At 46.2% G+C, this 576,716-nt stretch overlaps 1 long non-coding RNA gene across 1 annotated transcript; it reads right to left on the bottom strand.

Annotated features, from left to right (window-relative positions):
• Nucleotides 1-20,359: 20,359 nt before the first annotated feature.
• LOC141084504 (uncharacterized) lies at nucleotides 20,360-341,980 on the bottom strand. The gene is made up of 2 exons (XR_012231014.1): nucleotides 341,576-341,980; nucleotides 20,360-24,344 (listed from the first exon to the last, which is right to left on the bottom strand). It is a non-coding gene; the product is annotated as an uncharacterized lncRNA (long non-coding RNA).
• Between the last annotated feature and the right edge of the window lie 234,736 nt (nucleotides 341,981-576,716).

Raw genomic sequence — 576,716 nt, forward strand, 5'->3', positions numbered from 1 at the left:
AACGATTGTGCTTTGAGAATCTCATTTTTCAAGATTTCACATCCTTCCTGGACATTTTTGTCCTTAAGGATATCCAGCCATTGGATCCCCTTGATTCTCTTTCTGAGTCCCTTAAAATCTGCCTTTCTGAAATCTAACCTTGACGTCTGAGTCTTCACAAGTCTTCCTCCTCTAATTATACAAAATTCTAAAATAGCATGGTTGCTACCTCCTAGGGTCCTAGCCACTCTTACCTCCTCATGCCTCCTCACCCATTTCCTCCCTGTTTTTAAGGATTAGATCCAAGGTAGCAGATCCCCTTGTTTTCTCCCCTACCTTTTGGAAGATCAAGTTGTCAGCAAGAGAGAATAAGAATTTCCTTGACCTGTTAGTTTTGCCTGAGATTCCAACAAATGTCTGGATAGTTGAAATCTCCCATGACCACTATGGGTCACCCTCTCACACCCAGGGCAACGGGGTACTCGGTACCGGGCCGGTGTCAAGGTGGGAATGTGTCACAACAGCAGTGACCCGGTCCGTGGCCCTGGGCGCCCAATATCAATGGCGGTGATGTTAATGGTGTAATAGTTTATTTGGATAGTTCGTGATGCCACCCGTGGTGTTTGGCAAGTAAGATGTTGAGCCAATGCTGCATGCAGATCCGCTGGGACTGATTGTGTGGTGCAGCAAAGATGGTGTAGCTCCCCACAGGAGGCGCTGTAGTTCCAGGGCAGTGTAGGTGCAATGGATGAGGAGAGGCACAGAATGGTATAGATGTTGTTACCCAGGTGTAGCGGTGCTGGAATAACTGGAGGACACCAGGGTGTGCGGTTCCTAGGCTTTACTCACTGTTTGCAATTCACACACACGCCTGCCTCCGTACTGTGTTCTCCAGGTCAGGGCTACAGCCAACATCCAGGCCAGATAGGGTTCTCCCTTCCACACTCCGCCAATATGTACCTTCATTGAATGACTCCTCCAATGCGCCTTTAGGTGCGAAGCACTCCAGTATTTAGTTACCCTGGAATGCCTCTCTCTAGGTGTTCCTAGTCTCTACTTGTATGACAGACAGCTGTAGCCTGCTTCGGGGACTCCTCTCTGCATCCCGGCTCTCTATTCAGTTGCTGTTGTGTCCCAAGTCTATGATGGGAGCAAGGCGTTAGTGGCTCACTACTCCTCCGGTGTCTGTTGCCGGACATAAAGATCCAATCAACCTCGGGGACCGGGCCCTGGCCTTTGCGCTCTGGACTGGAAGGGTTCTATATCTTTCTTCAACCAGCTTCCCACCGTCCTTCTATTCTCCTTCGTTCCGATCTGTTCTATCTCTCTTATGGAAGGTTAGGTTATCAATCTTATCAGTCTCTTTCTCTGGTCTTTCTCGTGCCAGCAGCCCAGATCACTGGGACCTGCTGCAGCACATCCTTCAGACACCCATCTTCACTCTTCTCTCTCTCTCCAAATAACCAACTAACTCTCACTCTTCCCACTCTTTTGTATCATCTCACTCCACCCGCCTCCCAGCACATCTCGTGTTACGAAGCAGGGTTCCACGAGGGGTGCTGTGCTAACCCCCAGCCTGAAGCTGTTAGGTGGCCCCACTGAACTATCCTGTGTGTGGAATGCAGGTGTGGCGCATGGTCAGGAGTTCCCACCTTACCTGGATGGTGGGGCACTACACCTTAGGAGAAGGTGCAGTACCTCTGTGGCGACTGAAGCCTCAGGGGCGCCACAACTACTTCATATTTTTTGGAGAACTTAGCCATTTGATGCATAAAGAGTTCATCCATATCCTCAGCTTGCACAGGCGGCCTGTAGTAAATGCCTACAGTGGTGTCCTTTCCATTGTTCTGTCCTTGTATTCTTAACCAAACAGTTTCCACAGAACTCCCAGTCTCTGAAGCTTGGATCTCTGTGCAGATATACACTTTTCTAACAAACAATGCGACACCTCCTCCTCGTTTATCAAGTCTGTTTCTTGCAAATAAGTTGCATCTTTCTAGTCTTGTATTCCAATCATGAGTATCGTCCCACAAAGTTTCAGTGATTCCAATGACATCATATTTCTTTTCCTGCGTTGGTAGTTCCAATTCTCCTTGTTTGTTGCCCATGCTTTGTGCATTCATATAGAAACATTTTAGTTTGTGATAGGTTTCTTTTTGTCCAATATTTTTATTATTTAGATTTTTTTGTCTTTATTCTTCCTTTCCTCTTCTAATAGCAAAGTTCTCAATAGCATTTGTCAGGTGTATAGCTTTTTCTGGCCTTTTGCTTCCCTTCCCACATTGTTCTAGTTTAAAGCTCTCCTGATGAGTGTAGCAAGGCGACTTAAATACTTGTTTTCCAGTCTTCGTAAGGTGCACCCCATCTCTAGCAAGCAGTCCATCATATAGGTAATTTACTCCGTGATCCAGAAATCCAAATCCTTGCACCATCGAGGTAGCCAGTTGTTCACCTGCGGAATCTTATTCCACCTCCTTGTTCCATGGCCATCCACTGAGACGATGGAAGAGAAGACCACCTGCGCTCCCAGTTCTTTCACTTTCCTACCTAAGATTTCAAAGTCTCTGCAGATGGTTTACAGGTCGTTTCTCACGGTGTCATTTGTCCCCACATGTATTAGCAGGAATGGGTAGTCATCTGTAGGTCTGAAGAGTCCTGATATCCATCTTTAATTTTTGCACCTGTATAACTAGCAAACATTACTGCACTGCAGTAAATCTGGGCTGAATCTCCTGACGTGTGTGATGTCACTCCTCTCCTCCCCTTCTGGGTTTTTGCTAAGGGATAAGAGAGGATGACATTTAGGATCACAGTGCGTAGCCATTTTGCTGGTGACTGCAAAGTTATACTGACAAGCAGACTATCACTGAGGATGGCAGCAAGGATTCTGTTAGTTGGTGCTGCTCGCTGTATCATAAACTTTGAAATACACATGTGGGTCGCCCTCCCAGGGCTGTGGGATACTCGGTACCGGGCCAGTCTCTCAGAAGGGAATGTCACAGCGTGGTGACCCGGTCCGTGGCCCTGGGCGCCCATGTAATGGGGGAGATTGAATGGTGGAATGTAATTGATTAAGTGAATAGTTCGTGACGCCACCTGTGGTGTTCGGCAAGTGAGATGTTAAGCCGACGCTGCATGCAGATCCTCTGGGACTGGTGGTGTGTTGCAGCCAAGATGGTGAAGCTCCCCACAGGTGAAGCTGTAGCCCCAGGGCAGTGTAGATGTAGGGGGAGAGGAGAGGCACAAGCGGTGTAGAAGCTGGTGCCAAGATGTAGCGGTACAGGGTGTGTTGGCGGAGGAATAATTGGAGGATACCAGGGCTTGTAGTTCCAAAGCTTTACTGTAGTACACACAGGTGCCTGCCTCTGTGCTGTGTCCTCCGGGTCAGGGACTCAATCAACCTCCAGGTCAGATGGAATGCTCCCTTCCAACGCTCCGCCAACATGTCTTTCTGAACGTCTCCTCTTATAGCGCCTTTGGCGTGAAGTAATCCTAGTACTGAGATACACTGGAGTTCCTCCTGACAGATGTTCCCAAGAACCTTCCTTGTACGGCAGACAGCTGTAGCCTGCTTCGGGGACTCCTTACTCCTGAGTCCTGGCTCACTATCAATGTTGCTGCTGTGCCCCCAAGTCTTAGATGGCAGTAGTGCATTTACAGCCCACTACTCCACCGGTGTCTGCTGTAGGACCCTTAGTATCCATACATCCTTGGGGACCAGGCCCCGGCCTTGCGCTTAGAACTTCTAGGAAGGGTTCTTCTCTAACCCACGTCCTCTCTGTTTCCTTTTACTCCTACATTCCGTACTAGTCTTTCCTTCTCATGGAAGATCAGGTTTCTGTTCAATGTCTTTCTCTTTCTTTCCTTTCCCGTGCCAGCAGACCCAGGTCACTCAGATCTGCTGCAGCACCTCCTTCCTCTCAGGGATCCTCACTCCTCTCTCCTCTCTGACTGACCAACTGACTGACTTACTAAAATACTAAACCTTCCCGCTCTTTTATGTATTCTAAACTCCACCCGCCTCTCAGCACGTTTCGTGTTCCAAGCAGGAAGCCACCAAAGGTGCTCTGCTACACTCCAAGCAGGGAGCCGCAATGTGGCTTTGCTGAACTACTGTGTTGTGTGGGATGCAAGTGTTGGAGCGTGGTTAGGAGCCTCCAACTTACCTGGATGGTGGGGCACCACACCTCAGGAGGAGGTGCAGTACCTCTGTGGCAACTGAACCCTCAGGGGCGCCACACATGCACACTCACACACAGGAAAATACACATGCATCCTCACACACACACATACATGCTCACACACAGGAAGATACACATGCTGACACACATGAAAATACACAATCATGCTCACTCCACACACAGGAAAATACACATGCATGCTCACACACACGTGCACGCTCATTAACAGAAAAAAACTCATGCACACTTACACATAGGAAAATACACATACATGCTCACACAGGAAAATACACATGCACGATCATACAGGAAAATACACATGCATGTTCAAACACACGCACGCTCACATTCACTGACACATACTCATACACTGGGAAATACACATGCACGCTCACACACACATGCACGCTCACACTGTATTTTACGTCCGTAATACGCATAAATGGTCCCTAAATAGTGCTCCGTATGTCATCCGTTGTCAGGGTGTGGCCGCGTATTTTTCTCATGTAAGCATCCGTATGTGATCCGTATACAGTTTTTTCTTGCAACCTTGCAAAATGGACATTTAATGGTTTTGAGGCCTGCACATAATTTAAATCATCAGCACCAACCCTATTTATTGCCTCAACATCAGGTGGTAGCCTCCAATCTGCCCATTTTGGTGCTGTGCTTGTGTGGGTGTCTTGCTGGTTGTTAGCAAACATGTCTGACACACTTCAGTTCACCCCAACTGACCGTGTTCTCTTCAACTGGCTTTTGTCACGCCGCTTTGGCCAGCCATACCCACTGATTGTGGATCCGAGGAGGAGGAGACGCATGTGGGTCCATCCACTTTTGAGGCAACGACTCACAAGAGGTCATTTTCACCGCCTCTATTCTTCTCTGCGGGATCATCCGGAAAAATTTTACAAATACTGTTGCATGAGCCTTGCAACATTTGATCTACTCTTGGAGACAGTGCGCCCTGGGATAACCTTTCAGGACACAAGGATGTGCAAAGCGATATCTGCAGAGGAGCAACTTCGACTCACATTACGGTATGTACTACAAAACCACATTCTCTATGTTCATGATGTGTTGCCCAAAGTATTTTTTTTATTTTGTCCTAAGTTTATTGCCCTCATCTTATTCCAGATATGTTTCAACTTACAGACCAGAATGTTATGTGTAATATGTACTGAATATCACTTAGTAATTGTGCGACCAAATATATGTGTGTTAGTAGATCTGAATCACTAACAAGTTTGGTATGTATGTACCTGATCTTTAGTTAATTTGTGCATTCTAAAATGTTCCATTTCTGTTGTTCTTCAGCTTCCTGTCCACTGGCCTGTCTTATGCCGCCCTCCACCATGAGTTTCTCATTGGAAGATCTACCATATCTCGCATTGTCAGGTCGACATGTAGTCAAATATTGTCAAGACTACATCAACTTGTCATGCCCGAGCCCAGGATGGAAGACTGGTTGAGGATATCAAGGGACTATGAGGAGGAATGCCAGTTTCCTAATTGTATTGGGGCCCTTGATGGCAAACATATCCGGGTGCGTAAGCTGCCCGACTCTGGCTCACAATTCTTCAATTATAAACAATACTTTTCTGTTGTATTGTTGGCTCTGGCCGACCCTCAATACAAGTTTATAATTGTTGACATTGGGGCCTATGGAAGGACGGGAGACTCTCGAGGCTTCAATACTTCCATTATGGGTCGGCGGCTATGCACCAACCAGTTGGATCTACCGCCACCACGCAAGCTACCAGGCTCCACTCAAGAATCAGTCCCTTATGTCCTTGTGGCAGATGAGGCATTTCAGTTAACGCGTAATGTCAGGAGGCCATATCCCCGGCGCAACCTGGACCACCGGCGCTGAATTTGTAACTTGCACCTATCACGTGCTCGGCGACTGGTGGAGTGTTCCTTTAGCATTCATTGGGCCAAATGGCGGGTCCTCCAGTCTGCCATTCAGCTGAGTGAACAAAATGTAAATGAAGTAATTAAAGCATGTGGCGTTGGCCATAACTTCACCAGGATACATGATTGTTCCTCCTCTGCTGGTGTTGTGTGTGGGTCAGACAATGCACGTAGGGCGAGACCACCTATGAACCCTCAACGTAAACCACTCTCTGGGCTGAAAGTGCATGATATTTTCACAAATTACTTTATGTCACCTGAGGGGGAAACTTCTTGGCAAGAGCATGCTGTGTCTATGTTTTAAATGTTTCTTTTTGGCCTTTGGGAAGCTATATATATTACAACCCCTTTTGTCTTTTCTCTGTTTAGAAATCAATGTGTAAGCATATGGCAGCATGTCGTGATGTAAGTGCATCATTGATAAAGACAACAACAATTGAAAGTTAAAACTTTTTATGTATCCTTTTTTTAAAGGCCTTGTGAAGCCTTTTGCTATTTAGCATAATGGCCAGAATTGGCCTTAGAACAAAAACACATTTTTATAATGTTACAATACAGCATTTAACCACAAAAACACACACAAAGTTATAAATTGTAGTATGTCGGGGGGAGAAGGCAGCAGCCCAGCCTGTGTTGCCTGATGGCTAGTGTGGCCACCTTGGCCCTCGGCCTGTGTGGGGGAATACTCTTGCCCATGATGGAGGTAGTGAGCCGGCTCATGGGCTTGAGGTGGATACTGGGCACTATATTGGAGATGACTCTCCTGTTCAGGCTGGTAGGGCCGTGAGTCAAAACCACCAGAATGGCCATGTCGTCCCCAACCAGATTGGGACCAGCCTCCAACTTTGGCTGGGAACAAATGGCCATATTGGTGTGCTGGGTTATACCCTGACATTTGGGAATGATGTTGCCAATGTTGGGTAGGGGGGGGAGGGATGTGAGGTGTAGGCCCACGTGTAGGAGGATCCTCAGACAATGAATGAGCAAGCACTTGGGGGGTGTGGGTTAAGATGCATTAGATTCCTGGGTGACAGCTGTCACCTCTCCAGAAACTCAAACAGCTCAAGGGGTATTGGGGAGTGTGCTTGCGTCAATTAGGATCCGAATGGATCCTCGCACACGTAGCCGCACCTCACGGGGAAGGGAACGAAGGTAATGGGCAATGCTGCGTGAGTACTCCTCCTCCCCATCATCAGTGGCAACTCTGTTACGAGAATTTTCGTCCCCTGTATCCACATTGGTCGTGGTATCAGTGGCAGGGATATGGCGCCTTCGTCTACATCGCCTGGATGGCACAGCAGGCTGGGGGGAGCCCGCTAGCCGAACAGTTAGGCTGCTGCTGTTGCCCTGTTCATCCAGGATGTCGGGTGGTGATGCAGCTGACGGTCCTTGTTGTGGCTCTGTTCCTGGTGGTGGTGTTTTTGGTGGCGGCCCAGGTTCTAGTGCAGGATCAGGTCGAGCTGGAGAAGTGACTTGGGCCTGGCTCCTTGGAAGGTCACAAGATGGGCCAGACACCTCAACCCCTCCACCTACAGTATCGATGATGGCCTCTGATTCAGACCAAGGTGAGTCATTGGGTGTGGTATGTCTTGATTTTTCCAAAGCGTTTGATACCGTGCCACACAAGAGGTTGGTACACAAAATGAGAATGCTGGGTCTGGGGGAAAATGTGTGTAAATGGGTAAGTAACTGGCTTAGTGATAGAAAGCAGAGGGTGGTTATAAATGGTATATTTTCTAACTTGGTCGCTGTGACCAGTGGGGACCGCAGGGGTCGGTGTTGGGACCTATTCTCTTCAGCATATTTATTAACGATCTGGTAGAAGGTTTGCACAGTAAAATATCGATATTTGCAGATGATACAAAACTATGTAAAGCAGTCAATACAATAGAAGATAGTATTCTGCTACAGATGGATCTGGATAAGTTGGGAACTTGGGCCGAAAGGTGGCAGATGCAGTTTAACAATGATAAATGTAAGGTTATACACATGGGAAGAAGGAATCAATATCACCATTACACACTGAACGGTAAACCACTGGGTAAATCTGACATGGAGAAGGACTTGGGGATCCTAGTTAATGATAAACTTACCTGGAGCAGCCAGTGCCAGGCAGCGGCTGCCAAGGTAAACAGGATCATGGGGTGCATTAAGAGAGGTCTGGATACACATGATGAGAGCATTATACTGTCTCTGTACAAATCTCTGGTTAGACGGCACATGGAGTACTGTGTACAGTTTTGGGCACCGGTGCTCAGGAAGGATATAATGGAACTAGAGCGGGTACAAAGGAGAGCAACAAAATTAATAAAGGGGATGGGGGAACTACAATTCCCAGAGAGATTAGCAAAATTAGGATTATTTAGTCTTGAAAAAAGACGACTGAAGGGCGATCTAATAACCATGTATAAGTATATAAGGGGAGAATACAAATATCTCTCCGAGGATCTATTTATACCAAGGAAGGTGACGGTCACAAGGGGGCATTCTCTGCGTCTGGAGGAGGGAAGGTTTTTCCACCAACATAGAAGAGGATTCTTTACTGTTAGGGCAGTGAGAATCTGGAATTCCCTGCCTTAGGAGGTGGTGATGGCGAACTCAGTCGAAGGGTTCAAGAGAGGCCTGGATGTCTTCCTGGAGCGTAACAATATTGTATCTTACAGTTATTGTTAGGCTCTTTAGAAGGACGTAGATCTGGGGATTTATTCTGACTGAATTTTATAGGCTGAACTGGATGGACTAATGTATTTTTTCGGCCTTACTAACTATGTTACTATGTTACTATGACCCTGTCTTCCTTTCAGTGATGTTATACTGAGTTCTGTGATTAACTATAAAATGTAGAAAAAGGAAATTTTTGATAGGGCCCTATAAAGCATTTGTGTCATGTGGTGTTTTTGTTATACTTACGGTCTGAGATCCATAATTGGAGCGAGGAACGAGAGGCGGTCGAAATAAACATATTTCCACTTTGTGTGGGCTCCTGAACCACTTCTTGCCCGCTGCTGGCGCTCACGGTGATACTGGTCACGAATGCTGCGCCAGCGTCTCATCACATCTTTGACTGCAATGTGCAATGAAAGAATGAAAACTTACAATTTGCCGAAAACAAGTTTTTGAACTAGTATCAAAGTCATGTGGCCTACTAGAGTGTGAGTTCTACCCAGGGTGGCATATAGCATTTGTGCAACCAGGCCAGATGCACAGGGTCACAGTAGCTCATGTGGCAATTAGCAACTCTTTAAACTGTTTTTGCTAGGCATTATGAGGAGCTTGGGGACAGGGTAACATTTTCTCAGGGTCAAACAGTGGGTCCAAAAATAGTTTACAAGCCACAAGAGCCCAATATCAGAATCAGAGGATGTGGGGGGCCTACATGTTACATTTTTTTGGGATGGTAGGTAATTTTATATACATAATCTATGTGCACGTACTTATGTGCTGCTGCTCCTCACGTGGCCGATCACCAAAATCAGGGAACATTTTGCGACCTATGCGCCTCCATGCAGCCTCCTTTCTTGCCCGGTCAGCATAATGTGCATCCCGTTGGTCCCATAATTCCTGGCGATCATGCACAAGAACAATTAGCAGCTCCACATTCAGATTCTCGTAGGGTGCCATGATGCTGTGCTCCGTGGAGGCGTGCGTCCTGTATGTCTCGAGCGCTTTTTGAGCTAATTCGCATGTCTAATCTTCCTGATGATGGATTGGCCCATTTCCTGTGACCAGGAAAAGTCTTTCATATTTCTCGCAAGTCACACGGGTGGTCCGTGTGTGATGCGTATTTTTAGCGCACCCATAGATTTGCATTGGCGTACTACGGTCGTAATACGCTGATGTGGTGCCCCTCAGTCGCCACAGAGGTACTGCACCTCCTCCTGAGGTGTGGTATCCCACCATCCAGGTAAGGTGGAGACTCCTGACCACACTCCAACACCTGCACCCCACACCACAAAGTAGTGTAGCAAAGCACCTTCGGCGGCTTCCTGCTTGGAGTATAGCAAAGCACCCATTGGTGGCTCCCTGCTTGGAACACGAAACGTGCTGGGAGTTGGGTGGAGTTAGTTTACATTACAAGGAGCGGGAAGAGTATAGGATTAGAGGTCAGTTGGTTAGGGAGTTGGGAGAAGAAGATCCCCGGAGAGAGGGATAGATGGATGGAAGTGCTGCAGCAGATCCCAGCAGTGACCTGGGTCTGCAGGCACAGGAAAGGAAGAGAGAAAGAGCAACATAGACTGAAAGCCTGACTCTCCATAGAGAGAAAGATTACTACAGAACGTGAGGAGCAAGAGAGAACAGAGGACGTGGGTGAGAAGAGAACCCTTCCTAGAAGTTCTAAGCGCAAGGCCGGGGCCCGGTCTCCAAGGTTGTATGGATACTAATGGTCCTGCAGCAGACACCGGAGGAATAGAAGTAGTGACCACTTTATTCCCACACCAGACTTGGGGGCACAACAGCAACTGGATAGTGAGCCGGGACTTAGTAGCAAGGAGTCCCTGAAGCAGGCTACAGCTGTCTGCTGTTCAAGTAGAGTTCATAAGAACATCAGACAGGAGGCACTCCAGTGTAACTCAGTACTAGGAGTACTTCACTTAAAGGCGCTATAAGAGGAGACGTTCAGAAAGAAACATGTTGGCGGAGTGTTGGAAAGGAGTATTCCATCTGGCCTGGAGGTTGACTGAGTCCCTGACCCGGAGGACATGGCATGGAGGCAAGCACCTGTTTATACAACAGACTGTGAGTAAAGCTTTGGAACTACATGACCTGGTGTCCTCCACTTATTCCCTGCGCCAACTTGTCCAACACTGCTGCCCCCTCTGCGCCTGACACTACACCATCTACGTGTCACTTCACTTACTCTGCCCTGGGACTCCAGCCCTGCCTGTGGAGGGCTATAACATCACTGCTGCACCACACCATCTGTCCCAGAGGATCTGTCTGCAGCGTCGGCTTACATCTTCATTGCCGAACACCACAGGTGGCGTCACAAATCACTTATAAACTTTCATTACCATAAGCACATTGAAACAACCCCTTTTTACAATGGGCGCCCAGGGCCACGGGCCAGGTCACAGCTGCCGGGACATCTCCCATTGAAGCTCATCGGGCCCGGTACCGAGTACCCCACAGGCCTGGGAGTGAGGGCGTCCCACTGACAACCGCAGCATGCTGCGATTGGCAAGGACCGTAGAAAATATGAGAGAAAAATACGGCTGATGGGAGCTACCCCATAGAGAATCAATGGTCCGTGGGCAATGCATTTTTTTATCGCCTCTCACTCGTCCGTATTCCTCTCTAGTGTGACGCTGGCCTTACACACAAAAATGCACACTCATGCTCGCGATCACACTCACACGCTCATATTCACACGCTCACATTCATGCTCACACACACACGTTCACACACGCTCACACTCACATGCTCACACGCTCACGCACTTACATTCTCACACTCATGCTCACACGTTCACACTCACGTTGATGCTCACACTCACACTTACATGCTCACACTCATGCTCACACGCTCACACTCATGCTCACACGCTCACACTCAGATGCTCACACTCATGCTCACACGCTCACACACAAGCTCATGTTCACACTCACGCTCACACTCATACGATCACGCTCAATCACTTGTTCACACTCAGGTGGACACCTTCATTACTAAGCCGAAATCACAAACACACACAAACCTACACATACATGGTGATCAGCCTACAGAACGAATGTACATAGTCTGTAACCATACAACAGCAAGAAATCCGAACAAACGTCCAATAATTAAAATAAAATAAATATTTTATTCACAAAATTAATAACATACACAAAATGGTGGAAAACACATACCAAACGGAAAGGGCAAAAACTAGGAATCCGAATAGCACCACAATATAGCACATAAATGTAATAAATAATTATAATAAAAAAAGATCAATCAATGCAAAATGTGCAAAAATAACTATAAAGTGCTAAAAAATTGGAATATGTACAAAGCAATGAGCAGGTGTATTTTTGGCGCAACATATTCCAGATAGGCGATCAAAGCGGCCATTGTGTCTTTACCCCATATGTCTGTATATGCATTACCTATTGTATTCGTAATGGTACCTTTCCTGCAATTGCGCTTTAGATACTGAGTGTTACATTCCAGCCCCTTTTCTTGTCAGTGACACCTCACAAAATACTGGTATATTCTAATTAATGATTTGTAAACTGTTCCTGCATTTGCACTTTAATTATTGCACTAATATTTTTTGGGAATTGGTTCTTTTTACACCTGGTCATTGCTTTGTACATATTCCAATTTTTTAGCACTTTGGCACTTTATAGTTATATTTGCACATTTTGCATCGATTGATGTTTCTTTGATTGTAATTATTTATTACATTTATGTGCTATATTGTGGTGCTATACGGATTCCTAGTGTTTGCCATTTCTGTTTGGTATGTGTTTTCCACCATTTTTTGTATGTTATTAATTTTGTGAATAAAATACTTATTTTACTTTAATTATTGGACGTTTGTTCGGATTTCTCGCTGTTGTATGATTCAAATCTCTGATTTGTCCTTTTTCTTAGCTTGTCCAATTGTGCATCAATCTGATAGTCTATACTCCACAACATGTATACTTTAAATTGATATGCACATGTGCCTTGAATTTTGGTTGAATTATAGTCTGTAACCAGACAGCAACTGTTAATTTTAAAGATAAAAAAAAGAAAAAAAAATTGTGTGGGCTCCCACATAATTTTAATAAACAGCAGAAGGAAAGCCGACTGAGGGGCCGATGTTTATAGCCTGGGAAGGGGGTAATACCTATGGAGCTTCTCAGGCTATTATCAGATCAGCTCACAGCTGTATACTTAGCTTTTACTGGCTATTAAAATGGGAGACCCTACAAAAAATGACGTGGGGTACCCCTATAAATAATAGCTAGCAAATGCTATGCAGACAGCTGCGGGCTGATATTACTAGCCTAGGAAGGGGCCATGTTATTGCCCCCCCAGGTGAAAAACATCAGCTGTCAGCCGCCCCAGAAATGGCGCATCTCTAAGATGACAGGAGTTGATTAACTCCGGTTAACTCTCATGGCAGCGCAGTGATACACTGCAAGAGCAATTACCTCCTGTCAGTGTATCACTGGCGGCTCAATGTGACTGTTCTACATGTGAAATCACTGTGGGACACTCAGATTACCTGGACTACAGCAGACAGGGAGGAGTATATGGTGGTTTATTATTTCACATTATTTCTAGGAGACAAGGGCGTCGGGGACTGGGTGTTAAGGTGAGTATAATGTTTTTTTTCATTTTTATGTGAATATGTATGTAATTTTACTTTTTTTTTTTAACTGTGAGCACAGGCACCGGCAGATGATATTACTCTCCCATCAGCGGCACCTGCTGTCATTGTTATCAGTGACAGCAGACATAGCCCAATGGGAGCAGCAGTCTCATCGAGCCCACGCATGCTTTTTTAACGCAGGTCACCGCTGTGGGTCACAGTCACTTGTGGGATCACACTGATATCTGACAGCATGACCTCACAGCGCTTTGACCGACAGTACCGGCGGTAATGCTACCGCGTGTGACAGTCACAGCTGCGGGGTCACACTGACAGCATGATCCTGCAGCGCGCTGACCGGGGGTCTTACCGGCAGCTACTGTCATTGCAAGCACTGAGCAGTGTTGTGTGCGATGACAGGGGAAAATAAAGCCCACAGGATACGCTGTGCTCTACAACAAAATGGCCGCGATCTCCTCCCACAGCTGTGTCCTGGACAGTCCAGGGGGGCATGCCCAGGTCACAGCTATGAGGCAGAAGGAGCGGCCTCAATGCAAGAGATGCGGTCAGAGTCTGACCATTGGCTCTTATGCCCATGGCTGCCGTAAGTGAGGTGTGCAAATGTCGTGCCCAGACACTTACGCCCACACTAATGAAACTGGCAGCCCCCAGTGGCTAACATAAAAGTCAATAAATAAAAAAACTATTAAATTAGTTAATTTAATTTTGCATTTAAAATAATTGATTGTGTAATCAATAATTATTATTACAAAAATATGGCACCTTCCCTTTAAGGACACGATACAGCCAAGATCCTTATATTTTTTTGAGATTTTTCCACCAACTCTTTGTAGTTATATGCTCTAGAGGTTCCTAAAAGATTAGTTACCAATAATTTGAATGCTAACCATGCAGCAAGAAACTGCGTAAAAAATTATGGGGTCTATTTTCTACTGCTATTCCTTGTAAAAGTGAAAAAAATGGGGGCTAGAGCAACATTTTAGAGGAAAATTATTTTTCTTTTCATTCCACTTTTGCATTAATTCCTGTGCAGCACTTGAAGGGTTAAAAAAAAAATCCTGACAGCAGTTTTGAAGTAGTTGAGGGGTGCTGTTTTTAAAATGGTATCACTTTTGGGGAGTTTCCAATATATAGGCCCCTCAAAAGTCCATTTAAATATGAATAGGTCTGAATAGGTCCCTAGAAACAGATTTTCTAAATGCCTTGAAAAAATGAGAAATCGCTGCTAAACTTTTAACCCTTGAATGCTAACAAAAAAATCTGCCCCCCCAAAATATTTATAAGGCTAGCTTCACACTAGCATATCTACACGCACTGCATGGCGCCGCTAAGCCCTGCCCCCTGCCGCGCCTCCTCTGGTCATCTTCTCTTACTATCGCACATCGCTGCATGCGATCTGCGCACCCTATCTTTAGCATAGGGTGCGCAGACCGTGCGCTAGTAGGATTTTGCATGCGCTGCGCCCTTTTCACGGTGCGCCGATGTGCGCCGAATGCACCATGTTGCATTTTGGTGCGCTCGGAACACCGTGAAAAGGGCGCAGCGCATGCAAAATCCTACTAGCGCACGGTCTGCGCACCCTATCCTAAAAATTCCCATATGTTACATCCAACCTACATGGAAATTGATAGCAGCAATTTAGGAAGGACATTCAACATGGCATCTAGTCATATGGACTTCTTCCTTCATAAATTGGGCCTCCGGATGAAACTGTGAGCACATTATCAACAACACATCTACTCCTATAGAATGCCTCCTTCATGATGTGGCCTCCTGAAAACTGAAAGTTTGAAAATTGTGAACAGATTTAAATAATTTGGTCTGGTCATTAAGGTTAACCCCTTAGCTGGAGGTATTTTCATTTTTGCGTTATTGTTCTTTGCTCCCCTTCTTTCCAGAGCCATAACTTTTTAATTTTTCAAACAAAATGGTCGTGTGACGGCTTGCTTTTTAAGGGACAAGTTGTACTTTTGAACGACACCATTGGTTTTAACATATCATGTACTGTAAGGCTGTGTGCCCACGATGCGATTTTTAAGCGTTTTTGCCGGGATTTTCGGCGCGAAAACGTTTAAAAATCGTGTACAGAACGCCCCCCATGCATTCCTATGGCATTCCGCACATGCTGTGTTAATGCTGCGCTTTTCTCCGTGGCGGAATTGCATCGCGGAAAAATCGCAGCATGCTCATTCTTTTGTGCGGAATCGCAAAGAATTGCCGCGATTCCGCACCCATAGGAATCCATGAGAATCGCTTACTTCCCGCATGTGGCTATGCCCACCATGCGGGAAGTTAAGCGTCTCATGTGCGGTTGGTACCCACGGTGTGGAGGAGAGGAGACTGTCCTCCAGGCCCTGGGTACCATACCCCTGTAAAAAAAAGAATAAAAAATCGGGGTATATTTACCTTCCAGCGTTACGCGCTGCATTCCCGGCCTAAGCGTTCCCAGTAATGCCTTGTGGCAAGGTCCTGCGATGACGTGGTCTCGCGAGATCGCTATAGTAACGCGAGACCAACGTCATCACAGGTCTCGCAAGGCATTGCTGGGAACGCTGAGGCCCGGGATGGCAGCGCGGAACGTCGGAAGGTAAATATACCCCGATTTTTTATTTTTTTTATCATTTTTAGCATTTTATCTTTTACGATTGAGGCCGCATAGGCGGCCTCAATAGTAAAAAGCTGCTCACACTTGTCAAACACTATGTTTGATGAGTGTGACCAACCTGTCAATCACTTTCCAAGCGATGCTTCAAATCGCTTGGAAAGTGCTTGAGAAAATCGCGGCACAATCGCGAACAGAATCGCGGTTAAATCGCGGTGAAATCGCGTGGAAAAAAACCCGCGATTTCTGGGAAGGAGTCCGGTCTTCATTGTGTGTTTTAAAACGCTACGTGGGCACATAGCCTAAATCAGGAACAAAATTCCAAGTGCGGTGAAATTGCAAAAAGAAGTGCAATTCCACAGTTGTTTTTTTTTTTTTTTTTTAACCATGTTCACTAAATGCTGAAACTGACCTGCCATTATGATTCTCCAGGTCATTGCAAGTTTATAGACGCCAAACATGTCTAGGCTTTTTTTTTATTTAAATGGTGAAAAAAAATTATAATTCTGACATTTTTAGTTTTTTTCTCATTACGTCGTTTAGCAATCAAATTAATTTTTTTATATTGATAGATCAGGCGATTCTGAACCCAGCGATACCAAATATGTGTATATTTGATTTTTTTTATTGTTTTTTTTTTTATAAGGCGAGGGGGGTGATTTGAACTTTTATATTTATTTTTTACATTTTTAAAAACATTTTTTTTTAACTTTTGCCATGCTTTAATAGTCTCAGTGGGAGACTAGAAGCTGCAGTACTTTGTTCGGCTCTGCTACATACAAGATATGATCAGATCGCCTGTATATAGCAGAAATGCTCACACACTCACAACCATAGAGGTCGGCTGGAGAGCTCTGGTTGTCATGCCAACCCATCGGTGACCCGCAATGGGGTCAGCTATGGACGAGATTTCCGGCTCGCTTACCGGAAGCACGAGATTGACAGCGGCATTTAACCGGTTAACAGCCGCAGGTGGATCGCAATTCCACCCACGGCTTTTAGAGCCACATGTCAGCTGTTCAAAACAGCTGACGTGTCAGGAAAGATGTGGGCTCAGTTCCGGAGCCCACACCAAAGGGCGGGATTCCAACGTGGGCGTACTATTACGCTCAATATCAGAAAGGGGTTAAAATTGGCTCCGTCACTAAGAAGTTAAAATACGATGTTCACAGCAGCGATGTCTATATGGAAATGAAGCCAAATGCGGGTACTAATTGATCAAAAATTTAGTAACAATGCCCTTAGAGTGCCCTCTCCAGTAATAATGCTCCTAGTGCTCATGCTAGTAAAGTTCTCCCTCCTGTAATAATGCCCCCAAGTGCTCTCTCCAGTAATAATGCTCTAAAGTACTCCCTTCAGTAATAATGTCCTTTGAGTTATCAGTCCAGTAATAATGCCAACAAGTGTCCCTTCCATTAATTTTGCCCCAAGTGCTCCTTCCAGTAATAGTGTCCTCAGACACAGTGCTCTCTCTCTGGTAATAAGGCCCCCAAGTGCCCTCTCAAGTAATAATGCCCCCGAGTGCTCTCTCCAGTAATAATGCCCCTGAGTGCTCTCTCTGGCAATAATGCCCCTCAATGCTCTCTCTTGTAATAATGCCCCCGAGTGCTTTCTCTAGTAATAATGCCCCCAAGTGTTCTCTCCAGTAATAATGCCCCCGAGTGCTCTCCAGTAACAATGCCCCCGAGTGCTCTCTCCAGTAACAATGCCCCCGAGTGCTCTCTCCAGTAATAATTCCCCCCCGAGTGCTCTCTCCAGTAACAATGCTCCCAAGTGCTCTTTCCAGTAGCAATGGCCCCGAGTGCTCTCTCCGGGAACAATGCCCCCGAGTGCTCTCTCCGGTAACAATGCCCCCGAGTGCTCTCTCTGGTAATAATGCCCCTCAGTACTCTCTCCAGTAATAATGCCCCCGAGTGCTCTCTCTGGTAATAATGCCCCTCAGTACTCTCTTCATAAATAATGCCCCCAAGTGCTCTCTCCAGTAATAATGCCCCCGAGTTCTCTCTCCGGTAATAATGCCCCCGAGTGCTCTCTCTGGTAATAATGCCCCCGAGTGCTCTCGCTGGTAATAATGCCCCCGAGTGCTCTCTCCGGTAATAATGCCCCCGAGTGCTCTCTCTGGTAATAATGCCCCCGAGTGCGCTCTCCAGTAATAATGCCCCTGAGTGCTCTCTTCGGTAAAAATGCCCCGAGTGTACCCCTTCCAAATATTAATGCTCCCTGAGTAACCCTAATGGTAATATTTGATTCATTAGTGCCACCTTTGGTAATAACGCCTCCAGGGTTCCCTGTAGTTAGTAATGCCCCAGAGCGCCCCCTTCAGCAATAATAATTTATAAGTGGCCACCCAGCTCTATTGCCTCCAGAATGCTGCAGTCCTTACTAAAAATAAAGTTTATACTGCCCTAATTTTCTTACCTGATCTTCACAGCCTCCAGTCCTCTTCTGTCCCTGCAGACAGTGGGCCAACACAAGCAGCATAATGCAGTGACATTATTGGGCAATATGTGCTGAGTTGCTGATATGTTTCTTTACTCCTTGTTTCAATTTGTGTTCTTTCCTTTGTGGTTTTTCTGCCGACTGCCTGAATCTACAATGTGCACTTTCCAGTAGGAACAAGGAAAACCACTGGATGAACAGGGGTTTCCAAACTAATGACTGGGACTATATCTATCTAGCCAATGTAACTAATATTTTATCTAAAATCTATCATCTATCTATCTATTTATCTATCTTATCCATCTTGAACTATCCTCCCACCTCTCTTCTTGCTCCCTCCTTGACTACTTGCAATCCAGCTTCCGGCCACACCACTCCACTGAAACTGCCCTAATTAAGGTCACCAATGACCTACTAGCCGCCAAGGCCAAGCGACACTATTCTGTCCTCCTCCTCCTGGACCTGTCCTCTGCCTTTGACACAGTGGACCATTCCCTATTACTACAGACCCTCTCATCTCTTGGTATCACAGACTTGGCCCTATCTTAGATTATGTCATACCTAGCAGACCGGACATTCAGCGTCTCCCATTCGCACACCACCTCCCCGCTCCCCCTATCCGTCGGAGTCCCGCAAGGTTCAGTCCTAGGGCCCCTGCTCTTCTCCGTTTACACCTTCGGCCTCGGACAGCTCATAGAATCTCATGGCTTTCAGTATCATCTCTATGCTGATGACACACAGATCTACATCTCTGGACCAGATATCACCTCCCTACTAAACACAATCCCTCAATGTCTGTCTGCTATTTCATCCTTCTTCTCCGCAAGATTTCTAAAACTTATTATGGACAAAACAGAATTCATCATCTTTCCCCATCTCACGTGAACCCCCCAACAGACCTATCCATTAAAGTAAACGGCTGCCCACTCTGTCCAGTCCCACAAGCTCGCTGCCTCGGGGTTATCCTTGACACTGATCTCTCTTTCAAACCACATATCCAAGCCCTTTCCACTTCCTGCCAACTTAAACTCAAAAATATTTCACGAATCCGTACATTCCTCAACCAAGAATCTGCAAAAACCCTAGTCCATGCCCTCATCATCTCCCGCCTTGACTACTCCAACCTCCTGCTCTGTGGCCTCCCCTCTAACACTCTCGCACCCCTCCAATCTATTCTTAACTCTGCTGCCCGACTAATCCACCTGTCCCCCAACTATTCACCGGCCTCTCCCCTCTGTCAATCCCTGCACTGGCTCCCCATTACACAAAGACTCCAGTTCAAAACCCTAACCATGACATACAAAGTCATCCACAACCTGAGTACATCTGTGACCTAGTCTCCCGGTACTTACCTGCACGAAACCTCCGATCCTCACAAGATCTCCTTCTGTACTCCCCTTATCTCCTCTTCCCACAATCGCATACAAGATTTCTCCAGCGCATCCCCTCTACTCTGGAACTCTCTACAACATATCAGACTCTTGCCTACCATGGAAACCTTCAAAAAGAACTTGAAGACCTACCTCTTCCAACAAGCCTACAACTTGCAGTAACCACCGATCCACCAAACCACTGCACGACCAGCTCTACCCTCGCCTACTGTATTATCACCCATCCTGTTGTAGATTGTGAGCCCTCGCGGGCACCGTCCTCTCTCATCCTGCACCAGTCGTGACTTGTATTGTTTAAGATTACTGTACTTGTATGTATTATGTATACCCCTCCTCACATGTAAAGCGCCAAGGAATAAATGGCGCTATAATAATAAATAATAATAATCTATCTATCCCATATTTTTCAAAAAGTCAGCTTTAATGTTGTGTGATCCTTCTAATGTCTAAAGTGAACATTTTTCATTTTGTATACCAGTCAATGTTTAAAACAAAGGCGCACAGATGGAAGAGAAGAGGAAGCAGAACATCAAACACGGCTAAGAATTCGTCATGTTCAAAAAGTAAACTGTTTTTATTGAAAAATAAGAAAACACAATACACAATAAATAAAAGAAGCTGATTTTCTCCTGGGGGGGATATCCAACAAAGAGTTCATCTCTAGAATTCAATCAGTTGACTCAAGAGGGATTCACCTTTTTAAGGCTCCAGAACTCTCATGATTCACTCTGGAAAATTACAACTTATCAGCCGAGTTATAAAAAAAATATCAATAACGATAAGAATAAAAGTTCCTTCTAACTCTGAAGATAGTGTAAAGGGGATATCTAAGCAGAGACATTGATAACTCAAAGGAGGTTGTCCCTTAAGCAACATGTATCACCTCTTCGCCGCTTAGAGCAGGTATCCCCAAGCTTTTTTTTACCTTGAGAGCCACATTAAATGCTGAGAGATGGTTGTGAACCAGGCTCTATGCAAATAAATCTTATAAGGCTCAAGTGATTATTTGTATAGGTCGTTGATAAAGCACTTATACCTCAAGTGCCCCCTCATCGAGGACTAATGCCCTTGATGCCCTCTTAAAAATTAATAATGACCCGATGCCTATATTGTAAAGTGATACTGCTGTGAGCAGGCTCGGACTGGCACACTGGGGAATGGGTGAATCCTCCGATGGGCCTCACTGACCGAAGTGGAAGGCTCCTCCCCCTCCTACCCTAGCACAGCTATGCGCGGCTTGGCTAATCTGCATTCATAGCAGCATGCTCCCTCCTTCCCTGCTGTGCTGGTGCTAGGTGTCTGAGTCAGATTGTCACCGGGACTGGCGTCACTATACAGATAGCATAAGACCAAATAAAAGACTCTGGTCTGTCCCTTGAAAGCCTTTTAGAGCAAATCAGTGATACTGTTAGGTATAGCGGGTGGCTTCGTACATGTACATGTGCCCCGCGTATGAACAGGTAAAATGTCTATGTATAGTAGCAGTAGGGTGGGCCCTGTGGAATCCATTCCTCCAGTCCGACACTGGCTGTAAATATCCCCTTGAAAATAATAATGCCCTGAGTGCCCCACATATAAATTAGTAATAGTCTGATTGTCCCCAGGTGCCCTTTATCAATTAATAGTGATTTAAGTGTCCCGAATGCCCCCAACAATCAAAAATGTCCCCATGCGGTTGCCAATACAGTTGAGAGTGGCACCCGCATAAGACATGCATTAGGGACTTGTGAGCCACCTGTGACTCATGGGCCACTAGTTTGGTACCTGTTGCTTAGATAATGTATGATTGCAGGGGCTTCAACCAATGCGATCCCCACTGAACATGAGAATGAGGTCACCTGTGTGAAAAGATTGGTAGGGATCATATTCATGGTTGTGGTTGAACATGCTTAGTAGTACTACTCCATTCACACTTTGGGTTCCTGAACCTTATGATTTGTGGAAGTCTCAGGCGCAGGACCCCAAATGACCCTCTATCCTCTGGACAGTTGATAAATGTTGTGTATGAGACAACCCATTCCAGGTGGCCGTTCATTAAACCAAAGTCTGATGAGTCTTAAATCTTTGAGTGATATTCATTTGGTGGATGTTAGAAAGAGGATTGGACATGCTGTATTTCAACATACACTATTGATTGATCCCAAGGGAGATAAGGTGCCTACCAGAGTGTCAGGAAAAGGCTTACTCCTCACTGAGGACACATTCATATATCGGACCAAAACAAGTGTGTTCAGGAGTATTTGGAGGAACAGTTTTTGGCCAAGTGAGCTCATGGTTGACAGTTATTAATAATCAATATCATGTCATGGTGGTCCTCGTGGTCAGTGTCTGATTTCTGTGACCTCCTACTGATAGCTACAACTATTGGACAGTTTAGGATCTCTTTAACTATTGTCAGCTTTTTACGACTTTCTCCAGAAGTTACATGGTCATCATGGTCAACAGACAACCTGATTTCAAAATGGCCAGACACTTTCCAAAGGCTCTGACGTTTCATTCGAGCAACCTGACCACCGTTCATCGAACACTTATGGAATAGCCAAGTCATTTAGAATTATCTTTCCCCTAAGACAAACAGTTTCACCTTCATTGACAATTTATTTAGCTTCCCTTGGACACTTTTTGGTTTACTTTTTTTGGGGCAAAGCTTAAGCATTGTGCAAAGTTCAGACAAAGCACCAACCACAATTGTTACTTAATTTTTCATTTCTATTGTTTTTCATTGTTTGTGTAGAAGATCCGTAAATACATAAATCCATATTCCGTCATGGCACCCATTCGCCAACCAAAACATGATGAACATTGGATATGGCTTCTTCACATTGTACCACAGATCTGACAACCATTATGACTTATGGCTCGTTTTCTGCGTGTTGTATAAGGTGTGCTAAGCAGACTCCACCGGTCATCGGTCCAGCTTGAGATATTAACTATGGTTGCTCTTCACATCAACAAGGGTTGCGTCAGTCAAGAACATTGTTTTTTGACAGTCGTCAAATATGGCTAAAGATGAAAGACCTCAATGTAGAACCGTCTTCTAAATTGATCCCTAGAGGGTCAGAAAGTGACCAATTGTTTAAATCAAGTTTTTGTGTTACGTGTATTTTTTTTATTTTTCGCAGTTTTTACATTATGATTTTCGTTAAAAAAAACAAACAAAATCAAATTATTAATCTTGCAATTTTCACAGTGGCCACAGAGGCAATTATAGACTCATACTTCCTGTGTTTTCGGGAAGAGTTTTCAGCAGTCTCATTATCATCACAGGTAACATTATAATGGCTGATAACACCTTTGTACACAGTTAATAACACAGAATCCACCAAACACAAAAGACAATGTCACAGCTCACCTTTGCACACGCTCATTAAATGCTTCAATAAAAATTAAAGGTTTGAAGTCTGTTCATTGTGGCTAATGTGCATGTGCATTTCCTGAGACTGGAAGTTAAGGCCCAATTCATTATTTCATTTGCATCTATTTTTTGTGCCTTTTTTATTTGCATCAAATTCATCTTGACATTTGCACCTTTTTTTTTAAGTCTATTTTATTTGTTTTCCTGTTTTGTTTTTTTTCGATTTGCCACTGCAGGCGAGGCTTAGAGGTTCCAGAAATTTTCGCTTGATTCATTATTTTGCTATATTTCAAAAAGTCAAAAAATTGGTTGCAAATGTCCTCCAGCCCACCTCACACCTCCCTCCAGAGTGATTTCATGTACGGCATTAGCAATTTTTAAGACACTTTGAAAAACATGCAACTTTTAAACCAAAAAAGTGATTGGAGACAGAATTTTTTTGTTTTTAACTTTGCAGAAAATTCATGAACTGTGTGCACCATTTTGATGAATTTAGTTCAAAAAGCGTCAGCTAATAGCACAAGATGAAAAAAAAAGACTTCGAGAAAACTGCAAATTATGAATCAAGCTCTCAAGAGTCTAAAGAAGCCCCGGTGGTGAGTGCGAAAATTTTTTAAAAAATTTATTTTTATTTTTTAATTTAGATTGTGATATCGGGGAAAAAAATATTTTTTTTCAAAATATATTATTTAACACAAAAACCTGATTTAAACAATAGATCGTTGTCTGATGACACGTTCACTTTAAGACACTTGCTTCCCGCATCAAAATGGGTGAGTGGATATTGGACCGCTTAGGATCTCTATCTGAAAAAGACTGAGCCAGCCGCTTTTAGGTCCACCGGATGGTTGCAACCCATGTTCTTTTAGGTCAGACTCAAGAAGAGTCAACGCCATCGTTCTGCCATGTATGGCTACCAATAAACTTGTAGCCACCTTTAACCGCAGTCATTAGACTTGCTCTTCAGATTTAGATGGGTCAAGTCTTCTCACTGGGACAACCTGTGTTGCCTTACAACATCCGGAACATATGTACTTCAGAAAACAAAGATACGCGCTCCCAGAAATCACCACAGTCACAATAATGATCACTGTAGCACCAAATGCTGGTGAAACCGTGTCCTCTAGAATGGACTGGAGACCACCATTTGTGGTCAGAACTGGTGCTTCCGTGTGGTCATCTGAAAAAAAAAAAAACAACGGAATATCAGAATGGTCCTAGAAGTTGCAACACAGACATTAATTTCATTGCTAGAAATCAGAGACGTCCCATCGATGAAGGTCCCTCCACCGGTTAGTAAAACAAGATAGCACTTGGCACTCGGAAAAACACCGTGTAACTTTTCTCACTCGATGACATAAGGATTACGAAAAACTCAATCAGGGCTAAAGAGGAACATCTCCAATTTTTCAAAGAAAATGATAAAAGGACCATGACACATAAAAACCCAAAAGTATACCACAACATCTTCTTCTTCCATTTATATATCGGTCAATCGATTCAGAATATCTGTATTTTCCTTAATGAAGGACGGTAATGTCTCCACACATTTTTGAAGATAAAAATCAATGAACCTACATATTCCCTCCGATAAACTCCCAATCCCTGACACTATTGGTCGCCCGGGTGGAATACTAGCATTCTTGTGAATTTTTAGCGTTAAATGTAGGGATCACAGGATGGGCAACAGTAAGTCCATCTGACAGTTTTGATGAAGTTACACCTTTGTCTCTACCTGCATTCAAGATGGAATGAAGTTCAGTCATGAACCGCTATGTGTATTGTGATGTCCTGGCTAATTTTTTGAAACCTTTGCACCAATCAGTGGTGTGGGTGGGTTATACAGAGCTCAGCATTCAGAGAACTAATAAACCTGCAGCAGATAAAATCATTTTTTATCAACACTACAGCATCCAGTAAAGTAAGTGGTACATCGCTGGAAGAAATCACAGGTTCCATGCCTCTATATTATGCTGCTACACAGCAAACACCTGGTGAATGATTCCTTATAAGCTGATTGCAGGGTGTCCCATTGCTATATCCTCCAGCAAACATCTGTTGACAGGACTGGCAGCGAGCAATTAATTCTCAAGTGGCGCCACCACAGGAGAAATGCATCATTACAGGGCGGCCATTGAAACGAACAATGCAAGAAACATATTCGTCAAAAATGTCAAATATGTTCTGAAAGCCTATTATGTTGGTGAATGTTCTCACCGCCTTTAGAATGTCCCACCAGATGACTTCTGAAAAATGACTTTGGCAAAGTCAAGGGTTGCGAACCCCAATCTCCCAATATTATAGAGAAGAATAGGTAAATTTTAGGCCTTAAGAATCAGGACGAGCGTTAACAAAGGCGGTAATGGATCATATATGTCATGATCAGTGAAAAGTGATGATTCTCTATTGTCTTTTTTTCTGAGGGAGTGGAAGAACTCAGCATTGTGTTCAGCCTTGCGGAAGAGTAGGGCCTTTCCATGACCTGCCTCTTGTCTTGCTCTAACCTAGAAAACTAAAACACATCCTTGATGTTACGCTAGTCATCTCAGCAGGTGGACTCAGGAACCAAAAGATGTCACATCCTCTCGACCTCCGCTCACAACTTGACGTGAATCTTTTAGACTTGTCTTGACCTTGAAGACTTTTATCATTAGATTCGATTTAGGGCACATCCAATTCCATTTTCAGTTGGGGAGATGTTTTCTAAGGTTGACCGCAGGAGAAAAGTACCTGAAATTGGACTTCAATCTTTTCTATGAATTTATATTTTTAAGAACAAAAACCTATTTTAGTTGGAACTGTATGTTCTTTACAGGATGCATGACCCTTAAATCTAAACTAACAACCTCATCGGACTCCATGCTGGTCTCTTCTTAGACTTCTCACAGACGTTGAACTGCAAAAATGTATTGGGAAAATCGCATTATTCTTCTTCCAAGTGGAAATTCTCCAGTACCTGTATTGTAAGATGTGATTTTTTTTTTATGTGTTAGAAAAAACGTAGATATTTTGACTAACTTAGTATGAGCTTTATTAGATGCATTAACTTGAAAACTAAAGGTCAGACATTCCTCCATGTTGGTCTTCTGGTAGATATCTCATGGACATTGCACTATGAAATTCTTACTAAAATTCTCTTGTATCAGTAAGTCCAGATATGATTTCTTTAGTTGTTTGATTCACATAAAATGACTCCAAACTTTGATCCCTCCCCCTTGTCAAACAAATATGTAGGATTCAATACTTTTTGAATTTTTTTTTTCTGCCAGGCATAAGTGAATTAAATTTTAACAAATGATTTTCCAAATGGTTATATTCCTAGTAGTATGAAGATGTTACAGTTTAGCGCCACAGTGTAAAACCAGCTAGGGACCAGACAAAGCCGGTGAAAGTACAATTTTTGGAAAAACAAAAGTTAAAAAAATTGTAAGAAAAAATTGCAGATATTAGTGCAACCTATACCTACCCCTCCCAATTCTCTGCACTGTGGGAGCATCTATTATTGCTTATACACGTTTTTTCTTTTCTACTTTTAATTGCCTGTTTTCCTTTTGCACCAAATTTTTCTTTAAATTTGAACTTTTTTTAAGCTTATTTTATGTGTGTTCACTCTTTTTTTTCTCCTTTTTTTCCCTATATTTGTCACTGTGCAAACATTTTGCACAAATATACTCCAGTCTTCCCTGTGGAGTGATTTGTATATACACATGGAGTATTTGCTCAAATTTTGTGAAGTTTTAGCCGAGCACGTGGCTTTTTTGGTAAAACGCAATGAAACAGGTTTGAATTTAAAAAAAAAGCAAAATTAATGAACCATCTGCCTAATTTTTAAGAATTTGGCACAAAAAGAATTAACGAATATCACAATTAAACCAAAAATGTTTTACTAAAACAAGCAAATGAATCGTAAATCAAAGCTCCTGGGCTCCAGCACAAAATCTCGAACACGGCCCCCAAATGTAACAGAATTCATCTTCTCATTTGGGTCCTAATGAAACTTTTTTGGCTACATTAGGATCCAGGTCCCAGGTGCGATTGCAACTCCTACACACTATAGTTACTCCACTATCTTGTGTCTACTGCTACAATAAAATATATATACCGTATTTTTCGGATTATAAGACACACTTTTTCCCCAAATAATTGAGAGGAAAAAAGGGGTGCGTCTTATAATTCAAAGGTATCTTACCTGGGGGATGGTGGTGGATCGAGGTCAGAGGAGCCGGGGTCGCTGATTCAGGAGGTTGGAGGTGGTCAGGAGGAGCGGGGCGATGCTGCAGGCCCCGTCCTTACAGAAGATGTCGGTGCCAATGAGGGGAAGTCCCCTCTCCTGCACATATCCCTGATAATGGCCACCGGAGGCTGTGTATGCTCATATTGAAATCTCTGGAGACTCTGACAATATCTTGGCCCCCGAGAACTCAATCTGAACATGTACTGCCTACTGCAGATGACGCGTTCCCAGAGGCCGTGGGATACTCGGTACCGGGCCGGTCGTCTTAAAGGGATGTGTCACAGTGGCAGTGACCCGGTCCATGGCCTCAGGCGGTCATGTAAAAAGGGAGTATTAATTAGGGATAAAGTTTATGTAGTGATTCGTGACGCCAGTTGGAGTGTTCGACTGTAGTATAGCCGGCACTGCAGATAACTTCTGGGGGAGTAGATGGTGATGGCAGTGTAGATGTTTAACCCTCTCCAACCAGGGCTGACCCCCAGATATTGTGATGGAAGTAGAAGGCACGGAGTAACAAGGCAGGAGACAAGGAAAGTCACTTTATCATTTACTGTAGTTCAGGTGCAGTTCAGAGGAGATATTACAACTCTCACCAGGTTACAGTCTGCTCTGAGAATGGGAGTTATCCTTCTCTCTGCTGTGACTCAGTGTAAGCTTCTGGCTATTCTAATCACTTCAGGGACCAAGGCTTCCCAGAGTTTGGAACTTCTGGTATAGCCTCTACTCACTGTGTTTTCCTCCTCTGGCACCTTGCAGCTTAGATCCTGTGTGAAGCTCTTCTTTCACAATCCTTCACTGATTCTAGTTTGCTGCAGTCTTCCCGGGGGAAGCACTCTGCTGGTGGTTGTATAAACTCACACAATCTCTCAGCTTACCACCCTGTTCTGAAAGCATGGATGGCCTAGAGGCTGACTCCCTGATTCTTATTAGCTTTGCTCTTGAAGGGAGCACATGGCATGGCTCCCAGGAGCTTTCTCCATCTTCCTTTCTTCTTCACTGAAACAACAATGTTCGACTCCTCCCCCTCCCATTCAGGGTATGTCTGCAAAGCTCTAAGCTTCAGACAAGTAAGGGAGTGAGGTAAATTGTGTGTGTGTGTTGTGGTCTCTAGCAGAGAAAGCATAACTCCCATTGCTCACAAAACGCATACTAAACAGTACATATTTAACCCTTTTGTGGCAGTAAAGACGCAGGGCGCCACAGAGACATTTTCCCGTAGCCCACCACAGGGATATGTGCAGGAGAGGGGACCTCTGCTCACTGGTGCCGATATCTTCAGAGTGGACGGGTCTGCAGCATCGACCCGCTCCTCCTGCCACCGCCAACCTCCTGAATCAGCGACCCTACCCTCCAGGTAAGCTACCATTAAAACAGATTATAAGGCACACCACAATTTTATTTAAAAATTTTTTTTTTTCCTATTTTCCACCCCAAAACTTTGGGTGCGTCTTATAATCTGGTCAATCAAAATGTCATATGTATTCTAAAAGTCAATTAAAACAGCAGCTTATCACGCAAAAAACAAGACCTCATACAGCTCCATTAATGGAACAATTAAAAACCTCCAGGTCTCAGAATTTAGCAACACAACACCCCCAATTGTTATAAATTTTTAGAATCACTAAAACAGAGGTGAGGAAACTTTTTTTTTCAGCCAAAGACCATTTGGATATTTATACCATCATATGGGGGCAGTACAAAATTATCAACTTGAAAATTACGTGCTATTTTTGGTCAAACAATTTATGAACTCACCCCTAATTTGACGGCTGGAGCTGCTTCTCTTTGGTTCAGCTGTAATATTAAGTGGTATGCATGATGTTGCTACTCGTAATTGCTTTTCCAGATTTGTGTCGGCCTGTAGTGCGTTTCATCTGAATGTGCGTCCACAAACAACCCAAATGACAAAGCTCAGCATAACAAAGTGAGCTTTGTCATCTCAGTTGTCGCTGTCTATGCAGAGTACAGCGGCTGACAAAAAAGTTATCTTGACTGCTGTGCTCTGCATAAGTAGCAACCAAGATGACAGATGATAAGCAGCTGATGAATGAGAGCAGTACTAAATCATGTGCAGATCCACATGACTCAGTACTGTCTTCATTCATTGCTTAGAGTTGCTTTTATATTTTTACACTTTTTCTAACCTTAGCTATGGTTAGGGTAGGGATTGGTTGAGGCAAGAGTTATGCTAGAGCTTAGCGTTAGACTGTGAAGAAAATGGGAGATGTAATTTCATGTCAATCATCTGTAACCTATTTGGTATGGGATTATTACCCCCCCCACACACACACAGCTCAGCAGGGTGGGGTCAAGCCTCAAAAGGCTGTGAGTGACAGATCTCACACCTTGAGCCAGCCAGCTCAGACCAGGAGAAAGCCCTGCTTGCAATATAGAGTCATGCTGAAGAACATAATTCCATAAGGAGTTATGGAGACACTATACGTCCATACATTGTGTACATTCAGGGCCGCACCTATAATGAGGCCATTTGAGCCTGTGGCTCAGGCGGCAGACAGCTGCTGTGCACAGGGGGCGGCATTATGCGCTCTGCTACCCGCAGCACCTACAATATAGCCTGCACGCTGGTGCTGCTGGTAGCGTGCAAAGGCTTGTAATTGAAGAGGTCACTGGAGGGAAGGAGTCAGGGCCCCCGATCATGTGACCCCTGACTCCTCCCCTCCTGTGACCTTTTCACAGGTCCTGTGCTGTGCACATCAGCCCTCTGTCTATCGATCATCTCTGTCCCTGCTCTGCCGCTATGTTCTATTCTCTGCCACAGGACCTGTGATGAGGTCACAGGAGGGGAGGAGACAAAGTCACATGATCAGGGGCCTCAGTGTATGCAAGACTCTGCTGTGCTGGTTGTCATCGTGCTGAATGAGGGAAGTTTATGCGTGGGTCAGGACTCAGGAGGGGTTTACAGGGTGGATGTAGCAGAGCCGCACATGTGCGAGGTGTACGGAGCAGAGCCATGTGTGTGCGAGGTGTACGGAGCGGAGACGTGTGTGTGCGAGGTGTATGGAGCGGAGCCGCACGTGTTGTGAGTTCATTTTCCCCTTCATTACTGAGGCCCGAGGAACTCCCTCTTCTGGTAAAGAAAGGTAGTGAGCCTGATTATCAAACACCTGAGGATGAGGATGATGACTGGCTGAGTGGAGTTACTGACTGGATATAAGGCTGCTGATGCCCTTCTGCCCTGCGGGTGATTTCTCTGTGGGATCCTTGGAGACCAGTCTGAATTCCTGCTCCTCTAAAGCTAAGTTTGCTGCTCGGCCTTTTGCTTTGGTGCTTTGACTTTGTTTTGCTTTGTTTTTCTGGATTTCTGCCATTCCCAGCTGGGGTGTGCTGAATTCATTTAGCTCTGTCTTCTGAAAATACCTGAGTGCTGATTTAGTTTTTGAAGCCTAGCTGCTTCAGGGCCTTTTTCATATCAGCTTGTTGGCTTATGTCTTTGATAGGGTTTTGGCAGATTGCAGACAGCAGCCTTCCTGTCCTTTCCTATCTAGGTAGTTTTGGGCCCCGTCTTTGCTCAGTCTATCTTTCTGTCTGTGTTAGTATTTTCATCTTGCTTCACCGTCATTATATGTTGGGGGCTGCCTATTGCTTTGGGGTCTGCTCTGGGGCAGTTTAGATTTCCCCTTTCTTTCTTTAGGCCTATGTAATTCTCCGGCTGTGATCGAGGGGTCTAGGGCATCGTAGGAACCCCCCACGGCTACTGCTAGTTGTGTTGATAGGTTCAGGGGTCTGCAATCTGATAGTTGCCAACTTCTCTGGTTTTCTGGACTTAGCTTGTATTTCTGCTTTTGCCTCCTATGGTGACTCATTCATAACAGAATCACCCGCCGCATCGCAGATTCTAGGGTACTCAATAGCAGGAAAGAATTGTAAAAAAAAAAAAAAAAGTGTGTATATTTTTTTCTCTATATCTCTGAGGCCGTAGGGGGAATTTTTTTTTCTCTCAATGGAGATAAAGCAATTGTCTGATCGTGTGGAGCAGCTCGCTGCAGAAGTGCGGGGAATTTCCGCCTACCTTGCTTATTCACATGCTGCTGGACCAAAGATTCCTACTCCTGATGTATTTTTTGGGGATCGGTCTAAATTTTTGAATTTCAAAAATAATTGTAAATTATTTTTTGCCTTGAAGCCTAACTCGTCAGGGAGATCCACGCAGCAGGTTAAAATTGTCATCTCTTTGCTGCGTGGCGATCCCCAGGATTGCAAGTTTTCTTTGAAACCAGATGATCCTATTCTGACTAATGTGAACGCATTCTTTCAAGCTTTGGGGTTGTTGTATGACGAACCTAATGCCATTGATCAGGCTGAAAAGACCCTGCTGGCATTGAGCCAGGGTCGTGATTCTGCAGAATTGTACTGACAAAAATTCCGAAAGTGGGCAGTACTTACTACCTGGAATGATAATGCCTTGGCTGCTCTCTTTCGGAAGGGGTTGTCAGAAGCCGTAAAAGATACTATGGTGGGATTTCCTGTTCCCTCTGGTCTTGACGATTCTATGTCATTAGCCATTCAGGTTGATCGGCGTTTGCGCGAACGCAAAGCTGCACGAGAGGTGTTGCCACCTGTTGAACAAATGTCTGAACCTATGCAATGTGATAGAGTTTTTTCCAGAGAGCAGCGTCAGGAGTTCAGAAGGCGTAATAAGTTGTGTTTTTTCTGTGGAGATGCCTCGCATATTATTTCTGTCTGTCCTAAACGAGAGAAACGCTTTGCACACATGTTTTCTGTTGGGGGTGTTCAACCTAAGTTTGTTCTGGCTATTACTCTGATCTGCTCCCTGTCCACATTTTCCGCCACGGCTTTTGTGGATTCGGGAGCAGCCCAAAACCTAATGGACTTGGATTTTGCTAAACGTTGTGGATTTCCGATGACACCTCTGCAGACGCCTATCCCTTTGAGGGGGATTGATGCTACTCCTTTGGCTAAAAATAAACCCCAGTTTTGGACCCAGGTGGTAATGCGGGTCGCCCCAGACCATCAAGAAAATTGCAGATTTTTGGTGTTGCATAATCTGCATGATACTATTGTTCTGGGGTTTCCCTGGTTACAGATTCATAATCCAGTTTTGGATTGGAAATCTGTGTCTGTGGTGAGTTGGGGTTGTCAGTGTGCCTTTAGTGAGGCTCCGGTGTTTTCCACCTCTCCTCAGTCGCATGATGTTCCTGATTATTTGGCGGACTTTTATGATGTATTTAGTGAGAATGAGTCTGCGTCTCTGCCTCCTCATAGGAGTTATGACTGTGCAATTGAACTGAGCCCGGGGTGTAAATTTCCCAAGGGTCGACTCTTCAATTTATCTGTACCCGAGCACGAGGCTATGCGATCCTATATTAAGGAGGCGTTGGAGAAGGGTCATATTAGACCATCCTCGTCACCCTTAGGTGCCGGTTTTTTTTTTGTAGCCAAAAAGGATGGATCATTAAGACCTTGTATTGATTATCGTGCCCTCAACAAAATTACTGTTAAATATCAGTATCCGTTACCCCTGATTTCTGATCTATTCTCCAGAGTTAAAGGTGCTTGCTGGTTTACCAAGCTTGACCTCAGGGGGGCGTATAATCTTATTCGCATTAAGCATGGGGATGAATGGAAGACGGCGTTTAATACTCCGGAGGGACATTTTCAGTACCTGGTGATGCCTTTTGGGCTCACTAATGCCCCTTCTGTCTTCCAGTGCTTCATGAACGATATTTTCCGAGATTTTGTCAATAAATTTTTGATTATCTATCTGGATGATATTTTGATCTTCTCCAAGGATTGGGATTCTCATGTGGAACATATTCGGACTGTGTTCCGGATCTTGAGGGAGAATTCCCTGTATGTCAAAGGATCTAAATGCCTTTTTGAAGTACAGAGAATTTCTTTTTTGGGATTTATTTTGTCCCCGTCAACTATTGAAATGGACCCGGCCAAGGTACAGGCCATTCACGATTGGGTTCAGCCCACTTCTTTGAAGGCCCTCCAATTTTTGGGTTTTGCTAATTTTTATCGGAAATTTATAGCAAAAGTTTCTAGTATTGCCAAGCCATTGACTGATTTGACTAAGAAGGGTGCTGATGTGTTAAATTGGTCTCCGGAGGCTGTTTCTTCCTTTCAGGAGCTGAAGCGAAGATTCACCTCCGCCCCGGTTTTGCGGCAACCTGATGTCTCACTTCCATTCCAGGTAGAGGTGGATGCTTCTGAGATTGGTGCAGGAGCTGTTTTGTCCCAAAAGGATCCTGTAACATCTAAAATGAATCCCTGTGCTTTCTTTTCCCGAAAGTTCTCTCCATCTGAACGTAACTATGATGTGGGGAATAGGGAACTGTTGGCCATGAAATGGGCATTTGAGGAGTGGAGACATTGGTTGGAGGGAGCTAAGCATCAAGTCGTGGTCCTCACTGACCACAAGAATTTGATTTACCTAGAGTCGGCTAAGCGCTTGAACCCTAGACAGGCTAGGTGGGCCTTGTTTTTTACACGTTTTGATTTTGTGGTTTCTTTTCTTCCTGGAACAAAGAATGTCAAGGCAGACGCCCTCTCTAGGAGCTTCTTTGCTGATTCTCCTGTGGTGACCAAGCCTGCTACCATCTTAGGCGAAGGGGTAGTTCTTTCTGCCATCTCGCCCGATTTGAGACGTGCTCTGGAAGAGTTCCAGGAGGACAAACCTGAGCGTTGTCCCAGTGGAAAGTTGTATGTTCCTGACCAGTGGAAGAAGAGAGTGATGTCTGAAGTTCATTGCTCTGCTTTGGCTGGTCATCCAGGTATTTTTGGTACTAGAGATCTGGTGAGTCAGTCTTTTTGGTGGCCTTCCTTGTCTCGTGATGTCAAGAATTTTGTGCAGTCCTGTGGGACGTGCTCCCGGTCTAAATCGTGTTCTCGCTCTAGTGGGTTGTTGATGCCTTTGCCTGTCCCCAAAAGGCCATGGACCCATATTTCAATGGATTTCATCTCTGATATGCCTGTCTCTCAGAGGATGACTGTTATTTGGGTGATTTGTGATAGGTTCTCTAAGATGGTTCATCTTGTACCACTCCCTAAGTTGCTGTCTTCCTCTGAGTTGGTGCCCCTGTTTTTACAACAGGTGGTTCGTTTGCACGGGATTCCTGAGAACATTGTATCTGACAGAGGAGTCCAGTTTGTGTCTAGATTTTGGAGAACTTTCTGTTCCAAGCTGGGAATTCAGTTGTCCTTCTCCTCTGCTTTTCACCCTCAGACCAATGGGCAGACAGAGAGAACAAACCAGACCTTGGAGTCATATTTGAGATGTTTTATTTCTGCTGATCAGGATGATTGGGTTTCATTTTTGCCCTTGGCCGAATTTGCTTTAAATAATAGAGCTAGTCCTGCCACTTTGATGTCACCTTTTTTTTTGTAACTTTGGGTTTCATCCTCGATTTTCTTCAGGGCAGGTGGAGCCCTCTGCCTGCCCAGGTGTTGACACTGTGGTGGAGAGAATGCACCAGATCTGGGACCAAGTGGTGGATAAGTTATCTCTCTCCCAGGAAAAGGCCCAGCGGTTTTCCAACCGACATAGGACCATTGGTCCCCAGTTTAAGGTTGGTGATATGGTGTGGTTATCATCAAAAAATATTGCTATGAAGGTGGCTTCTCCTAAGTTTAAGCCTAGATTTATTGGACCTTACAAGATTGTGGAGATTATTAATCCGGTCTCTTTTCGTTTGGCTCTTCCTGTCACATTTAAAATCCATAATGTGTTCCATAAATCTTTGTTGAAGAGGTTTGTTGAACCTGTTGTTCCGGGGGTGGCACCTCCAGACCCTGTATTGGTTGAAGGTAACATGGAATATGAGGTAGAGAAAGTACTGGATTCCCGTCTGGCTAGACGGAGACTCCAGTATTTGGTTAAGTGGAAGGGTTATGGTCAGGAGGATAATTCCTGGGTCTCTGCCTCTGATATTCATGCCAAAAGATTGGTGCGTGCCTTTCATCGGGCTCACCCTGATCGCCCTGGTGGCGTAGATGAGGGTTCGGTGACCCCTCCTCAAGGGGGAGGTACTGTTGTGAGTTCATTTTCCCCTTCATTACTGAGGCCCGAGGAACTCCCTCTTCTGGTAAAGAAAGGTAGTGAGCCTGATTATCAAACACCTGAGGCTGATGATGATGACTGGCTGAGTGGAGTTACTGACTGGATAAAAGGCTGCCGACGCCCTTCTGCCCTGTGGGTGATTTCTCTGTGGGATCCTTGGAGACCAGTCTGAATTCCTGCTCCTCTAAAGCTAAGTTTGCTGCTAGGCCTTTTGCTTTGGTGCTTTGACTTTGGTTTTCTTTGTTTTTCTGGATTTCTGCCATTCCCTGCTGGGGTGTGCTGAATTCATTTAGCTCTGTCTTCTGAAAATACTTGAGTGCTGATTTAGTTTTTGAAGCCTAGCTGCTTCAGGGCCTTTTTCATATCAGCTTGTTGGCTTATGTCTTTGATAGGGTTTTGGCAGATTGCAGACAGCAGCCTTCCTGTCCTTTCCTATCTAGGTAGTTTTGGGCCCCGTCTTTGCTCAGTCTATCTTTCTGTCTGTGTTAGTATTTTCCTCTTGCTTCACCGTCATTATATGTTGGGGGCTGCCTATTGCTTTGGGGTCTGCTCTGGGGCAGTTTAGATTTCCCCTTTCTTTCTTTAGGCCTATGTAATTCTCCGGCTGTGATCGAGGGGTCTAGGGCATCGTAGGAACCCCCCACGGCTACTGCTAGTTGTGTTGATAGGTTCAGGGGTCTGCAATCTGATAGTTGCCAACTTCTCTGGTTTTCTGGACTTAGCTTGTATTTCTGCTTTTGCCTCCTACGGTGACTCATTCATAACACGCACGTGTGCGAGCTGTACGGAGCAGAGCCATGTGTGAGTGAGGTGTACGGAGCGGTGCCGTGTGTGTGCAAGGTGTACGGAGCAGAGTCATGTGTGCGTGAGGTGTACGAAGTGGAGCCGCACGTGTGCGATGTGTATGGAGCGGAGCAGCACGTGTGCGAGGTGTACGGAGCAGAGCCATGTGTGTGAGGTGTACAGAGTGGAGCTGTGCGTGTACGGGTTGTACGAAGTGGAGCAGTGTGTGTATGGGGCATACAAAATGGAGCCCTGTGTGTGCGAAGTGTAAGAGCTGAGCCGTGTGTGTATGGAGTGGTGTCGCATGTGTATGGAGCGGAGCCTCACGTGTGCGAGGTGTACGTAGCAAAGCCGCATGTGTACAAGGTTTACTGAGTGAAGCCATGTGTGTACAAGGTGTACAGAGCATGGCCACGTGTGTGAAACGTGTACGGAGCAGAGCCGCATGTGTACGAGGTTTACAGAGTGGAGCCGTGTGTACGAGGTGTACAGAGCGGAGCCTCGTCTGTACGGAACTGAGCAGCATGTGTACGGAGTGTACGGAGCGGAGCCGCGTGTGTGCGAGGTGTATGGAGCAAAGCCACATGTGTACAAGGTTTACGGAGTGGAGCGTGTGTACAAGGAGTACAGAGCATGGCCACGTGTGTAAAAGATGTACAGAGCAGAGCCGCATGTGTATGAGGTTTACGGAGTGGAGCCATGTGTGTGCGAGGTGTACAGAGTGGAGCCGCGTGTGTACGAGGTGTACAGAACGGAGCAGCATGTGTACGGGGTGTACGGAGCGGAGCCGCGTGTGTGCGAGGTATGCGGAGCGGAGCTGCGTGTGTATAGGGTGTACGGAGCGGAGTCGCGTGTGTACGGGGTGTACGGAGCGGAGCCGCGAGTGTACAGGGTGTACGGAGCCGAGCCGCGTGTGTACGGGGTGTACGGAGCCGAGCCGCGTGTGTACGGGGTGTACGGAGCAGAGCCGCGTGTGTACGGGGTGTACGGAGCGGAGCCGCGTGTGTAAGGGTTGTACGGAGTGGAACTGTGTGTGTATGGGGTGTACGAAACGGAGCCCTGTGTGTACAAAGTGTACAGAGCTGAGCCGTGTGTGTGCGGAGCAGAGCCATGTGTATGGAGCGAAGCAGAGCCATGTGTGTATGGAGTGGAGCCATGTGTGTATGGAGTGGAACTGCGTGTGTACGAGGTGTATGGAGCAAAGCCGCATGTGTACAAGGTTTACGGAGTGGAGCCATATGTGTACAAGGTGTACAGAGCGTGGCCACGTGTGTAAAAGGTGTACGGAGCAGAGCCACATGTGTTCGAGGTTTGCGGAGTGGAGCCGTGTGTGCGAGGTGTACAGAGCGGAGCCGCGTCTGTGCGGAGCTGAGCAGCATGTGTACGGAGTGTACGGAGCAGAGCCACGTGTGTACGGAGCGGAGCCGTGTGTGTACGGAGTGGAGCCGCGTTTGTATGGAGCGGAGCCACGTGTGTCCGAGGTGTATGGAGCAAAGCTGCATGTGTACAAGGTTTACGGAGTGGAGCCGTGTGTGTACAAGGAGTACAGAGTGTGGTCACGTGTGTAAAAGGTGTACAGAGCAGAGCCGCATGTGTATGAGGTTTACGGAGTGGAGCCATGTGTGTACTGAGTGGAGCCATGTGTGTGTGAGGTGTACGGAGCAGAGCAGCGTGTGTATGGGGTGTACGGAGCGGAACCGCGTGTGTACGGGGTGTACGGAGCGAAGCCGCGTGTGAACGGGGTGTACGGAGTAGAGCCGCGTTTGTAAGGGTTGTACGGAGTGGAGCTGTGTGTGTATGGGGTGTACAAAATGGAGCCCTGTGTATACGAAGTGCGCGGAGCAGAGCCGTGTGTGTATGGAGCGGAGCAGAGCCGTGTGTGTATGGAGTGGAGCCACGTGTGTATGGAGTGGAACCGCGTGTGTACGAGGTGTATGGAGCAAAGCCGCATGTGTACAAGGTGTACAGAGCGTGGCCACGTGTGTAAAAGGTGTACGGAGCAGAGTCGCATGTGTACGAGGTTTACGGAGTGGAGCCGTGTGTGCAAGGTGTACAGAGCGGAGCCGCGTCTGTACGGAGCTGAGCAGCATGTGTACGGAGCGGAGCCGTGTGTGTATGGAGCGGAGTCGTGTATGTACGGAGTGGAGCCGCGTTTGTATGGAGCTGAGCCGCGTGTGTCCGAGGTGTATGGAGCAAAGCCGCATGTGTACAAGGTTTACGGAGTGGAGCCGTGTGTGTACAAGGAGTACAGAGCGTGGCCACGTGTGTAAAAGGTGTACAGAGCAGAGCCGCATGTGTACGAGGTTTACGGAGTGGAGCCATGTGTGTACTGAGTGGAGCCACGTGTGTATGAGGTGTACGGAGCAGAGCAGCGTGTGTACGGGGTGTACGGAGCGGAACCGCGTGAGTACGGGGTGTACGGAGCGGAGCCGCGTGTGTACGTGGTGTACGGAGCGGAGCCGCGTGTGTACGGGGTGTACGGAGCGGAGCCGCATGTGTACGGGGTGTACGGAGTGGAGCCGCGTTTGTAAGGGTTGTACGGAGTGGAGCTGTGTGTGTATGGGGTGTACAAAACGGAGCCCTGTGTGTACGAAGTCTGCAGAGCAGAGCCGTGTGTGTATGGAGCGGAATAAAACGACAACACATGACCATAGTCCTATCAATAACAATGTTTTATTTAATAATACCATAAAAACAAGGTTTAATTGGTAAAAAGGCAAAGCATCAAGTATACATAATCATATAAATAGAAATTAAAGGGTCAACTAACCATATTATTGAAAAGAGGTTACATACGTATGTAGGGTCCCATACCACAGAAAATTATTGAAAAAATATATTATGTGACCGCTGGAAGCAGTGTACCAAAATCATGATATACTCATGATACAATAGTGTTGTATAAAAATGTATATAATAGTGCCATAAAAATAAGTGATTATAACCATGTGTTAACACAACAACATACCAATGAAATAAAGTGCAACATATGTGCAAACAAAAACACAATTTGTGTAATAAATGAACGATAAAGTGCAAAGTAGCAATAATGTCCAGCAGGGGTTGCTACACAGAGATAAGATTATGATCTTGTGACCATGAACGTATACCTCTTAACAAGTGAGAGCATATAGGGGCGCAATTCGGAGATAAGAAACCACCACAAATAGTACTAGAACAATCAGAAAACGGAATGGTTGCTGCCAACAACCAGACTATACTGTTAAATAGTTATACCTGTGGATTTATGAATGCTCCTACACGCCAAAGGTAGCTGCCCTTCCCCAACGCGCGTTTCGGCCAATTGCCTTCGTCAGGGTGTATGGAGCGGAGCAGAGCCATGTGTGTACGGAGTGGAGCCACGTGTTTGGAGTGGAACTGCGTGTGTACGAGGTGTATGGAGCAAAGCCGCATGTGTACAAGGTTTACGGAGTGGAGCCATGTGTGTACAAGGTGTACAGAGCGTGGCCACATGTGTAAAAGGTGTACTCTCTCTCTGTTTCTTTCTTTTCCTCAGTACCAGTCTGTGTGCCCACAGTACTGGTAGAATAAGAGGGGTAGGAAACTAGGTGGCACTGGTCACATTGAGCATTTCATACTTTTTACTGGTGTATAATCATATGTCCTGAGCACCCCCCATAAAGTGGGCCAGCCCCAGACAACAAGGTACAAACAAATCACTATTACTATCAGTCCAAGTGGACAATTATGATGTCCCTGTTCGAAGCAGTGTGGAGGATCAGAATACACTGAGGAGACCAGAGCAGCGGGGTATGGTGAAAAGAATTATATGGGGCCCATTATGCTGTATGAAGTAATATATGGTGCCCATTATACTGTATGAAGTAATATATGGGGCCCATTATGCTGTATGAAGTAATATATGGGGCCCAATATACTATATGGAGCATCATATGGGGCCCATAATACTGTATGCAGTAATATATGGGGCCTATAATACTGTATGGAGCATTATGTGGGGATAGGGGATGACTTTCTGTTTGTTGTGGATCTGACCGCTGGGACCCCCATGACCCTGAGAAACGTAGCTTGGAAGAGCACCATGTAAATAGAGCTGTGGTCAATCATACGCACGGTGGTGTCATTCACATGTGGCTCTTCAAATAACTCCTTTAAGAGAGTGATGAGGGGACGACAAAGTATAGCAAAAATTCACTGATCAGGGCTGAAGAGTGTTATAGTTTGTTGGCTGTTGGGATTTGTGTGGCAGGACTGCATTTTTTGCCCCAGTCCGGCCCTGTGCCAGGCCTACCATTGCCATTAATGACCCTTGTTCTGGATACTTCTGTGTTGCTGTTGTATGTGCGTGTGATGGCGCTGACATCCTTGTGTTTGGACACCTTTTTTTCTATTTATCTAAATCAAAATGTCCACTATTGTACTCAGTTTTACAATATAGATATTAAAATTTACTTTGTGTGTGTGTGTGGGGGGGCGTCATTTTGCTGTTCGCCCCAGGCAGCAGGGAGGCTAGGTTCACCCCTGTGTACATTTTCGAGCTCTCTGGAACGGACCAAACGCCTCTCAGGGTTTCGATCCGTCCTTCTACAACTGGGTAGGGAAATACATAGAAAGGCTAATGGGAATCAGATAGCAAAGATATCTTTAGTCTCAATGCGTAGCAGGGGCCCGGCTGGTCTGATGGCACCAAAACTGCCTCCCTTGGACCGTTCATTAAGGAGTTATGACATATCTTAGTTTTTTTTATTTTTTAGCTACTAGAGACAAGGGGAGTGGATTTAGGTTCAGTCCAGAGGGCAGGAGGCGAGTGAACCAAAGGGGATAAAGACTAGTGTAAGGTCATGTGGTCTCTCTCTTTGTTATGAATGTGGTCCACTTCGAAAGGGGGTCACATCAAGTAACGTGTTGTTTAGGATCTAGGAACCAGCTGGCAGTCCATGCCCCAATGCGGTCCAGGACACACATGGTCAAACATCAACCTGGCAATTGACATGATCGATCTGCTTATATCTTTTGTTCTAGCATTATCTGTATTTTCATATCTGACTATTGCAAATGTGTAACCACTGTGTATTTGGTGTATTGTCTAGTGTGCCCTTAATGCGATTAAATACTGTATAAAATTTTACCTTGGGCTGCTCTTTAATCTCGATCCAAGAATCCACACTTTCGTTGCTCAGCTTAACTTTTCATGCTACAAAGGCTGGTTTCTGGCCCAATATATTCCCTATTAACAGACTGGGTTTATATCTATTGAGGAACTAGTGGCAGTCCCACCGGGCTGACCTGGCACTCTTTCACTGGTGCTAGTGAAAGGGGCCTCTCAGACTGTCAGGGTTGTGAGTGAGTGTGATGCCACATCAGTGACTGCATGGGCCACATTTTCTCACTCTTCGTGCCTCTCTGGGCCTGTGTGGACCGGGGGTGTTTGTGTAAAACTGTACAAAGCTGACCTTATGCATCCCCAAGAGGTGTAGAGCGTTTCATTGGTGAAAGTGGGGAGACCGTAACACGTGGTCCGTCAGACGTAATAGTGACGTCAGGTGGGGTGGCGAGGTGATGGCCACTCACAAGTGGTGGCAGCAGTGGGATTCTGCGTAATCTCTCTGGTGCCATCCTTCACATAGACGATAGAGCTAAAGTTATGCTTAGAGTTAGGGACAGGGCTAAGGTAATAATATTGTTACATAAAAAAAATAGAACATGAATTGTAATAAAAAAAATTAAAAGCATAAAAATGGAAATAGTAATTTTGGCTAATTAAAATGATTACAAAAATTAAATCAGAGGCATGACACGAGAAGGAGCCTACAGCATGTGGTGTGTCAGGCAGAGGCTTCTAAAAGAGGATAATTACTGGTGACTTCAGTCCTTTTCATTTGCCTCCTTGACATTTGCTTATTTATAAAATTATTATTTGGTTGTATTTTGGGACAATTTACACTTCTTATGTTGTAAGTAATGACCCTTGTCAGATACAGTAATAAGCGTCCATATCCACTAAGAGGAACTAACTGTTCTCATCTTATTTACCACAGAAATTAAGAAAGCAGATACTGGAATGCTGGAACAGAAAGTCCAATACACAAAGTCTGAAAGTCCGAAACACCATGAGGTTAAAAATAAAATTAACTCAATGGAACATTTTTCTACATTTCAATATTACATTTAATATAAATATTATCGGCAAACTTGATGAACGGAATCAGTCCATGGCTCATGGAAGCTAAATGTAGGTTAGCGTTAGGCAACATCAAAAAGAACAGACATTTATTCTTTGATATTTAGATTTATTATTTCTATGTATACAGTACCTCTGTCTCAAAAGTACAGGTACTGAAGCCATACATCCCCCTATCCATAATATATCACAATACATACAGATGTGCTCAAAAGTTTACATACCCCGACAGAAATTTTGCTTTCTTGGTCTTTTTTTCAGAGAATATGAATGAAAACACCAAAACTTTTTCTCCACTCATGGTTAGTGGTTGGGTGAAGCCATTTATTGTCAAACTACTGTGTTTTCTCTTTTCAAATCATAATGACAGCCCAAAACATCCAAATGACCCTAATGAAAAGTTCACATACCCCATTTCTTAATACCGTGTATTGCCCCCTCTAACATCAATGACAGCTTGAAGTCTTTTGTGGTAGTTGTGAATGAGGTTCTTTATTTTCTCAGATGGTAAAGCTGCCCACTCTTCTTGGCAAAAAGCCTCCAGTTCCTGTAAATTCCTGAGCTGTCTAGCATGAACTGCGCACGCTTGAGATCTCCCCAGAGTGGCTCAATGATATTGAGGTCAGGAGACTGAGATGGACACTCCAGAACCTTCAACTTGTTCTGCTGTTGACATTGACAGGTCGACTTGGCCTTGTGTTTTGGATCGTTGTCATGTTGGAACATCCAAGTACGTCCCATGCGCAGCTTCCAGGCTGATGATTGCAAATTTGCCTCCAGTATTTGCTGATAATGTGCTGCATTCATCTCTCCTTCAACTTTGACCAAGACTCCTGTGCCTTAATAGCTCACACATCCCAAAAATATCAGCAATCCACCTCTGTGCTTTACAGTAGGAATGGTGTTCCTTTAATCATAGGCCTTGTTGACCTCTCTCCAAGTGTAACATTTATTGTTGTGGCCAAAAAGTTAAATTTTGGTCTCATCACTCCAAATTACCTTGTTCCAGTAGTTTTGAGGCTTGTCTCTGTGCTGTTTTGCATATTTTAGGCGAGATACTTTATGGCATTTGTGCAGTAATGGCTTTCTTCTGGTGACTAGACCATGCAGCCCATTTTTATTCAAGTTCCTCTTTATTGTGCATCTTGAAACAGCCACACCGCTAGTTTTCAGAGAGTCCAGTATTTCAGCTGATGTTATTTGTGAGCTTTTCTTTGCATCCCGACCAATTTTCCTAGCAGTTGTGGGCAAAATTGTTGTTGGTCTACCTGACCATGGTTTTGATTTTACAGAACCCCTGATTTTCTATTTGTTAATCACAATTTGAACGCTGATGACTGGCGTTATCAATTCCTTGGATATCTTTTTGTATCCCTTTCCTGTTTTACACAGTTCAGCTACCTTTTCCCATAGATCCGTTGACAATTCTTTTGCTTTCCCCATGACTCACAATCCAGAAACGTCAGTGGTTGGATGAAAGATGCAAGAGCCTGTCTGGATCCCAGGAACTCACTCGGCTTTTACACAGTAGTTTGACAATAAATGGCTTCACCCAACCACTAACCATGAGTAAAAAAAAGACCAAGAAAGCAAAAATTCTGCTGGGGTATGAACCTTTTGAGCACAACTGTAACTATTGTGCTTTTATCCTGTCCCTTATGAACAAGAATACATGGTAACTACTATAAGGGCAGAGACACACTGCCGTATTTTTCGTCCGAGAATCGCATTGTAAAACACGAACTGGCTGTCTGCTCTCCTGACCTGAGCTTGACAGCTGCATTAGTAATCCACATTCTGTCATGCTCAGGTCAGGAGAGGTGCCGGCCAGTCCGTTCAGTGCGATGCGATTATCGCAGGAGAAAAATGCCAGTGTGTCTCTGCCCTAATACTGCCATTATCTAACAAGAATATAACTTCTATAATAATGCCCCTGTCACAAGTGTGTCATGCCAACCTGGGAGATCTGGGGGTAAAAGATCACTGCACATTATGAATCACAGATCTTCCATTTAGCTGTTGCTATTGAAGATTTGTCTTCCAGGGCTGTGTGCTAAAGCTAAGTAGTTGAAGTTTGGAGTTGGAGCTGTGGGGTTCTTTAGTTTGCTGTTGTACGTGGGTGTTTATATCCTGGTCCCTTTTCCCATTTAGTTTGTTCCTCCTAGTCCCTATCCTCTTTCCTATTGTTGTTTAGTGCTTTTGTGTTATAGATGTTTTCTGTTATCTCTTTTACAGTAGCATAGTAGGTCGGAGACGTGGGCCTCTCTACCTTTAAGAGTACCCCTGGACAAAGATCGTTAGCGACCCAGCTTCAGGGACAGTTTGAGATCCCTCCTCCTTACTGAATATTGTTACAGCATGACAAATACTGTCTCCTATGTACTAAAATATAACTACTATAATACTGCCCCTATGTACAAGAATATAACTACTATAATACTGCCCCTATGTACAAGAATATAACTACTATAATACTGCTCCTATGTACAAGAATATAACTACTATAATACTGCCCCTATGTACAAGAATATAACTACTATAATACTGCCCCTATGTACAAGAATATAACTACTATAATACTGCCCCTATGTATAAGAATATAACTACTATAATACTGCTCCTATGTACAAGAATATAACTACTATAATACTTCCCCTATGTACAAGAACATGACTACTATAATACTGCCCCTATGTACAAGAATATAACTACTATAATACTGCCCCTATGTACAAGAATATAACTGCTATAATACTGCCTCTATGTACAAGAATATAACTACTAAAATACTGCCACTATGTAAAAGAATATAACTACTATAATACTGCCCCTATGTACAAGAATATAACTACTATAATACTGCCCCTATGTACAAGAATATAACTACTATAATACTGCTCCTATGTACAAGAATATAACTACTATAATACTGCCCCTATGTACAAGAATATAGCTACTATAATACTGCCCGTATGTACAAGAATATAACTACTATAATACTGCCCCTATGTACAAGAATATAACTACTATAATACTGCTCCTATGTACAAGAATAAAACTACTATAATACTGCCCCTATGTACAAGAATATAACTACTATAATACTGCCCCCTATGTACAAGAATATAACTACTATAATACTGCTCCTATGTACAGGAATATAACTACTATAATACTGCCCCTATGTACAAGAATATAACTACTATAATACTGCCTCTATGTACAAGAATATAACTACTAAAATATTGCCTCTATGTACAAGAATATAACTACTATAATACTGCCACTATGTACAAGAATATAACTACTATAATACTGTCCCTATGTACAAGAATATAGCTACTATAATACTGCCCCTATGTACAAGAATATAACTACTATAATACTGCCCCTATATACAAGAATATAACTACTATAATACTGCCCCTATATACAAGAATATAACTACTATAATACTGCTCCTATGTACAAGAATCTAACTACTATAATACTGCTCCTATGTACAAGAATATAACTACTATAATACTGCTCCTATATACAAGAATATAACTACTATAATACTGACCCTATGTACAAGAATATAACTACTATAATACTGCCCCCCTATGTACAAGAATATAACCACTATAACACTACCCCTATGTACAAGAATATAGCCACTATAATACTACCCCTATATACAAGTATATAACTACTATAATACTGCCCCCTATGTACAAGAATATAACTACTATAATACTGTGCCCTATGTACAAGAATATAACTACTAAAATACTGCTCCTATGTACAAGAATATAATTACTATAATACTGCCCCTATGTACAAGAATATTACTACTATAATACTACCCCTATGTACAAGAATATAACTACTATAATACTGCCCCTAGGTACAAGAATATAACTACTATAATACTGCCCATATGTACAAGAATATAACTACTATAATACTGCCCCTATGTACAAGAATATAACTACTATAATACTGCTCCGATGTACAAGAATAAAACTACTATAATACTGCTCCTATGTACAAGAATAAAACTACTATAATACTGCCCCTATGTACAAGAATATAACTACTATAATACTGCCCCCTATGTACAAGAATATAACTACTATAATACTGCTCCTATGTACAGGAATATAGCTTCTATAATACTGCTCCTATGTACAAGAATATAACTACTATAATACTGCTCCTATATACAAGAATATAACTACTATAATACTGCCCCCTATGTACAAGAATATAACTACTATAATACTGCCCCCTATGTACAAGACTATAACTACTATAATACTACTCCTATGTACAAGAATATAACTACTATAATACTGCCCCTTATGTACAAGAATATAACTACTGTAATACTGCCCCCATGTACAAGAATATAACTGCTATAATACTGCCCCCTATGTACAAGAATATAACTACTATAATACTGACCCTATGTACAAGAATATAACTACTATAATACTGCCCCCCTATGTACAAGAATATAACCACTATAACACTACCCCTATGTACAAGAATATAACCACTATAATACTGCCCCTATGTACAAGTATATAACTACTATAATACTGCCCCTATGTACAAGAATATAACTACTATAATACTGCGCCCTATGTACAAGAATATAACTACTTTAATACTGCCCCTATGTACAAGAATATAATTACTATAATATTGCCCCTATGTAGAAGAATATAACTACTATAATACTGCCCCTATGTACAAGAATATAACTACTAAAATACTGCTCCTATGTACAAGAATATAACTACTATAATACTGCCCCCTATGTACAAGAATATAATTACTATAATATTGCCCCTATGTACAAGAATATAACTACTATAATACTGCCCCTATGTACAAGAATATAACTAGTAAAATACTGCTCCTATGTACAAGAATATAACTACTATAATACTGCCCCCTATGTACAAGAATATAACTACTATAATACTGCGCCCTATGTACAAGAATATAATTACTTTAATACTGCCCCTATGTACAAGAATATAACTATTATAATACTGCCCTTATGTACAAGAATATAACTACTATAATACTGCCCCTATGTACAAGAATATAACTACTATAATACTGCCCCCTATGTACAAGAATATAATTACTATAATACTGCGCCCTATGTACAAGAATATAACTACTATAATACTGCTCCTATGTACAAGAATATAACTACTATAATACTGCCTCCTATGTACAAGAATATAATTACTATAATACTGCTCCTATGTACAAGAATATAACTATTATAAATGTGGTGCAGTTGTTTTAATATTTTGCCATGCAATCTAAATAGTCAGGGGCATGTCATTTCAGCTAATCAAATAAGTAACAGCAGGTACAGGCTAAAGGGAAGATATTGTAGATAATTTATATTTTTTTTAATAACAAGCGCGAAATTGTGAAGTTTAAAATAAATAAAGCGTATCACATAACACCACCTGTCTCGCTGGCAGCCGCACAGCCCCTGGCATCTGTCGAATAAATACTCTAAAAGACACAAATTTCTTCTATTGACATCTGTTGCATTTTCTTCCTTCCTATTTTTCTGTTCTGCTTTGGAACAAATGTAAAGGTTGTGAAGGAGCCGAGTCCCCAGTGATAGAAGGATTTGCAAAATTCAACATTGCTTTTAACTTTCTGATAGGTGGTGCTTTGAATAGAGCTGTTTATTGGGCTGCATAGACATTGATCTGGGTAAACGTGCCCGACTGAGTCGTTTTGCTTAAAGATCTACCCTTGAGTAGAGTTGAGCGAAACGGGTCGAAAAAATTCAAAAGTCGCCGACTTTTGGCAAAGTCGGGTTTCATGAAACGAAACCCGACCCTAGGATGAGGTCGGCCACGAGGTCGGCGACTTACGCGCCAAAGTCGCGTTTCAAAAGTTTGTTTTGCGCTCTTTTTCAGCCAATCAGGATCCACGGACACTGTGGGCAACGTGATGACATAGGCACGGGTCACCACCATCTTTCAGAAGGGCATGCAAGTGATTGGCTTGCTTTGGTGGGCGTCACAGGGGGTATAAAAGGGGGTGCACGCCGACCGCCATCTTACTTCTGCCGATCTTAGTATAGGGAGAGGTTGCTGCTGATTCTGTAGGGAGAGCGTTAGGCAGGGAAGAAGACAAAAAAACTGCTTCTGCTGCTAGCGATTTGGCCTGCACAACACACCAGTCACTGTGTGTGCAGTGCAAGGGGAGGCTATATAGTGGTGTATCAGTGGTGTTGGTTGTTGGGCTGCCTTTTAAGGCTTCCTGACAGGCTGGCATTGCTGTTTACCCACTGCTCCGCAAACTACTTTTTTAAAAGCAATCCAATCTCCCTTATCCTCTAGTCACTTTTGTCACAGCTGTGCCATCGAGCCTGTCACATAGCGCTCAGATATTCATTGGGCCTCACACAATCCAAAAGTGTCCAGTGTCCAAAAGTGTGTGCAGAAATTCAAAATCTCCCTTATCCTCTAGTCACTTTTGTCACAGCAGTGCCATCGAGCCTGTCACATAGCGCTCAGATATCAGTGGGCCTCACACAATCCAAAAGTGTCCACTGTCCACAAATGTGTGCAGAAATTCAAAATCTCCCTTATCCTCTAGTCACTTTTGTCACAGCTGTGCCATCGAGCCTGTCACATAGCGCTCAGATATCAGTGGGCCTCACACAATCCAAAAGTGTCCAGTGTCCAAAAGTGTGTGCAGATATTCAAAATCTCCCTTATCCTCTAGTCACTTTTGTCACAGCAGTGCCATCGAGCCTGTCACATAGCGCTCAGATATCAGTGGGCCTTACACAATCCAAAAGTGTCCAGTGTCCAAAAGTGTGTGCAGATATTCAAAATCTCCCTTATCCTCTAGTCACTTTTGTCACAGCAGTGCCATCGAGCCTGTCACATAGCGCTCAGATATCAGTGGGCCTCACACAATCCAAAAGTGTCCAGTGTCCAAAAGTGTGTGCAGATATTCAAAATCTCCCTTATCCTCTAGTCACTTTTGTCACAGCAGTGCCATCGAGCCTGTCACATAGCGCTCAGATATCAGTGGGCCTCACACAATCCAAAAGTGTCCAGTGTCCAAAAGTGTGTGCAGATATTCAAAATCTCCCTTATCCTCTAGTCACTTTTGTCACAGCAGTGCCATCGAGCCTGTCACATAGCGCTCAGATATCAGTGGGCCTCACACAATCCAAAAGTGTCCAGTGTCCAAAAGTGTGTGCAGAGATTCAAAATCTCCCTTATCCTCTAGTCACTTTTGTCACAGCATTGCCATCGAGCCAGTCACATAGCGCTCAGATATCAGTGGGCCTCACACAATCCAAAAGTGTCCACTGTCCACAAGTGTGTGCAGAAATTCATCTCCCCTGCCCTATAGACACCTTGTACCTTGTTTTACATTACTATATAGTTTGTTGGATTTTGTCTACATTTCTACCAAAAATGAGGAAGGATGGTGGAAGAGGCCGTGGAATTGGGCGGGGGTTGGCAGCTGGTAATGATGGTGTTGGTGGTGGATCTGATGGTAGTGGCAAGAGCAAAATATGACCGAATGCAGGAGGTGCTGACCCTGCGTCATCGTCTGGCTACATAAGGCCTCGAACGCTTAGTTTTCTAGGAGTTGGCAAACCGCTTTTAAAGCCAGAGCATCAGGAAAAAGTTTTGTCTTACATTGCTGACTCAGCCTCCAGCTCTATCGCCTCCTCTTCTTCAGTTGTAAAAAGTAAAAGCACTGAGTCGTCATTGGAGGCTCATGTTCATGAACCACACCTTTCCTTGTGTCCTTCACCCCGACCAAGATTGAAGGATGACGCAGGCCATACTACTGATTACTCCATGGAGCTGTTTTCACATACCATGCCTGGATTATCAAGTCAAATGGTGAATTACCCAGGCCAAGATGAATCTGACATGGAGTGCACTGATGCACAGCCGCTGATGGATGATTCTGCTGGTACATTCACTCAGAGCACTACATTGTCCTCGCAGTGTACAGAGCCAGATTCTGACCCTGATGAGACTCAGGTGCCCCTTCCCGCACACTATACCACCATACACGGTGACACAGAGGAAGGTGCACATGACATAGAAGAGGAGGTGATGGATGACCCAGTTGTTGACCCAGATTGGCATCCATTGGGGGAAGAGGGTGCTGCTTCCAATAGCTCAGATGAGGAGCATCCACAGCAGACATCTACATCGCAACAGCTGTTATCTGGCAGGCCCGGAGCACTCCAAAGACAGGTTCCAAACATCAAAAGAGTTGCTGGACAGCTTGTCCAGAGGGTCAAAAGATCACAGCGTGCTAGGCCGCAAAATGTCTGCCAAAGTAGGAAGAGTGCAGTGTGGCACTTTTTTGAACAAAATCCTCATGATCAGGCCAAGGTTATCTGTAAGAAGTGCGCAAAGACCTTTAGCCGAGGGAAAAATCTGAAAAATTTGAATACCAGTTGCATGCTTAGACATTTAACCAGCATACACTTGCAAGCATGGACACAACACCAAACCTCAAGTGCCACATGTGCAACAGATCACAACGAAGGTAGTCAGCAACGCTACATTGTTTCCCCCACTGTAAGCCCACCGGTTAGCACAGCAGCAAATGTTGAGGTGTCGTTGCAAGACCACAGCAGTCAGGGAATCCCACTGTTATATCAACGAAATACTGATTCTAGGCCATCAGAAAGAACACCAACTCCATCACCATCATCAACCCTCTCTCAGTCCGCCCTGTCCACCGCTACTTCCACCATATGCAGCTCTCAAGTCCAGCTCACCCTCCAAGACACTATGAGTAGGTCAAGAAAGTACTCAGTCTCTCATCCGCGTACACTGGGTTTGAACGCCCACATTGCCAAACTAATCTCGTTTGAGATGATGCCCTTTCGGTTGGTGGAAAGCACAGCTTTCCGCGAACTCATGGCCTATGCAGTACCACGCTATGACCTACCCAGTCGCCACTTCTTCTCTCGCAAAGCCATCCCAGCCCTCCACCATCATGTGAAAGACCGCATTGTCCATGCACTCAAGCAGTCAGTGAGCGGAAAGGTGCACCTCACAACTGATGCATGGTCCAGTCGGCATGGCCAGGGCCGTTACGTGTCCATCACTGCGCACTGGGTTAATGTGGTGGATGCAGGGTCCACAGGGGACAGCGGTGGTGGGACAGTGCTGCCTAGCCCACGGTATAGGAAACAGTTGGCTGTAGGCGTTCGACCCTCCTCCTCCTCCACCTCCTCTAGAAGCGAAAGCTCGTCCACAGAGCGCAGTCGTACGAGCACTCCATCTGCAGCTGCCACTGTTGCACACGATGTGTCCCCCTATCGAGCAGCTAGTGGAAAGCGTCAGCAGGCTGTGTTGCAGATGATGTGTTTGGGCGACAGACACACCGCCGAGGTGCTGGCCGAGTACTTGAAGCGACAAACTGAGTCATGGCTGGGCAGTGTACATCTTGAGGCAGGCAAGGTAGTTAGTGATAACGGCCGTAATTTTGTGGCAGCCATAGCCCTTTCAAAACTCATCCACATACCTTGCTTGGCTCACACCTTGAACCTGGTGGTGCAGTGCTTCCTCAAAAATTATCCGGAGTTAACAGCCCTGCTCCAGAAGGTGCGAAGACTGTGCGCGCACATCCGCCGGTCGCCTGTACACTCCGTTCGTATGCAGAAGCTGCAGCGATTGCTCCACCTTCCCAACCACCGCCTCATTATCGACATTGCAACAAGGTGGAACTCCACCCTGCACATGGTGGAGCGGCTGTGTGAGCAGAGGCAGGCCATAATGCATTTGTGGGAGGATACACGGCCAGGCACTTTGAGAGCAGACATGGAGTTGACAGGTGTGCAGTGGTCGAAGCTGAAAGACCTTTGTAAAGTCCTTCAGTGTTTTGAGGAATGCACACGGCTGGTAAGCGCAGACGATGCCATCCTAAGCATGAGCATCCCACTTATGCGTCTGCTCATGCAAACTTTGACGCACCTTAAGGAGCAGGCGTCTGCAGCCAATGTTGATGAGGAGGAAGAGGAGGAGGGAATCCTTGATGACATTCAGCCATTGTCTGCTCAGGGACCTCTCCTGGACGAGGTGGAGGAAGAAGAGGAGGAGGAGGAGGATGATGGGGATGATTACTTAGGGGAGGAGGATGCATCTCGTGGGGCAAGTGAAAATGTTGGCGTGGCAAGGTCTGGTAAAGGGTTTGTGCGTGACTGGAGGGATGTGGATTTGCCAGAAAGTGCTCCTCCACCCAGCACTCGCAGTGCATCATTGACACCGGGAACATTGGCCCACATGTCAGATTATGCCTTGCAGATCCTAAAAAGGGACCCACGCATTGCCAAAATGATGAACGATGACGACTACTGGTTGGCCAGCATCCTGGATCCACGCTATAAAGGCAAATTACAAAACATCATGCCACAGGAGAACCTTGACCTAATATTGGCTAATAAACAAGCAACTCTGGTAAATCGGTTGCTTGAGGCATTCCCAGCACACAGCAGCGGTGATGGTTCTCACACGAGCCGTACGGGCCGGGGGCAGCTTGGCAGAGGTGTTCGTGGTGCACACAGCAGAAGTGGCGTTGGAGACAGGGGTTTCATGACAATGTTGTGGACTGATTTTTCAAATACCGCTCACACAACTGGTAATACTGCATCGATGGAAAGTGACAGGAGACAGCAGTTGTCAACTATGGTAACAAACTACTTTTCCTCCCATATCGATGTTCTCCCACACAGGTCATTCCCCTTTGACTATTGGGCCGCTAAACTGGACACCTGGCCTGAATTGGCCCAATATGCCTTACAGGAGCTCGCTTGCCCAGCTGCAAGTGTGCTATCGGAAAGAGTCTTCAGTGCAGCTGGATCAATCCTGACAGAAAAAAGGACCCGTCTGTCAACCCAAAATGTGGATGATCTAACCTTCATTAAAATGAACCACGCATGGGTTTCCAAGGATTTTGTCCCACCTTCCCCTGATGACACATAGGGTGACAGAAAAATGGCTTGCTTTGGTCCACCTCTTCCTGGTACTTCACCTATTTCGCCTTTTGCATCAGCTGAATGTCCAACATCAACATATGCCACTTTCTAAAACTCCCTAACTGTGCTGCCTCCCCCCCCATGGCCGGGGTCACCACCTACCGCACGACACCGTGCGAGTGCCGTTGCCCTGGACAGGTGGGTAGGCCGACTCTTGGGCGCGGGCACTGGCACAGGGTCCCTCATAGTGCAATCAAGTGTCTCTGACGGTGGTGGTGCACACCCGCCGTCAGACACACCGCTGTACTATGAGGGGCCCAGTGCCAGTACCGACGCCCACGAGTGGGCCCCCCTTGCTTGGGCAGGGCCCCAGCATTTGCAATCTTTACCTCTCCCTGCTCCTCCGCTGTGTAATCTGGGCCGTCAAATCCATACTGTGCCTGACACCATCTGAGCCTGCCTCCTGAGACATATATTTTGAATGTGTACGCTATCCATACATGTTATCCAGGGATACGGTACCCTTTCTAACCTTTGTGCAATCACGTGCAATCCATACTGGGCCTAACACCGTCTGAGCCTGCCTCATGCTGTATAGACATATATTTTGAATGTGTACGCTATCCATACATGTTATCCAGGGATACGGTACCCTTTCTAACCTTTGTGCAATCACGTGCAATCCATACTGGGCCTAACACCGTCTGAGCCTGCCTCATGCTGTATAGACATATATTTTGAATGTGTACGCTATCCATACATGTTATCCAGGGATACGGTACCCTTTCTAACCTTTGTGCAATCACGTGCAATCCATACTGGGCCTAACACCGTCTGAGCCTGCCTCATGCTGTATAGACATATATTTTGAATGTGTACGCTATCCATACATGTTATCCGGGGATACGGTACCCTTTCTAACCTTTGTGCAATCACGTGCAATCCATACTGGGCCTAACACTGTCTGAGCCTGCCTCCTGAGACATATATTTTGAATGTGTACGCTATCCATACATGTTATCTGGGGATACGGTACCCTTTCTCACCTTTGTGCAATCACGTGTAATCCATACTGGGCGTGAGAACGGCTGGCGAGCTGTTAAGCAAGCTACAGCACCTGTCCAGACAAGTACAGGGATTCCCTAGTGAGGAGACTTATTTGATTGTTTTCAATGTTGGGACAGCAATTTTTGGGGAGCACTATACTCTGGAGAATGATAGATGGGGCCCACCATACACTGGAACATTCCAAAGGTGGACATCAGACACTGGAGCAGCATTTACAGGGCCCATTATACACTAGAGCATTAGAAATGGGGCCCATTATGATTGGAGCATTATTTGGGCCCATAAGACAGTGGAGCTTCATCCATGGGGACCAACATATACTGTAGCATTATGTGGAGCTCATCATATACTGTTTCAAACATTATATGGGACCAATGATTCTGTATGGAGAAATAGATGGGCCTCGTCATGAGATGTAAAAAGTGAGGTATTTTTCATTGTACTATACCGCTATTTCTCTGCCGTATCGGAGCATGATGAGTTGTGGTATGTGTTAAAGGGGCGCTCTTTCGCCCAGGGCACATGAAAACCTGCAGCCAGCCCTCCCCCCCCACAAATTTAGCCAAATAACCCCCATTTTTCAGTGCGTAACTTGTATTATGAAGTTAATTAAGGTTGACAAGCTTAAGTAAGAAGAATTGATGCTTTTGGCATTCAAATGGGCACTGTAGGTGTGTTTCCTGTCCTCCTCTCACTGCCGACTTTTATTCCCCATTGACTTACATTGGGTTTCGTGTTTCGGGACGACCCCGACTTTTCCCTATAATCGGACGATCTTGCTCGACCCGACTTTTGGAAAAGTCGGGTTTCACGAAACGAAACGCGACCCTAAAAAACCAAAAGTCGCTCAACTCTACCCTTGAGCACTTAACATATAGAAGATGCGGGGCTCCAAGTCCTGCTGAAATAGAGATAAGTGATACATTTTATACTACATTTTGCCACCACTAGAGGGAGCTTAGGAGCTTACTGCATACTGCTAACACATTGAACTTCATAATAGCACAGTATGCAGTAAGCCCATGAGCTCCCTCTGGTGGTGGATACAGAAAGTTCGCTATTATGAAATTTCTTTAATATGTTGAAACATTTACTTTAAGGTCCCCAATCAATATTCTGATGAGCTCTTACATTATTAAGGATCACAATGCTGATCTATTTACACACAGATATTTTTTCTAACATGTTATCAGAAAGTTTAGCTCTGCTATTACTTAAAAAAAAAATAATTCTCATTCTCATCTTATTATTTTCAAAATAGACATTGATCAGACAATGCTTAAAAATTGGACAGACTCCTTGAGTACAGGGAGCATTTACAATCAAACTTGTAGTTCTCCACCTAGTGGCCATAAGGGGTAAAATACCATTAGATATAAGTTAATTTCTAGCAAATTACCTTTTTAATGCTTTTGAAATGGTGATATCTAGCTTTTAATTTTTTTCCACCATAGATTACAGAGGGAACATGCAAAGTCCTGAAATTTAGAAATGGAAAAATGACGCAGACCTTTTTGTCATGGAACGTATGTACGAAAATGTACTTATAATTACGGAGGCAAACTCTCTCCATAAGATCCATCAGGTGCAATAGATAAAATAAACTTCTTTGTTGCAGTTGATAAACACACAATGCGTTTCGGGGAAGATCTGCCGCCTTCATCAGGTAAAAACATCAGTATATATAGAGAGAATACAAGGTATTTGTCGCTATTGGAATTTGCCGCCTTTGTGGGGTTAAGGGTTAATTTGGGGCAGTGTGGTTCTACTTCGGAAACCCATAAGATTATTATTGTTAAAATATATATTATATATTTTGCTTTGATAAACAATAAGTAAGAAATTATTATAATAGGCATATATATATCTAATATATAAAGCTGAATGTGGGTGTGTATGTATGTATGTATGTGTGTACAGTATATATGTGTGTATGTATGTATGTATGTGTGTATGTATGTATGTATGTGTGTATGTCCGGGATTGATATCCACACCGTCACAGCTACAGCTACAACATTTTGCACAGTCACACGTCTGAACCCCGAGAACGTCATAGTCTATGTTGTGAGGTGAAATTTTAACCCCGCGCATTCCAATTCACCAAACAATTTTGCCCCTATCTACATAATGGGGAAAAAGTGAAAGGAAAAGTGTTGGAGGCAAATTGACAGTTGCCAGATGTGAACAAGGGGGACTGAAAGAATGTGAGCGATGGCGCTAAAGAGTATATACCGTACAGTTGCTAAGGTGGGGCCCTGACATGGGATACTCACCACACACGGGGATATGAACACACACACAAAATGCGCCACACACTACCACGTGCTGCAACACATATACCACCCTCTGCACACATTTCACCACACATACACCAATCTCACCACATAAAAGTCGCCACGCAAAACACGCCACGCTGTCCCAGAGCTGTTTAGAAGATGAAAGCTGAGCTGTGATTGGTCGCTATCAGCAACAGTTTTCTTTGTAGACAGTTGTGGTAACTGAGGCCTATTATTCTTATCATTTCGCAGTGTGGGGTACAGCACGCAAGCATCCCATAAGCAAAGCATCACAGAAGATAAGCATCCAGCAAAACGGCAGTTATACATGGCATGGAATTAACATTCATCTTCTCTCTTCACACAGGTAATCAACTGAGCCACCCTGCATGTATTTACTCCATTCACTGCCAGCAAGCAGCCTGAATGATACAACTTCCCACCTCTGCTGCCTCTATTTCTCTGCTGTAATATATCCAAATGGTAATCAACTGAGCCACCCTGCATGTATTTACTCCATTCACTGCCAGCAAGCAGCCTGAATGATACAACTTCCCACCTCTGCTGCCTCTATTTCTCTGCTGTAATATATCCAAATGGTAATCAACTGAGCCACCCTGCATGTATTTACTCCATTCACTGCCAGCAAGCAGCCTGAATGATACAACTTCCCACCTCTGCTGCCTCTATTCTCTGCTGTAATATATCCAAATGGTAATCAACTGAGCCACCCTGCATGTATTTACTCCATTCACTGCCAGCAAGCAGCCTGAATGATACAACTTCCCACCTCTGCTGCCTCTATTTCTCTGCTGTAATATATCCAAATGGTAATCAACTGAGCCACCCTGCATGTATTTACTCCATTCACTGCCAGCAAGCAGCCTGAATGATACAACTTCCCACCTCTGCTGCCTCTATTTCTCTGCTGTAATATATCCAAATGGTAATCAACTGAGCCACCCTGCATGTATTTACTCCATTCACTGCCAGCAAGCAGCCTGAATGATACAACTTCCCACCTCTGCTGCCTCTATTTCTCTGCTGTAATATATCCAAATGGTAATCAACTGAGCCACCCTGCATGTATTTACTCCATTCACTGCCAGCAAGCAGCCTGAATGATACAACTTCCCACCTCTGCTGCCTCTATTTCTCTGCTGTAATATATCCAAATGGTAATCAACTGAGCCACCCTGCATGTATTTACTCCATTCACTGCCAGCAAGCAGCCTGAATGATACAACTTCCCACCTCTGCTGCCTCTATTTCTCTGCTGTAATATATCCAAATGGTAATCAACTGAGCCACCCTGCATGTATTTACTCCATTCACTGCCAGCAAGCAGCCTGAATGATACAACTTCCCACCTCTGCTGCCTCTATTTCTCTGCTGTAATATATCCAAATGGTAATCAACTGAGCCACCCTGCATGTATTTACTCCATTCACTGCCAGCAAGCAGCCTGAATGATACAACTTCCCACCTCTGCTGCCTCTATTTCTCTGCTGTAATATATCCAAATGGTAATCAACTGAGCCACCCTGCATGTATTTACTCCATTCACTGCCAGCAAGCAGCCTGAATGATACAACTTCCCACCTCTGCTGCCTCTATTTCTCTGCTGTAATATATCCAAATGGTAATCAACTGAGCCACCCTGCATGTATTTACTCCATTCACTGCCAGCAAGCAGCCTGAATGATACAACTTCCCACCTCTGCTGCCTCTATTTCTCTGCTGTAATATATCCAAATGGTAATCAACTGAGCCACCCTGCATGTATTTACTCCATTCACTGCCAGCAAGCAGCCTGAATGATACAACTTCCCACCTCTGCTGCCTCTATTTCTCTGCTGTAATATATCCAAATGGTAATCAACTGAGCCACCCTGCATGTATTTACTCCATTCACTGCCAGCAAGCAGCCTGAATGATACAACTTCCCACCTCTGCTGCCTCTATTTCTCTGCTGTAATATATCCAAATGGTAATCAACTGAGCCACCCTGCATGTATTTACTCCATTCACTGCCAGCAAGCAGCCTGAATGATACAACTTCCCACCTCTGCTGCCTCTATTTCTCTGCTGTAATATATCCAAATGGTAATCAACTGAGCCACCCTGCATGTATTTACTCCATTCACTGCCAGCAAGCAGCCTGAATGATACAACTTCCCACCTCTGCTGCCTCTATTTCTCTGCTGTAATATATCCAAATGGTAATCAACTGAGCCACCCTGCATGTATTTACTCCATTCACTGCCAGCAAGCAGCCTGAATGATACAACTTCCCACCTCTGCTGCCTCTATTTCTCTGCTGTAATATATCCAAATGGTAATCAACTGAGCCACCCTGCATGTATTTACTCCATTCACTGCCAGCAAGCAGCCTGAATGATACAACTTCCCACCTCTGCTGCCTCTATTTCTCTGCTGTAATATATCCAAATGTTACAACTCCATACTTCTGCTGCTTGACCATTTTGCTGCATATTTAAATGTGCTTGCTAAAGCTTTGGTATAATTCATTTGTTGCACTGTATGTAATACTTACTGCTTTAGATCTGTGACTGGGGCCTTTCTAGATCTTATCAGGTGGAAGGTGCTATAGCATTTTGCCACATCTTGGTCTAGTGCCTTTGATCATCTAACCATCCCCTGGTGTGCTGGCCCCAGCTGCCAAATTATACCCAACCATCTCCCACAATCCCTCTCTCCTGACCCTGTAGTGTGGCCTATATATGTAGTAGTTGCTAAGGGGAAGCACGCAGTGTGGGGTACAGCACGCAAGCATCCCATAAGCAAAGCATCACAGAAGATAAGCATCCAGCAAAACGGCAGTTATACATGGCAGTTAGTCAGGGCAGGAGTCAGGTAACCCACACCTTGCCTTCCCCTTTAACCATGTGCTTTATTTTTATCCTCCTGTGTTCCCTTGCCATCCACATTCATCACCCTATCCCCCCTCCATCACGACTCATACACATCAGCCCCTCTATACTTCCCTCTCCCATGTACAGCTCCCACACACTCCTCACCTTCCTGAGAAACCTCAGCCCATCTTGCCCAAACACATCGCAGAAAAAAACTACTTACAATTCCAACAACTATTGGCTCTTTATCTTCCTTCTCCTACTGATTTCAGGAGACATCTCCCCCAACCCTGGTCCACCATCCCCCAACCTCGACCCCTACCCTACCTCATATCGAAACCACAATAATCTGATTAACATTACTTGCACTCCCTCATCTCAATCTTTTAATTGTGCCCTCTGGAATCCACGGTCTGCTTGTAACAAGCTTCCTTTCCTACACAACTACTTTCTGAACAACTCTCTTAATCTGTTGGCCCTCACTGAAACCTGGATTCAGGATTCTGACACTGTCTCTCCTGCTGCCATTTCCTACGGTGGCTTACAATTCTCTCACTCCCCGAGACCCACAAACAGACCTGGTGGTGGAGTTGGCATACTCCTGTCCCCACAATGCACTTTCCAGGTCATCCCCCCAGTCCCATCACTCTTATTCCCTTCTTTTGAGGTCCACACCATCAGGCTCTTCCGTCCCCTCTCCCTCAGGGTAGCGGTCATATACCGGCCCCCAGGCTCACCCACCCTCTTCCTTGACCACTTTTCAGCCTGGCTGCCACACTTCATGTCCTCAGAACTACCAACCCTCATCCTGGGAGACTTCAACATCCCCATTAACAGCCCTAATTCCACATCTGCATCCCAGCTTCTATCACTAACCACCTCTCTAGGCCTCTCACAGCTTTCAACCTCTGAGACACATAAGGACGGTAACACCCTTGATCTGGTCTTCTGCCGGCTCTGTTCAATCTCCCACCTAAACAACTCACCGCTTCCACTCTCTGACCACAACATTCTCTCCTTCACGCTCACAAATCCTCGCCCACCCCAGCTCATTCCTACCTACCACACAGTCAGAAATCTACAAGCTATTAACCCTCAGACACTTTCAGATTCCCTACACTCAGCTCTGTCCCCAATCTCCTCTCTTTCCTGTCCTAATCTGGCTGTTCATCACTACAATGACACTCTTAGAAGCACCCTTGACCAAGTAGCTCCCCTCACCCTCAGAACCTCCAAACACAGAGTAAAAGAGCCCTGGCTCACATCGCAAACTCAACTTCTCCAGCGATGCTCCAGGAGTGCTGAACGCCTATGGAGAAAAACCCGCACACCAGAAGACTTCATCCACTTCAAATTTATGTTAAGAACCTATAACGCTGCCCTTCACCTTGCCAAACAGACCTACTTCACCACCCTGATCTCCTCACTAGCCAACAACCCCAAGAAACTTTTTGACACTTTTCACTCCCTCCTCAGGCCAAAAGCACAAGCCCCTATCACAGACATTTGTGCTGATGACCTGGCCTCCCACTTTACAGAAAAAATAGATAATATCCGTCAAGAAATCTGCTCCCAACCACCAAGTGCTGTGACTCCCATCCCTTCCTACATCTCCCCTGGCTCACTCTCCACATTTGATCCCATAACAGAAGAAGAAGTCTCCAGACCTCTCTTCTTCTCGTCCGACTACATGCACTACCGACCCCATTCCCTCACATCTCCTCCAGTCTCTCTCTCCAGTCGTCACAACCCACCTAACTACAATCTTTAATCTCTCCCTCTCCTCGGGCATTTCCCCATCCTCCTTCAAACACGCCATCGTTACTCCACTACTAAAGAAACCTGCTCTCGACCCATCCTGCACAAACAACTACAGACCAGTCTCCAATCTCCCCTTCATCTCTAAACTTTTGGAACGCTTAGTTTACTCCCGCCTTACCCGTTACCTCTCCATTCACTCCCTTCTAGACCCTTCACAGTCCGGCTTCCGCCCCCTACATTCGACTGAAACTGCACTCATCAAAGTGACCAATGACCTTCTGACAGCAAAACGTAACGGTGACCACTCTCTGCTCATTCTTCTTGACCTGTCTGCAGCTTTCGATACTGTTGACCACCATCTCCTACTCTCTAGGCTCCAGTCACTAGGCATTAAGGACACTGCACTCTCCTGGTTCTCTTCCTATCTCTCTGACCGCTCCTTCAGTGTTTTGTTCTCTGGCTCCATGTCATCTCCTCTTCCTCTTGCTGTCGGGGTACCTCAGGGCTCAGTCCTTGGCCCCCTTCTTTTCTCTCTCTACACGGCCCCAATTGGACAGACCATCAGCAGATTTGGCTTTCAGTACCATCTTTATGCTGATGACACACAACTATACACGTCTTCCCCTGACCTTACCCCCGCTGTACTACAGAACGCCAGTGACTGTCTGTCCGCAGTCTCCAATATCATGTCCGCTCTCTATCTGAAACTCAACCTCTCCAAAACTGAACTTCTTCTGCTCCCGCCGTCTACTAACCTCCCTAAATCTGACATTTCCTTCTCCGTGGGTGGTACCACAATAACGCCCCGGCAGCAGGTGCGCTGTCAGGGTGTTATGTTTGACACCAATCTCTCCTTTACATCCCATATACAATCCCTTGCCCGCTCTTGCCGCTTACACCTAAAGAACATCTCTAGAATCCGCCCTTTTCTCACTATGGAAACAACAAAAACCCTCACTGTTGCATTGATCCACTCTCGCCTGGATTACTGCAACGCTCTATTAATTGGCCTCCCCGTCACTCGACTATCCCCTCTCCAATCCATACTCAATGCAGCAGCCAGGATCGTCCATCTGGGTAATCGGTACTCGGACGCGTCCGCTCTTCGCCAGTCCTTACATTGGCTGCCCATTCATTATAGGATCCAATTCAAAGTACTTGTTCTCACCCACAAAGCTCTCCACAGTGCGGCACCCCCTTACATTTCTTCTCTCATTTCTGTCTATCGGCCTAGCCGATCGCTGCGCTCTGCAAACGACTTTCGACTAACCTCTGCACTAATCCGTACCTCCCACTCCCGACTCCAAGACTTCTCCCGTGCTGCTCCTATCCTCTGGAATGCTCTACCCCAAGAAATCAGGACTATCCACAATTTGCATAGTTTTAGGCGCTCCCTCAAAACACACCTGTTCAGAGCGGCCTATCACATTCACTAATCAAAGTCATTTTCTGTGTAAGTGTGCGTGCGTAGCCCATTCACTATCTCCATCCATCCTTCACTCCTGCAAGATGGCTGGACCTTCATTGTAAATACACCATTGTAAATACACACCTGTACTCTGTATCTCCCTCACCTCATTGTAGATTGTACGCTCTCACGAGCAGGGTCGTCTTATTTCGTCTTATTTTGCTTTAATTATTGTATTGTTAGCGTTGTTACTTATGACTTGTGTTTTGAAACTGTTAAACTGTAAAGCGCTGCGGAATATGTTGGCGCTATATAAATAAAGATTATTATTATTATTATTATTATTATTTCTATGGTGTTATCGTCCTTCTGTAAAGCTGGAAATAACACAATTTATTACCGTGCCAACACAGACCACCCTCTGACACAGACTGCAGGGGGAGCCCAGTATCACACAGGATAGGATTAGGTACATGTTTTTTATGTGCAATATAATCTTTATAATTTGTTATAACTAACCACAGTTGGTTACTATGCCCAGGCAATGCCGGGCACTTCAGCTAGTATATATATATATATATATACACATACACACTTGTGCTCAAAAGTTTACATACCCTGGCAGAATTTTTGCTTTCTTGGCCTTTTTTCAGAGAATACGAATGATATTACACCAAAGCTTTTCTCCCCTCATGGTTAGTGGTTGGGCGAAGACATTTAGTGTCAGACTACTGTATTTTCTCTTTTTAAATTATAATGACAACCCAAAACATCCAAATGACCCTGATCAAAAGTTCACATACCCTGGTGATTTTGGCCTGATAACATGCACAGAAGTTGACACAAATGGGTTTGAATGGCTACTAAAGGTAACATCCTCACCTGTGACCGGTTTGCTTGTAATCAATGTGTGCATAAAAGCTGAGTGAGTTTCTGGGATCCAGACAGACTCTGGCATCTTTCTCTGACGTTTCTGGATTGTGAGTCATGGAGAAAGCCAAAGAATTGTCAATGGATCTACGGGAAAAGGTAGATGAACAGTACAAAACAGGAAAGGGATACAAAAGGATATCCAAGGAATTGATAACGCCAGTCAGCAGCGTTCAAACTGTGTGTAACAAATGGAAAATCAGGGGCTCTGTAAAAACAAAACCACGTTCAGGTAGACCAACAAAAATTTCAACCACAACTGCCAGGAAAATTGTTCAGGATGCAGAGAAAAACCCACAATTAACATCAGCTGAAATACTGGACTCTCTGAAAACTAGCGGTGTGGCTGTTTCAAGATGCACAATAAGGAGGCTGTATGGTCGAGTCACCAGAAGAAAGCCATTACTGTGCAAATGCCACAAAGTATCTCGCCTACAACACGCAAAACAGCACAGAGACAAGCCTCAAAACTTCTGGAACAAGGTAATTTGGAAATAGGTGGATGAAGAAACGCCCAGCAATGAAATTAAGAAGGAAAGTTATCTTTGTTGTAAAAAAAAATGAAAAAACTTTTATTCGGTACAGTAGCACATTAAAAAAGACATGGATCCTTGTGACCATAACCTGGGATGAACAACCAACATGTTTCAGCTAAGAGCTTTAATAATGGTATGCCAAACACCCATACCATACCATGATTAAGGCTCTTAGCTGAAACATGTTGGTTGTTCATTTACAAAAAAAGATACATTTCCTTCTTGATTTCATCGCTGGAGTTTTCTTCCCCCACCTTTTTTCATTTCCCCGACGTTCATGACTGAGACGGCTCCGGGCGATGCTACTTCATCCAGCAAGGTGCTGCAACAGATGGTGAACTGACGTTTTTCCCCAATATTTTCCCTCTATTGTTTTCTCAAGATAATGTAGGGTGATGAGACCAAAATTGAACTTTATGGCCACAACCATAAATGATACATTTGGAGAGAGGTCAACAAGGCCTATGATGAAAGGAACACCATTCCTACTGTAAAGCACGGAGGTGGATTGCTGATATTTTGGGGATGTTTAAGCTACATAGGCACGGGAAACTTGGTCAAAGTTACAGTAAAGATGAATGCAGCACATTATCAGCAAATACTGGAGGCAAATTTCCAATCATCAGCCCGGAAGCTGCGCATGGGACGTTCTTGAACGTTCCAAAATGACAACAATCTAAAACACAAAGTCAAGTTGGCCTGTCATTGGCTACAGCAGAACAAAGTGAAGGTTCTGAAGAGGCCATCTCAGTCTCCTGACCTCAATATCATTGAGCCACTCTGGGGAGATCTCAAGCACGCAGTTCATGCTAGACAGACCAGGAATTATTATTTATAATACTATGTTGTGTGGCCTTATTTTATGAAGTGTAAAAATCTTTAGAAACCAGACAAAACTTTTATTTCACTGAGAGATCAGATCGTCAGATTGCAGTTGCTTTCCATAGATGTCTAGGAAGAAAGGAGGAGGAAGAAGCCACAGAAAGACATGCAGTGTGGGTACTGCTGCTTTCTAATAAGTGTATTTCACCTTAGACCTGGATACACAGCTACACTGCTTAGTACTGCTGTAGAGTGTTTTCCATGCTGCTGCTACTTCTGAAGTTGAGCTACATAGATTAGATACAGTGGGGCAAAAAAGTATTTAGTCAGTCAGCAATAGTGCAAGTTCCACCACTTAAAAAGATGAGAGGCATCTGTAATTTACATTATAGGTAGACCTCAACTATGGGAGACAAACTGAGAAAAAAAAATCCAGAAAATCACATTGTCTGTTTTTTTTTCATTTTATTTGCATATTATGGTGGAAAATAAGTATTTGGTCAGAAACAAAATTTCATCTCAATACTTTGTGATATATCCTTTGTTGGCAATGACAGAGGTCAAACGTTTTCTGTAAGTCTTCACAAGGTTGCCACACACTGTTGTTGGTATGTTGGCCCATTCCTCCATGCAGATCTCCTCTAGAGCAGTGATGTTTTTGGCTTTTCGCTTGGCAACACGGACTTTCAACTCCGTCCAAAGGTTTTCTATAGGGTTGAGATCTGGAGACTGGCTAGGCCACTCCAGGACCTTGAAAAGCTTCTTACGAAGCCACTCCTTCGTTGCCCTGGCGGTGTGCTTTGGATCATTGTAATGTTGAAAGACCCAGCCACGTTTCATCTTCAATGCCCTTGCTGATGGAAGGAGGTTTGCACTCAAAATCTCACGATACATGGCCCCATTCATTCTTTCATGTACCCGGATCAGTCGTCCTGGCCCCTTTGCAGAGAAACAGCCCCAAAGCATGATGTTTCCACCACCATGCTTTACAGTAGGTATGGTGTTTGATGGATGCAACTCAGTATTCTTTTTCCTCCAAACACGACAAGTTGTGTTTCTACCAACAGTTCCAGTTTGGTTTCATCAGACCATAGGACATTTTCCCAAAACTCCTCTGGATCATCCAAATGCTCTCTAGCAAACTTCAGACGGGCCCGGACATGTACAGGTTTAAGCAGTGGGACACGTCTGGCACTGCAGGATCTGAGTCCATGGTGGCGTAGTGTATTACTTATGGTAGGCCTTGTTACATTGGTCCCAGCTCTCTGAAGTTCATTCACTAGGTCCCCCAGCGTGGTTCTGGGATTTTTGCTCACCGTTCTTGTGATCATTCTGACCCCACGGGGTGGGATTTTGCGTGGAGCACCAGATCGAGGGAGATTATCAGTGGTCTTCTATGTCTTCCATTTTCTAATTATTGCTCCCACAGTTGATTTCTTCACTCCAAGCTGGTTGGCTATTGCAGATTCAGTCTTCCCAGCCTGGTGCAGGGCTACAATTTTGTTTCTGGTGTCCTTTGACAGCTCTTTGGTCTTCACCATAGTGGAGTTTGGAGTCAGACTGTTTGAGGGTGTGCACAGGTGTCTTTTTATACTGATAACAAGTTTAAACAGGTGCCATTACTACAGGTAATGAGTGGAGGAAAGAGGAGACTCTTAAAGAAGAAGTTACAGGTCTGTGAGAGCCAGAAATCTTGATTGCTTGTTTCTGACCAAATACTTATTTTCCACCATAATATGCAAATAAAATGAAAAAAAAACAGACAATGTGATTTTCTGGATTTTTTTTTCTCAGTTTGTCTCCCATAGTTGAGGTCTACCTATGATGTAAATTACAGACGCCTCTCATCTTTTTAAGTGGTGGAACTTGCACTATTGCTGACTGACTAAATACTTTTTTGCCCCACTGTATGTATAGGTAAGCAGTGTAAGGGAGGCCCGACCGGATGTCACTGAGCCTCTGGTATTGTGTACAGAGGATTCGTTGACTCCTCAACAAGATTACAAATTAATGGAACAGTTAATGTTGCTTTATATGTAAATATACAGTTGTGGCCAAAAGTATTGACACCCCTGCAATTCTGTCAGATAATACTCAGTTTCTTCCTGAAAATGATTGCAAACACAAATTCTTTGGTATTATTATCTTCATTTAATTTGTCTTAAATGAAAAAACACAAAAGAGAATGAGAGAATGAAGCAAAAATCAAAACATTGATCATTTCACACAAAACTCCAAAAATGGGCCAGACAAAAGTATTGGCACCCTCAGCCTAATACTTGGTTGCACAACCTTTAGCCAAAATAACTGTGACCAACCGCTTCTGGTAACCATCAATGAGTTTCTTACAATGCTCTGCTGGAATTTTAGACCATTCTTCTTTGGCAAACTGCTCCAGGTCCCTGATATTTGAAGGGTGCCTTCTTCAAACTGCCATTTTTAGATCTCTCCACAGGTGATCTATGGGATTTAGATCTGGACTCATTGCTGGCCACCTTAGAAGTCTCCAGTGCTTTCTCTCAAACCATTTTCTAGTGCTTTTTGAAGTGTGTTTTGGGTCATTGTCCTGCTGGAAGACCCATGACCTCTGAGGGAGACCCAGCTTTCTCACACTGGGCACTACATTATGCTGCAAAATTTGTTGGTAGTCTTCAGTCTTCATAATGCCATGCACACGGTCAAGCAGTCCAGTGGCAGCAAAGCAACCCCAAAACATCAGGGAACTTCCACCATGTTTGACTGTAGGGACCGCGTTTTTTTCTTTGAATGCCTCTTTTTTTCTCCTGTAAACTCTATGTTGATGCCTTTGCCCAAAAAGCTCTACTTTTGTCTCACCTGACCAGAGAACATTCTTCCAAAACGTTTTAAGCTTTTTCAGGTAAGTTTTGGCAAACTCCAGCCTGGCTTTTTTATGTCTCGGGGTAAGAAGTGGGGTCTTCCTGGGTCTCCTACCATACAGTCCCTTTTCATTCAGACGCCGACGAATAGTACGGGTTGACACTGTTGTACCCTCGGACTGCAGGGCAGCTTGAACTTGTTTGGATGTTAGTCGAGGTTCTTTATCCAGCATCCGCACAATCTTGCGTTGAAATCACTTGTCAATTTTTCTTTTCCGTCCACATCTAGGGAGGTTAGCCACAGTGCCATGGGCTTTAAACTTCTTGATGACACTGCGCACGGTAGACACAGGAACATTCAGGTCTTTGGAGATGGACTTGTAGCCTTGAGATTGCTCATGCTTCCTCACAATTTGGTTTCTCAAGTCCTCAGACAGTTCTTTGGTCTTCTTTCTTTTCTCCATGCTCAATGTGGTACACACAAGGACACAGGACAGAGGTTGAGTCAACTTTAATCCATGTCAACTGGCTGCAAGTGTGATTTAGTTATTGCCAACACCTGTTAGGTGCCACAGGTAAGTTACAAGTGCTGTTAATTACACAAATTAGAGAAGCATCACATGATTTTTCGAACAGTGCCAATACTTTTGTCCACCCTCTTTTTTATGTTTGGTGTGGAATTATATCCAATTTGGCTTTAGGAGAATTATTTTTGTGTTTCTTCATTTAAGACAAATTAAATGAAGATAATAATACCAAAGAATTTGTGTTTGCAATCATTATCAGGAAGAAACTGAGTATTATCTGACAGAATTGCAGGGGTGTCAATACTTTTGGCCACAACTGTACAATATTAAGGCACTCGTACATAGAACAAACTCTCCATTTTCAGTTGGACATGAGCTCTTGTCACCACATGCAACAACTAAGCTTGCAAATCTCTGTTCTTGAGAGTCTCATATTCCTGACCGTCTCACCGATTCCTGTGCCATGCTCACTATCACAATGTTGCACTGAGAATCAAATTTCTCTCCCTGTTCTTGTACTCCATGCTCTCACTCTCTGAAAGTGCACAACCAGATAGAAAACTACTTACAGTGCACATTGACAGGCTTGTAACTTCTTATCATGCGCTCTGACAGGCTCTTCTCATCAGTATCGGTGCGTAAGCGCACTGTCACTATGCATGGAGAAGAATGTTGCACAGTGCCAAGATCCTACTGAGGGTGATAAGTGTCATTAAACTGAAAGTAGGTAAAAAATAAAGCACTTAGAGGGTAGAGAGGGAATGGTTGGACATTTTTAAAAATATACATTTTCAAAGTCTATTAGAAAGTAGATTAGATTAATACATTAAATAGACATTTAGGATTAAATCAGTGTTAGTTTCAGACCACTTCTTTAGGGTCCCGTTACACATAGCGATGCTCCAGCGGTCCCGACAACGATACGATCTGGTAAGGATCACTGGTATGTCCCTACATGGTCGCTAGTAAACTGTCAAACAGACAGATCTACTCAACGGCGCAGCAATGATATGGCGATCCGAATAGCAACCTCGGTGGTCGTTGGGACCTTGTCATACAGCAGCGATTCTGACGACTCAGACCTCGATAGGCGTGCTTCAAAGAGGTCGCTCATCGCTGTTATGGCGTCAAACACAGCGACACATGCTGGCCAGCGGGACACCAACGATCAAAAAATGGCCTAGGACATTCGAGCACGATCAGCGATATCATAGCGGGGGGGAAGGTTGCCGCTATGTGTCACACGTAGCGAGATCGTTGGCGAGGTCGCTGTTGCGTCACAAAACCTGTGACGTTTGAGCAATTTCGCTAACGATCTCGCTATGTGTGAAGTACCCGTTAGCTAGTAATCTACTACAGTGTTATCCTCTGGAATTCAGTGACTCAGCAAGTCTGATTGTCTGCCATCTCTATATCCCCAACCTTCTGTCTCATACTCCATTTCCATAAAGACTGTAATCCTTTGATGGCAGTGTCCTCTCCGCTCTGTACCAGTGTAACATTGATAGTTTGTTCATTATAATTTATATATGTATTTTGTATGTAACTCTTTTTCACACGTAGAACACCATGGAATCAATGATGCTCTAAAAATAAGTAATAATAATAATAATAATTTGGAACCTTCAGATGGTGAAAACTCATCTCTACAGGAAGGCCTACAACCTGCAATGACCCTCATGCCACCTCACCACCTCGCGAGCAGCTCCAAACCCCTGACCCATTATCCTGTAGATTGTGAGCCCAAGAGGGTAGGGTTCTCTCCCCTCTATACCAGTCTGTCAGTTTGTATTCTTCATTTAATTTATGTAACCCTTTACACATGTACAGCTCAATGGAAACAATGTTACTCTAACAATCAGGTAACTGATTGATGGGATATCATTTCTGGTCCCAGCCATGGCTCTGGAGCAAAGGGGAAAATTAGTTCATCCACTGCTGGACAATCTATTTTAAATGACCCTAGTGTGCTAAAAAATAAGAAAAAAACATACGTTGCTACAGGATGTGACAGCGGACGGTATGAGCCCACTGAGCCACGGGCTTGGCTTACCCTGGAGGGGCATAACTAAGTTGCTATCTGGTCTTTACTAAGACCTCTAATGGTGAGGATAGGCTTGGGCCATTAGAGTAGTTACCAGGTGACACTCCAGATCAGTCCCTGGACATGCAGAAGATACGAATCACAGAAAGTGTGAACAGAAATGTGGTCAGAAAGTCCGAGGTCAGCGCAGGCAGCACAGGTTCAGAATACGAAGCCAAGTTTCAGGAGCTGAGAGGTCAGACAAAACGACGAAACAAGCCGAGTTGGTAACAGGAGTGACAAAACTATAATGCACCTTGACAGGATACTATTGATGCACTGTAACTAGGAGCCTAAGTTCAGGCAAAGTGTGGATGAAGGAGCTACCAAATATTACCCCTGCTGGCAGAGGATAGACCAGGGAAGCAAAACTCTGCAGGACACAGCAGGTTACATTTCTGCAGAGTCTAGCCATGACTCAATATAGCCAGGTGGTTTCTAGCCACATGAAGCAGTGCTGCAAAGAGGCAGTTCAGAGCAATGGCCTGACACTGGGAGGAGCAGAGCGGTGAATGCAGTGAGATGGCTCCGAGAAGAAGGCTCTAAGTAGCTCTGATAGGCTGCAGCGCAAGGAGCAAAGGAATGGAAGTGCTCCACGAGGTAAATGTATATTAATCACACTAAGGGCATTCAACAGGCATTTGCAACCCCTTGAAATAACAATTCTTTCTTTTTTTTATTTTTGTTTTTTTCTTTAAACCATTTGCTAACCCATTTATGAAAATTGGTAGAAAACCCCTTTAACTATAGAATGATTAATGCTAATTTGCCTCTCAAACAATGCTACAAACAGACAATAAATGCTCTTCATTCTGTCATTGATTTGTTAAACATTGAAGCTAAGTTGATCTTTAATCTAATTGGAATGATTTTTACTTCTGTGTTTTCCAGTCCAATGCGACATTCATTATGCCTGTGTCCTAAATGACATTTCCTTTAATAGAAAAGAAGCTTAAAATGCAGTAAATGAGAAGGATTTCTCCCATAATAAGGAGGATATTTAAGATAAACGTCCCATTAATGGCTTTTTTTGGCTGACTCGCCTGAAGGTTTGTCGGCTTTCTAAGGCATTAGAGCGTACTCGATAGTGACACTTATTAGAGGAAGGCTTTAGTTATAATGTATGTGATATTTATCAACTATAAGAATAGATTAAAGTGATCTTAGAATGATGTGTGAAAACTTAATCAAAATTAAGCAATTCAAATTAAAGTCATTCATTTCTCATGGGCCTCAAAGCATGCAAGTCATTGGCATTAAATATTTGCTGTAATAGATGCACAAACTGCACAACAAGATTTCCAGAAAACCAGGACTGAAACCAAAACTGTCAGTAAAATACGTTCTAAGGCCGCTACAGTTACATTAGTTAAAAAATATTCACAGTGCTTGTTAAAATATTTCTATACTACCAATGTCCTGTGTAGTGTAGTATAGAGGATCTGTCAGCTCTCCGGTGTGGTGTAGTATATAGAGGATCTGTCAGCTCTCCTGTGTGGTGCAGTATATAAAGGATCTGTCAGCTCTCCTGTGTGTGGTGTAGTATATAGAGGATCTGCCAGCTATCCTGTGTGGTGCAGTATATAGAGGATCTGTCAGCTCTCCTGTGTGGTGCAGTATATAGAGGATCTGTCAGCTCTCGTGTGTGGTGTAGTATATAGAGGATCTGTCAGCTCTCCTGTGTGGTGTAGTATATGGAGGATCTGTCAGCTCTCCTGTGTGGTGTAGCATATAGAGGATCTGTCAGCTCTCCGGTGTGGTGTAGTACATAGAGGATCTGTCAGCTCTCCTGTGTGGTGCAGTATATAAAGGATCTGTCAGCTCTCCTGTGTGTGGTGTAGTATATAGAGGATCTGCCAGCTCTCCTGTGTGGTGCAGTATATAGAGGATCTGTCGTCAGCTCTCCTGTGTGTGGTGTAGTATATAGAGGATCTGCCAGCTCTCCTGTGTGGTGTAGTATATAGAGGATCTGTCAGCTCTCCTGTGTGGTGTAGTACATAGAGGATCTGTCAGCTCTCCTGTGAGGTGTAGTATATAGAGGATCTGTCAGCTATCCTGTGTAGTGTAGTATATAGTGGATCTGTCGGCTCTCTTGTGTGGTGCAGTATATAGAGGATCTGTCAGCTCTCCTGTGTGGTGCAGTATATAGAGGATCTGTCAGCTTTCCTGTGTGTGGTGTAGTATATAGAGGATCTGTCGGCTCTCCTGTGTGGTATAGTATATAGAGGATCTGTTAGCTATCCTGTGTGGTGTAGTATATAGTGGATCTGTCGGCTCTCTTGTGTGGTGCAGTATATAGAGGATCTGTCAGCTCTCCTGTGTGTGGTGTAGTATATAGTGGATCTGTCGGCTCTCTTGTGTGGTGCAGTATATAGAGGATCCGTCAGCTCTCCTGTGTGTGGTGTAGTATATAGAGGATCTGTCAGCTCTCCTGTGTGGAATAGTATATAGAGGATCTGTCAGCTCTCCTGTGTGGTGTAGTATATAGTGGATCTGTCGGCTCTCCTGTGTGGTGTAGTATATAGAGGATCTGTCAGCTCTCTTGAGTGGTGTAGTATATAGAGGATCTGTCACCTCTCCTGTGTGGAATAGTATATAGAGGATCTGTCAGCTCTCCTGTGTGGTGTAGTATATAGTGGATCTGTCGGCTCTCCTGTGTGGTGTAGTATATAGAGGATCTGTCAGCTCTCTTGAGTGGTGTAGTATATAGAGGATCTGTCAGCTCTCCTGTGTGTGGTGTAGTATATAGAGGATCTGTCAGCTCTCCTGTGTAGTGTAGTATATAGAGGATCTGTCAGCTCTCCTGTGTAGTGTAGTATATAGTGGATCTGTCGGCTCTCTTGTGTGGTGCAGTATATAGAGGATCTGTCAGCTCTCCTGTGTGTGGTGTAGTATATAGAGGATCTGTCAGCTCTCCTGTGAGGTGTAGTATATAGAGGATCTGCCAGCTCTCCTGTGTGGTGTAGTATATAGAGGATCTGTCAGCTCTCCTGTGTGGTGTAGTACATAGAGGATCTGTCAGCTCTCCTGTGAGGTGTAGTATATAGAGGATCTGTCAGCTCTCCTGTGTGGTGCAGTATATAGAGGATCTGTCAGCTCTCCTGTGTGTGGTGTAGTATATAGAGGATCTGTCAGCTCTCCTGTGTGTGGTGTAGTATACAGAGGATCTGTCAGCTCTCCGGTGTGGTGTAGTATATAGAGGATCTGTCAGCTCTCCTGTGTGTGGTGTAATATATAGAGGATCTGTCAGCTCTCCTGTGTGGTGTAGTATATAGAGGATCTGTCAGCTGTGCTGTGTGGTATAGTATATAGAGGATCTGTTATCTCTCCTGTGTGGTGTATAGAGGATCTGTCAGCTCTCCTGTGTGGTGTAGTATATAGAGGATCTGTCAGCTGTGCTGTGTGGTATAGTATATAGAGGATCTGTTATCTCTCCTGTGTGGTGTATAGAGGATCTGTCAGCTCTCCTGTGTGGTGTAGTATATAGAGGATCTGTCACCTCTCCTGTGTGGTATAGTATAGAGAGGATCTGTCAGCTCTCCTGTGTTGTGCAGTATATAGAGGATCTCTCAGCTCTCCTGTGTAGTGTAGCATATAGAGGATCTGTCGGCTCTCGTGTGTGGTGTAGTATATAGAGGATCTGTCAGCTCTCCGGTGTGGTGTAGTATATAGAGGATCTGTCAGCTCTCCTGCATGGTGTAGTATATAGAGGATCTGCCAGCTCGCCTGTGTGGTGTAGTATATAGACGATCTATCAGCGCTCCTGTATGGTGTAGTATATAGAGGATCTGTCAGCTCTCCTGTGTGGTGTAGTATATAGAGGATCTGTCAGCTCTCCTGTGTGGTGTATAGAGGATCTGTCAGCTCTCCTGTGTAGTGTAGTATATAGAGGATCTGTCACCTCTTCTGTGTGGTGTAGTATATAGAGGATCTGTCAGCTCTCCTGTGTAGTGTAGTGTAGTATATAGAGGATCTGTCACCTCTCCTGTGTGGTATAGTATAGAGAGGATCTTTCAGCTCTCCTGTGTGGTGCAGTATATAGAGGATCTGTCAGCTCTCCTGTGTGTGGTGTAGTATATAGAGGATCTGTCAGCTCTCCTGTGTGTGGTGTAGTATACAGAGGATCTGTCAGCTCTCCGGTGTGGTGTAGTATATAGAGGATCTGTCAGCTCTCCTGTGTGTGGTGTAATATATAGAGGATCTGTCAGCTCTCCTGTGTGGTGTAGTATATAGAGGATCTGTCAGCTATGCTGTGTGGTGTAGTATATAGAGGATCTGTTATCTCTCCTGTGTGGTTTATAGAGGATCTGTCAGCTCTCCTGCGTGGTGTAGTATATAGAGGATCTGTCAGCTCTCCTGTGTGGAATAGTATATAGAGGATCTGTTATCTCTCCTGTGTGGTGTATAGAGGATCTGTCAGCTCTCCTGTGTAGTGTAGCATATAGAGGATCTGTCGGCTCTCGTGTGTGGTGTAGTATATAGAGGATCTGTCAGCTCTCCGGTGTGGTGTAGTATATAGAGGATCTGTCAGCTCTCCTGCATGGTGTAGTATATAGAGGATCTGCCAGCTCGCCTGTGTGGTGTAGTATATAGACGATCTATCAGCTCTCCTGTATGGTGTAGTATATAGAGGATCTGTCAGCTCTCCTGTGTGGTGTAGTATATAGAGGATCTGTCAGCTCTCCTGTGTGGTGTATAGAGGATCTGTCAGCTCTCCTGTGTAGTGTAGTATATAGAGGATCTGTCACCTCTTCTGTGTGGTGTAGCATATAGAGGATCTGTCAGCTATCCTGTGTGGTGTAGTATATAGAGGATCTGTCGGCCCTTCTGTGTGGTGTAATATATAGAGGATCTGTCAGCTCTCCTGTGTGGTGTAGTATATAGAGGATCTGTCAGTTCTCCTGTGTGGTGTAGTATATAGAGGATCTGTCACTTCTCCTGTGTGGTGTAGTATATAGAGGATCTGTCAGCTCTCCTGTATGGTGTAGCATATAGAGGATCTGTCAGCTATCCTGTGTGGTGTAGTATATAGAGGATGTCAGCTCTCCTGTGTGGTGTAGTGTATATAGGATCTGTTAGCTCTCCTGTGTGGTGTATTATATAGAGTATCTGTCAGCTCTCCTGTGTGGTGTAGTATACGGCAGATCTGTCCTGTGTGTTGTAGTATATAGAGGATCTGCAGCTCTCCTGTGTAGTGTAGTATATAGAGGATCTGTCAGCTATCCTGTGTGGTGTAGTATATAGAGGATCTGTTAGCTCTCCTGTGTGGTGCAGTATATAGAGGATCTGTCGGCTCTCGTGTGTGGTGTAGTATATAGAGGATCTGTCAGCTCTCCTGTGTGGTGTAGTTTATATAGGATCTATCAACTTTTCTGTGTGGTGTAGTATATAGAGGATCTTTCAGCTCTCCAATTTGTAGTATATAGAGGATTTGTCCTGTGCGGTGTGATCAGGGCCGCCAGCAGGGAATTACTGCTGTTATTGCTGTATGGGGCCCAGTGAGCAGAAGGATACAGGGAGTACAGCAAATGGTGATGAAATGAGACTGGGGGATGTGGTTCAGCAAATGATTATAAATTGAGACTGGGGGTGGGGTTCAGCAAAGGGTGATGAATTGAGGGTGGGGGAGAGAAAATGATGAATTGAGGGGGGTCCTGTTACTGTTTAGAGTGGCATTATGTCACTTTTTTCTTCATCAGGCATAGTGCAGATGATGAAAAAGTGGGGTATGTGATCTGGAAGCGGTGCTCTAGATAGCTACAGTATGTGTTACTTTCTGCAGAGATGAGTCCTGGCTGGAGTATTCTATTATAATAATAATAATGATGTTTTCATTTTATATAGCGCCATGTTTCACAGCTCTTTACAGTTTTTGCATACATTATTATCGTTGTCCCCGATGGGGCTCAGAATCTAAATTTCCTGTTAGTATGTCTTTGGAGTGTGGGAGGAAACCCACGCAAACACGGGGAGAACATACAATCTCCTTGCAGAAGTCATCCTTGGTGGGATTTAAACCCAGGACTCCAGCACCGCAAGGCTGCAGTGCTAACCACTGAGCCACCATGGAAGAAGTGATGGCAGTCTGCACTGGATGAAGAAAAGAGAAGATGAAGGACTTCAACTAGAGACGTCACTGGTGAGTCAGTGTGTTATCGGTACACTGTCACTATACACTATATAGTATATACAGAGCTCTTGTATTTACCTGTACTTGATACACGATATACATAGCTTCTGTGCATAATGTCACTGGTGAGTCCCCAAATTATCTACACTAACCCTATATACAGAGTTCCTAGTGTATAATGTCACTGGTGATCACTGTATTACCTGTACACTAACACTATATACAGATCTCCTGTGTATAATGTCAATGGTGATTCCTGTATCACCTGTACACTGACACTATATACAGAGCTCCTGTGTATAATGTCATTGGTGACCTCTGTATTACCTGTACAGTATATACAGAGCTCCAGTGTATAAGGTCACTGGTGATCACTGTGTTACCTGTACTCTGACACTATACATTGTAAACTATGTACAGATCTCCTGTGTATAATGGCACTTATGGAAATATTAGTATTTAGTTCTTTTTATCAATGATCAGTATTGTAGTATTTGTTCACTATGTGGCGGCAATATGTTGTTTGGTCTTGTAGTGGCAGTATTTGTTCCTTGTATTTGGTAATATTCGGTCACTATGTGGTGGTAATATGTGGTCTGGTCATGGTGTGGTGGTATTTGTCCCCTATATGTGGTATTATTCAGTCACTATGTTGTGGTAATATGTGGTTTGGGCATGGTGTCGCGGTACTTATTCCTTGTATGTGGTATTATTTAGTCACTATGTGGTGGTAATATGTGATCTGGTCATGGTGTGATTGTATTTGTCCTTTGTATGTGGTATTATTGATCATTTAAAGAAAAATGTATATGACACATTCACTTAAACAAAAATAAATAAAAGTATACCTAAAAAGAGTATTGTATATTTTAAGAAATGTTTAATAGGTAAGAGTAGAGCAGGGCCTCGCCAAAAGTCTACTTTGCTGTGGAGGCGGCTTAAAAAATCTTTTGGCCAAATCAAAAGCTGATGACTATGTATATGATCTGGTGTTCCATGGGAACTGTTGATATCTGGTGAGGAGGTGGTACCCAAGTGGAGTTTTTACAAGAGTGGGCAGTGGGACTGTGGAAGGTTTGAGGGGTGGAGGCGGACCTGGGGTGCAGCCTAGATAGAGTCTCAGGGAGCCCAAAAATTTTCCAGTATGGAGTCCTGAAATTACTGGTGGCAGCCCTGGGTGTGGTATATAGAGGATTGTAGAATAAAGGTGGAGCACTTTCTTAATTTTGCACAAAAAGTGAGTATATGGAAAATGACAATGACTTTTTAATTCAAATATACTATGACTATGGTGTTGTATGAATTGCATTTTCTCAAAGTCAGAAGTAAAAGCGATTTTCCAAATGACAACACATGAATGGTGGTTGCATTGATGTAGCGTCTCACTTTCAGATGACCCGTGCGTTCAGGTTGAGGAGTGAATACAAAGGTCACATAGACATCGAGCAATGATGTAATGTAATGAATCTCTATTGGCCTGGCCTCTCAAACAATTACTCTTGTATCATTGTGTTGCCATGGGATATTCAAGTGTTCATTCATCTGTGTAACCTACAAAGAATTGTACTGAAAGCCTTGTACTCGCTGATGCTTAATTATAAGTCATTGCTGAAGAATCAAGGCAAGGATCTCATTAATGAAAATAGCCTAATATGTCATTTAGGACTGCAACATAAATACTGAGGAGAATTTTCACCTTTCAGCAGCAATTCATTTTTCACCTTAATGAGTCCAAAATTGTATTTATTATTATTTCTTTATAATGATTGGAGCTGTGTTTGCAAGTATGAATTGTTCCCTATCTAAAATACGGTACATCAGTGTCTCTGGAACATTAGGAAAAGAAAAAGTTTTGCTAGGAAAGTGATTTTTATTTTTTTTATATGTTCAATACTTCTTGTTGGCCATAATCAATGATATGGAAGATACATAGATGATCTCCTCCATATTTGGCAGGTGGATGAGTCATATGTAACATATACAACTATGTTTTTCCTAGAACCCAAATTACAGGGTCTCCTAGGTCATTAATATTATGTCATCTTTTGGAAAACCAATGATAAGAAATACTATTTTGCACCCCATGATCCAAGAGCTCAAACTGTTAGAGTGGTCTCCAATTTATGTGTTTTTTTTTACTCCATTTTGTACATTTTCAGCTATTTACAACAACTTTCTGAAAGATATCAAAGGAAATTTCCTGTAGGCTATATAATAGAGGATAACCTAACTGGCTACTAGTTAGGGCTCGGCACTAGTTGAAAGCCCTTTAATCAGTACAAATAATTGAATTGAAAAAGAACGATGTTAAATAATGAAGATTTACTTTAAAGGGGATATAGCTCTCAGTTAAGTACCCAGTTTTTGCTCTTTTTTTTCTCCTGCAGCTCCCCTGAGTATTCTGCTTTTTGGTCTTTTTTTTTAATCCTATTTACAGTTCCAAAGATAGGGACCTATATATTTCATGCAAATTTTTATGCTCTTTTCCAAGGGGACGGCAGTCAGTGGTCACAAAGCAATTATGCAGAGCAGCCTAAAGACACACTCCCAGAGAATCCTGTGAACCACAGAACCTTGTGGCTTGTAACGTTTTATCATATTTCTATAGAGCTTTGTGAATGCTTAGTTTTATTTTTGCATGTCAAGCTGACATTTTTATTAATACCATTTTGGGGTACATACTGTTTATAGCACTTTTTGTTGCATTTTTTTGTAGAGGTGCAGCAACCAACAAAACAAGAATTCTGGCTTTTAGATTTTCTATGCTTTTCAGAGTTTACAGTAGAGATTAAATAGTTTTATATTTTGATAGATTAGACTTTTATCCGCTTCCCGAACCCCCACTGTACATACAGTGGGTATGGAAAGTATTCAGACCCCTTTACATTTTTCCCTCATTGTTTCCTTGCAGCAATTTGGTAAATTCAAAAAGTTCATTTTTTTTCTCATTAATGTACACTCTGCACCCCATCTTGACGGAAAACAAAACCGAAATGTAGAAATTTTTGCAAATTTATTAAAAAATAAAAAACAAAATATCACATGGTCATAAGTATTCAGACCCTTTGCTCAGACATTCATAGTTAAGTCACATGCTGTCCATTTCTTTGTGATCCTCCTTAAGATGATTCTACGCCTTCATTGGAGTCCAGCTGTGTTTAATTAAACTGATAGAACTTGATTTGTAAAGGCGCACACTTGTCTATATAAGACCTCACAGTGCATGTCAGACCAAATGAGAATCATGAGGTCAAAGGAACTGGCCAAGGAGCTCAGAGACAGAATTGTGGCAAGGCACACATCTGGCCAAGGTTACAAAAGAATTTCTGCAGTACTCAAGGTTCCTAAGAGGACAGTAGCCTCCATAATCCTTAAATGGAAGATGTTTGGGACCACCAGAAGTCTTCCTAGACCAGGCGGATAGGGGGCGCGGTGAGGAGGTGGTGTGTGAATGGGAGACGCTGAATGTCCGGTCTGCTAGTTATGACGCAATCCAAGATAGGGCCAAGTCTGTGATACCAAGAGATGAGAGGGTCTGTAGTAATAAGGAATGGTCCACTGTGTCAAAGGCAGAGGACAGGCCCAGGAGGAGGAGGACAGAGTATTGTCCTCCTAGTGTCTAGATGCCGTGATCGCCGCATTTAGTAGATAGCAGAGGAAGACCACTACTTTACTCACCTCTCCGACGCTTCCTATGAAGAGATCTGATCACATTACGGAGGAACCGAGCATTGTCATGGCAGTCGGAGGTCACGTGATGATCTTTGGATCTGCCAGCTACGGTGGCTTGTTAGAGTCAGCCAATAGTCTAACACAGGATCTGACAGTGTAAAACTGTCAGGTCTCATACGATGCAATACATGCATATTGCAATGCATGAGACCAGTCATCAGAAAAATAAAAATTGAAGTTTCATACACAGACTAATTAAAAAAGTAAAAAAGTTTTAAAACTATTTAAAAAATCACAAAATAAATAAAAAAAGAAAAATATTAAACCAATAAATAGGTATAATATGTAAAAACAAAAAAAGTATTTGGTAACACCACGACCAGAACAATATGATCTATAAAACTGTCACAGTAGCTACCGTAACGCCTTCAGTAAAAAAAAAACGGGGTAAAATGTTTGCTTTTTCATCATGCCGCCAAACAAAAAGTGAAATAAAATGCAATCAGAAAGTCAAATGTGAATAAAAATGGTACCAATGAAAACATCATCTTGTCAAGCAAAAAACAAGCCACCACACAGCTCCGTCAGTGGGAAAATAAAAAAGATATAGCTCTAGTATAAAGCGATTGCAAAAGCAATTATTTTCTCTAGAAAATAGTTTTTATTGTGTAAAAGTGACAAAACATAAAAAATAAATGTGGTATTGTTGTAATCATGTTGACCTGAAGAATAAAGCTGCCTTATCAATTTTACCACATGTGGAAAGGCAATAAAAAAAGCCCCCAAAAAACAATTCCTGAATGGTTTTTGTTCATTCTACTTTCGGAATAGAAAGCGATCAAAAAATGTGCCTGAAAATGGTACCAATAAAAATGTCAACTTATCCCGCAAAAAATAAGCCATCACATGACTAAGTCAGCCGAAATATGGAAAAATTATAGCTATCAAAATATGGCGATGCAAAAACTTGTCTTTTTACAAAAAAAACCTTCTCATAGTATGTGACAGCAGTTAAAAAGAAAAACCTGATATAAATCTGGTATCGCTGTAATCGCACCTACCCAAAGAATAAAGCCACCTAATCACTTATAGCACAGAAAGAACGTCTTAAAAACAAAAAAAATTATTCACCTTCTGTTGATTTGCTCATCCTGCCTCACTAAGATTGCAGTAAGGCTCAGTTCACATTTATCGTGTGCTGTACGTTGAGCGCTTACACCGGGATTACATGTAAATCTTTGAAATACATGATTCAGACGGAACCCTGCAGTGGTATCAGTCTTTTTAGGCGTGCACAAAAATTCCATCGGCCTCAGTTTTGTGCACTTATGGAAAGAAGGACACCACTGAACAGAGGCCAAATGTAGTCCAGAGTAACTCTGCTGCCTCACTATAGTGAATGTATCCATCAGGGGTTTCATCTGTCATGTCACTTGGAGATTTAGATGGAAATCCCAAAGTAAGTGCTCAGTGTACAGCGCAGGATAAATGTGATGCAAAAGGTTATGCAAAATGTTCCCAATAAAAGCTTCAACACAATCCACAAAAAAAGCCCCCACTCACGTCCATCATCTGTTAACGGAAATATAGGGGGCTTCCACGTTACTGGTAGTACAAAGGCTCTGTAAAAGCGCTGTAGCTCCTTGCTCCCCAAAAATAAATCCACGTAATTCTGCGCTCAAAAATCCAAATGCCTCCCTCCCTTATGAGCCCCCAAAATGAGCCTAAACCGCATGTTTGGCATTTCTGTAGCGATGAAAGCTCACCTAATTTACATGTGCATGTTTCCAGAAGCATGAGCTGGACATAATGTGCTCGTCACTGCAACGTACTGGTCACTACAATGTACTGGTCACTACAAAGGCAGTTATTAATTTTCACTAGCAACAACTACTGCTGGATTGGCATTTCTGTAGTGATGAAAGCCCGCCTAATTTACAGATGAATGTCTCTACGAGCAAAAGCTGGTCACTACAATGTACTGGTGACTACAATGTACTGGTCACTACAATAGCAGATTTTCAATTTTCACTCAGAAATATCCACTGCTGCTTGTTTCTGGAAAACACCCATGGAGTCAAAATCATCACTACACATGTAGATAAATTCCCAGAGGGGTGTAATTTCCAAAATGGGGTCATTTGAGGGTGGATTCTGCTCTTCTGCCATTTAGGGGATCTGTATATGGAGTCTGGAAACTATTCTAGAATAATTTATTCTCCAAAAGTCAAATAGCACTTTGTCTCTCTCGAATCGAGCTTCTACACTAAGTACTTGAAACACACCCATTTTTGGGTCAAAATGTTGTATTTTTTATGGCAGAATAAACTTAATCTTTTTAATTCTACGTCCTGGATTGGACACTCTGTACATTTTTTCATTTGCTGCAATATTTCCAAGTTGGTTCCTTGGTCAATATGGACATGTGTCATACACAGTGAGTGCTGCCAGCCACCTTGTTTGATGTTCTCTTTGGTTTCCTTCTCCTGTAGGGATGTGGACTGTCTTTCCCTGTTCATGCCACTGGTGACAACAGATGCACTATGTGAATACCATTGTGCGGTTTTATATGTAAAAGTAACGTGTATCTAATGTAATGTACAGTATAAGGTGTCAATGCATAAAGTGATTATAGCATAAGGATAAGCTTAGGGCAGCACAGGATATAGCATAAGGAATATAGGTTAGCATGTAAGATAGGAAGTGGTCAAAAATAGGATTAACCCAGTAGGTGGGCCAGGTAAAACAAAGGGGGCCTAGTCTTCTGACATCACAAGGTTGGTGGACGTAGAATTACGTGGAGGGCAGGTGGTTGGTCCCGGGTGCACTGCCGGAGTGGACAACAAATCCCTGAGGCTGATGGAGACAGCGGGGTTGGGGATAGTCCAGAATGATCGCAAAACAGAAGAGGAGTTGTGCTAAGGAAGAAGGAAGTCTACATTGCTGTGCCCTATCCCAAATGTACCCACCTGATAAACTTGGACTATTTAGTCAAAGTTTGACTGCTGCAAAGAACTTGGTGTCCCATACATTGTGTGCGGCGACTACTGAGGACAGAAGTCTGGAGGAAGCAGAGGCCTGCAGCCTACAAGTGAGTGTGATTCACCCAACAGCACACTGGGACACCCCTTATCTGTAAAGAGCCAGAGGACAACCGGACAGCAGCTCGGTCGTGATTACCACTGTCGACTGTTTGGCTCACCTTATTGCCCTTCAACAACTGCCTTATAGCTGCCAGATTTTGACTTTCAATACAACTGTCCCTGGTTTGGGGACTACACCACACCTACTTATAGGGAAATGGTCTGCTTCTCTGTGTGCTTTCCCATTGCAGTCATAACACCCAGACATTCTCTGTTACCGTTACTTCAGACAGCACACATTTGTAAGGAGAAGAAGCAAGCCAGGCTTGTCTCATCCGTAACGGGCCCAGAACCATCACGTCTGTCACCTCATTTAGAGGGGTAAGGCTTAAAGTAATAGGATGTTCCTTATGTTCAAGAAAAGGGGGCGTGGCTAAGCAGATCGAAAATGCACACACAGAAATTCAAACTGAGGAGGCGGGAATGCTGAGCACGCGTCAGTTGTGTGAGGTAATTTCAGCTGGTAGGCAAGCAGGCGGAGCTAAGGGGAGACCGAGACGAGAGGATGCGTTGACAGGAGCTGACCGACAGGGTTCCGCTTACAGGCCGCATCTACCGCCGCTGTCCCCGCTAACATTGCTGTCCCCGCCTACATCAAGGTCCTTGACAAGACTGCGAACTCGGCCGACAACGCTGACACAACTGCCCCGGCCAATGATACTGACCAGGGAAGGCAAGGGCAGTGTGAGGAACCGGTGCTCAACAGTACAACTCAGCAGACCAAACAGACCACCATGAACTGTTTCGGAACCGTCTCCCAGGCCTCGATAGTACAATGATTCTCACCGCTGAGGGAAGAATCTACCCCTCCTTCTGCCCTGCATCTGTTGGGGCCAGTGCCCATGCTAGGACCCCGGGCAATCACCGCCAGTGACAGGATTGGAAAGAAGACACCGTCAGGACCACAAGAGGACAATCTCAATGCCAGAAAAGCTTCCCCCATTTTCTACAAGACTGTAACAGATCCCTGTTGTGGCCCATTCTAAGTGGCTCCAGTCAAAGTGAGGGGCACATCTGTGACTGGAGCGCAAAGTAATAAGTGCATAGTTTATATTTTCTTTCCCTATTAGTTAAAACCCCCTTAGAAGTGTTTTTTGTATTAGGGAAGAACTCTCCCTGCGAGGAGTATCCTCCTGTGAATTAAACCCTTTGTTAGCCCTTGGTCTGCCTCTTGTCCGTTACTGCATCCTGCAACCTGCTCACACAATCACCCATTATCTGCAATCTCCTCACAGGGGGATACACTCCATCAGGGTGGTCTCATCATCCTCTTATTCCCTCAGCATACAAAGTCAGGATTATTCCACCACTTATCTGCTAGCCACTACTCGGCAACGTATGTCTTGCTCACTACACACGCCCTCTGTAACTACTGACAGTGAGTGAAGGGACCTCAATGCATAAATAAAATCCATCTGTCACTCACAAACTTCATGCCCACACTTCAAAGCTGCTGCAACAAATACTCACAGGAAAAACAACAGACTAAATGCCTTGCTTGAAATGAACAGATGATTAAACATAGACAAGTTCACTGAAAATGCAGTTAAAGCTCACGGGTCTTTAGCTTCCTTTGGCAGTGTTGTGGTCTGGAAATAAAATAGCATAAAGAAACAAAATGCACAAAAGAAAAATGCTAATGGCATATAGAAACGATCCGGGCAAAAGAAAAATGCTAAATCGAGACTGCAACATGTCCAACAAATTAATACAAGCCTAACTTGAGTCCACCTTTACTCTCTTATACCATCATAAAATGCTATGTAATTGTCCCATATAGTGCATAACACAGTGCACCAACACAACGGTAACAGGGTGCCCCATAAATTGCTGATCACAGTGTATTGCCATTAAATAACAGTCATACAGTGCCCCACATGTATAGAAGGGTGAAATTACGCCAGGAAGAAGGACATTATTATATGAAGGGGGCCAAGACAAGGGACATAATCAGAGATAGGAGCCAGAACAGGGGAACATTATCACAGGAAGGGGCCAGGGTGGAGGACATTACAGGAAGGTGCCAAGATGGGAACATTATCACATGGAAGGTGAATACATATGTTTTTATAGAAACTAGAACGCTACAAAGGCCCATACCGCTGAACAACATGTAGCCCAGGCCCAAATTGTGCCCCAGGGCCCACTGGACTTTAGTTATGCCGCTGATCACATTCGCTCACATGTATCTTTCTCTTCAAGAGAGATTAGAGAGATTATTTATTCACTTTAAATTTTAGCAACTTTTCAAAGGGAGTCTGTCAGATAATTTACTGCAAGCCTTACATCAGGGGTGGGCAACGTCTGGCCCACAGGCCGTATACGGCCCGCCATATCATTTTGTGCGGCCCGCTGACACTTTCCCATTTTTTGGCTGCGGGCCCTTTAAGAGGTGTGCGCGGTATTGTGCCGCGCTTTCCCTCCCCCTATACTCACCTACTCCAGCGGTGCCAGCGCAGCAGCTCTGGTGACCGATATCTGTTCATGTGTGAGCGTGCGGTCACGTGGTACCGCTCATTAAGATCATGAATATGGATGCCACTCCACTCTCATAGGTGTGGCATCCATATTCATGACCTTAATGAGCAGTACCACGTGACGGCATGCTCAAACAAACAGGAAGAACTGATACCCGCGCCGGCGGCGCCAGAGACCAAGCCGACGGCACAGGTGAGGTGAATGAGTGGCGACAACGACGACGACGGCGGCGGGGGGGCAGAATAAGCCAGGGGCAGAATGAGCACTGGGGGGCAGAATGAGCGCTGGGGGGCAGAATGAGCACTAGGGGGGCAAAATGAGCGCTGGGGGCAGAATGAGCGCTGGGGAGGCAGAATGAGCCGGGCGCAGAATGAGCGCTGGGGGGGCAGAATGAGCGCTGGGGGCAGAATGAGCCCTGGGGGGGCAGAATGAGCCGGGGGGCAGAATGAGCCGGGGGCAGAAAGAGTGCTGGGGGGGCAGAATGAGCCAGGGGCAGAATGAGCACTGGGGGCAGAATGAGCCGGGGGGGAAAATAAGTGCTGGGGGGCAGAATGAGCCGGGGGGAGAATGAGCCCTGGGGGGGCAGAATGAGCCAGGGGAGAATGAGTGCTGGGGGGCAGAATGAGCCGGGGGAGAATGAGCACTGGGGGGCAGAATGAGCTGGGGGGCAGAATGAGCCAGGGGGAGAATTAGCGCTGGGGGTGCAGAATGAGTCGGGTGGAGAATGAGCGCTGGGGGGGCAGAATGAGCCGGGGGGAGAATGAGCGCTGGGGGGCAGAATGAGCCGGGGGAGAATGAGAACTGGCGGGGCAGAATGAGCTGGGGGGAGAATGAGCTGGGGGAGAATGAGGGCTGGGGGGGATGAGCGCTGGGGGGGCAATTAGCGCCGGGGGTGTAATGAACGGAGCCTGCACTGGGTAGATGGGTGCACTGGGGAGACATGTGCACTGGAGAGCTGTGTGCACTGGGGAGACGGGTGCATTGGGGAGATGGGTGCACTGAGGAGATGGCTGCACTGGGGAGATGGCTGCACTGGGGAGACGGGTGCAGTGTGCAGGGTAATCATAGTACCTCAGGCCCCATGTACCCCCCATGTGCTGTATACCTCAGGCCCCATGTACCCCCCCATGTACTGTATACCTCAGACTGTATATACCACCCATGTGTTGTATACCTCAGGTCCCAGAAATGGGGTTAATCTGCAGGTTAGTAGCGTTCTGAACCTGCTTGGCTCCTGCATATAAAACCCCACTGCTGGGAGGAAATGAACTCTAATCCTCCCAAAGGTGTTCAGTCACGGCTTTGTAAATCTAGGGCAGCGGCTGTAACTGCGCCCCCCCTTCATGGTTTCCAATGCAGAGCAGCTGTCAGTCAGTGCGGAAGACTGCGGTTACAGCCGCTGCTCTCCATACACAGAGCAGTGACTGAACCCACACCGGCGCCACCTCCATGACGGAGACCATAACGCTGCAGGGAGAATTAAAGTTCAGCGGGGCAGCGGGGTTCAATCTGCAGGCGCCAAGCAGGATTCAAACGCTATTAACCTATATCTGCAGGTTAATAGCGTTTTTACAGGTGATAGGTTCCCTTGAAAACCCGAGCAAAGAGTATACTCGCTCATCATTATTAATAATTTTAAACAGCCCCGAATGCTATTATAAAATTCCAAATGGCCCTCGACAAAAAAAAGGTTCCCCACCCCTGCCTTACATAGTGTCGAGGGATTGGACTTTACGAACATTTGAAAGCATACCTGTATGGCCACCAGTAGACTTAACATTGCAGAGAAAGTCAGCCATGTTCTGCTAAACAAGTAATTTAGTAAGTGCTTCGGATTTTTCGTTAGACCCTGCCTAATACCTCTTCATTCCGAGAACAGATATTTTGCACATGCGCCTTGCATTTCTAGCTAGATGCATGTACAGTACTTTCCCGATTGGCAGATACGGCCTCACTGACATGCTCAGTACATCAGTGAGGTTTTTGCCTACGAAGGTTAAAGTAATGTTCATGTGCAAGGCCAGGAATGCATGGTGCATGCGCCAAGCTAGGAACACACAGCGCATGTACCAGGCTAGGAAGACACAGCGCATGCGCTGGGCCCAGAACAGACAGCACATGCTCACGTTTTTAGTGTCTACCAGAGCCATGAAGTCGTAATTAAATTTGATATTTTTTTTCTGTAATAGCTACAGCCACACATGCATGGCTGAACATCTTTTAAGAAAGAAAGTTTATTAGGACATACTGTAAACCATCTGTGAGATTTTATCTAATGACAGAGAAAATAAATACCCCCCCTCACAAGATTAATATGTAGCTGCTAAAGTTTGCTAGTGTATACACATATATAAGATGTGATCGCATTTTATCATCCCTCAATCATACTTCCATCACGGAATCCCACAGAGATATTTCCCTTCTTTCTCCAGGACGTGGGCTGCTCATGTATAATTAATTCATACAATCACAGGGATAGATAAATCTAACTTATGCTTAGCTGGAGATATCTCCATCCCGGTCATATGATGTATTACAAGAGAGTACGTAATTCAGTCTTGATTGGAATATGCTATGAGTAATGGGAATTCTTCTCTACACGTAAGGAAATAATGAAGGATTGAAATTCTTGGAGCTTCATAAGGTTCTTAATATGCAACTATAGGACAAACAAGGCTTCCCAAAATACCTATTGGCTTAAAACATTAGGCTATGTGCACACGTAGATTTAGGTCCTGCGGATTTTTCCGCGCGGATTTGGAAAAGTCCGCAGGCAAAATCTCAGGTCAAAAGACCTGTGGTTTAGCTGCGGATTAGCCTGCGGTTTAGCCCTGCGGTTTCACACCTCTACAATGGAGAAGGTGTGAAACCGCAGCGGAATCCGCACAAAGACTTGTCATACTGTGGATTTGAACCCGCGGAAAAATCCACAGCATGTGCACTGCGTTTTTCAGATTACCATTGAAAACAATGGTACTGTACAACGCACCTAAATCTGCTGCGGACCTGCAGAGCCTGAAACGCTGCGGATCCGCAGCAGAATCCGCACCGTGTGCACATGGCCTTGGGAACTGTGAAATAGAAAAATTTGACCTGAAGGCAATGAAATTAGTGTGTCCCAAAGAATCCAAGGACATCAATGTTCACAGCACATGTGTTCTACAGCTGTCTATTGAGGGCCCAGTCAGTCATCCAATTTTCATGTATGAGTGTTATCCGTGGATAAAACACGTATCTACGATAGTCTATGGGGCCATTCACATGTATGTGATATTACACGGGACAGAGCATTTTGAAAAAAGTCAAGGATACATGTCCAGTTTTGATTCACGGGTTGATGAAAATTGACAATGCAAGTTTATGGGTCCATGAAAAATCAGACCACCCTTGGATAACATCCAAGATCCAGACCAAATTTTCACGTACTGTCAGGCTAGAGAAGGTGAAACCAAATGTTTTTCTCCTTGTGTGAGGAAAACTGATGACACTCAAACCACACACTGATCAAGCGGTGATCAAAGTCTGATAAAAAAATTGGTCTGTTTTTCTTTAAGTGGAAAAATCAAATGTCTGAATGAGTTCTTGATTTTTCTCACCCCTAACTGATTGATCCAGAGGAAGGTAAAATAGAACACCCAGGCCAATAGTAACAATTTTTTTGTCTTAAATTTTCCTTTTTTTGACCGACACAGTGGTTGGACAATTTCTCAGTTACATACATCCCCTTGCTTTTTGCTGCTAATATCTCTTGGGGCTCATCCTTTTGTTAAAATAAACAGGGGTAAATGAGCTATTTAGTTTTTTTTAGGGTTGTTGAGATATATAGTATATATTTGTACAGTCATTGGAAAAAATGAGCACGCCCTCTTCTCTATCGAGCGCACCATGAAACGGACATCATTTGTGGTGCGGGGCTGGTTTCTTAATTTTCTGATTGCCAGGTAATCTCCGTTACCATGGGCACTGACAGTGCGCTTTCATGTCGGCTTATCACTTCTCATCAGAGTCAGCGAGGGAGTGCACTGTCACTGTGCATGAAAAAGAATATTCCTACTGAGCATGCATAGGAATTGATAACCTACACATGACCAGTACAGCAGGAACTAGCCTAGCCCCTGATATGGACATCACTGATGATGTTTCAGGGTGGGGACAGAGCCTGTGGCAGTGACCTCTTATTTGAGTATCCCACTGTGCGTTGGGTGTTCTCTAACAAAACGTCATCATACAGGAAGTAAGTAAAAAAAAAAAAATGAAGATGTTTGTGTAGTGACGGAACAAAAGGGACTTTTTAATTAAAGTATATTAGAAAAGAGATTAGGTTATGACATTAACTAGATACACATTTAGGATTAAAATAAACGTTTGTTTTAGACCACCTCTTTAGCATTTCTATTTTTTTAAAACATTCTTACTTTGCAGCCATTTTTTCCACGACTGCCTAAAAAATTTGCATAATATATATACGCGTGTGTGTTTGTGTACTTTGCTGGTTGTACTCATGCTGTCATATTTACTCTAGTTTCTCAGATATGATTTGGCCTATTTGAAGTCACAGCTGGCGGTGGGGATTACTCTGGTTGTTTGCGTGACATTACTCACTACAAATGCGGACCTTCATGCTGGGAAACAGGCGGCTAGACCGTTTTCCAACATTAGAGTCTTGCGATTATTTACTTCTTGGTCGTGGGTGGGGGCATCTTTCTGTAAGGACATGGGTTCTCTGTCCTGGCCCACCGTCAGTCATTTCCCGTAGTGCTTTCTATAGGTTTTAGAATACAATAATTGTATTTCATTTGTACTGATCTGTTATGTTTTTATACAGATCTCGTCACTCGTTTTCAAGTGACGGCTTTACTAATGCTGTCGAAAATTCTAAACTAAACTCCGTATTTAAGAAAAGGTCCTAAAAATTATTTATAAAGGTTTAATGTTACTTTTGGATTACAGTTTTTTTTTAAGCACAAGCAGTTGTTTAGCATAAGCCAATGTGAACCCAACGGCGCGACAGTGGGCTGCCAGCAACCAGAGGAAACGGATTATTTTGTACCCCCTAACCCTGGGACCGTTAGCACTCCCTGAGTCTCTTCCACTGGTCCGGTATTCATTTCCTTAACGCCCATGCACATTGTAATTGACAAACAAATTCAGATAATGATGCCCTTTGATCCTCTTGACTCTTTTCTTTCTGCTTTTTGCCCCCCCAAAAAAACAGAAAAAAAATTCTAATGAAAATAAAAAACTTGCTTCTATTTTTTTAACCCCTTCACCAACTTGGGATTTTTCATTTTTTGCTTTTTTGTTATTTTTGCTCTCCTTTTTCCCAGCGCCATAGTTTTATTTATTTTTCCATCACTATCGTTGTTTGAGGGCTTGTTTTTTTGCAAAACAAGTTGAGCTTTTTAAAGACACCATTGACTTTACCATATAATGTTCTGGAAAAAAGGAAAATAAATCTAACTGTGGTGAAATTGCAAAATAACTGTAATTCCACAATTGTTTTTTGGGGTTCTTTTATTACCATGTTTACTAAATGCTAAAACTGACCTGCCATTATGATTCTCCAGGTCATTACGAGTTCACATGTCTAGGTTCTTTTTTAAGTGGTGAAAAAAAATACAAAGTTTGTAAAAGAAAAAAAAAAGACGACATTTTCCGAGGTCTGTAGCGTCTCCATTTTTCGGGATCTGGGGCTGGGTGAGAGCTTATTTTTTTACGCACTGAGATGATGTTTCTTTTGTACCATTTCGGGATGGATATGATCTTTTTACCACCTGTTATTGCATTATATTGCAATGTTGCTGCAACCAAAAAAAAATTTTATTCTGGATTTTTTATTTTTTTCCTTGTTTCGCCAGTTACCGATTGGATTAATTTAGTTTATATTTTGATAGATCGGACATTTCTGAATGCAGCGATGCCAAATATGTGTATTTTTTATTTTTTTAATTGTTTTTTCTTGAATGGGGCAAAAGGGAGTGATTTGTGCTTTTATAGTTTTTAAAAAATTTAAAAGCATTTTTTTTTACTTTTCATTTGCTTCAATAGTCTCCTTAGGAGACTCGAAGCAGCGATCTTCTGGTCACTCTGTGCTACACATAGCAGGGCTTCAGCCCGGAGATCTCCTGCAGACCGCAGGTTGTAGTACCATCTCATTGGCGCCCCGTGATCATGTGACAGGAGTTCTGATGCGCGGGGTTAGTGACGTGCTTCTTGTGCGTGCAGGTTAAATGCCACTCTCAGAGATTGACAGTGGCATTTAGCATGTTATCAGCATCAGGTGGATCACGATTCCACCCACGGCTCTTAGTGGCACATGACAGCTGATCAGGGGGAAGGGGGAGGCGACCTAAGACATACCTATATGTCATAGGTCATAAAGGGGTTAATATAACTATTGTAACACACTAGCTGTAAGCCTATGCCTGGTCATTTTCCTAATCCAAAGCTTACTAGTAGCACAAATACTGAAGTCCTTCTCCTGTTCTGTAACCCAAACTATATTTCCACTTAAGATAGTAATACAATTTCTCACAGTGCTTTACTCTACATTTATCAACAGTAACCTTTATCTGTTATGTGTTTGCTCATGCAGACGTCTTATCCAGGTCGTTTTGTAATATTACGCAGTCAAGCAAAGTTTTTATTATTCTACATAGTTTTGTGTCATCAGCAAAGACTGATGCTATACTCCCAATCCCATCCACAAAATCATTAGGAAGGAAAATAAAAATAAATGTTCCTAACACAGATCCTTGTGGTCCTCACCGCCCTCGATACAGATCCTTGTGGTCCCCACTGCCTCTGATACAGATCCTTGTGGTCCCCACAGCCCCTGATACAGATCCTTGTGTTCCCCATTGCCCCTGATACAGATCCTTGTGGTCCTCACCGCCCTCGATACAGATCCTTGTGGTTCCCACTGCCCCTGATACAGATCCTTGTGTTCCCCATTGCCCCTAATACAGATCCTTGTGGTCCCCACTGCCCCTAATACAGATCCTTGTGGTTCCCACTGCCCCTAATACAGATCCTTGTGGTTCCCACTGCCCCTGATACAGATACTTGTGCTCCCCACTGCCCCTAATACAGATCCTTGTGGTCCTCACTGCCGCCGATACAGATCCTTCTGGTCCCCACTGCCCCTGATACAGGTCCTTGTGGTCCCCACTGCTTCCACTCCCAGTACAAATCCTAGTGGTCCTCACTGTTCCCAGTACAGATCCTTGTGGTTCCCACTGTTCCCAGCACAGATCCATGCGGTTCCCACTGCTCCCAGTACAGATCCTTGTGGTTCCCACTGCTCCCAGTACAGATCCTTGTGATTCCCACTTATCCTTGTGTGTCTCACTTCTCCCATTACAGATGCTTATGGTTCCCACTGCTACCTGTACAGATCCTCGATGTTCCCACTTCTCCCAATACAGATCCTTGTGGTCCCCACTTCTCCTAACACAGATCCTTGTGGTCTCAACTGCTCCTGATGTAGATCCTTGTTGTCACCACTGCTCCCACTACCGGTGTAAGAAGACGAGCCGAGACAGAGTCTGCGGTTTCCGGTGCCCTTTAGGGCTGGAACTATCGAGACTGTCATCACTGTTGCTGGGGGAGGTTTCTTCTGGGAGGGAAGGACCTTCACGCTGGACAGTAGGGGGTGCGGGGAATATAAGGAGGACTGAGCGTGGGAACGGGTCAGACTTGGCGGGAAAGCGACAGAAGGTTGACTCCCTCGTCGCTGCTCCGGCTGACTACTCCACGCCACTCATCCCTCAGAGTACAGACCCTAAGATTGACCTTGACGCTATTAAGTTATCGTCTGACCCTGTTCTTTTGGACAGCCCTGTCCTGCCTTTGGTAACAGATAAGCTGACTTGTGCCATCACTGATGAATCTACACAAAGGACTGTTATTAAGTTCCAGCGCACTCAAGCCAAACAGGACCGGATCCATCAGCATCGTCGGGAGACAGTGCTTCTCGTTCCTCCGTAACAGAGCCAGAGACTTTGTCCACGATTTGCGCTGCTGTCAGATTTTCCAGCCTTTCCCCTGCAAGAACTGCAAGCGATAAATTACCTTGTTTTTGCATATCTTTCTCTCGTGCACTGTGTTTGTGCTCAGCTTCCGTAGTTGCTGTTATTAGTCTTGCCTCCCTGCGTGGAGTATGCCATTACAGTAAATTCTGTTAACCCCTTCTCTGTCTCTGGATCTCCACTGTATCCAACAAACTTCTTTCCTTTACACCAGTATAGATCCTTGTGATCCACACTGCTCGCAACACAGATCCTTGTGGTCCTCACTGCTCCCAGTACTGATCCTTGTGGTCCTAACTTCTCCCAGTACAGATCCTTGAGGTTCTCACTTCCAGTATTGATCCTTGTGTTCCATTGCTCCCAGTGGTGATACTTATGGTTCTCACAGCTGTCATTACTGATCTGTGTGCTCTCAGTACTTAATATGGGGGTCCCCTCTGCTCACAGTACTGATCATTGTAATACCCACTGCTCCCAATAGAGATCCTTGTGGACCTCACTGCTCTCAGTGCAGATCCATGTGTTTCTCACTGCTCCCAGTACTAATCCATGTAGTCCCCACTGCTCCCATTACAGATAGTCGTGATTCTGAGGATTGTATCCTATTTACAGAATGTACCATTTGGCAACAATATCCCCCCATTGTGGCCCAATATAGAAATAATTTCCTTCATTCTTGCTCCAATATAGTAATAATGTCACCAGCCTGAGGGGAGCATCAGTGTTTCGCCGACCCCTGTCAGGCAGCTTAGCCTCATGCCTGAGGTGGCAAAGCAGGTTCGGTCCTGTAGTAAGCCTATGTCTTTATGTTGCCCTAGGGAGTAGGCACCTGGAAAGGGGAGTATTTGGGTATAACAACATTGAAAAGTCCATTTGATTTACAAATTATATGCATAATATTTTAATCACAATGCTGTGTGTCTGACAGGAGGGCTCCCACCGAGGGCTACGGAGATATCTGCAGCAGGTACTAGATATTAAAGCCATCCATGACTTAAGGCATGTGGAAGTCATCAGTGCCCGTCACTCAGCATCTCTGGCTCAAAAGGCAGAAAAAAGAAAGCTAATAAGAGAAGACAAGGAGAGATAACTTTTTCCATCACTTTGAAAATTCTTCTTCCAGCAGCCCCAGAGGCACATGAAAAGATCTTCTGCATATTAAAATACATCTCAGCATCTCGTCTTCTTTGTGCTTAAGGCCATGTGCAATGTTCTACATCATATTTGCTTGTTAGTTTAAATATAAGAAAGTGTTCCGATTAGACTGATATTTGCTTACAAAATTGAAAACGTAATAATCTGCTTCTCCTCGGCGGGATATGAGTTTAGATCTTCTTATTTCCCAATATTTATTAAAGATTATGGCTCATTTTAAAAAATACAGTGCAACTTATGAAGTAAACAAGGGTCTCCAACCCATAACATGCCAATAGGGTTGTAGGTTCCAGAACTACAACCCCCAACATGTTGTCAGGACATGCACCTAATGGCCCTTCTTTTCAGGTGAGCTGCAATGAAAAACTAATACAGCGGCGTGCAAAGGTTTGGGCACCCCTGGTCACTGTGAAAGGTTAAGCAAGCTGAAGATGAAATGATCTCTAAAAGGCCTAAAATTAAAGATACATTTCCTTTGTATTTTAGAATATACACAGTACAGACCAAAAGTTTGGACACACCTTCTCATTCAAAGCGTTTTCTTTATTTTCATGACTATGAAAATTGTAGATTCACTCTGAAAGCATCAAAACTATGAATTACCACATGTGGAATTATATAATTAACAAAAAAGTGTGAAACAACTGAAAATATGTCTTATATTCTAGGTTCTTCAATGTAGCCACCTTTTGATTACTGCTTTGCACACTCTTGGCATTCTATTTATGAGCTTCAAGAGGTAGTCACCGGAAATGGTCTTCCAACAGTCTTGAAGGAGTTCCTAGAGATGCTTAGCACTTGTTGGCCCTTTTGCCTTCACTCTGCGGTCCAGCTCACCCCAAACCATCTCGATTGGGTTCAGTTCTGGTGACTGTGGAGGCCAGGTCATCTGACATAGCACCCCATCACTCTCCTTCTTGGTCATATAGCCCTTACACAGCCTGGAGGTGTGTTTGGGGTCATTGTCCTGTTGAAAAATAAATGATGGACCAACTAAGAGCAAACCGGATGGAATAGCATGCCGCTGCAAGATGCTCTGGTAGCCATGCTGGTTCAGTATGCCTTCAGTTTTGAATAAATCCCCAACAGTGTCACCAGCAAAGCACCCCACAGAATCACACCTCCTCCTCCATGCTTCACGGTGGGAACCAGGCATGTAGAGTCCATGCGTTCACCTTTTCTGCGTCGCACAAAGACACGGTGGTTGGAACCAAAGATCTCAAATTTGGACTTATCAGACCAAAGCACAGATTTCCATTGGTCTAATATCCATTCCTTGTGTTCTTTAGCCCAAACAAGTCTCTTCTGCTTGTTGCCTGTCCTTAGCAGTGGTTTCCTAGCAGCTATTTTACCATGAAGGCCTGCTGCACAAAGTCTCCTCTTAACAGTTGTTGTAGAGATGTGTCTGCTGCTAGAACTCTGTGTGGCATTGACCTGGTCTCTAATCTGAGCTGCTGTTAACCTGCGATTTCTGACACTGGTGACTCGGATGAACTTATCCTCCGCAGCAGAGGCGACTCTTGGTCTTCCTTTCCTGGGGCGGTCTTCATGTGAGCCAGTTTCTTTGTAGCGCTTGATGGTTTTTGCCACTGCACTTGGGGACACTTTCAAAGTACTCTCAATTTTTCGGACAGACTGCCCTTCATTTCTTAAAGTAATGATGGCCACTCGTTTTTCTTTACTTAGGTGCTTTTTTCTTGCCATAATACAAATTCTAACAGTCTATTCAGTAGGACTATTAGCTGTGTATCCACCAGACTTCTGCACAACACAAATGATGGTCCTAACCCCATTTATAAGGCAAGAAATCCCACTTATTAAACCTGACAGGGCACACCTGTGAAGTGAAAACCATTTCCGGTGACTACCTCTTGAAGCTCATCAAGAGAATGCCAAGACTGTGCAAAGCAGTCATCAAAGCAAAAGGTGGCTACTTTGAAGAACCTAGAATATAAGACATATTTTCAGTTGTTTCACACTTTTTTGTTAATTATATAATTCCACATGTGGTAATTCATAGTTTTGATGCCTTCAGAGTGAATCTACAATTTTCATAGTCATGAAAATAAAAAAAACTCTTTGAATGTGAAGGTGTGTCCAAACTTTTGGTCTGTACTGTATATACAGTGGGGCAAAAAAGTATTTAGTCAGTCATCAATAGTGCAAGTTCCACCACTTAAAAAGATGAGAGGCGTCTGTAATTTACATCATAGGTAGACCTCAACTATGGGAGACAAACTGAGAAAAAAAATCCAGAAAATCACATTGTCTGTTTTTTTTTCATTTTATTTGCATATTATGGTGGAAAATAAGTATTTGGTCAGAAACAAAATTTCATCTCAATACTTTGTGATATATCCTTTGTTGGCAATGACAGAGGTCAAACGTTTTCTGTAAGTCTTCACAAGGTTGCCACACACTGTTGTTGGTATGTTGGCCCATTCCTCCATGCAGATCTCCTCTAGAGCAGTGATGTTTTTGGCTTTTCGCTTGGCAACACGGACTTTCAACTCCCTCCAAAGGTTTTCTATAGGGTTGAGATCTGGAGACTGGCTAGGCCACTCCAGGACCTTGAAATGCTTCTTACGAAGCCACTCCTTCGTTGCCCTGGCGGTGTGCTTTGGATCATTGTCATGTTGAAAGACCCAGCCACGTTTCATCTTCAATGCCCTTGCTGATGGAAGGAGGTTTGCACTCAAAATCTCACGATACATGGCCCCATTCATTCTTTCATGTACCCGGATCAGTCGTCCTGGCCCTTTTGCAGAGAAACAGCCCCAAAGCATGATGTTTCCACCACCATGCTTTACAGTAGGTATGGTGTTTGATGGATGCAACTCAGTATTCTTTTTCCTCCAAACACGACAAGTTGTGTTTCTACCAAACAGTTCCAGTTTGGTTTCATCAGACCATAGGACATTCTCCCAAAACTCCTCTGGATCATCCAAATGCTCTCTAGCAAACTTCAGACGGGCCCGGACATGTACAGGTTTAAGCAGTGGGACACGTCTGGCACTGCAGGATCTGAGTCCATGGTGGCGTAGTGTGTTACTTATGGTAGGCCTTGTTACATTGGTCCCAGCTCTCTGCAGTTCATTCACTAGGTCCCCCAGCGTGGTTCTGGGATATTTGCTCACCGTTCTTGTGATCATTCTGACCCCACGGGGTGGGATTTTGCGTGGAGCACCAGATCGAGGGAGATTATCAGTGGTCTTGTATGTCTTCCATTTTCTAATTATTGCTCCCACAGTTGATTTCTTCACTCCAAGCTGGTTGGCTATTGCAGATTCAGTCTTCCCAGCCTGGTGCAGGGCTACAATTTTGTTTCTGGTGTCCTTTGACAGCTCTTTGGTCTTCACCATAGTGGAGTTTGGAGTCAGACTGTTTGAGGGTGTGCACAGGTGTCTTTTTATACTGATAACAAGTTTAAACAGGTGCCATTACTACAGGTAATGAGTGGAGGAAAGAGGAGACTCTTAAAGAAGAAGTTACAGGTCTGTGAGAGCCAGAAATCTTGATTGCTTGTTTCTGACCAAATACTTATTTTCCACCATAATATACAAATAAAATGAAAAAAAAACAGACAATGTGATTTTCTGGATTTTTTTTTCTCAGTTTGTCTCCCATAGTTGAGGTCTACCTATGATGTAAATTACAGACGCCTCTCATCTTTTTAAGTGGTGGAACTTGCACTATTGCTGACTGACTAAATACTTTTTTGCCCCACTGTATATATATATATATATATATATATATATATCTATAATAATAAATGCCCTAAGCAGCTTCCGGTTGTAACAACTTCCGTCCAGTTGTAACCGGTGACGTCACCACACACACGCACATGTTAACCCTCAACACACCACACCACCTCAACACACACTCCTCTCACCTTTCACCTCCACTCACGTCCACTCACTCTTTCACTCCACATACGTTCCTTTCTCCCACTCCGTTTATCATACTCACACCGTCATCGTCGCTGCCCCGACATCTTCCTCCGCCGCCGTGATCCTGGATCCAGACGTTCTCCAGGCCGCCGACATGTTCTTGCGGCGAAGCCATCTTGGATTTCGTGAAATCCCGCGATATTCAAGATGGCGTCGCCGCAAAAACATGTCGCTGGCGTGGACGACTCGGGATCCAAAAAGATGGCGTCGGCGAAATCTCGTGAGATTACGCCGACGCTATTTTGGATCCCGATGTCGTCCACGCCGGCGACATGTTCTTGCGGCGACGCCATTTTGGATTGGCGAAATCCCGCGATAGTCAAGATGGTGTCGCCACTAGAACATGTCGCCGGCGAGGACGATGTCGGGATCCAAAATGGCGTTGGCGAAAACTCGCGAGATTTCGCCGACGCCATTTTGGATCTCGATGTCGTCCACGCCGGCGACATGTTCTTCTGGCGACGCCATCTTGACTATCGCGGGATTTCACGATACTCAAGATGGCGTCGCCGCAAGAACATGTCGCCGGCGTGGACAACGTCTGGATCCAGGATGGCGCTGGCGGAAGAAGATGTCGGGGATCGTGAAGCAGCGGCGATGACGGCGTGAGTATGAGAGACGGAGTGAGAGAAGGGGTCGTATGTGGAGTGAAAGAGTGAGTGGAGATGGTGAAAGGTGAGAGGAGTGTGTGTTGAGGAGTGTGTGTGTTGAGGGTTAACATGGCAAGAGGTGTGATGCTATCGCATCCTCCCGATGCGATAGCATCGGGCCATAATCTAGTATATATATATAGTGCTAAAACTTCTGTGCTCATGGATTAGAAGAATAAAAATTTAAAACTTTCTTCATCCCAGATTAAAAGTAGGTAGAAAACATCTCCAGCGCTGACCATAAAACGATGGAGGATTTTTGCAGTGTATTAATACTGTAAGTTGGATGTGGCCCTTTAACACGTTCACAATCTGACGCCTCAGCTCTGAGGTTCCCGGACGTGGTTGTCGGTTGAGGTTGTCAGGCTATACTTTGGAAGGTTGGTAGTGGGGGGGCGTGGCCTAGGCGCAGATGATGTAAGTCGCACTGCACACGTGCTCCTGAGGTAACCCTCTACAGCTACTTACTACGCAACTATATTTCTAAATTTTCGCTCTCATTCATACTTACTTTTATTCAGCAAGTTGTTTGGTGTTTTTTGTCAAAATCGGATATACCTAGGACATTTTATCCTGTGGTGAAGACTTTGGCCTGTTAAGATGGCGACGGTTGATGGCCTGTCCCTGTGAGAGACTCTCTGTCTGAGGTAAAAAAGACTTCAAGACTACCATTTTTTCCTTTTAAGTATTTTATTTTTCATTATTAATTACATTTCTGTGGATTTATTACATTTTTACACAATTTCTGGCTTTTGGTGGTTTTGCCAAGTTTTGCCTGATACCTGTGTGGTTCCTGTGGCTATAATAACCTCCTATATTGTTCTGCTGTGGACATTGTGATATTTTTTATTAATAACACCCATTAAGATTTTTTGGGGGTTTGTCTCTCGCAATTTGGAGGATTTTTGCCTTATTTTGATTGAAACTGCTTCAGACATATCTTCGGTGCAGCCCCTGTCACCGACAGTTACAAGCGCTGGGGCCCTGCCATTTGTCTTCAGTGACATCATCACTATTTTGGTACTGTGACATTTTATTGTAAAATACCCCCCTAGACCTTCCTTAGGTGTGCCCCTGTCCATCTGGGGTGTTTTTTTCCCACTATTAACTGTGTTAACCCTTGGCACACCGGGGGTGAAGATCCTGTCAGTGACTGCTCTGGGTGCCATCTTCCTCCCCTCAGTGACGTCACCGCTATTTGGGAGACTTATCAAATTGCACCAAAACACCTCCTGGGGTCTTCTCTAGGTGTGCCCCTACCCCAACCGGGGGGTTTTCACCTCCATTTAACTTTATTTAGACTGGGCACTGCGGCGGTGAAGATTGCTGCAGGGACCGCTCCAAGCTCCGGCTCCCACCCTGTTGGTGACATCACCACTATTAGCGGTTCTATACAGGAGCTCAAAAAAATTTGAAATTGCTTCAGGCCCCTTCTTTGTGGTTGCCCCTTGTTGACCGGGGGGTCTGGAATCCCTTTTGAGTTTGTTTTCACTGGGCACATAGCCCGAGGAGTTCTTCTGAACACCCACTGTGTTCTCCTCCTCCTGTGACGTCATCGTTGGACCGGGACCATCTTCTGGAGGGGGTGGAGATCTCCAGTGACATTGCTCTGCTGTGCTTTACTGTGACAGGCACCGGTCACTGTGTCTTCCTGCTCCCTGGGCCTCTCTGCACCTGCCTGTGGCATCGTCGTTGACTGCAACCTTCCTGGAGGCTGAGGGGGACTGCAATTGCCGCCTATGGTGGCGGGCATTTTCTTGGTGGATCTAGTGTCGCAGCTGCTGGTGGCGGCCATTTTCCTTGGTGGGTTTGGTAGATATGTGATTCTGATCTACTTAATGTCATTAAATTGAGAATTGTAAACATATAATTCATCAAACTAATTGGTATAGGTAATTGCTATTCAACTTTTCATTGGGCATACTGCACTGTAATCCCTGGATACTGCAGGGCTCTACTGTATAGCTATTCTGTCATTGATTAGTTGAGTATACCTACACTGTGGAACACGTAAGTCTACTGCTTACTTCTTACTTCTATAGTTTATTGAAAGCTGGTTCTGGTTAATATATACTAAACAAATATAAAAATAACAAATATACTATATAATGAATAGTAGTTATTTAAAACTTATAACAAGTTTATAGGGTATAATTATAGTATATAATATATACATTGGAGGAAGAGGAGAAAAAAGAAACAGAAAGAACAAATAATAAAATAAAATAATATTAGAAATAATAAATAAAAGATAATACAATACATAAAAAAATTTTTTTTTAGTAAAAAATTGACGTTGGGAGGAGGTGGTACCTTGCTGGTCACCTCAGAATAACATAACCCTGCACACTTCTGTGACATTAACTACCAGGTTACCTTAATTGATATAAAGTCACTATTCTACTCTTTCTCAGTTCTTAGTTATATTACTTGGCAAGATGAGTCATTTCAACTCACAATTACCTATAGCTAAAAATACAGTTGTCTCTAGAGGACAAAAGCAAAATAAAGAACCCAAGTCTACTGGTGGTTCTTCCAGGGATGCGGTTAATCTATTGAGTCCGCTTAAGTCTCGTTCTCCCATTGACAGAGACTGCTCACAGTCTTCTACCAACAATGTGTCCCTCTCGTTGTCCACACATGGTGCTTGTTTGACAACGTTGAGTAGGGATCCTCCTTCCTCAGTTTCTCATTCTGAGATCATGGATCTTTCTTCCTCTTCAAAGAGGAAGGGTCCCTCGGGTGGGGGGAGTGCGCGGTATTCCAGTGCCAATTCCTCAGGAGAGGATTATAGTTCTTCATCCCCAACCCTACACCAAAAAAATCCAGGCCAAAGCCTGAGGAGATGTCTGGTGCCTTCCCTGGTGCTACATCCCTTGAGGCATATATGAACACCTTAGTTGAAAAACTTAGTGCCAGGATGTGTATCGACATGGCTAACCAAACAAAACTTTTTCAAGACACTCTTGAGCACTTTACTGCTCGATTGGACAACCATGAGACTAGGTTGTGGGAGTTGGAAAAATCACATACGATATCTCTAAAACATCACTCGGAGTCCAAGTCTGAGATACACCAGTTGCGACTTAAATTGGCGGATCTGGAGGACCGCTCCCGCCCTCCCGCCACAACAATATCAAGATCAGGGGTATATCAGAAGATATTTCACCCATCAAGCTTCCTGACTATGTTAGGGGTATTTTTAGGAGGATGATTCCAAATGTATCGGATACTGATCTTATTATTGATCGTATACATCGCCTCCCTAAACCTCCTTCCATCCCTTGGGACCTACCCAGAGATGTGATTATGAAAATTCATTTCTACCACATAAAAGAGAAAATTCAGAATTTTGTCAGAATTAAGGGAGGCTTCCCGGAACCATATCACCATCTAAAGTTGTTTTCTGATCTATCTAAAGCAACTATAGAAGGTCGGAAACACTTCCGTTCACTGACCTCCGTTTTAAGGGAAAGAGGCCTTCCTTATAAGTGGGGTTTTCCTCTACGCCTCATTTTCAATTACAAAGGGAAGAATACAACTTTTCTTTCACCTGAACAGGGGTTCCTATTTTTGAAATCTAAGGGTGTCATTTCCCCTGTTCCTAAAGTTTCTTACGCAGGTCCAGGACATGTCACTTGACTCTATTGTAATTTGTGTCTTTGGATTGTCTGATATTACATAATTGATATTATGCTTTTCTTATACATTTGTTTTCTTTTATATATTTGTTATATATAATGAGGTTTCCTGAGCCTTGCGCTGTACAAACGTTCCCCAGCGCAAGAAGGAGAACCACTTTTTGTTTTTTGTTTTTGGTTTATTGTTCTTTCTTTAAGTGTTGGTTCATTTTTATTTTTGTTTAACACTACTACTTTTATCAGTAACTGCTTTGTTCTTGTCATATACCATCGGGGTCACGTTCTCTCGCAATGAAAATCAAATTGGCCACGTATAATGTCAGGGGTCTTAATAGCCCTAGGAAACTTTTTTCCATTCGCCATGAAATCAATAGAGCCCACCTTGACGTTGCATCTCTCCAAGAGACAAAATTCAAATCCAAATCTCACCCTACCTTTATAGATAAAAAATTATCCACATTTTGTTGAATCCTCTGGGCCCAAGAAAAAGGCTGGAGTGTTCACTCTAATCAGAAATTCCCTTTCATTTGAGTTCATAGAAGAAGTTACAGATGAGAAAGGTCATTACCATATTCTAATTTGTAAGATAAACAATTCTGATTATACTATTGTCAATACTTATGTTCCCCTAAAGGGGCAAATCAAATTTTTAAACAAATTGGTTAAAAAAATTAACTCAGTAAGGAAAGGTTCATTGTTATTTTCCGGGGATTTTAACATGGTTCCCAATGGTTCTTTGTAGAGTTGAGCGACTTTTGGTTTTTTAGGGTCGCGTTTCGTTTCGTGAAACCCGACTTTTCCAAAAGTCGGGTCGAGCAAGATCGTCCGATTATAGGGAAAAGTCGGGGTCGTCCCGAAACACGAAACCCAATGTAAGTCAATGGGGAATAAAAGTCGGCAGTGAGAGGAGGACAGGAAACACACCTACAGAGCCCATTTGAATGCCAAAAGCATCAATTCTTCTTACTTAAGCTTGTCAACCTTAATTAACTTCATAATACAAGTTACGCACTGAAAAATGGGGGTTATTTGGCTAAAGTTGTGGGGGGGGAGGGCTGGCTGCAGGTTTTCATGTGCCCTGGGCGAAAGAGCGCCCCTTTAACACATACCACAACTCATCATGCTCCGATACGGCAGAGAAATAGCGGTATAGTACAATGAAAAATACCTCACTTTTTACATCTCATGACGAGGCCCATCTATTTCTCCATACAGAATCATTGGTCCCATATAATGTTTGAAACAGTATATGATGAGCTCCACATAATGCTACAGTATATGTTGGTCCCCATGGATGAAGCTCCACTGTCTTATGGGCCCAAATAATGCTCCAAACATAATGGGCCCCATTTCTAATGCTCTAGTGTATAATGGGCCCTGTAAATGCTGCTCCAGTGTCTGATGTCCACCTTTGGAATGTTCCAGTGTATGTTGGGCCCCATCTATCATTCTCCAGAGTATAGTGCTCCCCAAAAATTGCTGTCCCAACATTGAAAACAATCAAATAAGTCTCCTCGCTAGGGAATCCCTGTACTTGTCTGGACAGGTGCTGTAGCTTGCTTAACAGCTCGCCAGCCGTTCTCACGCCCAGTATGGATTACACGTGATTGCACAAAGGTGAGAAAGGGTACCGTATCCCCAGATAACATGTATGGATAGCGTACACATTCAAAATATATGTCTCAGGAGGCAGGCTCAGACGGTGTTAGGCCCAGTATGGATTGCACGTGATTGCACAAAGGTTAGAAAGGGTACCGTATCCCTGGATAACATGTATGGATAGCGTACACATTCAAAATATATGTCTCAGGAGGCAGGCTCAGACGGTGTTAGGCCCAGTATGGATTGCACGTGATTGCACAAAGGTTAGAAAGGGTACCGTATCCCTGGATAACATGTATGGATAGCGTACACATTCAAAATATATGTCTCAGGAGGCAGGCTCAGACGGTGTTAGGCCCAGTATGGATTGCACGTGATTGCACAAAGGTTAGAAAGGGTACCGTATCCCTGATAACATGTATGGATAGCGTACACATTCAAAATATATGTCTCAGGAGGCAGGCTCAGACGGTGTTAGGCCCAGTATGGATTGCACGTGATTGCAAAAAGGTTAGAAAAGGTACCGTATCCCTGGATAACATGTATGGATAGCGTACACATTCAAAATATATGTCTCAGGAGGCAGGCTCAGACGGTGTTAGGCCCAGTATGGATTGCACGTGATTGCACAAAGGTTAGAAAGGGTACCGTATCCCTGGATAACATGTATGGATAGCGTACACATTCAAAATATACAGTGGGGAAAAAAAGTATTTAGTCAGTCAGCAATAGTGCAAGTTCCACCACTTAAAAAGATGAGAGGCGTCTGTAATTTACATCATAGGTAGACCTCAACTATGGGAGACAAACTGAGAAAAAAAAATCCAGAAAATCACATTGTCTGTTTTGTTTTCATTTTATTTGCATATTATGGTGGAAAATAAGTATTTGGTCAGAAACAAAATTTCATCTCAATACTTTGTGATATATCCTTTGTTGGCAATGACAGAGGTCAAACGTTTTCTGTAAGTCTTCACAAGGTTGCCACACACTGTTGTTGGTATGTTGGCCCATTCCTCCATGCAGATCTCCTCTAGAGCAGTGATGTTTTTGGCTTTTCGCTTGGCAACACGGACTTTCAACTCCCTCCAAAGGTTTTCTATAGGGTTGAGATCTGGAGACTGGCTAGGCCACTCCAGGACCTTGAAATGCTTCTTACGAAGCCACTCCTTCGTTGCCCTGGCGGTGTGCTTTGGATCATTGTCATGTTGAAAGACCCAGCCACGTTTCATCTTCAATGCCCTTGCTGATGGAAGGAGGTTTGCACTCAAAATCTCACGATACATGGCCCCATTCATTCTTTCATGTACCCGGATCAGTCGTCCTGGCCCCTTTGCAGAGAAACAGCCCCAAAGCATGATGTTTCCACCACCATGCTTTACAGTAGGTATGGTGTTTGATGGATGCAACTCAGTATTCTTTTTCCTCCAAACACGACAAGTTGTGTTTCTACCAAACAGTTCCAGTTTGGTTTCTTCAGACCATAGGACATTCTCCCAAAACTCCTCTGGATCATCCAAATGCTCTCTAGCAAACTTCAGACGGGCCCGGACATGTACAGGCTTAAGCAGTGGGACACGTCTGGCACTGCAGGATCTGAGTCCATGGTGGCGTAGTGTGTTACTTATGGTAGGCCTTGTTACATTGGTCCCAGCTCTCTGCAGTTCATTCACTAGGTCCCCCCGCGTGGTTCTGGGATTTTTGCTCACCGTTCTTGTGATCATTCTGACCCCACGGGGTGGGATTTTGCGTGGAGCACCAGATCGAGGGAGATTATCAGTGGTCTTGTATGTCTTCCATTTTCTAATTATTGCTCCCACAGTTGATTTCTTCACTCCAAGCTGGTTGGCTATTGCAGATTCAGTCTTCCCAGCCTGGTGCAGGGCTACAATTTTGTTTCTGGTGTCCTTTGACAGCTCTTTGGTCTTCACCATAGTGGAGTTTGGAGTCAGACTGTTTGAGGGTGTGCACAGGTGTCTTTTTATACTGATAACAAGTTTAAACAGGTGCCATTACTACAGGTAATGAGTGGAGGAAAGAGGAGACTCTTAAAGAAGAAGTTACAGGTCTGTGAGAGCCAGAAATCTTGATTGCTTGTTTCTGACCAAATACTTATTTTCCACCATAATATGCAAATAAAATGAAAACAAAACAGACAATGTGATTTTCTGGATTTTTTTTTCTCAGTTTGTCTCCCATAGTTGAGGTCTACCTATGATGTAAATTACAGACGCCTCTCATCTTTTTAAGTGGTGGAACTTGCACTATTGCTGACTGACTAAATACTTTTTTTCCCCACTGTATGTCTATACAGCATGAGGCAGGCTCAGACGGTGTTAGGCCCAGTATGGATTGCACGTGATTGCACAAAGGTTAGAAAGGGTACCGTATCCCCGGATAACATGTATGGATAGCGTACACATTCAAAATATATGTCTCAGGAGGCAGGCTCAGACGGTGTCAGGCACAGTATGGATTTGACGGCCCAGATTACACAGCGGAGGAGCAGGGAGAGGTAAAGATTGCAAATGCTGGGGCCCTGCCCAAGCAAGGGGGGCCCACTCGTGGGCGTCGGTACTGGCACTGGGCCCCTCATAGTACAGCGGTGTGTCTGACGGCGGGTGTGCACCACCACCGTCAGAGACACTTGATTGTACTATGAGGGACCCTGTGCCAGTGCCCGCGCCCAAGAATCGGCCTACCCACCTGTCCAGGGCAACGGCACTCGCACGGTGCCGTGCGGTAGGTGGTGACCCCGGCCATGGGGGGGGAGGCAGCACAGTTAGGGAGTTTTAGAAAGTGGCATATGTTGATGTTGGACATTCAGCTGATGCAAAAGGCGAAATAGGTGAAGTACCAGGAAGAGGTGGACCAAAGCAAGCCATTATTCTGTCACCCTATGTGTCATCAGGGGAAGGTGGGACAAAATCCTTGGAAACCCATGCGTGGTTCATTTTAATGAAGGTTAGATCATCCACATTTTGGGTTGACAGACGGGTCCTTTTTTCTGTCAGGATTGATCCTGCTGCACTGAAGACTCTTTCCGATAGCACACTTGCAGCTGGGCAAGCGAGCTCCTGTAAGGCATATTGGGCCAATTCAGGCCAGGTGTCCAGTTTAGCGGCCCAATAGTCAAAGGGGAATGACCTGTGTGGGAGAAAATCGATATGGGAGGAAAAGTAGTTTGTAACCATAGTTGACAACTGCTGTCTCCTGTCACTTTCCATCGATGCAGTATTACCAGTTGTGTGAGCGGTATTTGAAAAATCAGTCCACAACATTGTCATGAAACCCCTGTCTCCAACGCCACTTCTGCTGTGTGCACCACGAACACCTCTGCCAAGCTGCCCCCGGCCCGTACGGCTCGTGTGAGAACCATCACCGCTGCTGTGTGCTGGGAATGCCTCAAGCAACCGATTTACCAGAGTTGCTTGTTTATTAGCCAATATTAGGTCAAGGTTCTCCTGTGGCATGATGTTTTGTAATTTGCCTTTATAGCGTGGATCCAGGATGCTGGCCAACCAGTAGTCGTCATCGTTCATCATTTTGGCAATGCGGGGGTCCCTTTTTAGGATCCGCAAGGCATAATCTGACATGTGGGCCAATGTTCCCGGTGTCAATGATGCACTGCGAGTGCTGGGTGGAGGAGCACTTTCTGGCAAATCCACATCCCTCCAGTCACGCACAAACCCTGTACCAGACCTTGCCACGCCAACATTTTCACTTGCCCCACGAGATGCATCCTCCTCCCCTAATTAATCATCCCCATCATCCTCCTCCTCCTCCTCTTCTTCCTCCACCTCGTCCAGGAGAGGTCCTTGAGCAGACAATGGCTGAATGTCATCAAGGATTCCCTCCTCTTCCTCCTCATCAACATTGGCTGCAGACGCCTGCTCCTTAAGGTGCGTCAAAGTTTGCATGAGCAGACGCATAAGTGGGATGCTCATGCTTAGGATGGCGTCGTCTGCGCTTACCAGCCGTGTGCATTCTTCAAAACACTGAAGGACTTTACAAAGGTCTTTCAGCTTCGACCACTGCACACCTGTCAACTCCATGTCTGCTCTCAAAGTGCCTGGCCGTGTATCCTCCCACAAATGCATTATGGCCTGCCTCTGCTCGCACAGCCGCTCCACCATGTGCAGGGTGGAGTTCCACCTTGTTGCAATGTCGATAATGAGGCGGTGGTTGGGAAGGTGGAGCAATCGCTGCAGCTTCTGCATACGAACGGAGTGGACAGGCGACCGGCGGATGTGCGCGCACAGTCTTCGCACCTTCTGGAGCAGGGATGTTAACTCCGGATAATTTTTGAGGAAGCACTGCACCACCAGGTTCAAGGTGTGAGCCAAGCAAGGTATGTAGCTGAGTTTTGAAAGGGCTATGGCTGCCACAAAATTACGGCCGTTATCACTAACTACCTTGCCTGCCTCAAGATGTACACTGCCCAGCCATGACTCAGTTTGTCGCTTCAAGTACTCGGCCAGCACCTCGGCGGTGTGTCTGTCGCCCAAACACATCATCTGCAACACAGCCTGCTGACGCTTTCCACTAGCTGCTCGATAGGGGGACACATCGTGTGCAACAGTGGCAGCTGCAGATGGAGTGCTCGTACGACTGCGCTCTGTGGACGAGCTTTCGCTTCTGGAGGAGGAGGAGGAGGAGGAGGGTCGAACGCCTACAGCCAACTGTTTCCTATACCGTGGGCTAGGCAGCACTGTCCCACCACCGCTGTCCCCTGTGGACCCTGCATCCACCACATTAACCCAGTGCGCAGTGATGGACACGTAACGGCCCTGGCCATGCCGACTGGACCATGCATCAGTTGTGAGGTGCACCTTTCCGCTCACTGACTGCTTGAGTGCATGGACAATGCGGTCTTTCACATGATGGTGGAGGGCTGGGATGGCTTTGCGAGAGAAGAAGTGGCGACTGGGTAGGTCATAGCGTGGTACTGCATAGGCCATGAGTTCGCGGAAAGCTGTGCTTTCCACCAACCGAAAGGGCATCATCTCAAACGAGATTAGTTTGGCAATGTGGGCGTTCAAACCCAGTGTACGCGGATGAGAGACTGAGTACTTTCTTGACCTACTCATAGTGTCTGGGAGGGTGAGCTGGACTTGAGAGCTGCATATGGTGGAAGTAGCGGTGGACAGGGCGGACTGAGAGAGGGTTGATGATGGTGATGGAGTTGGTGTTCTTTCTGATGGCCTAGAATCAGTCTTTCGTTGATATAACAGTGGGATTCCCTGACTGCTGTGGTCTTGCAACGACACCTCAACATTTGCTGCTGTGTTAACCGGTGGGCTTACAGTGGGGGAAACAATGTAGCGTTGCTGACTACCTTCGTTGTGATCAGTTGCACATGTGGCACTTGAGGTTTGGTGTTGTGTCCACGCTTGCAAGTGCATGCTGGTTAAATGTCTAAGCATGCAACTGGTATTCAAATTTTTCAGATTTTTCCCTCGGCTAAAGGTCTTTGCGCACTTCTTACAGATAACCTTGGCCTGATCATGAGGATTTTGTTCAAAAAAGTGCCACACTGCACTCTTCCTACTTTGGCAGACATTTTGCGGCCTAGCACGCTGTGATCTTTTGACCCTCTGGACAAGCTGTCCAGCAACTCTTTTGATGTTTGGAACCTGTCTTTGGAGTGCTCCGGGCCTGCCAGATAACAGCTGTTGCGATGTCGATGTCTGCTGTGGATGCTCCTCATCTGAGCTATTGGAAGCAGCACCCTCTTCCCCCAATGGATGCCAATCTGGGTCAACAACTGGGTCATCCATCACCTCCTCTTCTATGTCATGTGCACCTTCCTCTGTGTCACCGTGTATGGTGGTATAGTGTGCGGGAAGGGGCACCTGAGTCTCATCAGGGTCAGAATCTGGCTCTGTACACTGCGAGGACAATGTAGTGCTCTGAGTGAATGTACCAGCAGAATCATCCATCAGCGGCTGTGCATCAGTGCACTCCATGTCAGATTCATCTTGGCCTGGGTAATTCACCATTTGACTTGATAATCCAGGCATGGTATGTGAAAACAGCTCCATGGAGTAATCAGTAGTATGGCCTGCGTCATCCTTCAATCTTGGTTGGGGTGAAGGACACAAGGAAAGGTGTGGTTCATGAACATGAGCCTCCAATGACGACTCAGTGCTTTTACTTTTTACAACTGAGGAGGCGATAGAGCTGGAGGCTGAGTCAGCAATGTAAGACAAAACTTTTTCCTGATGCTCTGGCTTTAAAAGCGGTTTGCCAACTCCTAGAAAACTAAGCGTTCGAGGCCTTATGTAGCCAGACGATGACGCAGGGTCAGCACCTCCTGCATTCGGTCCTATTTTGCTCTTGCCACTACCATCAGATCCACCACCAACACCATCATTATCAGCTGCCAACCCCCGCCCAATTCCACGGCCTCTTCCACCAGCCTTCCTCATTTTTGGTAGAAATGTAGACAAAATCCAACAAACTATATAGTAATGTAAAACAAGGTACAAGGTGTCTATAGTACAGGGGAGATTTTGAATTTCTGCACACACTTTTGGACACTGGACACTTTTGGATTGTGTGAGGCCCAATGAATATCTGAGCGCTATGTGACAGGCTCGATGGCACAGCTGTGACAAAAGTGACTAGAGGATAAGGGAGATTTTGAATCTCTGCACACACTTTTGGACACTGGACACTTTTGGATTGTGTGAGGCCCACTGATATCTGAGCGCTATGTGACAGGCTCGATGGCACAGCTGTGACAAAAGTGACTAGAGGATAAGGGAGATTTTGAATCTCTGCACACACTTTTGGACACTGGACACTTTTGGATTGTGTGAGGCCCAATGAATATCTGAGTGCTATGTGACAGGCTCGATGGCACAGCTGTGACAAAAGTGACTAGAGGATAAGGGAGATTTTGAATCTCTGCACACACTTTTGGACACTGGACACTTTTGGATTGTGTGAGGCCCACTGATATCTGAGCGCTATGTGACAGGCTCGATGGCACAGCTGTGACAAAAGTGACTAGAGGATAAGGGAGATTTTGAATCTCTGCACACACTTTTGGACACTGGACACTTTTGGATTGTGTGAGGCCCACTGATATCTGAGCGCTATGTGACAGGCTCGATGGCACAGCTGTGACAAATGTGACTAGAGGATAAGGGAGATTTTGAATTTCTGCACACACTTGTGGACAGTGGACACTTTTGGATTGTGTGAGGCCCACTGATATCTGAGCGCTATGTGACAGGCTCGATGGCACAGCTGTGACAAAAGTGACTAGAGGATAAGGGAGATTTTGAATTTCTGCACACACTTGTGGACAGTGGACACTTTTGGATTGTGTGAGGCCCACTGATATCTGAGCGCTATGTGACAGGCTCGATGGCACAGCTGTGACAAAAGTGACTAGAGGATAAGGGAGATTTTGAATTTCTGCACACACTTGTGGACAGTGGACACTTTTGGATTGTGTGAGGCCCACTGATATCTGAGCGCTATGTGACAGGCTCGATGGCACAGCTGTGACAAAAGTGACTAGAGGATAAGGGAGATTTTGAATCTCTGCACACACTTTTGGACACTGGACACTTTTGGATTGTGTGAGGCCCACTGATATCTGAGCGCTATGTGACAGGCTCGATGGCACAGCTGTGACAAATGTGACTAGAGGATAAGGGAGATTTTGAATTTCTGCACACACTTGTGGACAGTGGACACTTTTGGATTGTGTGAGGCCCACTGATATCTGAGCGCTATGTGACAGGCTCGATGGCACAGCTGTGACAAAAGTGACTAGAGGATAAGGGAGATTTTGAATTTCTGCACACACTTGTGGACAGTGGACACTTTTGGATTGTGTGAGGCCCACTGATATCTGAGCGCTATGTGACAGGCTCGATGGCACAGCTGTGACAAAAGTGACTAGAGGATAAGGGAGATTTTGAATTTCTGCACACACTTGTGGACAGTGGACACTTTTGGATTGTGTGAGGCCCACTGATATCTGAGCGCTATGTGACAGGCTCGATGGCACAGCTGTGACAAACGTGACTAGAGGATAAGGGAGATTTTGAATCTCTGCACACACTTTTGGACACTGGACACTTTTGGATTGTGTGAGGCCCACTGATATCTGAGCGCTATGTGACAGGCTCGATGGCACAGCTGTGACAAAAGTGACTAGAGGATAAGGGAGATTTTGAATTTCTGCACACACTTGTGGACAGTGGACACTTTTGGATTGTGTGAGGCCCACTGATATCTGAGCGCTATGTGACAGGCTCGATGGCACAGCTGTGACAAAAGTGACTAGAGGATAAGGGAGATTTTGAATTTCTGCACACACTTGTGGACAGTGGACACTTTTGGATTGTGTGAGGCCCACTGATATCTGAGCGCTATGTGACAGGCTCGATGGCACAGCTGTGACAAAAGTGACTAGAGGATAAGGGAGATTTTGAATCTCTGCACACACTTTTGGACACTGGACACTTTTGGATTGTGTGAGGCCCAATGAATATCTGAGCGCTATGTGACAGGCTCGATGGCACAGCTGTGACAAAAGTGACTAGAGGATAAGGGAGATTGGATTGCTTTTAAAAAAGCAGTTTGCGGAGCAGTGGGTAAACAGCAATGCCAGCCTGTCAGGAAGCCTTAAAAGGCAGCCCAACAACCAACACCACTGATACACCACTATATAGCCTCCCCTTGCACTGCACACACAGTGACTGGTGTGTTGTGCAGGCCAAATTGCTAGCAGCAGAAGCAGTTTTTTTTTCTTCTCAGCAGGACAAAAAAAAAAATTGGGATTGCTTTTAAAAAAGCAGTTTGCGGAGCAGTGGGTAAACAGCAATGCAGGAATGTCAGGAAGCCTTAGAAGGCAGCCCAACAACCAACACCACTGATACACCACTATATAGCCTCCCCTTGCACTGCACACACAGTGACTGGTGTGTTGTGCAGGCCAAATCGCTAGCAGCAGAAGCAGTTTTTTTGTCTTCTTCCCTGCCTAACGCTCTCCCTACAGAATCAGCAGCAACCTCTCCCTATACTAAGATCGGCAGAAGTAAGATGGCGGTCGGCGTGCACGCCCTTTTATACCCCCTGTGACGCCCACCAAAGCAAGCCAATCACTTGCATGCCCTTCTGAAAGATGGTGGTGACCCGTGCCTATGTCATCACGTTGCCCACAGTGTCCGTGGATCCTGATTGGCTGAAAAAGAGCGCAAAACAAACTTTTGAAACGCGACTTTGGCGTGTAAGTCGCCGACCTCGTGGCCGACCTCATCCTAGGGTCGGGTTTCGTTTCATGAAACCCGACTTTGCCAAACGTCGGCGACTTTTGAATTTTTTCGACCCGTTTCGCTCAACTCTAGTTCTTTGGACTCCTCTGCCCCAAATAGGCATATGACGGAATCTCTCAATACTTGGCTATATGGGAACGAACTTTTTGACACCTTTAGATGCCTAAACTCCACTTCTATAGAGTTTAGCCATTTCTCTGATCCCCATAATTCGGCTTCCAGGATAGATCTGATCCTAACTGATATCTTCTCACTCCCCAAATTATCAGTCAGTTAATATTTTCCCTAAATCGATCTCAGATCATGCCCCTGTCGTTGCCGAGTTCTTGGATGGTCCGGCCATCAATAGACAATTCCTCTGGAAGTGTAATTCCACTCTTCTTCGTGTCCCAAATATAAATTCCGAAATATCCACAGCCATATCTAATTATTTTAGAGAAAATGACTCAGGTCTCACTAATCCCTATTCTTGTTGGAATGCCTATAAGGCAGTTCTGAGAGGATTGCTTATAAAAATTTCCTCTAGATTAAAAAAAACTAACAGAAATAAAATAATGAATTTACAAACACTCATTAAAGACAAGGAGTCTTCTCTTGCCACCAATTCCTCCCCCTGCCCCATTCTAAAAGTGGAACTCTCCAAACTCAGACAAGATCTCAGATCTCTGATCTTCTCATTTTACGATTCGGCACTTAAAACTTCTAAATCAAGCAATATTCCAACCTTAATCGTTCCTCTCGGTATATGACAAATAGGCTTAAAAAGTTAAGATGTAGGAATAGAATCGATGCCATCTCTTCCCCCAAAGGAATACTCTTATTTCACCCCCAAGAAATAGCTAATTCATTTGCCAAATTTTTCCATGATCTATATAATATTAATCAAAATTCCCCTCAGCTCCGGCCAAGTCAATTAGATGTCCACTCTTTTTTATCATCAGTAAACATTCCCAAATTAGATGATACAGATATAGACTTCCTTTCTTCACCATTTTCTGAAAAAGAAATCATAGACACCATAAAACAGTTAAAAACTTTCAAAGCCCCTGGTCCAGACGGCCTTACCAAGGACTACTATAAAACTTTTGGTCCACTTTTAGCTCCCGCCTCACAAAAATCTTTATTTCTGCCTCTGAATCAGGTAATTTCCCAAATGAAATGCTTGAAGTCACAATAATCATCATACCCAAATCTTACTCAGACCATACCCAAATGAAAAATTTCCGTCCCATCTCCCTGATAAATACTGATGTTAAAATATTTTCTAAAATATTAGCAAACAGATTAAGTCAGTTTCTTCCAAAGCTCATAGCAAACGATCAGATGGGTTTTATTCTTAATAGGCAGTCAGTTGACGGCACGAGAAGATTAATAAATCTAATTAAATTAATAAATTCCAGCAGGACTGGGGCCACTATGATATCTCTCGATGCTGAAAAGGCCTTTGACCACCTCAATTGGAACGACTTGATCGCTACGCTACACAAATTCGGTTTTACTTCAAAAATTCTCTCAATCATCTCTGCTCTATACTCTAATCCTACAGCAAAAGTCTACATTAATAATCATTTATCCTCTTCTTTCAAAATAACCAATGGCATGAGGCAGGGTTGCCCCCTTTTGCCTCTCCTCTTTGTTCTGGCAATGGAGCCTTTGGCCCAAATGATAAGAGTAGACCCGGACATCCAAGGTATTAAAGCCGGGCTTAGAGACTTCCGAATCAGCTTATTTGCTGATGATATTGTAATGACAGTCTCGAATCCACTCACTTCAATTACTAAACTTCAACTTTTACTCTTAGAATTCTCAAAAATCTCATACTTCAAGGTAAATGAATCTAAATCTAAAATATTGCCTTTAAACCTAACTAATGCTCAAATAGAGGAAATCCAGCATATTTCCCCATGGAGTTGGTCATATAATCATATTACTTACCTAGGTTTAAAATTTTCTAACAATATCAACTCATTAATACCCCGTTCATTCTATTTCCAAAGACATGGCATCATATAACGACAGGGAACTCTCCTGGTGGGGTAGGATCTCCACCTTTAAATCATACATTTTACCCAAAATTCAATATGTTTTTCGCTCCCTTCCCCTACCAATATCCACACGATATCTTACAAGCTTACAAACCCGAGCCCATAACTTTATATGGGGAGATAAAAAAGCGAGGACGTCATCAAATATTTTATCCAAACCTAAGCGTTTTGGCGGAGTCGGGCTACCTAACATTTCAGCTTACTATTGCACTTTTCTGATCAAACAAAGTCTTGCTTGGTGGCCACAATCCAATCCTCCTGCCTGGTATGATCTGGAATACTTCTTTAATAATAACGTCCCACCCTTTCATCTAATCTTAAACTGTCTTCTTCTCAAGAAAGATCCCCCCTCTCGCATCCCATTTTTCAGGCCACAATAGAGGCCTGGAAGATTTTATTTAGACCCAAAAGAGGACAGAATAGATTTGACTTTATTAAAAGTTTGTCTCTTTGTACTATCTGCTCACTTTTTCAGCAGGATATTAATCCTTTGTGGGCGGATTTAGGTGTCACTAAACTCAAGGACCTTTATTCTGATTCAATTCGTATCCCCTTTAGCCAAATTAGAGAAAAGTTCAAAATCCCCTTTTCATCATTCTGCCACTATAGAATTCTCAAAGACCTCATTGATCGCTTTTTACAGGCAAAACCCAGAATCTCTGAACCGGTGGCTAATCTTTTTATAAATATTAATCATAGTATATTTTGGTCTTCCAACTATCTATATAATTGCCTGAATAAAAGTTTTGAATTTGTACAAACACACAACATTCTGAAATGGGAACATGCTTGTGAAATTTCTTACGCCTCCTCCATCTCAATGTCTTTGGAGGAGACACATCATAAAATTCTGTCGAGATGGTACTATACACCTGCTAGGCTCTCCAAGATCAATCTCGAATTCTCCCCAGATTGCTGGAGGGGTTTTGGTCACTATGGTACTATATCTCATATATTTTGGTATTGCCCCCTTATTAAGCCCCTCTGGAAAGATATATCAAACCTTATTAATTGGTTGCTCATCAAACCTATCTCCATCACTCCCCAACTAGCTCTCCTTTCTCTCAATTCAGATATTATAGAGCACCCAGCAATCCCCCTAATTATTCACATACTGCTAGTTACAAAAAACTCAATTGCTTTTCATTGGAAACGGCCCGATCCACCCAAATTTCAGTATATCAAGGATATGTTAACCCTCCATAAATCATTTGAACATAAGATAGCTACAATCAATAATCTCACTAAATTCACCAAAAAGTGGTCATGATGGGCAGAGTTGTTTCCCTAGGGAGCAATTCATTTACTTTGCTTTTTATTGTAATTCTGGTCAAATGGGTATTCACTGTAGTTACTGTTCACTTTGTTATATGTTACAAGTGTTTTATATGACTTGTTATCTTTGGTCTATTTTGACATTTGGGACCACCTTGTCCTTATCCCTATTTCCTTCCTTCCCCCTCCCCCCTCTCTCCTTTCCCTTCCCTTATATTGTTAAAACCCAAATAAAACGTTTGGAAAAGGAAGGTTGGTAGTGACGTGTTGGGCTTCACACACTGGGGTGCAATTTCTTCATTGCTTTCAGTGCCAAATCATTACTTCGTTGCCCTCTTATGTGCCAGTATTGTTATGTGTTGAACAGGTCCATGCTCACCAGTATCTCTCTGTGCCAAACTACTCCAAGCCCCTGACCTTCTTTGTGCCAGACCACTATATTTCCTATGTGTCAGATTGTTCAATACCCAGTATCACGCTGTGCGAGCCACTCCTTCCCCTGGTTTCTAATGTGTCTGACCATTTCTTTCCCAGTGCTCCAGTGTTCAAGTCCAATCCTGTCACGGGGGGCTTAGTTCAACTAAGGCTGAAATACCCGGGGCCCCTGTGGTGTCCCTTTTACTAGGGGAAACCCTGTCTGACCCTCAACCCAGGGTTTTTGCTGAAGGTGCAAATGCCTGAGCCTCCGACCTTTCCTTATCTCCTGCTCAGCCCTGCACTTAACCCTCCACCCTCCACCCAGTGAGGAGTCACACCACCAAAGCTCCCACACAAATAATGACAGACAGGGAGAACTTAAACTGCACTGCGCCGCACACACACAGGAATAAACAGTAAAGTGAACAGGGCACAACTAAACACAAATATGGGAAGGAGAAAGGATAACGACGGATCATACGACACCAGATATGAATCTCTCTCTCTTGAACACCTCCACTCCAGACCGGAACCACTTGGTATGAAACACAAGCTATAATCGGCGACGCCCATATGCCAGTATGACTATTTAAAGACCGTGGGCGTGACTAACCTTCCAACCTGGTCTCCAGCAGGATTAACCCCCGAGAGCCTGAAGATCAAACCGGCGCCACTGAGGCTATAGTGGCTGGAGGTGGAACTACCTCTGCCTGCCGGATGCTGTGGTGTGAACAGCGTCCGACATGACAGTACCCCGTCTTCTACGAGGGACCCCAGGGCCCTCAAGACTCATAGGACCCGGCTTGTCCGGATGACGACGGTGAAAAGAACTGACCAGCCGATCCGCATGTATGTCTGAGGCTGGAATCCAAGACCTCTCCTCTGGACCATACCCCCGCCAGTGCACCAAATACTGAAGAGTACGGCGTACTACTCGAGAGTCCACCACCTTGGCGACCTCGAACTCTAACTCGCCATCCACCATGACTGGAGGTGGCATCGGCGTCGTGTCCACCAAGCCTACCACCTTTTTCAATAAAGCCCTGTGAAAAACGTTATGTATTCTGTACACCGCAGGAAGTTCCAACCGATAAGCCACTGGGTTAATGATGGCAGAAATCCTAAAAGGCCCAATAAACCTTGGACCCAGTTTTAAAGATGGGATTTTGAGTTTTATGTTCTTCGTAGCTAACCACACCCATTCACCCACACACAGGTCCGGACCTGGCACGCGTCTACTGTCAGCCACCCGTTTGTACCTGGCACTCATGCTCAACAAACGCTGTTTCACCCGCCTCCAGACTGATGACAATTGGGCTCCTAGCTGATCCTCCTCCGGGACACCCCTGGAGTCACCCTGACGTAAGGTACAAAACTGAGGATGTTGACCGTACACACAAAAGAATGGAGACTCTCCTGATGACTCTTGGCGGTGATTATTTAATGCGAATTCGGCCAGAGGAAGGAAAGTAGACCACTCCTCCTGGTTGTCGGACACAAAGCATCGTAAATACTGTTCTAGATTTTGGTTCATGCGCTCAGTTTGTCCATTAGACTGTGGATGAAATGCCGATGAATGTGACAACTTGATCCCCAACCTAGAGCAAAAAGCTTTCCAAAACCTCGCCACAAATTGCGTACCCCTATCAGATACTATGTCAGACGGTACTCCGTGGAGTCTGACCACCTCCTTCACAAATACCTGAGCCAACGTCTTAGCATTGGGCAAAGAGGACAACGCCACAAAATGCGCCATCTTTGAAAAACGGTCAACCACCACCAGGATGACCGTGTTCCCTGCCGAGGCTGGCAAGTCAGTGATAAAATCCATGGAGATTTCTGTCCATGGCCTATTGGGTACCCCCAGAGGCTGTAGCGTGCCAGCAGGACGGGTTCGGGGTGACTTAGCCCTAGCGCACGTGATGCAAGCTGCCACGTACGAGACCACGTCCTGCCAGATTTTGGGCCACCAGAAACGACGCGATACCAGCTCTAAGGTGCCCTTCACCCCTGGGTGACCAGCCAGTACCGAATCGTGGTGTTCCTTCAACACCTTAGGCCGAAGATGCAGGGGTACAAATGATTTGTTGGCGGGAAGTCCTGGTGGTACCTCCTCTTGGGCCTCGGCAATCTCCGCCTCTACCTCAGTCGTGAGAGCCGAGACCACTACCCCTTTCTGGAGGATGGGTACCGGCTCTTCCCGAGGTTCTCCCCCCGGAAAACACCTAGACAAAGCATCCGCCTTGGTGTTTTTAGCCCCGGGATGGTATGTCACAAGAAAATTGAAACGAGTAAAAAACAATGCCCAGCGAGCCTGCCTAGGAGACAGACGCTTGGCCGACTCCAGGTAGAGCAGATTCTTATGGTCGGTGATAACTGTGACCTGGTGAGCCGCCCCCTCCAAGAAGTGTCGCCATTCCTCAAAAGCCAGTTTGATGGCCAACAACTCCCTGTTGCCGATATCATAATTCCGTTCGGCCGGCGACAGCTTCTTGGAGAAGTAGGCGCATGGATGCATCTCGCTCAAGGACGAGCCTTGAGACAGTACTGCCCCCACTCCCACCTCCGACGCATCAACCTCTACCACAAAAGGTTTAGACACGTCTGGTTGCACCAGAATGGGGGCTGAAGCAAAACTATTCTTCAGACGCTCAAATGCACGTATAGCCACCTCAGGCCAGTTCGCCAGATCGGCACCCTTCTTTGTCATGTCCGTGAGCGGTTTGGCGACAGTCGAAAAGTGTTTTATAAATTTCCTATAATAATTCGCAAACCCAAGGAACCGCTGGAGTGCTTTCAGACTCTCCGGCCTCTCCCATTGCAACACCGCTTGCACCTTAGCGGTGTCCATTTTAAAACCGGCTGCGGACACAATATATCCCAAAAAGGGCAACTCCTGGACAAAAAATAAACATTTTTCCAGCTTAGCATAGAGCTGGTTCTCCCGGAGCAACTGTAACACCTGCCTAACATGCTCCAAATGAGTGTCCCGATCGCTAGAATAAATGAGGATATCATCCAGGTATACAATCACAAATCTCCCCAGGACATGAGCAAATACATCATTAATAAAATGTTGGAAAACGGCAGGCGCGGTGGTCAACCCAAACGGCATAACCAGACTCTCAAAATGACCCTCAGGAGTGTTAAACGCCGTCTTCCACTCATCCCCCTGACGGACCCTTATAAGGTTATACGCCCCCCTGAGGTCCAGCTTGGAAAACCATTTCGCCCCCGCTACCTGGTTGAACAAATCCGGGATCAACGGCATTGGGTAGGGATCACGGATAGTAATCTGGTTTAACTCTCGGAAATCCAGACACGGGCGTAACCCCCCATCTTTCTTCTTAATGAAGAAAAACCCCGCGGCTACAGGCGAGGACGAAGGCCGGATGTGACCTTTGCTCAGACTCTCCGCGATGTAGTCTTTCAGAGCTTGTCTCTCAGGACCAGAAATATTAAACATCCTGGCCTTAGGTAATTTGGCCCCGGGTTTTAACCTAATAGCACAGTCATAGGCTCTATGTGGAGGCAGTTCTGAGCAACCCTTCTCAGAGAAAACATCCGCGAAATCCTGCAAAGCCTCCGGCAGGCTGGGCGTCACGGCGGACACACATATGGCCAAGCAATTGTCTTGGCAGAAACCACTCCATTGTACTATGTCCTGAGTTTTCCAATCAATTACCGGGTTGTGCCTGTACAGCCATGGAAAACCCAGGACCATTTGAGCTGGGAGATTACGGAGGACCCTACATGTAACCGACTCAGAATGTAGGACCCCAATGTGGAGTTTCACCTCTGCCACAAACTCAGTAATCTCCCCTTGAGGGAGGGGAACAGCATTAATGGTCACCACCTGTATGGGGTGAGGAAGTTTTTCGATCTTAAACCCGGCGGTGTGTGCAAACTCCTCATCTATGAGATTGGTGGCGGAACCGCTATCCACAAACACTGATATAGGTAGCTCTCTGCCGGCGATAATAACCTTGGCAGGGAGCATACATTGAGATACCATCATGGAGGATATGCATACGCTCAGTTGGGTCTCCTCCATACCCTCTGAGCTTAACAGTTTTCCGCCGGTGTGACCCTCTTAGGTAGTACCGGGCAAACGTTAACATAATGACCTCCTTTACCACAGTAGAAACATGCTCCGGGCTTCCGGAATCCCGGAGCGCGAGGCTGAACCTGTGCCACGCCAGCAATCTGCATAGGTTCAGGGGACTCATCTACTTCAACCACACCTGCACCTCTGTTTTCCCCCAGAGGTAGCGTCTCCTGTGCCCCCTGACGAAAACGGCGATCAATACGTATCACCAAACTCATGGCAGACTCCAATGATGCCGGAGTCTCATACATCAGGAGGGCTTGTTTCACCCTCCCTGATACCCCATGAATAAACTGGCTCCGCAGTGCTGGGTCATTCCACTGTGTGTCTACAGCCCAGCGGCGAAATTCCGAACAATAGTCTTCTGCCAAGCGCTCCCCCTGGCGGAGGGCGCGGATTTTAGATTCCGCTAGAGCCAGTCAGTCAGGGTCATCGTAAATGTGCCCGAGGGCAGAAAAAACATTATCGACCGAATGAAATGTAGCAGAGTCAGCTGGTAAGGAAAATGCCCATGCTTGGGGGTCACCACTCAGTAATGACAACACCAGCCCTACTCGCTGGGCCTCATTACCTGAGGATATTGGCCGCATGCGGAAGTATAATTTGCAGGCCTCCCGAAATACGATAAATTTGCTGCGATCGCCTGAAAATCGTTCTGGCAGCGGAAACTTCGGCTCTGCACCGATACCTGCAGATGCCGTTTGCACCTTTGCTACTACCAGGCCCTGCTGCTGAACTGCCCCTTTCAACTCGGAGACCTGTATGGACAGCGCCGCCAACTGGCGGGTTATGGAATCTAATGGATCCATGGACTCCTGAAAAAATGTGGGCCGATTATAATGTCACGGGGGCTTAGTTCAACTAAGGCTGAAATACCCGGGGCCCCTGTGGTGTCCCTTTTACTAGGGGAAACCCTGTCTGACCCTCAACCCAGGGTTTTTGCTGAAGGTGCAAATGCCTGAGCCTCCGACCTTTCCTTATCTCCTGCTCAGCCCTGCACTTAACCCTCCACCCTCCACCCAGTGAGAAGTCACCACCAAAGCTCCCACACAAATAATGACAGACAGGGAGAACTTAAACTGCACTGCGCCGCACACACACAGGAATAAACAGTAAAGTGAACAGGGCACAACTAAACACAAATATGGGAAGGAGAAAGGATAACGACGGATCATACGACACCAGATATGAATCTCTCTCTCTTGAACACCTCCACTCCAGACCGGAACCACTTGGTATGAAACACAAGCTATAATCGGCGACGCCCATATGCCAGTATGACTATTTAAAGACCGTGGGCGTGACTAACCTTCCAACCTGGTCTCCAGCAGGATTAACCCCCGAGAGCCTGAAGATCAAACCGGCGCCACTGAGGCTATAGTGGCTGGAGGTGGAACTACCTCTGCCTGCCGGATGCTGTGGTGTGAACAGCATCCGACATGACAAATCCCTTCTTAGTGCTCTTATGAACCAGGCCACTCCTTCACCAATGTTCTAGTGTGTCAGGCCATTTCATCCCCCGTATTTCTATGTGCCAAACCATTACTTATCTACTAACAATTTGTCACAGAACATTTTCCTCTTTACCCATGTTTCCTAAACTACTTTCCTCAGTCCTACCTCTGTGCCAAACCACACCTTCCCCATTACCCCCACTGTTCCAGACCAAATCTTCCCCATTACCCCCACTGTTCCAGACCAAATCTTCCCCATTACCCCCACTGTTCCAAACCATACCTTCCCCATTACCCCCACTGTTCCAGACCAAATCTTCCCCATTACACCGCTGTTCCAGACCACACCTTCCCCATTACCCTTCTGTACCAGACCCCATCTTGACCATTAACCATTTGTGCTGGACACACCTTACCCATTACCCATCTGTGCCAGATCACACGTACCCCTTTACTCGTCTGTGCAAGACCACACCTTCCCATTACCTATCTGTGCCAGACCACACCTTCCCCATTACCCCTCTGTACCAAACCCCATCGTGACAATTAACCATTTGTGCCGGACACACCTTACCCATTACCCATCTGTGCCAGATCACACATACCCCTGTACTTGTCTTTGCCAGACCACACCTTTCCCATTACTCATCTGTGCAAGACCACACCTTCCCCATTACCTATCTGTGCCAGACCACACCTTCCCCATTACCCATCTTTGCCAGACCACACCTTCCCCATTAGCCGTCTTTGCCAGACCACACTTTTCCCTTTAGCGGTCTGTGCAGACTACACCTTCCCTATTACCCCTATGTGCCAGATCACTCCTATGCCAGTGACACTGTGCAAGACCACATCTTCCCCATTACCCCTCCGTGCCAGACCACACCCTCCCCATTACCCCTCTGTGTCAGACCACTCCTTTGCCATTGCCCCCGGTGTCAGGATATATGTTACCCAGTCCTTCGAAACGCCAGTCCATTCCTTCCTCACATCTTTTATATAGCGCGTGCAGCCCTTCCTGGGTATGATGTTCATATTTCCCTAATTATGAATTTGTCTTAATTAAACTGCACAGAAAACATTTTTAGAACGTAACTTATTTCTTGTAAAGTTCTTGCTAAGTGCTAACCAGTAACCTCCCCACGCCTACAGCTCTGACTGATCTGTAAAAAACTATTAATTAAAAAGTGAAATTCTGTTTCGCTTTATTCGTTAGCAGATGTTGCCAGTTGATATATTTGCTCTCCTAGATCATATCAAAATAGGAATTTAAGTAGCAAAGTTATTAGTGAAAAGAAAAACAGATGTAGCAGATGCTGGAGATGAGAAGTTAAAGTTTTCAGAAATGTCTCTCAAGTTAACAAAGGCCAATAACAACTTGTATATAGTCACCACACCTGAATAATGAAGACTTAGCACCTGTATATTCTCATATAGGCAATTCAGATCTCCTGCTTTGCACTGAGGAGGGGCAAAAGTCAGAAACATGTGTTTGCAAATTGAGATTCTGGTTTGGCTTGTATCCTAAGTCACATGGCAAGGCTCTTTAAGGGTCGACATTGAATTATAAGATTGCTATTTCCAATAGGTGGTACTAGAGTTCAAAACCTCTTCTACTCTGAAGAGGTAATTTGTATATTGTATTTCACATCTAGTGTATGGACAGGCTATGCATCTGATGTATGAACAGGCATTGCTTGCTCTGGTACCGTTTCTCCAACCAAATGGGAAACATGGTACCCCCTTTCAGTTGGCATTGTATAGTTTGGTTCCCCAATGATGCAAATTTAAAACCCCATCCATGTAACTCATGGGAACACCCACAAAAAGTCAGGAATGACCAGAAAATATGCTTTTAGGCTTAGTTTTGCTATAACCCCTCCTTTTATGATCCAGTCTACGGGACTTTCCCATCTGGACTGTTGGCAAGTAGTGATGAGCGAGTATGCTCACTACAAACAAACAGGCAATCCCCACATGTATTCAGGCTGTCTAGCAGCTGCAAATCATGCATCTGAGACGACACAAAATAAATCTCCGAGCACGCCTAAACTACTCAGAGATCACCTGAGCATGCTCGGAATTCTCTAGTAACAAGCATACTCGCTCATCACTACTGGCAAGTATGCCCTAAAGTGAATTCTTTTTGAATTTGTGTCTGTTTTTTGTCAAGTTTTTGCTGTTTTGGCCTGCTTTTCATTTTTCCTTTTTTAATTTTCGCCTTTTTTTGTCTTTTCTCATTGTTTTACTTGTTGGCTTTTTTATGTTCTTCAAAGAGGGCTGAGTTTAGGGCTTTTAGGTGTTGTTGCCAGATTCATTATTTCTAACTTTTCAAAGATTCACAAAATTTGTCAGAAGTGTACTCCAATCTCCCACCGGAATGATTTTATGTATAGCAAGACATTTTTGTTCAATTTTAGTGACTGATGCAAAAAAGTTAAAGGCAAAAGTAAAAATTATTTTTGTATTTTGCGCAAAATTCATAAGTCCCATGCGTCATTTTGAAGAATGTGAAATATAGAGGTGCAGATTAAGTATGGTAAATGCACATTGAGTTTTTCAGGGAGTTTTTGGAGCACAAACTGAGCGGATACTGAGCGGAAACGCTCCAAATCTGCCTCCAATTCTCAAAGCTCCTTAAAACTTGGATTTTCCGCTCAGTTTCTGCATCGAAAACTCAGAAAAAAAGACTCCACATGCACACAGTCTAAGGCTACTTTCACACATCAGGTTTTCGCCGTCATGCGCGTTCCGGCTTCCTGCCGGAGCGCCGGATCCGGCAAATGTTTTGTAAAACCTGATGTGACGGATCCGGTTTTCTGCCGGATCCGTCTTGCGCATGACAGCCAAAACCGGATCCGTCTCATCCGGTTCATCCGGTTTTCGATCCGTTTTTTGACGGATTGCGCCAGATCTGGTTTTTAAAAAGGCCCCTTGTGGCCTTCCGAACGGGATTGGCTACTGAAAAACTATATATACCGTGTTCCTACAGCCCTTCTTTGACAGGTTGTAGAGGAGAAAGTGCAGGTTGGAGAGAAGAGCAAGTGACTGGCGAAGATGGATGTTGTGATTGGAAATATTTTGAAGAATTTGGCAGATTTTACAGCAGAGGCGAATCGTTTGAGGGTGATTGTTCTGGAGAAGGAGAGAGCGAGACAGCAGCGCATCAGGCATCGTAGACGACGTTTGTGGATCCACCCCATCACAGCCAAGAGAATGACGCGTGGGGTCTATTCTACACTCTGCATGGACCTTAGACGAAACCCGGAGAAATTTTTTGGATATGTTCGGATGAAAATGGAGAATTTTGATTACTTGGTGGAGCGCATTGCACACCTCATAAGAAAATCGGACACCTATTGCCGCTTCTCTGTTTCACCCGCAGAGCGTCTGATGGTGATTTTAAGGTAAGCCACATTAATTGGATATGCTCGCATCAGAGCACACTTTCACTGCAATCTTGTTGGTGGTAGCTGAGTTTTGGTATGTAATGCTGTTATTTTAAACTAATTGATTGTTTTTTAATTCCCCACAGATTTCTTGCAAATGGAGAATCCCTTTCGTCACTGCATTTCCAGTAGAGCCTCGGGATTTCCACCATATCTGGAATAGTGAAGTACACATGCCGTGCACTGTGGGACTCCTTAGTTGAAGAGTTTTTACCAGAGCCCACAACAGAGAGGTGGATTGAAATTTCTGAAAAGTTTCTACAGATATGTCAGTTTCCGAACTGCTTGGGCGCTGTGGATGTTAAACATATCCGCATTGTAAAGCCAGCTGGATCGGGATCGGAATATTTCAATTACAAGAAATATTTTTCAATTGTCCTCATGGCCATCGCTGACACGGAATACAAATTTATTGCTGTTGATATTAGGGCCTATGGTCGCTCAAATGACTCTCAAGTTTTCAAACTGTCTGCCATGGGGCGTAAACTGTATGGAAACACCTTCCAGTTCCCATCCCCTAGACCGCTGCCGCAAACATCTGGTCCACCTATGCCATTTGTCTGTGTAGGGGATGAAGCCTTCCAGCTGTCAGAACACCTTTTGAAACCGTACGGTAGCAGAGGATTGTCAAGAACAAAACGCATTTTTAATTACCGCCTCACAAGAGCAAGAAGAATGGTTGAATGTACCTTTGGTATTCAGTCTTATTGACTGCGATCAACCTCAAGACAGAAACTGTGGACGAGGTGATCAAAGCTTGCGTGGTACTCCACAATTTTGTTATCTGCAAGGAACCCATTTCCATTGAGGACACCTCTGAAGAAACCACCTTGCAAGATTACCAGGACATTACCACTAGAAGTTCTGTGACGGTTTCAGTAATGAGGGACAATTTTGCACAATACTTTATGTCACCTCAAGGCAGAGTACACTGGCAGGATGACAGAGTGTGAAAGATTTGTGCCCTAACCAAACTTGTGTACCTTCTGTACCAACAGTATATACCTTTGCCAACCAAAGTTGGCTATCTTGTCCTGGTTTAACTATTTTTACCTTTAGGCCACAGGTGTGTACCTGGTTGTGTTTTATGCAAAGTATTTCACCTTTTAACAAAAGTTGTGTACATTGTTAGGAAATCACCAACAAGATACACAACTTTTTTGGTGAAATAGTTTGCTTCAAACACAACCAGGAACACAACTGTGGCAAAAAGGTAAAATTTATCTACCTTTTACCTACAGTTATATACCTGGTTTTGAGAACCTTTTACCTTTTAAATACCCTGTATTTAACTTTTTTTTACCATATTTCACCGCAGAAAGAAATGACAGACAACCAGTGTAAAACAATAATTAAACTTTTATTGAAAATTTTTTTTTTAGAATACTTTTTTGAAATTTAAAAACTTTTTGAATAAAACTTTTAAACCACAAAATTGTTCATTTATTTAAAAACACACATTCTTATAAATTTGTGTAGTGTGGGGTGGAAATACTGCTGGAGGGGCTGCGGGACACTTCGACACAGGGAGTGTGGAGAGAGGACTGGGATCGTGGTGGGGAAGGAACAGTTAGAGGTGAAGGTGTGGAAAAAGCTAGAGAATGGGTGGACATGTGGGAGGCAGAAGAGGTGGTGTGTGGTGGAGTGGAGGGTTGGGCAGGGACTGTAGGAGCAGATAATGTGGATGGAAAGTGGTATGGGGAAGGAGTTTGGTACGGGGAAGGAGTTTGGTACGGGGCAGGTTGCTGGAAGTGAGGAGATGTCTGGTAATGGGGAGGTTTCTGGTACTGGGGAGGTGGCTGGTATGTAATAGGAGGGGGAGGATGGAAAGTGGCTGGTGGCGGTGCAGGTGGAGGAACTGCTGGGGTGGGAGGAGGAGGTTGGGAGGTAATGTGCTGGAGAGCACCGTGGCACAAATGCATTACATGCATCTGCTGACTAGGAGAGAGCGTTTCCATGCGCTTCACAACAGACCTGAAAAAGGTGTGGTTTGGCGAAGATCTTGCTTCTGAATGCATGGTTTGCAGAAGTGTCTTCACCTCCAGAATGCTGGAGTTGATCTGCTGAAAGCCTGCAGAGATTTGCTCTGACAAGACTTTTAGACAGTTCTGGAAAGATGCATTCAGATGCAAGAACTCTGGCGCATAAGTCTTTTCCTGACCCCTCTGCCGCTGCCGCTGTTGTGAGTTCATTTTCCCCTTCACCGTCGATGTCTGATGAACTCCCTCTTCTGGTGAAGGAAGGTAGTGAGGCTGATTACCAAACACCTGATCTGGTAGATGATGACTGGGTAACAGGAAATTCTGACTGGATATAAGGCAGCCGACGCCCTTCTGAGTCGCTGGTGATTTCTCTGCTGAATTCTTGGAAACCAGTCTGATTCCTGCTTCCCAAAGATAAGTTTTTGCTCTGCTATTGAACTTATTAGTTTTGTTTTGTTTACCTTGTTTTTTGGAGTTCAGCCATCCCCGGTCGGGGGTGGGCTGAGTTCCATTTTTGTCTCTGATCAGTTTGTCTCTTTGCTCTGTCTTCAGAATTTACCTGAGTGCTGATATAATCTTTTTGAAGTCCTAGCGACTTTAGAGCCTGTTTTTCCTATCAGACGGTTGTGACATTTTTTGGTAGGGTTTTTGGCGGATTGCAGACAGCAGCTTTTCTATCCTGTCCTTTTTAGTTAGCTTGGGCCCCATCGTTTGCTCAACCTATCTTTCTGTCTGTGTTAGTGTTTTCATCTTGCTTCACCGTCATTATATGTTGGGGGCTGCCTATTGCTTTGGGGTCTGCTCTGGGGCAGTTTAGATTTCCCCTTTCTATCTTTAGGCCTATTTAGTTCTCCGGCTGTGATCGAGGGGTCTAGGGCATCGTAGGAACCCCCCACGGCTACTGTTAGTTGTTGTGGATAGGATCAGGGTCTGCAATCCGATAGCTACCAACCTCTCCGGTTTTCTGGACTTAGCTTGTATTTTTGTTTTTTCCTCCTTCGGTGACTCATTCATAACATGCTGCCCAGTACCCGCAGGTGTACTAGAGGTGGCAGGGGCAGAAGGGTGGGGTAAAGGGAAAGCGATCTCCTCACCAGCAGCTCCATGTTATGTTGTCGGCCACGATGCTCCTGCGCTGGTGGATGGGACAGATGGGTCTAATGTGTGGGAAGGCTGGGAAGGTGCAGATGTACCGGGGCGGTCGAAGTGTCCCTCGGTGCCGGTCTCCTCAGGGATCGCCTCACAAGGGTCCAACCGTGCAGGCTCCCGAGTGCTGCTCACCGTGCTGTGGAATAAAGAGAAAAAAAAACAATTAAAATAGTGACATGGTATGGCCCTGGCTGAAAAAAATGTTTTTACATCTAAACATTTTTTTTTTTACATGTGGTGTGTAATATTTACCTTCTGGTGACCATTGTATCCCGGAGGAACGACAGGGCTCGTGCGTACTTGTACTTGCTCCTGCGTCCTCCAGATCCACTCGGGGCCCGCATCTCTTTATTGAACTCCTTCTTGAAACGATCCCTCACAGACCGCCACCGCTTCACAATTCTCTCCCCTGAAACGAGTAAGGACAAAGTGGTTAGTATACAACATCAGTGTTTCCCAAACTCCAGTCCTCATGGTCATGTTTTCAGGATTTCCATAGTAAATAGAAATCCTGAACACATGATCCGTGGGGACCACAAGGACTGGAGTTCGGGAAACACTGGTTTACATCAAGCAACCGGTACTGTATATACTTACGCTCTTTAATCTGGGCCCGAGCATCGAGGTCCTCCCAGCGGTCCACAAGGAGCGAACAGATTTCCTCCCAGAGCCGTCGGGTAACTATCAGGTCAGCATGGCGGCGGTCAGCCATATTCCATAGCGGCTCCCTTTCTCTGACGAGATCGATGAGGTGGTCCACATCTATTCCTCCATCCTCACCATCAGAGTCGGGAGCACGCTGTGAAGGCTGTTAAAATAAAAGAGAAAAATAGCAAAATTAGGCACCACACTTTAAGACATGAAATAAAAAGTGTACCAAAATTTAACTTAAATATTATACTTACACGCTGGTGACCGCCGCGTTGCTGTCGCCGACGACCCTGGGAGGCACTGCGAGGACCTCTTGGCCGAGCACCAGATTGGGAAGACTAGAGAAGAAAAGAAAAAAATGTATGTGTTTGGATGTTGGCATATTTGTTTGCTGTGTGATGTCTGCGGTACATTGTTTTCTATGTGTGGTGTGTAGTGTGATGTTGTGTTTCTGCGTTTGATGAAAAAAACTTACCAATTGTGAGCCCACTCCAGGTGTCTGTCCACCCCTTCCTTCTTCTTCTGGGAGCTCCTCTTCAGCTTGTGATTCCTGTTTTGAAATAAAAGCCAATGAATAGACATATATTACAGAGATGATGGATTTTGGAAATAAAAACTTACCGTCAAACGCTGACGATGCGAGGGAGGGCTCCCAGAAGAAGATGTGGTGTCTTCCTGCTGGCCAGGCTCCATGCCTGTGGGTGGTGCTACTGCTGCTACTACCAGTGCTGCCAGTGCTGCTGCTGCTGCTGCATCTCTTGGGCGGCTGTTGAATAAAGAAAAACAAAGGGCCAATGAATATCTTGATATTCCATGGCCCTAGTTTTGAGGAATGGGGGATTTGATAATTACCGTCTCTCATCTGCTGGTGGACTCCCCTCCTGTTGTTCAGCATGTTCGCTTTGCTCCATTTGGGGTGGTGATGGTGCTGATGGTGCTGCAGTGGTCTCCTGCCTTCTCCTGCACCTGGTTCCTGTCTTGGGTGGCATGTTGGGTGTGGCTGAGGGTCCCACTGTCATGGTTTTATATACAGTATGTGTGCTGTGGGCATGCTCAGACCCAAAAAAACGGATCCGGCACATTGCGGCGCTCATAGACTTTCATTGTGTGAAAAAGCCGGACGCGCCGGATCCGGAGGGTCCGCCTTTTTCGCCGGAGACAAAAAACGTTACAGTTGCCCTTTTTTCCAGACGCCGGATTGCGACACATTGCCGGATCCGGCAAAAACCGGACGAAACGCATGGCCATCCGGCGCGATCCGCCGCAAATGCAAGTCAATGGGGGGGAAACCGGATCCGGCATTGCATTTCACCGGATCCGGTTTTTGTCAAAAGAGCCGGATCGCGCCTGACAGCGAAAACCTGATGTGTGAAAGAGGCCTAAGGGTCCCATTACATTTAGCGATGCACCAGCGATCCCGACAACGATACGACCTGGTCAGGATCGCTGGTGCATCGCTAAATGGTCGCTAGTGAGCTACCAAACAGGCAGATATTACCAGCGATGCTCGGAGGTCGTTACTTACCTGTCACATGAGGCGAGGGTGACATCTTCGGCCCGCGTCCATGGAGTCGCTCGTCAGCGCCAGCAGGAAGCCGACGATGAGAAATGGACCAGGACGATCTCGCGCGATCAGCGATATCCAGTGGGGGGGCCGGTCGGAGGTAAGTGTCACATGTAGCGAGATCGCTAGCAATATCGCTGCTGCGTCAAAAAATCGGTGACTATCGCTAGAGATATCGCTATGTGTAAAAGGCCCTTTACTGTGTCAGGCTCCTAGAGCTCAAGGTCATTACTGACCGATAGTGAATGGACAAAGCGGATGGATTTTCTGATTGATCATTGAACATCTACTGGCATGAACAGGTCCACGTGGGATGGAATTACCAGATTTTAAGTGTGATTTACAAAAGTAATATCCAAAATTGAATACGATGACAGACAGGTTTTTTTTTAAAATCATACATAAATTTACAGCTCGCAAGTGGTCAAATATTGTTGTGGATTTTAGACAGTGGATTTCACCCCTTCTATCTTCTCTAGCGGTGGCTTGTTTCCCACTGGTGCAGTAGCTCGGACATGTTGAAAGCCAACATGTTTGATGCTTTTTTTTTTCTCAGACATATATCCTTTAAGTACAACTTATCGTCAATTTCCAGTATCTCAGTTTGAGATTGTAATGTAAACTTCTTGGTCAATACGAGGAGATGATAATGAATAGTATAAACTATTAATTATTTATGGTCTTCAGTTATCAGCCAAAAAAATAATTCTGTACATTTTGGCAAGTTGAAACATCACCGATGCAACAAAAGTCAAAAATAACCCCAATTTTTAAAAAAATTTTTTTTTTAAAGGTGATGACTAGAGTTGAGCGATACCGTCCGATACTTCAAAATATCGGATCGGAATGGATCGGCCGATCTTTAAAAAAAGTATTGGTATCGCCGATGCCGATACCGGAAGTCCCATTCAAGTCTATGAGACTTCCGGTATTGGAATTGGAAAAATCCTTTCCTGCCCTTGTACAGCCTCTCGGGGGTCTGTACGGGCCTTCCGGGGGTCTCTGCCGGCCGGCCGGGGGTCTGTGCCGGCCTGCCGGTGGGCTGTGCGGACTGCCCGGGGTCTGTGCACCCTGTGGGGGTCTGTACCGGCCTGCCGGGGGGCTGTGCCGGCCTGCCGGGGGGCTGTGTGGACTGCCCGGGGTCTGTACCGGCCTGCCGGGGGGCTGTGCCGGCCTGCCGGGGGGCTGTGCACACAGCTTTTACCATAAAGTGAGACTAGGGACTTTTTTTTTTTAAGTGGCGGAGGAATACATTGCGGAAGGATACCTACCTTCCGTCATTGGATTCCTGCAGCCCGTAGAGAGCGGCAGCATCAGCTGATGCTGCAGTTCTCTACCCAAGATCGTCGTGGGACACACTCGTGGACTGCTTCGGATCATGGGTGAGTATTTTTGTGGTTTGTTATGTTAATATTTATTCCGTAGACGACAGTGGCTTCGGGGAACAATGTGACAAGTATTGGTAAGTATGTTATTCTATGTTATATGTACTGTATGTCTATGTATGTATTGTATGTAGCATGCATGTAGTATGTATGTAGCATGTATGTAGTATGTATGTAGTATATATGTGGTATGTATGTAGCATGTAGTAAGTATGTAGCATGCATGTAGTATATATGTGGTATGTATGTAGCATGTAGCATGTATGTAGCATGCATGTAGTATATATGTGGTATGTATGTAGCATGCATGTAGTATGTATGTAGTATGTATGTAGTATGTATGTAGCATGTAGTATGTATGTAGCATGCATGTAGCATGTAGTATGTATGTAGCATGCATGTAGTATGTATGTAGTATGTATGTAGTATGTATGTAGCATGTAGTATGTATGTAGCATGCATGTAGCATGTAGTATGTATGTAGCATGCATGTAGTATATATGTAGTATGTATGTAGCATGTAGTATGTATGTAGCATGCATGTAGTATGTATGTAGTATATATGTGGTATGTATGTAGCATGTAGTATGTATGTAGCATGCATGTAGTATGTATGTAGTATGTATGTAGCATGTAGTATGTATGTAGTATGTATGTAGTATGTATGTAGTATGTATGTAGCATGCATGTAGCATGTAGTATATATGTAGCATGCATGTAGTATGTATGTAGTATGTATGTAGTATGTATGTAGCATGTAGTATGTATGTAGCATGCATGTAGTATATATGTAGTATGTATGTAGCATGTAGTATGTATGTAGCATGCATGTAGTATATATGTAGTATGTATGTAGCATGTAGTATGTATGTAGCATGCATGTAGTATATATGTGGTATGTGGTATGTATGTAGTATGTAGTATGTATGTAGCATGCATGTAGTATGTATGTAGTATGTATGTAGTATATATATATATTTTTTTTAAACATTTAACACATTAGCCGGATGATGGGACTACTACTGTCCCATCATTGGCTAATGTGTCAATCACTGTCATGGTAGCAGGCATCGCCCGATGGGACTTGTAGTCCCATCGGACGATGCCTGCACAGACCCCCGGACATCAGCACAGCCCCCCGGCAGGCCGGCACAGCCCCCCGGCAGGCCGGGACAGACCCCCACAGGGTGCACAGCCCCCTGGCAGGCCGGTACAGACCCCGGGCAGTCCACACAGCCCCCCGGCAGGCCGGCACAGCCCCCCGGCAGGCCGGTACAGACCCCCACAGGGTGCACAGACCACCGGCAGGCCGGCACAGCCCCCCGGCAGGCCGGTACAGACCCCGGGCAGTCCACACAGCCCCCCGGCAGGCCGGCACAGCCCCCCGGCAGAGACCCCCGGAAGGCCCGAAATGACGGCGCATCATGATGCGCACACACCGCGCATCATGATGACGTCATTTCGGCTGTCAATCAACTTTGAACTTCCGATTCCGATGCCCATGCCCAATATTGAAAAAATATCGGATGTCGGTATCGGAATTCCGATACAGCAAGTATCGGCCGATACCCGATACTTGCGGTATCGGAATGCTCAACACTAGTGATGACTAAACTTTAAAGGGAAGCTCTCAGTAGGTTCAACCCTTCTAAGCCGCCTATATGGGCATGTAGGTCCTAGGAAGATGAATAAAATGATACCTTGATATCTGCGAACCGTTGTCTTATTCCAGAGAAATTCACATTGGCTTAGGAGGGTTGGTCCTACTGACAGATTCCCTTTAAAACATATGTCACACCTAGGGATGAGCGAGTATACTCGTTAGGATTCGGTACTCGGCGAGTAATGAGCTACTCGCGGTACTCAAATCCTAGCGAGTAAATTTCACTACTCGCCTCACAATATTCGGATCTCCCGCCGGCATGTGTTAGCCAATTACAGAAAAGCTGCTGCCTTCTTTGTTGTGGCATTACTGTGCTTGGCTGGCTGCGCAGCATCACTGTATCGCTGGAGCCCCTGGAGAGCGGTCACATCAGCTGATGCGGCTGCTCTCCACGGGAGATTGACATGGGACCCTCGTTATTAATGGGATTACGGTGGAAAGACGAGTATAGGTTGCTTTATCATTTAAATTTTTTTACAGGTGATCAATGGCTTCGGGGAATTGGATGTGTGTGGTGAGTATGTACTCTATGTTATGTGTTGTATGTTATGTGTATGTACTGTATGTTATATGTTGTATGTTCTGTATGTCTTTTTTTTTACATTCACAACATTAGCCGGATGATGGGAATACTACTTTCCCATCATCCGCTAATGCTGTCACTGTAGCAGGTATAGCCGGATGGGACAAGTAGTCCCATCGGACGATGCCCGCACAGGCCCCGCACAGCCCGCACAGAGCCAGCAGAGCCCACACAGCAGCAACACAGCCCACACAGCAGTGGCACAGCCCACACAGGCCCCGCACAGAGCCAGCACAGCCCGCACAGCAGCGACACAGCCCACACAGCAGCGGCACAGCCCGCACAGGCCCCGCACAGAGCCCGCACAGGCCCCGCAAAGCACTGGCACAGTCTGCACAGGCCCCGCACAACACAACCTGCACAAGTCCCGCACAGCACCGGCAGAGCCCGCAGAGCCCGGCACAGCCCCGCACACACACATACAGCCCCACAGACCCCCGCACACATTCTCCACGCACACATAGTCTCCGCGCACACACATTCTCTGCCCATTACTCGCATTTTCCATAGACTTACATTGGACTCGTTATGAGTACCTGAGTATTAGGAGATACTCGTAACGAGTACAGCGAGTTCGAGTATTTCACTACTCGCTAGACACACCTTCTTTTTAGTAGTGTCGATAGGTGACTCTCTTGGTCCTGAGAACCCCACAGATCGCTGAAACCAACAGGAAGAATGATATATGGGAGGCTCGATATAAGCTGAAAGCTTCTGCCCCTAGGTTTGAGCAATTGTTGGGGTCCTCAGGGCCCAGCACAATCCACATACCAGAACAGTGGCCATGAAATATAAAAAATGTTTAACAGTCATTAACCTTTACTTTGCTTTCGCTATTATAATTTAAATTTCTGTCCTATTTCTATAAAAATTCATTAAAAAAAATACCTCCCAAAAAAAGATCTTCCCCCAGTCGCTCTAAAATAGTCATATATCGAAATAACAATTATACAATGGTAAATACAAAAAAAGAGTCCAAGCCAAGGAAAATGTGGAAACTAAAACTCCCACATAAAAATGGAACTAGTATTAAAAAAATCTACTTTTTTTCTTAAACTAAAAATGTTAAACTTGCAAAATGTAACAAAAAAACACATTAACAGCCAAACGGGCACTTAAAATGACTTTATAGCGTCTTATTCTGAAATTACAAAATTCCCCGGATCTGAAGTGGTTAACATTAGTTTTCTAAATCAGACTTCCCCTTTAAGTTTTTCTTTTACAAAACATACATTACCGTGTTGTGTGGAGTCGCTCATAGTACAGTAGTGTCTGGTAGTTTCAGATCTCTCACACATAGTCTCTTGTTAACCCACAGGAAGCGCCATCGTTCCATATCTTGCAGAAGCCATTAGCCCATATTTACTGTGGCCATACTGCATTTACTTTCATTAATTTTAGCATTTAGGCTTTTAGTTATATGATGCTATGCTTTACATATAAAGGCTATAAAAGATCAATTTGCAGAATTTTGCTTACGATTGCTTAACAGGAGCCATAAAGTCAGCGACTAATACAGAGTGCAGAGATACAAGTGCACAAAGAGTTAAAACATACATTTAAAGACTAACCGCCATTTTTCTTTTTCTTTCATAAATCAATAGTAAACATGAAAATAAGAAACGTTGTGATATGATTTTGCAGAAAAATCTGCTTCTTTCTCCTCCTGGACAAATATTTCATTCTCAATTCACAAGTAAAATCTGTATTCAGTAAAGACAGATTTCCCTATTACAGATAATTTTAAGCGGAATGTGTGGAGAAAACCAGGCACTGCTCATCACCTGCCCAGTACAATCCCAACAGTGAAACATGGTGGTGGCAGCATCATGCTATGGAGGTGTTTTTCAGCTGCAGGGAAAGGACGACTGGTTGCAATTGAAGGAAACATGAATGCGGCCAAGTACAGAGATATCCTGGATGAAAACCTCTTCCAGAGTGCTCTAGACCTCAGACTTGGCCGAAGGTTCACCTTCCAACAAGACAATGACCCTAAGCACACAGCTAAAATAACAAAGGAGTGGCTTCAGAACAACTCTGTGACCATTCTTGACTGGCCCAGCCAGAGCCCTGACCTAAACCCAATTGAGCATCTCTGGAGAGACCTGAAAATGGCCGTCCACCAACGTTCACCATCCAACTTGACGGAACTGGAGAGGATCTGCAAGGAAGAATGGCAGAGGATCCCCAAATCCAGGGGTGAAAAACTTGTTGCATCATTCCCAAGAAGACTCACGGCTGTACTAGTTCAAAAGGTGCATCTACTCAATACTGAGCAAAGGGTCTGAATACTTATGACCATGTGATGTCAGCTTTTCTTTTTTAATAAATTTGCAAAAATTTCTACATTTCTGTTTTTTTCAGTAAAGATGGGGTGCAGAGTGAACATTAATGAAAAAAAAATTAACTTTTTTGAATTTACCAAATGGCTGCAATGAAGCAAAGAGTGAAAAATTTAAAGGGGTCTGAATACTTTCCGTACCCACTGTATCTATCTATCTATCTATCTATCTATCTATCTATCTATCTATTTATCATCCAGAAAAATGAAGGCAGCACTCCAACAAAGAAAGCAAAGAAAGTGGATGTGGTTTTATTGGCCCATGTGTGACGTTTGGGCCAAATGTGGACTTTCTTTGCTGGAGTACTGCCTTCATTTTTCTGGATCATAGTATGAGGTTAGGTACATACCTGGAAGGATTTTTTGCACCCCCTATATTTTTTTGGTGTTGCTTTTCGTTTTCTATTTGCATATCTATGAATCTATCTATCAGTCATGCTCGCACCTTGACTTAATGACGCGAGACGGGGGTTTGTGGCCCCACTGTGCCACAAACCAGACTACCCAGGAAGGGGCATGACTACAACAGCTACCTCGGTCTTCACTGGAGCCTCTGATGGTGAAGTCAGGCTTGTGTGGCAGATAGCTGTCGGGTGCCACTCCAGGGTGGTGTCTGGCTGTGGCTGCTGGCCCCACTCGGGGACAAGTCACTTTGACAGAAGCTATAGACAGGCAGGTAGACACGACAGGCACGGCTGAGACACTGGGCAAGCAGGCGTGGCTAGGAGACACAGGGCAGGGGGGCACGGCTTGGAGACACAGGGCAGGCGGGCACAGCTTGGAGACAGGACAGGCGGGCACGGCTTGAGACACAGGACAGGCATGGACGGCTTGAGACACAGGACAGGTGAGCACGGCTTGAGGCACAGGACAGACTGGCGTGGTATGAGAAGGGGCAGGTAGGGACCTGTTCACACAGCAGGTGTAGGCAGGAGGGAGTGGTGTATGTTGGAACAGGATTTGGACCTGTTCACACAGGAGGTGCAGGTATGGATATAGGCAGGAGTGTGGAGTAGGCAGAGCCGCAGGAGTGCGGAGAAGGCTGGGCGGCAAGAGAGCCGGGCAGGCAGAGCGGCAAGGGAGCCAAGCTGGCAGAGCGGCAAGGGAGCTGGGCAGGCAGAGCGGCTAGGGAGCTGGGCAGGCAGAGTGGCTAGGGAGCCGGGCAGGCAGAGCGGCTAGGGAGCTGTGCAGGCAGAGCGGCTAGGGAGCTGTGCAGGCAGAGCGGCTAGGGAGCTGTGCAGGCAGAGCGGCTAGGGAGCCGTGCAGGTAGAGCGGCTAAGGAACCGAGCAGGCAGAACTGCAAGGGTGCAGATGCACAGACAGAGCTGCAAGGGTGCAGATGCACAGACAAAGCTGCAAGGGTGCAGATGCACAGATAGAGCTGCAAGGGTGCAGATGCACAGACAGAGCTGCAAGGGTGCAGATGCACAGACAGAGCTGCAAGGGTGCAGATGCACAGACAGAGCTGCAAGGGTGCAGATGCACAGACAGAGCTGCAAGGGTGCAGATGCACAGACAGAGCGGAGACAAGGAAAGACACAGCAGGGAAGGAAGCCACGGACAAGGAGAAAGGGAGACTAAGTTAGGACAGAGTACAGACAAGGTACTGGAACCAAGACACAAGAGCCAGGATATTCGGCCTCCTGGCAGGCAGACAAGGTACAAGGCAAGACGTATTCCTCCAGAGAAGGAGGAAATACAGAGAACAGGGCCTGGCTTCCTCAGCAGCAAGATACTAACTGAGATTAGACATTGCACAGGCAATGTTTCAGTGGGTGTGGCGGAGCTAAATAGTCAAGGGCTCTAGGTGATTGGTCAGGGACAGATTAGACAGGTGAACCCTGACTGCATAAGAACCAGAGAGTTCTGGCGCCGCCCCCCTATGCACACATAGCCAGGAAACATACAGGAGAGCAGAGGCAAAGCGCACAGGACTGGCAACAGACAGAATTCACAGCATGACCGGAGCAGTGAGTAAGTTGATGTGCGGGGGATGGGATGCCATGCAGTGACACCAGCAGGGTTGTTACACTATCTGTCTATCTATCTATCTATCTATCTATCTATTTATTATATATATATCTCATATCTATCTATTATCTATCTATCTATCTATCTATCCCAATCTGAACCAAATTTGACACATAAGTAAATCAGGAACTTTGGAAGGTTTTTACACCAGGTTTCAGCTCTCTAAGAATGACTAGCCTAAAAATATAATACAAAAGCAAATGTTAATTTACGGCCAAACAACTGGACCAATCTGCACCAGATAATATCTCTTTAAAACTTATTGTTCTCAAGCCAAAAAAAGGCAGACCAACACAACTATAAACAACAAAGTTTAATATCAGTAATAGTTTTATACAGTACTTACCGTATATACTCGAGTATGAGCCAAGATTTTCAGCTCATTTTTTGGGGCTGAAAGTCCCCCTCTTTGCTTATACTCGAGTCATATATGGGGATTGGCGGAGGAGGGGGAGCGCTGGTGTCAGAGATCATACTCACCCCCTCCTGGCTTGTCTCTACACCCCCTGCTCCTTCCATGGTCTCGGCGCCCCAGCTCTTTCCTGTGTTCAGTGGTCACATGGTACCGCTCATTAAAGTCCTGAATATGCGCATATTCATGACTTTAATGAGCGGTACCACGTGACCGCTGAAACCTGGAAGAGCTACGGGGCCGAGACCATAGAAGGAGCAGGGGCTGCAGAGACCGTGCACCAGGAGGAGGAGCAGGGGAGGACGGGGAACAGAACAATATTCACTTGTCCCCGTTCCACAGCTGCGCTCCTCTCTGTCCTCCGCGTCCTCTGACTGTGACGATCAGGTCAGAGGGCACGATGACGTAGTCAGTGCGTGCCCTCTGCTGAATGTCACTGCGACGGAGCAGCGCGCGGAGGTGGAACAGGGACCGGTAAATATCGCCAGTGCCGGGGGCCTGAGCCAGCGGCGACTCCGGCACCTGGCCCACATAGCGTGCCGGTGTCCCCGCCTGCTCAGGACACCAGCACTTGGCCACCAGCAACGAAGAGGTGAGTATAAACCAAAGGAAACAAGCAATGCAAAAAGTCCAAAGGATCATATAGTTAAAACATCAAATCTTTATTAATACACCAGGTGAGAAACATATGTGGCTAAAAAGTGACACATGAATTAACAGCAATGTGGTAGCACATAATGCTCATAACAAGTATATAACATCTAGAAGATATGGCTTAAACCTGATCATGGGAATAATTAGGACAATATTCATATGGTCACAAAAGAGAGAGTATATAGCCAGCATTTAGAGTATAGGGTAAAATCCCCAGCTGGCCAGTACAGGTTAATAATATGCAAAATTAGAAGTCATATGAATAGAGTGAACTGAGTCAAACACATACCAGGATAAGGGAGCGCTTACCGCTGCTGACCCTAAGAAGAGGTGAGTATGTCTTTTTTTTTTTTAATTGCAGCAGCAGCTGCAATATATGGGGGGTATTTATCTATGGAGCATCTTTTTGGGCCACCATTAACCCTTGTGCAGCATTTTATGGGGGTATTTATCTATGGAGCATCTTCTTGGGCCACCATTAACCCTTGTGCAGCATTTTATGGGGGTATTTATATATGGAGCATCTTCTTGGGCCACCATTAACCCTTGTGCAGCATTTTATGGGGGGTATTTATGGACCATCTTTTTGGACCACCATTAACCCTTGTGCAGCACCACCCTCGGCTTATACTCGAGTCAATGCGTTTTCCCAGTTTTTTGTGGCAAAATTGGGGGGTCTCGGCTTATACTCGAGTATATACGGTAGTTGCACAGGTGATACAAAAAAAACCCTATAAAATAAATAACACATATTATAGATAATATCACCAAAAAACTAAGCAAAACTATTTTCTGCTCTGCTAAGTTTTCATTCATAATCCAAATGAATGTCCCACAACCAAGTTCACTGATAGATTTTTAAAGTGATTTTACTGTCACAAGTTAAAGGGGTTGTCCACTGCTTTAAAAGTTAACCTTAATGGGCCCAGGGGGGAGGTGATGGCATGGAGGGATGTTAGAAATAATAATAAAACATCTTTAAAAACATATGTTTGACGCTGCTCCTCCCCGCCGGTTTGGTCTCCCCTGAAGGTCTCCTGTGTCCTTCAGCTTTCACAAACAGGAAGTAACATCTCACTTCCTGCTTGGATTGAATCTGTAGGTTGCAGATGATTGGCTGCAGCAGTCACATGACGCCTCTTGCAAGATATTAATGCCAGGAGACCTGTAGGAGACAGAGTACCGAGTGTGGACGAGTGTTGCTAGCCTGTAGGTCAGTATATATACTGTATATTTTTATTTATTACATCACAATAGGCCAATTAAGAGTAACTTTTAAAGTAGTGAACAGTCCATTTAATTAAAGTAAATGTAGCTATGAAATCTGAATCGATCTGAGCCGCAGTACTAGGCAAAGCCACTAGTAAATTGAAAGGGATGGGACATTTACTAGAGGGCTGTGGCCCCCAGTGAAAACTGATTGAAAGGGACACTTGGACAGAAATCCCCAATTATTTGACATAAATGGACAATGCTATGAGTAAACCATCAGTAGTGTCAATGGCTGACTGGCATCTCTTCCTTGTATGGAGCACCCGGGGCACATGTTGGTTCTTTAGGGAATCACAAAATGGTGTGCAATATAAACTTCATGCATATAATGCATTGGGTTCCAAAACTTTGCACCGTTGGTGCTAGTCAAGATGTTGACAACTCGGCCACCCAAAAATTTTTCTGCCTCCTAAATAGAAAAATGTACAAGGCATTTATGACAGTCACAGCTAATGATGAATTCTCACAGTCAGGGCTTTTGGCTGTGGACTGCGGGAAAGACACAAATGTATTCTGTGCTAGAAGCACCAGCTAAACACGGAACCAACCAACACTCCGAAACCTGACAGCGTCTTACAAGCAAAATCCTCCAAGACAAGGAATAACATGTGAAGCGTTCTTATTAATTAACTGATGGAGGTGAAAACGCTTGAACAATGCCAGGCTTCAAAATAGTGCAAGAAAAGAAGAAAAAAAACAATAGAATGCATTGGCCCAAGATAGGCGTCAGTGAAGTTTACGCTGGTGGAAAGTTTCTTCCGACATTCTCGTTCTCCGCTCAGCAATCTCTTTACATGATTCAACTGATAACAAGATTAAAAAAATGAGTACAAAAAAGTCCGTACTGGTATAGGGAGCAAAAAAGTCCAGCAGATTTACTCTTTAATGTCAGGAAAACCGAGTGACTGCTGAATATTTTGGAACAGTTCTGATGGATCTCTTGACTTTTGCACTTCCAACTTGATCTTTGTGATTTTTTCAGAACCAGAAGGAATCTGGATTACTTGGGGGTACTTTAACCAATGCTCATTTTTTGGTATCTTAGGGTACATTGGGCACACTGTCACTAGTTCCCTGTCACCCCTTGTCTGATCCGTAGCTTTCGAGCCAAACATGGACCACACACAGGAATGCACTTTTCAAAAATAGCTTTCATCCTCCAGCGTTCCACAGATCTCTTTCTTCGGGAACCAGCTCTCCTCCTTTCTTACGTAGGATACTTGACCATGTTGTACTTCTGATTTTCTACCAATTTATTTTCTATGCATTTATGTATTTTCAGCTACTAGACCCCCAAAGCTTTTGCTTTTACTATGAAGGCAATATTTGGAGAAACAGGGGAGGGTGATAACTGCTTGCTGAATATAATTGGTTTCTCAAGGACAGCAGATCCAGACAGAGCAGCCACCGCTTCTTTATCAAACCACAGAACTTGTCAGTAACATTACTTACTTATCTCATGGACATAATGGTGCAAAATCTTTTGTCTTGGGAGAACAAAATTCATCCATTAAAGATGCAATTATAGATATGTTATACCCATCAGGTGAAATACAGGCCATCATGGTGACATTAGGACAAGTACAGAAGATCGTTCTCATCTGATTCCTTTTAAGACATCTTAATTGTTGTTCACTGTAAACTACAATAGAGAAAAACTAGAAACAATTGTAGTATAAATGATAGCATGCTTAGAAGAATATAGAAATATTCAGACAAAATAAACTCAGTTTATTATATATGTTATACCCCAGAGCTGCACTCACTATTCAGCTGATACTGTGCTAACTATTCTGCTGATGGGGTCACTGTGTACATACATTACATTACTGATCCTGTATTGATGTTGGAATATGTTTAGAGCAACAACTCCATTCCTGTCTTTGAGTGTTTAGTTGCTAGATTTGTATGCTGTTCATAAAGTTAGAACAAAAAAAACTCCCAGAGGCTCACATAGGGAGAGTGTTATGATTGAGTCACCGTAGGAGACAAAAACAGAAATGCTAGCTAAATCCAGAAAACCAGAGAAGTTGGCAACTATCAGATTGCAGACCCCTGAACCTATCAACACAACTAGCAGTAGCCGTGGGGGGTTCCTACGATGACCTAGACCCCTCGATCACAGCCGGAGAGATACATAGGCCTAAAGAAGGAAAGGGGAAATCTAACTGCCCCAGAGCAGACCCCAAAGCAATAGGCAGCCCCCCACATATAATGACGGTGAAGCAAGATGAAAACACTTACACAGACAGAAAGACAGGCTGAGCAAAGACGGGGCCCAAAAACTACCTAGATAGGAACGGATAGGAAGGCTGCTGTCTGCAATCTGCCAAAACCCTCTCAGAGACAAAAGCCAACAAGCTGATATAAAAATGGCCGTGAAGCAACTAAGCTTCAAAAACTAAATCAGCACTCAGGTACTTTCTGAAGACAGAGCTAACGGAACACTGCACACTCCAGCAGGGAGTGGCAGAATCCAAAAAGCAAGAAAAACAAAAACAAATCTTAAATGCAAAAAGGCAAAACAGAAAACTTAGCTTTAGGAGAGCAGGAATCAGACTGGTGTCCAAGAGTCCACAGAGAAATCACCCGCAGGGCAGAAAGGGCGTAGGCTGCCTTAAATCCAGTCAGTGACTCCACTCAGCCAATCGTCTTCATTAGTCCCAGGTGCCTGATAATCAGGCTCACTACCTTCCTTCACTAGAATAGGGAGTTCACCAGGCCTCAGTGACGGAGGGGAAAATGAACTCACAACAGTACCCCCCCTTGAGGAGGGGTCACCGAACCCTCAACAACGCTACCAGGGCGATCAGGGTGAGCCCGATGAAAGGCACGCACCAATCTTTTGGCATGAATATCAGAGGCAGAGACCCAGGAATTATCCTCCTGACCATAACCCTTCCACTTAACCAAATGCTGGAGTCTCCATCTAGCCAGACGGGAATCCAGAATTTTCTTTACCTCATATTCCAAGTTAACTTCAACCAATACAGGGTCCGGAGGTGCCACCTCAGGCACAACTGGCTCAACAAACCTCTTCAACAAGGACTTATGGAACACATTATGGATCTCAAATGTGTCAGGAAGAGCCAAACGAAAAGAGACCGGATTAATAATCTCCAAAATCTTGTAAGGTCCAATAAATCTAGGCTTAAACTTAGGAGAAGCCACCTTCATAGCAATATTTTTTGATGATAACCACACCATATCACCAATCTTAAACTGGGGACCAATGGTCCTATGTTGATTGGAAAACCGCTGGGCCTTTTCCTGGGAGAGAGATAACTTATCCACCACTTGGTCCCAGATCTGGTGCATTCTCTCCACCACAGTGTCAACACCTGGGCAGGCAGAGGGCTCCACCTGCCCTGAAGAAAATCGAGGATGAAACCCAAAGTTACAAAAAAAGGTGACATCAAAGTGGCAGAACTAGCTCTATTATTTAAAGCAAATTCGGCCAAGGGCAAAAATAATGAAACCCAATCATCCTGATCAGCGGAAATAAAACATCTCAAATACGACTCCAAGGTCTGGTTTGTTCTCTCTGTCTGCCCATTGGTCTGAGGATGAAAAGCAGAGGAGAAGGACAACTGAATTCCCAACTTGGAACAGAACGTCCTCCAAAATTTAGACACAAATTGAACTCCTCTGTCAGATACAATGTTCTCAGGAATCCTGTGCAAGCGAACCACCTGTTGCAAAAACAGGGGCACCAACTCAGAGGAAGATGGCAACTTAGGGAGTGGTACAAGATGAACCATCTTAGGCCTCTTTCACACATCAGGTTTTCGCCTTCAGGCGCGATCCGGCGCTTTTGACAGAAACCGGATCCGGCGAAATGCAATGCCGGATCCGGTTTCCCCCCCATTGACTTGCATTTGCGCCGGATCGCGCCGGATGGCCATGCGTTTCATCCGGTTTTCGCCGGATCCGGCAATGTGTCCGGATCCGGCGTCTGGAAAAAACGTCTACTGTAACGTTTTTTGTCTCCGGCGAAAAAGCCGGACGCGCCGGATCCGGCGCGTCCGGCTTTTTCACACAATGGAAGCCTATGAGCGCCGCAATGCGCCGGATCCGGCGAAAGCCGGATCCGGTGGCCGGATCCGGTTTTTTTGGTCTGAGCATGCTCAGTAGCCACAAGGGTCAATTTTAAAAACCGGATCCGGCGTAATCCGTCGAAAAACGGATAGAAAAACGGATGAACCGGATGAGACGGATCCGGTTTTGTCTGTCAAGAAAAAGACGGATCCGGCAGAAAACCGGATCCGTCACATCCGGTTTTACAAAACATTTGCCGGATCCGGCGTTCCGGCCCGACGCCGGATCGCGCCTGACGCTGAAAACCTGATGTGTGAAAGTAGCCTTAGAGAACCTATCACAAATCACCCAAATAACAGTCATTCTTTGAGAGACCAGCATATCAGAGATGAAATCCATTGAAATATGGGTCCATGGCCTCCTGGGGACCGGCAAAGGCATCAACAACCCACTAGAGCGAGAACAAGATTTAGACCGGGAGCAAGTCCCACAGGACTGCACAAAATTCCTGACATCATGAGACAAGGTGGGCCACCAAAAAGAGCGACTCACCAGATCTCTAGTACCAAAAATACCTGGATGACCAGCCAATGCAGAGCAATGAACTTCAGACATCACTCTCTTCTTCCACTGGTCAGGAACATACAACTTTCCACTGGGGCAATGCTCAGGTTTGTCCTCCTGGAACTCTTGCAGAGCACGTCTCAAATCGGGCGAGATGGCAGAAAGAACTACCCCTTCGCCTAAGATGGTAGCAGGCTTGGTCACCATAGGAGAATCAGCAAAGAAACTCATAGAGAGGGCATCTGCCTTGACATTCTTAGTTCCAGGAAGGAAAGAGACCACAAAATCAAAACGTGTAAAAAACAAGGCCCACCTAGCCTGTCTAGGGTTCAAGCGTTTAGCCGACTCAAGGTAAATCAAATTTTTGTGGTCAGTGAGGACCACAACTTGATGTTTGGCTCCCTCCAACCAATGTCTCCACTCCTCAAATGCCCATTTCATGGCCAACAGTTCCCGATTCCCCACATCATAGTTACGTTCAGATGAAGAGAACTTTCGGGAAAAGAAAGCACAGGGATTCATTTTAGATGTTACCGGATCCTTTTGGGACAACACCGCTCCTGCACCAATCTCGTAAGCATCCACCTCTACCTGAAACGGGAGTGAGACATCAGGCAGCCGCAGAACCGGGGCGGAGGTAAATCTACGCTTCAGCTCCTGAAAGGAAGCAACCGCCTCCGGAGACCAATTCAACACATCCGCACCCTTCTTGGTCAGGTCAGTCAATGGTTTGGCAATACTAGAAAATTTTGCTATAAATTTCCGATAAAAATTAGCAAAACCCAAAAACTTCTGGAGGGCCTTCAAAGAAGTGGGCTGAACCCAATCATAAATGGCCTGTACCTTGGCCGGGTCCATTTCAATAGTTGACGGAGACAAAATAAATCCCAAAAAAGAAATCCTCTGTACTCCAAAAAGGCATTTTGATCCCTTGACATACAGAGAATTCTCTCTCAAGATCCGGAACACAGTACGAATATGTTCCACATGAGCATCCCAATCCTTGGAGAAGATCAAAATATCATCCAGATACATAATCAAAAATTTATCGACAAAGTCTCGAAAAATATCGTTCATGAAGCACTGGAAGACAGAAGGGGCATTAGTGAGCCCAAAAGGCATCACCAGGTACTCAAAATGTCCCTCCGGAGTATTAAACGCCGTCTTCCATTCATCCCCCTGCTTAATGCGGATAAGATTATACGCCCCCCTGAGGTCAAGCTTGGTAAACCAGCAAGCACCTCTGACTCTAGAGAATAGATCCGAAATCAGGGGTAACGGATACTGATATTTAATAGTAATTTTATTGAGGGCACGATAATCAATACAAGGCCTCAAAGAACCATCCTTCTTGGCCACAAAAAAAACCGGCACCTAAGGGTGAAGAGGATGGTCTAATATGACCCTTCTCCAACGCCTCCTTAATATAGGACCGCATAGCCTCGTGCTCGGGTACAGATAAATTGAAGAGCCGACCCTTAGGAAATTTACACCCCGGGCTCAGTTCAATTGCACAGTCATAACTCCTATGAGGAGGCAAGGACGCAGACTCATTCTCACTAAATACATCATAGAAGTCCGCCAAATAGTCAGGAACCTCATGCGACTGAGGAGAGGTGGAAAAAACCGGAGCCTCACTAAAGGCACACCGGCAACCCCAACTCACCACAGACACAGACTTCCAATCCAAAACTGGATTATGAATCTGCAACCAGGGAAACCCCAGAAAAACAGCATCATGCAGACCATGCAACACCAAAAATCTGCAATTTTCTTGGTGGTCTGGGGCGATCCGCATGACCAACTGGGTCCAAAACTGAGGTTTATTTTTAGCCAGAGGGGTAGCATCAATCCCCCTCAAAGGGATAGGCGTCTGCAGAGGTGTCAACGGAAATCCACAACGTTTAGCAAAATCCAAGTCCATTAGGTTCAGGGCTGCTCCCGAATCAACAAAAGCCTTGGTGGAAAATGTGGACAGGGAACAGATCAGAGTAATCGCCAAAAGAAACTTAGGCTGAACCCCACCAACAGAAAACGTGTGTGCAAAGCGTTTCTCACGTTTAGGACAAACAGAAATAACATGTGAGGCACCTCCACAGAAAAAACACAGCTTATTACGCCTTCTGAATTCCTGACGTTGCGCCTTAGACAAAACTCTATCACATTGCATAGGTTCAGACGTCTGTTCAACCGGTGGCAACACCTCTCGTGTAATCCTGCGTTCACGTAAACGCCGATCAACCTGAATGGCTAAAGACATAGAATTGTCCAGACCAGAGGGAACAGGAAATCCCACCATAGTATCTTTTACGGCTTCTGACAAACCCTTCCGAAAGAGAGCAGCCAAGGCACTATCATTCCAGGTAGTAAGGACCGCCCACTTTCGGAACTTTTGACAGTACAACTCTGCAGATTCTTGACCCTGGTTCAATGCTAACAGGGTCTTTTCAGCCTGATCAATAGCATTAGGTTCGTCGTACAGCAACCCCAAGGCTTGAAGAAATGCGTTCACATTAGTCAGAATAGGGTCATCTGGTTTCAAAGAAAACGCCCAATCCTGGGGATCGCCGCGCAGCAAAGAGATGACAATTTTAACCTGCTGTGCGGGGCTCCCCGACGAGTTAGGCTTCAAAGCAAAAAATAATTTACAATTATTTTTGAAACTCAAAAATTTAGATCGATCCCCAAAAAATACATCAGGTGTGGGGACCTTTGGTTCAACAGCATGTGAACGAGCAAGATAGGCGGAAATTCCTCGCACTTCAGCAGCGAGCTGCTCCACACGATCAGACACTTGCTTTATCTCCATTGAGAGAGAAAAAAAAAAATTCCCCCTACGGCCTCAGAGATATAGAGGAAAGAATATACACACTCTTTTTTTTTTTTTTAAAACACAATTCTTTCCTGCTATTGAGTACCCAAGGATCTGCGGTTTGGCGGGTGATTCTGTTATGATTGAGTCATCGTAGGAGGCAAAAACAGAAATGCTAGCTAAGTCCAGAAAACCAGAGAAGTTGGCAACTATCAGATTGCAGACCCCTGAACCTATCAACACAACTAGCAGTAGCCGTGGGGGGTTCCTACGATGACCTAGACCCCTCGATCACAGCCGGAGAGATACATAGGCCTAAAGAAGGAAAGAGGAAATCTAACTGCCCCAGAGCAGACCCCAAAGCAATAGGCAGCCCCCACAGATAATGACGGTGAAGCAAGATGAAAACACTTACACAGAGAGAAAGACAGGCTGAGCAAAGACGGGGCCCAAAAACTACCTAGATAGGAACGGATAGGAAGGCTGCTGTCTGCAATCTGCCAAAACCCTATCAGAGACAAAAGCCAACAAGCTGATATAAAAATGGCCCTGAAGCAACTAAGCTTCAAAAACTAAATCAGCACTCAGGTACATTCTGAAGACAGAGCTAACGGAACACTGCACACTCCAGCAGGGAGTGGCAGAATCCAAAAAGCAAGAAAAACAAAAACAAATCTTAAATGCAAAAAGGCAAAACAGAAAACTTAGCTTTAGGAGAGCAGGAATCAGACTGGTGTCCAAGAGTCCACAGAGAAATCACCCACAGGGCAGAAAGGGCGTAGGCTGCCTTAAATCCAGTCAGTGACTCCACTCAGCCAATCGTCTTCATTAGTCCCAGGTGCCTGATAATCAGGCTCACTACCTTCCTTCACTAGAATAGGGAGTTCACCAGGCCTCAGTGACGGAGGGGAAAATGAACTCACAACAGGAGAGCATGTGACTGTATTTCCTGTTTTCCTGGGTCTGTGTATTAGAGAAGCAGCCTGCTGTATATGCTGCACAGATAGAGACACCCAATGATTTATTCATGATCTATTAAGCTTATCATATATTGTTCCTGTTTGTTTCTGAATGTTGTTACATGCTTGGAGAGTATCCTGAAGAATCCACTGCCAACAGGTAATGGGCCCAGAGTGACACAGAACCCCAGAGTAACACAGCAACAGAAGCCCAAAGCAAAAGCAGCACAGAGCAACAGAGATGTCCTCTAGCAGCAACCCTGTCAAGTTCTCAGTCCCAAGCCTCACTAACCAGAACTACCAGTCCTGGAAATTCAAGGTGAAGATGCTGCTCATAAGAGAATATACGTGCCTCATCCATTACCAGATGATTGGCTAGAGAAGGATCAGAAAGCGCAAAACATATTCTCCCTTGGTGTAGATGATAATCAGATTGTGTATATATGTAAGTGTGCAACTGCAAAGGAGATGTGGAATGAGTTACAGAAAGTGCATGAAAGATCAAATCTCAGCAATAAGCTTTATCTCATGAGAAAGCTGTATCAGTCTAAGCTAAGTGATGGACGGAATATGCAGAACTATATAAGAAACACCCTAGAGATTGTGGAGCATCTCAGGGGTATTGGAGAAGAAATGATAGATTTTCATGTTGCTGCACTTCTATTAAGTGGTCTTTCAGAGAGTTATGACACACTCATGACTGCACTAGATGCACGGCCAGATGATGAGCTGACACTAAAGTATGTTAAAGGCAATCTTGTGGATGAATTCAAGATAAAAACGAAGCATGCAAGCAGCAGTAATGAATCCAGAGCAAAACAGCATTAAAGACATAGGATTACCCTAAATATAAGAGCAATCTAAGAGAAACTCGTGAATGTTTTGTCTGTAAAAAGCCCAGCCACCTTAAAGCAGACTGCAAAATTTGGAAAGCAAGAATGAGTCAGCTTAAAAAGAACAGTTATCAAAGAGTTAAAACAGCTGTAAAGGAAGATTCTGCATGTGTTGAAGCTGCATTTAATGCCAGTACAGGCCTATCTGCAAAGCATATATGGTGTATAGATACTAGTGCAAGCAGCCATATGACAAATAACAAGAATTTCTTCACTGACCTTTATGAAAGCAAATCAGAAAAGTCATCTTAGCTAATGGTCACTATATGACTTCAGAAGGAGTCGGAGACAGCTACCTCCACTGTCCAGTTTCCTCAGCACAAAGCAGAAAGATCCCAATAAAGGATGTTCTCTATGTTCCCAGCCTTGAAAGCAACCTTCTGTCAGTAAAGAAGCTCACACAAAAGGGGAATTTAGTTATTTTTAAAGATAACAGCTGCATCATCTCAAAGAAGGGTCACACTCTTGCAGAAGGAAAACTCCAAGATGAACTTTATCAGCTAAAATGCAAAGAAAGAGTGTACAGTGCTAGACAAGACCTACATTAGAACTGTATCCATGTATGGCACATAAGTCTGGGCACAGAGACTGAGAAGCAGTAAGGAAGCTAGCGCAACTTGCAAATGGTATTGAAATCACCCAGGGTAGTCAAATGATGAAGTGCACTAGCTGTCTTAAAGGGAAAATGTCCAGAAAATACTTTCCTAAAATAAGCACCACAAGATCTGAACAGCCACTGGATCTGATACATACAGATGTATGTGGTCCAATGAGTGTTCAAACTCCAAGCAAGAAGAGCTATTTTCTCACATTTATTGATGATTGCTCCAGATATACAGTTGCCTACCTGCCTCACAGCAAGGATAAAGTTCCACAGAAACTTGAAGAATATCTTGCTGTAGTGTTTAACAAATTTGGAAGAATGCCAAAAGCAGATAATGGAACCGAATATACAAGTGGTAAGGTGCAAACCATTTTGAAAAAGGATGGAATCGTGTTCCAGACTACCATTCTACCATTCCATACAACCCAGAACAAAATGGCTTGCAGAGAGAAAGAATAATAATAATAATTTTTATTTATATAGCGCCAACATATTCCGCAGCGCTTTACAGTTTAACAGTTTCAAACACAAGTCATAAGTAACAAAGTTAACAATACAATAATTAAAGCAAAATAAGATGACCCTGCTCGTGAGAGCTTACAATCTACAATGAGGTGGGGGAGATACAAAGTACAGGTGTGTATTTGCAATTATGGTCCAGCCTTCTTGAGGGAAAGGGGGATAGATAGAGAAAGTGAATGGGCTACACACACACTTGCACATAAAATGACTTTGATTAGGGACCGTGATAGGCTGCTCTGAACAAATGTGTTTTTAGGGAGCGCCAAAAACTGTGCAAGTTGAGGATGGTCCTAATTTCTTGGGGTAGAGCATTCCAGAGGATTGGCACAGCGCGGGAGAAGTCTTGGAGTCAGGAGTGGGAGGTATGGATTAGTGCAGAGGTACTCTCTGTGAAAGTGGAAGAAGTATTTTGTTTGATGCGAATCTACCTACAATGTATTGGGGAGAAGCCATCAAGACAGCTTGCTATCTTCAAAACAGAGTGTCAGGTAAAACCACAAATAAAACTCCATATGAGCTATGGAACTGTGAGAAGCCTAACCTGAAGCACCCCAGGATATTTGGAAGCAAAACGTTTATGTATGTTCCCAAAGAAAAACATTCCAAATGGGAATCACACGCAAAGCAAGGAGTCCTGGTGGGCTATAACGAAACTTAAAAGGAATACAGAATCCTGCACCCAGAGACCAACACAGTAACAATCAACAGGGATGTAGTGATTGATGAAAACTCTGTATCGCTCAAATTCCATGAAGCTACACCAGTTAAGCTCTGGTGGATAAGCTCTGAAGCCACCATGGAAGACACAGAAGAACCAAGTCAACCTCCAGTCGGGAGATCAGAAAGGCCAAACAAAGGTATCCCAGCTAGACGCCTTTATTATATGGTCAGAACACTTCCTGAACCAGAGCCACAGTCATGGCAAGAGATGCAAAAACTGCCTGTTCACGAGAAGCAAAAGTGAATAAATGCCGCTAATGAAGAGATGGAGTCCCTTCAACTCCAGACATGGGAGCTTACTGTGCTACCACAAGGAAAAAGAGCTATTGGATGTAAGTGGGTCTTCAAAAACAAATATGACTCAGAAGGTTAAGTTCACCGGTTTAAGGCAAGATTGGTGGCAAAAGGGTACTCTCAAAAGTATGTTGAAGATTATGATGCTACATTTTCTCCAGTTGCCAAGCAAACCAGAGTCAGAACATTAATGTCCGTAGCTGCAGTTCAACAAATGACAGTGAGACATTTTGAGATCAAAACAGCCTTCCTACATGGTGACATTGAAGAAGAATTGTACATGAACCAACCCGAGGGATATATTAAAAAGGGTGAAGAACACCTTGTTTGTAAAATTCAAAAATCTCTCTATAGACTTAAGCAGTCGTCAAGAGCATAGAACTCAAAAATGAACAAAGTTTTGATGGATGAAGGATTTAAAAGATCTCAAGCTGATCCATGTTTGTATACGAAAAATGTAGCAAAGGAGTGGATGTATGTTCTCCTATATGTAGACGATGTAATCATGTCTCATCAAGATGAAAAAGAAATTGCAAGGCTAGGTGAAATTCTCAACCAGCACTTTGATTCATTGGTCCCTATAAGATAACTGCCGTCATTGGTCCAGCAGTGTTTCGTCTTGAGCTACTTCAGGCTCTTAAGGTCTACAACGTATTTCACAGGTCTTTGCTCAAGAGATATGTGGGACTCCCTGAGTCTTCACCCCTACCGCCTCCCCCAATTATGGTTGATGGAAACCTAGAGTTTAAATTTTCGAGGATTGTAGATTCTCGCTTCTGACTTTGTTCCCTACAATAATTGGTGCATTGATGGGGTTATGGTCCAGAGGAAAGGATGTGGGTTTCTGCATCAGAGGGGAATGCCCCCAGGCTGGTTTGTTTGTTCCACACCTCTTATCCTAAGAAACCTGGTCTTGAGTGTCCAGAGGCCACTCGTAGAAGGGTGGGTTCTGTCACGGATGTGTCAGAGGCTGCAGACCGTTGCATTGCATCTGCATAACAGAAAATTGCCAATTTTTCCAGGAATCCAAGAGGTTCAAATTTTTTTCGGTATCTTCCTGAACATTCCAGGAAATAGGCAAGTATGCTGTTATATGGTTAAACAATGGCCTTAGCCTAGGTGTAACAATTGGGCTTGCAGAGGTACCAGTTGCACCCAAAACTTGTGCCAAAAGGATGCCAAAGATAACCAAATCCTTCCTCTTTCCCCAAAAGACAGCGTAAACTATAGAAAATTATAATAATGTAAGAAATAACAAAAAGGAGACGTTTTCCAGTAGACATGGTGTTCCTTCACAGCAATAAAAATTATTTCATAATGTACGTCTGTGACAGACATCTTTAGCTGTTAGTTAATTTGTAATTCGTGTCCTTGCCATAATGTGATGTGACATTTTGTGCCTTCAAAGAAAGCACTATATTTAAGTCTGGTCGTAAAAGATCAAATGTGTAATTGAAATGCTCAAGAATAATTTATAAGAAAGAGTAGGAGAAAATGTGCAGTTTCTTACAATGCATTGATTTGTCTTGGTGTTTTAAAATTTTTATGGACCTTCAGTCTCTATTCTTATCAAGGGGTACATTAAAATGTTGGATTTCGAATAAGGTGGATGAAAGACGTCCAATAAAGTATATTTATTGTTTTTTCCTGGTCAAAAAAATGCAATGCAAAAATACTTTAAATCTAAGACCAAATCTCATGTTTGTCCAGCCGATTCCTTTTCCCAAAAAATTAAAAAGGATTACAGTGGTGTAATAACAAAAGATATGCTTGCCTCACCTACTACTCCCATTCTCAAGCTGTGGGGTCTCTATTGGTCTCTACTTCCCACTACTGATCGACCCACAGGAAGGAAATCACAGACCCGCTATAAAAAAAAATTGTATCAGTTGGACAACTTTTTATTTTAATCATTATATCACAAAAGTAAAAACTTTTTTGTCCATGGAGGAAACAGTTGTGTGTTTTATTGGCCTCATTTTAGGGCACAAATAATTTTCTATTAAGCCCTAAAAATCTTTGGGGGGTTTGAATGAGGGAAAAACAGGAATCTCGTCATTGTTTTAGAAATTCCCTGCTGCTCACCTGCTCACTATTTGGACAACCGCTTCTCATTTCTCATGTATGACCCTGTTAGAATAAAAACAAATATACTCACCCCCGATGCTGGCGCTGTTCCAGTGATGCCGACACTCACATTCCCGAAGATCACGTGGGGTTGTTACATCGCGCAAGCTCTGCATGCCATCATCAATGGGAAATTAAATATGCAAATTGCCTTTTGCCAAGTGAATTGGGAAAAATATTTAATACTGGTGAATCTGAATATTTTTACGAATCTGAGACTAATCCAATTTACCTCAAATTGATTTGCTCATCTCGAAAAAATATGAAACAACACAAAATGCAGGGAGTATATATGTATATTGCATCATCAGAGAGGAAGGGGACTTGAACTTCAGTGCATCCTATTAGAAGTAGCAATCCTAAAGGTGAATATTGACCCTATAACGAGCCTTGCCACATGACTCAGGATAAAAGTCAAACCAGAATCTCAATCTGCTGACATGTTTTGGGGTGTTTGCCCCTCCTCAGTGCAAAGCATGTGATCTGGTTTGACTGTATGAGAAGCCTCTGACTAAAGTCTTAGGACTAACGTCTCTCCTGTGGAGAGTAACATGCCCACCATGCCAGTGTAAGGAGGCCGATAGGCACTGTCCTCTCTGAAGAAGCAATTTGCATATTCAATTTTCTAGAGAAGCCCTGTAAGTCCTCATCTATGAAGATGCAATTTGCACATATAAGAGCAGTGCATTCTGTGTGGGATTCACACTATATAGAGATGATCAAATCAATTTGAGGTGAACTGAATTTGTCTTAAATTCATAAAACAAAATTGTCTTCCAGCTGGAAAGGGGTAGAAGAAAAAATAAAATTCTCACCTTTAGCTTGCCCTAACTTGTCACTCCCTCTTGTTTGGTCTTATTTTCTGGCATCCTGTCGCTCCCTCCAGTCTGACCTCTTGAGGCATGCTGTCTCTCCCTCCAGTCCCAGTTCTGTTCTTCATTTATCTGTCCGCTCCCTCCGGTCTGATCTTCTCTTTAATCATTCTGTCAAACCCTCTTGACCAGTTTTCTTTGCAAACATCCTGTCAGTCCCCTCAATCTGATCTTTTCTTTAGTCATCCTGTTGCTCCCTCAGATCCAGTCTTCGCTACAGGAAAACTGTCACTCCTTCCGATCCCGGTACAGTCTTTTCTACAAGAATACTGACACTCCTTCCGATCCTGTCTTTTATCCAGGCATCCAGTCACTCCTACTGACCCTGTCTTCTCTTAAAGTATCCTATCACTTTCTCTAGTCTGTCCTCCTCTTCAGTCAACATTTTACTCCCTCTGGTCCAGTCTTCCCTTCAGCCAATCTGCTGTTGTATTTGGTTTGGTCTCTTATTCAATCATTTTTGATACCTCTGACTCCGTCTAGGCCTCACTATATCAAGATTCAAGCCCTAGTCAGTGCCAAGAGAGAGGATCGAACCAGAGGGAAAAGGCGGGTGTTTTTGTTTTATCATGGGAGGGGGGACTACCCTTCCTTTGTTATGCTCCATAGTCTTGAGAGACCTTAGAGAAAAATATGGCACCTTCTCATCAAGTAAATTCAATGTGAATTTCCTTGGTGAAAATTTCAGTGAATGTGCCAATTCAAAATTTGGCAGCTTTTCTGGTTTCTAATCCTATTGTATCTTCTAGGCAAAGCTCCATTTTGTGATTGGAACACACAATTAATCTGCTCCCTGAAATCTCTCATTGAAAGTGCCTGCATCACTATACTTTATAGTGCCAAGCTCCTATAGGAGAGCTGCCAGCGACGCTCTCAGCCCAGCGACCCATATACCTCATGCTGATGACTCAGCACTGGATACTATTAATTTTTTAAGGACACAGATAAGATTGCTCATTATCAATGAAGCCAGAAGTAGAGCTATCATTTCATATTTATTATTGCCCTTGTATGAGCCATTAAGGGCTAATTAGAGGATAATATATATAATGATCCCGCTATTATGAAGAGCTCTTAATAATAGCGTGGCTCATCATGTCCTCCTATCATAAATTATTTTCAGAAAGAACATCCTTCACATCAGGTCAATCCACTTCTGGAATGACCTGTAACCACTTATCTTAGAGAGCATAATTATCAGGATAGCCATTTCTACAAAATCATCTTCTTTGTTACCTAGAAATTCTTACAAGTGTAATAAATAATAATAAAATGATGTGTAAGGGGATGGACTGGACCGTGGGTACATGCATGCCGGGTCCAGAACTGAAGAGGCTGCATCCTCTGTTCCCGGGAGACACCCTTGAGGAGTCGGACCTTCCCCTGCAGCCTGAGGGAAGCCCGGGGGGGACACCTTCCTGTTGACCGAGGGATGTGGGAGGAGACTGAGGAAAAGGGCGTGCAGCAGCAGGCAGATAAGAGGGCAAAATGCGCGAAACAGGGGAGTTTGGCGCCAGAGCAGAGCAGTGTGCAGCAGCGCGATGAGTGGCACGCCTGGCAACCCCTTCCTCCACCGGGTACCAGCATTGTGGCAGGGTCCGACGATCTAGAGCGGGACCGCTGCCAGGAGAGAAGCCGGGTGCAGAACAGTGCAGAGCCGCTGCAGGACAGAGCAGAGCCGGTTGTACTGCAGCCGGAGAGAGAGAGAAGTGCTTTGTCTGGGAGGTACCAGTGCCCCACAGACCAGTGACCCTCATTTCCTGCCGCCAGCAGCTGGGGACAGATAGCGAGAGGGACGAACAGCGTGTGCCGGTGACTTTCAGTAAGTGAGACGCAGGGCAATCCGTGTCCGTGAGTACTGCACACGTGCCCCATACTAGTGACCGAATACAGGACAGACCCTTGTACCCTGACCATGCCGTTAAACAACTGCTGAGCCACGTGGGGCCTGTATCACATCGTCACCCCTTTTTCCGTCAGCCACTTTGGGTTCGCTTGACTGACACTGTGAGGAGAGTGGTGCAGGAGCCTCGTCGAGCTTAGAGCATGCTGTGGCCCTTATTGTTGCTTGGCCACTGCAGAATATGGACTAGGGGCAGTGGAAGGTACCGGAGACTGACCACTGTCACCAGAAGACGTGGGGTATTGTTGTCCGCTTGATCCTATTAATGAGGACACTGCGTCGGCCGTTGCCGGCACCATTGAGTTCGCAGCAGGAGCTGCAGTGTTAGGACTTCCTTATACGTTTGCTAATATTTGAACTGTTGTATTGTACCGTACCTTTAATACTGTTTAACTCTTCTCCTCCCTGTGTGGAGTATTTCCCATGTAAATAAATCCTGTTAACCCTTGCTCTGTTGCCTGCGTACCGTCACTGCATCCCTCGTTCCTGCTTGTTACTCTTTACAGATGCATAATGATATAGGTAAATTCACCCTTTAACTTTACTCCAGCCTTGGGCCTGGGTGAGTATGCGCTCAGGCTTCCCCATTCCCTTTAACATAACATCCTAAGGCTGACAACTATCCGCTACAACCTAAATCCCATCTTGCTAGCCTACATTTAATTTACTCAACCTTGTCTTTGTGAGGTTAATCCTGTCTGGATGATATAACTCCATTGCTCTTCATTTCAGTGTCTCTTCTGTACATTTTTCCTGTCCAGTGGTGCTGAGTTACAGGGATGCAGTCCAACAAGTTGAGGCACCCTAAAAAGCCTAACATGTAGCTACATCATGTAGATCTTAACCATTTGCCTCTTTATTGGCTTAAAGAGATCTTATTACTACACATGTCAGTCCCTAGCGCTTTATCCCAGACACTGCAACACTACCTGTCCCTGAGAAAGTCAAGATCATTGTTATGCACCTGTCCCACATCTTGCTTTGTTTCCTTCTGCGCGATCCTCTAAACTCTTGTGCTACGCATCGGACACATATAAGGCTCATCAAGACACACACCTGTGTCTTGGTACTAAGACTTCAGTGTTCCTAAAGCCTCTTTCACACATCAGTTATTTGCATCAGTTAAAATCCGCCAAAAAGGCAGACAAGCGGATCCGTTCTCAACTGATGTGAACGGATGGCACAGGATCCGTTTTTAGACGGATCCTGAAAATGAGGAAATTTAAAGGAACCGCTGGCGAGAGAGAGAGAGAGATTTTTTTTTTTTGTCCGGCACCCAGACAGATTTTGGGGTTAATTCAGTGTCTGGAGGATCCGCCGGCCAAAAAAAGTTGCAAGCTCCGTTTGGAAATCTGTGAGGATGTTGACGGACAGCAACATTGTGGTGGATCCTCAAAAAAACGGATGCAACGGACGGCAATCAGTCAGGATCCGCCAATAATGAAAGTCAATGGGGAAAAAAACGGATCCGCAAAGAAAAATGGCGGATCCGTTTTTTTTCAAAATTGGCGGATCTTGACTGTTTGTCAAAAATGGAAGTATGAAAGAGGCCTAAGACTCCTAGTTTATCTTTGCACCTTTACCTGCTTACATACCTGTCTGTGGTCACCAGGACGTTTCCATCCTGCCTGTACTTTCCAGTATATCAGCTACCTGTCTAAAGTCTCCAGGATGTCTCCTGCCTGCGGTTTCTAGTGCCTGAGTTACCTGTCTCCTGGATGTCCCCTAGATGCTTCGCTTTTCAGTACCTCAGATTTCTGTCTACCTGTGACTTCCAGTAACTTTGCTAATGGTCTCCTGTCTTCCTGTGATTTCCAGTCCCTCAACTATCTGTGTCCTGTATGCCTCACCCATCTGTTGTATTATTTCTGTTAATGTTGATGACTATGGCTTACAGCCAATGGAAACCCAAAAGTCATTATCTCAGTAAATTAGAATACTTTATAACACCAGCTTGAAAAGTGATTTTAAAATCCAAAATGTTGGCCTACTGAAATGTATGTTCAGTAAATGCACTCAATACTTGGTCGGGGCACCTTCTGCATCAATTACTGCATCAGTGCAGTGTGGCATGGAGGCGATCAGCCTGTGGCACTGCTGAGGGGTTATGGAAGCCCAGGTTGCTTTGATAGCAGCCTTCAGCTCGTCTGCATTGTTGGGTCTGGTGTCTCTCATCTACCTCTTGACAATTTCTTCAGAAGTACACCAAATGTTGTTGTATTTAAATTTTGTACCGGAGGGATATCTAAAGGACTTGCCATTCTCCACAACTCAAGCTCTTTCTTCACCTTTTTTTTTCAAATTGGACTTTCGACTGAAATTCTTGAGTCCAGGAAGTTTAAATGAAGGTTTTACGACACAGTGAAACATGGCTTAATTAACTTTATGCAATAATAACTTGAATCTTCAGATACAGGATTTATGTTATTTTATGTAAAATTTCTAAAACACTTTAAGTAGCATAGCATCAGAAACAATTATGTTATTGAGAATATCGAATAATAGAATGTAATCACAGGGTCATTATATGCATTGTTTTTCTATTTATCTCCTTTTGGGTCATGCAACTACAGCCATAAATGTTGGGCTATGGGATTGACAATTTGCTTAGTTAGTAATAATCCTATTTTTCAGGGTCTTTAATAACTAATTGTGGCAACTTAATGATCTCATTAGTTCAGCGTACAGATGTCAGAAGTCTTTCTTTTTCTTGTACCATTTTTTCTTGCATTTTTCTTTTTACGCTGTGTTTGTGATGCTGTATTATATGTCTCGGGGGGGGGCACTGTGATTGCAGATATCCAGGTTAAAGGTTGGTCTTTTGGAGTGAGCGGACAATTATAGGTTGTTTTGGTGCATGTGCGTGGCTAGTGGCAGTACTCAGTGTCAGGCAGAATCTACTGTGAGAGTCAAAGTCGAAAATTGGCATGATTGAGCCGGGAAGGGTGCAAGCTGATAAAATGGTTGGTCCTGTGTGAGAACACGAGTACCACCTGAGAAAGTAAACTGTTGGACCAGTAGCGACTCAAATGAATGATAATGGGTAGATGAACATCCCTTGCTCCACTAGTGAAGACCACAGCAAGTGCCATCACAATGATGTCATATATCCTCTTTCTTTTCCCTTTAAAAACTGTTACCACTCTTTTGCCTAAGACCGTAAAACCAAAGAAATGAGCCGCAGTATAAGTTGATATACATGCTATTTGTAAGAGCTTATTCACACTGTGGCCATTTCACAGACACCACCCAAAGAAAAGCAAAAACAGCATATACCCTGTAGGAAGTAAATTAGTAAATAGTAATAGTACATGTAAATAACATAGGGCACTTAGTTAACACTATTCTGAGCAAAAAAAATCATAAAAGTCTTCCCACCGTGACAAGGTGTACCCATCAGGACGGTCCTATTCTGTTACAAGTATTAAAACCCTCACATTGTGTCAGCTAACCTCAATGTATGTAAGGGTAGAGCGTGACAGGAGCATGACTGTTCAGCCACCTGTCCGAGTCCTTATGTACAGTCTCACCCACCTACTTCTACAGTCTTCATATTGCATGGTAGAATACAGAATTTACATCCAATTCATTGCTATGTCCAACTCTGTTGGAAAACAAAGGCATCTGTCAAGACATCTATAACTTCTTAGAACATGATGAGCCTCCTTAAATCATTGGAAAGTCCAACGTGAAAAGGACGCCAAAGCGTTAGGACTTGGCTTTACCAAATCAAATCCTACAGCAATATCACAAGTAAAAATAGTAATGCCATTACTTTTGACATCAAGTTCATAGGACAGTCCTGTAAAAAGCAAAAATTGGGAACTTTATGCAGGAGAAAGATCAAGTTGGCCAATAACTTTGCCTCATAGATCCCCAACAATCAGTTGCTCTTAGACTTGATCAAAAAGATATACAGGATCCTGGTCCAGGGGCACCCGTGAACCTACCGTACACATCTGTGGCATCACCAGCACCTTTTCAGGTCATGATCAGAAAAAGTGATGAGGTTGCCACAGATCTTAGAATGGTTCCAACGCAGCTGACCCAGGGTCCTGAAAATCTTTTTAGATAACTCTAGCTGTGATATTAGAGAAAATCCAGATACAAATGATCAAGTCCCCTCTCGTAGAAATTAAACATAACAGACACTTTTCCAGTGGGCCAGCTGTGAAAACTATGAATGTGCTGTAGGAAAGCAGGTGGTAAAGACCTGGGTGGGAGGTATGTGTCACTGACAGGGCTAGCCATGTTGATGCAAGTCCCGGAGATGAAAAGTTCCAGTAAGAATAGGTTGCTGACAAGTTTTTAATGGGACCGTATGCTGGGTCCCGGTTTTTCAAGTGACCAGAAGAGCTTGTGTGGGAATGGTTGCTCCCATAGCTTCAGTCCAGACTTTGCAGGTCCTGTTTAAAGCAGCTGAACTGTCTCATAAATGGTCTGTCTGTGGGAAGAGGAAACGACCTGTGAGAGTTCAGAATCAGAGAGAGTGGACTCGGTTCTGAATGGGTGAGCTTGCTCTGGTGGATGAAAACTGCGGTACAGGAACCATTTTTCTTTTGTTCACCTTTTTGCCAAGAAAAAGCTGTTTTTTTATGTTTGGAATCCTCCCTGAATCTATGAAAGCAATAAACTTTACATGTTTGGACCAGATCGCATTGCCTGTGTGTTTACTATCGATTGCCAAAGAGCATGAATCCCTACAGTGCCAAGACCTCCAGAGTGAGAGATGCTCTTGTTTGCCATTCTCTACTTTGGACAACGGATGTGGGTCCTAAATTGTGAGTCCTAAATAATCACTTCTATTATCCCACATATAAACCCTCCTTTTGAATAGGAAACTATTAAACACATACATACAATTAACTGAAATACAGGTGCTACTCACAAAAATGGAATATCATCAAAAAGTGAATTTATTTCAGTTTTTCAATACAAAAAGTGAATCTCCTATATTATACGGAGTCATTACACACAGAGTGATCTATTTCACGTGTTTATTTCTGTTAATGTTGATGATTATGGCTTACAGCTAGAGTTGAGCGATACCGTCCGATACTTCAAAATATCGGATCGGAATGGATCGGCCGATCTTTAAAAAAAGTATCGGTATCGCCGATGCCGATACCGGAAGTCCCATTCAAGTCTATGAGACTTCCGGTATCGGAATTGGAAAAACCCTTTCCTGCCCTTGTACAGCCTCTCGGGGGTCTGCACGGGCCTTCCGGGGGTCTCTGCCGGCCTGCCGGGGGGCTGTGCCGGCCTGCCGGTGGGCTGTGCGGACTGCCCGGGGTCTGTACCGGCCTGCCGGGGGGCTGTGCCGGCCTGCCGAGGGGCTGCGCTGATGTCCGGGGGTCCGTGCAGGCATCGGACGGATGCCTGCTACCATGACAGTGATTGACACATTAGCCAATGATGGGACAGTAGTAGTCCCATCATCCGGCTAATGTGTTAAATGTAAAAAAAATAAAAAAAAATAATACTACATACATACTACATACATACTACATGCATGCTACATACATACTGCATGCTACATGCATAGTACATATATACTACATGCATGCTACATACATACTACATACATACTACATATATACTACATGCATGCTACATACATGCTACATACTACATATATACTACATGCATGCTACATACATGCTACATACATACTACATGCATGCTACATACATACTACATGCTACATATATACTACATACATACTACATACATACTACATGCTACATACATACCACATATATACTACATACATACTACATATATACTACATGCATGCTACATACATACTACATACATACTACATGCTACATACATACTACATATATACTACATGCATGCTACATACATACTACATACATACTACATGCTACATACATACTACATATATACTACATGCATGCTACATACATACTACATGCTACATACATACTACATATATACTACATGCATGCTACATGCTACATACATACTACATATATACTACATGCATGCTACATACATACTACATGCTACATATATACTACATACATACTACATATATACTACATGCATGCTACATACATACTACATGCTACATACATACTACATACATGCTACATACATAATTCATGCTACATACATACTACATACATATTACATGCATGCTACATACATACTACATGCTACATACATGCTACATACATGCTACATACATGCTACATACATACTACATGCATGCTACATACAATACATTCATACAATACATACATAGACATACAGTACATATAACATAGAGTAACATACTTACCAATACTTGTCACATTGTTCCCCGAATCCATTGTCTTTTACGGAATAAATATTAACATAACAAACCACAAAAATACTCACCCATGATCCGAAGCAGTCCACGAGTGTGTCCCACGACGATCTTGGGTAGAGAACTGCAGCATCAGCTGATGCTGCCGCTCTCTACGGGCTGCAGGAATCCAATGACGGAAGGTAGGTATCCTTCCGCACTGTATTCCTCCGCCACTTAGAGAGCGGCAGCATCAGCTGATGCTGCAGTTCTCTACCCAAGATCGTCGTGGGACACACTCGTGGACTGCTTCGGATCATGGGTGAGTATTTTTGTGGTTTGTTATGTTAATATTTATTCCGTAAAAGACAATGGCTTCGGGGAACAATGTGACAAGTATTGGTAAGTATGTTACTCTATGTTATATGTACTGTATGTCTATGTATGTATTGTATGAATGTATTGTATGTAGCATGCATGTAGCATGTATATAGCATGTATGTAGCATGTATGTAGCATGTATGTAGCATGCATGTAGTATGTATGTAGTATGTATGTAGCATGTAGTATGTATGTAGCATGTATGTAGTATGTATGTAGCATGTAGTATGTATGTAGCATGCATGTAGTATATATGTAGTATGCATGTAGTATGTATGTAGTATATATGTAGCATGTAGTATGTATGTAGCATGCATGTAGTATATATGTAGTATGTATGTAGCATGCATGTAGCATATATGTAGTATGTATGTAGCATGTAGTATGTAGTATGTATGTAGCATGCATGTAGTATATATGTAGTATGTATGTAGTATATATGTAGCATGTAGTATGTATGTAGCATGCATGTAGTATGTATGTAGTATATATGTGGTATGTATGTAGAATGTAGTATGTAGCATGCATGTAGTATATATGTGGTATGTATGTAGCATGTAGTATGTATGTAGCATGCATGTAGTATGTATGTAGTATGTATGTAGCATGTAGTATGTATGTAGCATGCATGTAGTATGTATGTAGCATGTATGTAGTATATATGTAGTATATATGTGGTATGTATGTAGAATGTAGTATGTAGCATGCATGTAGTATATATGTGGTATGTATGTAGCATGTAGTATGTATGTAGCATGCATGTAGTATGTATGTAGTATGTATGTAGCATGTAGTATGTATGTAGCATGCATGTAGTATGTATGTAGCATGTATGTAGCATGTAGTATGTATGTAGCATGCATGTAGTATGTATGTAGTATGTATGTAGCATCCATGTAGTATGTATGTAGCATGTAGTATGTATGTAGCATGCATGTAGTATGTATGTAGTATGTATGTAGCATGTATGCAGCATGTAGTATGTATGTAGCATGCATGTAGTATGTATGTAGTATGTATGTAGCATGCATGTAGTATGTATGTAGCATGTAGTATGTATGTAGCATGCATGTAGTATATATGTGGTATGTATGTAGCATGTAGTATGTATGTAGTATTTTTTTTTTTTTTTTAAACATTTAACACATTAGCCGGATGATGGGACTACTACTGTCCCATCATTGGCTAATGTGTCAATCACTGTCATGGTAGCAGGCATCGCCAGATGGGACTTGTAGTCCCATCGGACGATGCTTGCACAGACCCCCGGACATCAGCACAGCCCCCCGGCAGGCCGGCACAGCCCCCCGGCAGGCCGGTACAGACCCCCACAGGGTGCACAGACCACCGGCAGGCCGGCACAGCCCCCCGGCAGGCCGGTACAGACCCCGGGCAGTCCACACAGCCCCCCAGCAGGCCGGCACAGCCCCCCAGCAGGCCGCCAGAGACCCCCGGAAGGCCCGAAATGACGGCGCATCATGATGCGCACACACCGCGCATCATGATGACGTCATTTCGGCTGTCAATCAACTTTGAACTTCCGATTCCGATGCCGATGCCCGATATTGAAAAAATATCGGATGTCGGTATCGGAATTCCGATACAGCAAGTATCGGCCGATACCCGATACTTGCGGTATCGGAATGCTCAACACTACTTACAGCCAATGAAACCCAAAAGTCATTATCTCAGTAAATTAGAATAATAAGGTCCCTTAGTCTGTTTCAGTAGGCTCCACAATCATGGGGAAGACTACTGACTTGACAGATGTCCAGAAGGCAGTCACTGACACACTCCACAAGTAAATTTTGCATTTCATATGGAAATCAAGGTCCCAGGGTCTGGAGAAAGAGTGGAGAGACACATTATCCAAGCTGCTTGAGGTTTAGTGTGAAGTTTCCACAATCAGTGATGGTTTGGGGAGCCATGTCATCTGCTGGTGTAGGTCCACTGTGTTTTATCAAGACCAAAGTCAGTGCAGCCGTCTACCAGGAAATTTTAGAGCACTTCATGCTTCCCTCTGCCGACAAGCTTTTTGAAGATGGAAATGTCATTCTCCAGCAGGACTTGGACTCTGACCACACTGCCAAAAGTACCAATACCTGGAGTACACACAACAGTATCACTGTGCTTGATTAGCAGCAAACTCGCCTGACCATAACCCCATAGAGAATCTATGGATTATTGTCAAGAGGAAGATGAGACACCAGACCCAACAATGCAGACGAGCTGAAGGCTGCTATCAAAGCAACCTGGGCTTCCATAACCCCTCAGCAGTGCCACAGGCTGATCGCCTCCATGCCACGCCGCATTGATGCAGTAATTGATGCAAAAGGTGCCTCGACCAAGTATTGAGTGCATTTACCGAACATACATTTCAGTAGGCCAACATTTCGGATTTTAAAATCACTTTTCAAGCTGGTGTTATAAAGTATTCTAATTTACTGAGATAATGACTTTTGGGTTTTCATTGGCTGTAAGCCATAATCATCAACATTAACAGAGATAAACACGTGGAATAGATCACTCTGTGTGTAATGACTCTATAGAATATAGGAGAGTTACTTTTTGTATTGAAGAACTGAAATAAATTCACTTTTTGATGATATTCTAATTTTGTGATAAGCACCTGTAAGCAATGTAAGAAAAAGTTCTTGAATAATCTGAGCTTTGCAAAAATAGACCTGACTTCATCCCTTATTTGATTGTTGCTGTCTTCTGATTTGTTTCACCATATCATTTTGATGTCACCCCATTGTCAGTAGATTGCAAACAATAACAGCTTCATGTAATGACATCGCACCATACAATAGACAAAAGAGTGCCAGACACTAACATTATCTGTTCTGTTGGTTAAATGTCTATATTTTGGGTAGAACATTAGGAATTCAAAGGTGAATAAAAGATAAAGACATAGAATTATTATGTCATTCATTTCTTAATGTGCTAATGTAGGGGAATGTATTTTAGCTGTTATATACTTGTAGAAAGCAGTATTATAGAAGTCCTATTCTTGTACATGGTAGCACTATGTGCAGAATTATTTGGCAATTAGTATTTTTAATGATTCATTTTAATATTCAATAACTACAGCGCAGTTGTTCAATCCAAAAGGTTAATAAACCTGAAGCCTGAATATTTAAGAAAGTAAAAGTGATGTTTTGACTTTCTTTGGAGAATATCGATGCATGCAGAATTATTAGGCAACTGTTACTGTGCAGAATAATTACGTAACTAAATGAAAAACATAAATTTTTCATCTCACCTGTTAAAACGTGAATAATAACGAAACAACTTAAAATGTGCAAAAATTAATTTCTGACATTTAAAAAAAAAAAAAAATTAGTGTTCAATATAGTAATATGGCCGTCCTTCTTGTCAATAAGAATCACATGTTCCATCCATGGAGTTTTTCAGTCTCTAGGCCTCCTTCTTACGTCCATATAAAACTGGCATTGGAAAAAACAGTATCGGTGTCATCAGTATTTTGGATCTGTGTGTCATCATTATTTAGAATCAGTGTGTCTTCCGTGTTTTTCTGGTATGGATAAATGAAGAATGAAATTACAAAGCTTCTCCTATACTTTGCATTGTTAAACACGTGCAGAACACGTGGATGCCATCTGTGTGCTTAGGAGTTTTTCACAGACCTGTAAACTTGTATTGGCGCCTGTCATCCGTGCTGCCAGAAAAAAACGGACGTGTCTCCATGTAAAAGAGAATATCATGGGAAATCAAAACTTTATAACTTTGTTAAATGAAATAAATTATCAAGGTGGTGCTTTTGTAAAAAAGTATATAATGGGACTGAGGGTCCTTATGGAAAGGAAGAAACGCACGATTTTTTCCATACCCGTGATTTTTTTCAACATTTTGTTCCATAGACCTCTTTACATGGAAAAAATCCCAGTTACTACCCATTTCCCACTCCAATCCATTCCACGCTTTGCATCCAAAAATAGTTCCACTAAGGCTAGTTTCACATTAGCGCTTTTGAGCGCAGCGACGGCCTGCGCACGGCCGCCGCTAAGCCCCGCCCCCTGCTGCGCCTCCGCCGGTGGCTCCGCCTACCGGCACATGACGCTGCATGCGTCCTGCGTCCCCTATCTTTATCACTGGGGGCGCAGGCTGTGCGCTATGCGTTTGGCGGCACATGCGTCCTTTTGACGGTGCGCCGACCTGCGCCAAACGCAACCTGCTGCAGTTTGGTTGCGCTCGGCGCACCGTCAAAAAGGCGCATGCGCCGCCAAATGCATACTGCGCACGGCCTGCGCCCCCAGTGATAAAGATAGGGGACGCAGGACGCATGCAGCGTCATGCGCCGGTAGGCGGAGCTACCGGCGGAGGCGCGGCAGGGGCGGGGCTTAGCGGCGGCCTTGCGCAGGCCGTCACTGCGCTCTAAAGCGCTAATGTGAAACTAGCCTAAGTAAGAGAAAAATCATTACCTACATGACGGCACCGCCAATTATTCATCCTTGTAATCTTGTGGAGGTGAGGGAGCCTGGGAGAGATCCCTTGAGGATTTCCAACATTACTATTGGAATTGGAGAGGGGTGACACCCTGAAGACAGAGCTGTTATTAACAAGGAGGCCCTTACCACCCAGGGTTTCCTCAAACGGGGTTCCTGCGAATCCATATTAGATGATCCGGTCACTAAGGAAGCTATCTTCCCTTCCCCCTCTTTTATAGAGCTACCAGGTGCCCTATCAGAGAAAGAAATACGGAGGCTAACCATCTCCTCCACCAACACCAATGGGGTGAACAGTACAATGGGGCGTACCTGAGGTTCACGTACTCAAACACAGAAACTGTAACCCCCTCTCTAAAAAGCCCAATAAAAGTGACACATTTCTTCACAACAATAGGGTGTCAAAACACTAAAAAAGAAAAATATCAGGAGTAGGAAAAAAAAAGGCGGACAACATACACACTAAAAGGTCCCAGTATTAGGAGGTCTAACAAATTGTGGGAAATCTCCTGATGTTCATATCCTTAAAGGGCTAGGGACTTTTAAGTTATCTAGGCACAAACTATCATGGTTGGAAATGGAAGTACTGGGGAAAGGTTTATTTGTTTGAAATGTTTATAGATCTAAGTGAACTTATCAAAAAAATCAAGGTTAATAGACATTTCGAAATAATGAAATGGAAAGGAAAAGACAATAGAGTGAAAGAGGTCAGATTTATTGAGGAAAATTGTGAGTCATCCATGGATTAAAAAATGGAGCCATTCACACCATGTTAAGAACGATGTTTATTTTCTATCATCTAGATCAGGGGTGTGGAACCTTTTTTCTGCCAAGGGACATTTGGATATTTATACCATCCTTCGGGGGCCATACAAACTCCGCCCACAAAGTACATCCTGACTCTGGCACGGGTTTCATGACTTAATCTTCCATTGCATGCCCTTCAGTCTTCAGTAGTGAACACTGGGTGTGCGCGAACAAAGCAAGGAGAAATTAATGAGATTGTGGCAGTCAAAATACAGCTCCCTGCCCAAGAATGCGGTCCTTGACAATCTGCTCAGAGACAAGATAAAAGGTCATCGAGGGCCATAATTGGCCCTGGGGCCTGAGGCTCCCCACCCCTGATCTAGATAGTAAAGGTCTACACCAGGGGTGGGGAACCTCAAGCCCCAGGGCCATTTACGGCCCTCAATGACCTTTTATCAGGCCCCTGGGCAGATTCTCAGGGACTGCATTCTTGGGCAGGGAGCTGTATTTTGACTGCCACAAGCTCATTAATTTCTTCTTGCTCTGTAGGCACACACACACAGTGTTCACTACTGAACATTGAAGGGCATGCAATGAAAGATTAAGTCATGAAACCAGTGCCAGAGTCAGGATGTACTTTGTGGGCGGAGTTTGTATGGCCCCCGAAGGATGGTATAAATATCCAAATGGCCCTTGGCAGATAAAACATTCCCCACCCCTGGTCTACACAGTACTCTCTATGACGTTTTACAAGATCTTAGGGACTTCGAAAAACATTGTGTGTTGCCACCAAGTGGGTGGGTAATTTAAATCATGGACAAAAGATTGCCCTAAAAAACTCAAGAAGAATGAGTATGTTATTGTGAAAAAATCAGGCAAGGTAGGAGGGGATAGTTCCTATGGATGTGGAGTATTACCGAATGAAGGCGAATAGGATCCTTGGAGACAGTCTTACATATACCGTAGGAACTTAGAATGTGGCCCTTTACCATTTTTCATGCTGCAATTTAAGCAGTTTGTGGAAGAACTTATGAAAAAGATATATTAAATAAAGAGCAGAGAGATTTTATAAAGAATTTCAACCCCTTTAGTCCTTATTTTTACTTCCTCCCGAAGTTACATAGGAATGTGTCCCAAGTCCCAACCATCAGGTCGCACCATTATAGCTAGGTGTAATTGCCTGATTAGTAGGTTCATGGAGTATCTAGATCAGAGGTCTCAAACACGCGGCCCACGGGCCGCATGCAGCCCCTTAGGCAGTCATCTGCGGCCCGCGGTGCACCACATGTCTCACTCCCTGAGGCAGGTAGAAGGGGGAAGGCAGTGGCCCGCATTCCGAAGCGCGCAATGGCTGTGTGTTCTGTGTGCACAGGACCTGGGATCAGGTCACAGGAGGGGAGGATTCAGGAGTCACATGATCAGGGCCCTCAGTGTATGCAGGATGACTCTGCTCTGCTGGTTATCATGGTCCTGGAAGCTGGTAAAGTTTATGTGTGGGGTCAGGAGGTGTTTACAGGGTGGATGTAGCAGAGCCATGTGTGTATGGGGTATGCAGAGCGGAGCCGTGTGTGTACGAGGTGTGCAGAGCAACGTGTGTGGAGCAGAGCAGCGCGTGTACGAGGTGTGCGGAGTGGAGATGTGCGTGTACGAGGTGTAAGGAGTGGAGATGTGCGTGTACAATGTGTACGGAGTGGAGATGTGTGTGTACAAGGTGTGCGGAGTGGAGATGTGCGTGTACGAGGTGTGTGGAGTGGAGATGTGCATGTACGAGGTGTGTGGAGTGGAGATGTGCATGTACGAGGTGTGCGGAGTGGAGATGTGCGTGTACAAGGTGAACGGAGTGGAGATGTGCGTGTACGAGGGGTGCGGAGTGGAGATGTGCGTGTACGAGGTGTGTGGAGTGGAGATGTGCGTGTTCGAGGTGTAAGGAGTGGAGATGTGCGTGTACGAGGTGTAAGGAGTGGAGATGTGTGTGTACGAGGTGTAAGGAGTGGAGATGTGCGTGTACGAGGTGTACGGAGTGGAGATATTCGTGTACGAGGGGTGCGGAGGGGAGATGTGCGTGTACAAGGTGTGTGGAGTGGAGATGTGCATGTACGAGGTGTGCGGAGTGGAGATGTGCGTGTACAAGGAGAACGGAGTGGAGATGTGCGTGTACGAGGGGTGCGGAGTGGAGATGTGCGTGTATGAGGTGTGTGGAGTGGAGATGTGCGTGTACGAGGTGTGCGGAGTGGAGATGTGCGTGTACGAGGTGTGCGGAGTGGAGATGTGCGTGTACGAGGTGTGCGGAGTGGAGATGTGCGTGTACGAGGGGTGCGGAGTGGAGATGTGCGTGTACGAGGTGTGTGGAGTGGAGATGTGCATGTACGAGGTGTGCGGAGTGGAGATGTGCGTGTACGAGGTGTGCGGAGTGGAGATGTGCGTGTACGAGGGGTGCAGAGTGGAGATGTGCGTGTACGAGGGGTGCGGAGTGGAGATGTGCGTGTACGAGGTGTGCTGAGCAGAGATGTGTGTGTATTTTGGCATGGGGTGGGCCCCATTTGAAAGTTCTCACCAGGGCACATAACTTTGTAGTTGCCCCACTGCTCACGCTAGAAGAGAGGAGGAGTGCGCCGCTCCATAGTGGCTGTGGCCCTGCGTGATGACATCCGTCTGGCGCTGTGTAATGACATCACGCCAGCGGGCAGAGAGCGAAGGTGTGATTTTCCCCCCATTGCTGGATTTTGCAGGTGACTGTGGCTGTGCGTGTACAGTGAGATGATAGCGCCGGCTCACATGCAGAGCCGACACTATCATCTGCTAAGGTAAGCTGTACATCACAGCTGACAACCGAACGGCCACGATCGGTATTAGCACCGATCGCGTCCGTTTAACCCCTTAGATACTGCTATCAATTGTGACTGTATTAAGTTTGAAAGGAATGCGGCCCGCCAGCTTAAATTTTTTTTTTATGTGTGGTCCATTTTCTCTGCCGAGTTTGAGACCCCTGATCTAGATAGACAATTACAATGGTATGTTTTGAATCTACCAGCTTATTTGAGGGATTCAGGACATCTGTTATACCTATTAGAAGATTTATAATGGGGTGAAGATATGATCAGGAATTCTGATAGCTATGGACGCTAATGTCGTTTATACTAGCATATCACAAGATAAAGGGCTTCAAGTAATTAGTTATAGGTTATTGCACAGATGCAGAAACAATTTCTAGTGGATTCTGTTGAGTTCATTTTAAAATATAATTATTTCCTTTTTGATTGAGTTTTTTATTTTCAAAATAACGGTACTGCGATGGGCACGAAATGCGCACCAATTTAAATAAATCTGTATATGGGGGTTTTCAAGGAAACATTCAGACCCCAGAATTAAGTGTTTTCTGATTATATATTTTTTTTTTTACAATTGATTCTTAGATGATATGATTTTTATCTGGAAAGGTCCCAATGAAAAACTTGAGGAATTTTTAAATCATGTAAACAGTAATGAATGGGGCCTCACCTTTAGTGAAAAGTGTAACCCGAAAGAAACAGTTTTTTTGGATTTAGATATTTTCATTGAGAAGAATAAAGTTCACAGAAAAAAACATTTTAAGGCAGGAGATGCAAATATATATTTTTTCATTTTGACAATAATCATTTTAAGAAATGGAAAACCAATATGTCATTTAGTCAGATGTTGCAGAAGAGGAGGAACTGCATCAATGATAAGGATATAGATCTACAAATGGATAAAGTAGGGATGAGGCTCAAGGAAAAAAAGAGTATCAGATACCTATTACAGAAGGTGCTAAAAAGAGAGCCGAAGGAACGGAAAGGAATAGTTGTATTAACAAAATCAAATACAATGGCAGAGACCATGACAAAAAGAAATATGGTTTACCACCAGATACAAGTTATGCAAATACAGGCTATTATATAGAAGAATTGGGTCATTTTAACGGTAGGATCCCTATTTGGAGAAAGTTTTGGGTATAGCACCAGTTATGCTATTTAGAAGAGCATGAACCACGAAGGAGATAAAGTAGTGGCTCCCTCCAATCCTAGAATAAGGGGAGGAAAAACAAAAAGAAAAGGTACAATAGTTGGTTAAATATGAAAGGTGTGCTTAAATGTGGGATAGAGAGATGTGAGACATGCAGTTGTATTACACATAGGCAAAAAACCTTTTTTAGTAAGATTACTTTCTTATGTATAACAAATCCATTTTGAGCACTCTCGTTGGATCCACCTTGAGGCAGCGGAGTTGTTCATCAGCTGTATGTCAGGGTGGAGTTGCCATTCACCTGAGGAATAGTGAAGGTTCAGTTTAAAAATCTTTGCTTACCAAGGAGAAGGTGCGTCTTCTGTGGGACTGCTGTGGTGAAGGACATGACCTGAAGATTATGAGACTTGCCAGCATCACAGGGAGGTAAAGCGTTCTCCTCCCTCAAGTGTGTAAGCAAGATAATTCAACATCTAAGGGCCCCGTTACACATAGCGACGCACCAGCGATCCCGACAACAATATGACCTTGTCAGGATCGCTGGTGTGTCGCTACATGATCGCTGGTGAACAGCCAAACAGGCAGCTTCACCAGCGATCAGGACCAGCGACGACGCGGGTGACAAGCACGCACGTCGCTTAGTTACCCGCTGTGTACCTTAGTTACCAGCGCGCTGGTGCAGGGAGCTGGTAACTAAGGTACACAGTGGGTAACTAAGTGACACGCGACCTTAGTTACCCGCGGTTTACATTGGAAACCAGCGTCCAGTTCGCTGATCACTGGTCTCCCCCCTGCCACACGCAGCGATGTGTGCTGGCCAGCGGGAGACAACAATCAAAAAATTGTCCAAGCCATTCAAGCACGATCAACGATACCCAGCGGGGGGCGGTCGCTGATACCTGTCACACACAGCGATATCGCTGGTGAGATTGCTGTTGCATCACAAAACTTGTGACTCAGCAGCGATCTTTCTAGCGATCTCGTGACGGGGGCTTAAGGATCTGTGTGTGACGGGGGCTTAAGGTCTTATATCTTTCCCATGAAGTGGTGTTGGCTGGTGCTTCCCTTTTTTCTTATTAGCTGAATTTCTGATTATGGTGTCCGTTTCCCAGGGTGAACGATGTGGAAGCTGCAGGCTGATTCATCACAATGAAGGCTCGTTTTTTGTATACGGGTGGCTTTGGTGCCACTCACAAAGTGTAAGTCTTATTTATATATGGGACGCCCTCACACCCAGGGCTGTGGGGTACTCGGTACCGGGCCTGATGAGCTTCAATGGGAGATGTCACGGCAGCTGGGACCCGGCCCGTGGCCCTGGGCGCCCATTGTAAAAAGGAGAATGTTTAGTGTGCTTATGGTAGTGAAAGTTTATAAGTGATTCGTGACGCCACCTGTGGTATTCGGCAATAGAGATGTAAGCCGACGCTGCAGACAGATCCTCTGGGACAGATGGTGTAGTGCAGCAGTGACACTTAGATGATGTAGTGTCAGGCGCGAGGGATGTAGCAGTGCTGGGCAGTTTGGCGCAGGAATAAGTGGAGGACACCAGGGCATGTGGGTCACCCTCCCAGGGCTGTGGGGTACTCGGTACTGGGCCGGTCTCTCAGAGGGGATTGTCACAGCAGTGGTGACCCGGTCTGTGGCCCAGGGCGCCCAAGTAAAAGGGAGATTGAATGGTGTTTTGTAATGGAAATGAATAGTTCGTGACGCCACCTGTGGTGTTCGACAAGGGAGGTGTTAAGCCGACGCTGCATTCAGATCCTCTGGGACTGATGGTGTGGTGCAGCAGTGATGTTATAGACCTCCACAGGCAGGGCTGTAGTCCCAGGGCAGAGTAAGTAAGGTGAGTAAGTAGATGGTGTAGTGTCAGGCGCAAGGGATGTAGCAGTGCTGGACAGGTTGGAGCAGGAATACGTGCAGGACACCAGGGCATGTAGTTCCAAAGCTTTACTCACAGTCTGTTGTGCAAACTGGTGCCTGCCTCTGTGCTGTGTCCTCCGGGTCAGGGACTCCGTCAACCCCCAGGCCAGATGGAATACTCCCTTCCAACACGCCGCCAACATATGCCTTTCTGAACGTCTCCTCTTATAGCGCCTTTAGATGAAGTACTCCTAGTACTGAGTTACCCTGGAGTTCCTCCTATCTGATGTTCCTATGAACTCTACTTGTACGGCAGACAGCTGTAGCCTTCTTTGGGGACTCCTTGCTACTAAGTCCCGGCTCACTATCCAGTTGCTGTTGTGCCCCCAAGTCTGGTGTGGGAATAAAGTAGTCACTACTTCTATTTCTCCGGTGTCTGCTGCAGGACCATTAGTATCCATACAACCTTGGGGACCGGGCCCCGGCCTTGCGCTTAGAACTTCTAGGAAGGGTACTCTTCTCACCCACGTCCTCTGTTCTCTTTTACTCCTCACGTACTAATCCTTTCTTTCTAAGGAGAATCAGGCTTTCAGTCTATGTTGCTCTCGATCTCCCTTTCCCGTGCCAGCAGACCCAGGTCACTGAGATCTGCTGCAGCACTTCCATCCATCTATCCCTCTCTCCGGGGATCTTCTTCTCTCTAGCTCTCCAACCAACTGATTTCTAATCCTAAACTCTTCCCGCTCCTTGTAATGTAATCTAACTCCACCCACCTCCCAGCACGTTTCGTGTTCCAAGCAGGGAGCCACCAATGGGTGCTTTGCTATACTCTAAGCAGGGAGCAGCCGAAGGTGCTTTGCTACACTACTTTGTGGTGTGGGGTGCAGGTGTTGGAGTGTGGTCAGGAGTCTCCACCTTACCTGGATGGTGGGATACCACAACTCAGGAGGAGGTGCAGTACCTTTGTGGCGACTGAGCCTCAGGGGCGCCACATACCCCCCCGTTAAACACAGCACGTCGGCGGGCTGCAAGGCAAACAAAGTGTTAGGGATGGCGGAACGCACCAAATATAAATAATAGGAGGTGTGATCGCCGCCCAGGGTCCACCGTGTGGTAGGTGTAAAAACCGCTGCTAGATAATGGCAAACTCGCTAGATGGCAAAGTAGAGCACTCAGGTTAACGTCATCCGAGGTAGTTAAGGCAGACTCTGTTTAGGACACAGAGACGCCCTAATAAAAAAGAGAAAGGAACGCTGGACCTGTTAACTCCACAGGCCAGTCGGCGTGTGGCGTCGCAGCCACGAACGCCAATAGATGCTGCTACTGCAGCGCGGCGGTAACTGTAGCCGTTAAGCGACGGTGCCGGGGAGACGGACACCGACGGACGCTAGTGTAAGGTGCGGTAAGCACAGTAGCGCCTAGCTTGCCACTACCTGGAACTGATTATAACCAACACTGTCACCATTCGTAATATCAGAGGGAAGGAGGTTTCAAATAAGTCAGTCACCAGACACATGCATCCATCACCTTTCACACACAGCATAAAAGTCCACACTAGCGCATGGCCGAGCCGCCATGCGGGCTTTTTATAGCCATGCGCTTCCGGGACCTTCCAGTACTCTGGGAAGGACCAATCAGATCCAACACAGGACCTGAGCATGTGACCCCTAATCTCCACTGAGAGGTCATCTTGCGGGCATGCCCAGCAGCACGGCGAGAGGACTTAGCCTCTGGAGCGGTTCCCTGCAGAGCAGGTTGCACTAACATTGCTGCACCAGAGGTGGCAGCAACATCCAGGCTCACAGAGTGAGTCTGAGCAGGACGCCTGGATCGCTGGGACTGCTGAGCAGGTCCCTGAGCGTTCGGAGGGGAATGGGAGACCGCTGGATGTACGGCTCTGGATTCCTGTTGTGCAGTCCCAGGAATCCGACGCCTAACACAAAGTTGACAATACAGGAACATATAAAATTTTCATATTGCATAATAAACATGTCTTATATGAAACTTCCCAATGTAGAAGGCACTGTTTCTTGAACGCTACAAACAAGTTAACTGTCTATCTATATTTAAAGTTATGCTACCTAATTCAAAGTGCTATAGGAACAGATTCACTATCACTAGAGCAACACATTTGCTAGTGACACTTTTCTTCTCCATTTATCTTTCACATTTTTATTTAACTCTCACATCTTTTTTCAAACTCTGTAACACAGTCACTGTATTTCTTTCTCAATTAGACCCTATAAAATCTGTCAATAATACTTTCACTACACACTATCATTGTCTAGCTTCTTATTAAAAAAAAAATATTAAGCATTATCAATAAGTGCAAAGAATAGACACTGGTCCAGCCATTATGTCTTGAAATGTCCTTATAACAAGGTAGTCCTTGTTCAAGGGAAGGTTCCTATGTAAAACCAAGAGAGAGAGCACCTAAAGAGCTGCAAACTATTTACATTTACAGTTCCGGGTCACTCAGCGTCCATGATCTCCACAGTTCAAGTGCAAAGGCTGCCAATGGAATTAGGCAACAACTGGATCAACAGATAACATAATCAAAAATAGAAAGATATTAGAAAAAAATGAAAAAACAGGCACAATGGTGCAAATACCCTCCTGGGCAACAAAGTTAGTTTACTGTACATTACTAGTGGTGATTCCCTCCTGGGGTTCTGGAAGCTGATTGCTTGAGCTGCTTCCAGGAGAGATGCTCTGGGTGTTCTCATCTTGTGATTGATTGCTTGCTAATCGCAGGTGCTCTGCTTCCCAAAGGGTGAGGATGGGACCGGTCGGGGTAATTGACAGGGCAACTGAGATGTCGACTGCCGGTGGTGTATCAGCGCTTGCCGGAGGTACCTCTGCTGCTTGTTCCTCCAGTTCCATCGGGACCTCAGCGAGCGGCCTGGGGTCGTCGGCAGGGGGCAATCAGACCATTCCTGGTCACTGGCGCCATACCTAGTACTAGGGTCATGCCAGGCGCGGTAGTCATACCTTGCGCTTCCCGACAAGGAGGCTCCAGTCCCGGTGCGGGTGCAGGGTAGTGAGCAGCGGCGGCCGCAATTCCCGGAGTTGCCGGTGGGGCAGGTCGCAGCTGGATCCAGCCAGGGGCAAGGTTGGTTTCCGCCAAGGCCGTCAGCAGGGGCCCACGCGGCCGTGCCCGGTCCAGACGGGGCCGCGGTCCCAGTTCTCCATTCTGCTCCGGAACCCTCATGTACCTCCTCCAGGCAGGCCTTAACCAGTGACAATAACTGCTTTGAGGTGGTGACAGGTGCTGCAGAGGGTGTCTCAGTGGGCGTATACTCCGCAGGGGCGGCCTGGGGGCAAGTTACTTTTCCTCCCCCTGTTCTTCTGGCTTCTTTCCTCCTTCCATCATGGCGTTCTGGTGTTCTTCTTCCTGCCTGAGCTCTTTTCCCGCCACTAGCCCTTGCCCCTCCTTCTGAGGGCGGCATCATCTTCCAACTCCTCCATACCAAGCCAGTATACGAACCCCTCGGGGGGTGGGCCATGTCGTTGTCGCATAGAAGTTCAGACAGGGGAGGCCCAGGACAGTCCGCGGTCTTTTCTTAGGACCACCCATGTTGTCACGCCCTTCTTCACCGCGCCAGCGGCCATTTTTAGCGTTCATTTTACAGTCTATTAAATTGGGTCTTCTGCACATTTTCAAAAACTTTGAGTCTTAGGCACACAGAACCCGATGGCATTGGGTCTCGTCATCCTGTTCGTGACGCCAAGCTTTGGGTCGCCGTCCCAGGGCTGTGGGGTACTCGGTACCTCCCAGCACGTTTTGTGTTCCAAGCAGGGAGCCACCAATTGGTGCTTTGCTATACTCCAAGCAGGGAGCCGCCGAAGGTGCTTTGCCACACTACTTTGTGGTGTGGGGTGCAGGTGTTGGAGTGTGGTCAGGAGTCTCCACCTTACCTGGATGGTGGGAAGCACACCTCAGGAGGAGGTGCAGTACCTCTGTGGCAACTGAGCCTCAGGGGGGCCACATATATTTATACATTTTTTGTTCATTCCAAACATCCGATTGGAAGCACTGCGTGTCAGACTCTTTTTTTTGCTTACCTTAATCTGTTAACAATCAGCTTTTTGGGCAGCACCAACCACAGCCTCCCAGACACTGATCAGAGAGTTGACTGTTCTCCTTCACTGTAAATCTCCCATATAAGAAGGGAACACAAGTTCTCAGTAGGGTTAAGGTCTGTTGAGAATTGGGCAGGGTCATTATTTTATCATCTCTAAGGCCTTTACTGGCATAGAGCAGTGGAGAATTCGATGCTCAGGGGCGCCACGCATGCAGTTCCAAAGCTTTAGTCACAGTCTGTTGTACAAACAGGTGCCTGCTTCCGTGCCGTGTCCTCCGGGTTAGGGACTCAGTCAACCTCCAGGCCAGATGGAATACTCCTTTCCTACACTCCGCCAACATATGTGCCTTTTCTGAACGTCTCCTCTTATAGCGCCTTTGAGTGAAGTACTCCTAGTACTGAGTTACACTGGAGTTCCTCCTGTCAGATGTTCCTATGAACTCTACTTGTACGGCAGACAGCTGTAGCCTGCTTCGGGGACTCCTTGCTATTAAGTCCTGGCTCACTGATATGTTGCTGTTGTGCCCCCAAGTCTTGTGTGGGAATAAAGCAGTCACTACTTCTATTCCTCCGGTGTCTGCTGCAGGACCATTAGTATCCGTACAACCTCGGGGACCGGACCCCGGCCTTGCGCTTAGAACTTGAAAAGGGTTCTCTTCTAACCCTAATCCTTGTTCTCTTATTCTCCTCACGTTCCGTGCTAAGGCTACTTTCACACTTCAGGATTTCGGCGTCAGGCGCGTTCCGGCGTCGTGCCGGAGCGCCGGATCCGGCAAATGTTTAGTAAAACCGGATGTGACGGATCCGGTTTTCTGCCAGATCCGTCTTCCGCTTGACAGCCAAAACCGGATCCGTCTCATCCGGTTCATCCGGTTTTCGATCCGTTTTTCGACGGATTACGCCGGATCCGGTTTTTAAAATCGCCCCTTGTGGCCTTCTGAAAGAGATTGGCTACTGAAAAACTATATATAGCGTGTTCCTACAGCCCTTCTTTGACGGGTTGTAGAGGAGAAAGTGCAGGTTGGAGAGAAGAGCAAGTTACTGGCGAAGATGGATGTTGTGATTGGAAATATTTTGAAGAATTTGGCGGATTTTACAGCGGAGGCGAATCGTTTGAGGGTGATTGTTCTGGAGAAGGAGAGAGCGAGACAGCAGCGCATCAGGCATCGTAGACGACGTTTGTGGATCCACCCCATCACAGCCAAGAGAATGACGCGTGGGGGTCTATTCTACACTCTGCATGGACCTTCGACGAAACCCGGATAAATTTTTTGGATATGTTCGGATGAAAATGGAGAATTTTGATTACTTGGTGGAGCGCATTGCACACGTCATAAGAAAATCGGACACCTATTGCCGCTTCTCTGTTTCACCCGCAGAGCGTCTGATGGTGACTTTAAGGTAAAAGCCACATTTATTGGATATGCTCGCATCAGAGCACACTTTCACTGCAATCTTGTTGGTGGTAGTTTGTATCTCCACGTGTTATAGCTGAGTTTTGGTATGTAATGCTGTGATTTAAAACTAATTGATTGTTTTTTAATTCCCCACAGATTTCTTGCAACTGGAGAATCCCTTTCGTCACTGCATTTCCAGTACAGACTCGGGATTTCCACCATATCTGGAATTGTGAAGTACACATGCCGTGCACTGTGGGACTCCTTAGCTGAAGAGTTTTTACCAGAGCCCACAACAGAGAGGTGGATTGAAATTTCAGAAAAGTTTCAACAGATATGTCAGTTTCCGAACTGCTTGGGCGCTGTGGACGGGAAACATATCCGCATTGTAAAGCCAGCCGGATCGGGATCGGAATATTTCAATTACAAGAAATATTTTTCAATTGTCCTCATGGCCATCGCTGACGCGGAATACAAATTTATTGCTGTTGATATTGGGGCCTGTGGCCGCTCCAATGACTCTCAAGTTTTCAAACTGTCTTCCATGGGGCGTAAACTGTATGGCAACACCTTCCAGTTCCCACCACCTAGACCGCTGCCGCAAACATCTGGTCCACCTATGCCATTTGTCTGTGTAGGGGATGAAGCCTTCCAGCTGTCAGAACACCTTTTGAAACCGTACGGTAGCAGAGGATTGTCAAGAACAAAACGCATTTTTAATTACCGCCTCACAAGAGCAAGAAGAATGGTTGAATGTACCTTTGGTATTCTGACAGCCAAATGGCGGGTCCTATTGACTGCGATCAACCTCAAGACAGAAACTGTGGACGAGGTGATCAAAGCTTGCGTGGTACTCCACAATTTTGTTATCTGCAAGGAACCCATTTCCATTGAGGACACCTCTGAAGAAACCACCTTGCAAGATTACCATGACATTACCACTAGAAGTTCTGTGACGGTTTCAGTAATGAGGGACAATTTTGCACTATACTTTATGTCACCTCAAGGCAGAGTACACTGGCAGGATGACAGAGTGTGAAAGATTTGTGCCCTTAACCAAACTTGCTTACCTTCTGTACCAACAGTATATACCTTTGCCAACCAAAGTTGGCTATCTTGTCATGGTCTTACTATTTTTGCCTTTAGGCCACAGGTGTGTACCTGGTTGTGTTTTATGCAAAGTATTTCACCTTTTAACAAAAGTTGTGTACATTGTTAGGAAATCACCAACAATAAACACAACTTTTTAGGTGAAATACTTTGCTTCAAACACAACCAGGAACACAACTGTGGCAAAAAGCTAAAATTTACCCACAGTTATATACCTGGTTTTGAATACCTTTTTACCTTTGAAATACCCTGTATTTAACCTTTTTTTTAAACATAGTTCGCCGCAGAAAGAAATGACAGACAACCATTGTAAAACGATAATTTAACTTTTATTTAAAATATTTTTTTTTTGTAAAATGTTTTTAAAGTGAAAAAAACTTTTTTAATAAATGTTTTAAACCAAATGACCATTTTTATTAAAAAACACATTATAAATCTGTGTAGTGTGGGGTGGAAATACTGCTGGAGGGGCTGCGGGACACTTGGACACTGGGAGTGTGGAGAGAGGACTGGGATCGTGGTGGGGAAGGAACAGTTAGAGGTGAAGGTGTGGAAAAAGCTACAGAATGGGTGGACATGTGGGAGGCAGAAGAGGTGGTGGGCGGTGGAGTGGAGGGTTGGGCAGGGACTGTAGGAGCAGAAGATGTTGATGGAAAGTTGTATGGGGAAGGAGTTTGGTACGGGGCAGGTTGCTGGAAGTGGGGAGGTTGCTGGTACTGGGGAGGTTGCTGGTACTGGGGAGGTGGCTGGTATGTAATTGGAGGGGGAGGATGGAAAGTGGCTGGAGGGGGTGCAGGTGGATGAACTACTGGGGTGGGAGGAGGAGGTTGGGAGGTAATGTGCTGTAGAGCACCGTGGCACGAATGCATTACATGCATCTGCTGGGTAGGAGAGAGCGTTTCCATGCGCTCCACAACAGACCTGAAAAAGGTGTGGTTTGGCGAAGATCTTGCTTCTGAATGCATGGTTTGCAGAAGTGTCTTCACCTCCAGAATGCTGGAGTTGATCTGCTGAAAGCCTGCGGAGATTTGCTCTGACAAGACTTTTAGACAGTTCTGGAAAGATGCATTCAGATGCAAGAACTCTGGCGCATAAGCCTTTTCCTGACCCCTCTGCCGCTGCCGCCCAGTACCCGCAGGTGTACTAGAGGTGGCAGGGGCAGAAGGGTGGGGTAAAGGGAAAGCGATCTCCTCACCAGCAGCTTCATGTAATGTAGGCGGCCACGATGCTCCTGTGCTGGTGGATAGGACAGATGGGACGAATGTGTGGGAAGGCTGGGAAGGTGCAGATGTACCGGGGCGGTCGAAGTGTCCCTCGGTGACGGTCTCCTCAGGGATCGCCTCAGAAGGGTCCAATCGTGCAGGCTCCCGAGTGCTGCTCACCGTGCTGTGGAATAAAGAGAAAAAAAAACAATTAAAATAGTGACATGGTATGGCCCTGGCTGAAAAAAAATTGTTACATCTAAACATTTTTTTTTCACATGTGGTGTGTAATATTTACCTTCTGGTGACCATTGTTTCCCGGAGGAACGACAGGGCTCGTGCGTACTTGTACTTGCTCCTGCGTCTTCCAGATCCACTCGGGGCCCGCATCTCTTTATTGAACTCCTTCTTGAAACGATCCCTCACAGACCGCCACCGCTTCACAATTCTGTCCCCTGAAACGAGAAAGGACAAAGTGGTTAGTATACAACATCAGTGTTTCCCAAACTCCAGTCCTCGTGGTCCCCAGGGGTCATGTTTTCAGGATTTCCATAGTAAATAGAAATCCTGAACACATGATCCGTGGGGACCACGAGGACTGGAGTTCGGGAAACACTGGTTTACATCAAGCAACCGGTACTGTATATACTTACGCTCTTTAATCTGGGCCCGACCATCGAGGTCCTCCCAGCGGGCCACAAGGAGCGAACAGATTTCCTCCCAGAGTCGTCGGGTAACGATCAGGTCAGCATAGCGGCGGTCAGCCATATTCCATAGCGGCTCCCTTTCTCTGACGAGATCGATGAGGTGGTCCACATCTATTCCTCCATCCTCACCGTCTGAGTCGGGAGCACGCTGTGAAGGCTGTTAAAGTAAAAGAGAAAAATAGCAAAATTAGTCACCACACTTTAAGACATGAAATAAAAAGTGTACCAAAATTTAACTTAAATATTATACTTACATGCTGGTGATCACCGCGTTGCTGTCGCCGACGACCCTGGGAGGCACTGCGAGGACCTCTTGGCCGAGCACCAGATTGGGAAGACTAGAGAAGAAAAGAAAAAAAATTATGTGTTTGGATGTAGGCATTTGTTTGCTGTGTGTGGTCTGCAGCACATTGTTTTCTATGTGTTGTGTGTAGTGTGATGTTGTGTTTCTGCGTTTGATGCAAAAAACTTACCAATTGTGAGTCCACTACAGGTGTCTTTCCACCCCTTCCTTCTTCTTCTGGGAGCTCCTCTTCAGCTTGTGAATCCTGTTTTGAAATAAAAGGCAATGAATATACATATATTCCAGAGATGATGGATTTTGGAAATAAAAACTTACCGTCAAACGCTGACGATGCGAGGGAGGGCTCCCAGAAGAAGATGTGCTGTCCTCTTGCTGGCCAGACTCCATGGCTGTGGGTGATGCTGTTGCTGCTGCCAGTGCTGTCACTGCTGCTGCTGAATCTCTTGGGTGGCTGTTGAATAAAGAGAAACAAATTGCCAATGAATATCTTGATATTCCATGGCCCTAGTTTTGAGGAATGGGGGATTTGATAATTACCTTCTCTCATCTGCTGCTGGACTCCCCTCCCGTTGTTCAGCATGCTGCTCCATTTGGGGTGGTGGTGGTGGTGCTGATGGTGCTGCAGTGGTCTCCTGCCTTCTCCTGCGCCTGGTTGCTGTCTTGGGTGGCATGTTGGGTGTGGCTGAGGGTCCCACTGTCATGCTTTTATATATGTGGCTTGTGGGCAGAGCTACTGAGCATGCTCAGACCCAAAAAAACGGATCCGGCTATAGCCGGATCCGGTGCATTGCGGCGCTCATAGGCTTTCATTGTGTGAAAAAGCCGGATACGCCGGATCCGGCGTGTCCGTCTTTTTCGCCGGAGACAAAAAACGTTACAGTAGCCGTTTTTTCCAGACGCCGGATTTTGACAGATTGCCGGATCTGGCGAAAACCGGATGAAACGCATGGCCTTCCGGCCCGATCCGGCGTTAATGCAATTCAATGGGGGGGAAACCGGATCCGGCATTGCATTTCGCCGGATCCGGTTTTTGTCAAAAGTGCCGGATCGCGCCTGACGGCGAAAACCTGTTGTGTGAAAGAGGCCTAATCCTTCTTCCCAACGGAGAATCAAGCTTCCTTTCTCTATCTCTTTCCTGTGCCAGCAGACCCAGATCACCGTAGCCTGCTGCAGCACTTCTTTCTTCCATCCCTCTCCCGGGGATCTTCTCTGTCTCACATTCTGTCCTTCTACATCCTCACTCACTGACTGAGTGTAAGACTGACTGACTGACTGACTCAACTCTTCCCGCTATTTTGGTGCGAACTAAACTCCATCCACCTCCCAGCACGTTTCGTGTTCCAATCAGGGAGCCACCAAGGGGTGCTTTGCTATACTCCAAGCAGGGAGCCGCTGAAGGTGCTTTGCTACACTACTTTGTGGTGTGGGGTGCAGGTGTTGGAGTGTGGTCAGGTGTTTCCACCTTACCTGGATGGTGGGGCACCACACCTCAGGAGGAGGTGCAGTACCTCTGTGGCGACTGAGCCTTAGGGTCGCCACATATATTTATACATTTTTCATTCATTCCAAACATCCGATTGGGAGCACTGTGTGTCAGACTCTTTTTTTTTGCTTTCCTTAATATGTTAACAATTTTTTGGGAAGCACCAACCACAGCCTCCCAGACACTGATCAGAGAGTTGACTGTTCTCCTTCACTGTAAATCTCCCATATAAGAAGGGAACACAAGTTCTCAGTAGGGTTAAGGTCTGTTGAGAATTGGGCAGGGTCATTATTTTATCATCTCTAAGGCCTTTACTGGCATAGAGCAGTGGAGAATTCGATGCTGCAATAAACCCTTGTCCTGCAGAACAATCCTGGTTTTCTTGAAAGATGCAAACTTTTTTTGTACTATTTCTAGAAGAAATTGTCTTCTAAACACTGGCAGTACGTTTGGGAGTTGATTTTGAGTCCATCTTCAACCAAAAATGGTCCAACTAGCTCATGTTCAATCCGAGCCCATAGCATTACCCCACTTTGCTGGTGTCTGAGTGGGGCTCAATGGACCCCAGCTCAAACTTTTGAATAGAGCAGCACCTGCCTCATCATTTCACTGTCTCTGTTCCCACCCCTAACAACTCATTTTTCCATTCTACTCATTTCTTATATTGTGGCACCTCCGCATCCCCACTCCAGCTCATTATCCTGCAGCAGTCAATACCCCATCACCCAGTCAACATCAAAGCCTCTAAGTCTCCTCACCATGCGGCATAGTGGATTGTACAGCTAGAGATGAGCTTATTGACAATGTGAGGCAGACGAATCCTCACTGAAGGATTACTGCTTTCTCTGTGTAAGGATTCAAACCCAGCAGCTCTTGTGCACCAGGTAGGCAGCTCATCCCTCTGAGCTATTCAGCTCGCTGGACAGTTCCTTGCTAAATGAGATACTAGTACCTGTGTTGTTCCTGATGTCTCTAACCTGAGTTCTTGATGTCTTTACCCCAAGTTCCTGATTGGCTTACCCTGTGATCTCCTGATTGAACACCCTACTTAAACCTGGCACTGCACTTCCATCACTGAAAGATTAATGAGCTTTAGTCTAGCTTCTTTCCACCTGTTGCTTATCCTCAAGATTCTACTGCTGCACCATGTACCAACCTCTGGCTATCTCCTGACTATGTTACCTGCTTATCCTCCAAACTATACTGCTGCTCCATGTACCGACCTCTGGCTATATCCTGACTACGATTCCCGCTTATCCTCAAGATCCTACTGCTGCTTCGTACACCAACCTCTGGCTATATCCTGATGATGCTACCTGCTGGTGCTGCCACTAGTGGTTGCAATATCACTGCTCCAACTCAGGTCAGTTTTTAACACTCTGGTTGTATCTACTATAAAGATTAACGAGATCTCAATGGTCTCAGTGTTATATGTTAAACATCAGAACCATAAATTGACTGAGTCTCTGGTACCAGGTTCGAATTCTTCTGAAGTTGATCATTATGGACTATTTTTGAACCAAGTTGATTATTGGTTGGGATCAATTTCGAAAGTTATGTTTTTCGCTGACTGATTGCAGATCTTCCTTGTATTCTAAAAAGATGGCCATTTTTAACATTTTCATCCAATAAACTTCCGTCCTCAAAAGATCTGACAGTGAAAGTGTGTTCTCAAGTTCTAGTACGATCATTCATCTTTTATCCAGTGTCACAAAACAGGTAGGTATAGTAAAGAATGAAATGGACTAAAATGTGCATGGCTGCATCAGAGGAACGATCATTCACCAGAAGATAATGATAAGGAAATAGTGATGAGCGAGTTCCTCACTGCTCGTTACTCGCTCAAGCATCATTGTGCTCGAGATGCTTGTTACTCAGCAAGTATTTTTTAATGCTCAAGCACAAGCACGATTCCCCGACCCACATGTTTGGTGCTTTTTAGGCAGCCAATAAACATGGGAGGATTGCCTCCCAGTTACTCTAATGCCATAGCGATCTTGGTTGTGGCATTACTGTAATTGGCTGGCTGTATAGCGCCATTGGGGCTATATAAGACCCATAACGCCATGCTTGGCACACTGTAACCCGTAAAAAAGGAATAGCAGGGAGAAGTGCTACTGAATTAGGGAGAGACTTTTAGCTGCGTATAGTCAGGGATTACACAACAGTTATATTTCTTTTAACTGCAACAACCGTCCTTATTAGGGCTAATTATAAGCAATATTCATACTGCTGTTAGAAGAACTTAGGGCGATATTTTTCTCAAGGAATAGTGTAGGACAGGAAAGGGTGAATTTCAGTTCCTTTAAGCTGCAACTCATACAAAAAAGCCCTTCTCAGGGATAATAGTATTATTTTTGCTCTTAATCCTGCAAATTGTTCTGAGCAGGGAAATATTATGCGCCATTTATACTGCACCAGTTGTGCATAAAAATAAAAAAGCCAGGGTTGGTTGCTTAGAAATAGCATCACTATAGTGCTCTTGCACTGTAAAAAGTCCATCTGAAGTGGGCACATTTTCCTGTGATACTAATCCTGCAAAGTTTTCTCAGCAGGGATATATCATGCGTAATTAAATATGGGCAAGGCACATGGTAAATGAGAGGAAAGTGGATGTGATAGTGATCGCAGAGGCCGAGGTGAAACTGTGCCTGTTGCGGGAGCACAAGAAACACACACATTATGTCGACCTAGCTTCCTGTCCCACTTTTTAGGGGGGCGCAGAACACCACTCTTGAAGCCAGACCAGCGTGAAAAGGTTGTTGGCTGGATAGCAGATAATGCTTCCCTTCACTTTGCCAGCACCACCCTGTCTTCCACATGGTCCAGTCTCGGTAGCGGTGCTTCTGGACCACATGATCCACAACCTAAACCTCCTTCCTCTCACCATCCTGAGTGCCCAGAGACAAGTGATCCCACACTTTGACACTTCAAAGAGCTGTTCATATATCCATTTATAGAATCTGGTGTCTCACCCTGCCTTTTTCAAGTGGGACATGAGGAGATCGTATATAGTGATGCCCAAATATTTGAGCAGCCACGCTCAAAAGGCGATGGTGGGAAAATGCAATTACTGTCGCAAGAGGTGGATGATGATGAGACACAATTGTCAACAAGTGATGTTATGTCAGCAAGTCAGGCAGAGGACAAGGATGTGGTAGTGGAAGATGAGTTGGTGGATGATAAAGTCACTGATGCAACTTGGGAAGGTGACATGCAGAGCGAGGAAAGCAGTGCACAGGGGGAGGGATCCACAGCACCACAACAGTCAGGAAGAGGCAGTGGGGGGGCTAGAGACACAAGGCTGGCAACTGTTTCCCAGAACACCAACATGGGTGAAGTTGCCAAGCCAAGGGTTAGGTGTTCCCGAGTCTTGGGCTTTTTTAAGGACACTCCAATTAACAAAAAAAGGCCATTTTCAACATCTGCCATGCTAGCATGAGCAGGGGCAGCACAACTACCAGCCTGACCACCACCAGCATCCTCAGGCACATGCAAGCAAAGCACCCGGTTACTTAGATCAAACGGCAGGGTCCAGAAACCCTGTCTCTGTCCTTGAGTTAGCTGAAGATGCCTCCCACTCTGCAGCTGTCATTGCACACTTGCAACCACCGTCACCAACCAGGTCCACGTCCTTGCCCTAGCACAGCATTCAGTTCTCCCTACCCCAGTTTGTAAAGCTGCAAACTTCTCTTGCTGCAAAAATCAAGACAAAATCCTTAACCCCTTAATGACCGGAGCTTTTTTCGATTTTTCGTTTTCGTTTTTCGCTCCCCTTCATTCCAGAGCCATAACTTTTTTTATTTTTCTGTCAATATGGCCATGTGAGGGCTTATTTTTTGTGGTACGAGTTGTACTTGTGAACTACAGTTTTTACCATGTCATGTACTCGAAAATGGAAAAAAATTCCAAGTGCGGTGAAATTTCAAAAAAAAGTGCAATCTCACACGTTTTTTGTTTGGCTCTTTTGCTACGTTTACTAAATGCTCATCACTGGAAACTCATCAATATACAGTTGAGAAAATAAGTATTTGATACACTGCTTGATTTTGAAAGTTTGCAAAAAAAAGGAGAGGTCTTTAATTTTTTTCATAGGTACACTTCATCTGTGAGAGACAGAATCTTAAAAAAATCCAGAAAATCTTTTTGTATGATTTTTTCATATGTAATTTGCATTTTATTGCATGAAATAAATATTTGACACAATAGAAAAACAGAACTTAATATTTGCTTTGTTTGCAATTCCAGAGGTCAGATGATCCTGTAGTTCTTGACTAAGTTTGCACACACCGCAGTAGGGACTTTGGCCCACTCCTCCATACAAATCTTCTTCAGATCTTTCAGGTTTCAGGGCTGTCCCTGGGCAACAGTGAGTTTCAGCTCCCTCCAAGGATTTTCTAATGGGTTCAGGTCTGGAGACTGGCTAGGTTACTCCAGGACCTTGAAATGATTCTTACGGAGCCACTCCTTAGTTGCTCTGGCTGTGTCTTTTGGGTCATTGTCATGCTGGAAGACCCAGCCACAATCCATCTTCAATGTTCTTACTGAGGGAAGGAGGTTGTTGGCAAAAATCTTGCGATACATGACCCCATCCATCCTCCTTTCAATACAGTGCAGTCGTCTTGTCCTCCTTGCAGAAAACCCCAAAGTATGATGTTTCAACCACCATGCTTCATGGTTGGGATGGTGTTTTTGGGGTTGTACTCATCCTTTTTCTTCCTCCAAACACAGTGAGTGGAGTTGATACCAAAAAGTCCTATTTCAGTCTCATCTGACCACATGACCTTCTCCCATGCCTCCTCTGGATCATCCAGATGGTCGTTGGGGAACTTCAAATATGCCTGGACATGTGCTGGACACTAAGCCATGATTTTAATTCATGACGGTGTAGTATGTCACTAATTGTAATGTTTGAGACTGTTGTAATAACGTGCAGGAGGAGTATATGTCACCACGGAACAGGCAGACCAACAGTAAAAGGAGAGGTTTATTTACAGGGAGTAAAACAGGTAAACATATAATATAACAGAGAAAATACTGTAACAGATAATATCAGAGATTAAAGAAATATCAGAAGTGCACAACACTAGGCAGTTATTCTCTTATGAACTTAGTTCCTGGAGAACTTGATTGTAGAAATCACTCTTCTCCCACGTAGGCACCCAGGCACAAGGGATGCTTGATGTCGTCCGTCTCTGGGATTCTAGGTATAGTCCAACTGGCGTATGGGGGGGTTAACGTGAAGGCTCAAGGGGTATGATGACGGCGGTATCCCCCTGTATGCAATATCCCTCACCAGGGTCAGGGGATCTGCCTGTGCCAGTCTCTCTTGGCAGGTCAGTGTCACATTACAGTCTGTTCCTTGGTCACAGGGAAGCGTCTCAGCCACTGAATACAGCCTGTCTGCAAGGAAGAGTCTTGCCACTATCACAGTCTCTCTGAGAAGATTCACAGCATACAGCCCTTGCTCTGCACACACAGACTTCACAGGGCGATCAGGACACAACTTATCTGTCACTGCAGACTCCAACTGTTCATAGTCACGGGCTACGATCTCTGCTTCTCTGCAGGTCTCAGTCTGTCCACGGGGTCAGGGTGCAGCTCCACTGCCTCCACAGTACGCAGGCTCACGTACTAACGTTCTGCTATCCCTTTGCAACGGTACCCCGGACTCTCTCTGTGACTAGGAGCTCTGTCTCTTCTGCAGTCTCTATCAGAGTCCTTTCCCTTCAGCTCCCCAGGCTGCACTGACTGAAAAGCCCAGGCAGATTTCCCGTTCTCTGCTCTCCTCTCCTGGCCCCTTGTGTTCAGCCCCTCCTCTGTCTCCCAGGGAACCTGCTTCCCTGTTTAACTGAGGCATGGAGCAGAGAGGGCAGCCTTCTCATGGCTCCTCTTGCACTTCACCCCCTTACACTGTGGTCCCAGGTCTCTTCAAGACATTGACCTGGTTCTCCCTGGTTCTAGTTCTAGGCTGATTCCTGACCTTTCTCAGAATCATCCATACACCACGAGGTGAGAACTTACATGGAGCCCCAGACCAAGGAAGATTGACAGTCATCTTGTGTTTTTTCCATTTTCTAATAATTGTGCCAATAGCTGTTGACATCTCACCAAGCTGCTTGCCTATTGTCCTGTAGCCCATCCCAGCCTTGTGCAGGTCTTCAATTTTATCCCTGGCTTCCTTAGACAGCTCTTTGGTCTTGGCCGTGGAGGAGAGGTTGGAGTGTGATTGACTGTGCGGACAATTGTCTTTTATACAGGTAACAAGTTCAAAAAGATGTAATTAATACAGGTAAAGAAAAACTAACAGGTCTGTGAGAGCCAAAATTATTGGTGGTTGGTCCGTGATCAAATACTTATTTCGTGCAATAAAATACAATTTAATTATTTAAAAATCATGCAATGTGATTTTCTGGCTTTTATTTTTAGATTCTGTCTCTCACAGGTGAAGTGTACCTCCGATAAAAATTGCAGACCTCTCCATTCTTTGTTGGTGGGAAAACGTGTAAAATCGTCAGTGTATCAAATACTTATTTTCCCCACTGTAGCTAATATAATCTACATTTTGTTAATATGTCCTATCACTGGATATATGCCAGCTGTATACCAGCAATATAAAATCATATTTTGCTAACTTTCTTTAGCTAAAGAAACCAGTTAATCCTGTAAACATCCTTGAAATGTTCTGTAAGATTTTGTTTTTGAGCTAATACAATATGACTCAGATGGAAGCAGGTTCTTGAAAACTAATAATTGTTTATACTTTATCTTCTTAACAACCCTTGATGGATATATCCACGGATTGCTGCTTTTAAGAAGCACTGCCATCCACATTTTTATCCTACTATTATATTGCAGTCATCATATCATATAGCATGGTGTGCTTACAGTTGCTCATTTTGCCTTACTACCCTGATAATTCTTCTCTTTTCCATTAGGTCTAGGACATCACTTGATTAAAAACTGACCAGCTGAATCCTTCTAAGCTATGTAGAAACAGGAGGTCTCTTACTCTGCATGAGTCATCACTGCAAAGTCCCTCCCAGGGAGAGGGAGAAGCAGTGGGGTCAGGTGATGAAGAGGGGAATGACTCATGCAGGGACAAGACACTTCCTGTTTCTCCATAGGGCATAGAAAAGAGAAGAATTAATTGGGTAGAAAGGCAGAATGAGCAATTGTAAGTACACAACATTATATATTAAGATGACTACAATCTATTGAGAGGATAAAACTTTGATGGGAGGCGTGCTTCTTTAACCTCTGAAATGCTGCTGTCAATTGTTCACAGCGGCACTTAAAGGGGTTGTCCGGGCTTTCACATAATCTCAGTGCATATCTGGGCTGCAGAATTATGACAATAAGTAATTTACTTTCTGTCACCAGTTTGCATGGTTTTCTAGATATTCTGAACAGAACGTCCAAGGGGGGTGTTATGGCATTGAAATAAGAACTAGTCGTAACCTCCTACTCTACTCCATACATGCCCTCTATAGCAACAACCCCACCCTCCATAGCTACAATAATCGAGCACGCCGAGGACACTCGCCAACACGCAAGCTCACTCGGATAACACCTAATCATAGCACGTTCGCTCATCACTAGTGACCATGCAAAAAAAAGCCCCCCCACACAGCTCCATCAATTGAAAAATAAAAAATGTTAGGGGTTTTGGAAAATGAAGACTGTGGCCACTGGCATCAGGGGCTTATCTACAGCATTCTGTAATGCTGTAGATAAGCCCCCGATGTTACCTGAAAGATAAGAAAAATTAGTTAGATTATACTCACCGGGGGCGGTCCGGACTTGGTCCGATGGGTGTTGCGGTCCGGCGCCTCCCATCTTGCAGCGATGACGTCCTCTTCATTCCTGGCCATCGTGGCTCCGGCACAGGCGCACTGCTCTGCCCTGTTAAGGGCAGAGCAGAGTCCTGCAGTGCACAGGCACAGGACCTCTTCTGGCGCTTGTGCACTGCAGTAATCTTCTCTGCCCTCAACAGGGCAGAGCAGTGCGCCTGTGCCGGAGCCACGATGGCCAGGAATGAAGAGGACGTCATCGCTGCAAGATGGAAGTCGCCAGACCGCGACTCCCTCCGGACCTGAACTGGACCCGGACCGCCCCTGGGTGAGTATAATCTAACTCCTTCTTCTTATCTTTCAGATTACATCAGGGGCTTATCTACAGCATTACAGAATGCTGTAGATAAGTCCCTGATGCCAGTGGCCACAGCTCACAGGCAAAAAAATTGATGACAGATTCCCTTTAAAAAATGAAAGCAAAAATATAAGTTTCGTATTGTTGTAATCATACTGACCTGTCATTTTTACTGCAAAATAACAGAGAAAAACAAAACCCAAAAAACAATTGTGGAATTGTGTTTTTTTTTTTCCATCTTTGCCGGAAAATAAAAAATTAACAGCTCTTTGAAGACGGGGAGGGAAAAATGGAAGTGCTAATATAGAAAAATTGCTCGGTCCTTTAAGGGTTAACTATTACTTGTGTGCTTTATTAATTTGATTTGGGCAGGAGACCATTGGCTCTGTGCTAGGATTTTGATTTACATACTGCACCCTTTTTGGGGGGAAGTCACACTTTTATCACTATGGTATTAACTCTCTGTGCATGTTTTTCTTTGATCCTTTATCTGTCCTTTTTGAAGTGTAACTTTATATTCCTAATCAATTCCTTTTTATTCAATCACCTGTGAAAAACAGATCCTTTATTATGAACTGCTGTTTTCCATATTAATGATTAATTCATTAGTCTATTAATCACCAACCTAATTTTGTCCAATAGAATCACAGAATGGAATCATAGAATCATAGAATCGTAGAGTTGGAAGGGACCTCCTGGGCCATCTGGTCCAACCCCCTGCTCAATGCAGGATTCACTATATCACCCCAGACAGGTGTCTGCCATGCCTTTGTGTGAAGACTTCCATTGAAGGAGAACTCATCAACTCATCAAGTGGTGAGTTCTCCTTCAATGGAAGTCTTCAAACAGAGGCTGGACAGACATCTGTCTGGGATGATTTAGCGAATCCTGCTTTGAGCAGGGGGTTGGACCAGATGGCCCAGGAGGTCCCTTCCAACTCTACGATTCTATGATTCTATGATTCTATGACCTCTCGTGGCAGCCTATTCCACTCATTGATCACCCTAATTGTCAAAAAAAATTTTCGGATATCTAATCTGTGTCTCCCCAATGGTTTTGGCTACTTTCAAATACCCAACTGTGAAATTTTGAGTTAATAAAGGGGGTGTCTCAGTTCTATTCTGGACCTCTATTTGTAAGCCAGAGTAAAAAAACTGCAGCAAAGAACATTTCTAACCCTGGAGGACTCCACGTGGCTGTCCTTCACTTCACCTCTGGGGGCACTGAAGGAAAATTTAACCTTTTCACCTTGCCTACCAGGTTTCCCTACAGATTATGGATGATTATTGGAGATATGAGCAACAGCATAGCTCATTACTGGTCGATCCTTCAACCATAAAGGGACCCTCCATGATGGAGAATCACAACATGATAGTGTTTACATTTCTATGATATGAGCATCATCAGTTCACTAATGCCATAGAACAAGCTCGTATGGGAACTTTCCCCCTTGAATTGACTTTATCCGTTCATAGAAATATGGATTTACCAACCATCTCTCTTGACATTTATTTTGACTCGTAAAGTGTTTATAGCTCGTTTGGACATACAGTACAGTGACATTTCTGACGTGTGGCTTTGACTACAGTCTCCATGTTTGTGGATGGAAAATATAATTCACTTTTTATATATATGGAAATGTGCTCTTCAGAGCATATCAATATCACAGATGAGAGATGGCAGGTATAAAGTGTGTTGCTCTACCGGATCAAGAGTAAAATTAGTTTTGTGATGATATGAATCTAATAAAATGTCAATGAAAATTTTCTCAATTTTGTGATATTTTACAGCGAAGGGCAAAATGTTTGTGAATTAAAGATAGCGCTATGCATAGAAATCATAGGGAACTGAAGCACCTCTGTGCTGAAGAATTTTAAGATAAAGATGAATCTCAAAATTAAAAAAAATCACCAATTTACTGGATATTAAAATGTTAGGTCCAACCACTGGGACCTCCACCAGATTGTAAAATCGAGGGATCATTTATCATTCAGAAAAGTTAAGCTAAAATGATTTGGCAGTCAACCCTTGGCCCTGATCATCCCTGGGGACCTTAAAGTCCCTAAAATGAACATTTTTTTTTAAGTTAACATTAAATTAGAAAAAAAAAAAAAGAAATTGCAATCCGGGAAAAAAATACAAGAATTTTTTTTTATACATAGATCCAAATCAATTAATGCTAAAGATGAGGGTATCGATTTGTAACTAATGAAATTCGTTATGAATTTGTCTCCAATTTTGGATTATTCAAAATCCAAGTTTTACAAAATGTTAAGGATTTGATTCAAAATGATTTGATTCAATGGTGGGTGGATTGTTTTATGAGCTGGGAAAGGGGTTATAAAAATAAAAAAAATCATTACACTCACCCATCCTACCTCCACAGCTCCCTGTTCAGTCCTCGTTGGTCTACAGTTGAGACCTTCAGTTGAGACCACTCAAGTGGTCAGATAAAGTATGACACATGGCATTGACTTGGATCACACCATGGGAGGGTCACATGGAGCACAACACTTCATTTTCATGCTTTGTGCTTCATGTGCCCACATGAGAGAGGACTAGTTAAGCTCCATAAGATCTGGTCCAAAAATGGAACAGAAGGTCAATCTGAAGTAAAATGGAGGATCAGGCATACGAAGCATTTTCTAACCTCTTCCTTTCTCTTAAGGGCCTGTCACACTAAGCGATATCGCTGTGTGTGATACTTACCTACAACCCGCTCCCCCGCTGGTTATCGCTGATCGCGTGAGAACGTCCTGGACTGTTTCTCGTCGTCAGCTTCCTGCAGCGCTTCCTGTGGAGAGACGAGCGACGAGTGGAGCCAGGCGGGAGGACGCAGGATCGCCCGGTGTGACAGGTAAGTAGCGACCCCCGACCCCTGCGATGTCGCTAGTGAGATCTGCCTGTGTGGCAGCTCACTAGCGACCACTTAGCGATGTACCAGAGATCCTGACAGCGTCATATCGCTGGTCGGGATCGCTGGTACATCGCTAAGTGTGACAGTACCTTTAGTTCATTATGCTTTTGGGTCCAACACACCAATATTCAGTCTAAAGTGACTCTGACATCCGATTCAAGCAAATGTGGCCTAAAAACGTAGCCTTAAAAATAAAAAAAGTTTAGGAAAAAAATAAGGTGTTCTTTGCTTTGGACAATTCCTACTTGACAATAATGTGATCAAAAAATGTCCCACTGCTGTCATCCTTATAATGAGCTCATAGAATCATAGAATCGTAGAGTTGGAAGGGACCTCCTGGGCCATCTGGTCCAACCCCCTGCTCAAAGCAGGATTCGCTAAATCATCCCAGTCAGATGTCTGTCCAGCCTCTGTTTGAAGACTTCCATTGAAGGAGAACTCACCACTTCTCGTGGCAGCTTGTTCCACTCATTGATCACTCTAACTGTCAAAAAGTTTTTTCTAATATCTAATCTGTGTCTCCTCCCATTCAGTTTCATCCCATTGCTTCTAGTCTTTCCTTTTGCGAAGGAGAATAAAGTTGATCCTTCTACAATGTGACAGCCCTTTAGATATTTGTAGACAGCTACTAAGTCTCCTCTCAGTCTTCTCTTTTGCAAACTAAACATTCCCAAATCCTGCAACCTTTCCTCATAAGACAGGGTTTGCAGACCGGTCACCATTCTGGTCGCTCTTTTCTGAACTTGCTCCAGTTTGTTGATGTCTTTTTTAAAATGTGGTGCCCAAAACTGGACACAATATTCCAGATGAGGTCTGACCAAAGAGGAGTAGAGGGAAATAATGACTTCACGTGATCTAGACTGTATGCTTCTGTTAATACATCCTAGAATTGAATTTGCCTTTTTTGCTGCTGCATCACACTGTTGACTCATATTCAGTCTGTGATCTATTAGTATACCCAAGTCTTTTTCACATGTGCTGTTGCTTAGCCCTATTCCTCCCATTCTGTATATGCTTTTTTCATTTTTATTGCCCAGATGTAGTACTTTGCATTTTTCCCTGTTAAAAACCATTCTGTTAGTTGCTGCCCACTTCTCCAGTTTATTTATATCTTTTTGAATCCTCTCTCTCTCTTCTCTAGTAATAGCTATCCCTCCTAGCTTTGTGTCATCAGCAAATGTAATCAGTTTACCCTCAATTCCTTCATCTAAATCATTGATAAAGATGTTGAACAATACAGGGCCCAGGACAGAGCCCTGTGGTACCCCACTTGAGACATTCTTCCAACTGGATGTGCAGCCATTTACGACCACTCTTTGGGTCCGATCACTAAGCCAGTTATGAATCCACCTAACAGTTGCCTTGTCCATTCCATACTTAGTCATTTTTTCAATAAGGATTGTATGAGATACTTTGTCAAAAGCTTTGCTGAAGTCAAGATATACTATATCTACAGCATTTCCTTGATCCACCCAATCAGTGATTGCATCATAGAAGGAAATTAAGTTAGTCTGACATGACTCATTAGTTACAAACCCATGCTGACTCTGTTTAATCACTTCATTCTTATCCAGGTATTGACATACATGTTGTTTAATAATTTGTTCAAAGATCTTTCCTGGTATAGAAGTCAGACTCACCGGCCTATAGTTGCCTGGGTCCACCTTCTTCCCCTTTTTGAAGATAGGAACAACATTTGCTCTTCTCTTGTCTTCTGGGACTTCTCCTGTTCTCCAAGAATTTTCAAAGATTATGGAGAGGGGTTCAAAAATTTATCCTGCTATCTCCTTCAGTACTCTGGGGTGTAATTCATCTGGACCTGGAGACTTGAATTCATTTAGGTTAGCTAAGTGTTTCCTCACTATCTTTCTGTTTATAGATATCCTGGATTCTTCTATTCCCTTAATAGGACAGTGAAGAACAGTTGATGTTACATTTCCTTTCTGAGAGAAAACAGATGCAAAATAGGAATTTAAAAGTTCAGCCTTCTCAACATCCTGTCTTACCATTTCATCATTTTCATCCTGTAAAAATCCTATAACATCTTTGACTTTTCTTTTACTTTTGACATATCCCCAAAATCCTTTATTATTACTTTTGACATCTCTTGCAAGCCTCAATTCATTTTCATCTTTAGATAATCAGATTTGTACCCTGCAGGTTCTGCAGACAGCATTATATTCTTCTTTAGATATGCCTCCCTCTTTCCATTTTATAAACATTTTTTTTCTTCCTTTTTAGCATGTGCTTAAGTTCTGTGTTCATCCATCCTGGTTTCCTTAAATGCTTCCTATTCTTCCCTCTTTTCGGAATTGTTAACAATTGTGCTTTGAGAATTTCATTTTTCAAGATTTCCCATCCTTCCTGGACATTTTTGTCTTTAAGGATATCCAGTCATTGGATCCCTCCAATTCTCTTTCTGAATCCCTTAAAATCTGCCTTTCTGAAATCTAACCTTGACGTCTGAGTCTTCACAGGTCTTCCTCCTCTAGTTATCCAAAATTCTAAAATAGCATGGTCGCTACCTCCTAGGGTCCCAGCCACTTTTACCTCCTCAACCATTTCCTCCCTGTTTATAAGGATTAGATCCAAGGTAGCAGTTCCCCGTGTTTTCTCCCTTACCTTTTGGAAGATAAAGTTGTCAGCAAGAGAGGATAAGAATTTCCTTGACCTGTTAGTTTTGCCTGAGAGAGATTCCCAACAAATGTCTGGATAGTTGAAATCACCCATGACAACTATGTCATATTTTTTGGAGAACTTGGCCATTTGATGCATAAAGAGTTCATCCATATCTTCAGCTTGCACAGGCGGCCTGTAGTAAATGCCTACAATGGTGTCCTTTCCATTGTTCTGTCCTTGTATTCTTACCCAAACAGTTTCCACAGAACTCCCAGTCTCTGAAGCTTCAATCTCTGTGCAGATATACGCGTTTCTAACATACAATACGACACCTCCTCCTCATTTATCAAGTTTGTTTCTTGCAAATAAGTTGTATCCTTCTAGTCTTGTATTCCAATCATGTGTATTGTCCCACCAAGTTTCAGTGATTCCAATGACATCATATTTCTTTTCCTGTGTTAGTAGTTCCAATTCTCCTTGTTTGTTGCCCATGCTTTGTGCATTAGTATAGAAACATTTTAGTTTGTGATTGGTTTCTCTTTCTCCAATATTTGTATTAATTAGATTCTTTTGTCTTTGTTCTTCCTTTCCACTTCTAATAGCAGACTTCTCAATAGCATTTGTCAGGTGTATGGCTTTTTCTGGTCTTTTGCTTCCCTTCCCATGTAGTTCTAGTTTAAAGCTCTCCTTACAAGTGTAGCAAGGCGATTTCCAAATACATGCTTTCCAGTCTTCGTAAGGTGCACCCCATCTCTAGCAAGTAGTCCATCGTAAAGGTAATTCACTCCGTGATCCAGAAATCCAAATCCTTGCTGACGGCACCAAATTACAGTTCATGCAAATCAATAGATTATCTTTCAAATGAAGGACAAAAGGACAAGACATGTCCGCCAGGGCCAGTGATGCTCTTTGCAGCTGCGTTTTAATCTGGCCAAAAGATTAGGATCGTAAGCAAAGGATCCCATTTTAACACATAATTTTAAAACAGGATATATATATGTTTTTTTTTTATTTTTAAATGAATAATTGCTTTATAATGTAAAATGTAAACCTGTAAATGAAAATCTAAATCTCAGCACTAGATGCTTCTTCATTGTTTCTTTGACCTGAATTCAGTCCAGATCCACGCTGAGCACAAGGCAAAGGGTCAAACAGAAGTACCTAATTTAATAACAGCCTTTCCATACGTTAAGAGGAGTTATTACATAATTTGTGGAAATTCCTTAGAGACGTCTCCATTATTGTATTAGAACCTGGATTGTGAAAACTAAACATTTTTCTTGTCAATATACTCTAATAATAGTCAAACGCAACCCGTACTATGTCATCAGACAACCATCCAGAGAAAAAGTCTGCTTAGAGTAGGCTAGAGCTTAATGTTATTATCTTGCTTTGCTGTAACAACAGGCAATCTACATAAAAGTGATCCTATTATAATGCATCAACTCAATATAATGACTTAAAGAGATATAACCACTGCTATCTCTTCTGGATCCAGCACCGGGTGCTACGTCCTCCTTATGCAGTTGACTTTAGAATCTCACACCACAGACATCGTGACCCTGGGCCTTTTAGCTTTCCCAGTCTGCAGTTCACAGAGTGAGTATTCAGGTAGTTGGCATTTACGTCACTACTGTGTTCTGCTTGAACCGGATTTTTTTGACCACTTGACAAACTCAGCTTTGCAACATCACTGGATCCTCAGTTATACTATTGGCCATCTCTGCTAAATGGAGCGATGTGATAAACCTAGTTTTTCTCTATTGCTTCCCATTTTGCTTTATCAGACTCTGTTACATACCCAACTCTACTAACTTGTTGAGTTGGATACTTGAAGGCTTTGATTTGAATTAACAGTTTTTATGCCGTCAGGACCTGTGACAAACTCAGTTCTGCTATATCACTAAGTCAACCCTGTCATACTGTTGCCAGCTCTATACTGGACAGTGTGACATGCTCAGCTGTCTCAGCTGCAAGTCATAGCTCCAGAAGTCTTGTGGTTTGTTCCTTTGTTTGCAAAGGTTAGCCAAGCTGCCATGTTCTTTTCAGAATGAAGAGGCTTTCTCCAGGCAAGCTTTCCAAAATCATACCTATTCTGTGAACTTCCACTAACTTGAACATTTATCATGCAGGGGCCTTTAGAGTCTGAGCTGTAACTCTTGTTTTTTTTGTAATTTCTCTGAGCACTGCATGTTCTTACCATGTGGTAAATTTACACGTCATCCAACTCCGGAAAGGTTGTTGACTGTTTGGAATGTTTTCTATTTTGGAATAATCTTTTTCACTATAGGAAAATGGAATTCAATTCTTTGGATATGGCCTTTTGCTTTAGAAAAGACCATTGCTGGTGACTTTCTTCCGTGGCATTGTGATAACACACCCCTGTATACACCAGACCAGCAAATTGCCAAACTTTTCCTTTCGTAGAGTTGGTCACACTTGCTTATGAACAATTAATCAAGGCCATTTATTTAGCTGCATCAGACTGTTACTACCCCAATAAATTGCAATAGGAACAGTAATGGTGCACTTTTTAAACTTTTTTTTGCAGTGTTCTAATATGTAAAACCATAGAATTCCAGAAGGATGTACTTAGTTTTTCATGGCTATACAGCCTGATTAGCCATCCATTTTTTGTGGTGGTTCCATTCTCTCCCTACTTTCCTCTATAGTTCCTAAATGAGCGTGCTACTTCTTTTGACCACTTCACAGAGTCAGAAACCTGGAGCTATTAAAAGAACTAACAAAAGACTGACTATAAACTGACTATGTGGAGGGCGCCATCAACAATATAGTACGATAATCTTAAACCAAACAAGGCGATCAATCTGAGACATGTCAATGGCACAGACAAACACGAGAGAAAAGAGACAAGTCACAAAGCCAGGGATCACCAAAATGTAAAAATTATGTTAATTAGCATGAATAATTTTATTTAGAATGTACAAATCACAACAAAAAACACACTAAATAAAAACAGTAAAAACAATGTTTACAAGAAACAAGAACATACTCTGACAGGCCCTGTTGACAAAAAAAAATATATGCTTATGGTGGCCTACCCAATATTGCACATAACCCAAGGTATATAAATAAACAACCAGGGATAAAGGCATGAATAATCCTGGACTCCTGAAATAATGTCTATGTTGACTCCTTTAATATACACTGTGTGATATTAGAAATAGAAGAGGTTGATGAATAGTCCCCAAGCATACACACCCAATTATGTGACTAAAGACTCAATAACAAATACAGGCAATAAAATTGGCTTAAAGGGAATCTGTCACCCCTTTTTTGCTCTATGAGATGCAGCCACCGCCATTAGGGGCTTATCTAAAGCATTCCGTAATGCTGTAGATAAGCCCCAAATGCAACCTGACAGATAAGAAAAACGAGTTAGATTATAGTCACCGGGGGCGTGGTCGGGTGCGGTGGGTGTCGCGGTCCGGTCCAGCACCTCCCATTTTCTAGTGATGACGTCCTCCTCCTTACTTCTGCCACGGCTCCTGCGCAGACGTACTTTATCTGCCCTGTTGAGGGCAGAGCAGAGTACTGCAGTACGCAGGTGCCGGGAAAGGTCAGAGAGGTGCGGCGCCTGCGCACTGCAGTACTTTACTCTGCCCTCAACAGGGCAGATAAAGTATGCCTGCGCAGGAGCTGCGGCAGAAGTAAGAAGGAGGACGGCATCGCTAGAAGATGGGAGGCGCCAGACCGGACCGCGACACCCATCGGACCGGACCAGACCCGTGGGTAAGTATAATCTAACTTGTTTTTCTTATTTTTCAGGTTACATCAAGGGCTTATCTACAGAATTACAGAATGCTGTAGATAAGCCCCTGATGGCGGTGGCCGCAGCTCATAGAGCAAAAATGGGGTGACAGATTCCCTTTAATGTTGGCTAAGAATGGCTGGTAAGAAAGGGGAAAAAGACAGAAGATATAGCCTCTACTTAGGAGCACATAGTAGGTAAAAAGCTAAATGATGAAGCTACATAATAGTGACATCAGCACTTACCAAAATAAAATGCTCATAGTCTAGGACCGGATTGCTAATCTAATTTGTCATGAGGAGCCTAATGAAAACACCCGACGCGCATCGCCACTGCCGTGGCTTCCTCAGGGATCAGTAGCATGGTGTGAGTACATTCTACTAATCTTAAACACCATCCTACCTTGATTATAAAATCCAATACAGCTGCAATTAAAGCCAGACGCTAGAGAGGATGTCAGTATGGTACACCTATCATACCGGAAGACGGAAGTGCACATCCGGTATGATAGGTGTGCCATACTGACATCCTCTCTAGTCCTCGACTATGAGCATTTCATTCTGATATGGAAAATTTGCAGATTAAAACACTTGTGATCCACACATGACTGTATCAATAAAATTTTGTGAAAGCCAATTACCAGGAAATATAAAAAACAAAGTAGCTTAATTTAAAACACGGCACACCAGAAACAACAAAAAGCGAAAGAAAAGGCAAAAACAGCAGCATCAAACATAGATAAAGCGGGGAAAAACTTAAATACAAGAATAGTAAAGTAGTTTTACAATAGAAATAAATAGGGAGTGACGTTGAAACATTTTTTGACCAATTTTTAAGCATTTTTTTTTTTTGAATGGACTCACTCGACAAAAGTTCTGAAAAAAAAAAACTCTGTCCGCATACAGTATAGGATGAATGTTTCCATCTACTAAAACTAGGTATTTCAACTTAAAAGAGTTAACTCTGTGGATTTATTTTCCAGAAACAACACAAAAACTCTTGGAGCTGAGCTGCAATACCAGACAGAGCCTGATGTCAAGGGTGTCGCACTTTGGGGAAAAATATAGTAGCTAAACCTTTTTTTTTCCTTCCAATTTTAGATAACACATTTAACTTACATTATCTGAGAGTTAGGAAATGCTCTAGGAATGAGTTGATAATAAGTAAAAAAAATTACATAAATATGTATAACATTTTACAAAACCGATAATTCTCTCAATATTCTGGTCCATTTGTCCTAATACTACTTAATACGCGAATCTGACTCCTATACGGCTCACCTGTACCCCCTGGATCTGTGCTGTATACAGGATAGCAAGTGTGTGCTGCGTCTCAGCCTTCCCTTATTTATCCTTTACCCTCTTATACCGGGTGAGTCATAAAGGACGGACGTTTTTAAACTAATCATAAAATCGTTAAATATTTATTAAATATAAATGTATTCACAGATTTGGTTAAGTATACTAATAGCATTTGACAAATTCAAGTGTGGAAAACAACATCTGCCATGTGGTGGCCATTATCAGTGATGCATTTCCAAAGGCGTTCTTGGAAGTTGGCATCAACACGTTCCAACACAACTCTGTCGATTTGGGCAACTTCCACTCGAATAGCTTCCTTCAGTTCTTGTAATGATCGAGGCTTAAGCTTGTATACACGTGATTTGAGGTGACCCCATAAGTAATAATCGCACATGGACAGGTCTGGGGACCTAGGAGGCCAATTAATATCGCCAAACCTGGAAATGATGCGACCAGGGAAGAGAGGGCGAAGAACGTTCATTGTTGCTCCGGCTGTGTGGGCCGTTGCCCCATCTTGTTGAAACCACACACTAGAGATGGGGATATGTTGCCGTCGTAACTCAGGAACAAAGAAGTTATTTATCATGGCGATATAACGTTGTGAGTTCACGGTAACAGTATTGCCATTATCGCCTTCGAAAAAGTACGGACCGATCACGCCATATTTGCCCATAGCGCACCACACCGTTACCTTAGGGCTGTGCAGCGGTACGTGCCGTTCGTGGAGCCCCCGGTGGTCGTTTGTTCATTAGTGTACCTCGTGTACGGAGTGCTTCAACCCAACGTAGGATAGTGTTACGAGCGGGAACAGCTTGATTTCTGTGAATATTGAAATGACGCCGAAACTCACGCTGAACGGCTGTGATACACTCATTATTCTTGACAAAACTGTCGTACGCAAAAACGCGATGTTCTATCGTCCACGGCACCATAGCTTAAACTGAAACTAAAATAAAAACAATGCTTTCACCTCACAAACATAACCCCGCCTCCCGCACATCTCTACCTCCACCTGGTGGTGAGTTATAGCCACTTCAAATACATCCGTCCTTTATGACTCACCCGGTATAACCTATAAAATGCGCCATCAGAGTCTATCAGGACGAATCTGTGGTTTTCAGTAATCAATGTGAGATGAGAAGAAGAATGCACATATTATTACACCACAAATCCATCCTGCAAAGTCTGTCACTTCACACTGGGACAAATGTAGCAGAACTCGGATCGTTATGAAGAACAGCTCATGAAGATATAGTGAGGTGTTAAAATAAAAGTACTGCAAGTAAACCCATGGTGCTCAGGCTGCACATAAAACAGCTAAAAGGCATTTGCTGTACATTTTTACAAATCACTTTAAATTATTGCATGAAAAATTGAACTTCTCAAATAGACTTGAACTTAAATTGGGACTATGATGTGTACTTGAAGTGTCTCTGTGGTAACAGACTACAAACAAACTCTGTGTAGTCAGGGTGATTGTTACCATTTGTTTTTGGTTTTTTTTTCACCTGTCCCAGTGTAAGGGGGTGAAGAGGAAGAAGAGCCCAAAGGAGGTTACCTTCCCTGCTCCTTATCCGGAACCACCTAGCCAGACAGCAGGGTTGCCGGGGGGGAAGACTTTCTGCCATGGACCGACTGGACCATGTGACTGCAAGGGGCAGGGAGGAAAAGGAAGGGGCGGTGGACCGGAGGGTGTGCAGGCAGAGGGCGCGAAAGCAGTGCACGTCAGGCACAGAGGAGGGCGTGCCAGAGAGAAAGCAGGCTGCAGCACTGCGCTCCCAGAGAGAGAGAACTCCCTGTCAGAGCGCTGATACTTAATTACGAGACATAGTAAAAGCTGTATGTGAGTACGTGGACTCGGAAGCCCCGGTGACCAGAGGAGACTTCCCCCTGACAGTGCAGAGATAGTGACCCGTAAGTGCAGTCCCTGTGACCGCAGTGGCAAGCCAAGATCCCTGAGTGTGTCAAAGAGACTTCCCAGTGTGCGCAGCATCGTTCCTGCGGAGAGACTGTCAGTGTATCATACAGAGACTTAAAGCAGGGGAGCCTCAGGTTCGCAGCGTCTCCCTGCTTCCTGCTTTAACTCTTGAGGTCCCAGCTTCATCCAGAGGAGAGACTACAGAGACTGCAAGCGCCGCTGTTGACGGTGCCAACGTGGGAGAAAGAGACCCTGCAATCAAGCTTTCCCCAGACTGATAAGCTACAAGAATTCCAGTTTAACTGTTTCAACTCTGCATAACTGTTTAATACCTTTCCCTAGCCTTTTTACTGTTTACTCTTTCACTTTTAACCCCTACTGCTTCTCCCTGCGTAGAGAGTCTTTTCCCTGTAAATAAACCCTTTAACTCAGTGGTTCCCAAACTCCAGTCCTCACGGACTCCAACAGGTCATGTTTTCAGGATTTCCATAGTTTATTGAAGCTGCACCAAGCAGCCCAGTAACTGACATATTGCAGGAATCAGGGTCTCTGCCCCTACATAATGCTGCTGTCAGATTACATAGAAAAGACCTGCTGACAGATTCAATATAAAATAATGAACACCACCATATAATACTCAATACATCTTTAACCTCTTACCGACGTCAGACTACCTCCCTTTGATGTGGGCTCCATCAGTCAGCTCACATCTTTCCAGGGACATGTCACCTGTTTTGAACAGCTGACATGTGCCCGCAATAGCCGCGGGTGGAATTGTGATCCACCCGTAGCTATTAACCTGTTAAATGCCGCTGTCAAACGCTGACAGCGGCATTTAACTAGAGTTTCCAGCCATCGGGCTGGAAACCCGCCCACCGGTGACCCCCGTCATGTGATCGCGGGTCACCGGTTCATTGGCATGACAACCAGAGGTCTCCTGGAGACCTCTATGGTTGTCAGTGCCTGCTTGCTGTGAGCGTCACCCAGTGGTCGGCGCTCATAGCAAGTGAGTAAATCTGCTATACAGAGGCGATCTAACCATCGCCTCTATGTAGCAGAGCCGATCGGGTTGTGGCAGTTTCTAGTCTCCTATGTAGACTATTGAAGCATGCCAAAAGTAAAAAAAAAATGTTTTTAAAAATATAAAAAATTTAAAAATATAAAAGTTCAAATCACCCCCTTTTGCCCCATTCAAAATAAAACAATTAAAATAAATCAAGCATACACATATTTGGTATCACCACGTTCATAATCGCCCGATCTATCAATAAAAAAGGATTAACCCGATCACTATATGGCGTAGCGAGAAGAAAAATCAAAACACCAGAATTACGATTTTTTGGTTGCCGCTACATTGCATTAAAATGTAATAACGGGTGATCAAAAAATCATATCTGCACCAAAATTGTATCACTAAAAGCATCATCTCGACACGCAAAAAATAAGCCTCACCTAACCCGAGATCATGAAAAATGGAGACGCTACGGGTCTCAGAAATGGCGCCATTTTTTTTTAACAAAGTTTTGAATTTTTTTTCACTACTTAGATAAAAAAGAACCTAGACATGTTTGGTGTCTATGAACTTGTAATGACCTGGAGAATCATAATGGCAGGTCAGTTTTAGCATTTACTGAATCCAAAATGCAAAAGATGCAAGGCACTCACCGTCCCAATATATATCCTTTTATTGTGGATTATACATACAAGGAGAGCTCTCAGTGGAGCCACACTGGATGACGGCCGTTTCGCCCAATACTGCGCTTCTACGGCAAAGCAAGTGTGGAATTGCACTTTTTTTGCACTTGGAATTTTTTTTCCCGTTTTCTAGTACATGACAGTTTTTTTGCTGTTTTCTTGTATTATTGAAGGATTTTTAAATCCTCTTTTTGTGCTATTTCAGTGTTAGGATTTAGTGTTAGGGACCCGTAAACGTGGGGACCTTTGGCGCAGGTTACGGGCTCACGTATTTTGGCCAAAATATCAGCTAATACCTCACTTTTTTTATGTGTTTTTTTGCACTTTTTATTCAGGGTGCAGTTGGGCCCATTTGGTCTTGTAAACTGTGGTGTCTGCTCACATGGGATGCATTTTGATAGCGCTGAGCAGCCTGCCTGATCTAATAGAAGGGTATAGCTACTAGGCTGTTAACCTGGATGCTGTGCATTGCCACAGTGTGAACAGCGCCGCATACAAGTTTTTTATTGTGCCTTAATATACCAGGCAACTGCCCCCTCCATGGATTGGTAGGCTGTGAGCGGTTGTTTCATCGGTATTCTTGCACCTGTGTTGCCGCCATCTTAATTATATGGGTCCACTGCATCCTGATAGTGCATTTGTCTGGAGGCCTGGACGGGTAAACCTCTCTGCTTTTTTGCTGTTTTCTTACATGACATGGTGAACCAATGGTGTCGTTCAAAAGAACAGCTTATCCTGAAAAAAACAAGCCTTCACATTGCCATATTGACGGAAAAATAAAAAAGGTATGGCTCTGAGAAATAGGGGAGCAAAAAATGAAAACTCAAAACCGAAACAAGCTGAAGGGGCTAACAAAATTACTATTGGATATTGTAGTTATCACTGCCCCTTTAAGCTACAGTATGGTGGTATATTTTATATTCGCTTAAACTCCATTCCTGGGTAAATATTGGATGATGGGAATGTTAATACTGTCAGCAAGATCCAATTACTACCCCGCGATATCAGTGACATGGCAGGGCTGTGACAACTTCTCACCTACAGTATATGTCATAGATAATAAATCAGAATTTCCTTACACTGTTGTCTATCTGTAATTCATCCACGGGAAATAAACTCTGCACTGTCTGTATAATGATTACACTTATTTGTAAGGAAACTGTCAACTTTGCATTGAGTGGACTAAAAAAATCCAACTCTTTTCAACACTAAGTAGCTCTATTATATCGATATTCTGCAGCACTTTTTATTAGCACTGTTCAGTTTTAGAATCATACAGCATTTTCTATATATATGGTATCTGGCACAAAGGTGTTTGCAGCAGATCTTTTCAGTTCTGTGCGTTGCTCGGTGTGCCATCTTGGACTTGTTTATCCAGAACTTCCAACAGTTCCTTTGTTCTGTCCCATGAATGGGAACAACATGTTATGTATTCTCTATGTTATGCATTGCATTCTGCTGTTGATAGGCAGAAGCCCTGTCCCTTGAAGTTTGTCCCTTTTTCTCTCCTGTAGTTGATGATGTTGGCCTTTGCTCCTGCCTTCTTTCTCATTATCAGTTTGCTGTAGCCATTTTTGAATGTACATGCTGAATTACTCTTTCCACCTGCTGCATTGTGCATAATACAAGATTTCAGAGAAAACCAACTCTGTTTCTCCTGGACTCATATTACAAGTCAGTGTGGCTGAGTTGGAACTATCTGAGGATGCATCGCATGTGAGAACAACATTCATACAGTTATCTAAGGGATTGATGGCTAAGGATTTAAGGCCCCGTCACACTAAGCGACTTACCAGCGATCCCGACACCGATATCAAGGTGTCAAGATCGCTAGTAAGTCGCTATGTGATCTCAAAGTCTCGCGGTCATTCGTGCAAAGGATCACTGGGACCGAAACGTGGAGAGAGGCGGGATGGCTGAACGGGACGTCGGAAGGTGGGAATAACTATATTTTTTATTTTTTTATTATTTTTTACACCTGATCGCTGGTTTCCCTCCTGTCACACACATCGATGCGTGCTGGCCAGCGGGAGACCAGCGACCAAAGAAATGTCCAGAGGTTTCTTCCAGCGATCAGTGATACCGGCAGGGGGGCCGCTCGCTGATCGCTGTCACACACAGCGATCTCGCTGGTGAGATCGCTGTTACGTCACAAAAGTTGTGACTCAGCAGCGATCTCGCTAGCGAGATCGCTTAGTGAGACGGGGCCTTTAGACTCATACTGCCTTGAAGAGTCAGAATAGTGGAAAGAGTGGCCTGCCACCAAGAGCATTTTACAGTTTACACTCTAGAGAAAGGAATATCTGTCAAGCTAATTGTGAATGAGAAATGGAAAACGGTCTTAGGAGCGCAGGAAAGAGACTCAGACAATAGATGGGTTTAAACCACAACGCGTTTCGACAGAGGATCCGTCTTCATCAGGTGGAAGTTTCCACCTGATGAAGACGGATCCTCTGTCGAAACACGTTGTGGTTTAAACCCATCTCTTGTCTGAGTCTCTTTCCCGCGCTCCTAAGACTGTTTTCCATTTCTCATTGCTCCTATCCTCCATTGGAGGTTTTCGGCTGGAGTTGTGGTGGAGACCTGACATCCTTGTCTGCCCCTGGGTTGCTTCCTAAGCTCTCCTTTATGACCGCTTATCACTGACTAGCTAATTGTGAAGACACAGCAGCTTCATAGTGTCTGCAGACACTGTCTGTGCTGCTTATAAATAGCAACATTGTGTGTGAGCTCCTCTGCAGTTAGGAGCAGAACAGCCCCCACCTTTGCATTCCTGTGTACAATTGAAAAGACAGGCAGGATCTCTAATTCTCTGGCTGATTTAGAACAGCAAGAAAAAGACACAGGATCTCACTCAGCCTTCAGTGAAAGATCTAAACGCTTGACTAAACCTACACAGAAGGTCAAAAACAATCTAGAAACTGCCAAATGTGAATTACTTTCCAGTTTATCTTCTCTGTGGCAAAGGGTGCTGAATCAAGTGACTGTCTTATCTATGCCTGGTGCTCATGAGTTATCACCAGAGGGAGCCTTGGAACGATTGTGCTCAGCATACCAGTCTTTCAATGACACTTGTGACAAATATACCTCTGTCTTGGCGAGACTAAACACAATGGAGTCTTTAAAGGAACTTCAGAGCTTTCAACAACTCAATTCTGAACGAGACTGCACTGTACGTGACATCGTGAACAAAACAGAAGCAAAAATCACCCAGATGTCGAAAGTTTCATCTCACAAAACTGGGTCCGCTAAGTACTCAAAGCACTCATCCAGATCAAGTGCATCAAAATTCTCTACCTTCAGTGAACAGCTTATAAAAGCATGTGCTGAAGAAGAAACTACAAAAGTGCAAGTCATCTTCAGCCAAAAGAAGGCAGACATGGAAGCTGAATCTGCACGCAAGAAGGCAGACATGGATGCGTTGACAACAAGGGCAGAAGCCGAGGCTGCACATGAGAAGGCAGAAGGTGAACATGCAACAGCCATGGCATGGCTAAAGGTCTTTGAACAAGCTCTAAGTGGGAGTCAAGGGGACAGTATCAGCTTGTGTGAGATCGTTACAGAAGACCCCCTTAAGCGCACAAGAGACTGTACTAAGCAAAACAATGAACCTCTGACCACCACTAACATTCCTGTCAGTTCCAACACTTGTCCAAGGCACCAAGACACTGATCCGCCTGCAGCTTCCAGCTTTCAAGGTCAGTTCAACGCACAACCAGTATCTAAACCTGAATCTCATTCACGCTCCAACACGCAGCCAAACACTGCACCTCAGCAAACTCCATACGCCAACGTCTACATGCAACTAACATGACGGCAAGTCACTATACCCTTGACAACTGCTTGGCTCCAGCCTCGCATAAGACAGAATATATGCACCAAACCAGTTGCTGGGTTAAATGCTTATGCTGCTCTTGTTTCTGAAACAAAAAACTACAACCAAAGTGAACAGCACTACTCAGCCAGCAAGTGTGCTCCCAAAGTCAGAAAGAACAGACATGTCTGACTTTGCAAGGTACATGATTCGCTGAGAACTCTCCAACATCAGTCTCACAAGGTTCAACTACCAACCCAAAAACTTCAGAGGGTGGAAGTGTGCCTTTAAAACCGCAACTAGTGATCTCGGCATTACTGCTGTTGATTAGGTGGCTGGGACCACGATCCACAGAGAGAATCAAGAGACTTAGATACGTTTACATCAGTGATCCAGTGGCTGGTCTTACGACCACAGGGGACAGACTAGAGAAAGATTTCGTCAGCCTGAAGCTATAGAAAACACACAACTCAAACAATTACAGGATTTTCCTAAAATACCATATATACTCGCATATAAACCGAGATTTTTAGCCCATTTTTTTGGGCTGAAAGTCCCCCTATCGGCTTATATGTGAATCATATAACGAGGGTCGGTGGGGGAGGGGTAGTGGGGGTGTCAGATCATACTTACCCCCTCCTGGCACATCTCTGCAGCCCCCCGTTTCTCCAGAACTCAGGCTCCTTCCCTCAGTGGTCACGTGGTACCGCTCATTAAAGTCATGAATATGCGCTTATTCATTACCTTAATGAGCTGTACCACATGACCGCTAAAGAAAGAAGCCTGAGACAGGGAGAAGCTGGGCTGCAGAGACAGTGCCAGGAGGGGGTAAGTTTATGCAATACTCACCTGTCCCTGGTCCATTGCTGCGTGCTACTCTGTGCTCCGCATCCTCTGGCTGTGGTGTTCCGGTCAGAGGGCGCGGTGACGTAGTTAGTGCACGCCACGCCCCCTGCTGCCTGAACAGTCACTTACAGAAGACCTGGAAGAGACAGAGTGGGCACAGCGATGGACCAGGGACAGGTGAATATCGCGGGTGCAGGGGCCCTAAGCCAACGGTGACACCGGCACCTGGTCCCCAGCGATGAGAGGTGAGTATGCCATTTTTTTCTATTTGCAGCAGCGGCAGCATATGGGGGCATAATCTATGGAGCATCTTATGGGGCAGCATATGGTGGCATAATCTATGGAGCAGCATATTGGGCATAGCCTATGGAGCATTTTATGGGGCATGATCTATGGGGCAGCATATGGGGGCATAATCTATAGAGCATCTTATGGAGCATCTTATGGGGCATAATCTATGGGGCATAATCTATGGAGCATCTTATGGGGCATAATCTATGGAGCATTTTATGGAGAATCTTATGGGGACATAATCTATAGAGCATTTTATGAACCATCTTAAGGGGGCATAATCTATAGAGCATCTTATGGGGGCATAATCTATGGAGCATTTTATGGAGGCATAATCTGGAGCATTTTATGGGGCAGCATATGGGGCATTGTTATGAACTGGTCACCGAGGAGAATGGCAGGAATAGGCTAGGCCACCAGGAAACCAGAAAGGTTGGTAACTTAACGAATTGTAGACCCCTAATCCTAACAACACAATTAGCAGTAGCCGTGGGGCATACCTACGATACCTACGATGCCCTAGACGCCTCGGCACAACTGGAGAGCTAACTAAGCCTAAAGCAAGAAAGGTGAAATCTAAACTGCCCCGGAGTAGAACCCCAAAGGAATAGATAGCCCCCAAACATATATTGTCGGTGAGACAAGATGAGGCACAAACACAGGCAAAAAATAGACTGAGCAAATGGTGGGGCCCAAACTGTCTAGACAGGATAGGACAGGAAAGACACTGTCTGCAATCACGCAAAAACCCTAAAAAATCCAACATGTCTGATTTGCAAAAAACACTGAGGTCTCACGACCTCTCCCCCACTATATCAGCATTCTGGTGTGAACTGGCAGCAAAGCAAAAGAGACTAATATAACAGAGGACTGAACAAACTGACACAAGCTGTAACATATGAAGCGGGGTCCAGCACTGCCCCAGCAGGGAGCACGCTGAACCCTCACAGCACAGCAGAAAGCAGAAAAAGGCAAAACCAGATCAATTGCAAAGGATTAGCAAATGAACAACTTAACTGAAAAATGCAGGATCATGCAGGAGACAGCAGACCTCAAAATGCACAGGAAGAAACAAATCACCAGCAGCAACTGAGGGAAGCCTGCTCACTTAAATACTCCCAGTCAGTAACCCCTGACTTCCAATCATCGTCATCAGGTGGCAGACTTCTGTCTACCTGGCCAGCTACACTACCTGCAGTAACCACCAGAGGGAGCCCCGACTCAGAAGTCAGATCAAGAGAGTTCACAACAGGGCATAATCTATGGAACATCTTGTGGGGCCATAACCTATATGGGGCATATTCTATGGAGCATCTTATGGGCCATTATTAACCTTTATGTAGCATTATATGGGGTGTATTTTGTATGGAGTATCTTATGGGGCCATCATGAACTGTATGAAGCTTTATATAGGGCTCTTGATTCAATATAGATATTCAAAACATTTAACCTACTGATGTCTCAATTAATTTTACTTTTATTGGTATCTCTTTTCATTTCTGAAATTTACAAGTAGCTGCTACATTTTCCACCCTAGGCTTATACGAGAGTCAATAAGTTTTCCCAGTTTTTTGTGGCAAAATTAGGGGGGTCGACTTATACACAGGTCGGCTTATACACGAGTAAATACGGTATATGGCAAGGATGCTTCAAAATTCCAGGAACTCAGTGACATGCTGTTCGAACTCCAGCAAACCAAGACGGACACTCATCTACCTGGCCTCATCTACCTGGATACTGCATGTGGGGTGAAACCACTAGTCACCAAGCTGCCATATAACGTGCAAGAAAGGTGGACCACGCTAAGGACAAGTTACAAAAAGGAACACCAGGTGTCCTTTCCTCCATTCTCCTTCTGTGAGTTCATTAAAGACATTGCAGAGCATAAGGCTGATCCAAGCTTCACCTGTGGAGAACCCGCCGGTACAGCTTCATCCTCTCCCAAATATAAGAGTCCTCATCAAATTGACAGAAAACGTAAAGGCCCAGTAGCGGTGAAAAATGATGACGTTCTTCCCACACCAGCATCGGTTCCTGACGAGGACAACAAGGGTGAAAGAGTCAAGTATCCAAACTGTCAGTGTCTCATACACATCTGCTGAAGAAATGTATCGGCTTCAGAATGAAACCACTCCAAGAACGCAAGGAACTTCTAAAAAAGTTTGGAGTATGCTTCAGATGTTGTGCTTCTACCAAACACCTTGCTAAGAACTGCAAGGTTACAATCAAGTGTATGGAGTGTGACAGCAAGGGTCACGTACAAGCGCTCAATCCATCCCAGCTTAACCCTACACCTTCTCCCACCATGAGCCATGGCGGGGAGAGTACAGGCCAAACAGCAAGTCATCTCACAGTATCTTCCTCATGCACAGAAGTCTGCGGAGAAGGTCTTTGTGACAAGTCTTGTGTGAAGATTTGCCTGGTAAAGGTATATCCCAGTGGTCACCCAGAGAAGGTTGTGAAGGTGTATAGCATCCTGGATGATTAGAGCAACCAATCACTAGCAAGGTCAGAACTCTTTGATCAGTTCGACTTAAAGGGAAGCGCCTACCCCTACACCTTAGGCACCTGCAGCGGCATCTCAGAAGTCTTCTGAAGAAGGGCCAGTGGTCCCATGATAATATTTCTTGAAAATACAATAGAAGTATCTCTACCCACACTTGTTGAGTGCAATGAGATACCGTCCAACAAGGAAGAGATTCCAACACCGGAAGCCACTCTTCATCACCCTCACCTGAAGACTATAGCCAGCAAGATTCCTGCTCTCGATCACAACGCAGAAATCCTGAATCTACTTGGGAGAGAGTACCTCTGTACCTCTGGTTACACAAGGTACACCAGCAAATCAACGGCCCACACGATGCACCGTTTGCTCAGCACTTCGACCTAGGCTGGGTGATCATAGGAAACGCAGAGACTGAACGCTATCTTCTCCTACAAGACGCACATCTTGCCAAATGGTCTCAGCACTCATTTCAAGCCAAGCGCACATCATTACTGGGTGAAAGAGAAACTGAGCAACACCAAGTGGCGACGGCCCCCACTCGACATTGTGAACAACACGGATCGTCTCTGGGACAACAGCCTCGGATCAAGTTCAGTTCCATAAGTGAAGACAACAGCTTTGCACCCACAAGAGAAGATAAATAATTTATAAGGGTTATGGACAAAGAATTTGCTAAAGACGACTCCAGCAGTTGGGTGGCTCCGTTACCCTTTCGTTCTCCAAGACAAAGGTTGCCAAACAATCTGCAACAAGCAACAGCAAGGTTCTCTTCTCTAAAGCGCAATTTAAAAAGAAGGCCAGAGATGAAAAGACATTTTATCAACTTCATACAAAACATGTGACGATATCATGCAGAACCCGCACCATCACTGAAGGAAGGAGAAGAATGCTGGTACCTTCCATCTTTCAGGGTTTACCAGCCTCTGAAACCTAACAAGATCAGGGTGGTATTTGACTCCAGTGCTCAGCACAAAGGCGTCTCCCTCAACAGCTTGCTTCTTACTGGACTCAACATGAACAACAGCCTCATAGGAGTATTGATTCCCTTCAGGCAGGAGCCGGTGGCGATAATGGCCGACATCCAGCATATGTTTTATTGCTTCATCGTGAAGGAAGACAGTAGAAACTATCTCAGGTTCCTATGGCACAAGGGCAATGACATCCATGAAGAGGTCATGGTCTACCGGATGAAGGTACACATCTTCGGCAACAACCCTTCACCTGCTGTAGCGATCTATGAACTGAGATGGGCAGCCCAGGAAGGTGAGAGAGAATGTGGATGCGATGCTCATCAGTTTGTAGAGAAGAACTTCTACGTGGACGACGGGCTTAACTCTTTATCCTCTAGTGAAAAGGCTATCGATTTGCTCTCCAGAACTCAGGAAATGCTCTCTTCATGAAATCTCAAGCTCCATAAGATTATCTCCAACAGTCAAGAGGTAATGGAAGCGTTTCCATCCGAAGACTATGCCACGGGCTTAAGAGACCTCGATTTAGGTTCCAACGTCCCTCCCACACAACGCAGCCTCATTCTGCTATGGGATATTACACAGGATGCATTCACTTTTCAAGTGTCACCCTGCGACAAACCATTCACCTAACGAGGAGTCCTATCTGTCATAAACAGTATCTGCGATCCATCACTATTTAAGGCAAGATACTGCTAAGACAGCTCACTACCGAAAATACCGATTGGGATGCTCCGCTGCCTGCCCAGAAACAACAAAGATGGGAGGCCTGGAAGAAGTCACTGAAGGTCTTAGAACAATTCCAAGTCCCACGTTGTTATTCTGTAAAATCTCCTTCAGTTGCTGCCAGAAGAGAAGTCCACATTTTCTCCGACACGCCTACAGAAGCCATAGCTGCAGTAACTTATCTGAAGACCTCAGGAGCGCACAGTGAAGTGCACTGTGATTTCACTCAGGGTAAGGTCAAACTAACCCTTAATCCTGCACACTCAGTACCAAGACTTGAACTGTAAAAGTATTGCTGGAATTTTCTTTGTAAGAGTTACATGCGCATATAAATAGTTTGGGGTGTGATATCGTGCTGACAGATTCCCTTTATAGGGAACAAGATAAGGAATGAGAGAATTCTCAGGAGAAAGGAGGTTCCATGACTCTGTCCCTACAGAATTCAATAGGGAAGTGGTTGTGCTAAGCAGTTTGCATGCCAATTTCCAACACTTCCATAGAAAAGCTGCCAAATGACAGATTGGAACTCCCATTCCCTTGATCCGTGAAGGTCCCAGGGTTGCAACCTACCGTGCATTTATGGCATGCCCTATGAAAGGGGGCCTCAGCAATCCAGTTGTAATGATAGGTGACTGTCCCATAGGTGGGATTCATTAGATATAATATAAATGCAACTCTCTAAAGAATCTTTTGTATAATTTCCTACCATTTTGTAGCTGCATAGCATAATTCTTTCCGCTAGCTGGCTGATCTACAAAATTTGCCACAAAACCATCAGAGCACTGCTCCTGGCTCTGACAGCTCTTTCTTTTCTCTATCTCTGTTCTTGTAGTGTTATAGATAGCAGCAAGTAGGGAAGGGGTTTGTCCACATTAAATTATAGAGGTAAGATAGAGGGAAAGCATCCAAGTTACTAGGAAGGGCAAAGAAAACAGATTGCAGATTAGATGGATATCACATGATGCTTCCTGAGCTGTAGTAAGGGAAATTACTTCAGGAATGAAGCTATGCTGATACATGGGAACTGATCAGGGTAATACAAAGATCTCACATCCAGCATATATTACTGGGAGGGACACATGATCCTTAATGAGCTGTAGAAGGGGAAATTACTTCAGGAATGAAGCTCTGCTGATACATGGTAGCTGATGAGGGCATGACAAAGACCTCACACCCAGCATGTACTACTGGGAGGTACACATGATCCCTCTTAAGCTGTAGAAAAGGAAATTAGTTCAGGAATGAAGTTGTACTGATACATGGGAACTGATCAGAATATCACAAAGATCTCACATCCAGCATGTATTACTGGGAGGGATACATGATCCTTTATGAGCTGTAGAAGAGGAAATTACTTCAGGAATGAAACTGTGCTGATACATGGGAGCTCATAAGGGCATGACAAAGACCTCACATCCAGCATGTATTACTGAGAGGTGCACATGATCCTTCTTAACCTGTAGAAAGGGAAATTAGTTCAGGAATGAAGTTGTCATGCTACATGAGAACTGATCAGGGCATCACAAAGATCTCAAATCCAGCATGTATTACTGGGAGGGACACATAATCCTTCATGAGCTATAGAAGGGGAATTTAGTTCAGGAATGAAGCTGTGCTGATACATGGGAACTGTATATAAATCAAATAGTAAATATATGACAGGGCCTTAATATATTATCATGAGAAAAATGCCCTAAATAAATACTTTATTGATTAAAAGACCAAAAATTTGGTCAAACACCAAAAACTTTGACAAAAAAACAACACAAAAAACAAAATATGTTCAAACAAAACCACCTAAGGGAAGGACTAGGAATCCCCGGTGTATCGCCTAAGCTTACACCTGTCTGGCAGCAGAGGTTGGCACCCTAGGGGGGAACGTTGTGGCGCCCCCGCTGAACGATGGCTTACCCTAGGGGCCCTGATATACCCTACAGCCACTGGGGGAAGCCCACTACCCGATATCTAAGGGGACCCCTTGCACTAGACATAGATAATAGTACTCTAAAGAGGATCCTAGTTCCCTTTAAAAGTTTAAAAACAACAGAACACAATTGGCATAAGGTGGCCCAACGGGTGATCATACATAATGCACAGCCTTTTAGATATTAGGAAACCAGTAACAGCTGAGCAGAAGATGCAATACGCAGCTGCTAAGACAGCTTAGGTGGTTTTGCTTGAACACATTTTGTTTTTTGTGCTGTTTTTTGTCACGGTTTTTGGTGTTTGACCAAATTTTTGGTCTTTTAATCAATACATGGGAACTGATCAGAGCATCAAAAGGACACCTTAAAAAATTGTGGGGAAAGAATGGTTGTAGATAACAAGGAAAAAGCTAATGTATTAAATACCTTCTTCTCCACAGTATTCACAGTGAAAAATGAAATGCTAGGTGAAATGCCGAGAGACAAAGAAAACCCTATATTAAGGGTCACCAATCTAACCCAAGAAGACGTGCGAAACCGGCTAAATACGATTAATATAGATAAATTTCCGAGTCATGATGGCATACACCCACGAGTACTAAGAGAACTACAGTGGGGCAAAAAAGTATTTAGTCAGTAAGCAATAGTGCAAGTTCCACCACTTAAAAAGATGAGAGGCGTCTGTAATTTACATCATAGGTAGACCTCAACTATGGGAGACAAACTGAGAAAAAAAAATCCAGAAAATCACATTGTCTGTTTTTTTTTCATTTTATTTGCATATTATGGTGGAAAATAAGTATTTGGTCAGAAACAAGCAATCAAGATTTCTGGCTCTCACAGATCTGTAACTTCTTCTTTAAGAGTCTCCTCTTTCCTCCACTCATTACCTGTAGTAATGGCACCTGTTTAAACTTGTTATCAGTATAAATAGACACCTGTGCAAACCCTCAAACAGTCTGACTCCAAACTCCACTATGGCGAAGACCAAAGAGCTGTCAAAGGACACCAGAAACAAAATTGTAGCCCTGCACCAGGCTGGGAAGACTGAATCTGCAATAGCCAACCAGCTTGGAGTGAAGAAATCAACTGTGGGAGCAATAATTAGAAAATGGAAGACATTCAAGACCACTGATAATCTCCCTCGATCTGGTGCTCCAAGCAAAATCCCACCCCGTGGGGTCAGAATGATCACAAGAACGGTGAGCAAAAATCCCAGAACCACGCGGGGGGGACCTAGTGAATGAACTGCAGAGAGCTGGGACCAATGTAACAAGGCCTACCATAAGTAACACACTATGCCACCATGGACTCAGATCCTGCAGTGCCAGACGTGTCCCACTGCTTAAGCCTGTACATGTCCGGGCCCGTCTGAAGTTTGCTAGAGAGCATTTGGATGATCCAGAGGAGTTTTGGGAGAATGTCCTATGGTCTGATGAAACCAAACTGGAACTGTTTGGTAGAAACACAACTTGTCGTGTTTGGAGGAAAAAGAATACTGAGTTGCATCCATCAAACACCATACCTACTGTAAAGCATGGTGGTGGAAACATCATGCTTTGGGGCTGTTTCTCTGCAAAGGGGCCAGGACGACTGATCCGGGTACATGAAAGAATGAATGGGGCCATGTATCGTGAGATTTTGAGTGCAAACCTCCTTCCATCAGCAAGGGCATTGAATATGAAACGTGGCTGGGTCTTTCAACATGACAATGATCCAAAGCACACCACCAGGGCAACGAAGGAGTGGCTTCGTAAGAAGCATTTCAAGGTCCTGGAGTGGCCTAGCCAGTCTCCAGATCTCAACCCTATAGAAAACCTTTGGAGGGAGTTGAAAGTCCGTGTTGCCAAGCGAAAAGCCAAAAACATCACTGCTCTAGAGGAGATCTGCATGGAGGAATGGGCCAACATACCAACAACAGTGTGTGGCAACCTTGTGAAGACTTACAGAAAACGTTTGACCTCTGTCATTGCCAACAAAGGATATATCACAAAGTATTGAGATGTAATTTTGTTTCTGACCAAATACTTATATTTCACCATAATATGCAAATAAAATGAAAAAAAAACAGACAATGTGATTTTCTGGATTTTTTTTTCTCAGTTTGTCTCCCATAGTTGAGGTCTACCTATGATGTAAATTACAGACGCCTCTCATCTTTTTAAGTGGTGGAACTTGCACTATTGCTGACTGACTAAATACTTTTTTGCCCCACTGTAAGTAATGTAATAGACAAACCATTATTTCTTATATTTAGGGACTCTATAGTGACGGGGTCTGTTCCACAGGACTGGCACATAGCAAATGTGGTACTAATATTCAAAAAGGGCTCTAAAAGTGAACCTGGAAATTATAGGCCAGTAAGTCTAACCTCTATTGTTGGTAAAATATTTGGTTTCTGAGGGATGTTATTCTGGATTATCTCAATGAGAATAACTGTTTAACGCCATATCAGCATGGGATTATGAGGAGTCGCTCCTGTCAAACCAGTCTAATCAGTTTTTATGAAGAGGTAAGCTATAGACTGGACCAAGCTGAGTCATTGGATGTGGTATATCATGATTTTTCCAAAGCGTATGATACCGTGCTACACAAGAGGTTGGTACACAAAATGAGAATGCTGGGTCTGGGGGAAAATATGTGTAAATGGGTAAGTAACTGGCTCAGTGATAGAAAGCAGAGGGGGGTTATAAATGGTATATTCTCTAACTGGGTCGCTGTGACCAGTGGGGACCGCAGGGGTCGGTGTTGGGACCTATTCTCTTCAACATCTTTATTAACGATCTGGTAGAAGGTTTACACAGCAAAATATCGATATTTGCAGATAAGACAAAACTATGTAAAGCAGTCAATACAAGAGAAGATAGTATTCTGCTACAGATGGATCTGGATAAGTTGGAAGCTTAGGCCGAAAGGTGGCAGATGCAGTTTAGCAATGATAAATGTGAAGAAGGAATCAATGTCACCATTACACACTGAACGGTAAACCACTGGGTAAATCTTTCATGGAGAAGGTATTGGGGATCCTAGTTAATGATAAACTTATCTGGAGCAGTCAGTGCTAGGCAGCGGCTGCCAAGGCAAACAGGATCATGGGGTGCATTAAAAGAGGTCTGGATACACATGATGAGCGCATTATACTGCCTCTGTACAAATCTCTGGTTAGACCGCACATGGAGTACTGTGTACAGTTTTGGGCACCGGTGCTCAGGAAGGATATAATGGAACTAGAGCGGGTACAAAGGAGAGCAACAAAATTAATAAAGAGGATAGTGGAACTACAATATCCAGAGAGATTAGCAAAATTAGGATTATTTAGTCTAGAAAAAAGACGACTGAGGGGCGATCTAATAACCATGTACAAGTATATAAGGGGACAATATAAATATCTCTCCGAGGATCTGTTTATACCAAGGCAGGTGACAGTCACAAGGGGGCATTCTCTGCGTCTGGAGAAAAGGTTTTTCCACCAACATAGAAGAGGATTCTTTACTGTTAGGGCAGTGAGAATCTGGAATTCCCTGCCTGAGGAGGTGGTGATGGCGAACTCAGTCGAAGGGTTCAAGAGAGGCCTGGATGTCTTCCTGGAGCGTAACAATATTGTATCTTACAGTTATTAGGCTCTTTAGAAGGACGTAGATCTGGGGATTTATTCTGATGGAATATAGGCTAAACTGGATGGACAAATGGCTTTTCTCGACCTTGCTAACTATGTTACTATGTAAAAAAATATGAAACTTGGCTCAAGCTACAAACTGCGTATCAAGGGTTCTAAAAATAAATATAAAAGTAAAGATTGCTGCCTGAAACTTTTTACCTTATGTAAAAATCGTTTTTTTTTCAACATCAAAGGCATCAGTAGCCTTTAAATTAATACCACTGCTAGCAAATTATTTATTACGTTTACACAAATTGGATTTGCTTTCTTCCCATCTTGTGTTTCTTATCTCCTGTGTTTTCTCTGCCTATAAAATTGGAAGATCTAGAAAGAATAGTCTTAAACTTTGTGACTTGGTACAGTGCCAGACTGTTATGAATTCAAGTCAATTAGTACAATCCCCTTCTAGCTTACATTGTGCATTTAATTAGTTAGAGCCACATCAACATGCCTCTAATTACAGCTTGTGCTGTAGAGTTGGATATCAAGTCTCGCTTGACGGGTCTGGCATTGAACTCTTCGCATTTCTCTCCTCTATGTCTTTTGTTCACGGAGTTCTCTCTGTTGAATCTCTTCCGTTCTTACTTTTCTTTTACTAATTTAGTAATCTCCCCTCCTAAGCCAATAACAACACCTGGTAGTGCGCAAAAATCATGTGAAAATTTACCTTCCTTGGAACCGATAGACTTTCGGAGAAAATAAACTTGTCTTTATTAAGCAAATTAGCTTTCATATGACCCACGGACCTTCACAACCTAAGGAAGTGCTCCTCTCATCACTAAACCCTCTCCCATCTTTTTCCTTTGGTGTTCACGTCCAGTCCAGTAATCTGAAATCCTGTGGTTGCATTATGAGGGTGGCGCATGTGTGAACCATCGACCAGCGCAGGAAAAGTTACTGCGCATGCGCTAACCCTGGAGAGCATTTTTTTTTAGCAATTTTCACACTAGTCACTGGGGCTTTTTTAGACTCTTTATTTTGTTTCAGGGAATACACATGCACATGAGCCACAATGAACAGACTCTGACCCTGTCTTTTATATTAAAACATTTAATGAGTGTGCGCAAAGATTATTGAGAAGTCAGGTGGAGAATGTCAGCTGTGACATTGCCAATTATTGCCTATTATGATTGGTGGATTATTTTTATTAGCTGTGTATGGACATATTTTTTGTCATTGTAATCCTGACTCTGATGATAAGGAGCCTGCTGAAAACTCTAGTATGAATCTAAACTAGCCCTAGTGGCCAATTTGAAAATTGCTAAATTATTATTTTTATTATTTAAAAAAGATCATGGTTTAAAAAAAATTGTCACGATTTAAAAATAAAAGAAAAAACATGTAGCACAAAACCCCCACTTAACTCTTTCCCAGCGTGGCAAATTTCTGTTTTTGCATTTTTGTTTTTTCCTCCACTTCTTTTTCTGTCCTCATAGCTGTATGAAGGCTTGTTTTTGGTGACAAGTTGTACTTTTGAATGACACAGTTTATTTTACTACACAATGTTCTGGAAAATGGGAAAAAATCGAAGTGCAATAAAATTGTGGGAAAAAAACCTCACAACTCTGTTTGAGAGTTGTTTCTACGGCGTACATGGTGTGGTAAAAATGACCTTGCGGTATAATTCTGCACATCATTACGATTACGGAGATATCAAAGATGTCCAGTTTTTTTAGTATTTTAGTGGTGAATAAAAAAAAAGTCTGAAAAAAAATTGGGGGCGCTGTGTCGCCATTTTGCGAGACACATAATGTTTTTATTTTTCGGTTGATGGAATTGTGTGTCAGCTGGTTTTTTGGGGGGCAAGATGTTGTTTTTATTGATAACATTTTTACCATATAATGATAATGAAATGACTTTGCTAATTCCGTTCTCTAATAATAATGACATGACTCTGCTGCCCATGACCCCGTCTACACAGCAAAGCTGCAAAGGAAACTACAGAAAACTGTGAATTGTGACCCCAACAAAGAGCTGCTGGCAACACAAAGGTACATTTTTATGGATGTCTGCCCAGGGACTTGGTTTGGTCACAATTAGTGGCTACTAGGTCACTCTTGAGGTGTTTTGGGTCCTTTTTCTTCCACTTTATATCCTAGTTCTTAAAAAAACACTTATAATGAGGTCCTGGCATTACTGACATTTTGCAAAAATTAAGATAATGCGAAGAATCAGTAATTTATGACAGTTGGTTTCCAGCATGATATTTTTTTTATTATCAGCACAGCATATGTTTTGATGCTGCACGGAAAAATAAAACTGAAATAACAAGTTGAAAATTCATGAATTTCTGCAAAATCTTAAATGTACACTTGGGTAGTAACATGTAGCGCAAAGGCAGTTCTTTGCTTCTGCTAGAGGTCCCAAATCCAAGGTGTCCCTAAGGCTACTTTCACACATCAGGTTTTCGGCCTCAGGCGCGATCCGGCGTCGTGCCGGAACGCCGGATCCGGCAAATGTTTCGTAAAACCGGATGTGACGGATCCGGTTTTCTGCCGGATCCGTCTTTTTCTTGACAGACAAAACCGGATCCGTCTCATCCGGTTCATCCGTTTTTCTATCCGTTTTTCGACGGATTACGCCGGATCCGGTTTTTAAAATTGACCCTTGTGGCCTTCCGAACGGGATTGGCTACTGGAAAACTATATATAGCATGTTCCTACAGCCCTTCTTTGACAGGTTGTAGAGGAGAAAGTGCAGGTTGGAGAGAAGAGCAAGTTACTGGCGAAGATGGACGTTGTCATTGGAAATATTTTGAAGAATTTGGCGGATTTTATAGCGGAGGCGAATCGTTTGAGGGTGATTGTTCTGGAGAAGGAGAGAGCGAGACAGCAGCGCATCAGGCATCGTAGACGACGTTTGTGGATCCACCCCATCACAGCCAAGAGAATGACGCGTGGGGTCTATTCTACACTCTGCATGGACCTTAGACGAAACCCGGATAAATTTTTTGGATATGTTAGGATGAAAATGGAGAATTTTGATTACTTGGTGGAGCGCATTGCACACCTCATAAGAAAAGCGGACACCTATTGCCGCTTCTCTGTTTCACCCGCAGAGCGTCTGATGGTGACTTTAAGGTAAGCCACATTTATTGGATATGCTCGCATCAGAGCACACTTTCACTGCAATCTTGTTGGTGGTAGTTTGTATCTCCAAGTGTTATAGGTCAGTTTTGGTATGTAATGCTGTGATTTAAAACTAATTTATTGTTTTTTAATTCCCCACAGATTTCTTGCAACTGGAGAATCCCTTTCGTCACTGCATTTCCAGTACAGACTCGGGATTTCCACCATATCTGGAATTGTGAAGTACACATGCCGTGCACTGTGGGACTCCTTAGCTGAAGAGTTTTTACCAGAGCCCACAACAGAGAGGTGGATTGAAATTGCTGACAAGTTTCAACAGATATGTCAGTTTCCAAACTGCTTGGGCGCTGTGGACGGGAAACATATCCGCATTGTAAAGCCAGCTGGATCGGGATCGGAATATTTCAATTACAAGAAATATTTTTCAATTGTCCTCATGGCCATCGCTGACGCGGAATACAAATTTATTGCGGTTGATATTGGGGCCTATGGCCGCTCCAATGACTCTCAAGTTTTCAAACTGTCTGCCATGGGGCGTAAACTGTATGGAAACACCTTCCAGTTCCCACCACCTAGACCGCTGCCGCAAACATCTGGTCCACCTATGCCATTTGTCTGTGTAGGGGATGAAGCCTTCCAGCTGTCAGAACACCTTTTGAAACCGTACTCTAGCAGAGGATTGACAAGACCAAAACGCATTTTTAATTACCGCCTCACAAGAGCAAGAAGAATGGTTGAATGTACCTTTGGTATTCTGACAGCCAAATGGCGGGTCCTATTGACTGCGATCAACCTCAAGACAGAAACTGTGGACGAGGTGATCAAAGCTTGCGTGGTACTCCACAATTTTGTTATCTGCAAGGAACCCATTTCCATTGAGGACACCTCTGAAGAAACCACCTTGCAAGATTACCATGACATTACCACTAGAAGTTCTGTGACGGTTTCAGTAATGAGGGACAATTTTGCAATATACTTTATGTCACCTCAAGGCAGAGTACACTGGCAGGATGACAGAGTGTGAAAGATTTGTTCCCTAACCAAACTTGTGTACCTTCTGGACCAACAGTATATACCTTTGCCAACCAAAGTTGGCTATCTTGTCATGGTCTCTATTTTTAGCTTTAGGCCACAGGTGTGTACCTGGTTGTGTTTTATGCAAAGTATTTCACCTTTTAACAAAAGTTGTGTACATTGTTAGGAAATCACCAACAATAAACACAACTTTTTAGGTGAAATACTTTGCTTCAAACACAACCAGGAACACAACTGTGGCAAAAAGCTAAAATTTACCCACAGTTATATACCTAGTTTTGAATACTATTTCACCTTTTAAATACCCTGTATTTAACCTTTTTCGCCGCAGAAAGAAATGACAGACAACCAGTGTAAAATAATTTAACTTTTATTGAAAAATGTTTTTTTTAGTAAACTTTTTTAAAATTTTAATAAACTTGTTTAATAAAGCTTTGAAACCATAAAACTGGTCATTTTTATTTAAATACACACATTATAAATCTGTGTAGTGTGTGGTGGAAATACTGCTGGAGGGGCTGCGGGACACTTCGACACTGGGAGTGTGGAGAGAGGACTGGGATCGTGGTGGGGAAGGAACAGTTAGAGGTGAAGGTGTGGAAAAAACTACAGAATGGGTGGACATGTGGGAAGCAGAAGAGGTGGTGGGTGGTGGAGTGGAGGGTTGGGCAGGGACTGTAGGAGCAGATGATGTTGATGGCAAGTTGTATGGGGAAGGAGTTTGGTACGGGGCAGGTTGCTGGAAGTGGGGAGATGTCTGGTACGGGGCAGGTTGCTGGAAGTGGGGAGATGTCTGGTACGGGGCAGGTTGCTGGAAGTGGGGAGATGTCTGGTACGGGGCAGGTTGCTCGAAGTGGGGAGATGTCTGGTACTGGGGAGGTGGCTGGGACTGGGGAGTTTGCAGGTACTGGGGAGGTTGCTGGTACTGGGGAGGTTGCTGGTACTGGTGTGGTTGCTGGTACTGGGGAGGTTGCTGGTGCTGGGGAGGTTGCTGGTGCTGGGGAGGTTGCTGGTGCTGGGGAGGTTGCTGGTGCTGGGGAGGTGGATGGTGCTGGGGAGGTGGATGGTATGTAATAGGAGGGGGAGGATGGAAAGTGGCTGGAGGGGGTGTAGATGTAATAAGAGGGGGAGGATGGAAAGTGGCTGGAGGGGGTGTAGATGTAATAGGAGGGGGAGGATGGAAAGTGGCTGGAGGGGGTGCAGGTGGAGGAACTACTGTGGTGGGAGGAGGAGGTTGGGAGGTAACTTGCTGGAGAGCAGCGTGGCATGAATGCATTACATGCATCTGCTGGGCAGGAGAGAGCGTTTCCACGCGCTCCACAACAGACCTGAAAAAGGTGTGGTTTGGCGAAGATCTTGCTTCTGAATGCATGGTTTGCAGAAGTGTCTTCACCTCCAGAATGCTGGAGTTGATCTGCTGATAGCCTGCGGAGATTTGCTCTGACAAGACTTTTAGACAGTTCTGGAAAGATGCATTCAGATGCAAGAACTCTGGCGCATAAGTCTTTTCCTGACCCCTCTGCCGCTGCCGCCCAGTACCCGCAGGTGTACTAGAGGTGGCAGGGGCAGAATGGTGGGGTAAAGGGAAAGCGATCTCCTCACCAGCAGCTTCATGTAATGTAGGCGGCCACGATGCTCCTGTGCTGGTGGATGGGACAGATGGGTCGAATGTGTGGGAAGGCTGGGAAGGTGCAAATGTACTGGGGCGGTCGAAGTGTCCCTCGGTGCCGGTCTCCTCAGGGATCGCCTCAGAAGGGTCCAATCGTGCAGGCTCCCGAGTGCTGCTCACCGTGCTGTGGAATAAAGAGAAAAAAAAACAATTAAAATACTGACATGGTATGGCCCTGGCTGAAAAAAAAAAGTTACATCTAACATTTTTTTTCACATGTGGTGTGTAATATTTACCTTCTAGTGACCATTGTTTCCCGGAGGAACGACAGGGCTTCTGCGTACTTGTACTTGCTCCTGCGTCCTCCAGATCCACTCGGGGCCCGCATCTCTTTATTGAACTCCTGTCACGCGGCGGCTGCCGCGCGCTCCTCTCTCTGCCTCCTCCCGGCCGCAGCTTACCCTTCCTCCGGCATCCTGATTGCCTCTGCGCCGCCGTCCTCGGTCCTCCCCGGCTCCTCTTCTCTGTCTCCGCTACCGAGTCCTTAATCTGCCTTCGCCAGGGTGCTCTCTCTGTGGGACAGTACGCCATCCAGTTCCGTACGTTGTCTTCTGAACTAGGGTGGAACAATGAGGCTTTAGTAGGGGCCTTTTGGCGTGGCTTGTCGCCCCGAATCAAAGATGAGTTGGCAGGCAGGGATACACCTACTTCTTTGGAAGATCTCATCTCGCTGGCAACGCGAATTGACCTGCGTTTCCGCGAGCGTTCCCGCGAGGCCGTCAGGGAGAGAAGACCCACTCGGTTCTCTCCTCCGATGCGCAGTCCTCCCCGCGCTCGGCCTTCCACCTCGGCGTCAGCCCCTGAACCCATGCAGGTTGACCGACTCAGGCCCGCAGAGCTACGCCGCCAGGAGAGACTCACTCATGGTCTCTGTCTCTATTGTGGCAGTGCCTCCCACCTTCTACGTTCCTGCCCTGTGAGGCCGGGAAACTCCTCCACCTAGGACAGGTAAGAGAGGCCTCCCTAGGTGCCTTCGACACCTCTCTACCTTTGACCCTTCCTGTTTTGTTTATCCAGGGATCCAAACGTTTCTCGGAGCTAGCCTATATTGACTCAGGGGCTGCTGGTAATTTCATCCAACTCGAGGCGGTGAAGAGATTGGGGATACCTGTTAGGTCCTTGGAGGTTCCCCGGCAGTTAGCCTCAGTCGACGGGATTCCCTTGCGCGAGACCGTAACGTTGGTCACTGAAGAGCTGGAATTACAGATCGGGGTCCTGCACCGTGAGAGAATAACCTTCTTCGTGCTGCCGTCTCTATCCCACACCTTGCTCCTGGGCCTTCCGTGGTTGAGGATGCATGAACCTGTCCTCGATTGGCGGACCGGAGACATCCTTCGCTGGGGCTGCGTTTGCCAGACTAGATGTCTTCGTCCAGTACAACCCCTCAAATGCTCGTCTCCTGTCTCGGGTCCTGCGGATTTGCCCTCGGTCTATTGGGCTTTTTCTGATGTCTTTGATAAGAAAGAGGCAGAGGCTCTTCCACCGCACCGGCAATATGATTGCCCCATCGAGCTTGTTCCCGGCTCGACCCCGCCCCGGGGGCGAATCTATCCGTTGAGTCCACTCGAGTCCCAGGCCATGTCTGAATATGTACAAGAGAATTTGGCCAAAGGCTTCATCCGAAAGTCTTCTTCTCCCGCTGGGGCTGGCTTCTTTTTTGTTAAGAAAAAGGACGGGTCTCTCCGCCCCTGTATTGACTATCGAGGTCTTAACCAGATTACCATCAAGAACAGATATCCTCTGCCTCTCATCCCCGAGCTGTTCGACCGGCTGCGAGGTGCGCGAATCTTCTCTAAATTGGATCTCCGTGGAGCCTATAATCTCGTCCGTATTCGCTCCGGAGATGAATGGAAGACCGCCTTCAACACCAGGGATGGACACTACGAGTACCTCGTCATGCCCTTCGGGTTGTGCAACGCTCCCGCAGTTTTTCAAGAATTCGTGAACGACATCTTCCGAGACCTTCTGTACTCCAGTGTGGTTGTATACCTTGACGATATCCTGATCTTCTCTCCCGATCTGTCCACCCACAGAAGAGATGTCCGCCGAGTGCTGTTCCGATTGAGGGAGAATCGCCTGTACGCCAAATTGGAGAAGTGCGTCTTTGAACAGTCCTCCCTTCCATTTTTGGGATTTATCATCTCCGACTTCGGCCTGCGTATGGATCCGGCGAAGGTGTCTGCCGTGCTCAACTGGCCACGTCCCCAAGGGGTGAAAGCCGTTCAGCGATTCCTCGGCTTCGCAAATTATTATCGGCAGTTCATCCCCCATTTTTCCTCATTGGCCGGCTCTATCTCATCTTTGATTCGTAAAGGAGCCAACCCGCACGTCTGGACCCCTGAAGCAGAGGAGGCCTTCCTATCTCTAAAACGAGCTTTTACCACGGCTTCCGTACTCCATCGTCCTGAGGCCAACAAACCGTTCGTCCTCGAAGTGGATGCATCAGCAACTGGAGCCGGAGCGGTTTTGTCTCAAAAATCTTCTTCCGGTAAACTCGTCACGTGCGGCTTCTTTTCCAAGTCCTTTTCCACCCCAGAGCGGAATTATTCCATAGGGGACCGAGAACTGCTGGCCATCAAGTTAGCTCTAGAAGAGTGGAGAAACTTATTGGAGGGCGCCGCACATCCCTTCACAATCTTCACAGATCATAAGAATCTAGCTTATCTTCGATCTGCGCAGAGACTCAACCCACGCCAGGCCAGGTGGTCTCTGTTCTTCGCTCGATTCGATTTTGCTCTACATTTTCGCCCAGGCAACAAGAACCTCAAAGCTGACGCCTTGTCCAGATCCTTCCTGCCCACAGATGTCGAAGAGGAACCCACGCATATCTTGGATCCATCCCGGCTCATCACGGTGGCACCACTTTCTCTTCTCTCACCTCCACCTGGCAAGACTTTTGTGCCGGAGAAGGACCGAGGACGAATCCTTCACTGGGGACATGCTTCCAAGCTGGCTGGCCATCTCGGGATTAAGAAGACACTTCACCTGGTATCCCGCTACTACTGGTGGCCGACTCTTCCCCAGGATGTCCGGGATTTCGTCGCCTCCTGTCTCTCCTGTGCCAAGATCAAGGTGCCTAGGCAGCTACCTTCTGGGCTTCTACACCCGCTTCCTATACCCTCGTCCCCCTGGCAACACATTGCCATGGACTTTATTACGGACCTACCCCACTCTGCCAACTGTACAGTCGTCCTAGTGGTGGTTGATAGGTTTTCTAAGATGGCACACTTCGTTCCCCTTTCCGGCTTACCATCAGCTCCAGCCTTGGCGAAGATCTTTGTTCAACACATCTTCCGTCTTCATGGACTGCCCCAACATATTGTTTCTGACAGAGGAGTCCAATTTACCTCTCGCTTCTGGAGAGCCCTATGCAGATCAATGGATGTCACTCTCGACTTCTCCTCATCTTACCATCCACCGGTCCAACGGTCAGGCTGAACGGACAAATCAGTGCTTGGTGAACTACCTCCGGCATTTTTCCAATGTCCACCAGAACGACTGGGCTGAACTTCTCCCGTGGGCCGAGTTCGCCTATAATAACCACGCCAGCGAGTCTTCAGGCAAGTCCCCTTTCTTTATCGTCTATGGGCAACATCCTGGTGTATCTCTACCGGTTCCTCCTGCCTCGGGTGTACCGGCGGCTGACCTTCTGACCGGGGAATTCTCCAGGATCTGGCAGGAGACCAAGGCCGCTCTCGAGTTGGTACGTAACAGAGTTAAGAGACACGCCGACAAAAGACGCCTGGATGCTCCGCCATATCACCCTGGTGATAAAGTTTGGCTGGCCTCCAAGTTTATTCGCCTCAAGGTCCCTTCCCATAAACTGGGTCCCCGTTATATTGGACCTTTTGAGATCTTGTCCCGTATTAATGATGTCTCCTATAAACTACGGCTTCCTGCCTCTCTCCGTATCCCTAATGCCTTTCATGTGTCCTTGCTAAAACCAGTCGTCTTCAATCGTTTCCTTTCTAAGGCCCCTCACTCACCTCCGCCTGTCTCCGCAGACGATGTATTCGAGGTTAAAGATATTTTGGCCATGAGGAAGCAAAAGGGGAGAACCTTTTTCTTGGTTGATTGGAAGGGCTTTGGTCCCGAGGAGAGGTCCTGGGAGCCCCAAGAGAACATCCAGGCCCCTCGAATCTTGGCCAAATTCTTTTCCGGACTGCGGAGGGGGGCGCGTAGGGAGGGGGGTACTGTCACGCGGCGGCTGCCGCGCGCTCCTCTCTCTGCCTCCTCCCGGCCGCAGCTTACCCTTCCTCCGGCATCCTGCTTCCCTCTGCGCCGCCGTCCTCGGTCCTCCCCGGCTCCTCTTCTCTGTCCAGCGGTCCCCTTCGTCCGGTCTTCCGGACCGCGCCGGGTGCACGCTCCCGCCCCTCCTGCTCGGCGGGCGCGTGCACATACTGTGCCTGGGCACGCGCGCTCCTCCTCCTGAGGACGCGCACCTGCTCCTCCTCCACTTTAGGTCACGACCCGGAAGTCCTCCTACTAGCCCCTATATCTGGCCGCCTCTTCCTGCCAGCAGTGCCTGAGTATCACTGCTTTTCCCTAGTGATTCTGGCCGCCCTCTATGCACGCTATCGCGTCCTGTCCATCCGTGGCTCGTTCACCTCTCCATTTTTCCTCTCTCCTAGGTCCTGTGTCTCCAAGCCGTGTCCGCCTGTCCTGTGTCTCCCAGCCGTGCCCGCCTGTCCTGTGTCTTCCAGCCGTGCCCGCCTGTCCTGTGTCTCCCAGCCGCGCCCACCTGTCCTGTGTCTCCCAGCCGTGCCCGCCTGTCCTGTGTCTCCCAGCCGTGCCCGCCTGTCCTGTGTCTCCCAGCCGTGCCCGCCTGTCCTGTGTCTCCAAGCCGGTACCGTCAGTCCTGTACCCCCAACTCGGCTCTAGTTGTCTGTCTGTCGTTACTCTCCAGGGTACCAGCTGCCGTGGTAATAGTTACCCGCGGGCTTGCCCCAAACGCTCCCTGTATAGGGGGTGGTCCACCTGGTCAGCTCGCCCCCGGGAGGTTCGTTGCCACGGTCTAGCGGGTCCACCCCAGGTGTACGTTACAACTCCTTCTTGAAATGATCCCTCACAGACCGCCACCGATTCACAATTCTGTTCCCTGAAACGAGAAAGGACAAAGTGGTTAGTATATAAAACATCAGTGTTTCCCAAACTCCAGTCCTCATGGTCCCCAGGGGTCATGTTTTCAGGATTTCCATAGTAAATAGAAATCCTGAACACATGATCCGTGGGGACCACGGGGACTGGAGTTCGGGAAACACTGGTTTACATCAAGCAACCGGTACTGTATATACTTACGCTCTTTAATCTGGGCCCGAACATCGAGGTCCTCCCAGCGGCCCACAAGGAGCGAACAGATTTCCTCCCAGAGCCGTCGGGTAACGATAAGGTCAGCGTGGCGGCGGTCAGCCATATTCCAGAGCGGCTCCCTTTCTCTGACGAGATCGATGAGGTGGTCCACATCGAGTCCTCCATCCTCACCATCAGAGTCGGGAGCACGCTGTGAAGGCTGTTAAAGAAAAAGACAAAAATAACATAATTAGCCTCCACAAAAGAAATGAAATAAAAAGTGCAAAAAAACAAAGCAAAAATATTTATACTTACACGCTGGTGACCGCCACGTTGCTGTCGCCGACGACCCTGGGAGGCACTGCGAGGACCTCTTGGCCGAGCACCAGATTGGGAAGACTAGAGAAGAAAACAAAAAATGTTATGTCTTTGGATGTAGGCATTTGTTTGCTGTGTGTGGTCTGCAGAACATTGTTTTCTATGTGTTGTGTGTAGTGTGATGTTGTGTTTCTGCGTTTGATGCAAAAAACTTACCAATTGTGAGCCCACTCCAGGTGTCTGTCCACCCCTTCCTTCTTCTTCTGGGAGCTCCTCTTCATCTTGTGAATCCTGTTTTGAAATAAAAGGCAATGAATACACATATATTACAGAGATGATGGATTTTGGAAATAAAAACTTACCGTCAAACGCTGACGATGCGAGGGAGGGCTCCCAGAAGATGATGTGCTGTCTTCCTGGTGGCCACACTCCATGCCTGTGGGTGGTGTTCCACCTGCTGCCATTGCTGCTGCTGCTGCTGCTGCTGCATCTATTGGGCGGCTGTTGAATAAAGAGAAACAAAGGGCCAATGAATATCTTGATATTCAATAGCCCTAGTTTGGAGGAATGGGGGATTTGATAATTACCGTCTCTCATCTGCTGCTGGCCTCCCCTCCTCAGCATGTTCCATTTGCTGCTCCATTTGGGGTGGTGGTGGTGCTGATGGTGCTGCAGTGGTCTCCTGCCTTCTCCTGCTGCGCTTGGTTGCTTTCTTGGGTGGCATGTTGGGTGTGGCTGTGGGTCCCACTGTCTTGCTTTTATATATGTCTTGTGGGCAGAGCTACTGAGCATGCTCAGACCAAAAAAACCCGGATCCGGCGCATTGCGGCGCTCATAGGCTTTCATTGTGTGAAAAAGCCGGACGCGCCGGATACGGCGTGTCCGGCTTTTTCGCCGGAGACAAAAAACGTTACAGTCTCCGTTTTTACCAGACGCCGGATCACGACACATTGCCGGATCCGGCGAAAACCAGATGAAACGCATGGCCATCCGGCGCGATCCGGCGCAAATGCAAGTCAATGGGGGGGAAACCGGATCCGGCATTGCATTTCGCCGGATCCGGTTTCTGTCAAAAGCGCCGGATCGCGCCTGACGGCGAAAACCTGATGTGTGAAAGAGGCCTTACTCTATAGTATTAAAGTGTCCTAAGAGGAGATTTACATGGACCGACTATTCAGTTTTGATGGGGACAGCTGTTTATCTAATATACAGTATATGGTCGGCACTGGCTCTCCCCGGGCTTGTATAACATTATGTCACACAATCCTTGGGGCCAGTCAGCAGCCACTTCACTGTGCCTTCCTTAAGTGTATGTTCCCATGGTCCGGATTGCCGGCGCTTTGGACCCAGCGGAAAGCCCGCTCCGCCCAAAGCGCCTCACCCTTTCTACGCGCGGTGATTCCGCAAGTGTTCATTGAACACATGCGGAATCACCGCATCATATCCATAGACTGTATTATTTATCTTGCGGAGACGGAGCGTTCTATAAAGACGTGCCGCATGTCCGGATTCGTGGGTGTGTCATCAGAGTTTTTGTGCACATAATGGAGACGAGATTTCTTAAAATCCCCTCCGCTATGCTGTAACATCTGGACGCTGCTGATTAAACGCTGCGCCTGTACACAGCATTCAATCCGCAGCTAATCCTGATGTAATCCAGATCGTGGAAACATAGCATTAGACAAATCTGACATCCAGAGGAAGTGAGAGATACAACTGCCCTCTTTTTCCTCCGGTTGTCAATTTTGTAAGTAGGAAGGGACAGTGAAGCAAGCACTGATTGGCTGTGGGGGTCGTGTAATATGACAATGTCACACAAGCTGCAGGAGAGAAAAAGCCAACACTGCTGGAATGGTGCCGTCACTGGAGGTGAGTATAAGTGTTGTTATTTTACTTGGGGAATCTGTTGTTGTCCTAGTAGTGAACAACCCCGTTAAATACTACTCCAGCATTTTTTTCTTTATTGCAGGCAGCACTGCAGTTGTGCTAATCTAAGCTCCCTGTTCCTGAGCTGAGTGTGAGAACGTGGCTGCGGTGACGTCATTAAGGTCACCGCTGGTCACAGGCAGCGGTTCTCACGCTCATCTCAGTGTGTTCCGGCTAGCGTGGTGATGTTATCGCTCCCCAAACAATCCAGATTGTCATGGGACATGGCCATTAATGAATTACCGGTGGAAAGATTAGTTTTGCTTTCCTATTTTTTGGTGAATAAATGGGTAACAGAGGGTCGTGGAGTGTTTATTTCAATTAAGGACTTTACTCAGTCTGTGTCTTTATTAAATTTGACTATGCGGTTAGTAATGAGGGTTTATTATAGGCGCCTCTCCAAAACTAACCCCTGGGGTTGATGTCTGCAAACATAAAACAGCTGACATAAACCCCACATCTATTACACCACTTGCCACTGCACCAGGGTAAGTGGGAAGAGGAAGGCGTCATTTCTGGAGCGGCTGAGGGCTGATGTTCATAGTCTGGGATGGGGGCCAATATCCAGGGGTATCCTAATAATAACCAGTAAAGGCTAAGCAAATAGCTGTGAGCTGATATTAATAACCTGGGAATCTTTATGGATATTGGCCACTTCCCAGAATATTAACATCAGCCTCCAGCTGTCGACTTTTCCTCAGCTGGTTATGAAAATGAAGGTGGATCCTTCGCCATTTTTTAATTATTATTTATATATTTACTATGCACTACACAGATGGTGCTGACTACAAGTCTCATCAGCGATGCCTGGTCTCACTGATCGCAGGGAGACCAGGTGACAATGATGAGTTTAATTCAGCACCCGACGCCTGAGAACAGCAATAACTGTACTGCTTTTCCCTGACGCCGGAGCATGTTGCTTTTCATTCTGGTATGTGTCACACTGATGACACATTGATGTCATCCGTGTGAATGTGTGCGGCATGCATTTCGTACGTGGTGCGAAAAAAAGCGACATTTATGTGGGTTTTTCACAAAGATATACGGTCCGTGTGAAAAACCTGCCATGCGTTAACCACCATTGAATACAATTACATTACCTGTAATAGCACACATGTGATATATAATGCCACATGTCCATGCTTCAAGGTTTATATGGGATTGATGTCACGACAGCTATGTATACGAGTGCGTGAACACGTTAGAGACATTATAAATGTCCAAAAAGGTAAAGACCTTGCCACATTGAAAATGCTTTCAAGACACTTTCGTACTTTTCATGGCTGTGGCCCAAAAGAGCTGCTGATTATTGGTATCGATCGTATACACTGGGGAATTAGAGTAGGGAATATAAATTGTATTTTGGCACAAACAGTGTGTAAATGGATTGTCACCTTGAATAGTACGTCCCATGCTGGATTAAATGAGAAATTGAGTTTTGCCAAAAATATCTATAGTTGTTCTTTGTTCATCTAGTCCTATGTCGTCCTGTCATTGGATGTTAACTTATTTATTATTTTTTCTTAACTGTTGTGCATATGTTTTCTATTTTAGATTAATGATGATCTCTTGGCTCCTAGTGGGATGATGGTGTTGCCTCACATGGGGTCGGATGGTCACGAGGAACATCGGGTAAAAGTACTGCCATAATAATTCATAGTTGGTAATTTTTTGCAACCACCTCATAGATTACTTCATTCCTGGAGAAATCGAAAAAAGAAGTGGTAACTCTAATTGAAAAACCATAGACATCTGGAAACTAGAGATTTCTGTCAACTGTAGGTACAGATGAATTATATAGAGCTTCTGTGGAAAAATCTCTGGGAAGTTTCAGATTATATATGGAGCAGAGAGTATTAGAACTATTAGGATTATAATTATGTACCATAGATTATTGTGTTGGTTGGAATACTACTGAAAATTGATATAATTTATTAATAAATGAAGAATTATTCTCATAGTATAATAGTTGAACTAGAGGGGTTCATTTAATGACTTCACCAAGATGGTTGCTGATCCGTGCATGCCCAGTTGGATCTTTTGTTACGGCCTCAATACACCCATGTCAGTGATGTCATCTGGAGATTTCTCCATGACGTGCACGCCCGGTGAGTGCCGTAACAGAAAGATCTATTTCCGAGACAAGTGACAGTGCGCATGCACATTTGACAAAGTTACTTAATTAGAAAGGATATATAACACCGGCCCTGAGATTATCTCTTCACTCACTATTGAAAAAGCTACCTCGAAATGTGCGTCGGGAGTACGTCTGGTCCTGTGCGGCATTGACTGACACAATACATCAGCTAATGCTGTACTTTATACAAGTATAAGATGATTTCTAATCATGGCATATTATAGCTAGGGGTTTATTACCAATTATTGTTCACTGTGACTGTTTACATATTGTCATTCATGCTCAGGACTAGGGTTTAAATTGGATTGTCCGTGTTACAGAACCACTCAGCACCCAGAATATGTTGTGCAGTTATATGTACTGTATATATAATAGGTTCCATGTGAGATGCATGTCCCTAATGTATCAGCAGTGTCCGCCCTCCCCCCACCTTTGTAATTCCCAGAGTAAACATCCGCAGGCTCCGGCCACCTGCGGCTTTTGTGATGCATGTCTGGCCTGACGCTTGTCTATTGGCCTGCCCTCTGTATCTGTGTGATATATTCTGTGTCCTGTGAGTAAAGTGTTGTCAGACTGGAAATACATGGAGAAGCAGTGATCTTTTATATGCGCCCATGCACTCAGAGGAATTCCAGCCAGCGTCATTCATTCAGACTCCAGCCAACGCAGAGCGGACCTCCAAAAACACGGGGTGGTACTGAAAGAGGTACCCCAGCTTGGATGACCCCGTTACAGTCCGTCTTTGTTTTTTCTATTGTTTCTATAAAATTTATTTTAGTTATTTATTTATTTTACTCATTTACATATAGCCATTAATTCCACAGCATTTTACAGACATTATTGGCACTGTCCCCGATGGGGCTGACAATCTAAAATAATAACGTCCTTGTATATTTTAAATGAATAAAAATGTTATATTTTAATAAATTGTATAGCACTCCGTATTTTTCTGTGGTTAATTGATTAACCATAAATTAACTATTTTGTCACCAGATGACAAAGTTCTTGTTATCAGAACATTTGTTGAGATTAGAGATGGTGCAAAGTGAATTTCAGGACTTGGTCCACTTATCGTGTCAGTAATCTGTGGCCGATGTATGGAAGCCCTGAGAACCTCTTCCTGATGGCATCTGTGGCTCTTCTTTTGATTAGAATAGAAAGAGGTGGAAGCGTTCATCATCTTACCACATGCTGAAGCCAAACACAAAAAATGGCAAGTTGAAGAAGTAGGAAAAATATGGATTGATGCTTGGATCTCTCGAGGCTGGTATCCGTGACAGCAGGAATGAAGAAACAACGTGGAATATCAAGGGAGAGCTAAAAGTCATTAAAAGTCCATTTATTTGAGTCTGATTCAAAAGGAAAAATACAAAAAAGTAGGGTAAAAAAATAGGGAATGTTCCAAATTGTTTCTTCTTTTGATTAGTTCGTCTGGTGCAACTACATAATCGCAGCGTGACGTACATGTGACAACGCACCAGCCCGTCTAATCAAAAGAAGACTGACATGCCCTCAGGTTCAACCATGGAACTTCCCTAAATGCTTTGTAACTATCACAACACATGGTAGAAAGGCAGTAAAACAGGAGGGACTATCATAGCCTATATAAAAGCCAAGGCAGGCAATGCAGTAGCCATTTTAATGTCATTTAGGATATTAAGAGATTGTCAGAGCATAAAGCTCTGCAATAGAGATAAGAAAAAATGCTATAAAGCATTTTAACATATACTCCAGACATTAATGTGTTGTATGTAAACTGCAAAATGTAAAATGTGCTGTATAACAGCAACAGTGAAAAAGATGAGAACAGCATTCTGAAAATATTCAATTATGGGTGAGAGAGAGATAGGAGAATTGCTAGCAGCATTGCCAAACTAAGTACATTGATCTGTGATTTTATGTAGCTCATATCTGTCCTGCTGCATTTCAATTAAAATTAAAATGTTCTTTATTCTTAATGTACTAAAAAGCGGCAGCAAGACAGCGCAATTGTTTTTACTGAAATGAAAATCTGAAATCGGTATCAGTCAGAGAAGGTGTGACTGCTTGTTACAAGTGACTGTGCTTTGCATTTCTTTTACAATTATTGTTGTGAAGGAGAATTTTTTATTTTTTTTAAGAATACAAAAGAAAATTCCCCAAAACTCAGACACTTATCTGCGACTGTAAATCCCACATAGTGTGCATGTCGAAAGAAATATTTTTCTATAGTAGTTTTACTAGCCAAATTTGACATCAGTTAGCTCCATAGTAATGCAGTTCACTGCTGCAGGTGGTGGCTGTTTTGTTGTGTTACTACCAAACATTTCTTACTGTATGTCACTTTAGGAAGGCAATTGAACATAGTAACATAGTAACATAGTTATTAAGGTTGAAGGAAGACTTTAAGTCCATCTAGTTCAACCCATATCCTATCCTAACCTGACCTAACATGTTGATCCAGAGGAAGGCAAAAAAACCCCATATGGCAAACAGTAAGCTTCACATTGGGGAAAAAAATTCCTTCCCGACTCCACATACGGCAATCAGACTAGCTCCCTGGATCAACGCAATATTAAGGAAACTAGTGTATATACCCTGTTGCATTATACTTTTCAAGAAAGGCATCCAGTCCCTTCTTAAATTTTAGTAGGGAATCACTCATTACATCATCATATGGCAGAGAGTTCCATAGTCTCACTGCTCTTACAGTAAAGAATCCTCGTCTGTGAGTATGCTTAAACCTTATTTCCTCCAGACGTTGAGGATGCCCCTTTGTCCCCGTCACAGGTCTAAGAGTAAAAAGATCATTAGAAAGGTCTTGGTATTGTCCCCGCATATATTTATACATTGTAATAAGATCTCCCCTAAGCCTTCGATTCTCCAAACTAAATAACCCCAAGTGTAATAACCTGTCTTGGTATTGCAGACCCCCCAGTTCCCTAATAACCTTGGTCGCTCTTCTCTGCACCCGCTCCAGTTCAACTATGTCTTTCTTATACACCGGAGACCAGAACTGTACACAGTATTCTAAGTGTGGTCGCACTAGTGACTTATATAGAGGTAAAATTATGATCTCCTCATGAGCATCTATGCCTCTTTTAATGCATCCCATTATTTTATTTGCCTTTGCAGCTTCTGCCTGACACTGGCCACTAAATGTGAGTTTGTCATCCACCCATACACCCAGGTCTTTTTCAGTGACAGTTTTGCCCAGTGTTTTACAATTAAGCACATAAATATACATCTTGTTCGTTCTACCCAAGTGCATGACCTTACATTTATCCCTATTAAAGCTCATTTGCCATTTATCAGCCCAAGCTTCTAGTTTACATAAATCCTCCTGTAATATAAACTTATCCTCCTCTGTATTGATTACCCTGCAGAGTTTAGTGTCATCTGCAAATATTGAAATTATACTCTCTATGTCCCCTACATTAATAAATATGTTAAAAAGAAGCGGGCCCAAAACTGACCCCTGTGGTACCCCACTGCTAACCGTGACCCAGTCCGAGTGTGCTCCATTAATAAACACCCTTTGTTTCCTATTCCTGAGCCAGCTCTTAACCCACCTACACATATTTTCCCCTATCCCCATTGTTCTCATTTTATGTATCAACCTTTTGTGTGGCACCGTATCAAAAGCTTTAGAAAAGTCCATGTACACCACATCAACTGCATTTCCTTGGTCCAGCCGGAACTTACCTCTTCATAAAAGCTTATCAGATTAGTCTGACAGGAACGGTCCCTTGTAAACCCATGTTGATATTGAGTCATGAGGTTATTCTTCTCCAGATACTCCAGTATAGTATCTCTTAGAAAACCCTCCAGGATTTTACCCTCAGTTAAGGTTAAACTTACTGGCCTATAATTTCCAGGTTGAGTTTTTGTCCCCTTTTTGAATATTGGCACCACATTTGCTATACGCCAGTCCTGTGGTACAGACCCCGTTATTATGGAATCTTTAAAGATTAAAAATAATGGTCTATCTATGACTGTGCTGAATTTCTGCAGTACTCGGGGGTGTATCCCATCCGGGCCCAGGGATTTGTCAATTTTAGTGATTTTTAGACGCCGCCGTACTTCCTGCTGGGTTAAGCAAGTGACTAGAGTTGAGCGATACCAGCCGATACTTGAAAATATCGGATCGGAATGGATCGGCCGATCTTAAAAAAAAATATTGGTATCGCCGATTCCGATACCGGGAACCAATGCAAGTCAATGGGGCCAAAATATCGGAATTAAAAAAAACCCTTTCTTTCCTTGTAGGTTAATTCTACATGAAGAAAAACAACTAAGAATAATGTAGAATGTATTGTGGGAGGTGGAGGAGACATTAAAGCCATAGAGTTTTAGCCCAATCAAAAGGAATAGCAGGAATTAAACTTTTTTTTTAAAGACATTAGGAGTTACAAAGATATTGACTATGTTAGCCTCATTTATATTTTGCCAGACATGTATGTCTTCTTCTTCTTTCTTCTTCTTTCTTATTCTTCTTCCCTTTTTTACCTTCTTCTTCTTCTTCTTCTTCTTCCTTTTTTTACATTCTTCTACTTCCTTTTTTTACATTCTTCTTCTTCTTCCTTTTTTTACATTCTTCTTCTTCTTCCTTTTTTTACATTCTTCTTCTTATTCCTTTTTTTACATTCTTCTTCTTCTTCCTTTTTTAAATTCTTCTACTTCCTTTTTTTACATTCTTCTTCTTCTTCTTCTTCCTTTTCTTACATTCTTCATATTCTTCTTATTCAACAATTATTATTCTACATATTCAACTTCTTCATCTTCTTCCTATTCTTCTTCATCATATTCTTGTTTGTGTCAGGCATTCCTGTAGTTGTTATCTAGAAAAGTTAGAAGTTTACACCTTCCGTTCTGCCTGTCACAAAAGATTTACAACAGGATTTGTCCGCGTTCAGTTTGGCCTGCAGCAGCAGGCCTTTTCCAGGGGCACCATGAGGAGGAACGGACTCACCCCCATACACTGCTTAGTCTTCTTCTGCTTATAAATAAGATAATATCATTTGCTCAGAGTATTAGTCTTATGCTTAATGTTCTTCTGCTTTGTTTTTTTTATGCTTCTTTGTCTTCTCTCTCTTGTTGTTCTGCATCTTGGTGGTTGTCTTCCTGTTCTTTGTCCTCTTGAACCAGCTGACGGTACTGGCACCCGGAGGGGCAGCAGAAGGAACAAGAGCCAATGGCACTACCGAGGACCAGCTGACGGTGCTGGAACCCGGTTACTAAGCAGGAGGTACCTGTGCTACAAAGCACTACCAAGGACCAGCAGACGTTGCCGGAACTCGGATACCGAGATGGAGGCACCTAGGCCAAAGGCTCTGACGAGAACCAGCTGACGGTGCTGGAACCCGGAGGGGTAGCATAAGCTGCAAGAGCAAATGGAAATAGCGAGGACCAGCTGACAGTGCTGGCACCCGGAGGGGCAGCAGAAGGAATAAGAGCCAATGGCACAACCGAGGACCAGCTGACGGTGCTGGAACCCGGTTACTAAGCAGGAGGTACCTGTGCTACAAAGCACTACCAAGGACCAGCAGACGTTGCCGGAACTCGGATACCGAGATGGAGGCACCTAGGCCAAAGGCTCTGACGAGAACCAGCTGACGGTGCTGGAACCCAGAGGGGTAGCATAAGCTGCAAGAGCAAATGGAAATAGCGAGGACCAGCTGACAGTGCTGGCACCCGGAGGGGCAGCAGAAGGAATAAGAGCCAATGGCACAACCGAGGACCAGCTGACGGTGCTGGAACCCGGTTACTAAGCAGGAGGTACCTGTGCTACAAAGCACTACCAAGGACCAGCAGACGTTGCCAGAACTCGGATACCGAGATGGAGGCACCTAGGCCAAAGGCTCTGACGAGAACCAGCTGACGGTGCTGGAACCCGGAGGGGTAGCATAAGCTGCAAGAGCAAATGGAAATAGCGAGGACCAGCTGACAGTGCTGGCACCCGGAGGGGCAGCAGAAGGAATAAGAGCCAATGGCACAACCGAGAACCAGCTGACGGTGCTGGAACCCGGAGGGGTATCAGAAGTTACCCCTGAAAAGCAAAGTTGGCATGCCGCAAGCTGGCCGCAGTTACCAAATCACACAGTCCTACAGGGGGTGCTTGTCCTACTGGCACTATGGAACAAGCCTTTCTTACCAGAACCCGCAGTCCACATAGGAAGCACCTAAACTGCTGGCACCCTAGCCTCGGCTAACCCAACCGCAACACGACATGGCAACTTGGGGTGGCAAACTGACATTGACACTTCCCGGAAACAGCAGGCAGGGCTGGAACCAAGCTGGGCAGGAGGGAGTACCCGTGCCAAAGTCAGTTATGAGCAGCAACTGGCGATGTTGGAGCCCAGGACAAGCACTTAGCAGGCTGAGGCCTGATGTGCTGTCAATTGGGAGGCAGCAGGACAGATTGCCATCAAAACAGCAGGGGAACAGCTGACGTTACTGAACCCCACAAACACAGGAGCTAGTGTTTTACTCTGTGAAGACGGCACTTCCGAGCAACAACTGGCTGTGTTGAAGCCCAGGGACAAGCACGGAGCAGGCTGAGGCTGCATTGAAGAAATTTTAAGATCGGTTGTAGACTACTAATTTTAACCAAGCTCCACTTAGGCCTGTGGCTTCACTGATTTTCGTATTTCCCCTGTCCTCCAACCCCGCCAGTTACAGCTCCGAAGTGGCGTCTGCACAATCCACACTTGTTCCTGTGTTACAGGTGTTCAGTCCGGTCAGTTAATCCCCTGATGTGTGTCCGGCAATGTCGCCTGCTCTGTCCACATTCCCATAATGGGAATGTGGACAGAGCAGGCGACATTGCCGGACACACATCAGGGGATTAACTGACCGGACTGAACACCTGTAACACAGGAACAAGTGTGGATTGTGCAGACGCCACTTCGGAGCTGTAACTGGCAGGGTTGGAGGACAGGGGAAATACGAGAGACAGTGGAGCCACAGGCCTAATTGGAGCACGGTTAAAAATCAGTAGTGGTACGACTGTGTAGGCAGCAGGAGACTTTGCCATCTACACAGCAGGGGATCAGCTGACGTTACTGAACCCCACTGAGACACGGGAGCAAGTGTCTCTTTCCGTGTGGACGGCACTTCCGAACTACAACTGGCTGTGTTGAAGCCCAGGAAATTGGAGGGTGTAGGCAGAGGCCTACTGTATTTTGAATGAGGTGACAGCAGGAGAGACTGCCATCCACACAGCAGGGGATCAGCTGACGTTACTGAACCCCACTGAGACACGGGAGCAAGTATCTCTTTCCGTGTGGACGGCACTTCCGAACTACAACTGGCTGTGTTGAAGCCCAGGAAATTGGAGGGTGTAGGCAGAGGCCTACTGTATTTTGAATGAGGTGACAGCAGGAGAGACTGCCATCCACACAGCAGGGGATCAGCTGACGTTACTGAACCCCACTGAGACACGGGAGCAAGTATCTCTTTCCGTGTGGACGGCACTTCCGAACTACAACTGGCTGTGTTGAAGCCCAGGAAATTGGAGGGTGTAGGCAGAGGCCTACTGTATTTTGAATGAGGTGACAGCAGGAGAGACTGCCATCCACACAGCAGGGGATCAGCTGACGTTACTGAACCCCACTGAGACACGGGAGCAAGTATCTCTTTCCGTGTGGACGGCACTTCCGAACTACAACTGGCTGTGTTGAAGCCCAGGAAATTGGAGGGTGTAGGCAGAGGCCTACTGTATTTTGAATGAGGTGACAGCAGGAGAGACTGCCATCCACACAGCAGGGGATCAGCTGACGTTACTGAATCCCACTGAGACACAGGATCAAGTATCTCTTTCCGTGTGGACGGCACTTCCGAACTACAACTGGCTGTGTTGAAGCCCAGGAAATTGGAGGGTGTAGGCAGAGGCCTACTGTATTTTGAATGAGGTGACAGCAGGAGAGACTGCCATCCACACAGCAGGGGATCAGCTGACGTTACTGAACCCCACTGAGACACGGGAGCAAGTATCTCTTTCCGTGTGGACGGCACTTCCGAACTACAACTGGCTGTGTTGAAGCCCAGGAAATTGGAGGGTGTAGGCAGAGGCCTACTGTATTTTGAATGAGGTGACAGCAGGAGAGACTGCCATCCACACAGCAGGGGATCAGCTGACGTTACTGAACCCCACTGAGACACGGGAGCAAGTATCTCTTTCCGTGTGGACCGCACTTCCGAACTACAACTGGCTGTGTTGAAGCCCAGGAAATAGGAGGGTGTAGGCAGAGGCCTACTGTACTTTGAATGAGGTGACAGCAGGAGAGACTGCCATCCACACAGCAGGGGATCAGCTGACGTTACTGAACCCCACTGAGACACGGGAGCAAGTATCTCTTTCCGTGTGGACGGCACTTCCGAACTACAACTGGCTGTGTTGAAGCCCAGGAAATAGGAGGGTGTAGGCAGAGGCCTACTGTATTTTGAATGAGGTGACAGCAGGAGAGACTGCCATCCACACAGCAGGGGATCAGCTGACGTTACTGAACCCCACTGAGACACGGGAGCAAGTATCTCTTTCCGTGTGGACGGCACTACCGAACTACAACTGGCTGTGTTGAAGCCCAGGAAATTGGAGGGTGTAGGCAGAGGCCTACTGTATTTTGAATGAGGTGACAGCAGGAGAGACTGCCATCCACACAGCAGGGGATCAGCTGACGTTACTGAACCCCACTGAGACACGGGAGCAAGTATCTCTTTCCGTGTGGACGGCACTTCCGAACTACAACTGGCTGTGTTGAAGCCCAGGAAATAGGAGGGTGTAGGCAGAGGCCTACTGTATTTTGAATGAGGTGACAGCAGGAGAGACTGCCATCCACACAGCAGGGGATCAGCTGACATTACTGAACCCCACTGAGACACGGGAGCAAGTATCTCTTTCCATGTGGACGGCACTTCCGAGCTACAACTGGCTGAGTTGAAGCCCAGGAAATAGGAGGGTGTAGGCAGAGGCCTACTGTCTTTGGAATGCGGAGACAGCAGGAGAGACTGCCATCTCCACAGCAGGGGAACAGCTGGCATTGCTGAACCCCACTAACACTTGAACGAATGTGTTTGGCTCTGTGGAGACGACACTTCTGAACACCAACTGACGCTGTTGGAGCCCAGGATTAGGCGAGGAGCAGGCTGGGGCCTACTGGATTTTGGCAGGTGAAGGCAGCAGGAGACTTGCCATCTCCACAGCAGGGGAACAGCTGGCAGTGCTGAACCCCACTAACACTTGAACGAATGTGTTTGGCTCTGTGGAGACGACACTTCTGAGCACCAACTGATGCTGTTGGAGCCCAGGATTAGGCGAGGAGCAGGCTGGGGCCTGTTGTTTTTGGCAGGTGAAGGCAGCAGGAGACTTGCCATCTCCACAGCAGGGGAACAGCTGGCAGTGCTGAAACCCACTAACACTCTAACAAATGTGTTTGGCTCTGTGGAGACGACACTTCTGAACACCAACTGACGCTGTTGGAGCCCAGGATTAGGCGTGGAGCAGGCTGGGGCCTACTGGATTTTGGCAGGTGAAGGCAGCAGGAGACTTGCCATCTCCACAGCAGGGGAACAGCTGGCAGTGCTGAAACCCACTAACACTCTAACGAATGTGTTTGGCTCTGTGGAGACGACACTTCTGAACACCAACTGACGCTGTTGGAGCCCAGGATTAGGCGAGGAGCAGGCTGGGGCCTACTGGATTTTGGCAGGTGAAGGCAGCAGGAGACTTGCCATCTCCACAGCAGGGGAACAGCTGGCAGTGCTGAACCCCACTAACACTTGAACGAATGTGTTTGGTTCTGTGGAGACGACACTTCTGAACACCAACTGACGCTGTTGGAGCCCAGGATTAGGCGAGGAGCAGGCTGGGGCCTGTTGTTTTTGGCAGGTGAAGGCAGCAGGAGACTTGCCATCTCCACAGCAGGGGAACAGCTGGCAGTGCTGAACCCCACTAACACTTGAACGAATGTGTTTGGCTCTGTGGAGACGACACTTCTGAACACCAACTGACGCTGTTGGAGCCCAGGATTAGGCGAGGAGCAGGCTGGGGCCTACTGGATTTTGGCAGGTGAAGGCAGCAGGAGACTTGCCATCTCCACAGCAGGGGAACAGCTGGCATTGCTGAACCCCACTAACACTTGAACGAATGTGTTTGGCTCTGTGGAGACGACACTTCTGAACACCAACTGACGCTGTTGGAGCCCAGGATTAGGCGAAGAGCAGGCTGGGGCCTACTGGATTTTGGCAGGTGAAGGCAGCAGGAGACTTGCCATCTCCACAGCAGGGGAACAGCTGGCAGTGCTGAACCCCACTAACACTTGAACGAATGTGTTTGGCTCTGTGGAGACGACACTTCTGAACACCAACTGACGCTGTTGGAGCCCAGGATTAGGCGAGGAGCAGGCTGGGGCCTGTTGTTTTTGGCAGGTGAAGGCAGCAGGAGACTTGCCATCTCCACAGCAGGGGAACAGCTGGCAGTGCTGAACCCCACTAACACTTGAACGAATGTGTTTGGCTCTGTGGAGACGACACTTCTGAACACCAACTGACGCTGTTGGAGCCCAGGATTAGGCGAGGAGCAGGCTGGGGCCTGTTGTTTTTGGCAGGTGAAGGCAGCAGGAGACTTGCCATCTCCACAGCAGGGGAACAGCTGGCAGTGCTGAAACCCACTAACACTCGAACGAATGTGTTTGGCTCTGTGGAGACGACACTTCTGAACACCAACTGACGCTGTTGGAGCCCAGGATTAGGCGTGGAGCAGGCTGGGGCCTACTGGATTTTGGCAGGTGAAGGCAGCAGGAGACTTGCCATCTCCACAGCAGGGGAACAGCTGGCAGTGCTGAACCCCACTAACACTTGAACGAATGTGTTTGGCTCTGTGGAGACGACACTTCTGAACACCAACTGACGCTGTTGGAGCCCAGGATTAGGCGAGGAGCAGGCTGGGGCCTACTGGATTTTGGCAGGTGAAGGCAGCAGGAGACTTGCCATCTCCACAGCAGGGGAACAGCTGGCAGTGCTGAACCCCACTAACACTTGAACGAATGTGTTTGGCTCTGTGGAGACGACACTTCTGAACATCAACTGACGCTGTTGGAGCCCAGGATTAGGCGAGGAGCAGGCTGGGGCCTGTTGTTTTTGGCAGGTGAAGGCAGCAGGAGACTTGCCATCTCCACAGCAGGGGAACAGCTGGCATTGCTGAACCCCACTAACACTTGAACGAATGTGTTTGGCTCTGTGGAGACGACACTTCTGAACACCAACTGACGCTGTTGGAGCCCAGGATTAGGCGAGGAGCAGGCTGGGGCCTACTGGATTTTGGCAGGTGAAGGCAGCAGGAGACTTGCCATCTCCACAGCAAGGGAACAGCTGGCAGTGCTGAACCCCACTAACACTTGAACGAATGTGTTTGGCTCTGTGGAGACGACACTTCTGAACACCAACTGACGCTGTTGGAGCCCAGGATTAGGCGAGGAGCAGGCTGGGGCCTGTTGTTTTTGGCAGGTGAAGGCAGCAGGAGACTTGCCATCTCCACAGCAGGGGAACAGCTGGCAGTGCTGAACCCCACTAACACTTGAACGAATGTGTTTGGCTCTGTGGAGACGACACTTCTGAACACCAACTGACGCTGTTGGAGCCCAGGATTAGGCGAGGAGCAGGCTGGGGTCTGTTGTTTTTGGCAGGTGAAGGCAGCAGGAGACTTGCCATCTCCACAGCAGGGGAACAGCTGGCAGTGCTGAAACCCACTAACACTCGAACGAATGTGTTTGGCTCTGTGGAGACGACACTTCTGAACACCAACTGACGCTGTTGGAGCCCAGGATTAGGCGTGGAGCAGGCTGGGGCCTACTGGATTTTGGCAGGTGAAGGCAGCAGGAGACTTGCCATCTCCACAGCAGGGGAACAGCTGGCAGTGCTGAACCCCACTAACACTTGAACGAATGTGTTTGGCTCTGTGGAGACGACACTTCTGAACACCAACTGAAGCTGTTGGAGCCCAGGATTAGGCGAGGAGCAGGCTGGGGCCTACTGGATTTTGGCAGGTGAAGGCAGCAGGAGACTTGCCATCTCCACAGCAGGGGAACAGCTGGCAGTGCTGAACCCCACTAACACTTGAACGAATGTGTTTGGCTCTGTGGAGACGACACTTCTGAACACCAACTGACGCTGTTGGAGCCCAGGATTAGGCGAGGAGCAGGCTGGGGCCTACTGGATTTTGGCAGGTGAAGGCAGCAGGAGACTTGCCATCTCCACAGCAGGGGAACAGCTGGCAGTGCTGAACCCCACTAACACTTGAACGAATGTGTTTGGCTCTGTGGAGACGACACTTCTGAACACCAACTGACGCTGTTGGAGCCCAGGATTAGGCGAGGAGCAGGCTGGGGCCTGTTGTTTTTGGCAGGTGAAGGCAGCAGGAGACTTGCCATCTCCACAGCAGGGGAACAGCTGGCAGTGCTGAACCCCACTAACACTTGAACGAATGTGTTTGGCTCTGTGGAGACGACACTTCTGAACACCAACTGACGCTGTTGGAGCCCAGGATTAGGCGAGGAGCAGGCTGGGGCCTGTTGTTTTTGGCAGGTGAAGGCAGCAGGAGACTTGCCATCTCCACAGCAGGGGAACAGCTGGCAGTGCTGAAACCCACTAACACTCGAACGAATGTGTTTGGCTCTGTGGAGACGACACTTCTGAACACCAACTGACGCTGTTGGAGCCCAGGATTAGGCGTGGAGCAGGCTGGGGCCTACTGGATTTTGGCAGGTGAAGGCAGCAGGAGACTTGCCATCTCCACAGCAGGGGAACAGCTGGCAGTGCTGAAACCCACTAACACTCGAACGAATGTGTTTGGCTCTGTGGAGACGACACTTCTGAACACCAACTGACACTGTTGGAGCCCAGGATTACGCATGCCGCATGCAGAGGCCAATGGGCAGCGGTTTTTATGGAGGTTGTGGACTACTACTGATTCTAACCATGCTCCACTTAGGCCTCTGGCTCCACTGTCTCTACTATTTACCCTGGCCTCCAACCCCGCCAGCTACATCTCTGAAGTGGCGTCAGCACAATCTACACTTGTTCCTGTGTTACTGGTGCTCAGTCCCGTCAGTTGATCCCCTGATGTTTGTCCGGCAAGTTCGCCAGCTCTGTCCTCATTCCCACTACTGGTTATGGGAATGTGGACAGAGCAGGAGACCTTGCCGGACACACATCAGGGGATAAACTGATGGGACTGAGCCACAGGAACACAGGAACAAGTGTAGATTGTGCTGACGCCACTTCAGAGATGTAGATGGCGGGGTTGGAGGTCAGGGGAAATAGTAGAGACAGTGGAGCCAGAGACCTAAGTTGGGCACGGTTAAAAATCAGTAGTGGTTTGAATGTTGATGGAGCTGGTGACTTTGCCGTCCACACAGCAGGGGATCAGCTGGCATTACTGAACCCCACTAACACAGGAGCTAGTGTGTTTCTCTGTGCAGACGACACATCTGAGCGACAACTGGCTGTGTTGAAGCACAGGGATTATAGTTCAGGTGATAGAAAAATGAACACACCAGCAGACCTGGATACAGTTGCCAACCACTAATTTAGTCTGTAAGAGTAATGGCAAAGTCTTTGGAGATCCAGGCCTTGTTCATTTTCAGAAAAGTCAGCCGGTCAACATTATCGGAAGATAGTCGCGTGCGACGGTCTGTTAGTACACCACCTGCGGCACTAAAGACACGTTCCGATAATACACTGGCAGCAGGGCAAGCCAGCACCTCCAATGCATACTGGCTAAGCTCTGGCCATGTATCCAGCTTAGAGACCCAAAACTTGAAGTGGGAAGAGCCATTTGGGAGTACAGCGACAGGGCAAGACATGTAGTCTGACACCATCTGACGGAAGCGTTGCCTCCTGCTGACTCGAGGCGTCGCTGATGGTGTAGACAATTGTGGTGGACACACAAAACTTTGCCACATTTGGGCCATAGTGGTCTTGCCTTGTGCTGCGGCGCTGCCTCTGCTCCCTCTTTGTGCAGAGTTTCCTCCACTGCCTCGACGCACAGAGCTGCTTTTTAAAGCACTAGCAACAATGCTGTCGGGTGGAATGGAAAACATTATGGACTGCACCAGTGACTCTTCGTACTCCCGCATTTTACGCTCCCGGTTCAACGTTGGTATGAGCCTTTGTACGCTGTCCCGGTAGCGAGGATCTAGGAGGGTGTACACCCAATAATCAGCCGAGACGAGAATGTGGGCGATGCGGCGGTCGTTTCTCAGGCACTGCAGCATGAAATCAACCATGTGCTGCAGACTCCCAACTGCCAAAGAACCGCTGTCCCCTGTTTGAGGCGTGACCTCGGCCTGCTCTGCATCACCCCACCCTCGCTGTACATACTGAGTAGAGGTTTGTGTACCTCCCTCCTCTGGAGAGATGTCTTCCTCCTCCATCGACTCCTCCTCATCCTCCTCACAAAGTGTCCCCTGCCTAGGCCTTTGTGAGGAAACACGTAGCGCAGACTGTCCAGAAGCAGATGGCATTTGGGACTCCTCATCCTCCACCTCTTTCGAAACCTCATCCCTTAGTGCTTGCAGTGTTTGTTGAAGCAGGCAGATAAGGGGGACAGTCATGCTGACTAGTGCATCATCTGCACTCGCCATCTGCGTGGATTCATCGAAGGCACGCAAAACGAGGCAGATGTCCTTCATAGAGGCCCACTCAATGGTGCTGAAGTGTGAACGGCGCACAGTGCGACTTGTTTGCGCCTGATGCAGCTGGTACTCCATGACTGCTGCCTGCTGCTCACACAACCGCTCCAACATATGTAACGTTGAATTCCACCGGGTGGGTAGGTCACATATGATGCGATGTTCCGGAAGGCCAAATCGTCGCTGCAGAGCAGCGAGGCGCGATCTTGCCGTGCTGGAACGTCGCAAGTGAGCGCACTCTATGCGGACCTTGTGCAACAGTGCATCAAGATCCGGATAGTCCCTCAGAAAGCTCTGCACGACCAAGTTAAGAACATGTGCCAGACATGGGATGTGTGTGAGGTTGCCTAGGCCAAGAGCTGCCACCAGATTTCGGCCATTGTCACACACTACCAAGCCCGGCTGGAGATTCGCTGGCCCAAACCACACATCGCTCTCCAGCTTGATAGCATTCCAGAGCTCCTGCGCTGTGTGGCTTCGATTCCCCAAAGAAATTAATTTGAGTACAGCCTGTTGACGTTTGGCCACGGCTGTGCTCATATCGGTCGTAACAGGCTCCTGCTCTGCTGTTTCTGAGGAACTTGAGTAGGAGGAGGAGTCTATGTGTACAGACTGGAGTCCTGCAATCCGTGGTGTTGGAAGAACACGTACAGCGCCACTCTCCAGATCCGTACCCGGCTCCACAACATTGACCCAGTGGGCAGTGAGGGAAAGGTATCGTCCCTGTCCATGGTTACTGGTCCACGCATCGGTGGTCAGGTGGACCTTGCTACTAACGGCGTTTAGTAGCGCATGTTTTATTTTGCCCTCAACATGTTTCTGCAGGGCAGGGACGGCTCGCCTGCTGAAATAAAAGCAGCTGGGCACGTTGTATTGGGGGACTGCCAATGCCATTAAGTCCCGGAAGGTGTCAGTGTCCACCAGCCTGAATGACAGCATTTCAACTGCCATAAGTTTGGCAATGCCAGCATTCAGAGACTGTGTTCGGGGATGGTTTGCCGAGGAAGGGCGCCTTTTATCCCATGCCTGTGCTACCGATGGCTGTGATGGATGGGAACGTGCTGCTATGGGTGTAATCTGACAGGGTCTCCGGACAACAGTGGCAGAGGTTCTTCCTTGGCGATCCTGTGAGGAAGCCGAACCAGCAGTGTGTGAGCTGGAGGAAGAGGCCCCAACACGAACTGAAGAGGTGGTAGGTGGTGCTGTACGTTGGCCTACGTCTTCAGGGTGTCTCTGCAACTCCAACTCGTGCTTGGTGCACACATGTTTCCACATATTTGTGGTATTGAGGTTGCTGACATTTCTCCCTCTTTTGACTCTCTGATGACACAGCTTGCATTTGACAAAGCAAATGTCATCTGCAACTGTGTCAAAAAAGGACCACGCACTGCAACTCTTGGGAGCGCCCGGTTTGCCTTTGGAATGAGGAATGCTTCTAACGGGTGCCGAAGTGGAGGGTACAGGCAACCAAGTCTTCCCCCTCCCTCTGCCTCCTGTTTTGGCCGGTAGGGGAATCTCTTCCTCCGAGCTGCTCCCACCACCTTCCTGTTCCTCACGCCATGATGGGTCAAGGACCTCATCATCTTCCCTCCCCTCTTCAAACAGCTGCTTCTCCGGGGTTGTCTCGCCAGCACCGTACGCACCAGAAAGTGGCAACTGAGTCTCGTCATCATCTGATGCGTACTGAGGTGTGCTGACCATAGGCACTGGCCCACTCGCCTCTTCAGATTCAGAGGGACAAAGAAGTTGCGCATCACTGCATACTCCCTCTTCTTCACATTCAGGAATGCTGCTTGGCTGGCCCCCTCTTTCCAAGCCAACAGATTCCGAGAACAGAAGTAGAGACTGTGATGGCTCCTGTCCATGTCTCTCTGACTGCCTGGGCACTTTGGCAGGTGGTGAAGAGACAGATGGTTGCTCTTCGGTGCTCTGACCCTGAGAGGATGCGGAAGTAATTGAAGTCGATGCGTTAGCTGCCATCCATCCGACAACGGCTTCAATTTGTTCCTCCCGCAGCAGTGGGGTACGTTGAGGTTCTACAAAGCTGCGCATAAAGGACTGTTGCCTGCTAAAACTGGGGGATGCTGATCCACTGGTGCCCGCAGCAGGCCCAGAATCCCCACGTCCTCTACCTGTAGAATCCCCACGTCCTCTCCCTGCAGAATCCCCACATCCTCTCCCTGCTGAAACTCCACGCCCACGCCCACGCCCACGCGCCTTACTCCCTGCCTTCTTCATCTTGCAAGACTGCTTAAGATAGGCAGAAAAGTACAAAGGGGGGCCTTAGTGTGCTTATTCCTGAACAGCTGGTTACAGGTACAAGAAACACTAATTTTATGAAGTGTGTGTGTGTGGACTACACTTTAATAGGAGCTGATGTGGCCTACACAAGTTCCAAATGTAGTGTTTGGTGAACTTTTTTTGTGGTTTCTTTGTTGGAAACAAACTCAAAGTATGTGAACAAAGAATTGAAACTGATAGTATCACCAACTTTTTGGAGCTATTACAATGCAGGCAGGTAACCTACAATGCAAAAGATGAGGCTCCAAAAAAATTGGGTAATACTAATCTGGCTGCGCCGGCAGGGCACAAGCCAGAAAAAAAGGCTCCTCTATCTACTCCTATATAGTGTTTGCAACCAACCAATGTTGATGGATACGGATGGATGCACACTAATAGGAGAAGAAAAAATGAGCTGCACTCAAAGACAAATATGTGTGAGGCAGTGACGCACGTTGAGCGTCCTACAACCAGACGTAGCTGCAGGACACTCTACTCAGCGTGAGCTGCACTCACACACAGTCAGAGACCTCTCAGACAGCCGTCAACAGTGCAGCTAAGTGGGCACTGGCACTGACAGGCTGCAGAAAGGCTCCGCTGTGTACTCCTATATAGTGTTTGCAACCACCATAGATGGAGACGGATGGATGCACACTAATAGAAGAAAAAATGAGCTGCACTCAAATAAAAATATGTGTGAGGCACTGACGCACGCTGAGCGTCCTACAGCCAGACGTAGCTGCAGGACACACTACTCAGCGTGAGCTGCACTCACACACAGTCAGAGACCTCTCAGACAGCCGTGAACAGTGCAGCAAAGTGGACACTAGCACTGAAAGGCTGCAGAAAGGCTCCGCTGTCTACTACTAGTGTTTGCAACCAACGTATATGGATACGGATGGAAGCACACTAGATTGAAATTATGTAAAAAATGCAGCTCAAAAAATAAAAGATGTATGAGGCAGCAGTGATCACACTGGGTGGCCTACAGCCTGACGTGGCTGCAGGACCCACTCCACAGCGTGAGCTGCACTCACACAGCCCTTGCAGACAGCTGTGAACACTGCTGCTAGGGCAAAGAAGGCTACAGTGGTGGTTTATGTAGCCTGGGTAAAGCACTAGATGTTTGGTGGAATCGCTATTTCTAACTGTCCCTCACAGTCTTCTACAGCAGCCTGTCCCTAACTGAATTCACAGCAGAGTGACCAGAAATGGCGGCTGCGGTGGCTTTTATAGTGCATCATGACATCATTTCGGCAGCCAATCACAGCCATGCCAATAGTTAACATGCCTACATGCCTAACAGGATGTGCCCACACTTCGGAGGATTCCCATTGGCTTAATCAAAGCAAGCAGGCTCATAGCATGATGGGAACTTCTGATTCCGATTCCGGAATCCGATATGACAAAAGTATCGGAAGTCCGTATCGGAATTCCGATACCGCTAATATCGGCCGATACCCGATACTTGCGGTATCGAAATGCTCAACACTACAGGTGACATTTAATGGAGAATTTTTATCCCTGATCATGTTATCCGTCATGGGATTTTCTTGTGTAAATACTGTTGAAAAAAAGTCATTTAGCATATTGGCTTTTTCCTCATCCTCATCCACCATTTCACCCAGACTATTTTTAAGGGGGCCAACACTATCATTTTTTAGTTTCTTACTATTTATGTAGTTAAAGAATACTTTGGGATTATTTTTACTTTCTCTGGCAATGAGTCTCTCTGTCTCAATCTTTGCTGTCTTGATTTGCTTTTTACAGAATTTATTTAATCTTCTGTATTTAGTTAATGCCTCATCACTACCTACTTGCTTTAATTCTCTAAATGCTTTATTTTTATCTCTTATTGCGCCCCTTACAGCTCTATTTAGCCATAGTGGTTTCCTTCTATTTCTAGCATGTTTATTCCCATACGGTATATATTGTGCACAGGTCCTATTCAGGATGCTAATAAACGTCTCCCATTTTCTTTGTGTATTTTTATGTCTCAGGATATCGTCCCAGTTAATTGCACCAAGATCATCTCTCATCCGTTGGAAATTTGCCTTCCTGAAGTTTACTGTCCTTGTAACCCCTCTACTACACATCTTATTAAAGGATACATGAAAACTTATTAATTTGTGATCACTATTACCCAAGTGACCCTCAACCCTTACATTTGATATGCGGTATGGCCTGTTGGTTAATATTAGGTCTAGCAGTGCCCCCCTCTTGTTGGGTCCTGAACCAGTTGTGAAAGGTAATTGTCTCTCATAGTTGTCAGAAACCTATTACCCTTGCTGGAACTGCAGGTTTCGGTTCCCCAATGTATTTCAGGGTAGTTGAAGTCCCCCATAATAATGACTTCTCCTTGAGTCGCAGCTTCATCTATTTGCTTTATGAGGATATTCTCTGTTGCTTCCATTATTTTTGGAGACTTATAACAAACCCCTATCAGTAATTTATTATTTTCCCCCCTCCCCTTATCTCCACCCACAGGGACTCTACATTTTCATTAGACTCATATATATTATCACGAAGGATGGGTTTTAAGGATGATTTTACATATAAACACACGCCTCCCCCTCGCTTATTTGTACGGTCATTTCTGAACAGACTATAGCCCTGTAAAATAACCGCCCAGTCATGGCTCTCATCCAGCCATGTCTCAGATATCCCCACCCTGTCATAATTATGTTCTAACACCATTAACTCCAATTCCTCCATTCCATTTTGTTGGCGAGGCTTCTGGCATTAGTATACTTGCACTTTATGTATCTCTCTGTACCTCTATTCTTTTTTAAATTATTAACTGTTCTAACCCAATCCCCCATGCCACCCCCACCCCCAATTTCATTATTTGTGCCCAGGTCTCTATCTGCACTGTCTTCCCCTCCTATAAAAGGAATACCCTCAACCCGGTCCCTAGTTTAAACACTCCTCCAACCTTCTAGCCATTTTCTCCCCCAGCACAGCCTCACCCTCCCCATTGAGGTGCAGCCCGTCCCTAGCATAGAACCTGTAGCCAACTGAGAAGTCGGCCCAGTTCTGCAGGAACCCAAACCCCTCCTTCCTACACCAATTCCTGAGCCACTTATTAACCTCCCTAATCTCCCGTTGCCTCTCTGGCGTGGCACGTGGTACAGGAAGTATTTCCGAAAATACCACCTTGGAGGTCCTTGCTTTAAGCTTTCAGCCTAATTCCCTGAAATCATCTTTAAGGACCTTCCACCTACCTCTAACTTTGTCATTTGTGCCAATGTGCACCATGACCGCTGGATTTTGTTTTTTCCCCCTTTTACCAGCACACCACCTTGCTGCTCAATGCACTTCCAAAAGGAAGTGCATTGAAGCTTGAAAAAATAAGTAAAATGAAATATATATATATATATAGATAGACATTTAAGTTTTTTTGTTTGTTTTTGAACAGCTGTTTTACTAGTCCAATTTGACAACCATATACACCACGCCTATTCTGCTGTTGCTGCCACATTTTGCTTTTTGTGCATGAAACTACCTACATAGCATTTCATATTTTGTACTTTTTAGCAAGAATTGAATAACTTGAGTTGAAAAATTAGTCAAAAGTTAATTATGATCAATAAATATAAAATACCCAACGGCACTAAGCGCAAAACCTTAGAGTGCACAGCAGCAAGTAGTAGGACAAAAAACCACTCAATTTGTCCAAAAACATGTACACAGGTTATATGCAAAACATACAGCTAAAACAAGTCCAATAACCAAATGAGAGGGCGAATTACCTTAAATAAACCTTGGTTGGCAAGAGAGGAATCATACCGGGGAAGAGAATCTTCAGGAGTGAATTAAAGGAAAAGGTCCTTTCCACTGATAATCAATCGCTCTGAGATAACGGTTGTCTCTGATGCAAAAGGGTCCAATCTCCGTGCACGCCGCTGTCCCGGCCCAGAAGATTCTCTTCCCCGGTATGATTCCTCTCTTGCCAACTAAGGTTTATTTAAGGTAATTCGCCCTCTCATTTGGTTATTGGACTTGTTTTAGCTGTATGTTTTGCATATAACCTGTGTACACTTTAGCGCAAGTTAACCTTATATAATTTTATTTTAAAAGTTAATTATGTGCTGTACAAAATGTATGGTAAAAGAAAAAATGGCAATGGATTTGGTAGTATAAGAGAAAAAATAATCCATAGCACAGCTAAGAATGTGGGAGACATTAACAGAAGAAGAAGCCCCAACAGCCCAACACTAGCCAACTAGACAGTAGTGCTACCAAATGCAGGCCAAAATTTGCCTCCCTTGCACCCAGTAAAGTGTATTAGTTTGAATGAAAAGGAAGGCATTACGAGTATAAACTATATAGAACATCTCTCATCATAGAAGGATGACAATACCTCTGGCAGCGACACCATCAGTTTGAGTCAATGTTCTTTATATAATGGTTAGTGTGATTACAAATGACTTAAAAGGGGTAATTACTTAGTTGACCATTTTATAAAACATTCAAATTCTGTCCACTGTATTATTAAATGATTTGTTGGTTGCTCCTGATTTCTATCCATTTCTATGTTCAGGTCACTTTGACATTACTAAGGCTGTGTTTGTGTTAAAGATCTTGAAAAGAGTTGAATACAATCATAGAAGACCTTAGAGTGTTAGATGTTTTCAGGGCAATTGGTAGCTTGGCAGTATTGTGATTTGTGGCGAATCACTGCAAATCGAATTTTGGGGTAAAATTTGTCGATCATAAAAAATTTGAATTTAAAAAGAATGGAACATCTTGAGTCTCGACCAATGTTCCGTTGTCAAGAACTGTGTAGCCTGGCAGTATAGATAAACTACGTTTAAACAATCGTTGTACATGCCCTTAAAGTGATGACTATTTGTGAGTTCTTTATTTAAGAGTTGTGGTCTTAAAGGATAAGTAACATGGTTATTAATGTAGATTTTTTTTTTCTGATACACTTTTTATATGGATTTTTATCCATATCTGCTTAACTTTTCCCATTTTTCTCTATTGCTCATCTTAGACTTACATCATCAGTGCCAATCACTCATGATGTGGAGTACAACTATACACCTATCCTGGTCACTTAAACCTTCCAGACTATCTAGATGCCACTTAAACCTACACAAAATGGATATATGTGAGTGCAACTTTAAGGTGGTACAACATGCTTCCTTTATTGTACTACTACAAACACTCTAGGGTAACTTTTCTATTTTGTTTTTGTTTTATTTTTCCATCATAAAATAAACGTTTTATTTTTTCTGGGTCTCATCATGAGACTGCAAACACTCATTACTCTGCAATCATGGAGAAAATGGCTCTACATATTCACAGCACTCAAAAGAAAATGTATAGAAATGACAGATAATTCTAATAAGGAATGGCTGAAGACCTACAAATGCTGCAGGTGAAGTTGTTTTGGTAAATTACTCCTTGCATTTTTATTTTTTACTTTGATCATTCTGTCATTTTTTCAAATACCAGTAGTAGAAATCTAAAAAGGACAAAAGTAAAACTCTTATCATATTCTAAAAGGGCTACCAGATAATTATTCAAATTGGAAACATGCAGAACTAATATTAAAAAAGCTAACTTTTAAAAGTGGATATAGCTAAATAAAAAACTAACAAATTCCATAAAAAAAGTATTTTCCAAATTTTCTAGGTGTTAACCTTCCTATTTCCTCTGATGCATGTTGGCTATCATATGGAGAATTTCTACCTTCGTGTGAAAATACCTTTGCCTTATGTCTGATCGTTAATGTTACCGTAGCTGAGACCCCAAGGATCACCTCCTCTCTGACTTTTTCGCAGCCTTTAAGCCTTTACTTTCGGTGTCTACGGTACTGACGGAGATAGACAAGCATAGAAACTGCGGTCAGACCTCGCAATCAGTCAAGGTCCCAGTAGTGTGACCTTCTCGGATCAGTCTTATTATATTTCCTCGAATTGAGAGAAGCCAAATGAGACTAGTCAGCCTGTGACCGCAAGGACGCAAATCTCACACATGTGATCACAGTATTGTCCACCCTTACGGGAAATACAGGGGAGGGCAGCATGGTTGCTCAGTAGTTAACACTGCAGCCTTGCAGTACCGGGGTCCTGGGTTCATATCCCACCAAGGATGACATCTGCAAGGAGTTTGTATGTTCTCCCCGTGTTTGCATGGGTTTCCTACAGGTTTTCCGGTTTCCTCAAAAGACTCAAAAGACATACTGATAGGTAGAGTTGAGCGAAACGGGTCGAAAAAATTCAAAAGTCGCCGACTTTTGGCAAAGTCGGGTTTCATGAAACGAAACCCGACCCTAGGATGAGGTCGGCCACGAGGTCGGCGACTTACGCGCCAAAGTCGCGTTTCAAAAGTTTGTTTTGCGCTCTTTTTCAGCCAATCAGGATCCACGGACACTGTGGGCAACGTGATGACCTAGGCACGGGTCACCACCATCTTTCAGAAGGGCATGCAAGTGATTGGCTTGCTTTGGTGGGTGTCACAGGGGGTATAAAAGGGCGTGCACGCCGACCGCCATCTTACTTCTGCCGATCTTAGTATAGGGAGAGGTTGCTGCTGATTCTGTAGGGAGAGCGTTAGGCAGGGAAGAAGACAAAAGAACTGCTTCTGCTGCTAGCGATTTGGCCTGCACAACACACAAGTCACTGTGTGTGCAGTGCAAGGGGAGGCTATATTGTGGTGTATCAGTGGTGTTGGTTGTTGGGCTGCCTTCTAAGGCTTCCTGACACGCTGGCATTGCTGTTTACCCACTGCTCCGCAAACTGCTTTTTTAAAAGCAATCCAATCTCCCTTATCCTCTAGTCACTTTTGTCACAGCTGTGCCATCGAGCGTGTCACATAGCGCTCAGATATCAGTGGGCCTCACACAATCCACAAGTGTCCACTGTCCACAAGTGTACGCAGAGATTCAAAATCTCCATTATCCTCTCGTCACTTTGGTCACAGGCAGCTGTGCCATCGAGCGTGTCACATAGCGCTCAGATATCAGTGGGCCTCACACAATCTACAAGTGTCCAGTGTCCAAAAGTGTACGCAGAGATTCAAAATCTCCATTATCCTCTCGTCACTTTGGTCAAAGGCAGCTGTGCCATCGAGCGTGTCACATAGCGCTCAGATATCAGTGGGCCTCACACAATCTACAAGTGTCCAGTGTCCAAAAGTGTACGCAGAGATTCAAAATCTCCATTATCCTCTCGTCACTTTGGTCACAGGCAGCTGTGCCATCGAGCGTGTCACATAGCGCTCAGATATCAGTGGGCCTCACACAATCCACAAGTGTCCAGTGTCCAAAAGTGTACGCAGAGATTCAAAATCTCCATTATCCTCTCGTCACTTTGGTCACAGGCAGCTGTGCCATCGAGCGTGTCACATAGCGCTCAGATATCAGTGGGCCTCACACAATCCACAAGTGTCCAGTGTCCAAAAGTGTACGCAGAGATTCAAAATCTCCATTATCCTCTCGTCACTTTGGTCACAGGCAGCTGTGCCATCGAGCGTGTCACATAGCGCTCAGATATCAGTGGGCCTCACACAATCCACAAGTGTCCAGTGTCCAAAAGTGTACGCAGAGATTCAAAATCTCCATTATCCTCTCGTCACTTTGGTCACAGGCAGCTGTGCCATCGAGCGTGTCACATAGCGCTCAGATATCAGTGGGCCTCACACAATCTACAAGTGTCCAGTGTCCAAAAGTGTACGCAGAGATTCAAAATCTCCATTATCCTCTCGTCACTTTGGTCACAGGCAGCTGTGCCATCGAGCGTGTCACATAGCGCTCAGATATCAGTGGGCCTCACACAATCCAAAAGTGTCCACTGTCCACAAGTGTGTGCAGAAATTCTAAATCTCCCCTGTCCTATAGACACCTTGTACCTTGTTTTACATTACTATATAGTTTGTTGGATTTTGTCTACATTTCTACCAAAAATGAGGAAGGCTGGTGGAAGAGGCCGTGGAATTGGGCGGGGGTTGGCAGCTGGTAATGATGGTGTTGGTGGTGGATCTGATGGTAGTGGCAAGAGCAAAATAGGACCGAATGCAGGAGGTAGAATCATAGAATCATAGAATCATAGAATCGTAGAGTTGGAAGGGACCTCCTGGGCCATCTGGTCCAACCCCCTGCTCAAAGCAGGATTCGCTAAATCATCCCAGTCAGATGTCTGTCCAGCCTCTGTTTGAAGACTTCCATTGAAGGAGAACTCACCACTTCTCGTGGCAGCCTGTTCCACTCATTGATCACTCTAACTGTCAAAAAGTTTTTTCTAATATCTAATCTGTGTCTCTTCCCATTCAGTTTCATCCCAGGTGCTGACCCTGCGTCATCGTCTGGCTACATAAGGCCTCGAACGCTTAGTTTTCTAGGAGTTGGCAAACCGCTTTTAAAGGCAGAGCATCAGGAAAAAGTTTTGTCTTACATTGCTGACTCAGCCTCCAGCTCTATCGCCTCCTCTTCTTCAGTTGTAAAAAGTAAAAGCACTGAGTCGTCATTGGAGGCTCATGTTCATGAACCACACCTTTCCTTGTGTCCTTCACCCCAACCAAGATTGAAGGATGACGCAGGCCATACTACTGATTACTCCATGGAGCTGTTTTCACATACCATGCCTGGATTATCAAGTCAAATGGTGAATTACCCAGGCCAAGATGAATCTGACATGGAGTGCACTGATGCACAGCCGCTGATGGATGATTCTGCTGGTACATTCACTCAGAGCACTACATTGTCCTCGCAGTGTACAGAGCCAGATTTTGACCCTGATGAGACTCAGGTGCCCCTTCCCGCACACTATACCACCATACACGGTGACACAGAGAAAGGTGCACATGACATAGAAGAGGAGGTGATGGATGACCCAGTTGTTGACCCAGATTGGCATCCATTGGGGGAAGAGGGTGCTGCTTCCAATAGCTCAGATGAGGAGCATCCACAGCAGACATCGACATCGCAACAGCTGTTATCTGGCAGGCCCGGAGCACTCCAAAGACAGGTTCCAAACATCAAAAGAGTTGCTGGACAGCTTGTCCAGAGGGTCAAAAGATCACAGCGTGCTAGGCCGCAAAATGTCTGCCAAAGTAGGAAGAGTGCAGTGTGGCACTTTTTTGAACAAAATCCTCATGATCAGGCCAAGGTTATCTGTAAGAAGTGCACAAAGACCTTTAGCCAAGGGAAAAATCTGAAAAATTTGAATACCAGTTGCATGCTTAGACATTTAACCAGCATGCACTTGCAAGCGTGGACACAACACCAAACCTCAAGTGCCACATGTGCAACTGATCACAACGAAGGTAGTCAGCAACGCTACATTGTTTCCCCCACTGTAAGCTCACCGGTTAGCACAGCAGCAAATGTTGAGGTGTCGTTGCAAGGCCACAGCAGTCAGGGAATCCCACTGTTATATCAACGAAAGACTGATTCTAGGCCATCAGAAAGAACACCAACACCATCACCATCATCAACCCTCTCTCAGTCCGCCCTGTCCACCGCTACTTCCACCATATGCAGCTCTCAAGTCCAGCTCACCCTCCCAGACACTATGAGTAGGTCAAGAAAGTACTCAGTCTCTCATCCGCGTACACTGGGTTTGAACGCCCACATTGCCAAACTAATCTCGTTTGAGATGATGCCCTTTCGGTTGGTGGAAAGCACAGCTTTCCGCGAACTCATGGCCTATGCAGTACCACGCTATGACCTACCCAGTCGCCACTTCTTCTCTCGCAAAGCCATCCCAGCCCTCCACCATCATGTGAAAGACCGCATTGTCCATGCACTCAAGCAGTCAGTGAGCGGAAAGGTGCACCTCACAACTGATGCATGGTCCAGTCGGCATGGCCAGGGCCGTTACGTGTCCATCACTGCGCACTGGGTTAATGTGGTGGATGCAGGGTCCACAGGGGACAGCGGTGGTGGGACAGTGCTGCCTAGCCCACGGTATAGGAAACAGTTGGCTGTAGGCGTTCGACCCTCCTCCTCCTCCTCCTCCTCCTCCAGAAGCGAAAGCTCGTCCACAGAGCGCAGTCGTACGAGCACTCCATCTGCAGCTGCCACTGTTGCACACGATGTGTCCCCCTATCGAGCAGCTAGTGGAAAGCGTCAGCAGGCTGTGTTGCAGATGATGTGTTTGGGCGACAGACACACCGCCGAGGTGCTGGCCGAGTACTTGAAGCGACAAACTGAGTCATGGCTGGGCAGTGTACATCTTGAGGCAGGCAAGGTAGTTAGTGATAACGGCCGTAATTTTGTGGCAGCCATAGCCCTTTCAAAACTCAGCCACATACCTTGCTTGGCTCACACATTGAACCTGGTGGTGCAGTGCTTCCTCAAAAATTATCCGGAGTTAACAGCCCTGCTCCAGAAGGTGCGAAGACTGTGCGCACACATCCGCCGGTCGCCTGTACACTCCGTTCGTATGCAGAAGCTGCAGCGATTGCTCCACCTTCCCAACCACCGCCTCATTATCGACATTGCAACAAGGTGGAACTCCACCCTGCACATGGTGGAGCGGCTGTGCGAGCAGAGGCAGGCCATAATGCATTTGTGGGAGGATACACGGCCAGGCACTTTGAGAGCAGACATGGAGTTGACAGGCGTGCAGTGGTCGAAGCTGAAAGACCTTTGTAAAGTCCTTCAGTGTTTTGAGGAATGCACACGGCTGGTAAGCGCAGACGACGCCATCCTAAGCATGAGCATCCCACTTATGCGTCTGCTCATGCAAACTTTGACGCACCTTAAGGAGCAGGCGTCTGCAGCCAATGTTGATGAGGAGGAAGAGGAGGAGGGAATCCTTGATGACATTCAGCCATTGTCTGCTCAGGGACCTCTCCTGGACGAAGTGGAGGAAGAAGAGGAGGAGGAGGATGATGGGGATGATTACTTAGGGGAGGAGGATGCATCTCTTGGGGCAAGTGAAAATGTTGGCGTGGCAAGGTCTGGTACAGGGTTTGTGCATGACTGGAGGGATGTGGATTTGCCAGAAAGTGCTCCTCCACCCAGCACTCGCAGTGCATCATTGACACCGGGAACATTGGCCCACATGTCAGATTATGCCTTGCGGATCCTAAAAAGGGACCCCCGCATTGCCAAAATGATGAACGATGACGACTACTGGTTGGCCAGCATCCTGGATCCACGCTATAAAGGCAAATTACAAAACATCATGCCACAGGAGAACCTTGACCTAATATTGGCTAATAAACAAGCAACTCTGGTAAATCGGTTGCTTGAGGCATTCCCAGCACACAGCAGCGGTGATGGTTCTCACACGAGCCGTACGGGCCGGGGGCAGCTTGGCAGAGGTGTTCGTGGTGCACACAGCAGAAGTGGCGTTGGAGACAGGGGTTTCATGACAATGTTGTGGACTGATTTTTCAAATACCGCTCACACAACTGGTAATACTGCATCGATGGAAAGTGACAGGAGACAGCAGTTGTCAACTATGGTTACAAACTACTTTTCCTCCCATATCGATGTTCTCCCACACAGGTCATTCCCCTTTGACTATTGGGCCGCTAAACTGGACACCTGGCCTGAATTGGCCCAATATGCCTTACAGGAGCTCGCTTGCCCAGCTGCAAGTGTGCTATCGGAAAGAGTCTTCAGTGCAGCTGGATCAATCCTTACAGAAAAAAGGACCCGTCTGTCAACCCAAAATGTGGATGATCTAACCTTCATTAAAATGAACCACGCATGGGTTTCCAAGGATTTTGTCCCACCTTCCCCTGATGACACATAGGGTGACAGAAAAATGGCTTGCTTTGGTCCACCTCTTCCTGGTACTTCACCTATTTCGCCTTTTGCATCAGCTGAATGTCCAACATCAACATATGCCACTTTCTAAAACTCCCTAACTGTGCTGCCTCCCCCCCCATGGCCGGGGTCACCACCTACCGCACGACACCGTGCGAGTGCCGTTGCCCTGGACAGGTGGGTAGGCCGACTCTTGGGCGCGGGCACTGGCACAGGGTCCTTCATAGTGCAATCAAGTGTCTCTGACGGCGGTGGTGCACACCCGCCGTCAGACACACCGCTGTACTATGAGGGGCCCAGTGCCAGTACCGACGCCCACAAGTGGGCCCCCTTGCTTGGGCAGGGCCCCAGCATTTGCAATCTTTACCTCTCCCTGCTCCTCCGCTGTGTAATCTGGGCCGTCAAATCCATACTGTGCCTGACACCGTCTGAGCCTGCCTCCTGAGACATATATTTTGAATGTGTACGCTATCCATACATGTTATCCGGGGATACGGTACCCTTTCTAACCTTTGTGCAATGACGTGCAAGCCATACTGGGCCTAACACCGTCTGAGCCTGCCTCATGCTGTATAGACATATATTTTGAATGTGTACGCTATCCATACATGTTATCCGGGGATACGGTACCCTTTCTAACCTTTGTGCAATGACGTGCAATCCATACTGGGCCTAACACCGTCTGAGCCTGCCTCATGCTGTATAGACATATATTTTGAATGTGTACGCTATCCATACATGTTATCCGGGGATACGGTACCCTTTCTAACCTTTGTGCAATGACGTGCAATCCATACTGGGCCTAACACCGTCTGAGCCTGCCTCATGCTGTATAGACATATATTTTGAATGTGTACGCTATCCATACATGTTATCCGGGGATACGGTACCCTTTCTAACCTTTGTGCAATGACGTGCAATCCATACTGGGCCTAACACCGTCTGAGCCTGCCTCATGCTGTATAGACATATATTTTGAATGTGTACGCTATCCATACATGTTATCCGGGGATACGGTACCCTTTCTAACCTTTGTGCAATGACGTGCAATCCATACTGGGCCTAACACCGTCTGAGCCTGCCTCATGCTGTATAGACATATATTTTGAATGTGTACGCTATCCATACATGTTATCCGGGGATACGGTACCCTTTCTAACCTTTGTGCAATGACGTGCAATCCATACTGGGCCTAACACCGTCTGAGCCTGCCTCATGCTGTATAGACATATATTTTGAATGTGTACGCTATCCATACATGTTATCCAGGGATACGGTACCCTTTCTAACCTTTGTGCAATCACGTGCAATCCATACTGGGCGTGAGAACGGCTGGCGAGCTGTTAAGCAAGCTACAGCACCTGTCCAGACAAGTACAGGGATTCCCTAGGGAGGAGACTTATTTGATTGTTTTCAATGTTGGGACAGCAATTTTTGGGGAGCACTATACTCTGGAGAATGATAGATGGGGCCCACCATACACTGGAACATTCCAAAGGTGGACATCAGACACTGGAGCAGCATTTACAGGGCCCATTATACACTAGAGCATTAGAAATGGGGCCCATTATGTTTGGAGCATTATTTGGGCCCATAAGACAGTGGAGCTTCATCCATGGGGACCAACATATACTGTAGCATTATGTGGAGCTCATCATATACTGTTTCAAACATTATATGGGACCAATGATTCTGTATGGAGAAATAGATGGGCCTCGTCATGAGATGTAAAAAGTGAGGTATTTTTCATTGTACTATACCGCTATTTATCTGCCGTATCGGAGCATGATGAGTTGTGGTATGTGTTAAAGGGGCGCTCTTTCGCCCAGGGCACCTGAAAACCTGGAGCCAGCCCTCCCCCCCCACAACTTTAGCCAAATAACACCCATTTTTCAGTGCGTAACTTATATTATGAAGTTAATTAAGGTTGACAAGCTTAAGTAAGAAGAATTGATGCTTTTGGCATTCAAATGGGCACTGTAGGTGTGTTTCCTGTCCTCCTCTCACTGCCGACTTTTATTCCCCATTGACTTACATTGGGTTTCGTGTTTCGGGACGACCCCGACTTTTCCCTACAATCGGACAATCTTGCTCGACCCGACTTTTGGAAAAGTCGGGTTTCACGAAACGAAACGCGACCCTAAAAAACCAAAAGTCGCTCAACTCTACTGATAGGGAATCTAGATTGTTAGCCCCATCGGGGACAGTGATGATGTCTGTAAAGCGCTGTGGAATTAATGGAACTATAATAAACTATAATAAATAAAAAATAAAATGGTGACGGCATGCGCATCGTACACAGTAGCCATATAGTGACTGCAGACTTCTCTTCTGAGACCAGACAAACCCTTTAACAAAGTAATGATGAATTTCGTTAATCGTCCATCATATGTCATTCCCCATTCCCATTGCCCCTCACTGCTTATGATGTGCAGTGAATTTACCCTGCACAATTTTTCCTAATAATCCCCATAATTGTGCAGTGTAAACAAGCTGCCAGACACCCGACGATTGGGTAAAATAATTTTGAAACTTTCTTAACGGTCATTATCTTCGGCAGCCCATCATCTTTTGTAAACAGCTCTCGTGCTGCCGAGAGTAATGACAGCCTATGAGCCCAAAATGATCCAATACTGTTCATTTTGTTTGCACCTGTGACGCGATTGGATTATTACAAAAAAAAAAAAACAATTTGCAAACATATTGCCGATCGGCAGTCATTTACTGGCTACGATCAACTAATGTAAACCCACCTTAACCTAATGTCTACATTTACCAATTTTGTGGTGTTAGATGACCTCCGATCAGTAAATGTGCGGCCGGTCAGTGGTTGTTTAATAGCCGCTTCAGCTTTGTATAATATTATCAGAAATAGATGATTCTGTGCACACAGGTTGTAATTGCTCTCGGCAGCGCAGGACGAAGTGCTGCCGAGACAGCACTGGGGTTATTATTTATAATCTGCACTACAAGTAATAATTTCAGCCTATATGTACTAATCTAAGAATAAGACCACTCAATCCTGGCATTAGCCGTGCCCGTACTACATAAAATAATATAACAAGCCTCCTGCCGCCCCAACCATTCAACAGTAATGTCACTCAGCAGACATCATTCCTTACTCGTGTGGCTGCAATGGTTCTGAAAATCAGGACTGGTCTGGGACAATGTCGCGATGCTGCCTAAGGCTGGGTTCACACGTAGCGTTCCCATTCCGCAGGAAAATGGCATTTTACTGTAAATTCCTGTGGAAAAACTAGCGATTTGCAAGCATAATTAGCTTGCAGAATGCTAGCATTTTCCAAGCGATCTGTAGCATCGCTTGGAGAACTGATTGACAGGTTGGTCACACTCGTCAAACATAGTGTTTGATGAGTGTGACCAACTTTTTACTATTGAGGCCGCCTTTGCGGCTTCAATAGTAAAAAGATCTAATGCTAAAATTTAAAAAAATCGGGTTATATTCACCTTCCGATGTCCCTCGAAGCCTCCCCAGGCTTCCGCGATGCTCCGGCAGGTCCCGTTCCCAGTGTTGCATTGCGGCAATGATCTTTGATAACGTCGCGGTCTCGCGAGACCGCTACAGCATCACGAGACGCGACGTCAGCAAAGGTCATCTAAATGCATCACTGGAAACGGGACCTGCCACGTGTATCACTGAAGCCTGGGGACATCGGAAGGTGAATATAACCCGATTTTTTTATTTTAATTCTATTTTTTTTACAGGGATATGGTACCCACAGCCCGGAGGACAGTCTCCTCTCCTCCGGACCGTGGGTACCATCCGCAAATGTTCTGCTTACTTTTCGCATGGTGGGCACAGCCACATGCGGGAAGTAAGCGGAACAATGCATTCCTATGTGGGTGGAATCGCCGCGATTCCGCAAATTAATGAGCATGCTGCGTTTTTTACCACGAAGCGATTCCATCGCGGGAAAATCCGCAGCATTAGCACAGCATTGCGGAATCACATAGGATTGCACGGGATGCTGGTTTTTTAGCGTTTTCGCGGCAAAATTGCATGTTAAAAACCGCTGCGAAAACGCAAAAAAACGCGACGGCCTAATTCTAAAGATAAAAGAGGCTTCCACCACCCGACCCCCAATGATGAGAGCATGTTGGCATATAATAGTAACATACCTTATCCTTTTTTGATGGGAAACCATCCAGAACAGAATCTTGTAACTGTATACTGAACATTATGGAGCCATTAGTGAGCCCCTAGTTTATGAGGACCTCCGCCTGTGTCCGTCTCATTCGCCACTGGTGCGTCATTGGATTAGCTTCTATATTGCAGTGACCATCAATCTAAGCTGCAGGGAAAAGCGATCCCCATGAATATAGAGTCTTATACTGGAGTCCACTGTTCAGTTTAGAAGTACCGCAATTCTATTTACACACGGAATCATTTTTTATGTATAACATTAATGAGAGATGGCTCGTTATGTTCTCCTTCTTGGCTAAAAATATTCCAAAAGAATTCTAACATGATTTTTTTTTTTATCCTGCTGTGAAATATGTAGTGTGACCTCTGAGAGGTGGATATTAATGTGCAGGTAACTATAGTTGTACGTGAACATCCTCCTCGCTGCGTTACATTCGGTCGTAATGAGCACATTTGCCTGTGATCCTAAATGCTACGCGTGCTTCCATTTCTATTATTTGTATAGATGCTGCCAAAGTAATTTCTCAGTGTGGCCACCGCTATTCAAACTGCTGATAACATAAGCTGCTATGCAGACCTATGCTTTTCTATCTGACACGTTCAACGACGCTGCTGCAATTACAGCCGCGCTCAATAATAGTTATTAGAGTTTATTTTTTTGACCCTTTCCATTTGGCTTTAAAAAAAGACATACTGGTTATAAGAAAACATAAAAGCTGAAAGTAGATGAATGGAGGGGTAGGTCATTGCTTCTAAAGCGTAATTTTGCCAGGATAGCATGAATTGTTGATAACAGGAGAAACAAAAGAGCACGCAGTCAATTGTATATATAAAAAAATACAAAAGTTTTTTTATTAGGTTACAATAATTCAAGACAAGTAACAAAGAAGTGCTCATGAATAAATGTGGACAATATGTCCCATGGAACAACCCCTCATATTCCCCTAGATGGAAAACCCAATAAGCCACACATATGGGAAACATATCAGCATCTAAGGGGTAAATCGCTGCAACAGTGGTCACAGAATAGGAGACAAGAACTGCCTGCTAGCAATAGTGCACAAACAAGGAGCACAGAATGACAAATGTGCAAAAATACCTTGCAATAAGACATATGATAGTAGTCAGCAAGTGCTGATAAAAGGTAATAACAAATACAGGGTACTTAGTCGATCCGTTTTTTTGCAAAAAAATGTATGCCAAGCTGCTCCACCTCGTCAAGGTAACCCGTATTGAAGCAGTCCCTATCTAATGTATTTAAAACCTGAACATATGAACAGTGTCTAAATGAGCGGGATTAAGACAGGTGCTTTCTAGTATGGGCACGTGGTGCAAGACAGCTAGCAATAGTGGTAAAAATGTGCCCAGTGCTAATTAAATACTGAAGCTGCAGATAGATACCCATAGGGCAACTCACCCGGGAGGGGAAGGAGAGGAGGTTCTGCAGTGAGGTCTCTGATGAGCGTTTCCGACGCGGAAATGGAGTAGGATTTGGAGAGGTGTACGGCTGTACACCACTCGTCTAATACTTATGCCTCTTCATGAATTAAGAGCATCTGATTCCAACATGCCTCCTCATCAAAACCGGAGAGAACAACATCAGTCTTGATGAACTGGGCCTTTATTCTCTGTCTTTAGAGAGTTAACGTGAGTCTCTCCCTAAATATGCATTTCTGAGTATAACCTAATCCTTCCGCCGACCCCCGAGCCTGAGAAAGGAGTAGTGCACCCAAAACGCGTTTCACTAAAATGGACATATTTTATACTTACTGCCAGGATTAAGGTTTGTCAGAGGCAGCGCCCGGGATACACCGCACTCCTCTATCTTTTACTTATATTTTATAGAAATGCCTCTTACAGCTCTTCTCACATAATTATCTCGATTGGGTGCAAGGATTGTAATGCACAACCATAGCTCCTATGATCACCATTCAACTTTTTGATTGCCACAAGGCTAAAGTGTATGTCTTTAAGAGGTTAAATCGGTGCTGTTTTTATATCAAACTGCATATATCAATATTGAAAAAAACTTTGTATACATCTTCTTTTCCCCTTGAACTCATTATTCAACTTGAAAATACTGCTAAAAAATATCTTGACTACATCAAAAAGGACTCCAGGCTCACTAAGGTATCAGATTACAGCTGCCTATGTAAATCTATAGAAAGAGGTATGAGCAGTACAAAGGGGAAAATCAGAGACATAGACAGATTATGCTGCTGTTTTCTAGGGAGTGTTTATCAGACTCCAGAGCTGTATTCACAGCTGCATTGCTCAGTACTAGGGATGGGCGAACCCGAAATGTAAAGTATGTAAATTCTTGCATACGCAAACACAAAGCGGATGCGGATGACTGCAGATATTTGACGCCGCAAAAATTGCAACATGATGTGTTCGCCGCGCCCCGTCGCATACCGCAAAACGACGCAACCATACGCAAACGCACCCGAACGCATACAAACACATGTCCCTGCATACCCCATGTTAAAGATACAGTTAGTACGCAGGACACATGCGGATGTATGCGCAAATGTGAAACCGGCCCTAGTGCGGTGACATATTTCCTAATAGCTCAGTGTGTTATTAGCTTGATTCCCAAGCAAGAGGTCACTAGTTTAAATGAAGGAGCAGCCATGAGAAGATTTCCCAATTAAAGAGAAACCACATGACAGCTCAACAATAGCGGTCTCTCGGCCAAGAAAATTGCCACACTGCATCATGTGAGAGCCAGGAGAGTTGGAAGAATAAGAAATTAAGTCCATCAATCGATTCAAAAGGCAAGAGGTTGACATGCAGGCAAAATATCAGAGTCAACAAGTCGCTCATTACAAGGTATATGTCAAGATCCATTTCAGCATCTGTGGCAGATCCAGGCTCTCATATTAAAGCTTTTTTCCTTTCAGGCCATCGGGGGTTAATATTAGTTTTTGCCGCTGGTGTTACTGCATCATTAGTTGGTCTTCTGGTGAGTTTTTCCCCCCAGTGGCCGCTGGTGTTACTGCATTGTGATTAATTATCTATGCAGGCAGAAACCACTCCCACCTTCCAACATAAGCTCACCAGGTGCACCAACTAACTGTTGGTGATATTGTTTCTCTTTGGAGACCAACCAAGCTGGACTTCAGGAGCTGACAGAGTTCTGTGGATCTTCAGTTGTCTGCTGTTTTCAAGTGGCTATCTCTGCTATCCTGGAGCATTGCCGCAGAGCAAGCTATGTCTTGTCTTTCAGTTTATTTAACCCCGAGGTGTCTGTATTACCCTTTCCCTGGTTTTTGGTGCAGTTTACTTTATTCCTTGTCTCACCCCCTGGGGAGGGGGTTGGGTGTTTAGCTCAGGGCTGAACAGGAGATAGGGACAGGTCGGAGACCTGGTCCTCACTACCTTTCAGTGTTCCCCCAAGTTAAGGAAAGTCAGCGCACCCTCTTAGTCTTAGGAGCAGTTCAGGGGCCCAGGTTCCACCTCTCCTGTTTCCCCGCAACTGCCCCGTGACAGTCTATCAGTTCTGGTGCGATAAATACGGAAGTGGAGGTGGCTTGCATGCTTTGCAACAGTGAGATCACAGATGTCCATCCAAGCCCTGTTTAAGCATATTACACAAGTCTGGAATGTTGGCCTGAAAAAAAGGTGAAGAAGCCTCGACTTCAATATTGTCATAATAGTCGTTAGCTCAAGTTCGCAAAAAGTATGAAACGTGTACAGTAGAAGATTGGAAAGGGTGATAATTTGGAGCGATGAGATGAAAGTCAATATACTAGGCTCTGATAGGTGCAAATGGATCTGGAAGAAACCAGGGTGAAAGGGGCTAATTGACTGAGAAATTAAAGGAACTGTCAAGTATGGTGGAGGAAGCCTGATGATATGGGGTTGTTTCACAGCAAAGGCGTTGGATACTTGACCAGGATTGATGGTGGTCTCAATGCTGAAATATATGTGACTATCCTACAAGACATGTTAGTTCGTACATTCTAGTACTATGGCTATAAAAAGGACAACATATTGTTCGAGCAAGACTGCGACCCAAAGCATACGTCGAGATTGGCAAATAAATAGTCCAATGACAATTAAGTAAAGGTGCTGGATTGGCCTCTACAGTCCACAGACCTCAACCCAATCCAACACTTATAAGTAGAGAAAAAATAAGAAAAGCAAAAAAAATAATAAATAAAAAAATGAGAAAAATGAATGAAGAAAATGAATAAAAAAAGTCAATGAAAAAAGATTGAAAAAAGAAGAAAACAAAGAAAAAAGAATGAAAAAAAGAAAGGAAACTAAAAAGGGAAAAAGTGTGATGGAGAGAAGGGAAAATTGCTATTCTTTTCTTTGGAAGTAAATGTTGTTGTAAGCTAATGTAAAAGGGAAAGGTAAATAAGATAGATAAGAGGAGAGGGAATTTACCTGTTAAAGAGAGGGACAGAAGGAGCATAGTACAGAAAAGGTGCCAATGGGGTGGTTGCACCAGGTAATGTAGTGAGGAAATTAATTATGAATAAATGAAGAAATGCCATAAATACCAGGGAAGCATCGCATGATACCTGGTAAGATGGAGGCAAACTGTGTCCCAGGAATAGCAACTGTCAGCATGGGTGCATGTACAGGGGTAGCGGTGACTTATATAACCACCTGATGTGCCATTAAGGGTTGTGCTTCCGGGTCCGGCGTGGGAGCCAGGTTCCGAGTGCACATGTGCCGGATATGTTGTGCAGTGGAATAAGTGCGCAGGCACGGCCTGCAATTGGCATGAGGTGCAATGTTGTAACCGCGCCTGTGTGGGGGGAGAGTGTATTGGAAAAAGGCAGAGAGTCAAGCGCAGGTGCATAAAATGAGAGACAGGAGATTCTGGAAAGGTTATATGCTGACGTATAAGGAAACCAAAGTAATAGTGAAAACCAAATGGGGTATAAATGTAAGCAGGCGCAGTAAGCCTTAAAGATGTCAGATGAGAAAGAAAAGATTAGTAATGATGTATGGCCTATTTTCAGCAAGCCAGAAAGAATAGACTGTTATCTATATATTGACTTTTGAATGTATGTGTTCCTTTCTGGTTGATCAAGAAAGCAGACTTTTGCTTGTGTAAGGCTGGTTTCACATTCGCGCTTTTTAAGCGCACGCACGGCCGGGGGTAGCTCCGCCCCCGAGCCGGCTCTCTGCCCGGCGTGCCCACCCCTTCCTTGTAGCGCCGCCTCCTAGCGCACAGCGGCGCCTGCGATCGGCGCACCCTATCTTTAGCATAGGGTGCGCAGATCGTGCGCAGGCCGTGCGCTAGTTGCGCTTTGACCTGCGCTGCGCACTTTTGACGGTGCGCCGTGCGCGCCAAAATCCGAAAAGTTTGCGCACGATGCTAAAGATAGGGTGCGCCGATCGCAGGCGCCGCTGTGCGCTAGGAGGCGGCGCTACAAGGAAGGGGCGGGCACGCCGGGCAGAGAGCCGGCTCGGGGGCGGAGCTACCCCCAGCCGTGCGTGCGCTTAAAAAGCGCGAATGTGAAACCAGCCTAAGCCTGTAATATTGACTTGTAAGTTGACAATTTGTTGTAACATATTGTGCTCTTATCCTGGATGACCAGTGATGTTTGCTGATTTGTTAATTATTTCCCAGGCCAGCCAGTTTGTTGACTTTTAAAACAGAGGAGGAAAAACTATGCAAATAGATTACATAATCAAACAATACAAGTTGGTTGTCACCATTCTTCCCCTTATCTATGAATGCCGGATTGAAGGACACTTGTTAACTGTAAAAAGAGGTTATATGCCTCTGTTTGAGAGCCATAGATTCAACCAAGAAAACATCATGGCTCCATCATGAGGGACACGAATTTGTCATTCTACAGGGTGCCAGCTTAGGGGACCATGGCCCCGGCTGGAAGAATACAGATTTGTTCCATTGAGCATCGCGAATCAATGGATACATTTGGAGAAAACCGGGATTGGGACCCGCCGGTCGCCTGGCTCCAAGAAATGGGGTATGTAAACTTTTGATCAGGGTCTTTTGGATGTTTTGGGTTGTCATGATTTAAAAATGACAATAAATGGCTTCACCCAACCACTAACCATGAGTGGAGAAAAATTTTATTCATATTCTCTGAAAAAAGGCCAAGAAAGCAAAAATTCTGCCAGGGTATGTAAACTTTTGAGCACAACTGTAAATAAAGATTATTATTATTATTATTATTAATATATAGAGACAGGAGAGACATCATAGCAGCTAGTCTCTACTCCTTAACTCAGAGGCAACTGAAAATTAGAGATAGAGCCTACAGACGAAAAGACTGGTGAATAAAGCATCTAATGGCCACAAATAGTGTTATTTCTAATGTACGCTTTATGTAGGCAACTGACAACATCAAGTAAGCGAGTAACAAATGCAGTGAAAAATAGAGGTCCTGACTCCTTAGCGCTGAGTGTGGCATCTGCATGGAACAATAATGTGCTCCTAAAAAAGGTTAATGGACTATATAAAAAGGTTGTGAACCTCCTGTACCACGCAATTACAAAACTAAGCCCAGACATTGAACAAGCCGAAAGAAATGAGAGCAGAAAGCGTTCAGAAGTCTTGACTTCTTTTACTATTTGTCAAAATTGACAAATTGTGTTCTTCCCTCTATTTCCTGTTACTGTGTAGATGTGCCGACATCGACCTTCTTCTTTGTCAAGATGACGACCACGCTCTAGTACGCTTGGCTCCTCTTGTGCTTCAGCTTCTATCTCGTTCCTGCAAATCTGGTTTTAATATTATTTATTATTATTCTTGTTTGTTTTCTTCTTTTTCTTATGTTTTCAATCACACTGTTAATTTATGATGAGTAAACTTGTAAATCCATCTGTGCTCCTCTGGAGCTGTTTACATAATTCTGCCTGTTGTTTATTGGGATCTAGAACAGGCACATCTGAAAAACGATAGATAATTTAACCCCTTTGCGTCACAGCCAATTTTGTCCCTTTTTTTTCACTTTTCTATTCTTGGATTCCTGGAAGCCATAACTTTTTTATATTTTTGGAGGTGATGTAGTCAAATAAGGGCTTGTTTTTTTGGCGGGAGGGGATGAGTGGTGATTGATTGACAGTGGCATCATATTGGAGGCGCATAAAAACTTATTAGTAAACTCTTTTTAACTCTTTATGGAAGGGAATCTAAACGAAACAACAAATCAACCACCGATTTTTTTTTGCATTTTAAATTTTACACTATTCGCCAATAAAGATCCCAATTCATGAAGTCAATTTTGCCAGAATTCGGGTGTAAATTGCTTTGAAAAGTAGCAAAATTTTGCCGCAACTCGGTTTTGACACCATTTTCTCTAAGGTACACCATAAAGGGGCAGAGCTAGGTGTAGCTGTAGTGTGAAGGGGGCACACGTGCTGTTCCGTCTAAAGTTATGCATGTATGGTTTCATGGACTGTGTTATTTTCCATGCTGTGCAGTCTTGCATTTGGTCTGCTGCCACCTGCTGTCCTTTTTCTGTATGGCAGTCTGCAGCTAATTAATTCTAGTACATTCCTTCCACATCCGGGTCAGGTCACTCCTTTTCTTCATGCTTGCAGCCATTCTTAGTTTCATTTTAACCCGGGAGAGACGCGCCTGTACCGAGCTGTGAAAAGCATCAGTTTGTCGACCACACACATTGCTGATCCACATTGCTGCACACATTGCTGATCCATCTTGCTCACACTTTGCTGAATCACCTTGCTTCACGATTTGCTGCACACTTTGCTCACATCTTGTTAACATTCTGCACGTCTGGAGAACCTACTGCATTACCAATCATATGCTGTATGTACAGATTTCCAAATAAACAAGTCTGGACTTCACATTCCCTGGTGTGCATCATCTCTCCGGACGCTGAACAGCAAAACAGCAGCATGGTCCTGTCTGCTCTGCATTGAGGAAACGGAAGGTAGGAATCTCTCCCAGCCCCAATCAACTACACCTCCATTCGCCTCATGTGGGGACAGAACAGCACATAGGGGGCATGTAATACCATGACTCATTTAATTCATGACGAGCTGTGGCATTCCTTACTCCATAAACGTGACGGAAGTAAGATTTTTTAAATCACTTTTTATTAGCTCTTTAGAAGGCAGCAACAACAAAAAAATTTTTTTTGGGGGGGTTGCAAAAGAAATTCTATTTATATTTATTTATTGTTTTTAGGAATGAACAAAAACTTTACATCTGGAATTGATAATCCTCTACTTTTAGTTTTGACACACCTCACCTCGCAGTATAACTGATAACTTTAGAATGCAGGTCAATTCGATTACGTTGATTCCCAATTTATAACTTTTTTTTGTCTTTTACAACTTTTTTGAAAGAAAATTCACATTAAAAAAACCAAAAAATTAGGGCTCTTACAGTATTATAACCTATCTTTTTAATTTACTATTTACAAGACTGTATTTATAAGAGAACCTATCAATAAATGCTTTATTCTTTAGCTGATGTAAAATTGGTAATAAACTGGCAAAAAAACCCTCGCAAGCCAAGGATCCATAAAAACTGAGAAAAATTCATGTCCTAGCACGAGCCTCTCATTCAAATGAGCCGACTTCAGCCGGTCGCCTCCAGCCATGGCATCTGTGTGCTGCTGCTTCCCCCAGCAAAAAAACTATTAGCATGAAAAATTATAAAATAAAAATACCGTAATAATAATAAAAAAAAATACTCACCAGGCAAATTCACCGCCAATCTAGCACTGCTACTCAAGCGAAGATGCAAATTGTTTCTTCAGAGAGGAAGAGGACTAGAACTCTAGTGTCACCTATAGGAAGTAGCAATCCTAAAAGTCAATATCGATCCTCTAAAGAGCCTTATTCCATGACTTAGGATAGTCTAGTGACTATAGGTGGCAATACAGTTTTAGGCCTCGTCCTCTCTGAAGAGACAGTTTGCATATTTCCCAGAGGAGCATTGCAAAGCTTAAAGGTCTCCTCACCTTGGCATGTCAGGCTTGACATGTCACTATTCCCTTGGATCTCAAGCGAAGATGTCACATCCGTCCACATGACCACTGCTACCAGTCATACACTACTGAGGTCCATGATTATCACTCCCCTGTGAGCATGATAACATCATTGCCAGCTCCCTGCAAAACTCGCGCCTCTGGGTGTCTGCTTCCTGGCATGTTTGCAAGCAGAGAAGAAGCCTGACGTCAACCCTGGAGCCGAAGATCAAGCTTCTTCTCTGCTTCCGGACATGCGCCCAGCAGCACCCAGTTTTAGAGGTGCAATGACGTGTAAGAAAATAAAGTCTTACGCATGCGCAAATTTTGCAGAGAACTGATGATGACACCGTTTTAAATCATGTTATCACACCCACAGGTGCAAGATATCATGAGTGGGACAACTAGTCTCCCATGAATGGGAGCGTCTCTCACTCTGGAGGAGTCTCTGCGTTCTACATAACACAGATAACCCATTAATTTGAATGAGAACCATGTAATGTCTTATCTTGCCCGGTGGTAACACTGCAGGGAAATTGAAAGATTCCCCCACTAATTTTAGAAGATCACTTGGGGGTCCCATCAACTTTTATCATCTTTTTGTTCAGGCACATTTTTCAAAGTCAAAGTGGAGAATCCCTTTAAAACGTCATCTAGAGAACCAGATAGTAGACTAAATTACAGACTACAGATCATGGCATGCAAAAGATAACAAATGGAGAGTGTGCATTAAGTATTATTCAAAAGTGTTTCCATATAATGCAACATTCAAGCCAACATATGGAGAGCAGTGGGTGATTTATCGAGGTCATACGTACAATGGGTATGCACTGGCCCATTGTCACGATCCCACCGTTGCCACCAATATGTCGCAGACGCCCACCGCTGACAATGGTATGTCACGGACGGGGGGATGCAACGCACTGCCGACACATGACTATCACAGGCATAGTGGGGGCTTATCTTAGTTATCCCACCGCCGGCACCATGTGATAAAAACAGCAAGCTAGTCTTGCCCTAACAATTTATTGCAAGGGGTTAATTTGGATGTCCCACCACTGCTAACAATCTGCCACGAACTGCGGGGATTTATGTATATCCCACTTTTCAGTTCCCCCTTGGAACTCGTAGCTCTCTGGCACCCCCCTTATCCTCAGGTCAGTCAGGGAACTACACCTAGGATAATTAGTCACAAGATGGGCTGCTTGTTGTGCACGGGCGATTAGACCGCTGCAGTGAGGGAATTATCAATGCTTTGGCCGCAGCCACCCAATCAGCTTATAAAACCCTTCCGTCACTGCCAGCTAGCCCAACCAACCAAGACACACCACGCTGCCACCAGCTCCAGATTTCTCTGCTTAAGTTATAGACTTAATAGAGCCAACCCAATCAGTAGCGTAATTATCTTAAAGGCACGTGTTCATTTTTAGCGCATGAAGACAGACTAATAAGTTTTAGAATTTATTCCCAAAAAAGGCGGGCAATGACTACACAGGTAAAAATGCTACAAAGTTGAGACATTAGATATGTACAATGCAAATATAAAATAAAAGGGATTAACATAGATTAACACTTACAGTTGCTTAGATGGACTGTAGGCTTCCATGTGGGGAGGCGGGGCCACACATCTCCCTGCATTTGGGGGGGTCCTTTCAGCATGGACTCTGCAGTTCCCATACCCAACCCCAGGGAGGGAATGCCTTATATCTCTAGGTTCGTGAAATCACGAAAGGGGCGGTATAGGGATATTCCTCCCCCTGCTCTAGGAGTTACAATTCTGACTACAAAACTTATAAAGACTATCTCGCAGAGGATACCTCGTATAAACACGCACATGGTATCATTCTTTTTAGTCTGTCGAGGACAATAATTAAAGACCAAACATGCAGTGGTTATGTCCCACCGTTTAGGAGTAATCCAGTTCTCGGTTTCTGGGGGTGCTAGAACCGTGCAAATTATGTGCCAGAACGAGGGGTTGATGCATTTTGCAGAAATGTAATTTTCATAACTCTGCCGCGAATGAGTGGCGCGCTAGGGCTTCTTTTAATATTTACCATAACTGAGTTGGCCTCATGGCCAGGACAAAGGCATTCTTTCCACCCAGCTTAATTAACATTCCATAGCTGTGGAGAAGGTTTGCACAGGAAATGTCTGGTGTCCTATTACAGATGCAGGCAAAGGAGATACACACAACTGCTCAGGGGGGAGGAGGGGGGTCACATCTGCAGCGCGTGACAAGCAGAAGTATAATCTGTAGTGTAACAATGGGAGATTCTGGAATGTTCTAGCGAGGTCATATTTTACTCATCATTACACCCATATTTGCCACTAGGCATCGGTGATCCATAATCATCTCACCTCAGGCTGCCTGTTTTTCAATAGTCATCCCACCCCACGCTGCCCCTTCTTCATAGTGATGCCACGCTGCCCCTTTTCCAGAGACATCCCACCCCATGCGGCCCTCTTTTCTAGATACATTCCACCCCATGTGGCCCTCTTAGTCTGACTTACCAGTAGGGGGCATTAAAACTTAAAGTGCCTATGGCAGTACGAACACCAAATACGTCCCTGGGTAGGCAGCCCCATGTCAGGCTTCCTATCCACATTCTTAGACAGTGTAAATATGTACGCTATTCCTTCTCACTCCAATATAACCTAACAAAGAAGGAAAAGTCCAAATCATGGTTGACAACATCATTTTTTCCAATAAGGGTTTTAAAAATGGAACAGAAAGTGCTCTGTATTCCTTTTCCCCAAAAATAATAGAACAAGTGCAGTTTTAATTATTTTGTAATGTAACCCAAAATCATGCATATTTCCTTTAAAGGGAATGTGTCAGCAGATTTTTGGATCTTTAATTTTAGAGTACCATAATATAGGGCAAGAAAGTCTGAGTACAGGTATGTGTCACTTATTGAGTGTTGTAATTCCATACAATCAGTGTTTTATCAGAAGGAGATTATCACTAACAGACTAGGTTTCACATGCATTTCGATCTGGCTAATATGTGTAGCCCCGCCCCATCACTGATTGGCAGTTTGCTGATAATGTACACAGGAATCTGTCATTCAGGGGTTTGGGCGAGGTTATGCACAGTTCAACATTCTGACCATTACTAGATCTGCAACAAATAAAACAGGGATTGTATGAAAACTACACCAAGTAGCCCAGTAAGGCTGGTTTCACACTAGTTTATTTTGCACGCAGCGCTTGGCGCCTCTAAGCCCTGCCCCCTGCCGGCTCCCTGCCCGCCCCATCCGGTCATCGCCGCCTACTATCGCACACGGCTGCATGCGATCTGCGCACCCTATCTTTAGCATAGGGTGCGCAGACCGTGCGCTAGTAGGATTTTGGCATGCGCTGCGCACTTTTGAAGGTGCGCCGGTGTGCGCCGAACGCACCATGTTGCATTTTGGCGCGCTCGGCGCACCTTCAAAAGTGCGCAGCGCACGCTAAAATCCTACTAGCGCACGGCCAGCGCACGGTCTGCAAACCCTATGCTAAAGATAGGGTGCGCAGATCGCATGCAGCTGTGTGCGATGGTAGGCGGCGATGACCGGATGGGGCGGGCAGGGAGTTGGCAGGGGGCGGGGCTTAGTGGCGCCGAGCGCTGCGTGGAAAATAAGCTAGTGTGAAACTAGCCTTAGCCACACATCCTTGGAATCAGGATTTCTTGCTCTATATTATGTTGCTTTCAGATTATGTATCAAAAATGCCCATGTTCCCCCCTGGAATTATGATGTGTAATGTATTGTGATAAAACACTCCGGGATCAGCTTTGCTGGGGTCAAAGGTCACGTGCGTTCGGCATGAAACTCAGGCGCAGGGCTGGGATTCGGGTGTAACTGACCCTGGGTCAGGTTTATTAACAGTGAAAGCAATGGAAAAGGAAATAAAACATAAAACAAATCCTTGCCTGTCCGGCACTAACTAAACAATGGACAACCTAACTACCAACTGGCGGGCTTCTCCCGTCCAGCCAAACCACAGTTGCAGTGGGCACTGCTTTCACTCACGTGTGTCTCTCACACAGACAGGCTCTCTGTGTTCCCAGGCTGAGACACTCACACAACCACCTGGCATCCTTTTATATCCACCTCCCATTATTCATTAGCAAGCAGGTGCGATACTGACCAGACTAGGCCACATAGGAAAGGAATCTGGGCGAGATATACCTGCCCTCATCCACTATTCCCACATGATTCTCACATATCCCCCCCCTCTGCTCAGACCACTCCGGTCGAGCAATGACACCCGCCAAACAGTGCACTCGAGACAGGGCATCTGCATTTCCCTTCTGTACCCCTGGGCGGTGCTCCACTGTAAAAGTGTAGGCCTGCAGGGCAAGGAACCACCGGGTCACCCGGCTATTCCGTTCCTTGTTCAAGTGCATCCACTTGAGAGGGGCATGGTCAGTGATCAGCCTGAACTTTCAGCCCACCAGGTAATATTTGAGGGCCTCTAGAGCCCACTTAATGGCGAGGCACTCTTTTTCTACGACTGCATACATTTGCTCGTGTTTATTCAGCTTCCTGCTGAGATAGAGGACTGGGTGTCCCACTCCGTCCCTCACTTGTGACAGTATGGCCCCGATACCGGTATCAGAGGCATCCGTTTGTACCACAAACTCGCTGCGGAAGTCCGGAGTCACCAGTACGGGCTGAGAGCAAAGTGCCCGTTTTAGGCTATGGAAGGCTTCTTCAGCCGCTAAACTCCATTTAATCATGACGGAGTCTTTCCCTTTTGTAAGATCCGTCAGGGGGGTAGCGATGGCTGCAAAATTGGGTATGAACCGGCGATAATAGCCGGCGATCCCCAGGAAGGCTTGCACCTGCTTCTTGTTGACAGGTTGTGGCCAGTCCTGAACCGCCTGAATCTTATCAACCTGGGGTTTAACAACACCCCTCCCAATTACATACCCCAAATACCGGGCTTCTTCTAGCCCGATATGACATTTCTTGGGGTTCACGGTTAGACCTGCCTCCCACAGGTCGTCAATCACAGCTTGTACTTTCTGGAGATGAGTCTCCCTGTCCAAGCTGTAAATGACAATGTCATCCAAATAGGCTGAAGCGTACTGCCTATGCGGCCTCAGGACTCGATCCATCAGTCTCTGGAAGGTCGCCGGTGCTCCGTGCAGTCCAAACGGCATATACACATACTGAAATAGACCTTCCGGCGTAGCAAATGCCGTCTTTTCTCTGGCAGCCTCCGCCAAAGGGATTTGCCAATACCCCTTTGTTAGGTCTAGGGTCGTAATATACCGGGCTTTTCCTAACCGATCTATTAACTCGTCGACCTGGGGCATAGGATAGGCATCAAATTTTGAGACCGCATTCAGTTTCCTGAAGTTATTGCAGAATCGGATTGTGCCGTCCGGTTTAGGAATTAACACAATCGGGCTGGACCAAGCACTGTGCGATTCCTCAATGACACCTAACTCTAACATTGCCTTCACTTCTTGGGAAACGGCTTCACGGCGCGCTTCCAGAATTCTGTAGGGTTTCACGTGAACAGTGACACCAGGTTCCGTTACGATGTCATGTTTCATTAGCGTAGTCTGCCCGGGTTTTTCTGAGAAAAACTTTTGGTTGTGAAGTAGAAACTGCCTGACCTCAGTCTTTTGCCGCTCCGAGAGAGTCTCTGCAACCCGTACCTCCGGTACGGTATGCGAGCAGACGGGCCGGGCCAGCTCCGCTGACAAGGCAGACCGATCTTTCCAGGGTTTTATCAGATTTACATGATAAATCTGTTCAGGTTTCCGTTTACCTGCCTGGTATACTTTGTAGTTTACTTCACCAACTCTTTCCTTAATCTCAAAGGGGCCCTGCCACTTTGCCAGGAACTTACTGTCCACCGTGGGGACCAGGATCAACACCCTATCTCCGGGATCTTGGCGCCCCTATCATAGATTCTTTTTTGGGCTCCCTGAGCCTGTATCATGTGTTCTTTGACGACAGGCATAACAGCCGCAATACGGTCCTGCATTTGTGTGACGTGATCTATCACTGTTTTAAACGGAGTGACCTGACCCTCCCAGGGTTCTTTTGCAACGTCTAACAGTCCGCGAGGACGTCGGGCGTACAATAACTCGAAAGGCGAGAATCCCGTAGAAGACTGGGGTACTTCCCTGATGGCAAAAAGCAAATACGGAAGTAAATAGTCCCAGTTCTTCCCATCCTTGTCTATCACCTTTCTCAGCATCTGCTTCAGAGTTTTATTGAACCGTTCGACCAACCAGTCTGTTTGAGGGTGATACACGGATGTGCGTAACGGTTCGATTTGTAACAATCGGCAGAGCTCCTTCATTACCCTGGACATAAAGGGGGTCCCCTGGTCGGTGAGTATCTGTTTTGGTATACCGACCCGACTAAACACATGCACCAGTTCCTTGGCAATCGTCTTGGTGGCCGTGTTACGCAAAGGGATGGCCTCCGGGTAACGAGTGGCATAATCCAAGATGACCAGGATATGTTGGTGTCCACGTGCAGACCGTGGAAGGGGCCCAACTAAATCCATCCCAATCCTCTCAAACGGGACTTCAATAATAGGTAGGGGTACCAAAGGGCTACAGAACCGGGGCTTAGGTGCAGAGGCTTGGCAGTCAGGACAAGACTCAGAATATACACGAATATCGTGATGCATGCCTGGCCAAACAAAACAATGTAATATCCTTTCGGTGGTTTTCTGGACTCCCAGGTGACCTCCCATCACGTGTCCGTGGGCCAGGTCCAGCACCTGCCGCCAGTAGGGTTTTGGCACGACTAATAGTTGCACCGTATCTTCCCCTTTTCTCTATCTGATAGAGTAAATCATTCTCCAGAACCATGTAAGGATATGCCAGCCTAGAGCCAGGTTCTACGGGTACCCCATTTATCACTTTTACATTTGTCCTAGCCTGAGAAAGGGTAGGATCCTTTATTTGCTCGCTTTGGAAGTCATCTTTCTGAACTTCTAAATCCGGCAAACGGGGAGGTGGACGGCTGTCGGCCTCCTCCTCTTCCCCGGTCTCCTCCGTATCACCCGCCATGACTGAAAATGGGAACTGCAGATCATTTCCCGCAGACTCTTCCCCCGAGTCATCCGGGGAGACCTCTTCCAGGGGTTCGGGACCCACACGCGCCCTGGGAGAAGAATCATGTACACTATTACCCGAGGGCATCAACTGATTCTCCCACAATTGCCAGAAGTGGGGAAAATCCCGGCCCAGGATAACATCATGCAATAACGCCGGGACGAGTCCCACTTTATGTTGCACAGACCCATAGGAAGTAGTAATGCATATGACCGTGGTGAGGTACGAACAGGTGTCTCCATGCACACACGTTACAGAAAATTTGTCTGATGGTCCAGTCGGGGCTGACACCAGACTGGCCTTCACCAGAGTCACCACACTTCCCGAGTCTAACAATGCCACCACATTTTTGCCATCAACAGTTAAATCACACAAGTGTTTTTCCACATCCTTTTGACCGGCATTCACACTCACTACCCGTGCAACCATAGACATGCGGTTTTTAGAGTCTGTGACGTCGCACTGCATGGGTTCAGTAGTGACCGGACAGTTCGCAGCAATATGTCCCATCTCTTGGCAGCGGTAACACCTAATGGGCCCCTTGCTTAGACCATAGTTCGTTACTCTCGGCCTCGCAGTGCGGGCAGTCCCGTTTTCCTCCCCCACTGTCTTAGGGATTTTTCCATCTCCCCTACTCCCTGGAACAGTCTTACCGGTTCCACGTGGAGACGATGAAGAACGAGGTGGGGTAGCGTCGTCTCGGAGTCCTTCCGCCACGGAGTAACGTTCAACCAGATCCACCAGTTGATCTGCCGTCGTAGGATTTCCATGGCTTACCCACTTCCTCAGGGCTGGCGGTAGAGCTCTCAGGTACTTGTCCATGACGACTCTCTGGATTATCTCTGGCGCTGTCAACACCTCGGGTTGTAGCCACTTCTTCGTCACGTGGATCAGGTCGAACATCTGTGACCGCGGTGGTTTATCCGGCTGATAAGTCCATTGATGCACTCTCTGTGCACGGACAGTGGTCGTCACTCCCAGCCGGGCCAAGATCTCGGCTTTCAATTTGTCAAAGTCCTGCGCAGCTTCAGGTTCCAAGTCATAATACGCCTTTTGGGCCTCACCGGAAAGAAACGGGGCAATCAGGCCGGCCCATCGTGCCTTCGGCCATTTTTCTCGCACTGCCGTCCGTTCAAACGTGGTCAGGTATGCCTCGACGTCATCTTCGGTCGTCATCTTCTGCCAGTACCGACTCACGTGAATCACTCTCGACTCGGCTTCCAGGTTAACCTCATGTAGGCTTGCCAGGCGCTGCGCCACCTGCTGGAGAAGCGAACGATCGGTAGCTGTCATGTCCACCAACTCCTTCAGCTGGGCCATCATCACCCGATTAGCTTCTTGCTGGACGGCGGTGGACTGTACCAACGCTTTCACCACGTCCTCCATGCTGATGCTTGCAACGTGATGCCCGCATTCTCCACCACAATGTGATAAAACACTCCGGGATCGGCTTTGCTGGGGTCAAAGGTCACGTGCGTTCAGCATGAAACTCAGGCGCAGAGCTGGGATTCGGGTGTAACTGACCCTGGGTCAGGTTTATTAACAGTGAAAGCAATGCAAAAGGAAATAAAACATAAAACAAATCCTTGCCTGTCCGGCACTAACTAAACAATGGACAACCTAACTACCAACTGGCGGGCTTCTCCCATCCAGCCAAACCACAGTTGCAGTGGGCACTGCTTTCACTCACGTGTGTCTCACACACAGACAGGCTCTCTGTGTTCCCAGGCTGAGACACTCACACAACCACCTGGCATCCTTTTATATCCACCTCCCATTATTCATTAGCAAGCAGGTGCGATACTGACCAGACTAGGCCACATAGGAAAGGAATCTGGGCGAGATATACCTGCCCTCATCCACTATTCCCACATGATTCTCACAGTATATTGTGAAATGCGTTATCAGTGACGGTGTTGTAGCTTGACCAACCGACCGACAGTAGGGAGAGTTGAATTAATGATTGGGACTAGTGCAGCGTGGTATGGGCTAAAGTGCAGGGACAGTGACAGTTTCCTGTCAGGAAGTCAGATAGGGCCCAATGTGCAAGAGAAGCAGACCTAAGGTCTGACTGATCATCACAGCAGCGTGACGTGAATGTCCCTGATGTGAGTGGAGACCGAGACAGTGGATAGCGGGATCTGAAGTAGAAAAAGGAAAAGTGACAGGACAGAAGTGATGCACTGGAGATGGGTCCTTGGAGAGGATGCCTAGCTGTACGACCCCGAGTTTACAACTCAGAGAGGTAAAGACCCAGGACGGAGCAGGGAAAGTGAGATGAAGAGAGTAGCCCGGGCTGGAGTTCCAAGGCGTCAGCAAGCAGAGAAGCCAAGTAAAGGCCATAGGGGCAAGCTAACTCCCATAAGGGAAAAAGGACACAGAACTGCCGGGTTGAAGTACTGGACTCTCACTTACTGGACTGTAGTACTATGTTGGGTTGTGGTGATGGCAGAAGAACTTGAGGCAGAAACAAGTAAGCCTGGAAGAGGTAGAGAGACTGTGACGATGCTACTTATTTTAAAAGAAACTTTGCTGAAGTTATGCATCCGCTATCTACTGTAAATAGTTTCCATCAAGTTAATGTTAAGTGAAAGACTTTATTTTCAAGTGGTGGTCTCCCTCTCTGAACTGTTTAACATCCGGTCTTGGCCAGCCAAAGTCACCAGAATCATGAAGGGCATAGCACTCCTATAGACAAATCCCACACACCTGGCCAGGATATCCATCTTCACGTAGCATGCCGGTTCGTGAAAAACGACTACCTCGCCGATGCTTACCGCGCCGTGCCACATTGCAAAAGGTTGCTTACAGATTCCTATTTAAAGGAGTTTTTGGACCACATCAAGCTTGAGAACAAGACCCTGCCTCCTAACTCCAAGAATGAAGATGGGGGCTGTGTGTCATGATCCAGGATGGGGTTTCGCTTTGGCCCGTCCTGGTCAGACAGGGGGTTAATTGTTTCTGCCTCTCTCTGGCAGAGGGCGGCTATTTAATGCTCACTGGACCTGGGTCTGGTGTCAGTTATACTCCTGTGTTGTGAGTTCATTTTCCCCTTCGTCACTGAGGTCTGGTGAACTCCCTATTCTGGTAAAGGAAGGTAATGAGCCTGATTATCAGGCACCTGAGTCTAATGATGATGACTGGCTGAGTGGAGTCACGGACTGGATATAAGGCTGCCGACGCCCTTCTGCCCTGCGGGTGATTTCTCTGTGGACTTCTTTGAGACCAGTCTGATTCCTGCTCCTCTAAAGCTAAGTTTTCTGCTTTGCCTGTTAGCATTTGTGTTTTGTTTTTTGTTTGCCTTGCTTTTCTGGATTCTGCCATTCCCTGCTGGGGTGAGCTGAATCTCCTTTTGCCTGTTGCTCTGTCTTCAGAATATTCCTGAGTACTGACATAGTTTTTTGAAGCTTAGCGTCTTCAGGGCCTTTTTTCACTGTCAGTTTGTTGGCTCTTATTTTTGTAGGGTTTTTCACGGATTGCAGACAGCAGCCTTCCTGTCCTTTCCTACCTAGTTAGCTGGGCCCCGTCTTTGCTCAGTCTATCTTTCTGTCTGTGTTGGTGTTCTTTCTTCTTGCCTCACCGTCATTATATGTTGGGGGCTGCCTTTTGCTTTGGGGTCTGCTCTGGGGCAGTTTAGATTTCCCTTTCTGTCTTTAGGCTAGGCAGTTCTCCGGCTGTGATCGAGGGGTCTAGGTCATCGTAGGAACCCCCCACGGCTACTGCTAGTTGTGTTGATAGGTTCAGGGGTCTGCAATCCGATAGCTGCCAACTTCTCTGGTTTTCTGGACTTAGCTAGCATTTCTGTTTTTGCCTCCTACGGTGACTCATTCATAACAGAATCACCCGCCATACCGCAGATCCTAGGGTACTCAATAGCAGGAAAGAATTGTGTTTAAAAAAAAAAAAAAAAGTGTGTATATTCTTTCCTCTATATCTCTGAGGCCATAGGGGGAATTTTTTTTTCTCTCAATGGAGATAAAGCAATTGTCTGATCATGTGGAGAAGCTTGCTGCGGAAGTGCGGGGAATTTCCGCCTACCTTGCTCGTTCGCATGCTGTTGAACCAAAGATCCCTACACCTGATGTATTTTTTGGGGATCGATCTAAATTTTTGAGTTTCAAAAATAATTGTAAATTATTTTTTGCCTTGAAGCCTAACTTGTCAGGGAGCTCCGCGCAGCAGGTTAAAATTGTCATCGCTTTGCTGCGTGGCGATCCCCAGGATTTGGCGTTTTCTTTGAAACCAGATGATCCTATTCTGACTAATGTGAACGCATTCTTTCAAGCCTTGGGGTTGTTGTATGACGAACCTAATGCTATTGATCAGGCTGAAAAGACCCTGTTGGCATTGAACCAGGGTCGAGATTCTGCAGAGTTGTACTGTCAAAAGTTCCGAAAGTGGGCGGTCCTTACTACCTGGAATGATAATGCCTTGGCTGCTCTCTTTCGGAAGGGTTTGTCAGAAGCCGTAAAAGATACTATGGTGGGATTTCCTGTTCCCTCTGGTCTGGACGATTCTATGTCATTAGCCATTCAGGTTGATCGGCGTTTACGTGAACGCAGGATTGCACGAGAGGTGTTTCCACCGGTTGAACAGACGTCTGAACCTATGCAATGTGATAGAGTTTTGTCTAGGGCGCAACGTCAGGAGTTCAGAAGGCGTAATAAGCTGTGTTTTTTCTGTGGAGATGCCTCGCATATTATTTCTGTTTGTCCTAAACGAGAGAAACGCTTTGCACACACGTTTTCTGTTGGTGGTGTTCAACCAAGTTTCTTCTGGCAATTACTCTGATCTGCTCCCTGTCCACATTTTCCGCCAAGGCTTTTGTGGATTCAGGAGCAGCGCTAAACCTAATGGACTTGGATTTTGCCAAACGTTGTGGATTTCCGATGACACCTCTGCAGACGCCTATCCCTTTGAGGGGGATTGATGCTACTCCTTTGGCGAAAAATAAACCTCAGTTTTGGACCCAGGTGGTCATGCGGGTCACCCCAGACCATCAAGAAAATTGCAGATTTTTGGTGTTACATGGTCTGCATGATGCCGTTGTTCTGGGGTTTCCCTGGTTGCAAATTCATAATCCAGTTTTGGATTGGAAATCTGTGTCTGTGGTGAGTTGGGGTTGTCAGTGTGCCTTTAGTGAGGCTCCGGTTTTTTCCACCTCTCCTCAGTCGCATGATGTTCCTGACTATTTGGTGGACTTTTATGATGTATTTAGTGAGAATGAGTCTGCATCTTTGCCTCCTCATAGGAGTTATGACTGTGCAATTGAACTGAGCCCGGGGTGTAAATTTCCCAAGGGTCAGCTCTTCAATTTATCTGTACCCGAGCACGAGGCTATGCGATCCTATATTAAGGAGGCATTGGAGAAGGGTCATATTAGACCATCCTCTTCACCCTTAGGTGCCGGGTTTTTTTTTGTGGCCAAAAAGGATGGTTCTTTAAGGCCTTGTATTGATTATCGTGCCCTCAACAAAATTACTATTAAATATCAGTATCCGTTACCCCTGATTTCGGATCTATTCTCTAGAGTTAGAGGTGCTTGCTGGTTTACCAAGCTTGACCTCAGGGGGGCGTATAATCTTATCCGCATTAAACAGGGGGATGAATGGAAGACGGCGTTTAATACTCCAGAGGGACATTTTGAGTACCTGGTGATGCCTTTTGGGCTCACTAATGCCCCTTCTGTCTTCCAGTGCTTCATGAACGATATTTTACGAGACTTTGTCGATAAATTTTTGATTATCTATCTGGATGATATTTTGATCTTCTCCAAGGATTGGGATTCTCATGTGGAACATATTCGGACTGTGTTCCGGATCTTGAGGGAGAATTCCCTGTAGGTCAAAGGATCGAAATGCCTCTTTGGAGTACAGAGGATTTCATTTTTGGGATTTATTTTGTCTCCGTCAACTATTGAAATGGACCCGGCCAAGGTACAGGCCATTTATGATTGGGTTCAGCCCACTTCTTTGAAGGCCCTCCAGAAGTTTTTGGGTTTTGCTAATTTTTATCGGAAATTTATAGCAAAATTTTCTAGTATTGCCAAGCCATTGACTGATCTGACTAAGAAGGGTGCTGATGTGTTGAATTGGTCTCCGGAGGCTGTTGCTTCCTTTCAGGAGCTGAAGCAAAGATTTACCTCCGCCCCGGTTTTGCGGCAACCTGATGTCTCACTCCCGTTCCAGGTAGAGGTGGATGCTTCTGAGATTGGTGCAGGAGCTGTTTTGTCCCAAAAGGATCCTGTAACATCTAAAATGAATCCCTGTGCTTTCTTTTCCCGAAAGTTCTCTCCATCTGAACGTAACTATGATGTGGGGAATCGGGAACTGTTGGCCATGAAATGGGCATTTGAGGAGTGGAGACATTGGTTGGAGGGAGCTAAACATCAAGTTGTGGTCCTCACTGACTACAAGAATTTGATTTACCTAGAGTCGGCTAAACGCTTGAACCCTAGACAGGCTAGGTGGGCCTTGTTTTTCACACGTTTTGATTTTGTGGTCTCTTTTCTTCCTGGAACTAAGAATGTCAAGGCAGACGCCCTCTCTAGGAGCTTCTTTGCTGATTCTCCTGTGGTGACCAAGCCTGCTACCATCTTAGGCGAAGGGGTAGTTCTTTCTGCCATGTCGCCCGATTTGAGACTTGCTCTGCAAGAGTTCCAGGAGGACAAACCTGAGCGTTGTCCCAGTGGAAAGTTGTATGTTCCTGACCAGTGGAAGAAGAGAGTGATGTCTGAGGTTCATTGCTCTGCATTGGCTGGTCATCCAGGTATTTTTGGTACTAGAGATCTGGTGGGTCGCTCTTTTTGGTGGCCCACCTTGTCTCATGATGTCAGGAATTTTGTGCAGTCCTGTGGGACTTGCTCCCGGTCTAAATCTTGTTCTCGCTCTAGTGGGTTGTTGATGCCTTTGCCGGTCCCCAGGAGGCCATGGACCCATATTTCAATGGATTTCATCTCTGATATGCCGGTCTCACAAAGAATGACTGTTATTTCGGTGATTTGTGATAGGTTCTCTAAGATGGTTCATCTTGTACCACTCCCTAAGTTGCCGTCTTCCTCTGAGTTGGTGCCCCTGTTTTTGCGACAGGTGGTTCGCTTGCACGGGATTCCTGAGAACATTGTATCTGACAGAGGAGTTCAGTTTGTGTCTAGATTTTGGAGGACTTTCTGTTCCAAGCTGGGAATTCAGTTGTCCTTCTCTGTTTTTCACCCTCAGACCAATGGGCAGACAGAGAGAACAAACCAGACCTTGGAGTCGTATTTGAGATGTTTTATTTCCGCTGATCAGGATGATTGGGTTTCATTTTTGCCCTTGGCCGAATTTGCTTTAAATAATAGAGCTAGTTCTGCCACTTTGATGTCACCTTTTTTTTGTAACTTTGGGTTTCATCCTCGATTTTCTTCAGGGCAGGTGGAGCCTTCTGCCTGCCCAGGTGTTGACACTGTGGTGGAGAGAATGCACCAGATCTGGGACCAAGTGGTGGATAAGTTATCTCTCTCCCAGGAAAAGGCCCAGCGGTTTTCCAATCGACATAGGACCATTGATCCCCAGTTTAAGATTGGTGATATGGTGTGGTTATCATCAATAAATATTGCTATGAAGGTGGCTTCTCCTAAGTTTAAGCCCAGATTTATTGGACCTTACAAGATTTTGGAGATTATTAATCCGGTCTCTTTTCGTTTGGCTCTTCCTGTCACATTTAAGATCCATAATGTGTTCCATAAGTCCTTGTTGAAGAGGTTTGTTGAACCAGTTGTTCCTGGGGTGGCACCTCCGGACCCTTTATTGGTTGAAGGTAACATGGAATATGAGGTAGAGAAAATACTGGATTCCCGTTTGGCTAGACGGAGACTCCAGTATTTGGTTAAGTGGAAGGGTTATGGTCAGGAGGATAATTCCTGGGTCTCTGCCTCTGATATTCATGCCAAAAGATTGGTGCGTGCCTTTCATCTGGCTCATCCTGGTCGCCCTGGTGGCGTAGATGAGTGTTCGGTGACCCCTCCTCAAGGGGGAGGTACTGTTGTGAGTTCATTTTCCCCTTCGTCACTGAGGTCTGGTGAACTCCCTAATTCTGGTAAAGGAAGGTAATGAGCCTGATTATCAGGCACCTGAGTCTAATGATGATGACTGGCTGAGTGGAGTCACGGACTGGATATAAGGCTGCCGACGCCCTTCTGCCCTGCGGGTGATTTCTCTGTGGACTTCTTTGAGACCAGTCTGATTCCTGCTCCTCTAAAGCTAAGTTTTCTGCTTTGCCTGTTAGCATTTGTGTTTTGTTTTTTGTTTGCCTTGCTTTTCTGGATTCTGCCATTCCCTGCTGGGGTGAGCTGAATCTCCTTTTGCCTGTTGCTCTGTCTTCAGAATATTCCTGAGTACTGACATAGTTTTTTGAAGCTTAGCGTCTTCAGGGCCTTTTTTCACTGTCAGTTTGTTGGCTCTTATTTTTGTAGGGTTTTTCACAGATTGCAGACAGCAGCCTTCCTGTCCTTTCCTATCTAGTTAGCTGGGCCCCGTCTTTGCTCAGTCTATCTTTCTGTCTGTGTTGGTGTTCTTTCTTCTTGCCTCACCGTCATTATATGTTGGGGGCTGCCTTTTGCTTTGGGGTCTGCTCTGGGGCAGTTTAGATTTCCCTTTCTGTCTTCAGGCTAGGCAGTTCTCCGGCTATGATCGAGGGGTCTAGGTCATCATAGGAACCCCCCACGGCTACTGCTAGTTGTGTTGATAGGTTCAGGGGTCTGCAATCCGATAGCTGCCAACTTCTCTGGTTTTCTGGACTTAGCTAGCATTTCTGTTTTTGCCTCCTACGGTGACTCATTCATAACACTCCTGCCCTCGGCTGAGTTAAGTGACCTCTTGTATACGTGTGCCTTGTGCCTGATAACTTGCTTGCTTGTTTGGTTGTGATCCAATTCTGTCCCTGTTACGAGTTCTGCCTGACCCTCTTGTACTGCGCTACCTCTCGTGTATGACTCTCTGCTTGTGACTCGACTGCTCTCTGCTCGTCCCTTTGGTACCGCACCGCCCTCTTGTGTATGACCTTTGGCTTCATCTGACCTCCCATCTGCTTGTCCCTCCTGAACCTCGTTCGCCCGTATTGTGTATGATCTCTGGTTTGCCCGACTCTGAGTGTTCTTCCATCTTAGCAAGCAGGATGCTAAGCCCTGCCCCCTTGTGGTCACATGACCGTAGGTCCCGTGCCTGCTTGCTAATACTTCAGCGTGCAGGTCCTGTGCGTCTGTACTTTCCAGCTGTTACTGTCCCCGGGACCCCTACAGCACTAGTGAGTCCCTGCTCAGCGGAGGCTGCATGCCGGCGCTGTCAGGATCCTGACACTGTGCAAGTGCACCTTTCTCTATGCAGTTCTTTGTGTGTTTTGAAAACTCATGAGTAGAGTTGAGCGAAACGGGTCGAAAAATTTCAAAAGTCGCCGACTTTTGGCAAAGTCGGGTTTCATGAAACGAAACCCGACCCTAGGATGAGGTCGGCCACGAGGTCGGCGACTTAGGCGCCAAAGTCGCGTTTCAAAAGTTTGTTTTGCGCTCTTTTTCAGCCAATCAGGATCCACGGACACTGAGGGCAACGTGATGACATAGGCACGGGTCACCACCATCTTTCAGAAGGGCATGCAAGTGATTGGCTTGCTTTGGGGGGCGTCACAGGGGGTATAAAAGGGCGTGCACGCCGACCGCCATGTTAGTCATGCTGATCTCAGAATAGGGAGAGCTGCTGCTGCTGATGATTTTGTAGGGAGAGCGTTAGGCAGGGAAGAAGACACCAAAAACTGCTTCTGCTGCTAGCGATTTTGCCTGTACAACACACCAGTCACTGTGTGTGCAGTGCAAGGGGAGGCTATATAGTGGTGTATCAGTGGTGTTGGTTGTTGGGCTGCCTTCTAAGGCTTCCTGACATTCCTGCATTGCTGTTTACCCACTGCTCCGCAAACTGCTTTTTTAAAAGCAATCCCAATTTTTTTTTTTTGTCCTGCTGAGAAGAAAAAAAAACTGCTTCTGCTGCTAGCGATTTTGCCTGTACAACACACCAGTCACTGTGTGTGCAGTGCAAGGGGAGGCTATATAGTGGTGTATCAGTGGTGTTGGTTGTTGGGCTGCCTTCTAAGGCTTCCTGACATTCCTGCATTGCTGTTTACCCACTGCTCCGCAAACTGCTTTTTTAAAAGCAATCCCAATTTTTTTTTGTCCTGCTGAGAAGAAAAAAAAACTGCTTCTGCTGCTAGCGATTTTGCCTGTACAACACATCAGTCACTGTGTGTGCAGTGCAAGGGGAGGCTATATAGTGGTGTATCAGTGGTGTTGGTTGTTGGGCTGCCTTCTAAGGCTTCCTGACATTCCTGCATTGCTGTTTACCCACTGCTCCGCAAACTGCTTTTTTAAAAGCAATCCCAATTTTTTTTTTTTGTCCTGCTGAGGTACTGAGCGTGCATTTTTTCACACCATACAGCGGTGTACGCTCCTCACACAGTACCGTGTAACGGCTGTTATCACAGCCACAGTGAAGCTATCAGTGTGTCACTCTGTGAGAATAAAACGAGGACATGTTCCTTTCTTACAGACCTGCACTCTAGGGAGATTCCTATTCTGCCCAATTCTACATACACTTTGTAGTTTGTGATACACTAGCCAATTTCTGCCTGTGACATAGCGCTGTGATATTCAGTGGGCCTCACACAATCCAAAAGTGTCCAGTGTCCACAAGTGTCTGCTGAAATTCAAAATCTCACTTATCCTCTAGTCACTTTGGTCACAGGCACAGCTGTGCCATCGAGCCTGTCACATAGCGCTCAGATATCAGTGGGCCTCACACAATCCAAAAGTGTCCAGTGTCCACAAGTGTGTGCAGAAATTCAAAATCTCCCTTATCCTCTAGTCACTTTGGTCACAGCTGTGCCATCGAGCCTGTCACATAGCGCTCAGATATTCATTGGGCCTCACACAATCCAAAAGTGTCGTGTCCACAAGTGTCTGCTGAAATTCAAAATCTCACTTATCCTCTAGTCACTTTGGTCACAGCTGTGCCATCGAGCCTGTCACATAGCGCTCACATATACATTGGGCCTCACACAATCCAAAAGTGTCCAGTGTCCACAAGTGTGTGCAGAAATTCAAAATCTCCCTTATCCTCTAGTCACTTTGGTCACAGCTGTGCCATCGAGCCTGTCACATAGCGCTCAGATATCAGTGGGCCTCACACAATCCAAAAGTGTCCAGTGTCCACAAGTGTATGCAGAAATTCAAAATCTCCCTTATCCTCTAGTCACTTTGGTCACAGCTGTGCCATCGAGCCTGTCACATAGCGCTCAGATATTCATTGGGCCTCACACAATCCAAAAGTGTCCAGTGTCCACAAGTGTCTGCTGAAATTCAAAATCTCACTTATCCTCTAGTCACTTTGGTCACAGCTGTGCCATCGAGCCTGTCACATAGCGCTCACATATACATTGGGCCTCACACAATCCAAAAGTGTCCAGTGTCCACAAGTGTGTGCAGAAATTCAAAATCTCCCTTATCCTCTCGTCACTTTTGTTACAGCTGTGCCATCGAGCCTGTCACATAGCGCTCAGATATCAGTGGGCCTCACACAATCCAAAAGTGTCCAGTGTCCACAAGTGTGTGCAGAAATTCAAAATCTCCCTTATCCTCTAGTCACTTTGGTCACAGCTGTGCCATCGAGCCTGTCACATAGCGCTCAGATATTCATTGGGCCTCACACAATCCAAAAGTGTCCAGTGTCCACAAGTGTCTGCAGAAATTCAAAATCTCCCCTGTCCTATAGACACCTTGTACCTTGTTTTACATTACTATATAGTTTGTTGGATTTTGTCTACATTTCTACCAAAAATGAGGAAGGCTGGTGGAAGAGGCCGTGGAATTGGGCGGGGGTTGGCAGCTGGTAATGATGGTGTTGGTGGTGGATCTGATGGTAGTGGCAAGAGCAAAATAGGACCGAATGCAGGAGGTGTTGAGCCTGCGTCATCGTCTGGCTACATAAGGCCTCGAACGCTTAGTTTTCTAGGAGTTGGCAAACCGCTTTTAAAGCCAGAGCATCAGGAAAAAGTTTTGTCTTACATTGCTGACTCAGCCTCCAGCTCTATCGCCTCCTCTTCTTCAGTTGTAAAAAGTAAAAGCACTGAGTCGTCATTGGAGGCTCATGTTCATGAACCACACCTTTCCTTGTGTCCTTCACCCCAACCAAGATTGAAGGATGACGCAGGCCATACTACTGATTACTCCATGGAGCTGTTTTCACATACCATACCTGGATTATCAAGTGAAATGGTGAATTACCCAGGCCAAGATGAATCTGACATGGAGTGCACTGATGCACAGCCGCTGATGGATGATTCTGCTGGTACATTCACTCAGAGCACTACATTGTCCTCGCAGTGTACAGAGCCTGATTCTGACCCTGATGAGACTCAGGTGCCCCTTCCCGCACACTATACCACCATACACGGTGACACAGAGGAAGGTGCACATGACATAGAAGAGGAGGTGATGGATGACCCAGTTGTTGACCCAGATTGGCATCCATTGGGGGAAGAGGGTGCTGCTTCCAATAGCTCAGATGAGGAGCATCCACAGCAGACATCGACATCGCAACAGCTGTTATCTGGCAGGCCCGGAGCACTCCAAAGACAGGTTCCAAACATCAAAAGAGTTGCTGGACAGCTTGTCCAGAGGGTCAAAAGATCACAGTGTGCTAGGCCGCAAAATGTCTGCCAAAGTAGGAAGAGTGCAGTGTGGCACTTTTTTGAACAAAATCCTCATGATCAGGCCAAGGTTATCTGTAAGAAGTGCGCAAAGACCTTTAGCCGAGGGAAAAATCTGAAAAATTTGAATACCAGTTGCATGCTTAGACATTTAACCAGCATGCACTTGCAAGCGTGGACACAACACCAAACCTCAAGTGCCACATGTGCAACTGATCACAACGAAGGTAGTCAGCAACACTTCATTGTTTCCCCCACTGTAAGCCCACCGGTTAGCACAGCAGCAAATGTTGAGGTGTCATTGCAAGGCCACAGCAGTCAGGGAATCCCACTGTTATATCAACGAAAGACTGATTCTAGGCCATCAGAAAGAACACCAACTCCATCACCATCATCAACCCTCTCAGTCCGCCCTGTCCACCGCTACTTCCACCATATGCAGCTCTCAAGTCCAGCTCACCCTCCCAGACACTATGAGTAGGTCAAGAAAGTACTCAGTCTCTCATCCGCGTACACTGGGTTTGAACGCCCACATTGCCAAACTAATCTCGTTTGAGATGATGCCCTTTCGGTTGGTGGAAAGCGCAGCTTTCCGCGAACTCATGGCCTATGCAGTACCACGCTATGACCTACCCAGTCGCCACTTCTTCTCTTGCAAAGCCATCCCAGCCCTCCAACATCATGTGAAAGACCGCATTGTCCATGCACTCAAGCAGTCAGTGAGCGGAAAGGTGCACCTCACAACTGATGCATGGTCCAGTCGGCATGGCCAGGGCCGTTACGTGTCCATCACTGCGCACTGGGTTAATGTGGTGGATGCAGGGTCCACAGGGGACAGCGGTGGTGGGACAGTGCTGCCTAGCCCACGGTATAGGAAACAGTTGGCTGTAGGTGTTCGACCCTCCTCCTCCTCCTCCAGAAGCGAAAGCTCGTCCACAGAGCGCAGTCGTACGAGCACTCCATCTGCAGCTGCCACAGTTGCACACGAGGTGTCCCCCTATCGAGCAGCTAGTGGAAAGCGTCAGCAGGCAGTGTTGCAGATGATGTGTTTGGGCGACAGACACACCGCCGAGGTGCTGGCCGAGTACTTTCAGCGACAAACTGAGTCATGGCTGGGCAGTGTACATCTTGAGGCAGGCAAGCTAGTTAGTGATAACGGGCGTAATTTTGTGGCAGCCATAGCCCTTTCAAAACTCAGCCACATACCTTGCTTGGCTCACACCTTGAACCTGGTGGTGCAGTGCTTCCTCAAAAATTATCCGGAGTTAACAGCCCTGCTCCAGAAGGTGCGAAGACTGTGCGCGCACATCCGCCGGTCGCCTGTACACTCCGTTCGTATGCAGAAGCTGCAGCGATTGCTCCACCTTCCCAACCACCGCCTCATTATCGACATTGCAACAAGGTGGAACTCCACCCTGCACATGGTGGAGCGGCTGTGCGAGCAGAGGCAGGCCATAATGCATTTGTGGGAGGATACACAGCCAGGCACTTTTAGAGCAGACATGGAGTTGACAGGTGTGCAGTGGTCGAAGCTGAAAGACCTCTGTAAAGTCCTTCAGTGTTTTGAGGAATGCACACGGCTGGTAAGTGCAGACGACGCCATCCTAAGCATGAGCATCCCACTTATGTGTCTGCTCATGCAAACTTTGACGCACCTTAAGGAGCAGGCTTCTGCAGCCAATGTTGATGAGGAGGAAGAGGAGGAGGGAATCCTTGATGACATTCAGGCATTGTCTGCTCAGGGACCTCTCCTGGACGAGGTGGAGGAAGAAGAGGAGGAGGAGGAGGATGATGGGGATGATTACTTAGGGGAGGAGGATGCATCTCGTGGGGCAAGTGAAAATGTTGGCGTGGCAAGGTCTGGTACAGGGTTTGTGCGTGACTGGAGGGATGTGGATTTGCCAGAAAGTGCTCCTCCAACCAGCACTCGCAGTGCATCATTGACACCGGGAACATAGGCCCACATGTCAGATTATGCCTTGCAGATCCTAAAAAGGGACCCCCGCATTGCCAAAATGATGAACGATGACGACTACTGGTTGGCCAGCATCCTGGATCCACGCTATAAAGGCAAATTACAAAACATCATGCCACAGGAGAACCTTGACCTAATATTGGCTAATAAAAAGCAACTCTGGTAAATCGGTTGCTTGAGGCATTCCCAGCACACAGCAGCGGTGATGGTTCTCACACGAGCCGTACGGGCCGGGGGCAGCTTGGCAGAGGTGTTCGTGGTGCACACAGCAGAAGTGGCGTTGGAGACAGGGGTTTCATGACAATGTTGTGGACTGATTTTTCAAGTACCGCTCACACAACTGGTAATACTGCATCGATGGAAAGTGACAGGAGACAGCAGTTGTCGACTATGGTTACAAACTACTTTTCCTCCCATATCGATGTTCTCCCACATAGGTCATTCCCCTTTGACTATTGGGCCGCTAAACTGGACACCTGGCCTGAATTGGCACAATATGCCTTACAGGAGCTCGCTTGCCCAGCTGCAAGTGTGCTATCGGAAAGAGTCTTCAGTGCAGCTGGATCAATCCTGACAGAAAAAAGGACCCGTCTGTCAACCCAAAATGTGGATGATCTAACCTTCATTAAAATGAACCACGCATGGGTTTCTAAGGATTTTGTCCCACCTTCCCCTGATGACACATAGGGTGACAGAAAAATGGTTTGCTTTGGTCCACCTCTTCCTGGGACTTGACCTATTTAACCTTTTGCATCAGCTGAATGTCCAACATCAACATATGCCACTTTCTAAAACTCCCTAACTGTGCTGCCTTCCCCCCCCATGGCCGGGGTCACCACCTAGCGCACGACACCGTGCGAGTGCCGTTGCCCTGGACAGGTGGGTAGGCCGACTCTTGGGCGCGGGCACTGGCACATGGTCCTTCATAGTGCAATCAAGTGTCTATGACGGTGGTGGTGCACACCCGCCGTCAGACACACCGCCGTACTATGAGGGGCCCAGTGCCAGTACCGACGCCCACCAGTGGGCCCCCCTTGCTTGGGCAGGGCCCCAGCATTTGCAATCTTTACCTCTCCCTGCTCCTCCGCTGTGTAGTCTGGGCCGTCAAATCCATACTGTGCCTGACACCGTCTGAGCCTGCCTCCTGATGTATAGACATATATTTTGAATGTGTACGCTATCCATACATGTTATCCGGGGATACGGTACCCTTTCTAACCTTTGTGCAATCACGTGCAATTCATACTGGGCCTAACACCGTCTGAGCCTGCCTCCTGATGTATAGACATATATTTTGAATGTGTACGCTATCCATACATGTTATCTGGGGATACGGTACCCTTTCTAACCTTTGTGCAATCACGTGCAATCCATACTGGGCCTAACACCGTCTGAGCCTGCCTCCTGATGTATAGACATATATTTTGAATGTGTACGCTATCCATACATGTTATCTGGGGATACGGTACCCTTTCTAACCTTTGTGCAATCACGTGCAATCCATACTGGGCCTAACACCGTCTGAGCCTGCCTCCTGATGTACAGACATATATTTTGAATGTGTACGCTATCCATACATGTTATCTGGGGATACGGTACCCTTTCTAACCTTTGTGCAATCACGTGCAATCCATACTGGGCCTAACACCGTCTGAGCCTGCCTCCTGATGTATAGACATATATTTTGAATGTATAAAAAACAATAAAAAACAAATCTGAACTGAGACAAGTAAGTTAATGTGTATGCACAATGTAAGTGCATTTTAACACATGACCATTAACCAGAGAAAACAGAAAGCAAAAAACACAAATATCCTGAACTAAAAGTTAAAAATATACTGCAAATAATGCATAAAGGTAATAATAATAATAAGGGTATTTAGTAAACATAATTTTGATCAAAATAATGTACAAGCCATCCCGCCACGTCACGGCAACCCTTGTGGGACAGTCCCTACTCTAGTATTTAAAACCTTATTACTTGCCAAGTGGCGTGAATGTGAATAAGGGTCGAGCGGCTGAACCACTTGTAACAGCTTAGGCCAGACTGGATGGCTTTCCCAGCTCAGAAAAAGGGCGGTCACACCCCTATATGCACTGAATGCACAATGAAATGAATAAAAAACAAATCTGAACTGAGACAAGTAAGTTAATGTGTATGCACAATGTAAGTGGCGGGATGGCTTGTACATTATTTTGATCAAAATTATGTTTACTAAATACCCTTATTATTATTATTACCTTTATGCATTATTTGCAGTATATTTTTAACTTTTAGTTCAGGATATTTGTGTTTTTTGCTTTCTGTTTTCTCTGGTTAATGGTCATGTGTTAAAATGCACTTACATTGTGCATACACATTAACTTACTTGTCTCAGTTCAGATTTGTTTTTTATTCATTTCATTGTGCATTCAGTGCATATAGGGGTGTGACCGCCCTTTTTCTGAGCTGGGAAAGCCATCCAGTCTGGCCTAAGCTGTTACAAGTGGTTCAGCCGCTCGACCCTTATTCACATTCACGCCACTTGGCAAGTAATAAGGTTTTAAATACTAGAGTAGGGACTGTCCCACAAGGGTTGCCGTGACGTGGCGGGATGGCTTGTACATTATTTTGATCAAAATTATGTTTACTAAATACCCTTATTATTATTATTACCTTTATGCATTATTTGCAGTATATTTTTAACTTTTAGTTCAGGATATTTGTGTTTTTTGCTTTCTGTTTTCATATATTTTGAATGTGTACGCTATCCATACATGTTATCTGGGGATACGGTACCCTTTCTAACCTTTGTGCAATCACGTGCAATCCATACTGGGCCTAACACCGTCTGAGCCTGCCTCCTGATGTATAGACATATATTTTGAATGTGTACGCTATCCATACATGTTATCCGGGGAAACGGTACCCTTTCTAACCTTTGTGCAATCACGTGCAATCCATACTGGCCATGAGAACGGCTGGCGAGCTGTTAAGCAAGCTACAGCACCTGTGGTTTGCACACGTAAGTTTTTCATTTTTTCAGGAATGACGGTTAGGCCTAATTCCGGAACTGCGGTTGACCTGCACTTACTGGGAAATCATTGTTCGCGGGTAATAATTGTAATCAGTGATCCCCATCACTAACGTTGTTCAGCGGGTTATCTGCACCTGTAAGCGACAAACACTGGCCTTTTCAGTGTAGCGCACATGCAGCCACGGACATGTAAGGGCATGACACACCAGTTATTGGCCAATCTCATGTACCAGAGCCTCACGTGTCCCTCTAGTAAGCCGGACTCGGACCGCGGGGCATGACGGAGTCTCGTTCGTTAACGGAATTAAGCTTGCAATGTGTGCATCTGTTCTGTAGCTGGCATGGTTGAGGTTTCCCAGGTGGAGTCGAATTTAACCGTAGGCTCCACTCCTGGTGGTGCCCTTCTGGACATTCCTTTAAGGTTCAGCTTTGCAACCATACTGCCCACGTAAAACAAACACTTTGCCTTCATGAACGCTGTTTGGAGGGTCATGACTCGTGGGAATAACGCCGCCCAATCAGTTAACCTGCTAGAGAGATCGTTCGTTGCTCCCAAGCATGACATCACACTCCCTAGGAAGAAGGTAATGCCACTGTGGCGACCGTACTCCTGGGGGCGACACAAGTGCACTGATGCCCAGCCACTGCTCGATGAATCTGCTGGTACATTGACCCAGACCACTACATTCCCCTCGCACGCTACACGACCTGAATCTGACCCTGATGAAACTCAGGTTACCCTTCCCATATACAGTTCCATCTTACACGGTGACAAAGAGGAAGCTGCAGATGAAAGTGCAGGTTCGGCCCACCCGCCATCAGACACACCACCGTACTATCAGGGGCCCTGTGCCAGTGCCGTCGCCAACGAGTGGGCCCCCCCTGCTTGCTCAGGATCACAGCACTTGCAAAGTTGAAATACTGTGCAGTGAGATGGAAGATGGGGACGACGAGGAGTCCAGACAAGTACAGGGATTCCCTAGCGAGGAGACTTATTTGATTGTTTTCAATGTTGGGACAGCAATTTTTGGGGAGCACTATACTCTGGAGAATGATAGATGGGGCCCACCATACACTGGAACATTCCAAAGGTGGACATCAGACACTGGAGCAGCATTTACAGGGCCCATTATACACTAGAGCATTAGAAATGGGGCCCATTATGTTTGGAGCATTATTTGGGCCCATAAGACAGTGGAGCTTCATCCATGGGGACCAACATATACTGTAGCATTATGTGGAGCTCATCATATACTGTTTCAAACATTATATGGGACCAATGATTCTGTATGGAGAAATAGATGGGCCTCGTCATGAGATGTAAAAAGTGAAGTATTTTTCATTGTACTATACCGCTATTTCTCTGCCGTATCGGAGCATGATGAGTTGTGGTATGTGTTAAAGGGGCGCTCTTTCGCCCAGGGCACATGAAAACCTGCAGCCAGCCCTCCCCCCCACAACTTTAGCCAAATAACCCCCATTTTTCAGTGCGTAACTTGTATTATGAAGTTAATTAAGGTTGACAAGCTTAAGTAAGAAGAATTGATGCTTTTGGCATTCAAATGGGCACTGTAGGTGTGTTTCCTGTCCTCCTCTCACTGCCGACTTTTATTCCCCATTGACTTACATTGGGTTTCGTGTTTCGGGACGACCCCGACTTTTCCCTATAATCGGACGATCTTGCTCGACCCGACTTTTGGAAAACGAAACTCGACCCTAAAAAACCAAAAGTCGCTCAACTCTACTCATGAGCATGTGTGACCCTATCTGTATTATCAATAGCAGAATATTGAGCCTTGTCTGGGTCACAAGGGTAGGATTTTTGCCTATCTACAAAAAATGGAAAATCTCTTTAACCTTCTGCACCTCTTCCCATTACACAATATTATTACTGATCTATTGCCGTATAATATAAGATAGTTGACAACTTTTAATGGTTGGCACTCGGGAAGGGAAGCAAAAGACCAGAAAAAGCCATACACCTGACAAATGCTATTGAGGATTCTGCTATTAGAAGTGGAAAGGAAGAACAAAGACAAAAGAATCTAATTAATAAAAATATTGGAGAAAGAGAAACCAATCACAAACTAAAATGTTTCTATACTAATGCACAAAGCATGGGCAACAAACAAGGAGAATTGGAACTACTAACGCAGGAAAAGAAATATGATGTCATTGGTGTCACTGAAACTTGGTGGGACAATACACATGATTGGAATACAAGGCTAGAAGGATACAACTTATTTGCAAGAAACAGACTTGATAAACGAGGAGGAGGTGTCGCATTGTATGTTAGAAACGCGTATATCTGCACAGAGATTGAAGCTTCAGAGACTGGGAGTTCTGTGGAAACTGTTTGGGTAAGAATACAAGGACAGAACAATGGAAAGGACACAATTGTAGGCATTTACTACAGGCCACCTGTGCAATCTGAAGATATGGATGAACTCTTTATGCATCAAATGGCCAAGTTCTCCAAAAAATATGACATAGTTGTCATGGGAGATTTCAACTATCCAGACATTTGTTGGGAATCTCTCTTGGGCAATACTAACAAGTCAAGGAAATTCTTATCCTCTCTTGCTGACAACTTTATCTTCCAAAAGGTAAGGGGGAAAACAAGGGGAACTGCTACCTTGGATCTAATCCTTATAAACAGGGAGGAAATGGTTGAGGAGGTAAAAGTGGCTGGGATCCTAGGAGGTAGCGACTATGCTATTTTAGAATTTTGGATAACTAGAGGAGGAAGACCTGTGAAGACTCAGACGTCAAGGTTAGATTTCAGAAAGGCAGATTTTAAGGGATTCAGAAAGAGAATTGGAGGGATCCAATGGCTGAATATCCTTAAAGACAAAAATGTCCAGGAAGGATGGGAAATCTTGAAAAATGAAATTCTCAAAGCACAATTGTTAACAATTCCGAAAAGAGGGAAGAATAGGAAGCATTTAAGGAAACCAGGATGGATGAACACAGAACTTAAGCACATGCTAAAAAGGAAGAATGAAATGTTTATAAAATGGAAAGAGGGAGGCATATCTAAAGAAGAATATAATGCTGTCTGCAGAACCTGCAGGGCACAAATCAGATTAGCTAAAGCTGAAAATGAATTGAGGCTTGCAAGAGACGTCAAAAACAATAATAAAGGATTTTGGGGATATGTCAAAAGTAAAAGAAAAGTCAAGGATACTATAGGATTTTTACAGGATGAAAATGATGAAATGGTAAGCCAGGATGTTGAGAAGGCCGAACTTTTAAATTCCTATTTTGCATCTGTTTTCTCTCAGAAAGGAAATGTAACATCAACTGTTCTTCACTGTCCTACTAAGGGAATAGAAGAATCCAGGATATCTCTAAACAGAAAGATAGTGATGAAACACTTAGCTAACCTAAATGAATTCAAGTCTCCAGGTCCAGATGAATTACACCCCAGAGTACTGAAGGAGATAGCAGAAGAAATTTTTGAACCCCTCTCCATAAGCTTTGAAAATTCTTGGAGAACAGGAAAAGTCCCAGAAGACTAGAGAAGAGCAAATGTTGTTCCTATCTTCAAAAAGGGGAAGAAAGTGGACCCAGGCAACTATAGGCCGGTGAGTCTGACTTCTATACCAGGAAAGATCTTTGAACAAATTATTAAACAACATGTATGTAAGTACCTAGATAAGAATGAAGTGATTAAACAGAGTCAGCATGGGTTTGTAACTAATAAGTCATGTCAGACTAACTTAATTTCCTTCTATGACAGAATCACTGATAGGGTGGATCAGGGAAATGCTGTAGATTAAGTATATCTTGACTTCCGCAAAGCATTTGACAAAGTATCTCACACAATCCTTATTGAAAAAATGACTAAGTATGGAATGGACAAGGCAACTGTTAGGTGGATTCATAACTGGCTTAGTGATCGGACCCAAAGAGTGGTCGTAAATGTTTGCACATCCAGTTGGAAGAATGTCTCAAGTGGGGTACCACAGGGCTCTGTCCTGGGCCCTGTATTGTTCAACATCTTTATCAACAATTTAGATGAAGGAATTGAGGGTAAACTGATTAAATTTGCTGATGACACAAAGCTAGGAGGGATAGCTAAGGGTGTGTGCACACGCTGCAGATTCTGCTGCGGTTCCGCAGCGGATTTGGCCGCTGCGGGTCCGCAGCAGTTTTTGCTGCGGTGTACAGTACCATTATTCCCTATGGGAATAAAAACCGCAGTGTAGACGGTGCAGCTTTTTCCGCGCGGTTTTTCTGCGGTTTTGAAACCGCAGAAAGAATTGACATGTCAATTCTTTCTGCGGAATCTGCAGCGGTTTGCCATCTCCTCCATTGTGGAGATGAAAAACCGCAGGGCAAAACCGCACAGCAATCCGCAGGTAAAACCGCAGGTTTTTTGACCTGCAGAGTTACCTGCGGATTTTACAAAATCCGCGCGGCCAAATCCACACCCCATTCCGCAGCGTGTGCACGTAGCCTAATACTAGAGAAGAGAGAGAGAGGATTCAAAAAGATATGACTAAACTGAAGCATTGGGCAGCAACTAACAGAATGGTTTTTAACAGGGAAAAATGCAAAGTACTACATCTGGGCAATAAAAATGAAAAAAGCTTATAAAGAATGGGAGGAATAAGGCTAAGCAACAGCACATGTGATCACGTGAAGTCATTATTTCCCTCTACTCCTCTTTGGTAAGACCTCATCTGGAATATTGTGTCCAGTTTTGGGCACCACATTTTAAAAAAGACATCAACAAACTGGAACAAGTTCAGAAAAGAGCGACCAGAATGGTGACCGGTCTGCAATCCCTGTCTTATGAGGAAAGGTTGCAGGATTTGGGAATGTTTAGTTTGCAAAAGAGAAGACTGAGAGGAGACTTAATAGCTGTCTACAAATATCTCAAGGGCTGTCACATTGTAGAAGGATCAACTTTATTCTCATTTGCACAAGGAAAGACTAGAAGCAATGGGATGAAACTGAATGGGAAGAGACACAGATTAGATATTAGAAAAAACTTTTTGACAGCTAGAGTGATCAATGAGTGGAACAGGCTGCCACGAGAAGTGGTGAGTTTTCCTTCAATGGAAGTCTTCAAACAGAGGCTGGACAGACATCTGTCTGGGATGATTTAGCGAATCCTGCTTTGAGCAGGGGGTTGGACCAGATGGTCCAGGAGGTCCCTTCCAACTCTACGATTCTATTATTCTATGATTCTATGAGATGAGCAGAAAAATAACAGGTAGAGTTTTCTGCTGAACATTTTTAGCTATTGCTAAGATTTATCTAATGCTTACGTTCCTACACCCATTCCTTGATCTTCCACACCTTGGTCCCTACATTCGCAATACTCCAGGGCATAAATACCCTTCAGGAATAGATTATACCAGATGTCTTCGGGTGCTTTTTGGCAGAGCAGGTGCTCATTTGAACATTGTGTTTCTATGTGGGATAATTGCTCATGATTGCATTTTCTTCATCTTGTTGGCCCTATAATCTAGAAGCATTTAAATGTGCAATAATTGGGTGAAACGTTTCCATTTTCTGTGTGGCAGAAAGATGTGACCTGATAACACAACCTCAGTCCTCAGTAACACGGGACTGCTCACCTCTAGATGACCTACGTTCTGGTCTCCGGTTTATTTATGCAGATTTGTGTGCAGGGAGTCTGTATACCGTCTTTCTGTGACTGAGCTATCGGCACTCACTGTGCCGCCATATGGTAGCATTTCTGCAATTTCATGTTTTATAAATTCAATGTAGCTCCAGGCCAGGTTCACACAGGGCAGTAATTGAATGAGATGTGAAAACAAAAGAGAGTACTGTGAGGTTTTCTTAAAGAAGACCTCTCAGATATGGGAAAAAAATATGGAAAGTCAGAATAGATGAAATAGGTCTTTTCTCAAGTGTGGGTCATAATATACTAACTCTGTGAGCAGGGGAGAGCTAATTCTATACATCATTTTAGTGGCAAAGAATAAACTTAGGATTAGTCTTCTTTTGCTATTATTTTTTTTATTTTTACTTGCTGGAATTGATTTACCATTTTTCACCATAAATCTACTAAAGAAATTCAAAAACATGGTGAATTATTCACCAACCCATCCCAATTTACAGTAAATCTGCAAAGCACAATTCAAGTGAACATTTTCCTGATCCCAAACCTGGACTATCAACTTTAATTTGTAAAAAGTATTGCCATTTGTCAGTTGTGCAATCCTTTGTCTCTTTTTATTATGCAATTAATCTAATATAGGAGTATACAGCTGGTTCTAAAAGTTTGATATCCAACTGGAGGACACAGCTGCATCTAAAGGGATAATATACAAAAGGAGAAAATAGTTGCATCTAAAAGGATAGTTAGCAAAAGGAGGACATAGCTGCATCTAAAAGGATAATCCACAAAAGGAAGACATAGTTGAATCTAAAAGGATAATCTGCTAAAAAAGAGGACATAGCTGCATCTAAATGGATAATATGCAAGAAGAGGACATTGTTGCTTTTAAAGGGTTAATCTTCAAAAGAAAGAATCAGCTACCTTTAAAAAAAATATTCTGAGTCTCTCACTACATACTGTATACAGACAGCCACAACACACTCAAGAGAAGGCTATGACAGGATTTCGCTCAGTTGCTCATTCTAGAATCTTCCTCTTGCTGCTTCACAGGAATCCTTGTTGCATTACCTCTTTATAATACCTTTCAGCATTAAGTAAGTAACAGCAGTAAGACAGCAGCACATAACTCCGCTGTGTTTCCACGCTACACTCTCCCAGCCTCCCCCTTACAGAGTGTCATTTTGCAACTCAGAAGCGGGAAGTCTCACATAGCAGCCACAATAGTGAGACAGTGGAGAGCAACTTCACCCAGTATTAGTTTCCATTTCTTAAAAGGCCAAAACTGAATCGGACGGGATTTTTTAAAAATGTTTCTTCTTTATATATATTTGAGAAATATTCAGAGTACGTCCATACGAAATTGCGGAAAATCCACTGCTAATTCTCCAGCGGCATCCAAAATAAATAACATTACCAAAGATGTCAAGGTGTAACTTGAGTTGAAAAACCACAACAAAAATTGATATTCTGCAAACGTCAGATCTACAACGCTGGTCAATTTTTAAACCTCGTCCTCCACTGGACTGCATCTATTGCTGCATGCAGATTGGCACCAACAACCAATTTTTGAATGATAGTTGATGTTTTTTTGAATGATAGTTTTCAAAGCCACATGTGTCCTGAATTTCCCAAATATTAATGTAGTTTATACTTGTTATATATATATATTTTTTTTTTTCTTTACTTAATGTGATGTTATAATTACTATATTGTTAGGATGATGAAGACAATACTTGTTCCACATGATATGAAATGTCAACCCCTGAGAAGAACCCGGTGTACGCCACGTGTTCCTCGTAGAGATAATTGCCATAAATCATTAAAAAGATTCATCATGACACCGTCTGGAGCTTATAATCTGTGTTGCATGAAGACATCTCGGTTTCGCCTTCCCGTGAGGTTTGTAAAGAATTTTACATATTGTCACTTTATAAAGGTTTTAATTTGATGGAAGAAAATAAGGTGGAATCTCAACAAGATCACCCGAAAGTGCAGAGGAAAAACGATCTCCGACACAGAGATTTTTTTTTTTTCATTTTTTTGTTCTACTTTTTTTTATCGCTGTGTTCCAGGCTGCATCATTTTTCTGTAACTTGTTTGTTGCAGGATGTGTTGTAATGTTTTGATGGTACCATTGTGGAATACTTATAATCTGCAGTGAAACTTTTATTTGTTTTTGGGAGGTGTAAGGGGCGCAATAAGAGATAAAAATAAAGCATTTAGAGAAATAAAGCAAGTAGGTAGTGATGAGGCATTAAATAAATACAGAAGATTAAATAAATTCTGTAAAAAGCAAATCAAGACAGCAAAGATTGAGACAGAGAGACTCATTGCCAGAGAAAGTAAAAATAATCCCAAAATATTCTTTAACTACATAAATAGTAAGAAGCTAAAAAATGATAGTGTTGGCCCCCTTAAAAATAGCCTGGATGAAATGGTGGATGAGGAAAAAGCCAATATGCTAAATGACTTTTTTTTCAACAGTATTTACACAAGAACATCCCATGACGGATAACATGATCAGGGATAAAAATTCTCCATTAAATGTCACCTGCTTAACCCAGCAGGAAGTACGGCGGCGTCTACAAATCACTAAAATTGACAAATCCCCGGGCCCGGATGGGATACACCCCCGAGTACTGCAGGAATTAAGCACAGTCATAGATAGACCACTATTTTTAATCTTTAAAGATTCCATAATAACAGGGTCTGTACCACAGGACTGGCGCACAGCAAATGTGGTGCCAATATTCAAAAAGGGGACAAAAACTGAACTTGGAAATTATAGGCCAGTAAGTTTAACCTCAACTGTGGGTAAAATCCTGGAGGGTTTTCTAAGAGATACTATACTGGAGTATCTGGAGAAGAATAACCTCATGACCCAATATCAACATGGGTTTACAAGGGACCGTTCCTGTCAGACTAATCTGATAAGCTTTTATGAAGAGGTAAGTTCTGGACTGGACCAAGGGAATGCAGTGGACGTGGTGTACATGGACTGTTCAAAAGCTTTTGATACGGTGCCACACAAAAGGTTGATACATAAAATGACAACAATGGGGATAGGGGAAAATATGTGTAGGTAGGTTAAGAGCTGGCTCAGGGATAGGAAACAAAGGGTGGTTATTAATGGAGCACACTCGGACTGGGTCACGGTTAGCAGTGGGGTACCACAGGGGTCAGTTTTGGGCCCGCTTCTTTTTAACATATTTATTAATGACTTTGTAGGGGGCATAGAGAGTAGAATTTCAATATTTGCAGATGACACTAAACTCTGCAGGGTAATTAATACAGAGGAGGACAATTTTATATTACAGGAGGATTTATGTAAACTAGAAGCTTGGGCTGATAAATGGCAAATGAGCTTTAATTGGGAAAAATGTAAGGTCATGCACTTGGGTAGAACGAACAAGTTGTATAATTATGTGCTTAATTGTAAAACACTGGGCAAAACAGTCACTGAAAAAGACCTGGGTGTATGGGTGGACGACAAACTCACATTTAGTGGCCAGAGTCAAGCAGCTGCTGCAAAGGCAAATAAAATAATGGGATGCATTAAAAGAGGCATAGATGCTCATGAGGAGAACATAATTTTACCTCTATATAAGTCACTAGTGCGACCACACTTAGAATACTGTGTACAGTTCTGGTCTCCGGTGTATAAGAAAGGCATAGCTGAACTGGAGCGGGTGCAGAGAAGAGCGACCAAGGTTATTAGGGAACTAGGGGGTCTGCAATACCAAGACAGATCTTATTACAATGTATAAATATATGCGGGGACAATACAAAGACCTTTCTAATGATCTTTTTACTCTTAGACCTGTGACGGGGACAAGGGGGCATCCTCTACGTCTGGAGGAAAGAAGGTTTAAGCATACTCACAGACGCGGATTCTTTACTGTAAGAGCAGTGAGACTATGGAACTCTCTGCCATATGATGTTGTAATGAGTGATTCACTACTAAAATTTAAGAAGGGACTGGATGCCTTTCTTGAAAAGTATAATATTACAGGGTATATACACTAGTCTCCTTAATATTGCGTTGATCCAGGGAGCTAGTCTGATTGCCGTATGTGGAGTCGGGAAGGAATTTTTTTCCCCAATGTGAAGCTTACTGTTGCCACATGGGTTTTTTTTGCCTTCCTCTGGATCAACATGTTAGGGCAAGTTAGGATAGGATATGGGTTGAACTAGATGGACTTAAAGTCTCCCTTCAACCTTAATAACTATGTTACTATGTTACTATGAAGGGAAGAAAAATTTTGGAACTTTTCTAGTTTCCTAATTTTGTGCCATGTTGCCTTTGAAAGAAATCATTTGTTTATGAATCGCCATATTTTTTTCTTACTTTTCCTTCGCTAGGGATGTGTGAGGGTCTATTTTTTGTGAGATTAATTGATGATTTCATTGGTACTATTGAGAGGTAGATGTAATTTTTTTTACCATTTCTGGAGGTGAATGAATGAAAAACAGTAATTTGGTAAATGTTTTATGTGGAGACACCAATTACAGGTGCTTTTTTTTTTTAAACATTTTTAGCATTTTTTATTTTGAATTTGTTTTAAACCTTATAATTCCGCTGAGGGCATTGAACTTTAAAGAACTTGATCAATCCTATGATAATACAAAGCAATACTTCTGTATAATACTGACAGGCATCCTGATAGTTTTCACAGCATCTAGGCCTAATAGTAGGAGTGAGATGGCAGCCATGGGAGACATTGTTTTCCCCTCTTGCCATGAAAATTCACTGTCGTCACCATGATCAGATCAAAGGGAAGCATATAAGCTGAAAAAGGGAGCCCCCTACTTATGTCTAACCACCTAGATGCTGCTGTCGCTAATGGCAGCATCATCTAAAGGGGTTACACTGTGGTGAATCGTGTTCACAATGAATCTCTTAGTTTCAGCAGGAGCTTGACAATGTCTATTAGTCAGGCAACTACAACCAATTGCGTGGGTCGGTAGTGGAGACCAACTATTGTACCAAAGAGCAGTCCACCTACCAAGTGAAGATCACTTACCAAGTGCAGACCGCCTACTAAATGCAGACCACCTACCAAGTGGAGGCCAACTATTGTACCAAAGCGCAGTCCACCTACCAAGTGAAGATCACTTACCAAGTGCAGAACGCTAAGTGCAGACCACCTACTGTACCAAATCACAGTCCACCTATCAAGCAATGACCACTTGCCAAGCATAGACCCCACCTACTAAGTGTAGACCACCTACTAAGCTACTAAGCACAAATCATCTCTACATTTTGTTACTTTTAAAGAGACAACTGCCAATTCCATATAGTAAAATAGCTTATAACTATGCTCCACTTTATTAAATACCTGGCATCTACAACCTTGGACTCCATAATTCAGGCAAATTATTTTCCCACAGTTGATGTTTTTAATTCCAGACTGTTTTTGATTGGTTCCTGGCCCTCATGTACATACATTTACTAGATTTGTTTCCTTTGGAAACAAATCACTTCTGATATACGAATTACGAATTGTACAGTCCATCCATAATCGTTGTGAGGGTTAGAGGATCCATAGACCCAAGGGCTTCGAAGCCTGTAGACTTCATGATAAAGAAAAATGATTGTCCACTTTATCACAATAACATCTTATGAATTCCTACAAACTTGACCTTTCTTCACTTTTTTTCTTGGCTTGACATATTCCAAGATGATTGATGAGAGGTGACCACCAGCTTTGACAAAAAGAAAAAACATGAATTTAAGACATTCTGCAGAGAGATGTTTGTTCTTTAAGTGTCTATAAGTTGCCACCCTGTTGTGATGTGAATTACAGCTTAAGTGTTTTGTTAAAGTGTCAAGATAATGTATTGCATTTGTACTACAAGAAATTGGAATCCTGATTGAAGTTTGGGGAAAAATTCTGATTCAATCTTGTCTTGATTACTGTAACTTATAACTATCCGGTCTATCCCCTGACGAAGGAAATAATCCGAAATGCGCGTCGGGGTGTGTGCGCCATAGTGACCAGGTGGACCTTAAAGGTATAGACCTCCCAATTTACATTACTATAGCACCTTGCACTTTGTGGTATATGAAGGATATTGCCTTCTAAAGTGACACTTTTGCACTTTAACTATTTTATTGGTTATTTTCTTCCCCTCACTTTTTATAATTATGGCACCATTTCTACACTTTGTTTTGTTGTGATATAATTATCGTTGGTATTATTTTTACACTCAGTGTTTTTTTTATACTTATATTCACCTAGGGAGGCATTCTTATTGTGTCCATATCGCCAATTTGGTCTAGAGATAAACTTTCATTGATTATGGCCCATCTTCTATTATTGATTTTATGTAGCTGGTGATTTGAATAGATATATTTTTTAACGTGTCCTATGACATGCGCATGTTTTTAGTATTTCTGATGCTATTGTAATTAATAAAGCTGTATAATTTATGTATCTAGTATTGCCTGGATTCTTTTTTGGTTTTCCATAGTTTTTGGTATTTTATTAAAGTCAGCAGCCGGACTTTATTCGTGTCTATCCCGTAGACTAATGCCTCCACCCTGTGCTAGTCATTGCACTTCCATCCACTATTAAACATAATATAAACTTACCATTTCCACCCACAATGGTCTCCAGACATCAGCACCACCCTACCGCTGCCCCATCATCTCTGTCTACCACCTTACCTGTAATCTCAACCAGGCTGCACCACCCTACATCTCCTCACTTGTCTCTGTATACTGGCCTACCTGTGCTCTCAACAGTGCTGCACCATCTTACATCTCCTCCCACATCCTTGTCTACCACCCTACCTGTGCTGTCCAACTTGCTTCACCACCCTATAGCTCCTCCTCATTTCTGTCTACGACCCTACCTGTCCTTTTCCCGATGCTGCTCTTCTTTACATCTCTTCCCTCAGCTTTTATCCATCCTACTCATCCTCCCCACAGTGCTGCACCTCCATATATTTCCTTCCTCAGCTTTGTGCTCTCCACCATACTGAACCGCCCTGCATCTCCTTCCTCATCTTTGTTTGCCACCTTAGCTTTGCTCTCCACAATACTGCACCACCCTACACCTCCTCCTTCAACTCTATCTAAAACCCTACCTGTGCTCTCCACCGTTCTGCACCACCCTACATCTCCTTCTTCATTTCTGTCTACCATACTACCTGTGCTCTGCACCAAGCTTCCTCACCCTACAATTCCTCCGGCCTCATCTCTGTTTTCCACCTTAGCTGGCACTTTAGCTGTGCTCTCCACAGAGCTGCACCATTCTAATTTCCTCCCCTAACTCTGTTTACCACCGTACATAATCTCTCACAGTGTTGCATCTCACATCTACTTCCTCATCACTGTCTACCACCATCATGCTCTTCATTCCTGCTAATGAGCTAACATCAAACCTCTCACTCCCATCACCGAGACTTTTTTTTGTGCTGCACCAATTCCCTGGAATGCACTAAAGGTTAAGTCCTGAACTTTCTTGTTCATAAAGCTATCTCTCTTCTTCTAGCGCATCTCTCCTTTTCAGATGCTACCACATTTTTCACCTTCACTGAGTAGCTCTTAAAATCACCTTGGACAGCCACTCTCTCCTATGTTTTCTGTTGCCTCCTATGCACTTCCCTTCCTGCAGGACCTTTGCTGTTGCTTTGAGCAGCACTAACTATGGTGCACTCTACCCTTCAGTGCCACATTATTTTATTTATTTGACTCATTTACATCGGGCCATTAATTCCACAGTACTATACATACATTATAATAGCTTTCCCCATTGAGGCTCCCAATCTAGATTCCCTATCAGTTTGTCTTTAGAGTGTGGGAGGAAACCCACGCAAACGCAGGGAGAACATACAAACTGCTTGCAGATGTTGTCCTTGGTGGGATTTGAACTCAGGACCCCAGTGCTGCAAGGCTGCAGCAACCACTTTCGTCATCGCCTTTTCTGCCCCATTCTTTGTTCATATGCTTCATAAATCCCAAGTTCCCCCTTCTCCCCTATAAGTTCCTACAGGGAGTCCTTTCCTGCCATATCCAGGATGGCCTGACATGTTGAAATGCCAGGAATGGTGCCGAGTGGTGCTTATATCTGGTCTCTCCTTCACTTTCACCTTCGTCTGAATGGTTGGTACACTTGCCATGTCACAACACATTTCAATAAAGATTTTTTAGTGGCCAGCTTGCCCTTCAGCAGCGCTCCAAAGGCGATACCCTCATGGTGGTCATTATTTTGGTGCTTTATTACTATAGATTAGTATAGGTAGAAGCTTGATCCTTGCGAGAAGAAGTCGAGAGAATGTCAAGGTCAGATAAATGGATAATATATGAAAAATATATGTAACAATGTCATTTTATAGTTTGGGAATTATGAGCTGTTTCAAAATTGAGTTCATTTCATTCTGTCAATTGGAAAGTTCCGGTTCTTGATGATTTTCAGGAGCTCGTAGAGGGCGATTTTACCGCTTTTTTACTCTAACACTGACAGATTGTAGGGGAAACGCAAAAATATGGCTTTCATCAAATATCTGTCCAGTATCCTTTACATCTTAAGAAGCTGATAAAGAGTGTGCTGATAGTATTTTGGACCGTCTGCTATGTAGGACGTGTAATTCTTTCAAGACATGACTTCTGGTTCCTCAAGTGCAGGCTTATCAAAGATATCCATGATGATCCATCTGCCCGATGCGATATCCAATGGTGTAATCATTTTGTATGCATGGTGGTGGTCTTTTCATCCCAGTATTCTGTCATTGAGCATGCTCTGGCTACCAAATCCTTAGAATGGATTTCATTTGACAGGAGACAGTCATTATTTAGGCTCGGTTAAAGTGACATGTTGGAAACTTTGATTAGTGGTGGTCAGGTTGCCATCATCCACTTCTCTCTTGGCAAAAGCAAAGCGCTATAAATGATTGGTTGAGGATCGATTTCCTCTGACACAAAAGACTAAATAAACTTTCTGTTGAATTCTCCTCCAGAGAACGATCTGTCAAAGACTCAACACCTAGACCTCCACCGATGGAAACTAGCACGTCTCCATGACATATCCAATATTTTCCAAAAATGCTATAAATCTTTATTGTTATTTTATGTATGGGCTATTAGATTTCAGCAAATCTTTTGAGACTCATTTTTGTCTAATTTTTAACTTCAAATTGATTTGCAGAAAATCAATTTGTTTCAAAACACATCTACTGCAAGGCCTCTTAACACAAAAATAGCCTTATTAATGTCCAAGTGGCCTCAACATATCTGGCTATAGGTAAATGGATGCCTTTTTCACTGCTGTCGTCTCATACACTATTTGTAATGTTTACTCAGTGTTTTAAGTCTTTCTCTCCCCTATCTCTAGCGCTAAGCTGTGACATCCTTTCAGTAGCCAAATTCACCACAAAATGGCTGCAGCATTCCCTGCCTTTGCTTTTATACTGGCTATGATAGTCCTTCCTGGCCGTGTTATGCAATGTGATGTGGTACTTGCAAGGCATTATAGAGATGCTTGCACAGTCATGCGTTAGATCATGAGAATTTTATGCTTTGTATAAAGTCATGGTGGGTAGTTTTGTGATGATTCACACAAATCAAATCAGAAATTGTTTGGATTCTCAAAATCCGACGAATTTCTGAAAATTCACACATATTTGATGCCTTCATTTATTATGGCTAAGCATTATCTTTTTTAAGTCACTTTTGACTGATGCTTATAGGTACTAACTCACTAAGGTTAATGGCTAATGGTTATTTGATAGGAGCCAAATTTCCAAGTGGCTCACAGACATATACAAAATATTTTAGCTTTCCATATAAAAATACTTTTTGCCATATAAAATCTGGTATATTCACTGTATAGATGATCTCCTGGTTTATTTATTTATGTATTTAGTTTTTTTTTTTTGGGGGGTGTCATGTTATGTATTTACCAGATTTCTTTTTGTACCTGAGTTCTAATTCTTAAAAAAGCAAGTGTCATTTTATCAAAGTTTGCATAAATTAATTGCAGAAATAAGTAAGCAAACATTGTAATACATTCCTGATGACAAAACTATGCTTATTTGTCCACTTCAACTTCCCATACGTTGTACTCTAATACTGAGCAGTGTAGCAGTGAATCCAGTACTGAAGTGAGATAAAACATGTGCTAGAAACTGCAGCACCAGCTGCCTGTGTTTCATTGTACTGAGTGCTCCTCCCTTCCCCTCCCTTTTCTATACAGTTTAAAGGTGATTTTCAGAACTTTAAAATGAAGGCCTACTCTTAGGATAGGTCACCAATATCAGCTTGGTTGTTGTGCGACAATTGGCACTCCCTTAATCAGTTGTTCTTGGTGCCGGTGGCTAGTGCTGCTTAGTTGCAGAATTGAACTACACAGCTCGGTCAGCTGCATAGTGGTAACAGAGAAGTACAGCAGATCAACTCCCATTCAATTGATCACCTTCGGGAGCTGAAAACACCGAGAATGACTGATCGTGGGGTACCAGGTGTCGTCCCCACACCATTTTGATATTTCTGACCTATCCTAAGGAAAAGCCATCAGTGTAAAGTATCAGACTACCCCTTTAAACTCTATGGAGATAGGAGAAGAAGGGAGGAACACTCAGCATAATGAAACAGGCAGTTTCTAGCAACTGTTTTATCTCACTTCAGTACTGGATTTACAGCTACACTGCTTAGTATTTCTGTACAATGTCCTCAATGCTGCTGTTGCTTCTAAGCATGTGCTAAAAAGATACAGGGGGGAAGGAATTCTTCATATCTGTGTTAAATGAGACATTGCAGCAAATAGTTTGCACCCACTAGCTCAGGGAGAACTGAATATTCAAGATATAGCTTAATCAAGTATTTCTGACCTCATACAGCTGTAAATACAGCAAGATAAATGTTGTGCGCTTCTCTTTTTGCATTTTATCAAGGATAATTAGTGTGAAATATGGATGTGCATCAGGATGTGCACCTACACCAGGCATTATATCTATGAAATCTGACTAATAATAATAAATGTGTGCATAATCTATTACGAGAGTATACTGTAAGAAAATCCTGGCCTGAACAATAGACGCACCTGTCATTTATAATCCATACAAATGTGACTATTTAAGGTGCTGGATACTTTTGCAAACACCATTGTTTCAGTGAAACTGTGCAGACAGGATGTTGACAGATATGGCAGCCCATTATCAAGGAATTGTGGGGTTAGAATCACTTGTTGGAAGGTGAATAATACTGCAGGAGACAAGATAGGCAGGATTACCCACTGTAATGAATGCGCAGCTGAGAATATCTCTTCTTACACTATGAGAAATGATGGAGTTGGTTTCCTATTTGCTTCTGTTAAGAACTTAACTGGGACAGCTTCTCCCTTGATTTTGGAGAATAGCGGAAGAGATTTGCCTGCACTCAGCCGCAAAAGCTTTAGTGAGGTCTCAATGTGTGAATCATTAATACCATAGATTGTGGTTTGTTAGACAGCAAGTTACTTCTCTCCTGAGACATTTCTCAGGATAAATGGAAAATAAACACATAACCAATATGTGACATTTAGGACAGAAATCTCCCACAATTATAGATCTCCTAGGATATACAGATGGAAGGGTGGCATATAGGGAGGAAATATGGGATGATGATAGATAGATAGATAGATAGATAATATATAGATATTTGGTACCATTGCCCTTAACCTGAATGACTTGGGTTAGACGTTTGGGATTTCCTTCCACAAGCTTCTCACAATAGTTGGTCGGATTTTCGGCCCATTCCTCCTGACAAAAGTGGTGTAACTGACCCAGGTTTGTAGGTTGCCTTGCTCACACCGGCCTTTTAAGCTTTGCCCATACATTTTCAATAGGATTGAGATCAGGGCTTTATGTTGGCCGCTCCAAAACATTGACTTTGTTATCCTTAAGCCACTTTGTCACCATTTTGGCAGTATGCTTCTGGTCATTGTCCATTTGGAATACCCATTTCCGCCCAAGCTTTAACTTCCTGGCTGATGTCTTGAGATGTTGCTTCAGTATTGCCATATAATCTTCTTTTCTCATGATGTGATCTATTTTGTGATGTGCACCAGTCCCTTCTGCAGTAAAACAATCCCACAACATGATGCTGCCACCCCATAGATATACCAGTATGTCATATGTCAGTAAGGGGTAAGGGGTTAACTGAATAGTGTTTTGACAAAGGGTGACTGAGTTACTAGAGATATTATTTATATGTTCCCCAACCTGTTTTTGTAATTGAAGTTTTCGTATGTGCCACATACAATTTATTACATAGGCATTTTATTCCATAAATAACCCCTTTTGATCAACATGTTAAATGTTCCATTATCTTGTACACTTGACCTGCATTAACCTCTTTATACATCCTAGGTCGCCTCCCCCTGTTTGCTGCAGGCTCCAGCGCTGAGCCCGCAACTTTTCTGGCACATGTCAACTGATTTCATCAGCTGACATGTGCCCCTAACAGCCGGGTGTAGAATCATGATTACACCTGAGTCTGTTAAATGTCTGTCATTAAATGCAATAATGGGCAATCAAAAGATCGTATCTACCCCAAAATGGCATAAAAAAAATCAAATAAGCCCTCACCCTGCCCCGGATCTTGAAAAATGGAGATGCTACTGATTTTTTCTTTTTTTTTTTTTTACCACAATGGAACGGCGTTGGTTGTGGATTTTGAGGATTATATAGAGGAGGTGAACAGACAGCTATCAGATACATCCATATATATACACTCACTGGCCACTTTATTAGGTACACCATGCTAGTAACGGGTTGGACCCCCTTTTGCCTTCAGAACTGCCTCAATTCTTCGTGGCAGAGATTCAACAAGGTGCTGGAAGCATTCCTCAGAGATTTTGGACCATATTGACATGATGGCATCACACAGTTGGCGCAGATTTGTCGGCTGCACATCCCTGATGCGAATCTCCCGTTCCACCACATCCCAAAGATGCTCTATTGGATTGAGATCTGGTGACTGAGGAGGCCATTTGAGTACAGTAAACTCATTGTCATGTTCAAGAAACCAATCTGAGATGATTCGAGCTTTATGACATGGCGCATTATCCTGCAGAAAGTAGCCATCAGATGTTGGGTACATTGTGGTCATAAAGGGATGGACATGGTCAGCAACAATACTCAGGTAGGCTGTGGCGTTGCAACGATGCTCAATTGGTACCAAGGGGCCCAAAGAGTGCCCAGAAAAAATTCCCCACACCATGACACCACCACCACCAGCCTGAACCGTTGATACAAGGCAGGATGGATCCATGCTTTCATGTTGTTTACGCCAAATTCTGACCCTACCATCCGAATGTCGCAGCAGAAATCGAGACTCATCAGACCAGGCAACGTTTTTCCAATCTTCTACTGTCCAATTTCGATGAGCTTGTGCAAATTGTAGCCTCAGTTTCCTGTTCTTAGCTGAGAGGAGTGGTACCCAGTGTGGTCTTCTGCTGCTGTAGCCCATCTGCCTCAAAGTTCGACGCACTGTGCGTTCAGAGATGCTCTTCTGCCTACCTTGGTTGTAACGGGTGGCAATTTGAGTCACTGTTGCCTTTCTATCAGCTCGAACCAGTCTGCCCATTCTCCTCTGACCTCTGGCATCAACATGGCATTTCCGGCCACAGAACTGCCGCTCACTGGATTTTTTTTCTTTTTCGGACCATTCTCTGTAAACCCTAGAGATGGTTGTGCGTGAAAATCCCAGTAGATCAGCAGTTTCTGAAATACTCAGACCAGCCCTTCTGGCACCAACAATCATGCCACGTTCAAAGGCAATCAAATCACCTTTCTTCCCCATACTGATGCTCGGTTTGAACTGCAGGAGATTGACTTGACCATGTCTACATGCCTAAATGCACTGAGTTGCCGCCATGTGATTGGCTGATTAGAAATTAAGTCTTAACACACAGTTGGACAGGTGTACCTAATAAAGTGGCCAGTGAGTGTATATATACTGTACATCTTACATCTAATGTAACAACCCATCTAACAGTTAAAATTAAATCTACATCAGATCCCTCTCTCCTTGATCACACTATTGATAAAAAGACATATGAATTTCTAATCATTGTACATCCCGTTACCCCAGTATTTTATGTCCTCCATAAGCACCTCCACAAACCACCAGGATGCCATTGTGGCATCCACAGATTCCCTGCTCTCTCCCCTTAGCATGCTCCTGGATGAAATACTCTCCCCATTGGTTAATATATTATTGATACAGGGGACTTCATAAACATGGTTAAACAAATATCTAATATTCCTACTTGCTCTTGGTTGCTCACATGGGATGTTCAAAGCCTCTACACTTCCATACAATATCACAAGGGGATTGACGCTGTTAAAAGATTATTTACTTCATTTTCCAATGAATACAATGGTCATGGATTTCTATATGAAACTTCTGAACTTAGTACTTAAGGAAAATTTATTTCTTTTGGGGTGACAGCAATGGGGTCCAATGTGGCCCCGCCCTATGCTATCTGCTATATTGCAGATTTTGAAGAGAAGTAAGTGTACACCAAGCAACTCTTCAAGGCACATGCCATTATTTGGCCACGCTACATCAATGATATTTTTTGCATATGGCAGGGAACGTTGGACTCACTTTTGCTGTTCCATGTCGAACTTAATTCAATTTGACCAGAACTACAATTTTTTATCAACTATGACCAAAATACGGTAAACTTTTTAGGTACTAAGGTTATGAAAATTTCTGAGAATAACCTAACGATTGACCTTTTGTAAAAACTACTGACCACAATAGCCTTTTACTGTACTCTACAAGTCACTCGAAAGCTACTAAAGAATCTAACCCTATATCTTAACTCACCAGAGTCAAACGCATTGTCTCTGATGAACAAACTTGTGAGACTAGACCAGGGTTCCCCAACTCCAGTCCTCAAGGCCCACCAACAGGTCATGTTTTCAGGATTTCCTTTGTATTGCACAGGTGAAGCAATTATCACCTGAGCAATACTAAGGAAATCCTGAAAACATGATCAGCTGGTGGGCCTGGAGGACTGGAGTTGGGGAACCCTGGACTAGACTACTTGAGATGGAGGAAAAATTTTGTCAAATGGGTTACCGACAGAGACTCTTAAACCAATGCAAACTACCATCCACTCATACACGAGTAAATGCAGGGAAGAGAATCCCATTTATACATACGCACCACCCTTTTATGTATAGAGTCCATAAACGTATCTGTATGTTTTGGCATTTTTTAAGAGCTAATTATCCAACTATAGGGGAATTTAAACAGCCATTTTTACCGTACTTTCACAGATCAACCAATTTGAGACGTAGGTTAATCCATGCATTGGCCCTATGATTAAACCACTCCGACAAACCTTTTTGGGTACTCCCAAGATGGGCACTTTCCCTTATCTACATTGTCCACAATGTACTAACATTCAAAAGGGGGGCAGCTTTTTTCACCCCCACAAAGGGGAAAGGATCAAGATTTCAGGGTTTTTTTTACCTGTGATTCATCATTTGTTATATATGCCATTAAATGTCTGTGCGGTCTCGTATATGTTGGTGAGACAACCCAACATATACGAGACCGCATCTCTCAGCATATCCACCTTCAACAATCGTTGGTCTCAGATACGGGAGGTTATGACTAGACATTGGCCCGTCTTACGATCAGACCCGGTACTGAGGAGTATTTTGCCTGAACGTCCCCTTCTTACAGCTAGGAGGCCCCAAAATTTGAGGGATATCTTAGTTAGAAGCCACTACGTAGCCAGTCCTCCGGATCCATTTGGTGCTTGTGTGCAGAGACACGGCTGTTACCCATGTGGCTCTTGCCTGGCCTGCAAGAACATTCTTCGAGCCACCTCTTTTTCGGCTGTGGGGGGAGGTGGGAACCATCGGATTACTAACTACATATCTTGCAGCACGTGTTATGTAATTTATCTTGCTACGTGCCCATGTGGACTGAGATATGTAGGTTTGACGTCACGCGAACTTCGTGTTCATGTTAGAGAGCATATCAGAGACATTAGGGCCGCATAGGTGGTCACTGACCTTGTGGCACTAAAGACGATCCCTCGACATTTCAAGCTGCGCCATAAGTGTAACTCCTCAGGCTGGAAATTCATCGGCATTGATCGTGTGCGTGGGGGAATCAGAGGCGGTGATCTCAAACGCACACTGGCGCAGCTTGAGTGTCGTTGGATCGTCAGTTTGAGAACTATGGTGAACAATGGCTTGAATAAAAAACTATCCTTTGCCTGCTTTCTGTAATTGGATGTTTAATACATTTTCCTTCCTCTGTTTTCTTTTAGTTTTAGTGGTGTGCTGTTTTTAATTTATTTTTCTTTTTTGCAATTATTGTAGTAATTATTTATGGATGACATGATCTATCCAGATGTATGACTGACAACAGTGGTGGGCTTCAATTCTTTCGTTATGGCTTTTGGATCCTCTGAAAGAGATGACCCATAGGATGGAACCAATTTGGTGACCTATGACTGGGGCACTGATCTTTACCATCAACTATTTGAGAACTACTATGGATCAATTTTTATAAAATGTTTAACATTTATATTTGGTCATTATTTTGGCCATATTGTTAATTGATGACGTGCCTATGGTCAATATGGGTCTATGACATTTAATTATAGTTGATGGGGGTTTTGCAATTGTATTTCTATGTATTTTTTTTTTCTTTCTTGATGTTCTTTCTTTTTCATTCCCTCCCCCTCTTCTTCTTTTTCTTTGTTTTCTTTGCTTTTTTCACAATTGTGTGACCCTTTGGGCTCTGTGTTTTTACTAGAAGAATGGCATATAAAATCCTCATACTGTGGGCTCTGTTGCCCATTTCTTTGCCATTTATTAACATGTCCGCCGCGGGGGTGCGCATGTGCAGGTGGTTTTTGCGTTTCCTAAAGGCCTCCATAATGTTTGTGGGGGTCCTGGATGTTATAAGAAACTGTTTCCTCCCCCTTGTTTGTTCTTTTTTCTTCCCCCTTTTTTTCTGCTTTTCCTTACTCCCTCTTTTCCCTTTTCTTTTTTTCTTTTCTTTTCCCTTGTTTTTAAAATCGCGCCACTCCACGTACTCAGTGTTTTATTATGAAAATGTTATATATAAATCTTTACACTGCCATATAACGGGCCTTGTTGCCCATTCTCTTGCAAGCTACAAATATGTCCGCCGCTGGGGTGCGCATGCGCGGGTGGCTCCGTAGTCTCGCGTCTCCTAAGGCCTCCATGTAATGATCACGTGGGTCACTGACGTCACAGGAAACTTTTCCTGACCCGCGTTGTCACTGGAGGACCGGCGGTGACGCGGCGTCTGCGGAAGTCCCGCCCCTCATGCGCCGCTATACTGCGGCTGATTTTGTACACCTGGTTTTGGGGCTATTTATACCCCGTTAGCATGCCTGTCCACACTGCCCCCCGAGGAAGCCAAATAGGCGAAACGTGCATCGGGCACGTTCCTGGAACTGGCATTCTCACCCTGATGGGTAAGCACTAAATGGCACTTTAACCTGCACTGTCACTTTATGTAGTTAGGGACACCGGTCTAATATACAGATTGTCTCTGGGATGCTCAATTTATGCTAGCCACGTTTACTATTTTTCTATAGTCCTCTTATCCTGCATTGGACCTTTATCTGTGACCCACATGGGATCTCAGCAGATACTTTATTGGAATATATCTGCAGGTTGAGGTTCTTATTTTTGAACATTAGTGTACTTAGGCCTGATTTATAACTTTATTATTTCCCAGGGACGTTCTTTATTATCTAAATGGTGCGTATTACGGTGTCCATGCTCTGAGTGGTTCCTGGGAATTTTTGTTTGTTTTCCAACACCAATCACTTTATCTCTGGTTACTATGACTATTGTGTTTTTAGGTGGTGATTAATAAAAGGAATATTTTTAGTATTATTTTGTTGTGTCATGGTTTATGTAGGGCTGGATGCTCTTTAAATGTGTAAATTCTGATCTCTCAGCATAAGTCTAGTATACGATATTTGGCTTCTCCAGGTTATTCTTGATTACAGCCATTTTTTTGGCTGATATTAATAAATCTAATGTGACTTCCTTATTAGTTTCTATACTATATATCTATTTTGGGCAACTACATTTAGATCTAAAAAGATGGCGCCATCCGGCGACACGTTCCGTCCATCTCGTCACTTCTAGCCAGCTGCTCAAATGATTCTCGATACCGGGATGCCAGCGTATCGGGATCCCAAAAGATGGCGTTGCACGTCGGCGACATCTTATAATTTCCGGTCATGAGGACACGTAAGCTGTAGTAACTGGAAACTGTCATACTAGGAAGCGTGATACACGTGGACTACATAAGGCATCAGTTATGACAGCGCTCTTCCCCATGCACAACCCACTTTGCCAAATGATCTCATGCTGGTAAGCCTAGAAACTCCTCTTATAGGAATGCTAGTGCCACCTATTGTCATTCTCCGCAAGGAGAAATGATACTTCTTGTATATCGGTCAGACGCCTCTCACACAGCCAAACCAGATCTCACACTTTGCACTGACGAGGGGCAGTACCCCGAAACACAGTGTCTGCAAATTGAGATTCTGGCTTGGCTTTTATCCTAAGTCATGTACAAGGCTCGTTAAAGGGTCAACATTGACTTCTAGGATTGTTACTTCCAATAGGTGGCACTAGAGTTCTAGTCCTCTTCCTCTCTGAAGAGACAATTTGCATAATTAGCATATTTCCCAGAGGAGCACTGCGGCTTTAAGTCTCCTCACCTCGACATGCTTAGCATGTCATTCTACACAAGGAGAAATGATACTTCTTGGATATCTCTTATAGGAATGTATGATTGCTGTTGCTACTTTGCTGTTCTATACTTTAATAATTGTATACTATTTCTTGTTCACAGCTTGACTCCAGCTACTCACATTTATTTCCATTCTCTGGTAGTAGTAATAATAATATGAACAAATATGTGTCCCTGGCATCATCTCCTATTGTTTCATTTTCTGTTGCAAATCTGTTATACTAGGTCCTATATTCCCTCTTCTGCTATCATTTTTGTTGCAGTATTTTCTCTATTATGATGACATTATCTTTTGTTTTTTTGCTTTCCTTTTTCTCTTGAATCATGTTGCCCACAAAAGCCGCTATCAGTTTTTGTATTTGATGAATTTATATCTCCAAAGAAGTGTAAATCCGCACAGCAGGGTACAGGTGTTGCGTGAACTAAGCTGCAGGCATATATACAGCAATGAATGCTCCGTATGACGGAGTGCCTCTCCAAAGAAAACAGCCACAATAAATGCCAAAATTGAAAGAAGTGGATGGCACTCACCGATTAAAAAAAAACTTCTTTATTTCAATACTTTAAAACACTGGCGTTGGGAGGATGGGAGCCGTTTCGCGCTGCAGTGGCTCTTCTACTGGTCACCAGTGGAAGCACCACTACAGCACGAAACGGCTGTCGTCCCTTCCACTCCTGCTTCCATCCTCCCGATGCCAATGTTTTTAAGTATTGGAATAAAGAAGTTTTTTATCGGTGAATTTATATCTTTTATTGTATACTTACTGTAATATATTTTCCTTGTACTTCTGAGGAAGTCCTCCTTTGGGCTGAAACATCATTAACCCCTTCACCCCCAAGGGTGGTTTGCATGTTCATGACCGGGACAATTTTTACAATTCTGACCATTGTCCCTTTATGAGGTCATAACTCTGGAACGCTTCCATGGATCCCGGTAATTCTGACATTGTTTTCTCGTGACATATTGTACTTCATGATAGTGGTAAAATTTCATTCAAATAACTTGCGTTTATTTGTGAAAAAAACGGAAATTAGGCGAAAATTTTGAAAATTTCGCAATTTTCCAACTTTGAATTTTTATGCCCTTAAATCACAGAGATACGGCACACAAAAAACTTGATAACTAACATTTCCCACATGTTTACTTTAGGCTGGTTTCACATTTGCGTTTTTTTGCGCTGGAAAAAAACGCATATGTGCGCATGCGTTTTCTCCCCTATATTTAACATGGGTGCGCATACCTGCGCGCTGGTAAGCGCATGTATGCGATTTTCATGCGCTGCGTTTTTTTGGGGTGTGCGTTTGTATTTTCCAGACGCAGCATGTTGCATTTTTTGACCCTGCAAAAAAGCGCATGCGCACATATGCGCACGTTTTGCGCTAAAAATGGCCATTATAGCCTATGGATGCGCATACATGCGCACTGGCATGCTCATGTATGCGTTTTTTTGCACATGCGTTTTTTTTTGATAACCATGGAATTTAGGGGTTTGGGTTAGAGTTAGGGTTAGTTAAGGGGGTTTAGGGTTAGGGTTAGGGTCAGGGTCAGGGTTAGGGTTGGGGTTAGGGTCAGGGTTAGGGTTAAGTATGGTTTGGTTAAGGGTCAGGGTCAGGGTTAGGGTTGGGGTTAGGGTCAGGGTTAGGGTTAAGTATGGTTTGGTTAAGGGTTAGGGTCAGGGTTAGGGTTAGGGTTAGGGTCAGGGTTAGGGTTAAGTATGGTTTGGTTAAGGGTTAGGGTCAGGGTTAGGGTTAGGGTTAGGGTTAAGGTTAGTTAGGGTTAAGTATGGTTTGGTTAAGGGTTAGGGTCAGGGTTAGGGTTAGGGTTAAGGTTAGTTAGGGTTAAGTATGGTTTGGTTAAGGGTTAGGGTCAGGGTTAGGGTTAGGGTTAGGGTCAGGGTTAGGGTTAGGGTTAGGGTTAAGGTTAGTTAGGGTTAAGTATGGTTTGGTTAAAGGTTAGGGTCAGGGTTAGGGTTAGGGTTAAGGTTAGTTAGGGTTAAGTATGGTTTGGTTAAGGGTTAGGGTCAGGGTTAGGGTTAGGGTTAGGGTCAGGGTTAGGGTTAGGGTTAGGGTTAAGGTTAGTTAGGGTTAAGTATGGTTTGGTTAAGGGTTAGGGTCAGGGTTAGGGTTAGGGTTAGGGTTAGGGTTAGTTAGGGTTTAGGGTTTGGGTTAGGGTTAAGTATGGTTTGGTTAAGGGTTAGGGTCAGGGTTAGGGTTAGGGTTAGGGTCAGGGTTAGGGTCAGGGTTAGGGTCAGGGTTAGGGTTAGTAAAGTCATGGTTTGGGTTAGTGTGAGGGGCCACCTAATGTTGGAAAAAAACGCAAACGCGGTAAAAACGCACTAAAAACACATACAAACGCATAAAAACGCTGCGTTTTTTTCATGCATGCTCATAAAAATGCTTGAAAAAAACGCAGCAGTTGTATGCTTTTGTATGCGTTTTTTCAATGCGTTTTTTTGCGGGAAAAACACGCTGCAAAAAAAAGCAAGTGTGAAACTAGCCTGACATCATCACAATTTTGGAACCAAAATTTTTTTTTGTTAGGAAGTTATAAGGGTTAAAAATTGACCAGCGATTTCTAATTTTTGCAACACCATTTTATTTTTTGGACCACATCTCATTTGAAGCCACTTTGAGGGGTCTATATGATAGAAAATACCCAAAAGTGACACCATTCTAAAAACTGCACCCCTCAAGGTGCTCAAAACCACATTCAAGAAGTTTATTAACCCTTTAGGTGTGTCACAGGAATTTTTTTGAATATTTTATTTTCCCAAGGGTAACAGGACCCTAAAAGTTATTGTGCAATTTGTCCTGAGTACGCTGATACTCCACATGTGGGGGTAAACCACTATTTGGGCGCATGGCAGAGCTCGGAAAGGAAACAGCGCCATTTGACGTTTTTGGCTGTAATTGAGATCGGACACCAAACTAGACCCCCTAAGCAACTTATCTAGATGTGTGGTGAGCACTTTGAACCCCCAAGGGCTTCACAGAAGTTTATAATGCCCGGGCATGAAAATAAAAAAATCGTATTTTCTCCACAAACATGATCAATTAGTCCCCAATTTTTTTATTTTCCCAAGGGTACCAGGAGAAATTGGACCCCAAAAGTTGTTGTCCAATTTGTCCTGAGTACACTGATACCCCATATGTGGGAGAAAACTATTGTATGGGCACACGTCGGGGCTCGGAAGCGAAATAGTGACGTTTTGGAATGCAGACTTTGATGGAATGGTCTGCGGGTGTCATGTTGCCTTTGGAGAGCCCCTAATGTACCTAAACAGTGGAAACCCCCACAAATGACCCCATTTTGGAAACTAGACCCCCTAAGGAACTTATCTAGATGTGTGGTGAGCACTTTGAACCCCAAAGGGCTTCACAGAAGTTTATAATGCCATGCGCCCAAATAGTGGTTTACCCCCACATGTGGAGTATTAGCGTACTCAGGACAAATTGCACAATAACTTTTAGGGTCCTGTTACCCTTGGGAAAATAAAATATTCAAAAAAATTCCTGTGACGCACCTAAAGGGTTAATAAACTTCTTGAATGTGGTTTTGAGCACCTTGAGGGGTGCAGTTTTTAGAATGGTGTCACTTTTGGGTATTTTCTATCATATAGACCCCTCAAAGTGTATTTTTTCCACAAACATGATATTTTTGCACCCAATTTTTTATTTTCCTAAGTGTAACAGGAGAAATTGGACCCCAAAAGTTGTTTTGCAATTTGTCCTGAGTAGGCTGATACCCTACATGTGGGGGTAAAACACTGTTTGGGCGCATGGCAGAGCTTGGAAGGGAAGGAGCACCATTTGACTTTTTCAACTCAGAATTGGCTGGAATTGAGATCAGACGCCATGTTGCATTTGGAGAGCCCCTGATGTGCCCAAACAGTGGAAACCTCCCAATTCTAACTCCAACCCTAACGCCAACACACCCCTAACCCTAATCTCAGCCCTAACCCTAGCCCTAACCCGAACCCTAGCCCTAGCCCTAACCCTAACCCTAACCCTAGCCCTGGACCTAACCCTAGCCCTAACCCTAACCCTAATGGGAAAATGGAAATAAATACATTTTCTTTTAATTTTATTATTTTTCCCTAACTAAGGGGGTGATAACGGGGGGTTTGATTTACTATTTATGGCGGTTTTTATGTTTGGCAGCTGTCATACGCTAAAAGACGCATTTTATTGTAAAAATAGTTTTTGCATCACCACATATTGAGAGCTATAATTTTTCCATATTTTGACCCACCGAGTCATGTGAGGTCTTATTTTTTGCGGGACGAGTTGATGTTTTTATTGGTACCATTTTCGGGCATGTGACTTTTTTTATCGCTTTTTATTGCGATTTTTGTGACGCAGAATGAACAAAAACCAGCGTTTCGTGAATTTCTTTTGGGGGGGTGCGTTTACACCGTTCCGCGTGCGGTAAAATTGATAAGGCGGTTTTATTCTTCGGGTCAGTACAGTTACAGCGATACCTCATTTAGGTCATTTTTTTATGTTTTGGTGGTTTTATGCAATGAAAACTATTTTATATAAAAAATAATTATTTTTGCATCGCTTTATTCTGCGAGCTATAACTTTTTTATTTTTTCGCTGATGACGCTGTATGGTGGCTCGTTTTTTGCAGGACAAGATGATGTTTTCAGCGGTACCATGGATATTTATATGCGTCTTTTTGATTGCGCGTTATTACACTTTTTGTTTGGCAGTATGATAATAAATCATTATTTTTTGCTTCATTTTTTATTTTTATTTTTTAAGGGGTTCGCTAAAGGAGTTAACTAATGGGACAGTTTTATAGGGCAGGTCGTTACGGACGCGGCGATACCTAATATGTGTACTTTTATTGTTTTGTGTTTTTTATTTCCAAAAAATAGATTTATTGGGGGAATATATTTTAATTTTCTAATTTATTTGGCGATTTTTTTAAAATTATTTTAACACTTTTTTTTAATTTTTTTAACTTTATTACATAGTCCCAGGTGGGACTTCACTGTCCTGTGACAGATCGCTGATCTGTCACATCACAGATCACTGTGACAGATCAGCGATCTGTCACAGGCAGTGTGCAGGTTTCCTCCTTTCCTGCGGAACCCGGCTCTCTGCAGGCCCCCGAAGGCCCCCGTCGCCATCTTGGATTCGGGGGCCTGTAGGGAAGGAGCCCCCCACAGCAGCGCTGCACATTGCGCTGCTGTGGGGGGCTCAGGGAAGCACGGAGGGAGCCCCCTCCCTGCCGATGCTTCCCTTTAACCCCCGGTACACCGCGATCATGTTTGATCCCGGTGTGCAAGGGGTTAACGGGTCGGGAGCGGTCCGTGACCGTCCCTGACACATTGTGCTGGGTGTCAACTGTGATAATCAGCTGACACCCGGCCGCGATCAGCGGCGCTCACCACGTGGGCGCCGCTGATCGCGCTAGACGTACTATCCCGTCCATGGGCATAGGGGCCGGGTCCTATGGACAGGTCCCATGGACGGGATAGTACGTCTGATGTCAGAAAGGGGTTAATATTATTTTTGCAACAGACTGGATAATATATGAAATAAATCTTTTTGCATCACTACTTGGAGTGCCATATTCTAACATTATATAGATTAGCTTGGATTCCTATTTGTGCACCCGATATGCTCACTATCTGTGACACAGTAACCAATGGCGCAGTTAAAATGATGGTTTGACAACCCATTAAAATCTATGCCACCCAATGCAAACAATTCTTCAGGAATTTAATAAAGTCTCTACTTACACAAGATGACTAAATCTTTGGCACACAATACATTAAAGCTTCTGGGACATAGTATGTTACAGTTTCTGGCACACAGTACCCAGCTTTGCCGAGCTTGATGATCCTGTTCGTGACGCCAATTTGGAGCGCTCCACAGGACCTTAGGTTACTCGGTACAGGGCCGGTCAGGTTCTTTAAAGGGGGATGTGTCACGGAGGTAGTGACCCGGTCCGTGGCCCTGGGCGTCCAGTAAAGATGGATATTTAATGAAGGATGTTGGATGACAATGGGGAGAAGATGATGGGAAAATGGGAAGGAAAATGGAATCGTGACGCCACCTGTGATTTCCGGTCAGAGGTGACCAGCGCTGCAGAACAGATCCTACGGGGCTGATGATGATGCAGACGAGTTCTTACTACTCTCCACAGGCAGAGCTTTTGTCTTGGGGCAGCCAAGATGTTATAGATGATAGATAGATGATAGATAGATAGATAGATACATAATAGGTAGATAGCTAGATAGATGATAGATAGATAGATAGATAGATAGGTAGGTAGATATATAGATAGATAGATAGATACCGTATTTTTTGGATTATAAGTCGCACTTTTGTTCCCCCAAATTTGGGGGGGAAAGTGGGGGTGCGTCTTATAATGTGAATCTGTGTGCTGCTGTGCTATAGAGTGGAGGGGGCAGCTCTGGCGTGGTGTCAGGGGGCTGGGGTGGGCTGGGGTGGGCTGGGGTGGGCTGGGGTGGGCTGGCTGCAGAGACAGCGGGAGGTCCTGTGCTCCCGCTCATTAGGCTCATGTAATATTCACTGCACCCGCTGTCCATCACCTCGGTGCTGAAGCAGCGCGGAGTTGGTAGACAGGGGAGCGGTGCATATTGCATGTGCCTGCACTCTCCCCCGTCACTATAGTCACCTACCGATGATGGCTCCTGCTCCCAGATCCCCCCGTGGCTTTCCTGTGTCTGTGCTGAGTCTGCTGTCATCCTCCTCCTGCAGGGCGCTTGGCAGCAGCTGCTCATTCATCGCTTCAGGACGTTCCATGATGTGACCAATAGGACCTGCGGTCACTGACTCCCAGTGTGCACTGCGAGTCACGTGACCACAGGTCCTATTGGTCACATCGTGGAAGGACCTGTAGCTACAATGAGCTGCCTGAATGAGCAGCTGCTGCTGCGCACCCTGCAGGAGGAGGATGACAGCAGACTCAGCACAGACACAGGAAAGCCAAGGGGGGAGCTGGGAGCAGGAGCCATCTTCAGAAGGTGAGTTAACTGTTTATTATTTTATCATGTGCTTGCCAGAAGGGGGGATATATAGGGACGGGGGCCATATGTGCCAGCAGGGGGGAATATATGAATGAGGGGCCATATGTGCCAGCAGGGGGGAATATAGGGATGGGGGGTGACAATGTGTGCTAGCAGGGGGAATATAGGGACGAGGGGGACAATATGTGCCAGCAGGCGGAAATATAGGGACGGGGGGGCCGTGTGAATGCCAGCAGGGGGGAATATATGAACGAGGTGCCATGTGTGCCAGCAGGGGGGAATATAGGGACGGGGGGACAATGTGTGCTAGCAGGGGGGAATATATGGACAGGGGGACAATGTGTGCCAGCAGGGGGGAATATAGGGATGAGGGGGACAATATGTGCCAGCAGGGGGAAATATAGAGACGGGGGGGCCGTGTGAATGCCAGCAGGGGGGAATATAGGGACGGGGGGCTGTGTGAATGCCAGCAGGGGGGGAATATAGGGATGCAGGGGCCATGTGCGTACCAGCATGGAGGCATATAGAGAAAGGGTGGCCATGTGCGTACCAGCATGGAGGCATATAGAGAAAGGGTGGCCATGTGCGTACCAGCAGGGAGGCATATAGAGAAAGGGGGGCCATGTGCGTACCAGCAGGGAGGCATATAGAGAAAGGGGGGCTATGTGAGTGCCAGCCGGTGGGGCCTATAGTGACCGGGGCGGCCATATCCAGGATGGGATGGGGGGCTATGTGCCAGCACAAGGGGGCGAGGTGCCAGGATGGGGGTTATATAGATAGCAGGATGAGGGACATATACGGTATATGATTTGAAAGAAGGACACTGGCATTATAAGACACCTCCATTTAACATAAAAAAATTTTTTTCTCTTTTTCTTCACCAATCTTTTTCTTCACTAATCAAAGTCATTCTATATGTAAGTGTGCGTGAGTAGCCCATTCACTATCTCCATCCATCCCTCACTTCCTCAAGATGGCTGGACCATCATTGTAAATACACACCTGTACTTTGTATCTCCCTCACCTCATTGTAGAGTGTAAGCTCTCACGAGCAGGGGCGGCTTATTTCGTCTTATTTTGCTTTAATTATTGTATTGTTAACGTTGTTACTTGTGACTTGTGTTTTGAAACTGTAAAGCGCTGCGGAATATGTTGGCGCTATATAAAGATTATTATTATTATTATTATTATTATTCACCAAATTTGGGGTTGCATTTTATAATCAGGTGCATCTTATAAAGCAAAAAATACGGTAGATAGATAATAGATAGATAGACAGATAGATAGATGATAGATAATAGATAGATAAATAGATAGATAAAGATAGATAATAGATGATAAATAGATAATAGATAGATAGATAATAGATAAATAGATAGATAGATACCATATAGATAGATATCTACAGAACATTGATCCCATAGCATCCTATAGTATGGTATATGGCATAACATCTATATTGGGTTCAGGATCGCCAAAGACAGACAACATTTTTTTAACGAACGCATAAGAAAACCATTAAAAATCATTATGTTTTTCATTGATACGCGTCTTCTCTGTGAACGGTAAAAGAATAATAATGACACAAGTAATAATCTTTGCAAGTTTCAGCGTAAAAAAAAAATCACAAAGGCATCAATTTTTTTACAGGCGGGAAATAAGTGCCCTAATTTACCAACCGTCAAGGAATTTGTGGATGATTGGCAATTCTGATAGCGGCAAGCTTCTGATATATCAGGGTGAATCACAGATTCATCGTGAGAGCCCACCCCTTAAAGGCAAAGTGTCAAAAAGTCCAGGCCAGATGGCAGGGCAGTAGTAAAAGTCAAAACCTGCTATTTGAAATGTAAGGAAAATCCCATCATAAAGGATCGTCGCTGACGTTTCTCACACGATATTTTTGTGTATATACTGTATATATATATAAATGATTAATACAAAAATAATGAGTTATTAATAATTAATATAGATGAATAATAATAATAAATGTATATATGTGAATATATTTGAAAATATATACAGTTGTGGCCAAAAGTATTGACACCCCTACAATTCTGTCAGATAATACTCAGTTTCTTCCTGAAAATGACTGCAAACACAAATTCTTTGGTATTATTATCTTCATTTAATTTGTCTTAAATGAAAAAACACAAAAAGAATTGTCCTAAAGCCAAATTGGATATAATTCCACACCAAACATAAAAAAGAGGGTGGACAAAAGTATTGGCACTGTTCGAAAAATCATGTGATGCTTCTCTAATTTGTGTAATTAACAGCACCTGTAACTTACCTGTGGCACCTAACAGGTGTTGGTAATAACTAAATCACACTTGCAGCCAGTTGACATGGATTAAAGTTGACTCAACCTCTGTCCTGTGTCCTTGTGTGTACCACATTGAGCATGGAGAAAAGAAAGAAGACCAAAGAACTGTCTGAGGACTTGAGAAACCAAATTGTAAGGAAGCATGAGCAATCTCAAGACTACAAGTCCATCTCCAAAGACTTGAATGTTCCTGTGTCTACCGTGCACAGTGTCATCAAGAAGTTTAAAGCCCATGGCACTGTGGCTAACCTCCCTAGATGTGGACGGAAAAGAAAAATTGACAAGAGATTTCAACGCAAGATTGTGCGGATGTTGGATAAAGAACCTCGACTAACATCCAGACAAGTTCAAGCTGCCCTGCAGTCCGAGGGTACAACAGTGTCAACCCGTACTATCCGTCGGCCTCTGAATGAAAAGGGACTGTATGGTAGGAAACCCAGGAAGACCCCACTTCTTACCCCGAGACATAAAAAAGCCAGGCTGGAGTTTGCCAAAACTTTCCTGAAAAAGCCTAAAACATTTTGGAAGAATGTTCTCTGGTCAGATGAGACAAAAGTAGAGCTTTTTGGGCAAAGGCATCAACATAGAGTTTACAGGAGAAAAAAGAGGCATTCAAAGAAAAGAACACGGTCCCTACAGTCAAACATGGCGGAGGTTCCCTGGTGTTTTGGGGTTGCTTTGCTGCCTCTGGCACTGGACTGCTTGACCGTGTGCATGGCATTATGAAGTCAGAAGACTACCAACAAATTTTGCAGCATAATGTAGGGCCCAGTGTGAGAAAGCTGGGTCTCCCTCAGAGGTCATGGGTCTTCCAGCAGGACAATGACCCAAAACACACATCAAAAAGCACTAGAAAATGGTTTGAGAGAAAGCACTGGAGACTTCTAAGGTGGCCAGCAATGAGTCCAGACCTGAATCCCATAGAACACCTGTGGAGAGATCTAAAAATGGCAGTTTGGAGAAGGCACCCTTCTAATATCAGGGACCTGGAGCAGTTTGCCAAAGAAGAATGGTCTAAAATTCCAGCAGAGCATTGTAAGAAACTCATTGATGGTTACCGGAAGCGGTTGGTCGCAGTTATTTTGGCTAAAGGTTGTGCAACCAAGTATTAGGCTGAGGGTGCCAATACTTTTGTCTGGCCCATTTTTGGAGTTTTGTGTGAAATGATCAATGTTTTGCTTTTTGCTTCATTCTCTTTTGTGTTTTTTCATTTAAGGCAAATTAAATGAAGATAATAATACCAAAGAATTTGTGTTTGCAATCATTTTCAGGAAGAAACTGAGTATTATCTGACAGAATTGCAGGGGTGTCAATACTTTTGGCCACAACTGTAGATTGTTTTGCAGCCATTTTTCAGGCTCAGTAATACTTTAGTGCAGTTTGGTGTAGCAGAGCTGATTTTGTTGCACAATATTATCAACTTCCTTCTGGTTTTACATAGGACTGCAAATAAAACATTTAAAGGGTTATCCCTTATGGGCAATCCCCCTGCACTTGTATCCTATACGCGCATATGGCGTCACGGAGGGAAGTCTCACGCTTGGGGTCCTCCTATATTCACAGCTTAGTCGGACCCCGACACCCAGAGAAGAGGTGGTCCGGTTGAGACCAGAAAGCGCTATTATAATGCACAAGCAATACAAATTACACATTCAGCTCTGCTGCATCACTCTATACAGCCTGAAGAGATATCAGAGATGGGACTTTACCTGTGGTCGCAGTTGCAATCTGTAGCATAAGCAGAGGGAACATATTGCTCAGATTCTTCAGCATATCTGCTCCCAAATTATCCTTCCTGCAGGTTGTAGCAGAGCTGGAGAGGTTTGTGCTCCGGAGTAGTGACAGAAAGGCTTTATCCCACTTAGTGTCACTTATGCCGTGTGATAATATGGGGATAATGGCTATGGTGCATGCCAATGACCGGCGCTTGGGTTACATTGTAATCCTGTCTTCCATTCCAAGTAGCCACATTGACTTGTACACTTGCAGGATAGTCGGGAGCCAGCTGCATTTGTAGGCTGCCGGTGAACCCTCCTCTTGTGATGTGTGTGAGCCCGGCTGAGAGCTGAGCAGAAAATGTGAAATGGATTATATCGTGCGCTCGCTGAATGGATGGCTCTGACAGCAAATCTCCGGGGTGGAACGGGAGACACAGCACATTGTAATGTTATTCTATGCGGGCGACGCATCGGCAGCAGAGAATTTATTGCAATTAATAATAGATTCATGAAATTCGTCAGCCGGATATATTGTACTGCAGTCTACAATTGGCTATAAGGCGAAGCGTATCTGTCACTGCGCTCACATAATACCTGTAGCAAAGCATAGAATGGCTGCCCTCATCCCCTACAACAAGGGAAATCTGCGGGTCTAGATGGGAAAGAATATGTAGGACGAAGAGATTGCCCCAGGCAGGAGTTCTAGAGCGTTAGAGACAGAAGAGATAAGTAACAGTAGGCTTGGACTGGCCCACAGGAGAACAGGAGAATCCTCTGGTGGGCCGCTGTGCAGGAGTTGGTTACTGGTGGGCCCAGTCCGATGCTGAGTAACGGCCATAGTGGCAAAGTAGCTCCCCTAAGGGGAAAAGGATGTGGAACAGTGGTTTGAGTAAAGGACTCTTACAAACTGAACTGTAGTACTGAGCAGGGCTATGGTAAAGAAAAGAGGAGAGGTGAAGATAGAAGACAAGATAGTAAAGAGGAAGGAATTTAAGTGTGGAAAATGCTGTGTACTGTAAAAGAAACGTTGATCAAGATATGTGCCCGCTAACTACTGTATATACTGTATTTCCTACCAAGTTCCTGTCCAGTAAAAAGTTTATTTTTGACTGGTGGTCACCGTCATTGAACTGTTTAACATCAGGTCCTGGCAAACTAGCAACATCGGATGCATGCGGTCTGCATGGGCGTAGCTCCCTCACAGCATAAGACCACACACCCAGGCAGAATCCCCACATTCATGTAATGTGGGTGGTTGTGAGAGACGAGTACCTTACCCATGACTACCGCCCCGTGCCATGATACACTTGACTTAGTAGGCCAGATCAAGTCTTGCAGCTAGAAGAGCATAGTGATGTGGGGAAGACTTGAGTACCGTAGAGGATGGAGACCGTTATGTGGTCTAAAATGGCGCAGAGCACAAACTTTGTAATGGCGACTAGTGGCACTGAACAGCCTTAAGGTCCCACTCATTGTGAGCGTAGAAGTAATATAAAGGCGTGAAGAAGAGTTGTCAAACTCACCAGAGGTTATGCCTACTGGAGGGAGTGTCAGAACAGGAAGTGCCAGCCTACAGAGGGAAGTGGCAGGTAAGAAAAATAAACAGGATGGTGACCCAAAGAAAAACCCATCCAGTGAAAGGCGGAGCCATAAAAGGCACCAAGCGGCATGGCAAAAGAGATGGCATCATTTGTGGGTTTTAAGTTAGAGAAGGTACAGTGTGGTGTGATGATGGCAGATTGGGAGTTGTTGTTAGGGAGGTCTAGCGCAGAGTGAGCAATCGAGGAGATGATCGGATGAGGAAGGTTGCACCAATTGATGGCAATGATTGAAGCAGAGGTGAGGCCAGGTGGTTTGATGGAGAAGACAGAGGCCGGGTGCAAACAGGAAGTTGAGCCTCTGATAACAGCCTGGTTCTTGACTCGCAGATGGGTCAAGTGGATTAAGGCTTTGCGGGTCCAGATGGCAGTGGGTTTCCCACCAACCCTGGAGGTGATTCCCGCTCCTAAATAAGTGCCTTCTGCTACCAAGGTGATGTGGGTTGCAGACATGATCAGAGATGAAAACATAATGGATCCAAAAAAGAGATGGCGCTGGAAAAAGGTCTGTGTTGTTGCAGCCTCATATCTGAAACACGTGAAGTGAAATGACAATGTTCCTGTCCTAAGGACTGATGGAATCCTTGCAGTCCACATTGACCCAAGAGATTGGTGCTAGGTTAGGAGAAATTAAAAAAGGCTCAGATGATCTTGGTTCCAGGGTCCAAACCGAGTAGTGTTATGAATGGGTCACCGAGGAGGAAAACCAGACCAAGCTAAGTCACAGAAAACCAGAGAGGTTGGTAACTACGCGGATTGCAGACCCCTGATCCTAACCACACAACTAACAGCAGCCGGGGAGCCTACCTACGATGATTCTAGAAGCCTCGTCACAGCCGGAGGACTAAATAAGCCTAAAGCAAGAAAAGGGGAAATCTAAAACTGCCCTAGAGCAGACCCCAAAGGAATAGACAGCCCCCACACATGTATTGACGGTGAGACAAGATGAAAACACGAACACAGGTAGGAAAATAGGCTGAGCAAATGATGGGGCCCACACTAGCTAGAAAGGACAGGAAAGGAAAGATACTGTCTGCAATCACGCCAAAAAAACCTGCAAAAATATCCAACACTTCTGATAGCAAAAAATACCCTGAAGTCACTAGACTTCTCACACTATATCAGCACTCTGGCATATTCTGAGAACAGAGCAAAAAGAGGCAAATCTAATAAGGGACAAAAAGCAAACTGGCACATACAGTGACATAAGAGTGGAAATTCAGCACAGCCCCAGCTGGGGCTGGCTGACCACACAAAAAACTGAATAGACCAAACCAAATCAAATGTGAACATTAGCAAAGACAACTTAGCTTGAGAAGGCAGGAGCTGAGCTGGAAACTAAGACCTCAGGAGGCAGGAAAAAATCACCAGCATGGGAATAGGGAGTCGGCTATCTTTAATCCAGTCTGAGACTCCAGATGTCCAATCCTCTTCCTCATTATCAGGTGGCAGGTCTCTGTTAATTATATCAGCTTCACTACCTCCTGCCACCACCAGAGGGAGCCCGGAAAGAGAACTCACAACTCCTCTGTCAGCACAACCAGCTCCCTCACCAGAAACCAGAGGCAGACCAGAAAATGAGTTCACAACAGAGTAGGATCAGGTCGGTAGTACTCTAAGAGAAGAAAAAAGACTATATTGTTGTAGTGTTTGCAGTCTGATGTCAAGTTGTGTTAGTATCTTACAGGCTCCGGATGGCCGAGGAAGGCCTTCATTAAGCAGGAGGAAACGTAAGGAGATTAATATACTGCCCATGTTTCCCCTTGAAGAACCAGTATATTGTTATGTTGGGTAATGTGAATTTTGGAATGCGTTAATGTGTCTAGTTTGATAGTAGGGAAAGTAAGAGATAATGGTTGGGACTAGTCAAGAGACAAAGGGGATAAGCAAAAGGGAAAGAAAGTTTTTTTTAGATCATCAAAAAGTGCCCAAAGTGTATAGTAGAAAGACCTATGTTCTAGTGTGAGCAGTGCCGCATTATGTGGATGTCCCTACCATGAGAGGAGATAGAGACACAGAATAGCGAGAACCTGAGTAGAGAAACAGAAGAAATGGGACTAAAGGAACAGACTGATCGATCAGACATGGGCCCTGGTTCAGAAGACCTAGAAGTATGGCCCCTGGAGTTTATAGCTCGCTGATGTAACAGGCCTAGACGGAACAGAGCACGTAAGACAAAAGGAGAGCCCCAAGTGAGAGTTCCAGAGTGTCAGAGACAGAAGAGATAAGTAGCAGCCATAGTGGAAAAATAGCTCCCCCAAGGGGAAAAAGATGCGCAACGTGAGTTGAGTATATGACTCTTACAAACTGATCTGTAGTACTAAGCTGGGCTGTAATGAAGTAATAAGGAAAGGAGAAGATAGTGGCAAGAGAGTAAAGAAGAAGAAAATTATGTTTGAATGATGGTCTCCCTCATTGAACTGCTTAACATCTGGTCCTGGCAAATTAACGTCATCGGTTATATGCAGCCTGCATGGGCGTAGCACCCTCACAACACAAGTGCATATACCCAGCCAGGATCCCCACCTTCATATAACGTTCCAGGGTGCGAGAGACAAGTATCTTGCCCATGGCTACAGCCACGCACCACGCTACACTCATACCAGTCTCATATGTAAAAAAAAAAGTCCTGATTACTATGGTATGTAACTTGCTAGCTACTCTTTATGAGCTAGAGTCTCCTCTTTAACAGCATTCTAACAGCACTACAGGTGCAATAACTTCCTTTCCATTAGTTCCCAGCATGCATTATTCGGGGGCTTGTTTGCTCTGAACTGAAAGCCCACCTGTTATGCCCTTTATACAGTGTGAAGGACTGGAGCAAAGATAAAAAAAAGTCCCCTTTTCTGTAGCCAGGCAAAGACCCGCCTCCACTTCCAGCAAAGAGTAAAAGACCAGCCCCCACTTCATGTAAAGAAAGAGAGATCCACCCCATTTCCTGTACAGAGACAAAGACTTGCCCCCACTTCCTGTAAAGAAAGATAAATCCCCCAACTTGGTGAAAACAGCCATAGATCTGCACCCACTTCCTGTAAAGAAGCAAAGACCTGCACCACTTAGTGCAGAGAAACAATGAACCACCCCCCTTCCTGAAGAGAAATAAGACCTATCCCATGTTCTATACAGAAAAGACCAGTCCCCACTTTAAATAAAGATAAAAAGCCTCACCTACGTGGTGTAGAGTCAAAACCCGCCCCACTTACCGTAAAGAAACAAAAATCTGCCCCCCTCTTCTTGTAGAGAGGCAAAGACTCACCCTCACTTTTTGTAGAGACACAGATAGAGCCCCATTTCTTGTAGAGAAGCAAAAATCTGCCCACTTCCTCTAGAGAAATGAACCATGCGGTAGATGGAAAAACCGCTGGTAACAGAGGCAGAGCACTATGGCGGTAATGTGCACAGGGTTAAACTGCACCAACTGTGAACTTAAGCAGACTCTGTTATATTCACAGAGCTGCAGGCAAAAGCATACAGAAAACGCTGTGTCTGTTCAAGGTCACAGACCCCAGCGATACAGACACGGTATTCCTGGTCACAGGAGTAGCCTTAGACGACAGGACTGCTCCGTCTAGACCTACCGTGAAAATAAGGTCCGTGGCGTCGCAACTGCGGATGCCGAAGTAAGCTGCAACTGCAGCGCGGCAAGAACTGAGCCACTGGCAATGCGCTGCGAACACGCTGGTGCAATGCAGATGGTAAGCTGCTGACTGAGATGGAGCTAGGCGTGCTGGCGCTGCTACTGGCAGAACTCAATCACTCACACAGACGTAATAACCAAGGTTGGAGGTATTTAATGAGTCATTCACCAGTCCAAGCATCCATCAGCAAACATATAGCAGCAAGTATGAAATACTAGCGCATGGCGGAACAGCCATGCACACTTTTTATACCAAACGGGACGTTCCGGAAATCTCCAAGACTCCAGGAGAAGCCAATAGGATTCGACATAGGACCTGAACACCTGACTCCCGAACTCCAATGGGAGGTCGTCCCATGAGCATGCTCAGTTAAGGGAACAAAGGACTTAGCCTTTGGAGAGAGTTGCCGCAAGGCCCTCTCCTCTGCAATCTCCTCTGCAGCAGATGAAGCGCAGGAGACTGCTGAATGTAAGGGTCTAGATTTCATCATAGGAGAGGAAGAAATCTGAATCCTAACATTACCCCCCCCTCCTAGGGCCCTCTCCTCCCTGAGCCTCGACCGAAGGCGAGCTTGGTGTCCTGGTAGGTGTTACAGTAAACCGGGACACCTGGAAGGCATCAGTGGAAGCAAGGTCACCAGGTTTCAAAAGAGACACCTGGGAAATGGTAGGAGCAGGCGAAGTAACAGAATGCTGCCGCGAATCGGCGACCGTCACCACTCTCTGCCTAGGAAGGCTGTCCTGAGCAAATGAGGTGCAAGCTTGGATAAATTTTTTAATGTCCCGAGCTCTATGAGGCCACCAATATGCTCCGGCCAAAAGCTTCGAGATTTGCATGTAGCCCCGATGGTGAGACGCATTGGACGCATGCGCCCATGCGAGGACCTGAGCCCTAAGATGAGGGATAAAGGTCTCAATGACCGGTTCAGACTCTGACCAATGCGGGGGGCTGGCCTCCGGAGAAACCGCACATACATGGTGACAACTGCAGATGGATTCCTGATCTGAGTCTGTATTAAGATTGGTACGAGACACCTCCATGGGCTGAGGGGGTAGGACCTCTGGCTCAGACAGCTCAAGAGGTTCAAAAAATTTAGGAGCCGAAACGGCTCTTCGCTTGGAGTGGGCCCGCTCCATACCGCGCTACGAAAAACGGAGGTCGATACGCGAGGAGACGGAAATTAACTCCTCCAAGCTGGTGGGGATCTCTCTAGTGGAGAAAGCATCCTTCACATGCTCCGCTAGACCTCGCAAAAAAACGGGGATAAGAGCCCTGTCGGACCATTCCAACTCGGACGCCAGTGTCCGAAACCGGACGGCATACTGGCTTACCGAGAGTGACCCCTGAGTAAGGGCGAGTAGTTGCAGAGACGAGTCGTGCGTTACTCGCTTACCGAGAAATACTTGCTTGATGGCAGTTAGCAAGTTGGCAGCGGTCCGAATCTCTGGGTCACCACGTTCCCATAAAGACGTAACCCATTCTAAGGCCTTGCCCGACAGTAGGGAGATGACAAAAGCCACCTTAGCCCGCTCTGTAGGGAATTGCGCAGCCAGCATCTCCAGGTGTATTGAGCACTGGCTGATGAAACACCTGCAGGAGGCGCCATCCCCAGAGAATTTATCAGGTAACGGGAGGCAGGTAACTGTTGGCACAACTGAGGCCATGGACATGCGCCCTACCACATCTGTGAGTGCCTGAACAGCAGCGTCTTTGGCCTGCGCAGCTGCGAGAGACCTCTCAAGGGTGAAAAAGTGAGTCTCGAGCTGACGCACACACTGTAGAAGTTGTTTCTGTTCTGTCATCTCTAGCCAGACCCTGGCGCTAGTATTATGTTAGGAGTGGCGGAAGACACTAAATAAAAAATATAAATGAAGTGCCTTCGCCACTCGGGGTACACCGTGCGGTGAATGGAAAAACCGCTGGTAACAGAGGCAGAGCACTATGGCGGTAATGTGCACAGGGTTAAACTGCACCAACTGTGCACTGAAGCAGACGCTGTTATATTCACAGAGCTGCAGGCAAAAGCATACAGAAAACGCTGTGTCTGTTCAAGGTCACAGACCCCAGCGATACAGACACGGTATTCCTGGTCACAGGAGTAGCCTTAGACGACAGGACTACTCCGTCTAGACCTAAAATAAGGTCCGTGGCGTCGCAACTGCGGACGCTGAAGTAAGCTGCAACTGCAGCGTGGCAAGAACTGAGCCGCTGGCAATGCGCTGCGAACACGCTGGCGCAATGCAGACGCTAAGCTGCTGACTAAGATGGAGCTAGGCGTGCTGGCACTGCTACTGGCAGAACTCAATCACTCACACAGATGTAATAACCAAGGTTGGGGGTATTTAATGAGTCATTCACCAGTCCAAGCATCCATCAGCAAACATACAGCAGCAAGTATGAAATACGAGCGCATGGCGGAACGGGACCTTCCGGAAATCTCCAAGACTCCAGGAGAAGCCAATAGGATTCGACACAGGACCTGAGCACCTGACTCCCGAACTCCAATGGGAGTTCGTCCCATGAGCATGCTCAGTTGAGGGAACAAAGGACTTAGCCTTTGGAGAGAGTTGCCGCAAGGCACTCTCCTCTGCAATCTCCTCTACAGCAGATGAAGCGCAGGAGACTGCAGAATGTAAGGGTCTAGATTTCATCATAGGAGAGGAAGAAATCTGACTCCTAACAGAACCATCCTCAATTCCTGTAGAGATACAAAATACTCTCCATTACCTTTGCAGAGTTAAAGACCCACCTCTACTACTTGTAGAGAGACAAAGACCTGCCCTCTCTTCCTATAGAGACAAAGAGCCACTCCCACTTCCTGTAGAGAGACAAAGACTCATCCTAACTTCCTGCAGAGAGACAAAAACCCACCCCCACATCCTGCAGAAAGAAAAAGACCCACTCCCACTTCCTGTAGAGACAAAAACCCACCCCACTTCCTATAGAGAGACAAAGACCCGCTTTCACTTTCTGTATAGATGCAAAGACACACCCTCACTTTCTGTAAAAAGACAAAGTCCCGCCCCCACTTCCTGTAAAAAGACAAAGACCAGCCCCCACTTCCTGTAGAGAGATAAAGATGCACCCTCACTTCCTGTAAAGAGACAAAGATGCACACTCACTTCCTGTAAAGAGACAAATACGCACCCTCACTTTCTGCAAAGAGACAAAGACCCACCTGTTGTGAATTCTCTTGCACGGAGTTCTGAGCCGAAGCTCCCTCTGCTCCCTTTGGTGGTTGCTGAGAGTAGTGGAGCTGGCCAGGTGGATGGACGTTCCCCGCCTGACAACGATAATTGGAAATCTGGAATTACTGGCTAGGAGCATATAATTGAGCTGGCTGCTCTTGGAGGTTGCTGGTGATTTCCTCAGTGTGCATTTGGAGCTTTTTTGTTGTCCCCTGCCTGATCTGCATGGTTCAGCTAAGTGATTTTTTTGTAAATCCTTTGCATCTAATCTGGTTGTGTCTTTTTTTGCTTTCTGTTTTGCTGCTAGGGTTCAGCGTGCTCCCTGCTGGGGGCAGCGCTGGGCCCTGCTTCATATGTTGCAGCTTGTTCAGTCCCGTTATGTTAGTATCTTTTTGCTTTGCTGCCAGTTTATACCAGAGTGCTGATCTAGCGGGGGTGAGATCGTGTGACCTCAGGTTTTTTGTGTATCAGAAGTGTTGGACTTTTTCAGGGTTTTGTGCGTGATTGCAGACAGTATCTTTTCTGTCCTGTCCTGTCTAGACAGCTTGGGCCCCACCATTTGCTCAGTCTGTTCTCTGCCTGTGTTTGTGTCTCATCTTGTCTCACCGACAATATATGCTTGGGGGCTGTCTATTCCTATGGGGATCTGCTCCGAGGCAGTTTAGATTTCATCTTTCTGTCTTTAGGCTTAGTTAGTCCTCCGGCTGTGACAAAGCGTCTAAGGCATCGTAGAAACGCTCCATGGCTACAGCTAGTTGTGCAGATAGGATCAGGGGTCTGCAATCTGCTTAGTTACCAACCTCTCTGGTCTTCTGGTGGCTTAGCCTGTTCCTGCCATCCTCCTCGGTGACCCATTCATAACACCCACCCCCACTTCCTATAGAGAGACAAAGACCTGCCCCCACTTCCTATAGAGAGACAAATACCCGCCCCCACTTCCTATAGACAAAGACCTGCCCCCACTTCCTATAGAGAGACAAAGACCCGCCCCCACTTCCTATAGAGAGACAAAGACCCACCTCCACTTCCTGAAGTTAATTTTTGTGGGGGTGGCCGAACATGAATAGTACTTTTTATAGCCTATCTAGAGATTCTGTATTATTTTATAGCAAATCTCTCTTGTGTAGCAATTTTTAGCATTATACTTGAGAACTTCATTATGAGTCATATTGAACAGGATTAGCAATGGTATTGAGCATGATTGATTCCATAAGTCCTGTGAGCTGCATGGAAAGTCATCTTATCTGAACTGGCAACCTATAATAGCTGCCTATAATATTGCATATGAGAACTGCTCCTATTACATTTATCTCATGTATTTTTTTCAATAAAGGTGGTTTTTGTGGATACTGAGCTCCCACTTCCTTTTTGCAGTCAAAAGATCAGCTAATTAAAATCTTGCTGCCTGAAGCCACCACTAGAGGGAGCTAACTGCAAACCATATTACTAATCTCAACTCGAAATCTGCAATAAATGCGCATACAGCATGCTCTTGTGCGCTGCCCCAGTGATCACTGCAGGCATCCAATACCTTATTATTTAAAGAGTTCCTTGTATCTTCAGACATCTTGATCTCATTTGATAATTTGACAGTGTGCAAACTGCTTAATTTCTAAAATATGCCGTCTTATCCCACGATAAATCTGTGCCTCCCTTCTGTCTACCTCCCTGTCATTGCCTAGTGACATTCCTAAATTGTCTCTAGCAGCAGAGATGCCCCAGATTGATTTTATATATGCAAAATAATTTCTGTAAAAGGAGGATTGTTTGTCCTAATTTCAAGGGTCAGGATTAACCCCTTCATGCTGCAGCCATTTTTTTGTGTTTCCCTTTCTTTATTTCAAGAATCATAACTAGCCGTATGAGGGCTTGCTATTTATGGGACGACTTGCAGTTTTGAATTACAACATTCCCTATAAAGTATACTGAAAAATAAAATAGGAAAAAATTCTAACTGAGAAATAGTGAAAAAAGTAATTCTTCTAGTGTTTTTTTTCAGTATGTACAGGTATTCATTATGTAAACTAGGGGGCGGTCAGTGAGGGATCAGTGCCCTGTCAGAAGCCATACAGATGAATACCTAATCCGATCACCACTTGAAGACCCCCCACAGGCCACCCCGGAGCACAAGCATATCATTAACTCAAAACTGAAAATAAAGATTCCACAACAACCACAAGACAGATTTCATCACCAGGTATCATTGTAAGGCCAGGGTTACACTTGCAAGTGCAATGCGAGTCTCTCGCCTCAATACCCGGCACTGCCGCCGGTGGTTCGGACTGGAGCGTTCAGCTGTATAGAAAGACATGCAGCCGCACACTCCGGTCCCAAGTGCCGACGGCAGTGCCGGGTATTGAGGCGTGACCCCCGCCTAATCAGTATAATGGCATCAACCTGACACTGTCTGTAGGTTACGGTGCACAATCCTGCTGACACGTTCCCTTTAAGCTTTATCCCCTTCCTCACCTTGTCAAACCAAAGTTTTACCATTTAGTGAACTGGAAAACGGGAAAATAAAATTCCAAATATAGTGAAATTGCAAAAAAAAAAGTGCAATTCCACAATTGGTTTTTGAGTTTTTTATTTACCATGACCCTATATGGTAAATCTGACCTGGTAATAGGATTCCACAGGTCAGTGCAAGTATGCAGATACCAAACATGAATAGTTTCTTTTTATTTAAGTGGTGAAAAAAAATTTACGTCACCATTTTTTTAATGACTCATAGTGTTTTCATTTTTCAGGATGTGTGGCTGAGTAAGGGCTTTTTTTGTGCCCTGAGCTGAATTTTTTTATGCCATTTTGGGGTAGATATGATGTTTTTATCGCATCTAATTAAATTTTATTGCAATTTTGCGGCATCTAAAAAATGTATTTCTGGGTTTTGGATTTTGTTTCTCGTTATGTCGTTTATTTATCTGATTAATTTACTTTATATTTTAATAGATCGAACATTTCTGAACTAAGCGACACCAAATATGTGTATTTTTTGTATTGTTTTTTAAAAAGTTTTTTTATACTTTTAAAAACTTATTTTTACACGTTTTACTGACTTTAATAGTTTCCTTAGGAGACTTGAAGCTGCGTTCATCTGATCTCATGTGCTATATATAGGAGAGCTTCAGCACTGCTTTGTTTAACCAAAATCACAAACTCCTATGAACACTGGCCATGAGATTCACATTGGCAGGCACTTGGTGTCCTGCAGATCCCCAGCTGTCATGACAACCATCAGCGCCTCACAAACACGTGGCAGGAACGCCGAAGGGTGGGATTTGTCACTCGCTTCCAGATGGCGAATGTCAAAATGTCACACTGCAGGACTCAACAGGGCAGAGCAGTGCGCCTGCGCAGGAGCCATGCCAGGCAGCAAGGAAGAGGACAGCATCGTATGAAGATGGGAGGCGCCGGATCGGACCGGACCGGAACCTCGGGTGAGTATAATCTAACTCTTTTTTCTTATCTTTTAGGTTACAATGGGGGCTTATCTACAGCATTACAGAATGCTGTAGATAAGCCCCTAATGTCGATGCCGGCAGCTGATAGTCAAAAAAAGGGGTGACAGATTCCCTTTAAATCAGCCATCGAGTGCAGGGAAAGATGCGGGCTCAGTGTGGCAGCCCACATGAAAGGCAAGGAATATACATCAAAGATCGTGAATGGGGTTAATATAAAAATTGCAGTGCTTACATAAAAAGGTATCAAAAGAGAAAAATAAAGTGACACAAATAGGCAAAACAGTTATAAAATAAAAAGAGAGAAATACCTAAATGTTACCATTTAATGTTTTTCTTCTGTTTTCTTGAGGGTAGGAGAAATGGATTATGGATCACATTCAGCAGAAGCTCGTCCTCATATGTGTACACCCTTCCATTGTGTAACCCATCTTTTTTATGCCTGGTCCTGAGCTCAAGTTTTCAGGGTGGCCTTGATCAAGGGTCTCAAACATGTGGCCCCTGAGGGGCTGCGTGTGACCTGCAGGCACGTCAGCTCCCATAATCATGTGGCCTGGTCCAGGTGGCTGCTGACACCAGAGCTTCTCTTCAATTGAATGTGCATCCTTGGACGAAAGCTATCCCATCGCAGAGTCTCTGCACCACAGTAACAATAGCAGCCACCATCATATTGGAGGGCAGCAGCTGACGTCGGTGGGCCGACGCGGGCAGCTAATGACATCACCACCGTGCACTGCTCCAGCTGTTGAGTAGAAGAGGACTCTTCCCTGAGGGAGTGGAGGACAGGAGAGAAGGATTTTTTTTAATGTGTATGTGAAGAGCAGCTATTGCTAAAGGGATATTCCCATCTCCAAAATCCTATCCAAATATGTAGTCGGTGTAATAATAATAATAATAATAATAATAATATTAGCAAATACCTCCAATTAGAAATGTACTATAGTTTTCTTTTATTCACGATGTTCCTTTCCACATGTGCAGGCATTGCAGGACCTTAGGTATCCATGGTTGCGTCCATCATTGATGATTCCACCATTAGTAGGACACTGAACAACAATGGTGTGCATCTCAGCATTGCAGCGAGAAAGCCAGAGCTCTCCAAAAACACATATGCCCATCTGATCAGTTCACCAGATCACCTGGACAATCCACAATGCTATTGGAACAATGTTTTGTCAATGGATAAAACCAAGATAGAGTCTAAATGAGAAGCGTTATGTTTTGAAAAAATGAAAAAAAAACCCTGCATCATATCATAAAAGCTCAATACAATATGTGAAGCACATTGGTAGTAGGGCCATTTGTTTGGTTGTTTTGCTGCATCACTGCCAGGATGCTGCCATCGTTGATGGAACAATTAATTGTGAACTACAGCAGTAAACTGTAAAGGAAAGTGTGAGGACATCGGCCCATGAGATGAATCTGAAGAGTACATAGGTCATGCAGTAGGACACTGACCCAAAGCTCACAAGTCATTTTATAAAAGAATGGTTCAAAAAGAATAATTTTTGGTCAAGTCAAAATCCCAACCTTCATCTATATATATAATCGTCTAATTCTGGCTGTCTGTCTTTCTGTCTGTCTGTAACGGAAATCCCACGTCACTGATTGGTCGAGGCCTAATGTGCGGATGGTAGCCAGGGTCCGGAGGAGAGGAGATTCCTCTGGACTCTGGGTACCATAAATCTGTAAAAAATAGAATTAAATTAAAAAAGTGATATACTCACCTTCGGACGGCCCCCGGACTCTTTCCATCCTCTCACCACACACCCGGCATCTTCCGGTCCCAGTAAGGCTTTGCGCCAAAGACCGTTGATGGCTTTGCGCTCTCGCGCTCCTTCTCACGGTCCTTCGCGCTAAGCCTTACTGGGACCGGAAGATGTCGAGACAGGAGTGCGCGTGAGAATCGCGCATGCGCATAGCGCTATCTGTCGCCATTTTCCTGAAGACACATTTGCAGTGTGTCTTCAGGAAAATGGCGCTGGACAGTGCAGAATGGGCATGCGCGTACTCCGGCACCAGTGCCACACTCCTTCCCCAGCCTCCTGCAGAACAGGACAGCGCTGGACCACAGGAAAGATGGGTGAGTATAAATGATCTGCTTTTTTTATGTGTGCAGTTTCCTAGGGGTGAGGGGGACCATGCATACCAGGAAAGGGGGATGAGGGGACCATGCATACCAGGAAAGGGGGGTGAGGGGGACCATGCATACCAGGATAGGGGTGACAGGACCGTACATACCAGGATGGGGGGTGAGGGGACCATGCATACCAGGATAGGGGGTGAGGGGACCATGCATACCAGGAAAGGGGGGTGAGAGGACCATGCATACCAGGATAGGGGGTGAGAGGACCATGTATACCAGGATTGGGGGGTGAGAGGACCATGCATACCAGTATAGGGGGGTGAGGGGCCCATGCATACCAGGATAGGGGGTGAGAGGACCATGTATACCAGGATTGGGGGGTGAGAGGACCATGCATACCAGTATAGGGGGGTGAGGGGCCCATGCATACCAGGAAAGGGGGGTGAGGGGGACCATACATAACAGTTAAGGGGAGTGAGGGTGTGACATCGGCGGCCGTGCCCGCCGATGCCCCTTCAGCGGCGGTGCCCGCCGCAGCTCCTCCTCACCTGCGTCCTCCTGTCCACTCGCACTTCCGCTCTGCTCCCCGCGCTGCTGCGGGTAACCGCGCCGGCCTTAGGCCGCGCACGCGCGTTCTCCCGCTCTCTTCTGCTAGTAGGGGGCGTCGCTGAGGGGAGGGTCTGTAGGGCGTACTTCCGGCCTCTGGTTATATCAGGCGTCCGCTCTATTCTGAGGGCGCCTGGTGATTGTGTGACCTCTTGCACCCATCGGCCCTTACCTTCTAGTGTACCCTGCCTATCCTTTGCTGTTCTCCCTGTGTGCTCCTTGGCCTGCTCCACTTCCGTCAGTCTGTCTCTGTCCCGTGGTCCCCCTCTGAACCCCTTCCTGTGGAATCCTGGCCAGTATTTTCCGTTATCCTTGCTCTGCCTGTCTATCCATCGAGTCATCCCTCCTGGCACCGGCTGTCGCGGTTCTGCCCCCTGCGGCCCTGCCCCTAACGATCCCTGTACAGGGGTCGGTCTTCACCAGGTACGCTCGGCCCAGGGGCTCCGGATCCGCGACCCAGAGGGTCCACTCTTGGACGTATTAGCCTAGAGTTGTCACAGTATCACCAGGCCATGGATCCCGCCGGTGCCGCAGCCGCCACACAAAAGGAATTACTTTTCCTTCGTGAAAACCAGACCCGGATAATGTCCTTTATGAAGTCTATGGACACCCGGCTATCCGCCCTGCAGACCTCTGACCCCGGGCACGCTCCCCTCCTAGTCAGTCTCCAGCAGGAGCTCGCGCAGCAGCGCGACGCTCAATCCCACATCTTAGGTTACATGGCATCCGTGGATGATCGATTGCTTGCTCTGCAATCCTCTGCTGCCGCAGCAACTTCCCCCTCTGACGTGGTCTCCACCCCGGCTCCCCGTCTGGGTAAACCCCCCAGGTACAGCGGAGACCCTAAGTTATGCCGGGGTTTTCTAAATCAATGCAGGCTACATTTTGAGCTTGCCCCCCTTCAATATCCTACTGACCGCGCCAAGGTGGCGTTCATTGTGTCCCATCTCGAGGGTGAGGCCCTGTCCTGGGTGAACCCCCTGTGGGAGAGGGATGACCCCGTAGTGTTAAACATTCTGACCTTCTTGGAAACCTTTCGCAAGGTATTCGATGAACCGGGTCACTTAGCATCCTCCACGGAGGCCCTTTTTAACCTCCGCCAGGGTTCCCTCACAGTGGGGCAATACGCCATCCGCTTCCGGACCCTCTCTTCAGAGTTGGGGTGGAACAATGAGGCTCTTGTGGGAGCCTTTTGGAGAGGCCTCTCCAGTAAGATCAAGGATGAGCTTGCCGGGCGAGACACCCCCACCACTCTGGAGGACCTTATTTCTCTGGCCACTCGTATTGATCTACGCTTTCAGGAGCGCGCTCGAGAGGCGGTCGGAGAGAGAAGGTCCTTTAGGCTGTACCAGGCTCCTGTCCCTCGTTTCTCTGCATCTCCTGTTAGTACCGCTCCTGAGCCAATGCAGATTGATCGTGTCAGACTGTCCGAGCAACGGCGCAGGGAGAGGATGACCAAGGGACTCTGCCTGTACTGCGGAGGTGCCAACCATTTTGTGCGTTCTTGCCCGGAGAAGCCAGAGAGGTCGGGAAATGCCTCCACCTAGGTCAGGTAAGAGAGGACCCCCTAGGTGATCAAAATTCCTCTCTCCCCCTTACCCTTTCAGCTTTGATAATTACAGGTCGGGAGCGTGGATCTGTGGAGGCGTATGTGGACTCGGGTGCTGCTGGTAACTTTATCCGCCAGGAGGAGGTTGATAAACTCCGGATCCCAGTGATTGTATTAAGGAACCCTCGTGCTATTTCCTCCGTTGATGGTAAACCTTTACCCGGACTCATCACCACAGTTACCGTCGAAGTAGACCTTCAAATCGGAGCACTCCACCTCGAGAGGATAGCCTTTTATGTCCTGCCACAACTAGCCCATGCTGTTCTTCTAGGTCTTCCCTGGCTCAGACGGCACGAGCCGGTGATTGACTGGCGCTCTGGGGAAGTTCTCCGTTGGGGGCACTCCTGCCAGGAGCACTGCCTACGGGCTCTCACTCGTCCCCGTCCATGCTCGAAGCCTGCCGACCTTCCGGGCCTACCCGCACCCTATCACATGTTTGCCGATGTGTTCAGCAAAAAGGAAGCGGACTCCTTACCACCTCATCGCTCCTTTGACTGCCCTATTGACCTGGTCCCCGGAGCCAACCCTCCCAGAGGGAGAACTTATCCTCTATCCCCAGCAGAGACCACGGCTATGACGGAATACATACAGGAGAATCTGGCCAAGGGGTTCATCCGGAAATCCTCGTCTCCTGCGGGCGCAGGTTTTTTCTTCGTCCGGAAGAAAGATGGGTCCCTGCGACCCTGTATTGATTACCGGGGCCTGAACAACATCACTGTTAAAAACCGGTACCCGCTCCCGCTGATTCCTGAACTCTTCGACCGGCTGAGGGGGGCCAGAATCTTCACGAAGTTGGATCTGCGGGGAGCTTACAACTTAATCCGAATCCGAGCGGGGGACGAGTGGAAGACGGCCTTCAATACTCGGGACGGCCATTATGAATACTTGGTCATGCCGTTCGGTCTCTGCAATGCTCCGGCGGTGTTTCAGGAATTCGTAAATGAGGTGTTCCGGGACCTACTCTATTCCTGCGTGGTGGTTTACTTGGATGATATCCTCGTTTTATCGGCCGATCTCTCCTCCCATCGGAGAAGTGTACGCATGGTCCTGCAGCGCCTTCGAGAAAATCGTCTTTACGCCAAGATTGAGAAGTGCCTCTTCGAGCAAACAGCGTTACCTTTCTTGGGATATATCATCACGGATTCCGGCCTTAAGATGGATCCGGAGAAGCTGTCCGCGGTACTCCAGTGGCCTCGTCCAGTTGGCATAAAGGCCATCCAGCGTTTCCTCGGCTTCGCTAACTATTACCGACAGTTTGTACCCCACTTTTCTACAGTCACCAAGCCCATCACGGTCCTAACCCGTAAGGGGACGAAGTCTAACGTCTGGTCTTCCGAAGCCGAGGACGCCTTTCTGGCCCTGAAACGCTCGTTTGCCTCTGCTCCGATCCTACACCACCCAGTGGCTAGTAGACCCTTCATCCTGGAAGTTGATGCCTCCTCCACTGGAGCTGGGGCGGTTCTGTCCCAACAGGCTCCATCCGGACGTTTAGTCCCCTGCGGGTTCTTCTCCAAATCCTTTTCTCCTGCGGAGTGCAACTACTCCATTGGGGACCGGGAATTGTTGGCCATTAAGATGGCGCTGGAGGAATGGCGATATCTGCTCGAAGGGGCAGTGCATCCCTTTACTATCTTTACAGACCACAAGAACTTGGCCTACCTGCAATCTGCCCAGAGACTCAATTCCAGACAAGCCAGGTGGGCCTTGTACTTTTCCCGTTTTGAGTTTAAGCTCCACTTCCGGCCCGGCAGTAAGAACATTAAAGCTGATGCGCTTTCCAGGTCTTTGCAGCCACCTGAAAAGGAGGAGGATCCATCATATATCATCGAGCCGGCTAAAGTTATCTCCGTGGCCCCTGTGAGAGTCTCTACCCTTCCGCCGGGCAAGACCTTCGTTCCTTCAAACAAACGTCTGGAAGTGCTGCGCTGGGGACATTCCTCCAAGGTTGCCGGGCACGTTGGGATTAAGAAGACTCTTTTGCTTCTCTCCCGGTATTACTGGTGGCCCTCTCTCCACCAGGATGCAAAGGACTTTGTAGCCTCTTGCAGGACCTGTGCTCAGAACAAGGTTCCTAGGACTCTGCCCTCCGGTCTCCTTCATCCGTTGCCTGTGCCAGAGGCCCCTTGGCAGCAAATCGCCATGGATTTCGTGACTGATCTGCCTCGCTCTGCTGGATGTAATACCATCTTAGTCGTCGCAGACCGCTTCTCCAAGATGGCCCACTTTATTCCCTTGTTCGGACTGCCATCTGCTCCAAAGTTGGCCGAGATCTTTATCCACCAGGTTTTCAGGCTGCATGGTCTTCCTCTACGAATCGTAACCGATCGAGGGGTCCAGTTTACCTCCCGATTCTGGAGGGCCCTCTGTCGGCTCCTGGGCACGTCTCTCGACTTCTCTTCAGCGTATCATCCTCAAACCAACGGCCAAGTGGAACGGATTAACCAAATTTTGACCACCTACTTACGCCACTTTTCTAACGCTCATCAGGATAATTGGGTCTCACTCCTACCTTGGGCGGAATTCGCTCATAATAATCATCCCAGCGAATCAACGTCCAAGACGCCGTTCTTTGTGGTAACTGGGCTAAATCCTGGGGTTCCGTTGCCTTTTTCCGCATCATCTGGAGTCCCTGCAGCAGATACTCTCGCCAAGGAATTTTCGCAAATTTGGAAGGAGACCAGGGAGGCGCTCGAGGTAGCCAGCGTCCGAATTAAAAAACACGCAGACAAGAGACGAAGGGATCTACCCCCGTACCATCCCGGGGACAAAGTCTGGCTTTCTACCAAACATATCCGCCTGAAAGTCCCTGCTTACAAATTAAGTCCTCGATACATCGGTCCTTTTGAAGTACTTGGGCGCATTAACGAAGTAGCCTACAAATTGAGGTTGCCGGCATCGCTCCGGGTCCCTAACGCCTTCCATATCTCGCTCCTTAAACCTGTGGTTTTGAACCGGTTCCAACCAACCTCCATGTCCCCTCCCTCGCCAATTTCTTCTAACGATGTCTTTGAAGTAAAGGACATTTTGGCTATGAAAAGGGTCAAGGGTAAAACTCTTTTTCTTATCGACTGGAAGGGTTTTGGTCCAGAGGAGAGGTCCTGGGAGCCCCGAGAGAATGTCGATGCCCCCCTTATCATGAAAAGATTTCTGACCAACCTCAGAAGGGGAGGACATAGGGGGGGGGGTACTGTGACATCGGCGGCCGTGCCCGCCGATGCCCCTTCAGCGGCGGTGCCCGCCGCAGCTCCTCCTCACCTGCGTCCTCCTGTCCACTCGCACTTCCGCTCTGCTCCCCGCGCTGCTGCGGGTAACCGCGCCGGCCTTAGGCCGCGCACACGCGTTCTCCCGCTCTCTTCTGCTAGTAGGGGGCGTCGCTGAGGGGAGGGTCTGTAGGGCGTACTTCCGGCCTCTGGTTATATCAGGCGTCCGCTCTATTCTGAGGGCGCCTGGTGATTGTGTGACCTCTTGCACCCATCGGCCCTTACCTTCTAGTGTACCCTGCCTATCCTTTGCTGTTCTCCCTGTGTGCTCCTTGGCCTGCTCCACTTCCGTCAGTCTGTCTCTGTCCCGTGGTCCCCCTCTGAACCCCTTCCTGTGGAATCCTGGCCAGTATTTTCCGTTATCCTTGCTCTGCCTGTCTATCCATCGAGTCGTCCCTCCTGGCACCGGCTGTCGCGGTTCTGCCCCCTGCGGCCCTGCCCCTAACGATCCCTGTACAGGGGTCGGTCTTCACCAGGTACGCTCGGCCCAGGGGCTCCGGATCCGCGACCCAGAGGGTCCACTCTTGGACGTATTAGCCTACAGTTGTCACAGTGGGGGACCATGCATACCAGGAAAGGTGTGAGGGTGACCATACATACCAGCAAAGGGGGTGAGGGTGACCATACACACCAGCAAAGGGGGGAGGGGGACCATGCATACCAGGAAAGGGGGGTGAGGGGGACGATGCATAACAGGAAAGGGGGGTGAGGGGGACCATGCATACCTAGAAAGGGGGGGAGAGGGGGACCATGCATACCAGGAAAGGGGGGTGAGGGCGACCATGCATACCAGCAAAGGGGGGGTGAGGGTGACCATACATACCAGCAAAGGGGGGGTGAGGGGGACCATGCATACCAGGAAAGGGGGGTGAGGGTAACCATACATACCAGCAAAGGGGGTGAGGGAACCATGCATACCAGGAAAGGGGGGTGAGGGTGACCATACATACCAGCAAAGGGGGGGGTGAGGGGGACCATGAATACCAGGAAAGGGGGGTGATGGTGACCATACATACCAGCAAATGGGGACGAGGTGGACCATGCATACCAGGAAAGGGGGGTGACGGGGACCATGCATACCAGGATAGGGGGGTGAGGGGTACCATGCATATCAGGATTGGGGGGTGAGAGGACCATGCATACCAGGATTGGGGGGTGAGGGGTAGCATGCATACCAGGATTGGGGGGTGAGGGGTAGCATGCATATCAGGATTGGGGGTGAGAGGACCATACATATAAGGATTAGGGGGTGCATTATTGCATTATTATTAAATCTTCATAAATAAACTACATACATATTCTAGAATACCCGATGCATTAGAATCGGGCCACCATCTAGTCCTATATAATTATTGTGGAAGGACCTGGAACGAGAAGTTCACACGAGGAAACCCACCACCATAACAGAGGTGAAGCTTTTTTTTAGGGAGGAACACGCTAAACTTTCTCCCAGCCGATGTGCAGATGACAATAATCACCAGAAACGGTACCAGATACTAAGAGCATATGTTCACATACTTTTGTCACTCATAGATAGAGTTGAGCGAAACGGGTCGAAAAAATTCAAAAGTCGCCGACTTTTGGCAAAGTCGGGTTTCATGAAACGAAACCCGACCCTATGATGAGGTCGGCCACGAGGTCGGCGACTTACGCGCCAAAGTCGCGTTTCAAAAGTTTGTTTTGCGCTCTTTTTCAGCCAATCAGGATCCACGGACACTGTGGGCAACGTGATGACATAGGCACGGGTCACCACCATCTTTCAGAAGGGCATGCAAGTGATTGGCTTGCTTTGGTGGGCGTCACAGGGGGTATAAAAGGGCGTGCACGCCGACCGCCATCTTACTTCTGCCGAACTCAGTATAGGGAGAGGTTGCTGCTGATTCTGTAGGGAGAGCGTTAGGCAGGGAAGAAGACCAAAAAACTGCTTCTGCTGCTAGCGATTTGGCCTGCACAACCCACCAGTCACTGTGTGTGCAGTGCAAGGGGAGGCTATATAGTGGTGTATCAGTGGTGTTGGTTGTTGGGCTGCCTTCTAAGGCTTCCTGACAGGCTGGCATTGCTGTTTACCCACTGCTCCGCAAACTGCTTTTTTAAAAGCAATCCAATCTCCCTTATCCTCTAGTCACTTTGGTCACAGCTGTGCCATCGAGCCTGTCACATAGCGCTCAGATATTCATTGGGCCTCAAACTGCTTTTTTAAAAGCAATCCCAATTTTTTTTTTTTTGTCCTGCTGAGAAGAAAAAAAAACTGCTTCTGCTGCTGATAGCAATTTGGCCTGCACAACACACCAATCACTGTGTGCAGTGCAAGGGGAGGCTATATAGTGGTGTATCAGTGGTGTTGGTTGTTGGGCTGCCTTTTAAGGCTTCCTGACAGGCTGGCATTGCTGTTTACCCACTGCTCCGCAAACTGCTTTTTTAAAAGCAATCCAATCTCCCTTATCCTCTAGTCACTTAGGTCACAGCTGTGCCATCGAGCTTGTCACATAGCGCTCAGACATTCATTGGGCCTCACACAATCCAAAAGTGTCCAGTGTCCAAAAGTGTGTGCAGAGATTCAAACTCTCACTTATCCTCTAGTCACTTAGGTCACAGCTGTGCCATCGAGCTTGTCACATAGCGCTCAGATATTCATTGGGCCTCACACAATCCAAAAGTGTCCAGTGTCCAAAAGTGTGTGCAGAGATTCAAAATCTCACTTATTCTCTAGTCACTTAGGTCACAGCTGTGCCATCGAGCCTGTCACATAGCGCTCAGATATTCATTGGGCCTCACACAATCCAAAAGTGTCCAGTGTCCAAAAGTGTGTGCAGAGATTCAAAATCTCACTTATTCTCTAGTCACTTAGGTCACAGCTGTGCCATCGAGTTTGTCACATAGCGCTCAGATGTTCATTGGGCCTCACACAATCCAAAAGTGTCCAGTGTCCAAAAGTGTGTGCAGAGATTCAAACTCTCACTTATCCTCTAGTCACTTAGGTCACAGCTGTGCCATCGAGCTTGTCACATAGCGCTCAGATATTCATTGGGCCTCACACAATCCAAAAGTGTCCAGTGTCCAAAAGTGTGTGCAGAGATTCAAACTCTCACTTATCCTCTAGTCACTTAGGTCACAGCTGTGCCATCGAGCTTGTCACATAGCGCTCAGATATTCATTGGGCCTCACACAATCCAAAAGTGTCCAGTGTCCAAAAGTGTGTGCAGAGATTCAAAATCTCACTTATTCTCTAGTCACTTTGGTCACAGCTGTGCCATCGAGCTTGTCACATAGCGCTCAGATATTCATTGGGCCTCACACAATCCAAAAGTGTCCAGTGTCCAAAAGTGTGTGCAGAGATTCAAAATCTCACTTATTCTCTAGTCACTTAGGTCACAGCTGTGCCATCGAGCTTGTCACATAGCGCTCAGATATTCATTGGGCCTCACACAATCCAAAAGTGTCCAGTGTCCAAAAGTGTGTGCAGAGATTCAAACTCTCACTTATCCTCTAGTCACTTAGGTCACAGCTGTGCCATCGAGCTTGTCACATAGCGCTCAGATATTCATTGGGCCTCACACAATCCAAAAGTGTCCAGTGTCCAAAAGTGTGTGCAGAGATTCAAAATCTCCCTTATCCTCTAGTCACTTAGGTCACAGCTGTGCCATCGAGCCTGTGACATAGCGCTCAGATATTCATTGAGCCTCACACAATCCAAAAGTGTCCAGTGTCCAAAAGTGTGTGCAGAAATTCAAAATCTCACTTATTCTCTAGTCACTTAGGTCACAGCTGTGCCATCGAGCTTGTCACATAGCGCTGAGATATCAGTGGGCCTCACACAATCCAAAAGTGTCCAGTGTCCAAAAGTGTGTGCAGAAATTCAAACTCTCACTTATCCTCTAGTCACTTAGGTCACAGCTGTGCCATCGAGCCTGTGACATAGCGCTCAGATATTCATTGGGCCTCACACAATCCAAAAGTGTCCAGTGTCCAAAAGTGTGTGCAGAGATTCAAACTCTCACTTATCCTCTAGTCACTTAGGTCACAGCTGTGCCATCGAGCTTGTCACATAGCGCTCAGATATTCATTGGGCCTCACACAATCCAAAAGTGTCCAGTGTCCAAAAGTGTGTGCAGAGATTCAAACTCTCACTTATCCTCTAGTCACTTAGGTCACAGCTGTGCCATCGAGCTTGTCACATAGCGCTCAGATATTCATTGGGCCTCACACAATCCAAAAGTGTCCAGTGTCCAAAAGTGTGTGCAGAGATTCAAACTCTCACTTATCCTCTAGTCACTTAGGTCACAGCTGTGCCATCGAGCTTGTCACATAGCGCTCAGATATTCATTGGGCCTCACACAATCCAAAAGTGTCCAGTGTCCAAAAGTGTGTGCAGAGATTCAAACTCTCACTTATCCTCTAGTCACTTAGGTCACAGCTGTGCCATCGAGCTTGTCACATAGCGCTCAGATATTCATTGGGCCTCACACAATCCAAAAGTGTCCAGTGTCCAAAAGTGTGTGCAGAGATTCAAAATCTCACTTATTCTCTAGTCACTTAGGTCACAGCTGTGCCATCGAGCCTGTCACATAGCGCTCAGATATCAGTGGGCCTCACACAATCCAAAAGTGTCCAGTGTCCAAAAGTGTGTGCAGAGATTCAAAATCTCACTTATTCTCTAGTCACTTAGGTCACAGCTGTGCCATCGAGCCTGTCACATAGCGCTCAGATATCAGTGGGCCTCACACAATCCAAAAGTGTCCAGTGTCCAAAAGTGTGTGCAGAAATTCAAAATCTCCCCTGTCCTATAGACACCTTGTTTTACATACTATATAGTTTGTTGGATTTTGTCTACATTTCTACCAAAAATGAGGAAGGCTGGTGGAAGAGGCCGTGGAATTGGGCGGGGGTTGGCAGCTGGTAATGATGGTGTTGGTGGTGGATCTGATGGTAGTGGCAAGAGCAAAATAGGACCGAATGCAGGAGGTGTTGAGCCTGCGTCATTGTCTGGCTACATAAGGCCTCGAACGCTTAGTTTTCTAGGAGTTGGCAAACCGCTTTTAAAGCCAGAGCATCAGGAAAAAGTTTTGTCTTACATTGCTGACTCAGCCTCCAGCTCTATCGCCTCCTCTTCTTCAGTTGTAAAAAGTAAAAGCACTGAGTCGTCATTGGAGGCTCATGTTCATGAACCACACCTTTCCTTGTGTCCTTCACCCCAACCAAGATTGAAGGATGACGCAGGCCATACTACTGATTACTCCATGGAGCTGTTTTCACATACCATGCCTGGATTATCAAGTGAAATGGTGAATTACCCAGGCCAAGATGAATCTGACATGGAGTGCACTGATGCACAGCCGCTGATGGATGATTCTGCTGGTACATTCACTCAGAGCACTACATTGTCCTCGCAGTGTACAGAGCCAGATTCTGACCCTGATGAGACTCAGGTGCCCCTTCCCGCACACTATACCACCATACACGGTGACACAGAGGAAGGTGCACATGACATAGAAGAGGAGGTGATGGATGACCCAGTTGTTGACCCAGATTGGCATCCATTGGGGGAAGAAGGTGCTGCTTCCAATAGCTCAGATGAGGAGCATCCACAGCAGACATCGACATCGCAACAGCTGTTATCTGGCAGGCCCGGAGCACTCCAAAGACAGGTTCCAAACATCAAAAGAGTTGCTGGACAGTTTGTCCAGAGGGTCAAAAGATCACAGCGTGCTAGGCCGCAAAATGTCTGCCAAAGTAGGAAGAGTGCAGTGTGGCACTTTTTTGAACAAAATCCTCATGATCAGGCCAAGGTTATCTGTAAGAAGTGCGCAAAGACCTTTAGCCGAGGGAAAAATCTGAAAAATTTGAATACCAGTTGCATGCTTAGACATTTAACCAGCATGCACTTGCAAGCGTGGACACAACACCAAACCTCAAGTGCCACATGTGCAACTGATCACAACGAAGGTAGTCAGCAACGCTACATTGTTTCCCCCACTGTAAGCCCACCGGTTAGCACAGCAGCAAATGTTGAGGTGTCGTTGCAAGGCCACAGCAGTCAGGGAATCCCACTGTTATATCAACGAAAGACTGATTCTAGGCCATCAGAAAGAACACCAACTCCATCACCATCATCAACCCTCTCTCAGTCCGCCCTGTCCACCGCTACTTCCACCATATGCAGCTCTCAAGTCCAGCTCACCCTCCCAGACACTAAGAGTAGGTCAAGAAAGTACTCAGTCTCTCATCCGCGTACACTGGGTTTGAACGCCCACATTGCCAAACTAATCTCGTTTGAGATGATGCCCTTTCGGTTGGTGGAAAGCACAGCTTTCCGCGAACTCATGGCCTATGCAGTACCACGCTATGACCTACCCAGTCGCCACTTCTTCTCTCGCAAAGCCATCCCAGCCCTCCACCATCATGTGAAAGACCGCATTGTCCATGCACTCAAGCAGTCAGTGAGCGGAAAGGTGCACCTCACAACTGATGCATGGTCCAGTCGGCATGGCCAGGGCCGTTACGTGTCCATCACTGCACACTGGGTTAATGTGGTGGATGCAGGGTCCACAGGGGACAGCGGTGGTGGGACAGTGCTGCCTAGCCCACGGTATAGGAAACAGTTGGCTGTAGGTGTTCGACCCTCCTCCTCCTCCACCTCCTCCAGAAGCGAAAGCTTGTCCACAGAGCGCAGTCGTACGAGCACTCCATCTGCAGCTGCCACTGTTGCACACGATGTGTCCCCCTATCGAGCAGCTAGTGGAAAGCGTCAGCAGGCTGTGTTGCAGATGATGTGTTTGGGCGACAGACATACCGCCGAGGTGCTGGCCGAGTACTTGAAGCGACAAACTGAGTCATGGCTGGGCAGTGTACATCTTGAGGCAGGCAAGGTAGTTAGTGATAACGGCCGTAATTTTGTGGCAGCCATAGCCCTTTCAAAACTCAGCCACATACCTTGCTTGGCTCACACCTTGAACCTGGTGGTGCAGTGCTTCCTCAAAAATTATCCGGAGTTAACAGCCCTGCTCCAGAAGGTGCGAAGACTGTGCGCGCACATCCGCCGGTCGCCTGTACACTCCGTTCGTATACAGAAGCTGCAGCGATTGCTCCACCTTCCCAACCACCGCCTCATTATCGACATTGCAACAAGGTGGAACTCCACCCTGCACATGGAGGAGCGGCTGTGCGAGCAGAGGCAGGCCATAATGCATTTGTGGGAGGATACACGGCCAGGCACTTTGAGAGCAGACATGGAGTTGACAGGTGTGCAGTGGTCGAAGCTGAAAGACCTTTGTAAAGTCCTTCAGTGTTCTGAGGAATGCACACGGCTGGTAAGCGCAGACGACGCCATCCTAAGCATGAGCATCCCACTTATGCGTCTGCTCATGCAAACTTTGACGCACCTTAAGGAGCAGGCGTCTGCAGCCAATGTTGATGAGGAGGAACAGGAGGAGGGAATCCTTGATGACATTCAGCCATTGTCTGCTCAGGGACCTCTCCTGGACGAGGTGGAGGAAGAAGAGGAGGAGGAGGAGGATGATGGGGATGATTACTTAGGGGAGGAGGATGCATCTCGTGGGGCAAGTGAAAATGTTGGCGTGGCAAGGTCTGGTACAGGGTTTGTGCGTGACTGGAGGGATGTGGATTTGCCAGAAAGTGCTCCTCCACCCAGCACTCGCAGTGCATCATTGACACCGGGAACATTGGCCCACATGTCAGATTATGCCTTGCAGATCCTAAAAAGGGACCCCCGCATTGCCAAAATGATGAACGATGACGACTACTGGTTGGCCAGCATCCTGGATCCACGCTATAAAGGCAAATTACAAAACATCATGCCACAGGAGAACCTTGACCTAATATTGGCTAATAAACAAGCAACTCTGGTAAATCGGTTGCTTGAGGCATTCCCAGCACACAGCAGCGGTGATGGTTCTCACACGAGCCGTACGGGCCGGGGGCAGCTTGGCAGAGGTGTTCGTGGTGCACACAGCAGAAGTGGCGTTGGAGACAGGGGTTTCATGACAATGTTGTGGAATGATTTTTCAAATACCGCTCACACAACTGGTAATACTGCATCGATGGAAAGTGACAGGAGACAGCAGTTGTCAACTATGGTAACAAACTACTTTTCCTCCCATATCGATGTTCTCCCACACAGGTCATTCCCCTTTGACTATTGGGCCGCTAAACTGGACACCTGGCCTGAATTGGCCCAATATGCCTTACAGGAGCTCGCTTGCCCAGCTGCAAGTGTGCTATCGGAAAGAGTCTTCAGTGCAGCTGGATCAATCCTGACAGAAAAAAGGACCCGTCTGTCAACCCAAAATGTGGATGATCTAACCTTCATTAAAATGAACCACGCATGGGTTTCCAAGGATTTTGTCCCACCTTCCCCTGATGACACATAGGGTGACAGAAAAATGGCTTGCTTTGGTCCACCTCTTCCTGGTACTTCACCTATTTCGCCTTTTGCATCAGCTGAATGTCCAACATCAACATATGCCACTTTCTAAAACTCCCTAACTGTGCTGCCTCCCCCCCCATGGCCGGGGTCACCACCTACCGCATGACACCGTGCGAGTGCCGTTGCCCTGGACAAGTGGGTAGGCCGACTCTTGGACGCGGGCACTGGCACAGGGTCCCTCATAGTGCAATCAAGTGTCTCTGACGGTGGTGGTGCACACCCGCCGTCAGACACACCGCTGTACTATGAGGGGCCCAGTGCCAGTACCGACGCCCACGAGTGGGCCCCCCTTGCTTGGGAAGGGCCCCAGCATTTGCAATCTTTACCTCTCCCTTCTCCTCCGCTGTGTAATCTGGGCCGTCAAATCCATACTGTGCCTGACACCGTCTGAGCCTGCCTCCTGAGACATATATTTTGAATGTGTACGCTATCCATACATGTTATCCAGGGATACGGTACCCTTTCTAACCTTTGTGCAATCACGTGCAATCCATACTGAGCCTAACACCGTCTGAGCCTGCCTCATGCTGTATAGACATATATTTTGAATGTGTACGCTATCCATACATGTTATCCAGGGATACGGTACCCTTTCTAACCTTTGTGCAATCACGTGCAATCCATACTGGGCCTAACACCGTCTGAGCCTGCCTCATGCTGTATAGACATATATTTTGAATGTGTACGCTATCCATACATGTTATCCGGGGATACGGTACCCTTTCTAACCTTTGTGCAATCACATGCAATCCATACTGGGCCTAACACCGTCTGAGCCTGCCTCATGCTGTATAGACATATATTTTGAATGTGTACTCTATCCATACATGTTATCCGGGGATACGGTACCCTTTCTAACCTTTGTGCAATCACGTGCAATCCATACTGGGCCTAACACCATCTGAGCCTGCCTCCTGAGACATATATTTTTAATGTGTACGCTATCCATACATGTTATCTGGGGATACGGTACCCTTTCTCACCTTTGTGCAATCACGTGTAATCCATACTGGGCGTGAGAATGGCTGGCGAGCTGTTAAGCAAGCTACAGCACCTGTCCAGACAAGTACAGGGATTCCCTAGCGAGGAGACTTATTTGATTGTTTTCAATGTTGGGACAGCAATTTTTGGGGAGCACTATACTCTGGAGAATGATAGATGGGGCCCACCATACACTGGAACATTCCAAAGGTGGACATCAGACACTGGAGCAGCATTTACAGGGCCCATTATACACTAGAGCATTAGAAATGGGGCCCATTATGTTTGGAGCATTATTTGGGCCCATAAGACAGTGGAGCTTAATCGATGGGGACCAGCATATACTGTAGCATTATGTGGAGCTCATCATATACTGTTTCAAACATTATATGGGACCAATGATTCTGTATGGAGAAATAGATGGGCCTCGTCATGAGATGTAAAAAGTGAGGTATTTTTCATTGTACTATACCGCTATTTCTCTGCCGTATCGGAGCATGATGAGTTGTGGTATGTGTTAAAGGGGCGCTCTTTCGCCCAGGGCACATGAAAACCTGGAGCCAGCCCCCCCCCACAGTTTGTAGCCAAATAACCCCCATTTTTCAGTGCGTAACTTGTATTATGAAGTTAATTAAGGTTGACAAGCTTAAGAAAGAAGAATTGATGCTTTTGGCATTCAAATGGGCACTGTAGGTGTGTTTCCTGTCCTCCTCTCACTGCCGACTTTTATTCCCCATTGACTTACATTGGGTTTCGTGTTTCGGGACGACCCCGACTTTTCCCTATAATCGGACGATCTTGCTCGACCCGACTTTTGGAAAAGTCGGGTTTCACGAAACGGAACGCGACCCTAAAAAACCAAAAGTCGCTCAACTCTACTCATAGACATGTGATATTTGATCATTTTCTTCATTGGAAAAGTGACAGTTGACTATTTTTGACTCATTTGTTTTATTTGTTACTCTTTATCTACTTTTAGCACTTGTGTGTAAATCTGATGTAGTTGTAGGTCACATTTATGCTGAAATATGGAAAATTCTGAAGGGTTCACAAACTTTTAAGCAGTGCTGTGTATACTGCACAGCTCATTTTGTTTCTGGGCTTCTCAGGAGTACCATAGTACCAAGCTGGCAGCAATTGCAACCTATCTAAACCCTTCAGGAAGAAAAGGGGACCATAGATGCTCGTATTGACATGCTAGTGGGATTGAGCCACCTAAATGCCACAGTCAGTGAATGACAGTAGCACTTATGGGATTAGACACCATTGACCAGATGTAGTTAGGGGTGGTGGTAGCCTCCTTCCATTCACCTGCATGTCGGAGGTCTGTAAAGGATCAATTTCTTCATCAACATATAACGCCTACCTACTAGTCATTTCTTCATTGATAATATTTGTACCCTGTGGGTCCTGTCAGGGGCTTTCCGAGTAGCTACTACTTACAAATGATGCAGTGACATAGCTACTGTATAGTTACAGATATTGACTTACGAGGGATATTCATTAAAGTTTTTCCCTGACCCACTTCCTGTGGACTGAGAGCAATGAAACTTGCCAGAGTTATTAGTCCTTCTCTACATAGGTGCCACCTTGGGACACACACTTCTCCCATCTCCTTAGGCAACTGTAAACACCTCACTTCTAGAAATCAACATGTTGCTCCAAAAGCCACGTTGTTACTTCTGAAATCAGTCTCATCATCTGGAAAATGCTTGCCCTTCAAAAATAACATCATTGTTGGAAAGAGGTGGAAGTCGAATGGTGTGAGGTCGGGTGAGTAAGGGGGATGCGGTAGAATTTAAAAGCCACAGGATCATGCTTCCATTTGGGCAACATGTGAGTTGTGAACTGGTACATTATCTTGCAGAAGGCGGACACTTTTAGTGAGCATGTCACATGTAGTGAAACCTCCACCAGGGGGAGCTGGTGAGGGAAGAGAGGTTACACACTAAGAGTAGCAACACTGAGTTACCGCACAGGTGTCACAAGTAACGAGAGAGAATGGTCAGCCGAACCGAGTCAGAAACGATCAAAAGCAGATGTACCAGAAGTAGAAGCAATACACGTAGTCAAAATACCAAGCCGAGGGTCAAAAAGCCAAACATGATCGTGGGGTCCTAAAACGTGAGACGAAAGCCGTGGTCGGGGTACAAGCCAGGGAATCAAAAGCCAGACAGAGAATGTAGCTGCAGCGACGAATACCAAGAGACAGGGTCAGAGATCAGTCCGGGTCATACACGTGGATACAAGTCAAAGGTAGGAGGATCACCTAGGTACAAGGGTCAGAGGCGCTGAACTGGAAGCTTTAGCCATCACTAACACTGGTCAGCAGGCTGTGACGGACTGAAATAGCCCAGCTAGCTCCAGAAGGGCGTTGAGGAGATTAACCCCCACCTGACCAGTCCAGAGTGAAGATAGCAGAAAATAACCATGATATCACGTCTCTTGGTTTTGATGGCCTCCCGCAATTTCCGCAGCAGTGAAGCATAGTATGCCCCAGTGATTGATGGAAAACCATCAGTAATGCTCTGTGCTGGTCCCAAAATACTGTGAGCATGACCTTGCTTGTCGAGGGTTGGGCACATGCCTTCTTTGGAAGAGGTGAGTCATGATGCTTCCATTGCATCAACTGGACTTTAGTCTCAGGATCATAGTGATGGACCCAGCTTTCATCCTGTGTGATCAGTCTGTTGAAAAAGTCCTCCTGGTTTTCTTCAATAGAGCCTGAGAGCATTTGACTCGTTCCTGCTTCTGGAAAGGTGTGAGCAGCCAAGGAATCCAGCGAACGGATACCTTATGAATGTGAAGTTGATCTTAGAAGATTTTTTTCCACAGAATCCCACATTTTGGGCTAGGTGGCAAATGGTTATGTGGCGATTTTCCAAAATGGTGACCTCGACTTGCTGGATGGTGTGTTCATTAATAGCAGAGTTGGATCGCCCTGGAATTGGAGCTGTTTGCACCGAAGTCCAACCACATTTGAATTCATAATGGGGAATCATCACATAAACGTCTTTCATCTCATTGAACGTCTCCTTTGGTGTGCGGCCTTTCAAGTAAAGAAACTTGATGACTGCTCTGTATTCCACTGGGTCCATTATCAAACCTCACACCACTTCAGCACCTGTAAAATCAAGACTGTTATCAGTTCAGGGTTGCGAATTGGCACGTAACCTATAGAGAATTATATCATTACACGTGCAGTTTCAGAATCCTGTGATAAATAGAAGTGGGGCAGGGGAAATCTTTAATGAACACACCTCCTTGTAATGTTGTATTCTAGTATATGAGGCGAGATGCGCGGATCATGCAAAATTCTAATTTCGAACGTTTTTTCACAGGAAATTTGTTTCGTGGAGAAGTTAGTCTCTGAGAATTTAAAGTCACTTAAACCCCTGAGCATAGTAATGATAGTATGTAAAAAATAATAAAAATCTTTACCCTCAATACTCCTGTCTCCTTCCACTTTGCTCCTTGACCCCAGTTGTCCGGTCTTTGTAGTGTCTTCAGATCAGCGTAGATGTCTCCAAAATTTCCGGGCCTTTGTCACTAGTCTTAGGCTTCTGGATTTGCAAGGTAAAAGTTGTGCAGAACCCTTCTGGGTCTAGCAGACTCAAAAGTGTTGGAGGATGTCTACGCCACCAACGTCAATCCGAAGATTTATTGAGGACCAGATGGGTGGTGATGAGTAGCAGTAGGGTCGGAGAGGTGACTGTACGGTTTTTTCTAGTTTCTAACATTTTGTTAGTCTTTCATGGTTCAGAGAAACGGTGATTGTCATTTTGCTAAATCCGTGTGGAACCAAGTTACACAAAAATCTGTATTTTGGCAAAGGCAGATTCTTGTAAAATTGGAATATAATTCAATTTTGCTTGAATTTATTCTCTCCTCTCTAATTTAAAGGGAAATGTACATTTTGCCATAGCAACATGTCAGCAGGAATCTTTTGCTTGTCCAGCCCAAGTTATAATACAACTGTCAGATCCATCACTTGTTGCTATGGATTAGTCTAGCCTTTCTCTGAAATGTAATTAAATTTATAGATAAGCTTCACCTCTTTTGTAGCTGCCTGATTATTACAGAACGAGTCACTGTCATAAAAACAGACCTTGCATAAATAAATAGCATAAACCTTTAAAAGGGTTGAAAATGAACCGGTCACCCTCAGAAAAAGCTTAAACATAACGTGAATCACGTCAGAATCTTCAAGACTGGAGTATCCTTTGTTGCTTTGAACGTCATACTGTTGACCCTGCTGGAAATATCATCTCATTAGTTAGCCATTCTCATGCCTTGTTATCTAATGCTATGTAATGTTTTACGTACTGGATATTCTAATGTCCTTATAGTTAGATAAATCCCAGAAATGCAAGAGAAAGTTGATTACGCAAAGGGCGAGCACCACAATGGTGAATAGAGGCGCTCAATATACAGTAAAGAAGATCCGTACTACAAGAAGAAAAATGATATCGGCCTTGATGCTTTATTGTTTTTTGTTTTTCCAAGTTTTTTTTTTTTGTATTGTTGTAATCGTTGCCTTTGTTTTCCAAGGTTCTTCAAAATGTCACCCTTGCTCCATATGCAAATTGCCTCTTCAGAGAGAAAGAGGACTTGAACTCTATAGGGCCACCTGTTGGAAACAGCGATCCTATAAGTCACCATCGACCCTTTAACGAGCCTTAAAATGTGACTTAAGATAAAAGTCAAACCAGAATATCAATTTGCAGACACGTTGTTTCGGGGTACTGCCCCTCATCAGTGTAAAGTATGAGAACTGAGAGGCTCTGGACTGAGGTCTAAGGACTTGACCTTATTTAGGTCTCCTAACCTTGGCATGCCAGAGCCGGTATGTCACTTTTCCCAAGGACCCTTGCTCCAGGAATTTTTTATTTTTGTCTTAGACCTGTTTTGCATCATTTTAGTGCCAAAAAAGGTCACATGTGGAAATGAGCGGATTTGACAAAATTTGAAGCCACCTGTAATGTCCTGGAAAAGTTGATTTTTGGCTAAATGAATGTTCCTTTTTGTGCTCTAAGGTCTGTCTCAAACCCAAAACATAATAAACGTAAGATGTAAAAGCAAAAAAATCCTTGTACTTTTGTTACCACTCATCTCTCCAGCCCTACGCTCCTCAACGTCACCTGTATGGTCCTCGATGCATCCTCCTATCACCCCCACCAAGCACTGAATCCCAAGAACTCTTCATGCTAGGATGCAACTTCTGGTTCTGATGAGGTTTGGGACATTTCTGTGCAACCAAACATAAGGGCACGGCATCATGATGTCACAATGTGCACCACGAACTTGCAAGCACATGGGTGGAAATGTTCCAGAACTCATCAGAGCCGGAAGTCCCTAGTGTGAAGAAACTTGGGGGCTCAACGTTCGGCAGCGGTGGTGAGAAGATGCGCTGAGGGCAGGATGGCGGCAGTGAGAAGCAGAAGGGCCGAAGAGCGGAGTGGAGAGGTGAGTATAAGTATTTTTATTTTATTTTTTAACCTTTTGATTGCCCTTTATGGTTATGGCATGCTGAATTCACAAAAAAAATCTACATTTTGGCAAAAGCAGATTATTTGGTGATACTAAAAGTGAATTTAAGTCCACTAGAATATATTCACTCCTCTTTAGCTGAACATTATGGCGCAAAAAACAACAAAAAATAAATGAAAAAAGGCGCAAATGCAATAATGAATCGGACGGACTTTGAAAAAATTGTCACTTACAAAAAAAAGATATATAATAAAAATAATCAACTTTATTCACAAATAAGCAAATAAATGATCAACTAAAGACACCAAATCTAAGTACAAGCAAAATACACAGGAGTGTAGACAAACTGCTTAGTTTGTAGTTAGCAAGAGTTTTATTATACTGTGTCCTTATCCGCTTCCTTCCTCAGACATTTTTCTCTTTTGCACTTTTATTTTTTACCCCAAATGGCTGTCAGCCACAATTATCTCCACAGTCTCTGCCTATGGAACCTGCGATTAAATGAAATGTTATCTCCAAGTATTGAGTGTCCCAATTTTCTTTGTTTTGTATTTACAGGTGGACTTTTTTCATGGTGAGCCCCAATAAAGCGATTAAGCTGCCACCAAGGCTATGATACCGCCGTAAATGATTACCACTTGACTGTGCGAGATAAGAAATGTGAGCAGTGCCAGATCCCAGTTTTCTAACTGCATTGCCTAGGGGTGGTTATCTCACAGGAACACGGTGAACAACTTGAAAAACCCAACATTGACCACAGCAAAGGGCATTGGCCATAGGGGAAGGGAGCAAAGCCCTGCCCAGGAGCCGGGACAGTCGCAATTATCAATTATCTACCTTTGTTGAAGCTTGTTTCCACTTGTGAATCTGTTCAAACTGCTAACATTTTGCCTCCTTGTAAGTAAAGTTCTTGAACTGCCACCTGTTTTTGCCTGCATCCTTCTGCCATCGCTACCATATTTTTTATTATATTTGACGGTAACATGTCACAAAGAAAAAAACAATTGACCTGCAGATATAGGATTAATCTGCAGGTCAATAGCGCTCTGAACCTACCCGGCGCCCGCACTTAAACTCCCCGCTGCCAGGAGGAAATGAGCTTTATTTCTTCTGGCAGCGTTTAGGTTTCAGCCACAGGGGTGGAACTGGTGCAGGTTCAGTCACCACTCTCTGTATAGAGAGCAACGGCCGTAACAGTGTCACCAGCATTAACTGACAGCCGGCCCTAAAGCTGAGCTGCTGTCAGTCAGTGCCGGGGAAGGAAGAGGATTGAAAGTAGTGGCCAACCGTTTTAACATTACAAGCACAGCCTCTCCTGAAGCCTTCCGGATGCCCTCTTGGTAGCAAAATGATCATGATTCCAAGCGGATAGTCTTGTCTATTGACTAAAAGTTCATCTCACGTCTTTATCCCCTGCTACTAACTCCTTGGTGGTTGCAAAGTGGTTCAATCTCTAAAATAAAGCCTTTGAAAAAAATCTTAATGGGGCTGCATGCCTTTCAGAGAATTTTTGTTTCAAGAAAATAGATAATGAAAGGAAAAAAAGATAACAAGATACTAAAAGGGTAGTTTTCTTTCAACTTCTGTGCCTTTTCGGGAGACATTTATGCTTTATTTCAGGGATTTACAAGTCAATGAATTGGCTCCTCGAACTCCAAAATCCCAGAAGGTTTGGCATTTAAGGTGGCGAGAGTCTTCTCTGATTGCATGAATGTTCTCCATATCAGTGGTCTGCCATCCATGAAAAAATAATTTTCACATCAGTTGTTAAGGAGAGCTTGCTTCATCTAGATCTTGACCCTCATGAATTCGGCATCGGCACAAATTTAGCAAATAACATTTGTCCTAGTTTGCTTAATCATCAAGTTTCTTTTGTCAGAATATCTGCCTATGGGGTAATCACTATCAACACAAGGGGATTTCTGCCATCTAAGTCAAATGAATATTGGATAGTTCCATGTCAAGCTTCATTGGTGTGTCATCTGGCGGTTTGCTCAAGGTCAGGTTGGCCTTTCATTCTGTAGGTAACAATATGTGCTGGGTTTAAGTTCCACAATCTGGTTTATTTGCTTTAAAATTATTCTTTAAAATTATTGGGTTCTCTGCCTTTTTATCCAAATTGATCAGAGGTGATCTGAGGCCCGTAATCCCCTGAATTATCATTCACTGCTAGGTATCGAGGTGGGATGGTGGTCTGCCACAGCCAATTTGAGATCGTATTTAGAAAAAAGGTGAATTAATCAACCTCTAATTTATATTGCGAAGAAGAGATTGAGTGCTTATTCCAATGGAGCAGACCACATGAGTTCCTACTTCATCAGAAAATTAACATTGTATAAAGGAATAGCACACCAAGACTAGGCACATAAGGAATGTTTTTTTAAATGATTTTAATTTTCTAACCTTATCCAAAAATAAGTTTTTTACACCGCAGATGGAAGAGGCAACATTTCGGGTAAAGTACCCTTGCTCAGACCATGAGTAGATGAGTTTGGTATGTGTGGAACGTCCTTCTTGGATGAGAAAACTCAAAAGTCCACTTGTACCAGTATATGATGGATGGAATCACTGGGCTGTCTATGGATACATGGAGTGTGGAAATTACTATTGCCCACAAGTGAAGGAACCCAGTGTTACAGGAAAATGCGTATGTTGAGGAATCGGTGGTCACACCACATTCCTGTACATCCACTGCTCGCTGTACCAAACATACAGCCATCAGAACTATCTTCAGCATAAAGGAAAAAAATAAGAAGTCTTGGTAGTGATCATACGGCCCTACAGAGCCCGGATCTCTTATCATCCGGTCTGAAAAGACAGAGGAATCTGCACAAGCTTCAGATGCAGAAGATCTGGAGTCAGTTCTCCAAGATGTTTGGAACAACATCCTGAGTTCTTTTAAAAACTTTGTGGAAATATCTTTAAGAACTAATGAAGGCACCAAAAATTGATGCGATTCACATTTCTCTTTTGTTCATTCACTCTGCATTTTGACAATTAATAAAAATAAACTATTAACCCTTCTATTTTTAAAGCTTTCTTACATTGCAGCATTTTTTCCACACCTGCCTAAAACTTTTCCACAATAATATATAAGGCATGCAAAAGCGGTAGCCAGTGATTGGCAGCAAAGATTAGGTGAATGATAAATAGGACATCACTGCTTCCAATCCTAGTGGATACTATCAAAGCTGCAGCAGGAAATTTGAGTGATAAGTAACCTAATTTCTTTATTTTCCAATGATCCCTAGTCTCAACAATCTCTACTCAAATTTAATTTTTTTAAAAAAGTCCTGGAAAAACACTTTAAGGAGGGCCTTAAGCAGAGTTTTAAAGGGAATCTGTCACCTATTTTTAGCCCTTTGAGATGCGGCCACAGCCATCAGGGGCTTATCTACAGAATTCCGTAATGCTGTAGATAAGCCCCCGATGTAACCTGAAAGAGAAGAAAAACAAGTTGGATTATACTCACCCGGGCATCCGATCCGGTCCGATGGGTGTCGCGGTCCGGTCTGGAGCCTCCCATCTTCTACCGATGACATCCTCCTTCTTACTTCTGCCGCGGCTCCTGCGCAGGCGTACTATATCTGCCCTGTTGAGGGCAGAGCAAAGTACTGCAGTGCGCACGCGCCGGACCTCTCTGACCTTTCCCGGCACCTGCGCACTGCAGTACTTTACACTGCCCTCAACAGGGCAGATAAAGTACACCTGCGCAGGAGCCGCGGCAGAAGTAAGGAGGAGGACATCATCGGTAGAAGATGAGAGGCGGCGGACCGCGACACCCACCGCACCCGACTGCACCCCCCCGGTGAGTGCAATCTAACTTGTTTTTCCTATCTTTCAGGTTACATCGGGGGCTTATCTACAGCACTATAGAATGCTGCAGATAAGCCCCTGATGGCGGTGGTCGCAGCTTATAGAGATAAAATTAGGTGACAGATTCCCTTTAACGATCTTGGTCACAGAGGGTGAAACTGCAAACGCGTCCATAATGGAGAGGGTCTCGACGACATCAGCGATTGTTTTCAGCTGGAGGAAATGTATTTCGGTGCAGAGACGTGCTTGGTCCCTGAACTGCAATACTCACAGCAGGCAACTGATGTCGGCAGGCTGTGACGTCATGCTTCGTCCATAGCAGACACGTTGAAGTCAGTTGCTGGTCTATGCAACAGCTACAGAAAAGGATGCAGTGCTTTGTGGGAGTGAGGGAAGGTGAGAAGAATGTTTTGGGCTTTTTTTATGCCTTAATGATTAAAGGAAGAACGGAGGACATTTATACCACGATGGGGGACATACAGTGGGTTCTTCTTTACCTCTCTCATCAAGGCTCTTCTCCCACCATTGCTCAGTTTGGCTGGACGGCCAGGTCTAGGAAGACTTCTCTTGGTCCCAAACTTTTCCATTTAAGGATTATGGAGGCCACTGTGCTCTTAGGAAACTTGAGTACTGCAGACATTCTTATGTAACCTTGGCCAGATGTGTACCTTGCCACAATTCTGTCTCTGAGCTCCTTGGCCAGTTCCTTTGACCTCATGATTCTCATTTGGTCTGACATGCGCTGTGAGCTGTGAGGTCTTATATAGACAGGTGTGCGCCTTTACAAATCAAGTCCTATCAGTTTAATTAAACACAGCTAGACACCAATGAAGGAGTAGAACCATCTCAAGGAGGATCACAAGGAAATGGGCAGCATGTGACTTAAATATGAGTGTCTGAGCAAAGGGTCTGAATACTTATGACCATGTGAGATTTCAAAATATTTTTTTTTAATAAATTTGCAAAAATTTCTACATTTCTTTTTTTTCAGTCAAGATGGGGTGCAGAGTGCACATTAATGAGAAAAAAATGAACTTTTTTGAATTTACCAAATGGCTGCAATGAAACAAAGAGTGAAAAATTTAAAGTGGTCTGAATACGTTCCGTACCCACTGTATAGATATATACCAGGGAAGGGCCCAGGGTAGGGGACATATATACCAGGAAGGGGCCTAGGATGGGAGGTCATCTATACCTGTGTGAGGGGTATATATACCTGCATGGGGGATATAAATACCCGGAAATAAACCAAGATAGGGGAGATTACTACATAATAGTAATGGGGGGCAGCATGTACTTAACTGTTGGAATGCTACAAGGGCCCATACATCTGACCAACATGCGTGGGGGGGGGCAAGGTCCAAATGTTGCACCAGGTCCCATCTCTAGTTACCCCACTGGTCTTAAGCTTCCTTTAAAACAATGAAGTTGTAGCAGACGGCCTCTTACCAACATATATGTAAATTGTGTCAAGTGTTTTTTGTTTGTGCTTTTTATTTAGTAATCCAAATAATCTCATCAAAAATTCCAAACTGTGATGTGTTCCCTGCTGTCATAAAGCAGTTCGTAAAACTTCTCTTTTTAAAATTATTTTGTAACAATCCAGTTCTTTATTTGTACCATGAGACATCAGTCTGTGATTTGCTGAAATCTCTCCGCTCTTTAGAAAGACGTGAGCGGTAAACAACTATTATCATACCAGAATTGCCGATGAGACAAAGACTCCAAGTCAGACTGAGGTTAAATTCAAACATCATACCAGAATTGCCGATGTTTGAATTTAACCTCAGTCTGACTTGGAGTCTTTGTCTCATTCCGATGACTCAATAGAATAAATTTTTAATTATTTGTTCCTTTGCAACTGTTAAGATTTTCACTTACATACTAAGCTTTAATTTCAGTGTTTGTGCCTCCTCACTCCGAGTGGAAGGATCATAACAATTCAGAGAGTTATTACTATTTTAATAGATGAAGAAAAAAAGCTTATTGCACAAATTGTAAGAAAACATTGTGTTTCTCAATATCGTATACAAAGCGTGAGTACTAGAGTTGAGCGACTTTTGGTTTTTTAGGGTCGCGTTTCGTTTCGTGAAACCCGACTTTTCCAAAAGTCGGGTCGAGCAAGATCGTCCGATTATAGGGAAAAGTCGGGGTCGTCCCGAAACACGAAACCCAATGTAAGTCAATGGGGAATAAAAGTCGGCAGTGAGAGGAGGACAGGAAACACACCTACAGTGCCCATTTGAATGCCAAAAGCATCAATTCTTCTTACTTAAGCTTGTCAACCTTAATTAACTTCATAATACAAGTTACGCACTGAAAAATGGGGGTTATTTGGCTAAAGTTGTGGGGGGGGGCTGGCTCCAGGTTTTCATGTGCCCTGGGCGAAAGAGCGCCCCTTTAACACATACCACAACTCATCATGCTCCGATACGGCAGAGAAATAGCGGTATAGTACAATGAAAAATACTTCACTTTTTACATCTCATGACGAGGCCCATCTATTTCTCCATACAGAATCATTGGTCCCATATAATGTTTGAAACAGTATATGATGAGCTCCACATAATGCTACAGTATATGTTGGTCCCCATGGATGAAGCTCCACTGTCTTATGGGCCCAAATAATGCTGCAAACATAATGGGCCCCATTTCTAATGCTCTAGTGTATAATGGGCCCTGTAAATGCTGCTCCAGTGTCTGATGTCCACCTTTGGAATGTTCCAGTGTATGGTGGGCCCCATCTATCATTCTCCAGAGTAACGTGCTCCCCAAAAATTGCTGTCCCAACATTGAAAACAATCAAATAAGTCTCCTCGCTAGGGAATCCCTGTACTAGTCTGGACTCTTTGTCGTCCCCATCTTCCATCTCACTGCACAGTATTTCAACCTTGCAAGTGCTGTGATCCTGAGCAAGCAGGGGGGGCCCACTCGTTGGTGACGGCACTGGCACAGGGCCCCTGATAGTACGGTGGTGTGTCTGATGGCGGGTGGGCCGAACCTGCACTTTCATCTGCAGCTTCCTCTTTGTCACCGTGTAAGATGGAACTGTATATGGGAAGGGTAACCTGAGTTTCATCAGGGTCAGATTCAGGCCGTGTAGCGTGCGAGGGGAATGTAGTGGTCTGGGTCAATGTACCAGCAGATTCATCGAGCAGTGGCTGGGCATCAGTGCACTTGTGTCGCCCCCAGGAGTACGGACGCCACAGTGGCATTACCTTCCTCCTAGGGAGTGTGATGTCATGCTTGGGAGCAACGAAGGATCTCTCTAGCAGGTTAACTGATTGGGCGGCGTTATTCCCACGAGTCATGACCCTCCAAACAGCGTTCATGAAGGCAAATTGTTTGTTTTACGTGGGCAGTATGGTTGCAAAGCTGAACCTTAAAGGAATGTCCAGAAGGGCACCACCAGGAGTGGAGCCTACGGTTAAATTCGACTCCACCTGGGAAACCTCAACCATGCCAGCTACAGAACAGATGCACACATTGCAAGCTTAATTCCGTTAACGAACGAGACTCCGTCATGCCCCGCAGTCCGAGTCCGGCTTACTAGAGGGACACGTGAGGCTCTGGAACATGAGATTGGCCAATAACTGGTGTGTCATGCCCTTACATGTCCGTGGCTGCATGTGCGCTACACTGAAAAGGCCAGCGTTTGTCGCTTACAGGTGCAGATAACCCGCTGAACAACGTTAGTGATGGGGATCACTGATTACAATTATTACCCGCAAACAATGATTTCCCAGTAAGTGCAGGTCAACTGCAGTTCCGGAATTAGGCCTAACTGTCATTCCTGAAAAAAAGAAAAACTTACGTGTGCAAACCACAGGTGCTGTAGCTTGCTTAACAGCTTGCCAGCCGTGCTCACGCCCAGTATGGATTACACGTGATTGCACAAAGGTTAGAAAGGGTACCGTATCCCCAGATAACATGTATGGATAGCGTACACATTCAAAATATATGTCTCAGGAGGCAGGCTCAGACGGTGTTAGGCCCAGTATGGATTGCACGTGATTGCACAAAGGTTAGAAAGGGTACCGTATCCCCGGATAACATGTATGGATAGCGTACACATTCAAAATATATGTCTCAGGAGGCAGGCTCAGACGGTGTTAGGCCCAGTATGGATTGCACGTGATTGCACAAAGGTTAGAAAGGGTACCGTATCCCCGGATAACATGTATGGATAGCGTACACATTCAAAATATATGTCTCAGGAGGCAGGCTCAGACGGTGTTAGGCCCAGTATGGATTGCACGTGATTGCACAAAGGTTAGAAAGGGTACCGTATCCCCGGATAACATGTATGGATAGCGTACACATTCAAAATATATGTCTCAGGAGGCAGGCTCAGACGGTGTTAGGCCCAGTATGGATTGCACGTGATTGCACAAAGGTTAGAAAGGGTACCGTATCCCCGGATAACATGTATGGATAGCGTACACATTCAAAATATATGTCTCAGGAGGCAGGCTCAGACGGTGTTAGGCCCAGTATGGATTGCACGTGATTGCACAAAGGTTAGAAAGGGTACCGTATCCCCGGATAACATGTATGGATAGCGTACACATTCAAAATATATGTCTCAGGAGGCAGGCTCAGACGGTGTTAGGCCCAGTAAGGATTGCACGTGATTGCACAAAGGTTAGAAAGGGTACCGTATCCCCGGATAACATGTATGGATAGCGTACACATTCAAAATATATGTCTCAGGAGGCAGGCTCAGACGGATTTAGGCCCAGTATGGATTGCACGTGATTGCACAAAGGTTAGAAAGGGTACCGTATCCCCGGATAACATGTATGGATAGCGTACACATTCAAAATATATGTCTCAGGAGGCAGGCTCAGACGGTGTTAGGCCCAGTATGGATTGCACGTGATTGCACAAAGGTTAGAAAGGGTACCGTATCCCCGGATAACATGTATGGATAGCGTACACATTCAAAATATATGTCTCAGGAGGCAGGCTCAGACGGTGTTAGGCCCAGTATGGATTGCACGTGATTGCACAAAGGTTAGAAAGGGTACCGTATCCCCGGATAACATGTATGGATAGCGTACACATTCAAAATATATGTCTCAGGAGGCAGGCTCAGACGGTGTCAGGCACAGTATGGATTTTACGGCCCAGATTACGCAGCGGATGAGCAGGGAGAGGTAAAGATTGCAAATGCTGGGGCCCTGCCCAAGCAAGGGGGGCCCACTCGTGGGCGTCGGTACTGGCACTGGGCCCCTCATAGTACAGCGGTGTGTCTGACGGCGGGTGTGCACCACCACCGTCAGAGACACTTGATTGCACTATGAGGGACCCTGTGCCAGTGCCCGCGCCCAAGAGTCGGCCTACCCACCTGTCCAGGGCAACGGCACTCGCACGGTGTCGTGCGCTAGGTGGTGACCCCGGCCATGGGGGGGGAGGCAGCACAGTTAGGGAGTTTTAGAAAGTGGCATATGTTGATGTTGGACATTCAGCTGATGCAAAAGGCGAAATAGGTCAAGTCCCAGGAAGAGGTGGACCAAAGCAAGCCATTTTTCTGTCACCCTATGTGTCATCAGGGGAAGGTGGGACAAAATCCTTGGAAACCCATGCATGGTTCATTTTAATGAAGGTTAGATCATCCACATTTTGGGTTGACAGACGGGTCCTTTTTTCTGTCAGGATTGATCCAGCTGCACTGAAGACTCTTTCCGATAGCACACTTGCAGCTGGGCAAGCGAGCTCCTGTAAGGCATATTGGGCCAATTCAGGCCAGGTGTCCAGTTTAGCGGCCCAATAGTCAAAGGGGAATGACCTGTGTGGGAGAACATCGATATGGGAGGAAAAGTAGTTTGTAACCATGGTTGACAACTGCTGTCTCCTGTCACTTTCCATCGATGCAGTATTACCAGTTGTGTGAGCGGTATTTGAAAAATCAGTCCACAACATTGTCATGAAACCCCTGTCTCCAACGCCACTTCTGCTGTGTGCACCACGAACACCTCTGCCAAGCTGCCCCCGGCCCGTACGGCTCGTGTGAGAACCATCACCGCTGCTGTGTGCGGGAAATGCCTCAAGCAACCGATTTACCAGAGTTGCTTGTTTATTAGCCAATATTAGGTCAAGGTTCTCCTGTGGCATGATGTTTTGTAATTTGCCTTTATAGCGTGGATCCAGGATGCTGGCCAACCAGTAGTCGTCATCGTTCATCATTTTGGCAATGCGGGGGTCCCTTTTTAGGATCCGCAAGCCATAATCTGACATGTGGGCCAATGTTCCCGGTGTCAATGATGCACTGCGAGTGCTGGTTGGAGGAGAACTTTCTGGCAAATCCACATCCCTCCAGTCACGCACAAACCCTGTACCAGACCTTGCCACGCCAACATTTTCACTTGCCCCACGAGATGCATCCTCCTCCCCTAAGTAATCATTCCCATCATCATCCTCCTCCTCCTCTTCTTCCTCCACCTCGTCCAGGAGAGGCCCCTGAGCAGACAATGGCTGAATGTCATCAAGGATTCCCTCCTCCTCTTCCTCCTCATCAACATTGGCTGCAGACGCCTGCTCCTTAAGGTGCATCAAAGTTTGCATGAGCAGACGCATAAGTGGGATGCTCATGCTTAGGATGGCGTCGTCTGCGCTTACCAGCCGTGTGCATTCCTCAAAACACTGAAGGACTTTACAGAGGTCTTTCAGCTTCGACCACTGCACACCTGTCAACTCCATGTCTGCTCTCAAAGTGCCTGGCCGTGTATCCTCCCACAAATGCATTATGGCCTGCCTCTGCTCGCACAGCCGCTCCACCATGTGCAGGGTGGAGTTCCACCTTGTTGCAATGTCGATAATGAGGCGGTGGTTGGGAAGGTGGAGCAATCGCTGCAGCTTCTGCATACGAACGGAGTGTACAGGCGACCGGCGGATGTGCGCGCACAGTCTTCGCACCTTCTGGAGCAGGGCTGTTAACTCCGGATAATTTTTGAGGAAGCACTGCACCACCAGGTTCAAGGTGTGAGCCAAGCAAGGTATGTGGCTGAGTTTTGAAAGGGCTATGGCTGCCACAAAATTACGGCCATTATCACTAACTACCTTGCCTGCCTCAAGATGTACACTGCCCAGCCATGACTCAGTTTGTCGCTTCAAGTACTCGGCCAGCACCTCGGCGGTATGTCTGTCGCCCAAACACATCATCTGCAACACAGCCTGCTGACGCTTTCCATTAGCTGCTCGATAGGGGACACATCGTGTGCAACAGTGGCAGCTGCAGATGGAGTGCTCGTACGACTGCGCTCTGTGGACGAGCTTTCGCTTCTGGAGGAGGAGGAGGAGGGTGGAACGCCTACAGCCAACTGTTTCCTATACCGTGGGCTAGGCAGCACTGTCCCACCACCGCTGTCCCCTGTGGACCCTGCATCCACCACATTAACCCAGTGCGCAGTGATGGACACGTAACGGCCCTGGCCATGCCGATTGGACCATGCATCAGTAGTGAGGTGCACCTTTCCGCTCACTGACTGCTTGAGTGCATGGACAATGCGGTCTTTCACATGATGGTGGAGGGCTGGGATGGCTTTGCGAGAGAAGAAGTGGCGACTGGGTAGGTCATAGCGTGGTACTGCATAGGCCATGAGTTCGCGGAAAGCTGTGCTTTCCACCAACCGAAAGGGCATCATCTCAAACGAGATTAGTTTGGCAATGTGGGCGTTCAAACCCAGTGTACGCGGATGAGAGACTGAGTACTTTCTTGACCTACTCATAGTGTCTGGGAGGGTGAGCTGGACTTGAGAGCTGCATATGGTGGAAGTAGCGGTGGACAGGGCGGACTGAGAGAGGGTTGATGATGGTGATGGAGTTGGTGTTCTTTCTGATGGCCTAGAATCAGTCTTTCGTTGATATAACAGTGGGATTCCCTGACTGCTGTGGCCTTGCAACGACACCTCAACATTTGCTGCTGTGCTAACCGGTGGGCTTACAGTGGGGGAAACAATGTAGCGTTGCTGACTACCTTCGTTGTGATCAGTTGCACATGTGGCACTTGAGGTTTGGTGTTGTGTCCACGCTTGCAAGTGCATGCTGGTTAAATGTCTAAGCATGCAACTGGTATTCAAATTTTTCAGATTTTTCCCTCGGCTAAAGGTCTTTGCGCACTTCTTACAGATAACCTTGGCCTGATCATGAGGATTTTGTTCAAAAAAGTGCCACACTGCACTCTTCCTACTTTGGCAGACATTTTGCGGCCTAGCACGCTGTGATCTTTTGACCCTCTGGACAAGCTGTCCAGCAACTCTTTTGATGTTTGGAACCTGTCTTTGGAGGGCTCCGGGCCTGCCAGATAACAGCTGTTGCGATGTCGATGTCTGCTGTGGATGCTCCTCATCTGAGCTATTGGAAGCAGCACCCTCTTCCCCCAATGGATGCCAATCTGGGTCAACAACTGGGTCATCCATCACCTCCTCTTCTATGTCATGTGCACCTTCCTCTGTGTCACCCTGTATGGTGGTATAGTGTGCGGGAAGGGGCACCTGAGTCTCATCAGGGTCAGAATCTGGCTCTGTACACTGCGAGGACAATGTAGTGCTCTGAGTGAATGTACCAGCAGAATCATCCATCAGCGGCTGTGCATCAGTGCACTCCATGTCAGATTCATCTTGGCCTGGGTAATTCACCATTTCACTTGATAATCCAGGCATGGTATGTGAAAACAGCTCCATGGAGTAATCAGTAGTATGGCCTGCGTCATCCTTCAATCTTGGTTGGGGTGAAGGACACAAGGAAAGGTGTGGTTCATGAACATGAGCCTCCAATGACGACTCAGTGCTTTTACTTTTTACAACTGAAGAAGAGGAGGCGATAGAGCTGGAGGCTGAGTCAGCAATGTAAGACAAAACTTTTTCCTGATGCTCTGGCTTTAAAAGCGGTTTGCCAACTCCTAGAAAACTAAGCGTTCGAGGCCTTATGTAGCCAGACGATGACGCAGGCTCAACACCTCCTGCATTCGGTCCTATTTTGCTCTTGCCACTACCATCAGATCCACCACCAACACCATCATTACCAGCTGCCAACCCCCGCCCAATTCCACGGCCTCTTCCACCAGCCTTCCTCATTTTTGGTAGAAATGTAGACAAAATCCAACAAACTATATAGTATGTAAAACAAGGTACAAGGTGTCTATAGGACAGGGGAGATTTTGAATTTCTGCACACACTTTTGGACACTGGACACTTTTGGATTGTGTGAGGCCCAATGAATATCTGAGCGCTATGTGACAGGCTCGATGGCACAGCTGTGACCAAAGTGACGAGAGGATAAGGGAGATTTTGAATCTCTGCACACACTTTTGGACACTGGACACTCTTTGATTGTGTGAGGCCCAATGAATATCTGAGCACTATGAGACAGGCTCGATGGCACAGCTGTGACCTAAGTGACTAGAGGATAAGTGAGATTTTGAATCTCTGCACACACTTTTGGACACTGGACACTTTTGGATTGTGTGAGGCCCAATGAATATCTGAGCGCTATGTGACAGGCTCGATGGCACAGCTGTGACCTAAGTGACTAGAGGATAAGTGAGATTTTGAATCTCTGCACACACTTTTGGACACTGGACACTTTTGGATTGTGTGAGGCCCACTGATATCTGAGCGCTATGTGACAGGCTCGATGGCACAGCTGTGACCTAAGTGACTAGAGGATAAGTGAGATTTTGAATCTCTGCACACACTTTTGGACACTGGACACTTTTGGATTGTGTGAGGCCCACTGATATCTGAGCGCTATGTGACAGGCTCGATGGCACAGCTGTGACCTAAGTGACTAGAGGATAAGTGAGATTTTGAATCTCTGCACACACTTTTGGACACTGGACACTTTTGGATTGTGTGAGGCCCACTGATATCTGAGCGCTATGTGACAGGCTCGATGGCACAGCTGTGACCTAAGTGACTAGAGGATAAGTGAGATTTTGAATCTCTGCACACACTTTTGGACACTGGACACTTTTGGATTGTGTGAGGCCCACTGATATCTGAGCGCTATGTGACAGGCTCGATGGCACAGCTGTGACCTAAGTGACTAGAGGATAAGTGAGATTTTGAATCTCTGCACACACTTTTGGACACTGGACACTTTTGGATTGTGTGAGGCCCACTGATATCTGAGCGCTATGTGACAGGCTCGATGGCACAGCTGTGACCTAAGTGACTAGAGGATAAGTGAGATTTTGAATCTCTGCACACACTTTTGGACACTGGACACTTTTGGATTGTGTGAGGCCCACTGATATCTGAGCGCTATGTGACAGGCTCGATGGCACAGCTGTGACCTAAGTGACTAGAGGATAAGTGAGATTTTGAATCTCTGCACACACTTTTGGACACTGGACACTTTTGGATTGTGTGAGGCCCAATGAATATCTGAGCGCTATGTGACAGGCTCGATGGCACAGCTGTGACCTAAGTGACTAGAGGATAAGGGAGATTTTGAATCTCTGCACACACTTTTGGACACTGGACACTTTTGGATTGTGTGAGGCCCAATGAATATCTGAGCGCTATGTGACAGGCTCGATGGCACAGCTGTGACCAAATGACTAGAGGATAAGGGAGATTGGATTGCTTTTAAAAAAGCAGTTTGCGGAGCAGTGGGTAAACAGCAATGCCAGCCTGTCAGGAAGCCTTAAAAGGCAGCCCAACAACCAACACTACTGATACACCACAATATAGCCTCCCCTTGCACTGCACACACAGTGACTGGTGTGTTGTGCAGGCCAAATTGCTATCAGCAGCAGAAGCAGTTTTTTTTTCTTCTCAGCAGGACAAAAAAAAAAAATTGGGCTTGCTTTTAAAAAAGCAGTTTGAGGCCCAATGAATATCTTAGCGCTATGTGACAGGCTCGATGGCGCAGCTGTGACCAAAGTGACTAGAGGATAAGGGAGATTGGATTGCTTTTAAAAAAGCAGTTTGCGGAGCAGTGGGTAAACAGCAATGCCAGCCTGTCAGGAAGCCTTAGAAGGCAGCCCAACAACCAACACCACTGATACACCACTATATAGCCTCCCCTTGCACTGCACACACAGTGACTGGTGTGTTGTGCAGGCCAAATCGCTAGCAGCAGAAGCAGTTTTTCTGTCTTCTTCCCTGCCTAACGCTCTCCCTACAGAATCAGCAGCAACCTCTCCCTATGCTAAGATGGGCAGAAGTAAGATGGCGGTCGGCGTGCACGCCCTTTTATACCCCCTGTGACGCCCACCAAAGCAAGCCAATCACTTGCATGCCCTTCTGAAAGATGGTGGTGACCCGTGCCTATGTCATCACGTTGCCCACAGTGTCCGTGGATCCTGATTGGCTGAAAAAGAGCGCAAAACAAACTTTTGAAACGCGACTTTGGCGCGTAAGTCACCGACCTCGTGGCCGACCTCATCCTAGGGTCGGGTTTCGTTTCATGAAACCCGACTTTGCCAAAAGTCGGCGACTTTTGAATTTTTTCGACCCGTTTCGCTCAACTCTAGTGAGTACAATGTTAGCTAACTATTATAGATTTTTCTTGGTATCATCAGACAATTAGGAGAAAATGAGTTTATAATATACACCAGAAATAAAGCAAAATTGTCACTGTCTGTTTTGGCAATTTTTGCCTAAATCAAAAGAACAAGTGAATTTGAGAAATTGTTACCTATACTTCTTTCTCCACTTATGTGCCACTTTTCCTTCTATCCCTGAATACCTGACCTCATCATTCGGTTTGGAAAATCTGCCATAATTTATACTGCTGAAAAGAAAATGGAGAGGAGGAAAAGAGTGAGATGAAGTGCACAATCACATAAATATAGTGTTTTATATTACACAGTGTTGTATGCACAGCTACACTGCTCAGTAGTGATGAGTGAACCTGATCTGTAAAGTTCAGGGTCCGAACCAGACACCTAGTGTCCGCCACAGAACCCCAAACAAGGACATTTAACTGGATATCCGATTTGCTGTTCGGGTTTTGATGCCAAATAAAGCTTGTTGAAAGGCTGCAACACAAGCTTTTAGGCTGTGGACACTTTTGGTGCAATCACAGCTATGCCAAGTATTTGTCAGTGCAGCAAGTGACCTGGCCAATATATATGCTGGATCATGAGTGCCACCGCCATTCTGCTCTGATTATTGTAGGGACAGGACGCAGCTGGAGCGAGGGATGTAAATAGTGACAGTACTGTGCCAAAAAGCTGGTGTGTGTTTTCTGCAACCCCACCTGTGGGAGTACTGTGCCATTAAACCTCTGTGCGTACTCTGCCACCCCACCTGTGGGAGTACTGTTCCAAAAACTCTGCAACCGTGTCTGTCCGAGTAGTGTGTCTAAAAAAATTATTCGACTCTGCAGCCATCTTTTTGGTAGTAGTGTGTCTAAAAAAAATTCTACTATGCAGCTGTCTCTTTCCCATTTGTGGGCTGAAAAAAATATTTTATTCTACTGCTGTGGCTATACGATTAGTGTGTTTAAAACATTTTTCTACTCTGCAGCCGTCTTTATGGGAGTAGTGTGTCTAAAAAAAATTCTACTTTGCAGCCATCTCTTTCCTATTTGTGAGCAAAAAAAATTAGTATTTATACTGCTGTGTCTATATGAGTTGTATGCCAAAAAATAAATCTACTCTGCAGCTGTCTCTTTCCCATTTGTGGGCCAAAAAGCATCTGTGTGTACTGTGCCAAAAAGCCTCTGTTTGTACTGTGCCAAAAAGCCTCTGTTTGTGCTGTGCCAAAAAGCATCTGTGTGTACTGTGCCAAAAAGCATCTATGCAATACTCGCCTCTCATCCTCGTTCCCCCACTGCACCAGTCTCTGCAGCGAGTGCTCTGAATCTCAGTGTAGCAGGCGCCATGTAATCACTCCTGCTTCGCAGAAACATCAGACTCCGAGGAGGAATGATGGGAGAGGAAGCATCAGCTGACGATCCCTCTTTCATCATTGCTTTCAACCAATGTCACACTGAAGAACATTGGGCCCACCAGAGGATTTGATTCTGGGGGCCCACCTTTTTCTCCAACTCAAGAGCCCCATAGCAGCTGCAAAGTTTGCACTATGAACTCTCCTAAAGAAGAAGCTAGGGCCCACAGGAGGATTCTCCGGTTCTCTGGTGTGCCAGTCCAACCCTGCTTTCAACTGATGCTTCTACAGTTGAAGTTGCAATGACGAATGTGTGGCTCAGTGCTGGAAATGGGCCCCACACAGCTCACTGACCCCCATGGCGGCAGTGCGGGGAGATACAGTTAGAGTTAGTGTAGTTACTGGTGTGCCATCAGAGTGTAGGGCCTGGGGAGGCCGCACCATCTGCCCCCAGTAGCTTTGCTACTGAATAAAGGTGTCTACCAAACTTTCAGCAGAAATGGTGATAAGGAGCCAGACACAATTGAGGCAGTAGACATCCTAGCAAAGTTTTTATACTAATTAGTGTTCCCAAACTACAAAAATATACCCTAATATGTCATCTGCCTCAGCTTTAAGACAACCAGCTAAAAGTAGGAAAGCATCTCTGATAAGCTTACAGATCAGAACATAATCAGTAACTGTCTCTAGAAGGTCGAACATTTCAAAAAGTAAAATGTATATATTTTTTTTCTGCCAATGCAGTCTTCCTAGGGCTTGCTTCCTGCATCATGAAACTAACAAATAGATTAGATAGGAACAAAACAATAAAAAGACTTTATTATCTCATCAAAAACTGAAAACGTTCAATGGCGTCCCCATAGAAGGTCAAATATAGCATAATACTGTATATAGGGATACTGAGGAAAAAGTAAAGCTTATAGCAACTAAATAATGAGTGATTTATTGGCACCAAGGGCTAAAACCATGACAAATAACAGACAGAAGCCACAAACATAATATATGCCAGGCGTTCATTATGACCCTTCATCTGGCCCTATGTAGGAAAGCATCATAGATAAGAATATAGATCTGTTCTATCAGTAACTACCTCTAGGAGGTTAAACATTTCGAAAGGCAAAATTTGTATATTTTTTCTGTTAATGTAGTCTTATGAAGGCTTGTTTTTTACGTGATGAGTTGCATATTTTTTATGTCACCACTTTGAGTGCATACTGTATAACGTGTTGGATAACATGTTTTACTTATGACAATTACATCAATAAAAAATGAACATTTTTTTTCTCAAGGCTTTTTTTTATTTGCTTGTTTGTTTTTTACTCTAATTTTGATGTCGCCAAAAACTAGACCCCTAACATTTTTACTCGTCACACGGAGTTGTACAAGGGTTTTTTTTTTTAAAGGTTCGATAGATGTATAGCATTTTAGTTTTATCATTCTGTTTCTGCAATACCAATCATCAATCCTTTTTTTTTTTTTACATATTATAGCAAATTGTAATGGTAATAGAATTTTTTTGTATTTTTCTTTTCTTTTCTTTACTTTTTTTTTACATTTTTTTACATTTTATTTAATCTCACTTTGGAGCTTAAGGCCGCTTTCACACTTCAGGCTTTTGGTATCCGGCATGGTGCGGCGAAAAACTGGACTGCCGGATCCGGCCGCATACACAGACACCGGATCCTTCTTTCTGCCGGATATATTCCTGGCAGAGAAGGTTTCCGGGCATGCGCAGTGCAAAAAAACAGTCTGACGTTGGGAAAAAACGTTGCATCATGCAATGTTTTTTCCAGACGCCGGACCGGCTATTTTCTCCGGATCCGGAAAAAAACAGACGCGCCGCATTGCCTTCCGGCGCAATGCGGCAGCAATGAAACAGCACGGGGAAAAAGCCGGATCTGGTCGTAACAAGCGCCGGATACGGCAGTCCGGTTTTTCGCCGCACCATGCCGGATACCGAAAGCCTGAAGTGTGAAAGCGGCCTTAGGGTGTGTGCACACGCTGCGGATTCTGCTGCGGATCCGCAGCAGTTTTTGCTGCGGTGTACAGTACCATAATATCCTATGGATATCAAAAACTGCAGTGCAGACGGTGCGGATTTTTCCACGCGGATTTCCTGCGGTTAACCATCTCCTCCATTGTAGAGATGATAAACCGCAGGGCAAAACCGCAGGCTAATCCGCAGGTAAAACCGCAGGTCTTTTGACCTGCAGATTTACCTGCGGATTTTACAAAATCCGTGCGGCCAAATCCGCACCTAATCCGCAGCGTGTGCACATACCCTTATATCTTTATTGCTTATATAATACACTACTATACTTCTTCAGGATTCATAGAATCCTAGAATGTTAGAGTTGGAAGAGACCTCCAGGGTCATCGTGTCCAACCCACTGCTCAATGCAGGACTCACTTAACCATCTCAGACAGATGTCTGTTCCACCTTTATTTGAAGACTTTCATTGAAGGAGAACTCACCACCTCTCGTGGCAGCCTGTTCCACTCATTGATCACCCTCACTGTCAAAATCTTTTGTCTCATATCTAATCTGTATGTTCTCCCTTTCAGTTTCACTCCATTACTTCTCACGTTTCCATGTGCAAATGTGAAAACTGATGATCCCTCTACACTGTGACAGCCCTTCAGATAATTGTAGACAGCTATTGGCTTCTCCTTCACCCTGGTGGCACCTCTGCTGGTCCCTCTCCTGGTACCCCTCACACATTACAACATTTCTTTACAACAGTCATGTAGCCCATAGGGGGAAAAGAAGGGAAAACAAAGTCATGGAGTTGTATTTTGCATATTCCTAAAATTCAGTTTAACTATTGATCTCACAGAATGTATTTAGAGTTAAAATAGAGTAGTTTGAAGGAGTCAGGGCAACATGGTCCAATAAATGAGAGTGTTGAGGATCTAATATTGGTCCCATCCTTCTGTTATGTCATATCCACTTCTTAGGGGAGATCTGATTTCTTGTAGCTTGTGCAGACGAGTATTTTCGGCCTGAGTGTCATCCGACAAAACTTCGGCTCACACTCGCATCAATGTTATACTATGTAGCCTTGCATGCGTCCAATTTTTTCTTCGGACAGTACCTGTCTGATGAAAAAAAAACGCTGAATTCCCAAGTTTGATCCGATCAGATGGCACTTGGCCATGCAAGTCAATGAGTGATTGCAAAACATTGGCTTCACCCGGATGACGTTTGAGTTCAGTCTGTTTTCCGAACACTCACAGAATAGACAAGATGGAGACATTTTTCTCTCCATCTTCTCCTCATCCAACAGAAATGGATCACACTAAGCTCACACTGATCACTGTGTCATTTCCAAAAACAGCCCAATTCTTGTCGAAGAGAGAATATTTGGCCATCTGCACCTGCTCCTAAGCAGATATTGGGCCAAAATGTTTTTGGCCAACCCATAGTCATTGGGTCTCCTTTGTAGATTTTTTTTTTCATAGTATTTGCATTTTCTGTTCTCAATTCCATTTTTATTTTTTCTTCTTGAGATCTTGTTCTTCTCTTGGCGCAAGGACATTTCCTGAAGGTCCTCAGACCCTTACTAGAGGAGTTAAATAGGACCAGTCACTTGCTAACAGTATACAATTTTTTTTACCTAGTTTAAAAGTTGCGGTACTTGTTTATGTTTTGTTCCTGTGTCTCTCCACTCCTGAGATATGGCCTCTTCCTTCTTATATGTAAATTTAGTGTTTTTAGCTAACTGGGTTTGATCCTCAAGTAAAATTGACACTCCCATTTTTTAAAAAAATGCTAGATTTACATACGAGGGAAAGGGGCAATATCTCAGAAATACACAGGCTCAGGAACAAAACAATTAAGACTCGGGATTCAGGAGAACAACAACATTTACATGTGGTAAAGCTATTACATATTTAGGGCAAGTAAAATGTCTTTTTTAAAATTTTGCTCCTTCAATTCCCATGGGTCCACCAGATAAAAAGAGCATCCATGTTCTTCCAGGATGCCCCTTTTTTATCATGAACTGATTCATGTTCTAGTTTTACAATGAGTGGGGTAGTAGCAGGATAGCTCTAATAGCTGCTGTTCAGATCCAAAATTGCAGATGGTTGAGTATTTTAATTTCCAAACACAAGCCTTGGGAATAGACATGAGCAAATGTTTTGATATTTGAATTTGACAGTTTTGCCAAATTTTCCCCAAAAATATGACTAATAAATGAATACATTTGCCAGGAGTCTCAATACAGTAAAGCTTATAGGATATCCTAGGACCTGGTATTGAACCCATTTTGAGCTTGTTAATGAAAATACAGGCTTAGTAATGTCCAATTAACCTCACAAGCCAGGAAGCACACTTTCTGTTACACACAAGCCTTGGTTTTAGGATTTTCATTTAGAAATTATTGATTCGTTTTAGCAAAGTTAGGACAGAGAGGTTTTAATCGGCCCTCCTTTATTTCAGTGTATAAAGAATAATATCACAGTGCTATTAAGGTACTGTTACTGCAGTATATCACAGATCAATCAATTCACAGTTACACTGACTCAAAGGTCCTGCACCTCCCAGTCACTTGAATCTGGACTATTATTCACAGAATGAGGCTACCACTTCCATTTTCAATACGTGTCAGCATTGCAATAGTACACCACAATCAAATCTAGGTCTTTTTCTGCATCTCTGTGAATGAATGATGCATTCTGACCTCCTATCCCTAGGTTGTGCAAGCATAAAATGGCCGCTGCTTGACTGGCTTTTATACTGGCTGTGATAGCCCCCCCAACCACATTGATTTGCTGTGCTAGACCATGAGATATGGGAAAGCAAACTTGGCCACATCTTACATTATTGGCCTGCTCTCTGAGTCTTTATCATGTGAAATGGCACCGCCATTGTGTGTGAAATGGTACTGAGAATTTTTTTTTTTTGCAATCCTTGAGAATAGAATTGTAAAGTGTTCAAATCCATGGAGACCTGCGAATTTGAGGAAATTGGACTCGAACTTGATCCACAGTGGATTGATCTGCTCATTTATACTTGTTTTTACATTAAGGTATGAAGGAAGAAGAGCACTTTAAGACAGTGTCTCAGATTTATACTTTAACATCCATGTACCTTCCCAATAAATCAGATTCAATTATTTAAGAATTACTTTGAGAAATAGACCTTATTTATAAAATGAGTGTTTGTAGGAGGCAATACTAAAAGAGTATATTAAAAGGGTTGTTTGTCTTTGGGGCCAAATTTTTTTGCTCAGTGATTAGCACTGCGGCATTGCAACACTGGGGTCCTGGGATTAAATCTCACAAAGTTCAACATCTGCACATGGTCTCACCAACTTGATATTACAGGAACTTCTCAGGCTGCAGTTCAGACTATCCACCAGCTGTGTCTTTTTGAAGCTACAACACACTAAAACCCTTTATTAGGCCAGTATTACCTTGACTGGAGTACGGGAGTGACCTTCCTCACCCAGGATCTTGTGGTCACTCCTAAAATCTGAAACTAAAATTCAGTCAAAAATAAAGCCAGACACAGCTGTTGGAGACAAGGCAGATGTCACAGCTGGTGGAGACATGGCAGATGTCACAGCTGGAGGAGACATGACAAATGTCACAGCTGGTAGAGGCAAGGCAGATACCACAGCTGGTGGAGGCATGGCAAGTGTCACAGCTGGTGGAGACATGGCAGAAGTCACACTGGTGGAGACATGGCAGATGACACAGCTGGTGGAGACACGGCAGATTTGACATCTGGCAGAGACATAGATGTCACATCTGGCGGAGACATGGCAGATGTCACAGCTGGTGGAGACATGGCAGATGTCACAGCTGGTGAATATATGGCATGTGTCACAGCTGAAGGAGACATGGCAGATCTTACAGCTGGCGGAGACATGGCAGATCTTACGGCTGGAGGAGACATGGCAGATTGCACAACTGGTGGAGACATGACATATCACAGCTGATGGAGACATGGCAGATCTTAGGGCTGGAGGAGACATGGCAGGTGTCACAGCTGGAGGAGACATGACATATCACAGCTGATGGAGACATGGCAGATGTCACAGCTGGTGGATAAATGGCAGATGTCACAGCTGGCGGAAACAATTTTATTCTGTATCTTATGTCACATATTCAGGTTTATATTTCTCCTTCCACATTCACTTTTATCGCAAACATTCTCGATTTATGCCTTCACCATTTCTTCCAGCCGAGGTCTGCAAAAGAAGTCTATGCAATAGATATTTAATGATTCTTCATTACAAGTTCCAATGGTATGCGCAGAAATACGGAGTGAAATACAATTTTTACTTACATGAGGCAGAAGTCAACCCACTAGGAATAGACAAAGCACAAAAATGTGTTCTTCAAAAGTTTATTGATCAAGCATGGGGGAAGATTGTCAAAGGAGAAGTCTGGGAAAGTGTCATCTCTTTTAAGATACATTCAAGAGCTGGAGAAGTCTCCAGAGATGACGTTGGCACAGGACTTGAGAGCAGCTGTGAGCTACAGATCAGTGATGTAGGTGCTTGTAGGAAAAAAACAAAAATCGATCTATTTTGGAAATAATCCAGGAAGACTTTGAGCTACAACTCTCAGCCGCCAGCATCTCAATGATAAGTGAGATAAGGTGTTTACATCAAAACAGATTGCAGAAGGGATATAAATTCATATGCTGACAGACAGCAGATGTTGCCGTGTGGTGCAGTACTTTTAGCTTTTGATCTTTAATGTTAAAGGAATTGTTCACAAGACTAAGCCTGGTTTAAAAAAGAAAGCGATAATCAACCTGATCCTCCCGCCGCTTTCATTCTAACGCTTACCCGATCCTTACTGCTCTCTACTTCCTAACCCAACTTACAAGGAAATAGAAAACTGCGTGAACCAGGTGGGTATCAAAAGGAAGCTGTGGCATTTGAAGAAAGAGCATCATATATTCGGTGCAACGCTCTTCCAGCAGTGTTGGCACTTTTTCTCCCGGGCTGCTATAACATTGTCACGTAATCCCTGTGACCAAACAGTGTCGGCTTCACTCTCCTTTCCTTCGGACATAATTGACATCCGTAGGAAGTGAGAGCAGCTGCAGTTGCCGATCTGTTTGGAGGAAAGGAGAGTGAAGTCAGGGTTGATTGACCACAGGGATCACATGACATATTGTCACGAGAGCCCCAGGAGACGCAATTCCAACACCACTGGGACAGCACTAGCACAGGGGGAAGTAGTATGTGTAATTATTTTACTTGGGAGGGAAAACATAGAGATTGAGAAGGGGTTGTCCGAGTAATAGATAACTTCTTTAATGCCCTTCTTGACTCCTTTTCATCCTTTCCCTGAGCAGTTAATCTGTTAACCAATAACTTTCTACATTTACTGTCAAATACAAACATATCACATGTTTAAAGAGGAACTGACCAAAGAAGTGAACAACCCAGAACTCTAATGTACATTGAGTTTCCTCAAGGCAAAACGTGCGTCGGAGTTCTAGGTTGTTCATTTCTTTGGCCAGTTTCTCTTCTTACATACGGCACGTTTTCATTTGACAGCTGTACCTAATTTCTGCTATGCTACTTTATTGTGACACATTACAGTTGTGGCCAAAAGTATTGACACCCCTGCAATTCTGTCTGATAATACTCAGTTTCTTCCTGAAAATGATTGCAAACACAAATTCTTTGGTGTTATTATCTTCATTTAATTTTTTCTTAAATGAAAAAACACAAAAGAGAATGAAGCAAAAAGCAAAATATTGATCATTTCACACAAAACTCCAAAAATGGGCCAGACAAAAGTATTGGCACCCTCAGGCTAATACTTGGTTGCACAACCTTTAGCCAAAATAACTGCGACCAACCGCTTCCGGTAACCATCAATGAGTTTCTTACAATGCTCTGCTGGAATTTTAGACCATTCTTCTTTGGCAAACTGCTCAAGGTCCCTGATATTTGAAGGGTGCCTTCTCCAAACTGCCATTTTTAGATCTCTCCACAGGTGTTCTATTGGATTCAGGTCTGGTCTCATTGCTGGCCACCTTAGAAGTCTCCAGTGCTTTCTCTCAAACCATTTTCTAGTGCTTTTTGAAGTGTGTTTTGGGTCATTGTCCTGCTGGAAGACCCATGACCTCTGAGGGAGACCCAGCTTTCTCACACTGGGCCCTACATTATGCTGCAAAATTTGTTGGTAGTCTTCAGACTTCATAATGCCATGCACACGGTCAAGCAGTCCAGTGCCAGAGGCAGCAAAGCAACCCCAAAACATCAGGGAACCTCCACCATGTTTGACTGTAGGGACCCTGTTCTTTTCTTTGAATGCCTCTTTTTTTCTCCTGTAAACTCTATGTTGATGCCTTTGCCCAAAAAGCTCTACTTTTGTCTCATCTGACCAGAGAACATTCTTCCAAAACTTTTTAGGCTTTTTCAGGTAAGTTTTGGCAAACTACAGCCTGGCTTTTTTATGTCTCGGGGTAAGAAGTGGGGTCTTCCTGGGTCTCCTACCATACAGTCCCTTTTCATTCAGATGCCAACGGATAGTACGGGTTGACACTGTTGTACCCTCGGACTGCAGGGCCGCTAGAACTTGTTTGGATGTTAGTTGAGGTTCTTTATCCAACATCCGCACAATCTTGCGTTGAAATCTCTTGTCAATTTTTCTTTTCCGACCACATCTAGGGAGGTTAGCCACAGTGCCATGGGCTTTAAACTTCTTGATGACACTGCGCACGGTAGACACAGGAACATTCAGGTCTTTGGAGATGGACTTGTAGCCTTGAGATTGCTCATGCTTGCTCACAATTTGGTTTCTCAAGTCCTCAGACAGTTCTTTGGTCTTCTTTCTCTTCTCCATGCTCAATGTGGTACACACAAGGACACAGGACAGAGGTTGAGTCAACTTTAATCCATGTCAACTGGCTGCAAGTGTGATTTAGTTATTGCCAACACCTGTTAGGTGCCACAGGTAAGTTACAGGTGCTGTTAATTACACAAATTAGAGAAGCATCACATGATTTTTCGAACAGTGCCAATACTTTTGTCCACCCTCTTTTTTATGTTTAGTGTGGAATTATATCCAATTTGGCTTTAGGACAATTCTCTTTGTGTTTTTTCATTTAAGACAAATTAAATGAAGATAATAATACCAAAGAATTTGTGTTTGCAATCATTTTCAGGAAGAAACTGAGTATTATCTGACAGAATTGCAGGGGTGTCAATACTTTTGGCCACAACTGTATGTATAATTATAATATCACATCTTTTTATCAACTTTATACGTCTAATGCCCAGCCTCTTTATTTATCATAGACACTCCCTGCATTTTTAATGCTATATTTTTGCATATTTTATGTTCTACTAATGAAACTGAATTTGTAATTATTTTTTGAGTGGCAATTTTTTTTTTACAGGTTTGTGCCCTAATGAAATATTTTGATACTATTCTATTTCCAGGTATAAAATGAAGAAACTTTCCATGAAGTGCAAATCTGCCATTATAATCACACACTTATAGCTTACAGGTAGGTTTTAAGGCCCCGTCACAGGTGGGGCGAGATCGCTGTGTGTGACGGGGATCGCTGATCGTGCTCGAGCGGCCTGGGCCATTTTTTGATCGCTGGCCTCCCGCTGGCCAGCACGCATCGCTGCGTGTGGCAGCGAGAGACCAGTGATCAGCGACACTGGACGCTGGTTTCTAATGTAAACGTCGGGTATGCAGGAGTCGCGCGACTCTTAGATACCCGATGTTTACATTAGAAACCAGCCTGTACGCCGGTTTCCAAAGTAAACAACGGGTATCCAGTAGCCGCGGCTCCTGGATACCCGACGTTTACATTAGAAACCAGCGTCCAGTGTCGCTGGTCCTGATCGCTGGGGCTGTCTATGTGACAGCTCACCAGCGATCAGCCTAACAATGTCCCAGCGATCCCATCATGTCGGATCGTGGGTGGGATTGCTGGGACATCGTTTAGTGTGACGGGGCCTAGTTTTGCTACTAAAGGTTCCTTCTTGAGAAAGCGGAAATTCTATAAAATCAAGACATTGCGAAATGATTTCTATTGACGGCAGCTGTAATTACACTACATCAGCTGCAGATCAATCATTTCCTATAATTAATAATTCAATTTTCATTATCTCTGTCTTCCAAGAGCTCCAGGGTTTTATTTTCTGTGAAGGTTACAATGAAGTGAAGTCTACGCGGTGTGCAGAGTTCTTCTGCTGTCCAGGGTGCTGATATTCACAATAGTAATTTTTTCATGTACTTTCTCAAGAAATGTATCTGATCCTTAAAGGGAATCTGTCACCCCATTTTTTGACTATCCGGTCCGGTCTTGGTCCGATGGGTGTCGCTGTCCGGTCTGGCGCCTCCCGTCGTGGCTCCTGCGCAGGCGCACTGCTCTGCCCTGTTGAGGGCAGAGCAGAATACTGCAGTGCGCAGGCGCCGGACCTCTCCCGGCACCTGCCCACTGCAGGTCTCTGCTCTGCCCTCAACAGGGCAGAGCAGTGTGCCTGCACAGGAGCCACGCCAGGCAGCAAAGAAGAGGACGTCACCATTAGAAGATGGGAGGCACCAGACTGGACGGCGACACCCATCGGACCGGACCGAACGCCAGGGTGAATATAATCTAACTCATTTTTCTTATCTTTCAGGTTACATCGGGGGCTTATCTACAGCATTACAGAATTCTGTCTTCCAAGAGCTGGCGGTGCTGACAGCTGATTCTCGAAAAATGGGGTGACAGATTCCCTTTAAAGGGTTTTTTTCAGAATTCTCAATCAGGAGCTCACCTACCTCTTGGGTGTCTGCTTGCTGGTGTACAATGGGTAAGTATAATTGGTGCAGGGTTGTAATCGCAACTGGTACCTGGAGTCTAGGGGCCCATATGAAATGATCATTGCTGTTAAAGATTTGCAATAGTTGGGGGGCCCCGTTGGAGTGTTTGCATCGTGGCCCATGAGCTTCAAGTTACACCACTGACACTGCTCACACAGGACCTTAGGTACCTTCTCTACACACTTCCGTATCTACCTACCTCACTACCAGGAAACTGTCCCTTTCCCTTCAATGTAGCCCTTTCCTACTCTGGGCTAGTCCCAAACGTAACTCTAACTTTCCCTGTAAATTATTTGTTGCTGGACAGAAAACAGCCTTGCCATCAAAAACACAGATAACTACACCTACAAACATCATCAACGCATACACTATTCACATTACCCAAAATTAACATTACATGTGAAACGTGGACAATATATCCATCTCCTTATAGTCATATTATGATCACACAGGTGCACGGTTCATTACAATGACAGTATAATATCTGGCCAGGCCCATATGTCCATCACATGACATGAATCCATTTTTATTCCCTTTTTCTTATTCAGTGATCTTTTCTCCATAACAGATGGGCTGTGTTTCTTAACATGTAAACCCATGTGAGCAAGTCAGAAACTTCAAGTCCTGGAAATCTCTGATATAACTTTCTAAAACCCTGAAACAGAGCTCCAAATTCCCTGCTAAGAAAGAAGTATAAAATAAAATTGTTTAAACCTGCAGTCACCACAAGAGAGCGCTAATTGGATGTTGATGTTGAACTCAATAACAGGTCAGTATGCAGTCAGCTCTGAAGCTCCCTCTAGTGGTGGCTGCAAGCAGCCAGAAGGTGGTGTCTTATATCTATGTTCAGGCAGGGGATTTTGGAACGCTGGCTGGTGAAAGAATATTAGTAATGAACAAATCTGATTCATTTCACATCTGAATTAAAAAAAAATCACAAATTACTCAGATTCAGGAAAATAAAAAAAATGTTTTTATTAAATTGGAAGTGAATTCAATTTGTCTCAAATCAATTTTCTTATGTCTAAAATATAATAAATAATAATAATTATTATTATTATTATTATTATTATTAAAGTATGCCACATTTTGTACTTATTTTGATTGTTTTGCTTCTTTATACCTATCCAAATCTTTTTTGGTGGGTAAATTCTTTTAAACTGAAAATTATGAGTTTATTCTCAAGAATAATTGCAATATATTTACGTATTTTCCATATGTTCCTAACAGACCTGTGAGGAATCAGAGAATATCTGAGAAGACTCCAAATATTAAATGAAAAATGCTTTGGTGTTCATGTGAACCCGTCACATCAATAAAAGGAAAATAAAATCTCTACATAATATGTGCATTGTCTGTTGATTATTGCAAATCTCTTTCTTTAATTATCTTGTCCCTAATCAAATCCATCAAGGTTGAAAAGAAACGATCTTTAAAAAAAAACAAGGAATATGAATGTTAATTTGTGTATGAGGAATTATTAAAAGGAATTGGATTTTTTTTACATATATTTTTATGCGCAATTAATCATTTCTGTATCACTCGGGAACACATGCAAATGGAATTGTTTTAATGTGAATTTATACTTAATTAACTTTTATAGATAATAATTAGGCTTGACAGTAATAATGTTATAGTGATAGGTGAAAAAACAATGTTGTGCTGCAGCTAATATTACAATGGTAAAAGATAATTGGAATGCTATTGAAGGTCATTGAGATTATTCATGCCCAGTGTGCCCCAGAAGAAGCCGGCAGGTGAAACCCAGAATCACGCAGCAGACTTATGTGCCACAAATGTTTATCTTCTGCTTTATAACTGAAGTTTATGAGTGTAATAAATGCATTTTATGTACAAATTCCATTGGGCAGTGCTGCCCTATGTATAAGTGGATCAAGAGGTAGGAAGCTATTTTTCGTGCCGAACCATTGGCTTCAGCAAGGGATACCTGGAGGGATAGAAATTGAGTTATGTAGGACAACACGTGCCAAAAGCAGCAACTATATTAAGTAATGGGAAGTTTAAAGAATTATTAGGGTCAGTAAAGTTGTATTTTTTATGTATTTTAACCTTCATTCAGACATTTTTTTTCTGTACAAGTTCGGGATCCAAGACTTGTGGTTTGTCCTGAAGAAGTTTGTTATACTTTGATACACTTACACAATCCCTTCAAAAACTACACTTCCCTTCAAAAAGTGTGATGCATCATGTAAAATCTCTCCATAGACAAGAAGGCATTCCTTTCGTGTGGAGAAAACAAGTCTCAATTTCCATAGGAGACAAGTCTTCTTTTCCAAGAAAATGATTAATATGCAATACAGGCCGACCACAGGGCTGCTCACAGTGGGAACTAACGATAAGAAGGCCTTAGATGTTTGTTTTCTTTGAAAAAAAATAGCGATCAACACTTAGGATCAAAAAAGAAAAATATGATCTTTTAGGGAAGACTTGATCATATATTGTATTTTTGGTGTAACATTAACCCATTCCCTTATGTCATGCTCGCCATGTCTGTTATGTCCGCCATGTCTGTTTTGCCTCATGACCCTCACCTCACGTCTGCTGAGCTGCAAGATGCCTGCGTTTCTGCTTTGCCTTCTGTGATCTTCTCGTCATGTCTAGAATCCCTGATCATGTGTCTTTCCTAGGATTCTGCACTGTCTGGTTCTGCAATCATCTCGTCATGTCTGACACTTTGATCATGTGACGTTTCCTAAGATCCTGCACTGTCTGGTTCTGCAATCATCTCGTCATGTCTGAAACTTTCCTAGGATCCTGCACTGTCTGGTTCTGCAATCATCTCGTCATGTCTGAAACTCTGATCATGTGACCTTTCCTAGGATCCTGCACTGTCTGGTTCTGCAATCATCTCGTCATGTCTGAAACCTTGATCATGTGATGTTTCCTAAGATCCTGCACTGTCTGGTTCTGTGATCATCTCGTCATGTCTGAAACCCTGATCATGTGACTGCACTCTGTGATCCTGGAGCATCTGAACTAGGAAGTTCTCCCCTGGTCCTGACCTGGAAGAGGAGGTGCTATGCCCTATATTAGACCGCCCCTTCCTATGCTCAGGGCCTGAGTATTGTGTGGTGTCCCTGCATGGCTGCTTGGTCTGTGGGGCGCTCCCGCTATTCTGTGCCCTTGCACTCTGCTCTGTCGTGCATCTCTACACACGCTCCATGCTCGTATTCCGTCTTTTGTCCCGTGCCTTGTCTTATGTCTGTCCATTGTGCCATGTTCGTCCTTGTCCTGCTTGGACTTGTAGTCCTTCTGTTATTCTCTGCTTTGCCTGTTTTCGCTATGCCTTGTTTCATACCTTGCCTTGCTCTGCCTTGTTCCTCCCTATGGTCTCAGTCTTTGCTTGCTCTGCCTCGCTCTCTCCTATGGTGCTCTGTAGTGCTCCCTGGCACACGCAGCATCCCTCCTTTCTTTCCTTTTGTGCTCTTTTCCATGTCTAGTCCCAAGGTTCTCCCTTGGCCCGGCTCTGGGCTTCGGCCTACACTCCACTGCTAGCTCTGTTCTTGCTCTGACCTGATCCCGTGTTTTTGCCTATGCTTCCGTCCCTGGTTCTGTACTCTGTTTAAGCCCTGCCTTGTTTCTCGTCTTGTCTTCCCTTGCTCTGTTTCTTCGTGTGCCCTTTGCATGTGCCTGGCCTTCCTAGCCTCCTGTTTGTGCCTCAGCCGTGCCTGCCCTAGCCGTGCCCGCCTGCTTGTGCCTCAGCCGTGCTCGTCGGTCAGTGACAGCTGTGTCGCCTGCCATGCCTCAGTCGGGTTTGCTGGAGTCTTGCCCGTCTGTCAGTGCCGCAGCCCGATCAGCTAGCCAGTGCCCCAGCCGTGCCCTCTGTGCTCCCTTGCACTTCACGCTGTTTCCGCACTGTGCTCTGCGTGCTCTCTAGCACGCGCAGGCCCTCGCCTGCCCATGACTACCTCCCTGTGCTTCTGTAAAAGTATGCGCAGGCTTTGCCATGTCCCCTGTCGTGCCCTCTTGCACACACAGGCCCTAACCCTGTCCTGGAACCCTGTCCCTGGCATGCCTCTCTGCACACGCAGGACTCTGCCTCGCCTGTCCCTGGCGTGCCTCTCTGCACACGCAGGACTCTGCCTCGCCTGACCCTGGCGTGCTTCTCTGCACGTGCAGGACTCTGCCTCGCCTGTCCCTGGCGTGCCTCTCTGCACACGCCGGACTCTGCCTCACCTGACCCTGGCGTGCTTCTCTGCACGCACAGGACTCTGCCTCGCCTGACCCTGGCGTGCCTCTTTGCACGTGCAGGACTCTGCTTTGTTACCTTGTGCCTTGGTGTGTCTCTACACACGCACTCTGTCTTACCTTGTGCTTTGGCGTGTCTCTGCACACGCACTCTGTCTTGTACCTTGTGCCTTGGCGTGTCTCTACACACGCAGCCTGTCTCGTTTTGTGAACCCTGGCATGTCCCCTACACACGCACCTTGCCTTGCACCTAGCCTTGAACCCTGGCGTGTCCCCTACACACGCACCTAGCCTTGGATCTTGGCGTGTTCCCTAACACGCACCATGCCTGGATATCTGACGTGCCTCCTTGCCTGAACCCTGGTTTGCCTGCCGGATGACAGAGATCGTAAGCTGGATGACTGCGGCCTGATGTCCGGAGCTGATGTCCGCAGCCTGATGCCTTGATCATGTCGATCGTTGCCAGCGGTCCGGAGTCCGATGCCTTTGTGCCTTTACCTGTACCTAGGTGTGCCACATGGCACGTACCATGCTATGGACCTTGGCGTGCCCATGCACGCACTTTGCACGTTTTGCTTGTTCTCACGTTTTTACACTGAATGTGATCCTGAAGATCTTAATGAAGATACCTTGCACTTACCTCTTGTCTTGTCTTGTTTCCTGCCTGTCCCTTGGTCTTGCCCCTGACACTCCCTGTACAGGGGGTGGGTTCTCACTAGGTCAGCTCGCCCTAGGTGGGTGGGTGCCACGGCCCAGAGGGTCCACTCTAAAAAGAAAAATGGGCTCAGCAGAAGCTGAGTCCGTCACACCTTATTTTTTTGCATTCCTTGGATGATGGATTTGAGAGCCGTGCCTTTTTTTCAACTCTGCTAATTATGTAACTTTGAAAATGGAGCCTAAAACTGGATCTTACACTCAAGATAAAGGGTTTACAGGGGCAACATTACACTGGGTTCTTGGGATCTTTTTCTTACCTTGGTAAGAGGTGGATTCACTAAACTGCAAGTCAGGGTGGACCAAAGGTAATGGCACAGAAGGCAGGACTAGACGGCAGATGGAACATTGAAGACCAGGACTATGGAATAAAGCTGGATGGCAGGCAAGAAAGCAGAGAAGGACACACCAGAACATAAAGACCCAGAGGTGTAAAAAAAAAACTACAGGAACAAAAAGAAGTCTAGCCAGTCTAGGAATTGCTGCAGCGTAATGTGATCAAGTCCAGAGGTGAGTTTGCTATACTTACAGCAGATGAAAGGTTAATCATCAATTAAATAAATAACTGCTGACAGAAGTGGTGAGTAGACAAACTAATCTGCAGAGAAGATACACACTGATGAAGCAGCATTGCACTGTGAAAAAATGTCATAGATGAGTTAGATATGCTTTCAGCAGATAAAGGGTTAATCAGCAGGTCTGAGCTAGGAAATATATGATCTTTGTAGAAACCACAGGAGTTTGCAGAAAAGATTGCCAGCTGGGTGAATTGATGAGGCAGTCTAAAAAAAGAGCACAGAAAATGAATACTTATTTTCTCCAAACTAAAACAGTAGTGTAAGAAAAAGCCTTAAAGGTCTTGGGTGAATCATAGGATCATAGAGTTGGAAGGGACCTCCTGGGCCATCTAGTCCAACCCCATGTTCAAAGCAGGAGTCACTAAATCATCCCAGACAGATGTCTGTCCAGCCTCTGTTTGAAGACTTCTATTGAAGGAGAACTCACCACTTCTCGTGGCCGCCTGTTCCACTCATTGATCACTCTATCAAAAAGTTTTTTCTAATATCTAATCTGTGTCTCCTCCCATTCAGTTTCATTCCATTGCTTCTAGTCTTTCCTTGTGCAAATGAGAATAAAGATGATCCTTCTACAATGTGACAGCCCTTGAGATATTTGTAGACAGCTATTAAGTCTCCTATCAGTCTTCTCTTCTGCAAGCTAAACTTTCCCAAATCCTGCAACCTTTCCTCATAAGGGTTTGCAGACCGGTCACCATTCTGGTCGCTCTTTTCTGATCTTGCTCCAGTGCTCCAGTTTGTTGATGTCTTTTTTAAAATGTGGCGCCCAAAACTGGACACAATATTCCAGATGAGATCTGACCAAAAAGGAGTAGAGGGCAATAATGACTTCACGTGATCTAGACTGTATGCTTCTGTTAATACATCCTAGAATTGCATTTGCCTTTTTTGCTGCTGCATCACACTGTTGACTCATATTCAGTCTGTGATCTATTAGTATACCCAAGTCTTTTTCACATGTGCTGTTGCTTAGCCCTATTCCTCCCATTCTGTATATGCTTTTTTTCATTTTTACTGCCTAGATGTAGTACTTTGCATTTTTCCCTGTTAAAAACCATTCTGTTAGTTGCTGCCCACTTCTCCAGTTTATTTATATCTTTTTGAATCCTCTCTCTCTTCTCTAGTATTAGCTATCCCTCCTAGCTTTGTGTCATCAGCAAAATTAATCAGTTTACCCTCAATTCCTTCATCTAAATCATTGATAAAGACATTGAACAATACAGGGTCCAGGACAGAGCCCTGTGGTACCCCACTTGAGACATTCTTCCAACTGGATGTGCAGCCATTTACGACCACTCTTTGGGTCCGATCACTAAGCCAGTTATGAATCCACCTAACAGTTGCCTTGTCCATTCCATACGTAGCCATTTTTTAAATAAGGATTGTGTGAGATACTTTGTCAAATGCTTTGCTGAAGTCAAGATATACTATATCTACAGAATTTCCTGATCCACCCAATCAGTGATTCTGTCATAGAAGGAAATTAAGTTAGCCTGACATGACTTATTAGTTACAAACCCATGCTGACTCTGTTTAATCACTTCATTCTTATCCAGGTACTTACATACATGTTTAATAATTTGTTCAAAGATCTTTCCTGGTATAGAAGTCAGACTCACGGGCCTATAGTTGCCTGGGTCCACCTTCTTCCCCTTTTTTGAAGATAGGAACAACATTTGCTCTTCTCTTGTCTTCTGGGACTTCTCCAGTTCTCCAAGAATTTTCAAAGATTATGGAGAGGGGTTCAAAAATTTCTTCTGCTATCTCCTTCAATACTCTGGGGTGTAATTCATCTGGACCTGGAGACTTGAATTCATTTAGGTTATCTGTTTCCTCACTATCTTTCTGTTTATAGATATCCTGGATTATTCTATTCCCTTAATAGAACAGTGAAGAACAGTTGATGTTACATTTCCTTTCTGAGAGAAAATAGATGCAAAATAGGAATTTAAAAGTTCGGCCTTCTCAACATCCTGTCTTACCATTTCATCATTTTCATCCTGTAAAAATCCTATAGTATCTTTGGATTTTCTTTTACTTTTGACATATCCCCAAAATCCTTTATTATTGCTTTTGACGTCTCTTGCAAGCCTCAATTTATTGTCAGATTTTGATAATCTGATTTGTGCCCTGCAAGTTCTGCAGACCGCATTATATTCTTCTTTAGATATGCCTCCCTCTTTCCATTTTATAAACATTTCTTTCTTCCTTTTTAGCATGTGCTTAAGTTCTGTGATCATCCATCCTGGTTTCCTTAAATGCTTCCTATTCTTCCCTCTTTTCGGAATTGTTAACAATTGTGCTTTGAGAATTTCATTTTTCAAGATTTCCCATCCTTCCTGGACATTTTTGTCCTTAAGGATATCCAACCATTGGATCCCTCCAATTCTCTTTCTGAATCCCTTAAAATCTGCCTTTCTGAAATCTAACCTTGACGTCTGGGTGATGATGACTTGATGATGTCACAGAGGTATGCCGGCCATTGTGTAAAAATCAACACAGAGTTAGGCCGGGGTCAGACATGCAGGAAACTCGCACGAGTCTCACATCAATACCCGGCACTGCTGCCGGAAATCGGACAGGAGCGTGCGGCTGCATGTATTTCTATGCAGCCGCACGCTCCGGTCCGAGTGCCAGTGGCAGTGCCGGGTATTGATGTGAGACTAGTGTGAGTTTCTCGCATGTTTGACCCCAACCTAAAGCAGAGCCCAGCCCTGGAGCTGAGACAGGTATGTAATTCGCTTCTTATACACCTTAATGTCTTATTTGCTTATGTATCTCCTGCTTGACATTGAGTACTGCTATTTTGCTTACTGGTAACCAGAACACCCAAGTTCTTTTCCTATTCTCTAATCCTAGGAATAGTTATACTTAATAGATATGCAGCAGTATGATTACTGTGGCTGTGGTGCATTACTTTACATTTATCAACGTTAAACTTTCTGCCATATTTTTGCCCATGTGGACATCTTGCCTAGAGTGACCTAGAAAATCACCATATGTAAAGAGGAGTTAGTAGAAACAGTTCTTTAGATTTTGCTATATGGAAAGTATTGAAAACCAACCTTGAACTTTGGTCACAGTGGGGTTCTGTATCACAAAATCAGACCTTTGAAGGCTAGGTACAAAAAAAATAAACAGAATCAGAATTTTGTACAGATTGAGACAAAAAAATAGGTGGGCATACACTTTATAGTAGTTATTGGTAGAGCTCAACTGCTCAACAAGTAAAGAGGAGAGAAAATGCCCATATAAGAGGTCTATTGTGAGAGAAGTACTCAGAATTGATGAGTGTTTTTGTAACAAAAGCTTAAACAGATGGTGACAGCTCTTACGTTTGTAGACATATGTCATTTATCTGAATCTACACTTTATCTAATGTCATGTTTTCCTCACTATGTGATATGCTTCTATATACTCTTCTGGAAGTTGAAAGCCTAAGCTGTCGCAAAGACTCTGCGGAATGATACAGCAATTGGACTTTTGGGGCTCTTCTCTCTGTTTAAAATGTTGTACTTTCATTCTAGAATTACTGCTGCCATTGAGATAAATGTGTTGAATGACCAAAATAGTAGTACTTGTTTTGAAAGCCAAAAATCTGCACTTTTCTTAAGATGTATAACAGATGTGGTTCAAATAATTCTATAAGGAAATGCTGAAAATCACAGAAATGGAAAAGTCAAGTAGGACGATGATAATAATTCTATGCAAAGCTTCTGTTTCTATAATTTGGGCTTAAGATATAGCATGAATCATTGTTAGTTACCATGTTATAAATATGTAAAATGGCATACAGGCCTGTGCGGGAACTATGGGAAGTACTCTGCCACCAAGTACTTTGCCACTACACGTTAACTGTAACCACTAAGGGTACTGTGCCACCAAGTGTCATTTGTGACCACCACTGAGTTACTGTGCCACTGAGTGGGGATGGGGGTTAATGTGGGGAAGGGGGGTTAATGAGTGGGGATGGGGGTTAATGTGGGGAAGGGGGTTAATGAATGGGGGATTAATGAGTGGGGGTGTTAATGAGTGGGGATGGGGGTTAATGTGGGGATGGGGGTTAATGTGTGGGGGTTAATGAGTGGGGATGGGGGTTAATGCATGGCGGGTTAATGAGTGGGGAAGGGGTTAATGTGTGGGGGGTTAATGAGTGGCGATGGGGGTTAATGAGTGTGGGGTTAATGAGTGGAGGTTAATGTGTGGGGGGGTTAATGAGTGGGGATTATTATTATTATTTATTATTATAGCGCCATTTGGATGGGGGTTAATGAGTGGGGATGGGGGTAATTGTGTGGGGGGATTTGGAGTGGGGGGTACATAATGTGTGTGGGGGATTTGGGAGTAGGGACGGGGGTTATTGAGTGGGGATGGGGGATACTTAATGTGTGGGGGGATTTGGAGTGGGGATGGGAGTTAATGATTGGGTTAATGTGTGGGGAGATTTGGAGTGGAGGGTACATAATGTGTGGGGGGGATTTGGGAGTAGGGACGGGGGTTATTGAGTGGGGATGGGGATACTTAATGTGTGAGGGGATATGGAGTGGGGATGGGGGGTTATTTAATGTGTGGGGGGATTTGGAGTGTGAATGGGGGATTTAATGTGTGTGTGGGGATTTGGAGTGGGGATGGGGTTAATGTGTGGGGGGATTTGGAGTGGAAGGTACATAATGTGTGGGGGGATTTGGGAGTAGGGACGGGGGTTATTGAGTGGGGATGAGGGATATTTAATGTGTGGGGGATATGGAGTGGGGATGGGTTTTTTTAATGTGTGGGGGGATTTGGAGTATGAATGGGGGATTTATTGTGTGTGGGGGGATTTGGAGTGGGGAAGGGGGTTATTTAGTGTGGATGGGGAATGTAATGTGTGTGGGGAAATTTGGAGTGGGAATGGGGGTACTTAATGTGTGTGTTGGAATGGGGATGGGGGAATTTAATGTGTGTGGGGAGATTTGAGGACACAAAATGAAGAGTATGTATGAGGAAACAGTATGGGGGATGGGTGCAGACAGTATGGGGAGTGAATGGGTCAATGTATGGGGAGTGTGTTGTGAATTCTCTTTCTGGACTCCCTCTGGTGGCTACTGAAGGTAGTGGAGCTGGTCAGAGTGACAGAGGTGTTGCGAGTTCTCGTTCTGGGCTCCCTCTGGTGGTTACTGGAGGTAGTGGAGCTGGTCAGATTGACAGAGGCTTGCCACCTGATAATGATGATGATTGGAGATCTGGGGTTTCTGACTGGTGTATTTAAGACAGCTGACTTCCTTCAATCCCTGCTGGTGATTTTCTTCCTATGCCTTCTGAGGTCTGATGTCTGATGTCTCCTGCTCCGTTCCTGCATGGTTCAGCTAAGTGGCTCATTTGCTAATCTTTTTGCATTTGATCTGGTTTTGTCTATCTCTGCTTTGTGCGGGTCAGCTTGCTCCTGCTGGGGCTGTGCTGGATCACCGCCCATTTGTTACTGCTTGTGTCATTTTTTTTTTTTCCCTGTTATAGTGGTCTCTTTTGGCTTTGCTTTCAGTATAAACGAGACTGCTGATAAAGTGGGGGTGAAGTTGTGTGAATTCAGTGCTTTTGAGCATCAGACGTGTTGGATTTTTCAGGGTTTTTTGCGTGATTACAGACAGTGTCTTTCCTTTCCTGTCCTGTCTAGTCAGTTTGGGCCCCATCATTTGCTCAGTCTATTTTCCTGCCTGCGTATGTGTTTTCATCTTGTCTCACTGACAATATATGTTTGGGAGCTGTCTATTCCTTTGGGATCTGCTCCGGGGCAGTTTAGATTTCATCTTTCTTGCTTTAGGCTGAGTTAGTTCTACGGCTGTGTGGAGGCGTCTAGGGCATCGTAGGTGCGCTCCACGGCTACTGCTAGTTGTGTGGATAGGATCAGGGGTCTGCAATCTGCTTAGTTTCCAACCTCTCTGGATTTCTGTGGCTTGGCCTGGTCCTGTTATCCTCCTCGGTGACCCTCTCTGGATTTCTGTGGCTTGGCTTGGTCCTGTTATCCTCCTCGGTGACCCATTCATAACAGGAGTGAGCGTGTTGAGATGTGAGCAGACACAGTATGGGGGAGTTGGGGGTATGTGTGAGCAGACAGTATAGAGAGTGAGGGGGTAAATATATGAGGAGACAGTATGGTGAACAGGTGGGATGTTGGAGGAGACAGTATGAGGAGGAAGGGGAATAGTGTGAGGAGACAGTATATTGCATATATTTTTATTAATAAGGAACATTATAATGACACTTCTATCTTTAAGGGGATCGTGTGGAGATTTGCTGCAGAAGACTGGAGAAGATGGAAGTCTGCAGAGATGGCTGTGGATGAGAAAACTCATCATGGGATCTGGATAAGAAGAAGAAAAGGAGAACAACTCCAGAGACGACAACATCTATAAGGTACCTGTATGTAAATGTTATTTGTGATACTAATTCTCATGTTTTTATTTGTTAGGAACATTAAAGGGGTTGTCCAGGTCTGTGCTGAGTCTGCAGTCATTCTGTGTGACTGCAGACTTCAGAATTCTCACAGTGCTCACTGAACGCTGTTAGGATTCTCTTGTGCCGGTAATTTACATACATACGGTCACATGCGAGGCCGGGCACGTCTAGTCGAAAGGTGGCCAGAAGTATACAAATCACATATTTGTGCTGACATGACTGTACATCGGCAAGGGAGAATCCTAAATGTGTGCAGTGCATTAGTTGTTAGAATACATAAGCCTGCAATGTCTGGATTCAGCTCTGCAGGTTCCAGTGTCATCACATGGACACTTCATTCATATGCGAATTTCATAGTTATGGTCCTTTGACAGCGAGCTTCTCTTCCTGCTTTCAGTTTTTTACTGAACATTGAGATCATTAGGAAGAGCAGCTCGTGGGTACATGGCTAAGTGTGCAAGTCGCATATGTCCTTGGAGGGGGGGGCGCCAAACCAAATTCTTGCCCCAGGTGCCAGAAAGCCTAGATACACCTCTGGCTGACTTCAACGTGCAGCGACAGGAGCGCATGATGTCACTGCCATGCACCCCCAGTCACCTACACGGCGACGACAGCTGTTGGCCTCTAATTGTCCAGCAGCATGTATTGCCGTGAATGGACCTGTGTGCCGCAATATACTTCTGTTGAATGTGCATCTTTGTTTTTTTCATGCATTTAATTATTTATTAACAAGTACAGTAAAATATATGCCTCCAAGTATTACAGCAGCTGGAAATTTCAGTAACCTTAAAGTGTCTCTCAAAGGTTCTGGGCCTCACAGCTGCCAGGAGACCCGGGAGCTGTGAACTATGGTAACCTTTCTGAGTTCACAGCAGCTGGTTCTCACTGTAGCTCGAGTGCTGGACTGTTGAGTGCCGAGTGCCGGACTCGCAGTCTTTCATCAGTCCAGCAATGGTGCTGCACAGCGCAAGAACCAGCTGCTATGAACTAAGGTGACCTTACAGTAAGGTTACCGCAGTTTACAGGTTGGCTCACCATGAGAACAGCCACCTGAGGAAACCTTAATTACATCACCACTCGTCATTGCAGCCAGGTTCTCACGATGATTTCAGTGTGTTCTGGCTGTCGTGCTGAGCGGTAACATTGATGATGTCACCGCTCAGCACTTCATCCAGATGTAGCAGAGTTGGGATCATCGTGTAACCTCACCATTAAGGATTAACAGCAGACACGTCAGGACTACTTTGATATTTTATTTTGATTTTTATGTTAATAAATGTGTAAAAAAGGGTAATTGTTGGGGAGTGATGTGTACAATTAAAGTCCTTTTCTCTGTTTGTGTCTTTATTAATTTTGACTACAAAGTTAGTAATGGGGATGTCTGATAGATGCCTCTCCATTACTTATCTCTGGGCTTGATGTCAGCAGATATTACACAGCCGACATCGACCCCCATAAACTATTACCCTCTTGCCAACTCACCAGGGCAAGTGGGAAGTGCCAAGGTTAAGCACCAGAACTGGCACATCTAATGGATGCGCAATTTCTGGGATGATTGGGACTGGTGTTATTAGTCTTTGAGGGGGCCAATATCTATGGCCCCTTACCTTGCTTAATAACTAGCTAAGGCTAATCAGGCAGCTGTGGGCTGATATTATTAGGCTGGGCAGCTCCATGAATATTGGTGCTAAAGACCAGCTGACAGCTGTCTGTTTTCTCTCAGCTGGTTTCAAAAAAGAAGGGGGGACCGCACATCGTTTTTTTTAAATTATTATTTATTATTGTTCAGCCAATTACAGCCATGCCATTACTTGACATGATTGTGATGGATCCGAAAGTGCATACAGACTTAAAGCTTGTTGATTGGCTGTGCTGCAGCCTCTCAAAAAGCTTTGCTAGACTTCCATACCTAAACAGGAAACTGGACATACAGTAAGAAGTCCATATTTGGTGTCTAGTACTGAACTCTAAGAGTTCGGGTTCTCTCCTTCCTAACCAAGAGTACTGTGCCACCAAGTGTCTTTTGTAACCATCAAGTGTTCTGTGCAACCAAGCATACTGACTGAGTCACCAAGTATCATTTGTGACCTCCATGTGTTCTGTGCCACAAATTATCTGTAACCACCAAGTGTACAGTGTTACCAAGTGTCAACTGTAACCAGGGCTGGTTTTAGACAAAGTGGGGCCCCAAATGCTCACATTTTTCCCCATCACACAAAAACATTTCTGTTGTATTTACATGCGCTGAATTCAGGCCACTAAACAAGCGTGATTGACAATATTGAAGCCGTTCGACGCTTCTTTGCCAGCCCCTTTAGGAAAGGTGCACACGTTTAGCAATTGGCAGCGCTTTGGACACAGCACATGTCCACTACTTCCAAAGCACTGCTGGCTATTGAACGCAGGTGAATCCACGTGTTCATTGAACCGTGCGGAATCACGGCATCCTATACATTGTTCGCGTGTCTACACAAGATAAATTGACATGCTGTGGTCTGGAAAGTCGTGCCGCATGTCCATCTCCACAGGTGAACCGCAGATGTCGGTTCACACATAGTGGGCATGGGATTTCTTGAAATTCCATCCACTATGCTGTAACATGTGGATGCTGCATAAGTACACAGCGTCTAACCCGCATTGTTTACTGACTGTGTACACCTACCCTTATTCCGGCTGAGAAAGAATGATTGGTACAGATAGTCCTCGATACAGTATAATGCAGGTCCCATATAGTCAAATGCACTCCCCATGGTCCTTGATACATTATAATGCAGCCCGCCTCATAGAGTATAATGCAGCCCCCTCAGAGTACACTGCAGCCCCCCTCATAGAGTATAATGTAGTCCCCTCATAGAGCATAATGCAGCCACCTCAGAATTTAATGCAGCCCCCACACAGTATAATGCAGCCCCCCCAGAGTATAAAGCAGCCCATTCACAGTATAATGCAGCCCCCCATATACACAGTCTAGTGCAGTCCACAAACACAGTCACACACACTATGATGCATGCATACACACAGTCACACACACAGTAATGCATACACACAGTCACACACACTATAATGCATGCATACACACACAGTCACACACACTATAATGCATGCATACACACACAGTCACACACACTATAATGCATGAATACACAGTCACACGCACACTATAATGCATGCATACACACACAGTCACACACACTATAATGCATGAATACACACAGTCACACACATACACTATAGAATACATACATTACATTATAGAGTGCATACACATACACACAGTCACACACTATAATACATACACACAGTCACATACACTATAATGCATACACACAGTCACACACACTATAATGCATACACACAGTAACACACACTATAATGCATGCATACACACAGTCACACACACAGTAATGCACACACACACTATAATGCATGCACACACAGTCACACACTATAATGCATGCATACACACAGTCACACACACACAATAATACATGCATACACACTATAATGCATGAACACAGTCACACACTATAATGCATGCATACACATACAGTCACACACACATACACTATAATGCATGCATACACACAGTCACACACACACACTATAATACATGCATACACACAGTCACACACATACATTATAATGCATACACATACACACAGTCACACGTACACTATAATACATGCATACACACAGTCACACACATACACTATAATGCATACACATACACACAGTCACACACACACTATAATGCATACACATACACACAGTCACACATATACAGTATAATTCATACACTCACTCAGTCACTCACACACACACACTATAATGTATACATACAGACTCACTCACACACACACTATAATGCATACACACACAGTAATGCATGCATACACTCACACACAATACTTACCTCTCCTCCTTGTTCCCCCACCCTCTGGTTTCTGCAGCATGTCTGATCAGCTCCACTGCAGGCACAGGCTGCTGAGTCACAGGCACAGGGGGAGTGAGGGGAAAGGGATTGCCACATGATGCTCTCTCCTCCATCACTGCTTTCAACTGTATCAGTATCTATGCCGATAAGTTGAATGCATGATGTGGGAAGTAAGGGGCGGCGCCAGGCCCATCTTACTTAGGGGCCCCATAGCAGTTGTGTGGTGTGCCGCTATTAGCGGCACGCCACTGGCTGGGGGCCCCTGGTTGCCGGTCTTCCTGCCCCTAATGCTGGCCCTATCTGTAACTACCAAAGGTACTGTGCTACTAATTATCATATGTAATCAACAAGGGTTTTGTGCAACAAAGCATACTTAGCCACCACGAATCGTCTGTGACCACCAAGTGTGCTGTGCCACTAGGTGTCATCTTTAACTACCTAGTGTACTGTGCCATCAAATGTCATCTGTAACCAACAAGTGTAATGTGCTACCAAGTATTATCTGTAACTACCAAGTGTACTGTGCCACAAAGTTTCATCTGTAACCACTAAGTGTACTGTGTCACCAAGTGTCATCTGTAACCACGGGTTCTGTGCCTCCAGATGTCGTCTGTAACTACCAAGTGTTCTGTGCTGTAAAGAAAATGAGCTGATTGGTTTAAAGGGTTTGCCCACTACTGGATACCTGTTTCTTAAACGCTAAAGTCTCTAAGATAAGATAAATGAAAACATACCTCCAAGACTGACATCATTACAGTATTGTTAATTCTTTTTCTCCTGCTTGACCCATTAGATTAACCGTCACCTGGAAACTGCAGTTCTATCAGCGGGCCGATGATTGGCTGCAGTGGTCACATGATATCACTAAGTCCATTGACCATAAGGAGGCACAGCGCTGCAATTGCTGGAACAGCACTGCTCCAGGAAGCGAATATGTGTTTTACATTTAATCTGCAGGACTTTAGCATTCAAGAAGGGGTTGTCCAGTAGTGGCAACCCCTTCAAAAGTAGGAGTTTTGTGTAATTTTAGAGGGATGCAACTTTAACATTTGGAATAGTTCACAATATGAAAGAAATAGGTGTTGGAGAATACTGTGGTCAACTACTGGATTCACCATCCTGCGGGAGGTAAGGTGTGGAAAAGGCCTCAAGAGACAAAACACATGGAGCTTGTCAATGTTCTCCAGTCTGTAGATGATGAACACAATTCTGACAATGTTCTTTATAGGGTTCCCTGAGTTAATGGCTTGGATCCCAAGGTATTGAAATGTTTCTCATCCAGTATTCCAGCAGAACGTTTTGCAAAAGGAATGTTAATGGGACTTGAGTCTTGTAAACCCTATCATTAAATAATAGCCAATTACCCGTGAATGAAACCTGCTGTTCCACTGGTGGCAGCTATTCCTGCAGTCAATATAAAGGTTGGCAGATCCAACCCATCTACGTCTACGACTTACAGACATAAAACAAAACCATGGTCCTCAGGTATCGTTATATATTCATCAGCCGTCATTGAGATCTGAGCTTTGAGACGGCTGACTCTACTGTTGCTTGTCTCAGTTGGCACACAGAGAATAAGCCAGGCGTAGCACCAGCTCACTGTGAACATATAATTTGTGAAATCATTAAGACTTGCCATTCAAGCCAAGAACCAATCCAAACCCCTTTAACTTGTCATTATCATTCTTTGCATGAAATCAACAATCAAGTTAAGTAAGGCAATAAAGTACAATCTTCACACAAGGCGTAAGAAAATGTAAAAGTGAAGAAAATAAGCTATAAATGTAGCAGAATTTATGGGGAAGAAGCCTTATTGAGGTTAGAACCCCATGATCAGAAGCTGCATATAATCATTTTATCCCCAGCAAAATAAGGGATAGATTGTGAACAGTTAAGCAAGTTGAATATGAAATGATCTCTAAAAGGTCTGAAGTTAAAGATGAGACATTTCCTTTGTATTTGGGGCAATCTATAATATAACGCTGTAAGCGTCACTCTGTCCAAAGCCTTTATAGACTGTGCAAGCGCGACGTGCCTGCGCAGTCTGGCTCCAGACAGAATGAGGCATCCAGCGGTGAGGAGTGTGTATGGCACCAGAAATGGCGGTACCGTACACACTGCATACCGCCATCTCCGACGCCATACTTACATGACAGGGAGGAGCATTGCCGCGGTGCTTCTCTTCGGCCGGAGACCGGGGCAGGAGTGCAGCCGGAATCGCACATGCGCATAGCGCGATCCAGCACCATTTTACTGAAGACACACTTGTAGTGTGTCTTCAGCAATATGGCGCCGGACAGCGCAATGGGCATGCGCGATTTTTTGATTGGGGGATGAGTGGTACCATGCATACCAGGATTGGGGGATGAGGGGTACCATGCATACCAGGATTGGGGGATGAGGGGTACCATGCATACCAGGATAGGGGGTGAGAGGACCATGCATACCAGGATAGGGGGGTGAGAGGACCATGCATACCAGGATTGGGGATGAGGGGTACATTGCATACCAGGATCGGGGATGAGGGGTACCATGCATACCAGGATAGGGGGTGAGGGGACCATACATACCAGGATAGGGATGAGGGAGTACCATGCATACCAGGATTGGGGGATGAGGGGGCCATGCATACCAGGATAGGGGGTGAGGGGACCATGCATACCAGGATAGGGATGAGGGAGTACCATGCATACCAGGATTGGGGGGTGAGGGGACCATGCATACCAGGATGAAGAATGGGGTGCCATGCATACCAGGATTGGGAGGGTGAGGGTACTGAAGGTGTCAAAAGTTTTCATAAATTTGTACTCAGAGATTCTTCTCTCTCTCTTGAAGTTACCTTTTAATACAAGTAATTTGATGTCCATCATGCTATGACCAGGGAATCTCTGAGTACAAATTTATGAAAACTTTCGACACATTCAGTGCAGGTATTAATGTGTCACATGGATTTATGTCTTTTTACATCAATTAAGGAATTTGCCCCTCAGACCTTCTGGGTTCATCACAACACAGAACCAGACCGACAATCAGAGGGCAATAAAACCTTAACCTTAATATTTATGCTTACTGTATCTCTCTCCCACAATGACTATTCCACTTCACATCACTTGTCTTATCTATTGAGTTATTTATGTGCTGTCTTGTGTATAAATGTTATTCTTCAGATTTTATATTAGTCTAGCCTGATGAAGAGACCTGCGTAGTCTCGAAAGCTTGCAATTTGTTACCATCTTTTCAGTTAGCCATTAAAAGGTATCAACCACTGAAGACTCTCAATTCTAAATATTCTTCTGTTCTTGCCGTGCACTTCACCCCAGCTGCCATTTGCCATTCCTTTTGTAGGTCACTTGATGTCATCCTGCGGTTGATGAGTGACATTCGAATAAGATGACGGTCATCCCGGTCAGTGGAGAGTAGTTTTTGCCCTCTGCCGGTATGTAGCTTCGTTGTCCCCAATGTCTGCTGCTTGACCTTGTTGTAATGGACTGCCGTCTTAGAAATTTTAAAGATGGAGGCAGCATGACGCTCACTGTATACCTCTGCTAGTAAAGCCAGAATTGAGCCCCTGTTTTCCTCACTCAAGTCTTTTCTTTTCAACTCCATTGGCATGGTTAAAGGTTATTTTTTCATTACTTTTGGGATATTACTAGCACTTGTTTCGCCATTCAGCTTATCCTATTGCCAGAGGATTGTGAACACCACAGCAGGGTTTTTTATACTTTCCTTCGTTAAATAAGATTTGGTTCAGGTGATCACCTAATCAGAAGCACATTAAGTAAAATGAGGTGTACTCTGGTTGGAATTCAACTGACACTGGAATGGAATGGCTGTCAGACATGTAGAGAAGCTGATGTTTATAAAACTGTGCAGTGGTCTCTTAATTTTTGCCAGAGCTGTATATCTATATCTATATATATATATATATACATATACATATACATATATATATTCATCTTTTACATATTAACATTTTGAAATGGAAAATGGGCAGATGCAAAAGTTTGGTCACCCTGCATGGTTAGTACCTAGAGAAAACAAAAAGCAAAAAACACAAATGTCCTGAACTAAAAAGTAAAAAATATACTGCAAATAATGCATAAAGGTAATAATAATAATAAGGGTATTTAGTAAACATAATTTTGATCAAAATAATGTACAAGCCATCCCGCCACGTCACGGCAACCCTTGTGGGACAGTCCCTACTCTAGTATTTAAAACCTTTTCACTTGCCAAGTGACGTGAATGTGAATAAGGATCGAGCGGCTGAACCACTAGTAACAGCTTAGGCCAGACTGGATGGCTTTCCCAGCTCAGAAAGAGGGCGGTCACACCCATTATGCACTGAATGCACAATGAAATGAATAAAAAACAAATCTGAACTGAGAAAAGTAAGTTAATGTGTATGCACAATGTAAGTGAATATTAACACATGACCATTAACCAGAGAAAACAAAAAGCAAAAAACACAAATGTCCTGAACTAAAAAGTAAAAAATATACTGCAAATAATGCATAAAGGTAATAATAATAATAAGGGTATTTAGTAAACATAATTTTGATCAAAATAATGTACAAGCCATCCCGCCACGTCACGGCAACCCTTGTGGGACAGTCCCTACTCTAGTATTTAAAACCTTTTCACTTGCCAAGTGACGTGAATGTGAATAAGGATCGAGCGGCTGAACCACTAGTAACAGCTTAGGCCAGACTGGATGGCTTTCCCAGCTCAGAAAGAGGGCGGTCACACCCATATATGCACTGAATGCACAATGAAATGAATAAAAAACAAATCTGAACTGAGAAAAGTAAGTTAATGTGTATGCACGATGTAAGTGCATATTAACACATGACCAGTAACAGTCTGGCCTAAGCTGTTACTAGTGGTTCAGCCAAAAAGGTTTTAAATACTAGAGTAGGGACTGTCCCACAAGGGTTGCCGTGATGTGGCGGGATGGCTTGTACATTATTTTGATCAAAATTATGTTTACTAAATACCCTTATTATTATTATTACCTTTATGCATTATCTGCAGTATATTTTTTACTTTTTAGTTCAGGACATTTGTGTTTTTTTGCTTTTTGTTTTCTCTGGTTAATGGTCATGTGTTAATATGCACTTACATTGTGCATACACATTAACTTACTTTTCTCAGTTCAGATTTGTTTTTTATTTTTTTATGGTTAGTACTAGAGTTGAGCGACTTTTGGTTTTTTAGGGTCGCGTTTCGTTTTGTGAAACCCGACTTTTCCAAAAGTCGGGTCGAGCAAGATCGTCCGATTAGGGAAAAGTCGGGGTCGTCCCGAAACACGAAACCCAATGTAAGTCAATGGGGAATAAAAGTCGGCAGTGAGAGGAGGACAGGAAACACACCTACAGTGCCCATTTGAATGCCAAAAGCATCAATTCTTCTTATCTAAGCTTGTCAACCTTAATTAACTTCATAATACAAGTTACGCACTGAAAAATGGGGGTTATTTGGCTAAAGTTGTGGGGGGGGAGGGCTGGCTGCAGGTTTTCATGTGCCCTGGGCGAAAGAGCGCCCCTTTAACACATACCACAACTCATCATGCTCCGATACGGCAGATAAATAGCGGTATAGTACAATGAAAAATACCTCACTTTTTACATCTCATGACGAGGCCCATCTATTTCTCCATACAGAATCATTGGTCCCATATAATGTTTGAAACAGTATATGATGAGCTCCACATAATGCTACAGTATATGTTGGTCCCCATGGATGAAGCTCCACTGTCTTATGGGCCCAAATAATGCTCCAAACATAATGGGCCCCATTTCTAATGCTCTAGTGTATAATGGGCCCTGTAAATGCTGCTCCAGTGTCTGATGTCCACCTTTGGAATGTTCCAGTGTATGGTGGGCCCCATCTATCATTCTCCAGAGTATAGTGCTCCCCAAAAATTGCTGTCCCAACATTGAAAACAATCAAATAAGTCTCCTCGCTAGGGAATCCCTGTACTTGTCTGGACAGGTGCTGTAGCTTGCTTAACAGCTCGCCAGCCGTTCTCACGCCCAGTATGGATTGCACGTGATTGCACAAAGGTTAGAAAGGGTACCGTATCCCTGGATAACATGTATGGATAGCGTACACATTCAAAATATATGTATCAGGAGGCAGGCTCAGACAGTGTTAGGCCCAGTATGGATTGCACGTGATTGCACAAAGGTTAGAAAGGGTACCGTATCCCCGGATAACATGTATGGATAGCGTACACATTCAAAATATATGTCTCAGGAGGCAGGCTCAGACGGTGTTAGGCCCAGTATGGATTGCACGTGATTGCACAAAGGTTAGAAAGGGTACCGTATCCCTGGATAACATGTATGGATAGCGTACACATTCAAAATATATGTCTCAGGAGGCAGGCTCAGACGGTGTCAGGCACAGTATGGATTGCACGTGATTGCACAAAGGTTAGAAAGGGTACCGTATCCCCGGATAACATGTATGGATAGCGTACACATTCAAAATATATGTCTCAGGAGGCAGGCTCAGACGGTGTTAGGCCCAGTATGGATTGCACGTGATTGCACAAAGGTTAGAAAGGGTACCGTATCCCTGGATAACATGTATGGATAGCGTACACATTCAAAATATATGTCTCAGGAGGCAGGCTCAGACGGTGTCAGGCACAGTATGGATTGCACGTGATTGCACAAAGGTTAGAAAGGGTACCGTATCCCCGGATAACATGTATGGATAGCGTACACATTCAAAATATATGTCTCAGGAGGCAGGCTCAGACGGTGTTAGGCCCAGTATGGATTGCACGTGATTGCACAAAGGTTAGAAAGGGTACCGTATCCCTGGATAACATGTATGGATAGCGTACACATTCAAAATATATGTCTCAGGAGGCAGGCTCAGACGGTGTCAGGCACAGTATGGATTGCACGTGATTGCACAAAGGTTAGAAAGGGTACCATATCCCCGGATTACATGTATGGATAGCGTACACATTCAAAATATATGTCTCAGGAGGCAGGCTCAGACGGTGTCAGGCACAGTATGGATTTGACGGCCCAGATTACACAGTGGAGGAGCAGGGAGAGGTAAAGATTGCAAATGCTGGGGCCCTGCCCAAGCAAGGGGGCCCACTCGTGGGCGTCGGTACTGGCACTGGGCCCCTCATAGTACAGCGGTGTGTCTGACGGCGGGTGTGCACCACCACCGTCAGAGACACTTGATTGCACTATGAGGGACCCTGTGCCAGTGCCCGCACCCAAGAGTCGGCCTACCCACCTGTCCAGGGCAACGGCACTCGCACGGTGTCGTGCGGTAGGTGGTGACCCCGGCCATGGGGGGGGAGGCAGCACAGTTAGGGAGTTTTAGAAAGTGGCATATGTTGATGTTGGACATTCAGCTGATGCGAAAGGCGAAATAGGTGAAGTACCAGGAAGAGGTGGACCAAAGCAAGCCATTTTTCTGTCACCCTATGTGTCATCAGGGAAAGGTGGGACAAAATCCTTGGAAACCCATGCGTGGTTCATTTTAATGAAGGTTAGATCATCCACATTTTGGGTTGACAGACGGGTCCTTTTTTCTGTCAGGATTGATCCAGCTGCACTGAAGACTCTTTCCGATAGCACACTTGCAGCTGGGCAAGCGAGCTCCTGTAAGGCATATTGGGCCAATTCAGGCCAGGTGTCCAGTTTAGCGGCCCAATAGTCAAAGGGGAATGACCTGTGTGGGAGAACATCGATATGGGAGGAAAAGTAGTTTGTAACCATAGTTGACAACTGCTGTCTCCTGTCACTTTCCATCGATGCAGTATTACCAGTTGTGTGAGCGGTATTTGAAAAATCAGTCCACAACATTGTCATGAAACCCCTGTCTCCAATGCCACTTCTGCTGTGTGCACCACGAACACCTCTGCCAAGCTGCCCCCGGCCCGTACGGCTCGTGTGAGAACCATCACCGCTGCTGTGTGCTGGGAATGCCTCAAGCAACCGATTTACCAGAGTTGCTTGTTTATTAGCCAATATTAGGTCAAGGTTCTCCTGTGGCATGATGTTTTGTAATTTGCCTTTATAGCGTGGATCCAGGATGCTGGCCAACCAGTAGTCGTCATCGTTCATCATTTTGGCAATGCGGGGGTCCCTTTTTAGGATCCGCAAGGCATAATCTGACATGTGGGCCAATGTTCCCGGTGTCAATGATGCACTGCGAGTGCTGGGTGGAGGAGCACTTTCTGGCAAATCCACATCCCTCCAGTCACGCACAAACCCTGTACCAGACCTTGCCACGCCAACATTTTCACTTGCCCCACGAGATGCATCCTCCTCCCCTAAGTAATCATCCCCATCATCCTCCTCCTCCTCCTCTTCTTCCTCCACCTCGTCCAGGAGAGGTCCCTGAGCAGACAATGGCTGAATGTCATCAAGGATTCCCTCCTCCTCTTCCTCCTCATCAACATTGGCTGCAGACGCCTGCTCCTTAAGGTGCGTCAAAGTTTGCATGAGCAGACGCATAAGTGGGATGCTCATGCTTAGGATGGCGTCGTCTGCGCTTACCAGCCGTGTGCATTCCTCAAAACACTGAAGGACTTTACAAAGGTCTTTCAGCTTCGACCACTGCACGCCTGTCAACTCCATGTCTGCTCTCAAAGTGCCTGGCCGTGTATCCTCCCACAAATGCATTATGGCCTGCCTCTGCTCGCACAGCCGCTCCACCATGTGCAGGGTGGAGTTCCACCTTGTTGCAATGTCGATAATGAGGCGGTGGTTGGGAAGGTGGAGCAATCGCTGCAGCTTCTGCATACGAACGGAGTGTACAGGCGACCGGCGGATGTGCGCGCACAGTCTTCGCACCTTCTGGAGCAGGGCTGTTAACTCCGGATAATTTTTGAGGAAGCACTGCACCACCAGGTTCAAGGTGTGAGCCAAGCAAGGTATGTGGCTGAGTTTTGAAAGGGCTATGGCTGCCACAAAATTACGGCCGTTATCACTAACTACCTTGCCTGCCTCAAGATGTACACTGTCCAGCCATGACTCAGTTTGTCGCTTCAAGTACTCGGCCAGCACCTCGGCGGTGTGTCTGTCGCCCAAACACATTATCTGCAACACAGCCTGCTGATGCTTTCCACTAGCTGCTCGATAGGGGGACACATCGTGTGCAACAGTGGCAGCTGCAGATGGAGTGCTCGTACGACTGCGCTCTGTGGACGAGCTTTCGCTTCTGGAGGAGGTGGAGGAGGAGGAGGGTCGAACGCCTACAGCCAACTGTTTCCTATACCGTGGGCTAGGCAGCACTGTACCACCACCGCTGTCCCCTGTGGACCCTGCATCCACCACATTAACCCAGTGCGCAGTGATGGACACGTAACGGCCCTGGCCATGCCGACTGGACCATGCATCAGTTGTGAGGTGCACCTTTCCGCTCACTGACTGCTTAAGTGCATGGACAATGCGGTCTTTCACATGATGGTGGAGGGCTGGGATGGCTTTGCGAGAGAAGAAGTGGCGACTGGGTAGGTCATAGCGTGGTACTGCATAGGCCATGAGTTCGCGGAAAGCTGTGCTTTCCACCAACCGAAAGGGCATCATCTCAAACGAGATTAGTTTGGCAATGTGGGCGTTCAAACCCAGTGTACGCGGATGAGAGACTGAGTACTTTCTTGACCTACTCATAGTGTCTGGGGAGGTGAGCTGGACTTGAGAGCTGCATATGGTGGAAGTAGCGGTGGACAGGGCGGACTGAGAGAGGGTTGATGATGGTGATGGAGTTGGTGTTCTTTCTGATGGCCTAGAATCAGTCTTTCGTTGATATAACAGTGGGATTCCCTGACTGCTGTGACCTTGCAACGACACCTCAACATTTGCTGCTGTGCTAACCGGTGGGCTTACAGTGGGGGAAACAATGTAGCGTTGCTGACTACCTTCGTTGTGATCAGTTGCACATGTGGCACTTGAGGTTTGGTGTTGTGTCCACGCTTGCAAGTGCATGCTGGTTAAATGTCTAAGCATGCAACTGGTATTCAAATTTTTCAGATTTTTCCCTCGGCTAAAGGTCTTTGCGCACTTCTTACAGATAACCTTGGCCTGATCATGAGGATTTTGTTCAAAAAAGTGCCACACTGCACTCTTCCTACTTTGGCAGACATTTTGCGGCCTAGCACGCTGTGATCTTTTGACCCTCTGGACAAGCTGTCCAGCAACTCTTTTGATGTTTGGAACCTGTCTTTGGAGTGCTCCGGGTCTGCCAGATAACAGCTGTTGCGATGTCGATGTCTGCTGTGGATGCTCCTCATCTGAGCTATTGGAAGCAGCACCCTCTTCCCCCAATGGATGCCAATCTGGGTCAACAACTGGGTCATCCATCACCTCCTCTTCTATGTCATGTGCACCTTTCTCTGTGTCACCGTGTATGGTGGTATAGTGTGCGGGAAGGGGCACCTGAGTCTCATCAGGGTCAAAATCTGGCTCTGTACACTGCGAGGACAATGTAGTGCTCTGAGTGAATGTACCAGCAGAATCATCCATCAGCGGCTGTGCATCAGTGCACTCCATGTCAGATTCATCTTGGCCTGGGTAATTCACCATTTCACTTGATAATCCAGGCATGGTATGTGAAAACAGCTCCATGGAGTAATCAGTAGTATGGCCTGCGTCATCCTTCAATCTTGGTTGGGGTGAAGGACACAAGGAAAGGTGTGGTTCATGAACATGAGCCTCCAATGACGACTCAGTGCTTTTACTTTTTACAACTGAAGAAGAGGAGGCGATAGAGCTGGAGGCTGAGTCAGCAATGTAAGACAAAACTTTTTCCTGATGCTCTGCCTTTAAAAACAGTTTGCCAACTCCTAGAAAACTAAGCGTTCGAGGCCTTATGTAGCCAGACGATGACGCAGGGTCAGCACCTCCTGCATTCGGTCCTATTTTGCTCTTGCCACTACCATCAGATCCACCACCAACATCATCATTACCAGCTGCCAACCCCCCGCCCAATTCCACGGCCTCTTCCACCAGCCTTCCTCATTTTTGGTAGAAATGTAGACAAAATCCAACAAACTGTATAGTAATGTAAAACAAGGTACAAGGTCTATAGGACAGGGGAGATTTAGAATTTCTGCACACACTTTTGGACACTGGACACTTGTGGATTGTGTGAGGCCCACTGATATCTGAGCGCTATGTGACAGGCTCGATGGCACAGCTGCCTGTAACCAAAGTGACAAGAGGATAATGGAGATTTTGAATCTCTGCGCACACTTTTGGACACTGGACACTTGTGGATTGTGTGAGGCCCACTGATATCTGAGCGCTATGTGACACGCTCGATGGCACAGCTGCCTGTGACCAAAGTGACGAGAGGATAATGGAGATTTTGAATCTCTGCGCACACTTTTGGACACTGGACACTTGTGGATTGTGTGAGGCCCACTGATATCTGAGCGCTATGTGACACGCTCGATGGCACAGCTGCCTGTGACCAAAGTGACGAGAGGATAATGGAGATTTTGAATCTCTGCGCACACATTTGGACACTGGACACTTGTGGATTGTGTGAGGCCCACTGATATCTGAGCGCTATGTGACACGCTCGATGGCACAGCTGCCTGTGACCAAAGTGACGAGAGGATAATGGAGATTTTGAATCTCTGCGCACACTTTTGGACACTGGACACTTGTGGATTGTGTGAGGCCCACTGATATCTGAGCGCTATGTGACACGCTCGATGGCACAGCTGCCTGTGACCAAAGTGACGAGAGGATAATGGAGATTTTGAATCTCTGCGCACACTTTTGGACACTGGACACTTGTGGATTGTGTGAGGCCCACTGATATCTGAGCGCTATGTGACACGCTCGATGGCACAGCTGCCTGTGACCAAAGTGACGAGAGGATAATGGAGATTTTGAATCTCTGCGCACACTTTTGGACACTGGACACTTGTGGATTGTGTGAGGCCCACTGATATCTGAGCGCTATGTGACACGCTCGATGGCACAGCTGCCTGTGACCAAAGTGACGAGAGGATAATGGAGATTTTGAATCTCTGAGCACACTTTTGGACACTTGTGGATTGTGTGAGGCCCACTGATATCTGAGCGCTATGTGACACGCTCGATGGCACAGCTGCCTGTGACCAAAGTGACGAGAGGATAATGGAGATTTTGAATCTCTGCGCACACTTTTGGACACTGGACACTTGTGGATTGTGTGAGGCCCACTGATATCTGAGCGCTATGTGACTCGCTCGATGGCACAGCTGCCTGTGACCAAAGTGACGAGAGGATAATGGAGATTTTGAATCTCTGCGCACACTTTTGGACACTGGACACTTGTGGATTGTGTGAGGCCCACTGATATCTGAGCGCTATGTGACAGGCTCGATGGCACAGCTGTGACAAAAGTGACTAGAGGATAAGGGAGATTGGATTGCTTTTAAAAAAGCAGTTTGCGGAGCAGTGGGTAAACAGCAATGCCAGCGTGTCAGGAAGCCTTAAAAGGCAGCCCAACAACCAACTCCACTGATACACCACAATATAGCCTCCCCTTGCACTGCACACACAGTGACTTGTGTGTTGTGCAGGCCAAATTGCTAGCAGCAGAAGCAGTTTTTTTGTCTTCTTCCCTGCCTAACGCTCTCCCTACAGAATCAGCAGCAACCTCTCCCTATACTAAGATCGGCAGAAGTAAGATGGCGGTCGGCGTGCACGCCCTTTTATACCCCCTGTGACGCCCACCAAAGCAAGCCAATCACTTGCATGCCCTTCTGAAAGATGGTGGTGACCCGTGCCTAGGTCATCACGTTGCCCACAGTGTCCGTGGATCCTGATTGGCTGAAAAAGAGCGCAAAACAAACTTTGGCGCGTAAGTCGCCGACCTCGTGGCCGACCTCATCCTAAAGTCGGCGACTTTTGAATTTTTTCGACCCGTTTCGCTCAACTCTAGTTAGTACCTAGTAGCATCCCCTTTTGAAACTATCATAGCTTGTAAATTCTTTTTGTAGCCAGACAATACAGACAATAGTCCTTCAGTTCTTGAGGGATTTTCATACATTTTTCCTTGGAAAATTCTTCCAATTTGGTGAGACTCCTGGGTCGTCTTGCATCCTCTGCTATTTTGAGGTCTAGCCACAGTTTATCAATGATGTTCAGATCAGGGAACTGTGAGGACCGTTGTAAAACCTTCACCTTGTGCCTTTTGAGGTAGTGTATTGTGGATTTTGATGTGTGCTTAGGATCATTATCCATTTGTAGCAGCCATCTTATTTTCACCCTCAGCTTTTTTACAGATGGTGTTATGTTTGCATCAAGAATTTGTTGAAGTTTCATTGAATCCATTCTTCACTGTACCCATGAAATATTCCCCATGCCATTGGCTGCAACACAACCCCAAAGCATGATTGATCCTCCCCCACGCTTAACAGTTGGTCAGATGTTCTTTTCCTGAAATTCTGTTCCCTTTTTTCTGTACACAAATACCTTTCATCATTCTGTCCAAAAAGTTCTATTTTAACCTTGTTTAGATGTTCCTTTGCATACTTCTGAAGCTGAATTTTATGGTGAGAATGCAGGAGAGGTTTCCTTCAGATGACTCTACGATAAAGACCATATTTGTGCAGGTGAATCTGAACACCAGTCCATTGCATTAGTCTAACGTTACTGAACTGAACAATGGCCTTTTAGACCAACAACACAGACCATCCCTTGTAAGGGCAGCCCTCTTCTCTGTGGGCACAATCTATTGATCCCTTGTCAGTCCATGAGATGAGGGATACAGCCCTTAAAGCAACATTTACAGTCCTGTTCATCGTTACAGATAGGCAGGAACCACAGAAAGTTCATCATAAATGGAGTCTTTTATTTTCAGAACTCCCACATAGGAGTGATATCCCCTGGATCACAGCCGGGTTTCCATAAACACAGTCCAGAACTCAAAACCTATTGCCATGGACAATGGCACCGCCATGTCTTTTGGGTGCTTCTGCTATTTGGAAGTCCATGGCTTTGTGTTAGCTCCGCATAAACCAGCATTGAACAGAACCACCTGCTTTGCAGCTTGCAAACTCCAACACTGACACACCCAAGGCAAAACTTAGATTTAAATGGAATCGTGGTCATAGAGCCACTTCCAAAACCAGGAGCGGAGAGAGGGATTCACCCCACTACCAAACCTGCAAATCTCTCTAAAAATAAAAGCCCTTAATGAGCTTTCCTAAAAATCTGCCTGAGTCACCACTTGTACTCAATCCATTCTTTCTTTCATTTTGGCTTGTAACTCACAGATGACTTGCTGTAAATACAATGCACTCCAGCGGGTTTAATAGGACTCCGTCCGCATCCTGGGGGACACATATCAACCCTCGCATGTGATCCCATTCATTGCCTCACATATCCCCCCCATTCAAACTTATGAGGTTGAACACTTGTTACCATACAGGATGACCTGACAGGGCATCCGCAATCCCTTGCGCCTTCCCTGCACAATGTTCCAATTGAAATTTTGCAGAGACAGGAACCATCGGGTGACCCGAGCATTCCTCTACTTTGCATTTCCCATGCAGACCAAGGGTGAATGATCTGTGTCCAAGCGAAATGGTCGACCGCGCAAATAATAGCTGTGAGGTACGCCTGGGGTGGACCCGCTAGACCGTGGCAACGAACCTCCCGGGGGCGAGCTGACCAGGTGGACCACCCCCTATACAGGGAGCGTTTGGGGCAAGCCCGCGGGTAACCATTACCACGGCAGCTGGTACCCTGGAGAGTAACGACAGACAGACAGCTAGGGCCGAGTTGGGGGTACAGGACTGACGGTACTGGCCTGGAGACACAGGACAGGCGGGCACGGCTGGGAGACACAGGACAGGCGGGCACGGCTGGGAGACACAGGACAGGCGGGCACGGCTTGGAGACACAGGACAGGCGGGCACGGCTGGGAGCACAGGACAGGTGGGCACGGCTGGGAGACACAGGACCTAGGAGAGAGGAAAAATGGAGAGGTGAACGAACAACGGATGGACAGGACGCCATAGCGTGCATAGAGGGCGGCCAGAATCACTAGGGAAAAGCAGTGATACTCAGGCACCGCTGGCAGGAAGAGGCGGCCAGATATAGGGGCTAGTAGGAGGACTTCCGGGTCGTGACCTAAAGTGGAGGAGGAGCAGGCGCGCGTCCTCAGGAGGAGGAGGAGGAGGAGGAGCGCGCGTGCCCAGGTACAGTATGTGCGCGCGCCCGCCGAGCAGGAGGGGCGGGGGCGTGCACCCGGCGCGGTCCGGAAGACCGGACGAAGGGGACCGCCGGACAGAGAAGAGGAGCTGGGGAGGACCGAGGACGCCGGCGCAGAGGGAAGCAGGATGCCGGAGGAAGGGTAAGCTGCGGCCGGGAGGAGGCAGAGAGAGGAGCGCGCGGCAGCCGCCGCGTGACAGTACCCCCCTCCTTACGCGCCCCCCTCCGCAGTCCGGAAAAGAATTTGGCCAAGATTCGAGGGGCCTGGATGTTCTCTTGGGGCTCCCAGGACCTCTCCTCGGGACCAAAGCCCTTCCAATCAACCAAGAAAAAGGTTCTCCCCTTTTGCTTCCTCATGGCCAAAATATCTTTAACCTCAAATACATCGTCTGCGGTGACAGGCGGAGGTGAGTGAGGGGCCTTAGAAAGGAAACGATTGAAGACGACTGGTTTTAGCAAGGACACATGAAAGGCATTAGGGATACGGAGAGAGGCAGGAAGCCGTAGTTTATAGGAGACATCATTAATACGGGACAAGATCTCAAAAGGTCCAATATAACGGGGACCCAGTTTATGGGAAGGGACCTTGAGGCGAATAAACTTGGAGGCCAGCCAAACTTTATCACCAGGGTGATATGGCGGAGCATCCAGGCGTCTTTTGTCGGCGTGTCTCTTAACTCTGTTACGTACCAACTCGAGAGCGGCCTTGGTCTCCTGCCAGATCCTGGAGAATTCCCCGGTCAGAAGGTCAGCCGCCGGTACACCCGAGGCAGGAGGAACCGGTAGAGGTACACCAGGATGTTGTCCATAGACGATAAAGAAAGGGGACTTGCCTGAAGACTCGCTGGCGTGGTTATTATAGGCGAACTCAGCCCACGGGAGAAGTTCAGCCCAGTCGTTCTGGTGGACATTGGAAAAATGCCGGAGGTAGTTCACCAAGCACTGATTTGTCCGTTCGGCCTGACCGTTGGACTGGGGGTGGTAAGATGAGGAGAAGTCGAGAGTGACATCCATTGATCTGCATAGGGCTCTCCAGAAGCGAGAGGTAAATTGGACTCCTCTGTCAGAAACAATATGTTGGGGCAGTCCATGAAGACGGAAGATGTGCTGAACAAAGATCTTCGCCAAGGCTGGGGCTGATGGTAAGCCGGAAAGGGGAACGAAGTGTGCCATCTTAGAAAACCTATCAACCACCACTAGGACGACTGTACAGTTGGCAGAGTGGGGTAGGTCCGTAATAAAGTCCATGGCAATGTGTTGCCAGGGGGACGAGGGTATAGGAAGCGGGTGTAGAAGCCCAGAAGGCAGCTGCCTAGGCACCTTGATCTTGGCACAGGAGAGACAGGAGGCGACGAAATCCCGGACATCCTGGGGAAGAGTCGGCCACCAGTAGTAGCGGGATACCAGGTGAAGTGTCTTCTTAATCCCGAGATGGCCAGCCAGCTTGGAAGCATGTCCCCAGTGAAGGATTCGTCCTCGGTCCTTCTCCGGCACAAAAGTCTTGCCAGGTGGAGGTGAGAGAAGAGAGAGTGGTGCCACCGTGATGAGCCGGGATGGATCCAAGATATGCGTGGGTTCTTCTTCGACATCTGCGGGAAGGAAGGACCTGGACAAGGCGTCAGCTTTGAGGTTCTTGTTGCCTGGGCGAAAATGTAGATCAAAATCGAATCGAGCGAAGAACAGAGACCACCTGGCCTGGCGTGGGTTGAGTCTCTGCGCAGACCGAAGATAAGCTAGATTCTTATGATCTGTGAAGATTGTGAAGGGATGTGCGGCGCCCTCCAATAAGTATCTCCACTCTTCTAGAGCTAACTTGATGGCCAGCAGTTCTCGGTCCCCTATGGAATAATTCCGCTCTGAGGTGGAAAAGGACTTGGAAAAGAAGCCGCATGTGACGAGTTTACCGGAAGAAGATTTTTGAGACAAAACCGCTCCGGCTCCAGTTGCTGATGCATCCACTTCGAGGACGAACGGTTTGTTGACCTCAGGACGATGGAGTACGGAAGCCGTGGTAAAAGCTCGTTTTAGAGATAGGAAGGCCTCCTCTGCTTCAGGGGTCCAGACGTGCGGGTTGGCTCCTTTACGAATCAAAGATGAGATAGAGCCGGCCAATGAGGAAAAACGAGGGATGAACTGCCGATAATAATTTGCGAAGCCGAGAAATCGCTGAACGGCTTTCACCCCTTGGGGACGTGGCCAGTTGAGCACGGCAGACACCTTCACCGGATCCATACGCAGGCCGAAGTCGGAGATGATATATCCCAAAAATGGAAGGGAGGACTGTTCAAAGACGCACTTCTCCAATTTGGCGTACAGGCGATTCTCCCTCAATCGGAACAGCACTCGGCGGACATCTCTTCTGTGGGTGGACAGATCGGGAGAGAAGATCAGGATATCGTCAAGGTATACAACCACACTGGAGTACAGAAGGTCTCGGAAGATGTCGTTCACGAATTCTTGAAAAACTGCGGGAGCGTTGCACAACCCGAAGGGCATGACGAGGTACTCGTAGTGTCCATCCCTGGTGTTGAAGGCGGTCTTCCATTCATCTCCGGAGCGAATACGGACGAGATTATAGGCTCCACGGAGATCCAATTTAGAGAAGATTCGCGCACCTCGCAGCCGGTCGAACAGCTCGGGGATGAGAGGCAGAGGATATCTGTTCTTGATGGTAATCTGGTTAAGACCTCGATAATCAATACAGGGGCGGAGAGACCCGTCCTTTTTCTTAACAAAAAAGAAGCCAGCCCCAGCGGGAGAAGAAGACTTTCGGATGAAGCCTTTGGCCAAATTCTCTTGTACATATTCAGACATGGCCTGGGACTCGAGTGGACTCAACGGATAGATTCGCCCCCGGGGCGGAGTCGAGCCGGGTACAAGCTCGATGGGGCAATCATATTGCCGGTGCGGTGGAAGAGCCTCTGCCTCTTTCTTATCAAAGACATCTGAAAAAGCCCAATAGGCCGAGGGCAAATCCGCAGGACCCGAGACAGGAGACGAGCATTTGAGGGGTTGTACTGGACGAAGGCATCTAGTCTGGCAAACGCAGCCCCAGCGAAGGATGTCTCCGGTCCGCCAATCTAGGACAGGTTCATGCATCCTCAACCACGGAAGGCCCAGGAGCAAGGTGTGGGATAGAGACGGCAGCACGAAGAAGGTTATTCTCTCACGGTGCAGGATCCCGATCTGTAATTCCAGCTCTTCAGTGACCAACGTTACGGTCTCGCGCAAGGGAATCCCGTCGACTGAGGCTAACTGCCGGGGAACCTCCAAGGACCTAACAGGTATCCCCAATCTCTTCACCGCCTCGAGTTGGATGAAATTACCAGCAGCCCCTAAGTCAATATAGGCTAGCTCCGAGAAACGTTTGGATCCCTGGATAAACAAAACAGGAAGGGTCAAAGGTAGAGAGGTGTCGAAGGCACCTAGGGAGGCCTCTCTTACCTGTCCTAGGCGGAGGAGTTTCCCGGCCTCACAGGGCAGGAACGTAGAAGGTGGGAGGCACTGCCACAATAGAGACAGAGACCATGAGTGAGTCTCTCCTGGCGGCGTAGCTCTGCGGGCCTGAGTCGGTCAACCTGCATGGGTTCAGGGGCTGACGCCGAGGTGGAAGGCCGAGCGCGGGGAGGACTGCGCATCAGAGGAGAGAACCGAGTGGGTCTTCTCTCCCTGACGGCCTCGCGGGAACGCTCTCGGAAACGCAGGTCAATTCGCGTTGCCAGCGAGATGAGATCTTCCAAAGACGTAGGTGTATCCCTGCCTGCCAACTCATCTTTGATTCGGGGCGACAAGCCACGCCAAAAAGCCCCTACTAAAGCCTCATTGTTCCATCCTAGTTCAGAAGACAACGTACGGAACTGGATGGCGTACTGTCCCACAGAGAGAGCACCCTGGCGAAGGCAAAATAAGGACTCGGTAGCGGAGACCAGACGCCCGGGCTCATCAAAGACCTTGCGGAATGTCTCCAAGAAGGTTGCGAGCTGGGAGACTATCGGGTCATCTCGCTCCCACAAAGGATTCACCCAAGCCAATGCCTCACCCTCTAAGTGGGAAATCATAAGGGCCACCTTGGCCCGGTCGGAGGGATACTGCAGGGGAGCCAGCTCGAAGTGCAACTGACACTGGTTAATGAACCCCCGACAGAGCTTGGGATCCCCACTATAGCGTGGGGGTTTAGCCAAGCGGGGCGAGGACTGGGAAGCTGCCGCAGGCACAGGGACAGCGGCCGCCGTCTGTAGAGCTAGAAGGCGGTTATCTACAGAGGCTATGTAGTTTAAAATATGGGCCTGGGTGTCGCGCTGCTGAGCAAGCTCCTGCTGTAAGCCGGAGATTTGGGAGGCAATCCCCGGATCGGAGGTTTGCAGAGATGAAAGTCTGGACTCCATAGACTTGAGGAACGACATGATCCTCGCCTGATTCTCACGAAGGAACAAAAGTTCCTTTTGGGTCGGGGTCGGGGTACCAGCGGAATCCATGGCCTGAGTATTCTGTGAGGTACACCTGGGGTGGACCCGCTAGACCGTGGCAACGAACCTCCCGGGGGCGAGCTGACCAGGTGGACCACCCCCTATACAGGGAGCGTTTGGGGCAAGCCCGCGGGTAACTATTACCACGGCAGCTGGTACCCTGGAGAGTAACGACAGACAGACAGCTAGGGCCGAGTTGGGGGTACAGGACTGACGGTACCGGCCTGGAGACACAGGACAGGCGGGCACGGCTGGGAGACACAGGACAGGCGGGCACGGCTGGGAGACACAGGACAGGCGGGCACGGCTTGGAGACACAGGACAGGCGGGCACGGCTGGGAGACACAGGACAGGTGGGCACGGCTGGGAGACACAGGACCTAGGAGAGAGGAAAAATGGAGAGGTGAACGAACAACGGATGGACAGGACGCGATAGCGTGCATAGAGGGCGGCCAGAATCACTAGGGAAAAGCAGTGATACTCAGGCACCGCTGGCAGGAAGAGGCGGCCAGATATAGGGGCTAGTAGGAGGACTTCCGGGTCGTGACCTAAAGTGGAGGAGGAGCAGGCGCGCGTCCTCAGGAGGAGGAGGAGGAGGAGGAGCGCCCAGGTACAGTATGTGCGCGCGCCCGCCGAGCAGGAGGGGCGGGGGCGTGCACCCGGCGCGGTCCGGAAGACCGGACGAAGGGGACCGCCAGACAGAGAAGAGGAGCCGGGGAGGACCGAGGACGCCGGCGCAGAGGGAAGCAGGATGCCGGAGGAAGGTGTCGGGATCCCTCAGATTACTCTTTCATCTGAAGGACCGATGTTCTTGGGTGTGAAGCATCATATGTCTCTAATTAAATCAGCTCCGTGGAGAAGAACTACACAGACACCAGCTGTATGGTACAACTCAGGATGCCTCCAAGACGCCTCTGGCTTATCAGTTAGGCTTCCGTCTTTTATAGTAAAGAATTTAGACATTTACAGACATGCGCAGTACAAATGATTTTACAACTTGTTTTCGACAAAGAAAGTCATTTAGGCGAAAAAGCAGAGGTATTTGACCTTGGTTCACAAGGGAGATGTCTGAGACATCTCCTCACAGATAAGGTTTTAAACAAGAGAATGCAACATAGACAGAACTCAATTTAACTCCTTCAGTTCCTATCATTCCCCCCTTTGACATCTTCATTTTCCACAATCTGGAACACTGGATCCTGCAACAACAGCGGATAGTGGCTCGTTCACCAGGTACTATCCCAGGCCGACGGGTTGCCCAAGGGAGACAGGTCTTCTACCTTCTCCATCCCCCAGATACTGAAGCCACGTCCATCATTGCAAGAGTACGCTCCTTCATGCCAGAAATGAGATGTCAATCTAGGACTCAAAGGAATAATAGTTAAATTCTTGTTGTTTACAGTCAAACTTCCTTATCTATTTCTACATCTTTTCTTGCATACAGAGATACACCAAAAAACAAGTTTCAATAGCACATATATTACGAAGATACAAACAACAATGATTTTGGACAGCAACGGTGGTGTTCAATATATCCAATATATCCCATATTTGGTCATCTAAGTAATCTGTAGCCCTGACTAATTTATCCCACATTTGAGTAATCATAGGATAAATAAAAATAGAGCTGACAATTTTATTAGCCACACTCATCTGCACTATATGTGGTCTCCCAGAGAGGCGAGGTGTATTGTCAGCAGCTCTTTTGTACAACGTGTGTTTAGGTATGCTCTGAGTACTCAACTGGTCATTCGGAATAACAAAGGTAGCTGGAGTCAAACGACCCAGAGTACAAGCACCTTTTACCCCTACTGGCAACCATTTATATGCATTGTAAAGGGCTACAATACCCTACATCGGGATTTCCACAGGTGGGAGTTCCTTTCTCATATCCAGATGACTCGTTGCAAGGTATATTACCTGAAATATTAAAACAAGTTTCATTATTGCCCTGGGGAAATAAATTGGAATACTCCCAGGACGTGTTATGCAACCTTCTTTCTAGCAGTATTGGTTTGAAGGCATCAGTAGAGTGGGAAGTTACATTAAAACTAACTTGTAGGCCATACATTGGAATTTGCCCCAGGTAGGTTAATCGAGTTCTATTCCTGGGTACCCAAGCCCCCCCTTTATATGCCAGATATTGAAGGTATGTATTACTTCCTGAAAGATTACCCTGCCACCAAGGGTATCCTACCCATCCCACAATAGGTATTCCAACAGTTGTGTTCCATAACTTCACATTATTTGTGGCCTTATTAGCAAGTGTATCAGAACAACTGGTCCAGGCAAATAATTCCTCAGGTGGCACAGGAATAACAAGGAACGGAATACTAGTGGCTGATACTGCTGAATGTGTGCAGATCCAGCAAATGATTTGACCAATCATTTAGTATTTTTTCATGATGTTGTATAAACTTATTATTCAAGGACATTGGAGAATTTAGACTGTCCCACGCAGCTACCATTATTACAGATAATGCAACAAAACCAAACCAAAACATTATGCACTCTTATGCTTTGTTAATTCCTGTGGCTAGTTTGCAATGCGATGCGTGGATCCAGGTTGGTCGTCCTTCCAACTTAACAGAAGTAGGCGTTGTCAGGAGTACTTGGTAAGGTCCTTGACATCGGGGTTCAAGGGTCTTTCTGGAGTGTTTCTTGACATATACGTAATCACCAGGTTGTAGACAATGAGTTCCTTCCACACTATCTGGATCTGGAATGGAAGAGAAAACTAGAGAATGCATTTGAGTTAAATGCTTTTGCAACTGGATTACATAACTTGTCAAATTATCCACATTGAGTGTTAAGACCTGTGGGTAGTACAACCCTGTGTTCGGTGGTCTTCCAAACAGTATCTCGAAGGGTGACAGTTTAGTTTTCCCCGTGGGTGTGTACCTTACTGAGAATAATGCTAATGGGAGACACTCTGGCCATGGTCTATGGGTCTGCTCCATGGTTTTCTGTATTTTCAATTTCAGTGTCCCGTTCATTCTTTCTACCTTCCCTGAACTCTGTGGGTGGTAGGGTGTATGAAATGCCTGTTCTACACCTATCATTTGCATTACATTTTGCATTACCTCAGCAGTAAAGTGTGTACCTCTGTCTGATTCAATTGTTTCAGGGACACCGAATCGTGGTACTAGTTCCATCACCAGTTTATTTGCAGTGGCTCGAGCTGTAGCCGTTTTCACCGGGTAGGCCTCTGGCCATCCAGAGAAGAGATCTACACATACTAGGATATTTGCATACACTCCTACCTTGGTAGCTGTATGTCGTCAATCTGCCGTCTCTGAAACGGGTAGAGAGGCCTAGGTGTCGCTTTCTTAGGGACTTTTACTGTTTTACCTGGGTTGTGCTGTGCACAGATGAGGCATGATTGTACAAGTTTCGCGGCTGCGCAACTGAAGCCAGGAGCGATCCAGAAGGCATTCACCATGGCACACATGTGACTTTTTGAGGTGTGATTGGGGCCATGTGCTGCTTGCGCCATGATTGGGAACAGGGACTTTGGTGGGCACATTTTATCCTTATTCTCCCATACTCCATTTGAGTTCAGCTCAGCTCCCAGTCTCCCCCGGTGTACCTTCTCTGTTTGGGCAGCCTTTTGCTGGAGGGATTTCAGGACATCTAGACCCAATGTGGCTGGAATACGCTGACTCCCCGCCACCGTCCACTGCTCTCTCTAGGCCGCCTTGTGCTATTTTAGCAGCCTCGTTCGCCCTTCTATTGCCCTCTACCTCCACGGAGTCACCTTTGTGTGTGCTTTTACCTTGACAATGCCAACCTGGACTGGTAACATCAATGCCTCCATCAATTGTTTCACCAGCTCTGCATTTTTAATGGGCTTCGAATCTGTGAAAATATTAGCGACTTTACCTGCAGCGGCTCTACACGCCTCAGTGAGTGCCTTCAACTCTCCCTCCTGCGCCGACATGTGAGGAGAGAGTGGTTCCGCTCGGATTACCTCATGTGAGGATACTACTGCATATCCAGTGTAGAATCGTCCATCCTGGTGGTATCTGGGGCCATCTACAAAAAAGAAACTCAAAGTCTGCATTAGGAACAGGTTTTTCATGAATGTTTGCAAACCCAACTGTCTCCTGACTCATCAGTTCTATGCAGACATGTTCATGCGTCATGTCAAAGTATCCTTCCTCACTTGCCAATACGGTCACCAATTCCCCCTTTTCTGAATCCACAGGCAGGAGGGTGGCTGGATTCAGAACGTTACATCTTTTGAGGAGTGACATACTCAGGAATTAGTCGAGCACACTCAAGTCTGAGCTGTCTGGCCATAGACAGATGTTTTGGTTGAATTTGTAGGAGTATGGTATGGATCGTCAGTGTCATCTCACATGCCTTTCCTATTACGTCTCCACTTTTTTCCTTGTGCTCCAGCATACATGACAGGTCGTTTTATTGTCCTTGTTTGCTCAATTTCTTTAGCTACCTTAAGGAGGTCTTTCGGATCTACATGTCTCCATTCAGGTCTGGCTGTCTGTACTGCGTCTCGTAAGTCTTTGTTCATACCGTCAATGAATGCATCCACCAGTATTCTAACATCAAGTGGGTTTATGCAAATGTACCCCATGTCTGCCCATTTCAGCTGTAACCGTCCAAGGTATATCTCTACTCTCTCTCCTCTTTGCTGTGTCACATTAGTCAGGAGTACAGACTGCTCTGATTGTTCCACTGCAGCCCATTGTCTTAGTGACTCACAGTACGTCTCCCCAGATCGTGCAGATTTATCATCCATGCCCCAAGCCTGATTCTTTGTCACATCTGTGTGTCTGTAAAACGGGAATGGTTGGTCCTCAGGGGCAGGCAGCTGCTTCAGCAAAGCTAGCTGGTCAGAGGGGCTCCAGGGATAATACACCTGTATCTTTCTTATTCTAGTCACACTTCTAGGTCCTCATGGGGTTGGCCGTCTGATGTCTACTGTCAGCTTACTCCTCAAGGGCCAATGTCCCACTACCCACTATCCACACTATTATGTCAGCTTCTTATGATCTTGTCTGGATAAGATTTAGTGCAATTCTCTTAGGTCAGTAGCACAGATCACACAAGTAGCTATTCAGTCTGGGTTTATCTGAGTCTGACCACAGTGTTTACAAGTCCATCTGTTTTGTCTGGGTCTCTGGTTACACTTTGTCAATCAAACATTCATAATACACCTTCCACACTGCTGCACATTCTCAAGCATCATTTATTCACTTGCTATTTTCTTCCCTTGTCTGTGCCTTTTTGTACATCCAAACATTCACACTCTGGTATTTTTGCCTTTTTCAATATTTGTCCCACTTGTTTTACTGCTTCCTTCCTTCTCTGTCTCTTGTAATTTGACACAATTTGCTATACAAATCAATCACACAACTAGAAGCAGGTTCAAACACATTAATGACCAAGCAATCACTTACAATGACCAAACAATCACTTACAATTCCCTTCTAAATTAGGCACCATATCTTACTTTTAACTTCCAATCTTCAATTAAGTACTGTTGCTTTAAAATGCACAAATCTTTCAGCGTGTACCTTACGGATAGAATTACAGAGAATTTTGAGCACAGCTCACACTAAGCAGAGATAAGAGCGAAGGGAGAAGAAAAACTACGCAGCGGTATCATTCCCCCCTCCCATCAGAATGCAGCGTCGTCCTTCACAGAATTCTGTAGTTCTTTAGACTTATCAAAATCAATTTCTACAAAGAAACTCAAAATCACGGGATTTCACTGTAAGGGCAGATAACTGTATAATGAGATTAACCATGCCTTGCCCTTTTTCTGGCCAAATGCATTCAGGAAACTTTACAATGTAATGCCACATATAACACGAACTATATCATTACTCAATTCATTCAGTCTCAGATGTAGATTTGAAATATCTATAACGCATCTGTCCGGGATTCCACCACAACTAGAAAGGTCACAAATCTCTTGACACAAAAATGATGTGTGATGATTCATTCATACGTGCTCATTCACTGATTTTTTTTTTTTTTTTTATACTCAATTACTCATCTCTCATCTTATTCAGAGGTTCTCATAGACATATATACAAGGATTCACACAGCCTGCCTATCTTGCACTTTGGATTTGATTAATACTTTTTCCAGGTTCTTTGCTGCACTACTTCCATATCTATCCTCAATTATATCACATAACCGATTTCCTTCTTCAGGTATCTTTCCCTGACTGTTCCCCATTTTATCTTTTATTCTTATCCTGTCTCTCTTGTTGTCTTCCTGTTAGTCCCCTGCCTTAGGTGGTGTATTGGGTAAGCTCAAGACTAGGCTCTACTATACCTCGTTACCTTCTTCCTAAGGTGCTAACAGGCTAAATGGAGTGTCTGTTCCTCGGTGTACTACGTGTTTCGTGTACTTATATGCTATGTAGCATCCGAACAGAAATACTCCCACAACACACAGGATTGTAAATAAAGTGTCCATCTACTGGGGTTCTTCAGTCATATCCTGTCACAGGCTCATTTCACGGTCCTGTGCTCATTCGGTCACACTCTTATCTGTCACAAGGTTTATTCGTAAAGGGTGTTGATTTAAGCTTAGGCGGTGACCTCCCCGAAAGGACGCTGTCACATGACCCAGTTAGGCAATATCACCACTCTTTGAACGAATACCTACTGTGCAGCTTATTTTTCTACTTTCCACAACCTTTCAAATCAAAGTAGCCATTCAACAACCTCCTCTATTCCTAGTGCGGAACCGTCTATTGTGAAAAACTTGTCCGTCCGGGCTGCGCAGTATGAACTGTTCACCCAGCCTTATATTCCATAATGTCAGACCTCTCCCATTTTGATTTGCATCAGCTCTTTTTCTAAAAATAGCTGTGCACACACAGAACCTACAGTAACCTCTCATTCGAGCAGAAATTACATATGCGTGTCACACCCGATTTCCTCAGAGTTCTTATATGGACCTGATTTTACGGCCCCCTCCTCTACTAGATTCCCCTTTATACGGACCTTAGTTATAATGATAGATTATGAAGAGCAGAGAAGAGAAAAATTGATCTCTTACCTGGCCAGGTGTTTAGGTCTGCTGTTCACAATTTCATCAGTAACTGGAGTGGTCTGTAGATCGGGTAGTCTTGGAGAGGTGCCTATATCAGGTCCCTGTTCGGGCGCCAGGAAACTGTCGGGATCCCTCAGATTACTCTTTCATCTGAAGGACCGATGTTCTTGGGTGTGAAGCATCATATGTCTCTAATTAAATCAGCTCCGTGGAGAAGAACTACACAGACACCAGCTGTATGGTACAACTCAGGATGCCTCCAAGACGCCTCTGGCTTATCAGTTAGGCTTCCGTCTTTTATAGTAAAGAATTTAGACATTTACAGACATGCGCAGTACAAATGATTTTACAACTTGTTTTCGACAAAGAAAGTCATTTAGGCGAAAAAGCAGAGGTATTTGACCTTGGTTCACAAGGGAGATGTCTGAGACATCTCCTCACAGATAAGGTTTTAAACAAGAGAATGCAACATAGACAGAACTCAATTTAACTCCTTCAGTTCCTATCAAAGGGTAAGCTGCGGCCGGGAGGAGGCAGAGAGAGGAGCGCGCGGCAGCCGCCGCGTGACAATAGCTTAGGGATTCCAAGGCCCACTTAATAGCCAGGCACTCCTTATCCATTATGCTATAATTCTTCTCAACCGGGGTGAGTTTCCTACTCAGGTAGGTGACTGAATGTTCCTCTCCGTTCACCTCCTACGGCAGAACCGCTCTTAGGCCGATGTTAGAGGCATCCGTCTGCACGACGAAGTCTCTCTTGAAGTTGGGGCTGATAAGGACAGGCTGTCCACACAGAGCCAACTTCATAGACTGGTATGCTTCCTCCACCTGAGGGTTCCACCGGACCATGACAGACTTCTTTCCCTTTAGAAGGTCGATTAGGAGTGTTGTTCTCCAAGAGAAATTAGGTATGAACCTCCGGTAATACCCAACGATGCTGAAAAACGATCTCTTCTGTTTGATGGTAACAGGTCAGGGCCAGTTCTGTATGGCCTCAATTTTATTTTTTGGCATTTGATAACATACCCTAAGTAGTGGGCTTTGTCAATCTCTATTGCACATTTTTTTAATTTGCTGTCAAGCCCGCGGCTCTCAGTGAATTCACTACTGCTTGTACCCGGGACAAGAGGGTATGCCAATCAGTACTAAAGATGATGATAAAATCCAAGTACGATGATGCATTCTTCCAATAGGGTCCTAGCTCTATGTCCATCAGCCTTTGGAACGTGGCTGGTGTCTCACGTAGTCCAAACGGCAAGACGACATTGTGGTACAGACCCTCCGGTGTTACGAAGGCGGTCTTCTCTTTTGGCCACCCCATGAGAGGTACCTGCCAGTAACCCTAGGTCAGATTGAGTGTGGTAAAGTACTGGGCCTGCCCCGTCGCTCAATCAGCTTATCCACCCAGGGCATTGGATAAAGGTCGAACTTCAACACTTACGGAAGTCATTACAGAACCGTAATCCATCAGGATTCGGAATTAGCACAATGGGGCTAGCCCAATCACTCCAGGACTCCTCAATTACTCTTAGCTGGAACATTTGTCTCACCTCAGTCGCGATAGCCTGTCTCCGGGCCTTGGGCACATAGTACAGCTTCATTTACACCCTTGCATAGGTTTCGGTGACAATGTCATGCTGGATGATAGAGGTGTGGCCTAGTAGTTCCGAGAATACATCCAAAGAGGAAAGTGGGCACAGGAATATGGGGACCCCACAACCAGGACGGGCATCTCAGAGGCTAGAGGAGACAGCATTGAGAAGGAAAGCTCAGACTGAGTATGGGACCACAGAGCCAGGAAGAGCATCTCAAAGGCTAGAGGAGTCAGCATTGGGAGGGAATGCTCAGGCTGAAAATGGGACCATAGAGCCAGGAAGAGCACCTCAGACGCTAAACGAGCCAGCATTGAGAGGGAAAGCTTAAGCGGAATATGGGGACCGCAGAGCCTGGAAGAGCATCTCAGAGCCTAGAAGAGTCGGCATTGAAAGGGAAAGCTCAGGCTGAAAACATGAACTTGTGCTGTACTAAAACTGCCATGAATTGTTTGTTTTCAAGTAAAGTTACACAGTCAAAGCGGAATACGGTGTCTGTTCCTGAGTGTGTGATCGTCCAGAGACGGGACTATGGGATCAGCAGAATCTGCAAATGCAAACGTGAGTTTTATGCAATACTCTCACACCAAACATCAGAAGGGACATTATGTTTTCTTTGCGGGGTCCCAGGGTGTAAGAACACAACACCCCCTCGCCCTGACTATCACCCTGGCCACCTCACAAAATTGGCATAGTCGGATGTTCTGAGGGATACCGATGTACCAAGTGGCGGCCGACCGCATTCTGCTTTTCCCAAGCATTCTGTGCCTTTCCGTACTGTGTGGCCCTCTGGCCTGTTCTGCCTTCTCCCAAATCACTCTCCAGCATTGCTCCCACCGACTGACTGAGGATCAGGAAGCGTCCCACTGACAAAATCACTCACTCTTACCCCTTCCAACTTGGAAATCCCCTTATTTCCTTAACTATTCCTATACTGGCACCCTAGTTTTCCTGACTCTATTGTGCCCCACTATACTAAACCCAATCCTATCCTAATTTATAGCTTCCCTCTTATCTTATCCTTTACATCTTTCCCTAATCACAATGCATTTATGACATTTAATCACTATATAATGACATTAAGCAAATACAGTAATGTTCATAAAATTCTGTGCAGCAGCACATAGTATAACAGTGCCTATCAGCACACATTTAATACCTACACTGTTAAGAGAGGGAGAGGCACAGCCTCAGTCACACCCTTACACATGCGGCACTCAATCATAATTTTTAGATTGTAAAAAGGTGGACCTCGCCCCAAATTTTTAGAGGGTCCTCATGTGGCCCTTGCTCATAATTTTAGAGGGTGAACAAGCAGCTCTTGCTCATGATTTTTAAAGGTTCATCATGAGGCCCTCGTTCCATATTTTGATAGGGTCATCATGTGATCCTCGCTCTTAATTTTTCCAGGATGTGTATGATGCCCTCCTTCATAATTTTTACAGGATATGTATGAGGCCTACCTGTAGAATTCTCTTACATAAATGTATGTATACCCCACAGGGGTAAATGTTTTACACCTCTTGCACTTAGTGCATAGGCTTTACCAGTCTAGGAGTCCCACTTCTTAAAAATGGGAAAAAAATGTTTTCTGAGGCCCACCTCTTCATGTCTTCCAGGGTGTACTGCATTTCCTTCTAATTTTTGTCTTGCTTTGCACTTAGTGCATAGCCTTCATGAATCTAACAAATCCCACCACCTAACAATTTTAAAACAATGTGTATGAGACCCTCCATTATATCTAATACAAGGTGTATCGGAGTCTCTCTTCCTTGCAATTTTTGGCAGTTCTTGCAATGTCCGCATAGGCTTTGTGAGTTTCAGAGTCCCTCCTTCGTAAATTAAACATGATGTGTCTGACCATGTGCCCAGATAAGGAGGAAAATGTTACATTTATTGGTGACTAACTGTGGGTGCAGTATTATTTCCCCTTCTACAATATCATGTACTGTAGTCACAGGCAACGGGGAAATATGACGAGAGGTGGTCTGGCTATTAAGTGGTGGAGGAGGCAATTAAGTGGTGGAGGAGGCTATTAACCCTCAACTGGTGAGGTGGGGTTTTCCACACCCCAGGGAATTTTTGTTCGGCTGCCATTCATTGAAAAATGCTGGTATGAGGATACGAGTCTCACTAGCTTCCATCTATTTCCTTGTCAACAGGAGGTCGTCAAGGCCTCTCTCTTCTGGCCACGCATAACAGAGTTAGCTGTCGCTTAGGCCTCTTTCACACATCAGGTTTTCGCCGTCAGGCGCGATCCGGCTCTTTTGACAAAAAACGGATCCGGCGAAAATGCAATGCCGGATCCGGTTTCCCCCCCATTGACTTGCATTTGTGCCGGATGGCCATGCGTTTCATCCGGTTTTCGCCGGATCCGGCAATGTGTCGCAATCCGGCGTCTGGAAAAAACGGCTACTGTAATGTTTTTTGTCTCCGGCGAAAAAGCCGGACCCGCCGGATCCGACGCGTCTGGCTTTTTCACACAATGAAAGTCTATGAGCACCGCAATGCGCCGGAACCGGCGAAAGCCGGATCCGGTGGCCGGATCCGGTTTTTTGGGTCTGAGCATGCTCAGTAGCTCTGCCCACAGCACACATATATAAAAGCATGACAGTGGGACCCTCAGCCACACCCAACATGCCACCCAAGACAGCAACCAGGCGCAGGAAAAGGCAGGAGACCACTGCAGCACCATCAGCACAACCACCACCCCAAATGGAGCAGCAAAGGGAACATGCTGAACAACGGGAGGGGAGTCCAGCAGCAGATGAGAGATGGTAATTATCAAATCCCCCATTCCTCAAAACTAGGGCCAAGGAATATCAAGATATTCATTGGCCCTTTGTTTCTCTTTATTCAACAGCTGCCCAAGAGATGCAGCAGCAGCAGCAGCACTGGCAGCAGCAGCAGCAGCAGCACCACCCACAGCCATGGAGTCTGGCCAGCAACAGGACAGCACATCTTCTTCTGGGAGCCCTCCCTCGCATCGTCAGCGTTTGACGGTAAGTTTTTATTTCCAAAATCCATCATCTCTGTAATATATGTCTATTCATTGGCTTTTATTTCAAAACAGGAATCACAAGCTGAAGAGGAGCTCCCAGAAGAAGAAGAAAGGGGTGGACAGACACCTGGAGTGGGCTCACAATTGGTACGTTTTTTGCATCAAACGCAGAAACACAACATCACACTACACACAACACATAGAAAACAATGTACCGCAGACATCACACAGCAAACAAATATGCCAACATCCAAACACATAAATTTTTTTCTTTTCTTCTCTAGTCTTCCCAATCTGGTGCTCGGCCAAGAGGTCCTCGCAGTGCCTCCCAGGGTCGTCGGCGACAGCAACACGGCGGTCACCAGCGTGTAAGTATAATATTTAAGTTAAATTTTGGTACACTTTTTATTTCATGTCTTAAAGTGTGGTGACTAATTTTGGATGGAGGAATTGATGTGGACCACCTCATCGATCTCATCAGAGAAAGGGAGCCGCTATGGAATATGGCTGACCACCGCCATGCTGACCTGATTGTTACCCGACGACTCTGGGAGGAAATCTGTTCGCTCCTTGTGGGCCGCTGGGAGGACCTCGATGCTCGGGCCCAGATTAAAGAGCGTAAGTATATACAGTACCGGTTGCTTGATGTAAACCAGTGTTTCCCAAACTCCAGTCCTCGTGGTCCCCATGGATCATGTGTTCAGGATTTCTATTTACTATGGAAATCCTGAAAACATGACCCCTGGGGACCATGAGGACTGGAGTTTGGGAACACTGATGTTGTATACTAACCACTTTGTCCTTTCTCGTTTCAGGGGACAGAATTGTGAAGCGGTGGCGGTCTGTGAGGGATCGTTTAAAGAAGGAGTTCAATAAAGAGATGCGGGCCCCGAGTGGATCTGGAGGACGCAGGAGCAAGTACAAGTATGCACGAGCCCTGTCGTTTCACCGGGATGCACTGGTCACCAGATGGTAAATATTACACACCACATGTGAAAAAAAAAATGTTTACACGTAACAATTTTTTTTCAGCCAGGGCCATACCATGTCACTATTTTAATTGTTTTTTTTTCTCTTTATTCCACAGCACGGTGAGCAGCACTCGGGAGCCTGCACGATTGGACCCTTCTGAGGCGATCCCTGAGGAGACCGGCACCGAGGGACACTTTGACCGCCCCGGTACATCTGCACCTTCCCAGCCTTCCCACACATTCGACCCCTCTGTCCCATCCACCAGCACAGGAGCATCGTGGCCGCCTACATTACATGAAGCTGCTGGTGAGGAGATCGCTTTCCCTTTACCCCACCCTTCTGCCCCTGCCACCTCTAGTACACCTGCGGGTACTGGGCGGCAGCGGCAGAGGGGTCAGGAAAAGACTTATGCGCCAGATTTCTTGCATCTGAATGTATCTTTCCAGAACTGTCTAAAAGTCTTGTCAGAGCAAATCTCCGCAGGCTTTCAGCAGATCAACTCCAGCATTCTGGAGGTGAAGACACTTCTGCAAACCATGCATTCAGAAGCAAGATCTTCGCCAAACCACACCACAGGTCTGTTGTGGAGCGCATGGAAACGCTCTCTCCTAGCCAGCAGATGCATGTAATACATTCATGCCACGGTGCTCTCCAGCACGTTACCTCCCAACCTCCTCCTCCCACCCCAGTAGTTCCTCCACCTGCACCCCCTCCAGCCACTTTCCATCCTCCCCCTCCTATTACATACCAGCCACCTCCCCAGTACCAGCAACCTCCCCAGTACCAGCAACCTCCCCAGTACCAGACATCGCCCCACTTCTAGCAACCTGCCCCATACCAAACTCCTTCCCCGTACCAAACTCCTTCCCCATACAACTTTCCATCAACATCATCTGCTCCTACAGTCCCTGCCCAACCCTCCACTCCACCGCCCACCACCTCTTCTGCCTCCCACATGTCCACCCATTCTGTAGCTTTTTCCACACCTTCACCTCTAACTGTTCCTTCCCCACCACGATCCCAGTCCTCTCTCCACACTCCCAGTGTCGAAGTGTCCCGCAGCCCCTCCAGCAGTATTTCCACCCCACACTACACCGATTTATAATGTGTGTTTTGTAATAAAAATGCCCAGTTGGTTTCAAACCTTTATTAAAAAAGTTTTTTTAACTTTAAAAACATTTTACAAAAAAAAAAAATTTTAAATAAAAGTTAAATTATCGTTTACACTGGTTGTCTGTCATTTCTTTCTGCGGCGAAATATGTTTAAAAAAAAGGTTAAATACAGGGTATTTCAAAGGTAAAAAGGTATTCAAAACCAGGTATATAACTGTGGGTAAATTTTAGCTTTTTGCCACAGTTGTGTTCCTGGTTGTGTTTGAAGCAAAGTATTTCACCTGAAAAGTTGTGTTTATTGTTGATGATTTCCTAACAATGTACACAACTTTTGTTAAAAGGTGAGATACTTTGCATAAAACACAACCAGGTACACACCTGTGGCCTAAAGGTAAAAATATTAAGACCATGACAAGATAGCCAACTTTGGTTGGCAAAGGTATATACTGTTGGTACAGAAGGTACACAAGTAGGGCACAAATCTTTCACACTCTGTCATCCTGCCAGTGTACTCTGCCTTGAGGTGACATAAAGTATAGTGCAAAATTGTCCCTCATTACTGAAACCGTCACAGAACTTCTAGTGGTAATGTCATGGTAATCTTGCAAGGTGGTTTCTTCAGAGGTGTCCTCAATGGAAATGGGTTCCTTGCAGATAACAAAATTGTGGAGTACCACGCAAGCTTTGATCACCTCGTCCACAGTTTCTGTCTTGAGGTTGATCGCAGTCAATAGGACCCGCCATTTGGCTGTCAGAATACCAAAGGTACATTCAACCATTCTTCTTGCTCTTGTGAGGCGGTAATTAAAAATGCGTTTTGTTCTTGACAATCCTCTGCTACCGTACGGTTTCAAAAGGTGTTCTGACAGCTGGAAGGCTTCATCCCCTACACATACAAATGGCATAGGTGGACCAGATGTTTGCGGCAGCGGTCTAGGGGATGGGAACTGGAAGGTGTTTCCATACAGTTTACGCCCCATGGCAGACAGTTTGAAAACTTGAGAGTCATTGGAGCAGCCATAGGCCCCAATATCAACAGCAATAAATTTGTATTCCGCGTCAGCGATGGCCATGAGGACAATTGAAAAATATTTCTTGTAATTGAAAAATTCCGATCCCGATCCGGCTGGCTTTACAATGCGGATATGTTTCCTGTCCACAGCAACCAAGCAGTTGGGAAACTGACATATCTGTAGAAACTTTTCTGAAATTTCAATCCACCTCTCTGTTGTGGGCTCTGGTAAAAGCTCTTCAGCTAAGGAGTCCCACAGTGCACGGCATGTGTACTTCACTATTCCAGATATGGTGGAAATCCCGAGTCTGTACTGGAAATGCAGTGACGAAAGGGATTCTCCAGTTGCAAGAAATCTGTGGGGAATTAAAAAACAATCAATTAGTTTAAAATCACAGCATTACATACCAAAACTCAGCTATAACACTTGGAGATGCAAACTACCACCAACAAGATTGCAGTGAAAGTGTGCTCTGATGCGAGCATATCCAATAAATGTGGCTTACCTTAAAGTCACCATCAGACGCTCTGCGGGTGAAACAGAGAAGCGGCAATAGGTGTCCGCTTTTCTTATGAGGTGTGCAATGCGCTCCACCAAGTAATCAAAATTCTCCATTTTCATCCGAACATATCCAAAAAATTTATCCGGGCTTCGTCTAAGGTCCATGCAGAGTGTAGAATAGACCCCACGCGTCATTCTCTTGGCTGTGATGGGGTGGATCCACAAACGTCGTCTACGATGCCTGATGCGCTGCTGTCTCGCTCTCTCCTTCTCCAGAACAATCACCCTCAAACGATTCGCCTCTGCTGTAAAATCTGCCAAACTCTTCAAAATATTTCCAATCACAACATCCATCTTCGCCAGTAACTTGCTCTTCTCTCCAACCTGCACTTTCTCCTCTACAACCTGTCAAAGAAGGGCTGTAGGAACACGGTATATATAGTTTTTCAGTAGCCAATCCCGTTCGGAAGGGCACAAGAGGCGATTTTAAAAACCGGATCTGGCGTAATCCGTCGAAAAACGGATCGAAAACCGGATGAACCGGATGAGACGGATCCGGTTTTGGCTGTCATACGCAAGACGGATCCGGCAGAAAACCGGATCCGTCACATCCGGTTTTACAAAACATTTGCCGGATCCGGCGCTCCGGCACGACGCCGGAACGCGCCTGACGCCGAAAACCTGATGTGTGAAAGTAGCCTCTTGGCCTTGCCGAACCCCACATCACCACTCACTATTTACATTATCCTAAAAAGTCATGTTTCATAATGCCCTTGGATTGAATCATCAAAGTATTACATTTTCCGATACTTGTGGGTCTCAAAAATTTGTTATACTCATGTGTAATCAATCGCCAATAAGAAAACGATTAAAACAAACATGATCTTTGCATTTTCTGTAAAAATAAGAGATTTCTAAACACTGGGGTATAGGTGTGCTGTTCCGTCTAAGTTATACTTCTATTGTTTATATAGATTGTATTATTATTTCCATTCTGTGTATAATAGTCCTGCATTTCCTCTGCTGCCACCTGCTGGTCTTTTTTCTGTGTGGCAGCCTGCAGCTAATTAATCTTCATGCATGCCGAAATGGCCGAAAAAGACCCTGCACAGTCTCCCATTGCAGAAACAGAGCAAATGCAACCCGATACTGCCCATTATGAAGAGCGGGAAAAAGAGCCAGCTTCAGAAATAGGCCAAGACTCACGACCAGTACTTTCCCTTAAGCCAATGTTGAAGGTCCTCGAGAACTACCATTCCACGAAGGATGAGTTCAATGACAACCTGGATGACCTATGGGAACGAGTCACCTCCCTCACGTCAAGCATCTAACGCCGGAAAAATGATGCAGCGAGTCTACAGGACACTATAAAATGTCTAGACACGGCCCACGGAAGATACATGAGACAATTCGCAAGGTACGCCGCCTTCCTAAAAGACTCCAATATTGATGAAGCCTCATCAGAGTTAAGCAAAGTAGATTCCACAGACAGAGAAAGGAACGCCGCTGTGCAAGATGCCAAAGATAAAGCGGAGCTCCGTTTTGCTCATCTGCAAGAATCAAGATCTCACAGGTCAGGCTCATCCAGACACTCTTCTCGGTCATACAAATCATCCTGCTCAAGAACTTCAACCCTCAGCGACAGAATTCTAGAGGCCCGTTTAAACGCAGAGTGATCCAAACTAAGATGTTCCTTTATAGAAAAGAAAGCAGAAGCAGAGGCAGAAGCCAAGAAAGCTGAAGCACAGGCAGAAGCCAAGAAAGCTGAAGCAGAGGCTCAAGCAAAGATTCTTCAAACACAAATGGAGGAAGAAATCGCGCTAGCCAAAGTAAAAATACTTGAGCAAGCATTGAACCAAACCCTCAAACCAATTTGCCTACCATCACTGGAAGAAGATGACCCAGACTTCCGTATCAGTGATTACATGCAGAAACAGATATCTGCAGCACACACCTTCTCCAGCGACATTCAACCCAACAATGTGGAAACGTCCAAGTCAGCCCAACTTACGGTGCCAGGGTTACCCGCAGCATCTGCAGAAACCCAAGACCAATGCCATAATGTGTCCCCTCAGGAGCAGCAATCATCACAAGATGACTCAAGTCCATCTCCACAGTTCAAGCCGCAGTCATCAAAATCTCCAGAGGTTAAACCACAGCTCAACCCTGCAGCAACATCATTCTACCCGGGAACAATTAACCCCTCTATGCCACACAGTTTATACGCCCGAGGGGCACCACAAGCTAAAACGATAACAAGGAGTGAAGGATCAGACATGAAAGAGATTGCCAGGTTTATAGTGAGCAAAGAGCTGATCAGCACCAGCCTCTCAAAGTTTGACGACTGTGCATAGATCTACAGAGCCTGGAAAGCAACCTTCAAGGCCGCCATTGCTTACCACAACCTATCCGCAGAACAGGAGCTCGACCTCATGGTTAAATGGTTGGGTCCTGACACCACAAACCGTATCAAGAGTCTTCGGCCCGTCAATGTGGGGCAAGCTGAAGCAGGTCTCGTTGCTGCCTGGCTGAGACTCGAAAGTAACTATGGCAGCGCTGAAGCCATAGAAAAGTCCCTATTCAAGAGACTGCTGAACGTTCCAAGGATCAACCTTAAGGAAGCCAACAAGCTTCTGGATTTAAGTGATCTGCTTATGGAGCTGGAACTTGCAAATAGAGACCCTTGTCTGTCTGGATTATGCTACCTGGACACTGCCCAAGGGGTGAACCCAATCGTCTCAAAGCTGTCACATAGTCTGCAAGAGAAGTGAGCAGTGTGTATCTCCAAGTACAAAAGGTCACATGATGTCACCTTTCCTCCGTTCAATCAATTCTGCAAGTTCATCAACGAACAGGCCCAAATGAGGAACGACCCTAGCCTAGACTTCCTGGAGTCTAACACTACAGCTCCAGCAACACCGTCATCAAGGTATCAAAGCGTCGCATATAGACGCAAGGACTTGAGAAATAGTGTAAGCGTCAGAAAGACTAACCTGCCACCACCTGTAGTAACTGTCGATAAACAGTACACTATTCCGTCGAGGGATAAATCTTTCAATCGTGTGTCCCATTCACAAAAAACCACACTCGTTGAACAAATGTAGAGGCTTCAGGTCCAAAACCATGCAGGAGCGCAAGAAAATCCTCAGCAAACTTGGGGTATGTTTCAAGTGCTGCGCCTCATTAGAACACATGGCCAAGGACTGCAAATCTGCCATTAAGTGTGAAGAGTATAATAGTGACAAACACCCATCAGCTTTGCATCCAACCTCAGCCACCAGCGATCCAGCAGTCGCAGTTACCTGTAGTCCGGCTACAAGCCATGGCAGGGAGCCACAGAATAATGCCAAGTCTACCACGGCTGTCTCCTGCTCATGTTCAGAGGTATGTGGGGAGAGCCAAAGTGATAAATGCTGTGCCAGGATATGCTTAATCAGAGTTTATCCAGAAGGGCAACCAGAGAAGGCAGTAAAAATGTATGCCATCATTGACGATCAGAGCAATCGATTACTAGCTGGACCTAAGTTCTTTGAAGCCTTTGGAATCAAGGGACCAGCAACGCCCTATACTCTGAAAACTTGCTCAGGTCGCATAGAGAGTAGCGGCAGGAGGGCACAAGGTTTCATTGCTTCTCATGTCAATGGAGGCATAGAAATACCCCTACCTACGCTACTCGAATGCGATCAAATACCCAGCCAAAGGGATGAGATTCCTACCCCAGAAGCTGCGTTCCACCATCCACACCTAAGGCACCTAGTCAGCGTTATCCCACCTATGGACACAGATGCTGAAATCCTACTTCTGCTCGGCATAGAGAATTTAAGGATACATAAGGTCCGCCAACAGTGCAATGGTCCTGACTATGCCCCCTACGCAGAAAGGCTCGACTTGGGGTGGGTAACCATAGGAAATGTGTGCTTGGACCGAACAAGAGTTGACTCCTTTAAGACCTATGAACGCTGAGACGGATGAGCTACTTTCTGCAAACCATGCCCTCATCACTATGAGGTGAAAGAGAAGCTTCCAGATCCCGTACAGCTACCTGATGTCATTCCTTCTCCCTATGCAGATGACTTGGTGTTTCATACAACTAAGGATGACAACAAGGTAGCCCCATCAATGGAAGACAAGGAATGTCAGGATAATGGACAATGAGTTCCTTAAGGATGAGACTAATCGTTGGGTTTTTCCCCTACCCTTCCGAGCTACCAGGGTAAGACTCCCAAACAATCGTGAACAAGCCTTGTCCAGATTCAACTCTCTCCAGCGCACACTAAGCAACAAACCGGAGATGAAAGAACACATTGTCACCTTTATGAGCAACATATTCCATAATAACCATGCGGAGCCAGCGCCTGCCTTAAAGGAAATTGAGGAGTGCTGGTACCTACCCTCATTCGGAGTATATCACCCACGGAAACCTAAGCAAATTAGAGTTGTCTTTGATTCAAGCACCAAACATCAAGGCATGTATCTCAACAATGTCCTCCTCACGGGTCCTAATCTTACAAACAGCCTAGTAGGAGTGTTGATGAGGTTCCGGAAAGAGCCCATTGCAATCACCGCCGACATTGAACAGATGTTCCACTGTTTCATAGTCAGAGAGGACCATAGGAATTTCCTCAGGTACCTGTGGAACAAGGACAATGACCCCAGCAAAAAGATGGTCGAGTATCGCATGAGGGTACATGTATTCGGAAACAGCCCTTCCCCCGCAGTGGCAACCTATGACTTGTGGAGTACCGCACAAGACAGAGAGTCTGAATATGGAACAGATGCCAGAGACTTTGTAGAGAAAGACTTCTATGTAGATGATGGACTGAAATCTCTACCCACAGAAGAAGCGGCGATCGACCTACTCAAGAGGACCCAAGGTATGTTGTACCAAGCTAAGCTTAGACTGCACAAAATTGTTTCAAACAGCCTGGCTGTCATGAGAGCCTTTGAGTCATGTGACCACACACCAGGATTCAAGGACATAGACCTGGGACCAGACTGTCCGCCTGTGCGGAGAAGCTTAGGCTTGAGGTGGAACCTGTCAGTCGACACCTTCAGTTTCCAAATCAACTGTGCAGACAAACCATTCAGTAAACGTGGTGCCCTGTCAGTGGGAATAGGTTATACGACCCACTGTGATTCGTAGCACCAATAACCATACAAGGTAAATCCCTTCTGAGACAGCTTTCTGAAACTGTCAAGGAATGGAATGCCCCACTACCTCCTGATAAGGAACCAAAGTGGGAAACCTGGAAGCAGTCTTTGTGTGCTTTGGATGAAATCCATATACCATGATGCTACGCCAGAACCTCACTCGCTGCTAGCACTAGGATGGAACTCCATGTGTTCTCAGATGCATCCACAGAAGCCATTGCAGCTGTCGCCTACTTGAAGGTGACGTGACCCGACAATCAAAATCACATTGGGTTCGTTTTCGGCAAGGCTAAGTTGTCTCCAAAGCCTGACCACACTATTCCCAGGCTCGAACTCTATGCAACCGTGCTTGCAGTAGAACTCGCAGACTTTATACAGCATGAGCTGGACACCAACATAGATGACGTTCAATACTACAGTAACAGTAAGGTTGTCTTAGGTTACATCTACAAACAAACACGGCGCTTCTACGTGTACATTAGAAACCGCATCGAGAGAATAAGGAGGTCTTCCAAGCCTGAACAATGGCAGTATGTCCCATCTGAACTTAATACAGCTGACCATGCTACTAGACCTATGTCTATAAGGGCCTTTGCTAACTCTTCTTGGCTTTTAGGTCCTAAGTTTCTGTTGGAACAGAAAGGAAATGAACGTGTCCAGGAAGTTTTCAGCATCCAGGATCTGGATGGCGACCCAGAAGTCCGCTCCGAGGTCAGTGCTTTGGCCACGGACACTAAACCAACCTCCAGCCTTGGTTGCCAGCGCTTCTCCAATTGGATGAAACTCATCAAGACTATCGCAAGGTCAGTCCACATTGCAAGATCTTATCACAACTCACGTGGAGGTAAAGACTGTCACGGCTGTCACGTCTGCCATAAATCACTACCAGTTGAGGACATTCTGGTAGGATGAACCATGAACAGAACACCGCCCTAGTACTTCGTTCATCAGATTACTGTTGGGTCAGAGACAGTTTGGTCTAATGCGACTCCTCCGATCAGAAGATGAGTATCTTTGGACTGTCTCAGGAACTGTCTGTCATCTACCTCGTTTTAAAGTTATTATTGCATTGCATGCATATTTGTGTTTGTTTTCTAGGTTATTGAACTTTATTTAAAAAAAACATTAATATAGTGAAATCCCTTATGGAATTTCAGACGGGGAGTGTGCTGTTGCATCTAAGTTATACTTCTATGGTTTATATAGATTGTATTATTGTTTCCATTCTGTGTATAATAGTCTTGCATTTTCTCTGCTGCCACCTGCTGGTCTTTTTTCTGTATGGCAGCCTGCAGCTAATTAATCCTCATGCATGCCTTTCACTTCCGGTTCAAAGTTCATGTCTTCTCTTCTCTTCCTTCTAGCAGCCATTGTTAGTTTCACTTTCACCTGGGAGAGAATGCTTGTACCAAGCTGTGAAAGGCATCAGTTTTTCGACCACTTTGCTGTATCACTTCGTTAACACTCTGCAAACCTGGAGAACCTATTGTATTACCAATCATACATTGTATGTCCAGATTTCCAATTAAACAAGTCTGGACTGTACAATCCCTGGTGTGCATCATCTCTCCGGACCCTGAGCAAAATGGTACTGTCTGCTCTGCATTAAGGAAACAAAGGTAGGACCTCTCCCAGCCCCTATTCACCAGCCACATCTTCATTCGTCTCATGCAGGGACAGAACAAAGGAAACCCCATATCACCAGTTGCGTGACAAAAACCCCACCTCACCAGATGAGGGTTACGGAGTCGAGGAGGCAATTAAGGGATGGAAGAGGCTATTAAGGGGTGGAAGAGGCTATTAAGTAGTGGAGGAGGCAATTAAGGGGTTGAGGAGGAAATTAAGGGGGTGAGGAGGCTGTTAAGGGGTGGAGGAAGCAATTAAGTGGTGGAGGAGGCAATTAAGGGATAGAAGAGGCTATTAAGGTGTAGAGGAGGCAATTAAAGAGTGGAGGAGGCTTTTTTTTCCCTTTTTAGTTTTGCCTTATATACCAGTCTGTTATGATGAGTCACCGAAGGAGGAAAAAACAAAATTCCAGCTAAGTCCAGAAAAACCAGAGAGGTTGGCAGCTATCGGATTGCAGACCCCTGAACCTATCCACAACAACTAGCAGTAGCCGTGGGGGTTTCCTACGGTGCCCTAGACCCTTCGATCACAGCCGGAGAACTATATAGCCCTAAGACAGAAAGGGGAAAAACTAAACTGCCCCAGAGCAGACCCCAAAGCAATAGGCAGCCCCCAACATATAATGACGATGAAGCAAGATGAAAACACTAACACAGATAGAAAGATAGGTTGAGCAAATGATGGGGCCCAAGCTAACTACATAGGACAGGATAGGAAAGCTGCTGTCTGCCATCCGCAAAAACCCTATCAAAATGAGCCAACCGACTGATAGGAAAAACAGGCCCTGAAGTCGCTAGGCTTCAAAAGACTATATCAGCACTCAGGTATATTCTGAAGACAGAGCTAAATATCAACAGATCAGAGACAAAAATGGAGTTCAGCTCACCCCAGGCCGGGGATGGCAGAACTCCCAAAAAACAAGGCAAAACAAAAACAAAACTGAAGAGTACAAAGCAGCGCAGAAAAACTTAGCTTTGAGCTGCAGGAATCAGACTGGTCTCCAAGAATCCAGCAGGAAAATCACCAGCCAGGAAGAAGGGCGTTGGCAGCCTTATATCCAGTCCTCAATTCCAGCCACCCAGTCATCATCTAGCTGCCCATGTGTTTGGTAATCAGCCTCACTACCTTCCTTCACCAGAGGAGGGAGTTCATCAGACCTCAATGGTGAAGGGAAAAATGAACTCACAACAGTACCTCCCCCTTGAGGAGGGGTCACCGAACCCTCATCCATGCCACCAGGGCGATCCGGGTGAGCCCGATGAAAGGCACGCACCAATCTTTCGGCATGAATATCAGAGGCAGAGACCCAGGAATTATCCTCCTGACCATAACCATTCCACTTAACCAAATACTGGAGTCTCCATCTAGCCTGACGGGAATCCAGTATCTTCTCTACCTCATATTCCATGTTACCTTCAACCAATATAGGGTCAGGAGGTGCCACCACAGGAACTACTGGTTCAACAAACCTCTTCAACAAGGACTTATGAAACACATTATGAATTTTAAATGTGACAGGAAGAGCCAACCGAAAAGAGACCGGATTAATAATCTCCAAAATCTTGTAAGGTCCAATAAATCTAGGTTTAAACTTAGGAGAAGCCACCTTCATAGCGATATTTTTTGATGACAACCAAACCATATCACCCACCTTAAACTGGGGATCAACGGTCCTACGCCGGTTGGAAAACCGCTGGGCCTTTTCCTGGGAGAGAGACAACTTATCCACTACTTGGTCCCAGATCTGGTGCATTCTCTCTACCACAGTGTCAACACCTGGGCAGGCAGAAGGCTCCTCCTGCCCTGAAGAAAATCGAGGGTGAAAACCAAAGTTACAAAAAAAAGGTGACATCAAAGTGGCAGAACTAGCTCTATTATTTAAAGCAAATTCGGCCAAAGGCAAAAAGGAAACCCAATCATCCTGATCGGCAGAAATAAAACATCTCAAATACGACTCCAAAGTCTGGTTTGTTCTCTCCGTCTGCCCATTGGTCTGAGGGTGAAACACAGAGGAGAAGGACAGCTGAATTCCCAGCTTGGAACAGAAAGTCCTCCAAAATCTAGACACAAACTGCACTCCTCTGTCAGATACAATGTTCTCAGGAATCCCGTGCAAGCGAACCACCTGTTGCAAAAACAAGGGCACCAACTCAGAGGAAGATTGCAACTTAGGGAGTGGTACAAGATGGACCATCTTAGAGAATCTATCACAAATCACCCAAATAACAGTCATTCTCTGAGAGACAGGCATATCAGAGATAAAATCCATTGAAATATGGGTCCATGGCCTCCTGGGCACCGGCAAAGGCATCAACAAGCCACTAGAGTGAGAACAAGGTTTAGACCGGGAGCAAGTCCCACAGGACTGCACAAAATTCCTGACATCATGAGACAAGGCGGGCCACCAAAAAGACCGACTCACTAGATCTCTAGTACCAAAAATACCTGGATGACCAGCCAATGCAGAGCAATGAACTTCAGACATCACTCTCTTCCTCCACTGGTCAGGAACATACAACTTTCCACTGGGACAACGCTCAGGTTTGTCCTCCTGAAACTCTTCCAGGGCACGTCTCAAATCGGGCGAGATGGCAGAAAGAACTACCCCCTCGCCTAAGATGGTAGCAGGCTTAGTCACAACAGGAGAATCAGCAAGGAAACTCCTAGAGAGGGCGTCTGCCTTGACATTCTTAGTGCCCGGAAGAAAAGAGACCACAAAATCAAAACGTGTGAAAAACAAGGCCCACCTAGCCTGTCTAGGATTCAAGCGCTTGGCCGACTCCAGGTAAATCAAATTCTTGTGGACAGTAAGGACCACGACTTGGTGTTTGGCTCCCTCCAACCAATGTCTCCACTCCTCAAATGCCCACTTCATGGCCAACAGTTCCCGATTCCCCACATCATAGTTACGTTCGGATGGGGAGAACTTTCGGGAAAAGAAAGCACAAGGATTCATTTTAGATGTCACAGGATCTTTTTGGGAAAACACCGCTCCTGCACCAATCTCAGAAGCGTCCACCTCCACCTGAAACGGGATTGAGACATCAGGTTGCTGCAAAACCGGAGCAGAAGTGAATCTTCGCTTCAGCTCCTGAAAGGAAGAAACAGCCTCCGGAGACCAATTCAGCACATCAGCACCCTTCCTAGTCAAATCCGTCAATGGCTTGGCAATACCAGAAAAATTAGCTATAAATTTCCAATAAAAATTAGCAAAACCCAAAAACTTCTGGAGGGCCTTCAAAGAAGTGGGCTGAACCCAATCATAAATGGCCTGTACCTTGGCCGGGTCCATTTCAATAGTTGACGGAGACAAAATAAATCCCAAAAATGAAATCCTCTGTACCCACTGTTGTGAGTTCATTTTTCCCTTCACCATTGAGGTCTGATGAACTCCCTCCTCTGGTGAAGGAAGGTAGTGAGGCTGATTACCAAACACATGGGCAGCTAGATGATGACTGGGTGGCTGGAATTGAGGACTGGATATAAGGCTGCCGACGCCCTTCTTCCTGGCTGGTGACTCTGTTATGATGAGTCTCCGAAGGAGGAAAAAACAAAATACCAGCTAAGTCCAGAAAAACCAGAGAGGTTGGCAGCTATCGGATTGCAGACCCCTGAACCTATCCACAACAACTAGCAGTAGCCGTGGGGGGTTCCTACGGTGCCCTAGACCCCTCGATCACAGCCGGAGAACTATATAGCCCTAAGACAGAAAGGGGAAAAACTAAACTGCCCCAGAGCATACCCCAAAGCAATAGGCAGCCCCCAACAGATAATGACGGTGAAGCAAGATGAAAACACTAACACAGATAGAAAGATAGGTTGAGCAAATGATGGGGCCCAAGCTAACTACATAGGACAGGATAGGAAAGCTGCTGTCTGCCATCCGCAAAAACCCTATCAAAATGAGCCAACCGACTGATAGGAAAAACAGGCCCTGAAGTCGCTAGGCTTCAAAAGACTATATCAGCACTCAGGTATATTCTGAAGACAGAGCTAAATATCAACAGATCAGAGACAAAAATGGAGTTCAGCTCACCCCTGGCCGGGGATGGCAGAACTCCCAAAAAACAAGGCAAAACAAAAACAAAACTGAAGAGTACAAAGCAGCGCAGAAAAACTTAGCTTTGAGCTTCAGGAATCAGATGGTCTCCAAGAATCCAGCAGGAAAATCACCAGCCAGGAAGAAGGGCGTCGGCAGCCTTATATCCAGTCCTCAATTCCAGCCACCCAGTCATCATCTAGCTGCCCATGTGTTTGGTAATCAGCCTCACTACCTTCCTTCACCAGAGGAGGGAGTTCATCAGACCTCAATGGTTAAGGGAAAAATGAACTCACAACACCAGTCATTACACAGGAAAGAATATTTGCTAACATTTTTTCCTGTACAATCTATTTTCTCTTCGCTTTTATACGTTCTATTGTCAGTCCATAAAAGTGGCGTAAAACTCCAACAAAATTGTTTCCAGCAGTGACCTGGGAGTCAAAGATGCATTCAGGCATCTTCCCTATGCTGTTCCCATGACATTTCAGCGCTGTTTCCATCCAATTCAGTGATTTTCGTGACCCCCTCCAGACCTCTTGGGAGGGTCTTTTGGAAAAAGACCCATTGACTTCAATTTTACTTGGTGCTTGAGTCAAGCATGTCCGAATGTCCGACCTCCTCGATCATCACTAAAGCAGGGGGCTGAAGGGGAGCTAAAAAAAATTAAAATAAAGTTAATGGGGAATTTAGAGACTCAAGACAGGAGCCCAAAGACTCCTCCATGCCTGTAGATATGACAGCATTGAATGTGGTCTCAGGGTGGTTGCACTCTTGCTAGAGGGACAACAGACGCTGAACAAGCAGGGAGCTGGACACGTGATTCCTGACAGAAAAAGCAGCTCAGATTGGACCAGCTTTGGATGTAAATGGATTATATTGGATTATGACACTAATCTGAAAACTAGGACAATGTAGTAACACAAAGTATTCAGAGACTGACATAGAGATTTAGGTCACGTTCACACTCCCATGTTTCACGGTTGGTGACAGTGTGAATACGGACTTACACTGTGCAATGTAATGATCCTGTGCTGCTTTCACCTCCAAATCAGAGATTGGAAATGACACAGAAATCTAGGAAAAGAATTAGGAGCAATTGTGAGGGCACTTGTGCTAATTAAGGACGTGAAGTGCGAGGTGAATTAGATGCAAATTGTAATTATCCCGAGGTCGTGCAGTCTCTATCTGCAATTTATGGATCAGCATGACAAGAAGCCAAAGTCCCGGATCTTACAGATGGATCAGGAGGTGCATGGATGGTCTGCTGTCTACTGAGGACACCGAAAAGACACTCTGAATTTTTTATATTCAACATTGCCATTAATTCAGCAATCTGACAAGGATATTTGCCACAATTAAGTAATCCAATGGATCTGTTCCAACTAAAGAAGCAGCTGTGCAATACACACCTCAGCTGCTGCAGAACCTCATAATACACCTCAGCTGCTGCAGAACCTCATAATACACCTCAGCTGCTGCATAACCTCATAATACACCTCAGCTGCTGCATAACCTCATAATACACCTCAGCTGCTGCCTAACCTCATAATACACCTCAGCTGCTGCAGGACCTCATAATACACCTCAGCTACTGCAGAAAATCATAATACACCTCAGCTGCTGCAGAACCTCATAATACACCTCAGCTGCTGCAGGACCTCATAATACACCTCAGCTGCTGCAGAACCTTATAATACACCTCAGCTGCTGCAGAACATCATAATACACCTCAGCTGCTGCAGGACCTCATAATACACCTCAGCTGCTGCAGAACCTCATAATACACCTCAGCTGCTGTAGAACCTCATAATACACCTTAGCTGCTGCATAACCTCATAATACACCTCAGCTGCTGCAGGACCTCATAATACACCTCAGCTACTGCAGAAAATCATAATACACCTCAGCTGCTGCAGAACCTCATAATACACCTTAGCTGCTGCATAACCTCATAATACACCTCAGCTGCTGCAGGACCTCATAATACACCTCAGCTACTGCAGAACCTCATAATACACCTCAGCTGCTGCAGAACCTCATAATACACCTTAGCTGCTGCATAACCTCATAATACACCTCAGCTGCTGCAGGACCTCATAATACACCTCAGCTACTGCAGAAAATCATAATACACCTCAGCTGCTGCAGAACCTCATAATACACCTTAGCTGCTGCATAACCTCATAATACACCTCAGCTGCTGCAGGACCTCATAATACACCTCAGCTACTGCAGAACCTCTTAATACACCTCAGCTGCTGCAGAACCTCATAATACACCTTAGCTGCTGCATAACCTCATAATACACCTCAGCTGCTGCAGGACCTCATAATACACCTCAGCTACTGCAGAAAATCATAATACACCTCAGCTGCTGCAGAACCTCATAATACACCTTAGCTGCTGCATAACCTCATAATACACCTCAGCTGCTGCAGAAAATCATAATACACCTCAGCTGCTGCAGAACCTCATAAATCACCTCAGCTGCTGAGGAAAAGCTAAGGGTTAAAGATATAGACATTAGGAATAAAGCAGAACTTAAAAATCATGTCACACGTGAGGTTTATAATAGTGATTATTCATGGAACGTCATGATGGCAGGGTTTGCGATATTGAGCGCTGATGATGTGAGTACAAGTGAGGGATATATGGGGTATAGTAGGTGGATCGCCCTCCCAGGGCAGCGGGGTACTCGGTACCGGGCCGGTATCTCAGAGGGAAGTGTCACAGCGGCAGTGACCCGGTCCGTGGCCCTGGGCGTCCATTGTAAAAGCGGGATGTCGAGCTTGTGGGTGATGATTAAAGTTTGCGAATAAATGAGTCGTGACGCCACCTGTGGTGTTCGGCAAGGGAGATGTTAAGCCGACGCTGCAAACAGATCCTCAGGGACAGATGGTATAGTGCAGCAATGATGGTGCAGCCCTCCACAGGTAGGGCTGTAGTCCCAGGGCAGAGTAGGTGAAGTGACAGTGAGGGGAGACGTGGATGGTGCAGTGTTAGGCACAAAGATGTAGCAGTGCTGAGTGTGTTGGCGCAGGAATAAGCGGAGGACACCAGGGCATGTAGCTCCAAAGCTTTACTCACAGTCTGTTGCACGTACAGGTGCCCTCATCCGTGCCGTGTCCTACTGGTCAGGAGCTCAGCCAACCTCCAGGCAAGATGAAGTACTCCTTTCCAACACTCCGCCAACATATGCCTTTTCTGAACGTTTTCCTTTTGCGCCTATAGTGAAATACTCACAGTACTGAGTTACACTGGAGTACCTCCTGTCAGATGTTCCTATGAACTCTACTTGTACGGCAGACAGCTGTAGCCTGCTTCGGGGACTCCTTACTACCTAGTCCCGGCTCACTCACATTGCTGTTGTGCCCCCAAGTCTTGTGTGGGAATAAAGTGGTGACAACTTCTATTCCTCCGGTGTCTGCTGCAGGACCATTAGTATCCATACAATCTCGGGGACCGGACCCCGGCCTTGCGCTGTGTACTTGGGAAGGGTTCTGCTCTAACCCTAATCCTTAGTCCTCCTCTCCTTACGTTCCGTACTAATCCTTCTTTCTTATGGAGAGTCAGGCTTACCATCAATGTCCCTTTCCTGTGCCAGCGGACCCAGATCACTGAGGTCAGCTGCAGCACTTCCTTCATCCATCCCACTCAGGGGATCTTCTCTCACAGACTGACCTAGTCAGACTGACTGACTGACCACATCCTAAACTCTTCCCGCTCTTTTTGTGCCAACTAAGCTCCACCCGCCTCCCAGAACTCTTCGTGTTCTAAGCAGGGAGCCACCAAAGGGTGCTTTGCTACATTACTGTGTTGTGTGGGATGCAGGTGTTGGAGTGTGGTAAGGTGTCTCCACCTTACCTGGATGGTTGGGCACCACACCTCAGGAGGAGGTGCAGTACCTCTGTGGTGACTGAAGCCTCAGGGGCACCACATAGGGGCCTAAACTATGCTGTGATCGGCCAGTCATTGTCGGAGCGCCTCAATGCTGTCTTGCGAGGTGTTTTGCTGGACTGGCGTGATTTTTCCGCTGTATTCCTCATCCTTCTCATGAGCAGAACAAAAAAAATAGCGAATAAATATATATTGTAATTTGACTGCACTCACTTTGTTTCATCTGTGACAGGAGAGCTCAATGTGCGAATATGGGTCGCCCACCAGGGCCGTGGGGTACTCGGTACCGGGCCGGTATCTCAGAGGGAAGTGTCACGGTAGCGGTGACCCAATCCGTGGCCCTGGGCGTCCATGTAAAAAGGGGTTAAAGTGTGGCTGGTTAAAGTTTATGAGAGGATGATACGTGACACCACCTGTGGTGTTTGGCAAGGAAGATGTTAAGCCGACGCTGCAGAGAGATCCTGTGGGACAGATGGTGTGGTGCAGCAATGATGTTGTGGCCCTACACAGGCAGGGCTGTTGTCCCAAGGCAGTGTAGATGGGGAGAGAGTGAGGAGATGTAGATGGTGCCGTGTTAGGCACAGCGATGTAGAAGTGCTGAGTGTGTTGGCGCAGGAATAAGTGGAGGACACCAGGGCATGTAGTTCCAAAGCTTTACTCACAGTCTGCTGTGCATACAGGTGCCCGCATCCGTGCCGTGTCCTCCAGGTCAGGAGCTCAGCCAACTTCCAGGCAAGATGAAGTACTCCGTTCCAACACTCCGCCAACATGTGCCTTTTCTGAACGTCTCCCTTCTAGCGCCTATTTGAAGTACTCACAGTACTGAGTTACACTGGAGTTCCTCCTTTCAGATGTTCTTAGAACTCTACTTGTACGGCAGACAGCTGTAGCCTGCTTCGGAGACTCCTTACTACCTAGTCCCGGCTCACTCTTGTTGCTGCTGTTCCCCCAAATCTTGTGTGGGAATAAAGTGGTGACAACTTCTATTCCTCCGGTGTCTGCTGCAGGACCATTAGTATCCATACAACCTTGGGGACCAGACCCCGGCCATGCGCTGAGAACTTGAGGAAGGGCTCTGCTCTAACCCTAATCCTTAGTTCTCGTCTTCTCCTTATGTTCCGTGCAAAACTATCTTTCTTATGGAGAATCAGGCTTTCTGAATATCTCTTTCCTGTGTCACTTTAGAACAATGAGGGTAATATACTAATTATAAATAATAAAATAAAATTCACCACCCCTCTGGAAATATGGATGGCAAACCATCCGGTGAAAGAACCAAATACCAATGAGTATGGTGGAAGATGATACTGACAGAGTGCCAAGTGGAAATAATATATACAACAACACGTGAAAATAGATAAAAACACCTTTATTAATATAAATGGGTGTACACTTAGATAAACAATAATGGTAAAAAATAATAAAAAGGCATCCCAGATAAATGCATAATAATGGATTATAATATCCTATAACATAGGGTAAAATGTATACCTATGAGGCACAGGCTCAAAAAGGAAAAAAGTATTAATGAAACCTTAATCAAGCCCCCAAAGTAAAATGTGTATACAGTACACCATATAATAATGAATCAACAAAAATAGTGTAAACACAGTATACAAAGAATAATAGAAAATAGTAATAATAACAACAACAATAATACCGACAATATGTGAAATAAAAAGTGCAATGGAAAAAATTGGTGCAGTGACCAAAGAAGAGACACCACAAAAGTGTCATACAATGTGAGAAGGGAAAAAAAAAGAAAAGTAATGGGAGCTGAAATTAAATAATACCTAAAGAGCCGGAGGATAATGCCTGGGGATGCCTGGGAACGCGCCCCGACGCGCGTTTCGGAATAAAGCTTCCTTCGTCAGGGGGTAGGTATAGGGCCGGTCAGTACCTCCTTATATGCTGGACTAAATGGCGGGCAGGACACATGACGGCGCATGCGCCGTCGCCGCGACCCGGAAGACGCATCGCGTGCGGCGTCACATGACCAAACATGGACAGGCACGGGTGCGCGTGCGCCGCCTCGGCGCCGGTCGTTCGCATGGCGACGGCGTCTTTCCATGACCACACACGCCGGGTTCACCCGGCGGTGTTTGGTCATGTGACGCCGCGCGCGATGCGTCTTCCGGGTCGCGGCGGCGGCGCATGCGCCGTCATGTGTCCTGCCTGCCATTTAGTCCAGCATATAAGGAGGTACTGACCGGCCCTATACCTACCCCCTGACAAAGGAATCTTTATTCCGAAACGCGCGTCGGGGCGCGTTCCCAGGCATCCCCAGGCATTATCCTCCGGCTCTTTAGGTATTATTTAATTTCAGCTCCCATTACTTTTTTTTTTTCCCTTCTCACATTGTATGACACTTTTTTGCACAGGCTGAGGTATACCTTGAGATGGATTTCAAGACCAGGGAGCTATCCTGGCAGGGCCAAGTGAATAATGTTTTTGACAATCTAAGTACAACACGTGTATCCAACACGGATGGTTTGACATTTGACTCTCTACTTAAATCTATTAAAAAGATGCTTTTCAAGCGCACTAGGATGTGGTGGACAAGAGCATTTTTGCAGAACTATATACAGAAATTACTGATACCAAGAGGTCTGAGGGTACGGTTGACTCCGACCTTCATAGTCACAGATGACGAGTTTGTGACTTCTTGGGAGAAAATATGTAATGAGACTTCATGGAAATTAATGGAGCTTTTGGTTGGGTTGAATACTAAATTGATCACTAATGTGGATAAAGAATTGGATGATTTATTTGTCAAAGCGAAATCCACTTTATCTGCTGAACAATTTAGTATTCTTAACGTTTCCCTTGATAAGGATCTGGAGATATTGGTGAAGGATATACAACACAAACACACCAATAAATTGACTAGGGATCAGATTGACTTGTCTTCGGGCAATATTTATCACTGGAAAAGACATTTGAATGTTGACTCCAACAGAGAACGCTCTGTGTCTGTTGCCTCCAATTCATCTATTGGTGATGCGTCTGTTGCCTCCTCTTCTGCCTCTGTTACATCCATGGTCACCCCTAAGAGGAAAAGAAATCTGCGCTTTCTTCCTAATAAGAGAAATTATTCTCCTGATCCAAACTCCAATCGTCTGAAGGTAATTAATTTAAGTACTCACACTTTCTCACCTCTGGAGATGGATATATTAGTTCGTGGGCTTATGTTTTGCCCTACAGCAAATTTTGACTGCTTTACTGCAGTCAAAGATCTACATCTGTTCGCTAGGAGATTGTTATTCAAACGCATATATCATAATTCGGATGATTCTAAACTCTTTCCAACAGAGGCAGAACAGAAGGCGATAGCCGATCTTGAACAATTAGCGAAAGAACATGACATCAGTGAAGGTGAGGTACCAGCTGTTATTAAAAAGTCTTCTACCAAATTTCCTCCATTATCTTCATGTTCCAACATAGATATTTTTGTCAGGACTGTAAGCAATGAGTTTCTCAAAATTCCCTCGCATAGTGACATAGACAATTTCAGCAAAGAGGAGAGAATCTGTCTTAAGAGATTGTCAGGTATCCAGGATGTTATTTTCAAACCAGCAGATAAGGGTGGGAATGTGGTGGTATGGCCCAAAGATATGTATGAAAAAGAGGCATTTCGTCAGCTAAATAATTTGGATTGTTATAAGAGACTGACGTTTAATCCTCTTTTGAAATTCCAGGTTGAATTGAAAAAATTATTGAATGATGCTAAAGATGATGGTATTATTTCTAATGACCTCTTCTTGGCCTTACAAGTTCATGAACCCACCATTCCCACCCTCTATCTGCTACCCAAAATACATAAAAATAAAGAGGTACCGCCTGGTAGGCCTATTATATCTGGGAGGGGCAACTTTCTAGAAAATGTGAACAAATACATTGATTACATTTTACAACCATTTGTCACTGCCCTCCCATCTTATACTAGGGATACTAATGACTTTCTCAAGAAAATCGATGGTTTGCACATTGATGAAGATTCTTCTCTTGTCACATGTGATGTTGAGTCTCTTTATACCAACATTAAGCACACCGATGGGATAGCTGCTGTTTCATATTTTTTGCAACATTCTTCTTTTTCACGAGCTTTTATTATATTTTTTATTAATTTACTTGAGTTTGCTTTGTCACATAATTTCTTTATTTTTAAGGATTCCTTTTTCCTGCAGACCCAGGGAACAGCCATGGGTGCTTCTTTTGCCCCAGCATATGCCAACCTGTTCCTGGGCCTGTGGGAAAGGGACCTTTTTTTATCTGGTAAGATTGCATTAATGGAGCGTGTTCCTTTTTGGACACGCTACATTGATGATATTTTCTTTATTTGGCAGGATCCCATCGGTGTGCTACCTGATTTCATTGGTGTATTAAACTCCAATGATATCAATATACATCTCACATATCACAGTGATTTGAAAACCATCGAGTTCCTTGATGTCCTAGTGAGGAGAGATTCTGACAATTTTCTTCAGACAGACCTATTCAGAAAACATACTTCTGTTAATGCACTTCTCCACACTTCATCCTCCCATCCTCGTGCACTTATAAATTCAATTCCTATCGGACAATTCCTACGCCTTAGACGGATTTGTTCTACTGACACTGATTTTATTAGGCAGGCTGACTTACTGAAGGAGAGATTTCTTGAGCGTGGGTACAGTAGGCAATCATTGAAGAGAGCCTTTAATAGGGCTAGGCACATGTCACGCCATAATGCTCTTCATGCTGACATGAATAGATCTGAACCTAAGGAGTTGGTTAGGTTTATCACCACATTCAATGGTCAAAATGAACAGATGAGATTCCATTTAAAGAAATTTTGGCCTATTCTAAAAAATGATCCCATACTCTCCAAATATATTGGTGACTTTCCGAATATATCTTTTCGAAGATCACCAAATCTTGGTGACCGGTTGATCAAAAGCCACTATACCCCCACACCGGTAAACAACTTTTTGACCCAATACACAAGACCCACGGGGTGCAAACCCTGTGGTTCTTGTGTTGCCTGTTGTAATATTGTTAGTGCTCATTCCTTCACCAGCTCTGATGGACTGTGCGTTTATAACATCAACAAATCCATCACTTGTTCATCCACATTTGTGATTTATTATGCCACTTGCCCGTGTTCCCTCATCTACGTAGGCCTTACTACTCGCCAACTAAAGGTGAGGGTTCGCGAGCATGTCCTTGGCATAAAGGCAGCGGGGGAGGTTGATGACATTGCCTCCCTTAAAACTTTGCCCAAACATTTTAAAGTATACCACAACTGTGATCCCTCTTTATTAAGGGTATCTGGTATTGACATGATTTGTAGGGGGATCAGGGGAGGCAATGTCAGCAAACGCCTTGCTCAATTGGAAACCCAGTGGATTTGGACACTGAACACTGTGTCCCCACTGGGTTTGAACGAGAGTCTTTCTTTTATTCCATTTTTATAAAATTATATTCTGTACACTTATTAATATTTTATTATAGTGGTTTGAAAAAACCACTATATTGTAATCCGAACGCTGCTAACTTATTCTTCTTCTTCTTATTATTAAGTTGATTTCCGCAATTAATACAGCCCGAACCGCTACACGCACAGACTCCGTTGAGGTGTCGTTTCGAAGCCAGCGTCCATGAGAGGTGTGCTAAGTATTTTTCGTGTCGATCAGATTTGTAGTTTTTGTGCAATTTGCGTTCGAAAATTTTTTTTCCCGTCATTGGAATGCACTGTCTCCAATGCATTTGAATGGGAAATGGCAAAATGTGCCCTGAGGCGATTGAAATGGCAGTTGAGCTCATTGATATGCGCAGGCAGACCCAGTTACTATGCCAACGCCTACGAACGTCACATGACATCTCCAGAAAAGAGCTTCTGCCACATAATATCAGCTCTTAAAGCGAAACCGACAGCACAAATGCAAATCTAGCTTCATCACATGACACATGCCCCTGAGAGAGAATGTGCGCCAAAGTGTATTTAGAAGCCCAGTGAGCCAAACTGGCTCTTAAAGGGCCGAAGTGCAAAAGTGACTGTTGAAGGGCAGGCGCACCGAAATGAGTCTTAAAGGGCCAACACGCCAAATCGAAAGCTGAGTGACCACAGGCTCCAAATGGGAGGCTGATCGACCCCCCGGCCTCCAAATCGGAGGCTGAGCCACCCCGGCCTCCAAATCGGAGGCTGAGCCACCCCGGCCTCCAAATCGGAGGCTGAGCCACCCCGGCCTCCAAATCGGAGGCTGAGCCACCCGGCCTCCAAATCGGAGGCTGAGCCACCCCGGCCTCCAAATCGGAGGCTGAGCCACCCCGGCCTCCAAATCGGAGGCTGAGCCACCCCGGCCTCCAAATCGGAGGCTGAGCCACCCCGGCCTCCAAATCGGAGGCTGAGCCACCCCGGCCTCCAAATCGGAGGCTGAGCCACCCCGGCCTCCAAATGGGAGGCTGAGCCACCCCGGCCTCCAAATGGGAGGCTGATCGACCCCGGCCTCCAAATGGGAGGCTGATCGACCCCGGCCTCCAAATGGGAGGCTGATCGACCCCGGCCTCCAAATGGGAGGCTGAGCCACCCCGGCCTCCAAATGGGAGGCTGAGCCACCCCGGCCTCCAAATGGGAGGCTGATCGACCCCGGCCTCCAAATGGGAGGCTGAGCCACCCCGGCCTCCAAATGGGAGGCTGAGCCACCCCGGCCTCCAAATGGGAGGCTGAGCCACCCCGGCCTCCAAATGGGAGGCTGAGCCACCCCGGCCTCCAAATGGGAGGCTGAGCCACCCCGGCCTCCAAATCGGAGGCTGATCGACCCCGGCCTCCAAATCGGAGGCTGATCGACCCCGGCCTCCAAATCGGAGGCTGAGCCACCCCGGCCTCCAAATCGGAGGCTGAGCCACCCCGGCCTCCAAATCGGAGGCTGAGCCACCCCGGCCTCCAAATCGGAGGCTGAGCCACCCCGGCCTCCAAATCGGAGGCTGAGCCACCCCGGACTCCAAATCGGAGGCTGAGCCACCCCGGCCTCCAAATCGGAGGCTGAGCCACCCCGGCCTCCAAATCGGAGGCTGAGCCACCCCGGCCTCCAAATCGGAGGCTGAGCCACCCCGGCCTCCAAATCGGAGGCTGAGCCACCCCGACCTCTAAATCGGAGGCTGAGCCACCCCTGCCTCCAAATCGGAGGCTGATCGACCCCGGCCTCCAAATGGGAGGCTGATCGACCCCGGCCTCCAAATGGGAGGCTGATCGACCCCGGCCTCCAAATGGGAGGCTGAGCCACCCCGGCCTCCAAATGGGAGGCTGAGCCACCCCGGCCTCCAAATGGGAGGCTGAGCCACCCCGGCCTCCAAATCGGAGGCTGATCGACCCCGGCCTCCAAATCGGAGGCTGATCGACCCCGGCCTCCAAATGGGAGGCTGATCGACCCCGGCCTCCAAATGGGAGGCTGAGCCACCCCGGCCTCCAAATCGGAGGCTGATCGACCCCGGCCTCCAAATCGGAGGCTGATTGACCCCGGCCTCCAAATCGGAGGCTGATCGACCCCGGCCTCCAAATCGGAGGCTGAGCCACCCCGGCCTCCAAATCGGAGGCTGAGCCACCCCGGCCTCCAAATCGGAGGCTGAGCCACCCCGGCCTCCAAATCGGAGGCTGAGCCACCCCGGCCTCCAAATCGGAGGCTCTTTGACCTCGGCCTCCAAATCGGAAGCTCATCGACCCCGGCCTCCAAATCTTACCCAGAGTGGCCCGCCCACCAAATCTTACCGAGTGGCCCCGCCCACCAAATCGGACCCAGAGAGGCCCTGCCCACCAAACCGGACCCTGAGGGGCCCCGCCCACCAAATCGGACCCTGTGGGGCCCCGCCCACTAAATCGGACCCAGAGTGGTCCCGCCAACCAAATTGGACCCAGAGTGGCCCCGCCGACCAAATCGGACCCAGAGGGTCTCCGCCCACAAAATCAGACCCTAAGGGGCCCAACCCACCAAATCTGACCCTGAGGGGCCCCAACCACAAAATCGGACCCTGATTGGTCCCAACCACAAAATCAGACCCTGAGGGGCCCCGGCCACAAAATCGGACCCTGAGGGGCCCCGGCCACAAAATCGGACCCTGAGGGGCCCTGGCCAGAAAATCGGACCCTGAGGGGCCCAACCCACATAATCGGACCCTGAGAGGCCACGGCCTGAAAATCAGACCCTGAGGGGATCCGGCCACAAAATCAGACCCTGAGGGGCCCCGGCCACAAAATCGGACCCTGAGGGGCCCCACTCACAAAATCGGAACCTGAGGGGTCCCACCCACAAAATCGGACCCTGAGGGGCCACACCCACAAAATCAGAGCCTGAGAGATCCCTGCCAACAATTCAAGCCCTGAGGAGCCCAGGCCAAGGAATCGGATCCTGAGGGGCCCCACCCACCAAATCAGACACTGAGGCCAAAGTGGCCTCTGAGAGGCACTCACAGTTAAAACGGATCCTGAGTTGAAAGTCTTGCAGGGGCAGCAGGCAAGTCTCTCTTAAAGGGGCAGCCCGGGCACCATTTCAAACCACTATCTGTACTTCCTTCAGGAAATACACATCTAGTTATAGTGGTTTGAAAAAACCACTATATTGTAATCCGAACGCTGCTAACTTATTCTTCTTCTTATTATTATTATTATTAAGTTGATTTCCGCAATTAATACAGCCCGAACCGCTACACGCACAGACGCCGTTGAGGTGTTGTTTCGAAGCCAGCGTCCACGAGAGGTGTGCTAAGTATTTTTCGTGTCGATCGGATTTGTAGTTTTTGCGCAATTTGCGTTTGAAATTTTTTTTTCCCGTCATTGGAATGCACTGGCTCCAATGCTTTTCAATGGGTAATGGCAAAACGTGCCCTGAGGCGATTGAAATGGCAGTTGAGCTCATTGATATGCGCAGGCAGACCCAGTTACTATGCTAACGCCTATGAACGTCACATGACATCCCAAGGACAGAGCTTCTTCCACATAATATCAGCTCTTAAAGTGAAACCCACAGCACAAATGCAAATCTAGCTTCATCACATGACACATGCCCCTGAGATAGAATGTGCGACAAAGTGGATTTAGAAACCCAGTGAGCCACCCTGGCTCTTAAAGGGCCGACGTGCCACAGTGATTCTTAAAGGGCCAGCGCACCGAAATGAGTCTTAAAGGGCCGGCGCGCCAAATCGAAAGCTGAGTGACCCCGGCCTCCAAATCGGAGGCTGAGTGACCCCGGCCTCCAAATCGGAGGCTGAGCCACCCCGGCCTCCAAATCGGAGGCTGAGCCACCCCGGCCTCCAAATCGGAGGCTGAGCCACCCCGGCCTCCAAATCGGAGGCTGAGCCACCCCGGCCTCCAAATCGGAGGCTGAACCACCCCGGCCTCCAAATCGGACCCAGTGTGGCCCCGCTCAAAAAATCAGACCCAGAGTAGCACAGCCCACCAAATCGGATCCTGAGGGGCCCCGCCCACCAAATCAGACTCCGAGTGGCCCCGCCCACCAAATCGGACCCTGAAGGGCCCCGTCCACCAAATCGGACCCTGAGGAGCCCCGCCCACCAAATCAGACCCTGAGAAGCCCCGCCCACCAAATCGGACCCTGAAGGGCCCCGCCGATCAAATCGGACCCAGAGTGGCCCCGCCTACCAAATCGGACCCAGAGGGGCCCCGCCCATCAAATCGGACCCTGAGGGGCCCCGCCCACCAAATCGGAACCTGAGGGGCCCCGCCCACCAAATCGGAACCTGAGGAGCCCCGCCCACCAAATCGGACCCAGATTGACCCCGCCCACCAAATCGGACCCAGATTGACCCCGCCCACCAAATCAGACCCTGAAGGGCCCCGCCCACCAAATCGGACCCAGAGGTGCCCCGCCCACCAAATCGGACCCTGAAGGGCCCCACCCACCAAATCTGACCCAGAGGGGCCCCGCCCACCAAATCGGTCCCAGGGGGCCCCGCCCACCAAATCGGACCATTAGGGGCACCACCCACCAAATCAGACCATGAGGGGCACCGCCCACTAAATCGGACCATGAGGGGCACCGCCCACCAAAATGGACCCAGGGGGCTCAACCCACAAAATCAGACCCTAAGGGGCCCCACCCACAAAATCGGACCCTGAGTGGGCCTGGCCACAAAATCAGACCCTGAGGGGCCCCAACCACAAAATCGGACCCTGATGGGCCCCAGCCACAAAATCAGACCCTGAGGGGCCCCAGCCACAAAATCGGACCCTGAGGGGCCCCACCCACAAAATCAGACCATGAGGGGCCCCAGCCACAAAATCGGACCCTGAGGGGCCCCACCCACAAAATCTGACCCGGATGGGCCCCACCCACAAATCCAGACCCTGAGGGGCCCCAGCCACAAAATCAGACCCTGAGAGACCCCGGCCACAAAATCGGACCCTGAGGGGCCCCAACCACAAAATCAGACCCAGAGGGGCCCCGGTCACAAAATCGGTCCCTGAGGGGCCCCACCCACAAAATCAGACCCTGAGGGACCCCAGCCACAAAATCAGACCCTAAGGGGCCCCACCCACAAAATCGGACCCTAAGGGGCCCCGGCCACAAAATCGGACCCTGAGGGGCCCCATCCGCAAAATCGGACCCTGAGGGGCCCCACCCGCAAAATCGGACCCTGAGGGGCCCCACCCGCAAAATCAGACCCTGAGGGGCCCCACCCGCAAAATCGCACCCTGAGGGGATCCACCCGCAAAATCGGACCCTGAGGGGCCCCGGCCCCAAAAATCGGACCCTGAGGGGCCCCAACCGCAAAATCGGACCCTGAGAGGCACCGGCTACAAAATCGGACCCTGAGGGGCCCCGGACACAAAATCGGACCCTGAGGGGCCCCGGACACAAAATCGGACCCTGAGAGGCCCCGGACACAAAATCGGACCCTGAGAGGCCCAACCCACAAAATCAGACTCAGTGTCCCTGCCCACCAAATTGGACCCTGAAGGGCCCCATCCACCAAATCGGACCCAAAGTGGCACCGCCCACCAAATCAGACCCAGAGTGGCCCCGCCCGCCAAATTGGACCCTGAGGGGCCCCGCCCACCAAATTGGACCCTGAGGGGCCCCGCCCACCAAATTGGACCCTGAGGGGACCCGCCCACCAAATCGGACCCTGAGGGGCCCCGCCCACCAAATCGGATTCTGAAAGGCCCCAACAACAAAATCGGACCCTGAGGGTCCCCGCTGACCAAATTGAACTCTGAGGGGCCCCGCCCACCAAATCGAACCCCGAGGGATCCCGCCCACCAAATCGAACCCCGAGGGATCCCACCCACCAAATCGGACCCCGAGGGTCCCCGCCAACCAAATCGGACCCTGAGGGGCCCCGCCCACCAAATCGGACTCTGATAGATCCCGCCCACCAAATCAGACCCTGAGGGGCCCAGCTCACCAAATCGGACCCAGAGTGGCCCCACCCACCAAATTGGACCCTAAGGGGCCCCACCCACAAAATTGGACCCTGAGGGGCCCCACCCACAAAATTGGACCCTGAGGGGCCCCACCCACAAAATCGGACCCTGAGGGGATCCGGCCACAACATCGGACCCTGAGTGGCCCCACTCACAAAATCGGACCCTGAGGGGCCCTACCCACAAAATCGGACCCTGAGGGGCCCTACCCACAAAATCGGACCCTGAGGGGCCCCAACCACAAAATCGGACCCTGAGGGGCCCCAACCACAAAATCGGACCCTGACGGGCCCCGGCCGCAAAATCGGACCATGACGGGCCCCGGCCACAAAATCGGACCCTGAGGGACCCCACCTACAAAATTGAACCCTGAGGGGCCCCAACCACAAAATCGGATCCTGAGGGGCCCCACCCACAAAATCGGACCCTGAGGGGCCCCACCCACAAAATTGGACCCTCAGGGGCCCCGGCCACAAAATCGGACCCTGAGGGACCCCGGCCACAAAATCAGATCCTGAGGGGCCTCAACCACAAAATCGGACCCTGAGAGGCTCCGGCTGCAAAATCGGACCCTGAGGGGCCCCATCCACAAAATCGGACCCTGAGAGGCACCGGCCACAAAATCGGACCCTGAGGGGCCCCGGACACAAAATCGGACCCTGAGGGGCCCCGGACACAAAATCGGACCCTGAGGGGCCCAACCCACAAAATCAGACCCAGAGGGGCCCCGCCCACCAAATTAGACCCTGAGGGGCCCCACCCACAAAATCAGACCCTGAGGGGCCCCAGCCACAAAATCGGACTCTGAGGGGCCCCAGCCACAAAATCAGACCCTGAGGGGCCCCAACCACCAAATCAGACCCTGAGGGGCCCCGTCTACCAAATCGGACCCTGAGGAGCCCCACCCACCAAATCAGACCCTGAGAAGCCCCGCCCACCAAATCGGACCCAGAGTGACCCCGCCCACCAAATCGGACCCTGAAGGGCCCCGCCCATCAAATCGGACCCAAAGTGGCCCCGCCCATCAAATCGGACCCTGAGGGGCCCCGCCCACCAAATCGGAACCTGAGGAGCCCCGCCCACCAAATCGGACCCAGATTGACCCCGCCCACCAAATCGGACCCTGAAGGGCCCCGCCCACCAAATCGGACCCAGAGGGTCCCCGCCCACCAAATCGGACCCTGAAGGGCCCCGCCCACCAAATCGGACCCAGAGGGGCCCCGCCCACCAAATCGGACCCAGGGGGGCCCCGCCCACCAAAATGGACCCAGGGGGCTCCACTCACAAAATCGGACCATGAGGGGCCCCGCCCACCAAATCGGACCATGAGGGGCCCTACCCACAAAATCGGACCCTGAGGGGCCCCAACCACAAAATCGGACCCTGATGGGCCCCGGCTACAAAATCGGACCCTGAGGGGCCCCGGCCACAAAATCGGACCCTGAGGGACCCCACCTACAAAATTGAACCCTGAGGGGCCCCAACCACAAAATCGGATCCTGAGGGGCCCCACCCACAAAATCGGACCCTGAGGGGCCCCACCCACAAAATTGGACCCTCAGGGCCCCGGCCACAAAATCGGACCCTGAGGGACCCCGGCCACAAAATCAGATCCTGAGGGGCCCCACCCACAAAATCGGACTCTGAGGGGCCCCACCCACAAAATCGGACCCTGAGGGGCCCCACCCACAAATCCAGACCCTGAGGGGACCCGGCCACAAAATCGGACCCTGAGGGGCCCTGCCCACCAAATCGGACCCTGAGGGGCCCCGCCCACTAAATCGGATTCTGAAATGCCCCAACCACAAAATCGGACCCTGAGGGGCCCCGCTGACCAAATTGAACTCTGAGTGGCCCCGCCCACCAAATCGGACCCAGAGTGGCCCGCCTACCAAATCAGACCTAGAGTGGCCCCGCTCACCAAATAGGACCCGGAGGGGCCCCACCTACCAAATCGGACTCTGAGGGCCCCACCCACCAAATCAGACCCTGAGGGGCCCCGCTCACTAAATCGGACCCTGAGGGGCCCCGCTCACCAAATCGGACCCTGAGGGGCCCCACCCACCAAATCGGACCCTGAGGGGCCCCGGCCACAAAATTGGACCCTGAGGGACCCCACCCACAAAATTGGACCCTGAGGGGCCCCGGCCACAAGATTGGACCCTGAGGGGCCCCACCCACCAAATCGGACCCTGAGGGGCCCCACCCACAAAATCGGGCCCCGAGGGCCCCACCCACAAAATCGGACCCTGAGGCCAAAGTGGCCCCTGAGAGGCACCCACAGTTAAAACGGATCCTGAGTTGAAAGTCTTGCAGGTGCAGCAGGCAAGTCTCTCTTAAAGGGGCAGCCTGGGCAGCATTTCAAACCACTATCTGTACTTCCTTCAGGAAATACACATCTAGTATTATTATTACTATTCAGTTGATTTCCGCAATTAATGCGGCCCGAACCGCTACACGCACAGACTCCGTTGAGGCGATGTTTCGAAGCCAGTGTCCACGAGTGGTGTGCTAAGTATTTTTCGTGTCGATCGGATTTGTAGTTTTTGCGCAATTTGCATTTGAAAAAACATTTTCCTCAATGCATTTCAATGGGAAAATGTTTCCATAGGGAAAACATGAGACAGTTGTGAGGTGGCAGTTAAGCTCATTGATATGCGCAGGCTCACCCAGTTACTATGCCAACCCCTACGAACTTTACATGACCCCGCCAGGACACAGTTTCTGCCAGATAATATCAGCTCTTAAAGCGAAACCCAAAGCACAAATGCAAATCTAGCTTCATCACATGACGCATGCCCCTGAGAGAGAATGTGCGCCAAAGTGGATTTAGAAGTCCAGTGCGCCAAACTGGCTCTTTAACGGCCGATGCGCCAAACTGATTCTTAAAGAGCCGGCGCACCAAAATGAGTCTTAAAGGGCCGGCACGCCAAATCGAAAGCTGAGTGGCCCCAGGCTCCAAATCGGAGGCTGATTTTCCCCAGGCTCCAAATCGGAGGCTGATTGACCCCAGCTTCCAAATCGGAGGCTGAGCCACCCCGGCCTCCTAATCGGAGGCTGATCAACCCTGGCCTACAAATCGGAGGCTGTGCCACCCTGGCCACCAAATCAGACCCAGAGTGGCCCCGCCCACCAAATCAGACCCTGAGGGGCCCCACAGGCCAAAGTGGCCCCTGAGAGGCACCCACAGTTAAAACGGATCATGAGTTGAAAGTCTTGCAGGGGCAGCAGGCAAGTCTCTCTTAAAGGGGCAGCCCGGGCACCATTTCAAACCACTATCTGTACTTCCTTCAGGAAATACACATCTAGTATTATTATTACTATTCAGTTGATTTCCGCAATTAATGCGGCCTGAACCGCTACACGCACAGACTCCATTGAGGTTTCGTTTCGAAGCCAGCATTCATGAGAGGTGTGCTAAGTATTTTTCATGTCGATCAGATTTATAGTTTTTGCGCAATTTGAGTTTGAAAAAACATTTTCCTGTCATTGGAATGCACTGTCTCAATGCATTTCAAATGGAAAATGTTGCCATATGGAAAACATGGGGCAGTCGTGAGGCGATTCAAATAGCAGTTAAGCTCATTGATATGCGCAGGCACACCCAGTTACTATACCAACGCCTACAAACTTTTCATGAGCCCTCCAGGACACAGTTTCTGGCAGATAATATCAGCTCTTAAAGCGAAACCCAGAGCACAAATGCAAATCTAGTTTCATCACATGACGCATGCCCCTGAGAGAGAATATGCGCCAAAGTAGATTAAGAAGCCCAGTGCACCAAACTGGCTCTTAAATGGCCGACGCGCCTAAGTGATTATTAAAGGGCCGGCGCACCAAAATGAGTCTTAAAGGGCCGGCGCGCCAAATCGAAAGCTGAGTGACCCCAGGCTCCAAATCGGAGGCTGATTGACCCTGGCCTACAAATCGGAGGCTGATCGACCCTGGCCTACAAAACGGAGACTGAGCCACCCTGGCCTCCAAATCGGACCAAGAGTGGCACAGCCCACCAAATCAGACCCTGAGGGGCCCCGTCCACCAAATCAAACCCTGAGGTGCCCCACCCACGAAGTCAGACTCAGAGTTGCCCCGCCCACTAAATCGGACCCTGAGGGGCTCCGACCAAAAATTCGGACTCAGAGCGGCCCCGCCCACCAAATCAGACCCAGAGTGGCCCCACCCACCAAATCAGACCCTGAGGGGCCCTGCCCACCAAATCAGACCCAGAGTGGCCCCGCCCACCAAATCAGACCCAGAGTGGCCCCGCCCACCAAATCAGACCCTGAGGGGCCCCACCCACAAAATCGGACCCTGAGGGGCCCCGCCCACCAAATTAGACCCTGAGGGGCCCCACCCTCAAAATCGGACCCAGAGGGGCCCCAGCCACAAAATCAGACCCCGAGGGGCCCCAGCCACAAAATCGGACCCTGAGGGGCCCCACCCACAAAATCGGACCCTGAGAGGCCCCACCCACAAATCCAGACCCTGAGGGGCCCCGGCCACAAAATCGGACCCTGAGAGACCCCGGCCACAAAATCGGACCCTGAGGGGCCCCAACCACAAAATCAGACCCTGAGGGGCCCCGGTCACAAAATCGGACCCTGAGGGGCCCCACCCACAGAATCGGACCCTGAGGGGCCCCACCCACAAAATCGGACCCTGAGGGGCCCCGCTCACTAAATTAGACCCTGAGGGGCCCCACCCTCAAAATCGGACCCTGATGGGGCCCCACCCTCAAAATCGGACCCTGATGGGGCCCCGGCCACAAAATCGGACCCTGAGGGGCCCCGGCCACAAAATCGGACCCTGAGGGGCCCCGGCCACAAAATCGGACTCTGAGGGGCCCCGGCCACAAAATCGGAGCCTGAGGGGCCCCGGCCACAAAATCGGACCCTGAGGGGCTCCGGCAACAAAATCGGACCCCGAGGGGCCCCACCCGCAAAACCGGACCCTGAGGGGCCTCACCCGTAAAATCGGACCCTGAGGGGCCTCACCCGCAAAATCGGACCCTGAGGGGCCCCGGCCACAAAATCGGACCCTGAGGGGCCCCGGCCACAAAATCGGACCCTGAGGGACCCCAGCCACAAAATCGGACCCTGAGGGGCCCCACCCACAAAATCGGACCATAAGGGGCCCCACCCACAAAATTGGACCCTGAGGGGCCCCACCCACAAAATCAGACCATGAGGGGCCCCACCCACAAAACTGGAACCTGAGGCATCCCGGCCACCAATACAAACCCTGAGGAGCCCACGCCACCGAATCGGATCCTGAGGGGCCCCACCCACCAAATCAGACCCTGAGGCCAAAGTGGCCCCTGAGAGGCACCCACAGTTAAAACGGATCCTGAGTTGAAAGTCTTGCAGGGGCAGCAGGCAAGTCTCTCTTAAAGGGGCAGCCCGGGCACCATTTCAAACCACTATCTGTACTTCCTTCAGGAAATACACATCTAGTTATAGTGGTTTGAAAAAACCACTACATTGTAATCCGAACGCTGCTAACTTATTATAGTGGTTTGAAAAAACCACTACATTGTAATCCGAACGCTGCTAACTTATTATAGTGGTTTGAAAAAACCACTATATTGTAATCCGAACGCTGCTAACTTATTCTTCTTCTTCTTCTTATTATTATTATTAAGTTGATTTCCGCAATTAATACAGCCCGAACCGCTACACGCACAGACTCCGTTGAGGTGTCGTTTCGAAGCCAGCGTCCATGAGAGGTGTGCAAAGTATTTTTCGTGTCGATCGGATTTGTAGTTTTTGCGCAATTTGCGTTTGAAAATTTTTTTTCCCGTCATTGGAATGCACTGTCTCAATGCATTTGAATGGGGAAATGTTGCTATAGACAAAACATGCCCTGAGGCGATTGAAATGGCAGTTGAGCTCATTGATATGCGCAGACAGACCCAGTTACTATGCCAACGCCTACGAACGTCACATGACCTCTCCAAGACAGAGCTTCTGCCATATAATATCAGCTCTTAAAGCAAAACCCACAGAACAAATGCAAATCTAGCTTCATCACATGACGTATGCCCCTGAGAGAGAATGTGCGCCAAAGTGTATTTAGAAGCCCAGTGAGTCACCCTGGCTCTTAAAAGGCCGACGCGCCAAAGTGATTCTTAAAGAGCCGGCGCACTAAAATGAGTCTTAAAGGGCCGGCGCGCCAAATCGAAAGCTGAGTGACCCAAGGCTCCAAATCGGAGGCTGATAGACCCTGGCCTACAAAAAGGAGGCTGAGCCACCCTGGCATCCAAATTGGACCCAGGGTGGCCCCGCCCACCAAATCGGACCCAGAGTGGCCCAGCCCACCAAATCAGACCCAGAGTGGCCCCACCCACCAAATTGGACCCTGAGGGGCCGCACCCACAAAATCGGACCCTGAGGGGCCCCGGCCACAAAATCGGACCCTGAGGGGCCCCACCCACAAAATCGGACCCTGAGGGGATCCGGCCACAAAATCAGACCCTGAGGGGCCCCGGCCACAACATCGGACCCTGAGGGGCCCCACTCACAAAATCGGACCCTGAGGGGCCCCACCCACAAAATCGGACCCTGAGGGGCCCCGCCCACCAAATTAGACCCTGAGGGGCCCCACCCTCAAAATCAGACCCTGAGGGGCCACAGCCACAAAATCAGACCCTGAGGGTCCCCAGCCACAAAATCGGACCCTGAGGGGCCCCACCCACAAAATCAGACCCTGAGGGACCCCAGCCACAAAATCAGACCCTGAGGGGCCCCAGCCACAAAATCGGACCCTGAGGGGCCCCACCCACAAAATCGGACCCTGAGGGGCCCCGCCCACCAAATTAGACCCTGAGGGGCCCCACCCTCAAAATCGGTCCCTGAGGGGCCCCGGCCACAAAATCGGACCCTGAGGGGCCCCGGCCAAAAAATCGGACCCTGAGGGGCCCCAACCACAAAATCGGACCCTGAGGGGCCCCAACCACAAAATCGGACCCTGAGAGACCCCGGCCACAAAATCGAACCCAGAAGGGCCCCACCCACAAAATTGGACCCTGAGGGGCCCCGCCCACAAAATCGGACCCTGAGGGGCCCCGCCCACAAAATCGGACCCTGAGGGGCCCCGCCCACCAAATTAGACCCTGAGGGGCCCCACCCTCAAAATCAGACCCTGAGGGGCCACAGCCACAAAATCAGACCCTGAGGGTCCCCAGCCACAAAATCGGACCCTGAGGGGCCCCACCCACAAAATCGGACCCTAAGGGGCCCCACCCACAAATCCAGACCCTGAGGGGCCCCAGCCACAAAATCGGACACTGAGAGACCCCGGCCACAAAATCGGACCCTGAGGGGCCCCAACCACAAAATCGAACCCTGAGGGGCCCCACCCACAAAATCAGACCCTGAGGGACCCCAGCCACAAAATCAGACCCTGAGGGGCCCCAGCCACAAAATCGGACCCTGAGGGGCCCCACCCACAAAATCGGACCCTGAGGGGCCCCGCCCACCAAATTAGACCCTGAGGGGCCCCACCCTCAAAATCGGTCCCTGAGGGGCCCCGGCCACAAAATCGGACCCTGAGGGGCCCCGGCCAAAAAATCGGACCCTGAGGGGCCCCAACCACAAAATCGGACCCTGAGGGGCCCCAACCACAAAATCGGACCCTGAGAGACCCCGGCCACAAAATCGAACCCAGAAGGGCCCCACCCACAAAATTGGACCCTCAGGGGCCCCGCCCTCAAAATCGGACCCTGAGGGGCCCCGCCCTCAAAATCGGACCCTGAGGGGCCCCAACCACAAAATCGAACCCAGAAGGGCCCCGGCCACAAAATCGGACCCTGAGAGACCCCGGCCACAAAATCGAACCCAGAGGGGCCCCGCCCACAAAATCGGACCCTCAGGGGCCCCGCCCTCAAAATCGGACCCTGAGGGGCCCCGCCCTCAAAATCGGACCCTGAGGGGCCCCGCCTACCAAATCGGACCCTGAGGGGCCCCGCCAACCAAATCGGACTCTGAGGGGCCCCACCCACAAAATCGGACCCTGAGGGGCCCCACCCTCAAAATCGGACCCTGAGGGGCCCCGCCAACCAAATCGGACTCTGAGGGGCCCCACCCTCAAAATCAGACCCTGAGGGGCCCCGCCAACCAAATCGGACTCTGAGGGGCCCCGGCCACAAAATCGGACCCTGAGGGGCCCCGGCCACAAAATCGGACCCTGAGGGGCCCAGACCACAAAATCGGACCCTGAGGGGTCCCGGCCACAAAATCGGACCCTGAGGGGTGCCACCCAAAAAATCGGACCCTGAGGGGCCCCGGCCATAAAATCAGACCCTGAGGGGCCCCGGCCATAAAATCGGACCCTGAGGGGCCCCACCCACAAAATCGTACCCTGAGGGGCCCCACCCACAAAATCAGCCATGAGGGGCCCCACCCACAAAATCGGACCCTGAGGAGCCCCACCCACAAAATCGGACCCTGAGGGGCCCCACCCACAAAATTGGACCCTGAGGAATCCCGGCCACTAATTCAAATCCTTATTAGCCCAGGCCACCGAATCGGATCCTGAGGGGCCCCACCCACCAAATCAGACCCTGAGGCCAAAGTGGCCCCTGAGAGGCACCCACATTTAAAACAGATCCTGAGTTGAAAGTCTTGCAGGGGCAGCAGGCAAGTCTCTCTTAAAGGGGCAGCCCAGGCACCATTTCAAACCACTATCTGTACTTCCTTCAGGAAATACACATCTAGTATTATTCTTACTATTCAGTTGATTTCCGCAATTAATGCGACCCGAACCGCTGCACACACAGACTCCGTTGAGGTGTCGTTTCGAAGCCAGCGTCCACGAGAGGTGTGCTAAGTATTTTTCGTGTCGATCGGATTTGTAGTTTTTGCGCAATTTGCGTTTGAAAATTTTTTTCCCCGTCATTGGAATGCACTGTCTCAATGCATTTGAATGTTAAACTTAAAACGAGGCGATTGAAATGGCAGTAAAGCTCATTGATATGCGCAGGCACACCAAGTTACTATGCCAACGCCTACGAACGTCACATGACGCCCCAAGGACAGAGCTTCTGCCACATAATATCAGCTATTAAAGCGAAACCCACAGCACAAATGGAAATCTAGCTTCATCACATGACGCATGCCCCTGAGAGACAATGTGCGCCAAAGTGCGCCCTCGCCCACAAAATCGGACCCTGAGGGGCCCCGCCCACCAAATCGGACCCTGAGGTGCCCCGCCCACCAAATCGGACCCTGAGGGGCCCCGTCCACTAAATAGGACTCTGAGAGATCCCGCCCACCAAATCGGACCCTGAGGGGCCCTGTTCACCAAATTGAACTTTGAGGGGACCCGCTCAACAAATCGGACACTGAGGGGCCCCGCCCGCCAAATCGGATTCTGAAAGGCCCCAACCACCAAATCGGACCCTGAGGGGCCCTGCCCACCAAATCCAACCCTGAGGGGCCCCGCCCACCAAATAGGACCCTGAGGGGCCCCGCCCAGCAAAATCGGACCCTGAGGGGCCCCGGCCACAAAATCGGACCCCGAGGGGCCCCGCCCACCAAATCGGACCCTGAGGGACCCCACCCACAAAATCGGATCCTGAGGGGCACCACCCACAAAATCGGGCCCTGAGGGGCCCCTGCCACAAAATCGGACCCTGAGGGGCCCCGCCCAACAATTGAAGCCCTGAGGATCCCAGGCTGACGAATCGGATCCTGAGGGGCCCCACCCACAAAATCGGACCCTGAGGGGCCCACCAACAAAATCGGACCCTGAGGGTCCCGGCCCACCAAATCGGACCCAGAGGAGCCCCGTCCACCAAATTGGACCCAGAGGGGCTCCGCCCACCAAATTGGGCCCAGAGGGGCCCCACCCACCAAATCAGACCCTGAGGGGCCCCTCCCACCAAATCGGACCCTGAAGGGCCCGGCCACCAAATTAGATCCAGAGTGGCCCCAACCACAAAATTGGACCCTGAGGAGCCCCACCCACCAAATCGGACCCTTAGGGGCCCCGGCCACCAAATCGGATTCTGAAGGGCCCCAACCACAAAATCGGACCCTGAGGGGCCCCGGACACAAAATCGGACCCTGAAGGGCCCCACCCACAAAATCAGACCCTGAGGAGCCCCACCCACCAAATCGGACCCTTAGGGGCCCCGCCCACCAAATCAGACCCAGGGGGCCCCACCCACAAAATCGGACCCTGAGGGGCTCCGGCCACCAAATCGGACCCTGAGGGGCTTCGACCACAAAATTGGACCCTGAGGAGCCCCGGCCACAAAATCGGACCCTGAGGAGCCCCACCCACCAAATCGGACCCTGAGGGGCCCCACCCACAAACTCAGACCTTGAGGGGCCCCAGCCACAAAATTGGACCTTGATGGGCCCCACCCACCAAATCGGACCCTGACGGGCCCCGCCCACCAAATTGGACCCTGAGGGGCCCTGCCCACGAAATCGGACCCCGAGGGTCCCCGCCAACCAAATTGGACCCTGAGGGGCCCCGCCCACCAAATCGGACTCTGAGGGGCCCCACCCACAAAATCGGGCCCTGAGGGCCCCACCCACAAAATCGGACCCTGAGGCCAAAGTGGCCCCTGAGAGGCACCCACAGTTAAAACGGATCCTGAGTTGAAAGTCTTGCCGGTGCAGCAGGCAAGTCTCTCTTAAAGGGGCAGCCCGGGCACCATTTCAAACCACTATCTGTACTTCCTTCAGGAAATACACATCTAGTATTATTATTACTATTCAGTTGATTTCCGCAATTAATGCGACCCGAACCGCTACACGCACAGACTCCGTTGAGGTGTCGTTTCGAAGCCAGCGTCCACGAGTGGTGTGCTAAGTATTTTTCGTGTCGATCAGATTTGTAGTTTTTGTGCAATTTGCGTTTTAAAAAACATTTTCCTGTCATTGGAATGCATTGTCTCCAATGCATTTTAATGGGAAAATGTTGCCATAGTGAAAACACGGTGCAGTCGTGAGGTGGCAGTTATGCTCATTGATATGCGTAGGCCAGGGCCGGCGTCAGCACCCAGGCAAATGCCGGGGCCCTGGTGAAATGGGAGGGCCCACTCACGCTGTCTGGGATACCCGCCGGCTGCCGCCATGCCCCCATGTACTGACCCCAACCTGCGCCCTCCGCGAGGGACCCACGCAGTGACGCAGCCCCTTAGGCTGAGTGCAGATGACTTTTTGGCCCTGCGGATTTTTCCGCTCAGAATGGAAAAAATCCACTGGTCAAATGACCTGCATTTTTCCTGCGGATTTCTTCCATTTTTCCTGCGGTTTTATTGTGGTTTTCTGTGGTTTTCCCCCTGTGGATTTGGTGACAGGGGAGATGGAAAACCGCACAAAAGAAGTAACATTCTGCGGATTTTGTACCGCGGGAAAACCGCGCGGAAAAATCCGCAGCGTCTGCACAGCGTTTTTTTTTTTCATTGATGTTAAGGCTACTGTACATCACAATGCGGATATGCAATGTTTCTGCGCGGTAAAATCCGCTGCGGATCCACTGGATATCTGCATCGTGTGCACACAGCCTTACTGCCAGCAATGGTCATCGCTTCCTTCGGCTGTAATCTTGTGTGCGGTGTTGTCACAGGACCTGTGATGAGGTCACAGGAGGGGAGGAGTCAGGGGTCACATGATCAGGGCGGCTGCAGGACTCTGCTGTGCTGGTCGCTTGTCATTACGGTGCTGGTCTGGATGGATGAGGTAACATTTATGTGTGGGACAGTGGGGTCAGGGAGGTGTTTTACAAGGTGGATGAAGCAGAGCCGTGTGTGTACTTGTGTGGGGTCAGGAGGGGTTTTGCATGGTGGATGTAGCAGAGCCGTGTGTGTACTTGTGTGGGGTCAGGGAGGTGTTTTACAAGGTGGATGTAGCAGAGCCGTGTGTGTACTTGTGTGGGGTCAGGAGGGGTTTTACATGGTGGATGTAGCAGAGCCGTGTGTGTACTTGTGTGGGGTCAGGAGGGGTTTACAAGGTGGATGTAGCAGAGCCGTGTGTGTACTTGTGTGGGGTCAGGAGGGGTTTACAAGGTGGATGTAGCAGAGCCGTGTGTGTACTTGTGTGGGGTCAGGAGGGGTTTACAAGGTGGATGTAGCAGAGCCGTGTGTGTACTTGTGTGGGGTCAGGAGGTGTTTTACAAGGTGATGTAGCAGAGCCGTGTGTTTACTTGTGTGGGGTCAGGGAGGGGTTTTACAAGGTGGATGTAGCAGTGCCGTGTGTGTACTTGTGTGGGGTCAGGAGGGGTTTTACATGGTGGATGTAGCAGAGCCGTGTGTGTACTTGTGTGGGGTCAGGAGGGGTTTACAAGGTGGATGTAGCAGAGCCGTGTGTGTACTTGTGTGGGGTCAGGAGGGGTTTACAAGGTGGATGTAGCAGAGCCGTGTGTGTACTTGTGTGGGGACAGGAGGGGTTTACAAGGTGGATGTAGCAGAGCCGTGTGTGTACTTGTGTGGGGTCAGAAGGGGTTTACAAGCTGATGTAGCAGAGCCATGTGTGTACTTTGTGTGGGGTCAGGAGGTGTTTTACAAGGTGGATGTAGCAGTGCCATGTGTGTACTTGTGTGGGGTTAGGAGGGGTTTACAAGGTGATGTAGCAGAGCTGTTTGTGTACTTTGTGTGGGGTCAGCAGGTGTTTTACAAGGTGGATGTAGCAGAGCCGTGTATGTACTTTGTGTGGGGTCAGGAGGTGTTTTACAAGGTGGATGTAGCAGAGCCGTGTGTGTACTTGTGTGGGGTCAGGAGGGGTTTTACATGGTGGATGTAGCAGTGCCGTGTGTGTACTTGTGTGGGGTCAGGAGGGGTTTACAAGGTGATGTAGCAGAGCTGTTTGTGTACTTTGTGTGGGGTCAGGAGGTGTTTTACAAGGTGGATGTAGCAGAGCCGTGTGTGTAATTTGTGTGGGGTCAGGAGGTGTTTTACAAGGTGGATGTAGCAGAGCCATGTGTGTACTTGTGTGGGGTCAGGAGGGGTTTACAAGGTGATGTAGCAGAGCCGTGTGTGTACTAGTGTGGGGTCAGGAGGGGTTTTACATGGTGGATGGTGCAGTGCCGTGTGTGTACTTGTGTGGGGTCAGGAGGGGTTTACAAGGTGGATGTAGCAGTGCCGTTTGTGTACTTGTGTGGGGTCAGGAGCGGTTTACAAGGTGATGTAGCAGAGCTGTTTGTGTACTTTGTGTGGGGTCAGGAGGTGTTTTACAAGGTGGATATAGCAGTGCCGTGTGTGTACTTGTGTGGGGTCAGGAGGTGTTTTTCAAGGTGGATGTAGCAGAGCCGTGTGTGTACTTGTGTGGGGTCAGGAGGTGTTTTTCAAGGTGGATGTAGCAGAGCCGTGTGTGTACTTGTGTGGGGTCAGGAGGGGTTTACAAGGTGGATGTAGCAGAGCCGTGTTTGTACTTGTGTGGGGTCAGGAGGGGTTTTACAAGGTGGATGTAGCAGAGCCGTGTGTGTACTTGTGTGGGGTCAGGAGGGGTTTTACAAGGTGGATGTAGCAGAGCCGTGTGTGTACTTTGTGTGGGGTCAGTAGGGGTTTACAAGGTGGATGTAGCAGAGCCGTGTGTGTACTTGTGTGGGGTCAGGAGGGGTTTACAAGGTGGATGTAGCAGTGCCGTGTGTGTACTTGTGTGGTGTCAGGAGGGGTTTACAAGGTGGATGTAGCAGAGCCGTGTGTGTACTTGTGTTAGGTCAGGTGGGGTTTACAAGGTGGATGTAGCAGAGGCGTGTGTGTACTTGTGTGGGGTCAGGAGGTGTTTTACAAGGTGGATGTAGCAGTGCCGTGTGTGTACTTGTGTAGGGTCAGGAGGGGTTTACAAGGTGGATGTAGCAGAGCCATGTGTGTACTTATGTGGGGTCAGGAGGTGTTTTACAAGGTGGATGTAGCAGAGCCGTGTGTGTACTTGTGTGAGGTCAGGAGGGGTTTTACATGGTGGATGTAGCAGAGCCGTGTGTGTACTTCTGTGGGGTCAGGAGGGGTTTACAAGGTGGACGTAGCAGAGCCGTGTGTGTACTTGTGTGGGGTCAGGAGGGGGTTTTACAAGGTGGATGTAGCAGAGCCGTTTGTGTACTTGTGTGGGGTCAGGAGGGGTTTTGCAAGGTGGATGTAGCAGAGCCGTGTGTGTACTTGTGTGGGGTCAGGAGGGGGTTTTACAAGGTGGATGTAGCAGAGCCGTGTGTGTACTTGTGTGGGGTCAGGAGGGGTTTACAATGTGGATGTAGCAGAGCCGTGTGTGTACTTGTGTGGGGTCAGGAGGGGTTTTACAAGGTGGATGTAGCAGAGCCGTGTGTGTACTTGTGTGGGGTCAGGAGGGGTTTACAAGGTGGATGTAGCAGAGCCGTGTGTGTACTTGTGTGGGGACAGGAGGGGTTTACAAGGTGGATGTAGCAGAGCCGTGTGTGTACTTGTGTGGGGTCAGGAGGGGTTTTACAAGGTGGATGTCGCAGAGCCGTGTTTGTACTTGTGTGGGGTCAGGAGGGGTTTACAAGGTGGATGTAGCAGAGCCATGTGTGTACTTTGTGTGGGGTCAGGAGGTGTTTTGCAAGGTAGATGTAGCAGAGCCGTGTGTGTACTTGTGTGGGGTCAGGAGAGGTTTTACAAGGTGGATGTAGCAGAGCCGTGTGTGTTGTTTGGTGGGGTCAGGAGGGGTTTACAAGGTGTACGGAGCAGAGCCGTGTGTGTACGAGGTGTACGGAGCAGAGCCGTGTGTGTACGATGTGTACGGAGCGAAGCCGTGTGTGTACGAGATGTACGGAACGGAGCCCTGTGTGTACGGAGCTGAGCCGTGTGTTTATGGAGCGGAGCAGAGCCGGGGGTGTACGGAGCGGAGCCGTGTGTGTACGAGGTGTATGGTGGGGAGCATTTATACCTCCCGAGTCCCAACCGTCCCGGATCCAGCGAGACAGTCCTGATTTTGAGAGAGAGACTGCCCCAGCCGGGAGCATACTTTCCCCGCGGGACACAGGAGTACACAGTGGAGCCCCAGGAGCAATTTAAAACTAGCATGTAACGTTCTGCCGGAAGTGACGTGCTGGAAGCTGACCAGAAATTAGGTAATTTCAGTAGGAGATTGTGACGGAACCATGGAGGCACTTCAGGGAATGCTTCAGATCCATCACCGTGTCCTCCTCTGACAGAGCGGACAGCGGGATCGCCTTGGAATCGGGCATGTCGGGCATGTGAGCGGATCATGATATGTCCTGCACCAGGAGGCTCAGGTGGGCACTACAATGGGAGCTGGGCTGCTATAGTATCTTTATAGAATTTTTCTTTCTCTGTTTCTTTCTCTCTCTGTTCTTTCTCTCTAATCTTTTTTTCTCTCTCTCTGTTCTCTTTCTTTCTTTCTTTCTTTCTTTACTTCTTTCTTTCTCTGTTCTTTCTCTCTCTCTCTCTGTTCTCTCTTTCCTCTTTTTCTTTCTCTCTCTCTGATCTTTCTTTCCCCTCTTTCTTTCTATCTGTTCTTTCCCCTCTTTCTTTTTCTCTCTACCTCTCTGTTCTTTCTTTCTTTCCCCTCCTTCTTTCTCTCTCTCCGTTCTTTTTTTCTGTTGACGCTTTTTCTCTGTGTTCTTTCTCTCTCCGTTCTTTCTTCCCCTCTTTTTTACTCTCTCCCTCTCTGTTCTTTTTTCCCCTCTTTCTTTCTTTCTTTCTTTCTTTCTTTCTTTCTTTCTCTCTGTTCTTTTTTTCTGTCCACTCTTTCTTTCTCTTTGTTCTTTTTCTTTCTTTTTTCCTTCTCTCTGTTCTTTCTTTCCACTCTTTCTCTATCTGTTCTTTCTTTCTTTACCCTCTTTCTTTCTCTTTCTCTCTCTGTTCTTCCTTTCTTTCTCTTTGTTCTTTATTTTCTTTCTTTCTCTTTCTTTCTCTGTTCGTTCTTTCTATGTTCTTTCTTTCTTTCTCTCGCTCTCTGTATCTTTCTCTCTCTGTTCTTCCTTCCATTCTTTCTCTCTTTCTTTCTCTGTTCTTTATTTCCCCTCTTTCTTTCTTTCTGTTCTCTCTCTGTTCTTTCTCTCGCTCTCTTCTTTCTTTCATGCGTACACTACTAATCAGTAGCCTCTTTCACATGAACGTGTTTTGCCACAGAGCGAGTGTCTGTGTGGATCACATGCGTGTCCGTGTGATCCACGCGGAGACAAGTCCGTTTTTGGCGGTCACCACGGATGTCACACGGCATGAGTCGTGGTATGTGTTAAGGGGGGGCCCACTGAGACTTTTTCGCCCGGGGCCCTCAAAAACCTGGAGTCGGCCCTGGCGCAGGCACACCCAGTTACTATGCCAACGAATACGAACTTTACATGACCCCAGCAGGACACAGTTTCTGCCAGATAATATCAGCTCTTAAAGCGAAACCCAAAGCACAAATGCAAATCTAGCTTCATCACATGACGCATGCCCCTGAGAGAGAATGTCCGCCAAAGTGGATTTAGAAGCCCAGTGCGCCAAACTAGCTTTTAAAGGGCCGACGCGCCTAAGTGATTCTTAAAGGGCTGACGCACCGAAATGAGTCTTAAAGGGCCGGCGCGCCAAATCGAAAGCTGAGTGACCCCACGCTCCAAATCGGAGGCTGATCGACCCTGGCCTACAAATCGGAGGCTGAGCCACCCTGGCCTCCAAATCGGACCCAGAGTGGCCCCGCCCACCAAATCGGATCCTGAGGGGCCCCACCCACCAAATCAGACCCTGAGGGGCCCCACAGGCCAAAGTGGCCCCTGAGAGGCACCCACAGTTAAAACGGATCCTGAGTTGAAAGTCTTGCAGGGGCAGCAGGCAAGTCTCTCATAAAGGGGCAGCCCGGGCACCATTTCAAACCACTATCTGTACTTCCTTCAGGAAATACACATCTAGTATTATTATTACTATTCAGTTGATTTCCGCAATTAATGCGGCCCGAACCGCTACACACACAGACTCCGTTGAGGCGACGTTTCGAAGCCAGCGTCCACGAGTGGTGTGCTAAGTATTTTTCGTGTCGATCAGATTTGTAGTTTTTGCGCAATTTGCGTTTGAAAAAACATTTTCCTCAATGCATTTCAATGGGAAAATGTTTCCATAGGGAAAACATGGGACATTCATGAGGTGGCAGTTAAGCTCATTGATATGCGCAGGCTCACCCAGTTACTATGCCAACGCCTACGAACTTTACATGACCCCGCCAGGACACAGTTTCTGCCAGATAATATCAGCTCTTAAAGCGAAACCCAAAGCACAAATGCAAATCTAGCTTCATCACATGACGCATGCCCCTGAGAGAGAATGTGCGCCAAAATGGATTTAGAAGTCCAGTGCGCCAAACTGGCTCTTTAACGGCCAATGCGCCAAAGTGATTCTTAAAGAGCCGGCGCACCAAAATGAGTCTTAAAGGGCCGGCACGCCAAATCGAAAGCTGAGTGACCCCAGGCTCCAAATCGGAGGCTGATTGACCCCAGGCTCCAAATCGGAGGCTGATTGACCCCAGCCTCCAAATCAGAGGCTGAGCCACCCCGGCCTCCAAATCGGAGGCTGATCGACCCTGGCCTACAAATCGGAGGCTGTGCCACCCTGGCCGCCAAATCGGACCCAGAGTGGCCCCGCCCACCAAATCAGACCCTGAGGGGCCCCAAAGGCCAAAGTGGCCCCTGAGAGGCACCCACAGTTAAAACGGATCCTGAGTTGAAAGTCTTGCAGGGGCAGCAGGCAAGTCTCTCTTAAAGGGGCAGCCCGGGCACCATTTCAAACCACTATCTGTACTTCCTTCAGGAAATACACATCTAGTATTAATGTTGTAATCCGAACGCTGCTAACTTATTCGTATTATTCAGTTGATTTCCGCAATTAATGCGACCCGAACCGCTAAACGCACAGACTCCGTTGAGGTGTCGTTTCGAAGCCAGCATCCATGAGAGGTGTGCTAAGTAATTTTTGTGTCGATCGGATTTGTAGTTTGTGCAATTTGCGCTAGAAAATTTTTTTTCCCCGTCATTGGAAAGTATTGTCTCAATGCTTTTCAATGGGGAAATTTTGCCATAGAGAAAACATGCCCTGAGGTGATTCAAATGGCAGTTAAGCTCATTGATATGCACAGGCAGACCCAGTTACTATGCCAACGCCTACGAACTTTACATGACGCCCCCAGGACACAGTTTCTGGCAGATAATATCAGCTCTTAAAGCGAAACCCACAGCACAAATGCAAATCTAGCTTCATCACATGACGCATGTCCCTGAGAGAGAATGTACGCCAGAGTGGATTTAGAAGCCCAGTGCGCCAAACTAACTCTTAAACAGCCGACGAGCCTAAGTGATTCTTAAAGGGCCGGGGCACCAAAATGAGCCTTAAAGGGCGGGCGCGCCAAATCGAAAGCTGAGTGACCCATCATTAATGCGGCCCGAACCGCTACACGCATAGACTCCGTTGAGGTGTCGTTTCAAAGCCAGCGTCCACGAGAGGTGTGCTAAGTATTTTTCGTGTCGATCGGATTTGTAGTTTTTGTGCAATTTGCGTTTGAAAATTTTTTTTCCTGTCATTGGAATGCACTGTCTCAATGCTTTTCAATGGGAAACTTAAACCGTGCCCTGAGGTGATTGAAATGGCAGTAAAGCTCATTGATATGCGCAGGCACACCCAGTTACTATGCCAACGCCTACTAACGTCACATGACGCCCCAGGACACAGATTCTGCCACATAATATCAGCTCTTAAAGCGAAACCCACAGCACAAATGCAAATCTAGCTTCATCACATGACGCATGCCCCTGAGAGAGAATGTGCGCCAAATTGCGCCCCCACCCACCAAATCGGACCCTGAGGGGCCCCGCCCACCAAATCGGACCCTGAGGGGCCCTGCTCACCAAATCGGACCCTGAGGGGCCCTGCCCACCAAATCGGACCCTGAGGGGCCCCGCCCACCAAATCGGACTCTGAGAGATCCCGCCCACCAAATGGGACCCTGAGGGTCCCCGCTCAACAAATCGGACCCTGAGGGGCCCTGCTCACCAAATCGGACCCTGAGGGGCCCCACTCACCAAATCGGACCCTGAGGGGCCCCGCCCACCAAATCGGATTCTGAAAGGCCCCAACCACCAAATCGGACCCTGAGGGGTCCCGCCCACCAAATCGGACCCTGACGGGCCCTGCCCACCAAATCCAACCCTGAGGGGCCTCGCCCACCAAATAGGACCCTGAGGGGCCCTGCCCACCAAATCAGACCCTGAGGGGCCCCGCCCACCATATCAAACCCTGAGGGGCCCCGCCCACCATATCAGACCCTGAGTGGCCCCGCCCACCATATCAGACCCTGAGGGGCCCCATCCACAAAATCGGAGCCTGAGGGGCCCCACCCACAAAATCGGACCCTGAGGGGCCCCACCCACCACATCGGACACTGAGGTGCCCCAAACACAAAATCGGACCCTGAGAGGCCCCGTCCACAAAATCGGACCCTGAGAGGCCCTGCCCACGAAATCGAATTCTGTAAGGCCCCAACCACCAAATCGTCCCTGAGGGGCCCCGCTCACCAAATCGGACCCTGAGGGGCCCCACCCACTAAATCGGACCCTGAGGGGCCGCATCCACCAAATCGGACCCTGAGGTGCCCCAAACACAAAATCGGACCCTGAGGGGCCCCACCCACAAAATCGGACCCTGAGGGGCCCCACCCACAAAATTGGACCCTGAGGGGCCCCGGCCACCAAATTAGACCCTGAGGGGCCCCGCCCGGCAAATCGGACCCTGAGGGGCTCCGCCCACCAAATCGGACCCCACCCACCAAATCGGACCCTGATGGGCCCCGCCCACCAAATCGGACCCTGAGAGGCCCCGCCCACCAAATCGGACCCTGAGGGGCCCTACCACCAAATCGGACTCAGAGATCCCGCCCACCAAATCGGACCCTGAGGGGCCCCACCCACTAAATCGGACCCTGAGGGGCCGCATCCACCCAATCGGACCCTGAGGTGCCCCAAACACAAAATCGGACACTGAGGGGCCCCACCCACAAAATCGGACCCTGAGGGGCCCCACCCACAAAATCGGACCCTGAGGGGCCCCATCCACAAAATCGGACCCTGAGGGGCCCCGCCCAGCAAATCGGACCCTTAGGGGCTCCGCCCACCAAATCGGACCCCACCCACCAAATCGGACCCTGATGGGCCCCGCCCACCAAATCGGACCCTGAGAGGCCCCGCCCACCAAATCGGACCCTGAGGGGCCCTGCCCACCAAATCAGACTCAGAGATCCCGCCCACCAAATCGGACCCTGAGGGGCCCCGCTCACCAAATCGCCCTGCTCATCAAATTGAATTCTGAGGGGCCCCACCCACCAAATCAGATTCTGAAAGGCCCCAACCACCAAATCAGACCCTGAGGTGTCCCGCCCACCAAATCAGACCCTGACGGACCCTGCCCACCAAATCCGACCCTGAGGGGCCCCGCCCACCAAATAGGACCCTGAGGGGCCCCACACACCAAATAGGACCCTGAGTGTCCCCGCCCAGCAAATCGGACCCTGAAGGGCCCCGCCCACCAAATCAAACCCTGAGGGGCCCCACCTACCAAATCGGACCCTGATGGGCCCCGGCCACAAAATCGGACCCTGAGGGGCCCCACCCACAAAAGCGGACCCTGAGGCCAAAGTGGCCCCTGATAGGCACCCACACTTAAAACGGATCCTGAGTTGAAAGTCTTGCAGGGGCAGCAGGCAAGTCTCTCTTAAAGGGGCAGCCCGGGCACCATTTCAAACCACTATCTGTACTTCCTTCAGGAAATACACATCTAGTATTAATGTTGTAATCCGACCGCTGCTAACTCATTCTTATTATTCAGTTGATTTCCACAATTAATGCGGCCCGAACCACTACACGCACAGACTCCCTTGAGGTGTCATTTCGAAGCCAGCGTCCACGAGAGGTGTGCTAAGTAATTTTCGTGTCGATTGGATTTGTAGTTTTTGCGCAATTTGCATTCGAAAATTTTTTTCCCCGTCTTTTGAATGTATTGTCTCAATGCTTTTCCATGGGGAAATTTTGCCTTAGAGAAAATATGCCCTGAGGCGATTCAAATGGCAGTTTAGCTCATTGATATGCGCAGGCAGACCCAGTTACTATGCCAACGCCAAAGAACTTCACATGACCCCCTCAGGACACAGTTTCTGGCGATAATATCAGCTCTTAAAGCGAAACCCACAGCACAAATGCAAATCTAGCTTCATCACATGACGCGTGCCCCTGAGAGAGAATGTACGCCAAAGTGAATTTAGAAGCCCAGTGCGCCAAACTAGCTCTTAAACAGCCAACGCGCCTAAGTGAATCTTAAAGGGCCGGCGCACCAAAATGAGCCTTAAAGGGCCGGCGCGCCAAATCGAATGCTGAGTGACCCCAGGCTCCAAATCGGAGGCTGATCAACCCTGGCCTACAAATCGGAGGCTGAGCTACCCAGGCCAACAAATCGGCCCCGGAGTGGCCCCGCCCACCAAATCGGACCCAGAGAGGCAACGCCCACCAAATTGGACCTGAGGGGCCCCGCTCACCAAATCAGACCCAGAGTGGCCCCGCCTACCAAATTGTACCCTGAAGGGCCCCGCCCATCAAATTGGACCCAGAGTGGCCCCGCCCACCACATCAGACCCTGAGGGGTCCCACCCACCAAATCTGACCCCAAGGGGCCCCGCCCACCTAATCAGACCCAGAGTGGCCCCGCCCACCAAATCAGGCCATGAGGGGCGCCGCCCACCAAATCAGACCCTCATGGGCCCCGCCTGCCAAATCATACCCTGAAGAGTCCCGCTCACCAAATCGGACCCTGAGAGGCCCCATCTACCAAATCGGAACCAGAGGAGCCCCGCCCACGAAATTGGACATGTGGGGCCCCACTCACCAAATCGGACCCTGTGGGGCCCCGCCCACCAAATTGGACCCAGAGTGGCCCCTCCCACCAAATCAGACCCTGTGAGGCCCCGCCCATCAAATCGGACCCTGAGGAGCCCCGGCCACAAAATCGGACCCTGAGGGGCTCCGGCCACAAAATCGGACCCTGAGGGGCCCCACCCGCAAAATCGGACCCTGAGGGGCCCCACCCGCAAAATCGGACCCTGAGGGGCCCCACCCACAAAATCGGACCCTGAGGGGCCCCACCTGCAAAATCGGACCCTGAGGGGCCCCGGCCGCAAAATCGGACCCTGAGGGGCCCCGGCCACAAAATCGGACCCTGAGGGGCCCCAGCCACAAAATCGGACCATAAGGGGCCCCACCCACCAAATCAGACCCTGAGGCCAAAGTGGCCCCTGAGAGGCACCCACAGTTAAAATGGATCCTGAATTGAAAGTCTTGCAGGGGCAGCAGGCAAGTCTCTCTTAAAGGGGCAGCCCGGGCACCATTTCAAACCACTATCTGTACTTCCTTCAGGAAATACACATCTAGTTCTTCTTCTTCTTCTTCTTATTATTATTAAGTTGATTTCCGCAATTAATGCGGCCCGAACCGCTACACGCACAGACTCCGTTGAGGTGTCGTTTTGAAGCCAGCGTCCATGAGAGGTGTGCTAAGTATTTTTCGTGTCGATCGGATTTGTAGTTTTTGCGCAATTTGCGTTTGAAAATTTTTTTTCCCGTCATTGGAATGCACTGTCTCCAATGCTTTTCAATGGGAAGCTTAAAACGTGCCCTGAGGCGATTGAAATGGCAGTTGAGCTCATTGATATGCGCAGGCAGACCCAGTTACTATGCCAACGCCTACGAACGTCACATGACCTCTCCAAGACAGAGCTTTTGCCACATAATATCAGCTCTTAAAGCTAAACCCACGGCACAAATGCAAATCTAGCTTCATCACATGACGCATGCCCCTGAGAGAGAATGTGTGCGCCAAAGTGGATTTAGAAGCCCAGTGAGCCACCCTGGCTCTTAAAGGCCCGACGCGCCAAAGTGATTCTTAAAGAGCCGGCGCACCAAAATGAGTCTTAAAGGGCCGGCGTGCCAAATCGAAAGCTGAGTGACCCAAGGCTCCAAATCGGAGGCTGATAGACCCTGGCCTACAAAAAGGAGGCTGAGCAACCCTGGCATCCAAATCGGACCCAGAGTTGCCCCGCCCACGAAATCGGACCCAGAGTGGCCTCGCCCACCAAATCAGACCCAGAGTGGCCCCGCCCACCAAATTGGACCCTGAGGAGCCCCACCCACAAAATCGGACCCTGAAGGCCCCACCCACAAAATCGGACCCTGAGGGGCCCCACCCACAAAATTGGACCCTGAGGGGCCCCGGCCACAAAATCGAACCCAGAGGGGCCCCACCCACAAAATTGGACCCTGAGCGCCCCCAACCACAAAATCGGACCCTGAGGGGCCCCAACCCCAAAATCGGACCCTGAGGGGCCCCGGCCACAAAATCGGACCCTCAGGGGCCCCGCCTCAAAATCGGACCCTGAGGGGCCCCTCCCTCAAAAATCGGACCCTGAGAGGCCCCGCCCACCAAATCAGACCCTGAGGGGCTCCGCCAACCAAATCGGACTCTAAAGGGCCCCACCCACAAAATCAGACCCTGAGGGCCCCCAACCACAAAATAGGACCCTAAGGGGCCCCACCCTCAAAATCGGACCCTGAGTAGACCCGGCCACAAAATCGGACCCTGAGGGGCCCCAACCACAAAATCGGACCCTGAGGGGCCCAGGCCACAAAATCGAACCCTGAGGGGCCCCACCCTCAAAATCGGATCCTGAGGGGCCCAACCAACAAAATCGGACCCTGAGGGGCCCCAGCCACAAAATCGGACACTGAGGGGCCCCGGCCACAAAATTGGAACCTGAGGGGCCCCGGCCACAAAATCGGACCCTGAGGGGTCCCAACCACGAAATCAGACCCTGAGGGGCCCCGGACTCAAAATCGGACCGTGAGGGCCCCCAACCACAAAATCGGACCCTGAGGGGCCCCAACCACAAAATCGGACCCTGAGGGGCCACACCCACAAAATCGGACCCTGAGGGGTCCCAACCACGAAATCAGACCCTGAGGGGCCCCGGACTCAAAATCGGACCGTGAGGGCCCCCAACCACAAAATCGGACCCTGAGGGGCCCCAACCACAAAATCGGACCCTGAGAGACCCCGGCCACAAAATCGGACCCAGAGGGGCCACACCCACAAAATCAGACCATGAGGGGCCACAACCACAAAATCGGACCCTGAGGGGCCACACCCACAAAATCGGACCCTGAGGGGCCACACCCACAAAATCGGACCCTGAGGGGCCACACCCACAAAATAGGAGCCTGAGGGATCCCGGACAACAAATCAGACCCTGAGGCCAAAGTGGCCCCTGAGAGGCACATACAGTTAAAACGGATCCTGAGTTAAAAGTCTTGCAGGGGCAGCCCGGGCACCATTTCAAACCACTATCTGTACTTCCTTCAGGAAATACACATCTAGTATTATTATTACTATTCAGTTGATTTCCGCAATTAATGCGGCCCGATCGGCTACACGCACAGACTCCGTTGAGGTGTCGTTTCGAAGCCAGCGTCCATGAGAGGTGTGCTAAGTATTTTTCGTGTCGATCGGATTTGTAGTTTTTGCGCAATTTGCGTTTGAAAAAACATTTTCTTGTCATTGGAATGCACTGTCTCAATGCATTTTAATGGGAAAATGTTGCCATAGGGAAAACATGGGGCAGTCGTGAGGTGACGGTTATGCTCATTGATATGCGTAGGCCAGGGCCGGCATCAGCACCCGGGCAAGTGCCGGGGCCCTGGCGAGACCTGAGGACCCACTCACGCTGTCTGGGATACCCGCCGGCCGCCGCCACGCCCCCCATGTACTGACCCCATCCTGCGCCCTCCACGAGGGACCCACGCAGTGACGCAGCCCCTTAGGCTGAGTGCACACGACTTTTTAGCCCTGCGGATTTTTCCACTCAGAATGGAAGAAATCCGCAGGTTAAATGACCTGCATTTTTCCTGCGGATTTCTTCCATTTTTCCTGCGGTTTTCTGTGGTTTTCCTCCTGCGGATTTGGAGACAGGGGAGATGGAAAACCGCACAAAAGAAGTAACATGCTGCGGATTTTGAACCGCAGGAAAACCGCGCGGAAAAATCCGCAGCGTCTGCACAGCGTTTTTTTTTTTCATTGATGTTAAGGCTACTGTACATCACAATGCGGATATGCAATGTTTCTGCGCGGTAAAATCCGCTGCGGATCCACTGGATATCTGCATCGTGTGCACACAGCCTTACTGCCAGCAATGGTCATCGCTTCCTTCGGCTGTAATCTTGTGTGCGGTGTTGTCACAGGACCTGTGATGAGGTCACAGGAGGGGAGGAGTCAGGGGTCACATGATCAGGGCGGCTGCAGGACTCTGCTGTGCTGGTCGCTTGTCATTACGGTGCTGGTCTGGATGGATGAGGTAACATTTATGTGTGGGACAGTGGGGTCAGGGAGGTGTTTTACAAGGTGGATGAAGCAGAGCCGTGTGTGTACTTGTGTGGGGTCAGGAGGGGTTTTGCATGGTGGATGTAGCAGAGCCGTGTGTGTACTTGTGTGGGGTCTGGAGGGGTTTTACATGGTGGATGTAGCAGTGCCGTGTGTGTACTTGTGTGGGGTCTGGAGGGGTTTTACATGGTGGATGTAGCAGGGCCGCGTGTGTACTTGTGTGGGGTCAGGAGGGGTTTACATGGTGGATGTAGCAGGGCCGCGTGTGTACTTGTGTGGGGTCAGGAGGGGTTTACATGGTGGATGTAGCAGAGCCATGTGTGTACTTGTGTGGGGTCAGGAGGGGTTTTACAAGGTGGATGTAGCAGTGCCGTGTGTGTACTTGTGTGGGGTCAGGAGGGGTTTTACAAGGTGGATGTAGCAGGGCCGCGTGTGTACTTGTGTGGGGTCAGGAGGTGTTTTACAAGGTGGATGTAGCAGAGCCGCGTGTGTACTTGTGTGGGGTCAGGAGGGGTTTTACAAGGTGGATGTAGCAGTGCCGTGTGTGTACTTGTGTGGGGTCAGGAGGTGTTTTACAAGGTGGATGTAGCAGAGCCGCGTGTGTACTTGTGTGGGGTCAGGAGGGGTTTTACAAGGTGGATGTAGCAGAGCCGCGTGTGTACTTGTGTGGGGTCAGGAGGGGTTTACAAGGTGGATGTAGCAGAGCCGTGTGTGTACTTGTGTGGGGTCAGGAGGGGTTTTACAAGGTGGATGTATCAGAGCTGTGTGTGTACTTGTGTGGGGTCAGGAGGTGTTTTACAAGGTGGATGTAGCAGAGCCGTGTTTGTACTTGTGTGGGGTCAGGAGGGGTTTTTCAAGGTGGATGTAGCAGAGCCGTGTGTGTACTTGTGTGGGGTCTGGAGGGGTTTTACATGGTGGATGTAGCAGAGCCGTGTGTGTACTTGTGTGGGTCAGGAGGTGTTTTACAAGGTGGATGTAGCAGAGCTGTGTGTGTACTTGTGTGGGGTCAGGAGGTGTTTTACAAGGTGGATGTAGCAGAGCCGTGTTTGTACTTGTGTGGGGTCAGGAGGGGTTTTTCAAGGTGGATGTAGCAGAGCCGTGTGTGTACTTGTGTGGGGTCTGGAGGGGTTTTACATGGTGGATGTAGCAGAGCCGTGTGTGTACTTGTGTGGGTCAGGAGGTGTTTTACAAGGTGGATGTAGCAGAGCTGTGTGTGTACTTGTGTGGGTCAGGAGGTGTTTTACAAGGTGGATGTAGCAGAGCCGTGTGTGTACTTGTGTGGGGTCAGGAGGGATTTTACAAGGTGGATGTAGCAGAGCCGTTTGTGTACTTGTGTGGGTCAGGAGGGGTTTACAAGGTGGATGTAGCAGAGCCGTGTGTGTACTTGTGTGGGGTCAGGAGGGGTTTACAAGGTGGATGTAGTAGAGCCGTGTGTGTACTTGTGTGGGGTCAGGAGGGGTTTTACAAGGTGTATGGAGCAGAGCCGTGTGTGTACGAGGTGTACGGAGCAGAGCCGTGTGTGTACGAGGGGTACGGAGGGGAGCTGAGTGTTTATGAAGCAGAGCCGTGTGTTTATGGAGCGGACCCTGAGGGGCCCCTCCCTCAAAAATCGGACCCTGAGAGGCCCCGCCCACCAAATCAGACCCTGAGGGGCTCCGCCAACCAAATCGGACTCTAAAGGGCCCCACCCACAAAATCAGACCCTGAGGGCCCCCAACCACAAAATCGGACCCTGAGTAGACCCGGCCACAAAATCGGACCCTGAGGGGCCCCAACCACAAAATCGGACCCTGAGGGGCCCAGGCCACAAAATCGAACCCTGAGGGGCCCCACCCTCAAAATCGGATCCTGAGGGGCCCAACCAACAAAATCGGACCCTGAGGGGCCCCAACCACAAAATCGGACACTGAGCGGCCCCGGCCACAAAATCGGACCTTGAGAGGCCCCGGCCACAAAATCGGACCCTGAGGGGCCCCGGCCACAAAATCGGACCCTGCTGGGTGCCGGTCACAAAATCAGACCCTGAGGGGTCCCAACCACAAAATCAGACCCTGAGGGGCCCCAGTCACAAAATCAGACCCTGAGCGACCCCAACCACAAAATCGGACCCTGAGGGGCCCCGGCCACAAAATCGGACACTGAGGGGCCCCAACCACAAAATCGGACCCTGAGGGGCCCCAGCCACGAAATCAGACCCTGAGGGGCGCCGGCCACAAAATCGGACCCTGAGGGCCCCCAACCACAAAATCAGACCCTGAGGGGCCCCGCCACAAAACTGGACCCTGAGGGCCCCCAACCACAAAACTGGACCCTGAGGGGCCCCAACCACAAAATCGGACCCTGAGGGGCCCCAACCACAAAATCGGACCCTGAGGGGCCCCGGCCACAATATCGGACCCTGAGAGACCCCGGCCACAAAATCGAACCCAGAGGGGCCCCACCCACAAAATTGGACCCTGAGTGGCCCCGCCCACCAAATCGGACCCTGAGGGTCCCCGCCCACAAAATCGGACCCTGAGGGGCCCCGCCCTCAAAATCGGACCCTGAGGGGCCCCACCCACAAAATCGGACCCTGAGGGGCCCCACCCTCAAAATCGGACCCTGAGGGGTCCAACCAAGAAAATCGCCACAAAATCGGACCCTGAGGGGCCCCGGCCACAAAGTCGGACCCTGAGGGGCCCCGGCCACAAAATCGGACCCTGAGGGGTCCTGGCCACAAAATCAGGCCCTGAGGGGCCCCACCCACAAAATTAGACCCTGAGGGGCCCCGGCCATAAAATCGTACCCTGAGGGGCCCCGGCCATAAAATCGTACCCTGAGGGGCCCCGGCCACAAAATCGTACCCTGAGGGGCCCCACCCACAAAATCAGACCATGAGGGGCCCCACCCACAAAATCGGACCCTGAGGGGCCCCACCCATAAAATCGGACCCTGAGGGGACCCACCCACAAAATCGGACCCTGAGGGTCCACACCCACAAAATCGGACCCTGAGAGGCCACACCCACAAAATCAGACCCTGAGGGGCCCCACCCACAAAATTGGACCCTGAGGAATCCCGGCCACTAATTCAAATCCTGAGGAGCCCAGGCCACCGAATCGGATCCTGAGGGGCCCCACCCACCAAATCAGACCATGAGGCCAAAGTGGCCCCTGAGAGGCACCCACATTTAAAACGGATACTGAGTTGAAAGTCTTGCAGGGGCAGCAGCCAAGTCTCTCTTAAAGGGGCAGCCCAGGCACCATTTCAAACCACTATCTGTACTTCCTTCAGGAAATACACATCTAGTATTATTATTATTATTCAGTTGATTTTCCGCATTTAATGCGGTCCGAACCGCTACACGCACAGACTCCGTTGAGGTGTCGTTTCGAAGCCAGCGTCCACGAGTGGTGTGCTAAGTAATTTTCATGTCGATCGGATTTGTACTTTTTGCACAATTTGCGTTTGAAAAAATCCTTTTCATCAATGCATTTCAATGGGAAAATGTTGCCACAGAGAAAACATGCCCTGAGGCGATTCAAAGGGCAGTTAAGCGCATTGATATGCGCAGCTGCAGACCCAGTTACTATGCCAACGCCTACGAACTATACATGACCTCTCCAGGACAGAGTTTCTGGCAGATAATAGCTCTTAAAGCGAAACCCACAGCACAAATGCAAATCTAGCTTCATCACATGATGCATGCCCCTGAGAGAGAATGTGCGCCAAAGTGGATTTAGAAGCCCAGTGAGACAAACTGGCTCTTAAAGGGCTGACGCGCCAAAGTGATTCTTAAGGAGCCGGCGCACCAAAGTTAGTCTTAAAGGGCCGGCGCGCCAAATCGAAAGCTGAGTGACCCCACGCTCCAAATCGGTGGCTGATCGACCCTGGCCAACAAATCCGACCCAGCGTGGCCCAGCTCAAAAAATCGGACACTGAGGGGCCCCGCCCACCAAATCGGACCCTGAGGGGCACCGTCCACTAAATCGGACCGAGAGTGGCCCCGCCCACCAAATCGGACCCTGAGGGGCCCCGCCCACTAAATCGGATCGAGAGTGGCCCCGCCCACCAAATTGGACCCTGAGGAGCCCCGCCCACCAAATCGCATCCTGAGAGGCCCCAACCACAAAATCAGACCCTGAGGGGCTCCACCCACAAAATCGTACCCTGAGGGGACCCGGCCAAAAGATCGGAACCTGAGCGGCCCCGGCCACAAAATCGGACCCTGAGGGGCCCCGGCCACAAAATCGGACCCTGAGGGGTCCCAACCACAAAATCGGATCGAGAGTGGCCCCGCCCACCAAATCGGACCCTGAGGAGCCCCGCCCACCAAATCGGACCCCGAGGGATCCCGCCCACCAAATCGGACCCCGAGGGTCCTTGTCAACCAAATTGGACCCTGAGGGGCCCCGCCCACCAAATCGGACTCTGATAGATCCCGCCCACCAAATCAGACCCTGAGGGGCCCCGCCCACCAAATCGGACCCAGATTGGCCCCGCCCACCAAATCAGACCCAGAGTGGCCCCGCCCACCAAATTGTACCCTCAGGGGCCCCACCCACAAAATTGGACCCTGAGGGGCCCCGGCCACAAAATTGGACCCTGAGGGGCCCCACCCACAAAATCGGACCCTGAGGAGATCCGGCCACAACATCGGACCCTGAGTGGCCCCACTCACAAAATCGGACCCTGAGGGGCCCTCCCCACAAAATCGGACCCTGAGGGGCCCCAACCACAAAATCGGACCCTGACGGGCCCGGCCACAAAATCGGACCCTGACAGGCCCCGGCCACAAAATCGGACCCTGAGGGGCCCCGGCCACAAAATCGGACCCTGAGGGACCCCACCTACAAAATTGAACCCTGAGGGGCCCCAACCACAAAATCGGACCCTGAGGGGCCCCACCCACAAAATTGGACCCTGAGGGGCCCCACCCACAAAATTGGACCCTCAGGGGCCCCGGCCACAAAATCAGACCCTGAGGGACCCCGGCCACAAAATCAGATCCTGAGGGGCCCCAACCACAAAATCGGACCGAGAGGCTCCGGCCGCAAAATCGGACCCTGAGGGGCCCCAACCACAAAATCGGACCCTGAGAGGCACCGGCCACAAAATCGGACCCTGAGAGGCCCCGGACACAAAATCGGACCCTGAGGGGCCCTGGCCACAAAATCGGACCCTGAGGGGCCCAACCCACAAAATCAGACCCTGATGGGCCCCGCCCACCAAATTAGACCCTGAGGGGCCCCACCCTCAAAATCGGACCCTGAGGGGCCCCAGCCACAAAATCGGACTCTGAAGGGCCCCACCCACAAAATCGGACCCTGAGGGGCCCAACCCACAAATCCAGACCCTGAGGGGACCCGGCCACAAAATTGGACCCTGAGGGGCCCCGTCCACCAAATCAGACCCTGAGGCGCCCCGCCCACTAAATCGGATTCTGAAAGGCCCCAACCACAAAATCGGACCCTGAGGGGCCCCGCTGACCAAATTGAACTCTGAGGGGCCCCGCCTACCAAATCGGACCTAGAGTGGCCCGCCTACCAAATCAGACCTAGAGTGGCCCCGCTCAACAAATCGGACCCCGAGGGGCCCCACCCACCAAACCGGACCCTGAGGGTCCCCGCCCACCAAATCGGACCCCGAGGGGCCCGCCCACCAAATCGGACGCCGAGGGATCCCGCCCACCAAATCGGACCCCGAGGGTCCCCGCCCACCTAATTGGACCCTGAGGGGCCCCGCCCACCAAATCGGACTCTGATAGATCCCACCCACCAAATCGGACCCCGAGGGGCCCCGCTCACCAAATCGGACCCTGAGGAGCCCCGCTCACCAAATCGGACCCTGAGGGGCCCCACCCACCAAATCGGACCCTGAGGGGCCCCGGCCACAAAATCGGACCCTGAGGGGCCCCACCCACCAAATCAGCCCCTGAGGGGACCCGGCCACAAAATCGGACCCTTAGGGGCCCCACCCACCAAATCAGCCCCTGAGGGGACCCGGCCACCAATTCGGACCCTGAGGGGCCCCACCCACCAAATCGGACCCTGAGGTGCCCCACCCACAAAATCGGGCCCTGAGGGCCCCACCCACAAAATCGGACCCTGAGGCCAAAGTGGCCCCTGAGAGGCACCCACAGTTAAAACGGATCCTGAGTTGAAAGTCTTGCAGGTGCAGCAGGCAAGTCTCTCTTAAAGGGGCAGCCTGGGCAGCATTTCAAACCACTATCTGTACTTCCTTCAGGAAATACACATCTAGTATTACAATTATAATGCGCCAATCACAAGTTATTCAGTTGATTTCCGCAATTAATGCGGCCCGAACCGCTACACGCACAGACTCCGTTGAGGTGTCGTTTTGAAGCCAGCGTCCACGAGAGGTGTGCTAAGTATTTTTCGTGTCGATCGGATTTGTAGTTTTTGCGCAATTTGCATTTCAAATTTTTTTTTTCCCGTCAATGGAATGCACTGTCTCCAATGCTTTTCAATGGGAAATGGCAAAACGTGCCCTGAGGTGATAAAAATGGCAGTAAAGCTCATTGATATGCGCAGGCACACCCAGTTACTATGCCAACGCCTACGAACGTCGCATGACGCCCCCAGGACAGAGCTTCTGCCACATAATATCAGCTCTTAAAGCGAAACCCACAGCACAAATGCAAATCTACCTTCATCACATGACGCATGCCCCTGAGAGAGAATGTGCGCCAAAGTGCGCCCCCGCCCACCAAATCGGACCCTGAGGGGCCCCACCCACCAAATCGGACACTGAGAGATCCCGCCCACCAAATCGGACCCTGAGGGGCCCTTCTCACCAAATTGAGCTCTGAGGGGCCCCGCTCACCAAATCGGACCCTGAGGGGCCCCGCCCACCAAATCAGATCCTGAGGGGCCCCTCCCACCAAATCGAACCCTGAGGGGCTCTGCCCACCAAATCAGACCCTGAGGGGCCCCACCCACCAAATCAGACCCTGAGGGGCCCCGCCCACCAAATCAGACCCTGAGGGGCCCCGCCCACCAAATCAAACCCTGAGGGGCCCCGCCCACCAAATCAGACCCTGAGGGATCCAGCCACCAAATCGGACCCTGTGGAGCCCCACCCACCAAATCGGACCCTGAGGGGCCCCGCCCGCCAAATCAGACCCTGAGGGGCCCCGCCCACCAACTTGGACCCTGATGGGCCCCCACCAATTTGGACCCAGAGTGGCCCCGCCCACCAAATCAGACCCAGATGGCCCCACCCACCAAATTAGACCCTGAGGGGCCCCGGCCACCAAATTAGACCCTGAGGGGCCCCGACCACAAAATTGGACCTTGAGGGGCCACGGCCACCAATCGGACCCTGCGGGGCCTTCCCACCACTTCGGACCCTGAGAGGCCCCACCCACCAAATCGGACCCTGAGGGGCCCCACCCACCAAATCGGACCCTGAGAGGCCCCACCCACAAAATCAGACCCTGAGAGGCCCCAGCCATAAAATCGGACCCTGAGTGGCCCCACCCACAAAATAAGACCCTGAAGGGCCCCAGCCATAAAATCGGACCCTGAGGGGCCCCACCCACAAAATTGGACCCTGAGGGGTTCCGGCCACAAAAATCAGATCCTGAGGGGCCCCGGCCACAAAATCGGACCCTGAGGGGCCCCAACCACCAAATCCCAGCCACAAAATCAGACCCTGAGGGGCCCCGACCACAAATTTATGGACCTTGAGGGGCCACGGCCACCAATTGGACCCTGCGAGGCCTTCCCACCACTTCGGACCCCGTGAGAAGCCCCACCCACCAAATCGGACCCTGAGGGGCCCCACCCACCAAATCGGACCCTGAGAGGCCCCACCCACAAAATCAGACCCTGAGGGGCCCCACCCACCAAATCGGACCCTGAGAGGCCCCACCCACAAAATCAGACCCTGAGGGGCCCCAGCCATAAAATCGGACCCTGAGGGGCCCCACCCACAAAATTGGACCCTGAGGGGTTCCGGCCACAAAAATCGGATCCTGAGGGGCCCCGGCCACAAAATCGGACCCTGAGGGGCCCCAACCACCAAATCGGACCCTGAGGGGCCCCAGCCACCAAATCCGACCCTGAGGGGCCCCAGCCACCAAATCGGACCCTGAGGGGCCCCGGCCACCAAATCGGACCCTGAGGGGCCCCGGCCACCAAATCGGACCCTGAGGGGCCCCGGCCACAAAATCGGACCCTGAGGGGCCCCACCCACAAAATCAGGCCCTGATGGGCCCCACCCACAAAATCAGACCCTGAGGCCAAAGTGGCCGCTGAGAGGCACCCACAGTTAAAACGAATCCTGAGTTGAAAGTCTTGCAGGGGCAGCAGGCAAGTCTCTCTTAAAGGGGCAGCCTGGGCACCATTTCAAACCACTATCTGTACTTCCTTCAGGAAATACACATCTAGTATTATTATTATTATTCAGTCGATTTTCCGCAATTAATGGGGCCCGAACCACTACACGAGCAGACTCTGTTGAGGTGTCGTTTCGAAGCCAGCGTCTACGAGAGGTGTGCTAAGTATTTTTCGTGTCAATCGGATTTGTAGTTTTTGCGCAATTTGCGTTTGAAAAAACTTTTTCCTCAATGCTTTTCAATGGGAAAATGTTGCCACAGTGCTGAGGCGATTGAAATAGCAGTTAAGCTAATTGATATGCGCAGGCACACCCAGTTACTATGCCAACGCCTATGAACTTCACATGACCCCCAGGACAGAGCTTCTGCCACATAATATCAGCTCTTAAAGCAAAACCCACAGCACTAATGCAAATCTAGCTTCATCGCATGACGCATGCCCCTGAGAGAGAATATGCGCCAAAGTGGATTCAGAAGCCCAGTGCGCCAAACTTGATTTTAAACGGCCGACGCGCCTAAGTGATTCTTAAAGGGCCAACGCACCAAAATGAGTCTTAAAGGGTCGGCGCGCCAAATCGAAAGCTGAGTGACCCCAGGCTCCAAATCGGAGGCTGATCGACCCTGGCCAACAAATCGGAGGCTGAGCCCCACCCCCCAAATCGGACTCAGAGTGGCCCCACCCCCCAAATCGGACTCAGAGTGGCCCCTCCCACCAAACCAGACCCAGTGTGGCCCCGCCCACCAAACCGGACACAGTGTGGCCCCGCCCACCAAATCGGACCCAGTGTGGCCCCGCCCACCAAATCGGACCAGTGTGGCCCCGCCCACCATATCGGACCCAGTGTGGCCCCGCCCACCAAATCGGACCCAGTGTGGCCCCGCCCACCAAATCGGACCCAGTGTGGCCCCGCCCACAAAATCGGATCCAGTGTGGCCCCGCCCACAAAATTGGACCCAGAGTGGCCCCGCCCACCAAATCGGACCCAGAGTAGCCCCGTCCTCCAAATCGGACCCAGAGTAGCCCCGCCCACCAAATCGGACCCAGAGTAGCCCCGCCCACCAAATTGGACACACATGGGCTCCGCCCACCAAATCGGACCCTGAGGGGTCACGCCCACCAATTTGAAACCCTGAGGGGCCCCGCCCAACAAATCAGACCCTGAGAGGCCCAGCCCACCAATTCGAACCCTGAGGGGCCCCACCCACCAAATCAGACCATGAGGGGCCCTGCCCACCAAATCGGACCCTGAGGGGCCCCGGTCACCAAATCGGACCCTGATGGGCCCCACCCACCAAATCAGACCCTGAGGGGCCCCACCCACAAAATCGGACCCTGAGGCCAAAGTGGCCCCTGAGAGGCACCCACAGTTAAAATGGATACTGAGTTGAAAGTCTTGCAGGGGCAGCAGACAAGTCTCTCTTAAAGGGGCAGCTCGGGCACCATTTCAAACCACTATCTGTACTTCCTTCAGGAAATACACATCTAGTATTAATGTTGTAATCCGAACGCTGCTAACTTATTCTTATTATTCAGTTGATTTCCGCAATTAATGCGGCCCGAACCGCTACACGCACAGACTTTGTTGAGGTGTCGTTTCGAAGCCAGCATCCACTGGAGGTGTGCTAAGTAATTTTCGTGTCGATCGGATTTGTAGTTTTTGCGCAATTTGCGTTTGAAAAAACTTTTTCCTCAATGCTTTTCAATGGGAAAATGTTGCCACAGTGCTGAGGCGATTGAAATAGCAGTTAAGCTAATTGATATGCGCAGGCACACCCAGTTACTATGCCAACGCCTATGAACTTCACATGACCCCCAGGACAGAGCTTCTGCCACATAATATCAGCTCTTAAAGCAAAACCCACAGCACTAATGCAAATCTAGCTTCATCGCATGACGCATGCCCCTGAGAGAGAATATGCGCCAAAGTGGATTCAGAAGCCCAGTGCGCCAAACTTGATTTTAAACGGCCGACGCGCCTAAGTGATTCTTAAAGGGCCAACGCACCAAAATGAGTCTTAAAGGGTCGGCGCGCCAAATCGAAAGCTGAGTGACCCCAGGCTCCAAATCGGAGGCTGATCGACCCTGGCCAACAAATCGGAGGCTGAGCCCCACCCCCCAAATCGGACTCAGAGTGGCCCCACCCCCCAAATCGGACTCAGAGTGGCCCCTCCCACCAAACCAGACCCAGTGTGGCCCCGCCCACCAAACCGGACACAGTGTGGCCCCGCCCACCAAATCGGACCCAGTGTGGCCCCGCCCACCAAATCGGACCAGTGTGGCCCCGCCCACCATATCGGACCCAGTGTGGCCCCGCCCACCAAATCGGACCCAGTGTGGCCCCGCCCACCAAATCGGACCCAGTGTGGCCCCGCCCACAAAATCGGATCCAGTGTGGCCCCGCCCACAAAATTGGACCCAGAGTGGCCCCGCCCACCAAATCGGACCCAGAGTAGCCCCGTCCTCCAAATCGGACCCAGAGTAGCCCCGCCCACCAAATCGGACCCAGAGTAGCCCCGCCCACCAAATTGGACACACATGGGCTCCGCCCACCAAATCGGACCCTGAGGGGTCACGCCCACCAATTTGAAACCCTGAGGGGCCCCGCCCAACAAATCAGACCCTGAGAGGCCCAGCCCACCAATTCGAACCCTGAGGGGCCCCACCCACCAAATCAGACCATGAGGGGCCCTGCCCACCAAATCGGACCCTGAGGGGCCCCGGTCACCAAATCGGACCCTGATGGGCCCCACCCACCAAATCGGACCCTGAGGGGCCCCACCCACAAAATCGGACCCTGAGGCCAAAGTGGCCCCTGAGAGGCACCCACAGTTAAAATGGATACTGAGTTGAAAGTCTTGCAGGGGCAGCAGACAAGTCTCTCTTAAAGGGGCAGCTCGGGCACCATTTCAAACCACTATCTGTACTTCCTTCAGGAAATACACATCTAGTATTAATGTTGTAATCCGAACGCTGCTAACTTATTCTTATTATTCAGTTGATTTCCGCAATTAATGCGGCCCGAACCGCTACACGCACAGACTTTGTTGAGGTGTCGTTTCGAAGCCAGCATCCACTGGAGGTGTGCTAAGTAATTTTCGTGTCGATCGGATTTGTAGTTTTTGAGCAATTTGCGCTAGAAAAATTTTTTTCCCGTCATTGGAAAGTATTGCTCAATGCTTTTCAATGGGGAAATTTTGCCATAGAGAAAACAGGCTCTGAGGCGATGCAAATGGCAGTTAAGCTTATTGATATGCACAGGCAGACCCAGTTACTATGCCAACGCCTACGAACTTTACATGACGTCCCCAGGACACAGTTTCTGGCAGATAATATCAGCTCTTAAAGCGAAACCCACAGCACAAATGCATATCTAGCTTCATCACATGACACATGCCCCTGAGAGAGAATGTACGCCAAAGTGGATTTAGAAGCTCCGCCCACCAAATCAGACCCAGAGTGGCCCCGCCCACCAAATCAGACCCTGAGGGGCCCCGCCCACCAAATTAGACCCTGAGGGGCCCCACCCACCAAATCAGACCCTGAGTGGCCCCGCCCACCAAATCAGACCCAGTGGCCCCGCCCACCAAATCAGACCCAGAGTGGCCCTGTCCACCAAATCAGACCCTGATGGGCCCCGCCCACCAAATCAGACCCTGAGGGCCCCCTCCACCAAATCAGACCCTGAGTTGCCCTGCCCACCAAATCAGACCCAGAGTGGCCCCGCCCACCAAATCAAACCCAGAGTGGCCCCGCCCTCCAAATCGGACCCAGAGTGGCCCCGCCCACCAAATCAGACCCTGAGGGGCCCCTCCCACCAAGTCAGACTCAGAGTGGCCCCGCCCATCAAATTGGACCCTAAAGGGCCCCGTCAACCAAATTGGACCCAGAGTTGCCCAGCCCACCAAATCAGACCCTGAGGGGTTCCGCCCACCAAATCAGACCCTGAGGGGTTCCGCCCACCAAATCTGACCCTAAGGGGCCCCGCCCACCTAATCGGACCCAGAGTGGCCCCGCCCACCAAATCGGACCCTGAGGGGCCCCGCCCACCAAATTGGACCTTGAGGGGAACCGCCTACCAAATCGGAACGAGAGGGGCCCCGCCCACCACATCAGACCCTGTGGGGCCACACCCACCATATCAGACCCTGTGGGGTCCCACCCACCAAATCGAACCCTAAGGGGCCCCGCCCACCAAGTCGTACCCAGAGGGGTCCCATCCGCCAAATCTGACCCTGATGGGCCCCGCCCACCAAACCGGACCATGAGGGACCCCGCCCACCAAATCAGACCCAGAGTGGCACCGCCCACCAATTCAAGCCCTGAGGAGCCCAGTCCACTGAATCGGATCCTGAGGGGCCCCACCCACAAAATCAGATCCTGAGGGACCCCATAGGCCAAAGTGGCCCCTGAGAGGCACCCACAGGTAAAACCAATCCTGAGTTGAAAGTCTTGCAGGGGAAGCAGGCAAGTCTCTCTTAAAGGGGCAGCCCAGGCACCATTTCAAAGCACTATCTGTACTTCCTTCAGGAAATACACATCTAATATTATTATAGTGGTTTGAAAAAACCACTGTATTGTAATCCGAACGCTGCTAACTTATTCTTCTTCATATTATTATTATTAAGTTGATTTCCGCAATTAATACGGCCCGAACCGCTACACGCACAGACTCCGTTGAGGTGTCGTTTCCAAGCCAGCGTCCATGAGAGGTGTCCTAAGTATTTTTCGTGTCGATCGGATTTGTAGTTTTTGCGCAATTTGCGTTTGAAATTTTTTTTCCCATCATTGGAATGCTGAGCCACCCCGGCCTCCAAATCGGAGGCTGATCGACCCCGGCCTCCAGATCGGAGGCTGATCGACCCCGGCCTCCAGATCGGAGGCTGATCGACCCCGGCCTCCAGATCGGAGGCTGATCGACCCCGGCCTCCAGATCGGAGGCTGATCGACCCCGGCCTCCAAACCGGAGGCTGAGCCACCCAGGCCTCCAAACCGGAGGCTGAGCCACCCAGGCCTCCAAACCGGAGGCTGAGCCACCCAGGCCTCCAAACCGGAGGCTGAGCCACCCCGGCCTCCAAATCGGAGGCTGAGTCACCCCGGCTCCAAATCTTACCCAGAGCCACCCCGGCCTCCAAATCTTACCCAGAGTGGCCCCACCCACCAAATCTGACCCAGAGAGGCCCCGCCCACCAAACGGGACCCAGAGTGGCCCCGCCCACAAAATCGGACCCTGAGGGGCCCCACCCACAAAATCGGACCCTGAGGGGCCCCACCCACAAAATCGGACCCTGAGGGGACCCACCCACAAAATCGGACCCTGAGGGGCCATACCCACAAAATCGGACCCTGAGGGGCCACACCCACAAAATCAGACCCTGAGGGGCCACACCCACAAAATTGGACCCTGAGGGATCCCAGCCACCAATTCAAACACTGAGGAGCCCAGGCCACCGAATCGGATCCTGAGGGGCCCCACCCACCAAATCAGACCCTGAGGCCAAAGTGGCCCCTGAGAGGCACCCACACTTAAAACGGATCCTGAGTTGAAAGTCTTGCAGGAGCAGCAGGCAAGTCTCTCTTAAAGGGGCAGCCTTCAGGAAATACACATCTAGTTCTTCTTCTTATTTTCCAGTTGATTTCCGCAATTAATGCGGCCCGAACCGCTACACGCACAGACGCCGTTGAGGTGTCGTTTCGAAGCCAGCGTCCACGAGAGGTGTGCTAAGTATTTTTCGTGTCGATCGGATTTGTAGTTTTTGCGCAATTTGCGTTTGAATTTTTTTTTTCCCGTCATTGGAATGCACTGTCTCCAATGCTTTTCAATGGGAAATGGCAAAACGTGCCCTGAGGCGATTGAAATGGCAGTTAAGCTCATTGATATGCGCAGGCACACCCAGTTACTATGCCAACGCCTACGAACGTCACATGACGCCCCAAGGACAGAGCTTCTGCCACATAATATCAGCTCTTAAAGCGAAACCCACAGCACAAATGCAAATCTAGCTTCATCACATGACACATGCCCCTGAGAGAGAATGTCCGCCAAAGTTGATTTAGAAGAAGCTCAGTGAGCCAAACTAGCTCTTAAAGGGCCGACGCGCCAAAGTGATTGTTAAAGGGCCGGCGCACCGAAATGAGTCTTAAAGGGCCGACACGCCAAATCGAAAGCTGAGTGACCCCAGGCTCCAAATCGGAGGCTGAGCCACCCCAGGCTCCAAATCGGAGGCTGAGCCACCCCGACCTCCAAATCGGAGGCTGAGCGACCCCAGCCTCCAAATTTTACCCAGAGTGGCCCCACCCACCAAATCGGACCCAGAGAGGCCCTGCCCACCAAACCGGAGGCTGAGGGGCCCCGCCCACCAAATCGGACCTGAGTCCCCGCCCACCAAATTGGACCCAGAGTGGTCCCGCCAACCAAATCGGACCCTGAGAGGCCCCACCCACCAAATCGGACCCTGAGAGGCCCCGCCCACCAAATCGGACCCTGAGAGGCCCCGCCCACCAAATTGGACCCAGAGTGGTCCCGCCCACCAAATTGGACCCAGAGTGGTCCCGCCAACCAAATCGGACCCAGAGTGGTCCCGCCCACCAAATTGGACCCAGAGGGTCTCCGCCCACAAAATCAGACCCTAAATGGCCCCACCCACAAAATCGGACCCTAAGTTGCCCCAACCACAAAATCGGACCCTGATTGGTCCCAACCACAAAATCGGACCATGAGGGGCCCCAACCACAAAATCGGACCCTGAGGGGCCCCGGCCACAAAATCGGACCCTGAGGGGCCCCGGCCACAAAATCGGACCCTGAGGGGCCCAACCCACATAATCGGACCCCGAGGGGCCCCGCCCACCAAATCAGACCCTGAGTGGCCCCGCCCACCAAATTGGACCCTGATGGGCCCCGCCCACCAAATTGGACCCAGAGTGGTCCCGCCAACCAAATCGGACCCAGAGTGGTCCCGCCCACCAAATTGGACCCAGAGGGTCTCCGCCCACAAAATCAGACCCTAAATGGCCCCACCCACAAAATCGGACCCTAAGTTGCCCCAACCACAAAATCGGACCCTGATTGGTCCCAACCACAAAATCGGACCATGAGGGGCCCCAACCACAAAATCGGACCCTGAGGGGCCCCGGCCACAAAATCGGACCCTGAGGGGCCCCGGCCACAAAATCGGACCCTGAGGGGCCCAACCCACATAATCGGACCCCGAGGGGCCCCGCCCACCAAATCAGACCCTGAGTGGCCCCGCCCACCAAATTGGACCCTGATGGGCCCCGCCCACCAAATTGGACCCTGAGGGGCCCCGCCCACCAAATCGGACCCTGAGGGGCCCCGCCCAACAAATCGAACCCTGAGGGGCCCCGGCCACAAAATCGGACCCTGAGGGGCCCCACTCACAAAATCGGAACCTGAGGTGCCCCACCCACAAAATCGGACCCTGAGGGGCCACACCCACAAAATCGGAGCCTGAGAGATCCCCGCCAACAATTCAAGCCCTGAGGAGCCCAGGCCAAGGAATCGGATCCTGAGGGGCCCCACCCACCAAATCAGACCCTGAGGCCAAAGTGGCCCTTGAGAGGCACTCACAGTTAAAACGGATCCTGAGTTGAAAGTCTTGCATGGGCAGCAGGCAAGTCTCTCTTAAAGGGGCAGCCCGGGCACCATTTCAAACCACTATCTGTACTTCCTTCAGGAAATACACATCTAGTTCCATTTGCAATTCTATTTTAGATGGCCTGGTCGGCATCTCTGTGATGGTGGATTATTCACATTGATTAATAAAGAAGAATGAAAAAATGAGAAGACTTGTGCGCATATATATTGTTTTCACACATCATATTATGCTTTTCGGTTGTTTCACAAGCATTTACAAATTTTTGTGGTATACTATATTAATTATACACCTTATTATTTTTTGTTTATTATTTTTCTTTACATTTTTTTCTCTTTTTTATTATTTTTTATTTTTTATTCATTATTTTTCATTATTTTTTATTTTTCTCTCATTTATTATTATTTATATGTATTATTTTCTCATTTTTCATTTTTTATTTATTTTTTCACATATATTGTTTTTTAAGTGACTGTGTATTTTATTTTATTTTATTTTACTTATACATCTACACTTGCTATTATATCTTTTTTCACCATATTGCTTTTATTATTCTTTTCTATATTGTGGGGATGTGGCTCGCTTAGGTGCAGCGGGAGACAAATGTGAGACAGGTTCTTCCACAGTGCTTGCAGTTTATTCACGGCATAAACGCACAAGGCAACGTAACACCAAACAAATAGCCTTTTAGCTCAGGCAAAATAACACAATGTCCGTAGTTGTAGACTCAGAGCAGGAGTCTCAGCACACATGGGAGGTTTAGTCCTCCCCACACACAACTCCCTGGTTCAGGAGCAGGTCACATTATAAGGCTGTAGCCACACCCACGTTCCCAGCAGCTGACTGGTCACATGACTGTGACCTCACCACAGGTCCTTCAAACAAAAACAATAACAATATCTGGTATGCTTTACTTCTGCCTTACATTATGGAGATAAGCCATTTATGAGACACATATCTCCCATCAATTACACGACCCTTAGCCCTGCCACATACCTCCCCCCTCTGCCTAAAGCCGTGGGGCTTGGCACTTTCACCTACCAGGCAAGGGATTCTGGAGAAGGCATCAGCATTCCCATGTAGCTTCCCGGCCCTATGCTCTACATGGAAGCTGAAGTCTTGTAGGGCTAAGAACCAGCGGGTGACCCTAGCATTCTTGCCCTTGGTTTCCCTCATCCACCTGAGTGGGGCATGGTCGGATATTAACCTAAACTTCCGTCCCACCAGGTAGTACCGTAATGTGTCCACTGCCCATTTTATGGCCAAACACTCCTTCTCTACAACTGAGTAATTTCTCTCACAAGAAGTCAACTTCCTACTCAAGTAGAGAACAGGATGCTCCTCCCCACGTATCTCTTGGGAAAGGACAGCTCCTACCCCGACATCTGAGGCATCTGTCTGGAGGACAAATTCACATTTAAAGTCTGGGGCCACCAAAACGGGCTGCTTACAAAGAGCTCCCTTCATTTCTTGGAAGGCTGACTCTGCTTCTTCGGACCAGCTGACCATCACTGACTTTGTCCCTTTAAGCAGATCAGTTAGAGGTGCAGCCATTGTGGCGAAGTTTGGGATAAACCTCCTGTAATATCCCACAATCCCCAGGAAGGCTTTAACTTGCTTCTTTGACAGAGGTCTCGGCCATGTTTGAATTGCCTCCACTTTATTGATTTGGGGTTTGATCTCGCCACGCCCCACTACCTATCCGAGGTACTTGGCTTCTTCTCTCCCCAAGGCACACTTCTTCGGGTTTATTGTAAACCCCGCCTCTCTTAGAGCGTCAAACACTGCTTGGACCTTTTCCAGGTGAGTCTCCCAGTCCGGGGTAAAGATGATGATATCATCCAGGTATGCGGCAGCGTATAGCTTATGAGGTGCAAGGATTCTATCCATCGCCCTCTGGAAGGTTGCTGGAGCTCCCTGTAGGCCAAACGGCATCCGGACATACTGGAAGCACCCGTCTGGTGTGGAGAATGCCGTCTTCTCCTTGGCTTCCTGTGCCATGGGGATCTGCCAATATCCCTTGGTCAGATCCAAAGTGGTTATGTACCTGGCAGGTCCAAGTCTCTCGATGAGCTCATCAACGCGTGGCATGGGATAAGCGTCGAACTTGGAGAGCTCATTCAGCTTCCAGTAATCGTTGCAGAACCTCCATTCACCATCAGGTTTTGGGACCAGGACAATCGGGCTCGACCAGCCGCTCTTGGATTCCTCAATGACCCCGAGCTTCAACATACGCTGCACCTCCTTGGAGATTACCTCTTGCCGGGCCTCAGGAATACGATATGGTTTCACGTTCACCCGCACATGTGGCTCGGTTAGAATTTCGTGCTCCACCACCTTCGTGCACCCCGGCAACTCTGAGAACAGGTCGCGGTTTTTCTGGAGTAACTCCCGGCACTGCTGCTTCTGGGCCTTCGATAGAGTCTCCGCTATGGTAACGGCTCCAACCTCCCCTTCTAGGTTGCCCAGCAAGCACGGAGTTACCGCTGGCTCTCTATCTTGCCACGGCTTGATAAGGTTAACATGGTAAACCTGGTATGGCTTCCGTCTTCCGGGTTGGTGGATCTTGTAGTTTACGTCTCCCAGTTTCTCCACCACCTCATATGGCCCTTGCCACTTGGCCAAGAACTTACTTTCCACCGTCGGGATTAGCACGAGAACTCGGTCTCCCGGATTGAACTGCCTCACTCTGGCTGACCGGTTGTAGACCCTGGCCTGAGCCTCTTGTGCCTGGCGGAGATGTTCTTTAACAATGGGCATCACCTTCGCAACCCTCTGCTGCATCAGTGCCACATGCTCAATGACGCTTCTGTGGGGCGTGACTTCGGCTTCCCAGGTTTCCTTGGCTATATCTAGGAGACCTCGCGGATGCCGGCCGTACAGAAGCTCGAAGGGGGAGAACCCCGTGGAGGCCTGGGGAACTTCACGGATAGAAAACAGTAAATACGGTAAGAGACAATCCCAGTCTCTACCATCTTCCTCTATGACTTTTCTCAGCATGCTCTTCAGGGTCTTGTTAAACCTCTCAACAAGGCCATCTGACTGTGGATGGTACACTGAAGTCCTCAGCTGGGAAATTTGCAAGACTCTGCACAATTCTCTCATCACCTTGCTCATAAAAGGTGTCCCCTGGTCGGTCAGGATCTCCTTCGGCAAACCCGTCTGGGAAAACACATGGACCAGCTCACGGGCTATACTCTTCGCAGAGGAGTTTCTCAGGGGAATGGCCTCAGGATAGCGTGTGGCATAGTCCAGGATGACTAATATATACTGATGGCCCCGAGCTGATTTAACTAAGGGACCGACCAAATCCATGGCAATTCTCTCAAATGGCACCTCAATAATGGGCAGTGGCACAAGAGGGTTCCGAAAATGAGATGTGGGGGCAGTTAACTGACATGTCGGGCAGGACCTGCAATAGTTTACTATTTCCCGGTGACACCCAGGCCAATAGAACCTCTGTACAATCCGTTCCTGGGTTTTTTCCACCCCCAGGTGTCCCCCCAAGATGTGTGAATGGGCCATGTCCAACATTTTTCGTCTATAGGGGCCTGGTACTATTAACTGCTCTGCCACCTCCTCCCTTATTTTCGTGACCCGGTACAACAATTCCCCACTCAACATAAAATGGGGAAACCTTGTGTCTGCTCCCGGCTCTTGTGCAACCCCATTAATGACGGTGACATTGTTAAAGGCTTCCCTTAGTGTGGGGTCCCTATGTTGGGCAGTCCCAAAATTCTCCCCGGCCAGCCCCAACTCCGGGATGTCAGGTACAGGGGACCCTTCCTCTTCATCCCCAACAAGGACACATAAAGGGAACTCATCTGCCTCTGGTGGTGGCGATACCTCAGTGGGGTGGATTGGTTCCCTGCTCTTGCTAGCACACTCAGAACCCATCCCCCACAGATCCCAAAACAGACAGAAATCCCGGCCAATAATTATGGGATGCAACAAGTCTCGAACAACGCCAACTTCATGCGACTCGGTGCCATGCGCCGTTTCAATCTTCACCCTAGCCATAGGGTAGTCCTTTGCATCGCCATGTATGCACCGAACACCAATCTTTTTACCCGGGAGTATGTTTAGAGGAAAACTGGCCCTCACAAGGGTCACCAAGCTCCCGGAGTCCAGAAGCGCCATTACTGCTCGACCGTTCACCTTCACGGGACACGCTTGTGGCCCCTTGTTAGGTAGCGAGTTCACACTGCAAGCTGGATATGCGTAGTATGAACTACGGCGTCCCATGCTGCAGTCCATCTGCTCGGTGGTCTGGGGACAACGGGCCGCTATATGTCCTGGCCCATGACACTTCCAGCAAATAACACCCGAGGGGACCTTGGGCACCGCCTCCCCCGCCCCTTTTGACCTTGGACGCACCACCCCTTTTTGTGACTCCGCCCCCTGCTGGGACCCCCAATATGGAATGGGCTGCTTCCCCAAGGAACCTTCCATCCCCTGGTATCTCTCGACCAGCCCAACCAGTTCATCAGCATTTTGGGGATCACCCTGGGCAACCCAAGTCTGTAGAGGTCTTGGCAGAGAATGCACAAACCGATCCATCACAACTCGCTCTACCATCTGTGCAGGGGAAGCCGACTCTGGCTGCAGCCATTTCTGGACCAGGTGCAACAGGTCAAACATTTGGGAGCGCGGGGGTTTGTCCCGGTGATAGGCCCAACGATGCACTCTCTGTGCCCTGGTAGTCATTGTTACCCCCAAGCGGGCGAGAATTTCCGCTTTTAATTTGGGATACTCTCTGGCATCTTGTACCGTCAGGTCAAAGTACGCCTTCTGGGGCTCCCCCGTTAGGTAAGGGGCCAGTACCTCCGCCCACCGCTCTGGCTGAAGTTTTTCCCTCTCAGCCACCCTCTCAAACACCGTCAGGAAGGCCTCCACATCATCCTCAGGGGTCATTTTTTGTAATGCGCGTCTTACCGCCTTCTCGACGTCGGTGGCATCAGCCCGACCTGGGGTTGGGGCGCTCGTCCTGCCCTCCTGGATGGCGGTTGCCAGAAGCTGCATCTGCTGCCGTTGTTCCTGCTGGCTCTGCTGGAACTGCTGCCGCTGCTCCTGCTGGCCTTGCTGGATCTGCTGTAACAGCAGCTTGTTGGTTTCCTGCTGCAGTGCCTGGGACTGGACCAGGTGTTTCATGAGGTCCTCCATGATTCCAGGCAATGCTTGTTGCCCCGCTGCAAACTTCACCCAGGACATGCAGCAACTGTCTCAAGTCTCTGCTGGGACCGCTGCCCGCACGTGTACCACCAATTGTGGGGATGTGGCTCGCTTAGGTGCAGCGGGAGACAAATGTGAGACAGGTTCTTCCACAGTGCTTGCAGTTTATTCACGGCATAAACGCACAAGGCAACGTAACACCAAACAAATAGCCTTTTAGCTCAGGCAAAATAACACAATGTCCGTAGTTGTAGACTCAGAGCAGGAGTCTCAGCACACATGGGAGGTTTAGTCCTCCCCACACACAACTCCCTGGTTCAGGAGCAGGTCACATTATAAGGCTGTAGCCACACCCACGTTCCCAGCAGCTGACTGGTCACCTGACTGTGACCTCACCACAGGTCCTTCAAACAAAAACAATAACAATATCTGGTATGCTTTACTTCTGCCATACATTATGGAGATAAGCCATTTATGAGACACATATCTCCCATCAATTACACGACCCTTAGCCCTGCCACAATATATATATATATCCTGTTCCCATTAGTTGCATTTTATTGCAGTAATGCAATATGCTGTGAATCATGATATAGTTATTGTTGCACTCACATATCCCTTGTACTTCTGGACAGGCACGGGTGTGCGTGCGCCGCCTTGGCGCCGGTCGTTCGCATGGCGACGGCGTCTTTCCATGACCACACACGCCGGGTTCACCCGGCGGTGTTTGGTCATGTGACGCCGCGCGCGATGCGTCTTCCGGGTCGCGGCGGCGCATGCGCCGTCATGTGTCCTGCCCGCCATTTAGTCCAGCATATAAGGAGGTACTGACCGGCCCTATACCTACCCCCTGACGAAGGAAGCTTTATTCCGAAACGCGCGTCGGGGCGCGTTCCCAGGCATCCCCAGGCATTATCCTCCGGCTCTTTAGGTATTATTTAATTTCAGCTCCCATTACTTTTTTTTTTTTTTTTTCCCTTCTCACATTGTATGACACTTTTGTGGTGTCTCTTCTTTGGTCACTGCACCAATTTTTTCCATTGCACTTTTTATTTCACATATTGTCGGTATTATTGTTGTTGTTATTATTACTATTTTCTATTATTCTTTGTATACTGTGTTTACACTATTTTTGTTGATTCATTATTATATGGTGTACTGTATACACATTTTACTTTGGGGGCTTGATTAAGGTTTCATTAATACTTTTTTCCTTTTTGAGCCTGTGCCTCATAGGTATACATTTTACCCTATGTTATAGGATATTATAATCCATTATTATGCATTTATCTGGGATGCCTTTTTATTATTTTTTACCATTATTGTTTATCTAAGTGTACACCCATTTATATTAATAAAGGTGTTTTTATCTATTTTCACGTGTTGTTGTATATATTATTTCCACTTGGCACTCTGTCAGTATCATCTTCCACCATACTCATTGGTATTTGGTTCTCTTTCCTGTGTCAGCAGACTCAGGTCACTGAAGTCTGCTGCAGCACTTCCTTCAATCCATCCCTCTCAGGGGATCTTCTCTCACAGACTGACCTAGTCCTAATAATCTCCCGCTCTCTTGTGCAACTAAGCTCCACCCACCTCCCAGAACTCTTCATGTTCCAAGCAGGGAGCCACCAAAGGTGCTTTGCTACACTACTATGTTGTGTGGGATGCAGGTGTTGGAGTGTGGTCAGGTGTCTCCACCTTACCTGAATGGTGGGGTACCACACCTCAGGAGAAGGTGCAGTACCTCTGTGGCGACTGAACCCTCAGTGGCGCCACAAATACATAAGCCATTTCTATCATTTTGAAGCTCCGTATCTGCAGCTTTCCAGGAATTTATTTCAATCTTTGGCGGTATGTTCTCAAAAATAATTATCTTTGCTATTTCAGAGCATAATGTTAATAGATAGCACTTTTTATTTTTCATCTTTGACACTGGTACAAAATAATATTCTGGTGCTTTGTATAAACACAGCATTCAGTGGCATGGGCAAAATGTGCTTATTGCAAATGGATGCATCTTTAACCCTCAGGTATTCTGCTCCTGCTGAGGAGTGGATAGGGTCATGGAAGGACACCAACCCAACAGCAGAACCGATATCTGCTACTTTGTGCTAGGAGGAATAGGAGAAGCACTGCTAGAGCGCTATAAAATGTACAAACTTTCATTTTTATTCTGATACAGAGCTTCGAATCCCCTGCACAGACATACAGGACAATATTAAAATTCTTGCTCTATCTGTAGTCACCACAAGGGGGAGCTGAGGAGCTTACTGCTTTCCTTACCACAATGTATGCAAGTAAGCTCTTTAGCTCCCCCTAGTGGCAAATTTAAGCTGCTAGCAATTTTTTTTAGTATTTCTATAATGTGAATTTTGAGCTAAGTTTCAGAAAAAAAAGAGTTTTCCTAATTGATAAGAATATTTCCAGACTCTTGAAATATTTTGCAGGTTGTTCCACCAGAATTTTCCTTTCCAACAACTAAATCTTATTTTTGCATCTATTATTAAAGATTAATAACACCTAAAGACAATCGAAACATTTCCCATTTGAAATTGCCAGGTTAGAATAACTTTTCCAAAACAAAAATTTATTAATGAAGCATAAAATCACATAAACAAAAAAGAAATTAAAAAAAAAAATGAAAAATTGGAAAGGGGAGAAAAAACCTTACGTGTGTCAGACAAACATGTCCTTGATTATAGGTAACTTCCAAAAAATGTTACTTTCAGCAAGTTGCAATACAGTCCAAAAATTATCCCTCTTTGTTATTTGTCATCGGCCAGACCATTATGTGCACAACACTGACTCAAGCTGACAACGTCGTTGTCAGAGGTAACATCATTCTTTTGCAACTGAGTTGTGTGGTGTGCCATATACTGTATTCAATAAGGCTCTTCACTTTCTCCCCACTAATATGCTCTTGGGAGGTAAAGGTGACCAATTGTGACTTGAGTTTGGTAGTGCAACTACCAGTGGTGGTAGTGCTCCTGCTGCTGCTCCCAGTTGCCAAATTCTTATCTGTTACATGTTTTTATTTTTTCTTAGCTCTACCACATCCATTCACATTGCTGCTTATTTCTTTTACCACATAGTTTATATAACGCGATAATTAACTTTTTACAATCTTTTCAGCCAGAATGCAAAATGAGGCAGCAGGTTGCAATATAGGTATTGTGTGTATGGTTATGAAAGTGGACATTTATGCAGAAACAGATATGTTCAATTAAATTAAATATATACATACTGTATATAGAAATATGAGAAAATTGGGATCCAGCAAAAGGATGAAAGTTCACCAGATTTATAAAAACTTCTTCTTTATTAATCCATAATGTCATAAAAAGTATGAGGAACTCCATGTCACGCTAATCATGTAATCAGGAATATACCCACTGGTGAACTGATTCGAACGAAAAGAAATAGTACAGAAAAAGATACTTATATGAAAGAATCTGAACTTTTGGTAAAAAGATTAAAATCCAGGGGTTACCCAAACTGGTCTCTAAAAAGAGCGAGAGGCATAGTAGACAACTTAAATAGACAGGAATTGTTGGAATATAAAAATATCAAAGAAAATAATAATGATTTGGGTATAGTTTTTAGCACAAAATTTAGTCCACAGTATCAAGAAATAGTCTCCATTATTAAAAAACATTTACCCATTTTAGAACAAAGTGGTGAATTGAAAGAAATATTAAAAAAACACTCAATTAAATTTGTTGCGAGGAGAGCTCCTACTATAGGTTCTATGTTGACGGCAAGCTGATTTACTGATCCAGACAAAAAATTGAAACAAAATTGGATGAAAATTGTAGGCTGTTATGGTTGTGGTGCAAAAATCTGTAAGTGTTGCAAATATATTGTTAAAACAAAAACATTTTCTTCTATAAAAAATGGAAAAAACTTTGAGATTTTTTCCTTTATTAATTGTAATACAGAAAATGTAATATATCTTATTGATTGCAATATTTGCGGACTTCAATATGTGGGTTGCACCACTAATTCATTGAAACAGCGTATGCGAAAACATTTGTCGGATTCAGTTAATTTGCCTATTGCAGGAGCCTCTGCGGTTTCCAAACACTTTGCTAATGTGCATAAAGGAGATTTAAAAAGTTTTTCCTTTAGGGGAATAGAGGTGGTTACAAAACCACATAGGGGTGGTGACTTTAAAAGTAAAATCCTATCTAGAGAAAGTAGGTGGATCTTTTTATCAGAGACTAGAGTTCCAGACGGACTGAACAGTAGAATAGATCTTATTACACAATATTAGGTAAGATTATTAGAGAGAAAAAAAATATTTTTATTTTTTTTTTTGAAGAGGAAGAAGGACGAAAAGAGGAAGGGGAGAGGAAAAGAAAAGGGATAGAGTTCATATATGAATTTATAAAAGATTACATCTTTATGTTAAACCTACTCTATGATATTATACCTTCTGAGAGTTATTTTTGTGATTGTTTCTGATGTTTAGATCATGCCTACTACATGATGCATTTTTTCATATATGTTTATATATTGTTGCTTTTTGTGGCAGTTATTCTATATTATTGTCGATTCATTACTAAATGTTTATATCATTTGTCTATGTATAAAACATGTTCAATATAGGTATTTTTCTAGCAACATTTTTGAACTGAGTTTCAACCATCTACTCAGATGTTTTTAATTGGTTTGTTCCACTGTTTTTAATTAAGGGTCATTTGAATATGTTCCACAAAGGAGGATATATTGCTAGTGTTGGAGCTCAGTTCAAATAGGACCGTGAGGAAGGCACATAGTGCTGAAACATGTAGTCCCTTGCTGGAATGCTACTAATTGATTGGAGTTCCTCATACTTTTTATGACACAATGAATTAATAAAGAAGAAGTTTTTAGAAATCTGGTGAACTTTCATCCTTTTGCTGGATCCCAATTTTCTCATATTTCTATTTGTTGGGGCATACTCCCTGCCTGGATCCGTGCAAAACATCAGGTGAACACCGATTACTGCATCAAGAGGAACTCCTTTATGGTGAGCTGGCTATATGTTTTTCACATTGTTTGAATACATACTGTATATATATATATATATATATATATATATATTTATTTATTTTTTTCAAATAAATTAAATTCAACTCCCTTTGCCAAAAGTGACAAAACGAGTACACATCCAAAAAGCCAGCCCCTGTAACACTGCAAAGGATTGAAGAAGCATTGCAAAATATCAGTACAGTTACAGTTCCTTGAGACAAGAAAGAACACGTCTATGACTGTCACTGTATACAGACTTTTTTTACACTGTAAAACATATTGTGCTGCCTTGCTGCTGTTCTCTAGTGCATTAACAGTGAAGGAAAATGTGAAATTGTAAATAAAGTTCAGCAGAACAGATACCAACTACAACAAATCTGGCATGGCTGTGAACACTTCTTATCTTTCTCTTCCTCTATCACTTGAATATCTGTATTATTTGCAGACTGCAACTCTCATCTTCTTCAGTTCTGCAGTTGCACAACACATTGCTATCTGGAGTATTTGTCAAAAGTTTTAGGGCTGTCTCATCTTACCGCTATAGTGGATCTGTAAGATCTGATGTCATTTTACTATCATAAATCACCCTGAAATGGATGGTGCATTCCCTGCCTCTGCTTTTTTACAGGCTACAATTATCACTTGATTATGGGTTATACAATGTAATGTGATAGCCTCAAAACATTATGGGTTTACACCTGAGGTCATGACAGGTGTCATAATGTAATGGTAAAATCTCTACACCACCTCTCAAGAGGGGACATGTCACCCTCATATTGAGGATAGGAAGCATGACTTCATCATATTAAGTTTAGAGAACAAGAGCTAGCACTTTAACACTACATGTGATCCTTGTTCAGCTACAACCCCCTGCTGTAAATAGGTAAATAAAGTGGGTTATCCAATGGAGGGCAGGCACAAAGTCTGTACAAAAAAACTGTAAGGAGAGACTTTTAGTGCCTGTGAATATAACTCTTCCTATCCTCTCTTCAATATAATTACAGGCAGAAGCTCTGGCATCGGATTTCAGTTATGAATATTGAGATTTTTCTTACCGGTGTAGGTCTTATAGTTATGGGGGATATATTTTGGGCATCGTGTCCCCAAGACTAATGCTGTGCATGTCCTTGTATTGCCATGATGCCTGCTGATTAGCCCCAACTTAATATTGGCCAGATGCATAACAATATACAGTATATACCATGTTTCCTATCTATTAAAATTTACAATAATGATAGGAAATATTGCATTAATATCTCTTGCCTGAGACCTTCAGGGGGGAAGATATCTTGAAAGTTGAGGATCTCATAAATTTTGATACCTGACCCACATCCCATTTACCTGCCTCCATCCTACTGAGGTCCCCAAGGGGCGGTATGTGGGAGTGACTCTGATAAAAGTGTATTCTGAATTATAATCATTGCTCAATGCTAGGGGGTTTCAACTTGTTGTAGGACTGTACCATATTCCAAGTGGAGTGCTTCCCTCCATAAAGACTGGATCCACTCCAGTGACATAAGATATAGTAATTTTCTTATCTTTTCCCTTTTTATTTTGAAGTGATTGTATATACTGTATTATATTGTTCCCTTTTTTAATATCTTTTGCATATTATTATAAAGATTGCCTACTTTTCAAATTAAATATATAAAATGTAATAGCTTCGTTCCTCTTGTTCTTTAAACTACACCCCTGAAGCCTCATGAGACCATGCGTTACTGGTAATGGGTTTCCAGCTATTTTAAACGATTGGTGGTCGCAGCTATGTTCTTCTGTCGCTTGACGGTGACGGTACCAGAGTATATATATATTTCATGTGTTGGAAATTGAATCACATGTGTATATACTGTATATGAAGAAACCAGATGATATCTTAATTACCAAGATAATCATGTGTAGCAAACTAAGAAGAATTGACTTTTGATCTGTATGTTGGCTTTTGGATTTAAGTTTTGACTTCTGGTTGGTCAAGAAAACAGATTTTTGTTTGTGTGAGCCTGGAATATTGACTTAAAAGCTGATAACAGTGTGCTGTCATCCTTGATGAATTGTGAGGTCTGCAGATATGTTCACTATCCATTGAGTTACGGAGCCAGTTTGTTGACGTCTAAAGCAGAGAGGGAAAAACTATGTAAATAGTTTAAATATTCAAATAATGCTATTGATCTCATCCCCATTGTTCCCCTTATCCGTGATGCGGGACTGAAAGGACAGTTATTAGGGTACATGCCACTATATAAAGAGACTTTTTCTTCCGGTCAGTGTTACTCTTCAGGATCTCAGCTGGACGCGGCTGAAAGAACACAGGACCACGCATCGAAACTGGAGGCAGCTCTAATCCCAGTGAGTCAGCGGAAGGGTGAGACCCTGTAATTTGCATCATCTTGGGAATTTGCTGGGACTGTTCTGTTTGCTATTGGGAGTTGTGGGTCAATAAATTATTGACACACTGTTTTACCCTCACCCTGTGTCATGTGAGTAGTGACCCAGGGAGAGAGCGCTGGCGTTCAGTGGTATGAGCCTTGGTCCATGCAGTCTTGCTAAAGACAGCCAGGCCAGCGGACGAGAGCACCCACTGACCCCCGTTTCTTCACACTGTATGTTCACTGTGAAGTGGAGTAATTTCCAGAACATAGCCCCCCCAGAGATCTGAGAAAAGGTCTAGACTGGAGATGTGTCCCCCCCACCTACCTTAATTCGGCTCATGGCAGTAGTAAAGTATAAGGTCAATTTTACAGATCGCAGGAGAATTGTTGAAAGCTTCCAGCGACCGGAGGACAGGATAGATGTGAGGATTGAAATGTAATTCCTCGACATGCATTTCCTATTCCTTCATTATGGGTCAGGACTGTAGGGGTCTAAGTAACACGTGGCGCAGATTGCTCTGGCCGTGCTGCTGTGAGCTGTAATAATGGGATTTTCGTCTTTCAGGCAGAGAATGAAACCCTGTTCCCAGTGATATACTGTATTGCTTCATTTATTTATGGTACCAATACGTTTTTTGCAGGTGAGCTATCAGACATGCAAATGCCCCTCTAAAAACATATATACAGTGTATGTGCCATGTTATATACCGTACATAACCATGTAACAGATAGTCACCCAAATTTTGTCTTTCATGGCAATGTTTCTCCGGATTTATGGACCAAAATGACTGTTCTTTACCCCTAAAGACACAAGTCAGATGTGTCCTAGGTTATCTTTCCGCAAATTTCATTCTTTACCCCATGTTAGTTAAACTTCAACTGCAACACACATCACGAACTCTAGATGGCCACATATAGACACGTACGACATAAACATCTCCCAGCAGAATATCACAATATTTTTTTTAAACAGCTGATTAGCTCATACCACATTTGGGGTTTTCTGGACTGTAACGTCTCTCAATGTTCTATTGGGAGAAGCTAATGAGGATCTAGTCGGCACTAGTCGGATACTGGTGATCACGTGAACGTCTGTTTGATCTTGCAAAGGAGGGGAATCCTGACAACGTGGTACCACTGGTGCCAACAATGGGCATAGTGTCATATTTGTAAAAGGTATAAGACACTATCAGAATCCAGTCCTATCATCCTATGGTGTCCTTCACAGAGGATGGCGCTACTACACTCCTGCCTCACTCTTTAGGTCCCAGCCCTCAATCACAAATATGCGTATACCTAATTATGTAGATCTTCTCTTTAGAGCAACAGAAGAGGACTTGAACTCTAGTGCCACCTATTGGGGGTAGCAACTCTTAAGGTCTATATTGACCCGTTAATGAGCCTTGCCACATGATTAGGTAGGAAAGGAGGACAAACCAAAATCTCAATTTGCAGACACTTAGGTAGGAAGGAAGGATCATCACTGCTCTGTGGTATGTCCCGATGAAGGGGTCACCTGAACCCTGAAACGCGTAGAATAAACCATGTTGAAACCTCTACAATTTTTGGAATTCTTCTTGCGGCAGCGCAGTGATGATCCTTCCTTCCTACCTAAGTGTATGCTTCAACCAGGTCCTGCACTGACCTGTGGATCTGCAGCAGCCGCCATTAATATATGTCTTTCCTCCACTCTCACCAGGTGAGTAGTTCTCTTGGTGGGCAACTCTGTGTAACATTTGATAAGACCCTATTTGCGCTTTTGTGTCTCCCTCTTTTCTCTGTCCAATTTGCAGACACGTGATTTGGAACCAAACTAGACATCCTATTTGTAGACACATGTTTCAGGGTGTTTGACCCTCATCAGTGCAAAGAAAGAGTTTCTTTTCCTCTGCTTATTTAAGTTCCCAGAGGAGCACTGCAGGGCCTGTCAGCCTCCTTATGGTGATTTGTCACTCTCCATAAGCAGAAATGTTCCATCTTAGATCCTTTCAGAGGCCTCTCATCCAGCCAAATCAGATCTCCTGCCCTACACTGATGAGGGGCAAACACCCTGAAACATGTGTCTACAAATAGGATGTCTAGTTCGGTTCGTTATCCTAAGGCTCATTAAAGGGAATCTGTCAGAAGGTTTTTTCTATGTAACCTGAAGACAGCAGGAGATAGAGGCTGAAACACAGAATTCAGGGATGTATCTCTTGTCAAAGTGTGCACTGTAGTTTACTAACTGTAAAAGATTTATCACTAAGAGATTAACATTGCTGCACTACATTAGTCCGGCAATGCCCCCTACCCCTGTGATAAGCACCTCACTATTTATGGACTTTATACATGGAGAGTCTGGCATGGGCGGGATCAGCTATGCTGTGGGCGGAGTTAGCTTTCTCAGCTCTGCTTCATTCTAAATCTAAAAGCTCTGATTGTGTAAGAACGGCTGCACCCAGTAATCTAAGTGATGCATCGTTTGATTCAGCATCTCTTTGCCTACATCAGGCTGCTCTCAGATGAGGTAGAAAATACCCGCTGTCAGATTTCCTTTAAAGGGTCAACATTAATTTTAAAAATGATGAATCTGGTAGGTGATGCTACGGGTCCAGTCATCTTCCTCTTTGAAGAGACTATTTACATATTTAATTTACCAGAGGAGCATTCATGCCTTTAAGTCTCTTTACACCAACTTAGCACTCCTCTAGACACCATCCATACATTTATACACACCCTGAGACATTGACCAACGTATAATCAACAAAGTAGGTCTGTACTTGTGTCATACCACAAAGAGGAGAAAAAAATAAAAGTGACAGTTCTGGTATTTTTATGGAAAATGGACTAGTCAATAAATCGGGTAATTTATTGGCTAGTCCATTTGCCTCCATATTGAAGTTCCTAAGCACTTTACATGAAGCCATGTCACCATGTAGGGGGATTAGACATGGGTAGTGATGCCACTGGTGCCAGCCTTAGAGACAGCAAGTTCTCTATTGCTGTTGTGGAACTACAACTCCCAGCACACTCTTTCTATCAAAGGTTTGTTTCTTGGAAGAACTTACAAAAATTCTCTGCAGAACATAATGCGGGAGTTACAGAAGGATTTGCTGCCTGTGCAGTGCCATCTCGTGGCCACATTTGGCATAACCTGACAGTAAGTACGGTATAAAGCGATAAACAGTAAATTTGGGGTTTGGTAAACTATGGTAGCAGCAAGTGGACGAGAGCAGAAGAAATTTCATCTCCAAAATATGGAAACTTTCAACATGGACTTTTCCTCTTGATGCACATTTTAAAATCCACAGCAAGTCAATTTCTGCCATGGAAAAAGTATTTTGTCTATTGACTTCAATATGAAAGCCAAAATCTGCAATCAAATCCTTAAAGGGTATGGAAACTCTTGGGGGGGCATTTTTTTTTATTTTATTTTTTATTTTTTTGCCTAAAAGGAAAAGTTTAAAGTTTTGTACCATTTGCTTTCTATAGTCTGTGTCTTGCACTATTTCTTTCTGGCTGCAGAATGAGTTAACTGATAAACGATCAGTGAGTCCGTTCTGATGGGAGAGTGTATTACTCTTCCCACTTTTGACCTTCTAACTGATCACATGAAAATTATGCTCAACTTTGTGATAAGAAATCCGGTGCTTAGAAAAAGTAAAATATAAGTTTTAGGGTATGTTCACACTGCATTTTTTTTTTGGAGAAAAAAGCTCATCCAGTTTCATGATATAAATATGGGGTGATGCACCAATGGTTGCCAAACACCCCCCAAGAAAAACTTTACTAACTCTATATTACATAGTCAAATCAGTGAACAAAAGAGTATAAAGTGACAAAGGTAAAATATATTGATTTTATTAAATATCCAAAATAGACAAAGGTAACAATAGTAACAATATTACAATAAATGAGGACATCAGGAAAATACACCAATAGGTAAAGGTCACCTCCCCATACTAATAAAGGTAAAGTGCCAGTGCATCATAACTAACTCCCTAGCAGCCATACCAAAGCTCCCAACCATGTAAACTATTAACCATATAGGTCAATTTCAGCATATAATATATATAGGAGATGGCTTACCAGGGCAAAAACAATCAAATGGTGGTGACCCCCAATAGGATGGGGACCCCGATGCGCGTTTCACTAACTGGAACGCCGCTTTATCAAGGGAGGTCTGCTTTGAAAAACACTAGAAAAAGCGTTCACAAAATGCTAAAAAAAATCATTAATTTTAACCTTTATGTTCAGCGACTTGCTGTGTACGTGTTAAGGTTTTTGAGCTTCTTCTAAACATTTCAGGTCTCCAAAACTGCCAAACGGTAAAAAGAAGAGAAGGTTCCATTCTTCAGGTCTTTTCCGCTAGGATAAAGCTCCTTTCTTTAAAATACGAGACAATGGAAAAGCTAAAAAGACGCCCGGGTGTCTGATCAAGAGTTTTGTAAGCGTTTTATTCAATGCTTAAGGGGTTTTTGAGAAAAGTCAGAAAAATGCCAATTGAAAGACGTCCAAACAATAATGAAAAAATGTTCTCAAAGTGCTTTAGGAAACAACGAAAAAAACGCTAACAAAATGTTGTGAAAAAGAGCAAAACAGCACAAAAAGCCAGAATAGGGGTATGTGCACATGTTGCGGATTCGTGTGCGGAATTTTCCGCGCGGAATCTGCTATTTTTGGCAGAATCCGCAGGTCAAAATCCGCACGTTTTTCCTGCGGATTTATTGCGGATTTTGTTTGGATTTGGCCTGCGTTTTTACACCTGCGGATTCCTATAATGAAAAGGGTGTAAAAGCGCTGCGGAATCCGCACAAAGAATTGACAAGCTGCGGAAAATAAACTGCTGCGTTTCCGCGATGATTTTTCCGCAGCATGTACACATTGTTTTTTTTTTTCTATAGATTAACATTGTACTGTAAATCACTAGGAAATCTGCAGCGGATCCGCAACGTGTGCACATACCGTAAAGGAGGGATTCCTCAAACATTTTCCACTTGAAAAAATGAACCTTTTTGACTTCCATGAAAAGGCTCAGTGTAAACATACCCATAAAGTCTTCCATCAGAATGAGCTATAATACCACCCTTAAAAAGTAATAGTTTCCTTTTACTGCACTTTTAAAACATTGCTCCAAGATTCCCATTAAAAATGGGAACTCCCTCTTAAAAACTAACAATGCCCAACACACCAATAAATTACAACTTTGCACCCTAATCCAAAAAAAACAACAAAAGGCCGGTTAATTAACACCTACCCTCCGATAAGCGCGGCATCCAGGTGCCATCTGTGCCAGGACTCCGGGCATCTTGTGCACGGCCTGTGCTGTTTCATAGGTGACTTTATCAAGGGCGTAACCACCTCGGTCTCAGAGTTCGCAATAGCGTCCGGGCCCATGTGGGTGGAGGGACCGCCGGCGTCTGTACAAAGTTCAACTGAACGTGCATCCTCGGACACACATTCAGCTGAAGGGTATTTCTGCGCAGAGACTCATCAGGTCCATGAGTGGCAATACTTGCTGCCGGACAATCAGAGGCCAGCAGCTAATGTCGTGCAACGTGACTGGGGGCGCATGGCAATGGTGTCATGTTCTCCCGTCACTTTCATGCTGAAGTCAGCTGCCGGCTTCAGAAGAGGTCTCCGCAGGGGAGCGGAGGTAAGGTGAGTTTGTTTTTTTCTATACAATAACGAACAGCGACAGAGCAGAGGACATATGCCAGGATGGGGAATATATACCAGGCTGGGGCCCAGGATAATAGACATATATACCAAGATGGGAGATATATATACCAGGATGAGGCTCAGGATGGGGGACATATATATACACTCACTGGCCACTTTATTAGGTACACCATGCTAGTAAGGGGTTGGACCCCCTTTTGCCTTCAGAACTGCCTCAATTCTTCGTGGCAGAGATTCAACAAGGTGCTGGAAGCATTCCTCAGAGATTTTGGACCATATTGACATGATGGCATCACACAGTTGGCGCAGATTTGTCGGCTGCACATCCCTGATGCGAATCTCCCGTTCCACCACATCCCAAAGATGCTCTATTGGATTGAGATCTGGTGACTGAGGAGGCCATTTGAGTACAGTAAACTCATTGTCATGTTCAAGAAACCAATCTGAGATGATTCGAGCTTTATGACATGGCGCATTATCCTGCTGAAAGTAGCCATCAGATGTTGGGTACATTGTGGTCATAAAGGGATGGACATGGTCAGCAACAATGCTCAGGTAGGCTGTGGCGTTGCAACGATGCTCAATTGGTACCAAGGGGCCCAAAGAGTGCCCAGAAAAATTCCCCACACCATGACACCACCACCACCAGCCTGAACCGTTGATACAAGGCAGGATGGATCCATGCTTTCATGTTGTTTACGCCAAATTCTGACCCTACCATCCGAATGTCGCAGCAGAAATCGAGACTCATCAGACCAGGCAACGTTTTTCCAATCTTCTACTGTCCAATTTCGATGAGCTTGTGCAAATTGTAGCCTCAGTTTCCTGTTCTTAGCTGAGAGGAGTGGTACCCAGTGTGGTCTTCTGCTGCTGTAGCCCATCTGCCTCAAAGTTCGACGCACTGTGCGTTCAGAGATGCTCTTCTGCCTACCTTGGTTGTAACGGGTGGCAATTTGAGTCACTGTTGCCTTTCTATCAGCTCGAACCAGTCTGCCCATTCTCCTCTGACCTCTGGCATCAACATGGCATTTCCGGCCACAGAACTGCCGCTCACTGGATTTTTTTTCTTTTTCGGACCATTCTCTGTAAACCCTAGAGATGGTTGTGCGTGAAAATCCCAGTAGATCAGCAGTTTCTGAAATACTCAGACCAGCCCTTCTGGCACCAACAATCTTGCCACGTTCAAAGGCACTCAAATCACCTTTCTTCCCCATACTGATGCTCGGTTTGAACTGCAGGAGATTGTCTTGACCATGTCTACATGCCTAAATGCACTGAGTTGCCGCCATGTGATTGGCTGATTAGAAATTAAGTCTTAACACACAGTTGGACAGGTGTACCTAATAAAGTGGCCAGTGAGTGTATATATATATACCAGGATGAGGCTTATTATTGGGGATATATATATATATACCAGGATGAGGCTCAGGATGGGGGACATATATATATATATATACCAGGATGAGGCTTATTATTGGGGATATATATATATACCAGGATGAGGCTCAGGATGGGGGACATATATATATATATACCAGGATGAGGCTTATTATTGGGGATATATATATATATATACCAGGATGAGGCTCAGGATGGGGGGCATATATATATATATACCAGGATGAGGCTTATTATTGGGGATATATATATATATATATATATATATATATACCAGGATGAGGCTCAGGATGGGGGGCTTATATATATATATATACCAGGATGAGGCTTATTATTGGGGATATACACTCACTGGCCACTTTATTAGGTACACCTGTCCAACTGTGTGTTAAGACTTAATTTCTAATCAGCCAATCACATGGCGGCAACTCAGTGCATTTAGGCATGTAGACATGGTCAAGACAATCTCCTGCAGTTCAAACCGAGCATCAGTATGGGGAAGAAAGGTGATTTGAGTGCCTTTGAACGTGGCAAGATTGTTGGTGCCAGAAGGGCTGGTCTGAGTATTTCAGAAACTGCTGATCTACTGGGATTTTCACGCACAACCATCTCTAGGGTTTACAGAGAATGGTCCGAAAAAGAAAAAAAATCCAGTGAGCGGCAGTTCTGTGGCCGGAAATGCCATGTTGATGCCAGAGGTCAGAGGAGAATGGGCAGACTGGTTCGAGCTGATAGAAAGGCAACAGTGACTCAAATTGCCACCCGTTACAACCAAGGTAGGCAGAAGAGCATCTCTGAACGCACAGTGCGTCGAACTTTGAGGCAGATGGGCTACAGCAGCAGAAGACCACACTGGGTACCACTCCTCTCAGCTAAGAACAGGAAACTGAGGCTACAATTTGCACAAGCTCATCGAAATTGGACAGTAGAAGATTGGAAAAACGTTGCCTGGTCTGATGAGTCTCGATTTCTGCTGCGACATTCGGATGGTAGGGTCAGAATTTGGCGTAAACAACATGAAAGCATGGATCCATCCTGCCTTGTATCAACGGTTCAGGCTGGTGGTGGTGGTGTCATGGTGTGGGGAATTTTTCTGGGCACTCTTTGGGCCCCTTGGTACCAATTGAGCATCGTTGCAACGCCACAGCCTACCTGAGCATTGTTGCTGACCATGTCCATCCCTTTATGACCACAATGTACCCAACATCTGATGGCTACTTTCAGCAGGATAATGCGCCATGTCATAAAGCTCGAATCATCTCAGATTGGTTTCTTGAACATGACAATGAGTTTACTGTACTCAAATGGCCTCCTCAGTCACCAGATCTCAATCCAATAGAGCATCTTTGGGATGTGGTGGAACGGGAGATTCGCATCAGGGATGTGCAGCCGACAAATCTGCGCCAACTGTGTGATGCCATCATGTCAATATGGTCCAAAATCTCTGAGGAATGCTTCCAGCACCTTGTTGAATCTCTGCCACGAAGAATTGAGGCAGTTCTGAAGGCAAAAGGGGGTCCAACCCCTTACTAGCATGGTGTACCTAATAAAGTGGCCAGTGAGTGTATATATATATATATATATATATATATATACCAGGATGAGGCTCAGGATGGGGGGCATATATACAGTCATGGCCAAAAGTATTGACACCCCTGCAATTCTGTCAGATAATACTCAGTTTCTTCATGAAAATGATTGCAAACACAAATTCTTTGGTATTATTATCTTCATTTAATTTGTCTTAAATGAAAAAACACAAAAAAAATTGTCCTAAAGCCAAATTGAATATAATTCCACACCAAACATAAAAAAGAGGGTGGACAAAAGTATTGGCACTGTTCGAAAAATCATGTGATGCTTCTCTAATTTGTGTAATTAACAGCACCTGTAACTTACCTGTGGCACCTAACAGGTGTTGGCAATAATTAAATCACACTTGCAGCCAGTTGACATGGATTAAAGTTGACTCAACCTCTGTCCTGTGTCCTTGTGTGTACCACATTGAGCATGGAGAAAAGAAAGAAAACAAAATAACTGTCTGAGGACTTGAGAAACCAAATTGTGAGGAAGCATGAGCAATCTCAAGGCTACAAGTCCATCTCCAAAGACCAGAATGTTCCTGTGTCTACCGTGCGCAGTGTCATCAAGAATTTAAAGCCCATGGCACTGTGGCTAACCTCCCTAGATGTGGACGGAAAAGAAAAATTGACAAGAGATTTCAACGCAAGATTGTGCGGATGTTGGATAAAGAACCTCGACTAACATCCAAACAAGTTCAAGCTGCCCTGCAGTCCGAGGGTACAACAGTGTCAACCCGTACTATCCGTCGGAGTCTGAATGAAAAGGGACTGTATGGTAAGAGACCCAGAAAGATCCCACATCTTACCCCGAAGAATGTTCTCTGGTCAGATGAGACAAAAGTAGAGCTTTTTGGGCAAAGGCATCAACACAGAGTTTACAGGAGAAAAAAAGAGGCATTCAAAGAAAAGAACACGGTCCCTACAGTCAAACATGGCGGAGGTTCCCTGATGTTTTGGGGTTGCTTTGCTGCCTCTGACACTGGACTGCTTGACCATGTGCATGGCATTATGAAGTCTGAAGACTACCAACAAATTTTGCAGCTTAATGTAGGGCCCACTGTGAGAAAGCTGGGTCTCCCTCAGAGGTCATGGGTCTTCCAGCAGGACAATGATCCAAAACACACTTCAAAAAGCACTAGAAAATGGTTTGAGAGAAAGCACTGGAGACTTCTAAGGTGGCCAGCAATGAGTCCAGACCTGAATCCCATAGAACACCTGTGGAGAGATCTAAAAATGGTAGTTTGGAGAAGGCACCCTTCAAATATCTGGGACCTGGAGCAGTTTGCCAAAGAAGAATGGTCTAAAATTCCAGCAGAGCATTGTAAGAAACTCATTGATGGTTACCGGAAGCGGTTGGTCGCAGTTATTTTGGCTAAAGGTTGTGCAACCAAGTATTAGACTGAGGGTGCCAATACTTTTGTCTGGCCCATTTTTGGAGTTTTGTGTGAAATTATCAATGTTTTGCTTTTTGCTTCATTCTCTTTTGTGTTTTTTCATTTAAGACAAATTAAATGAAGATAATAATACCAAAGAATTTGTGTTTGCAATCATTTTCAGGAAGAAACTGAGCATTATCTGACAGAATTGCAGGGGTGTCAATACTTTTGGCCATGACTGTATATATATATATATATATATATATACCAGGATGAGGCTTATTATTGGGGATATATATATATATACCAGGATGAGGCTCAGGATGGGGGGCATATATATATATACCAGGATGAGGCTTATTATTGGGGATATATATATATATATATACCAGGATGAGGCTCAGGATGGGGGGCATATATATATATATATATACCAGGATGAGGCTTATTATTGGGGATATATATATATATACCAGGATGAGGCTCAGGATGGGGGACATATATATATATATATATATATATATATATATATACCAGGATGAGGCTCAGGATGGGGGACATATATATATATAGATATATATATATGTACCATGGTGAGGCTCATTATTGGGGATATATATACCAGGCTGGGGCCCAGGATAATGGAAATATATACACCAGAATGGGGGATATATACACCAGGAATGCTGTTCTCTGTTAGGGACGTTATACAGACAGCACCCTAGGGGACTTCTGGATATTGCAAAGGAGACCTGGAAAGAAGAGGTTACACCCCACCGGAGCATCGTGGGCAGTAGGTCCTTCTCCTTACACCAGCACCCTCAGAGAAGACTATGAAGAAACCCTCAGTTGTTCTACAAGCAGGGATTTCCCATACTGCGCTCCAATAGAAGTAAATGTGAAGATCTCTGCACTCAAATGATGCAAAGCACAAGCAAAAAAAGGGCCAGAATCGGGACAGCTCAGGGATATTTACAGTGTATTTCACTCGTTTTTTGAGAGACAGGTCCTCTTTGAGCTAAGGCATGCGACACTCAGTTTGTATTGGAACCATAAAATGTCTTCTCTTTCTGCCTATTCCATATGTATTAGCCCCTTTGTACTAACCACCGCCTCTCCAGCCCACCTATCCAAGCTTAATTTTTCTCCTTCCACCATTATCACCCTTCCTCTATGATGACCTTTTAATCTCTTGCCCAACCGGACTTCAATGATGTAAATTAACGTAAATTGTGGCTTAGCTCTGTTCTACTAGTATTAATCCAAACAGACAACTAAAAAATAAACCAACATGTTAGAAATGAGTCTTTCTTCACGTGTCCGTTCTCCAAGCTCACACCCTTGGGGGTTTCTGTAAATTTGTGAAAGCCATTGACTTAGAAGCTATGAAGACCCTCAGAGGCGCAGAGCAGAACCTAGTGGCTGGTACAACTCTATGACCGGCATCTATGTAGGGCAGCCAGGCTATATCAGGACCTCCCGCACTTTGATGGACCACTTGAAGTATCGCTTGGTCCTCAACCTCAATGCAAGACCTTCCGAAAACTGTTGTTTCCCGATTACAAGGAATAAAAGTTACTTGTTCAACTGCTAGACTTTTACGTCATACTTCCTTTGAGTTTCTGCTCAGACTGGCCATGGATGACCCCAACTGTACCGAGACGCCGTACATCATAAGTTCTTATAGCCGAGATACACGGTACACCTCTGTGAGTAGGCTTCAGAAAATCCGATATTAATAACTAAGCGTATACAGATCTGAGCAGACACAGGGATCAGATACTGCGGGGGGTACAAGTGAAGGAAACTTTAGAAACGTTTCCCCTATTTTAATTGGCCGCTATAAATTGAAAAGAATTATAATGTTAAAAGATAAATTTCCATTAATCCCCACATCAAAAGTTGGGTTCCTTTAGTGGCGTCTTATCTTTAAATGGAGACTTTCTGGTCTGATCATTCACCAGGTGAAGCAGAACATTAGAAAGAATTACGAGAAAATTTAAATCTAACTGGATCCTGGTATTTAAAGCCCGATGAGGGAAAAGTGAGCGTCTTCGGAAAATTCGTTATGCTAATTGGCAAATGGCTACCAAGACAAGACAGCATCGAGAAGAAAGCCATTTCTTATTAAAGCGCCAACAGAAAGAAGCCGCAGGTCTTTAATTATATAAAAGAGGTTTCTTTAGGGGATTGGAAGGCAGTTAAATCGCAATTAGAAAGGAAATTATTAAATGCTTCTTTTTAAATCATAATATTAAGTGTCTGGGTTATAAAACATGTAAAATGGTACCGGGAACCTGACGTCAGGATCAGAAATATTAATGTGCGCAACCAGGGTGGCGAAAAAATACTCAGCGTCCAGCAAAGGCCATAAACCATTAGAACAAAGCCAGTAGAAAATAATTATGTACCTTGTTTTACCTTTTCTTTTAATATAGTCAAATGCATTTCAATTCTGCAAAAAGATTTTTTATCTCCCAAAAGTTAATCATTTGAAATCGCATATAGAAACACAAGCCACTTCTTCTCTTTAGAGGGAATATGTCACCAGGTTTTTCTCTGAGAGCAGCATGATGTAGGGGCAGAGACCCTGATTCCAGTGATGTGTCACTTATTGAGCTGATTGCTGTGATTTTGATACAATCCTGTCTTATCTGCTGCAGATCTATCAGTTCTCTAAGGGCTCATACTCGCATGCGAGAAACTCGGACGAGTCTCGCGTGTCAATACCCGGCACTCGGGTTGGAGCGTTCAGCTGTATGTATCTATTCAGCTGATCGCTCTGATCCGAGTGCCGGCGGCAGAGACGGGTATTGACGTGCGAGAGTCATCCGAGTTTCTCGCATGTGAGTATGAGCCCTAATGCTGAGCTCTGTGTAACCCCGCCCACAACACTTATTGGCAGCTCTGTGTACACCATGCATAGGCAGAAAGCTGCCAATCAGTGATGGGTGTTGGCTATACAGAGCTCATGAATATGGAGGACTACATGGCCGTAGGTTTACTAGCTCTCTAGTGATGAACTCCTGCTGGTAAAACAGTGATTTTATCAAAACTGTGACAAGAAGCTAAGTAAGTGATACATTGCTGGAATCAGATTCTCTGCCACTGTGTGATCCTGCTCTTAGATTAATAACCCAAACAAAAAAAAAAACCTGGTCAACAGAAAAAGCTCATCCATAAAAGTTACAAAAACCGAAAAGAAAAAAATGGACACAAGAGCATATCAAAAATATCATTGATTGTATTATAGTTACATAAGAAAAAAAAAAAGGGAATAAGATGCAAATAAAAGACTGGTAATCAAAAAAACGCAGCGACACCGCAGTGCCACGTCCGAGCAGAGTCACTAATGTATAGGATACGTAAGTATATAGATAGCCATAGGGAAAAACCTGAGAGGGCAATAATGTCTATTTTCCACACAAAAGGGAAGATGTGCATAAAAAAGTAGATAAAAACATGTATATATGCACAGAGACAGTGGGGCAATTTAAAGTGCTTGTGCAATGAGTAGAAAACTGATAAATTTAGTATTCAAGGTAAAGTGCCAAGAAACAGATAATGTGGACCACAGAGAAAATACAGCTAGATATAAATAACATCAAATCACATATGGTAAAAAAAACACCTAATGGGTCTTCTGCAGGGAGACCAAGACTGTGCCGCCGTCTACTCTCAACGATCCGAGAGCTGGCAACGCCATCTTCCATTGGTTCCACCTCAGCTTGGTGGACAGATTGGGGGGAAATTACCAAAACCTCCTGTTGATCATCACATGTCTCCCGAATAAAGGGCCTTTTACACATAGCGATATCGCTAAAGCGTCACCGATTTTGTGACGCGACAGTGATATCGGTAGCGATCTCGCTACATGTGACACTTACCTCCGACCGGGCTCCCCCGCTGGATATCGTTGATCGCGCGAGATTGTCCTGGTCCATGTCTTGTTGTCGGCTTCTTGCTGGCGCCGACGAGCGAAGCAATTGGACGCGGGCGGAAGTCGTCATCATCGCTGCAAGTGACAGGTAAGTGACAACCACCGACCGCTGCTACATCGCTGTGAGATCTGCCTGTTTGGCAGCTCACTAGCGACCATTTAGCGATGCACCAGCGATCCTGACCGGGTCGTATCGTGGTCGGGATCACTGGTGCATCGCTAAATGTAACGGGACCTTAAGGCGATCCAACTGAATGGCCTGGCTCATGGCCTCCCACAAGGAACAGGGTGGAGTATGCACTGCTAGAGTGTCCTTAAATGTATCTGAAAGACCTCGGCGAAACTGACACCTGAGAGCTGCATCATTCCACAGAACTTCCCTGGACCATTGGCAGAACTCAGTGCTATAATCTTCAAAGGAGCTGCCTCCCTGTGTCAGGTTCATGATCTTTGCCTCTCTGATCTGAATTTTTTCAGGCTCGTTTAGAATAACCCTAAGGCGTCAAAAAAAGTGTCAACAGATGCCCAAGTCTGAGTAAGGACGCGATTATTTCCCCTCGTTGGGACTTATTCCCTTATTCAGGACAGACGTGATGACAGACAGGAGGTTTGGGTTATTTCCCCCCAATCTGTGCACCAACCTGAGGCGGAACCGATGGAAGTTGTAGTTGCCAGCTATGGGACCGCTGAGAGTAGATGTCGGTGGAGTCTTGGACTCTGCCTCTACTGTGGCCGCGCTGGGCATTTTCTCAAGCTCTGCTCTATACGCCCTGAAGCATGCAAGCTGTGGGGAAAACGCCTAAGTCTAGGTGATTGTCGAGGAGGTCATCCAGGTATCTTTATATTATTTTTCCAAAATCAGTCATTATCAGCGTTAGCATTCTTTAATTAAAGACTGGCCCTAAGATTAGGATTCGAGAAATAAGGCTAGAACGACCCATTCAAATTGTTGCCATTGACAGGACACCGTTACTCCAGAACCTTGTCCAGCTGATAATGGTGGAATTCACACTTAAAGTGGGAGCACGTCACTCTCTATTCTTCTCCTCTTATGTTTTGGATTGCATTCCCAATCTTGTTATTGATTGGTTTCAGAAGGATATTGTTAAGAAATGTCTTTGTTCTGTACAAATATGTTCTGCCAGTCTGGAGGGTTTGCCAAACTACCTGAAAGACTTCAAAGGCGTGTTCTCAGAAAAAGAGGCCAAGATACTGCCTCCCCGGTGTCCATATGACCAGAGATGAGAGAACGTGATCAGAAAGCGTTTGCCAATATCAAACTCGGCACGAACATTGTACATTCGGATTCATGTTGGATTCCCAAGTATTTTTCCTAAAAATCGGCAAAATTCAGCCAAAGTTTGGTAAATCATTGAGTTTCCACTAAGGGCTCTTTCAGACGTCAGCGTGTCCGGTAGCAGCACAGTTTTACTTTAAGGGAATCTATGACCAAATATTTGCTACTTAATCAGAGAGCAGCATAACAGAGAATCTGATTCCAGCAATGTATCACTTTTTAGGCTACTTGCCACAGTTTTGATAAAATCACTGTTTTATCAGCAGGAGATCATTACTAGAGAGCTAGTAAACCTACTCCCATGCAGCTCTCCATATTCATGAGCTCTGTATAACCCACACCCACCACTGATTGGCAGCTTTCTGCCTATGCACAATGTACAGAGTGAGCTGTCAATCAGTGATGTGGGCGGAGTTACACAGAGCTCAGCATTAGAGAACTGATAGATCTGCAGCAGATAAAAATAGGATTGTATCAAAATAACAACAATCACTCAGTCAGTAAGAGACACATAGCAGGAATTAGAGTATTTGCCCCTACATGATGCTGCTCTCAGATTACATGGCAAAAACCTGGTGACAGATTCCCTCTAAAGATAAGCAATGGCTTGTGTTCCATTATGTGGATTTATGCTATTAACTTTTTGGAGAAAATAATCTTTTTCCAGAACTGAATTGCATTTTTGTCTTTATTAATAATAATAAAAATAAAGGTAAAATAAGGTACATTATTATTTTCTACTGGCTTTGTTCTAAAAGTTTATGACCTTTGCTGGACTCAGTACTTTTTTCGCCGCCCGGGTTCCATAACTGAGTGCTTTCTCATTGCACGGAGGTGGCTGAAGTTTAACTTTGCAAATTCAGGGGATATCGACTGCGATTTAGACAATTATCTTGCAACCCATTAATTAACTCAATTCTTGTTCTGTGAGGGCTTAGTAATTTTGTAATTACTGTATCTAAGATACTTTTCACTTTGTGTTACGTGAAAGCTATTGATAATCTGCTGGATACGCACTTGATATCACATCAGTATTCATCGCTTCTTATCTTCGCACAGGTCACGGATTTCATTCTGCAAATAATGCCACACATTTGTGAAAAAATAAAAATTGTAACAGTTACAAGACAATGCGCCCTTAAACACCTATTCATTACAGGAATTAATACAACATCATTTTTTTTAATGATTTTATTAGAAAAAGATTCTCAGAAAAAAAGGTAAAGAGAAAAGTTTAGAGGAAAAGTTTCTTTTTATGTCTACGACGACAAAGTCAAAACCTCAAACTTCTAAATAATCAAAGAAAATAAAAAATTGGTTAAGCAACATTCGGTAATAAATGTTTCCTTTAGGTCCAAAACGCCTTAAGGCCAAACTATTTTTTGGTATTTAGAGCCATGAGAATTTTTATGCTTTTTTTGTCTCATGGCTTTCCGTCAGCAAAAATGTTTTATTTTTATGACACCCACTTCACGATTCCTCCTGTCAGGGTGTCTGTTCAAAGTGAATGATAGTTCTACCGTCAAATCTTGGACAGGATCGTGTCAGTGATGGACGTCCTATCGGATGCTAGAGTGTGCTGAGCTGTCAGTGTCTTGAGTGTGTCAGGGTCACGTGTCTCTGGACGCAGCGGGTACCGCAAGGTGAACCCATACGACAACATGACCCTGGATACAGCGCCTCCAGTGGGGCGAATTTAAATAATAAAACGTGCAGCTGGATACACCGCCTCCAACTGGCGAATTTAGGTATTACACGTTATACATACATTCTGAAAACCCCGCCTCCAGTAAGGCGAATTTAAATAATAAGGGGGACCTGGGTAACATTAACAATGGTGGGCCCTGCAATAGGGAATAGGGAAGTGGAGACCTCCTGAGCTCCCCTGAGCCAGTGTCCCTGCACTCCTAACGTTCCCTATGCCGGCTCCGCACTGGGCGCCGCACGCGTACCTTAAAACCCTTGCTCGCCCTGACCCTAATCCCTCACTAGGGAATTGGTCGGTGCGGAGACTAATCCCACCACTGCACTAGAGACACAAAAGGAAAGAAGACAATACAGGGGGACACCACTTAGCTTTATGCTCTGTGCTTATGCTCCTGCAACAGAGCCCCACCACCTGCGTACGTCTTCTCCTCCACCCGGATCCATCACCATCCCGGATCCTTCACCATAGTGCAGCCTTGGAGCAGAGTCCACCACCAATTGCAGCAGTCCAGTAACAGAGTCCCAAAGATGAGTCAGCCTCTGCCAAGAATTTATGCATGCTTGAGTCGAACTCTCAGCAATCAAGTCGAGCATGCCGAGTGCAACTCCATAGTCGCCACTCCACCAAGCCACGCAAGCACTTCCCGCCGACACCATAAACTGCGACTCCTCCACGCCATGCCAGCACTTCCCGCCGACACCATAAACTGCGACTCCTCCACGCCATGCCAGCACTTCCTGCAGACACCATTAGCTGCCCCTCGTCCCCTCTGGCTGACTGCGCAGGACTCATGTTCAGCTCCATGTTCACCCAGGCTTGCTTTCAAAATGACACAATATCACCAGCAGTGATTAAACCCACCTGACACTCTTTTATAGAGCGTCACACCTGAATACAAATTACGTGCATATTAAACCTAAACTAACGTGCGATACCACTAACCACCACCGGGCAACTTAGAATGAAACACCACGTGTAGTAATTCTAATGGCCACTGGGGGCAATCACGTCACTTTGGCACCCAGCCAAAGGGAAAAAAGTTCAACTTATCCATTTAAACTGTCAGATCCAAAACTGGATCATGACAGAGTGACAATTTAGATCTTCTTCCATATGTCTCCTGTTCACTCTAATTACCCGGCTATTTAGCCAGTGCTCTGCCTTAGATTGCTGCCAGTTGTAGCTTTGCTCATGACGTGTAAGGTCAGTGCTCCTAGTATTGTATTCTGATCTTTGTTGCTCAACCTTGGATTTGCCTTTTACCTTCTTGGAATTCTTACCCCGGACGGTGTCATGACTACGCCTTTGTCTCGTCCCTCTATATATGATGTACCCTCCTGGTTCGTGAGTAATGAATAGCGCCACATTACAAATGACCCGTACATTTGTCTTTTTTGCTAGTATGGATCCTGATGACACGCTCTGTGACCAGGTGGCGAATCTGATTCAGATGTTTCAGGATCTGACAAAGAATACCAGAGTCTTTAATCATCGCAATATCTGTTGAAGGGTCAGATGATTAGTTTGATGAAAACTTCCCATAGCTCTCCACTGCCATCAGTCACTGTGACATCAGAATCTTCTGATGTGCAGTTAGTTTCTCCCAAACCAGTATGGGCCCTTCTTGACAAATTATCATGGTGGAAAGACCTGTTTAGGGTGTTCAGGACGAGCTGTAAGCTTTACCCTGCAACCTTGTCATAAGGGAAATAGTCTCAGCAAGTGGGACTAATCACGTCCTTACTGCAAGGGGCTCCTCAGATTTGGGCATCATCTTTGTCCCCTAAAGCCCCAGAACGGCCATCTGTTGATGCTTTTTTTTTACACCTTAGGGTTAATCTACAATGCTTTCTGCACACTCCTGCTCTCACACCCCCGGCTAGAATGTTTTACATGTGCCAATAAAGGAGCAAGTTTTTTCTTCACTAGTCCGGTGAGTGCGGTCCATCTTTCTTACTTGACAATTGATTTTCGCTGTGGTTTCCTTGACAAGCACTCGCGGCTGAAGGAAAAGTCGGCAGCATGATGCTAGATGACAGCTGGGACTCACAACGGTAATAGCGGTGCCATACTTTTTTTATTTGATTGATTTAATATACAATGAACCTGACAGAAACCAGTTCGCTGAGGCAAAGATCATGAACATGACACAGGTGTGCCGCACCACTGAGGACTATAGTATCATGTTCCGGCAATGGTCCACTGCTCTTAAGGACACTCTAGCTGTGCATACTCCACCCTGTTCCTTGGGGGAGGCCATGATTCAGGCCATTCAGTTGGATTGCAGAATTTGGGAGACATGTGATGACCGTCAGTAGGTTTTGGTCATTTCCCCCCCAATCTGTCCACCAACCTGAGATGGAACCAATGAAACTTGAAGTTGCCAGCGCTCGTACCTTTGAGAGTAGACGTCAGCACAATCTTGGGCTCTGCCTCTAGTGTGGTGGCACTGGGAATTTTCTCAAACTCTGCTCGATATGCTCTCAAGCAAGCAAGCTGTTGGGAAAATGCCTAAGTCTGGGTGATTGTTGAGGAGGTCACCCAGATTTCCAGGAACCTTTTTATTCCTCAAATGAAGTCCTGCTCAATGTGGAACTACTTATTCAAAATCAGTCATCATCATTCATTGATTCAAGACTGGTTCTGAGATTGGGATTAGGGACAGGTAGGTTGAAAAGACCCATTCAGATTGTTGCCATTTACTAGACACCTTTACTCCAGAACCATGTCCAGCTGTTAAAGGTAAAATTCACTCTTAAAATGGTAGCATGTCACTCTGTGTCCTTCTCCTTCTATGTTTTGGATTTCATTCTCAATCATGTTACTAATTGGTGTCGGAAAGGATATAGTTAACAAATGTCTTAGTTCTGTACAAATTTGCTCTGCTTGTCTGGAGGGTCTGCTGGGCTACCTTTAAGACTTCAGAGATGTGTTCTCAGAAAAAGAGGTGAAGATACTACCTTCACATTGTCCTTATGATTGCAATATTAATCTTATCTCTAATGCCCAATAACCTAAAGCTGGCCAGTATAATTTATTGCGTTCTGAACGTACCACCATGAAAGAATATGTAAACTAAAGTTTATGGACGTGTCATTTTCGTCCTTCTTCCTCACTTGTAGCTACTAGGTATCTCTTTGTTAAAAAGAAAGTTGGCGTCTTTGTCCAAGCCTTGATTTAAGTGAGTTAAACACAATGACAGTTAAGAATTGCTCGAGATTTCGATCGTCGAGTATTTTGGGCGTGCTCGGAGATTTAGTATGTGTTGCCGTAGCTGCATGATTTGCAGCTGCTAGACATCCTGAATACATGTGGGGATTGCCTGTTTGTTAGGGAATCCCCACATGAATTCAGGCTGTCTAACAGCCACAAATCATGCAGCTACGGCAACAGAAACTCAATCTCTGAGCACATCCAAATACTCGGGAGATCACCCAAGCATGCTCGGGAAATCTCTAGTAAAGAGTATACTCGCTCATCACTATTAAGAATGCTTACCTACTTCCACGAATCCCGACCAATATAAACAGCTGATGGGGGCTAAGCGGTTTTCTAAACTAGAGGGGCTTATAATTTGATTCATATCCAGAAGAATGAAGAGTGCAAAACAGCATTTTTAACATCTGTGGGTCTATTTGAAAATCTTGTCATGTCTTTTGGTTTAACCAATGTGTGGTGCCCCAGGAGTACGGTCACCACAGTGACCTTACCTTCCTCCTAGGGAGAGTGATGTCATGCCTGAAAGCAAGGAAAAGCTCTCTCTATCAGGTAGTTCCAGCATACAACACAGTTCCTGCTCCAGGCCAGCAGAGGAGCTGCTCTATCTGGTCAAGAGGAGGAAGTTAGAGTGAGGACAGGGAAGAGAGAGGACGTGGGAAAAGGAGCTGGAGATTGGAGCTATAGCAGAGCTCATCTCCAAGCTTAAGCACCAGAAACCAGACCCTGGAGTCCGAGGCTGTGTAGATGCTAAAGGTCCCATAGGAGAATACGGAGGACAAGAGGCTGCAATTCCTCTGTTCCCAACTGAGACTCAACAACACAGCAGCACGTGTGAGCCACAGACGCCACTAGGAGCGGTTCATGAAGGAGGTTACAGCTGCCTGTCATGCAAGTGGAGTTCTACATATGTAACAGACAGAAAGAGGAACTTAAGTGGAGTTCACAACTGCAAGTACTTCAGAATAGCGCTAGAAGGAGACCTCACAACCCATCTGTATAGAGAGATTCCCAAATTGCTTCCAGGCTGACTGACTCCTGTACCAATTGCAACTTGAGCTCTGGACTGTACCTACAAAGCACCATAAAAGATAAAGGAAACTACACTCTGTTGTGTCCTTTGAATTCTTTCTGCAATACCTTCTCAGCACTGCTACATCTCTTGCTAAATACTACATCACCATCTTCCTCAACATCTTTCATCTGCCCTGGGACTCAGCTCTGCCTGTGGAGAGCTATTCCATCTCTGCTGCATAACACCATCAGTCCCAGTGGATCTGCACTGCAGCGCTGGTTGTTTCTGATCAGATACCACAGGTGGAGTCACAAACACTCATTGCAAAAACTCTTTAGTTTTCATCCCTTGTAAATATACCCCTTTTATTGGACGCCCAGTGCCACGAACCGGGTCCCTGCCGCTGTGACACTGCCTATTTAAGAAGCAGCCCTGTACCGAGTATCCCCACGTCCCTGGGGGGCGCTCCAAATGCACCAGCAGTATTTCCAAAACTTTATGAATGACAATTTTTTCTGATATTATTGGACGGTTTATTGTGGAATACCTGGATGACATTGTAGTTTTTTCCCCTGATCTGGATTCACACTATGAACATGTCCATTTTGCTTTACATAATCTCAGGAAAAATTCTTTGTTTGCTACATGGGAGAAATGTACTTTTCCTGTGAAAGAAATATTGTTCCTGGGGTTCATTTTACTGGCTGAAGGGTTTAAGGTAGATCCTGAGAAGGTGCAGGCCATTATTGATTGGGTTCAACCTCATGAGCTTAAAGTATTGCAATATTTTCTAGAATTTGGCATGTGAAGACTTCCGGGGCATAGACCGCACTGAAAAATTCACGACGCATGCGCAGTACCGATTATATGCTTTGTCCACAGTTGGGCAAAGCATAGTGGGCAAGCGCCGGAGGCCTTTTCAATGCGCAAGCACGGAAAATCTACGGCATCTGTGATATTACGTTCAGCAAGCCGAGGAGGGGGGGAGAAGGCGAATAAGCCACGACCATCGGACCGGACCGCGGCGATTTCCATACATCTTAACTGAGATAAAAAAGGTATTTATGTATCAAAGGTGCGGGGTCGGGGAGAATCAAAAGTCCTAATAGAATCCTTATGGGACACACAATTGGGTATCTTTACATGATATCACTAAAAATGGGTGACAGATTCCCTTTAAATTCTGGAAGACCGAAGGCGCGTTAGTCAGACCGAACAGCATATCCAGATTCACAAACAACCCCTCAGAAGTGAGAATCGCAGACTTCCACTCATCCCCCTCCCATACCTGGATCAAGTTATATGCCAACCGTAAGTCCAGCTTTGAAAGCCATTTGGCCCCAGACATCTGATTACACAAATCGGGAATGAGTGGAAGAGGATACGTGTTTCTTACAGTAATCTTATTAGGTTCCCGAAAGTCGAGGCATCGGCGGAGACTACCATCATTTTTTAACAAAAAAGAATCCTACCACTACAGGAGACACAGAAGGGCGGATGTGACCCTTGTGGTGACTCTCAGATATATATTACTTCATAGTGGTCCAAGCGGGACCAGAAAGGTTGAATAATCGGGCTTTAGGCAATTTAGCCCAAGGAATCAGGTCAATAGCACAATCAAAAGGGTGATGCGGTGCTAACCCCTTGGCCTCACTTTCGGAAAGCATATACTCGAAGTCCTTCATCTACTCCGGAATACCCTCCAGACCGACAGACGCCACAGATGCAGACAATAGACATTTATTTATATACTTAGGCCCCTACTTAACAATCTCACGGGCTTCCCAGTCAATGACTGGATTGTGACATTGCAGCCAAGGGAACCCCAAAACCAACCCCGCAGGGAGATTGTCCAGAACAAAACAGCCTATGTGCTCCAGATGAACAGAGCCCACCTTAAGGATGAATTCTTTAGACACAGAATGGATCCCATCCTTAGTAAGAGGTGTAGAGTCAATAACCACAACCTTCTTGGGTGTCCCCAACCTGACTGTCCCTATCTCACACTGGGCCACCAACTTAGAGTCAATTAAATTCACAGAAGATCCACAATCCACAAAAGCAGAGGAGGGGAAAACACAATTATTCACACCAATTTCCACTTTTAGTAACAATTTGATAACTGAGGAAAAGAGTACCTGAGGGTCTTTGTGGCCTCCTCAGCAGCCACCCAGACCTAGGCGTTTCCCGAGACCTTGGAAACAGGCGAACAGGAGGGACAGTCCTTTCTCCAATATCCCGGAGCTCCACAGTAAAAACAGAGTTTATTCTCCCTTCGATGTCTCCTCTCTTTTTCCTTCACAAAGACGGTACCCACATCCATGGGCTCCCCCGATGATAAAGGTTCTGACTTAGCTGGGAAAAAAGGAACATCACACCACTTCTCTCTCTTGCAACCTGCAGTCCATGCGGACGGCCTGTGTCATGGCCTCCTCCAGAGAATAGGGTGGTGGATGCAGAGCCAACGCGTCCTTAAGATACTCAGAAAGGCCCCTTCAGAAAAGCTCCCTGAGTGTCGAGTCATTCCAAGATACTTCTGGGGCCCATCGTCTGTACTCAGAGCTTTTCCTGGGTGTCCTCAGCCAACCTCACTCGATCAGGTTCATTGTAAATTAGTCCCAAGGCCTCAAAGAACCGATCCACAGACAATCTCTCAGGGGAGGTGAGGATAGGGAGAAAGCCCAAGCCTGTGGCCCTTCCCGTAAAAGAGATATAATTATCCTCACACTTTGACTCTCGTCACCCGAGGACCGAGGATGCAGAGAAAACAGTAATTTGCGATTCTCCCTAAACACCCGGAACTTACTTTTATCCCCAGAAAAGGTATCCAGAAGTTTGACAGAGGGTTCAGGAGAGGGTAAGGAAACATCTGACACACCATCAGCCACAGTGCTAGATGAAGAGGAGGCACCCCGCACAGTGTTAACAGTATCAGCCAACTCTCTCTGCACCTGGTGGAGAGAAGCAACCAGGGCCCTTTGTTTCACAGACAAATTTTGCATCATTTTGGTAAGGTTGGTCACCTGATCCGACAGAGGACGGAGCAGAACCATAGCATCAAAAAGGTGCCCCTGTGAAAAGTTAGGGTCGGTGATAATGTAATGATACACAGTGTGTGTGTATCCAGAGGTGAAGCCTTGGGGTCACAAGCAGAGAGCACAGGCCAGCAAAGGAGTAGTGAGAGCACTGCAAGGTGGTGTGCAAACCGGAAAGAAGCCTAGCTGAGGTCGGAGAGAGCGATGGGGCGGAGTCAACACCATTGAACGGGGCCGGCTGGATGTGGTAACAGGGACATAATCAGGAGCGAGCATAGTCAAAAGCCACATGAGGATAGCTGGTGCCAAAGGGAGAGACCAGAGAGTAGTCAGTAACGAGCCGGGGGTCAGAGGCCAGGAGGGAGCCCGGTATCCGAAGTGCAGGACAGGAGAATGGTTAGGAGGGGAGCCAAATGTCAGAAGCCAGAGAAGTCAGAATGGTACAGAGACGGGAGACAGAAATGAGTCAAGGAGCAAACCAGGTCATACACAGATAAACACACACATACAGAGGAACAACGAAAGTTAACTGAGTAACCTAGGTCAGCCACACTAGCCGAGTAAAACAGAAGTATCACTCACACCAGCCCCAGGAACAACCAGCATTAAATAGCTACCCCAGAACCAAAGAGAGGCGAACTAGCATTAACCCTGACCTAACCAGGATGGAGGCAGAACCACCCCATCCTGAGTCATGACAATTGCACGGAAAAAGTAGGTAAAGTTGTAAGGAAAAAAGAGTGTGCACACCCATAATAATATACATTTTACTAAAGAAAATTACACAAGAAATAGCGACAGTGACAGAAAAACTGTATTTAAAAGCAATTAAAAACTTGGATGAAAATTTGAAGGTGTACGGTATGATAAATATATAAATACCCATTCCTCAAGCAATTACAAATATAAGACCATATTGTTTAGTGTCACAATATATAATTAGTGGAGAAAAGTTAAACTTGATGTACCTTGGTCTTTTTTCAATCCACTGTATGTAACTATATACCGTATATACTTGAGTATAAGCCGACCCGAGTATAAGCCGACTCCCCTAATTTTGCCTAAAAAAAACTGGGAAAACTTATTGACTCAAGTATAGGCCGAGAGTGGTGCTGCACAATTGTTAATGGTGGCCCAAGAAGATGCTCCATACATAAATACCCCCCATAAAATGCTGCACAAGGGTTAATGGTGGCCCAAGAAGATGCTCCATAGATAAATAACCCCCATTAAATGCTGCACAAGGGTTAATGGTGGCCCAACAAGATGCTCCATACATAAATGTGGCGCCCCTGAGGGTTCAGTCGCCACAGAGGTGCTGCACCTCCTCCTGAGGTGTGGTACCCCACCATCCAGGTAAGGTGGAGACACCTGACCACACTCCAACACCTGCACCCCACACCACAAAGTAGTGTAGCAAAGCACCTTCGGCGGCTCCCTGCTTGGAGTGTAGCATAGCACCCCTTGGTGGCTCCCTGCTTGGAACACGAAACGTGCTGGGAGGTGGGTGGAGTTTAGTTCACATAAAAGAGCGGGAAGAGTTGAGTGAGTCGTTCAGTCAGTCTTTCAGTCAGTGAGTGAGGACAGAGTGTGAGACAGAGAAGATCCCCGGGAGAGGGATGGAAGAAGGAAATGCTGCAGCAAGCCACAGTGATCTGGGTCTGCTGGCACATGAAAGAGACAGAGAAAGGAAGCTTGATTCTCTATTGGGAAGAAGGATTAGCACGGAACGTAAGGAGAATAAGAGAACAAGGACCAGGGTTAGAGGAGAACCCTTTTCAAGTTCTAAGCGCAAGGCCGGGGTCCGGTCCCCTAGGTTGTACGGATACTAATGGTCCTGCAGCAGACACCGGAGGAATAGAAGTAGTGACCACTTTATTCCCACACAAGACTTGGGGGCACAACAGCAACATATTAGTGAGCTGGGACTTAGTAGCAAGGAGTCCCCGAAGCAGGCTACAGCTGTCTGCCGTACAAGTAGAGTTCATAGGAACATCTGACAGGAGGAACTCCAGTGTAACTCAGTACTAGGAGTACTTCATTCAAAGGCGCTATAAGAGGAGACGTTCAGAAAAGGCACATATGTTGGCGGAGTATTGGAAAGGAGTACTTCATCTTGCCTGGAAGTTGGCTGGGCTCCTGACCTGGAGGACATGGCACAGATGCGGGCACCTGTACCTGCAACAGACTGTGAGTAAAGCTTTGGAACTACATGCCCTGGTGTCCTCAACTTATTCCTGCGCCAACCTGCCCAGCACGGCTACATCCCTAGCGCCTGACACTACACCATCTAAGTGTCACTTCACCTACACTGCCCTGGGACTACAGCCCTGCCTGTGGAGGGCTATAACATCACTGCTGCACCACACCATCTGTCCCAGAGGATCTGTCTGCAGCGTCGGCTTACATCTCTATTGCCAAACACCACAGGTGGCGTCACAAATCACTCATCATAAGCACACTGAACATTCCCCTTTTACAATGGGCGCCAAGGGCCACGGGCCGGGTCCCAGCTGCCGTGACATTTCCCATTGAAGCTCATCGGGCCCGGTACCGAGTACCCCACAGCCCTGGAAGGCCAACCCAACTAGGCGTCACGAACAGGATGACGAAGCCCGGTGCCACCGGGTTCTGTGTGCCTACGATTTATTGGACTTAAAAGTTTGCGGAAATGTGCAAAAGACCCAATTTGATAGACTGTAAAATGAATGCTAAAAATGGCCGCCAGCGCGGTGAAGAAGGGCGTGATAATATGGGTGGTCCTAAGAAAAGAGCGCAAACTGTCCTGGGCCTCCCCTGTCTGAACTTCTATGCGACAGCAACATGGTCCACCCCCCAAGGGGTTCGTATACTGGCCTGGTATGGAGGAGTAGGAAAAAGACGCCGCCCTCAGAAGGAGGGGCGGGAGCCAGTGGTGGGAAAAGAGTCTAGACAGGAAGAAGAAGGAAAGAACGTCATGATGGAAGGAGAGAGGAGGCCTGAAGAGCGAAGGGAGGTTAAGTTGAATCTCCCAGGCACAATGGCTGAAGGCTCCGATCTGGCTTCCCATCTTGACTGTCAACAGCTGGAGGATGAGATTGCCCGGCTGACTCATGAACTGCGGCTGAAGCAGGAGGCGCTCTGGAGGAAGAGGTGGCAGCCCGCCCTGGAGGGACCTACACCCGCGGTACCTCAGTCACCGGTTCCGGCCATTGCTGCATCGGGTCTTCCCCAGGCAAACCCTGTAGAGCTTGCGGCCGCTGCCATACCACCGGCAGCGTCTATCACCACCGCCCAGCTGTCACCGCCGCTGTATGAGGCCTGTAAGGAGGAGTTGTCCGAAGGCCCAGGAGCAGAAGAGAAAGAAGCTGCGCTCCCGCCTGAACCTGACGTGGTCGCGCAGGTCCCACCAGAGACCCCGGCGGACCCGGAGCCGCCATCTGTTCCCCGGCATCCGGACCGGCTACCCCTTTGGATACCCCTGCAGCGGCCCACCGTTTCAGGCCTGCACCGGAACCGCAACACCGCCCGGGGACACCAGGTATGGTCGTCGCCCCTGAAACCAGGGAAGCCACTGGGTGCTTGCCGGCCACAGCAGCCGGACAGGTAGTGCTGGACTTGGTCTGGGACCGGGATACTAGTTCACGGGGGGAGACACCTGAACCCCTAACAGTGTTGCCGTGGTCCGCGGTGGGCAGGGGCCGGTCCTGGGAAGAGGAGGAAGAAGAGGAGTCCTATTGCCAGCAGACCCTCTGCCAACTGGCAGCGGAGCAGAGGGAGAGAGAACAGAGGAGGCTGTGCTAGGCCCAGATCTGGACCGGAAGGAAAAAGTCCGTGCAGGTCACTATGGTCCCCGGAACTCGGCTAGATGGGGACAGGTCCTCAATGTGAACCATGAGCAGGGGTTTGGGTTCATTGCAGACCCCAAGAGGATCAGTGACCTGTTCTTCAGCAGGCAAGATGTGGAGTCACATCTGATGAAGGGACACCCTGCAAGAGACCAGCAACCGGGGGAATAAGTAACCTTTACACGGCATGAGGGACTGTGTAGATGGTACGCGCTGAACGTGCGCCGCATTCCTGAAGACTTCATTGCGGTCTATGAGAAGGAACACGCTTATGTTCCCCCAGCAGGAGTGCCACCCACTGTAATGATTACACCTACCAACACCAGGCAGGCAACATCTATCCCTGTCAACCACCCCATGGTACAGGTAGCCACACCAGCTGTACCCCAGGCAGCAATTGCACCAGCTGCCACCACCTCGTCTTATGTGAACCGGTCAGCAGGACAAGAGTGCCCTGAAGTGCTCCCCTGGAAGCAGCCAAGAAAACCAGCTTCCAGAACCCCAGGAGGGGACAACTAGCCATAACTAATTCTGTTACCCTGGAGGGTATTTGCACCTTTGTGCTTGTTTTTCTATGTTTAGCTTGTTCATCATGCTTTTGTTTTTCCAGTTGTTGCCCAGTTTTATTGGCAGCGTTTTTCATATTGGAACTGTGGAGATCACGAACTTTACTTTTTAGGTGCCCTCTCTTGGTTTTACATAGGTCTTTTATAAATAAGGACTACTTCATCGTGGAGCCTGGCTCTTACCAAAAGGACACTGCAAGAGATCCCGGCTGGGAGCGGTGTCCAGCACTTACAAGAATTATTGTGGAGTATTTTATAATGTGCCTTATGACAGTATTAATAGAGAATAGTTTTTATATAGAATCTAGTTAATAGCCATGACTAGTGTTGAGCGATAACACCCGATATCGTGAAGTGTCGGATCGGATTGGATCGGACCGATACCCAAAAAGTATTGGGTATCGCCGATCCCGATACCGGAAACCCATGCAAGTCAATGGGGCACAAATATCGGAATTAAAATAAACCCTTTCTTTACTTGCACATCCAGTTCGGGAGGGGGGAAGAGTGTGGGCGGTGCGTGGGTGGACACTGTGCGTGTCTGTGTGTGCGGGCGGGGTCTGTACAGGCCTCTCGGGGGTCTGTGCGGGACTGCCGGGGGTCTATCCGGGCTGCCGGGGGTCTGTTCGGGCTGCCGGGGGTCTGTGCGGGCTGCCGGGGGTCGGTGCAGGCCTGCCGGGGGTCTGTGCGGGCCTGCCAGGGGTCTGTGCGGGCTGCCAGGGGTCTGTGCGGGCCTGTCGGGGGTCTGTGTGGGCTGCCGGGGGTCTTTGTGTCTGTGTGCAGGCATCTTCCGATGGGACTACAAGTCCCATCAGGCTATGCCTGCTACAATGACAGTGATTGACACATTAGTCAATGATGGGACAGTAGTAGTCCCATCATCCGGCTAAGGTGTTGAATGTAAAAAGAAACAAAAAAACATACATACTACATACAGTATATACTACATTCTTACAACTTACATACATACTACATATATACTACATTCATACAACATACATACATACTACATACATACATACTTCACATATACTACATTCATACATAATACATACTACATATATACTACATATATACTTCATATATACTACATTCATACAACATACTACATACATACTACATATATACTACATTCATGCAACATACATACATACTACATTCATACAACATACATACATACTACATACATACTACATATATACAACATACATACATGCTACATATATACTACATTCATACAACATACATACATAGTACATACTACATACATACTACGGACATACAACATACATAAAACATGCTACAGCCATACAATATACATACTACATGTCATGCTCGCCATGTCTGTTATGTCTGCCATGTCTGTTTTACCTCATGACCCTGGAGCGGTGTTCTCGCGCATCTCATGTCTGCTATCCTGCTTGTTCCCTAGAGCAGTGTGCACACTCACCTCATGTCTGCTGAGCTGCAAGATGCCTGCGTTTCTGCTTTGCCTTCTGTGATCTTCTCGTCATGTCTAGAATCCCTGATCATGTGTCTTTCCTAGGATCCTGCACTGTCTGGTTCTGCAATCATCTCGTCATGTCTGAAACCTTGATCATGTGACGTTTCCTAAGATCCTGCACTGTCTGGTTCTGTGATCATCTCGTCATGTCTGAAACCCTGATCATGTGACTGCGCTCTGTGATCCTGGAGCATCTGAACTAGGAAGTTCTCCCCTGGTCCTGACCCAGAAGAGGAGGTGCTATGCCGTATATCAGATCGCCCCTTCCTATGCTCAGGGCCTGAGTATTGTGTGGTGTCCCTGCATGGCTGCTTGGTCTGTGGGGCGCTCCCTCTATTCTGTGCCCTTGCACTCTGCTCTGTCGTGCATCTCTGCACACGCTCCGTGCTCGTACTCCGTCTCTTGTCCCGTGCCTTGTCTTATGTTTGTCCGTTGTGCCATGTTCGTCCTTGTGCTGCTTGGACTTGTTGTCCTTCTGTTATTCTCTGCCTTGCCTGTTTTCGCTATGCCTTGTTTCGTACCTTGCCTTGCTCTGCCTTGTTCCTCCCTATGGTCTCAGTCTTTGCTTGCTCTGCCTCACTCTCTCCTATGGTGCTCTGTAGTGCTCCCTGGCACACGCACCATTCCTCCTCTCTTTCCTTTTGTGCTCTTTTCCATGTCTAGTCCCAAGGCTTCCTTGGCCCGGCTCTGGGCTTCGGCCTACCCTCCGCTGCTAGACTCTTTCCTATTATGCTCTCTTGTTATGAGTTCATTTACCCCTTCACCATTGAGGTCTGATGAACTCCCTCTTCTGGTGAAGGAAGGTAGTGAGGCTGATTACCAAGCACCTGAGCTGGGAGAGGATGACTGGGCGACGGGGATCTCTGACTGGATATAAGGCAGCTGATGCCCTTCTGCCTCGCTGGTGATTTCTCTGTGGAATTCTAGGCGACCAGTCTGATTCCTGCTCCTCAAAAGCTAAGTTTTCTGCTTTGCCTTTTTGCATTTGTGTTTTGGTTTTAGTTTGCCTTGCTTTTCTGGATTCTGCCATTCCCTGCTGGGGTGAGCTGAATTCCTTTTTTGTCGGTTTGCTCTGTCTTCAGAAAATACCTGAGTACTGACATAGTCTTTTTGAAGCCTAGCGTCTTCAGGGCCTTTTTCCCTGTCAGTCTGTTGGCTCTTATTTTGATAGGGTTTTTCGCAGATTGCAGACAGCAGCTTTCCTATCCTGTCCTATCTAGTTAGCTTGGGCCCCATCATTTGCTCAGTCTATCTTTCTATCTGTGTTAGTGTTTTTTCTTCTTGCTTCACCGTCATTATATGTTGGGGGCTGCCTATTGCTTTGGGGTCTGCTCTGGGGCAGTTTAGATTTCCCTTTCTGTATTTAGGCTAGGCAGTTCTCTGGCTGTGATCGAGGGGTCTAGGGCATCGTAGGAACCCCCCACGGCTACTGCTAGTTGTTGTTGATAGGTTCAGGGGTCTGCAATCCGATAGCTGCCAACTTCTCTGGTTTTCTGGACTTAGCTAGCATTTCTGTTTTTGCCTCCTACGGTGACTCATTCATAACACTCTCTTGCACGTTTCTAGGCTAGTCCCAAGGTTCTCCCTTGGCCCGGCTCTGGGCTTCGGCCTACGCTCCGCTGCTAGCTCTGTTCTGATTCCGTGTTTCTGCCTATGCTTCCGTCCCTGGTTCTGTACTCTGTCTAAGCTCTGCCTGGTTTCTTGTCTTGTCTTCCCTTGCTCTGTTTCTTCGTGTGCCCTTTGCATACGCCTGGCCTTCCTAGCCTCTTGTTTGTGCCTCAGCCGTGCCCGCCCTAGTCATGCCTGCCTGCTTGTGCCTCAGCCGTGCTCGTCGGTCAGTGACAGCTGTGTCACCTGCCATGCCTCAGTCGGGTTCGCTGGAGTCTTGCCCGTCTGTCAGTGCCACAGCCCGATCAGCTAGCCAGTGCCCCAGCCGTGCTCTCTGTGCTCCCTTGCACCTCACGCTGTTTCTGCACTGTGCTCTACATGCTCTCTATAGCACGCGCAGGCCTCGCCTGCCCATAGCATACCTCCACGTGCTTATGTAAACGTACGCGCAGGCTTTGCCATGTCCCCTGTCGTGCCCTGTTGCACGCACAGGCCCTAAACCTGTCCTGGAACCCTGACGTGCCTCTCTGCACGCGCAGGACTCTGCCTCGCCTGACCCTGGCGTGCCTCTCTGCACGTGCATGACTCTGTCTTGTACCTTGTGCCTTGGCGTTTCTCTACACACGCACTCTGTCTTGTACCTTGTGCCTTGGCGTGTCTCTACACACGCACTCTGTCTTGTGCCTTGGTGTGTCTCTACACATGCAGCCTGTCTCGTCTTGTGAACCCTGGCGTGTCCCCTACACACGCACCTAGCGGGCTATGTGGGCCAGGTGTCGGTGTCGCCGGTATCTCAGGCCCCCCGGCACAGGCGATATTTACCGGTCCCCATTCCAGCACTGCTCTGTTTCCCGGGTCCTCTGCAGTGACATTCAGCAGAGGGCGTGCACTGACTACATCATCGCGCCCTCTGACCTGAACGTCACAGTCAGAGGATGCAGAGAACAGAGCAGCGGTGGAACGGGGACAGGTGAATATTGCTCTGCTCCCCGTCCTCCCCCCGTCATACTTACCCTCTCCTGGTACACATCTCTGCAGCCCCTGCTCCTTCCATGGTCTCGGCGCTGCGGGCTCTTCCTGTGTTCAGCGGTCATGTGGTACTGCTCAATAATGTCATGAATATGCGCATAGTCATGACTTTAATGAGCGGTACCACGTGATCGCTGAATGCAGGAACAGCTGGGGCGCTGAGACCATGGAAGGAGCAGGAGGGCTGCAGAGACAAGCCAGGAGGGGGTGAGTATGATCTCTAACACCCACGCTCCCCCTCCCCCGCCGACCCCATATATGACTCGAGTAAAAGCTGAGAGGGGGACTTTCAGCCCCAAAAAATGGGCTGAAAATCTCGGCTTATACTCGAGTATATACGGTAACTATGTAACCCTCATTTGATTTTATATTTTTCCAGTACCCTGATTAAGTACAGTTAGCTATATTTCAGGCCAAATTGGGACAAAGAAGGCTCGGGAGCAATTCCCTTATAGCAGCAATGAGAACATGTCAGATGGGTAAATCACATCACGCTTTGTGTGAGATGACGTCAGACAGGAAGTGGCATATGCATTCCACTGATGCATGTCAGTGGAGACATCCGGAGTTGCAAGTCAAGTCTATAGGTCAGTCCCGTCAGTCAGTATTTGTTGACACCATGACAGCTAAGTATATGATACAAATTATATGATACAAATAAATCTTGAAATTTAAACTAATGAACCAGAAGTAAGGTATGTGTTTCAAATGATGCGAAGAATGTGTTCCTCAGGAACCACCAAAGAAAAATCTGTGAGTCAATCAATTAGTCAAATGCAAAAAATATTCAAAATATCATCCAAGGGTTGCAATGAGGGGAAAAAACTGGGGTCATAGTTACATTTTTTTAAAATGGTATTTGATTTATGCTTCTTTTACACATCCCGTGATTTTTGTGGCCCGTTTTTGCGAGCCGTGTATTGCCATGATTTTTTCCGGTCTCCCACAAAAACGGGCCGCAAAAAACCTGGGATCTTGGTGGGTAAAAATACAGCGATCCCCAAATACGGTGTAAAGCAAGAACAAGTTACCGTTGTTTTTGCGGCACCATTGAAATCTATTGCCGTGAAAAATATCGAGCAAGCTCAATATTTTTTCACGGCGATATAAACGGCCCTCATGGCCATACGGCGCACGGAGCTCCAAAGAATTTTTGTGGGCCATTTTTGTGGCCCCCATAGAAATCTATAGGAGCCACAAAAACGGCCCGCAAAAATACGGCAAGTGTAAAAGAACCCTTAGAGGCCAGGGAAGCAGCATGAAATAGACAAATTTCAAATGACTTTCCAGTGATCATGGAAACGGAAAACTCTGACTTTAATTGTATCTCTCGTGATCTTATGGATTCACACAATTCAATTACTCAGATTTGGTGGAATATTCGTATCTTACAAGAATTTCTAAAGACATCTATTTGTCCATGTGGTTAATATGTTAAAATCTTTTCGGCATAGGAGATAACTAGAGATGAGCGACTTTGCCTTTTTTAGGGTCGAGTCGGGTTTCATGAAACCCGACTTTCTCAAAAGTCGAGTCGAACGAAATCGGCCGACTATAGGGAAAAGTCGGGGTCTGAATGAAACACGAAACCTAATGCAAGTCAATGGGGAAGCAAAGTCGGCAGGGAGTGGAGGACAGTAAACACACCTACAGTGCCCATTTCAATACCAACAACCATTCTTATTACTTAAGCTTGTCAACCTTAATTTACTTCATAATAATAGTTACGCATTGAAAACTGGGGGTTATTTGGCTAAAGATGTAGGGGGGTTAGGGCTGGCTCCAGGTTTTCGTGTGCCCCGGGCCAAAGAGTGTCAGTGTGCCCCTTTAACACATACCACAATTCATGATGCTCCGATACGGCACAGAAATATAGGTATAGAAAAATGAAAAATACTTCATTTCTTACATGACATGACTGATCTATTTTAAATTCTACAATAGCTCAAAAAACGGACAGTATATTACTCCATACAGTATTATGGCCACCACATGGTGCTCCATACAGAATAATGAGCCCCATATATTTGTCTATACAGAATAATTTTTCCCATATAATTTTCCATACAGTATATGATGAGCTCCACATAATGCTACAGAATATGTTGGTCCCCATGGATGATACTCCACTGTCTTATGGGCCGAAATAATGCTCCATATATAATGGGCCCCATTTAGAATGCTCCAGTGTATAATAGGCCCCATAGATGGTGTTCCAGTGTCTGATCTGCCCCATTTAGAGTGCTCCAGTATATGATGGGCCCCATGGATGATATTCCAGTGTCTTATGGGCCCAAATAATGCTCCATATATAATGACCCCATTTCTAATGCTCCAGTGTATAATGGGCCCCTTAAATGCTGCTCCAGTGTCTGATGTCCCCCATTTGGAATGCTCCAGTGTATAATAGGCCTCATGGATGCTGTTCCAGTGTCTGATCTGCCCCATTTAGAATGCTCCAGTATATGATGGGCCTCATGGATGATGCTCCAGTATATGATGGGCCCAAATAATGCTCCATATATAATCTGCCCCATTTAGAATGCTCCAGTATATGATGGGCCCCATTTTGAATGAACCCAGTCATGGTATGTGAAAAGAGCTCAATGGAGTAATCTGAAGTGTGGGCTGCCGAATCCTTCACTTTTGGTGTGGGTGAAGGACCCAAAGAAAGGGGTTGCTCCTGACCAGAAGCCTGCACTGACGACTCAGTGCTTGCATTTTTTGAAACTTCAGAAGAGGTGGCGACAGAGCTGGAGGCTGTTTCAGCTATGTAAGCCAAAAACAGTTCCTGATGCTCTGGCTTTAAAAGCAGTCTACCTACTCCCAGAAAAAGGAGCCTTACAGGCCTTCCGGAGCCAAACCATGATGCAGGCTCAACACCTCCTGCCTTAGCTGCTATTGTGCTTTTGGCACTACCAGCAGATGCACCACCACCACCATCAGAATCAGCTGGCCTCCCACGCCCACGGCCTCTTCCACCATACTTCCTCATGTTTGGGAAAATGGACCCTAAATACCAGCAGATATATGGTACTGTATCAGAAGCGTACAGCTCTATACAGTCTAGGAATAATAGTAAATCTCCATATATATTTCATGAGTCATACACAGACGCTCGCACGCTCAGTATGGATTACACAATAAAATAAAAAGTTGAAAAAGGGTACAGTATCACCAGATACAAGGTATATATATTATAGTGTAAACATTCTGAATCTCCATATATATTTCAGGAGGCAGACACAAACGCTCTCAGGCCCAGTATGGATTTCACAAGAATATGAAAAGCTGTAAATGGGTAATGTAACACAAGCGTACAGCTGTATACAGTGTTGGGGTAATCTTAAATCTCAAAATATATTTCTGGAGTAACAGATAGACGTTCACAGGCTCATTATGGATTACACCAGAATCTAAATAGAAGCGTAGAGCTGTATACAGCGTTGCGCAAATTTGAAATTTCGGTATATATTTCCGGAGTCACCCTCAGACACTCACTCAGTCTGGGTTTGACCATAATACAAAATGTTGAAAAAAAAGCTACTGGATAACAAGATAGCAAGTATATATAGTATGGTGTACAATTGAAATCTCCGTATAGATTGTCCTGTCGTCACCCTCAGACGCTCACTCAGTATGGATTTGACCGTAATACGAAATGTGGAAAAAAAGGTACTGGATAACAAGATACAAACTGTATATAGTATAGGGTAAAAATTGTTATCTCCGTCGATATAGAAGGAGTAAACCACACACGCTCACTCAGTATGGATGAGACCGTAATAAAAAATTTAGAACAAAGGTACTGTATCAGCAGATAACAGGTGTATCCAGTCTAGGGGTAATTGTAAATTTCCCTGTATAGTTCCAGAGTCAGACACAGACACTCACAGGCTCAGTATGTATTACACCAGAATTTAAAAAGTAGAAAAAGGGAAATGTTTTCAAAGTGTACACCAGTACACAGTGTTGTGGTACTTTTAAATCTTCATATATATTTCAGTCTCAGTAAGCCAGTCCAGACTCTCTGCTACTGGAAACTACATGGATACAAGTACAGATGGAAAGTCGAGTGTTTGCAGAAATTTGGGAATCACTAATCACGGAAAACCTCCCGGTAGATTTTGCAGCGGTGATGCTGACCCTCAATAACTTTGTCTGTGGAGACAGCGAAAACGGTTCTTTGTGAAGAAAGTATTGCTGTACTGCAGTAGCGTGGATCCCATCACCATTACTCGTCTCCATCAAATTGTGATCACAGGGAGAGATGTACCCATGGTCCTCACTGCCTATCATGATCTGTCTGGTCACTTTGGAGTGCAAAAGGCAGAAGCCACCGGCTGTAGGCGATTCAATTGGATTGGCATGAGAGGAGACATTGAAAAATGGTGGCAGGAATGTCACACGTCTGTGACTATGAAAACTGTGAAAGGTGATCATAAACCACCACTGCATCTGATTGTGAGTTGATGTCCATTAGAAATGGTAGCCATTGATCATCTGAAGGTAGAGGCCAGCTGGACAGGACATAGTTACATCTTAACCATCATCGATCAGTACACCAAATTTGTAGTGGCCGTCCCTGTGAAGGATTTAACTGCCCATACTACACAGCGATGAAGCAGGGAGAGGTAAGTATTGCAACTTGCAAGTGCTGTGTCCATGAGCAAGCAGGGGGGCACACTCGTGGGTGATGGTACTTGCACAGGGTCCCTCATAGTACGCTGGTGTGTCTGACGGCGAGTGGGCCCCCCACCGTCAGAGACCGTCGGTCAAGAGTGGGCCCATTCATCTGTTCAGAGCAATGGCACTTGCCCGGGTGCGCCAGGTGGTGACCCCCGCCCTTGGGGGGGGTGGGCAGCCCAGTTAGGGAGTTTTAAAAAATGGCATATGTTGATGTGTAGGCTGGACATTCAGCAGCTGCAAATGGCGTAATTGGGTAAGTCCGAGGAAGAGGAGGACAAAAGCGAGCCAATTTTCTGGTAACCTATGTGTCATCAGGGGAAGGTGGGACAAAATCCTTTGAAACCCATGCATGGTTCATTTTAATGAAGGTTAGATCCTCAACATTTTGGGTCGACAGACGGGTCCTTTTTTCTGTCAGGATTGATCCAGCAGCACTGAAGAATCTTTCAGATAACACACTAGCAGCCTGGCAAGCGAGCTCCTGTAAGGCATATTGTGCCAATTCAGGCCAGGTGTCCAGTTTACAGGCCCAATAGTCAAAGGGGAATGACCTGTGAAGGAAAACGTCGATATGGGAGGAGAAGTAGTTTGTAACCATAGTTGACAACTGCTGTCTCCTGTCACTTGCAATCGATGTAGTATTACCAGTCGTGTGAGCGGTACTTGAGAAATCAGTCAACAACATGGTCATGAAACCCCTGTCTCCAACGCCACTTTGGCTGTGTGCACCATGAACACCTTTTCCATTGTGCCCACTATGGCTCGTGGGAGAACCAGCACCACTGCTGTGTGCAGGGAAAGCCTCAAACAAACGGTTTACCAGAGTTTGTTTGTTAGCCAATATTATCTCTAGGTTCTCCTGTGGCATGATGTTGTGTAATTTGCCTTTGTAGCGTGGATCGAGGATGCTGGCCAACCAGTAGACGTCATCCTTCATCATTTTGGCAATGCGGGGGTCCCTTTTTAGGATCCGCAAGGCATAATCACACATGTGGGCCAATGTTCCAGGTGTCAATGACGCACTGGCAGTGGTGGGTGGAGGAGCACTTTCTGGCAAATCCACATCCCAACAGTCACACACAAACCCTGTACCTGACCTTGGCACGCCAAAATTTTCTCTTGCCCCCTGAGAAGCATCCTCCTCCCCAAAATAATCATCCCCCTCATCCTCCTCCTCCTCTTCCTCTTCTTCCTGCACCTCATCCAGCACAGTTCCCTGACCAGACAATGGCTGACTGTCAGCAAGGCTTCCCTCTTCCTTCTCCTCCTGATCCTCCTCCGCTACAGACACCTGATCCTGATCCTTAATGTGCGTCAAACTTTGCATGAGCAGACGCATAAGTGGGATGCTCATGCTTATGACGGCGTCGTCTGCGCTTACCAGCTGTGTGCATTCCTCAAAACACTGAAGGACTTTACAGAGGTCTTTCAGCTTTGACCACTGCACACCCGACAATTCTATGTCTTCCCTCAAACTGCCTGCCCGTGTATCCTCCCACAAATGCGTAACAGCCTGCCTCTGTTCGCACAGCCTCTCAACCATGTGCAGGGTGGAGTTCCACCTTGTTGCAACGTCTATGATTAGGCGGTGCTTGGGGAGGTGTAGCAATCACTGCAGCTTCTGCATACGACTGGAGTGTACAGGCGAGCGACGGATGTGCGAGCACAGTCTTCGCACCTTATGGAGCAGGGCTGTTAACTCTGGATAATTATTTAGGAAGCACTGCACCACCAGGTTCAAGGTGTGAGCCAGGCAAGGTATGTGTGTGAGTTTTGCAAAGGCTATGGCTGCCACAAAATTCCGGCCATTATCACTGACTACCTTGCCTGCCTCAAGATGTAGACTGCCCAGCCATGACTCAGTTTGTTGCTGCAAGTAGTTGGCCAGTACCTCCGCGGTGTGTCTGTTGTCGCTCAAAGACATCATCTTTAACACAGCCTGCTGCCGCTTACCACTAGCTGTTCGATAGTGGGACACCTCGTGTGCAACACTGGCAGCTGCGGATGGAGTGCTCGTGCTCGTGCGCTCTGTGGATGAGCTTTCGCTTATGGAGGAGGAGGAGGGTCGAACGCCTACAGCCAACTGTTTCCTATACCGTGGGCTAGGCAGCACTGTTCCCGGCACGAGCACGCAGGTTTCTAAGGTACACATCGGGTAACCAAGTGACGTGCACACCTTAGTAACCTGATATTTACCTTAGTTACCAGCGTCCTCACTGGTACTGATTGCTGGTGAAGCTGCCTGTTTGGCAGCTCACCAGCGATCATGTAGCGATGCACCAGCGATCCTGACAAGGACGTATCGTTGTCAGGATCGCTGCTGCATCGCTTAGTGTAACGATTAGCCTTTACACAGTAGACTAGATCTTCTACCAGAGACTTATTCAGCCACAGATAGACAAGTGTTTGCAGACCTTCTTGATCTATTACAAGAAAATCAAACCCAGACAGGTAGTAAAAAGTTTCTAATCTGATCTTTCTCGCTTTTAATGATATCTTTAACCTTGGTTCCCTCACTGCAGATAATCAAAGATGACATCAAAAATGTACCCTCTATCTCTTGTCAACATCAAAACATGTCCACAGCCTCCAAAAAAACAATTGTTAATAATTGAGGAAGCTGATAAAGGGGGTGATATCGTGTTTTGGCCGAGGGAAATGTGTGTAACTAAAGTACAAAAACAGCTTAACAATACAAATTATTTCAAACTTCCCTCAGATCCAACTTCAATTTTCTCCCTTAAACTTGGGTATTGTTAATAGACAAGAAAAAGATTACATTCATATAAAATAAAACATTATGCCTACATTTTATATCCTTCCACAGGTGCATAAGAATTTGGAATGTCCACCGGGGAGGCCTACAGTATCTGGTATTTGGAGTGTCCATGAAAAAGCTTGCACCTACATTGATTTTTTCTACAACCGCTTGTATTGAATTTACCATCTTACTTTAGGGATTTTTTCCATCTTCTTTAGTCACTAGAATCTATGGATGTTCCAAGGAATGCTCTATTGGTTACCATTAATATGGAATCATTATTTACCAACATTGCCCATCGTGACGGCCTCACTGCAAAATGGAGGTAATCACATGCATGATTCCTTCATTATTTATATTTTGAATTTCGTTTTGACACATAATTATTTTACTTTTGTCTACTCCTTTTATAAACAAATTTCTGGAACTGCGATGGGTTTACGTTGTGCACCCTTCTTCACCAACCTCTTCCTTGTTCAGTGGGAGGACCTTCATGTGTATCTATCCAATGACTTTCAAAATCATGTCTTTAAATGGCTTTGTTTCATCAACGATATTATAAAAATGTGCTTTTTTATTTTTACTTCTTTACATTAAATGGGTAAAAGAGGGTAGGGCAGTATTATTTTAAATTAAGGATTTTATTCTTGTTATGTGTTTACTATAAAGATTACTGTGGGTATAGTAATGGGGGTGTCTTATAGATGCCTCTCAATTACTAACCCCTGGGCTTAATGTTAACTGCCATAAAACAGCTGACATCAATCCCAAATCTATTACTCCACTTGAAACTGCCACAGGGCAAGTGGGATTAGCGGAGGCTAAGCGCCAGAATTAGCACATCTTATGGAGGCATCATTTCTAGGGTTGCTGACAGCTGATGTTTTTAATCTGGGAGGGGCCAATATCCATGGCCCCTTCCAAGGCTATTAATATCAGCCCACTGCTGTCTGTTTAGCCTTTGCTGATTTTTCATTATAGGTGGGCAAAGTGTCAATTCTTTTGGGAAGTCTCTCCTATATTAACCAGTAAAGGCTATACAAACAGCTGAGAGCTGATATTTAATAGCCTGTGAATATTTATGGCTATTGGCCAGTTCCCAAAATATTAACATCAGCCCCCCAGCAGTTGGCTTTCCCTCTGCTGATTTTTTAGCACAGCAGGTGCTAAAAAGCAAATCCCATCACTGTCGTCTGGTCACGCTGATATCAGGGAGACCAGGCAAGAATGATGAGAGCTGCCTTCAGCACCCGGTGCCTAGGAACAGCACTAACTGTACTGCTTTTCCCAGGTGCTGGTACATATCACATGAATGCAGTGCATGGACGGCACACCGAAGCCACACGAATGTTACACATGGACATGGACCGAAAACGGACACATGGATGGCACATACGTACACACGGATGGCACGTGGACATGGATCACGGATCTCACCAGTACTGGTTTTTCCAGTACAGGAAAGAAGGCCCAACATGGCGTCTATTACATGAGTTTCATGATTCCGTCTTGTGTGCTCATCTTGGGGTTACTGTTATGCGTAAAGCTATTGCTAGACTACTTTGGTGGCTAGCTATGAGTTATAATTTTAAAGATTGTGCATCTGCTTGTGAAGTTTGCACAAGTGCTAAAGTCTGTCATAGCCAGCCAGCTGGAGAATTGGCTCCATTGCTAATTCCAGAAAAAACATGGATTTCTTTACGGATTTACCTTTGTCTAGTGGGAAATTCTTATTTGGATGGTAGTTGACCGTTTCATTTATTTTTTTTCCTGTTATCAAGGTTACCAAATGCTGAAACACTTTCCAGGTAATTTATAAACACCTCTGTGCCATCTGACGTACTATTCCGTCCATGTGACCTGGGCCTTAATTATCATTTATGGAATAGTGCGTCATGCCCAGAGCTCGGGCCTGCCGTTTTCCTTTTTGTTTTTTCACCCCCCTTTGTGCCACCTGACTAAAACAGTAAGTGTTGATCCCTGATCCCTGCCCAATCTCTCTTCATCCACCCCAATGCCCCCCTTCCTTCTCTTTTTACCCCTCCACCCCCTTTGCGCCACCTCCGTGTGCACATTTAGTAGCCGCCAAATTTTGATAAGTGACACAGTTCACTTATCAGAGCTTGTGCCAGCTGTTTTCCATTTTTCTTTTTCACCCCCCCTTGCGCCACCCCCACATATGGGGTACCAGCGTACTCAGGACAAATTGGACAACAACTTTTGGGGTCAAATTTCTCCTGTTACCCTTGGGAAAATTAAAAATTGGGGACTAAAAAAATCATTTTTGTGGAAAAAAATATTTTTTTTTCACACCCGGGCATTATAAACTTTAGTGAAACACTT

Source organism: Dendrobates tinctorius, unplaced genomic scaffold (assembly GCF_039654945.1).
Source record: "Dendrobates tinctorius isolate UK_male_01 unplaced genomic scaffold, ASM3965494v1 ptg000023l, whole genome shotgun sequence".
NCBI classification, from domain to species: Eukaryota; Metazoa; Chordata; class Amphibia; order Anura; family Dendrobatidae; genus Dendrobates; species Dendrobates tinctorius.